Source organism: Halichoeres trimaculatus, unplaced genomic scaffold, assembly GCF_033239565.1.
Source record: "Halichoeres trimaculatus isolate MK-OKI-2021-1 unplaced genomic scaffold, fHalTri1.1 fHalTri1_scaffold_11, whole genome shotgun sequence".
NCBI lineage: Eukaryota > Metazoa > Chordata > Actinopteri > Labriformes > Labridae > Halichoeres > Halichoeres trimaculatus.
The window spans coordinates 25,029,770-25,606,485 of record NW_027437189.1 but is presented as its reverse complement, the minus strand read 5'-3'; the positions used below and the strand labels follow the sequence as shown (position 1 = coordinate 25,606,485).

The following is a 576,716-nucleotide window of genomic DNA, read 5'->3' as shown; positions in this document are numbered from 1 at the left end:
CACTTTGGCTGAAATTGCATGAAATATATGTCCCCCGTGGAAGCCCATGCCATCCCAGGTGAGAAAAATGCATCCTGAATCAAGTCTGAGTGCCAAAACCTCTGTTTCGGGTTTTACCACATTGAGCCCAGAACGTAAGGGCCGGACCTGAAATTTGGAGCAGAAATTCAAATTTTCACTTTGGCTGAAATTGCATGAATTATGTGTCCCCCATGGAAGCCCATGCCATCCCAGGTGAGACAAATGCATCCTGAATCAAGTCTGAGTGCGAAAACCTCTGTTTCGGGTTTTACCACATTGAACCCAGAACGTAAGGTCCGGACCTGAAATTTGGAGCCAAAATTGAAATTTTCACTTTGGCTGAAATTGCATGAATTATGTGTCCCCCGTGGAAGCCCATGCCATCCATAGGTGAGAAAAATGCATCCTGAATCAAGTCTAAGTGCTAAAACCTCTGTTTCGGGTTTTACCACATTGAGCCCAGAACGTAATGGTCGGACCTGAAATTTGGAGCCAAAATTGAAATTTTCACTTTGGCTGAAATTGCATGAAATATGTGTCCCCCGTGGAAGCCCATGCCATCCCAGGTGAGAAAAATGCATCCTGAATCAAGTCTAAGGGGTAAAACATCTGTTTCGGGTTTTACCACATTGAGCCCAGAACGTAAGGGCCGGACCTGAAATTTGGAGCCAAAATTGAAATTTTCACTTTGGCTGAAATTGAGTGAAATATGTGTCCCTCGTGAAAGCCCATGCCATCCCAGGTGAGAAAAATGCATCCTGAATCAAGTCTGAGTGCTAAAACCTCTGTTTCGGGTTTTACCACATTGAGCCCAGAACGTAAGGGCCGGACCTGAAATTTGGAGCCAAAATTGAAATTTTCACTTTGGCTGAAATTGCATGAATTATGTGTCCCTCGTGGAAGCCCATGCCATCCCAGGTGAGAAAAATGCATCCTGATTAAAGTCTAAGGGGTAAAACATCTGTTTCGGGTTTTACCACATTGAGCCCAGAACGTAAGGGCCGGACCTGAAATTTGGAGCCAAAATTGAAATTTTCACTTTGGCTGAAATTGAGTGAAATATGTGTCCCTCGTGAAAGCCCATGCCATCCCAGGTGAGAAAAATGCATCCTGAATCAAGTCTAAGGGGTAAAACCTCTGTTTCAGGTTTTACCACATTGAGCCCAGAACGTAAGGGCTGGACCTGAAATTTGGAGCCAAAATTGAAATTTTCACTTTGGCTGAAATTGAGTGAAATAAGTGTCCCTCGTGAAAGCCCATGCCATCCCAGGTGAGAAAAATGCATCCTGAATCAAGTCTAAGGGGTAAAACCTCTGTTTCGGGTTTTACCACATTGAGCCCAGAACGTAAGGGCCGGACCTGAAATTTGGAGCCAAAATTGAATTTTTCACTTTGGCTGAAATTGCATGAAATATGTGTCCCCCGTGGAAGCCCATGCCATCCCAGGTGAGAAAAATGCATCCTGAATCAAGTCTGAGGGCTAAAACCTCTGCTTCAGGTTTTACCACATTGAGCCCAGAACGTAAGGGCCGGACCTGAAATTTGGAGCCAAAATTGAAATTTTCACTTTGGCTGAAATTGCATGAAATATGTGTCCCCCGTGGAAGCCCATGCCATCCCAGGTGAGACAAATGCATTCTGAATCAAGTCTGAGGGCTAAAACCCCTTTTGCGGGTTTTACCACATTGAGCACAGAACGTAAGGGCCGGACCTGAAATTTGGAGCCAAAATTGAAATTTTCACTTTGGCTGAAATTGAGTGAAATATGTGTCCCCCGTGGAAGCCCATGCCATCCCAGGTGAGAAAAATGCATCCTGAATCAAGTCTGAGGGCGAAAACCTCTGTTTCGGGTTTTACCACATTGAGCCCAGAACGTAAGGTCCGGACCTGAAATTTGGAGCAGAAATTGAAATTTTCACTTTGGCTGAAATTGCATGAATTATGTGTCCCCCGTGGAAGCCCATGCCATCCCAGGTGAGAAAAATGCATCCTGAATCAAGTCTGAGGGCTAAAACCTCTGCTTCAGGTTTTACCACATTGAGCCCAGAACGTAAGGGCCGGACCTGAAATTTGGAGCCAAAATTGAAATTTTCAGTTAGGCTGAAATTGCATGAAATATGTGTCCCCCGTGGAAGCCCATGCCATCCCAGGTGAGAAAAATGCATCCTGAATCAAGTCTGAGGGCTAAAACCTCTGTTTCGGGTTTTACCAGATTGAACCCAGAACGTAAGGTCCGGACCTGAAATTTAGGGCCAAAATTAAAATTTTCACTTTGGCTGAAATTGCATGAATTATGTGTCCCCCGTGGAAGCCCATGCCATCCCAGGTGAGAAAAATGCATCCTGAATCAAGTCTGAGGGCTAAAACCTCTGTTTCAGGTTTTACCACATTGAGCCCAGAACGTAAGGGCTGGACCTGAAATTTGGAGCCAAAATTGAAATTTTCACTTTGGCTGAAATTGCATGAAATATGTGTCCCCCGTGGAAGCCCATGCCATCCCAGGTGAGAAAAATGCATCCTGAATCAAGTCTGAGTGCTAAAACCTCTGTTTCGGGTTTTACCACATTGAGCCCAGAACGTAAGGGCCGGACCTGAAATTTGGAGAAGAAATTAAAATTTTCACTTTGGCTGAAATTGCATGAATTATGTGTCCACCGTGGAAGCCCATGCCATCCCGGGTGAGAAAAATGCATCCTGAATCAAGTCTGAGGGCTAAAACCTCTGTTTCGGGTTTTACCACATTGAGCTCAGAACGTAAGGGCCGGACCTGAAATTTGGAGCCAAAATTGAAATTTTCACTTTGGCTGAAATTGCATGAAATATGTGTCCCCCGTGGAAGCCCATGCCATCCCAGGTGAGAAAAATGCATCCTGAATCAAGTCTGAGGGCTAAAACCTCTGTTTCAGGTTTTACCACATTGAGCCCAGAACGTAAGGGCTGGACCTGAAATTTGGAGCCAAAATTGAAATTTTCACTTTGGCTGAAATTGCATGAAATATGTGTCCCCCGTGGAAGCCCATGCCATCCCAGGTGAGAAAAATGCATCCTGAATCAAGTCTGAGGGTTAAAACCTCTGTTTCAGGTTTTACCACATTGAGCCCAGAACGTAAGGGCCGGACCTGAAATTTGGAGCCAAAATTGAAATTTTCACTTTGGCTGAAATTGCATGAATTATGTGTCCCCCGTGGAAGCCCATGCCATCCCAGGTGAGAAAAATGCATCCTGAATCAAGTCTGAGTGCTAAAACCTCTGTTTCGGCTTTTACCACATTGAGCCCAGAACGTAAGGGCCGGACCTGAAATTTGGAGCAGAAATTCAAATTTTCACTTTGGCTGAAATTGCATGAATTATGTGTCCCCCGTGGAAGCCCATGCCATCCCGGGTGAGAAAAATGCATCCTGAATCAAGTCTGAGGGCTAAAACCTCTGTTTCGGGTTTTACCACATTGAGCTCAGAACGTAAGGGCCGGACCTGAAATTTGGAGCCAAAATTGAAATTTTCACTTTGGCTGAAATTGCATGAATTATGTGTCCCCCGTGGAAGCCCATGCCATCCCAGGTGAGAAAAATGCATCCTGAATCAAGTCTGAGGGCTAAAACCTCTGTTTCGGGTTTTACCACATTGAGCCCAGAACGTAAGGGCCGGACCTGAAATTTGGAGCCAAAATTGAAATTTTCACTTTGGCTGAAATTGCATGAATTATGTGTCCCCCGTGGAAGCCCATGCCATCCCAGGTGAGAAAAATGCATCCTGAATCAAGTCTGAGGGCTAAAACCTCTGTTTCGGGTTTTACCACATTGAGCCCAGAACGTAAGGGCTGGACCTGAAATTTGGAGCCAAAATTGAAATTTTCACTTTGGCTGAAATTGCATGAAATATGTGTCCCCCGTGGAAGCCCATGCCATCCCAGGTGAGAAAAATGCATCCTGAATCAAGTCTGAGTGCTAAAACCTCTGTTTCGGGTTTTACCACATTGAGCCCAGAACGTAAGGGCCGGACCTGAAATTTGGAGAAGAAATTAAAATTTTCACTTTGGCTGAAATTGCATGAATTATGTGTCCACCGTGGAAGCCCATGCCATCCCGGGTGAGAAAAATGCATCCTGAATCAAGTCTGAGGGCTAAAACCTCTGTTTCGGGTTTTACCACATTGAGCTCAGAACGTAAGGGCCGGACCTGAAATTTGGAGCCAAAATTGAAATTTTCACTTTGGCTGAAATTGCATGAATTATGTGTCCCCCGTGGAAGCCCATGCCATCCCAGGTGAGAAAAATGCATCCTGAATCAAGTCTGAGGGCTAAAACCTCTGTTTCAGGTTTTACCACATTGAGCCCAGAACGTAAGGGCTGGACCTGAAATTTGGAGCCAAAATTGAAATTTTCACTTTGGCTGAAATTGCATGAAATATGTGTCCCCCGTGGAAGCCCATGCCATCCCAGGTGAGAAAAATGCATCCTGAATCAAGTCTAAGGGTTAAAACCTCTGTTTCAGGTTATACCACATTGAGCCCAGAACGTAAGGGCTGGACCTGAAATTTGGAGCCAAAATTGAAATTTTCACTTTGGCTGAAATTGCATGAAATATGTGTCCCCCGTGGAAGCCCATGCCATCCCAGGTGAGAAAAATGCATCCTGAATCAAGTCTAAGGGTTAAAACCTCTGTTTCAGGTTTTACCACATTGAGCCCAGAACGTAAGGGCCGGACCTGAAATTTGGAGCCAAAATTGAAATTTTCACTTTGGCTGAAATTGCATGAATTATGTGTCCCCCGTGGAAGCCCATGCCATCCCAGGTGAGAAAAATGCATCCTGAATCAAGTCTGAGTGCTAAAACCTCTGTTTCGGGTTTTACCACATTGAGCCCAGAACGTAAGGGCCGGACCTGAAATTTGGAGCAGAAATTCAAATTTTCACTTTGGCTGAAATTGCATGAATTATGTGTCCCCCGTGGAAGCCCATGCCATCCCGGATGAGAAAAATGCATCCTGAATCAAGTCTGAGGGCTAAAACCTCTGTTTCGGGTTTTACCACATTGAGCTCAGAACGTAAGGGCCGGACCTGAAATTTGGAGCCAAAATTGAAATTTTCACTTTGGCTGAAATTGCATGAATTATGTGTCCCCCGTGGAAGCCCATGCCATCCCAGGTGAGAAAAATGCATCCTGAATCAAGTCTGAGGGCGAAAAACCTCTGTTTCAGGTTTTACCCACTGAGCCCAGAACGTAAGGGCCGGACCTGAAATTTGGAGCCAAAATTGAAATTTTCACTTTGGCTGAAATTGAGTGAAATAAGTGTCCCTCGTGAAAGCCCATGCCATCCCAGGTGAGAAAAATGCATCCTGAATCAAGTCTGAGTGCTAAAACCTCTGTTTCAGGTTTTACCACATTGAGCCCAGAACGTAAGGGCCGGACCTGAAATTTGGAGCCAAAATTGAAATTTTCAGTTAGGCTGAAATTGCATGAAATATGTGTCCCCAGTGGAAGCCCATGCCATCCCAGGTGAGAAAAATGCATCCTGAATCAAGTCTAAGTTGTAAAACCTCTGTTTCAGGTTTTACCACATTGAGCCCAGAACGTAAGGGCCGGACCTGTAATTTGGAGCCAAAATTGAAATTTTCACTTTGGCTGAAATTGCATGAATTATGTGTCCCCCGTGGAAGCCCATGCCATCCCAGGTGAGAAAAATGCATCCTGAATCAAGTCTGAGGGCTAAAACCTCTGTTTCAGGTTTTACCACATTGAGCCCAGAACGTATGGGCCGGACCTGAAATTTGGAGCCAAAATTGAAATTTTCACTTTGTCTGAAATTGCATGAATTATGTGTCCCTCGTGGAAGCCCATGCCATCCCAGGTGAGAAAAATGCATCCTGAATCAAGTCTAAGGGGTAAAACCTCTGTTTCGGGTTTTACCACATTGAGCCCAGAACGTAAGGGCCGGACCTGAAATTTGGAGCCAAAATTGAAATTTTCACTTTGGCTGAAATTGAGTGAAATAAGTGTCCCTCGTGAAAGCCCATGCCATCCCAGGTGAGAAAAATGCATCCTGAATCAAGTCTGAGGGCGAAAACCTCTGTTTCGGGTTTTACCACATTGAGCCCTGAACGTAAGGGCCGGACCTGAAATTTGGAGCCAAAATTGAAATTTTCACTTTGGCTGAAATTGCATGAAATATGTGTCCCCCGTGGAAGCCCATGCCATCCCAGGTGAGAAAAATGCATCCTGAATCAAGTCTGAGGGGTAAAACCTCTGTTTCAGGTTTTACCACATTGAGCCCAGAACGTAAGGGCCGGACCTGAAATTTGGAGCCAAAATTGAAATTTTCACTTTGGCTGAAATTGCATGAAATATGTGTCCCCCGTGGAAGCCCATGCCATCCCAGGTGAGAAAAATGCATCCTGAATCAAGTCTAAGGGGTAAAACCTCTGTTTCAGGTTTTACCACATTGAGCCCAGAACGTAAGGGCCGGACCTGAAATTTGGAGCCAAAATTAAAATTTTCAGTTTGGCTGAAATTGCATGAAATATGTGTCCCCCGTGGAAGCCCATGCCATCCCAGGTGAGAAAAATGCATCCTGAATCAAGTCTGAGGGCGAAAACCTCTGTTTCGGGTTTTACCACATTGAGCCCAGAACGTAAGGGCCGGACCTGAAATTTGGAGCAGAAATTGAAATTTTCACTTTGGCTGAAATTGCATGAAATATGTGTCCCCCGTGGAAGCCCATGCCATCCCAGGTGAGAAAAATGCATTCTGAATCAAGTCTAAGGGGTAAAACCTCTGTTTCAGGTTTTACCACATTGAGCCCAGAACGTAAGGGCCGGACCTGAAATTTGGAGCCAAAATTAAAATTTTCAGTTTGGCTGAAATTGCATGAAATATGTGTCCCCCGTGGAAGCCCATGCCATCCCAGGTGAGAAAAATGCATCCTGAATCAAGTCTGAGTGCTACAACCTCTGTTTCGGGTTTTACCACATTGAGCTCAGAACGTAAGGGCCGGACCTGAAATTTGGAGCCAAAATTGAAATTTTCACTTTGGCTGAAATTGCATGAATTATGTGTCCCTCGTGGAAGCCCATGCCATCCCAGGTGAGGAAAATGCATCCTGAATCAAGTCTGAGTGCTACAACCTCTGTTTCGGGTTTTACCACATTGAGCTCAGAACGTAAGGGCCGGACCTGAAATTTGGAGCCAAAATTGAAATTTTCACTTTGGCTGAAATTGCATGAATTATGTGTCCCCCGTGGAAGCCCATGCCATCCCAGGTGAGAAAAATGCATCCTGAATCAAGTCTAAGGGTTAAAACCTCTGTTTCAGGTTTTACCACATTGAGCCCAGAACGTAAGGGCCGGACCTGAAATTTGGAGCCAAAATTGAAATTTTCACTTTGGCTGAAATTGCATGAATTATGTGTCCCCCGTGGAAGCCCATGCCATCCCAGGTGAGAAAAATGCATCCTGAATCAAGTCTGAGTGCTAAAACCTCTGTTTCGGGTTTTACCACATTGAGCCCAGAACGTAAGGGCCGGACCTGAAATTTGGAGCAGAAATTCAAATTTTCACTTTGGCTGAAATTGCATGAATTATGTGTCCCCCGTGGAAGCCCATGCCATCCCGGATGAGAAAAATGCATCCTGAATCAAGTCTAAGGGGTAAAACCTCTGTTTCAGGTTTTACCACATTGAGCCCAGAACGTAAGGGCCGGACCTGAAATTTGGAGCCAAAATTAAAATTTTCAGTTTGGCTGAAATTGCATGAAATATGTGTCCCCCGTGGAAGCCCATGCCATCCCAGGTGAGAAAAATGCATCCTGAATCAAGTCTAAGGGTTAAAACCTCTGTTTCAGGTTATACCACATTGAGCCCAGAACGTAAGGGCTGGACCTGAAATTTGGAGCCAAAATTGAAATTTTCACTTTGGCTGAAATTGCATGAAATATGTGTCCCCCGTGGAAGCCCATGCCATCCCAGGTGAGAAAAATGCATCCTGAATCAAGTCTAAGGGTTAAAACCTCTGTTTCAGGTTTTACCACATTGAGCCCAGAACGTAAGGGCCGGACCTGAAATTTGGAGCCAAAATTGAAATTTTCACTTTGGCTGAAATTGCATGAATTATGTGTCCCTCGTGGAAGCCCATGCCATCCCAGGTGAGAAAAATGCATCCTGAATCAAGTCTGAGTGCTAAAACCTCTGTTTCGGGTTTTACCACATTGAGCCCAGAACGTAAGGGCCGGACCTGAAATTTGGAGCAGAAATTCAAATTTTCACTTTGGCTGAAATTGCATGAATTATGTGTCCCCCGTGGAAGCCCATGCCATCCCGGATGAGAAAAATGCATCCTGAATCAAGTCTGAGGGCTAAAACCTCTGTTTCGGGTTTTACCACATTGAGCTCAGAACGTAAGGGCCGGACCTGAAATTTGGAGCCAAAATTGAAATTTTCACTTTGGCTGAAATTGAGTGAAATAAGTGTCCCTCGTGAAAGCCCATGCCATCCCAGGTGAGAAAAATGCATCCTGAATCAAGTCTGAGGGCGAAAACCTCTGTTTCAGGTTTTACCCACTGAGCCCAGAACGCAAGGGCCGGACCTGAAATTTGGAGCCAAAATTGAAATTTTCAGTTAGGCTGAAATTGCATGAATTATGTGTCCCCCGTGGAAGCCCATGCCATCCCAGGTGAGAAAAATGCATCCTGAATCAAGTCTGAGGGCTAAAACCTCTGTTTCGGGTTTTACCAGATTGAGCCCAGAACGTAAGGGCCGGACCTGAAATTTGGAGCCAAAATTGAAATTTTCACTTTGGCTGAAATTGCATGAAATATGTGTCCCCCGTGGAAGCCCATGCCATCCCAGGTGAGAAAAATGCATCCTGAATCAAGTCTAAGGGGTAAAACCTCTGTTTCAGGTTTTACCACATTGAGCCCAGAACGTAAGGGCCGGACCTGAAATTTGGAGCCAAAATTAAAATTTTCAGTTTGGCTGAAATTGCATGAAATATGTGTCCCCCGTCGAAGCCCATGCCATCCCAGGTGAGAAAAATGCATCCTGAATCAAGTCTGAGGGCGAAAACCTCTGTTTCGGGTTTTACCACATTGAGCCCAGAACGTAAGGGCCGGACCTGAAATTTGGAGCAGAAATTGAAATTTTCACTTTGGCTGAAATTGCATGAAATATGTGTCCCCCGTGGAAGCCCATGCCATCCCAGGTGAGAAAAATGCATTCTGAATCAAGTCTAAGGGGTAAAACCTCTGTTTCAGGTTTTACCACATTGAGCCCAGAACGTAAGGGCCGGACCTGAAATTTGGAGCCAAAATTAAAATTTTCAGTTTGGCTGAAATTGCATGAAATATGTGTCCCCCGTGGAAGCCCATGCCATCCCAGGTGAGAAAAATGCATCCTGAATCAAGTCTGAGTGCTACAACCTCTGTTTCGGGTTTTACCACATTGAGCTCAGAACGTAAGGGCCGGACCTGAAATTTGGAGCCAAAATTGAAATTTTCACTTTGGCTGAAATTGCATGAATTATGTGTCCCTCGTGGAAGCCCATGCCATCCCAGGTGAGGAAAATGCATCCTGAATCAAGTCTGAGTGCTACAACCTATGTTTCGGGTTTTACCACATTGAGCTCAGAACGTAAGGGCCGGACCTGAAATTTGGAGCCAAAATTGAAATTTTCACTTTGGCTGAAATTGCATGAATTATGTGTCCCCCGTGGAAGCCCATGCCATCCCAGGTGAGAAAAATGCATCCTGAATCAAGTCTGAGGGCTAAAACCTCTGTTTCGGGTTTTACCACATTGAGCCCAGAACGTAAGGGCTGGACCTGAAATTTGGAGCCAAAATTGAAATTTTCACTTTGGCTGAAATTGCATGAAATATGTGTCCCCCGTGGAAGCCCATGCCATCCCAGGTGAGAAAAATGCATCCTGAATCAAGTCTGAGTGCTAAAACCTCTGTTTCGGGTTTTACCACATTGAGCCCAGAACGTAAGGGCCGGACCTGAAATTTGGAGAAGAAATTGAAATTTTCACTTTGGCTGAAATTGCATGAATTATGTGTCCACCGTGGAAGCCCATGCCATCCCGGGTGAGAAAAATGCATCCTGAATCAAGTCTGAGGGCTAAAACCTCTGTTTCGGGTTTTACCACATTGAGCTCAGAACGTAAGGGCCGGACCTGAAATTTGGAGCCAAAATTGAAATTTTCACTTTGGCTGAAATTGCATGAATTATGTGTCCCCCGTGGAAGCCCATGCCATCCCAGGTGAGAAAAATGCATCCTGAATCAAGTCTGAGTGCTAAAACCTCTGTTTCGGGTTTTACCACATTGAGCCCAGAACGTAAGGGCCGGACCTGAAATTTGGAGAAGAAATTGAAATTTTCACTTTGGCTGAAATTGCATGAATTATGTGTCCACCGTGGAAGCCCATGCCATCCCGGGTGAGAAAAATGCATCCTGAATCAAGTCTGAGGGCTAAAACCTCTGTTTCGGGTTTTACCACATTGAGCTCAGAACGTAAGGGCCGGACCTGAAATTTGGAGCCAAAATTGAAATTTTCACTTTGGCTGAAATTGCATGAATTATGTGTCCCCCGTGGAAGCCCATGCCATCCCAGGTGAGAAAAATGCATCCTGAATCAAGTCTGAGGGCTAAAACCTCTGTTTCAGGTTTTACCACATTGAGCCCAGAACGTAAGGGCTGGACCTGAAATTTGGAGCCAAAATTGAAATTTTCACTTTGGCTGAAATTGCATGAAATATGTGTCCCCCGTGGAAGCCCATGCCATCCCAGGTGAGAAAAATGCATCCTGAATCAAGTCTAAGGGTTAAAACCTCTGTTTCAGGTTATACCACATTGAGCCCAGAACGTAAGGGCTGGACCTGAAATTTGGAGCCAAAATTGAAATTTTCACTTTGGCTGAAATTGCATGAAATATGTGTCCCCCGTGGAAGCCCATGCCATCCCAGGTGAGAAAAATGCATCCTGAATCAAGTCTAAGGGTTAAAACCTCTGTTTCAGGTTTTACCACATTGAGCCCAGAACGTAAGGGCCGGACCTGAAATTTGGAGCCAAAATTGAAATTTTCACTTTGGCTGAAATTGCATGAATTATGTGTCCCCCGTGGAAGCCCATGCCATCCCAGGTGAGAAAAATGCATCCTGAATCAAGTCTGAGTGCTAAAACCTCTGTTTCGGGTTTTACCACATTGAGCCCAGAACGTAAGGGCGGGACCTGAAATTTGGAGCAGAAATTCAAATTTTCACTTTGGCTGAAATTGCATGAATTATGTGTCCCCCGTGGAAGCCCATGCCATCCCGGATGAGAAAAATGCATCCTGAATCAAGTCTGAGGGCTAAAACCTCTGTTTCGGGTTTTACCACATTGAGCTCAGAACGTAAGGGCCGGACCTGAAATTTGGAGCCAAAATTGAAATTTTCACTTTGGCTGAAATTGAGTGAAATAAGTGTCCCTCGTGAAAGCCCATGCCGTCCCAGGTGAGAAAAATGCATCCTGAATCAAGTCTGAGGGCTAAAACCTCTGTTTCGGGTTTTACCACATTGAGCTCAGAACGCAAGGGCCGGACCTGAAATTTGGAGCCAAAATTGAAATTTTCAGTTAGGCTGAAATTGCATGAATTATGTGTCCCCCGTGGAAGCCCATGCCATCCCAGGTGAGAAAAATGCATCCTGAATCAAGTCTGAGGGCTAAAACCTCTGTTTCGGGTTTTACCAGATTGAGCCCAGAACGTAAGGGCCGGACCTGAAATTTGGAGCCAAAATTGAAATTTTCACTTTGGCTGAAATTGCATGAAATATGTGTCCCCCGTGGAAGCCCATGCCATCCCAGGTGAGAAAAATGCATCCTGAATCAAGTCTAAGGGGTAAAACCTCTGTTTCAGGTTTTACCACATTGAGCCCAGAACGTAAGGGCCGGACCTGAAATTTGGAGCCAAAATTAAAATTTTCACTTTGGCTGAAATTGCATGAAATATGTGTCCCCCGTGGAAGCCCATGCCATCCCAGGTGAGAAAAATGCATCCTGAATCAAGTCTGAGGGCGAAAACCTCTGTTTCGGGTTTTACCACATTGAGCCCAGAACGTAAGGGCCGGACCTGAAATTTGGAGCAGAAATTGAAATTTTCACTTTGGCTGAAATTGCATGAAATATGTGTCCCCCGTGGAAGCCCATGCCATCCCAGGTGAGAAAAATGCATTCTGAATCAAGTCTAAGGGGTAAAACCTCTGTTTCAGGTTTTACCACATTGAGCCCAGAACGTAAGGGCCGGACCTGAAATTTGGAGCCAAAATTAAAATTTTCAGTTTGGCTGAAATTGCATGAAATATGTGTCCCCCGTGGAAGCCCATGCCATCCCAGGTGAGAAAAATGCATCCTGAATCAAGTCTGAGTGCTACAACCTCTGTTTCGGGTTTTACCACATTGAGCTCAGAACGTAAGGGCCGGACCTGAAATTTGGAGCCAAAATTGAAATTTTCACTTTGGCTGAAATTGCATGAATTATGTGTCCCTCGTGGAAGCCCATGCCATCCCAGGTGAGAAAAATGCATCCTGAATCAAGTCTGAGTGCTACAACCTCTGTTTCGGGTTTTACCACATTGAGCTCAGAACGTAAGGGCCGGACCTGAAATTTGGAGCCAAAATTGAAATTTTCACTTTGGCTGAAATTGCATGAATTATGTGTCCCACGTGGAAGCCCATGCCATCCCAGGTGAGAAAAATGCATCCTGAATCAAGTCTAAGGGGTAAAACATCTGTTTCGGCTTTTACCACATTGAGCCCAGAACGTAAGGGCCGGACCTGAAATTTGGAGCCAAAATTGAAATTTTCACTTTGGCTGAAATTGAGTGAAATATGTGTCCCTCGTGAAAGCCCATGCCATCCCAGGTGAGAAAAATGCATCCTGAATCAAGTCTAAGGGGTAAAACATCTGTTTCGGGTTTTACCACATTGAGCCCAGAACGTAAGGGCCGGACCTGAAATTTGGAGCCAAAATTGAATTTTTCACTTTGGCTGAAATTGAGTGAAATAAGTGTCCCTCGTGAAAGCCCATGCCATCCCAGGTGAGAAAAATGCATCCTGAATCAAGTCTGAGGGCGAAAACCTCTGTTTCGGGTTTTACCACATTGAGCCCAGAACGTAAGGGCCGGACCTGAAATTTGGAGCAGAAATTGAAATTTTCACTTTGGCTGAAATTGCATGAAATATGTGTCCCCCGTGGAAGCCCATGCCATCCCAGGTGAGAAAAATGCATTCTGAATTAAGTCTAAGGGGTAAAACCTCTGTTTCAGGTTTTACCACATTGAGCCCAGAACGTAAGGGCCGGACCTGAAATTTGGAGCCAAAATTAAAATTTTCAGTTTGGCTGAAATTGCATGAAATATGTGTCCCCCGTGGAAGCCCATGCCATCCCAGGTGAGAAAAATGCATCCTGAATCAAGTCTGAGTGCTACAACCTCTGTTTCGGGTTTTACCACATTGAGCTCAGAACGTAAGGGTCGGACCTGAAATTTGGAGCCAAAATTGAAATTTTCACTTTGGCTGAAATTGCATGAAATATGTGTCCCCCGTGGAAGCCCATGCCATCCCAGGTGAGGAAAATGCATCCTGAATCAAGTCTGAGAGCTAAAACCTCTGTTTCGGGTTTTACCACATTGAGCCCAGAACGTAAGGTCCGGACCTGAAATTTGGAGCCAAAATTGAAATTTTCACTTTGGCTGAAATTGCATGAAATATGTGTCCCCCGTGGAAGCCCATGCCATCCCAGGTGAGAAAAATGCATCCTGAATCAAGTCTGAGGGCGAAAACCTCTGTTTCGGGTTTTACCACATTGAACCCAGAACGTAAGGTCCGGACCTGAAATTTGGAGCCAAAATTGAAATTTTCACTTTGGCTGAAATTGCATGAAATATGTGTCCCCCGTGGAAGCCCATGCCATCCCAGGTGAGGAAAATGCATCCTGAATCAAGTCTGAGAGCTAAAACCTCTGTTTCGGGTTTTACCACATTGAGCCCAGAACGTAAGGTCCGGACCTGAAATTTGGAGCCAAAATTGAAATTTTCACTTTGGCTGAAATTGCATGAAATATGTGTCCCCCGTGGAAGCCCATGCCATCCCAGGTGAGAAAAATGCATCCTGAATCAAGTCTGAGGGCGAAAACCTCTGTTTCGGGTTTTACCACATTGAGCCCAGAACGTAAGGTCCGGACCTGAAATTTGGAGCCAAAATTGAAATTTTCACTTTGGCTGAAATTGCATGAAATATGTGTCCCCCGTGGAAGCCCATGCCATCCCAGGTGAGGAAAATGCATCCTGAATCAAGTCTGAGAGCTAAAACCTCTGTTTCGGGTTTTACCACATTGAGCTCAGAACGTAAGGTCCGGACCTGAAATTTGGAGCCAAAATTGAAATTTTCACTTTGGCTGAAATTGCATGAAATATGTGTCCCCCGTGGAAGCCCATGCCATCCCAGGTGAGAAAAATGCATCCTGAATCAAGTCTGAGGGCTAAAACCTCTGCTTCAGGTTTTACCACATTGAGCCCAGAACGTAAGGGCCGGACCTGAAATTTGGAGCCAAAATTGAAATTTTCACTTTGGCTGAAATTGCATGAAATATGTGTCCCCCGTGGAAGCCCATGCCATCCCAGGTGAGAAAAATGCATCCTGAATCAAGTCTGAGGGCTAAAACCTCTGTTTCGGGTTTTACCACATTGAGCTCAGAACGTAAGGGCCGGACCTGAAATTTGGAGCCAAAATTGAAATTTTCAGTTTGGCTGAAATTGCATGAATTATGTGTCCCCCGTGGAAGCCCATGCCATCCCAGGTGAGAAAAATGCATCCTGAATCAAGTCTGAGTGCTAAAACCTCTGTTTCGGGTTTTACCACATTGAGCCCAGAACGTAAGGGCCGGACCTGAAATTTGGAGCAGAAATTAAAATTTTCAGTTTGGCTGAAATTGCATGAATTATGTGTCCCCCGTGGAAGCCCATGCCATCCCAGGTGAGAAAAATGCATCCTGAATCAAGTCTGAGGGCGAAAACCTCTGTTTCGGGTTTTACCACATTGAGCCCAGAACGTAAGGTCCGGACCTGAAATTTGGAGCAGAAATTGAAATTTTCACTTTGGCTGAAATTGCATGAAATATGTGTCCCCCGTGGAAGCCCATGCCATCCCAGGTGAGAAAAATGCATCCTGAATCAAGTCTGAGTGCTAAAACCTCTGTTTCGGGTTTTACCACATTGAGCTCAGAACGTAAGGGCCGGACCTGAAATTTGGAGCAGAAATTGAAATTTTCACTTTGGCTGAAATTGCATGAATTATGTGTCCCCCGTGGAAGCCCATGCCATCCCAGGTGAGAAAAATGCATCCTGATTCAAGTCTGAGGGCTAAAACCTCTGTTTCGGGTTTTACCACATTGAGCCCAGAACGTAGGGGCCGGACCTGAAATTTGGAGCCAAAATTTAAATTTTCCCTATGGCTGAAATTGCATGAAATATGTGTCCCCCGTGGAAGCCCATGCCATCCCAGGTGAGAAAAATGCATCCTGAATCAAGTCTAAGTTGTAAAACCTCTGTTTCAGGTTTTACCACATTGAGCCCAGAACGTAAGAGCCGGACCTGAAATTTGGAGCCAAAATTGAAATTTTAACTTTGGCTGAAATTGCATGAAATATGTGTCCCTCGTGGAAGCCCATGCCATCCCAGGTGAGAAAAATGCATCCTGAATCAAGTCTGAGTGCTAAAACCTCTGTTTCGGGTTTTACCACAGTGAGCTCAGAACCTAAGGGCCGGACTTGAAATTTGGAGCCAAAATTAAAATTTTCACTTTGGCTGAAATTGCATGAAATATATGTCCCCCGTGGAAGCCCATGCCATCCCAGGTGAGAAAAATGCATCCTGAATCAAGTCTGAGTGCCAAAACCTCTGTTTCGGGTTTTACCACATTGAGCCCAGAACGTAAGGGCCGGACCTGAAATTTGGAGCAGAAATTCAAATTTTCACTTTGGCTGAAATTGCATGAATTATGTGTCCCCCATGGAAGCCCATGCCATCCCAGGTGAGACAAATGCATCCTGAATCAAGTCTGAGTGCGAAAACCTCTGTTTCGGGTTTTACCACATTGAGCTCAGAACGTAAGGTCCGGACCTGAAATTTGGAGCCAAAATTGAAATTTTCACTTTGGCTGAAATTGCATGAAATATGTGTCCCCCGTGGAAGCCCATGCCATCCCAGGTGAGAAAAATGCATCCTGAATCAAGTCTGAGGGCTAAAACCTCTGCTTCAGGTTTTACCACATTGAGCCCAGAACGTAAGGGCCGGACCTGAAATTTGGAGCCAAAATTGAAATTTTCACTTTGGCTGAAATTGCATGAAATATGTGTCCCCCGTGGAAGCCCATGCCATCCCAGGTGAGAAAAATGCATCCTGAATCAAGTCTGAGGGCTAAAACCTCTGTTTCGGGTTTTACCACATTGAGCTCAGAACGTAAGGGCCGGACCTGAAATTTGGAGCCAAAATTGAAATTTTCAGTTTGGCTGAAATTGCATGAATTATGTGTCCCCCGTGGAAGCCCATGCCATCCCAGGTGAGAAAAATGCATCCTGAATCAAGTCTGAGTGCTAAAACCTCTGTTTCGGGTTTTACCACATTGAGCCCAGAACGTAAGGGCCGGACCTGAAATTTGGAGCAGAAATTAAAATTTTCAGTTTGGCTGAAATTGCATGAATTATGTGTCCCCCGTGGAAGCCCATGCCATCCCAGGTGAGAAAAATGCATCCTGAATCAAGTCTGAGGGCGAAAACCTCTGTTTCGGGTTTTACCACATTGAGCCCAGAACGTAAGGTCCGGACCTGAAATTTGGAGCAGAAATTGAAATTTTCACTTTGGCTGAAATTGCATGAAATATGTGTCCCCCGTGGAAGCCCATGCCATCCCAGGTGAGAAAAATGCATCCTGAATCAAGTCTGAGGGCTAAAACCTCTGTTTCGGGTTTTACCACATTGAGCTCAGAACGTAAGGGCCGGACCTGAAATTTGGAGCAGAAATTGAAATTTTCACTTTGGCTGAAATTGCATGAATTATGTGTCCCCCGTGGAAGCCCATGCCATCCCAGGTGAGAAAAATGCATCCTGATTCAAGTCTGAGGGCTAAAACCTCTGTTTCGGGTTTTACCACATTGAGCCCAGAACGTAGGGGCCGGACCTGAAATTTGGAGCCAAAATTTAAATTTTCCCTATGGCTGAAATTGCATGAAATATGTGTCCCCCGTGGAAGCCCATGCCATCCCAGGTGAGAAAAATGCATCCTGAATCAAGTCTAAGTTGTAAAACCTCTGTTTCAGGTTTTACCACATTGAGCCCAGAACGTAAGAGCCGGACCTGAAATTTGGAGCCAAAATTGAAATTTTAACTTTGGCTGAAATTGCATGAAATATGTGTCCCTCGTGGAAGCCCATGCCATCCCAGGTGAGAAAAATGCATCCTGAATCAAGTCTGAGTGCTAAAACCTCTGTTTCGGGTTTTACCACAGTGAGCTCAGAACCTAAGGGCCGGACTTGAAATTTGGAGCCAAAATTAAAATTTTCACTTTGGCTGAAATTGCATGAAATATATGTCCCCCGTGGAAGCCCATGCCATCCCAGGTGAGAAAAATGCATCCTGAATCAAGTCTGAGTGCCAAAACCTCTGTTTCGGGTTTTACCACATTGAGCCCAGAACGTAAGGGCCAGACCTGAAATTTGGAGCAGAAATTCAAATTTTCACTTTGGCTGAAATTGCATGAATTATGTGTCCCCCATGGAAGCCCATGCCATCCCAGGTGAGACAAATGCATCCTGAATCAAGTCTGAGTGCTAAAACCTCTGTTTCGGGTTTTACCACAGTGAGCTCAGAACCTAAGGGCCGGACTTGAAATTTGGAGCCAAAATTAAAATTTTCACTTTGGCTGAAATTGCATGAAATATATGTCCCCCGTGGAAGCCCATGCCATCCCAGGTGAGAAAAATGCATCCTGAATCAAGTCTAAGGGGTAAAACATCTGTTTCGGGTTTTACCACATTGAGCCCAGAACGTAAGGGCCGGACCTGAAATTTGGAGCCAATATTGAAATTTTCACTTTGGCTGAAATTGAGTGAAATATGTGTCCCTCGTGGAAGCCCATGCCATCCCAGGTGAGAAAAATGCATCCTGATTAAAGTCTAAGGGGTAAAACATCTGTTTCGGGTTTTACCACATTGAGCCCAGAACGTAAGGTCCGGACCTGAAATTTGGAGCCAAAATTGAAATTTTCACTTTGGCTGAAATTGCATGAATTATGTGTCCCTCGTGGAAGCCCATGCCATCCCAGGTGAGAAAAATGCATCCTGATTAAAGTCTAAGGGGTAAAACATCTGTTTCAGGTTTTACCACATTGAGCCCAGAACGTAAGGGCCGGACCTGAAATTTGGAGCCAAAATTGAAATTTTCACTTTGGCTGAAATTGAGTGAAATATGTGTCCCTCGTGAAAGCCCATGCCATCCCAGGTGAGAAAAATGCATCCTGAATCAAGTCTAAGGGGTAAAACATCTGTTTCGGGTTTTACCACATTGAGCCCAGAACGTAAGGGCCGGACCTGAAATTTGGAGCCAAAATTGAAATTTTCACTTTGGCTGAAATTGAGTGAAATAAGTGTCCCTCGTGAAAGCCCATGCCATCCCAGGTGAGAAAAATGCATCCTGAATCAAGTCTGAGGGCGAAAACCTCTGTTTCGGGTTTTACCACATTGAGCCCAGAACGTAAGGGCCGGACCTGAAATTTGGAGCCAAAATTGAAATTTTCACTTTGGCTGAAATTGCATGAAATATGTGTCCCCCGTGGAAGCCCATGCCATCCCAGGTGAGAAAAATGCATCCTGAATCAAGTCTGAGGGCTAAAACCTCTGCTTCAGGTTTTACCACATTGAGCCCAGAACGTAAGGGCCGGACCTGAAATTTGGAGCCAAAATTGAAATTTTCACTTTGGCTGAAATTGCATGAAATATGTGTCCCCCGTGGAAGCCCATGCCATCCCAGGTGAGAAAAATGCATCCTGAATCAAGTCTGAGGGCTAAAACCTCTGTTTCGGGTTTTACCACATTGAGCTCAGAACGTAAGGGCCGGACCTGAAATTTGGAGCCAAAATTGAAATTTTCAGTTTGGCTGAAATTGCATGAATTATGTGTCCCCCGTGGAAGCCCATGCCATCCCAGGTGAGAAAAATGCATCCTGAATCAAGTCTGAGTGCTAAAACCTCTGTTTCGGGTTTTACCACATTGAGCCCAGAACGTAAGGGCCGGACCTGAAATTTGGAGCCAAAATTGAAATTTTCACTTTGGCTGAAATTGCATGAAATATGTGTCCCCCGTGGAAGCCCATGCCATCCCAGGTGAGAAAAATGCATCCTGAATCAAGTCTGAGGGCTAGAACCTCTGTTTCGGGTTTTACCACATTGAGCCCAGAACGTAAGGGCCGGACCTGAAATTTGGAGCCAAAATTGAAATTTTAACTTTGGCTGAAATTGCATGAAATATGTGTCCCCCGTGGAAGCCCATGCCATCCCAGGTGAGAAAAATGCATCCTGAATCAAGTCTGAGGGCGAAAACCTCTGTTTCGGGTTTTACCACATTGAGCCCAGAACGTAAGGGCCGGACCTGAAATTTGGAGCCAAAATTGAAATTTTCACTTTGGCTGAAATTGCATGAAATATGTGTCCCCCGTGGAAGCCCATGCCATCCCAGGTGAGAAAAATGCATCCTGAATCAAGTCTGAGGGCTAGAACCTCTGTTTCGGGTTTTACCACATTGAGCTCAGAACGTAAGGGCCGGACCTGAAATTTGGAGCAGAAATTGAAATTTTCACTTTGGCTGAAATTGCATGAATTATGTGTCCCCCGTGGAAGCCCATGCCATCCCAGGTGAGAAAAATGCATCCTGATTCAAGTCTGAGGGCTAAAACCTCTGTTTTGGGTTTTACCACATTGAGCCCAGAACGTAAGGGCCGGACCTGAAATTTGGAGCCAAAATTGAAATTTTCACTTTGGCTGAAATTGCATGAAATATGTGTCCCTCGTGGAAGCCCATGCCATCCCAGGTGAGAAAAATGCATCCTGAATCAAGTCTGAGGGCGAAAACCTCTGTTTCGGGTTTTACCACATTGAGCCCAGAACGTAAGGGCCGGACCTGAAATTTGGAGCCAAAATTGAAATTTTCAGTTAGGCTGAAATTGCATGAATTATGTGTCCCCCGTGGAAGCCCATGCCATCCCAGGTGAGAAAAATGCATCCTGATTCAAGTCTGAGGGCTAAAACCTCTGTTTCGGGTTTTACCACATTGAGCTCAGAACGCAAGGGCCGGACCTGAAATTTGGAGCCAAAATTGAAATTTTCACTTTGGCTGAAATTGCATGAAATATGTGTCCCCCGTGGAAGCCCATGCCATCCCAGGTGAGAAAAATGCATCCTGAATCAAGTCTAAGGGGTAAAACATCTGTTTCGGGTTTTACCACATTGAGCCCAGAACGTAAGGGCCGGACCTGAAATTTGGAGCCAAAATTGAAATTTTCACTTTGGCTGAAATTGAGTAAAATATGTGTCCCTCGTGAAAGCCCATGCCATCCCAGGTGAGAAAAATGCATCCTGAATCAAGTCTAAGGGTTAAAACCTCTGTTTCAGGGTTTACCACATTGAGCCCAGAACGCAAGGGCCGGACCTGAAATTTGGAGCCAAAATTGAAATTTTCACTTTGGCTGAAATTGCATGAAATATGTGTCCCCCGTGGAAGCCCATGCCATCCCAGGTGAGAAAAATGCATCCTGAATCAAGTCTGAGGGCTAAAACATCTGTTTCAGGTTTTACCAGATTGAGCTCAGAACGCAAGGGCCGGACCTGAAATTTGGAGCCAAAATTGAAATTTTCACTTTGGCTGAAATTGCATGAAATATGTGTCCCCCGTGGAAGCCCATGCCATCCCAGGTGAGAAAAATGCATCCTGAATCAAGTCTAAGGGGTAAAACATCTGTTTCGGGTTTTACCACATTGAGCCCAGAACGTAAGGGCCGGACCTGAAATTTGGAGCCAAAATTGAAATTTTCACTTTGGCTGAAATTGAGTGAAATATGTGTCCCTCGTGAAAGCCCATGCCAACCCAGGTGAGAAAAATGCATCCTGAATCAAGTCTGAGTGCTAAAACCTCTGTTTCGGGTTTTACCACATTGAGCCCAGAACGTAAGGGCCGGACCTGAAATTTGGAGCCAAAATTGAAATTTTCACTTTGGCTGAAATTGCATGAATTATGTGTCCCCCGTGGAAGCCCATGCCATCCCAGGTGAGAAAAATGCATCCTGATTCAAGTCTGAGGGCTAAAACCTCTGTTTCGGGTTTTACCACATTGAGCCCAGAACGTAAGGGCCGGACCTGAAATTTGGAGCCAAAATTGAAATTTTAACTTTGGCTGAAATTGCATGAAATATGTGTCCCCCGTGGAAGCCCATGCCATCCCAGGTGAGAAAAATGCATCCTGAATCAAGTCTGAGGGCGAAAACCTCTGTTTCGGGTTTTACCACATTGAGCCCAGAACGTAAGGGCCGGACCTGAAATTTGGAGCAGAAATTGAAATTTTCACTTTGGCTGAAATTGAGTGAAATATGTGTCCCCCGTGGAAGCCCATGCCATCCCAGGTGAGAAAAATGCATCCTGAATCAAGTCTGAGGGCGAAAACCTCTGTTTCGGGTTTTACCACATTGAGCCCAGAACGTAAGGTCCGGACCTGAAATTTGGAGCAGAAATTGAAATTTTCACTTTGGCTGAAATTGCATGAATTATGTGTCCCCCGTGGAAGCCCATGCCATCCCAGGTGAGAAAAATGCATCCTGAATCAAGTCTGAGTGCTAAAACCTCTGTTTCGGGTTTTACCACATTGAGCCCAGAACGTAAGGGCCAGACCTGAAATTTGGAGCCAAAATTGAAATTTTCACTTTGGCTGAAATTGCATGAATTATGTGTCCCCCGTGGAAGACCATGCCATCCCAGGTGAGACAAATGCATCCTGAATCAAGTCTGAGGGCGAAAACCTCTGTTTCAGGTTTTACCACATTGAGCCCAGAACGTAAGGTCCGGACCTGAAATTTGGAGCCAAAATTGAAATTTTCACTTTGGCTGAAATTGCATGAAATATGTGTCCCCCGTGGAAGCCCATGCCATCCCAGGTGAGAAAAATGCATCCTGAATCAAGTCTGAGTGCTAAAACCTCTGTTTCGGGTTTTACCACATTGAGCCCAGAACGTAAGGGCCGGACCTGAAATTTGGAGCCAAAATTAAAATTTTCACTTTGGCTGAAATTGCATGAATTATGTGTCCCCCGTGGAAGCCCATGCCATCCCAGGTGAGAAAAATGCATCCTGAATCAAGTCTGAGTGCTAAAACCTCTGTTTCGGGTTTTACCACATTGAGCTCAGAACCTAAGGGCCGGACTTGAAATTTGGAGCAGAAATTGAAATTTTCACTTTGGCTGAAATTGCATGAAATATGTGTCCCCCGTGGAAGCCCATGCCATCCCAGGTGAGAAAAATGCATCCTGAATCAAGTCTGAGTGCTAAAACCTCTGTTTCGGGTTTTACCACATTGAGCCCAGAACGTAAGGGCCGGACCTGAAATTTGGAGCCAAAATTAAAATTTTCAGTTTGGCTGAAATTGCATGAATTATGTGTCCCCCGTGGAAGCCCATGCCATCCCAGGTGAGAAAAATGCATCCTGAATCAAGTCTGAATGCTAAAACCTCTGTTTCGGGTTTTACCACATTGAGCTCAGAACCTAAGGGCCGGACTTGAAATTTGGAGCAGAAATTGAAATTTTCACTTTGGCTGAAATTGCATGAAATATGTGTCCCCCGTGGAAGCCCATGCCATCCCAGGTGAGAAAAATGCATCCTGAATCAAGTCTGAGGGCTAAAACCTCTGTTTCGGGTTTTACCACATTGAGCTCAGAACGTAAGGGCCGGACCTGAAATTTGGAGCAGAAATTGAAATTTTCACTTTGGCTGAAATTGCATGAATTATGTGTCCCCCGTGGAAGCCCATGCCATCCCAGGTGAGAAAAATGCATCCTGATTCAAGTCTGAGGGCTAAAACCTCTGTTTCGGGTTTTACCACATTGAGCCCAGAACGTAAGGGCCGGACCTGTAATTTGGAGCCAAAATTGAAATTTTCCCTTTGGCTGAAATTGCATGAAATTTGTGTCCCCCGTGGAAGCCCATGCCATCCCAGGTGAGAAAAATGCATCCTGAATCAAGTCTAAGTTGTAAAACCTCTGTTTCAGGTTTTACCACATTGAGCCCAGAACGTAAGAGCCGGACCTGAAATTTGGAGCCAAAATTGAAATTTTAACTTTGGCTGAAATTGCATGAAATATGTGTCCCTCGTGGAAGCCCATGCCATCCCAGGTGAGAAAAATGCATCCTGAATCAAGTCTGAGGGCGAAAACCTCTGTTTCGGGTTTTACCACATTGAGCCCAGAACGTAAGGTCCGGACCTGAAATTTGGAGCAGAAATTGAAATTTTCACTTTGGCTGAAATTGCATGAATTATGTGTCCCCCGTGGAAGCCCATGCCATCCCAGGTGAGAAAAATGCATCCTGAATCAAGTCTGAGTGCTAAAACCTCTGTTTCGGGTTTTACCACATTGAGCCCAGAACGTAAGGGCCAGACCTGAAATTTGGAGCCAAAATTGAAATTTTCACTTTGGCTGAAATTGCATGAATTATGTGTCCCCCGTGGAAGACCATGCCATCCCAGGTGAGACAAATGCATCCTGAATCAAGTCTGAGGGCGAAAACCTCTGTTTCAGGTTTTACCACATTGAGCCCAGAACGTAAGGTCCGGACCTGAAATTTGGAGCCAAAATTGAAATTTTCACTTTGGCTGAAATTGCATGAATTATGTGTCCCCCGTGGAAGCCCATGCCATCCCAGGTGAGAAAAATGCATCCTGAATCAAGTCTGAGTGCTAAAACCTCTGTTACGGGTTTTACCACATTGAGCCCAGAACGTAAGGGCCGGACCTGAAATTTGGAGCCAAAATTAAAATTTTCAGTTTGGCTGAAATTGCATGAATTATGTGTCCCCCGTGGAAGCCCATGCCATCCCAGGTGAGAAAAATGCATCCTGAATCAAGTCTGAGTGCTAAAACCTCTGTTTCGGGTTTTACCACATTGAGCTCAGAACCTAAGGGCCGGACTTGAAATTTGGAGCAGAAATTGAAATTTTCACTTTGGCTGAAATTGCATGAAATATGTGTCCCCCGTGGAAGCCCATGCCATCCCAGGTGAGAAAAATGCATCCTGAATCAAGTCTGAGGGCTAAAACCTCTGTTTCGGGTTTTACCACATTGAGCTCAGAACGTAAGGGCCGGACCTGAAATTTGGAGCAGAAATTGAAATTTTCACTTTGGCTGAAATTGCATGAATTATGTGTCCCCCGTGGAAGCCCATGCCATCCCAGGTGAGAAAAATGCATCCTGATTCAAGTCTGAGGGCTAAAACCTCTGTTTCGGGTTTTACCACATTGAGCCCAGAACGTAAGGGCCGGACCTGTAATTTGGAGCCAAAATTGAAATTTTCCCTTTGGCTGAAATTGCATGAAATTTGTGTCCCCCGTGGAAGCCCATGCCATCCCAGGTGAGAAAAATGCATCCTGAATCAAGTCTAAGTTGTAAAACCTCTGTTTCAGGTTTTACCACATTGAGCCCAGAACGTAAGAGCCGGACCTGAAATTTGGAGCCAAAATTGAAATTTTAACTTTGGCTGAAATTGCATGAAATATGTGTCCCTCGTGGAAGCCCATGCCATCCCAGGTGAGAAAAATGCATCCTGATTCAAGTCTGAGTGCTAAAACCTCTGTTTCGGGTTTTACCACATTGAGCTCAGAACCTAAGGGCCGGACTTGAAATTTGGAGCCAAAATTGAAATTTTCACTTTGGCTGAATTGCATGAAATATATGTCCCCCGTGGAAGCCCATGCCATCCCAGGTGAGAAAAATGCATCCTGAATCAAGTCTGAGTGCCAAAACCTCTGTTTCGGGTTTTACCACATTGAGCCCAGAACGTAAGGGCCGGACCTGAAATTTGGAGCAGAAATTGAAATTTTCACTTTGGCTGAAATTGCATGAATTATGTGTCCCCCGTGGAAGCCCATGCCATCCCAGGTGAGAAAAATGCATCCTGAATCAAGTCTGAGTGCGAAAACCTCTGTTTCGGGTTTTACCACATTGAACCCAGAACGTAAGGTCCGGACCTGAAATTTGGAGCCAAAATTGAAATTTTCACTTTGGCTGAAATTGCATGAATTATGTGTCCCCTGTGGAAGCTCATGCCATCCATAGGTGAGAAAAATGCATCCTGATTCAAGTCTGAGGGCTAAAACATCTGTTTCGGGTTTTACCAGATTGAGCTCAGAACGCAAGGGCCGGACCTGAAATTTGGAGCCAAAATTGAAATTTTCACTTTGGCTGAAATTGCATGAAATATGTGTCCCCCGTGGAAGCCCATGCCATCCCAGGTGAGAAAAATGCATCCTGAATCAAGTCTAAGGGGTAAAACATCTGTTTCGGGTTTTACCACATTGAGCCCAGAACGTAAGGGCCGGACCTGAAATTTGGAGCCAAAATTGAAATTTTCACTTTGGCTGAAATTGAGTGAAATATGTGTCCCTCGTGAAAGCCCATGCCATCCCAGGTGAGAAAAATGCATCCTGAATCAAGTCTGAGTGCTAAAACCTCTGTTTCGGGTTTTACCACATTGAGCCCAGAACGTAAGGGCCGGACCTGAAATTTTGAGCCAAAATTGAAATTTTCACTTTGGCTGAAATTGCATGAAATATGTGTCCCCCGTGGAAGCCCATGCCATCCCAGGTGAGAAAAATGCATCCTGATTCAAGTCTGAGGGCTAAAACATCTGTTTCGGGTTTTACCAGATTGAGCTCAGAACGCAAGGGCCGGACCTGAAATTTGGAGCCAAAATTGAAATTTTCACTTTGGCTGAAATTGCATGAAATATGTCTCCCCCGTGGAAGCCCATGCCATCCATAGGTGAGAAAAATGCATCCTGATTCAAGTCTGAGGGCTAAAACATCTGTTTCGGGTTTTACCAGATTGAGCTCAGAACGCAAGGGCCGGACCTGAAATTTGGAGCCAAAATTGAAATTTTCACTTTGGCTGAAATTGCATGAAATATGTGTCCCCCGTGGAAGCCCATGCCATCCCAGGTGAGAAAAATGCATTCTGAATCAAGTCTAAGGGGTAAAACATCTGTTTCGGGTTTTACCACATTGAGCCCAGAACGTAAGGTCCGGACCTGAAATTTGGAGCAGAAATTGAAATTTTCACTTTGGCTGAAATTGCATGAATTATGTGTCCCCCGTGGAAGCCCATGCCATCCCAGGTGAGAAAAATGCATCCTGAATCAAGTCTGAGTGCTAAAACCTCTGTTTCAGGTTTTACCACATTGAGCCCAGAACGTAAGGGCCAGACCTGAAATTTGGAGCCAAAATTGAAATTTTCACTTTGGCTGAAATTGCATGAAATATGTGTCCCCCGTGGAAGCCCATGCCATCCCAGGTGAGAAAAACGCATCCTGATTCAAGTCTGAGGGCTAAAACATCTGTTTCGGGTTTTACCAGATTGAGCTCAGAACGCAAGGGCCGGACCTGAAATTTGGAGCCAAAATTGAAATTTTCACTTTGGCTGAAATTGCATGAAATATGTGTCCCCCGTGGAAGCCCATGCCATCCCAGGTGAGAAAAATGCATCCTGAATCAAGTCTAAGTTGTAAAACCTCTGTTTCAGGTTTTACCACATTGAGCCCAGAACGTAAGGGCCGGACCTGAAATTTGGAGCCAAAATTGAAATTTTCACTTTGGCTGAAATTGCATGAATTATGTGTCCCCCGTGGAAGCCCATGCCATCCCAGGTGAGAAAAATGCATCCTGAATCAAGTCTAAGGGGTAAAACATCTGTTTCGGGTTTTACCACATTGAGCCCAGAACGTAAGGGCCGGACCTGAAATTTGGAGCCAAAATTGAAATTTTCACTTTGGCTGAAATTGAGTGAAATATGTGTCCCTCGTGAAAGCCCATGCCAACCCAGGTGAGAAAAATGCATCCTGAATCAAGTCTGAGTGCTAAAACCTCTGTTTCGGGTTTTACCACATTGAGCCCAGAACGTAAGGGCCGGACCTGAAATTTGGAGCCAAAATTGAAATTTTCACTTTGGCTGAAATTGCATGAATTATGTGTCCCCCGTGGAAGCCCATGCCATCCCAGGTGAGAAAAATGCATCCTGATTCAAGTCTGAGGGCTAAAACCTCTGTTTCGGGTTTTACCACATTGAGCCCAGAACGTAAGGGCCGGACCTGAAATTTGGAGCCAAAATTGAAATTTTAACTTTGGCTGAAATTGCATGAAATATGTGTCCCCCGTGGAAGCCCATGCCATCCCAGGTGAGAAAAATGCATCCTGAATCAAGTCTGAGGGCGAAAACCTCTGTTTCGGGTTTTACCACATTGAGCCCAGAACGTAAGGGCCGGACCTGAAATTTGGAGCAGAAATTGAAATTTTCACTTTGGCTGAAATTGAGTGAAATATGTGTCCCCCGTGGAAGCCCATGCCATCCCAGGTGAGAAAAATGCATCCTGAATCAAGTCTGAGGGCGAAAACCTCTGTTTCGTGTTTTACCACATTGAGCCCAGAACGTAAGGTCCGGACCTGAAATTTGGAGCAGAAATTGAAATTTTCACTTTGGCTGAAATTGCATGAATTATGTGTCCCCCGTGGAAGCCCATGCCATCCCAGGTGAGAAAAATGCATCCTGAATCAAGTCTGAGTGCTAAAACCTCTGTTTCGGGTTTTACCACATTGAGCCCAGAACGTAAGGGCCAGACCTGAAATTTGGAGCCAAAATTGAAATTTTCACTTTGGCTGAAATTGCATGAATTATGTGTCCCCCGTGGAAGACCATGCCATCCCAGGTGAGACAAATGCATCCTGAATCAAGTCTGAGGGCGAAAACCTCTGTTTCAGGTTTTACCACATTGAGCCCAGAACGTAAGGTCCGGACCTGAAATTTGGAGCCAAAATTGAAATTTTCACTTTGGCTGAAATTGCATGAATTATGTGTCCCCCGTGGAAGCCCATGCCATCCCAGGTGAGAAAAATGCATCCTGAATCAAGTCTGAGTGCTAAAACCTCTGTTTCGGGTTTTACCACATTGAGCCCAGAACGTAAGGGCCGGACCTGAAATTTGGAGCCAAAATTGAAATTTTCCCTTTGGCTGAAATTGCATGAAATTTGTGTCCCCCGTGGAAGCCCATGCCATCCCAGGTGAGAAAAATGCATCCTGAATCAAGTCTAAGTTGTAAAACCTCTGTTTCAGGTTTTACCACATTGAGCCCAGAACGTAAGAGCCGGACCTGAAATTTGGAGCCAAAATTGAAATTTTAACTTTGGCTGAAATTGCATGAAATATGTGTCCCTCGTGGAAGCCCATGCCATCCCAGGTGAGAAAAATGCATCCTGATTAAAGTCTGAGTGCTAAAACCTCTGTTTCAGGTTTTACCACATTGAGCCCAGAACGTAAGGGCCAGACCTGAAATTTGGAGCCAAAATTGAAATTTTCACTTTGGCTGAAATTGCATGAATTATGTGTCCCCCGTGGAAGACCATGCCATCCCAGGTGAGACAAATGCATCCTGAATCAAGTCTGAGGGCGAAAACCTCTGTTTCAGGTTTTACCACATTGAGCCCAGAACGTAAGGTCCGGACCTGAAATTTGGAGCCAAAATTGAAATTTTCAGTTTGGCTGAAATTGCATGAAATATGTGTCCCCCGTGGAAGCCCATGCCATCCCAGGTGAGAAAAATGCATCCTGAATCAAGTCTGAGGGCTAAAACCTCTGTTTCGGGTTTTACCAGATTGAACCCAGAACGTAAGGTCCGGACCTGAAATTTGGAGCAGAAATTCAAATTTTCACTTTGGCTGAAATTGCATGAATTATGTGTCCCCCGTGGAAGCCCATGCCATCCCAGGTGAGAAAAATGCATTCTGAATCAAGTCTGAGGGCTAAAACCTCTGTTTCAGGTTTTACCTCATTGAGCCCAGAACGTAAGGGCCGGACCTGAAATTTGGAGCCAAAATTGAAATTTTCACTTTGGCTGAAATTGCATGAAATATGTGTCCCCCGTGGAAGCCCATGCCATCCCAGGTGAGAAAAACGCATCCTGATTCAAGTCTGAGGGCTAAAACATCTGTTTCGGGTTTTACCAGATTGAGCTCAGAACGCAAGGGCCGGACCTGAAATTTGGAGCCAAAATTGAAATTTTCACTTTGGCTGAAATTGCATGAAATATGTGTCCCCCGTGGAAGCCCATGCCATCCCAGGTGAGAAAAATGCATCCTGAATCAAGTCTAAGTTGTAAAACCTCTGTTTCAGGTTTTACCACATTGAGCCCAGAACGTAAGGGCCGGACCTGAAATTTGGAGCCAAAATTGAAATTTTCACTTTGGCTGAAATTGCATGAATTATGTCTCCCCCGTGGAAGCCCATGCCATCCCAGGTGAGAAAAATGCATCCTGAATCAAGTCTGAGTGCGAAAACCTCTGTTTCGGGTTTTACCACATTGAACCCAGAACGTAAGGTCCGGACCTTAAATTTGGAGCAGAAATTCAAATTTTCACTTTGGCTGAAATTGCATGAATTATGTGTCCCCCGTGGAAGCCCATGCCATCCCAGGTGAGACAAATGCATCCTGAATCAAGTCTGAGTGCGAAAACCTCTGTTTCGGGTTTTACCACATTGAACCCAGAACGTAAGGTCCGGACCTTAAATTTGGAGCCAAAATTGAAATTTTCACTTTGGCTGAAATTGCATTAAAATATGTGTCTCCCGTGGAAGCCCATGCCATCCCAGGTGAGAAAAATGCATCCTGAATCAAGTCTGAGTGCCAAAACCTCTGTTTCGGGTTTTACCACATTGAACCCAGAACGTAAGGTCCGGACCTTAAATTTGGAGAAGAAATTCAAATTTTCACTTTGGCTGAAATTGCATGAATTATGTGTCCCCCGTGGAAGCCCATGCCATCCCAGGTGAGACAAATGCATCCTGAATCAAGTCTGAGTGCGAAAACCTCTGTTTCGGGTTTTACCACATTGAACCCAGAACGTAAGGTCCGGACCTTAAATTTGGAGCCAAAATTGAAATTTTCACTTTGGCTGAAATTGCATTAAAATATGTGTCTCCCGTGGAAGCCCATGCCATCCCAGGTGAGAAAAATGCATCCTGAATCAAGTCTGAGTGCCAAAACCTCTGTTTCGGGTTTTACCAGATTGAGCTCAGAACGCAAGGGCCGGACCTGAAATTTGGAGCCAAAATTGAAATTTTCAGTTAGGCTGAAATTGCATGAAATATGTGTCCCCCGTGGAAGCCCATGCCATCCCAGGTGAGAAAAATGCATTCTGAATCAAGTCTGAGGGCTAAAACCTCTGTTTCAGGGTTTACCACATTGAGCCCAGAACGCAAGGGCCGGACCTGAAATTTGGAGCCAAAATTGAAATTTTCACTTTGGCTGAAATTGCATGAAATATGTGTCCCCCGTGGAAGCCCATGCCATCCCAGGTGAGAAAAATGCATCCTGAATCAAGTCTGAGTGCTAAAACCTCTGTTTCGGGTTTTACCACATTGAGCTCAGAACGTAAGGGTCGGACCTGAAATTTGGAGCCAAAATTGAAATTTTCACTTTGGCTGAAATTGCATGAAATATGTGTCCCCCGTGGAAGCCCATGCCATCCCAGGTGAGAAAAATGCATCCTGAATCAAGTCTGAGTGCTAAAACCTCTGTTTCGGGTTTTACCACATTGAGCCCAGAACGTAAGGTCCGGACCTGAAATTTGGAGCCAAAATTGAAATTTTCACTTTGGCTGAAATTGCATGAAATATGTGTCCCCCGTGGAAGCCCATGCCATCCCAGGTGAGAAAAATGCATCCTGATTCAAGTCTGAGGGCTAAAACCTCTGTTTCGGGTTTTACCACATTGAGCCCAGAACGTAAGGGCCGGACCTGAAATTTGGAGCCAAAATTGAAATTTTCACTTTGGCTGAATTTGCATGAAATATGTGTCCCCCGTGGAAGCCCATGCCATCCCAGGTGAGAAAAATGCATCCTGAATCAAGTCTAAGTTGTAAAACCTCTGTTTCAGGTTTTACCACATTGAGCCCAGAACGTAAGAGCCGGACCTGAAATTTGGAGCCAAAATTGAAATTTTCACTTTGGCTGAAATTGCATGAAATATGTCTCCCTCGTGGAAGCCCATGCCATCCATAGGTGAGAAAAATGCATCCTGAATCAAGTCTGAGTGCCAAAACCTCTGTTTCGGGTTTTACCACATTGAGCCCAGAACGTAATGGTCGGACCTGAAATTTGGAGCCAAAATTGAAATTTTCAGTTAGGCTGAAATTGCATGAAATATGTGTCCCCCGTGGAAGCCCATGCCATCCCAGGTGAGAAAAATGCATCCTGAATCAAGTCTAAGGGGTAAAACATCTGTTTCGGGTTTTACCACATTGAGCCCAGAACGTAAGGGCCGGACCTGAAATTTGGAGCCAAAATTGAAATTTTCACTTTGGCTGAAATTGAGTGAAATATGTGTCCCTCGTGAAAGCCCATGCCATCCCAGGTGAGAAAAATGCATCCTGAATCAAGTCTGAGTGCTAAAACCTCTGTTTCGGGTTTTACCACATTGAGCCCAGAACGTAATGGTCGGACTTGAAATTTGGAGCCAAAATTGAAATTTTCACTTTGGCTGAAATTGCATGAAATATATGTCCCCCGTGGAAGCCCATGCCATCCCAGGTGAGAAAAATGCATCCTGATTAAAGTCTAAGGGGTAAAACATCTGTTTCGGGTTTTACCACATTGAGCCCAGAACGTAAGGGCCGGACCTGAAATTTGGAGCCAAAATTGAAATTTTCACTTTGGCTGAAATTGCATGAATTATGTGTCCCTCGTGGAAGCCCATGCCATCCCAGGTGAGAAAAATGCATCCTGATTAAAGTCTAAGGGGTAAAACATCTGTTTCGGGTTTTACCACATTGAGCCCAGAACGTAAGGGCCGGACCTGAAATTTGGAGCCAAAATTGAAATTTTCACTTTGGCTGAAATTGAGTGAAATATGTGTCCCTCGTGAAAGCCCATGCCATCCCAGGTGAGAAAAATGCATCCTGAATCAAGTCTAAGGGGTAAAACATCTGTTTCGGGTTTTACCACATTGAGCCCAGAACGTAAGGGCCGGACCTGAAATTTGGAGCCAAAATTGAAATTTTCACTTTGGCTGAAATTGAGTGAAATAAGTGTCCCTCGTGAAAGCCCATGCCATCCCAGGTGAGAAAAATGCATCCTGAATCAAGTCTGAGGGCGAAAACCTCTGTTTCGGGTTTTACCACATTGAGCCCAGAACGTAAGGGCCGGACCTGAAATTTGGAGCCAAAATTGAAATTTTAACTTTGGCTGAAATTGCATGAAATATGTGTCCCCCGTGGAAGCCCATGCCATCCCAGGTGAGAAAAATGCATCCTGAATCAAGTCTGAGGGCTAAAACATCTGCTTCAGGTTTTACCACATTGAGCCCAGAACGTAAGGGCCGGACCTGAAATTTGGAGCCAAAATTGAAATTTTCACTTTGGCTGAAATTGCATGAAATATGTGTCCCCCGTGGAAGCCCATGCCATCCCAGGTGAGAAAAATGCATCCTGAATCAAGTTTGAGGGCTAAAACCTCTGTTTCGGGTTTTACCACATTGAGCTCAGAACGTAAGGGCCGGACCTGAAATTTGGAGCCAAAATTGAAATTTTCAGTTTGGCTGAAATTGCATGAATTATGTGTCCCCCGTGGAAGCCCATGCCATCCCAGGTGAGAAAAATGCATCCTGAATCAAGTCTGAGTGCTAAAACCTCTGTTTCGGGTTTTACCACATTGAGCCCAGAACGTAAGGGCCGGACCTGAAATTTGGAGCCAAAATTGAAATTTTCACTTTGGCTGAAATTGCATGAAATATGTGTCCCCCGTGGAAGCCCATGCCATCCCAGGTGAGAAAAATGCATCCTGAATCAAGTCTGAGGGCGAAAACCTCTGTTTCGGGTTTTACCACATTGAGCCCAGAACGTAAGGTCCGGACCTGAAATTTGGAGCCAAAATTGAAATTTTCACTTTGGCTGAAATTGCATGAAATATGTGTCCCCCGTGGAAGCCCATGCCATCCCAGGTGAGAAAAATGCATCCTGAATCAAGTCTGAGGGCGAAAACCTCTGTTTCGGGTTTTACCACATTGAGCCCAGAACGTAAGGTCCGGACCTGAAATTTGGAGCCAAAATTGAAATTTTCACTTTGGCTGAAATTGCATGAAATATGTGTCCCCCGTGGAAGCCCATGCCATCCCAGGTGAGAAAAATGCATCCTGAATCAAGTCTGAGGGCTAGAACCTCTGTTTCGGGTTTTACCACATTGAGCTCAGAACGTAAGGGCCGGACCTGAAATTTGGAGCCAAAATTGAAATTTTCACTTTGGCTGAAATTGCATTAAAATATGTGTCCCCCGTGGAAGCCCATGCCATCCCAGGTGAGAAAAATGCATCCTGATTCAAGTCTGAGGCCTAAAACCTCTGTTTCGGGTTTTACCACATTGAGCTCAGAACGCAAGGGCCGGACCTGAAATTTGGAGCCAAAATTGAAATTTTCACTTTGGCTGAAATTGCATGAAATATGTGTCCCCCGTGGAAGCCCATGCCATCCCAGGTGAGAAAAATGCATCCTGAATCAAGTCTAAGGGGTAAAACCTCTGTTTCGGGTTTTACCACATTGAGCCCAGAACGTAAGGGCCGGACCTGAAATTTGGAGCCAAAATTGAAATTTTCACTTTGGCTGAAATTGAGTGAAATATGTGTCCCTCGTGAAAGCCCATGCCATCCCAGGTGAGAAAAATGCATCCTGAATCAAGTCTGAGGGCGAAAACCTCTGTTTCGGGTTTTACCACATTGAGCCCAGAACGTAAGGGCCGGACCTGAAATTTGGAGCCAAAATTGAAATTTTCACTTTGGCTGAAATTGCATGAATTATGTGTCCCCCGTGGAAGCCCATGCCATCCCAGGTGAGAAAAATGCATCCTGAATCAAGTCTGAGGGCTAAAACCTCTGCTTCAGGTTTTACCACATTGAGCCCAGAACGTAAGGGCCAGACCTGAAATTTGGAGCCAAAATTGAAATTTTCACTTTGGCTGAAATTGCATGAAATATATGTCCCCCGTGGAAGCCCATGCCATCCCAGGTGAGAAAAATGCATCCTGATTCAAGTCTGAGTGCTAAAACCTCTGTTTCGGGTTTTACCACATTGAGCCCAGAACGTAAGGGCCGGACCTGAAATTTGGAGCCAAAATTGAAATTTTCACTTTGGCTGAAATTGCATGAAATATGTGTCCCCCGTGGAAGCCCATGCCATCCCAGGTGAGAAAAATGCATCCTGAATCAAGTCTGAGGGCGAAAACCTCTGTTTCGGGTTTTACCACATTGAGCCCAGAACGTAAGGTCCGGACCTGAAATTTGGAGCCAAAATTGAAATTTTCACTTTGGCTGAAATTGCATGAAATATGTGTCCCCCGTGGAAGCCCATGCCATCCCAGGTGAGAAAAATGCATCCTGAATCAAGTCTGAGGGCTAGAACCTCTGTTTCGGGTTTTACCACATTGAGCTCAGAACGTAAGGGCCGGACCTGAAATTTGGAGCCAAAATTGAAATTTTCACTTTGGCTGAAATTGCATGAAAATATGTGTCCCCCGTGGAAGCCCATGCCATCCCAGGTGAGAAAAATGCATCCTGATTCAAGTCTGAGGGCTAAAACCTCTGTTTCGGGTTTTACCACATTGAGCTCAGAACGCAAGGGCCGGACCTGAAATTTGGAGCCAAAATTGAAATTTTCACTTTGGCTGAAATTGCATGAAATATGTGTCCCCCGTGGAAGCCCATGCCATCCCAGGTGAGAAAAATGCATCCTGAATCAAGTCTAAGGGGTAAAACATCTGTTTCGGGTTTTACCACATTGAGCCCAGAACGTAAGGGCCGGACCTGAAATTTGGAGCAGAAATTCAAATTTTCACTTTGGCTGAAATTGCATGAAATATGTGTCCCCCGTGGAAGCCCATGCCATCCCAGGTGAGAAAAATGCATCCTGAATCAAGTCTAAGGGTTAAAACCTCTGTTTCAGGTTTTACCACATTGAGCCCAGAACGTAAGGGCCAGACCTGAAATTTGGAGCAGAAATTCAAATTTTCACTTTGGCTGAAATTGCATGAATTATGTGTCCCCCGTGGAAGCCCATGCCAACCCAGGTGAGAAAAATGCATCCTGAATCAAGTCTGAGTGCTAAAACCTCTGTTTCGGGTTTTACCACATTGAGCCCAGAACGTAAGGGCCGGACCTGAAATTTGGAGCAGAAATTCAAATTTTCACTTTGGCTGAAATTGCATGAAATATGTGTCCCCCGTGGAAGCCCATGCCATCCCAGGTGAGAAAAATGCATCCTGAATCAAGTCTGAGGGCTAAAACCTCTGCTTCAGGTTTTACCACATTGAGCCCAGAACGTAAGGGCCGGACCTGAAATTTGGAGCAGAAATTGAAATTTTCACTTTGGCTGAAATTGCATGAATTATGTGTCCCCCGTGGAAGCCCATGCCATCCCAGGTGAGAAAAATGCATCCTGAATCAAGTCTGAGTGCTAAAACCTCTGTTTCGGGTTTTACCACATTGAGCCCAGAACGTAAGGGCCAGACCTGAAATTTGGAGCCAAAATTGAAATTTTCACTTTGGCTGAAATTGCATGAATTATGTGTCCCCCGTGGAAGACCATGCCATCCCAGGTGAGAAAAATGCATCCTGAATCAAGTCTAAGTTGTAAAACCTCTGTTTCAGGTTTTACCACATTGAGCCCAGAACGTAAGGGCCGGACCTGAAATTTGGAGCCAAAATTGAAATTTTCACTTTGGCTGAAATTGCATGAAATATGTCTCCCCCGTGGAAGCCCATGCCATCCATAGGTGAGAAAAATGCATCCTGAATCAAGTCTAAGGGGTAAAACATCTGTTTCGGGTTTTACCACATTGAGCCCAGAACGTAAGGGCCGGACCTGAAATTTGGAGCCAAAATTGAAATTTTCACTTTGGCTGAAATTGAGTGAAATAAGTGTCCCTCGTGAAAGCCCATGCCATCCCAGGTGAGAAAAATGCATCCTGAATCAAGTCTGAGGGCGAAAACCTCTGTTTCAGGTTTTACCCACTGAGCCCAGAACGCAAGGGCCGGACCTGAAATTTGGAGCCAAAATTGAAATTTTCAGTTAGGCTGAAATTGCATGAATTATGTGTCCCCCGTGGAAGCCCATGCCATCCCAGGTGAGAAAAATGCATCCTGAATCAAGTCTGAGGGCTAAAACCTCTGTTTCGGGTTTTACCAGATTGAGCCCAGAACGTAAGGGCCGGACCTGAAATTTGGAGCCAAAATTGAAATTTTCACTTTGGCTGAAATTGCATGAAATATGTGTCCCCCGTGGAAGCCCATGCCATCCCAGGTGAGAAAAATGCATCCTGAATCAAGTCTAAGGGGTAAAACCTCTGTTTCAGGTTTTACCACATTGAGCCCAGAACGTAAGGGCCGGACCTGAAATTTGGAGCCAAAATTAAAATTTTCACTTTGGCTGAAATTGCATGAAATATGTGTCCCCCGTGGAAGCCCATGCCATCCCAGGTGAGAAAAATGCATCCTGAATCAAGTCTGAGGGCGAAAACCTCTGTTTCGGGTTTTACCACATTGAGCCCAGAACGTAAGGGCCGGACCTGAAATTTGGAGCAGAAATTGAAATTTTCACTTTGGCTGAAATTGCATGAAATATGTGTCCCCCGTGGAAGCCCATGCCATCCCAGGTGAGAAAAATGCATTCTGAATCAAGTCTAAGGGGTAAAACCTCTGTTTCAGGTTTTACCACATTGAGCCCAGAACGTAAGGGCCGGACCTGAAATTTGGAGCCAAAATTAAAATTTTCAGTTTGGCTGAAATTGCATGAAATATGTGTCCCCCGTGGAAGCCCATGCCATCCCAGGTGAGAAAAATGCATCCTGAATCAAGTCTAAGGGTTAAAACCTCTGTTTCAGGTTATACCACATTGAGCCCAGAACGTAAGGGCTGGACCTGAAATTTGGAGCCAAAATTGAAATTTTCACTTTGGCTGAAATTGCATGAAATATGTGTCCCCCGTGGAAGCCCATGCCATCCCAGGTGAGAAAAATGCATCCTGAATCAAGTCTAAGGGTTAAAACCTCTGTTTCAGGTTTTACCACATTGAGCCCAGAACGTAAGGGCCGGACCTGAAATTTGGAGCCAAAATTGAAATTTTCACTTTGGCTGAAATTGCATGAATTATGTGTCCCTCGTGGAAGCCCATGCCATCCCAGGTGAGAAAAATGCATCCTGAATCAAGTCTGAGTGCTAAAACCTCTGTTTCGGGTTTTACCACATTGAGCCCAGAACGTAAGGGCCGGACCTGAAATTTGGAGCAGAAATTCAAATTTTCACTTTGGCTGAAATTGCATGAATTATGTGTCCCCCGTGGAAGCCCATGCCATCCCGGATGAGAAAAATGCATCCTGAATCAAGTCTGAGGGCTAAAACCTCTGTTTCGGGTTTTACCACATTGAGCTCAGAACGTAAGGGCCGGACCTGAAATTTGGAGCCAAAATTGAAATTTTCACTTTGGCTGAAATTGAGTGAAATAAGTGTCCCTCGTGAAAGCCCATGCCATCCCAGGTGAGAAAAATGCATCCTGAATCAAGTCTGAGGGCGAAAACCTCTGTTTCAGGTTTTACCCACTGAGCCCAGAACGCAAGGGCCGGACCTGAAATTTGGAGCCAAAATTGAAATTTTCAGTTAGGCTGAAATTGCATGAATTATGTGTCCCCCGTGGAAGCCCATGCCATCCCAGGTGAGAAAAATGCATCCTGAATCAAGTCTGAGGGCTAAAACCTCTGTTTCGGGTTTTACCAGATTGAGCCCAGAACGTAAGGGCCGGACCTGAAATTTGGAGCCAAAATTGAAATTTTCACTTTGGCTGAAATTGCATGAAATATGTGTCCCCCGTGGAAGCCCATGCCATCCCAGGTGAGAAAAATGCATCCTGAATCAAGTCTAAGGGGTAAAACCTCTGTTTCAGGTTTTACCACATTGAGCCCAGAACGTAAGGGCCGGACCTGAAATTTGGAGCCAAAATTAAAATTTTCAGTTTGGCTGAAATTGCATGAAATATGTGTCCCCCGTCGAAGCCCATGCCATCCCAGGTGAGAAAAATGCATCCTGAATCAAGTCTGAGGGCGAAAACCTCTGTTTCGGGTTTTACCACATTGAGCCCAGAACCTAAGGGCCGGACCTGAAATTTGGAGCAGAAATTGAAATTTTCACTTTGGCTGAAATTGCATGAAATATGTGTCCCCCGTGGAAGCCCATGCCATCCCAGGTGAGAAAAATGCATCCTGAATCAAGTCTGAGTGCTACAACCTCTGTTTCGGGTTTTACCACATTGAGCTCAGAACGTAAGGGCCGGACCTGAAATTTGGAGCCAAAATTGAAATTTTCACTTTGGCTGAAATTGCATGAATTATGTGTCCCTCGTGGAAGCCCATGCCATCCCAGGTGAGGAAAATGCATCCTGAATCAAGTCTGAGTGCTACAACCTCTGTTTCGGGTTTTACCACATTGAGCTCAGAACGTAAGGGCCGGACCTGAAATTTGGAGCCAAAATTGAAATTTTCACTTTGGCTGAAATTGCATGAATTATGTGTCCCCCGTGGAAGCCCATGCCATCCCAGGTGAGAAAAATGCATCCTGAATCAAGTCTGAGGGCTAAAACCTCTGTTTCGGGTTTTACCACATTGAGCCCAGAACGTAAGGGCTGGACCTGAAATTTGGAGCCAAAATTGAAATTTTCACTTTGGCTGAAATTGCATGAAATATGTGTCCCCCGTGGAAGCCCATGCCATCCCAGGTGAGAAAAATGCATCCTGAATCAAGTCTGAGTGCTAAAACCTCTGTTTCGGGTTTTACCACATTGAGCCCAGAACGTAAGGGCCGGACCTGAAATTTGGAGAAGAAATTGAAATTTTCACTTTGGCTGAAATTGCATGAATTATGTGTCCACCGTGGAAGCCCATGCCATCCCGGGTGAGAAAAATGCATCCTGAATCAAGTCTGAGGGCTAAAACCTCTGTTTCGGGTTTTACCACATTGAGCTCAGAACGTAAGGGCCGGACCTGAAATTTGGAGCCAAAATTGAAATTTTCACTTTGGCTGAAATTGCATGAATTATGTGTCCCCCGTGGAAGCCCATGCCATCCCAGGTGAGAAAAATGCATCCTGAATCAAGTCTGAGGGCTAAAACCTCTGTTTCAGGTTTTACCACATTGAGCCCAGAACGTAAGGGCTGGACCTGAAATTTGGAGCCAAAATTGAAATTTTCACTTTGGCTGAAATTGCATGAAATATGTGTCCCCCGTGGAAGCCCATGCCATCCCAGGTGAGAAAAATGCATCCTGAATCAAGTCTAAGGGTTAAAACCTCTGTTTCAGGTTATACCACATTGAGCCCAGAACGTAAGGGCTGGACCTGAAATTTGGAGCCAAAATTGAAATTTTCACTTTGGCTGAAATTGCATGAAATATGTGTCCCCCGTGGAAGCCCATGCCATCCCAGGTGAGAAAAATGCATCCTGAATCAAGTCTGAGTGCTAAAACCTCTGTTTCGGGTTTTACCACATTGAGCCCAGAACGTAAGGGCCGGACCTGAAATTTGGAGCAGAAATTCAAATTTTCACTTTGGCTGAAATTGCATGAATTATGTGTCCCCCGTGGAAGCCCATGCCATCCCGGATGAGAAAAATGCATCCTGAATCAAGTCTGAGGGCTAAAACCTCTGTTTCGGGTTTTACCACATTGAGCTCAGAACGTAAGGGCCGGACCTGAAATTTGGAGCCAAAATTGAAATTTTCACTTTGGCTGAAATTGAGTGAAATAAGTGTCCCTCGTGAAAGCCCATGCCGTCCCAGGTGAGAAAAATGCATCCTGAATCAAGTCTGAGGGCGAAAACCTCTGTTTCAGGTTTTACCCACTGAGCCCAGAACGCAAGGGCCGGACCTGAAATTCGGAGCCAAAATTGAAATTTTCAGTTAGGCTGAAATTGCATGAATTATGTGTCCCCCGTGGAAGCCCATGCCATCCCAGGTGAGAAAAATGCATCCTGAATCAAGTCTGAGGGCTAAAACCTCTGTTTCGGGTTTTACCAGATTGAGCCCAGAACGTAAGGGCCGGACCTGAAATTTGGAGCCAAAATTGAAATTTTCACTTTGGCTGAAATTGCATGAAATATGTGTCCCCCGTGGAAGCCCATGCCATCCCAGGTGAGAAAAATGCATCCTGAATCAAGTCTAAGGGGTAAAACCTCTGTTTCAGGTTTTACCACATTGAGCCCAGAACGTAAGGGCCGGACCTGAAATTTGGAGCCAAAATTAAAATTTTCACTTTGGCTGAAATTGCATGAAATATGTGTCCCCCGTGGAAGCCCATGCCATCCCAGGTGAGAAAAATGCATCCTGAATCAAGTCTGAGGGCGAAAACCTCTGTTTCGGGTTTTACCACATTGAGCCCAGAACGTAAGGGCCGGACCTGAAATTTGGAGCAGAAATTGAAATTTTCACTTTGGCTGAAATTGCATGAAATATGTGTCCCCCGTGGAAGCCCATGCCATCCCAGGTGAGAAAAATGCATTCTGAATCAAGTCTAAGGGGTAAAACCTCTGTTTCAGGTTTTACCACATTGAGCCCAGAACGTAAGGGCCGGACCTGAAATTTGGAGCCAAAATTAAAATTTTCAGTTTGGCTGAAATTGCATGAAATATGTGTCCCCCGTGGAAGCCCATGCCATCCCAGGTGAGAAAAATGCATCCTGAATCAAGTCTGAGTGCTACAACCTCTGTTTCGGGTTTTACCACATTGAGCTCAGAACGTAAGGGCCGGACCTGAAATTTGGAGCCAAAATTGAAATTTTCACTTTGGCTGAAATTGCATGAATTATGTGTCCCTCGTGGAAGCCCATGCCATCCCAGGTGAGGAAAATGCATCCTGAATCAAGTCTGAGTGCTACAACCTCTGTTTCGGGTTTTACCACATTGAGCTCAGAACGTAAGGGCCGGACCTGAAATTTGGAGCCAAAATTGAAATTTTCACTTTGGCTGAAATTGCATGAATTATGTGTCCCACGTGGAAGCCCATGCCATCCCAGGTGAGAAAAATGCATCCTGAATCAAGTCTAAGGGGTAAAACATCTGTTTCGGCTTTTACCACATTGAGCCCAGAACGTAAGGGCCGGACCTGAAATTTGGAGCCAAAATTGAAATTTTCACTTTGGCTGAAATTGAGTGAAATATGTGTCCCTCGTGAAAGCCCATGCCATCCCAGGTGAGAAAAATGCATCCTGAATCAAGTCTAAGGGGTAAAACATCTGTTTCGGGTTTTACCACATTGAGCCCAGAACGTAAGGGCCGGACCTGAAATTTGGAGCCAAAATTGAATTTTTCACTTTGGCTGAAATTGAGTGAAATAAGTGTCCCTCGTGAAAGCCCATGCCATCCCAGGTGAGAAAAATGCATCCTGAATCAAGTCTGAGGGCGAAAACCTCTGTTTCGGGTTTTACCACATTGAGCCCAGAACGTAAGGGCCGGACCTGAAATTTGGAGCAGAAATTGAAATTTTCACTTTGGCTGAAATTGCATGAAATATGTGTCCCCCGTGGAAGCCCATGCCATCCCAGGTGAGAAAAATGCATTCTGAATCAAGTCTAAGGGGTAAAACCTCTGTTTCAGGTTTTACCACATTGAGCCCAGAACGTAAGGGCCGGACCTGAAATTTGGAGCCAAAATTAAAATTTTCAGTTTGGCTGAAATTGCATGAAATATGTGTCCCCCGTGGAAGCCCATGCCATCCCAGGTGAGAAAAATGCATCCTGAATCAAGTCTGAGTGCTACAACCTCTGTTTCGGGTTTTACCACATTGAGCTCAGAACGTAAGGGTCGGACCTGAAATTTGGAGCCAAAATTGAAATTTTCACTTTGGCTGAAATTGCATGAAATATGTGTCCCCCGTGGAAGCCCATGCCATCCCAGGTGAGGAAAATGCATCCTGAATCAAGTCTGAGAGCTAAAACCTCTGTTTCGGGTTTTACCACATTGAGCCCAGAACGTAAGGTCCGGACCTGAAATTTGGAGCCAAAATTGAAATTTTCACTTTGGCTGAAATTGCATGAAATATGTGTCCCCCGTGGAAGCCCATGCCATCCCAGGTGAGAAAAATGCATCCTGAATCAAGTCTGAGGGCGAAAACCTCTGTTTCGGGTTTTACCACATTGAGCCCAGAACGTAAGGTCCGGACCTGAAATTTGGAGCCAAAATTGAAATTTTCACTTTGGCTGAAATTGCATGAAATATGTGTCCCCCGTGGAAGCCCATGCCATCCCAGGTGAGGAAAATGCATCCTGAATCAAGTCTGAGAGCTAAAACCTCTGTTTCGGGTTTTACCACATTGAGCCCAGAACGTAAGGGCCGGACCTGAAATTTGGAGCCAAAATTCAAATTTTCACTTTGGCTGAAATTGCATGAAATATGTGTCCCCCGTGGAAGCCCATGCCATCCCAGGTGAGAAAAATGCATCCTGAATCAAGTCTGAGGGCGAAAACCTCTGTTTCGGGTTTTACCACATTGAGCCCAGAACGTAAGGTCCGGACCTGAAATTTGGAGCCAAAATTGAAATTTTCACTTTGGCTGAAATTGCATGAAATATGTGTCCCCCGTGGAAGCCCATGCCATCCCAGGTGAGGAAAATGCATCCTGAATCAAGTCTGAGAGCTAAAACCTCTGTTTCGGGTTTTACCACATTGAGCTCAGAACGTAAGGTCCGGACCTGAAATTTGGAGCCAAAATTGAAATTTTCACTTTGGCTGAAATTGCATGAAATATGTGTCCCCCGTGGAAGCCCATGCCATCCCAGGTGAGAAAAATGCATCCTGAATCAAGTCTGAGGGCTAAAACCTCTGCTTCAGGTTTTACCACATTGAGCCCAGAACGTAAGGGCCGGACCTGAAATTTGGAGCCAAAATTGAAATTTTCACTTTGGCTGAAATTGCATGAAATATGTGTCCCCCGTGGAAGCCCATGCCATCCCAGGTGAGAAAAATGCATCCTGAATCAAGTCTGAGGGCTAAAACCTCTGTTTCGGGTTTTACCACATTGAGCTCAGAACGTAAGGGCCGGACCTGAAATTTGGAGCCAAAATTGAAATTTTCACTTTGGCTGAAATTGCATGAATTATGTGTCCCCCGTGGAAGCCCATGCCATCCCAGGTGAGAAAAATGCATCCTGAATCAAGTCTGAGTGCTAAAACCTCTGTTTCGGGTTTTACCACATTGAGCCCAGAACGTAAGGGCCGGACCTGAAATTTGGAGCAGAAATTAAAATTTTCAGTTTGGCTGAAATTGCATGAATTATGTGTCCCCCGTGGAAGCCCATGCCATCCCAGGTGAGAAAAATGCATCCTGAATCAAGTCTGAGGGCTAAAACCTCTGTTTCGGGTTTTACCACATTGAGCTCAGAACGTAAGGGCCGGACCTGAAATTTGGAGCCAAAATTGAAATTTTCAGTTTGGCTGAAATTGCATGAATTATGTGTCCCCCGTGGAAGCCCATGCCATCCCAGGTGAGAAAAATGCATCCTGAATCAAGTCTGAGTGCTAAAACCTCTGTTTCGGGTTTTACCACATTGAGCCCAGAACGTAAGGGCCGGACCTGAAATTTGGAGCAGAAATTAAAATTTTCAGTTTGGCTGAAATTGCATGAATTATGTGTCCCCCGTGGAAGCCCATGCCATCCCAGGTGAGAAAAATGCATCCTGAATCAAGTCTGAGGGCGAAAACCTCTGTTTCGGGTTTTACCACATTGAGCCCAGAACGTAAGGTCCGGACCTGAAATTTGGAGCAGAAATTGAAATTTTCACTTTGGCTGAAATTGCATGAATTATGTGTCCCCCGTGGAAGCCCATGCCATCCCAGGTGAGAAAAATGCATCCTGAATCAAGTCTGAGGGCTAAAACCTCTGTTTCAGGTTTTACCACATTGAGCCCAGAACGTAAGGGCTGGACCTGAAATTTGGAGCCAAAATTGAAATTTTCACTTTGGCTGAAATTGCATGAAATATGTGTCCCCCGTGGAAGCCCATGCCATCCCAGGTGAGAAAAATGCATCCTGAATCAAGTCTAAGGGTTAAAACCTCTGTTTCAGGTTATACCACATTGAGCCCAGAACGTAAGGGCTGGACCTGAAATTTGGAGCCAAAATTGAAATTTTCACTTTGGCTGAAATTGCATGAAATATGTGTCCCCCGTGGAAGCCCATGCCATCCCAGGTGAGAAAAATGCATCCTGAATCAAGTCTGAGTGCTAAAACCTCTGTTTCGGGTTTTACCACATTGAGCCCAGAACGTAAGGGCCGGACCTGAAATTTGGAGCAGAAATTCAAATTTTCACTTTGGCTGAAATTGCATGAATTATGTGTCCCCCGTGGAAGCCCATGCCATCCCGGATGAGAAAAATGCATCCTGAATCAAGTCTGAGGGCTAAAACCTCTGTTTCGGGTTTTACCACATTGAGCTCAGAACGTAAGGGCCGGACCTGAAATTTGGAGCCAAAATTGAAATTTTCACTTTGGCTGAAATTGAGTGAAATAAGTGTCCCTCGTGAAAGCCCATGCCGTCCCAGGTGAGAAAAATGCATCCTGAATCAAGTCTGAGGGCGAAAACCTCTGTTTCAGGTTTTACCCACTGAGCCCAGAACGCAAGGGCCGGACCTGAAATTCGGAGCCAAAATTGAAATTTTCAGTTAGGCTGAAATTGCATGAATTATGTGTCCCCCGTGGAAGCCCATGCCATCCCAGGTGAGAAAAATGCATCCTGAATCAAGTCTGAGGGCTAAAACCTCTGTTTCGGGTTTTACCAGATTGAGCCCAGAACGTAAGGGCCGGACCTGAAATTTGGAGCCAAAATTGAAATTTTCACTTTGGCTGAAATTGCATGAAATATGTGTCCCCCGTGGAAGCCCATGCCATCCCAGGTGAGAAAAATGCATCCTGAATCAAGTCTAAGGGGTAAAACCTCTGTTTCAGGTTTTACCACATTGAGCCCAGAACGTAAGGGCCGGACCTGAAATTTGGAGCCAAAATTAAAATTTTCACTTTGGCTGAAATTGCATGAAATATGTGTCCCCCGTGGAAGCCCATGCCATCCCAGGTGAGAAAAATGCATCCTGAATCAAGTCTGAGGGCGAAAACCTCTGTTTCGGGTTTTACCACATTGAGCCCAGAACGTAAGGGCCGGACCTGAAATTTGGAGCAGAAATTGAAATTTTCACTTTGGCTGAAATTGCATGAAATATGTGTCCCCCGTGGAAGCCCATGCCATCCCAGGTGAGAAAAATGCATTCTGAATCAAGTCTAAGGGGTAAAACCTCTGTTTCAGGTTTTACCACATTGAGCCCAGAACGTAAGGGCCGGACCTGAAATTTGGAGCCAAAATTAAAATTTTCAGTTTGGCTGAAATTGCATGAAATATGTGTCCCCCGTGGAAGCCCATGCCATCCCAGGTGAGAAAAATGCATCCTGAATCAAGTCTGAGTGCTACAACCTCTGTTTCGGGTTTTACCACATTGAGCTCAGAACGTAAGGGCCAGACCTGAAATTTGGAGCCAAAATTGAAATTTTCACTTTGGCTGAAATTGCATGAATTATGTGTCCCTCGTGGAAGCCCATGCCATCCCAGGTGAGGAAAATGCATCCTGAATCAAGTCTGAGTGCTACAACCTCTGTTTCGGGTTTTACCACATTGAGCTCAGAACGTAAGGGCCGGACCTGAAATTTGGAGCCAAAATTGAAATTTTCACTTTGGCTGAAATTGCATGAATTATGTGTCCCACGTGGAAGCCCATGCCATCCCAGGTGAGAAAAATGCATCCTGAATCAAGTCTAAGGGGTAAAACATCTGTTTCGGCTTTTACCACATTGAGCCCAGAACGTAAGGGCCGGACCTGAAATTTGGAGCCAAAATTGAAATTTTCACTTTGGCTGAAATTGAGTGAAATATGTGTCCCTCGTGAAAGCCCATGCCATCCCAGGTGAGAAAAATGCATCCTGAATCAAGTCTAAGGGGTAAAACATCTGTTTCGGGTTGTACCACATTGAGCCCAGAACGTAAGGGCCGGACCTGAAATTTGGAGCCAAAATTGAATTTTTCACTTTGGCTGAAATTGAGTGAAATAAGTGTCCCTCGTGAAAGCCCATGCCATCCCAGGTGAGAAAAATGCATCCTGAATCAAGTCTGAGGGCGAAAACCTCTGTTTCGGGTTTTACCACATTGAGCCCAGAACGTAAGGGCCGGACCTGAAATTTGGAGCAGAAATTGAAATTTTCACTTTGGCTGAAATTGCATGAAATATGTGTCCCCCGTGGAAGCCCATGCCATCCCAGGTGAGAAAAATGCATTCTGAATCAAGTCTAAGGGGTAAAACCTCTGTTTCAGGTTTTACCACATTGAGCCCAGAACGTAAGGGCCGGACCTGAAATTTGGAGCCAAAATTAAAATTTTCAGTTTGGCTGAAATTGCATGAAATATGTGTCCCCCGTGGAAGCCCATGCCATCCCAGGTGAGAAAAATGCATCCTGAATCAAGTCTGAGTGCTACAACCTCTGTTTCGGGTTTTACCACATTGAGCTCAGAACGTAAGGGTCGGACCTGAAATTTGGAGCCAAAATTGAAATTTTCACTTTGGCTGAAATTGCATGAAATATGTGTCCCCCGTGGAAGCCCATGCCATCCCAGGTGAGGAAAATGCATCCTGAATCAAGTCTGAGAGCTAAAACCTCTGTTTCGGGTTTTACCACATTGAGCCCAGAACGTAAGGTCCGGACCTGAAATTTGGAGCCAAAATTGAAATTTTCACTTTGGCTGAAATTGCATGAAATATGTGTCCCCCGTGGAAGCCCATGCCATCCCAGGTGAGAAAAATGCATCCTGAATCAAGTCTGAGGGCGAAAACCTCTGTTTCGGGTTTTACCACATTGAGCCCAGAACGTAAGGTCCGGACCTGAAATTTGGAGCCAAAATTGAAATTTTCACTTTGGCTGAAATTGCATGAAATATGTGTCCCCCGTGGAAGCCCATGCCATCCCAGGTGAGGAAAATGCATCCTGAATCAAGTCTGAGAGCTAAAACCTCTGTTTCGGGTTTTACCACATTGAGCCCAGAACGTAAGGGCCGGACCTGAAATTTGGAGCCAAAATTCAAATTTTCACTTTGGCTGAAATTGCATGAAATATGTGTCCCCCGTGGAAGCCCATGCCATCCCAGGTGAGAAAAATGCATCCTGAATCAAGTCTGAGGGCGAAAACCTCTGTTTCGGGTTTTACCACATTGAGCCCAGAACGTAAGGTCCGGACCTGAAATTTGGAGCCAAAATTGAAATTTTCACTTTGGCTGAAATTGCATGAAATATGTGTCCCCCGTGGAAGCCCATGCCATCCCAGGTGAGGAAAATGCATCCTGAATCAAGTCTGAGAGCTAAAACCTCTGTTTCGGGTTTTACCACATTGAGCTCAGAACGTAAGGTCTGGACCTGAAATTTGGAGCCAAAATTGAAATTTTCACTTTGGCTGAAATTGCATGAAATATGTGTCCCCCGTGGAAGCCCATGCCATCCCAGGTGAGAAAAATGCATCCTGAATCAAGTCTGAGGGCTAAAACCTCTGCTTCAGGTTTTACCACATTGAGCCCAGAACGTAAGGGCCGGACCTGAAATTTGGAGCCAAAATTGAAATTTTCACTTTGGCTGAAATTGCATGAAATATGTGTCCCCCGTGGAAGCCCATGCCATCCCAGGTGAGAAAAATGCATCCTGAATCAAGTCTGAGGGCTAAAACCTCTGTTTCGGGTTTTACCACATTGAGCTCAGAACGTAAGGGCCGGACCTGAAATTTGGAGCCAAAATTGAAATTTTCACTTTGGCTGAAATTGCATGAATTATGTGTCCCCCGTGGAAGCCCATGCCATCCCAGGTGAGAAAAATGCATCCTGAATCAAGTCTGAGTGCTAAAACCTCTGTTTCGGGTTTTACCACATTGAGCCCAGAACGTAAGGGCCGGACCTGAAATTTGGAGCAGAAATTAAAATTTTCAGTTTGGCTGAAATTGCATGAATTATGTGTCCCCCGTGGAAGCCCATGCCATCCCAGGTGAGAAAAATGCATCCTGAATCAAGTCTGAGGGCTAAAACCTCTGTTTCGGGTTTTACCACATTGAGCTCAGAACGTAAGGGCCGGACCTGAAATTTGGAGCCAAAATTGAAATTTTCAGTTTGGCTGAAATTGCATGAATTATGTGTCCCCCGTGGAAGCCCATGCCATCCCAGGTGAGAAAAATGCATCCTGAATCAAGTCTGAGTGCTAAAACCTCTGTTTCGGGTTTTACCACATTGAGCCCAGAACGTAAGGGCCGGACCTGAAATTTGGAGCAGAAATTAAAATTTTCAGTTTGGCTGAAATTGCATGAATTATGTGTCCCCCGTGGAAGCCCATGCCATCCCAGGTGAGAAAAATGCATCCTGAATCAAGTCTGAGGGCGAAAACCTCTGTTTCGGGTTTTACCACATTGAGCCCAGAACGTAAGGTCCGGACCTGAAATTTGGAGCAGAAATTGAAATTTTCACTTTGGCTGAAATTGCATGAAATATGTGTCCCCCGTGGAAGCCCATGCCATCCCAGGTGAGAAAAATGCATCCTGAATCAAGTCTGAGGGCTAAAACCTCTGTTTCGGGTTTTACCACATTGAGCTCAGAACGTAAGGGCCGGACCTGAAATTTGGAGCAGAAATTGAAATTTTCACTTTGGCTGAAATTGCATGAATTATGTGTCCCCCGTGGAAGCCCATGCCATCCCAGGTGAGAAAAATGCATCCTGATTCAAGTCTGAGGGCTAAAACCTCTGTTTCGGGTTTTACCACATTGAGCCCAGAACGTAGGGGCCGGACCTGAAATTTGGAGCCAAAATTTAAATTTTCCCTATGGCTGAAATTGCATGAAATATGTGTCCCCCGTGGAAGCCCATGCCATCCCAGGTGAGAAAAATGCATCCTGAATCAAGTCTAAGTTGTAAAACCTCTGTTTCAGGTTTTACCACATTGAGCCCAGAACGTAAGAGCCGGACCTGAAATTTGGAGCCAAAATTGAAATTTTAACTTTGGCTGAAATTGCATGAAATATGTGTCCCTCGTGGAAGCCCATGCCATCCCAGGTGAGAAAAATGCATCCTGAATCAAGTCTGAGTGCTAAAACCTCTGTTTCGGGTTTTACCACAGTGAGCTCAGAACCTAAGGGCCGGACTTGAAATTTGGAGCCAAAATTAAAATTTTCACTTTGGCTGAAATTGCATGAAATATATGTCCCCCGTGGAAGCCCATGCCATCCCAGGTGAGAAAAATGCATCCTGAATCAAGTCTGAGTGCCAAAACCTCTGTTTCGGGTTTTACCACATTGAGCCCAGAACGTAAGGGCCGGACCTGAAATTTGGAGCAGAAATTCAAATTTTCACTTTGGCTGAAATTGCATGAATTATGTGTCCCCCATGGAAGCCCATGCCATCCCAGGTGAGACAAATGCATCCTGAATCAAGTCTGAGTGCGAAAACCTCTGTTTCGGGTTTTACCACATTGAGCCCAGAACGTAAGGGCCGGACCTGAAATTTGGAGCCAAAATTGAAATTTTCACTTTGGCTGAAATTGCATGAAATATGTGTCCCCCGTGGAAGCCCATGCCATCCATAGGTGAGAAAAATGCATCCTGAATCAAGTCTGAGTGCTAAAACCTCTGTTTCGGGTTTTACCACATTGAGCCCAGAACGTAATGGTCGGACCTGAAATTTGGAGCCAAAATTGAAATTTTCACTTTGGCTGAAATTGCATGAAATATGTGTCCCCCGTGGAAGCCCATGCCATCCCAGGTGAGAAAAATGCATCCTGAATCAAGTCTAAGGGGTAAAACATCTGTTTCGGGTTTTACCACATTGAGCCCAGAACGTAAGGGCCGGACCTGAAATTTGGAGCCAATATTGAAATTTTCACTTTGGCTGAAATTGAGTGAAATATGTGTCCCTCGTGAAAGCCCATGCCATCCCAGGTGAGAAAAATGCATCCTGATTAAAGTCTAAGGGGTAAAACATCTGTTTCGGGTTTTACCACATTGAGCCCAGAACGTAAGGTCCGGACCTGAAATTTGGAGCCAAAATTGAAATTTTCACTTTGGCTGAAATTGCATGAATTATGTGTCCCTCGTGGAAGCCCATGCCATCCCAGGTGAGAAAAATGCATCCTGATTAAAGTCTAAGGGGTAAAACATCTGTTTCAGGTTTTACCACATTGAGCCCAGAACGTAAGGGCCGGACCTGAAATTTGGAGCCAAAATTGAAATTTTCACTTTGGCTGAAATTGAGTGAAATATGTGTCCCCCGTGAAAGCCCATGCCATCCCAGGTGAGAAAAATGCATCCTGAATCAAGTCTAAGGGGTAAAACATCTGTTTCGGGTTTTACCACATTGAGCCCAGAACGTAAGGGCCGGACCTGAAATTTGGAGCCAAAATTGAAATTTTCACTTTGGCTGAAATTGAGTGAAATAAGTGTCCCTCGTGAAAGCCCATGCCATCCCAGGTGAGAAAAATGCATCCTGAATCAAGTCTGAGGGCGAAAACCTCTGTTTCGGGTTTTACCACATTGAGCCCAGAACGTAAGGGCCGGACCTGAAATTTGGAGCCAAAATTGAAATTTTCACTTTGGCTGAAATTGCATGAAATATGTGTCCCCCGTGGAAGCCCATGCCATCCCAGGTGAGAAAAATGCATCCTGAATCAAGTCTGAGGGCTAAAACCTCTGCTTCAGGTTTTACCACATTGAGCCCAGAACGTAAGGGCCGGACCTGAAATTTGGAGCCAAAATTGAAATTTTCACTTTGGCTGAAATTGCATGAAATATGTGTCCCCCGTGGAAGCCCATGCCATCCCAGGTGAGAAAAATGCATCCTGAATCAAGTCTGAGGGCTAAAACCTCTGTTTCGGGTTTTACCACATTGAGCTCAGAACGTAAGGGCCGGACCTGAAATTTGGAGCCAAAATTGAAATTTTCAGTTTGGCTGAAATTGCATGAATTATGTGTCCCCCGTGGAAGCCCATGCCATCCCAGGTGAGAAAAATGCATCCTGAATCAAGTCTGAGTGCTAAAACCTCTGTTTCGGGTTTTACCACATTGAGCCCAGAACGTAAGGGCCGGACCTGAAATTTGGAGCCAAAATTGAAATTTTCACTTTGGCTGAAATTGCATGAAATATGTGTCCCCCGTGGAAGCCCATGCCATCCCAGGTGAGAAAAATGCATCCTGAATCAAGTCTGAGGGCTAGAACCTCTGTTTCGGGTTTTACCACATTGAGCCCAGAACGTAAGGGCCGGACCTGAAATTTGGAGCCAAAATTGAAATTTTCACTTTGGCTGAAATTGCATGAAATATGTGTCCCCCGTGGAAGCCCATGCCATCCCAGGTGAGAAAAATGCATCCTGAATCAAGTCTGAGGGCGAAAACCTCTGTTTCGGGTTTTACCACATTGAGCCCAGAACGTAAGGGCCGGACCTGAAATTTGGAGCCAAAATTGAAATTTTCACTTTGGCTGAAATTGCATGAAATATGTGTCCCCCGTGGAAGCCCATGCCATCCCAGGTGAGAAAAATGCATCCTGAATCAAGTCTGAGGGCTAGAACCTCTGTTTCGGGTTTTACCACATTGAGCTCAGAACGTAAGGGCCGGACCTGAAATTTGGAGCAGAAATTGAAATTTTCACTTTGGCTGAAATTGCATGAAATATGTGTCCCCCGTGGAAGCCCATGCCATCCATAGGTGAGAAAAATGCATCCTGAATCAAGTCTGAGGGCGAAAACCTCTGTTTCGGGTTTTACCACATTGAGCCCAGAACGTAAGGGCCGGACCTGAAATTTGGAGCCAAAATTGAAATTTTCAGTTTGGCTGAAATTGCATGAATTATGTGTCCCCCGTGGAAGCCCATGCCATCCCAGGTGAGAAAAATGCATCCTGAATCAAGTCTGAGGGCGAAAACCTCTGTTTCGGGTTTTACCACATTGAGCCCAGAACGTAAGGGCCGGACCTGAAATTTGGAGCCAAAATTGAAATTTTCAGTTAGGCTGAAATTGCATGAATTATGTGTCCCCCGTGGAAGCCCATGCCATCCCAGGTGAGAAAAATGCATCCTGATTCAAGTCTGAGGGCTAAAACCTCTGTTTCGGGTTTTACCACATTGAGCTCAGAACGCAAGGGCCGGACCTGAAATTTGGAGCCAAAATTGAAATTTTCACTTTGGCTGAAATTGCATGAAATATGTGTCCCCCGTGGAAGCCCATGCCATCCCAGGTGAGAAAAATGCATCCTGAATCAAGTCTAAGGGGTAAAACATCTGTTTCGGGTTTTACCACATTGAGCCCAGAACGTAAGGGCCGGACCTGAAATTTGGAGCCAAAATTGAAATTTTCACTTTGGCTGAAATTGAGTGAAATATGTGTCCCTCGTGAAAGCCCATGCCATCCCAGGTGAGAAAAATGCATCCTGAATCAAGTCTAAGGGTTAAAACCTCTGTTTCAGGTTTTACCACATTGAGCCCAGAACGTAAGGGCCAGACCTGAAATTTGGAGCAGAAATTCAAATTTTCACTTTGGCTGAAATTGCATGAATTATGTGTCCCCCGTGGAAGCCCATGCCAACCCAGGTGAGAAAAATGCATCCTGAATCAAGTCTGAGTGCTAAAACCTCTGTTTCGGGTTTTACCACATTGAGCCCAGAACGTAAGGGCCGGACCTGAAATTTGGAGCCAAAATTGAAATTTTCACTTTGGCTGAAATTGCATGAAATATGTGTCCCCCGTGGAAGCCCATGCCATCCCAGGTGAGAAAAATGCATCCTGAATCAAGTCTGAGGGCTAAAACCTCTGCTTCAGGTTTTACCACATTGAGCCCAGAACGTAAGGGCCGGACCTGAAATTTGGAGCCAAAATTGAAATTTTCAGTTAGGCTGAAATTGCATGAATTATGTGTCCCCCGTGGAAGCCCATGCCATCCCAGGTGAGAAAAATGCATCCTGAATCAAGTCTGAGGGCTAAAACCTCTGTTTCGGGTTTTACCACATTGAACCCAGAACGTAAGGTCCGGACCTGAAATTTGGAGCCAAAATTGAAATTTTCACTTTGGCTGAAATTGCATGAAATATGTGTCCCCCGTGGAAGCCCATGCCATCCCAGGTGAGAAAAATGCATCCTGATTCAAGTCTGAGGGCTAAAACATCTGTTTCAGGTTTTACCAGATTGAGCTCAGAACGCAAGGGCCGGACCTGAAATTTGGAGCCAAAATTGAAATTTTCACTTTGGCTGAAATTGCATGAAATATGTGTCCCCCGTGGAAGCCCATGCCATCCCAGGTGAGAAAAATGCATCCTGAATCAAGTCTAAGGGGTAAAACATCTGTTTCGGGTTTTACCACATTGAGCCCAGAACGTAAGGGCCGGACCTGAAATTTGGAGCCAAAATTGAAATTTTCACTTTGGCTGAAATTGAGTGAAATATGTGTCCCTCGTGAAAGCCCATGCCAACCCAGGTGAGAAAAATGCATCCTGAATCAAGTCTGAGTGCTAAAACCTCTGTTTCGGGTTTTACCACATTGAGCCTAGAACGTAAGGGCCGGACCTGAAATTTGGAGCCAAAATTGAAATTTTCACTTTGGCTGAAATTGCATGAATTATGTGTCCCCCGTGGAAGCCCATGCCATCCCAGGTGAGAAAAATGCATCCTGATTCAAGTCTGAGGGCTAAAACCTCTGTTTCGGGTTTTACCACATTGAGCCCAGAACGTAAGGGCCGGACCTGAAATTTGGAGCCAAAATTGAAATTTTAACTTTGGCTGAAATTGCATGAAATATGTGTCCCCCGTGGAAGCCCATGCCATCCCAGGTGAGAAAAATGCATCCTGAATCAAGTCTGAGGGCGAAAACCTCTGTTTCGGGTTTTACCACATTGAGCCCAGAACGTAAGGGCCGGACCTGAAATTTGGAGCAGAAATTGAAATTTTCACTTTGGCTGAAATTGAGTGAAATATGTGTCCCCCGTGGAAGCCCATGCCATCCCAGGTGAGAAAAATGCATCCTGAATCAAGTCTGAGGGCGAAAACCTCTGTTTCGGGTTTTACCACATTGAGCCCAGAACGTAAGGTCCGGACCTGAAATTTGGAGCAGAAATTGAAATTTTCACTTTGGCTGAAATTGCATGAATTATGTGTCCCCCGTGGAAGCCCATGCCATCCCAGGTGAGAAAAATGCATCCTGAATCAAGTCTGAGTGCTAAAACCTCTGTTTCGGGTTTTACCACATTGAGCCCAGAACGTAAGGGCCAGACCTGAAATTTGGAGCCAAAATTGAAATTTTCACTTTGGCTGAAATTGCATGAATTATGTGTCCCCCGTGGAAGACCATGCCATCCCAGGTGAGACAAATGCATCCTGAATCAAGTCTGAGGGCGAAAACCTCTGTTTCAGGTTTTACCACATTGAGCCCAGAACGTAAGGTCCGGACCTGAAATTTGGAGCCAAAATTGAAATTTTCACTTTGGCTGAAATTGCATGAATTATGTGTCCCCCGTGGAAGCCCATGCCATCCCAGGTGAGAAAAATGCATCCTGAATCAAGTCTGAGTGCTAAAACCTCTGTTTCGGGTTTTACCACATTGAGCCCAGAACGTAAGGGCCGGACCTGAAATTTGGAGCCAAAATTAAAATTTTCAGTTTGGCTGAAATTGCATGAATTATGTGTCCCCCGTGGAAGCCCATGCCATCCCAGGTGAGAAAAATGCATCCTGAATCAAGTCTGAGTGCTAAAACCTCTGTTTCGGGTTTTACCACATTGAGCTCAGAACCTAAGGGCCGGACTTGAAATTTGGAGCAGAAATTGAAATTATAACTTTGGCTGAAATTGCATGAAATATGTGTCCCCCGTGGAAGCCCATGCCATCCCAGGTGAGAAAAATGCATCCTGAATCAAGTCTGAGGGCTAAAACCTCTGTTTCGGGTTTTACCACATTGAGCTCAGAACGTAAGGGCCGGACCTGAAATTTGGAGCAGAAATTGAAATTTTCACTTTGGCTGAAATTGCATGAATTATGTGTCCCCCGTGGAAGCCCATGCCATCCCAGGTGAGAAAAATGCATCCTGATTCAAGTCTGAGGGCTAAAACCTCTGTTTCGGGTTTTACCACATTGAGCCCAGAACGTAAGGGCCGGACCTGTAATTTGGAGCCAAAATTGAAATTTTCCCTTTGGCTGAAATTGCATGAAATTTGTGTCCCCCGTGGAAGCCCATGCCATCCCAGGTGAGAAAAATGCATCCTGAATCAAGTCAAAGTTGTAAAACCTCTGTTTCAGGTTTTACCACATTGAGCCCAGAACGTAAGAGCCGGACCTGAAATTTGGAGCCAAAATTGAAATTTTAACTTTGGCTGAAATTGCATGAAATATGTGTCCCTCGTGGAAGCCCATGCCATCCCAGGTGAGAAAAATGCATCCTGATTCAAGTCTGAGTGCTAAAACCTCTGTTTCGGGTTTTACCACATTGAGCTCAGAACCTTAGGGCCGGACTTGAAATTTGGAGCCAAAATTGAAATTTTCACTTTGGCTGAATTGCATGAAATATATGTCCCCCGTGGAAGCCCATGCCATCCCAGGTGAGAAAAATGCATCCTGAATCAAGTCTGAGTGCCAAAACCTCTGTTTCGGGTTTTACCACATTGAGCCCAGAACGTAAGGGCCGGACCTGAAATTTGGAGCAGAAATTGAAATTTTCACTTTGGCTGAAATTGCATGAATTATGTGTCCCCCGTGGAAGCCCATGCCATCCCAGGTGAGACAAATGCATCCTGAATCAAGTCTGAGTGCGAAAACCTCTGTTTCGGGTTTTACCACATTGAACCCAGAACGTAAGGTCCGGACCTGAAATTTGGAGCCAAAATTGAAATTTTCACTTTGGCTGAAATTGCATGAATTATGTGTCCCCTGTGGAAGCTCATGCCATCCATAGGTGAGAAAAATGCATCCTGATTCAAGTCTGAGGGCTAAAACATCTGTTTCGGGTTTTACCAGATTGAGCTCAGAACGCAAGGGCCGGACCTGAAATTTGGAGCCAAAATTGAAATTTTCACTTTGGCTGAAATTGCATGAAATATGTGTCCCCCGTGGAAGCCCATGCCATCCCAGGTGAGAAAAATGCATCCTGAATCAAGTCTAAGGGGTAAAACATCTGTTTCGGGTTTTACCACATTGAGCCCAGAATGTAAGGGCCGGACCTGAAATTTGGAGCCAAAATTGAAATTTTCACTTTGGCTGAAATTGAGTGAAATATGTGTCCCTCGTGAAAGCCCATGCCATCCCAGGTGAGAAAAATGCATCCTGAATCAAGTCTGAGTGCTAAAACCTCTGTTTCGGGTTTTACCACATTGAGCCCAGAACGTAAGGGCCGGACCTGAAATTTTGAGCCAAAATTGAAATTTTCACTTTGGCTGAAATTGCATGAAATATGTGTCCCCCGTGGAAGCCCATGCCATCCCAGGTGAGAAAAATGCATCCTGATTCAAGTCTGAGGGCTAAAACATCTGTTTCGGGTTTTACCAGATTGAGCTCAGAACGCAAGGGCCGGACCTGAAATTTGGAGCCAAAATTGAAATTTTCACTTTGGCTGAAATTGCATGAAATATGTCTCCCCCGTGGAAGCCCATGCCATCCATAGGTGAGAAAAATGCATCCTGATTCAAGTCTGAGGGCTAAAACATCTGTTTCGGGTTTTACCAGATTGAGCTCAGAACGCAAGGGCCGGACCTGAAATTTGGAGCCAAAATTGAAATTTTCACTTTGGCTGAAATTGCATGAAATATGTGTCCCCCGTGGAAGCCCATGCCATCCCAGGTGAGAAAAATGCATTCTGAATCAAGTCTAAGGGGTAAAACATCTGTTTCGGGTTTTACCACATTGAGCCCAGAACGTAAGGTCCGGACCTGAAATTTGGAGCAGAAATTGAAATTTTCACTTTGGCTGAAATTGCATGAATTATGTGTCCCCCGTGGAAGCCCATGCCATCCCAGGTGAGAAAAATGCATCAAGAATCAGGTCTGAGTGCTAAAACCTCTGTTTCAGGTTTTACCACATTGAGCCCAGAACGTAAGGGCCAGACCTGAAATTTGGAGCCAAAATTGAAATTTTCACTTTGGCTGAAATTGCATGAATTATGTGTCCCCCGTGGAAGACCATGCCATCCCAGGTGAGACAAATGCATCCTGAATCAAGTCTGAGGGCGAAAACCTCTGTTTCAGGTTTTACCACATTGAGCCCAGAACGTAAGGTCCGGACCTGAAATTTGGAGCCAAAATTGAAATTTTCAGTTTGGCTGAAATTGCATGAAATATGTGTCCCCCGTGGAAGCCCATGCCATCCCAGGTGAGAAAAATGCATCCTGAATCAAGTCTGAGGGCTAAAACCTCTGTTTCGGGTTTTACCAGATTGAACCCAGAACGTAAGGTCCGGACCTGAAATTTGGAGCAGAAATTCAAATTTTCACTTTGGCTGAAATTGCATGAATTATGTGTCCCCCGTGGAAGCCCATGCCATCCCAGGTGAGAAAAATGCATTCTGAATCAAGTCTGAGGGCTAAAACCTCTGTTTCAGGTTTTACCTCATTGAGCCCAGAACGTAAGGGCCGGACCTGAAATTTGGAGCCAAAATTGAAATTTTCACTTTGGCTGAAATTGCATGAAATATGTGTCCCCCGTGGAAGCCCATGCCATCCCAGGTGAGAAAAACGCATCCTGATTCAAGTCTGAGGGCTAAAACATCTGTTTCGGGTTTTACCAGATTGAGCTCAGAACACAAGGGCCGGACCTGAAATTTGGAGCCAAAATTGAAATTTTCACTTTGGCTGAAATTGCATGAAATATGTGTCCCCCGTGGAAGCCCATGCCATCCCAGGTGAGAAAAATGCATCCTGAATCAAGTCTAAGTTGTAAAACCTCTGTTTCAGGTTTTACCACATTGAGCCCAGAACGTAAGGGCCGGACCTGAAATTTGGAGCCAAAATTGAAATTTTCACTTTGGCTGAAATTGCATGAAATATGTCTCCCCCGTGGAAGCCCATGCCATCCCAGGTGAGAAAAATGCATCCTGAATCAAGTCTGAGTGCTACAACCTCTGTTTCGGGTTTTACCACATTGAACCCAGAACGTAAGGTCCGGACCTTAAATTTGGAGCAGAAATTCAAATTTTCACTTTGGCTGAAATTGCATGAATTATGTGTCCCCCGTGGAAGCCCATGCCATCCCAGGTGAGACAAATGCATCCTGAATCAAGTCTGAGTGCGAAAACCTCTGTTTCGGGTTTTACCACATTGAACCCAGAACGTAAGGTCCGGACCTTAAATTTGGAGCCAAAATTGAAATTTTCACTTTGGCTGAAATTGCATTAAAATATGTGTCTCCCGTGGAAGCCCATGCCATCCCAGGTGAGAAAAATGCATCCTGAATCAAGTCTGAGTGCCAAAACCTCTGTTTCGGGTTTTACCACATTGAACCCAGAACGTAAGGTCCGGACCTTAAATTTGGAGAAGAAATTCAAATTTTCACTTTGGCTGAAATTGCATGAATTATGTGTCCCCCGTGGAAGCCCATGCCATCCCAGGTGAGACAAATGCATCCTGAATCAAGTCTGAGTGCGAAAACCTCTGTTTCGGGTTTTACCACATTGAACCCAGAACGTAAGGTCCGGACCTTAAATTTGGAGCCAAAATTGAAATTTTCACTTTGGCTGAAATTGCATTAAAATATGTGTCTCCCGTGGAAGCCCATGCCATCCCAGGTGAGAAAAATGCATCCTGAATCAAGTCTGAGTGCCAAAACCTCTGTTTCGGGTTTTACCACATTGAGCTCAGAACGTAAGGGCCGGACCTGAAATTTGGAGCCAAAATTGAAATTTTCAGTTTGGCTGAAATTGCATGAATTATGTGTCCCCCGTGGAAGCCCATGCCATCCCAGGTGAGAAAAATGCATCCTGAATCAAGTCTGAGTGCTAAAACCTCTGTTTCGGGTTTTACCACATTGAGCCCAGAACGTAAGGGCCGGACCTGAAATTTGGAGCCAAAATTGAAATTTTCACTTTGGCTGAAATTGCATGAAATATGTGTCCCCCGTGGAAGCCCATGCCATCCCAGGTGAGAAAAATGCATCCTGAATCAAGTCTGAGGGCGAAAACCTCTGTTTCGGGTTTTACCACATTGAGCCCAGAACGTAAGGTCCGGACCTGAAATTTGGAGCCAAAATTGAAATTTTCACTTTGGCTGAAATTGCATGAAATATGTGTCCCCCGTGGAAGCCCATGCCATCCCAGGTGAGAAAAATGCATCCTGAATCAAGTCTGAGGGCTAGAACCTCTGTTTCGGGTTTTACCACATTGAGCTCAGAACGTAAGGGCCGGACCTGAAATTTGGAGCCAAAATTGAAATTTTCACTTTGGCTGAAATTGCATTAAAATATGTGTCCCCCGTGGAAGCCCATGCCATCCCAGGTGAGAAAAATGCATCCTGATTCAAGTCTGAGGGCTAAAACCTCTGTTTCGGGTTTTACCACATTGAGCTCAGAACGCAAGGGCCGGACCTGAAATTTGGAGCCAAAATTGAAATTTTCACTTTGGCTGAAATTGCATGAAATATGTGTCCCCCGTGGAAGCCCATGCCATCCCAGGTGAGAAAAATGCATCCTGAATCAAGTCTAAGGGGTAAAACATCTGTTTCGGGTTTTACCACATTGAGCCCAGAACGTAAGGGCCGGACCTGAAATTTGGAGCCAAAATTGAAATTTTCACTTTGGCTGAAATTGAGTGAAATATGTGTCCCTCGTGAAAGCCCATGCCATCCCAGGTGAGAAAAATGCATCCTGAATCAAGTCTGAGGGCGAAAACCTCTGTTTCGGGTTTTACCACATTGAGCCCAGAACGTAAGGGCCGGACCTGAAATTTGGAGCCAAAATTGAAATTTTCACTTTGGCTGAAATTGCATGAATTATGTGTCCCCCGTGGAAGCCCATGCCATCCCAGGTGAGAAAAATGCATCCTGAATCAAGTCTGAGGGCTAAAACCTCTGCTTCAGGTTTTACCACATTGAGCCCAGAACGTAAGGGCCGGACCTGAAATTTGGAGCCAAAATTGAAATTTTCACTTTGGCTGAAATTGCATGAAATATGTGTCCCCCGTGGAAGCCCATGCCATCCCAGGTGAGAAAAATGCATCCTGAATCAAGTTTGAGGGCTAAAACCTCTGTTTCGGGTTTTACCACATTGAGCTCAGAACGTAAGGGCCGGACCTGAAATTTGGAGCCAAAATTGAAATTTTCAGTTTGGCTGAAATTGCATGAATTATGTGTCCCCCGTGGAAGCCCATGCCATCCCAGGTGAGAAAAATGCATCCTGAATCAAGTCTGAGTGCTAAAACCTCTGTTTCGGGTTTTACCACATTGAGCCCAGAACGTAAGGGCCGGACCTGAAATTTGGAGCCAAAATTGAAATTTTCACTTTGGCTGAAATTGCATGAAATATGTGTCCCCCGTGGAAGCCCATGCCATCCCAGGTGAGAAAAATGCATCCTGAATCAAGTCTAAGGGTTAAAACCTCTGTTTCAGGTTTTACCACATTGAGCCCAGAACGTAAGGGCCGGACCTGAAATTTGGAGCCAAAATTGAAATTTTCACTTTGGCTGAAATTGCATGAATTATGTGTCCCCCGTGGAAGCCCATGCCATCCCAGGTGAGAAAAATGCATCCTGAATCAAGTCTGAGTGCTAAAACCTCTGTTTCGGGTTTTACCACATTGAGCCCAGAACGTAAGGGCCGGACCTGAAATTTGGAGCCAAAATTGAAATTTTCACTTTGGCTGAAATTGCATGAATTATGTGTCCCCCGTGGAAGCCCATGCCATCCCGGATGAGAAAAATGCATCCTGAATCAAGTCTGAGGGCTAAAACCTCTGTTTCGGGTTTTACCACATTGAGCTCAGAACGTAAGGGCCGGACCTGAAATTTGGAGCCAAAATTGAAATTTTCACTTTGGCTGAAATTGAGTGAAATAAGTGTCCCTCGTGAAAGCCCATGCCGTCCCAGGTGAGAAAAATGCATCCTGAATCAAGTCTGAGGGCGAAAACCTCTGTTTCAGGTTTTACCCACTGAGCCCAGAACGCAAGGGCCGGACCTGAAATTTGGAGCCAAAATTGAAATTTTCAGTTAGGCTGAAATTGCATGAATTATGTGTCCCCCGTGGAAGCCCATGCCATCCCAGGTGAGAAAAATGCATCCTGAATCAAGTCTGAGGGCTAAAACCTCTGTTTCGGGTTTTACCAGATTGAGCCCAGAACGTAAGGGCCGGACCTGAAATTTGGAGCCAAAATTGAAATTTTCACTTTGGCTGAAATTGCATGAAATATGTGTCCCCCGTGGAAGCCCATGCCATCCCAGGTGAGAAAAATGCATCCTGAATCAAGTCTAAGGGGTAAAACCTCTGTTTCAGGTTTTACCACATTGAGCCCAGAACGTAAGGGCCGGACCTGAAATTTGGAGCCAAAATTAAAATTTTCACTTTGGCTGAAATTGCATGAAATATGTGTCCCCCGTGGAAGCCCATGCCATCCCAGGTGAGAAAAATGCATTCTGAATCAAGTCTAAGGGGTAAAACCTCTGTTTCAGGTTTTACCACATTGAGCCCAGAACGTAAGGGCCGGACCTGAAATTTGGAGCCAAAATTAAAATTTTCACTTTGGCTGAAATTGCATGAAATATGTGTCCCCCGTGGAAGCCCATGCCATCCCAGGTGAGAAAAATGCATTCTGAATCAAGTCTAAGGGGTAAAACCTCTGTTTCAGGTTTTACCACATTGAGCCCAGAACGTAAGGGCCGGACCTGAAATTTGGAGCCAAAATTAAAATTTTCAGTTTGGCTGAAATTGCATGAAATATGTGTCCCCCGTGGAAGCCCATGCCATCCCAGGTGAGAAAAATGCATCCTGAATCAAGTCTGAGTGCTACAACCTCTGTTTCGGGTTTTACCACATTGAGCTCAGAACGTAAGGGTCGGACCTGAAATTTGGAGCCAAAATTGAAATTTTCACTTTGGCTGAAATTGCATGAAATATGTGTCCCCCGTGGAAGCCCATGCCATCCCAGGTGAGGAAAATGCATCCTGAATCAAGTCTGAGAGCTAAAACCTCTGTTTCGGGTTTTACCACATTGAGCCCAGAACGTAAGGTCCGGACCTGAAATTTGGAGCCAAAATTGAAATTTTCACTTTGGCTGAAATTGCATGAAATATGTGTCCCCCGTGGAAGCCCATGCCATCCCGGGTGAGAAAAATGCATCCTGAATCAAGTCTGAGGGCTAAAACCTCTGTTTCGGGTTTTACCACATTGAGCTCAGAACGTAAGGGCCGGACCTGAAATTTGGAGCCAAAATTGAAATTTTCACTTTGGCTGAAATTGCATGAATTATGTGTCCCCCGTGGAAGCCCATGCCATCCCAGGTGAGAAAAATGCATCCTGAATCAAGTCTGAGGGCTAAAACCTCTGTTTCAGGTTTTACCACATTGAGCCCAGAACGTAAGGGCTGGACCTGAAATTTGGAGCCAAAATTGAAATTTTCACTTTGGCTGAAATTGCATGAAATATGTGTCCCCCGTGGAAGCCCATGCCATCCCAGGTGAGAAAAATGCATCCTGAATCAAGTCTAAGGGTTAAAACCTCTGTTTCAGGTTATACCACATTGAGCCCAGAACGTAAGGGCTGGACCTGAAATTTGGAGCCAAAATTGAAATTTTCACTTTGGCTGAAATTGCATGAAATATGTGTCCCCCGTGGAAGCCCATGCCATCCCAGGTGAGAAAAATGCATCCTGAATCAAGTCTAAGGGTTAAAACCTCTGTTTCAGGTTTTACCACATTGAGCCCAGAACGTAAGGGCCGGACCTGAAATTTGGAGCCAAAATTGAAATTTTCACTTTGGCTGAAATTGCATGAATTATGTGTCCCCCGTGGAAGCCCATGCCATCCCAGGTGAGAAAAATGCATCCTGAATCAAGTCTGAGTGCTAAAACCTCTGTTTCGGGTTTTACCACATTGAGCCCAGAACGTAAGGGCCGGACCTGAAATTTGGAGCCAAAATTGAAATTTTCACTTTGGCTGAAATTGCATGAATTATGTGTCCCCCGTGGAAGCCCATGCCATCCCGGATGAGAAAAATGCATCCTGAATCAAGTCTGAGGGCTAAAACCTCTGTTTCGGGTTTTACCACATTGAGCTCAGAACGTAAGGGCCGGACCTGAAATTTGGAGCCAAAATTGAAATTTTCACTTTGGCTGAAATTGAGTGAAATAAGTGTCCCTCGTGAAAGCCCATGCCGTCCCAGGTGAGAAAAATGCATCCTGAATCAAGTCTGAGGGCGAAAACCTCTGTTTCAGGTTTTACCCACTGAGCCCAGAACGCAAGGGCCGGACCTGAAATTTGGAGCCAAAATTGAAATTTTCAGTTAGGCTGAAATTGCATGAATTATGTGTCCCCCGTGGAAGCCCATGCCATCCCAGGTGAGAAAAATGCATCCTGAATCAAGTCTGAGGGCTAAAACCTCTGTTTCGGGTTTTACCAGATTGAGCCCAGAACGTAAGGGCCGGACCTGAAATTTGGAGCCAAAATTGAAATTTTCACTTTGGCTGAAATTGCATGAAATATGTGTCCCCCGTGGAAGCCCATGCCATCCCAGGTGAGAAAAATGCATCCTGAATCAAGTCTAAGGGGTAAAACCTCTGTTTCAGGTTTTACCACATTGAGCCCAGAACGTAAGGGCCGGACCTGAAATTTGGAGCCAAAATTAAAATTTTCACTTTGGCTGAAATTGCATGAAATATGTGTCCCCCGTGGAAGCCCATGCCATCCCAGGTGAGAAAAATGCATCCTGAATCAAGTCTGAGGGCGAAAACCTCTGTTTCGGGTTTTACCACATTGAGCCCAGAACGTAAGGGCCGGACCTGAAATTTGGAGCAGAAATTGAAATTTTCACTTTGGCTGAAATTGCATGAAATATGTGTCCCCCGTGGAAGCCCATGCCATCCCAGGTGAGAAAAATGCATTCTGAATCAAGTCTAAGGGGTAAAACCTCTGTTTCAGGTTTTACCACATTGAGCCCAGAACGTAAGGGCCGGACCTGAAATTTGGAGCCAAAATTAAAATTTTCACTTTGGCTGAAATTGCATGAAATATGTGTCCCCCGTGGAAGCCCATGCCATCCCAGGTGAGAAAAATGCATCCTGAATCAAGTCTGAGTGCTACAACCTCTGTTTCGGGTTTTACCACATTGAGCTCAGAACGTAAGGGCCGGACCTGAAATTTGGAGCCAAAATTGAAATTTTCACTTTGGCTGAAATTGCATGAATTATGTGTCCCTCGTGGAAGCCCATGCCATCCCAGGTGAGGAAAATGCATCCTGAATCAAGTCTGAGTGCTACAACCTCTGTTTCGGGTTTTACCACATTGAGCTCAGAACGTAAGGGCCGGACCTGAAATTTGGAGCCAAAATTGAAATTTTCACTTTGGCTGAAATTGCATGAATTATGTGTCCCACGTGGAAGCCCATGCCATCCCAGGTGAGAAAAATGCATCCTGAATCAAGTCTAAGGGGTAAAACATCTGTTTCGGCTTTTACCACATTGAGCCCAGAACGTAAGGGCCGGACCTGAAATTTGGAGCCAAAATTGAAATTTTCACTTTGGCTGAAATTGAGTGAAATATGTGTCCCCCGTGAAAGCCCATGCCATCCCAGGTGAGAAAAATGCATCCTGAATCAAGTCTAAGGGGTAAAACATCTGTTTCGGGTTTTACCACATTGAGCCCAGAACGTAAGGGCCGGACCTGAAATTTGGAGCCAAAATTGAATTTTTCACTTTGGCTGAAATTGAGTGAAATAAGTGTCCCTCGTGAAAGCCCATGCCATCCCAGGTGAGAAAAATGCATCCTGAATCAAGTCTGAGGGCGAAAACCTCTGTTTCGGGTTTTACCACATTGAGCCCAGAACGTAAGGGCCGGACCTGAAATTTGGAGCAGAAATTGAAATTTTCACTTTGGCTGAAATTGCATGAAATATGTGTCCCCCGTGGAAGCCCATGCCATCCCAGGTGAGAAAAATGCATTCTGAATCAAGTCTAAGGGGTAAAACCTCTGTTTCAGGTTTTACCACATTGAGCCCAGAACGTAAGGGCCGGACCTGAAATTTGGAGCCAAAATTAAAATTTTCAGTTTGGCTGAAATTGCATGAAATATGTGTCCCCCGTGGAAGCCCATGCCATCCCAGGTGAGAAAAATGCATCCTGAATCAAGTCTGAGTGCTACAACCTCTGTTTCGGGTTTTACCACATTGAGCTCAGAACGTAAGGGTCGGACCTGAAATTTGGAGCCAAAATTGAAATTTTCACTTTGGCTGAAATTGCATGAAATATGTGTCCCCCGTGGAAGCCCATGCCATCCCAGGTGAGGAAAATGCATCCTGAATCAAGTCTGAGAGCTAAAACCTCTGTTTCGGGTTTTACCACATTGAGCCCAGAACGTAAGGTCCGGACCTGAAATTTGGAGCCAAAATTGAAATTTTCACTTTGGCTGAAATTGCATGAAATATGTGTCCCCCGTGGAAGCCCATGCCATCCCAGGTGAGAAAAATGCATCCTGAATCAAGTCTGAGGGCGAAAACCTCTGTTTCGGGTTTTACCACATTGAGCCCAGAACGTAAGGTCCGGACCTGAAATTTGGAGCCAAAATTGAAATTTTCACTTTGGCTGAAATTGCATGAAATATGTGTCCCCCGTGGAAGCCCATGCCATCCCAGGTGAGAAAAATGCATCCTGAATCAAGTCTGAGTGCTAAAACCTCTGTTTCGGGTTTTACCACATTGAGCCCAGAACGTAAGGGCCAGACCTGAAATTTGGAGCCAAAATTGAAATTTTCACTTTGGCTGAAATTGCATGAATTATGTGTCCCCCGTGGAAGACCATGCCATCCCAGGTGAGAAAAATGCATCCTGAATCAAGTCTAAGTTGTAAAACCTCTGTTTCAGGTTTTACCACATTGAGCCCAGAACGTAAGGGCCGGACCTGAAATTTGGAGCCAAAATTGAAATTTTCACTTTGGCTGAAATTGCATGAAATATGTCTCCCCCGTGGAAGCCCATGCCATCCATAGGTGAGAAAAATGCATCCTGAATCAAGTCTAAGGGGTAAAACATCTGTTTCGGGTTTTACCACATTGAGCCCAGAACGTAAGGGCCGGACCTGAAATTTGGAGCCAAAATTGAAATTTTCACTTTGGCTGAAATTGAGTGAAATAAGTGTCCCTCGTGAAAGCCCATGCCATCCCAGGTGAGAAAAATGCATCCTGAATCAAGTCTGAGGGCGAAAACCTCTGTTTCAGGTTTTACCCACTGAGCCCAGAACGCAAGGGCCGGACCTGAAATTTGGAGCCAAAATTGAAATTTTCAGTTAGGCTGAAATTGCATGAATTATGTGTCCCCCGTGGAAGCCCATGCCATCCCAGGTGAGAAAAATGCATCCTGAATCAAGTCTGAGGGCTAAAACCTCTGTTTCGGGTTTTACCAGATTGAGCCCAGAACGTAAGGGCCGGACCTGAAATTTGGAGCCAAAATTGAAATTTTCACTTTGGCTGAAATTGCATGAAATATGTGTCCCCCGTGGAAGCCCATGCCATCCCAGGTGAGAAAAATGCATCCTGAATCAAGTCTAAGGGGTAAAACCTCTGTTTCAGGTTTTACCACATTGAGCCCAGAACGTAAGGGCCGGACCTGAAATTTGGAGCCAAAATTAAAATTTTCACTTTGGCTGAAATTGCATGAAATATGTGTCCCCCGTGGAAGCCCATGCCATCCCAGGTGAGAAAAATGCATCCTGAATCAAGTCTGAGGGCGAAAACCTCTGTTTCGGGTTTTACCACATTGAGCCCAGAACGTAAGGGCCGGACCTGAAATTTGGAGCAGAAATTGAAATTTTCACTTTGGCTGAAATTGCATGAAATATGTGTCCCCCGTGGAAGCCCATGCCATCCCAGGTGAGAAAAATGCATTCTGAATCAAGTCTAAGGGGTAAAACCTCTGTTTCAGGTTTTACCACATTGAGCCCAGAACGTAAGGGCCGGACCTGAAATTTGGAGCCAAAATTAAAATTTTCAGTTTGGCTGAAATTGCATGAAATATGTGTCCCCCGTGGAAGCCCATGCCATCCCAGGTGAGAAAAATGCATCCTGAATCAAGTCTAAGGGTTAAAACCTCTGTTTCAGGTTATACCACATTGAGCCCAGAACGTAAGGGCTGGACCTGAAATTTGGAGCCAAAATTGAAATTTTCACTTTGGCTGAAATTGCATGAAATATGTGTCCCCCGTGGAAGCCCATGCCATCCCAGGTGAGAAAAATGCATCCTGAATCAAGTCTAAGGGTTAAAACCTCTGTTTCAGGTTTTACCACATTGAGCCCAGAACGTAAGGGCCGGACCTGAAATTTGGAGCCAAAATTGAAATTTTCACTTTGGCTGAAATTGCATGAATTATGTGTCCCTCGTGGAAGCCCATGCCATCCCAGGTGAGAAAAATGCATCCTGAATCAAGTCTGAGTGCTAAAACCTCTGTTTCGGGTTTTACCACATTGAGCCCAGAACGTAAGGGCCGGACCTGAAATTTGGAGCAGAAATTCAAATTTTCACTTTGGCTGAAATTGCATGAATTATGTGTCCCCCGTGGAAGCCCATGCCATCCCGGATGAGAAAAATGCATCCTGAATCAAGTCTGAGGGCTAAAACCTCTGTTTCGGGTTTTACCACATTGAGCTCAGAACGTAAGGGCCGGACCTGAAATTTGGAGCCAAAATTGAAATTTTCACTTTGGCTGAAATTGAGTGAAATAAGTGTCCCTCGTGAAAGCCCATGCCATCCCAGGTGAGAAAAATGCATCCTGAATCAAGTCTGAGGGCGAAAACCTCTGTTTCAGGTTTTACCCACTGAGCCCAGAACGCAAGGGCCGGACCTGAAATTTGGAGCCAAAATTGAAATTTTCAGTTAGGCTGAAATTGCATGAATTATGTGTCCCCCGTGGAAGCCCATGCCATCCCAGGTGAGAAAAATGCATCCTGAATCAAGTCTGAGGGCTAAAACCTCTGTTTCGGGTTTTACCAGATTGAGCCCAGAACGTAAGGGCCGGACCTGAAATTTGGAGCCAAAATTGAAATTTTCACTTTGGCTGAAATTGCATGAAATATGTGTCCCCCGTGGAAGCCCATGCCATCCCAGGTGAGAAAAATGCATCCTGAATCAAGTCTAAGGGGTAAAACCTCTGTTTCAGGTTTTACCACATTGAGCCCAGAACGTAAGGGCCGGACCTGAAATTTGGAGCCAAAATTAAAATTTTCAGTTTGGCTGAAATTGCATGAAATATGTGTCCCCCGTCGAAGCCCATGCCATCCCAGGTGAGAAAAATGCATCCTGAATCAAGTCTGAGGGCGAAAACCTCTGTTTCGGGTTTTACCACATTGAGCCCAGAACCTAAGGGCCGGACCTGAAATTTGGAGCAGAAATTGAAATTTTCACTTTGGCTGAAATTGCATGAAATATGTGTCCCCCGTGGAAGCCCATGCCATCCCAGGTGAGAAAAATGCATCCTGAATCAAGTCTGAGTGCTACAACCTCTGTTTCGGGTTTTACCACATTGAGCTCAGAACGTAAGGGCCGGACCTGAAATTTGGAGCCAAAATTGAAATTTTCACTTTGGCTGAAATTGCATGAATTATGTGTCCCTCGTGGAAGCCCATGCCATCCCAGGTGAGGAAAATGCATCCTGAATCAAGTCTGAGTGCTACAACCTCTGTTTCGGGTTTTACCACATTGAGCTCAGAACGTAAGGGCCGGACCTGAAATTTGGAGCCAAAATTGAAATTTTCACTTTGGCTGAAATTGCATGAATTATGTGTCCCCCGTGGAAGCCCATGCCATCCCAGGTGAGAAAAATGCATCCTGAATCAAGTCTGAGGGCTAAAACCTCTGTTTCGGGTTTTACCACATTGAGCCCAGAACGTAAGGGCTGGACCTGAAATTTGGAGCCAAAATTGAAATTTTCACTTTGGCTGAAATTGCATGAAATATGTGTCCCCCGTGGAAGCCCATGCCATCCCAGGTGAGAAAAATGCATCCTGAATCAAGTCTGAGTGCTAAAACCTCTGTTTCGGGTTTTACCACATTGAGCCCAGAACGTAAGGGCCGGACCTGAAATTTGGAGAAGAAATTGAAATTTTCACTTTGGCTGAAATTGCATGAATTATGTGTCCACCGTGGAAGCCCATGCCATCCCGGGTGAGAAAAATGCATCCTGAATCAAGTCTGAGGGCTAAAACCTCTGTTTCGGGTTTTACCACATTGAGCTCAGAACGTAAGGGCCGGACCTGAAATTTGGAGCCAAAATTGAAATTTTCACTTTGGCTGAAATTGCATGAATTATGTGTCCCCCGTGGAAGCCCATGCCATCCCAGGTGAGAAAAATGCATCCTGAATCAAGTCTGAGGGCTAAAACCTCTGTTTCAGGTTTTACCACATTGAGCCCAGAACGTAAGGGCTGGACCTGAAATTTGGAGCCAAAATTGAAATTTTCACTTTGGCTGAAATTGCATGAAATATGTGTCCCCCGTGGAAGCCCATGCCATCCCAGGTGAGAAAAATGCATCCTGAATCAAGTCTAAGGGTTAAAACCTCTGTTTCAGGTTATACCACATTGAGCCCAGAACGTAAGGGCTGGACCTGAAATTTGGAGCCAAAATTGAAATTTTCACTTTGGCTGAAATTGCATGAAATATGTGTCCCCCGTGGAAGCCCATGCCATCCCAGGTGAGAAAAATGCATCCTGAATCAAGTCTGAGTGCTAAAACCTCTGTTTCGGGTTTTACCACATTGAGCCCAGAACGTAAGGGCCGGACCTGAAATTTGGAGCAGAAATTCAAATTTTCACTTTGGCTGAAATTGCATGAATTATGTGTCCCCCGTGGAAGCCCATGCCATCCCGGATGAGAAAAATGCATCCTGAATCAAGTCTGAGGGCTAAAACCTCTGTTTCGGGTTTTACCACATTGAGCTCAGAACGTAAGGGCCGGACCTGAAATTTGGAGCCAAAATTGAAATTTTCACTTTGGCTGAAATTGAGTGAAATAAGTGTCCCTCGTGAAAGCCCATGCCGTCCCAGGTGAGAAAAATGCATCCTGAATCAAGTCTGAGGGCGAAAACCTCTGTTTCAGGTTTTACCCACTGAGCCCAGAACGCAAGGGCCGGACCTGAAATTCGGAGCCAAAATTGAAATTTTCAGTTAGGCTGAAATTGCATGAATTATGTGTCCCCCGTGGAAGCCCATGCCATCCCAGGTGAGAAAAATGCATCCTGAATCAAGTCTGAGGGCTAAAACCTCTGTTTCGGGTTTTACCAGATTGAGCCCAGAACGTAAGGGCCGGACCTGAAATTTGGAGCCAAAATTGAAATTTTCACTTTGGCTGAAATTGCATGAAATATGTGTCCCCCGTGGAAGCCCATGCCATCCCAGGTGAGAAAAATGCATCCTGAATCAAGTCTAAGGGGTAAAACCTCTGTTTCAGGTTTTACCACATTGAGCCCAGAACGTAAGGGCCGGACCTGAAATTTGGAGCCAAAATTAAAATTTTCACTTTGGCTGAAATTGCATGAAATATGTGTCCCCCGTGGAAGCCCATGCCATCCCAGGTGAGAAAAATGCATCCTGAATCAAGTCTGAGGGCGAAAACCTCTGTTTCGGGTTTTACCACATTGAGCCCAGAACGTAAGGGCCGGACCTGAAATTTGGAGCAGAAATTGAAATTTTCACTTTGGCTGAAATTGCATGAAATATGTGTCCCCCGTGGAAGCCCATGCCATCCCAGGTGAGAAAAATGCATTCTGAATCAAGTCTAAGGGGTAAAACCTCTGTTTCAGGTTTTACCACATTGAGCCCAGAACGTAAGGGCCGGACCTGAAATTTGGAGCCAAAATTAAAATTTTCAGTTTGGCTGAAATTGCATGAAATATGTGTCCCCCGTGGAAGCCCATGCCATCCCAGGTGAGAAAAATGCATCCTGAATCAAGTCTGAGTGCTACAACCTCTGTTTCGGGTTTTACCACATTGAGCTCAGAACGTAAGGGCCGGACCTGAAATTTGGAGCCAAAATTGAAATTTTCACTTTGGCTGAAATTGCATGAATTATGTGTCCCTCGTGGAAGCCCATGCCATCCCAGGTGAGGAAAATGCATCCTGAATCAAGTCTGAGTGCTACAACCTCTGTTTCGGGTTTTACCACATTGAGCTCAGAACGTAAGGGCCGGACCTGAAATTTGGAGCCAAAATTGAAATTTTCACTTTGGCTGAAATTGCATGAATTATGTGTCCCACGTGGAAGCCCATGCCATCCCAGGTGAGAAAAATGCATCCTGAATCAAGTCTAAGGGGTAAAACATCTGTTTCGGCTTTTACCACATTGAGCCCAGAACGTAAGGGCCGGACCTGAAATTTGGAGCCAAAATTGAAATTTTCACTTTGGCTGAAATTGAGTGAAATATGTGTCCCTCGTGAAAGCCCATGCCATCCCAGGTGAGAAAAATGCATCCTGAATCAAGTCTAAGGGGTAAAACATCTGTTTCGGGTTTTACCACATTGAGCCCAGAACGTAAGGGCCGGACCTGAAATTTGGAGCCAAAATTGAATTTTTCACTTTGGCTGAAATTGAGTGAAATAAGTGTCCCTCGTGAAAGCCCATGCCATCCCAGGTGAGAAAAATGCATCCTGAATCAAGTCTGAGGGCGAAAACCTCTGTTTCGGGTTTTACCACATTGAGCCCAGAACGTAAGGGCCGGACCTGAAATTTGGAGCAGAAATTGAAATTTTCACTTTGGCTGAAATTGCATGAAATATGTGTCCCCCGTGGAAGCCCATGCCATCCCAGGTGAGAAAAATGCATTCTGAATCAAGTCTAAGGGGTAAAACCTCTGTTTCAGGTTTTACCACATTGAGCCCAGAACGTAAGGGCCGGACCTGAAATTTGGAGCCAAAATTAAAATTTTCAGTTTGGCTGAAATTGCATGAAATATGTGTCCCCCGTGGAAGCCCATGCCATCCCAGGTGAGAAAAATGCATCCTGAATCAAGTCTGAGTGCTACAACCTCTGTTTCGGGTTTTACCACATTGAGCTCAGAACGTAAGGGTCGGACCTGAAATTTGGAGCCAAAATTGAAATTTTCACTTTGGCTGAAATTGCATGAAATATGTGTCCCCCGTGGAAGCCCATGCCATCCCAGGTGAGGAAAATGCATCCTGAATCAAGTCTGAGAGCTAAAACCTCTGTTTCGGGTTTTACCACATTGAGCCCAGAACGTAAGGTCCGGACCTGAAATTTGGAGCCAAAATTGAAATTTTCACTTTGGCTGAAATTGCATGAAATATGTGTCCCCCGTGGAAGCCCATGCCATCCCAGGTGAGAAAAATGCATCCTGAATCAAGTCTGAGGGCGAAAACCTCTGTTTCGGGTTTTACCACATTGAGCCCAGAACGTAAGGTCCGGACCTGAAATTTGGAGCCAAAATTGAAATTTTCACTTTGGCTGAAATTGCATGAAATATGTGTCCCCCGTGGAAGCCCATGCCATCCCAGGTGAGGAAAATGCATCCTGAATCAAGTCTGAGAGCTAAAACCTCTGTTTCGGGTTTTACCACATTGAGCCCAGAACGTAAGGGCCGGACCTGAAATTTGGAGCCAAAATTCAAATTTTCACTTTGGCTGAAATTGCATGAAATATGTGTCCCCCGTGGAAGCCCATGCCATCCCAGGTGAGAAAAATGCATCCTGAATCAAGTCTGAGGGCGAAAACCTCTGTTTCGGGTTTTACCACATTGAGCCCAGAACGTAAGGTCCGGACCTGAAATTTGGAGCCAAAATTGAAATTTTCACTTTGGCTGAAATTGCATGAAATATGTGTCCCCCGTGGAAGCCCATGCCATCCCAGGTGAGGAAAATGCATCCTGAATCAAGTCTGAGAGCTAAAACCTCTGTTTCGGGTTTTACCACATTGAGCTCAGAACGTAAGGTCCGGACCTGAAATTTGGAGCCAAAATTGAAATTTTCACTTTGGCTGAAATTGCATGAAATATGTGTCCCCCGTGGAAGCCCATGCCATCCCAGGTGAGAAAAATGCATCCTGAATCAAGTCTGAGGGCTAAAACCTCTGCTTCAGGTTTTACCACATTGAGCCCAGAACGTAAGGGCCGGACCTGAAATTTGGAGCCAAAATTGAAATTTTCACTTTGGCTGAAATTGCATGAAATATGTGTCCCCCGTGGAAGCCCATGCCATCCCAGGTGAGAAAAATGCATCCTGAATCAAGTCTGAGGGCTAAAACCTCTGTTTCGGGTTTTACCACATTGAGCTCAGAACGTAAGGGCCGGACCTGAAATTTGGAGCCAAAATTGAAATTTTCACTTTGGCTGAAATTGCATGAATTATGTGTCCCCCGTGGAAGCCCATGCCATCCCAGGTGAGAAAAATGCATCCTGAATCAAGTCTGAGTGCTAAAACCTCTGTTTCGGGTTTTACCACATTGAGCCCAGAACGTAAGGGCCGGACCTGAAATTTGGAGCAGAAATTAAAATTTTCAGTTTGGCTGAAATTGCATGAATTATGTGTCCCCCGTGGAAGCCCATGCCATCCCAGGTGAGAAAAATGCATCCTGAATCAAGTCTGAGGGCTAAAACCTCTGTTTCGGGTTTTACCACATTGAGCTCAGAATGTAAGGGCCGGACCTGAAATTTGGAGCCAAAATTGAAATTTTCAGTTTGGCTGAAATTGCATGAATTATGTGTCCCCCGTGGAAGCCCATGCCATCCCAGGTGAGAAAAATGCATCCTGAATCAAGTCTGAGTGCTAAAACCTCTGTTTCGGGTTTTACCACATTGAGCCCAGAACGTAAGGGCCGGACCTGAAATTTGGAGCAGAAATTAAAATTTTCAGTTTGGCTGAAATTGCATGAATTATGTGTCCCCCGTGGAAGCCCATGCCATCCCAGGTGAGAAAAATGCATCCTGAATCAAGTCTGAGGGCGAAAACCTCTGTTTCGGGTTTTACCACATTGAGCCCAGAACGTAAGGTCCGGACCTGAAATTTGGAGCAGAAATTGAAATTTTCACTTTGGCTGAAATTGCATGAATTATGTGTCCCCCGTGGAAGCCCATGCCATCCCAGGTGAGAAAAATGCATCCTGAATCAAGTCTGAGGGCTAAAACCTCTGTTTCAGGTTTTACCACATTGAGCCCAGAACGTAAGGGCTGGACCTGAAATTTGGAGCCAAAATTGAAATTTTCACTTTGGCTGAAATTGCATGAAATATGTGTCCCCCGTGGAAGCCCATGCCATCCCAGGTGAGAAAAATGCATCCTGAATCAAGTCTAAGGGTTAAAACCTCTGTTTCAGGTTATACCACATTGAGCCCAGAACGTAAGGGCTGGACCTGAAATTTGGAGCCAAAATTGAAATTTTCACTTTGGCTGAAATTGCATGAAATATGTGTCCCCCGTGGAAGCCCATGCCATCCCAGGTGAGAAAAATGCATCCTGAATCAAGTCTGAGTGCTAAAACCTCTGTTTCGGGTTTTACCACATTGAGCCCAGAACGTAAGGGCCGGACCTGAAATTTGGAGCAGAAATTCAAATTTTCACTTTGGCTGAAATTGCATGAATTATGTGTCCCCCGTGGAAGCCCATGCCATCCCGGATGAGAAAAATGCATCCTGAATCAAGTCTGAGGGCTAAAACCTCTGTTTCGGGTTTTACCACATTGAGCTCAGAACGTAAGGGCCGGACCTGAAATTTGGAGCCAAAATTGAAATTTTCACTTTGGCTGAAATTGAGTGAAATAAGTGTCCCTCGTGAAAGCCCATGCCGTCCCAGGTGAGAAAAATGCATCCTGAATCAAGTCTGAGGGCGAAAACCTCTGTTTCAGGTTTTACCCACTGAGCCCAGAACGCAAGGGCCGGACCTGAAATTCGGAGCCAAAATTGAAATTTTCAGTTAGGCTGAAATTGCATGAATTATGTGTCCCCCGTGGAAGCCCATGCCATCCCAGGTGAGAAAAATGCATCCTGAATCAAGTCTGAGGGCTAAAACCTCTGTTTCGGGTTTTACCAGATTGAGCCCAGAACGTAAGGGCCGGACCTGAAATTTGGAGCCAAAATTGAAATTTTCACTTTGGCTGAAATTGCATGAAATATGTGTCCCCCGTGGAAGCCCATGCCATCCCAGGTGAGAAAAATGCATCCTGAATCAAGTCTAAGGGGTAAAACCTCTGTTTCAGGTTTTACCACATTGAGCCCAGAACGTAAGGGCCGGACCTGAAATTTGGAGCCAAAATTAAAATTTTCACTTTGGCTGAAATTGCATGAAATATGTGTCCCCCGTGGAAGCCCATGCCATCCCAGGTGAGAAAAATGCATCCTGAATCAAGTCTGAGGGCGAAAACCTCTGTTTCGGGTTTTACCACATTGAGCCCAGAACGTAAGGGCCGGACCTGAAATTTGGAGCAGAAATTGAAATTTTCACTTTGGCTGAAATTGCATGAAATATGTGTCCCCCGTGGAAGCCCATGCCATCCCAGGTGAGAAAAATGCATTCTGAATCAAGTCTAAGGGGTAAAACCTCTGTTTCAGGTTTTACCACATTGAGCCCAGAACGTAAGGGCCGGACCTGAAATTTGGAGCCAAAATTAAAATTTTCAGTTTGGCTGAAATTGCATGAAATATGTGTCCCCCGTGGAAGCCCATGCCATCCCAGGTGAGAAAAATGCATCCTGAATCAAGTCTGAGTGCTACAACCTCTGTTTCGGGTTTTACCACATTGAGCTCAGAACGTAAGGGCCAGACCTGAAATTTGGAGCCAAAATTGAAATTTTCACTTTGGCTGAAATTGCATGAATTATGTGTCCCTCGTGGAAGCCCATGCCATCCCAGGTGAGGAAAATGCATCCTGAATCAAGTCTGAGTGCTACAACCTCTGTTTCGGGTTTTACCACATTGAGCTCAGAACGTAAGGGCCGGACCTGAAATTTGGAGCCAAAATTGAAATTTTCACTTTGGCTGAAATTGCATGAATTATGTGTCCCACGTGGAAGCCCATGCCATCCCAGGTGAGAAAAATGCATCCTGAATCAAGTCTAAGGGGTAAAACATCTGTTTCGGCTTTTACCACATTGAGCCCAGAACGTAAGGGCCGGACCTGAAATTTGGAGCCAAAATTGAAATTTTCACTTTGGCTGAAATTGAGTGAAATATGTGTCCCTCGTGAAAGCCCATGCCATCCCAGGTGAGAAAAATGCATCCTGAATCAAGTCTAAGGGGTAAAACATCTGTTTCGGGTTGTACCACATTGAGCCCAGAACGTAAGGGCCGGACCTGAAATTTGGAGCCAAAATTGAATTTTTCCCTTTGGCTGAAATTGAGTGAAATAAGTGTCCCTCGTGAAAGCCCATGCCATCCCAGGTGAGAAAAATGCATCCTGAATCAAGTCTGAGGGCGAAAACCTCTGTTTCGGGTTTTACCACATTGAGCCCAGAACGTAAGGGCCGGACCTGAAATTTGGAGCAGAAATTGAAATTTTCACTTTGGCTGAAATTGCATGAAATATGTGTCCCCCGTGGAAGCCCATGCCATCCCAGGTGAGAAAAATGCATTCTGAATCAAGTCTAAGGGGTAAAACCTCTGTTTCAGGTTTTACCACATTGAGCCCAGAACGTAAGGGCCGGACCTGAAATTTGGAGCCAAAATTAAAATTTTCAGTTTGGCTGAAATTGCATGAAATATGTGTCCCCCGTGGAAGCCCATGCCATCCCAGGTGAGAAAAATGCATCCTGAATCAAGTCTGAGTGCTACAACCTCTGTTTCGGGTTTTACCACATTGAGCTCAGAACGTAAGGGTCGGACCTGAAATTTGGAGCCAAAATTGAAATTTTCACTTTGGCTGAAATTGCATGAAATATGTGTCCCCCGTGGAAGCCCATGCCATCCCAGGTGAGGAAAATGCATCCTGAATCAAGTCTGAGAGCTAAAACCTCTGTTTCGGGTTTTACCACATTGAGCCCAGAACGTAAGGTCCGGACCTGAAATTTGGAGCCAAAATTGAAATTTTCACTTTGGCTGAAATTGCATGAAATATGTGTCCCCCGTGGAAGCCCATGCCATCCCAGGTGAGAAAAATGCATCCTGAATCAAGTCTGAGGGCGAAAACCTCTGTTTCGGGTTTTACCACATTGAGCCCAGAACGTAAGGTCCGGACCTGAAATTTGGAGCCAAAATTGAAATTTTCACTTTGGCTGAAATTGCATGAAATATGTGTCCCCCGTGGAAGCCCATGCCATCCCAGGTGAGGAAAATGCATCCTGAATCAAGTCTGAGAGCTAAAACCTCTGTTTCGGGTTTTACCACATTGAGCCCAGAACGTAAGGGCCGGACCTGAAATTTGGAGCCAAAATTCAAATTTTCACTTTGGCTGAAATTGCATGAAATATGTGTCCCCCGTGGAAGCCCATGCCATCCCAGGTGAGAAAAATGCATCCTGAATCAAGTCTGAGGGCGAAAACCTCTGTTTCGGGTTTTACCACATTGAGCCCAGAACGTAAGGTCCGGACCTGAAATTTGGAGCCAAAATTGAAATTTTCACTTTGGCTGAAATTGCATGAAATATGTGTCCCCCGTGGAAGCCCATGCCATCCCAGGTGAGGAAAATGCATCCTGAATCAAGTCTGAGAGCTAAAACCTCTGTTTCGGGTTTTACCACATTGAGCTCAGAACGTAAGGTCTGGACCTGAAATTTGGAGCCAAAATTGAAATTTTCACTTTGGCTGAAATTGCATGAAATATGTGTCCCCCGTGGAAGCCCATGCCATCCCAGGTGAGAAAAATGCATCCTGAATCAAGTCTGAGGGCTAAAACCTCTGCTTCAGGTTTTACCACATTGAGCCCAGAACGTAAGGGCCGGACCTGAAATTTGGAGCCAAAATTGAAATTTTCACTTTGGCTGAAATTGCATGAAATATGTGTCCCCCGTGGAAGCCCATGCCATCCCAGGTGAGAAAAATGCATCCTGAATCAAGTCTGAGGGCTAAAACCTCTGTTTCGGGTTTTACCACATTGAGCTCAGAACGTAAGGGCCGGACCTGAAATTTGGAGCCAAAATTGAAATTTTCACTTTGGCTGAAATTGCATGAATTATGTGTCCCCCGTGGAAGCCCATGCCATCCCAGGTGAGAAAAATGCATCCTGAATCAAGTCTGAGTGCTAAAACCTCTGTTTCGGGTTTTACCACATTGAGCCCAGAACGTAAGGGCCGGACCTGAAATTTGGAGCAGAAATTAAAATTTTCAGTTTGGCTGAAATTGCATGAATTATGTGTCCCCCGTGGAAGCCCATGCCATCCCAGGTGAGAAAAATGCATCCTGAATCAAGTCTGAGGGCTAAAACCTCTGTTTCGGGTTTTACCACATTGAGCTCAGAACGTAAGGGCCGGACCTGAAATTTGGAGCCAAAATTGAAATTTTCAGTTTGGCTGAAATTGCATGAATTATGTGTCCCCCGTGGAAGCCCATGCCATCCCAGGTGAGAAAAATGCATCCTGAATCAAGTCTGAGTGCTAAAACCTCTGTTTCGGGTTTTACCACATTGAGCCCAGAACGTAAGGGCCGGACCTGAAATTTGGAGCAGAAATTAAAATTTTCAGTTTGGCTGAAATTGCATGAATTATGTGTCCCCCGTGGAAGCCCATGCCATCCCAGGTGAGAAAAATGCATCCTGAATCAAGTCTGAGGGCGAAAACCTCTGTTTCGGGTTTTACCACATTGAGCCCAGAACGTAAGGTCCGGACCTGAAATTTGGAGCAGAAATTGAAATTTTCACTTTGGCTGAAATTGCATGAAATATGTGTCCCCCGTGGAAGCCCATGCCATCCCAGGTGAGAAAAATGCATCCTGAATCAAGTCTGAGGGCTAAAACCTCTGTTTCGGGTTTTACCACATTGAGCTCAGAACGTAAGGGCCGGACCTGAAATTTGGAGCAGAAATTGAAATTTTCACTTTGGCTGAAATTGCATGAATTATGTGTCCCCCGTGGAAGCCCATGCCATCCCAGGTGAGAAAAATGCATCCTGATTCAAGTCTGAGGGCTAAAACCTCTGTTTCGGGTTTTACCACATTGAGCCCAGAACGTAGGGGCCGGACCTGAAATTTGGAGCCAAAATTTAAATTTTCCCTATGGCTGAAATTGCATGAAATATGTGTCCCCCGTGGAAGCCCATGCCATCCCAGGTGAGAAAAATGCATCCTGAATCAAGTCTAAGTTGTAAAACCTCTGTTTCAGGTTTTACCACATTGAGCCCAGAACGTAAGAGCCGGACCTGAAATTTGGAGCCAAAATTGAAATTTTAACTTTGGCTGAAATTGCATGAAATATGTGTCCCTCGTGGAAGCCCATGCCATCCCAGGTGAGAAAAATGCATCCTGAATCAAGTCTGAGTGCTAAAACCTCTGTTTCGGGTTTTACCACAGTGAGCTCAGAACCTAAGGGCCGGACTTGAAATTTGGAGCCAAAATTAAAATTTTCACTTTGGCTGAAATTGCATGAAATATATGTCCCCCGTGGAAGCCCATGCCATCCCAGGTGAGAAAAATGCATCCTGAATCAAGTCTGAGTGCCAAAACCTCTGTTTCGGGTTTTACCACATTGAGCCCAGAACGTAAGGGCCGGACCTGAAATTTGGAGCAGAAATTCAAATTTTCACTTTGGCTGAAATTGCATGAATTATGTGTCCCCCATGGAAGCCCATGCCATCCCAGGTGAGACAAATGCATCCTGAATCAAGTCTGAGTGCGAAAACCTCTGTTTCGGGTTTTACCACATTGAGCCCAGAACGTAAGGGCCGGACCTGAAATTTGGAGCCAAAATTGAAATTTTCACTTTGGCTGAAATTGCATGAAATATGTGTCCCCCGTGGAAGCCCATGCCATCCATAGGTGAGAAAAATGCATCCTGAATCAAGTCTGAGTGCTAAAACCTCTGTTTCGGGTTTTACCACATTGAGCCCAGAACGTAATGGTCGGACCTGAAATTTGGAGCCAAAATTGAAATTTTCACTTTGGCTGAAATTGCATGAAATATGTGTCCCCCGTGGAAGCCCATGCCATCCCAGGTGAGAAAAATGCATCCTGAATCAAGTCTAAGGGGTAAAACATCTGTTTCGGGTTTTACCACATTGAGCCCAGAACGTAAGGGCCGGACCTGAAATTTGGAGCCAATATTGAAATTTTCACTTTGGCTGAAATTGAGTGAAATATGTGTCCCTCGTGAAAGCCCATGCCATCCCAGGTGAGAAAAATGCATCCTGATTAAAGTCTAAGGGGTAAAACATCTGTTTCGGGTTTTACCACATTGAGCCCAGAACGTAAGGTCCGGACCTGAAATTTGGAGCCAAAATTGAAATTTTCACTTTGGCTGAAATTGCATGAATTATGTGTCCCTCGTGGAAGCCCATGCCATCCCAGGTGAGAAAAATGCATCCTGATTAAAGTCTAAGGGGTAAAACATCTGTTTCAGGTTTTACCACATTGAGCCCAGAACGTAAGGGCCGGACCTGAAATTTGGAGCCAAAATTGAAATTTTCACTTTGGCTGAAATTGAGTGAAATATGTGTCCCTCGTGAAAGCCCATGCCATCCCAGGTGAGAAAAATGCATCCTGAATCAAGTCTAAGGGGTAAAACATCTGTTTCGGGTTTTACCACATTGAGCCCAGAACGTAAGGGCCGGACCTGAAATTTGGAGCCAAAATTGAAATTTTCACTTTGGCTGAAATTGAGTGAAATAAGTGTCCCTCGTGAAAGCCCATGCCATCCCAGGTGAGAAAAATGCATCCTGAATCAAGTCTGAGGGCGAAAACCTCTGTTTCGGGTTTTACCACATTGAGCCCAGAACGTAAGGGCCGGACCTGAAATTTGGAGCCAAAATTGAAATTTTCACTTTGGCTGAAATTGCATGAAATATGTGTCCCCCGTGGAAGCCCATGCCATCCCAGGTGAGAAAAATGCATCCTGAATCAAGTCTGAGGGCTAAAACCTCTGCTTCAGGTTTTACCACATTGAGCCCAGAACGTAAGGGCCGGACCTGAAATTTGGAGCCAAAATTGAAATTTTCACTTTGGCTGAAATTGCATGAAATATGTGTCCCCCGTGGAAGCCCATGCCATCCCAGGTGAGAAAAATGCATCCTGAATCAAGTCTGAGGGCTAAAACCTCTGTTTCGGGTTTTACCACATTGAGCTCAGAACGTAAGGGCCGGACCTGAAATTTGGAGCCAAAATTGAAATTTTCAGTTTGGCTGAAATTGCATGAATTATGTGTCCCCCGTGGAAGCCCATGCCATCCCAGGTGAGAAAAATGCATCCTGAATCAAGTCTGAGTGCTAAAACCTCTGTTTCGGGTTTTACCACATTGAGCCCAGAACGTAAGGGCCGGACCTGAAATTTGGAGCCAAAATTGAAATTTTCACTTTGGCTGAAATTGCATGAAATATGTGTCCCCCGTGGAAGCCCATGCCATCCCAGGTGAGAAAAATGCATCCTGAATCAAGTCTGAGGGCTAGAACCTCTGTTTCGGGTTTTACCACATTGAGCCCAGAACGTAAGGGCCGGACCTGAAATTTGGAGCCAAAATTGAAATTTTCACTTTGGCTGAAATTGCATGAAATATGTGTCCCCCGTGGAAGCCCATGCCATCCCAGGTGAGAAAAATGCATCCTGAATCAAGTCTGAGGGCGAAAACCTCTGTTTCGGGTTTTACCACATTGAGCCCAGAACGTAAGGGCCGGACCTGAAATTTGGAGCCAAAATTGAAATTTTCACTTTGGCTGAAATTGCATGAAATATGTGTCCCCCGTGGAAGCCCATGCCATCCCAGGTGAGAAAAATGCATCCTGAATCAAGTCTGAGGGCTAGAACCTCTGTTTCGGGTTTTACCACATTGAGCTCAGAACGTAAGGGCCGGACCTGAAATTTGGAGCAGAAATTGAAATTTTCACTTTGGCTGAAATTGCATGAAATATGTGTCCCCCGTGGAAGCCCATGCCATCCATAGGTGAGAAAAATGCATCCTGAATCAAGTCTGAGGGCGAAAACCTCTGTTTCGGGTTTTACCACATTGAGCCCAGAACGTAAGGGCCGGACCTGAAATTTGGAGCCAAAATTGAAATTTTCAGTTTGGCTGAAATTGCATGAATTATGTGTCCCCCGTGGAAGCCCATGCCATCCCAGGTGAGAAAAATGCATCCTGAATCAAGTCTGAGGGCGAAAACCTCTGTTTCGGGTTTTACCACATTGAGCCCAGAACGTAAGGGCCGGACCTGAAATTTGGAGCCAAAATTGAAATTTTCAGTTAGGCTGAAATTGCATGAATTATGTGTCCCCCGTGGAAGCCCATGCCATCCCAGGTGAGAAAAATGCATCCTGATTCAAGTCTGAGGGCTAAAACCTCTGTTTCGGGTTTTACCACATTGAGCTCAGAACGCAAGGGCCGGACCTGAAATTTGGAGCCAAAATTGAAATTTTCACTTTGGCTGAAATTGCATGAAATATGTGTCCCCCGTGGAAGCCCATGCCATCCCAGGTGAGAAAAATGCATCCTGAATCAAGTCTAAGGGGTAAAACATCTGTTTCGGGTTTTACCACATTGAGCCCAGAACGTAAGGGCCGGACCTGAAATTTGGAGCCAAAATTGAAATTTTCACTTTGGCTGAAATTGAGTGAAATATGTGTCCCTCGTGAAAGCCCATGCCATCCCAGGTGAGAAAAATGCATCCTGAATCAAGTCTAAGGGTTAAAACCTCTGTTTCAGGTTTTACCACATTGAGCCCAGAACGTAAGGGCCAGACCTGAAATTTGGAGCAGAAATTCAAATTTTCACTTTGGCTGAAATTGCATGAATTATGTGTCCCCCGTGGAAGCCCATGCCAACCCAGGTGAGAAAAATGCATCCTGAATCAAGTCTGAGTGCTAAAACCTCTGTTTCGGGTTTTACCACATTGAGCCCAGAACGTAAGGGCCGGACCTGAAATTTGGAGCAGAAATTCAAATTTTCACTTTGGCTGAAATTGCATGAAATATGTGTCCCCCGTGGAAGCCCATGCCATCCCAGGTGAGAAAAATGCATCCTGAATCAAGTCTGAGGGCTAAAACCTCTGCTTCAGGTTTTACCACATTGAGCCCAGAACGTAAGGGCCGGACCTGAAATTTGGAGCCAAAATTGAAATTTTCAGTTAGGCTGAAATTGCATGAATTATGTGTCCCCCGTGGAAGCCCATGCCATCCCAGGTGAGAAAAATGCATCCTGAATCAAGTCTGAGGGCTAAAACCTCTGTTTCGGGTTTTACCACATTGAACCCAGAACGTAAGGTCCGGACCTGAAATTTGGAGCCAAAATTGAAATTTTCACTTTGGCTGAAATTGCATGAAATATGTGTCCCCCGTGGAAGCCCATGCCATCCCAGGTGAGAAAAATGCATCCTGATTCAAGTCTGAGGGCTAAAACATCTGTTTCAGGTTTTACCAGATTGAGCTCAGAACGCAAGGGCCGGACCTGAAATTTGGAGCCAAAATTGAAATTTTCACTTTGGCTGAAATTGCATGAAATATGTGTCCCCCGTGGAAGCCCATGCCATCCCAGGTGAGAAAAATGCATCCTGAATCAAGTCTAAGGGGTAAAACATCTGTTTCGGGTTTTACCACATTGAGCCCAGAACGTAAGGGCCGGACCTGAAATTTGGAGCCAAAATTGAAATTTTCACTTTGGCTGAAATTGAGTGAAATATGTGTCCCTCGTGAAAGCCCATGCCAACCCAGGTGAGAAAAATGCATCCTGAATCAAGTCTGAGTGCTAAAACCTCTGTTTCGGGTTTTACCACATTGAGCCTAGAACGTAAGGGCCGGACCTGAAATTTGGAGCCAAAATTGAAATTTTCACTTTGGCTGAAATTGCATGAATTATGTGTCCCCCGTGGAAGCCCATGCCATCCCAGGTGAGAAAAATGCATCCTGATTCAAGTCTGAGGGCTAAAACCTCTGTTTCGGGTTTTACCACATTGAGCCCAGAACGTAAGGGCCGGACCTGAAATTTGGAGCCAAAATTGAAATTTTAACTTTGGCTGAAATTGCATGAAATATGTGTCCCCCGTGGAAGCCCATGCCATCCCAGGTGAGAAAAATGCATCCTGAATCAAGTCTGAGGGCGAAAACCTCTGTTTCGGGTTTTACCACATTGAGCCCAGAACGTAAGGGCCGGACCTGAAATTTGGAGCAGAAATTGAAATTTTCACTTTGGCTGAAATTGAGTGAAATATGTGTCCCCCGTGGAAGCCCATGCCATCCCAGGTGAGAAAAATGCATCCTGAATCAAGTCTGAGGGCGAAAACCTCTGTTTCGGGTTTTACCACATTGAGCCCAGAACGTAAGGTCCGGACCTGAAATTTGGAGCAGAAATTGAAATTTTCACTTTGGCTGAAATTGCATGAATTATGTGTCCCCCGTGGAAGCCCATGCCATCCCAGGTGAGAAAAATGCATCCTGAATCAAGTCTGAGTGCTAAAACCTCTGTTTCGGGTTTTACCACATTGAGCCCAGAACGTAAGGGCCAGACCTGAAATTTGGAGCCAAAATTGAAATTTTCACTTTGGCTGAAATTGCATGAATTATGTGTCCCCCGTGGAAGACCATGCCATCCCAGGTGAGACAAATGCATCCTGAATCAAGTCTGAGGGCGAAAACCTCTGTTTCAGGTTTTACCACATTGAGCCCAGAACGTAAGGTCCGGACCTGAAATTTGGAGCCAAAATTGAAATTTTCACTTTGGCTGAAATTGCATGAATTATGTGTCCCCCGTGGAAGCCCATGCCATCCCAGGTGAGAAAAATGCATCCTGAATCAAGTCTGAGTGCTAAAACCTCTGTTTCGGGTTTTACCACATTGAGCCCAGAACGTAAGGGCCGGACCTGAAATTTGGAGCCAAAATTAAAATTTTCAGTTTGGCTGAAATTGCATGAATTATGTGTCCCCCGTGGAAGCCCATGCCATCCCAGGTGAGAAAAATGCATCCTGAATCAAGTCTGAGTGCTAAAACCTCTGTTTCGGGTTTTACCACATTGAGCTCAGAACCTAAGGGCCGGACTTGAAATTTGGAGCAGAAATTGAAATTATAACTTTGGCTGAAATTGCATGAAATATGTGTCCCCCGTGGAAGCCCATGCCATCCCAGGTGAGAAAAATGCATCCTGAATCAAGTCTGAGGGCTAAAACCTCTGTTTCGGGTTTTACCACATTGAGCTCAGAACGTAAGGGCCGGACCTGAAATTTGGAGCAGAAATTGAAATTTTCACTTTGGCTGAAATTGCATGAATTATGTGTCCCCCGTGGAAGCCCATGCCATCCCAGGTGAGAAAAATGCATCCTGATTCAAGTCTGAGGGCTAAAACCTCTGTTTCGGGTTTTACCACATTGAGCCCAGAACGTAAGGGCCGGACCTGTAATTTGGAGCCAAAATTGAAATTTTCCCTTTGGCTGAAATTGCATGAAATTTGTGTCCCCCGTGGAAGCCCATGCCATCCCAGGTGAGAAAAATGCATCCTGAATCAAGTCAAAGTTGTAAAACCTCTGTTTCAGGTTTTACCACATTGAGCCCAGAACGTAAGAGCCGGACCTGAAATTTGGAGCCAAAATTGAAATTTTAACTTTGGCTGAAATTGCATGAAATATGTGTCCCTCGTGGAAGCCCATGCCATCCCAGGTGAGAAAAATGCATCCTGATTCAAGTCTGAGTGCTAAAACCTCTGTTTCGGGTTTTACCACATTGAGCTCAGAACCTTAGGGCCGGACTTGAAATTTGGAGCCAAAATTGAAATTTTCACTTTGGCTGAATTGCATGAAATATATGTCCCCCGTGGAAGCCCATGCCATCCCAGGTGAGAAAAATGCATCCTGAATCAAGTCTGAGTGCCAAAACCTCTGTTTCGGGTTTTACCACATTGAGCCCAGAACGTAAGGGCCGGACCTGAAATTTGGAGCAGAAATTGAAATTTTCACTTTGGCTGAAATTGCATGAATTATGTGTCCCCCGTGGAAGCCCATGCCATCCCAGGTGAGACAAATGCATCCTGAATCAAGTCTGAGTGCGAAAACCTCTGTTTCGGGTTTTACCACATTGAACCCAGAACGTAAGGTCCGGACCTGAAATTTGGAGCCAAAATTGAAATTTTCACTTTGGCTGAAATTGCATGAATTATGTGTCCCCTGTGGAAGCTCATGCCATCCATAGGTGAGAAAAATGCATCCTGATTCAAGTCTGAGGGCTAAAACATCTGTTTCGGGTTTTACCAGATTGAGCTCAGAACGCAAGGGCCGGACCTGAAATTTGGAGCCAAAATTGAAATTTTCACTTTGGCTGAAATTGCATGAAATATGTGTCCCCCGTGGAAGCCCATGCCATCCCAGGTGAGAAAAATGCATCCTGAATCAAGTCTAAGGGGTAAAACATCTGTTTCGGGTTTTACCACATTGAGCCCAGAACGTAAGGGCCGGACCTGAAATTTGGAGCCAAAATTGAAATTTTCACTTTGGCTGAAATTGAGTGAAATATGTGTCCCTCGTGAAAGCCCATGCCATCCCAGGTGAGAAAAATGCATCCTGAATCAAGTCTGAGTGCTAAAACCTCTGTTTCGGGTTTTACCACATTGAGCCCAGAACGTAAGGGCCGGACCTGAAATTTTGAGCCAAAATTGAAATTTTCACTTTGGCTGAAATTGCATGAAATATGTGTCCCCCGTGGAAGCCCATGCCATCCCAGGTGAGAAAAATGCATCCTGATTCAAGTCTGAGGGCTAAAACATCTGTTTCGGGTTTTACCAGATTGAGCTCAGAACGCAAGGGCCGGACCTGAAATTTGGAGCCAAAATTGAAATTTTCACTTTGGCTGAAATTGCATGAAATATGTCTCCCCCGTGGAAGCCCATGCCATCCATAGGTGAGAAAAATGCATCCTGATTCAAGTCTGAGGGCTAAAACATCTGTTTCGGGTTTTACCAGATTGAGCTCAGAACGCAAGGGCCGGACCTGAAATTTGGAGCCAAAATTGAAATTTTCACTTTGGCTGAAATTGCATGAAATATGTGTCCCCCGTGGAAGCCCATGCCATCCCAGGTGAGAAAAATGCATTCTGAATCAAGTCTAAGGGGTAAAACATCTGTTTCGGGTTTTACCACATTGAGCCCAGAACGTAAGGTCCGGACCTGAAATTTGGAGCAGAAATTGAAATTTTCACTTTGGCTGAAATTGCATGAATTATGTGTCCCCCGTGGAAGCCCATGCCATCCCAGGTGAGAAAAATGCATCAAGAATCAGGTCTGAGTGCTAAAACCTCTGTTTCAGGTTTTACCACATTGAGCCCAGAACGTAAGGGCCAGACCTGAAATTTGGAGCCAAAATTGAAATTTTCACTTTGGCTGAAATTGCATGAATTATGTGTCCCCCGTGGAAGACCATGCCATCCCAGGTGAGACAAATGCATCCTGAATCAAGTCTGAGGGCGAAAACCTCTGTTTCAGGTTTTACCACATTGAGCCCAGAACGTAAGGTCCGGACCTGAAATTTGGAGCCAAAATTGAAATTTTCAGTTTGGCTGAAATTGCATGAAATATGTGTCCCCCGTGGAAGCCCATGCCATCCCAGGTGAGAAAAATGCATCCTGAATCAAGTCTGAGGGCTAAAACCTCTGTTTCGGGTTTTACCAGATTGAACCCAGAACGTAAGGTCCGGACCTGAAATTTGGAGCAGAAATTCAAATTTTCACTTTGGCTGAAATTGCATGAATTATGTGTCCCCCGTGGAAGCCCATGCCATCCCAGGTGAGAAAAATGCATTCTGAATCAAGTCTGAGGGCTAAAACCTCTGTTTCAGGTTTTACCTCATTGAGCCCAGAACGTAAGGGCCGGACCTGAAATTTGGAGCCAAAATTGAAATTTTCACTTTGGCTGAAATTGCATGAAATATGTGTCCCCCGTGGAAGCCCATGCCATCCCAGGTGAGAAAAACGCATCCTGATTCAAGTCTGAGGGCTAAAACATCTGTTTCGGGTTTTACCAGATTGAGCTCAGAACACAAGGGCCGGACCTGAAATTTGGAGCCAAAATTGAAATTTTCACGTTGGCTGAAATTGCATGAAATATGTGTCCCCCGTGGAAGCCCATGCCATCCCAGGTGAGAAAAATGCATCCTGAATCAAGTCTAAGTTGTAAAACCTCTGTTTCAGGTTTTACCACATTGAGCCCAGAACGTAAGGGCCGGACCTGAAATTTGGAGCCAAAATTGAAATTTTCACTTTGGCTGAAATTGCATGAAATATGTCTCCCCCGTGGAAGCCCATGCCATCCCAGGTGAGAAAAATGCATCCTGAATCAAGTCTGAGTGCTACAACCTCTGTTTCGGGTTTTACCACATTGAACCCAGAACGTAAGGTCCGGACCTTAAATTTGGAGCAGAAATTCAAATTTTCACTTTGGCTGAAATTGCATGAATTATGTGTCCCCCGTGGAAGCCCATGCCATCCCAGGTGAGACAAATGCATCCTGAATCAAGTCTGAGTGCGAAAACCTCTGTTTCGGGTTTTACCACATTGAACCCAGAACGTAAGGTCCGGACCTTAAATTTGGAGCCAAAATTGAAATTTTCACTTTGGCTGAAATTGCATTAAAATATGTGTCTCCCGTGGAAGCCCATGCCATCCCAGGTGAGAAAAATGCATCCTGAATCAAGTCTGAGTGCCAAAACCTCTGTTTCGGGTTTTACCACATTGAACCCAGAACGTAAGGTCCGGACCTTAAATTTGGAGAAGAAATTCAAATTTTCACTTTGGCTGAAATTGCATGAATTATGTGTCCCCCGTGGAAGCCCATGCCATCCCAGGTGAGACAAATGCATCCTGAATCAAGTCTGAGTGCGAAAACCTCTGTTTCGGGTTTTACCACATTGAACCCAGAACGTAAGGTCCGGACCTTAAATTTGGAGCCAAAATTGAAATTTTCACTTTGGCTGAAATTGCATTAAAATATGTGTCTCCCGTGGAAGCCCATGCCATCCCAGGTGAGAAAAATGCATCCTGAATCAAGTCTGAGTGCCAAAACCTCTGTTTCGGGTTTTACCACATTGAGCTCAGAACGTAAGGGCCGGACCTGAAATTTGGAGCCAAAATTGAAATTTTCAGTTTGGCTGAAATTGCATGAATTATGTGTCCCCCGTGGAAGCCCATGCCATCCCAGGTGAGAAAAATGCATCCTGAATCAAGTCTGAGTGCTAAAACCTCTGTTTCGGGTTTTACCACATTGAGCCCAGAACGTAAGGGCCGGACCTGAAATTTGGAGCCAAAATTGAAATTTTCACTTTGGCTGAAATTGCATGAAATATGTGTCCCCCGTGGAAGCCCATGCCATCCCAGGTGAGAAAAATGCATCCTGAATCAAGTCTGAGGGCGAAAACCTCTGTTTCGGGTTTTACCACATTGAGCCCAGAACGTAAGGTCCGGACCTGAAATTTGGAGCCAAAATTGAAATTTTCACTTTGGCTGAAATTGCATGAAATATGTGTCCCCCGTGGAAGCCCATGCCATCCCAGGTGAGAAAAATGCATCCTGAATCAAGTCTGAGGGCTAGAACCTCTGTTTCGGGTTTTACCACATTGAGCTCAGAACGTAAGGGCCGGACCTGAAATTTGGAGCCAAAATTGAAATTTTCACTTTGGCTGAAATTGCATTAAAATATGTGTCCCCCGTGGAAGCCCATGCCATCCCAGGTGAGAAAAATGCATCCTGATTCAAGTCTGAGGGCTAAAACCTCTGTTTCGGGTTTTACCACATTGAGCTCAGAACGCAAGGGCCGGACCTGAAATTTGGAGCCAAAATTGAAATTTTCACTTTGGCTGAAATTGCATGAAATATGTGTCCCCCGTGGAAGCCCATGCCATCCCAGGTGAGAAAAATGCATCCTGAATCAAGTCTAAGGGGTAAAACATCTGTTTCGGGTTTTACCACATTGAGCCCAGAACGTAAGGGCCGGACCTGAAATTTGGAGCCAAAATTGAAATTTTCACTTTGGCTGAAATTGAGTGAAATATGTGTCCCTCGTGAAAGCCCATGCCATCCCAGGTGAGAAAAATGCATCCTGAATCAAGTCTGAGGGCGAAAACCTCTGTTTCGGGTTTTACCACATTGAGCCCAGAACGTAAGGGCCGGACCTGAAATTTGGAGCCAAAATTGAAATTTTCACTTTGGCTGAAATTGCATGAATTATGTGTCCCCCGTGGAAGCCCATGCCATCCCAGGTGAGAAAAATGCATCCTGAATCAAGTCTGAGGGCTAAAACCTCTGCTTCAGGTTTTACCACATTGAGCCCAGAACGTAAGGGCCGGACCTGAAATTTGGAGCCAAAATTGAAATTTTCACTTTGGCTGAAATTGCATGAAATATGTGTCCCCCGTGGAAGCCCATGCCATCCCAGGTGAGAAAAATGCATCCTGAATCAAGTTTGAGGGCTAAAACCTCTGTTTCGGGTTTTACCACATTGAGCTCAGAACGTAAGGGCCGGACCTGAAATTTGGAGCCAAAATTGAAATTTTCAGTTTGGCTGAAATTGCATGAATTATGTGTCCCCCGTGGAAGCCCATGCCATCCCAGGTGAGAAAAATGCATCCTGAATCAAGTCTGAGTGCTAAAACCTCTGTTTCGGGTTTTACCACATTGAGCCCAGAACGTAAGGGCCGGACCTGAAATTTGGAGCCAAAATTGAAATTTTCACTTTGGCTGAAATTGCATGAAATATGTGTCCCCCGTGGAAGCCCATGCCATCCCAGGTGAGAAAAATGCATCCTGAATCAAGTCTAAGGGTTAAAACCTCTGTTTCAGGTTTTACCACATTGAGCCCAGAACGTAAGGGCCGGACCTGAAATTTGGAGCCAAAATTGAAATTTTCACTTTGGCTGAAATTGCATGAATTATGTGTCCCCCGTGGAAGCCCATGCCATCCCAGGTGAGAAAAATGCATCCTGAATCAAGTCTGAGTGCTAAAACCTCTGTTTCGGGTTTTACCACATTGAGCCCAGAACGTAAGGGCCGGACCTGAAATTTGGAGCCAAAATTGAAATTTTCACTTTGGCTGAAATTGCATGAATTATGTGTCCCCCGTGGAAGCCCATGCCATCCCGGATGAGAAAAATGCATCCTGAATCAAGTCTGAGGGCTAAAACCTCTGTTTCGGGTTTTACCACATTGAGCTCAGAACGTAAGGGCCGGACCTGAAATTTGGAGCCAAAATTGAAATTTTCACTTTGGCTGAAATTGAGTGAAATAAGTGTCCCTCGTGAAAGCCCATGCCGTCCCAGGTGAGAAAAATGCATCCTGAATCAAGTCTGAGGGCGAAAACCTCTGTTTCAGGTTTTACCCACTGAGCCCAGAACGCAAGGGCCGGACCTGAAATTTGGAGCCAAAATTGAAATTTTCAGTTAGGCTGAAATTGCATGAATTATGTGTCCCCCGTGGAAGCCCATGCCATCCCAGGTGAGAAAAATGCATCCTGAATCAAGTCTGAGGGCTAAAACCTCTGTTTCGGGTTTTACCAGATTGAGCCCAGAACGTAAGGGCCGGACCTGAAATTTGGAGCCAAAATTGAAATTTTCACTTTGGCTGAAATTGCATGAAATATGTGTCCCCCGTGGAAGCCCATGCCATCCCAGGTGAGAAAAATGCATCCTGAATCAAGTCTAAGGGGTAAAACCTCTGTTTCAGGTTTTACCACATTGAGCCCAGAACGTAAGGGCCGGACCTGAAATTTGGAGCCAAAATTAAAATTTTCACTTTGGCTGAAATTGCATGAAATATGTGTCCCCCGTGGAAGCCCATGCCATCCCAGGTGAGAAAAATGCATTCTGAATCAAGTCTAAGGGGTAAAACCTCTGTTTCAGGTTTTACCACATTGAGCCCAGAACGTAAGGGCCGGACCTGAAATTTGGAGCCAAAATTAAAATTTTCACTTTGGCTGAAATTGCATGAAATATGTGTCCCCCGTGGAAGCCCATGCCATCCCAGGTGAGAAAAATGCATTCTGAATCAAGTCTAAGGGGTAAAACCTCTGTTTCAGGTTTTACCACATTGAGCCCAGAACGTAAGGGCCGGACCTGAAATTTGGAGCCAAAATTAAAATTTTCAGTTTGGCTGAAATTGCATGAAATATGTGTCCCCCGTGGAAGCCCATGCCATCCCAGGTGAGAAAAATGCATCCTGAATCAAGTCTGAGTGCTACAACCTCTGTTTCGGGTTTTACCACATTGAGCTCAGAACGTAAGGGTCGGACCTGAAATTTGGAGCCAAAATTGAAATTTTCACTTTGGCTGAAATTGCATGAAATATGTGTCCCCCGTGGAAGCCCATGCCATCCCAGGTGAGGAAAATGCATCCTGAATCAAGTCTGAGAGCTAAAACCTCTGTTTCGGGTTTTACCACATTGAGCCCAGAACGTAAGGTCCGGACCTGAAATTTGGAGCCAAAATTGAAATTTTCACTTTGGCTGAAATTGCATGAAATATGTGTCCCCCGTGGAAGCCCATGCCATCCCGGGTGAGAAAAATGCATCCTGAATCAAGTCTGAGGGCTAAAACCTCTGTTTCGGGTTTTACCACATTGAGCTCAGAACGTAAGGGCCGGACCTGAAATTTGGAGCCAAAATTGAAATTTTCACTTTGGCTGAAATTGCATGAATTATGTGTCCCCCGTGGAAGCCCATGCCATCCCAGGTGAGAAAAATGCATCCTGAATCAAGTCTGAGGGCTAAAACCTCTGTTTCAGGTTTTACCACATTGAGCCCAGAACGTAAGGGCTGGACCTGAAATTTGGAGCCAAAATTGAAATTTTCACTTTGGCTGAAATTGCATGAAATATGTGTCCCCCGTGGAAGCCCATGCCATCCCAGGTGAGAAAAATGCATCCTGAATCAAGTCTAAGGGTTAAAACCTCTGTTTCAGGTTATACCACATTGAGCCCAGAACGTAAGGGCTGGACCTGAAATTTGGAGCCAAAATTGAAATTTTCACTTTGGCTGAAATTGCATGAAATATGTGTCCCCCGTGGAAGCCCATGCCATCCCAGGTGAGAAAAATGCATCCTGAATCAAGTCTAAGGGTTAAAACCTCTGTTTCAGGTTTTACCACATTGAGCCCAGAACGTAAGGGCCGGACCTGAAATTTGGAGCCAAAATTGAAATTTTCACTTTGGCTGAAATTGCATGAATTATGTGTCCCCCGTGGAAGCCCATGCCATCCCAGGTGAGAAAAATGCATCCTGAATCAAGTCTGAGTGCTAAAACCTCTGTTTCGGGTTTTACCACATTGAGCCCAGAACGTAAGGGCCGGACCTGAAATTTGGAGCCAAAATTGAAATTTTCACTTTGGCTGAAATTGCATGAATTATGTGTCCCCCGTGGAAGCCCATGCCATCCCGGATGAGAAAAATGCATCCTGAATCAAGTCTGAGGGCTAAAACCTCTGTTTCGGGTTTTACCACATTGAGCTCAGAACGTAAGGGCCGGACCTGAAATTTGGAGCCAAAATTGAAATTTTCACTTTGGCTGAAATTGAGTGAAATAAGTGTCCCTCGTGAAAGCCCATGCCGTCCCAGGTGAGAAAAATGCATCCTGAATCAAGTCTGAGGGCGAAAACCTCTGTTTCAGGTTTTACCCACTGAGCCCAGAACGCAAGGGCCGGACCTGAAATTTGGAGCCAAAATTGAAATTTTCAGTTAGGCTGAAATTGCATGAATTATGTGTCCCCCGTGGAAGCCCATGCCATCCCAGGTGAGAAAAATGCATCCTGAATCAAGTCTGAGGGCTAAAACCTCTGTTTCGGGTTTTACCAGATTGAGCCCAGAACGTAAGGGCCGGACCTGAAATTTGGAGCCAAAATTGAAATTTTCACTTTGGCTGAAATTGCATGAAATATGTGTCCCCCGTGGAAGCCCATGCCATCCCAGGTGAGAAAAATGCATCCTGAATCAAGTCTAAGGGGTAAAACCTCTGTTTCAGGTTTTACCACATTGAGCCCAGAACGTAAGGGCCGGACCTGAAATTTGGAGCCAAAATTAAAATTTTCACTTTGGCTGAAATTGCATGAAATATGTGTCCCCCGTGGAAGCCCATGCCATCCCAGGTGAGAAAAATGCATCCTGAATCAAGTCTGAGGGCGAAAACCTCTGTTTCGGGTTTTACCACATTGAGCCCAGAACGTAAGGGCCGGACCTGAAATTTGGAGCAGAAATTGAAATTTTCACTTTGGCTGAAATTGCATGAAATATGTGTCCCCCGTGGAAGCCCATGCCATCCCAGGTGAGAAAAATGCATTCTGAATCAAGTCTAAGGGGTAAAACCTCTGTTTCAGGTTTTACCACATTGAGCCCAGAACGTAAGGGCCGGACCTGAAATTTGGAGCCAAAATTAAAATTTTCACTTTGGCTGAAATTGCATGAAATATGTGTCCCCCGTGGAAGCCCATGCCATCCCAGGTGAGAAAAATGCATCCTGAATCAAGTCTGAGTGCTACAACCTCTGTTTCGGGTTTTACCACATTGAGCTCAGAACGTAAGGGCCGGACCTGAAATTTGGAGCCAAAATTGAAATTTTCACTTTGGCTGAAATTGCATGAATTATGTGTCCCTCGTGGAAGCCCATGCCATCCCAGGTGAGGAAAATGCATCCTGAATCAAGTCTGAGTGCTACAACCTCTGTTTCGGGTTTTACCACATTGAGCTCAGAACGTAAGGGCCGGACCTGAAATTTGGAGCCAAAATTGAAATTTTCACTTTGGCTGAAATTGCATGAATTATGTGTCCCACGTGGAAGCCCATGCCATCCCAGGTGAGAAAAATGCATCCTGAATCAAGTCTAAGGGGTAAAACATCTGTTTCGGCTTTTACCACATTGAGCCCAGAACGTAAGGGCCGGACCTGAAATTTGGAGCCAAAATTGAAATTTTCACTTTGGCTGAAATTGAGTGAAATATGTGTCCCCCGTGAAAGCCCATGCCATCCCAGGTGAGAAAAATGCATCCTGAATCAAGTCTAAGGGGTAAAACATCTGTTTCGGGTTTTACCACATTGAGCCCAGAACGTAAGGGCCGGACCTGAAATTTGGAGCCAAAATTGAATTTTTCACTTTGGCTGAAATTGAGTGAAATAAGTGTCCCTCGTGAAAGCCCATGCCATCCCAGGTGAGAAAAATGCATCCTGAATCAAGTCTGAGGGCGAAAACCTCTGTTTCGGGTTTTACCACATTGAGCCCAGAACGTAAGGGCCGGACCTGAAATTTGGAGCAGAAATTGAAATTTTCACTTTGGCTGAAATTGCATGAAATATGTGTCCCCCGTGGAAGCCCATGCCATCCCAGGTGAGAAAAATGCATTCTGAATCAAGTCTAAGGGGTAAAACCTCTGTTTCAGGTTTTACCACATTGAGCCCAGAACGTAAGGGCCGGACCTGAAATTTGGAGCCAAAATTAAAATTTTCAGTTTGGCTGAAATTGCATGAAATATGTGTCCCCCGTGGAAGCCCATGCCATCCCAGGTGAGAAAAATGCATCCTGAATCAAGTCTGAGTGCTACAACCTCTGTTTCGGGTTTTACCACATTGAGCTCAGAACGTAAGGGTCGGACCTGAAATTTGGAGCCAAAATTGAAATTTTCACTTTGGCTGAAATTGCATGAAATATGTGTCCCCCGTGGAAGCCCATGCCATCCCAGGTGAGGAAAATGCATCCTGAATCAAGTCTGAGAGCTAAAACCTCTGTTTCGGGTTTTACCACATTGAGCCCAGAACGTAAGGTCCGGACCTGAAATTTGGAGCCAAAATTGAAATTTTCACTTTGGCTGAAATTGCATGAAATATGTGTCCCCCGTGGAAGCCCATGCCATCCCAGGTGAGAAAAATGCATCCTGAATCAAGTCTGAGGGCGAAAACCTCTGTTTCGGGTTTTACCACATTGAGCCCAGAACGTAAGGTCCGGACCTGAAATTTGGAGCCAAAATTGAAATTTTCACTTTGGCTGAAATTGCATGAAATATGTGTCCCCCGTGGAAGCCCATGCCATCCCAGGTGAGGAAAATGCATCCTGAATCAAGTCTGAGAGCTAAAACCTCTGTTTCGGGTTTTACCACATTGAGCCCAGAACGTAAGGTCCGGACCTGAAATTTGGAGCCAAAATTGAAATTTTCACTTTGGCTGAAATTGCATGAAATATGTGTCCCCCGTGGAAGCCCATGCCATCCCAGGTGAGAAAAATGCATCCTGAATCAAGTCTGAGGGCGAAAACCTCTGTTTCGGGTTTTACCACATTGAGCCCAGAACGTAAGGTCCGGACCTGAAATTTGGAGCCAAAATTGAAATTTTCACTTTGGCTGAAATTGCATGAAATATGTGTCCCCCGTGGAAGCCCATGCCATCCCAGGTGAGGAAAATGCATCCTGAATCAAGTCTGAGAGCTAAAACCTCTGTTTCGGGTTTTACCACATTGAGCTCAGAACGTAAGGTCCGGACCTGAAATTTGGAGCCAAAATTGAAATTTTCACTTTGGCTGAAATTGCATGAAATATGTGTCCCCCGTGGAAGCCCATGCCATCCCAGGTGAGAAAAATGCATCCTGAATCAAGTCTGAGGGCTAAAACCTCTGCTTCAGGTTTTACCACATTGAGCCCAGAACGTAAGGGCCGGACCTGAAATTTGGAGCCAAAATTGAAATTTTCACTTTGGCTGAAATTGCATGAAATATGTGTCCCCCGTGGAAGCCCATGCCATCCCAGGTGAGAAAAATGCATCCTGAATCAAGTCTGAGGGCTAAAACCTCTGTTTCGGGTTTTACCACATTGAGCTCAGAACGTAAGGGCCGGACCTGAAATTTGGAGCCAAAATTGAAATTTTCAGTTTGGCTGAAATTGCATGAATTATGTGTCCCCCGTGGAAGCCCATGCCATCCCAGGTGAGAAAAATGCATCCTGAATCAAGTCTGAGTGCTAAAACCTCTGTTTCGGGTTTTACCACATTGAGCCCAGAACGTAAGGGCCGGACCTGAAATTTGGAGCAGAAATTAAAATTTTCAGTTTGGCTGAAATTGCATGAATTATGTGTCCCCCGTGGAAGCCCATGCCATCCCAGGTGAGAAAAATGCATCCTGAATCAAGTCTGAGGGCGAAAACCTCTGTTTCGGGTTTTACCACATTGAGCCCAGAACGTAAGGTCCGGACCTGAAATTTGGAGCAGAAATTGAAATTTTCACTTTGGCTGAAATTGCATGAAATATGTGTCCCCCGTGGAAGCCCATGCCATCCCAGGTGAGAAAAATGCATCCTGAATCAAGTCTGAGGGCTAAAACCTCTGTTTCGGGTTTTACCACATTGAGCTCAGAACGTAAGGGCCGGACCTGAAATTTGGAGCAGAAATTGAAATTTTCACTTTGGCTGAAATTGCATGAATTATGTGTCCCCCGTGGAAGCCCATGCCATCCCAGGTGAGAAAAATGCATCCTGATTCAAGTCTGAGGGCTAAAACCTCTGTTTCGGGTTTTACCACATTGAGCCCAGAACGTAGGGGCCGGACCTGAAATTTGGAGCCAAAATTTAAATTTTCCCTATGGCTGAAATTGCATGAAATATGTGTCCCCCGTGGAAGCCCATGCCATCCCAGGTGAGAAAAATGCATCCTGAATCAAGTCTAAGTTGTAAAACCTCTGTTTCAGGTTTTACCACATTGAGCCCAGAACGTAAGAGCCGGACCTGAAATTTGGAGCCAAAATTGAAATTTTAACTTTGGCTGAAATTGCATGAAATATGTGTCCCTCGTGGAAGCCCATGCCATCCCAGGTGAGAAAAATGCATCCTGAATCAAGTCTGAGTGCTAAAACCTCTGTTTCGGGTTTTACCACAGTGAGCTCAGAACCTAAGGGCCGGACTTGAAATTTGGAGCCAAAATTAAAATTTTCACTTTGGCTGAAATTGCATGAAATATATGTCCCCCGTGGAAGCCCATGCCATCCCAGGTGAGAAAAATGCATCCTGAATCAAGTCTGAGTGCCAAAACCTCTGTTTCGGGTTTTACCACATTGAGCCCAGAACGTAAGGGCCGGACCTGAAATTTGGAGCAGAAATTCAAATTTTCACTTTGGCTGAAATTGCATGAATTATGTGTCCCCCATGGAAGCCCATGCCATCCCAGGTGAGACAAATGCATCCTGAATCAAGTCTGAGTGCGAAAACCTCTGTTTCGGGTTTTACCACATTGAACCCAGAACGTAAGGTCCGGACCTGAAATTTGGAGCCAAAATTGAAATTTTCACTTTGGCTGAAATTGCATGAAATATGTGTCCCCCGTGGAAGCCCATGCCATCCATAGGTGAGAAAAATGCATCCTGAATCAAGTCTGAGTGCTAAAACCTCTGTTTCGGGTTTTACCACATTGAGCCCAGAACGTAATGGTCGGACCTGAAATTTGGAGCCAAAATTGAAATTTTCACTTTGGCTGAAATTGCATGAAATATGTGTCCCCCGTGGAAGCCCATGCCATCCCAGGTGAGAAAAATGCATCCTGAATCAAGTCTAAGGGGTAAAACATCTGTTTCGGGTTTTACCACATTGAGCCCAGAACGTAAGGGCCGGACCTGAAATTTGGAGCCAATATTGAAATTTTCACTTTGGCTGAAATTGAGTGAAATATGTGTCCCTCGTGAAAGCCCATGCCATCCCAGGTGAGAAAAATGCATCCTGATTAAAGTCTAAGGGGTAAAACATCTGTTTCGGGTTTTACCACATTGAGCCCAGAACGTAAGGTCCGGACCTGAAATTTGGAGCCAAAATTGAAATTTTCACTTTGGCTGAAATTGCATGAATTATGTGTCCCTCGTGGAAGCCCATGCCATCCCAGGTGAGAAAAATGCATCCTGATTAAAGTCTAAGGGGTAAAACATCTGTTTCAGGTTTTACCACATTGAGCCCAGAACGTAAGGGCCGGACCTGAAATTTGGAGCCAAAATTGAAATTTTCACTTTGGCTGAAATTAAGTGAAATATGTGTCCCTCGTGAAAGCCCATGCCATCCCAGGTGAGAAAAATGCATCCTGAATCAAGTCTAAGGGGTAAAACATCTGTTTCGGGTTTTACCACATTGAGCCCAGAACGTAAGGGCCGGACCTGAAATTTGGAGCCAAAATTGAAATTTTCACTTTGGCTGAAATTGAGTGAAATAAGTGTCCCTCGTGAAAGCCCATGCCATCCCAGGTGAGAAAAATGCATCCTGAATCAAGTCTGAGGGCGAAAACCTCTGTTTCGGGTTTTACCACATTGAGCCCAGAACGTAAGGGCCGGACCTGAAATTTGGAGCCAAAATTGAAATTTTCACTTTGGCTGAAATTGCATGAAATATGTGTCCCCCGTGGAAGCCCATGCCATCCCAGGTGAGAAAAATGCATCCTGAATCAAGTCTGAGGGCTAAAACCTCTGCTTCAGGTTTTACCACATTGAGCCCAGAACGTAAGGGCCGGACCTGAAATTTGGAGCCAAAATTGAAATTTTCACTTTGGCTGAAATTGCATGAAATATGTGTCCCCCGTGGAAGCCCATGCCATCCCAGGTGAGAAAAATGCATCCTGAATCAAGTCTGAGGGCTAAAACCTCTGTTTCGGGTTTTACCACATTGAGCTCAGAACGTAAGGGCCGGACCTGAAATTTGGAGCCAAAATTGAAATTTTCAGTTTGGCTGAAATTGCATGAATTATGTGTCCCCCGTGGAAGCCCATGCCATCCCAGGTGAGAAAAATGCATCCTGAATCAAGTCTGAGTGCTAAAACCTCTGTTTCGGGTTTTACCACATTGAGCCCAGAACGTAAGGGCCGGACCTGAAATTTGGAGCCAAAATTGAAATTTTCACTTTGGCTGAAATTGCATGAAATATGTGTCCCCCGTGGAAGCCCATGCCATCCCAGGTGAGAAAAATGCATCCTGAATCAAGTCTGAGGGCTAGAACCTCTGTTTCGGGTTTTACCACATTGAGCCCAGAACGTAAGGGCCGGACCTGAAATTTGGAGCCAAAATTGAAATTTTCACTTTGGCTGAAATTGCATGAAATATGTGTCCCCCGTGGAAGCCCATGCCATCCCAGGTGAGAAAAATGCATCCTGAATCAAGTCTGAGGGCGAAAACCTCTGTTTCGGGTTTTACCACATTGAGCCCAGAACGTAAGGGCCGGACCTGAAATTTGGAGCCAAAATTGAAATTTTCACTTTGGCTGAAATTGCATGAAATATGTGTCCCCCGTGGAAGCCCATGCCATCCCAGGTGAGAAAAATGCATCCTGAATCAAGTCTGAGGGCTAGAACCTCTGTTTCGGGTTTTACCACATTGAGCTCAGAACGTAAGGGCCGGACCTGAAATTTGGAGCCAAAATTGAAATTTTCACTTTGGCTGAAATTGCATGAATTATGTGTCCCCCGTGGAAGCCCATGCCATCCCAGGTGAGAAAAATGCATCCTGAATCAAGTCTGAGGGCGAAAACCTCTGTTTCGGGTTTTACCACATTGAGCCCAGAACGTAAGGGCCGGACCTGAAATTTGGAGCCAAAATTGAAATTTTCACTTTGGCTGAAATTGCATGAAATATGTGTCCCTCGTGGAAGCCCATGCCATCCCAGGTGAGAAAAATGCATCCTGAATCAAGTCTGAGGGCGAAAACCTCTGTTTCGGGTTTTACCACATTGAGCCCAGAACGTAAGGGCCGGACCTGAAATTTGGAGCCAAAATTGAAATTTTCAGTTAGGCTGAAATTGCATGAATTATGTGTCCCCCGTGGAAGCCCATGCCATCCCAGGTGAGAAAAATGCATCCTGATTCAAGTCTGAGGGCTAAAACCTCTGTTTCGGGTTTTACCACATTGAGCTCAGAACGCAAGGGCCGGACCTGAAATTTGGAGCCAAAATTGAAATTTTCACTTTGGCTGAAATTGCATGAAATATGTGTCCCCCGTGGAAGCCCATGCCATCCCAGGTGAGAAAAATGCATCCTGAATCAAGTCTAAGGGGTAAAACATCTGTTTCGGGTTTTACCACATTGAGCCCAGAACGTAAGGGCCGGACCTGAAATTTGGAGCCAAAATTGAAATTTTCACTTTGGCTGAAATTGAGTGAAATATGTGTCCCTCGTGAAAGCCCATGCCATCCCAGGTGAGAAAAATGCATCCTGAATCAAGTCTAAGGGTTAAAACCTCTGTTTCAGGTTTTACCACATTGAGCCCAGAACGTAAGGGCCAGACCTGAAATTTGGAGCAGAAATTCAAATTTTCACTTTGGCTGAAATTGCATGAATTATGTGTCCCCCGTGGAAGCCCATGCCAACCCAGGTGAGAAAAATGCATCCTGAATCAAGTCTGAGTGCTAAAACCTCTGTTTCGGGTTTTACCACATTGAGCCCAGAACGTAAGGGCCGGACCTGAAATTTGGAGCAGAAATTCAAATTTTCACTTTGGCTGAAATTGCATGAAATATGTGTCCCCCGTGGAAGCCCATGCCATCCCAGGTGAGAAAAATGCATCCTGAATCAAGTCTGAGGGCTAAAACCTCTGCTTCAGGTTTTACCACATTGAGCCCAGAACGTAAGGGCCGGACCTGAAATTTGGAGCCAAAATTGAAATTTTCAGTTAGGCTGAAATTGCATGAATTATGTGTCCCCCGTGGAAGCCCATGCCATCCCAGGTGAGAAAAATGCATCCTGAATCAAGTCTGAGGGCTAAAACCTCTGTTTCGGGTTTTACCACATTGAACCCAGAACGTAAGGTCCGGACCTGAAATTTGGAGCCAAAATTGAAATTTTCACTTTGGCTGAAATTGCATGAAATATGTGTCCCCCGTGGAAGCCCATGCCATCCCAGGTGAGAAAAATGCATCCTGATTCAAGTCTGAGGGCTAAAACATCTGTTTCAGGTTTTACCAGATTGAGCTCAGAACGCAAGGGCCGGACCTGAAATTTGGAGCCAAAATTGAAATTTTCACTTTGGCTGAAATTGCATGAAATATGTGTCCCCCGTGGAAGCCCATGCCATCCCAGGTGAGAAAAATGCATCCTGAATCAAGTCTAAGGGGTAAAACATCTGTTTCGGGTTTTACCACATTGAGCCCAGAACGTAAGGGCCGGACCTGAAATTTGGAGCCAAAATTGAAATTTTCACTTTGGCTGAAATTGAGTGAAATATGTGTCCCTCGTGAAAGCCCATGCCATCCCAGGTGAGAAAAATGCATCCTGAATCAAGTCTGAGGGCGAAAACCTCTGTTTCGGGTTTTACCACATTGAGCCCAGAACGTAAGGGCCGGACCTGAAATTTGGAGCCAAAATTGAAATTTTCACTTTGGCTGAAATTGCATGAATTATGTGTCCCCCGTGGAAGCCCATGCCATCCCAGGTGAGAAAAATGCATCCTGATTCAAGTCTGAGGGCTAAAACCTCTGTTTCGGGTTTTACCACATTGAGCCCAGAACGTAAGGGCCGGACCTGAAATTTGGAGCCAAAATTGAAATTTTAACTTTGGCTGAAATTGCATGAAATATGTGTCCCCCGTGGAAGCCCATGCCATCCCAGGTGAGAAAAATGCATCCTGAATCAAGTCTGAGGGCGAAAACCTCTGTTTCGGGTTTTACCACATTGAGCCCAGAACGTAAGGGCCAGACCTGAAATTTGGAGCAGAAATTGAAATTTTCACTTTGGCTGAAATTGAGTGAAATATGTGTCCCCCGTGGAAGCCCATGCCATCCCAGGTGAGAAAAATGCATCCTGAATCAAGTCTGAGGGCGAAAACCTCTGTTTCGGGTTTTACCACATTGAGCCCAGAACGTAAGGTCCGGACCTGAAATTTGGAGCAGAAATTGAAATTTTCACTTTGGCTGAAATTGCATGAATTATGTGTCCCCCGTGGAAGCCCATGCCATCCCAGGTGAGAAAAATGCATCCTGAATCAAGTCTGAGTGCTAAAACCTCTGTTTCGGGTTTTACCACATTGAGCCCAGAACGTAAGGGCCAGACCTGAAATTTGGAGCCAAAATTGAAATTTTCACTTTGGCTGAAATTGCATGAATTATGTGTCCCCCGTGGAAGACCATGCCATCCCAGGTGAGACAAATGCATCCTGAATCAAGTCTGAGGGCGAAAACCTCTGTTTCAGGTTTTACCACATTGAGCCCAGAACGTAAGGTCCGGACCTGAAATTTGGAGCCAAAATTGAAATTTTCACTTTGGCTGAAATTGCATGAATTATGTGTCCCCCGTGGAAGCCCATGCCATCCCAGGTGAGAAAAATGCATCCTGAATCAAGTCTGAGTGCTAAAACCTCTGTTTCGGGTTTTACCACATTGAGCCCAGAACGTAAGGGCCGGACCTGAAATTTGGAGCCAAAATTAAAATTTTCAGTTTGGCTGAAATTGCATGAATTATGTGTCCCCCGTGGAAGCCCATGCCATCCCAGGTGAGAAAAATGCATCCTGAATCAAGTCTGAGTGCTAAAACCTCTGTTTCGGGTTTTACCACATTGAGCTCAGAACCTAAGGGCAGGACTTGAAATTTGGAGCAGAAATTGAAATTATAACTTTGGCTGAAATTGCATGAAATATGTGTCCCCCGTGGAAGCCCATGCCATCCCAGGTGAGAAAAATGCATCCTGAATCAAGTCTGAGGGCTAAAACCTCTGTTTCGGGTTTTACCACATTGAGCTCAGAACGTAAGGGCCGGACCTGAAATTTGGAGCAGAAATTGAAATTTTCACTTTGGCTGAAATTGCATGAATTATGTGTCCCCCGTGGAAGCCCATGCCATCCCAGGTGAGAAAAATGCATCCTGATTCAAGTCTGAGGGCTAAAACCTCTGTTTCGGGTTTTACCACATTGAGCCCAGAACGTAAGGGCCGGACCTGTAATTTGGAGCCAAAATTGAAATTTTCCCTTTGGCTGAAATTGCATGAAATTTGTGTCCCCCGTGGAAGCCCATGCCATCCCAGGTGAGAAAAATGCATCCTGATTAAAGTCTAAGTTGTAAAACCTCTGTTTCAGGTTTTACCACATTGAGCCCAGAACGTAAGAGCCGGACCTGAAATTTGGAGCCAAAATTGAAATTTTAACTTTGGCTGAAATTGCATGAAATATGTGTCCCTCGTGGAAGCCCATGCCATCCCAGGTGAGAAAAATGCATCCTGATTCAAGTCTGAGTGCTAAAACCTCTGTTTCGGGTTTTACCACATTGAGCTCAGAACCTAAGGGCCGGACTTGAAATTTGGAGCCAAAATTGAAATTTTCACTTTGGCTGAATTGCATGAAATATATGTCCCCCGTGGAAGCCCATGCCATCCCAGGTGAGAAAAATGCATCCTGAATCAAGTCTGAGTGCCAAAACCTCTGTTTCGGGTTTTACCACATTGAGCCCAGAACGTAAGGGCCGGACCTGAAATTTGGAGCAGAAATTGAAATTTTCACTTTGGCTGAAATTGCATGAATTATGTGTCCCCCGTGGAAGCCCATGCCATCCCAGGTGAGACAAATGCATCCTGAATCAAGTCTGAGTGCGAAAACCTCTGTTTCGGGTTTTACCACATTGAACCCAGAACGTAAGGTCCGGACCTGAAATTTGGAGCCAAAATTGAAATTTTCACTTTGGCTGAAATTGCATGAATTATGTGTCCCCTGTGGAAGCTCATGCCATCCATAGGTGAGAAAAATGCATCCTGATTCAAGTCTGAGGGCTAAAACATCTGTTTCGGGTTTTACCAGATTGAGCTCAGAACGCAAGGGCCGGACCTGAAATTTGGAGCCAAAATTGAAATTTTCACTTTGGCTGAAATTGCATGAAATATGTGTCCCCCGTGGAAGCCCATGCCATCCCAGGTGAGAAAAATGCATCCTGAATCAAGTCTAAGGGGTAAAACATCTGTTTCGGGTTTTACCACATTGAGCCCAGAACGTAAGGGCCGGACCTGAAATTTGGAGCCAAAATTGAAATTTTCACTTTGGCTGAAATTGAGTGAAATATGTGTCCCTCGTGAAAGCCCATGCCATCCCAGGTGAGAAAAATGCATCCTGAATCAAGTCTGAGTGCTAAAACCTCTGTTTCGGGTTTTACCACATTGAGCCCAGAACGTAAGGGCCGGACCTGAAATTTTGAGCCAAAATTGAAATTTTCACTTTGGCTGAAATTGCATGAAATATGTGTCCCCCGTGGAAGCCCATGCCATCCCAGGTGAGAAAAATGCATCCTGATTCAAGTCTGAGGGCTAAAACATCTGTTTCGGGTTTTACCAGATTGAGCTCAGAACGCAAGGGCCGGACCTGAAATTTGGAGCCAAAATCGAAATTTTCACTTTGGCTGAAATTGCATGAAATATGTCTCAACCGTGGAAGCCCATGCCATCCATAGGTGAGAAAAATGCATCCTGATTCAAGTCTGAGGGCTAAAACATCTGTTTCGGGTTTTACCAGATTGAGCTCAGAACGCAAGGGCCGGACCTGAAATTTGGAGCCAAAATTGAAATTTTCACTTTGGCTGAAATTGCATGAAATATGTGTCCCCCGTGGAAGCCCATGCCATCCCAGGTGAGAAAAATGCATTCTGAATCAAGTCTAAGGGGTAAAACATCTGTTTCGGGTTTTACCACATTGAGCCCAGAACGTAAGGTCCGGACCTGAAATTTGGAGCAGAAATTGAAATTTTCACTTTGGCTGAAATTGCATGAATTATGTGTCCCCCGTGGAAGCCCATGCCATCCCAGGTGAGAAAAATGCATCCTGAATCAAGTCTGAGTGCTAAAACCTCTGTTTCAGGTTTTACCACATTGAGCCCAGAACGTAAGGGCCAGACCTGAAATTTGGAGCCAAAATTGAAATTTTCACTTTGGCTGAAATTGCATGAATTATGTGTCCCCCGTGGAAGACCATGCTATCCCAGGTGAGACAAATGCATCCTGAATCAAGTCTGAGGGCGAAAACCTCTGTTTCAGGTTTTACCACATTGAGCCCAGAACGTAAGGTCCGGACCTGAAATTTGGAGCCAAAATTGAAATTTTCAGTTTGGCTGAAATTGCATGAAATATGTGTCCCCCGTGGAAGCCCATGCCATCCCAGGTGAGAAAAATGCATCCTGAATCAAGTCTGAGGGCTAAAACCTCTGTTTCGGGTTTTACCAGATTGAACCCAGAACGTAAGGTCCGGACCTGAAATTTGGAGCAGAAATTCAAATTTTCACTTTGGCTGAAATTGCATGAAATATGTGTCCCCCGTGGAAGCCCATGCCATCCCAGGTGAGAAAAATGCATTCTGAATCAAGTCTGAGGGCTAAAACCTCTGTTTCAGGTTTTACCTCATTGAGCCCAGAACGTAAGGGCCGGACCTGAAATTTGGAGCCAAAATTGAAATTTTCACTTTGGCTGAAATTGCATGAAATATGTGTCCCCCGTGGAAGCCCATGCCATCCCAGGTGAGAAAAACGCATCCTGATTCAAGTCTGAGGGCTAAAACATCTGTTTCGGGTTTTACCAGATTGAGCTCAGAACGCAAGGGCCGGACCTGAAATTTGGAGCCAAAATTGAAATTTTCACTTTGGCTGAAATTGCATGAAATATGTGTCCCCCGTGGAAGCCCATGCCATCCCAGGTGAGAAAAATGCATCCTGAATCAAGTCTAAGTTGTAAAACCTCTGTTTCAGGTTTTACCACATTGAGCCCAGAACGTAAGGGCCGGACCTGAAATTTGGAGCCAAAATTGAAATTTTCACTTTGGCTGAAATTGCATGAAATATGTCTCCCCCGTGGAAGCCCATGCCATCCCAGGTGAGAAAAATGCATCCTGAATCAAGTCTGAGTGCGAAAACCTCTGTTTCGGGTTTTACCACATTGAACCCAGAACGTAAGGTCCGGACCTTAAATTTGGAGCAGAAATTCAAATTTTCACTTTGGCTGAAATTGCATGAATTATGTGTCCCCCGTGGAAGCCCATGCCATCCCAGGTGAGACAAATGCATCCTGAATCAAGTCTGAGTGCGAAAACCTCTGTTTCGGGTTTTACCACATTGAACCCAGAACGTAAGGTCCGGACCTTAAATTTGGAGCCAAAATTGAAATTTTCACTTTGGCTGAAATTGCATTAAAATATGTGTCTCCCGTGGAAGCCCATGCCATCCCAGGTGAGAAAAATGCATCCTGAATCAAGTCTGAGTGCCAAAACCTCTGTTTCGGGTTTTACCACATTGAACCCAGAACGTAAGGTCCGGACCTTAAATTTGGAGAAGAAATTCAAATTTTCACTTTGGCTGAAATTGCATGAATTATGTGTCCCCCGTGGAAGCCCATGCCATCCCAGGTGAGACAAATGCATCCTGAATCAAGTCTGAGTGCGAAAACCTCTGTTTCGGGTTTTACCACATTGAACCCAGAACGTAAGGTCCGGACCTTAAATTTGGAGCCAAAATTGAAATTTTCACTTTGGCTGAAATTGCATTAAAATATGTGTCTCCCGTGGAAGCCCATGCCATCCCAGGTGAGAAAAATGCATCCTGAATCAAGTCTGAGTGCCAAAACCTCTGTTTCGGGTTTTACCAGATTGAGCTCAGAACGCAAGGGCCGGACCTGAAATTTGGAGCCAAAATTGAAATTTTCAGTTAGGCTGAAATTGCATGAAATATGTGTCCCCCGTGGAAGCCCATGCCATCCCAGGTGAGAAAAATGCATTCTGAATCAAGTCTGAGGGCTAAAACCTCTGTTTCAGGGTTTACCACATTGAGCCCAGAACGCAAGGGCCGGACCTGAAATTTGGAGCCAAAATTGAAATTTTCACTTTGGCTGAAATTGCATGAAATATGTGTCCCCCGTGGAAGCCCATGCCATCCCAGGTGAGAAAAATGCATCCTGAATCAAGTCTGAGTGCTAAAACCTCTGTTTCGGGTTTTACCACATTGAGCTCAGAACGTAAGGGTCGGACCTGAAATTTGGAGCCAAAATTGAAATTTTCACTTTGGCTGAAATTGCATGAAATATGTGTCCCCCGTGGAAGCCCATGCCATCCCAGGTGAGAAAAATGCATCCTGAATCAAGTCTGAGTGCTAAAACCTCTGTTTCGGGTTTTACCACATTGAGCCCAGAACGTAAGGTCCGGACCTGAAATTTGGAGCCAAAATTGAAATTTTCACTTTGGCTGAAATTGCATGAAATATGTGTCCCCCGTGGAAGCCCATGCCATCCCAGGTGAGAAAAATGCATCCTGATTCAAGTCTGAGGGCTAAAACCTCTGTTTCGGGTTTTACCACATTGAGCCCAGAACGTAAGGGCCGGACCTGAAATTTGGAGCCAAAATTGAAATTTTCACTTTGGCTGAATTTGCATGAAATATGTGTCCCCCGTGGAAGCCCATGCCATCCCAGGTGAGAAAAATGCATCCTGAATCAAGTCTAAGTTGTAAAACCTCTGTTTCAGGTTTTACCACATTGAGCCCAGAACGTAAGAGCCGGACCTGAAATTTGGAGCCAAAATTGAAATTTTCACTTTGGCTGAAATTGCATGAAATATGTCTCCCTCGTGGAAGCCCATGCCATCCATAGGTGAGAAAAATGCATCCTGAATCAAGTCTGAGTGCCAAAACCTCTGTTTCGGGTTTTACCACATTGAGCCCAGAACGTAATGGTCGGACCTGAAATTTGGAGCCAAAATTGAAATTTTCAGTTAGGCTGAAATTGCATGAAATATGTGTCCCCCGTGGAAGCCCATGCCATCCCAGGTGAGAAAAATGCATCCTGAATCAAGTCTAAGGGGTAAAACATCTGTTTCGGGTTTTACCACATTGAGCCCAGAACGTAAGGGCCGGACCTGAAATTTGGAGCCAAAATTGAAATTTTCACTTTGGCTGAAATTGAGTGAAATATGTGTCCCTCGTGAAAGCCCATGCCATCCCAGGTGAGAAAAATGCATCCTGAATCAAGTCTGAGTGCTAAAACCTCTGTTTCGGGTTTTACCACATTGAGCCCAGAACGTAATGGTCGGACTTGAAATTTGGAGCCAAAATTGAAATTTTCACTTTGGCTGAAATTGCATGAAATATATGTCCCCCGTGGAAGCCCATGCCATCCCAGGTGAGAAAAATGCATCCTGATTAAAGTCTAAGGGGTAAAACATCTGTTTCGGGTTTTACCACATTGAGCCCAGAACGTAAGGGCCGGACCTGAAATTTGGAGCCAAAATTGAAATTTTCACTTTGGCTGAAATTGCATGAATTATGTGTCCCTCGTGGAAGCCCATGCCATCCCAGGTGAGAAAAATGCATCCTGATTAAAGTCTAAGGGGTAAAACATCTGTTTCGGGTTTTACCACATTGAGCCCAGAACGTAAGGGCCGGACCTGAAATTTGGAGCCAAAATTGAAATTTTCACTTTGGCTGAAATTGAGTGAAATATGTGTCCCTCGTGAAAGCCCATGCCATCCCAGGTGAGAAAAATGCATCCTGAATCAAGTCTAAGGGGTAAAACATCTGTTTCGGGTTTTACCACATTGAGCCCAGAACGTAAGGGCCGGACCTGAAATTTGGAGCCAAAATTGAAATTTTCACTTTGGCTGAAATTGAGTGAAATAAGTGTCCCTCGTGAAAGCCCATGCCATCCCAGGTGAGAAAAATGCATCCTGAATCAAGTCTGAGGGCGAAAACCTCTGTTTCGGGTTTTACCACATTGAGCCCAGAACGTAAGGGCCGGACCTGAAATTTGGAGCCAAAATTGAAATTTTAACTTTGGCTGAAATTGCATGAAATATGTGTCCCCCGTGGAAGCCCATGCCATCCCAGGTGAGAAAAATGCATCCTGAATCAAGTCTGAGGGCTAAAACCTCTGCTTCAGGTTTTACCACATTGAGCCCAGAACGTAAGGGCCGGACCTGAAATTTGGAGCCAAAATTGAAATTTTCACTTTGGCTGAAATTGCATGAAATATGTGTCCCCCGTGGAAGCCCATGCCATCCCAGGTGAGAAAAATGCATCCTGAATCAAGTTTGAGGGCTAAAACCTCTGTTTCGGGTTTTACCACATTGAGCTCAGAACGTAAGGGCCGGACCTGAAATTTGGAGCCAAAATTGAAATTTTCAGTTTGGCTGAAATTGCATGAATTATGTGTCCCCCGTGGAAGCCCATGCCATCCCAGGTGAGAAAAATGCATCCTGAATCAAGTCTGAGTGCTAAAACCTCTGTTTCGGGTTTTACCACATTGAGCCCAGAACGTAAGGGCCGGACCTGAAATTTGGAGCCAAAATTGAAATTTTCACTTTGGCTGAAATTGCATGAAATATGTGTCCCCCGTGGAAGCCCATGCCATCCCAGGTGAGAAAAATGCATCCTGAATCAAGTCTGAGGGCGAAAACCTCTGTTTCGGGTTTTACCACATTGAGCCCAGAACGTAAGGTCCGGACCTGAAATTTGGAGCCAAAATTGAAATTTTCACTTTGGCTGAAATTGCATGAAATATGTGTCCCCCGTGGAAGCCCATGCCATCCCAGGTGAGAAAAATGCATCCTGAATCAAGTCTGAGGGCTAGAACCTCTGTTTCGGGTTTTACCACATTGAGCTCAGAACGTAAGGGCCGGACCTGAAATTTGGAGCCAAAATTGAAATTTTCACTTTGGCTGAAATTGCATTAAAATATGTGTCCCCCGTGGAAGCCCATGCCATCCCAGGTGAGAAAAATGCATCCTGATTCAAGTCTGAGGGCTAAAACCTCTGTTTCGGGTTTTACCACATTGAGCTCAGAACGCAAGGGCCGGACCTGAAATTTGGAGCCAAAATTGAAATTTTCACTTTGGCTGAAATTGCATGAAATATGTGTCCCCCGTGGAAGCCCATGCCATCCCAGGTGAGAAAAATGCATCCTGAATCAAGTCTAAGGGGTAAAACATCTGTTTCGGGTTTTACCACATTGAGCCCAGAACGTAAGGGCCGGACCTGAAATTTGGAGCCAAAATTGAAATTTTCACTTTGGCTGAAATTGAGTGAAATATGTGTCCCTCGTGAAAGCCCATGCCATCCCAGGTGAGAAAAATGCATCCTGAATCAAGTCTGAGGGCGAAAACCTCTGTTTCGGGTTTTACCACATTGAGCCCAGAACGTAAGGGCCGGACCTGAAATTTGGAGCCAAAATTGAAATTTTCACTTTGGCTGAAATTGCATGAATTATGTGTCCCCCGTGGAAGCCCATGCCATCCCAGGTGAGAAAAATGCATCCTGAATCAAGTCTGAGGGCTAAAACCTCTGCTTCAGGTTTTACCACATTGAGCCCAGAACGTAAGGGCCGGACCTGAAATTTGGAGCCAAAATTGAAATTTTCACTTTGGCTGAAATTGCATGAAATATGTGTCCCCCGTGGAAGCCCATGCCATCCCAGGTGAGAAAAATGCATCCTGAATCAAGTTTGAGGGCTAAAACCTCTGTTTCGGGTTTTACCACATTGAGCTCAGAACGTAAGGGCCGGACCTGAAATTTGGAGCCAAAATTGAAATTTTCAGTTTGGCTGAAATTGCATGAATTATGTGTCCCCCGTGGAAGCCCATGCCATCCCAGGTGAGAAAAATGCATCCTGAATCAAGTCTGAGTGCTAAAACCTCTGTTTCGGGTTTTACCACATTGAGCCCAGAACGTAAGGGCCGGACCTGAAATTTGGAGCCAAAATTGAAATTTTCACTTTGGCTGAAATTGCATGAAATATGTGTCCCCCGTGGAAGCCCATGCCATCCCAGGTGAGAAAAATGCATCCTGAATCAAGTCTGAGGGCGAAAACCTCTGTTTCGGGTTTTACCACATTGAGCCCAGAACGTAAGGTCCGGACCTGAAATTTGGAGCCAAAATTGAAATTTTCACTTTGGCTGAAATTGCATGAAATATGTGTCCCCCGTGGAAGCCCATGCCATCCCAGGTGAGAAAAATGCATCCTGAATCAAGTCTGAGGGCTAGAACCTCTGTTTCGGGTTTTACCACATTGAGCTCAGAACGTAAGGGCCGGACCTGAAATTTGGAGCCAAAATTGAAATTTTCACTTTGGCTGAAATTGCATGAAAATATGTGTCCCCCGTGGAAGCCCATGCCATCCCAGGTGAGAAAAATGCATCCTGATTCAAGTCTGAGGGCTAAAACCTCTGTTTCGGGTTTTACCACATTGAGCTCAGAACGCAAGGGCCGGACCTGAAATTTGGAGCCAAAATTGAAATTTTCACTTTGGCTGAAATTGCATGAAATATGTGTCCCCCGTGGAAGCCCATGCCATCCCAGGTGAGAAAAATGCATCCTGAATCAAGTCTAAGGGGTAAAACATCTGTTTCGGGTTTTACCACATTGAGCCCAGAACGTAAGGGCCGGACCTGAAATTTGGAGCCAAAATTGAAATTTTCACTTTGGCTGAAATTGAGTGAAATATGTGTCCCTCGTGAAAGCCCATGCCATCCCAGGTGAGAAAAATGCATCCTGAATCAAGTCTAAGGGTTAAAACCTCTGTTTCAGGTTTTACCACATTGAGCCCAGAACGTAAGGGCCAGACCTGAAATTTGGAGCAGAAATTCAAATTTTCACTTTGGCTGAAATTGCATGAATTATGTGTCCCCCGTGGAAGCCCATGCCAACCCAGGTGAGAAAAATGCATCCTGAATCAAGTCTGAGTGCTAAAACCTCTGTTTCGGGTTTTACCACATTGAGCCCAGAACGTAAGGGCCGGACCTGAAATTTGGAGCAGAAATTGAAATTTTCACTTTGGCTGAAATTGCATGAAATATGTGTCCCCCGTGGAAGCCCATGCCATCCCAGGTGAGAAAAATGCATCCTGAATCAAGTCTGAGGGCTAAAACCTCTGCTTCAGGTTTTACCACATTGAGCCCAGAACGTAAGGGCCGGACCTGAAATTTGGAGCCAAAATTGAAATTTTCACTTTGGCTGAAATTGCATGAATTATGTGTCCCCCGTGGAAGCCCATGCCATCCCAGGTGAGAAAAATGCATCCTGAATCAAGTCTGAGTGCTAAAACCTCTGTTTCGGGTTTTACCACATTGAGCCCAGAACGTAAGGGCCAGACCTGAAATTTGGAGCCAAAATTGAAATTTTCACTTTGGCTGAAATTGCATGAATTATGTGTCCCCCGTGGAAGACCATGCCATCCCAGGTGAGAAAAATGCATCCTGAATCAAGTGTAAGTTGTAAAACCTCTGTTTCAGGTTTTACCACATTGAGCCCAGAACGTAAGGGCCGGACCTGAAATTTGGAGCCAAAATTGAAATTTTCACTTTGGCTGAAATTGCATGAAATATGTCTCCCCCGTGGAAGCCCATGCCATCCATAGGTGAGAAAAATGCATCCTGAATCAAGTCTGAGTGCGAAAACCTCTGTTTCAGGTTTTACCAGATTGAGCTCAGAACGCAAGGGCCGGACCTGAAATTTGGAGCCAAAATTGAAATTTTCACTTTGGCTGAAATTGCATGAAATATGTGTCCCCCGTGGAAGCCCATGCCATCCCAGGTGAGAAAAATGCATTCTGAATCAAGTCTAAGGGGTAAAACATCTGTTTCGGGTTTTACCACATTGAGCCCAGAACGTAAGGTCCGGACCTGAAATTTGGAGCAGAAATTGAAATTTTCACTTTGGCTGAAATTGCATGAATTATGTGTCCCCCGTGGAAGCCCATGCCATCCCAGGTGAGAAAAATGCATCCTGAATCAAGTCTGAGTGCGAAAACCTCTGTTTCGGGTTTTACCACATTGAACCCAGAACGTAAGGTCCGGACCTTAAATTTGGAGCCAAAATTGAAATTTTCACTTTGGCTGAAATTGCATTAAAATATGTGTCTCCCGTGGAAGCCCATGCCATCCCAGGTGAGAAAAATGCATCCTGAATCAAGTCTGAGTGCCAAAACCTCTGTTTCGGGTTTTACCAGATTGAGCTCAGAACGCAAGGGCCGGACCTGAAATTTGGAGCCAAAATTGAAATTTTCAGTTAGGCTGAAATTGCATGAAATATGTGTCCCCCGTGGAAGCCCATGCCATCCCAGGTGAGAAAAATGCATTCTGAATCAAGTCTGAGGGCTAAAACCTCTGTTTCAGGGTTTACCACATTGAGCCCAGAACGCAAGGGCCGGACCTGAAATTTGGAGCCAAAATTGAAATTTTCACTTTGGCTGAAATTGCATGAAATATGTGTCCCCCGTGGAAGCCCATGCCATCCCAGGTGAGAAAAATGCATCCTGAATCAAGTCTGAGTGCTAAAACCTCTGTTTCGGGTTTTACCACATTGAGCTCAGAACGTAAGGGTCGGACCTGAAATTTGGAGCCAAAATTGAAATTTTCACTTTGGCTGAAATTGCATGAAATATGTGTCCCCCGTGGAAGCCCATGCCATCCCAGGTGAGAAAAATGCATCCTGAATCAAGTCTGAGTGCTAAAACCTCTGTTTCGGGTTTTACCACATTGAGCCCAGAACGTAAGGTCCGGACCTGAAATTTGGAGCCAAAATTGAAATTTTCACTTTGGCTGAAATTGCATGAAATATGTGTCCCCCGTGGAAGCCCATGCCATCCCAGGTGAGAAAAATGCATCCTGATTCAAGTCTGAGGGCTAAAACCTCTGTTTCGGGTTTTACCACATTGAGCCCAGAACGTAAGGGCCGGACCTGAAATTTGGAGCCAAAATTGAAATTTTCACTTTGGCTGAAATTGCATGAAATATGTGTCCCCCGTGGAAGCCCATGCCATCCCAGGTGAGAAAAATGCATCCTGAATCAAGTCTAAGTTGTAAAACCTCTGTTTCAGGTTTTACCACATTGAGCCCAGAACGTAAGAGCCAGACCTGAAATTTGGAGCCAAAATTGAAATTTTCACTTTGGCTGAAATTGCATGAAATATGTCTCCCTCGTGGAAGCCCATGCCATCCATAGGTGAGAAAAATGCATCCTGAATCAAGTCTGAGTGCCAAAACCTCTGTTTCGGGTTTTACCACATTGAGCCCAGAACGTAATGGTCGGACCTGAAATTTGGAGCCAAAATTGAAATTTTCAGTTAGGCTGAAATTGCATGAAATATGTGTCCCCCGTGGAAGCCCATGCCATCCCAGGTGAGAAAAATGCATCCTGAATCAAGTCTAAGGGGTAAAACATCTGTTTCGGGTTTTACCACATTGAGCCCAGAACGTAAGGTCCGGACCTGAAATTTGGAGCAGAAATTGAAATTTTCACTTTGGCTGAAATTGCATGAAATATGTGTCCCCCGTGGAAGCCCATGCCATCCCAGGTGAGAAAAATGCATCCTGAATCAAGTCTAAGTTGTAAAACCTCTGTTTCAGGTTTTACCACATTGAGCCCAGAACGTAAGGGCCGGACCTGAAATTTGGAGCCAAAATTGAAATTTTAACTTTGGCTGAAATTGCATGAATTATGTGTCCCCCGTGGAAGCCCATGCCATCCCAGGTGAGAAAAATGCATCCTGAATCAAGTCTGAGTGCTAAAACCTCTGTTTCGGGTTTTACCACATTGAGCTCAGAACGTAAGGGCCGGACTTGAAATTTGGAGCCAAAATTGAAATTTTCACTTTGGCTGAAATTGCATGAAATATATGTCCCCCGTGGAAGCCCATGCCATCCCAGGTGAGAAAAATGCATCCTGAATCAAGTCTGAGTGCCAAAACCTCTGTTTCGGGTTTTACCACATTGAGCCCAGAACGTAAGGGCCGGACCCTAAATTTGGAGCAGAAATTCAAATTTTCACTTTGGCTGAAATTGCATGAATTATGTGTCCCCCGTGGAAGCCCATGCCATCCCAGGTGAGAAAAATGCATCCTGAATCAAGTCTGAGTGCGAAAACCTCTGTTTCGGGTTTTACCACATTGAACCCAGAACGTAAGGTCCGGACCTGAAATTTGGAGCCAAAATTGAAATTTTCACTTTGGCTGAAATTGCATGAATTATGTGTCCCCTGTGGAAGCCCATGCCATCCCAGGTGAGAAAAATGCATTCTGAATCAAGTCTGAGGGCTAAAACCCCTTTTGCGGGTTTTACCACATTGAGCCCAGAACGTAAGGGCCGGACCTGAAATTTGGAGCCAAAATTGAAATTTTCACTTTGGCTGAAATTGAGTGAAATATGTGTCCCCCGTGGAAGCCCATGCCATCCCAGGTGAGAAAAATGCATCCTGAATCAAGTCTGAGTGCTAAAACCTCTGTTTCGGGTTTTACCACATTGAGCCCAGAACGTAAGGTCCGGACCTGAAATTTGGAGCAGAAATTGAAATTTTCACTTTGGCTGAAATTGCATGAATTATGTGTCCCCCGTGGAAGCCCATGCCATCCCAGGTGAGAAAAATGCATCCTGAATCAAGTCTGAGTGCTAAAACCTCTGTTTCGGGTTTTACCACATTGAGCCCAGAACGTAAGGGCCGGACCTGAAATTTGGAGCCAAAATTGAAATTTTCAGTTTGGCTGAAATTGCATGAAATATGTGTCCCCCGTGGAAGCCCATGCCATCCCAGGTGAGAAAAATGCATCCTGAATCAAGTCTGAGGGCTAAAACCTCTGTTTCGGGTTTTACCACATCGAACCCAGAACGTAAGGTCCGGACCTGAAATTTGGAGCCAAAATTGAAATTTTCACTTTGGCTGAAATTGCATGAATTATGTGTCCTCCGTGGAAGCCCATGCCATCCCAGGTGAGAAAAATGCATCCTGAATCAAGTCTGAGGGCGAAAACCTCTGTTTCAGGTTTTACCACATTGAGCCCAGAACGTAAGGGCTGGACCTGAAATTTGGAGCCAAAATTGAAATTTTCACTTTGGCTGAAATTGCATGAAATATGTGTCCCCCGTGGAAGCCCATGCCATCCCAGGTGAGAAAAATGCATCCTGAATCAAGTCTAAGTTGTCAAACCTCTGTTTCAGGTTTTACCACATTGAGCCCAGAACGTAAGGGCCGGACCTGAAATTTGGAGCCAAAATTGAAATTTTCACTTTGGCTGAAATTGCATGAATTATGTGTCCCCCGTGGAAGCCCATGCCATCCCAGGTGAGAAAAATGCATCCTGATTCAAGTCTGAGGGCTAAAACCTCTGTTTCGGGTTTTACCACATTGAGCCCAGAACGTAAGGGCCGGACCTGAAATTTGGAGCCAAAATTGAAATTTTCACTTTGGCTGAAATTGCATGAAATATGTGTCCCCCGTGGAAGCCCATGCCATCCCAGGTGAGAAAAATGCATCCTGAATCAAGTCTAAGTTGTAAAACCTCTGTTTCAGGTTTTACCACATTGAGCCCAGAACGTAAGAGCCGGACCTGAAATTTGGAGCCAAAATTGAAATTTTCACTTTGGCTGAAATTGCATGAAATATGTCTCCCTCGTGGAAGCCCATGCCATCCATAGGTGAGAAAAATGCATCCTGAATCAAGTCTGAGTGCCAAAACCTCTGTTTCGGGTTTTACCACATTGAGCCCAGAACGTAATGGTCGGACCTGAAATTTGGAGCCAAAATTGAAATTTTCAGTTAGGCTGAAATTGCATGAAATATGTGTCCCCCGTGGAAGCCCATGCCATCCCAGGTGAGAAAAATGCATCCTGAATCAAGTCTAAGGGGTAAAACATCTGTTTCGGGTTTTACCACATTGAGCCCAGAACGTAAGGTCCGGACCTGAAATTTGGAGCAGAAATTGAAATTTTCACTTTGGCTGAAATTGCATGAAATATGTGTCCCCCGTGGAAGCCCATGCCATCCCAGGTGAGAAAAATGCATCCTGAATCAAGTCTAAGTTGTAAAACCTCTGTTTCAGGTTTTACCACATTGAGCCCAGAACGTAAGGGCCGGACCTGAAATTTGGAGCCAAAATTGAAATTTTAACTTTGGCTGAAATTGCATGAATTATGTGTCCCCCGTGGAAGCCCATGCCATCCCAGGTGAGAAAAATGCATCCTGAATCAAGTCTGAGTGCTAAAACCTCTGTTTCGGGTTTTACCACATTGAGCTCAGAACGTAAGGGCCGGACTTGAAATTTGGAGCCAAAATTGAAATTTTCACTTTGGCTGAAATTGCATGAAATATATGTCCCCCGTGGAAGCCCATGCCATCCCAGGTGAGAAAAATGCATCCTGAATCAAGTCTGAGTGCCAAAACCTCTGTTTCGGGTTTTACCACATTGAGCCCAGAACGTAAGGGCCGGACCCTAAATTTGGAGCAGAAATTCAAATTTTCACTTTGGCTGAAATTGCATGAATTATGTGTCCCCCGTGGAAGCCCATGCCATCCCAGGTGAGAAAAATGCATCCTGAATCAAGTCTGAGTGCGAAAACCTCTGTTTCGGGTTTTACCACATTGAACCCAGAACGTAAGGTCCGGACCTGAAATTTGGAGCCAAAATTGAAATTTTCACTTTGGCTGAAATTGCATGAATTATGTGTCCCCTGTGGAAGCCCATGCCATCCCAGGTGAGAAAAATGCATTCTGAATCAAGTCTGAGGGCTAAAACCCCTTTTGCGGGTTTTACCACATTGAGCCCAGAACGTAAGGGCCGGACCTGAAATTTGGAGCCAAAATTGAAATTTTCACTTTGGCTGAAATTGAGTGAAATATGTGTCCCCCGTGGAAGCCCATGCCATCCCAGGTGAGAAAAATGCATCCTGAATCAAGTCTGAGTGCTAAAACCTCTGTTTCGGGTTTTACCACATTGAGCCCAGAACGTAAGGTCCGGACCTGAAATTTGGAGCAGAAATTGAAATTTTCACTTTGGCTGAAATTGCATGAATTATGTGTCCCCCGTGGAAGCCCATGCCATCCCAGGTGAGAAAAATGCATCCTGAATCAAGTCTGAGTGCTAAAACCTCTGTTTCGGGTTTTACCACATTGAGCCCAGAACGTAAGGGCCGGACCTGAAATTTGGAGCCAAAATTGAAATTTTCAGTTTGGCTGAAATTGCATGAAATATGTGTCCCCCGTGGAAGCCCATGCCATCCCAGGTGAGAAAAATGCATCCTGAATCAAGTCTGAGGGCTAAAACCTCTGTTTCGGGTTTTACCACATCGAACCCAGAACGTAAGGTCCGGACCTGAAATTTGGAGCCAAAATTGAAATTTTCACTTTGGCTGAAATTGCATGAATTATGTGTCCTCCGTGGAAGCCCATGCCATCCCAGGTGAGAAAAATGCATCCTGAATCAAGTCTGAGGGCGAAAACCTCTGTTTCAGGTTTTACCACATTGAGCCCAGAACGTAAGGGCTGGACCTGAAATTTGGAGCCAAAATTGAAATTTTCACTTTGGCTGAAATTGCATGAAATATGTGTCCCCCGTGGAAGCCCATGCCATCCCAGGTGAGAAAAATGCATCCTGAATCAAGTCTAAGTTGTCAAACCTCTGTTTCAGGTTTTACCACATTGAGCCCAGAACGTAAGGGCCGGACCTGAAATTTGGAGCCAAAATTGAAATTTTCACTTTGGCTGAAATTGCATGAATTATGTGTCCCCCGTGGAAGCCCATGCCATCCCAGGTGAGAAAAATGCATCCTGAATCAAGTCTGAGTGCTAAAACCTCTGTTTCAGGTTTTACCACATTGAGCCCAGAACGTAAGGGCCGACCTGAAATTTGGAGCCAAAATTGAAATTTTCACTTTGGCTGAAATTGCATGAATTATGTGTCCCCCGTGGAAGCCCATGCCATCCCAGGTGAGAAAAATGCATCCTGATTCAAGTCTGAGGGCTAAAACCTCTGTTTCGGGTTTTACCACATTGAGCCCAGAACGTAAGGGCTGGACCTGAAATTTGGAGCCAAAATTGAAATTTTCACTTTGGCTGAAATTGCATGAATTATGTGTCCCCCGTGGAAGCCCATGCCATCCCAGGTGAGAAAAATGCATCCTGAATCAAGTCTGAGTGCTAAAACCTCTGTTTCAGGTTTTACCACATTGAGCCCAGAACGTAAGGGCCGGACCTGAAATTTGGAGCAGAAATTCAAATTTTCACTTTGGCTGAAATTGCATGAATTATGTGTCCCCCGTGGAAGCCCATGCCATCCCGGGTGAGAAAAATGCATCCTGAATCAAGTCTGAGGGCTAAAACCTCTGTTTCGGGTTTTACCACATTGAGCTCAGAACGTAAGGGCCGGACCTGAAATTTGGAGCCAAAATTGAAATTTTCACTTTGGCTGAAATTGCATGAATTATGTGTCCCCCGTGGAAGCCCATGCCATCCCAGGTGAGAAAAATGCATCCTGAATCAAGTCTGAGGGCTAAAACCTCTGTTTCAGGTTTTACCACATTGAGCCCAGAACGTAAGGGCTGGACCTGAAATTTGGAGCCAAAATTGAAATTTTCACTTTGGCTGAAATTGCATGAAATATGTGTCCCCCGTGGAAGCCCATGCCATCCCAGGTGAGAAAAATGCATCCTGAATCAAGTCTAAGGGTTAAAACCTCTGTTTCAGGTTTTACCACATTGAGCCCAGAACGTAAGGGCTGGACCTGAAATTTGGAGCCAAAATTGAAATTTTCACTTTGGCTGAAATTGCATGAAATATGTGTCCCCCGTGGAAGCCCATGCCATCCCAGGTGAGAAAAATGCATCCTGAATCAAGTCTAAGGGTTAAAACCTCTGTTTCAGGTTTTACCACATTGAGCCCAGAACGTAAGGGCTGGACCTGAAATTTGGAGCCAAAATTGAAATTTTCACTTTGGCTGAAATTGCATGAATTATGTGTCCCCCGTGGAAGCCCATGCCATCCCAGGTGAGAAAAATGCATCCTGAATCAAGTCTGAGTGCTAAAACCTCTGTTTCGGGTTTTACCACATTGAGCCCAGAACGTAAGGGCCGGACCTGAAATTTGGAGCCAAAATTGAAATTTTCACTTTGGCTGAAATTGAGTGAAATATGTGTCCCTCGTGAAAGCCCATGCCATCCCAGGTGAGAAAAATGCATCCTGAATCAAGTCTAAGGGGTAAAACATCTGTTTCGGGTTTTACCACATTGAGCCCAGAACGTAAGGGCCGGACCTGAAATTTGGAGCCAAAATTGAAATTTTCACTTTGGCTGAAATTGAGTGAAATAAGTGTCCCTCGTGAAAGCCCATGCCATCCCAGGTGAGAAAAATGCATCCTGAATCAAGTCTGAGGGCGAAAACCTCTGTTTCGGGTTTTACCACATTGAGCCCAGAACGTAAGGGCCGGACCTGAAATTTGGAGCCAAAATTGAAATTTTCACTTTGGCTGAAATTGCATGAAATATGTGTCCCCCGTGGAAGCCCATGCCATCCCAGGTGAGAAAAATGCATCCTGAATCAAGTCTGAGGGCTAAAACCTCTGCTTCAGGTTTTACCACATTGAGCCCAGAACGTAAGGGCCGGACCTGAAATTTGGAGCCAAAATTGAAATTTTCACTTTGGCTGAAATTGCATGAAATATGTGTCCCCCGTGGAAGCCCATGCCATCCCAGGTGAGAAAAATGCATCCTGAATCAAGTCTGAGGGCTAAAACCTCTGTTTCGGGTTTTACCACATTGAGCTCAGAACGTAAGGGCCGGACCTGAAATTTGGAGCCAAAATTGAAATTTTCAGTTTGGCTGAAATTGCATGAATTATGTGTCCCCCGTGGAAGCCCATGCCATCCCAGGTGAGAAAAATGCATCCTGAATCAAGTCTGAGTGCTAAAACCTCTGTTTCGGGTTTTACCACATTGAGCCCAGAACGTAAGGGCCGGACCTGAAATTTGGAGCCAAAATTGAAATTTTCACTTTGGCTGAAATTGCATGAAATATGTGTCCCCCGTGGAAGCCCATGCCATCCCAGGTGAGAAAAATGCATCCTGAATCAAGTCTGAGGGCGAAAACCTCTGTTTCGGGTTTTACCACATTGAGCCCAGAACGTAAGGTCCGGACCTGAAATTTGGAGCCAAAATTGAAATTTTCACTTTGGCTGAAATTGCATGAAATATGTGTCCCCCGTGGAAGCCCATGCCATCCCAGGTGAGAAAAATGCATCCTGAATCAAGTCTGAGGGCTAGAACCTCTGTTTTGGGTTTTACCACATTGAGCTCAGAATGTAAGGGCCGGACCTGAAATTTGGAGCAGAAATTGAAATTTTCACTTTGGCTGAAATTGCATGAATTATGTGTCCCCCGTGGAAGCCCATGCCATCCCAGGTGAGAAAAATGCATCCTGATTCAAGTCTGAGGGCTAAAACCTCTGTTTCGGGATTTACCACATTGAGCCCAGAACGTAAGGGCCGGACCTGAAATTTGGAGCCAAAATTGAAATTTTAACTTTGGCTGAAATTGCATGAAATATGTGTCCCTCGTGGAAGCCCATGCCATCCCAGGTGAGAAAAATGCATCCTGAATCAAGTCTGAGGGCGAAAACCTCTGTTTCGGGTTTTACCACATTGAGCCCAGAACGTAAGGGCCGGACCTGAAATTTGGAGCCAAAATTGAAATTTTCAGTTAGGCTGAAATTGCATGAAATATATGTCCCCCGTGGAAGCCCATGCCATCCCAGGTGAGAAAAATGCATCCTGAATCAAGTCTGAGTGCCAAAACCTCTGTTTCGGGTTTTACCACATTGAGCCCAAAACGTAAGGGCCGGACCTGAAATTTGGAGCAGAAATTCAAATTTTCACTTTGGCTGAAATTGCATGAATTATGTGTCCCCCGTGGAAGCCCATGCCATCCCAGGTGAGACAAATGCATCCTGAATCAAGTCTGAGTGCAAAAACCTCTGTTTCGGGTTTTACCACATTGAACCCAGAACGTAAGGTCCGGACCTGAAATTTGGAGCCAAAATTGAAATTTTCACTTTGGCTGAAATTGCATGAATTATGTGTCCCCCGTGGAAGCCCATGCCATCCCAGGTGAGAAAAATGCATCCTGATTCAAGTCTGAGGGCTAAAACCTCTGTTTCGGGTTTTACCACATTGAGCTCAGAACGCAAGGGCCGGACCTGAAATTTGGAGGCAAAATTGAAATTTTCACTTTGGCTGAAATTGCATGAAATATGTGTCCCCCGTGGAAGCCCATGCCATCCCAGGTGAGAAAAATGCATCCTGAATCAAGTCTAAGGGGTAAAACATCTGTTTCGGGTTTTACCACATTGAGCCCAGAACGTAAGGGCCGGACCTGAAATTTGGAGCCAAAATTGAAATTTTCACTTTGGCTGAAATTGAGTGAAATATGTGTCCCTCGTGAAAGCCCATGCCATCCCAGGTGAGAAAAATGCATCCTGAATCAAGTCTAAGGGTTAAAACCTCTGTTTCAGGTTTTACCACATTGAGCCCAGAACGTAAGGGCCGGACCTGAAATTTGGAGCAGAAATTCAAATTTTCACTTTGGCTGAAATTGCATGAATTATGTGTCCCCCGTGGAAGCCCATGCCAACCCAGGTGAGAAAAATGCATCCTGAATCAAGTCTGAGTGCTAAAACCTCTGTTTAGGGTTTTACCACATTGAGCCCAGAACGTAAGGGCCGGACCTGAAATTTGGAGCAGAAATTCAAATTTTCACTTTGGCTGAAATTGCATGAAATATGTGTCCCCCGTGGAAGCCCATGCCATCCCAGGTGAGAAAAATGCATCCTGAATCAAGTCTGAGTGCTAAAACCTCTGTTTCTGGTTTTACCACATTGAGCCCAGAACGTAAGGTCCGGACCTGAAATTTGGAGCCAAAATTGAAATTTTCACTTTGGCTGAAATTGCATGAATTATGTGTCCCCCGTGGAAGCCCATGCCATCCCAGGTGAGAAAAATGCATCCTGAATCAAGTCTGAGGGCGAAAACCTCTGTTTCGGGTTTTACCACATTGAGCCCAGAACGTAAGGGCCGGACCTGAAATTTGGAGCAGAAATTGAATTTTTCACTTTGGCTGAAATTGCATGAATTATGTGTCCCCCGTGGAAGCCCATGCCATCCCAGGTGAGAAAAATGCATCCTGAATCAAGTCTGAGTGCTAAAACCTCTGTTTCGGGTTTTACCACATTGAGCCCAGAACGTAAGGGCCAGACCTGAAATTTCGAGCCAAAATTGAAATTTTCACTTTGGCTGAAATTGCATGAATTATGTGTCCCCCGTGGAAGCCCATGCCATCCCAGGTGAGAAAAATGCATCCTGATTCAAGTCTGAGGGCGAAAACCTCTGTTTCAGGTTTTACCACATTGAGCCCAGAACGTAAGGTCCGGACCTGAAATTTGGAGCCAAAATTGAAATTTTCACTTTGGCTGAAATTGCATGAATTATGTGTCCCCCGTGGAAGCCCATGCCATCCCAGGTGAGAAAAATGCATCCTGAATCAAGTCTGTGTGCTAAAACCTCTGTTTCGGGTTTTACCACATTGAGCCCAGAACGTAAGGGCCGGACCTGAAATTTGGAGCCAAAATTGAAATTTTCACTTTGGCTGAAATTGCATGAAATATGTGTCCCCCGTGGAAGCCCATGCCATCCCAGGTGAGAAAAATGCATCCTGAATCAAGTCTAAGGGGTAAAACATCTGTTTCGGGTTTTACCACATTGAGCCCAGAACGTAAGGGCCGGACCTGAAATTTCGAGCCAAAATTGAAATTTTCACTTTGGCTGAAATTGCATGAAATATGTGTCCCCCGTGGAAGCCCATGCCATCCCAGGTGAGAAAAATGCATCCTGAATCAAGTCTGAGGGCGAAAACCTCTGTTTCGGGTTTTACCACATTGAGCCCAGAACGTAAGGGCCGGACCTGAAATTTGGAGCCAAAATTGAAATTTTCAGTTAGGCTGAAATTGCATGAAATATGTGTCCCCCGTGGAAGCCCATGCCATCCCAGGTGAGAAAAATGCATCCTGAATCAAGTCTGAGTGCTAAAACCTCTGTTTCTGGTTTTACCACATTGAGCCCAGAACGTAAGGTCCGGACCTGAAATTTGGAGCCAAAATTGAAATTTTCACTTTGGCTGAAATTGCATGAATTATGTGTCCCCCGTGGAAGCCCATGCCATCCCAGGTGAGAAAAATGCATCCTGAATCAAGTCTGAGTGCTAAAACCTCTGTTTCGGGTTTTACCACATTGAGCCCAGAACGTAAGGGCCGGACCTGAAATTTGGAGCCAAAATTAAAATTTTCAGTTTGGCTGAAATTGCATGAAATATGTGTCCCCCGTGGAAGCCCATGCCATCCCAGGTGAGAAAAATGCATCCTGAATCAAGTCTGAGGGCGAAAACCTCTGTTTCGGGTTTTACCACATTGAGCCCAGAACGTAAGGTCCGGACCTGAAATTTGGAGCAGAAATTGAAATTTTCACTTTGGCTGAAATTGCATGAAATATGTGTCCCCCGTGGAAGCCCATGCCATCCCAGGTGAGAAAAATGCATCCTGAATCAAGTCTGAGGGCTAAAACCTCTGTTTCGGGTTTTACCACATTGAGCTCAGAACGTAAGGGCCGGACCTGAAATTTGGAGCAGAAATTGAAATTTTCACTTTGGCTGAAATTGCATGAATTATGTGTCCCCCGTGGAAGCCCATGCCATCCCAGGTGAGAAAAATGCATCCTGATTCAAGTCTGAGGGCTAAAACCTCTGTTTCGGGTTTTACCACATTGAGCCCAGAACGTAAGGGCCGGACCTGAAATTTGGAGCCAAAATTGAAATTTTCCCTTTGGCTGAAATTGCATGAAATTTGTGTCCCCCGTGGAAGCCCATGCCATCCCAGGTGAGAAAAATGCATCCTGAATCAAGTCTAAGTTGTAAAACCTCTGTTTCAGGTTTTACCACATTGAGCCCAGAACGTAAGAGCCGGACCTGAAATTTTGAGCCAAAATTAAAATTTTAACTTTGGCTGAAATTGCATGAAATATGTGTCCCCCGTGGAAGCCCATGCCATCCCAGGTGAGAAAAATGCATCCTGATTCAAGTCTGAGGGCTAAAACATCTGTTTCGGGTTTTACCAGATTGAGCTCAGAACGCAAGGGCTGGACCTGAAATTTGGAGCCAAAATTGAAATTTTCACTTTGGCTGAAATTGCATGAAATATGTGTCCCCCGTGGAAGCCCATGCCATCCCAGGTGAGAAAAATGCATCCTGAATCAAGTCTGAGTGCTAAAACCTCTGTTTCTGGTTTTACCACATTGAGCCCAGAACGTAAGGGCCGGACCTGAAATTTGGAGCCAAAATTGAAATTTTCACTTTGGCTGAAATTGCATGAAATATGTCTCCCCCGTGGAAGCCCATGCCATCCATAGGTGAGAAAAATGCATCCTGATTCAAGTCTGAGGGCTAAAACATCTGTTTCGGGTTTTACCAGATTGAGCTCAGAACGCAAGGGCCGGACCTGAAATTTGGAGCCAAAATTGAAATTTTCATTTTGGCTGAAATTGCATGAAATATTTTTCCCCTGTGGAAGCCCATGCCATCCCAGGTGAGAAAAATGCATCCTGAATCAAGTCTAAGGGGTAAAACATCTGTTTCGGGTTTTACCACATTGAGCCCAGAACGTAAGGTCCGGACCTGAAATTTGGAGCAGAAATTGAAATTTTCACTTTGGCTGAAATTGCATGAAATATGTGTCCCCCGTGGAAGCCCATGCCATCCCAGGTGAGAAAAATGCATCCTGAATCAAGTCTAAGTTGTAAAACCTCTGTTTCAGGTTTTACCACATTGAGCCCAGAACGTAAGGGCCGGACCTGAAATTTGGAGCCAAAATTGAAATTTTAACTTTGGCTGAAATTGCATGAATTATGTGTCCCCCGTGGAAGCCCATGCCATCCCAGGTGAGAAAAATGCATCCTGAATCAAGTCTGAGTGCTAAAACCTCTGTTTCGGGTTTTACCACATTGAGCTCAGAACGTAAGGGCCGGACTTGAAATTTGGAGCCAAAATTGAAATTTTCACTTTGGCTGAAATTGCATGAAATATATGTCCCCCGTGGAAGCCCATGCCATCCCAGGTGAGAAAAATGCATCCTGAATCAAGTCTGAGTGCCAAAACCTCTGTTTCGGGTTTTACCACATTGAGCCCAGAACGTAAGGGCCGGACCCTAAATTTGGAGCAGAAATTCAAATTTTCACTTTGGCTGAAATTGCATGAATTATGTGTCCCCCGTGGAAGCCCATGCCATCCCAGGTGAGAAAAATGCATCCTGAATCAAGTCTGAGTGCGAAAACCTCTGTTTCGGGTTTTACCACATTGAACCCAGAACGTAAGGTCCGGACCTGAAATTTGGAGCCAAAATTGAAATTTTCACTTTGGCTGAAATTGCATGAATTATGTGTCCCCTGTGGAAGCCCATGCCATCCCAGGTGAGAAAAATGCATTCTGAATCAAGTCTGAGGGCTAAAACCCCTTTTGCGGGTTTTACCACATTGAGCCCAGAACGTAAGGGCCGGACCTGAAATTTGGAGCCAAAATTGAAATTTTCACTTTGGCTGAAATTGAGTGAAATATGTGTCCCCCGTGGAAGCCCATGCCATCCCAGGTGAGAAAAATGCATCCTGAATCAAGTCTGAGTGCTAAAACCTCTGTTTCGGGTTTTACCACATTGAGCCCAGAACGTAAGGTCCGGACCTGAAATTTGGAGCAGAAATTGAAATTTTCACTTTGGCTGAAATTGCATGAATTATGTGTCCCCCGTGGAAGCCCATGCCATCCCAGGTGAGAAAAATGCATCCTGAATCAAGTCTGAGTGCTAAAACCTCTGTTTCGGGTTTTACCACATTGAGCCCAGAACGTAAGGGCCGGACCTGAAATTTGGAGCCAAAATTGAAATTTTCAGTTTGGCTGAAATTGCATGAAATATGTGTCCCCCGTGGAAGCCCATGCCATCCCAGGTGAGAAAAATGCATCCTGAATCAAGTCTGAGGGCTAAAACCTCTGTTTCGGGTTTTACCACATTGAACCCAGAACGTAAGGTCCGGACCTGAAATTTGGAGCCAAAATTGAAATTTTCACTTTGGCTGAAATTGCATGAATTATGTGTCCTCCGTGGAAGCCCATGCCATCCCAGGTGAGAAAAATGCATCCTGAATCAAGTCTGAGGGCGAAAACCTCTGTTTCAGGTTTTACCACATTGAGCCCAGAACGTAAGGGCTGGACCTGAAATTTGGAGCCAAAATTGAAATTTTCACTTTGGCTGAAATTGCATGAAATATGTGTCCCCCGTGGAAGCCCATGCCATCCCAGGTGAGAAAAATGCATCCTGAATCAAGTCTAAGTTGTCAAACCTCTGTTTCAGGTTTTACCACATTGAGCCCAGAACGTAAGGGCCGGACCTGAAATTTGGAGCCAAAATTGAAATTTTCACTTTGGCTGAAATTGCATGAATTATGTGTCCCCCGTGGAAGCCCATGCCATCCCAGGTGAGAAAAATGCATCCTGAATCAAGTCTGAGTGCTAAAACCTCTGTTTCAGGTTTTACCACATTGAGCCCAGAACGTAAGGGCCGGACCTGAAATTTGGAGCCAAAATTGAAATTTTCACTTTGGCTGAAATTGCATGAATTATGTGTCCCCCGTGGAAGCCCATGCCATCCCAGGTGAGAAAAATGCATCCTGATTCAAGTCTGAGGGCTAAAACCTCTGTTTCGGGTTTTACCACATTGAGCCCAGAACGTAAGGGCTGGACCTGAAATTTGGAGCCAAAATTGAAATTTTCACTTTGGCTGAAATTGCATGAATTATGTGTCCCCCGTGGAAGCCCATGCCATCCCAGGTGAGAAAAATGCATCCTGAATCAAGTCTGAGTGCTAAAACCTCTGTTTCAGGTTTTACCACATTGAGCCCAGAACGTAAGGGCCGGACCTGAAATTTGGAGCAGAAATTCAAATTTTCACTTTGGCTGAAATTGCATGAATTATGTGTCCCCCGTGGAAGCCCATGCCATCCCGGGTGAGAAAAATGCATCCTGAATCAAGTCTGAGGGCTAAAACCTCTGTTTCGGGTTTTACCACATTGAGCTCAGAACGTAAGGGCCGGACCTGAAATTTGGAGCCAAAATTGAAATTTTCACTTTGGCTGAAATTGCATGAATTATGTGTCCCCCGTGGAAGCCCATGCCATCCCAGGTGAGAAAAATGCATCCTGAATCAAGTCTAAGTTGTAAAACCTCTGTTTCAGGTTTTACCACATTGAGCCCAGAACGTAAGGGCCGGACCTGAAATTTGGAGCCAAAATTGAAATTTTAACTTTGGCTGAAATTGCATGAATTATGTGTCCCCCGTGGAAGCCCATGCCATCCCAGGTGAGAAAAATGCATCCTGAATCAAGTCTGAGTGCTAAAACCTCTGTTTCGGGTTTTACCACATTGAGCTCAGAACGTAAGGGCCGGACTTGAAATTTGGAGCCAAAATTGAAATTTTCACTTTGGCTGAAATTGCATGAAATATATGTCCCCCGTGGAAGCCCATGCCATCCCAGGTGAGAAAAATGCATCCTGAATCAAGTCTGAGTGCCAAAACCTCTGTTTCGGGTTTTACCACATTGAGCCCAGAACGTAAGGGCCGGACCCTAAATTTGGAGCAGAAATTCAAATTTTCACTTTGGCTGAAATTGCATGAATTATGTGTCCCCCGTGGAAGCCCATGCCATCCCAGGTGAGAAAAATGCATCCTGAATCAAGTCTGAGTGCGAAAACCTCTGTTTCGGGTTTTACCACATTGAACCCAGAACGTAAGGTCCGGACCTGAAATTTGGAGCCAAAATTGAAATTTTCACTTTGGCTGAAATTGCATGAATTATGTGTCCCCTGTGGAAGCCCATGCCATCCCAGGTGAGAAAAATGCATTCTGAATCAAGTCTGAGGGCTAAAACCCCTTTTGCGGGTTTTACCACATTGAGCCCAGAACGTAAGGGCCGAGCCTGAAATTTGGAGCCAAAATTGAAATTTTCACTTTGGCTGAAATTGAGTGAAATATGTGTCCCCCGTGGAAGCCCATGCCATCCCAGGTGAGAAAAATGCATCCTGAATCAAGTCTGAGTGCTAAAACCTCTGTTTCGGGTTTTACCACATTGAGCCCAGAACGTAAGGTCCGGACCTGAAATTTGGAGCAGAAATTGAAATTTTCACTTTGGCTGAAATTGCATGAATTATGTGTCCCCCGTGGAAGCCCATGCCATCCCAGGTGAGAAAAATGCATCCTGAATCAAGTCTGAGTGCTAAAACCTCTGTTTCGGGTTTTACCACATTGAGCCCAGAACGTAAGGGCCGGACCTGAAATTTGGAGCCAAAATTGAAATTTTCAGTTTGGCTGAAATTGCATGAAATATGTCTCCCCCGTGGAAGCCCATGCCATCCATAGGTGAGAAAAATGCATCCTGATTCAAGTCTGAGGGCTAAAACATCTGTTTCGGGTTTTACCAGATTGAGCTCAGAACGCAAGGGCCGGACCTGAAATTTGGAGCCAAAATTGAAATTTTCATTTTGGCTGAAATTGCATGAAATATTTTTCCCCTGTGGAAGCCCATGCCATCCCAGGTGAGAAAAATGCATCCTGAATCAAGTCTAAGGGGTAAAACATCTGTTTCGGGTTTTACCACATTGAGCCCAGAACGTAAGGTCCGGACCTGAAATTTGGAGCAGAAATTGAAATTTTCACTTTGGCTGAAATTGCATGAAATATGTGTCCCCCGTGGAAGCCCATGCCATCCCAGGTGAGAAAAATGCATCCTGAATCAAGTCTAAGTTGTAAAACCTCTGTTTCAGGTTTTACCACATTGAGCCCAGAACGTAAGGGCCGGACCTGAAATTTGGAGCCAAAATTGAAATTTTAACTTTGGCTGAAATTGCATGAATTATGTGTCCCCCGTGGAAGCCCATGCCATCCCAGGTGAGAAAAATGCATCCTGAATCAAGTCTGAGTGCTAAAACCTCTGTTTCGGGTTTTACCACATTGAGCTCAGAACGTAAGGGCCGGACTTGAAATTTGGAGCCAAAATTGAAATTTTCACTTTGGCTGAAATTGCATGAAATATATGTCCCCCGTGGAAGCCCATGCCATCCCAGGTGAGAAAAATGCATCCTGAATCAAGTCTGAGTGCCAAAACCTCTGTTTCGGGTTTTACCACATTGAGCCCAGAACGTAAGGGCCGGACCCTAAATTTGGAGCAGAAATTCAAATTTTCACTTTGGCTGAAATTGCATGAATTATGTGTCCCCCGTGGAAGCCCATGCCATCCCAGGTGAGAAAAATGCATCCTGAATCAAGTCTGAGTGCGAAAACCTCTGTTTCGGGTTTTACCACATTGAACCCAGAACGTAAGGTCCGGACCTGAAATTTGGAGCCAAAATTGAAATTTTCACTTTGGCTGAAATTGCATGAATTATGTGTCCCCTGTGGAAGCCCATGCCATCCCAGGTGAGAAAAATGCATTCTGAATCAAGTCTGAGGGCTAAAACCCCTTTTGCGGGTTTTACCACATTGAGCCCAGAACGTAAGGGCCGGACCTGAAATTTGGAGCCAAAATTGAAATTTTCACTTTGGCTGAAATTGAGTGAAATATGTGTCCCCCGTGGAAGCCCATGCCATCCCAGGTGAGAAAAATGCATCCTGAATCAAGTCTGAGTGCTAAAACCTCTGTTTCGGGTTTTACCACATTGAGCCCAGAACGTAAGGTCCGGACCTGAAATTTGGAGCAGAAATTGAAATTTTCACTTTGGCTGAAATTGCATGAATTATGTGTCCCCCGTGGAAGCCCATGCCATCCCAGGTGAGAAAAATGCATCCTGAATCAAGTCTGAGTGCTAAAACCTCTGTTTCGGGTTTTACCACATTGAGCCCAGAACGTAAGGGCCGGACCTGAAATTTGGAGCCAAAATTGAAATTTTCAGTTTGGCTGAAATTGCATGAAATATGTGTCCCCCGTGGAAGCCCATGCCATCCCAGGTGAGAAAAATGCATCCTGAATCAAGTCTGAGGGCTAAAACCTCTGTTTCGGGTTTTACCACATTGAACCCAGAACGTAAGGTCCGGACCTGAAATTTGGAGCCAAAATTGAAATTTTCACTTTGGCTGAAATTGCATGAATTATGTGTCCTCCGTGGAAGCCCATGCCATCCCAGGTGAGAAAAATGCATCCTGAATCAAGTCTGAGGGCGAAAACCTCTGTTTCAGGTTTTACCACATTGAGCCCAGAACGTAAGGGCTGGACCTGAAATTTGGAGCCAAAATTGAAATTTTCACTTTGGCTGAAATTGCATGAAATATGTGTCCCCCGTGGAAGCCCATGCCATCCCAGGTGAGAAAAATGCATCCTGAATCAAGTCTAAGTTGTCAAACCTCTGTTTCAGGTTTTACCACATTGAGCCCAGAACGTAAGGGCCGGACCTGAAATTTGGAGCCAAAATTGAAATTTTCACTTTGGCTGAAATTGCATGAATTATGTGTCCCCCGTGGAAGCCCATGCCATCCCAGGTGAGAAAAATGCATCCTGAATCAAGTCTGAGTGCTAAAACCTCTGTTTCAGGTTTTACCACATTGAGCCCAGAACGTAAGGGCCGGACCTGAAATTTGGAGCCAAAATTGAAATTTTCACTTTGGCTGAAATTGCATGAATTATGTGTCCCCCGTGGAAGCCCATGCCATCCCAGGTGAGAAAAATGCATCCTGATTCAAGTCTGAGGGCTAAAACCTCTGTTTCGGGTTTTACCACATTGAGCCCAGAACGTAAGGGCTGGACCTGAAATTTGGAGCCAAAATTGAAATTTTCACTTTGGCTGAAATTGCATGAATTATGTGTCCCCCGTGGAAGCCCATGCCATCCCAGGTGAGAAAAATGCATCCTGAATCAAGTCTGAGTGCTAAAACCTCTGTTTCAGGTTTTACCACATTGAGCCCAGAACGTAAGGGCCGGACCTGAAATTTGGAGCAGAAATTCAAATTTTCACTTTGGCTGAAATTGCATGAATTATGTGTCCCCCGTGGAAGCCCATGCCATCCCGGGTGAGAAAAATGCATCCTGAATCAAGTCTGAGGGCTAAAACCTCTGTTTCGGGTTTTACCACATTGAGCTCAGAACGTAAGGGCCGGACCTGAAATTTGGAGCCAAAATTGAAATTTTCACTTTGGCTGAAATTGCATGAATTATGTGTCCCCCGTGGAAGCCCATGCCATCCCAGGTGAGAAAAATGCATCCTGAATCAAGTCTAAGTTGTAAAACCTCTGTTTCAGGTTTTACCACATTGAGCCCAGAACGTAAGGGCCGGACCTGAAATTTGGAGCCAAAATTGAAATTTTAACTTTGGCTGAAATTGCATGAATTATGTGTCCCCCGTGGAAGCCCATGCCATCCCAGGTGAGAAAAATGCATCCTGAATCAAGTCTGAGTGCTAAAACCTCTGTTTCGGGTTTTACCACATTGAGCTCAGAACGTAAGGGCCGGACTTGAAATTTGGAGCCAAAATTGAAATTTTCACTTTGGCTGAAATTGCATGAAATATATGTCCCCCGTGGAAGCCCATGCCATCCCAGGTGAGAAAAATGCATCCTGAATCAAGTCTGAGTGCCAAAACCTCTGTTTCGGGTTTTACCACATTGAGCCCAGAACGTAAGGGCCGGACCCTAAATTTGGAGCAGAAATTCAAATTTTCACTTTGGCTGAAATTGCATGAATTATGTGTCCCCCGTGGAAGCCCATGCCATCCCAGGTGAGAAAAATGCATCCTGAATCAAGTCTGAGTGCGAAAACCTCTGTTTCGGGTTTTACCACATTGAACCCAGAACGTAAGGTCCGGACCTGAAATTTGGAGCCAAAATTGAAATTTTCACTTTGGCTGAAATTGCATGAATTATGTGTCCCCTGTGGAAGCCCATGCCATCCCAGGTGAGAAAAATGCATTCTGAATCAAGTCTGAGGGCTAAAACCCCTTTTGCGGGTTTTACCACATTGAGCCCAGAACGTAAGGGCCGAGCCTGAAATTTGGAGCCAAAATTGAAATTTTCACTTTGGCTGAAATTGAGTGAAATATGTGTCCCCCGTGGAAGCCCATGCCATCCCAGGTGAGAAAAATGCATCCTGAATCAAGTCTGAGTGCTAAAACCTCTGTTTCGGGTTTTACCACATTGAGCCCAGAACGTAAGGTCCGGACCTGAAATTTGGAGCAGAAATTGAAATTTTCACTTTGGCTGAAATTGCATGAATTATGTGTCCCCCGTGGAAGCCCATGCCATCCCAGGTGAGAAAAATGCATCCTGAATCAAGTCTAAGGGTTAAAACCTCTGTTTCAGGTTTTACCACATTGAGCCCAGAACGTAAGGGCCGGACCTGAAATTTGGAGCCAAAATTGAAATTTTCAGTTTGGCTGAAATTGCATGAAATATGTGTCCCCCGTGGAAGCCCATGCCATCCCAGGTGAGAAAAATGCATCCTGAATCAAGTCTGAGGGCTAAAACCTCTGTTTCGGGTTTTACCACATTGAACCCAGAACGTAAGGTCCGGACCTGAAATTTGGAGCCAAAATTGAAATTTTCACTTTGGCTGAAATTGCATGAATTATGTGTCCCCCGTGGAAGCCCATGCCATCCCAGGTGAGAAAAATGCATCCTGAATCAAGTCTGAGGGCGAAAACCTCTGTTTCAGGTTTTACCACATTGAGCCCAGAACGTAAGGGCTGGACCTGAAATTTGGAGCCAAAATTGAAATTTTCACTTTGGCTGAAATTGCATGAAATATGTGTCCCCCGTGGAAGCCCATGCCATCCCAGGTGAGAAAAATGCATCCTGAATCAAGTCTAAGTTGTCAAACCTCTGTTTCAGGTTTTACCACATTGAGCCCAGAACGTAAGGTTCGGACCTGAAATTTGGAGCCAAAATTGAAATTTTCACTTTGGCTGAAATTGCATGAATTATGTGTCCCCCGTGGAAGCCCATGCCATCCCAGGTGAGAAAAATGCATCCTGAATCAAGTCTGAGTGCTAAAACCTCTGTTTCAGGTTTTACCACATTGAGCCCAGAACATAAGGGCCGGACCTGAAATTTGGAGCCAAAATTGAAATTTTCACTTTGGCTGAAATTGCATGAATTATGTGTCCCCCGTGGAAGCCCATGCCATCCCAGGTGAGAAAAATGCATCCTGATTCAAGTCTGAGGGCTAAAACCTCTGTTTCGGGTTTTACCACATTGAGCCCAGAACGTAAGGGCTGGACCTGAAATTTGGAGCCAAAATTGAAATTTTCACTTTGGCTGAAATTGCATGAATTATGTGTCCCCCGTGGAAGCCCATGCCATCCCAGGTGAGAAAAATGCATCCTGAATCAAGTCTGAGTGCTAAAACCTCTGTTTCAGGTTTTACCACATTGAGCCCAGAACGTAAGGGCCGGACCTGAAATTTGGAGCAGAAATTCAAATTTTCACTTTGGCTGAAATTGCATGAATTATGTGTCCCCCGTGGAAGCCCATGCCATCCCAGGTGAGAAAAATGCATCCTGAATCAAGTCTAAGGGTTAAAACCTCTGTTTCAGGTTTTACCACATTGAGCCCAGAACGTAAGGGCTGGACCTGAAATTTGGAGCCAAAATTGAAATTTTCACTTTGGCTGAAATTGCATGAAATATGTGTCCCCCGTGGAAGCCCATGCCATCCCAGGTGAGAAAAATGCATCCTGAATCAAGTCTAAGGGTTAAAACCTCTGTTTCAGGTTTTACCACATTGAGCCCAGAACGTAAGGGCTGGACCTGAAATTTGGAGCCAAAATTGAAATTTTAACTTTGGCTGAAATTGCATGAATTATGTGTCCCCCGTGGAAGCCCATGCCATCCCAGGTGAGAAAAATGCATCCTGAATCAAGTCTGAGTGCTAAAACCTCTGTTTCGGGTTTTACCACATTGAGCCCAGAACGTAAGGGCCGGACCTGAAATTTGGAGCAGAAATTCAAATTTTCACTTTGGCTGAAATTGCATGAATTATGTGTCCCCCGTGGAAGCCCATGCCATCCCGGGTGAGAAAAATGCATCCTGAATCAAGTCTGAGGGCTAAAACCTCTGTTTCGGGTTTTACCACATTGAGCCCAGAACGTAAGGGCCGGACCTGAAATTTGGAGCCAAAATTGAAATTTTCACTTTGGCTGAAATTGCATGAAATATGTGTCCCTCAAGGAAGCCAATGCCATCCCAGGTGAGAAAAATGCATCCTGAATCAAGTCTAAGGGGTAAAACATCTGTTTCGGGTTTTACCACATTAAGCCCAGAACGTAAGGGCCGGACCTGAAATTTGGAGCCAAAATTGAAATTTTCACTTTGGCTGAAATTGAGTGAAATATGTGTCCCTCGTGAAAGCCCATGCCATCCCAGGTGAGAAAAATGCATCCTGAATCAAGTCTAAGGGGTAAAAAATCTGTTTCGGGTTTTACCACATTGAGCCCAGAACGTAAGGGCCGGACCTGAAATTTGGAGCCAAAATTGAAATTTTCACTTTGGCTGAAATTGCATGAATTATGTGTCCCCCGTGGAAGCCCATGCCATCCCAGGTGAGAAAAATGCATCCTGAATCAAGTCTGAGTGCTAAAACCTCTGTTTCGGGTTTTACCACATTGAGCCCAGAACGTAAGGGCCGGACCTGAAATTTGGAGCCAAAATTGAAATTTTCAGTTTGGCTGAAATTGCATGAAATATGTGTCCCCCGTGGAAGCCCATGCCATCCCAGGTGAGAAAAATGCATCCTGAATCAAGTCTGATGGCGAAAACCTCTGTTTCGGGTTTTACCACATTGAGCTCAGAACGTAAGGGCCGGACCTGAAATTTGGAGCCAAAATTGAAATTTTCACTTTGGCTGAAATTGCATGAATTATGTGTCCCCCGTGGAAGCCCATGCCATCCCAGGTGAGAAAAATGCATCCTGAATCAAGTCTGAGGGCTAAAACCTCTGTTTCAGGTTTTACCACATTGAGCCCAGAACGTAAAGGCCGGACCTGAAATTTGGAGCCAAAATTGAAATTTTCACTTTGGCTGAAATTGCATGAAATATGTGTCCCTCGTGGAAGCCCATGCCTTCCCAGGTGAGAAAAATGCATCCTGATTCAAGTCTAAGGGGTAAAACATCTGTTTCGGGTTTTACCACATTGAGCCCAGAACGTAAGGGCCGGACCTGAAATTTGGAGCCAAAATTGAAATTTTCACTTTGGCTGAAATTGCATGAATTATGTGTCCCTCGTGGAAGCCCATGCCATCCCAGGTGAGAAAAATGCATCCTGAATCAAGTCTGAGGGCTAAAACCTCTGTTTCAGGTTTTACCACATTGAGCCCAGAACGTAAGGGCTGGACCTGAAATTTGGAGCCAAAATTGAAATTTTCACTTTGGCTGAAATTGCATGAAATATGTGTCCCCCGTGGAAGCCCATGCCATCCCAGGTGAGAAAAATGCATCCTGAATCAAGTCTAAGGGTTAAAACCTCTGTTTCAGGTTTTACCACATTGAGCCCAGAACGTAAGGGCTGGACCTGAAATTTGGAGCCAAAATTGAAATTTTCACTTTGGCTGAAATTGCATGAAATATGTGTCCCCCGTGGAAGCCCATGCCATCCCAGGTGAGAAAAATGCATCCTGAATCAAGTCTAAGGGTTAAAACCTCTGTTTCAGGTTTTACCACATTGAGCCCAGAACGTAAGGGCTGGACCTGAAATTTGGAGCCAAAATTGAAATTTTAACTTTGGCTGAAATTGCATGAATTATTTGTCCCCCGTGGAAGCCCATGCCATCCCAGGTGAGAAAAATGCATCCTGAATCAAGTCTGAGTGCTAAAACCTCTGTTTCGGGTTTTACCACATTGAGCCCAGAACGTAAGGGCCGGACCTGAAATTTGGAGCAGAAATTCAAATTTTCACTTTGGCTGAAATTGCATGAATTATGTGTCCCCCGTGGAAGCCCATGCCATCCCGGGTGAGAAAAATACATCCTGAATCAAGTCTGAGGGCTAAAACCTCTGTTTCGGGTTTTACCACATTGAGCCCAGAACGTAAGGGCCGGACCTGAAATTTGGAGCCAAAATTGAAATTTTCACTTTGGCTGAAATTGCATGAAATATGTGTCCCTCAAGGAAGCCAATGCCATCCCAGGTGAGAAAAATGCATCCTGAATCAAGTCTAAGGGGTAAAACATCTGTTTCGGGTTTTACCACATTAAGCCCAGAACGTAAGGGCCGGACCTGAAATTTGGAGCCAAAATTGAAATTTTCACTTTGGCTGAAATTGAGTGAAATATGTGTCCCTCGTGAAAGCCCATGCCATCCCAGGTGAGAAAAATGCATCCTGAATCAAGTCTAAGGGGTAAAAAATCTGTTTCGGGTTTTACCACATTGAGCCCAGAACGTAAGGGCCGGACCTGAAATTTGGAGCCAAAATTGAAATTTTCACTTTGGCTGAAATTGCATGAATTATGTGTCCCCCGTGGAAGCCCATGCCATCCCAGGTGAGAAAAATGCATCCTGAATCAAGTCTGAGTGCTAAAACCTCTGTTTCGGGTTTTACCACATTGAGCCCAGAACGTAAGGGCCGGACCTGAAATTTGGAGCCAAAATTGAAATTTTCAGTTTGGCTGAAATTGCATGAAATATGTGTCCCCCGTGGAAGCCCATGCCATCCCAGGTGAGAAAAATGCATCCTGAATCAAGTCTAAGGGTTAAAACCTCTGTTTCAGGTTTTACCACATTGAGCCCAGAACGTAAGGGCTGGACCTGAAATTTGGAGCCAAAATTGAAATTTTCACTTTGGCTGAAATTGCATGAAATATGTGTCCCCCGTGGAAGCCCATGCCATCCCAGGTGAGAAAAATGCATCCTGAATCAAGTCTAAGGGTTAAAACCTCTGTTTCAGGTTTTACCACATTGAGCCCAGAACGTAAGGGCTGGACCTGAAATTTGGAGCCAAAATTGAAATTTTCACTTTGGCTGAAATTGCATGAATTATGTGTCCCCCGTGGAAGCCCATGCCATCCCAGGTGAGAAAAATGCATCCTGAATCAAGTCTGAGTGCTAAAACCTCTGTTTCGGCTTTTACCACATTGAGCCCAGAACGTAAGGGCCGGACCTGAAATTTGGAGCAGAAATTCAAATTTTCACTTTGGCTGAAATTGCATGAATTATGTGTCCCCCGTGGAAGCCCATGCCATCCCGGGTGAGAAAAATGCATCCTGAATCAAGTCTGAGGGCTAAAACCTCTGTTTCGGGTTTTACCACATTGAGCCCAGAACGTAAGGGCCGGACCTGAAATTTGGAGCCAAAATTGAAATTTTCACTTTGGCTGAAATTGCATGAAATATGTGTCCCTCAAGGAAGCCAATGCCATCCCAGGTGAGAAAAATGCATCCTGAATCAAGTCTAAGGGGTAAAACATCTGTTTCGGGTTTTACCACATTAAGCCCAGAACGTAAGGGCCGGACCTGAAATTTGGAGCCAAAATTGAAATTTTCACTTTGGCTGAAATTGAGTGAAATATGTGTCCCTCGTGAAAGCCCATGCCATCCCAGGTGAGAAAAATGCATCCTGAATCAAGTCTAAGGGGTAAAAAATCTGTTTCGGGTTTTACCACATTGAGCCCAGAACGTAAGGGCCGGACCTGAAATTTGGAGCCAAAATTGAAATTTTCACTTTGGCTGAAATTGCATGAATTATGTGTCCCCCGTGGAAGCCCATGCCATCCCAGGTGAGAAAAATGCATCCTGAATCAAGTCTGAGTGCTAAAACCTCTGTTTCGGGTTTTACCACATTGAGCCCAGAACGTAAGGGCCGGACCTGAAATTTGGAGCCAAAATTGAAATTTTCAGTTTGGCTGAAATTGCATGAAATATGTGTCCCCCGTGGAAGCCCATGCCATCCCAGGTGAGAAAAATGCATCCTGAATCAAGTCTGATGGCGAAAACCTCTGTTTCGGGTTTTACCACATTGAGCTCAGAACGTAAGGGCCGGACCTGAAATTTGGAGCCAAAATTGAAATTTTCACTTTGGCTGAAATTGCATGAATTATGTGTCCCCCGTGGAAGCCCATGCCATCCCAGGTGAGAAAAATGCATCCTGAATCAAGTCTGAGTGCTAAAACCTCTGTTTCGGGTTTTACCACATTGAGCCCAGAACGTAAGGGCCGGACCTGAAATTTGGAGCCAAAATTGAAATTTTCAGTTTGGCTGAAATTGCATGAAATATGTGTCCCCCGTGGAAGCCCATGCCATCCCAGGTGAGAAAAATGCATCCTGAATCAAGTCTAAGGGGTAAAACATCTGTTTCGGGTTTTACCACATTAAGCCCAGAACGTAAGGGCCGGACCTGAAATTTGGAGCCAAAATTGAAATTTTCACTTTGGCTGAAATTGAGTGAAATATGTGTCCCTCGTGAAAGCCCATGCCATCCCAGGTGAGAAAAATGCATCCTGAATCAAGTCTAAGGGGTAAAAAATCTGTTTCGGGTTTTACCACATTGAGCCCAGAACGTAAGGGCCGGACCTGAAATTTGGAGCCAAAATTGAAATTTTCACTTTGGCTGAAATTGCATGAATTATGTGTCCCCCGTGGAAGCCCATGCCATCCCAGGTGAGAAAAATGCATCCTGAATCAAGTCTGAGTGCTAAAACCTCTGTTTCGGGTTTTACCACATTGAGCCCAGAACGTAAGGGCCGGACCTGAAATTTGGAGCCAAAATTGAAATTTTCAGTTTGGCTGAAATTGCATGAAATATGTGTCCCCCGTGGAAGCCCATGCCATCCCAGGTGAGAAAAATGCATCCTGAATCAAGTCTAAGGGTTAAAACCTCTGTTTCAGGTTTTACCACATTGAGCCCAGAACGTAAGGGCTGGACCTGAAATTTGGAGCCAAAATTGAAATTTTCACTTTGGCTGAAATTGCATGAAATATGTGTCCCCCGTGGAAGCCCATGCCATCCCAGGTGAGAAAAATGCATCCTGAATCAAGTCTAAGGGTTAAAACCTCTGTTTCAGGTTTTACCACATTGAGCCCAGAACGTAAGGGCTGGACCTGAAATTTGGAGCCAAAATTGAAATTTTCACTTTGGCTGAAATTGCATGAATTATGTGTCCCCCGTGGAAGCCCATGCCATCCCAGGTGAGAAAAATGCATCCTGAATCAAGTCTGAGTGCTAAAACCTCTGTTTCGGCTTTTACCACATTGAGCCCAGAACGTAAGGGCCGGACCTGAAATTTGGAGCAGAAATTCAAATTTTCACTTTGGCTGAAATTGCATGAATTATGTGTCCCCCGTGGAAGCCCATGCCATCCCGGGTGAGAAAAATGCATCCTGAATCAAGTCTGAGGGCTAAAACCTCTGTTTCGGGTTTTACCACATTGAGCCCAGAACGTAAGGGCCGGACCTGAAATTTGGAGCCAAAATTGAAATTTTCACTTTGGCTGAAATTGCATGAAATATGTGTCCCTCAAGGAAGCCAATGCCATCCCAGGTGAGAAAAATGCATCCTGAATCAAGTCTAAGGGGTAAAACATCTGTTTCGGGTTTTACCACATTAAGCCCAGAACGTAAGGGCCGGACCTGAAATTTGGAGCCAAAATTGAAATTTTCACTTTGGCTGAAATTGAGTGAAATATGTGTCCCTCGTGAAAGCCCATGCCATCCCAGGTGAGAAAAATGCATCCTGAATCAAGTCTAAGGGGTAAAAAATCTGTTTCGGGTTTTACCACATTGAGCCCAGAACGTAAGGGCCGGACCTGAAATTTGGAGCCAAAATTGAAATTTTCACTTTGGCTGAAATTGCATGAATTATGTGTCCCCCGTGGAAGCCCATGCCATCCCAGGTGAGAAAAATGCATCCTGAATCAAGTCTGAGTGCTAAAACCTCTGTTTCGGGTTTTACCACATTGAGCCCAGAACGTAAGGGCCGGACCTGAAATTTGGAGCCAAAATTGAAATTTTCAGTTTGGCTGAAATTGCATGAAATATGTGTCCCCCGTGGAAGCCCATGCCATCCCAGGTGAGAAAAATGCATCCTGAATCAAGTCTGATGGCGAAAACCTCTGTTTCGGGTTTTACCACATTGAGCTCAGAACGTAAGGGCCGGACCTGAAATTTGGAGCCAAAATTGAAATTTTCACTTTGGCTGAAATTGCATGAATTATGTGTCCCCCGTGGAAGCCCATGCCATCCCAGGTGAGAAAAATGCATCCTGAATCAAGTCTGAGGGCTAAAACCTCTGTTTCAGGTTTTACCACATTGAGCCCAGAACGTAAGGGCCGGACCTGAAATTTGGAGCCAAAATTGAAATTTTCACTTTGGCTGAAATTGCATGAAATATGTGTCCCTCGTGGAAGCCCATGCCTTCCCAGGTGAGAAAAATGCATCCTGATTCAAGTCTAAGGGGTAAAACATCTGTTTCGGGTTTTACCACATTGAGCCCAGAACGTAAGGGCCGGACCTGAAATTTGGAGCCAAAATTGAAATTTTCACTTTGGCTGAAATTGCATGGATTATGTGTCCCTCGTGGAAGCCCATGCCATCCCAGGTGAGAAAAATGCATCCTGAATCAAGTCTGAGGGCTAAAACCTCTGTTTCAGGTTTTACCACATTGAGCCCAGAACGTAAGGGCTGGACCTGAAATTTGGAGCCAAAATTGAAATTTTCAGTTTGGCTGAAATTGCATGAAATATGTGTCCCCCGTGGAAGCCCATGCCATCCCAGGTGAGAAAAATGCATCCTGAATCAAGTCTAATGGTTAAAACCTCTGTTTCAGGTTTTACCACATTGAGCCCAGAACGTAAGGGCTGGACCTGAAATTTGGAGCCAAAATTGAAATTTTCACTTTGGCTGAAATTGCATGAAATATGTGTCCCCCGTGGAAGCCCATGCCATCCCAGGTGAGAAAAATGCATCCTGAATCAAGTCTAAGGGTTAAAACCTCTGTTTCAGGTTTTACCACATTGAGCCCAGAACGTAAGGGCTGGACCTGAAATTTGGAGCCAAAATTGAAATTTTAACTTTGGCTGAAATTGCATGAATTATGTGTCCCCCGTGGAAGCCCATGCCATCCCAGGTGAGAAAAATGCATCCTGAATCAAGTCTGAGTGCTAAAACCTCTGTTTCGGGTTTTACCACATTGAGCCCAGAACGTAAGGGCCGGACCTGAAATTTGGAGCAGAAATTCAAATTTTCACTTTGGCTGAAATTGCATGAATTATGTGTCCCCCGTGGAAGCCCATGCCATCCCGGGTGAGAAAAATGCATCCTGAATCAAGTCTGAGGGCTAAAACCTCTGTTTCGGGTTTTACCACATTGAGCCCAGAACGTAAGGGCCGGACCTGAAATTTGGAGCCAAAATTGAAATTTTCACTTTGGCTGAAATTGCATGAAATATGTGTCCCTCAAGGAAGCCAATGCCATCCCAGGTGAGAAAAATGCATCCTGAATCAAGTCTAAGGGGTAAAACATCTGTTTCGGGTTTTACCACATTAAGCCCAGAACGTAAGGGCCGGACCTGAAATTTGGAGCCAAAATTGAAATTTTCACTTTGGCTGAAATTGAGTGAAATATGTGTCCCTCGTGAAAGCCCATGCCATCCCAGGTGAGAAAAATGCATCCTGAATCAAGTCTAAGGGGTAAAAAATCTGTTTCGGGTTTTACCACATTGAGCCCAGAACGTAAGGGCCGGACCTGAAATTTGGAGCCAAAATTGAAATTTTCACTTTGGCTGAAATTGCATGAATTATGTGTCCCCCGTGGAAGCCCATGCCATCCCAGGTGAGAAAAATGCATCCTGAATCAAGTCTGAGTGCTAAAACCTCTGTTTCGGGTTTTACCACATTGAGCCCAGAACGTAAGGGCCGGACCTGAAATTTGGAGCCAAAATTGAAATTTTCAGTTTGGCTGAAATTGCATGAAATATGTGTCCCCCGTGGAAGCCCATGCCATCCCAGGTGAGAAAAATGCATCCTGAATCAAGTCTGAGGGCGAAAACCTCTGTTTCGGGTTTTACCACATTGAGCTCAGAACGTAAGGGTCGGACCTGAAATTTGGAGCCAAAATTGAAATTTTCACTTTGGCTGAAATTGCATGAATTATGTGTCCCCCGTGGAAGCCCATGCCATCCCAGGTGAGAAAAATGCATCCTGAATCAAGTCTGAGGGCTAAAACCTCTGTTTCAGGTTTTACCACATTGAGCCCAGAACGTAAGGGCCGGACCTGAAATTTGGAGCCAAAATTGAAATTTTCACTTTGGCTGAAATTGCATGAAATATGTGTCCCTCGTGGAAGCCCATGCCTTCCCAGGTGAGAAAAATGCATCCTGATTCAAGTCTAAGGGGTAAAACATCTGTTTCGGGTTTTACCACATTGAGCCCAGAACGTAAGGGCCGGACCTGAAATTTGGAGCCAAAATTGAAATTTTCACTTTGGCTGAAATTGCATGGATTATGTGTCCCTCGTGGAAGCCCATGCCATCCCAGGTGAGAAAAATGCATCCTGAATCAAGTCTAAGGGGTAAAACATCTGTTTCGGCTTTTACCACATTGAGCCCAGAACGTAAGGGCCGGACCTGAAATTTGGAGCCAAAACTGAAATTTTCACTTTGGCTGAAATTGAGTGAAATATGTGTCCCTCGTGAAAGCCCATGCCATCCCAGGTGAGAAAAATGCATCCTGAATCAAGTCTAAGGGGTAAAACATCTGTTTCGGGTTTTACCACATTGAGCCCAGAACGTAAGGGCCGGACCTTAAATTTGGAGCCAAAATTGAAATTTTCACTTTGGCTGAAATTGAATGAAATATGTGTCCCCCGTGGAAGCCCATGCCATCCCAGGTGAGAAAAATGCATCCTGAATCAAGTCTGAGGGCTAAAACCTCTGTTTCGGGTTTTACCACATTGAGCTCAGAACGTAAGGGCCGGACCTGAAATTTGGAGCCAAAATTGAAATTTTCACTTTGGCTGAAATTGCATGAATTATGTGTCCCCCGTGGAAGCCCATGCCATCCCAGGTGAGAAAAATGCATCCTGAATCAAGTCTGAGTGCTAAAACCTCTGTTTTGGGTTTTACCACATTGAGCCCAGAACGTAAGGGCCGGACCTGAAATTTGGAGCCAAAATTGAAATTTTCACTTTGGCTGAAATTGCATGAAATATGTGTCCCCCGTGGAAGCCCATGCCATCCCAGGTAAGAAAAATGCATCCTGAATCAAGTCTGAGGGCGAAAACCTCTGTTTCGGGTTTTACCACATTGAGCCCAGAACGTAAGGTCCGGACCTGAAATTTGGAGCCAAAATTGAAATTTTCACTTTGGCTGAAATTGCATGAAATATGTGTCCCTCGTGGAAGCCCATGCCATCCCAGGTGAGAAAAATGCATCCTGAATCAAGTCTGAGGGCTAAAACCTCTGTTTCGGGTTTTACCACATTGAGCTCAGAACGTAAGGGCCGGACCTGAAATTTGGAGCAGAAATTGAAATTTTCACTTTGGCTGAAATTGCATGAATTATGTGTCCCCCGTGGAAGCCCATGCCATCCCAGGTGAGAAAAATGCATCCTGATTCAAGTCTGAGGGCTAAAACCTCTGTTTCGGGTTTTACCACATTGAGCCCAGAACGTAAGGGCCGGACCTGAAATTTGGAGCCAAAATTAAAATTTTCAGTTTGGCTGAAATTGCATGAATTATGTGTCCCCCGTGGAAGCCCATGCCATCCCAGGTGAGAAAAATGCATCCTGAATCAAGTCTAAGTTGTAAAACCTCTGTTTCAGGTTTTACCACATTGAGCCCAGAACGTAAGACCCGGACCTGAAATTTGGAGCCAAAATTGAAATTTTAACTTTGGCTGAAATTGCATGAAATATGTGTCCCCCGTGGAAGCCCATGCCATCCCAGGTAAGACAAATGCATCCTGAATCAAGTCTGAGTGCGAAAACCTCTGTTTCGGGTTTTACCACATTGAACCCAGAACGTAAGGTCCGGACCTGAAATTTGGAGCCAAAATTGAAATTTTCACTTTGGCTGAAATTGCATGAATTATGTGTCCCCCGTGGAAGCCCATGCCATCCCAGGTGAGAAAAATGCATCCTGATTCAAGTCTGAGGGCTAAAACCTCTGTTTCGGGTTTTACCACATTGAGCCCAGAACGTAAGGGCCGGACCTGAAATTTGGAGCCAAAATTGAAATTTTCACTTTGGCTGAAATTGCATGAAATATGTGTCCCCCGTGGAAGCCCATGCCATCCCAGGTGAGAAAAATGCATCCTGAATCAAGTCTAAGGGGTAAAACATCTGTTTCGGGTTTTACCACATTGAGCCCAGAACGTAAGGGCCGGACCTGAAATTTGGAGCCAAAATTGAAATTTTCACTTTGGCTGAAATTGCATGAATTATGTGTCCCTCGTGGAAGCCCATGCCATCCCAGGTGAGAAAAATGCATCCTGAATCAAGTCTGAGTGCTAAAACCTCTGTTTCAGGTTTTACCACATTGAGCCCAGAACGTAAGGGCCGGACCTGAAATTTGGAGCAGAAATTCAAATTTTCACTTTGGCTGAAATTGCATGAATTATGTGTCCCCCGTGGAAGCCCATGCCAACCCAGGTGAGAAAAATGCATCCTGAATCAAGTCTGAGTGCTAAAACCTCTGTTTCGGGTTTTACCACATTGAGCCCAGAACGTAAGGGCCGGACCTGAAATTTGGAGCAGAAATTCAAATTTTCACTTTGGCTGAAATTGCATGAAATATGTGTCCCCCGTGGAAGCCCATGCCATCCCAGGTGAGAAAAATGCATCCTGAATCAAGTCTGAGGGCTAAAACCTCTGCTTCAGGTTTTACCACATTGAGCCCAGAACGTAAGGGCCGGACCTGAAATTTGGAGCCAAAATTGAAATTTTCAGTTAGGCTGAAATTGCATGAATTATGTGTCCCCCGTGGAAGCCCATGCCATCCCAGGTGAGAAAAATGCATCCTGAATCAAGTCTGAGGGCAAAAACCTCTGTTTCGGGTTTTACCACATTGAGCCCAGAACGTAAGGGCCGGACCTGAAATTTGGAGCAGAAATTGAAATTTTCACTTTGGCTGAAATTGCATGAAATATGTGTCCCCCGTGGAAGCCCATGCCATCCCAGGTGAGAAAAATGCATCCTGATTCAAGTCTGAGGGCTAAAACATCTGTTTCAGGTTTTACCAGATTGAGCTCAGAACGCAAGGGCCGGACCTGAAATTTGGAGCCAAAATTGAAATTTTCAGTTTGGCTGAAATTGCATGAATTATGTGTCCCCCGTGGAAGCCCATGCCATCCCAGGTGAGAAAAATGCATCCTGAATCAAGTCTAAGGGGTAAAACATCTGTTTCGGGTTTTACCACATTGAGCCCAGAACGTAAGGGCCGGACCTGAAATTTGGAGCAGAAATTCAAATTTTCACTTTGGCTGAAATTGCATGAAATATGTGTCCCTCGTGGAAGCCCATGCCATCCCAGGTGAGAAAAATGCATCCTGAATCAAGTCTGAGGGCGAAAACCTCTGTTTCGGGTTTTACCACATTGAGCCCAGAACGTAAGGGCCGGACCTGAAATTTGGAGCCAAAATTGAAATTTTCAGTTAGGCTGAAATTGCATGTAATATGTGTCCCCCATGGAAGCCCATGCCATCCCAGGTGAGAAAAATGCATCCTGAATCAAGTCTGAGTGCTAAAACCTCTGTTTCTGGTTTTACCACATTGAGCCCAGAACGTAAGGGCCGGACCTGAAATTTGGAGCCAAAATTGAAATTTTCAGTTTGGCTGAAATTGCATGAAATATGTGTCCCCCGTGGAAGCCCATGCCATCCCAGGTGAGAAAAATGCATCCTGAATCAAGTCTGAGGGCGAAAACCTCTGTTTCGGGTTTTACCACATTGAGCCCAGAACGTAAGGGCCGGACCTGAAATTTGGAGCAGAAATTGAAATTTTCACTTTGGCTGAAATTGAGTGAAATATGTGTCCCCCGTGGAAGCCCATGCCATCCCAGGTGAGAAAAATGCATCCTGAATCAAGTCTAAGTTGCAAAACCTCTGTTTCGGGTTTTACCACATTGAGCCCAGAACGTAAGGTCCGGACCTGAAATTTGGAGCAGAAATTGAAATTTTCACTTTGGCTGAAATTGCATGAATTATGTGTCCCCCGTGGAAGCCCATGCCATCCCAGGTGAGAAAAATGCATCCTGAATCAAGTCTGAGTGCTAAAACCTCTGTTTCGGGTTTTACCACATTGAGCCCAGAACGTAAGGGCCAGACCTGAAATTTGGAGCCAAAATTGAAATTTTCACTTTGGCTGAAATTGCATGAATTATGTGTCCCCCGTGGAAGACCATGCCATCCCAGGTGAGACAAATGCATCCTGAATCAAGTCTGAGGGCGAAAACCTCTGTTTCAGGTTTTACCACATTGAGCCCAGAACGTAAGGTCCGGACCTGAAATTTGGAGCCAAAATTGAAATTTTCAGTTTGGCTGAAATTGCATGAAATATGTGTCCCCCGTGGAAGCCCATGCCATCCCAGGTGAGAAAAATGCATCCTGAATCAAGTCTGAGGGCTAAAACCTCTGTTTCGGGTTTTACCAGATTGAACCCAGAACGTAAGGTCCGGACCTGAAATTTGGAGCAGAAATTCAAATTTTCACTTTGGCTGAAATTGCATGTAATATGTGTCCCCCATGGAAGCCCATGCCATCCCAGGTGAGAAAAATGCATCCTGAATCAAGTCTGAGTGCTAAAACCTCTGTTTCAGGTTTTACCACATTGAGCCCAGAACGTAAGGGCCGGACCTGAAATTTGGAGCCAAAATTGAAATTTTCACTTTGGCTGAAATTGCATGAAATATGTGTCCCCCGTGGAAGCCCATGCCATCCCAGGTGAGAAAAATGCATCCTGATTCAAGTCTGAGGGCTAAAACATCTGTTTCGGGTTTTACCAGATTGAGCTCAGAACGCAAGGGCCGGACCTGAAATTTGGAGCAGAAATTGAAATTTTCACTTTGGCTGAAATTGCATGAAATATGTGTCCCCCGTGGAAGCCCATGCCATCCCAGGTGAGAAAAATGCATCCTGAATCAAGTCTAAGTTGTAAAACCTCTGTTTCAGGTTTTACCACATTGAGCCCAGAACGTAAGGGCCGGACCTGAAATTTGGAGCCAAAATTGAAATTTTCACTTTGGCTGAAATTGCATGAAATATGTCTCCCCCGTGGAAGCCCATGCCATCCCAGGTGAGAAAAATGCATCCTGAATCAAGTCTGAGTGCTAAAACCATCGTTTCGGGTTTTACCACATTGAGCTCAGAACCTAAGGGCCGGACTTGAAATTTGGAGCCAAAATTGAAATTTTCACTTTGGCTGAAATTGCATGAAATATATGTCCCCCGTGGAAGCCCATGCCATCCCAGGTGAGAAAAATGCATCCTGAATCAAGTCTGAGTGCGAAAACCTCTGTTTCGGGTTTTACCACATTGAGCCCAGAACGTAAGGTCCGGACCTGAAATTTGGAGCCAAAATTGAAATTTTCACTTTGGCTGAAATTGCATGAAATATGTGTCCCCCGTGGAAGCCCATGCCATCCCAGGTGAGAAAAATGCATCCTGATTCAAGTCTGAGTGCTAAAACATCTGTTTCGGGTTTTACCAGATTGAGCTCAGAACGCAAGGGCCGGACCTGAAATTTGGAGTCAAAATTGAAATTTTCAGTTAGGCTGAAATTGCATGAAATATGTGTCCCCCGTGGAAGCCCATGCCATCCCAGGTGAGAAAAATGCATCCTGAATCAAGTCTAAGTTGTAAAACCTCTGTTTCAGGTTTTACCACATTGAGCCCAGAACGTAAGGGCCGGACCTGAAATTTGGAGCCAAAATTGAAATTTTCACTTTGGCTGAAATTGCATGAAATATGTCTCCCCCGTGGAAGCCCATGCCATCCCAGGTGAGAAAAATGCATCCTGAATCAAGTCTGAGTGCTAAAACCATCGTTTCGGGTTTTACCACATTGAGCTCAGAACCTAAGGGCCGGACTTGAAATTTGGAGCCAAAATTGAAATTTTCACTTTGGCTGAAATTGCATGAAATATATGTCCCCCGTGGAAGCCCATGCCATCCCAGGTGAGAAAAATGCATCCTGAATCAAGTCTGAGTGCGAAAACCTCTGTTTCGGGTTTTACCACATTGAGCCCAGAACGTAAGGTCCGGACCTGAAATTTGGAGCCAAAATTGAAATTTTCACTTTGGCTGAAATTGCATTAAAATATGTGTCCCCCGTGGAAGCCCATGCCATCCCAGGTGAGAAAAATGCATCCTGATTCAAGTCTGAGGGCTAAAACCTCTGTTTCAGGTTTTACCAGATTGAGCTCAGAACGCAAGGGCCGGACCTGAAATTTGGAGCCAAAATTGAAATTTTCACCTGGCTGAAATTGCATTAAAATATGTGTCTCCCGTGGAAGCCCATGCCATCCCAGGTGAGAAAAATGCATCCTGAATCAAGTCTGAGTGCCAAAACCTCTGTTTCGGGTTTTACCAGATTGAGCTCAGAACGCAAGGGCCGGACCTGAAATTTGGAGCCAAAATTGAAATTTTCAGTTAGGCTGAAATTGCATGAAATATGTGTCCCCCGTGGAAGCCCATGCCATCCCAGGTGAGAAAAATGCATTCTGAATCAAGTCTGAGGGCTAAAACCTCTGTTTCAGGGTTTACCACATTGAGCCCAGAACGCAAGGGCCGGACCTGAAATTTGGAGCCAAAATTGAAATTTTCACTTTGGCTGAAATTGCATGAAATATGTGTCCCCCGTGGAAGCTAATGCCATCCCAGGTGAGAAAAATGCATCCTGAATCAAGTCTGAGTGCTAAAACCTCTGTTTCGGGTTTTACCACATTGAGCTCAGAACGTAAGGTCCGGACCTGAAATTTGGAGCCAAAATTGAAATTTTCACTTTGGCTGAAATTGCATGAAATATGTGTCCCCCGTGGAAGCCCATGCCATCCCAGGTGAGAAAAATACATCCTGAATCAAGTCTGAGTGCTAAAACCTCTGTTTCGGGTTTTACCACATTGAGCCCAGAACGTAAGGTCCGGACCTGAAATTTGGAGCCAAAATTGAAATTTTCACTTTGGCTGAAATTGCATGAAATATGTGTCCCCCGTGGAAGCCCATGCCATCCCAGGTGAGAAAAATGCATCCTGAATCAAGTCTGAGGGCTAAAACCTCTGCTTCAGGTTTTACCACATTGAGCCCAGAACGTAAGGGCCGGACCTGAAATTTGGAGCCAAAATTGAAATTTTCACTTTGGCTGAAATTGCATGAAATATGTGTCCCCCGTGGAAGCCCATGCCATCCCAGGTGAGAAAAATGCATCCTGAATCAAGTCTGAGTGCTAAAACCTCTGTTTCGGGTTTTACCACATTGAGCCCAGAACGTAAGGGCCGGACCTGAAATTTGGAGCCAAAATTGAAATTTTCCCTTTGGCTGAAATTGCATGAAATATGTGTCCCCCGTGGAAGCCCATGCCATCCCAGGTGAGAAAAATGCATCCTGAATCAAGTCTAAGTTGCAAAACCTCTGTTTCAGGTTTTACCACATTGAGCCCAGAACGTAAGGGCCGGACCTGAAATTTGGAGCAGAAATTCAAATTTTCACTTTGGCTGAAATTGCATGAATTATGTGTCCCCCGTGGAAGCCCATGCCATCCCGGGTGAGAAAAATGCATCCTGAATCAAGTCTGAGGGCTAAAACCTCTGTTTCGGGTTTTACCACATTGAGCTCAGAACGTAAGGGCCGGACCTGAAATTTGGAGCCAAAATTGAAATTTTCACTTTGGCTGAAATTGCATGAATTATGTGTCCCCCGTGGAAGCCAATGCCATCCCAGGTGAGAAAAATGCATCCTGAATCAAGTCTGAGGGCGAAAACCTCTGTTTCAGGTTTTACCCAATGAGGCCAGAACGCAAAGGCCGGACCTGAAATTTGGAGTCAAAATTGAAATTTTCAGTTAGGCTGAAATTGCATGAATTATGTGTCCCCCGTGGAAGCCCATGCCATCCCAGGTGAGAAAAATGCATCCTGAATCAAGTCTGAGGGCTAAAACCTCTGTTTCGGGTTTTACCACATTGAGCCCAGAACGTAAGGGCCGGACCTGAAATTTGGAGCCAAAATTGAAATTTTCACTTTGGCTGAAATTGCATGAAATATGTGTCCCTCAAGGAAGCCCATGCCATCCCAGGTGAGAAAAATGCATCCTGAATCAAGTCTGAGGCCGAAAACCTCTGTTTCGGGTTTTACCACATCGAGCCCAGAACTTAAGGGCCGGACCTGAAATTTGGAACCAAAATTGAAATTTTCAGTTAGGCTGAAATTGCATGAAATATGTGTCCCCCGTGGAAGCCCATGCCATCCCAGGTGAGAAAAATGCATCCTGAATCAAGTCTAAGTTGTAAAACCTCTGTTTCAGGTTTTACCACATTGAGCCCAGAACGTAAGGTCCGGACCTGAAATTTGGAGCCAAAATTGAAATTTTCACTTTGGCTGAAATTGCATGAATTATGTGTCCCTCGTGGAAGCCCATGCCATCCCAGGTGAGAAAAATGCATCCTGAATCAAGTCTGAGGGCGAAAACCTCTGTTTCGGGTTTTACCACATTGAGCCCAGAACGTAAGGGCCGGACCTGAAATTTGGAGCCAAAATTGAAATTTTCAGTTAGGCTGAAATTGCATGAAATATGTGTCCCCCGTGGAAGCCCATGCCATCCCAGGTGAGAAAAATGCATTCTGAATCAAGTCTGAGGGCTAAAACCTCTGTTTCAGGTTTTACCACATTGAGCCCAGAACGTATGGGCCGAACCTGAAATTTGGAGCCAAAATTGAAATTTTCACTTTGGCTGAAATTGCATGAATTATGTGTCCCTCGTGGAAGCCCATGCCATCCCAGGTGAGAAAAATGCATCCTGAATCAAGTCTAAGGGGTAAAACATCTGTTTCGGGTTTTACCACATTGAGCCCAGAACGTAAGGGCCGGACCTGAAATTTGGAGCCAAAATTGAAATTTTCACTTTGGCTGAAATTGAGTGAAATATGTGTCCCTCGTGAAAGCCCATGCCATCCCAGGTGAGAAAAATGCATCCTGAATCAAGTCTGAGGGCTAAAAAATCTGTTTCGGGTTTTACCACATTGAGCTCAGAACGTAAGGGCCGGACCTGAAATTTGGAGCCAAAATTGAAATTTTCACTTTGGCTGAAATTGAGTGAAATAAGTGTCCCTCGTGAAAGCCCATGCCATCCCAGGTGAGAAAAATGCATCCTGAATCAAGTCTGAGGGCGAAAACCTCTGTTTCGGGTTTTACCACATTGAGCCCAGAACGTAAGGGCCGGACCTGAAATTTGGAGCCAAAATTGAAATTTTCACTTTGGCTGAAATTGCATGAAATATGTGTCCCCCGTGGAAGCCCATGCCATCCCAGGTGAGAAAAATGCATCCTGAATCAAGTCTAAGTTGTAAAACCTCTGTTTCAGGTTTTACCACATTGAGCCCAGAACGTAAGGTCCGGACCTGAAATTTGGAGCCAAAATTGAAATTTTCACTTTGGCTGAAATTGCATGAAATATGTGTCCCCCGTGGAAGCCCATGCCATCCCAGGTGAGAAAAATGCATCCTGAATCAAGTCTGAGGGCTAAAACCTCTGTTTCGGGTTTTACCAGATTGAACCCAGAACGTAAGGTCCGGACCTGAAATTTGGAGCAGAAATTCAAATTTTCACTTTGGCTGAAATTGCATGAATTATGTGTCCCCCGTGGAAGCCCATGCCATCCCAGGTGAGAAAAATGCATTCTGAATCAAGTCTGAGGGCTAAAACCTCTGTTTCAGGTTTTACCACATTGAGCCCAGAACGTAAGGGCCGGACCTGAAATTTGGAGCCAAAATTGAAATTTTCACTTTGGCTGAAATTGCATGAAATATGTGTCCCCCGTGGAAGCCCATGCCATCCCAGGTGAGAAAAATGCATCCTGATTCAAGTCTGAGGGCTAAAACATCTGTTTCGGGTTTTACCAGATTGAGCTCAGAACGCAAGGGCCGGACTTGAAATTTGGAGCCAAAATTGAAATTTTCACTTTGGCTGAAATTGCATGAAATATGTCTCCCCCGTGGAAGCCCATGCCATCCCAGGTGAGAAAAATGCATCCTGAATCAAGTCTGAGTGCTAAAACCTCTGTTTCGGGTTTTACCACATTGAGCTCAGAACCTAAGGGCCGGACTTGAAATTTGGAGCCAAAATTGAAATTTTCACTTTGGCTGAAATTGCATGAAATATATGTCCCCCGTGGAAGCCCATGCTATCCCAGGTGAGAAAAATGCATCCTGAATCAAGTCTGAGGGCTAAAACCTCTGTTTCAGGTTTTACCAGATTGAGCTCAGAACGCAAGGGCCGGACCTGAAATTTGGAGCAGAAATTGAAATTTTCACTTTGGCTGAAATTGCATGAAATATGTGTCCCCCGTGGAAGCCCATGCCATCCCAGGTGAGAAAAATGCATCCTGAATCAAGTCTAAGTTGTAAAACCTCTGTTTCAGGTTTTACCACATTGAGCCCAGAACGTAAGGGCCGGACCTGAAATTTGGAGCCAAAATTGAAATTTTCACTTTGGCTGAAATTGCATGAAATATGTCTCCCCCGTGGAAGCCCATGCCATCCCAGGTGAGAAAAATGCATCCTGAATCAAGTCTGAGTGCTAAAACCATCGTTTCGGGTTTTACCACATTGAGCTCAGAACCTAAGGGCCGGACTTGAAATTTGGAGCCAAAATTGAAATTTTCACTTTGGCTGAAATTGCATGAAATATATGTCCCCCGTGGAAGCCCATGCCATCCCAGGTGAGAAAAATGCATCCTGAATCAAGTCTGAGTGCGAAAACCTCTGTTTCGGGTTTTACCACATTGAGCCCAGAACGTAAGGTCCGGACCTGAAATTTGGAGCCAAAATTGAAATTTTCACTTTGGCTGAAATTGCATGAAATATGTGTCCCCCGTGGAAGCCCATGCCATCCCAGGTGAGAAAAATGCATCCTGATTCAAGTCTGAGGGCTAAAACATCTGTTTCGGGTTTTACCAGATTGAGCTCAGAACGCAAGGGCCGGACCTGAAATTTGGAGTCAAAATTGAAATTTTCAGTTAGGCTGAAATTGCATGAAATATGTGTCCCCCGTGGAAGCCCATGCCATCCCAGGTGAGAAAAATGCATCCTGAATCAAGTCTAAGTTGTAAAACCTCTGTTTCAGGTTTTACCACATTGAGCCCAGAACGTAAGGGCCGGACCTGAAATTTGGAGCCAAAATTGAAATTTTCACTTTGGCTGAAATTGCATGAAATATGTCTCCCCCGTGGAAGCCCATGCCATCCCAGGTGAGAAAAATGCATCCTGAATCAAGTCTGAGTGCTAAAACCATCGTTTCGGGTTTTACCACATTGAGCTCAGAACCTAAGGGCCGGACTTGAAATTTGGAGCCAAAATTGAAATTTTCACTTTGGCTGAAATTGCATGAAATATATGTCCCCCGTGGAAGCCCATGCCATCCCAGGTGAGAAAAATGCATCCTGAATCAAGTCTGAGTGCGAAAACCTCTGTTTCGGGTTTTACCACATTGAGCCCAGAACGTAAGGTCCGGACCTGAAATTTGGAGCCAAAATTGAAATTTTCACTTTGGCTGAAATTGCATTAAAATATGTGTCCCCCGTGGAAGCCCATGCCATCCCAGGTGAGAAAAATGCATCCTGATTCAAGTCTGAGGGCTAAAACCTCTGTTTCAGGTTTTACCAGATTGAGCTCAGAACGCAAGGGCCGGACCTGAAATTTGGAGCCAAAATTGAAATTTTCACTTTGGCTGAAATTGCATTAAAATATGTGTCTCCCGTGGAAGCCCATGCCATCCCAGGTGAGAAAAATGCATCCTGAATCAAGTCTGAGTGCCAAAACCTCTGTTTCGGGTTTTACCAGATTGAGCTCAGAACGCAAGGGCCGGACCTGAAATTTGGAGCCAAAATTGAAATTTTCAGTTAGGCTGAAATTGCATGAAATATGTGTCCCCCGTGGAAGCCCATGCCATCCCAGGTGAGAAAAATGCATTCTGAATCAAGTCTGAGGGCTAAAACCTCTGTTTCAGGGTTTACCACATTGAGCCCAGAACGCAAGGGCCGGACCTGAAATTTGGAGCCAAAATTGAAATTTTCACTTTGGCTGAAATTGCATGAAATATGTGTCCCCCGTGGAAGCTAATGCCATCCCAGGTGAGAAAAATGCATCCTGAATCAAGTCTGAGTGCTAAAACCTCTGTTTCGGGTTTTACCACATTGAGCTCAGAACGTAAGGTCCGGACCTGAAATTTGGAGCCAAAATTGAAATTTTCACTTTGGCTGAAATTGCATGAAATATGTGTCCCCCGTGGAAGCCCATGCCATCCCAGGTGAGAAAAATACATCCTGAATCAAGTCTGAGTGCTAAAACCTCTGTTTCGGGTTTTACCACATTGAGCCCAGAACGTAAGGTCCGGACCTGAAATTTGGAGCCAAAATTGAAATTTTCACTTTGGCTGAAATTGCATGAAATATGTGTCCCCCGTGGAAGCCCATGCCATCCCAGGTGAGAAAAATGCATCCTGAATCAAGTCTGAGGGCTAAAACCTCTGCTTCAGGTTTTACCACATTGAGCCCAGAACGTAAGGGCCGGACCTGAAATTTGGAGCCAAAATTGAAATTTTCACTTTGGCTGAAATTGCATGAAATATGTGTCCCCCGTGGAAGCCCATGCCATCCCAGGTGAGAAAAATGCATCCTGAATCAAGTCTGAGTGCTAAAACCTCTGTTTCGGGTTTTACCACATTGAGCCCAGAACGTAAGGGCCGGACCTGAAATTTGGAGCCAAAATTGAAATTTTCCCTTTGGCTGAAATTGCATGAAATATGTGTCCCCCGTGGAAGCCCATGCCATCCCAGGTGAGAAAAATGCATCCTGAATCAAGTCTAAGTTGCAAAACCTCTGTTTCAGGTTTTACCACATTGAGCCCAGAACGTAAGGGCCGGACCTGAAATTTGGAGCAGAAATTCAAATTTTCACTTTGGCTGAAATTGCATGAATTATGTGTCCCCCGTGGAAGCCCATGCCATCCCGGGTGAGAAAAATGCATCCTGAATCAAGTCTGAGGGCTAAAACCTCTGTTTCGGGTTTTACCACATTGAGCTCAGAACGTAAGGGCCGGACCTGAAATTTGGAGCCAAAATTGAAATTTTCACTTTGGCTGAAATTGCATGAATTATGTGTCCCCCGTGGAAGCCAATGCCATCCCAGGTGAGAAAAATGCATCCTGAATCAAGTCTGAGGGCGAAAACCTCTGTTTCAGGTTTTACCCAATGAGGCCAGAACGCAAAGGCCGGACCTGAAATTTGGAGTCAAAATTGAAATTTTCAGTTAGGCTGAAATTGCATGAATTATGTGTCCCCCGTGGAAGCCCATGCCATCCCAGGTGAGAAAAATGCATCCTGAATCAAGTCTGAGGGCTAAAACCTCTGTTTCGGGTTTTACCACATTGAGCCCAGAACGTAAGGGCCGGACCTGAAATTTGGAGCCAAAATTGAAATTTTCACTTTGGCTGAAATTGCATGAAATATGCGTCCCTCAAGGAAGCCCATGCCATCCCAGGTGAGAAAAATGCATCCTGAATCAAGTCTGAGGCCGAAAACCTCTGTTTCGGGTTTTACCACATTGAGCTCAGAACTTAAGGGCCGGACCTGAAATTTGGAACCAAAATTGAAATTTTCAGTTAGGCTGAAATTGCATGAAATATGTGTCCCCCGTGGAAGCCCATGCCATCCCAGGTGAGAAAAATGCATCCTGAATCAAGTCTAAGTTGTAAAACCTCTGTTTCAGGTTTTACCACATTGAGCCCAGAACGTAAGGTCCGGACCTGAAATTTGGAGCCAAAATTGAAATTTTCACTTTGGCTGAAATTGCATGAATTATGTGTCCCTCGTGGAAGCCCATGCCATCCCAGGTGAGAAAAATGCATCCTGAATCAAGTCTGAGGGCGAAAACCTCTGTTTCGGGTTTTACCACATTGAGCCCAGAACGTAAGGGCCGGACCTGAAATTTGGAGCCAAAATTGAAATTTTCAGTTAGGCTGAAATTGCATGAAATATGTGTCCCCCGTGGAAGCCCATGCCATCCCAGGTGAGAAAAATGCATTCTGAATCAAGTCTGAGGGCTAAAACCTCTGTTTCAGGTTTTACCACATTGAGCCCAGAACGTATGGGCCGAACCTGAAATTTGGAGCCAAAATTGAAATTTTCACTTTGGCTGAAATTGCATGAATTATGTGTCCCTCGTGGAAGCCCATGCCATCCCAGGTGAGAAAAATGCATCCTGAATCAAGTCTAAGGGGTAAAACATCTGTTTCGGGTTTTACCACATTGAGCCCAGAACGTAAGGGCCGGACCTGAAATTTGGAGCCAAAATTGAAATTTTCACTTTGGCTGAAATTGAGTGAAATATGTGTCCCTCGTGAAAGCCCATGCCATCCCAGGTGAGAAAAATGCATCCTGAATCAAGTCTGAGGGCTAAAAAATCTGTTTCGGGTTTTACCACATTGAGCTCAGAACGTAAGGGCCGGACCTGAAATTTGGAGCCAAAATTGAAATTTTCACTTTGGCTGAAATTGAGTGAAATAAGTGTCCCTCGTGAAAGCCCATGCCATCCCAGGTGAGAAAAATGCATCCTGAATCAAGTCTGAGGGCGAAAACCTCTGTTTCGGGTTTTACCACATTGAGCCCAGAACGTAAGGGCCGGACCTGAAATTTGGAGCCAAAATTGAAATTTTCACTTTGGCTGAAATTGCATGAAATATGTGTCCCCCGTGGAAGCCCATGCCATCCCAGGTGAGAAAAATGCATCCTGAATCAAGTCTAAGTTGTAAAACCTCTGTTTCAGGTTTTACCACATTGAGCCCAGAACGTAAGGTCCGGACCTGAAATTTGGAGCCAAAATTGAAATTTTCACTTTGGCTGAAATTGCATGAAATATGTGTCCCCCGTGGAAGCACATGCCATCCCAGGTGAGAAAAATGCATCCTGAATCAAGTCTGAGGGCTAAAACCTCTGTTTCGGGTTTTACCAGATTGAACCCAGAACGTAAGGTCCGGACCTGAAATTTGGAGCAGAAATTCAAATTTTCACTTTGGCTGAAATTGCATGAATTATGTGTCCCCCGTGGAAGCCCATGCCATCCCAGGTGAGAAAAATGCATTCTGAATCAAGTCTGAGGGCTAAAACCTCTGTTTCAGGTTTTACCACATTGAGCCCAGAACGTAAGGGCCGGACCTGAAATTTGGAGCCAAAATTGAAATTTTCACTTTGGCTGAAATTGCATGAAATATGTGTCCCCCGTGGAAGCCCATGCCATCCCAGGTGAGAAAAATGCATCCTGATTCAAGTCTGAGGGCTAAAACATCTGTTTCGGGTTTTACCAGATTGAGCTCAGAACGCAAGGGCCGGACTTGAAATTTGGAGCCAAAATTGAAATTTTCACTTTGGCTGAAATTGCATGAAATATGTCTCCCCCGTGGAAGCCCATGCCATCCCAGGTGAGAAAAATGCATCCTGAATCAAGTCTGAGTGCTAAAACCTCTGTTTCGGGTTTTACCACATTGAGCTCAGAACCTAAGGGCCGGACTTGAAATTTGGAGCCAAAATTGAAATTTTCACTTTGGCTGAAATTGCATGAAATATATGTCCCCCGTGGAAGCCCATGCTATCCCAGGTGAGAAAAATGCATCCTGAATCAAGTCTGAGGGCTAAAACCTCTGTTTCGGGTTTTACCACATTGAGCTCAGAACGTAAGGGCCGGACCTTAAATTTGGAGCAGAAATTCAAATTTTCACTTTGGCTGAAATTGCATGAATTATGTGTCCCCCGTGGAAGCCCATGCCATCCCAGGTGAGACAAATGCATCCTGAATCAAGTCTGAGTGCGAAAACCTCTGTTTCGGGTTTTACCACATTGAGCTCAGAACGTAAGGTCCGGACCTGAAATTTGGAGCCAAAATTGAAATTTTCACTTTGGCTAAAATTGCATGAATTATGTGTCCCCTGTGAAAGCCCATGCCATCCCAGGTGAGAAAAATGCATCCTGAATCAAGTCTGAGGGCTAAAACCTCTGTTTCAGGTTTTACCACATTGAGCCCAGAACGTAAGGGCCGGACCTGAAATTTGGAGCCAAAATTGAAATTTTCACTTTGGCTGAAATTGCATGAAATATGTGTCTCCCGTGGAAGCCCATGCCATCCCAGGTGAGAAAAATGCATCCTGAATCAAGTCTGAGGGCGAAAACCTCTGTTTCAGGTTTTACCCAATGAGGCCAGAACGCAAAGGCCGGACCTGAAATTTGGAGTCAAAATTGAAATTTTCAGTTAGGCTGAAATTGCATGAATTATGTGTCCCCCGTGGAAGCCCATGCCATCCCAGGTGAGAAAAATGCATCCTGAATCAAGTCTGAGGGCGAAAACCTCTGTTTCAGGGTTTACCACATTGAGCCCAGAACGCAAGGGCCGGACCTGAAATTTGGAGCCAAAATTGAAATTTTCACTTTGGCTGAAATTGCATGAAATATGTGTCCCCCGTGGAAGCCCATGCCATCCCAGGTGAGAAAAATGCTTCCTGAATCAAGTCTGAGTGCTAAAACCTCTGTTTCGGGTTTTACCACATTGAGCTCAGAACGTAAGGGTCGGACCTGAAATTTGGAGCCAAAATTGAAATTTTCACTTTGGCTGAAATTGCATGAAATATGTGTCCCCCGTGGAAGCCCATGCCATCCCAGGTGAGAAAAATGCATCCTGAATCAAGTCTGAGGGCTAAAACCTCTGCTTCAGGTTTTACCACATTGAGCCCAGAACGTAAGGGCCGGACCTGAAATTTGGAGCCAAAATTGAAATTTTCACTTTGGCTGAAATTGCATGAAATATGTGTCCCCCGTGGAAGCCCATGCCATCCCAGGTGAGAAAAATGCATCCTGAATCAAGTCTGAGTGCTAAAACCTCTGTTTCGGGTTTTACCACATTGAGCCCAGAACGTTAGGGCCGGACCTGAAATTTGGAGCCAAAATTGAAATTTTCCCTTTGGCTGAAATTGCATGAAATATGTGTCCCCCGTGGAAGCCCATGCCATCCCAGGTGAGAAAAATGCATCCTGAATCAAGTCTAAGTTGTAAAACCTCTGTTTCAGGTTTTACCACATTGAGCCCAGAAAGTAAGGGCCGGACTTGAAATTTGGAGCCAAAATTGAAATTTTCACTTTGGCTGAAATTGCATGAATCAAGTCTCCCCCGTGGAAGCCCATGCCATCCCAGGTGAGAAAAATGCATCCTGAATCAAGTCTGAGTGCTAAAACCTCTGTTTCGGGTTTTACCACATTGAGCTCAGAACGTAAGGGCCGGACTTGAAATTTGGAGCCAAAATTGAAATTTTCACTTTGGCTGAAATTGCATGAAATATATGTCCCCCGTGGAAGCCCATGCCATCCCAGGTGAGAAAAATGCATCCTGAATCAAGTCTGAGTGCCAAAACCTCTGTTTCGGGTTTTACCACATTGAGCCCAGAACGTAAGGGCCGGACCCTAAATTTGGAGCAGAAATTCAAATTTTCACTTTGGCTGAAATTGCATGAATTATGTGTCCCCCGTGGAAGCCCATGCCATCCCAGGTGAGACAAATGCATCCTGAATCAAGTCTGAGTGCGAAAACCTCTGTTTCGGGTTTTACCACATTGAACCCAGAACGTAAGGTCCGGACCTGAAATTTGGAGCCAAAATTGAAATTTTCACTTTGGCTGAAATTGCATGAATTATGTGTCCCCTGTGGAAGCCCATGCCATCACAGGTGAGAAAAATGCATTCTGAATCAAGTCTAAGGGGTAAAAAATCTGTTTCGGGTTTTACCACATTGAGCCCAGAACGTAAGGGCCGGACCTGAAATTTGGAGCCAAAATTGAAATTTTCACTTTGGCTGAAATTGAGTGAAATATGTGTCCCCCGTGGAAGCCCATGCCATCCCAGGTGAGAAAAATGCATCCTGAATCAAGTCTGAGGGCGAAAACCTCTGTTTCGGGTTTTACCACATTGAGCCCAGAACGTAAGGTCCGGACCTGAAATTTGGAGCAGAAATTGAAATTTTCACTTTGGCTGAAATTGCATGAATTATGTGTCCCCCGTGGAAGCCCATGCCATCCCAGGTGAGAAAAATGCATCCTGAATCAAGTCTGAGGGCTAAAACCTCTGTTTCAGGTTTTACCACATTGAGCCCAGAACGTAAGGGCCGGACCTGAAATTTGGAGCCAAAATTGAAATTTTCAGTTTGGCTGAAATTGCATGAAATATGTGTCCCCCGTGGAAGCCCATGCCATCCCAGGTGAGAAAAATGCATCCTGAATCAAGTCTGAGTGCTAAAACCTCTGTTTCGGGTTTTACCACATTGAGCCCAGAACGTAAGGTCCGGACCTGAAATTTGGAGCCAAAATTGAAATTTTCACTTTGGCTGAAATTGCATGAATTATGTGTCCCCCGTGGAAGCCCATGCCATCCCAGGTGAGAAAAATGCATTCTGAATCAAGTCTGAGGGCTAAAACCTCTGTTTCAGGTTTTACCACATTGAGCCCAGAACGTAAGGGCTGGACCTGAAATTTGGAGCCAAAATTGAAATTTTCACTTTGGCTGAAATTGCATGAAATATGTGTCCCCCGTGGAAGCCCATGCCATCCCAGGTGAGAAAAATAAATCCTGAATCAAGTCTAAGGGTTAAAACCTCTGTTTCAGGTTTTACCACATTGAGCCCAGAACGTAAGGGCCGGACCTGAAATTTGGAGCCAAAATTGAAATTTTAACTTTGGCTGAAATTGCATGAATTATGTGTCCCCCGTGGAAGCCCATGCCATCCCAGGTGAGAAAAATGCATCCTGAATCAAGTCTGAGTGCTAAAACCTCTGTTTCGGGTTTTACCACATTGAGCCCAGAACGTAAGGGCCGGACCTGAAATTTGGAGCCAAAATTGAAATTTTCACTTTGGCTGAAATTGCATGAATTATGTGTCCCCCGTGGAAGCCCATGCCATCCCAGGTGAGAAAAATGCATCCTGAATCAAGTCTGAGTGCTAAAACCTCTGTTTCGGGTTTTACCACATTGAGCCCAGAACGTAAGGGCTGGACCTGAAATTTGGAGCAGAAATTCAAATTTTCACTTTGGCTGAAATTGCATGAATTATGTGTCCCCCGTGGAAGCCCATGCCATCCCGGGTGAGAAAAAGGCATCCTGAATCAAGTCTGAGGGCTAAAACCTCTGTTTCGGGTTTTACCACATTGAGCTCAGAACGTAAGGGCCGGACCTGAAATTTGGAGCCAAAATTGAAATTTTCACTTTGGCTGAAATTGCATGAATTATGTGTCCCCCGTGGAAGCCCATGCCATCCCAGGTGAGAAAAATGCATCCTGAATCAAGTCTGAGGGCTAAAACCTCTGTTTCGGGTTTTACCACATTGAGCCCAGAACGTAAGGGCCGGACCTGAAATTTGGAGCCAAAATTGAAATTTTCACTTTGGCTGAAATTGCATGAATTATGTGTCCCCCGTGGAAGCCCATGCCATCCCAGGTGAGAAAAATGCATCCTGAATCAAGTCTGAGTGCTAAAACCTCTGTTTCGGGTTTTACCACATTGAGCCCAGAACGTAAGGGCCGGACCTGAAATTTGGAGCAGAAATTCAAATTTTCACTTTGGCTGAAATTGCATGAATTATGTGTCCCCCGTGGAAGCCCATGCCATCCCGGGTGAGAAAAATGCATCCTGAATCAAGTCTGAGGGCTAAAACCTCTGTTTCAGGTTTTACCACATTGAGCCCAGAACGTAAGGGCTGGACCTGAAATTTGGAGCCAAAATTGAAATTTTCACTTTGGCTGAAATTGCATGAAATATGTGTCCCCCGTGGAAGCCCATGCCATCCCAGGTGAGAAAAATGCATCCTGAATCAAGTCTAAGGGTTAAAACCTCTGTTTCAGGTTTTACCACATTGAGCCCAGAACGTAAGGGCTGGACCTGAAATTTGGAGCCAAAATTGAAATTTTCACTTTGGCTGAAATTGCATGAAATATGTGTCCCCCGTGGAAGCCCATGCCATCCCAGGTGAGAAAAATGCATTCTGAATCAAGTCTGAGGGCTAAAACCTCTGTTTCGGGTTTTACCACATTGAGCTCAGAACGTAAGGGCCGGACCTGAAATTTGGAGCCAAAATTGAAATTTTCACTTTGGCTGAAATTGCATGAATTATGTGTCCCCCGTGGAAGCCCATGCCATCCCAGGTGAGAAAAATGCATCCTGAATCAAGTCTGAGTGCTAAAACCTCTGTTTCGGGTTTTACCACATTGAGCCCAGAACGTAAGGGCCGGACCTGAAATTTGGAGCAGAAATTCAAATTTTCACTTTGGCTGAAATTGCATGAAATATGTGTCCCCCGTGGAAGCCCATGCCATCCCGGGTGAGAAAAATGCATCCTGAATCAAGTCTGAGGGCTAAAACCTCTGTTTCGGGTTTTACCACATTGAGCTCAGAACGTAAGGGCCGGACCTGAAATTTGGAGCCAAAATTGAAATTTTCACTTTGGCTGAAATTGCATGAATTATGTGTCCCCCGTGGAAGCCCATGCCATCCCAGGTGAGAAAAATGCATCCTGAATCAAGTCTAAGGGTTAAAACCTCTGTTTCAGGTTTTACCACATTGAGCCCAGAACGTAAGGGCCGGACCTGAAATTTGGAGCCAAAATTGAAATTTTCACTTTGGCTGAAATTGCATGAAATATGTGTCCCCCGTGGAAGCCCATGCCATCCCAGGTGAGAAAAATGCATCCTGATTCAAGTCGAAGGGGTAAAACATCTGTTTCGGGTTTTACCACATTGAGCCCAGAACGTTTGGGCCGGACCTGAAATTTGGAGCCAAAATTGAAATTTTCACTTTGGCTTAAATTGCATGAATTATGTGTCCCTCGTGGAAGCCCATGCCATCCCAGGTGAGAAAAATGCATCCTGAATCAAGTCTGAGGGCGAAAACCTCTGTTTCGGGTTTTACCACATTGAGCCCAGAACGTAAGGTCCGGACCTGAAATTTGGAGCAGAAATTGAAATTTTCACTTTGGCTGAAATTGCATGAATTATGTGTCCCCCGTGGAAGCCCATGCCATCCCAGGTGAGAAAAATGCATCCTGAATCAAGTCTGAGGGCTAAAACCTCTGTTTCGGGTTTTACCACATTGAGCCCAGAACGTAAGGGCCGGACCTGAAATTTGGAGCCAAAATTGAAATTTTCACTTTGGCTGAAATTGCATGAAACATGTGTCCCCCGTGGAAGCCCATGCCATCCCAGGTGAGAAAAATGCATCCTGAATCAAGTCTGAGGGCTAAAACCTCTGTTTCGGGTTTTACCAGATTGAACCCAGAACGTAAGGTCCGGACCTGAAATTTGGAGCCAAAATTGAAATTTTCACTTTGGCTGAAATTGCATGAATTATGTGTCCCCCGTGGAAGCCCATGCCATCCCAGGTGAGAAAAATGCATCCTGAATCAAGTCTGAGGGCTAAAACCTCTGTTTCAGGTTTTACCACATTGAGCCCAGAACGTAAGGGCTGGACCTGAAATTTGGAGCCAAAATTGAAATTTTCACTTTGGCTGAAATTGCATGAAATATGTGTCCCCCGTGGAAACCCATGCCATCCCAGGTGAGAAAAATACATCCTGAATCAAGTCTAAGGGTTAAAACCTCTGTTTCAGGTTTTACCACATTGAGCCCAGAACGTAAGGGCCGGACCTGAAATTTGGAGCCAAAATTGAAATTTTCACTTTGGCTGAAATTGCATGAATTATGTGTCCCCCGTGGAAGCCCATGCCATCCCAGGTGAGAAAAATGCATCCTGAATCAAGTCTGAGTGCTAAAACCTCTGTTTCGGGTTTTACCACATTGAGCCCAGAACGTAAGGGCCGGACCTGAAATTTGGAGCCAAAATTGAAATTTTCACTTTGGCTGAAATTGCATGAATTATGTGTCCCCCGTGGAAGCCCATGCCATCCCAGGTGAGAAAAATGCATCCTGAATCAAGTCTGAGTGCTAAAACCTCTGTTTCGGGTTTTACCACATTGAGCCCAGAACGTAAGGGCTGGACCTGAAATTTGGAGCCAAAATTGAAATTTTCACTTTGGCTGAAATTGCATGAATTATGTGTCCCCCGTGGAAGCCCATGCCATCCCAGGTGAGAAAAATGCATCCTGAATCAAGTCTGAGTGCTAAAACCTCTGTTTCGGGTTTTACCACATTGAGCCCAGAACGTAAGGGCCGGACCTGAAATTTGGAGCAGAAATTCAAATTTTCACTTTGGCTGAAATTGCATGAATTATGTGTCCCCCGTGGAAGCCCATGCCATCCCGGGTGAGAAAAATGCATCCTGAATCAAGTCTGAGGGCTAAAACCTCTGTTTCAGGTTTTACCACATTGAGCCCAGAACGTAAGGGCTGGACCTGAAATTTGGAGCCAAAATTGAAATTTTCACTTTGGCTGAAATTGCATGAAATATGTGTCCCCCGTGGAAGCCCATGCCATCCCAGGTGAGAAAAATGCATCCTGAATCAAGTCTAAGGGTTAAAACCTCTGTTTCAGGTTTTACCACATTGAGCCCAGAACGTAAGGGCTGGACCTGAAATTTGGAGCCAAAATTGAAATTTTCACTTTGGCTGAAATTGCATGAAATATGTGTCCCCCGTGGAAGCCCATGCCATCCCAGGTGAGAAAAATGCATCCTGAATCAAGTCTAAGGGTTAAAACCTCTGTTTCAGGTTTTACCACATTGAGCCCAGAACGTAAGGGCCGGACCTGAAATTTGGAGCCAAAATTGAAATTTTCACTTTGGCTGAAATTGCATGAATTATGTGTCCCCCGTGGAAGCCCATGCCATCCCAGGTGAGAAAAATGCATCCTGAAACAAGTCTGAGTGCTAAAACCTCTGTTTCGGGTTTTACCACATTGAGCCCAGAACGTAAGGGCCGGACCTGAAATTTGGAGCAGAAATTCAAATTTTCACTTTGGCTGAAATTGCATGAAATATGTGTCCCCCGTGGAAGCCCATGCCATCCCGGGTGAGAAAAATGCATCCTGAATCAAGTCTGAGGGCTAAAACCTCTGTTTCGGGTTTTACCACATTGAGCTCAGAACGAAAGGGCCGGACCTGAAATTTGGAGCCAAAATTGAAATTTTCACTTTGGCTGAAATTGCATGAATTATGTGTCCCCCGTGGAAGCCCATGCCATCCCAGGTGAGAAAAATGCATCCTGAATCAAGTCTGAGGGCGAAAACCTCTGTTTCAGGTTTTACCCAATGAGGCCAGAACGCAAGGGCCGGACCTGAAATTTGGAGCCAAAATTGAAATTTTCAGTTAGGCTGAAATTGCATGAATTATGTGTCCCAAGTGGAAGCCCATGCCATCCCAGGTGAGAAAAATGCATCCTGAATCAAGTCTGAGGGCTAAAACCTCTGTTTCGGGTTTTACCACATTGAGCCCAGAACGTAAGGGCCGGACCTGAAATTTGGAGCCAAAATTGAAATTTTCACTTTGGCTGAAATTGAGTGAAATAAGTGTCCCTCGTGAAAGCCCATGCCATCCCAGGTGAGAAAAATGCATCCTGAATCAAGTCTGAGTGCTAAAACCTCTGTTTCGGGTTTTACCACATTGAGCCCAGAACGTAAGGGCCGGACCTGAAATTTGGAGCCAAAATTGAAATTTTCAGTTAGGCTGAAATTGCATGAAATATGTGTCCCCCGTGGAAGCCCATGCCATCCCAGGTGAGAAAAATGCATCCTGAATCAAGTCTAAGTTGTAAAACCTCTGTTTCAGGTTTTACCACATTGAGCCCAGAACGTAAGGGCCGGACCTGAAATTTGGAGCCAAAATTGAAATTTTCACTTTGGCTGAAATTGCATGAATTATGTGTCCCCCGTGGAAGCCCATGCCATCCCAGGTGAGAAAAATGCATTCTGAATCAAGTCTGAGGGCTAAAACCTCTGTTTCAGGTTTTACCACATTGAGCCCAGAACGTATGGGCCGGACCTGAAATTTGGAGCCAAAATTGAAATTTTCACTTTGGCTGAAATTGCATGAAATATGTGTCCCCCGTGGAAGCCCATGCCATCCCAGGTGAGAAAAATGCATCCTGAATCAAGTCTAAGGGGTAAAACATCTGTTTCGGGTTTTACCACATTGAGCCCAGAACGTAAGGGCCGGACCTGAAATTTGGAGCCAAAATTGAAATTTTAACTTTGGCTGAAATTGCATGAATTATGTGTCCCTCGTGAAAGCCCATGCCATCCCAGGTGAGAAAAATGCATCCTGAATCAAGTCTAAGGGGTAAAAAATCTGTTTCGGGTTTTACCACATTGAGCCCAGAACGTAAGGGCCGGACCTGAAATTTGGAGCCAAAATTGAAATTTTCACTTTGGCTGAAATTGAGTGAAATAAGTGTCCCTCGTGAAAGCCCATGCCATCCCAGGTGAGAAAAATGCATCCTGAATCAAGTCTGAGGGCGAAAACCTCTGTTTCGGGTTTTACCACATTGAGCCCAGAACGTAAGGGCCGGACCTGAAATTTGGAGCCAAAATTGAAATTTTCACTTTGGCTGAAATTGCATGAAATATGTGTCCCCCGTGGAAGCCCATGCCATCCCAGGCGAGAAAAATGCATTCTGAATCAAGTCTGAGGGCTAAAACCTCTGTTTCAGGTTTTACCACATTGAGCCCAGAACGTAAGGGCCGGACCTGAAATTTGGAGCCAAAATTGAAATTTTCACTTTGGCTTAAATTGCATGAAAAATGTGTCCCCCGTGGAAGCCCATGCCATCCCAGGTGAGAAAAATGCATCCTGAATCAAGTCTAAGGGGTAAAACCTCTGTTTCAGGTTTTACCACATTGAGCCCAGAACGTAAGGGCCGGACCTGAAATTTGGAGCCAAAATTGAAATTTTAACTTTGGCTGAAATTGCATGAAATATGTGTCCCCCGTGGAAGCCCATGCCATCCCAGGTGAGAAAAATGCATCCTGAATCAAGTCTGAGGGCGAAAACCTCTGTTTCAGGTTTTACCACATTGAGCCCAGAACGTAAGGGCCGGACCTGAAATTTGGAGCCAAAATTGAAATTTTCAGTTAGGCTGGAATTGCAAGAAATATGTGTCCCCCGTGGAAGCCCATGCCATCCCAGGTGAGAAAAATGCATTCTGAATCAAGTCTGAGGGCTAAAACCTCTGTTTCAGGTTTTACCACATTGAGCCCAGAACGTAAGGGCCGGACCTGAAATTTGGAGCCAAAATTGAAATTTTCACTTTGGCTGAAATTGCATGAAATATGTGTCCCCCGTGGAAGCCCATGCCATCCCAGGTGAGAAAAATGCATCCTGATTCAAGTCTAAGGGGTAAAACATCTGTTTCGGGTTTTACCACATTGAGCCCAGAACGTTTGGGCCGGACCTGAAACTTGGAGCCAAAATTGAAATTTTCACTTTGGCTGAAATTGCATGAATTATGTGTCCCTCGTGGAAGCCCATGCCATCCCAGGTGAGAAAAATGCATCCTGAATCAAGTCTAAGGGGTAAAACATCTGTTTCGGGTTTTACCACATTGAGCCCAGAACGTAAGGGCCGGACCTGAAATTTGGAGCCAAAATTGAAATTTTCACTTTGGCTGAAAATGAGTGAAATATGTGTCCCTCGTGAAAGCCCATGCCATCCCAGGTGAGAAAAATGCATCCTGAATCAAGTCTAAGGGGTAAAAAATCTGTTTCGGGTTTTACCACATTGAGCCCAGAACGTAAGGGCCGGACCTGAAATTTGGAGCCAAAATTGAAATTTTCACTTTGGCTGAAATTGCATGAAACATGTGTCCCCCGTGGAAGCCCATGCCATCCCAGGTGAGAAAAATGCATCCTGAATCAAGTCTGAGTGCTAAAACCTCTGTTTCGGGTTTTACCACATTGAGCCCAGAACGTAAGGGCCGGACCTGAAATTTGGAGCAGAAATTCAAATTTTCACTTTGGCTGAAATTGCATGAATTATGTGTCCCCCGTGGAAGCCCATGCCATCCCGGGTGAGAAAAATGCATCCTGAATCAAGTCTGAGGGCTAAAACCTCTGTTTCAGGTTTTACCACATTGAGCCCAGAACGTAAGGGCTGGACCTGAAATTTGGAGCCAAAATTGAAATTTTCACTTTGGCTGAAATTGCATGAAATATGTGTCCCCCGTGGAAGCCCATGCCATCCCAGGTGAGAAAAATGCATCCTGAATCAAGTCTGAGGGCGAAAACCTCTGTTTCAGGTTTTACCACATTGAGCCCAGAACGTAAGGGCTGGACCTGAAATTTGGAGCCAAAATTGAAATTTTCACTTTGGCTGAAATTGCATGAAATATGTGTCCCCCGTGGAAGCCCATGCCATCCCAGGTGAGAAAAATGCATCCTGAATCAAGTCTAAGGGTTAAAACCTCTGTTTCAGGTTTTACCACATTGAGCCCAGAACGTAAGGGCCGGACCTGAAATTTGGAGCCAAAATTGAAATTTTCACTTTGGCTGAAATTGAGTGAAATAAGTGTCCCTCGTGAAAGCCCATGCCATCCCAGGTGAGAAAAATGCATCCTGAATCAAGTCTGAGGGCGAAAACCTCTGTTTCGGGTTTTACCACATTGAGCCCAGAACGTAAGGGCCGGACCTGAAATTTGGAGCCAAAATTGAAATTTTCACTTTGGCTGAAATTGAGTGAAATATGTGTCTCCCGTGGAAGCCCATGCCATCCCAGGTGAGAAAAATGCATTCTGAATCAAGTCTGAGGGCTAAAACCTCTGTTTCAGGTTTTACCACATTGAGCCCAGAACGTAAGGGCCGGACCTGAAATTTGGAGCCAAAATTGAAATTTTCACTTTGGCTGAAATTGCATGAAATATGTGTCCCCCGTGGAAGCCCATGCCATCCCAGGTGAGAAAAATGCATCCTGATTCAAGTCTAAGGGGTAAAACATCTGTTTCGGGTTTTACCACATTGAGCCCAGAACGTTTGGGCCGGACCTGAAATTTGGAGCCAAAATTGAAATTTTCACTTTGGCTGAAATTGCATGAATTATGTGTCCCTCGTGGAAGCCCATGCCATCCCAGGTGAGAAAAATGCATCCTGAATCAAGTCTAAGGGGTAAAACATCTGTTTCGGGTTTTACCACATTGAGCCCAGAACGTAAGGGCCGGACCTGAAATTTGGAGCCAAGATTGAAATTTTCACTTTGGCTGAAATTGAGTGAAATATGTGTCCCTCGTGAAAGCCCATGCCATCCCAGGTGAGAAAAATGCATCCTGAATCAAGTCTAAGGGGTAAAAAATCTGTTTCGGGTTTTACCACATTGAGCCCAGAACGTAAGGGCCGGACCTGAAATTTGGAGCCAAAATTGAAATTTTCACTTTGGCTGAAATTGAGTGAAATAAGTGTCCCTCGTGGAAGCCCATGCCATCCCAGGTGAGAAAAATGCATCCTGAATCAAGTCTGAGGGCGAAAACCTCTGTTTCGGGTTTTACCACATTGAGCCCAGAACGTAAGGGCCGGACCTGAAATTTGGAGCCAAAATTGAAATTTTCACTTTGGCTGAAATTGCATGAAATATGTGTCCCCCGTGGAAGCCCATGCCATCCCAGGTGAGAAAAATGCATCCTGAATCAAGTCTAAGGGGTAAAAAATCTGTTTCAGGTTTTACCACATTGAGCCCAGAACGTAAGGGCCGGACCTGAAATTTGGAGCCAAAATTGAAATTTTCACTTTGGCTGAAATTGAGTGAAATAAGTGTCCCTCGTGAAAGCCCATGCCATCCCAGGTGAGAAAAATGCATCCTGAATCAAGTCTGAGGGCGAAAACCTCTGTTTCGGGTTTTACCACATTGAGCCCAGAACGTAAGGGCCGGACCTGAAATTTGGAGCCAAAATTGAAATTTTCACTTTGGCTGAAATTGAGTGAAATATGTGTCTCCCGTGGAAGCCCATGCCATCCCAGGTGAGAAAAATGCATCCTGAATCAAGTCTGAGGGCTAAAACCTCTGTTTCAGGTTTTACCACATTGAGCCCAGAACGTAAGGGCCGGACCTGAAATTTGGAGCCAAAATTGAAATTTTCACTTTGGCTGAAATTGCATGAAAAATGTGTCCCCCGTGGAAGCCCATTCCATCCCAGGTGAGGAAAAATGCATCCTGAATCAAGTCTAAGGGGTAAAACCTCTGTTTCAGGTTTTACCACATTGAGCCCAGAACGTAAGGGCCGGACCTGAAATTTGGAGCCAAAATTAAAATTTTCACTTTGGCTGAAATTGCATGAAATATGTGTCCCCCGTGGAAGCCCATGCCATCCCAGGTGAGAAAAATGCATCCTGAATCAAGTCTGAGGGCGAAAACCTCAGTTTCGGGTTTTACCACATTGAGCCCAGAATGTAAGGGCCGGACCTGAAATTTGGAGCCAAAATTGAAATTTTCAGTTAGGCTGAAATTGCATGAAATATGTGTCCCCCGTGGAAGCCCATGCCATCCCAGGTGAGAAAAATGCATTCTGAATCAAGTCTGAGGGCTAAAACCTCTGTTTCAGGTTTTACCACATTGAGCCCAGAACGTAAGGGCCGGACCTGAAATTTGGAGCCAAAATTGAAATTTTCACTTTGGCTGAAATTGCATGAATTATGTGTCCCCCGTGGAAGCCCATGCCATCCCAGGTGAGAAAAATGCATTCTGAATCAAGTCTGAGGGCTAAAACCTCTGTTTCAGGTTTTACCACATTGAGCCCAGAACGTATGGGCCGGACCTGAAATTTGGAGCCAAAATTGAAATTTTCACTTTGGCTGAAATTGCATGAAATATGTGTCCCCCGTGGAAGCCCATGCCATCCCAGGTGAGAAAAATGCATCCTGAATCAAGTCTAAGGGGTAAAACATCTGTTTCGGGTTTTACCACATTGAGCCCAGAACGTAAGGGCCGGACCTGAAATTTGGAGCCAAAATTGAAATTTTAACTTTGGCTGAAATTGCATGAATTATGTGTCCCTCGTGAAAGCCCATGCCATCCCAGGTGAGAAAAATGCATCCTGAATCAAGTCTAAGGGGTAAAAAATCTGTTTCGGGTTTTACCACATTGAGCCCAGAACGTAAGGGCCGGACCTGAAATTTGGAGCCAAAATTGAAATTTTCACTTTGGCTGAAATTGAGTGAAATAAGTGTCCCTCGTGAAAGCCCATGCCATCCCAGGTGAGAAAAATGCATCCTGAATCAAGTCTGAGGGCGAAAACCTCTGTTTCGGGTTTTACCACATTGAGCCCAGAACGTAAGGGCCGGACCTGAAATTTGGAGCCAAAATTGAAATTTTCACTTTGGCTGAAATTGCATGAAATATGTGTCCCCCGTGGAAGCCCATGCCATCCCAGGCGAGAAAAATGCATTCTGAATCAAGTCTGAGGGCTAAAACCTCTGTTTCAGGTTTTACCACATTGAGCCCAGAACGTAAGGGCCGGACCTGAAATTTGGAGCCAAAATTGAAATTTTCACTTTGGCTTAAATTGCATGAAAAATGTGTCCCCCGTGGAAGCCCATGCCATCCCAGGTGAGAAAAATGCATCCTGAATCAAGTCTAAGGGGTAAAACCTCTGTTTCAGGTTTTACCACATTGAGCCCAGAACGTAAGGGCCGGACCTGAAATTTGGAGCCAAAATTGAAATTTTAACTTTGGCTGAAATTGCATGAAATATGTGTCCCCCGTGGAAGCCCATGCCATCCCAGGTGAGAAAAATGCATCCTGAATCAAGTCTGAGGGCGAAAACCTCTGTTTCAGGTTTTACCACATTGAGCCCAGAACGTAAGGGCCGGACCTGAAATTTGGAGCCAAAATTGAAATTTTCAGTTAGGCTGGAATTGCAAGAAATATGTGTCCCCCGTGGAAGCCCATGCCATCCCAGGTGAGAAAAATGCATTCTGAATCAAGTCTGAGGGCTAAAACCTCTGTTTCAGGTTTTACCACATTGAGCCCAGAACGTAAGGGCCGGACCTGAAATTTGGAGCCAAAATTGAAATTTTCACTTTGGCTGAAATTGCATGAAATATGTGTCCCCCGTGGAAGCCCATGCCATCCCAGGTGAGAAAAATGCATCCTGATTCAAGTCTAAGGGGTAAAACATCTGTTTCGGGTTTTACCACATTGAGCCCAGAACGTTTGGGCCGGACCTGAAACTTGGAGCCAAAATTGAAATTTTCACTTTGGCTGAAATTGCATGAATTATGTGTCCCTCGTGGAAGCCCATGCCATCCCAGGTGAGAAAAATGCATCCTGAATCAAGTCTAAGGGGTAAAACATCTGTTTCGGGTTTTACCACATTGAGCCCAGAACGTAAGGGCCGGACCTGAAATTTGGAGCCAAAATTGAAATTTTCACTTTGGCTGAAAATGAGTGAAATATGTGTCCCTCGTGAAAGCCCATGCCATCCCAGGTGAGAAAAATGCATCCTGAATCAAGTCTAAGGGGTAAAAAATCTGTTTCGGGTTTTACCACATTGAGCCCAGAACGTAAGGGCCGGACCTGAAATTTGGAGCCAAAATTGAAATTTTCACTTTGGCTGAAATTGCATGAAACATGTGTCCCCCGTGGAAGCCCATGCCATCCCAGGTGAGAAAAATGCATCCTGAATCAAGTCTGAGTGCTAAAACCTCTGTTTCGGGTTTTACCACATTGAGCCCAGAACGTAAGGGCCGGACCTGAAATTTGGAGCAGAAATTCAAATTTTCACTTTGGCTGAAATTGCATGAATTATGTGTCCCCCGTGGAAGCCCATGCCATCCCGGGTGAGAAAAATGCATCCTGAATCAAGTCTGAGGGCTAAAACCTCTGTTTCAGGTTTTACCACATTGAGCCCAGAACGTAAGGGCTGGACCTGAAATTTGGAGCCAAAATTGAAATTTTCACTTTGGCTGAAATTGCATGAAATATGTGTCCCCCGTGGAAGCCCATGCCATCCCAGGTGAGAAAAATGCATCCTGAATCAAGTCTGAGGGCGAAAACCTCTGTTTCAGGTTTTACCACATTGAGCCCAGAACGTAAGGGCTGGACCTGAAATTTGGAGCCAAAATTGAAATTTTCACTTTGGCTGAAATTGCATGAAATATGTGTCCCCCGTGGAAGCCCATGCCATCCCAGGTGAGAAAAATGCATCCTGAATCAAGTCTAAGGGTTAAAACCTCTGTTTCAGGTTTTACCACATTGAGCCCAGAACGTAAGGGCCGGACCTGAAATTTGGAGCCAAAATTGAAATTTTCACTTTGGCTGAAATTGAGTGAAATAAGTGTCCCTCGTGAAAGCCCATGCCATCCCAGGTGAGAAAAATGCATCCTGAATCAAGTCTGAGGGCGAAAACCTCTGTTTCGGGTTTTACCACATTGAGCCCAGAACGTAAGGGCCGGACCTGAAATTTGGAGCCAAAATTGAAATTTTCACTTTGGCTGAAATTGAGTGAAATATGTGTCTCCCGTGGAAGCCCATGCCATCCCAGGTGAGAAAAATGCATTCTGAATCAAGTCTGAGGGCTAAAACCTCTGTTTCAGGTTTTACCACATTGAGCCCAGAACGTAAGGGCCGGACCTGAAATTTGGAGCCAAAATTGAAATTTTCACTTTGGCTGAAATTGCATGAAATATGTGTCCCCCGTGGAAGCCCATGCCATCCCAGGTGAGAAAAATGCATCCTGATTCAAGTCTAAGGGGTAAAACATCTGTTTCGGGTTTTACCACATTGAGCCCAGAACGTTTGGGCCGGACCTGAAATTTGGAGCCAAAATTGAAATTTTCACTTTGGCTGAAATTGCATGAATTATGTGTCCCTCGTGGAAGCCCATGCCATCCCAGGTGAGAAAAATGCATCCTGAATCAAGTCTAAGGGGTAAAACATCTGTTTCGGGTTTTACCACATTGAGCCCAGAACGTAAGGGCCGGACCTGAAATTTGGAGCCAAGATTGAAATTTTCACTTTGGCTGAAATTGAGTGAAATATGTGTCCCTCGTGAAAGCCCATGCCATCCCAGGTGAGAAAAATGCATCCTGAATCAAGTCTAAGGGGTAAAAAATCTGTTTCGGGTTTTACCACATTGAGCCCAGAACGTAAGGGCCGGACCTGAAATTTGGAGCCAAAATTGAAATTTTCACTTTGGCTGAAATTGAGTGAAATAAGTGTCCCTCGTGGAAGCCCATGCCATCCCAGGTGAGAAAAATGCATCCTGAATCAAGTCTGAGGGCGAAAACCTCTGTTTCGGGTTTTACCACATTGAGCCCAGAACGTAAGGGCCGGACCTGAAATTTGGAGCCAAAATTGAAATTTTCACTTTGGCTGAAATTGCATGAAATATGTGTCCCCCGTGGAAGCCCATGCCATCCCAGGTGAGAAAAATGCATCCTGAATCAAGTCTAAGGGGTAAAAAATCTGTTTCAGGTTTTACCACATTGAGCCCAGAACGTAAGGGCCGGACCTGAAATTTGGAGCCAAAATTGAAATTTTCACTTTGGCTGAAATTGAGTGAAATAAGTGTCCCTCGTGAAAGCCCATGCCATCCCAGGTGAGAAAAATGCATCCTGAATCAAGTCTGAGGGCGAAAACCTCTGTTTCGGGTTTTACCACATTGAGCCCAGAACGTAAGGGCCGGACCTGAAATTTGGAGCCAAAATTGAAATTTTCACTTTGGCTGAAATTGAGTGAAATATGTGTCTCCCGTGGAAGCCCATGCCATCCCAGGTGAGAAAAATGCATCCTGAATCAAGTCTGAGGGCTAAAACCTCTGTTTCAGGTTTTACCACATTGAGCCCAGAACGTAAGGGCCGGACCTGAAATTTGGAGCCAAAATTGAAATTTTCACTTTGGCTGAAATTGCATGAAAAATGTGTCCCCCGTGGAAGCCCATTCCATCCCAGGTGAGGAAAAATGCATCCTGAATCAAGTCTAAGGGGTAAAACCTCTGTTTCAGGTTTTACCACATTGAGCCCAGAACGTAAGGGCCGGACCTGAAATTTGGAGCCAAAATTAAAATTTTCACTTTGGCTGAAATTGCATGAAATATGTGTCCCCCGTGGAAGCCCATGCCATCCCAGGTGAGAAAAATGCATCCTGAATCAAGTCTGAGGGCGAAAACCTCAGTTTCGGGTTTTACCACATTGAGCCCAGAATGTAAGGGCCGGACCTGAAATTTGGAGCCAAAATTGAAATTTTCAGTTAGGCTGAAATTGCATGAAATATGTGTCCCCCGTGGAAGCCCATGCCATCCCAGGTGAGAAAAATGCATTCTGAATCAAGTCTGAGGGCTAAAACCTCTGTTTCAGGTTTTACCACATTGAGCCCAGAACGTAAGGGCCGGACCTGAAATTTGGAGCCAAAATTGAAATTTTCACTTTGGCTGAAATTGCATGAAATATGTGTCCCCCGTGGAAGCCCATGCCATCCCAGGTGAGAAAAATGCATCCTGATTCAATTCTAAGGGGTAAAACATCTGTTTCGGGTTTTACCACATTGAGCCCAGAACGTTTGGGCCGGACCTGAAATTTGGAGCCAAAATTGAAATTTTCACTTTGGCTGAAATTGCATGAATTATGTGTCCCTCGTGGAAGCCCATGCCATCCCAGGTGAGAAAAATGCATCCTGAATCAAGTCTAAGGGGTAAAACATCTGTTTCGGGTTTTACCACATTGAGCCCAGAACGTAAGGGCCGGACCTGAAATTTGGAGCCAAAATTGAAATTTTCACTTTGGCTGAAATTGCATGAAACATGTGTCCCCCGTGGAAGCCCATGCCATCCCAGGTGAGAAAAATGCATCCTGAATCAAGTCTGAGTGCTAAAACCTCTGTTTCGGGTTTTACCACATTGAGCCCAGAACGTAAGGGCCGGACCTGAAATTTGGAGCCAAAATTGAAATTTTCACTTTGGCTGAAATTGAGTGAAATAAGTGTCCCTCGTGAAAGCCCATGCCATCCCAGGTGAGAAAAATGCATCCTGAATCAAGTCTGAGGGCGAAAACCTCTGTTTCGGGTTTTACCACATTGAGCCCAGAACGTAAGGGCCGGACCTGAAATTTGGAGCCAAAATTGAAATTTTCACTTTGGCTGAAATTGCATGAAATATGTGTCCCCCGTGGAAGCCCATGCCATCCCAGGTGAGAAAAATGCATCCTGAATCAAGTCTGAGGGCTAAAACCTCTGTTTTGGGTTTTACCACATTGAGCTCAGAACGTAAGGGCCGGACCTAAAATTTGGAGCCAAAATTGAAATTTTCACTTTGGCTGAAATTGCATGAATTATGTGTCCCCCGTGGAAGCCCATGCCATCCCAGGTGAGAAAAATGCATCCTGAATCAAGTCTGAGTGCTAAAACCTCTGTTTCGGGTTTTACCACATTGAGCCCAGAACGTAAGGGCCGGACCTGAAATTTGGAGCCAAAATTGAAATTTTCACTTTGGCTGAAATTGCATGAAATATGTGTCCCCCGTGGAAGCCCATGCCATCCCAGGTGAGAAAAATGCATCCTGAATCAAGTCTGAGGGCTAAAACCTCTGTTTCGGGTTTTACCACATTGAGCCCAGAACGTAAGGTCCGGACCTGAAATTTGGAGCCAAAATTGAAATTTTCACTTTGGCTGAAATTGCATGAAATATGTGTCCCCCGTGGAAGCCCATGCCATCCCAGGTGAGAAAAATGCATCCTGAATCAAGTCTGAGGGCTAAAACCTCTGTTTCGGGTTTTACCAGATTGAACCCAGAACGTAAGGTCCGGACCTGAAATTTGGAGCAGAAATTCAAATTTTCACTTTGGCTGAAATTGCATGAATTATGTGTCCCCCGTGGAAGCCCATGCCATCCCAGGTGAGAAAAATGCATTCTGAATCAAGTCTGAGGGCTAAAACCTCTGTTTCAGGTTTTACCACATTGAGCCCAGAACGTAAGGGCCGGACCTGAAATTTGGAGCCAAAATTGAAATTTTCACTTTGGCTGAAATTGCATGAAATATGTGTCCCCCGTGGAAGCCCATGCCATCCCAGGTGAGAAAAATGCATCCTGATTCAAGTCTGAGGGCTAAAACATCTGTTTCGGGTTTTACCAGATTGAGCTCAGAACGCAAGGGCCGGACCTGAAATTTGGAGCCAAAATTGAAATTTTCACTTTGGCTGAAATTGCATGAAATATGTGTCCCCCGTGGAAGCCCATGCCATCCCAGGTGAGAAAAATGCATCTTGAATCAAGTCTAAGTTGTAAAACCTCTGTTTCAGGTTTTACCACATTGAGCCCAGAACGTAAGGGCCGGACCTGAAATTTGGAGCCAAAATTGAAATTTTCACTTTGGCTGAAATTGCATGAAATATGTCTCCCCCGTGGAAGCCCATGCCATCCCAGGTGAGAAAAATGCATCCTGAATCAAGTCTGAGTGCTAAAACCTCTGTTTCGGGTTTTACCACATTGAGCTCAGAACCTAAGGGCCGGACTTGAAATTTGGAGCCAAAATTGAAATTTTCACTTTGGCTGAAATTGCATGAAATATATGTCCCCCGTGGAAGCCCATGCCATCCCAGGTGAGAAAAATGCATCCTGAATCAAGTCTGAGGGCTAAAACCTCTGTTTCAGGTTTTACCACATTGAGCCCAGAACGTAAGGGCCGGACCTGAAATTTGGAGCAAAAATTAAAATTTTCACTTTGGCTGAAATTGCATGAAATATGTGTCCCCCGTGGAAGCCCATGCCATCCCAGGTGAGAAAAATGCATCCTGAATCAAGTCTAAGGGGTAAAACCTCTGTTTCAGGTTTTACCACATTGACCCCAGAACGTAAGGGCTGGACCTGAAATTTGGAGCCAAAATTGAAATTTTCACTTTGGCTGAAATTGTATGAAATATGTGTCCCCCGTGGAAGCCCATGCCATCCCAGGTGAGAAAAATGCATCCTGAATAAAGTCTGAGGGCGAAAACCTCTTTTTCGGGTTTTACCACATTGAGCCCAGAACGTAAGGGCCGGACCTGAAATTTGGAGCAAAAATTAAAATCTTCAGTTCGGCGGAAATAGCATCAATTATGTGTCCCCCGTGGAAGCCCATGCCATCCCAGGTGAGAAAAATGCATCCTGAATCAAGTCTGAGGGCTAAAACCTCTGTTTCGGGTTTTACCACATTGAGCCCAGAACGTAAGGGCCGGACCAGAAATTTGGAGCAGAAATTCAAATTTTCACTTTGGCTGAAATTGCATGAATTATGTGTCCCCCGTGGAAGCCCATGCCATCCCAGGTGAGAAAAATGCATCCTGAATCAAGTCTGAGGGCTAAAACCTCTGTTTCGGGTTTTACCACATTGAGCCCAGAACGTAAGGTCCGGACCTGAAATTTGGAGCCAAAATTGAAATTTTCACTTTGGCTGAAATTGCATGAAATATGTGTCCCCCGTGGAAGCCCATGCCATCCCAGGTGAGAAAAATGCATCCTGAATCAAGTCTGAGGGCTAAAACCTCTGTTTCAGGTTTTACCACATTGAGCCCAGAACGTAAGGGCCGGACCTGAAATTTGGAGCCAAAATTGAAATTTTCAGTTTGGCTGAAATTGCATGAAATATGTGTCCCCCGTGGAAGCCCATGCCATCCCAGGTGAGAAAAATGCATCCCGAATCAAGTCTAAGGGGTAAAACCTCTGTTTCAGGTTTTACCACATTGAGCCCAGAACGTAAGGGCCGGACCTGAAATTTGGAGCCAAAATTGAAATTTTCACTTTGGCTGAAATTGCATGAAATATGTGTCCCCCGTGGAAGCCCATGCCATCCCAGGTGAGAAAAATGCATCCTGAATAAAGTCTGAGGGCGAAAACCTCTTTTTCGGGTTTTACCACATTGAGCCCAGAACGTAAGGGCCAGACCTGAAATTTGGAGCAAAAATTAAAATTTTCAGTTCGGCGGAAATAGCATCAATTATGTGTCCCCCGTGGAAGCCCATGCCATCCCAGGTGAGAAAAATGCATCCTGAATCAAGTCTGAGGGCTAAAACCTCTGTTTCGGGTTTTACCACATTGAGCCCAGAACGTAAGGGCCGGACCTGAAATTTGGAGCAGAAATTGAAATTTTCACTTTGGCTGAAATTGCATGAAATATGTGTCCCCCGTGGAAGCCCATGCCATCCCAGGTGAGAAAAATGCATCCTGAATCAAGTCTGAGGGCTAAAACCTCTGTTTCAGGTTTTACCACATTGAGCCCAGAACGTAAGGGCCGGACCTGAAATTTGGAGCCAAAATTGAAATTTTCACTTTGGCTGAAATTGCATGAAATATGTGTCCCCCGTGGAAGCCCATGCCATCCCAGGTGAGAAAAATGCATCCTGAATCAAGTCTAAGGGGTAAAACCTCTGTTTCAGGTTTTACCACATTGAGCCCAGAACGTAAGGGCCGGACCTGAAATTTGGAGCCAAAATTGAAATTTTCACTTTGGCTGAAATTGCATGAAATATGTGTCCCCCGTGGAAGCCCATGCCATCCCAGGTGAGAAAAATGCATCCTGAATAAAGTCTGAGGGCGAAAACCTCTTTTTCGGGTTTTACCACATTGAGCCCAGAACGTAAGGGCCGGACCTGAAATTTGGAGCCAAAATTGAAATTTTCACTTTGGCTGAAATTGCATGAAATATGTGTCCCCCGTGGAAGCCCATGCCATCCCAGGTGAGAAAAATGCATCCTGAATAAAGTCTGAGGGCGAAAACCTCTGTTTCGGGTTTTACCACATTGAGCCCAGAACGCAAGGGCCGGACCTGAAATTTGGAGCCAAAATTGAAATTTTCACTTTGGCTGAAATTGCATGAATTATGTGTCCCCCGTGGAAGCCCATGCCATCCCAGGTGAGACAAATGCATCCTGAATCAAGTCTAAGGGGTAAAACCTCTGTTTCAGGTTTTACCACATTGAGCCCAGAACGTAAGGGCCGGACCTGAAATTTGGAGCAGAAATTCAAATTTTCACTTTGGCTGAAATTGCATGAATTATGTGTCCCCCGTGGAAGCCCATGCCATCCCAGGTGAGACAAATGCATCCTGAATCAAGTCTGAGGGCGAAAACCTCTGTTTCAGGTTTTACCACATTGAGCCCAGAACGTAAGGGCCGGACCTGAAATTTGGAGCCAAAATTGAAATTTTCACTTTGGCTGAAATTGCATGAAATATGTGTCCCCTGTGGAAGCCCATGCCATCCCAGGTGAGAAAAATGCATTCTGAATCAAGTCTGAGGGCTAAAACCTCTGTTTCAGGTTTTACCACATTGAGCCCAGAACGTAAGGGCCGGACCTGAAATTTGGAGCCAAAATTGAAATTTTCAGTTTGGCTGAAATTGCATGAAATATGTGTCCCCCGTGGAAGCCCATGCCATCCCAGGTGAGAAAAATGCATCCTGAATCAAGTCTGAGGGCTAAAACCTCTGTTTCAGGTTTTACCACATTGAGCCCAGAACGTAAGGGCCTGACCTGAAATTTGGAGCCAAAATTGAAATTTTCACTTTGGCTGAAATTGCATGAAATATGTGTCCCCTGTGGAAGCCCATGCCATCCCAGGTGAGAAAAATGCATCCTGAATCAAGTCTGAGGGCTAAAACCTTTGTTTCGGGTTTTACCACATTGAGCCCAGAACGTAAGGGCCGGACCTGAAATTTGGAGCCAAAATTGAAATTTACACTTTGGCTGAAATTGCATGAAATATGTGTCCCCCGTGGAAGCCCATGCCATCCCAGGTGAGACAAATGCATCCTGAATCAAGTCTGAGGGCTAAATCCTCTGTTTCGGGTTTTACCACATTGAGCCCAGAACGTAAGGTCCGATCCTGAAATTTGGAGCCAAAATTGACATTTTCAGTTTGGCTGAAATTGCATGAAATATGTGTCCCCCGTGGAAGCCCATGCCATCCCAGGTGAGAAAAATGCATCCTGAATCAAGTCTGAGGGCTAAAACCTCTGTTTCGGGTTTTACCACATTGAGCCCAGAACGTAAGGGCCGGACCTGAAATTTGGAGCCAAAATTGAAATTTTCAGTTTGGCTGAAATTGCATGAAATATGTGTCCCCCGTGGAAGCCCATGCCATCCCAGGTGAGAAAAATGCATCCTGAATCAAGTCTGAGGGCTAAAACCTCTGTTTCAGGTTTTACCACATTGAGCCCAGAACGTAAGGGCCGGACCTATAATTTGGAGCCAAAATTGAAATTTTCACTTTGGCTGAAATTGCATGAAATATGTGTCCCCCGTGGAAGCCCATGCCATCCCAGGTGAGAAAAATGCATCCTGAATCAAGTCTGAGGGCTAAAACCTCTGTTTCGGGTTTTACCACATTGAGCCCAGAACGTAAGGGCCGGACCTGAAATTTGGAGCAAAAATTAAAATTTTCAGTTCGGCGGAAATAGCATCAATTATGTGTCCCCCGTGGAAGCCCATGCCATCCCAGGTGAGAAAAATGCATCCTGAATCAAGTCTGAGGGCTAAAACCTCTGTTTCGGGTTTTACCACATTGAGCCCAGAACGTAAGGGCCGGACCTGAAATTTGGAGCAGAAATTGAAATTTTCACTTTGGCTGAAATTGCATGAAATATGTGTCCCCCGTGGAAGCCCATGCCATCCCAGGTGAGAAAAATGCATCCTGAATCAAGTCTGAGGGCTAAAACCTCTGTTTCAGGTTTTACCACATTGAGCCCAGAACGTAAGGGCCGGACCTGAAATTTGGAGCCAAAATTGAAATTTTCACTTTGGCTGAAATTGCATGAAATATGTGTCCCCCGTGGAAGCCCATGCCATCCCAGGTGAGAAAAATGCATCCTGAATCAAGTCTAAGGGGTAAAACCTCTGTTTCAGGTTTTACCACATTGAGCCCAGAACGTAAGGGCCGGACCTGAAATTTGGAGCCAAAATTGAAATTTTCACTTTGGCTGAAATTGCATGAAATATGTGTCCCCCGTGGAAGCCCATGCCATCCCAGGTGAGAAAAATGCATCCTGAATAAAGTCTGAGGGCGAAAACCTCTTTTTCGGGTTTTACCACATTGAGCCCAGAACGTAAGGGCCGGACCTGAAATTTGGAGCCAAAATTGAAATTTTCACTTTGGCTGAAATTGCATGAAATATGTGTCCCCCGTGGAAGCCCATGCCATCCCAGGTGAGAAAAATGCATCCTGAATAAAGTCTGAGGGCGAAAACCTCTGTTTCGGGTTTTACCACATTGAGCCCAGAACGCAAGGGCCGGACCTGAAATTTGGAGCCAAAATTGAAATTTTCACTTTGGCTGAAATTGCATGAATTATGTGTCCCCCGTGGAAGCCCATGCCATCCCAGGTGAGACAAATGCATCCTGAATCAAGTCTGAGGGGTAAAACCTCTGTTTCAGGTTTTACCACATTGAGCCCAGAACGTAAGGGCCGGACCTGAAATTTGGAGCAGAAATTCAAATTTTCACTTTGGCTGAAATTGCATGAATTATGTGTCCCCCGTGGAAGCCCATGCCATCCCAGGTGAGACAAATGCATCCTGAATCAAGTCTGAGGGCGAAAACCTCTGTTTCAGGTTTTACCACATTGAGCCCAGAACGTAAGGGCCGGACCTGAAATTTGGAGCCAAAATTGAAATTTTCACTTTGGCTGAAATTGCATGAAATATGTGTCCCCTGTGGAAGCCCATGCCATCCCAGGTGAGAAAAATGCATTCTGAATCAAGTCTGAGGGCTAAAACCTCTGTTTCAGGTTTTACCACATTGAGCCCAGAACGTAAGGGCCGGACCTGAAATTTGGAGCCAAAATTGAAATTTTCAGTTTGGCTGAAATTGCATGAAATATGTGTCCCCCGTGGAAGCCCATGCCATCCCAGGTGAGAAAAATGCATCCTGAATCAAGTCTGAGGGCTAAAACCTCTGTTTCAGGTTTTACCACATTGAGCCCAGAACGTAAGGGCCTGACCTGAAATTTGGAGCCAAAATTGAAATTTTCACTTTGGCTGAAATTGCATGAAATTTGTGTCCCCTGTGGAAGCCCATGCCATCCCAGGTGAGAAAAATGCATCCTGAATCAAGTCTGAGGGCTAAAACCTTTGTTTCGGGTTTTACCACATTGAGCCCAGAACGTAAGGGCCGGACCTGAAATTTGGAGCCAAAATTGAAATTTACACTTTGGCTGAAATTGCATGAAATATGTGTCCCCCGTGGAAGCCCATGCCATCCCAGGTGAGACAAATGCATCCTGAATCAAGTCTGAGGGCTAAATCCTCTGTTTCGGGTTTTACCACATTGAGCCCAGAACGTAAGGTCCGATCCTGAAATTTGGAGCCAAAATTGACATTTTCAGTTTGGCTGAAATTGCATGAAATATGTGTCCCCCGTGGAAGCCCATGCCATCCCAGGTGAGAAAAATGCATCCTGAATCAAGTCTGAGGGCTAAAACCTCTGTTTCGGGTTTTACCACATTGAGCCCAGAACGTAAGGGCCGGACCTGAAATTTGGAGCCAAAATTGAAATTTTCAGTTTGGCTGAAATTGCATGAAATATGTGTCCCCCGTGGAAGCCCATGCCATCCCAGGTGAGAAAAATGCATCCTGAATCAAGTCTGAGGGCTAAAACCTCTGTTTCAGGTTTTACCACATTGAGCCCAGAACGTAAGGGCCGGACCTATAATTTGGAGCCAAAATTGAAATTTTCACTTTGGCTGAAATTGCATGAAATATGTGTCCCCCGTGGAAGCCCATGCCATCCCAGGTGAGAAAAATGCATCCTGAATCAAGTCTGAGGGCGAAAACCTCTTTTTCGGGTTTTACCACATTGAGCCCAGAACGTAAGGGCCAGACCTGAAATTTGGAGCAAAAATTAAAATTTTCAGTTCGGCGGAAATAGCATCAATTATGTGTCCCCCGTGGAAGCCCATGCCATCCCAGGTGAGAAAAATGCATCCTGAATAAAGTCTGAGGGCTAAAACCTCTGTTTCGGGTTTTACCACATTGAGCCCAGAACGTAAGGGCCGGACCTGAAATTTGGAGCCAAAATTGAAATTTTCACTTTGGCTGAAATTGCATGAAATATGTGTCCCCCGTGGAAGCCCATGCCATCCCAGGTGAGACAAATGCATCCTGAATCAAGTCTGAGGGCTAAAACCTCTGTTTCAGGTTTTACCACATTGAGCCCAGAACGTAAGGGCCGGACCTGAAATTTGGAGCCAAAATTGAAATTTTCACTTTGGCTGAAATTGCATGAAATATGTGTCCCCCGTGGAAGCCCATGCCATCCCAGGTGAGAAAAATGCATCCTGAATCAAGTCTAAGGGGTAAAACCTCTGTTTCAGGTTTTACCACATTGAGCCCAGAACGTAAGGGCCGGACCTGAAATTTGGAGCCAAAATTGAAATTTTCACTTTGGCTGAAATTGCATGAAATATGTGTCCCCCGTGGAAGCCCATGCCATCCCAGGTGAGAAAAATGCATCCTGAATAAAGTCTGAGGGCGAAAACCTCTTTTTCGGGTTTTACCACATTGAGCCCAGAACGTAAGGGCCGGACCTGAAATTTGGAGCAAAAATTGAAATTTTCACTTTGGCTGAAATTGCATGAAATATGTGTCCCCCGTGGAAGCCCATGCCATCCCAGGTGAGAAAAATGCATCCTGAATAAAGTCTGAGGGCGAAAACCTCTGTTTCGGGTTTTACCACATTGAGCCCAGAACGCAAGGGCTGGACCTGAAATTTGGAGCCAAAATTGAAATTTTCACTTTGGCTGAAATTGCATGAATTATGTGTCCCCCGTGGAAGCCCATGCCATCCCAGGTGAGACAAATGCATCCTGAATCAAGTCTAAGGGGAAAAACCTCTGTTTCAGGTTTTACCACATTGAGCCCAGAACGTAAGGGCCGGACCTGAAATTTGGAGCAGAAATTCAAATTTTCACTTTGGCTGAAATTGCATGAATTATGTGTCCCCCGTGGAAGCCCATGCCATCCCAGGTGAGACAAATGCATCCTGAATCAAGTCTGAGGGCGAAAACCTCTGTTTCAGGATTTACCACATTGAGCCCAGAACGTAAGGGCCGGACCTGAAATTTGGAGCCAAAATTGAAATTTTCACTTTGGCTGAAATTGCATGAAATATGTGTCCCCTGTGGAAGCCCATGCCATCCCAGGTGAGAAAAATGCATTCTGAATCAAGTCTGAGGGCTAAAACCTCTGTTTCAGGTTTTACCACATTGAGCCCAGAACGTAAGGGCCTGACCTGAAATTTGGAGCCAAAATTGAAATTTTCACTTTGGCTGAAATTGCATGAAATATGTGTCCCCCGTGGAAGCCCATGCCATCCCAGGTGAGAAAAATGCATCCTGAATCAAGTCTGAGGGCTAAAACCTCTGTTTCAGGTTTTACCACATTGAGCCCAGAACGTAAGGGCCTGACCTGAAATTTGGAGCCAAAATTGAAATTTTCACTTTGGCTGAAATTGCATGAAATATGTGTCCCCTGTGGAAGCCCATGCCATCCCAGGTGAGAAAAATGCATCCTGAATCAAGTCTGAGGGCTAAAACCTCTGTTTCGGGTTTTACCACATTGAGCCCAGAACGTAAGGGCCGGACCTGAAATTTGGAGCCAAAATTGAAATTTTCACTTTGGCTGAAATTGCATGAAATATGTGTCCCCCGTGGAAGCCCATGCCATCCCAGGTGAGACAAATGCATCCTGAATCAAGTCTGAGGGCTAAATCCTCTGTTTCGGGTTTTACCACATTGAGCCCAGAACGTAAGGGCCGATCCTGAAATTTGGAGCCAAAATTGACATTTTCAGTTTGGCTGAAATTGCATGAAATATGTGTCCCCCGTGGAAGCCCATGCCATCCCAGGTGAGAAAAATGCATCCTGAATCAAGTCTGAGGGCTAAAACCTCTGTTTCGGGTTTTACCACATTGAGCCCAGAACGTAAGGTCCGGACCTGAAATTTGGAGCCAAAATTGAAATTTTCACTTTGGCTGAAATTGCATGAAATATGTGTCCCCCGTGGAAGCCCATGCCATCCCAGGTGAGAAAAATGCATCCTGAATCAAGTCTGAGGGCTAAAACCTCTGTTTCAGGTTTTACCACATTGAGCCCAGAACGTAAGGGCCGGACCTATAATTTGGAGCCAAAATTGAAATTTTCACTTTGGCTGAAATTGCATGAAATATGTGTCCCCCGTGGAAGCCCATGCCATCCCAGGTGAGAAAAATGCATCCTGAATCAAGTCTAAGGGGTAAAACCTCTGTTTCAGGTTTTACCACATTGAGCCCAGAACGTAAGGGCCGGACCTGAAATTTGGAGCCAAAATTGAAATTTTCACTTTGGCTGAAATTGCATGAAATATGTGTCCCCCGTGGAAGCCCATGCCATCCCAGGTGAGAAAAATGCATCCTGAATCAAGTCTGAGGGCGAAAACCTCTGTTTCAGGTTTTACCACATTGAGCCCAGAACGTAAGGGCCGGACCTGAAATTTGGAGCCAAAATTGAAATTTTCACTTTGGCTGAAATTGCATGAAATATGTGTCCCCTGTGGAAGCCCATGCCATCCCAGGTGAGAAAAATGCATTCTGAATCAAGTCTGAGGGCTAAAACCTCTGTTTCAGGTTTTACCACATTGAGCCCAGAACGTAAGGGCCTGACCTGAAATTTGGAGCCAAAATTGAAATTTTCACTTTGGCTGAAATTGCATGAATTATGTGTCCCCCGTGGAAGCCCATGCCATCCCAGGTGAGAAAAATGCATCCTGAATCAAGTCTGAGGGCTAAAACCTCTGTTTCGGGTTTTACCACATTGAGCCCAGAACGTAAGGTCCGATCCTGAAATTTGGAGCCAAAATTGACATTTTCAGTTTGGCTGAAATTGCATGAAATATGTGTCCCCCATGGAAGCCCATGCCATCCCAGGTGAGAAAAATGCATCCTGAATCAAGTCTGAGGGCTAAAACCTCTGTTTCGGGTTTTACCACATTGAGCCCAGAACGTAAGGGCCTGACCTGAAATTTGGAGCCAAAATTGAAATTTTCAGTTTGGCTGAAATTGCATGAAATATGTGTCCCCCGTGGAAGCCCATGCCATCCCAGGTGAGAAAAATGCATCCTGAATCAAGTCTGAGGGCTAAAACCTCTGTTTCGGGTTTTACCACATTGAGCTCAGAATGTAAGGTCCGGACCTGAAATCTGGAGCCAAATTTTGCCTTTTCACTTTTGGCTGACATTGCATGAAATATGTGTCCCCCGTGGAAGCCCATGCCATCCCAGGTGAGAAAAAGGCATCCTGAATCAAGTCTGAGGGCTAAAACCTCTGCTTGGGTTTTGCCAAATTGAGCTCAGAACGTAAGGGGCGGACCTGAAATTTGGAGCCAAATTTTGCCTTTCCACTTTTGGCTGAAATTGCATGAATTATGTTTTAGTCAGATTACTCATTTTTGAAGTGTCTAATTAGCTGCAAATATATTTATATTTGGCGTCCAGGCTCCGGCCTCATCACCCCTTACAATAAATTTACATGGTGACATTGAGGAGTGATGAGCAAAACATAGTGAACATAATCCCCCAAAACAAAATTTAGGAGCCTGGGGCTAGAATGTAGAGCCTATTATGTGTGGCCATGGCACCAGCCGCCATGAGGCCATTCCCTGCCAGTACAGCGCCAGTCGGGGAATATACTATCTAGTGTTCTCCTCTATGTGTGACCATGGCATCAGCCGCCGTGAGGCCATTCCCCACCAGTACAGCGCCTGTCGGGGAATATACTATCTTGTGTTCTCTACTATGTGAGGCCATTCTCTGATAGCACTGTGGCCACAAGTGAACATTCTACGTGGAAGATGCAGACCTATGGCATTTATTAGATATTTCCTTTAGCCCAGCAAACCACCTGATATGCATTGACAGTATTTAGCAGCAAGTAAATCCAACTTTTCTTTCATTAACACTCTCAAGTAGGAGTTCAAGGGCTTTTGAGCAAACTGGATCTCTTGAGAACCATCGTAGCATTGCTAGCAGAAGACAAGCAGCAACCCAGGGATTTGAGTGTTGAGGCAGGCAGATGAGCAGCAATGGGCATCGTTGATCGTCAGGGACTGAGGGGACTAGAGTTCGTCTGGCAGGCAGTAGCACAGGCAGAGAGCAAGCAGCTTTTAGAGAACCAGGATCTCATCATAGGTTTGTGACCATCGATGATGAACAGTAGGACGATTGATGGGTTGAGGGATGATAATGCCAATATTCCATCATAACAACAAAGAACAAATAATGGTACTAGTTTCAGCAATAACCATTTGAGTGCCGTGGCAAGATCTGTTAGAGTTTCAAGAATATGGAATACATGAGCTCAAAGGATAATAAAGGAGAGGCCTAGATTTGGATTTGCCACACCTGAGAAACTATAAAGCCATGAAGAGAACTGCTTCTCGAAGAACAACAATATAAGTCAAATAGGTCTTAATCTCAACACCAACTTGTGCACCAGTGATTTAAAGAGAGGCATTCTTTATCATTGCTTGGAGGATATGCCTTAAGTCATTGAGAGCAGCAGAATGGAAGGGTTCCCAAGAAGACTCTGAAGCTGGGTCTTAGCATCTAATGTAAAACTAAATCCAGACGAGCAAACCATTTAGCATAAAGAATCCCCCAAAACCAACTAATGAAGCAGGGTCATTATAAACTAGGGAGAATCTTAAGTCTCCACAAAGTCATTGCAACGGAAGAGAGATCTAATGAAACCTATATTATTATCATAACTTCATTGAACATTCCTTGTGGTAACACTATAGCTCTTGCTGCAAATGGAGAAGGGAGTTTGACCTTAACTTACTGAGAATTTGACAAGGTTGTTTAAAGAGCACAGGACTGCTAAAAACTTTTAACTAAACCAGTGCTCAGATGATTCACAAAACATCTATTGGGGGGAATAGAGAGAGCTTTGGAAAGAGCCGGCACATCACCGGAGTTGAAAGATGCTTCCTATTAATTCCTTGATTTAGCAGGAGTGAGCCTCCTGAAAGACAAAGTGAGGGTGGCTGTCTGCATACCAACTCCACATACGCATTATTTAACAATTAGGAAACGCAAACTTTTTCATTGCAAAAAAAATGCAAACAGGGAACTCATATCCTGAAGAAAAAGGTGCCTGACCCTTTAAGAATGATCTATAGAGCCAGACATGAATTTAGCTGGAATTCTGAGGCCAACAGGTCTTGTAACAGTTATCGGACAAAGAGAAGTCATGAGAGAGTCTCAGGTTTTACACCCAGTAAAGCCTGCTTGTGCTGTCAAGGAAATAGGCTCTGAAGTTTCAACAAGTTCTTTTTTTTTTTTTTAATATATCTTAATTCTAATTTATAATTATATTTATTGTTATTGTGTATTATTATCATCATGCATTCATTCATTCGTTATCTTTACTAAAATTATTAAATAAACTATTATTATTATTATTATTATTTTATTATATTCTTAATTATCATGAGTATTATCTTTGTTTTGATTATGTATTTATTTATTTATTTTTAATGTCACAATAAATATAACTTAAAACAGAATTCACATATCCACTGGCAAAAGAAGACATAGGACATGACAGATTCAGAGCAGGGATAGATAGAAGAGTCAGATTAAGATTCTTCTTAACATTTGAAGGACTTCCCTGGCTGATGACCAGAAATTAGATGTTTCCACAACATTCATCTGTTAATGAATTAACGTTTGCAACGCATTGATTTTTTTAAAAATATCATTATTATTATTATTATTAATAATTAATGTATTTATTTAATCATTTATTTTTATTTTATTTATTTATTTATTTTTCTAATTTTTTATTTTTTTATTTTTTTTGGTCTTACAATCTGACATAAATGCACTGGCAGAGGTGAAAAGACAGCAGCACTGCCTTCAAACATACCCCCATGCAGAGAAGCAGCAATGAAACTTTGAGAATTGGTCATAACTGCATGACCTCTCCCAATCAATTAAAAGCAACTGAATGCATAGCAATAAAACACTGAATATATGCCTTTTGTTTGTTTATTATCATTATCATTAACTATTATTTATTATAACTATTATTATTTTATTTCTACCATTATTTATACTTCTATACCTTTATTATTCCATTATTTCTTTATCTATTTTATCTATTTATTTATTATAACAATTATTATTGTATTTCTATCATTATTTATCATAATAATAATAATAATAATAATAATAATTATTATTATTATTATACTTCTATACCTTTATAGAAGGTATAGCATATTTCTTATATCTTATATCCATTATTTCTTATATTTAATGAATTTGTCATTTATTTTGAAATTATATATTATAAGTCATATTTTATTTTTTATTATTTATTTATGTAGTTTAACTGACACTGAATTGCCTTGCTGCTAAGATAAACTTGCTTTTTTATCTTTTATTTATTTTATTTATTTATTTATTTATTTATTTTGAGAAAATGTCATACATTTCAGCCCTTAGCATTCATATTCAGGCATCCTATGAAAAAAGAGGATTTAAGACATTTAAGATCTTAAATTCAAATTACTGGATCTTATGATTAAAGGCTTTAATACCTTGCAGATACCCTGAATTGAATCTCTGAATGTACACGACATCTTGGCTCAAAAGAATGAGGTGCTCAAGAAAGAGCCACCATAGATGAGAATGAGGTCTGATATCATGGCAGAGTAACAATTCCTCACTGTATTGAGGATAAACTGCAAGCAGGTTTTAAAACGCCCAAAGCCTTATAGATTCTGCCATAGTAAAAGTTTTACAGACCTGGATCCCTATTCTCAAGAACCCGCAGAATTTTATGCAATCCACAAGACTTTTGTCTGCAAATCCGAACCCACGCAACGAAATCTTTAACAAATCTTTGTCAAAGCCAATCAGAATAAGAGCGAGGTTAATAAGCATATTAAATGATAAAGTAACTACACCTTGCACAACCCCCGTGTCTGCTCTGATACGACAATAAATAAATAAATATATAAAAATGCATTAAATAAGTAAAGAGTAATTACAACACAAGTAGGAGAGTGTTGGCTGAGGGGCCTAGATCTGCATCCTTTGAATGACTGACCCGTGGCAGACTTTTAAGTTAATCAGTTATGAAGTCAATTAAAGGCACAACGAGATTACCTGCAGGAATTATTCCCCAAAGAATCAAGCGCGACTGCAGGGAGCAGGGACCGAAAGCCAAGGCAGGGGCTGGGACTGCAGTTCCCAGGGACCTTTGCGGCGTCAGTGGGGAAGACCGGGGCAGGTACAGCAGCCACGGGAGAGCCCAGGTAGCTCACATGGCAAGAAAGGAAGTCCATGGTATTTAACTAGGCATTCCTGACGATCAGAGCCTCCCTCGAGAGGTGAAGACAGAAGGACGCGTCGATTGAGGTGTCAGGATCCGGCAGCTCCGATCTCCTGTTCGGGAGAAGCAGAGTGAGGAGCAGAGCGCGCGCTTGAGCTGGAGCTTTACCTTCCCCCTGGAGGGCCCGCTGTTCGCTGTGCCTTCGGCACACGGCGTCGAGGCATTGGGGGAGGTTTGTTGGATCAGCAGATAATCAAAACTGTTAACGGCTAAGCCTGACCAAGAACGTAAAGCTACGGCTTACTGCTCTCCCAGGTTGAGGTGCATGGGCCATCCGGCAAGTCATTTGCTGGTAATGTAGAAGGACGATTCATTCATGGAGCAAACTTCGCCGACCGAGCCTGGGTTTCAAGAATAAAACCAATGTCCGCCCCTGAAAGTCGAGACTCACCCTTTGAATCTGAAACGGTGAGCGACACCGCGACCTACGCAGCCAGAAGGTAAAATCACGAGCGGCAAAGAAACATGGAGCATTACAAACGCAGGGCGGCCAGGGCATTGACAGAAAGAGAGAGGGATGGGAGACTCCCGGTTTAAATAGACCGCCCAATTGAGAGAGTGTGATTGCAAGATGGTTATGACGTGTGAGACACGTGGTATGTGCGTAGCAGTGAAGCTCGAGTTGACTGCCTGAACTAGCTTGCCGGCTAGCCCCATGTCCCCCGTGGAAGCCCATGCCATCCCAGGTGACGAAAATGCATCCTGAATCAAGTCTGAGGGCTAAAACCTCTGTTTTGGGTTTTGCTAAACTGAGCTCAGAACGTAAGGTTCGGACCTGAAATTTGGAGCCAAATTTTGACCCGTCGAATGTAATACATTTGTAGCTTCACTCTAATTATGAACACTATAAATCATAGAGTAGCCACAAGATGTCAGTGTTGTGCAATTCATTGAGTTTGAATGAGCAGTGAAACCAGTGAGATCTATGTTCTGATCAGAAAACAAAACAAAGAAAAAAGTAAACTTTTTATGTGTATCAATTTGGGGACTTCGTTTATTTGTTTAAAGATGCTTTTTGAGAATATCCCTTTGTACCACTTGTTGATTTTCTGTTGTTCTTAGCATCATGAAAATCGTTTATTTTGTACTTTTACTCTTTTTTAGAGAAACTTTAAAGGGTTTCACCACATCTTTATTGATAACTTTCATCCATAGCATAGCTAATAATTTGTAAATTACAAATCAAAAATTTATAAATTTCACAGCAGAAAAGTAATCATACTGTGTTAAAACAAGGACTTAATTTTCAGTATAAATGTCATCTTATGTAAGTTTTATTGTTATTATTTTAGTGTAGTCAATGATGAACTATATGTACAGTGGGGCAAAAAAAAAAGTTTTTGGTCAGTCACTGATTTTTCAAGTTCTCCTACTAACAAAGGTGAGAGAGGACTTTAATTTTCATTTCAACATGTTGTCTGCCTGCTTCTCATATTCATGTAAAAATTCACAGCTCTACCACAGAGTGCCTTAGTTGTTGTCTTTTACCATTTTTAAATGAACCACCATGTCCTAATTCAAGATCACCTGTTGCTGTAACCCTGCCACTTCTTTCCGACAAACAGGACAGTTTTGTTGCTTCTTCTGTCACATGAGAAAAGTGAAAGTAACAAATCGATTTTCATTAAGAGTGAGATAACATTTGGAAACTGTGTTTTGCATTTACTATTGGTTGCCTCATAATTTGATATAAAAGCCTTCCACCTTGTCTTGTCCGACTTCTGGACTGGCCTCAAAGATGTATTTGGGAAGTGGTGACAAAGTGGGAAAGGATTTCACCTTTTGTGTGCTGCGTGGGGCACATTTTTTTCCTCTTCAACCTTAATATTGGTGGGGACACTTCAAACATTGTTTGCGACTGGTGTGGATATGTCCATATGGTCTCTACGCAAGTCTACGCCTTTGATTTTCACAAATGCGCATATATGGTTTAATGGAGACACAGACTTTGATGTGATGGTTTGTAATGGTTTAGGGAGGGGTATTGACATTAGAAGTAGAAGCAAATAGAAACATAAAGGACCCATGGAACATGAGTATGAAAGTTTCTTCATTATAGTGCCTTTGTTTCCCACCTGCCTGAGCTCCAGTAATCACCCAAGAAACAAAGTAGAGTTTTGCTGCTTTGTTCAATCAACAGTTCTTTTTTCCACACGTGAGGAGCCAGAGAGAAAAGCCTCTTGGCCTGTAGGATTTAACGGTAAACCCCTTCCTCTGGCTTGCATTAGTAACTGCAGATATTTGAAATACTTTAGCACCTTTGTTGGTGTGATTGACAAGAGGCCCACTCATGGCTTTTAATGCTTCAAGCTGCTGTGATCCTCCTCTGACTGTTACAGTCAAATCTTTGCTTCTGCGTCTTGAGCCTCTTGGTAAAGGAGACCATTACTATCAGGAGCCATACAGATTACTGCTCAGGACTCAACTTTCAAAGAATGAACCATTGACTCCTAATATGACATGACAAGGCACAGAAACAGTTCATGAAACCTTTTGTCCTCGTTTTCTTTCCGTCAGTGCTGGTCACAACAAGCTAAAATATTTTTTCTGTAACAATGCACTGTTTTCAGGAACACATCTTGTCTTCTAATCTTGGGAAAAAAGTTATAATCATAGCATATATATATATATATATATATATATATATATATATATATATATATATATATATATATATATATATATATATATATATACATTCTTAAAATGAAAATCAAGCATGCTACTTTGGGTGCTCAGGTCATTTTTTTTCTGTGAAGAATTTAAAAGAAAGAAGAATGAATTTAAGTACTTAGGGAGTCAAACTGGTTGGGCATTTGGTCAAACCCTGGTCATCTTTTATAAACATGGGAAAACTGAAAATGGCGCACAAAACCACAAATTTCTTAAAATATGTATATTTTTCCCAATTAGAAATAGGAATAACCAAATTTCCAGCTATTTAACTGTAAAGCTATAATTTAGCCCTGATTATCTGTTCATACTTATTCAACCAAAATAATAGAAACACAGTCACACAGGGAAGCCAAGAGCATTTTACAAGCACATACATTTTCATGATAAGAGAAAGTGACATGCTGAGAATATCACTATCCTAAATGATCTGCTTTAAATTCTTTCATTTCAGATAAAGCAATAGTAACATTAATTGAAAAAAATAAATGCATGTCTATGGATGAACTTTTTGTTTGTCTTCACAAATTTTACTGAGAAGAAGTTTTTGGGTTTCTCATTGAATTATTCAACATAATTGTCCCAAAAAGATCATTGTAGTTCAATTGTCACTGAACTGCAGATGTTTGAACTTCCCTAAATCCTAAAGTTGCTCTTAAATAGCATTAACTGTTTCCACTAAAGCCTAATCTGCTAATGAACTAAAACTGAAACAGCAATGTCTGTCAAGTTGGCTATATGTTCATGGACAGCAGGCGTCAATAAAATCAGGATTTGGTCTTTCATAAAACCTGAAGACCTTTGGGTTCTGTTATTCTTGATTTTATTAGAGAAATGGGGCCTTCACTGTCATGATACCAATTGGAATTAAAGCGGAAAGTTGTCAAGCTTTCATTATATAACTTTTGTGCTTCAATACTTATTGTTGTTGCTAACCTTGTATTTCCAAAAGAAAAAGAAAAAAAGCCTTCTGCTTTGTATAATTTATTACCCCCCACCCCTAAAAAATCCATTAACAACATCAACAAGAATCAACAGTTGTCAAGATTTGAAATTGCATACACCTCGTGCAAAAAAACAAACACGAACTATAGCACTGGTGTTAACATATCAAGCAAAGTAATAGATTTGCCTCACACATGGTGACTGATGATGAAGAGAATGTACAATGAATTACTGTGTAATACAAAAGCACTGAATAAAGGGCGTCAAATGTTGTGCTTTACTTTAACATCTTATACAGCAAGTGAAGAAAGTATATACACATTTAGGGAATGATTTAAAGCACAATATGATTGTAGTAATTGTAGTTGGCATTACTGTCTTTAGTAAATAGTTGAGAGGACAACTTCAAGTTTAAAATTTGATGAAATTCAGTGTGATAAAACATGATGGTGGGAGTTTTTATGCTTCTGTGGCTATTGTTGTTCATATATACTGTGCATGAAACAAACAAAACATCCAAACAACGCCTTAAAACTCAATTTTAGAAATGTAAAAAGTCATCTTCTAAATGTTAAAAGATACATGCTTCTGAGAAGTGTCACAACAGAGTGGTTGGAGCAGTCAGGTTTCTATTTGAATCTTTTGAAAAATTCAAAGGAAATTTGTTAAAAAAGGTAGAAATGTGCTTGTACGTATTTGTTATTCCTTCTTGGTCAGTCTGATACTAGCATTTCAGATCAGATATTTTTTTCATCTACTCTGGCTTATATCAAACCCTGAATAAAGAAGTGGGTAAAACACAATTATGCGTTTTTTTTTATGTATCATACCCATAGACTGTATGATTAATGGACGTAGTCTCCCCATTATCACCCCTCTGTTTGTAAAACAGATTTTTGAAGCAAATCGCTATTGCGGCCATATTGGAAGTAACAGGGGCTTCGAGTATAGCTATTGGGCGCCCTTCAGAGTCAGAGTTATAAAAAAATCCCCCCCCATACAGTGTGTGCCGATAGTAAGATTAGCGATTCAGACAGGAGACATTTTTGAACCAGGCTGAAAATGGGTTTTTTTCTGCTGTGAAAATGGCTTTTTTTGCTTGGTGTGTATGCAACTTCCAGTACTCCTGGAGCCAGCCTTGAGCTGTCACTCGAGAAACAGCAGATTTTAGTACTTCCGTATTGTCTCCTATTTTTAGACCTGAGGTTGCCGCTTGATCATACCACAGCTCATTAATAATTTTTAGTGATTTTAATGTACAACAGTTGTATGAACATAGATACACAATGAATGATGCGTCCACTCATGACGAAATCATCCACTCCAGTGTCCCTCTAGTCTGTTTGTAATGTCTGTGCTCAAACAGCTTTTAACACCTTTTTTTCCTGCTCTGATGTGTCTGTGTTTCCTCATGTTAGCATTTTCCTCTGTCCCTCTGTGGTTCCATTTATGCCATCTGCAGCCACCCTCAGCTGCCCCAGGTCCTCCTCAGAGCTGCAGGCGCTGTGCTGCATACCCCGTGAGAAAATCCTGCGACGTGATTGGGTGCTGAGGTCTAGTAAGTCAAAGGAGTCTGAGGAAAACAGACTATCCTCGCTCACCACACTGGAGGGGCGGCTGCGACGGCCATCGGAGCCCCCTGTGGCCTGGAGGAGTTCCTGCAGGGCCTCGGGGAATATTGCCCTGACTGGAGAGGGAGATGAATTGTGGCCATCAGGGAGATCAAGACTGCGAGAGAATTTGCCGTTTCGTTTTAGGATACCCTTCCTTCTTCTTACTGCTTCTGTACGCATGGTGGGGCTGTCCCCTGCTGCTGGGAGATGTGAGAGATTGTGCTGAGTGTCTGAGTAATCACCTACATCAGTTTCTTTATTTCTAGGTCCAGTTATGCTTCTTTCCGAAGAGGAGATGTACATTGACCCCCCACCACATAAGTTCTTTAGTATCCCCTTCTTTGGCATTTTTGAAGAAGGCTGACTGAATGATGAGGCAGGTGGAAGACTAGAGGAAAGGACTTCAGCATCTATGTGGGGAAGTGTGTGTGTTCGATAAGGCTGGGGAGGAGCATTGCAAGGTTGAGAGGAAGAGTTCTCGTTTGGGGGACTATGGAAGACTGAATCAAAACTCCTCTGGGGTTTTAGGATACCTTTAGGTTTCTTTCTTTCAACACTGGAGGTGGAGGCGATCATAACACAGGAGGCAGATGTTGTACAAGCATCTCCACAAGCACCAAGTGCAGTGTGGGGAATGGCATTCTCCTTTCTTGACTTCCTCACATTGGACATGCCTCCACGTCCTCTTCCTCCTCCCCCTCCATGGCTGCTCTTCAGAGGTAAGCTAAAATAAAAGGGGTGAGCCGTGGGCTGCGGTGGATAGGAGGAGTCTGAGGAGAGGGATCCTGGGTCAACAGTCATGTTGTTGGCAGCTGTTACTCGATTCTGCCAGTCAATGTAGCGAGCCAGCAGGGGGGAGGGGCACTCTTGTTGTGATGATGAGGCGCAGTCACACACACTCTCTTCAAAACCCCAGTTTACCCACCAGTGGTTGGCCACGTCCTCTATTGTGGCCCTCTCATCCACACGGACTGTCAGCAACCAGTCAATGAGAGCACAGGCATCTGGAGGGAGGAGAGGCGACAGATTTTCATTGCACCATTACTTACTACGACATAACCATAGATATAAAAATATGGAAAGTCTAGACATGCTGCTTGCCAAATAATAGAAACCCTAATTCCAAATAAGTTAGGATGCTGTGATAGGTTGACAAAACAGAATTTCTGGCCCAGAGAAGTTTACAGCACTTTTCGTATTTCATATGGTTTCTTCTCAGCATGGTGCAGTTTTTAAGTGATTTCCACTGAAGAGTCATGTCTCTTACTGATCCAGGAAAGATAGAAGATCCTGAATTTTCTTTCAGGGATAAATAAAGTACAGTCCATTCTAGGAGACTCAACCTCCTTAAAATGTCCTTTCAATACAAATTCATGTTATCAAACTGCTACAGATTAATGTCATTAGGGGGGAAATGTTCCTCCAGGTGTTTTATTTTAGCTTAACAAATACTTTTGAATCTTTTTTGGTCCCTTTCTTCTTTCTTTAGCATCTTTGGCTGGCATCAAGATTATGATGAGCGTATAATTTTCATTAAACATTTATTTGAAAACCATGGATCAGTGTTTATCAACATTTGACACAGCATCCCAGCATTTTGGAACAAGGGTATTGTAATACTTATATATCTTTTTTTTCAAGTGTACCAGAGGGGGGATTAGGTCGGCGGTAACGTCCTTGGCTGATCTGCTCTGTGAGTGTGTTGTGGCTAGCTCCATCAAACGGCATGCTGCTGTACACCAGGGCATACAGTAACACACCAAGCGCCCAGCAGTCCACCTAACAGAAAAACACATTGTCAAGTAACACAAGTGAGAAAACCCCTGCTTCAATGCAAAAGATGGCATAGCATACTGATAAATTTAAAACTTTATTTGAATTAAATTACAATCAGAGTCTCTGGGATTGTGTCTCATATTTGATTAACTTTAGAGGACAGATATTTACAAGGTAGTCCCATATGCAGTGGTCCAAAAATGAGGTCAACTTCATTTAAAACAGCTCTGATGATCTTTCATCAAACTTGTCATTGCTTAAGGTGCACTGTACATTGCATTGCATGTTATATAAAAGTGCATCAAATCAAGAATTTCTTAATATGAACAATGCACTTATGTAACTTTATAAAGCATGCTCATGTGGAAGCTGATTATAGCTGAGTGTGTTGACCCACCTCTGGCCCCTGATACGGCAGTCCTTTCACTATCTCTGGGGCAGCATAGAGTGGGCTACCACAGTACGTCTGCAGAAGATTGCCCTTCTGGAAATGATTGGAGAGGCCGAAGTCTGCCAGCTGAAAAAGCATAAAAAGAGACATTTCAATAAAGTATTCTGGGCCCTTTCACGTTACTGCTTCAGAGCCTGAATCAAACAATTAGTTTTTACATTTTTTTTTTATTTGTACAAAGCTATCACATGATCACAAGCTCTTTGTTTTCTTATTTACAGATAATCAACATTAAAGGGGCCGTATGGACTACCCTGTAAAGGTAGCATTTTCTGGGATAATGACTCTGCTTCCTATGAACACGTGCACCTACTGTTATGAGGACGTGACTCTTTGGCCAGTGTGACCACAAGTGTGCCGTACTCAGGCACGATTCACTTCTCTGCTTTGGCACGCTTCGGAGAGGTATGCTTTGGCGCGGTAAACTTTGTGCACGAGCACAAGCATGCGCATGCAACGAGGGCACTGCGTATAATCCATGACAGACTATTGCTGCAACCACTTCTCATGACAGTTGTTTAAATCAAAAATGGGGGTATTAGAGGGCTGTGTCGGACCACAAGATAAGCCAAAAAGTCACTAAAGTTGTACTAGTTTTCTCTGTGTTCATCACTCTAATGAGACTGCACTACTTGTAAACACTAGCTTCATGATGATGTAGACGGCTCAATCGCTTAAATACAGCACAGTTCAGATAGCCAGTGTGAGCACGCCCTTATTAAAGTGCATTTGTTTTGAAGCAAATAAATGGAGAACATATATTCTTTTTAACACTACTTTTCTTTGTTCAAGACAAATTTTTCCCAGACACAAAGCTACAAGGTTATGTATAACAGTTACGTTAATATATTGTTCAAAACGTGACAACAAGCAAACGTAAACTGAATATGTGCAGTAGTTTATTAGACGGCTGTACTAATTCTGGTTATGTCCTTCCAGCGCCCATCTACGAACTCCAATCTCACTGAGCAGAGCAAACATAACCTTGCTCTTCATTTTAAAAGCTCTAAAGTTTTAACAGACCACTGCAGAATAACCACTGCATTTGGGTTGGAATAAACATTATCACAAACTAAGCCCGTATTTTAGCCTGTGCTCCATCACTCTGTTCAGCTTTTATCTGCTCTCCTGTTCTTTTTCTTTATGCTAGTCTCGCTTCAGTGTCAACCATTACAACAAAAAATAATCAATTTTTTTCAGCAGAGAAAAACACTGCTAAACTTTGTTGGCTGGTTTGGTGTTGTCATGGGGATTTCTACATGCTGTAAATCAGAGGTCACCAACAGGATGCCTGGTCAAAGCACTGGTCACAAAAGAGCTGCTTTTAGAAATGTTTCCAGCCATCATTGTTGTGTAAATCATTAATAATATTCATGGAATAATTAACATTGGCAAGTGAGCAGTCTCTTCACATTGACCACAGATACAGAGAATTAGCATTTACAAAATCACTTGTTTTGATGCTGACAATCTCATTTTAAATCATGGATTATGACAAAACTCTCAAGCAAAACCACTGGGGGATCAGTTGGGCCATAAAAGTGGAACAGAGATAAACAAAAAAGAGAACAAGACTGTATTATTTAATTTTCATACAAGACACAAAACTATTTGACAGCAGTCCTCATATAAGACAACAGTAACAGTTATTGTAAAAGTAACATCCTCTGATTGCACCCTATGATTACACCTTTCTACTTTTACGAAGATAATGAACAAATTAAGTCTTTTTGCTCATTGAGGAATCTGCTTTGCATTAAGGTCATAAAGCCCTCAAAACTGAAACATTTATATCTAAGCACAAAGTATACGATATGGAAGATACACACATTAAAAACAACATTTCAAACACCAGACTTTAGGGATGGGTACCTTTTCACACTTGAAACAATACGGTACTGATGCTGGTACCTGGCAATTGGTACTAGTACTCAATGGTACCAATTTTTGGTACTTTTTTGTGTTTATGTGGTAAAAAATTTAATTTGTCTAAAAATAAAATGTTTTTTTTTTATTTAACATATTTGTTCCTCAGTGTATAACCTTATTATGCTGTGTTCATGTCCAGCACAGAAAATTACCTACTCTTCCACTCTCTCACAGTCAAAAGGATATATTTAGGTACCTAAATATGGTACCTTTTGATTTTTTGTGAATCGGTACCTGGTACTTTTGACAGAATTCGATCTGTACCTTTAATAGTACCTAATTCTATACCCATCCCTACCAGACAGCTTATTTAAAGGCCTTTAACATACTTTTGATCTGTGATTCTGCAAATCACATATCACTAAAGTATCATTATGTAACATGTGAAGGACATATTATGTTTTTTTCATAAGGGGTTGGTAATAAATAAAAAAAGCTCATGAGTTCCCCAGTTTTTCTACCATCTAGTATCACACCATTGTTCACTCTACTATTATGGTGTACAGCTAAAGCCCACAACCTCATGAGACATTATACTAATGAGTAAACTACACCCCCATCCAGATTCCTTTTCTGTGTGTTTGTATTGCAAACTCTCACCCATGCAGCAATAAAACTTGAAGCAACTCCCTTTAAAGGAAGTGAAAAAAGTGGGCATACTGAGCTTTTGCCAATGTAAGTGTGAGTGAGGTTAGTCAAGAGGGCCAAAAACATCAGGCTGCTTACACACGTAATGGAACAATCACTCACTCAAGGGCTATGAGAGCCATACGCAGACATACTGAGGCTCCTCTCTATCTGGAGAGATTATTAACACCAGCAGCAGCCCACTATCAGCTCCCCCAGTGTTAAAAATACTTAAAGTGACGCCTTTATTTCCGTGGAAATGAAGTTCAACATTGACCCCACACATTGACTAAGACACAGGGTGACATTGTCTGCAAAGCAGAAATAACACTCTGCAGGCTCAACATAAGAGTTGTTTATGCAGCTTTAAATTCAACAAGTTTCTGTGTTTGTATGCATACATCCTGCTGTGTAAATTCTGCTTCCTTGTTCTGCTCACATTTCAGACATTCCTCAGAGCTGGATGCTCATATTAGACACGCTCTTTCGTTCTAACATACAAACGAGTCGTGTACACGTGCCTGGGGATTACATGGACTGCTGTGAGAAGCCAGGTCTCTTGGACAGAAATGGACTGTTTTCTGAGTTTCTGGACTACCTGTTGAGATTCTTGTGATAAGTCATGTGAGTGGAAAGTAAAACTTGGTGCAACCACAAAAGAGTTTGGAGTCTGGAGTATGGTGTTTGGCTCTTTGGAGTTGACATTTAAATTGCCTGTGTGTTTAATAAATAAATCATCTGATCCAGTTTTATCGCAGGAGTCACTTTTTGTGTCCACATTACTTGATATATTAGTGAATCTTAAGACTTTTGGTTGACTTTCTGCCAATTAACAGGGCACTTTAAACCTCAAGCTTGATGTTTAGCTGGTAACAAATGTTCTTGACTGAATCACCTCCATGATTTCATTTGTGTTGCTCAATCTGCAAAATCTGCTGACTGTTTTTCAACAAAATGTGCATCTGTTGCACCATTTTTGCACTTAGAATTAGGCTAAGGAATTGTGACATCACTTCAAAACAAAAAAGTTGTGATTCACATTTTGGCCAGGGTTGTGCAGCCTAAATCCATGGTATGTGTTGTTTATTTCTGTTTAGAAAATTCAAACTATGACACAAGAAAAAGTTCCTGGTTGCTGGCTAAGCAAAACTTTAATAGGTCTTTGTCCCAGTGGCTTTGTGGATAAGACATTAACCATAGACCACACAGGTACGGTCGAAGTTAAAGTATACTAGTGCTATTCAATGAGTACCTTTTAAAAAGTCATTTTTACAAAGCGGAACTGTGAGGGCAAAATCTTGTTAGAATACACCATAATTAAAAATATGTTGATATTGTGTATTTGGTGCTTGCTAAACAACTATTACTTAATCAATCTTGTAAACAAAAATAAGACACTCAAGCACACTTCAGTCCTTTGTTCTAAAAACAAACCTTAATGTTAAGATCATACAGTTTTTAAATTGTGTTAATTTTAATCCACACCTCCAAACATCTTTCCACTGTTTGACCCTTCCTCCTCTACATGCCAAAAGACTGCTCTTGTGTAGACAGAACAGCCACATGGATTTCATAGGAGCTCTGTCACTTCCTGCTGCAGGTCTTTGGAGAGGCTGCTGTGGTGGGCCTGAGGTTAACAGTGAATTAGGAGCTGCTGAGAGGTTTGCACATGGCGTTGTCTTTTGATGGGCAGACAGAGCTGATTTAAATTAAAACCCTGTGATTGGCACGATTGCCACTGGATTCCCTGAATTCTTCCTTTGGCTGTGCACAGCTCCCATATAAGGAGAGGAATACCCAAATAAGGTGAAATAAAAGACCCCTGGATATTTTTATGGCTTGGCAGAGTGTTTGTGCTGGTTCAGTGTGCATAGCTTAACAACACATAAAAATGACTGTGGTTAGACAGAGTATGTTTTGTACAATGTATGTTCTGAATGTGCTATATTTAGGAGACAGTTGGATGATGTATTTCCTGTACTTTGTGAACCTTCATTCATTACTAGCTAAATATGCAATAAAAAATGGCTTAACTTTAACCATATCTGTCAGTTTTTCATTGTACTGTGTCTGCTTTTGGCTACAAAACAAGGGATCTTTGGGTGGTTCACTATAAAACACATTTTGTATTATTACAGTTTATATAACATGAGGGCCTAAACATGTCGACATGAGGTCCTAGCTTTTTTTTCCCTCAACAAATCTTGTGTTTTTGCCTGAGGTGCCTTTTTTCTCTTTTCTAAAACATGGAGATTGCACTAGCTGGGTGTACAGGCTCAGTTTGTGTGTTACTCTTACCTTTACATTCAAGTCTTCACCTAACAGGATGTTCTCCAGCTTGAGGTCACGATGCACAACACCACTCTGCAGGATAAAAAAAAGGCACATTAGATCCTGCACTGATTCCCTCCATCTGCACAGTCTAATACTTTCTCTCAGCATGAAAAAGACATCAAAAGTTTACAACAAACTACAAACCTTTTTTTTCTTTTGTTTATATATTTAAAACCATTAACATTCCACTTGGGTCTCATGTCGCAGGACAACGTGGTCAGTGTGCCGCAGAGCCTTGAGAAAGGCTCTCAGTTTGTTTAATCATCTACAGGCATGAGGAAGTGCTTTGTTTGGGTTAATTCATCTGATGAGATGCGATTTGATCTCTTAATGGTGTTAAGCACCTGGAGACCAATGAGAGGCCACAGAGTGTTGAAAGCTGGTTTTTAGAAGAAGTAAAAGTAAGAAGTTCACTCTTGATTGTTTCAGTGACATGAGAAACTGAAGCCAGTCGTAAGAACAGACAACACTCCTGTAGTTATCTGTGGCCACCCAAGAAGCCAGGCTGCTTCAATGAGCCTCTTTTTTTGATAGTTAGACCATCATTAGAGGACTTTAAGTGGAGTCTGTGTGTGTGTGTGTGTGTGTGTGTGTGTGTGTGTGTGTGTGTGTGTGTATCCAAGGCAGAGTTATGCAAAGAAAAGAGAGCGATATCAAGAATGTAATTAACTGGGTCATTATTCTGGCTTTTTTTGAATAACATTGACCAGATCAGGGAAAAGTTTAAAAAAAGAAGAAGCAGCAGCAGATGAGTGAATTATTTTCATTCTTCTTATAAAGCCTCAGCGAGCTATCCATGTGCCCTGCATACCTCAGAGGCACAGTCAATTATTCATTCATGCTGGAACATCTATGTCTATTTTGGGACGATATCTGAGGGCACGAATTGCACGTCCCTGCTTACTTTAAAGCTGTGGGAGCTGAATAAAAGCTTCACAGTGTGATGCATGGTATTCAACTACAAAAATATGAGTGATGTATCAACAAAGACATCTCCATTTGCACAGATCATCTCTTTAACTGGGTGGCATTTTAAGGATTAATGCATTTCTGTGATAAATCCTGCTGCACCGCTGCTAACTAAATGTAAACAGGAAACAAAAACAGTGGTTTATTCCTGCAGCTTTGCAGAAAATCGGAGGCAGCTTAATTTTGCAACGTGTTTGTTAAATGTGTCAGTGTGTGACTGTGAAAAACATTCAAGGGATAATGCGCTCTTAACCCAGAGAGATCTGAAACATAAGTCAAGTTTTCCTGAAGGATTTCCTGATTAAGATTTAGTGGATTAGGTGGCACACAGTGAAATACTGCTGCATGTAGATTTGCACGTGCCGCATGTTGTTCCAAAACTTATACTGCATTCCAGTGGTGTACTCGGAGACTGTATGTGTTTACAGTTTGTGTGTGTGTGTGTGCGTATGTGTGTGTGTTAGAGGACCTTGTGGCAGTAGTGGACAGCAGATGTGATCTGTCTGAAGATGCTTCTAGCTTCTGTTTCTGAAAGTCTTCTTCTCTCCTGAATGTAATCATACAGTTCTCCCCTTTTGGCGTACTCCATCACAATCACAATCTTATCCCGGCTCTCGAACACTGAAAGGAACACAGAGTGCACATTTACAATAAAAAATAATGCACAACAGATTTAGTGTCAGAGAGTGTCTTAAATCTTTGCTAAACAACAAGAGATGCTGTCATGCTGAAGTAGAAGTGAAGCGAAAAAGAAGCTGGAAGTTTGATACGTGTGGATAAAAGAACAGTGGACAGTAAAACTAACACACTTGTCTACATACCCCCAAACCATGCACACAAGATCCTCACATAGTTTACCACCTGAAATTCTCTGATTTAGAACTGGAAAGTTAAAATGAGCAGGCTTGTTTGATCTAGGTGTACCCCTTATCTATGTTTATATCTGCCCAAATACAAAATGTGACCTAGAAATGTCCCATTCCTACCCCTCAAAGTTGACATAATTCTTTATTTTCTTGCTTATTGTCAATTAATCCCAAGGAATGACACCAATTATGCCCCAAATCTAAAATCAGTTCACAATTATGCCTTTTTTCTTTTAAATCTCTCCTTTAAAGGTGCTTTAAGGACTATCCAGTGGGTTTTTTCTGGGATAATGCCTCAGTCTTCAATGGGCACCATCATCTACTGTCGTGAAGATGTGACTCTTGCCAAGAAGTAAATTTGTTTTGGAAGCAAATTAATTGAGAGCACACCTTTTTTTTAACAGTACTTTTTCTTTTTTTAAGACAACTTATTAACATCCTAGCAGTACTCATCTAACAATTACAACCTCACTAAGCAGAGCTAAAGCAACCTCACTCTTCATTTTATTGATAGACTCAAGTCTGAACAGACCACTGCAGAATAACTGCTGACTGTGGGTTGGAATGGACATTATCACAAGCAGCTTAAACTGTGTTTTAACAAAATACATTTTTAGCACAGGAAAGGGTCTCACATCCCACTGCTAAACTGGTTAGCATTGAGCCATTAAATGGACTTTCAGTCTACATGCCATAATGGATTTGTGTTTGAATCGTCCACAGATACAAGAAAAATTGCATTTATGAATACTTTTATTTAATATTGCTTATTAAATCAGGTTTCCTGACCAGAGATAAAATTTCCTCCTTTTGCTTCAAATAAATTTCTATATTTCCTTTGACTCATGTGTGCACTTCAGTGTTATGCTTGCAGACCTACCCTCATGGAAGCGTATGATGTTGGGGTGTCTAAGTGAAGAGGTGATCTCAATCTCTCTCTGAATGTGAATTCTGTCCAGCTCGTCTGTGATGCGCTCCTTGCGGATCGACTTTATTGCCACCTGAGAGAGAGGACACATGATAGAGTCAGTATATGCTGTTCATCTTTTCTATAGTGTACACAAGTGGATGCTGAACAACCTAATGAGGAAAAAATGCTCAATAGATACTGATACAAACACAAAAAAATCAGCATAAATGAAGAGATATCTGTAACCTTACACAACCATGTATGTCAGATTGTACAAGTTTTGTACGAGTTTTGTGGAAGTTTACCCATCTCATACTCAAAACTTCAAGGTACAGCAAGGAAACTTTGGGCTTTTTGCATACCCTGTCTCTCTGCTGAACTTGTCTTGTGCACATTTCTCTTTTCTTTATAACAGCAGATCTCATCAAGATTTACTTTCACAGTGTATCACTCTGCAAATATTAAGTGGAAAATTTGCAATGAAAGACTCTCTAACTCACTTTGCCTAACACTCCTTAGCAGGGGTTTCAGGCATCAGAAATAACTCCATGGCTAATGTCAGCTTTTACATGATATCAGCCTATAATGGGGCATAAATATTATTTTTAGTCTGTTATAAAACCAGTATTGCATGTGCATATATGAAGACAAAGAACTGTTGGTAGAATCACACACACACACACACACACACACACACACACACACACACACACACACACACACACACACACACACACACACACTGGCATATTTATATACACACATAAAATCTCTGGGCATTAGTGGTGATTATGGAGGTTTTAAGGGCAGGGTGTTGAGCGCACGTCTGCTACGAACACAGCACTCTCTGAAGGTTGACAGCTGCACTGTTCACACTCTGCTCCATTAATCCCAGGCCTTCGCTGTACCCTGAGGTAACCCCCAAACAACCAACATATGCATACACACCAAAGCAGACAACACAACAGGAGCCCTTAAATCTAACTGGAGAGAGCTAATGCCACTAAAGTGGCACGAAAAAGACAAGACAGGAGAACACAACCAACAACATGGTGTCCTATTTAAACACAAAGACCACAAAATAGGACATCAGAAGACTGAGAGGTGTTGTATAATTTGTCAATAAGGCCACAGATCAGTTTTATTGTGTCAGCCTTTACAGTGCAGTGAAGAAGACAAGTCCTCTGCTGGGTCACAACACCAGAATTCTCAGCTGCTGGAATGAAAACGTCTATGAGACATTATAGGACATGGTCACACGCTCCATCAACCACAATGATTACACAACATAACTCAACTATACTCCAGGGAACTCCCACTGTTGACTGTAACCTTTTCTGCTCAGTGTGATGCTGTGAGCAACAGAAAGTTTTCGGGGGTTTGTGCTGAATACAAGAACCTTTCTCACATCAGCAGAGACTCCAGACTGATTCGGCACGAGAGCTGGGTGCTAGGTCAGAGATTAAGCCACACATATTCAGTGGCTGTCTGATGACTGGCACATATCCAAGCTCGAAGCTAATAACATGTGAATGCTTGCATGCTCATGACTGTTTTCTGACCCAAATACCTGCTGGCTGGGGAAAAAGAAAGAAGAGAAGGGGAGAGTATGAAGTAAGCTGCAGGGAAGATCAGCTAACGGGGCAAGTGAAAAAAAACATGGATGAGACACTAAGCACAGAAACTCTTACTTACCCCTGGATCTGGCATTATTGTCTGTTCAACAGGGCACAGTGAAAAGAGACTTTGGTCACTGTTTAGCTTTTGGAGTACTGGAATTATTTTTAAAGATATATTCCCAAGGGGATGAGTAGGTTTGAATGTGCAGATCTCTGAATACAAATGCGCTGCATGTGCATCATACCCAACTAACACTGGTTCATTGTTCATCCAAATAATGCACTGCTTGTGTGATACTGACCAAAATCTGCAAGCTGTGAGTGAATGTTTATAGGAAACAGAAGACACAATATGCATGACTCATCTTATCGAGAAAGTCAATTTTATATGGGCCAGGGTCAAACTGGGCGGCGCATGCATGTGGACTTTTATCCCCTTTAAATTTTCTGCAGAAGTTTTAAAACCTGTTACTAACAAATCAACTGCATGGGTTGTATTTCAAAAGGGTCATGATAGAGGTCTGGGTGGCTGCTCACTTACTTCCTGTCCTATTATTCTCATGTGCAAACCCCAGCACACACAGATACACAAATCCCAAGAGCCTGAGCATCACTTAAGATCCTTGCAGCATCTGTGAACGATTTAACAGCAGGATTACACAGGCTTCTTGCCAAATAGACCCCTGACCTCAAGATGCAGCTACACACGCACACACTGTCCCCTACCATAACTACAGACCTTAGCTACATCCTGCGTGTCAATGATGTGAAATAGTGAATGACCAAATACAGACACACAGAGATATTTTATCAATACCGACATGCTAATGTTCTCATTCCAAAACATACATGTGTACACTGCTCTAAAACAGACAAAATATAGCAATAGTTTGGCAATAGAAAACTGTCATGCAGATGGATATAATACAGAAAGATGCGAGAGTCAATCAGAGATTAAGAGGTGCTTAACATCAGATTTTTTTCTCCATTAAAATGCCCATTCTGTAAACTCTGACCAGGATTTTAGTGATAAAATTTGACTCAAAAAAGCATCTTAAATCTAATGTCAGCTACATTTTAGCTTGCCAAAACACAGTTTTTACATTAACATACCAGAAAAAACATTGTTTTGTTTTATAATGTGAACTGAAAGGGTTGTTCTGATGGGAACATTTAGACATTGTAGGGTGGGAAGTCTTAAACACATGCAAAAGAAGAGAAATGAGCTTAAATCCAGACATTTGAGCAGATTAGCTCCACCTGGGTAGACAGACAGTACCCCAAAAGCTTGTGTCATTTTTGCTGAATAGTGGTTTTAAGGAAACTGAAAACACTGGAACTACATGGCCAGCTAACAAAGCTACATTGTAAAAAGGTTATTTTGAAATGCCATTTCTTTACTTTTGCAGTTTACAATAAGATCCTTTTGATATAATGGTAAAATACTGTTAAGAATAAAGTACTCAGTAACATGTATCAGAGAAGATTGACAGTTTTGTTTTTCTTCTTTGAAAACAGAGGCCATAGTTATTTTTTCAACATCTTTTCAGCAGGAAAAGGTTCAGTGTGAAGACAGCTGTCTAATCTGTATGTTAAACTTGGCTGATCATGTATTAGCTACTCTTCCTGTTCATAAAGTTAAAATAATTTTGTTATAATTCTCTGTTATAACAACAACTGAAAAATACATTGACAATTATTTTGAAGACGTTAAAGAGTGTCTCTGGGGCAGTCCATTACAGCAAGAATGTATCTGTTGTGGGGGTTTGCCTCACAAAAGCAAATGAGGTGACTTTTTCTTTTCATATACAGGCTCACAAGTTTGAGACATCAGGTTTCAAGAAAAGTTATGTCATTTAAAAAAAAAAACATTAGAGCATACACTGTAAAAACTAGACACACTGTAATGTTATTTTTTCCACCGTGGTTAAACTTCAAGAAGCCCCTGAGCCAACATAAGCAACCTCCAGAGCACATGAAAGACCGTCTATTCATCATCCTTTCCTTCCATTTCCTCCTCTCTTCCCTCCTCTGTGCACTAAAACAGTCTCCTTCCCGCACTCAAACAACAGTCCCCTGCTCTTGTTTCCAAAAATAATGTCTGTTTTGTTTCAAAGAATCTTTGGTATGTGCTGGCTACTTGCTCAAAGAATTTAGCACTTTCCCCTTGTCCAATCAAGCCCACTAACCCTGCGTACCCCTTCCCCTCGCTCTCTCTCACACACACACACACGCACACACATCACTTCACATAACCTAGCTATTTCCTCTTTTTTTCCCATCACTCTGTAAATTCTTTATTAACCTGTCTATTGTTAGCTCCCTCGCTCACAGATAGTGCCAGTTTCACTGCATGCACACAGTTGAAGCTCTGCAAATCCAACAGTTTCAGTCTGATTGCAAATAACATTAAATATAAAAAGGAATGAAAACAAATAAATAAAAACAGGAGGTAATTTTTGGGTCAAGACTGACTCTTTGCACCCAAATCACATCAGAATGTGGGATTAAGGACCAGGATACAATATGTCAAGGGGAACAGACATAGACTATTGCATCTGCAATTCTGCGCAAGTGTGCTTTTGAAAGTGTGTCCGTGGGAAGGCCAGACTCCTATTGGAAAGAGACCTATTGTTGTAATTTCATCCCCTTGTTCAAGTGCTGAGTGAGTCAGACCAAAGGAATCTCAGCCTGGCAGCACAGGAAGCAAAAACTGTGCTCAGCATCAGCCCCATGAGCTCACCCACAAACACACACTTAAACACAGAAACAAGGCACCAAGAAGCCTGACTCCACCGACACATTAATATTTGATAACCAGTGTGCACAAAAAAGACGCAAGTGAGAGCAGCATGTCACATTATCTGTATTAAGCTCTTGAGTGAGCAGAAAAGGTTAAAGGTCCAATGGTTGAAAAAAACGGACCTATCATAATGCCCATAAATCATTCCTAATTGTTTTTCAACCTTAAATAGTTATACTTATAACATACATGTAAAGTTGCTGACAATAACAATTTGCTAAAGAGATATATGATAAATTACAATAATTATACCAACGATAAACACTAAATCAGACTAGCTGAATAAATTCCTAGAGATGAGTCAAAAACTGCCATTGTCAGAGTTTAAGAAACAGTTTGTGACACCCTATTTCTGAACTGAAAATTAATATTTGTCACCAGAACTGTATCCCACCCCAGTGCAATAGAGTAGCCTACTGAAGAATAAGAGCCTCTTTCTTCATTAATTTGGGTCTTGTTCACAAACACTCACCGTCCTAAGACTGGTCCTCTCCACCGCCTTCTTCACTTTGCCGTATGTGCCTTTCCCCAAAGTCTCCATCACCTCATAGCGGTGCTTTAAGTTGTGCTTGTGCTGATGCTTCTTCACTTCCATCGGCTCTGCTGTAGCAGTCTGTGCCCGGGTCCCAACCTCCATATCCGGTTTACTCTGTCTGTGTGCCGCACGCTGGCAGCCCATTATCGGGCATTCATCGCCGGCCTGACGGTCGCTGGATGCCGCCTCCTGCAGACAGCCGAGCTCGGAGTGGTTGCTGGTGTTCATTGCGCCTCTGCTGTCTGCTTCGCGTCTGCCCATCCTCTCTGAGCACCTGTCAGGAGCAGACGTCACCGGGACTGGTCTCCGAATGACTTTCAAGAAAGCTGTGAAAGTGTGACTAAAAAGTTGTCCATAGAGACTGCTGTAAAAGCAACAGACTAGTCTGATGGCTTGAAGATGAGCAGTCGGCCCATTAGGGCAACGCTGGCGCCGTCTTCTTTCTGTCCTCCTCTAACACAGCAACAGGAGCGATGGGAACCACACGCTCCGGAGCAATTTAAGGGGTGGAGTCTCCTCATTCCAATGCTTGCTCTCATAGCAACTTACCGGCGCGTCACACTCACTTGGGATCATTTCGGGTGTTTTTCGAGGGCACATTTTTAACCGGGAAGGCGGGAATGAAAACATGTATGTCATTTCTTGCGAGTCTAACCCACATTTCCCCCTTTAAACGGTATGTTTGTGGTTGCCTTACCATGTGGTGAGCTCCAGAAAAGCAAACCATCAAAACACTTTGAGACTGTGGAGTTAGAGGGTGACCACAGCTGTTAGGATTACAAATTCATTTTAAGTCCTCGCATAAAACAGATACAAAAAAGGACTAAAGTCTAAAAAAGGTAGGAAAGAAAGTTAAGAAAACGTTCAAGTCCTCAAAGTCCCAGTTGTGGTATATAAGTGGTATTGTACTAGGGGACAAGTTCACACAACCTGGGCACCGAGTGTTGAAATGACATCTGTAGTAAGTGGATATAGCAATGGCAAATGAACCTTGCCCTGTAGTCATTATATATTGGCACTGCTGTCAACATCATAGAAGAAACCAATTTGAAGAATTGAAGTATAAGGACTCATTCTTGTTTTTTATTTTAGAAAAAATTTCAATCAACTGAACTCGGGTTTAAAAAACAACAAAGTTTCACCTTTTTGGAAATAACACCATTGACTGACTTTCTTTGCAATCAAAATAACAAACTGGACTTCCAGTTGCATGTCGACTTGATATGTTACTACAAGTGAAGTCTGGGAATTGACAGCAGAACAAGGCCAAATCTCGCTTCTCACACATTCTCTTTGTATTGTTGCTTAAAGTCAGTAGGATGTGAGTCAGGCTGTGAGCAGGTCTCGAGGATTGAGGTTCGCCACGAGACAGACATCATAGCTGTCATGCATGGCGGCTCGTCTTTCCACTGTCGTCCACACATTGTCTGCAGGGTCCAACTCTAAAATTTCCTTGGTGATAATGTCATGGCGGCCTGCAGTCACAGGTGTATAGATGTGATTTTTGAGAAAAAAAATTGAAATTAATTCTCAAAATATTGTGAGCATACATTGTTTAAAACTGATCCATAAATCTAATAAGTTGACAGATTCAGACATAAAAAATCATTAACTGACCAGCTCCTTTGTAGTATCCACAAAGGTAGAGCTTTCCCTCCACAGCTCTTAGATTGGAGGCATTGGTTCGGAGGGAGAGTAGAGCTGTAGGAAGAGGAGGTCCCATCCTCCAAATGTCTGTCTCTGGGTTATAGATCTCTACTGAGCTTAGACAACGGCGTGATTGTCCCCTGTCCTCTCCATCACATCCTATGCCACCTGACACCCCACAAAGAACACCAAAACATGTCCTCATCGAGCTTTAGTCACACACAGAAAAAATACACAGGACTACAGTTGCAACTCATTGTTCAGTCTAACCTAATATGTAGATCTCTCCATTTAGGACCGCCGTGCCACAGCGGTATCTTGAGTACTTCATTCTGGCACACTCTGACCACCTGTCGCTGCCTGGGTCGAACTGAAACACACGATTGCTCAATTTGTCAGGCTCATCATCTGGCTGGTGCTGAGTGGGGAGAAGAGAAAAAGTGAAAAAGATAAGAAATTGAGGTGAAATTTGAAAGTAAGAAGAGAATATTATTCCTATATAAGTTACAGACACAGGGATCTTTGTGTATTTTGGTCCACATACCTGTGGAGTCCAGCCCCCAAGCACATACAGATAATCCCTCAGTCTGACAACACAGTGGCAGGCCAAGGGCAGAGGCAGGGGAGCAAAGCTGAGCCAGCTGCCCCCTCTTTTCAGCGACCATCTCTCCACACTGTCTGTGATGATGTATTGATTGCGTACTTTCATCTGACCCCCAATCATAAAGAGGGAATCACCTTGCAGACCTAAAGCATACATGTCCCTGTATGCTGCTGAGCACAGCTCCACCCAGCTGTTCTCCTCTGAATCATCAAACCTGAAGCAGAGACACATTACTTAAATCTGCGGTTGAATGCATCAAAAAGGATTGAAACAAAACATACGAGAACCTACACACCTGTAAAAATCAATCCTCTTTATCCTCTGTTGGTCTTCTGCCTCTATAGCCACCACAACTGTGTTGTCTCGTGTCACTACCCCTGCTGTGATCTGCCCCACGCCCCCACAGCCCCTCAGTGGAGAGGGGATGTAATAAGTCTTTCTACTTCCCGGTGCAAAACAAAAACTGAGGTCAGCATGTCCTCCACGGCGAGCAGGTGCTCCTTCCTTATTTATCCCACCAAGGCAGAGGAGCAGGTCAGCAGTCTCCATGCCGTAACGGAGAGCTGGCCGAGGTGGAGCAGAAGTCTCACAGAGTCCAGAGGTCTGAAGAGCAGCATCAATCATCCCAAAGCACTCAGCATCCCGGAGCAATACCTGCAAGATTTATTGATGAAATCCAGATTGTATTTGTGAAACAAGTGTGATAGGTCTTGGCTCTATATGTGGTCATTTTTATCCTCTCCTTTTTTTTACCGGGTTTCTCCTCCTTGCTTTTCTGAGGAATCCAGGATCCACAAGCTCCAGCCTGACTCTCCTTAGCAGCTCCACAGCCTTAGCTTCACTCTGTGGGTCCCCTCTCCGCCTCTCCACCCATCTTAACACAAGCTCCAGTACAATCTGCTCCTGTGATATGTTCAGGTCATCTGAACCCAGCAGATCAGCGAGACTTTTGGCATCTAGCTCCAGCACCTCTTCTTCCTCACAGACCTAAAGAAGCAGTATGGAAAGCAGCAGAAGGGATCAAAATTGATGGGGAAAATATGTTTGAAAAGATTGTTTTTTTTCAGCTTAACAATCAGGTTATATTAATTTTTGACCTTTTATGTTATTCATTCATCACTACAAACACAGACCTGTGCAAAGTGTTGGCAGAGGAATTTAAAGGCGCAATTGGCCAGGCTGGATGCCCCGAGGTCCCTTGCCCAGTGATACAGGCCCACACAATTTGAGGGGTCCATACTGGCTTCCATGTGGCTCTGACACAATCTAAACCAGTAAAAACAAATTAGTGATAGCAAAAAAATGTTTTCATTACTCCAGACACAATTCAGTCACCAGTCTCACCTGAAGGCTCCATCAACATGCAGCAGAAATGAAGCAGCAGCCACTCCCTGGATGTTGTTATTGGACAGAGGAAGTTCAGCTCGGTACATGTAGTCAAGCAGCAGCTTCAGACTCTGAGCAGGAGTGTCTCTGAGAGGCACCTCTCCTCCCCGGGTCTCCTTTAGACCACATGTAAACATCGCCTGGAGGATTCAGAAAAAAAAGGAACATCTGACCATCCTTGATCTCAAAGGCCATGTCAGACCCCATGGCAAAAGTATTGTATTGCAATATCTCCGAAAGGGTTGCCCATCACTGTTATGTGGCAGATCCTACCAATTCTCATGTAGTATAACACACACATACACAAAAAAATAAATACATTTTTTTTCTGCACACATATTTCAACATATAGTACATTTCTGTAACTGTTTTCATGTCACTCCGAATTAGTATGTATTAAGGTCCATCTGTGGGCCAATGAACATGTTTTATACCTTTCCTATGTTCAATATCTGCATCAGTAACTTAATGAATATTTTTTAAAGCAATCCTCTGACCAGTTGTTAATCTGCGTAGATATATATAAAAGAGCACACAGTTTACACATTTATTGGTATTTTACGATGGTTTGCTTATGTTCTTGATGTTTCATTGTTAACACTTCGACAAGTGACTTTCCCTCAGTACAGGTTGAAAAGCTGAGCTTGCTCCAGTCAGAGTAAAGCTTCTGTGACCCTAGAAAATTAAAGTTGCATAAACCATATTTTTTTTCCTGCACCAGCACACTGACTTTTTAAGCATGCATACCTCAAAGTAAGGACTGAAAGCAGACAGCACCACCTTGTGGCAGTGAAAGGGAACACCTTCTGCCAGCAGCACCACATCAGTGAGCTCCTGGGCCACTCTCATCTTCTCAAGCTGCTGCAGCAGGAGTGAGCCGTGCTCTGCCAGCACAGGAGCATCCATGGATCCCTGGATATCCGGACCACTTAAGTCAGCATGGGGGGTGAGACTTCAAACAAAGCTTGAGCCAAACACAAAAGAGAAGAAAACAGTGCTGAAATAAGGAGTTTGGATCTGTATTAATCTTATGTTGGTGTTTTAAAATCTTGTTATGCTGTTTTGAATTTTACATTAAACTTATTTCAATTTAATAATACATTTTTTCACAGGTTTCTCCTTTGATTGGATGTGATAACAAAATTCCTTTTTTTAATTTTTGTGCAATTTGTTTCAGTGCCAATATGAAACTTTCTAAAAAAAAAAAAGTGTGACAACTGAAAAAAAAAATTAACCAGGACTCTTGTTCCAGCAGAGTTCAAGTTAATAGTCTTAACATGAGTCTTTCCTTAAGACAAATAACCAATAGCAGTTAAGGATTATAGGGTGGTGCCTGGTGTGGCCAATCAAATATCAAAGTGGCTTATGCCACCCTTGCCACCCCTGTCTCAAAGGCATTTTGTCCTATGTGTTGACTTGTTGTTGAAGTTGTTCCACCTCTTAAAGGTAGCCAGCCAACAAACACACACACACTCAGGGTGACTTCTCAACACGTCAGTGAGTGTGCTAAAAATAAACAGGTCACTTCACTACAGGCAGACGTGCACAGCCAGCTCAGGGCATTAGCTATAGCACATTAGCATAATTTCATTATTGCACATGCAGGAATACAGATATCTTTCATACCAGTGTAGTACGAGGCTACGCAGGGCCAAGACTCCGGAGTGACTGGAAGAAGAAGTTAGCGTTGTTATCCTAAAGTACTCTGTAATTTGTTTTTCCAGCATTTCAGGTTGCTGGCAGGTCTGTCTAATGTTGTGAGCTATTTAGCTGCCTGAGAGAAGGAGTAATATTAGCACGCTCGCTGGTGTAAAGGTTTAAAATAGACCAGTGAGTGCTTGTGGGACTGTTCCGGTTTCTAAAGGCTTTAAGGCCAACAACAGCCTATGATTCTTCTGTAACTGTATTTTGTTTATATTTATGGTATACATACAAAAAGCTGAAATGAAAAAAAAAATCAAATACATTTTACAATGTGAAAACAAAACCAAAAGAAATGAAACTGCAAATACTTCACAAGTGAATGGAGCATTGGAAACCATAGACTGTTCACTAAAACAGGTATAGTTCATGATGTTATCAATCTGTTTCTGTTTCTGAGTTGTAAAGCCCATCATAGACAAGGGCTGTTTTCGAATTCGCCTACTACATACTGCTTATGAAAGTAGTATGTAGTAGAAGAAAACGGAAGTTGGCTACGGCTGACTTTTTTTTTCCCAAAAAAACTTTATTGAAAATGTACAAAATAAACAAACCACAAGTAACTTATCTGCAAATATATTGCCAGAGAGAGCATTTTATATAAACTTTCAGTGGTGGAGATGATGAGGATTTAAAGATAAAAAAGAAATGGCTCTTACATTTATATTCCTCTGCTACTCCGGTTGTTGGTCTGCTCTCTGCCATTTTCACTTCTGATATGGGACCAGGCTTGTTGCATTGTGGGTAACAGTAGGTGAAGCAGACTGGTCCGATGCATACTGTGGATTTTTCCCGAATTAGTACGTCATCCAGGTGTTTTTCTCATACTACAACTCTGACATGTGTTCGCATACTGCATACTGCATACTGCATACTACATTTTGGTTGAATCAGTAGGCACTGCTAGTAGAGTATGCGAATTCGAAAACAGCCAAAGAGTTGTTTGGAAAGGCTGGACTCAACCTAGCTTTGTTCTAGTTAGGATGAGCTAAAGAGCCTTGCCTCTTGCAAACATCTAAAGGATGCCTGTGTATGTTAAATAAGCTATGCCTTAAATAAGCAAAGTTTCAATAATCTTGAAAATAATGAGAGAAAAAAACAAGCAGGATCTTGAACAAATGAATTCAGTACTTCAGCAAAGGCTTCATATCTTTAGATTGGGGGGTTGCTCCTTTTGCTGGAGACACAGCAAGAGGATGAGGGGGAAAAATCATTAAATATTTGGCAGTGATGAAAAGGCCTGTTTGACAAATGAATATCCACTTATGGATATCAACTTGTGGATATGAAAACTAAAGTTAAAAAGACTGAGTATATTTGTAACTAGGATATTAACTGGGTTACTGTTTCCATTCTCTGAGGCATGAGGGGTCAAGAAAGAAATATTATACCTTGCACTACGCTTCATCACCGACTTTTTTTTTGCATGTTAAACATGTTTGCGTTGTTGGCAGTTCAACCAAAGTTTGATCCCCCCGTATGAGTGAAAGCAGGTGAAAAAAATCCTCTAAAATGCAGGAAAAAGTTCACTTCACTTCACAGGATATATATCTGAACAACCTTTGGAGGGGGTCTGACCTGTTTAGGTTGATGGATACTGAACTATCTACTGTAAGTAAATATATAACCCAGTTAAAACTTGCCCCACCCTAACCAGTTATAACAGAGGAGTGTTTCTTACATGCACTAACATTAACAATCTACACAGGAGGTCATTTAATACTCACTCAGTATTTTAACGCTTAACTCGCTGTCTTAATGTTGATTCCTAAGTAGAGTTCTTCAGTCTGACACAAACAGTGAATTAGGAACTTATGTGACTTTATTTTATGTTGGCTAAATCCACTACACACCTACCAGGTTTTTATCAGTTATCTTTCACATTTGCTCAGCAAATAAAACTCTTGCATCATTTCCCTTATAAGTTTTTTTTTACTCCCCTTAAATATTTTCACTACTTCATGGTCACATTGTTGTTGCTGTTGTTTGTGACTCTGCAGCTTCATGTACTTTAGTTTAAAGTACTCTGATGTAATGGTACACGTGTGTGTAGTATGTTTATATGTGTGTGTGTAGGTGCATGTGTGTGTGTGTGTGTGTGTGTGTGTGTGTGTGTGTGTGTGTGTGTGTGTGTGTGTGTGTGTGTGTGTGTGTGTGTGTTTGAGCTCTTTGGACAGGTTATTGGAGTTTAATTAATCTTAGAGTAGCTGTATTTCAGGCTAACTGTTTTTTATCAACATCTCCACGGACAGTAAAGCGTACCATATTACACAACAGTAGGGGCAAAAACACTGTGATCTGTGGAGTTAACAGGTAGACCAGATTAATCAGTGACTCCTGGTCAAGATGTTTCCACATGTGCTGACATGTGTCTGGATGCTCTTCACCACTTTGTGACAAGCAGAGTGAAAAAAAGCTAGTCTGCAAAGTAAAAGCTGTGACAGTAAGTGATTACTTGAGTGCACCCTTAAAGCTTTATGTTGAGAAGTAATTTCAATTTAAACCATTTGAGACATGCCAAAACTGCATATGTTTCTTTCTTTTGAGGCTCTTTCCTTGTCATAGGAATCCAAGAAAAAAAATCCACAGCACACTCCTTTGAACAGTTTAATCATTATATGTGGTTTAGGGTTAAATTTGACCTGGTATTCAGAAATGGATTTTAGATCTACCAGCATGGGTGGTATCTTGAAACTGTTTGGGCCGTTAAGAATACATACAGAATTCAAGGGGAGCTTCAACACTGTCATGGAAAACCATGTTGTGAAGGTAACAGTATGTAAGAGTGGAATGTTACAGTTATTTTCATGGCATGATTATCTTGACCTTAAAAACACGTATAAGCATTTTGGCAACAAGGCTGGGTTGTCGTCTGGCCATTCAGTGGTGTACTGTGATATTTCCTGTTCTGATGGTATATTTGCGTTCTGCTAATGTGTCCAGTAAGCGTCTTGGTTCTGGAGAATACTTTGTGGCTAGAACATTCTAACCTCTATATAACAATATATAATAATAGCCTGTTGAATTTTATAACAGCAACCCAGCCTCATTACAGGCATTTGGAATTGATCACATCCCCTCATCTATTAGAGAAGTTGACAGACAGAAAAACCTAAACCAGAACAAGGCTTTTAGGATTTATTAATTGAAGGCTACTAAAGACACTGGCCTAAATAAAACTTTGATTTTTCTGTGTTTTTGTAATGGACCTTTGACTTGCTAATTAAGCTTTGAGTTGGCAGTTTGCTGTTACCAGTGTTCATTATGTTTGTGTTTTTTAGCATGTTTTTCAGTGGGATGATTCATTGACAGATGTACTGTATGGATTCGTACTTATGAGGCTAAATGGAATACTTCAGATATGTAAATAACGCCATCTGCTGGATGTTGTAAACCTCTACCATCACCTGCAGATCACAGCTCCCTGCGAATGCAGAACTTTCTTGATGGAGACCCTGTTTTAAAGGGCCAACTGTTTCATATCAAAATTAAGACTTTATCTGTGAAAGACTGAATTTAAAATAGAATCATTGATTTTTTTAAACTTGTCTTTTATCCTGTATTCCTTTTGAGTTCAAGGCACGGCTCCTTTGAGCTCAAACTGAATAAAACCTTAAAAACTAGATTTTATTTTCTCCCAGACCCTCTTTTCTTCCTTTTCTTTCTTTAGCTCCTTGAGTACTTTGAACCATGTATGCTTGTTTTGTATCTGATTATGTGAACGATAATGTTTTTTATGTCTGTCCTTTAATCATTGTATAGAAAATCTGAAAAAAAAAAAAAAAAAAAACTAGGTCAGGAGAAAACAACAGCATTGCTTTCTTGGCAATAAGGAAATGCATAACCCTTAACAGGTTATCAAATACCTCACCTTTTCATCCAGGCAGTTAAAGATTTATCGAAGTATTTACCTATTGATAAGAGTGAATACAAGGTATGGATACCAAGAGGTGAAAGCTCATATAGAATTAACAGAAAATCAATTGCAAGATAGCACAATCTTTTTTTTTTACCTGCTCATGTATTCAAGAATGTTTGAAAACAGCAATTTTATTGTCCTTCAGTTTTAGAGTCATTAAGACAAAAAAAAAAAAAAAAAAACACTGAACAGATACTTTAAAAGGGCGATTTGTCTTTAATGAAGCTGGTGTCAACCCTGCTAAAATTACTCTTCAGAGCTGATAGTTTTTTGTTGTTGTTGTTGCTTTTAGCCCCTATCAAAACTGTCACGCCCAAGTAATAAAGGACCTTTGTGATCTGCCCTCACCTTTTTCCTTTAGCTTCAAGTCAAACGGTAATGCTCTTGTTACAAATCTTTGAAAACTATGCAAGAACAGATTGTTTAATTAGGAAAATCTGCTAGCTATGTTACACAAAGAGGAATACATAGTGCAGTTTTTTTTGTATAAATTCTGTACAAGTGTAAGGTCTCTGACACAGATTGACCACAAGAAATAATCTATGTGACACTGATAGTTCTTAAAGGTTCAGTAAATAATTTAGATTAGTTCAAAATGTCCTTAGACAAGAGTCACAATATCCTCTTGTTGGATGGATACACAAGTTATTAAAAAACATCAACTATTTTTCTTTAATGTGTGAACAATCATAGATGAGTATTTTTTGGGAAGTCCTCTCTGTTCAAATTACTCATTTTTTCCACTGAGCTTGGTCATCAAAATGTTTTAACAGTACATGCTTACATGTGCTTGTGTGTGTGAGTGACGACAGCTGGGGTTAATGTATGTGAGACAGGCTCTTGTTTAACGCTCATCTATTGCTGTTAGTCATTTTGGTTAGTGAAATGTCTTCCTGTGAGCCACTTATTCCCTGCACAAAGTGTATGTTTTTCTTTTTCCTGTGATCATTCGTGCACTTTTAGAAAAAAAAAAAAAAAAAAAAAAAAACAGTGAAAAACCACAACTTCAACTTTTTTTAAGGCCAAAAAGGCTTTATAAAACTTCATAATTTCTTGAAATTTACATTTTTTTAAGTTGTTGTCTTTGACTCGAATTATGAGGCATGTTAGATCCAAAACATGCTGATGTAGCAGCATGTGACATACATCTCCTGTTTTATAGAACTCATGTGGTTTACCAACTAGGTTAACGACTGTCCAGACTTTTATTTGAAGCAATGTATAAGTTAAACTTATGGCTGTATCAGTAAATTTCCAGACTCTCACGAGATATTAGTTTTTTTTTTCTGTTATCAGTTTATCCTGTGTTGACCTATTTATCTTTAACATTTATCACGTTTGACCTATTAACGTTTGAAAGTTTACTGCTTATTTTCACACAAACTGAAGAACAAGATAAACCTCAGTCAATGAGGAAAGTTGTGTCAACAAAGACTGCGTTATACATTAACCAGCTCAACATAAACATTTGATGGTTATACGAAGGGAGTCTTATCAAAAAGGTGACTGATGAATTTGTGGAATTAGGTAACTGAGTTTAATAAGAAATGCTTTTATTTATCATGGTTTAAAGAAGTGGTGAACATTTTAACACATTTTAAGTTTGGCACCTAAAAAAGAAGGAAAAACAGTCATTAGCTTTAGGAGAAAAAGCTGTTTGGCATTGGCAGAGATTAGGCTTTTTTTATGGATAGCCTTCAACTATCAGGCCCCTCTCCTGCTGTTTCAGCTATTCATTAAGGTCTGAGAGGCAGAAGCCCCTTCTTCTTTTACAAGAAGACTAAAAACCTTCTTCTTGCTGCGTTCGCCAAGAGTTGCCTGTAACTTCCTCATTATGAACTAATGTTGGGTCTCCGTTGATAATATAACAGATCCTACAGTTTTGATTTGCTCTTTTGCAAAGTGTCTGAAGTAGCTTTTGTTGGATAAAGAAATCAGAACTGACTGACTGATACAGTGTACAGGAATCAAAGTAGAAAAGATATCATTATCTTAGATTAAGCCAACAACCTTTTCATATCTCCTGCCAATGTTTATTAAACATGTTGGGCAATGCCAGTAGCACAATGTGATATGATGTTCCTGTTTACAATGAAAATACAGTTACGCTATCTCCTGAATGAGAAAGGTAACAGGCAACCATAAAGATAAGATGTCAGTTTGGCTCACACACACATACACCTAGCCGTAAACAGTGTGTTTTTCAGAGGAAAAAAACACAAACTGCCCCCCCCCCTTTTTTTAATAAAAAAAACAATCACTGTTGCTTTCAAAAAGCTGTGAGTTTGTTCGACTTCCTTTTTTTTTTTTAACCAAAGTTTGACCCTTTGGCTGTAGTTTCCACTACAAAGTTAATCACTGTTAGCCTACATCAACAAACAAACACATGCACATATACGAATATGCACACTAACCTCAGGTGTGCGCACTGACATGTGGGGTGGTGATTGCTCTCTTAAAAGAACAGAGAAAGGGGCAGTCACTCCCACAGTCCAGCTACAAGCACTGTCAATCAGTTGTGAGGAGCTAGCGGTCTTTCTACACAGTGATCTGCTCTGGTTGAGGACCTGGAACTACTTTCTTTATTTAAGGAAACTCTGTAGAAAACAATAGAGAAGTTAAAAAAAAACGTTGAATTTGGACTCTAACATAAAAATGGAGGAAGAGGACTGCTCAGCTGTGAAGTACTTTGTGCACAGGAAGGTTTTGGATGAGTTAAGTCTGGATGGAATTGCTCAAAAAGGGACGTGGTCCACCAAACCAACCGTGGTTGAACAGATGAAAGATGCCATGAGGTAAGCATGCTGTAGGAGAATACAAAAGAGAGGGACATGTGACCAAAAACCCTTTGATAGACAATGATACCAACTCACAAGGTTTTCCTTTTTTCTTTTTCTTTTTTTTTTGAGATGTATGTGTTTTTAGTTGTAACTGCTCACTCAGCCTTAGATAACGGTCTTGTAAATTACTGAATGGATCATCAATGAGTTTCCTTGTGCATGCAGATTTTGAGAGTGGATGTTTAACTGGTTTGTTCTCTGAGCAAATCAGTCATGCTTTAAAAAAGCTGACAAATCAGAGTTTGTCAGCTTTTTAAGGACAATGGATGGGCAAAGTTCAGGATTTTTTATAATTTTATAATGAGTCATATAAGACTCTATATACATTGACTAAGCAATGACACTGACCTATGTGCTATAATGCATGCTAAATGTTGTATTTCATCAGCAGGAAGACAGTTTGTGCTCAGATAAAACAGAGTGATTGACCTGTTGGAGAAAGAAATCTCATATCCTTATGATCAGGCAACCTTACATTTGAGTGTTCAGTTCAGCACCACACTGTACCTATCATTAGAAGTAAACAGTAGCATGCTGACATGCTTGTGTTATTCAGCGTGTTTGTGTTTAACAAGGCCAGCTGATGATTAAAAGAAGCAGTTGCTGCAACTCACACATCTTATTGAAGGACTTTTCTACAATAATAAAAGAAACGGTGAGACACTCAAGCTAAATGAAAGTGAGTGCCCATCAATGTGACTAATGTGTTTTTTGGGATACAGGTGTTCAGTTCCCAGGCTGAAGCATTTGGTGCTGACCTGGATCCCTGTTCTCAGCTGGCTGCCTCACTACTCCTTCAGAGAAAACGCATTAGGGGACCTGATCTCTGGCTGCAGCGTGGGCATCATGCATCTGCCGCAGGGTATGAATGGGCATAGTAGAGGAACCTCAAGCGTCACATAAACCCTGCATTCTTCACTTCAAATAAATAATCTGTCATCTTTAGAAACCACCTTTCAGTTGCTGGCAGTGAGAAAAGAAGATCATTACCACCCATATCTATCAGCTAAATGTGATGCTCAGTTCAGGAGAGTTAGTTCAGCTTTACTAACCATTCAAAGTTCAAACAGTTAAAGACAGCCTAACATGAGAACATGAATGAGAGCCCGGGGGAAGGTCGGTTCAGTCTAACACTAGCAGTCCAAAAAGGTGGAACTACCCAGAAAACTACTTGGATGGAAAATCAGTCAATCAAAGGAGCAGAAACTTAAGCCAGAACAAGATTCATCACAGGAACATGAGGTGCAATGAGGGGCTGAGTCCATGAAGAAGAATAGAGGGGAAACACAAAGAGTGAAATCCACAGAGACAAACAAAAATACACACAGACAACTACCAGCACAACAGAAAAGATACTAACGGTAGCAGTGCCATAATGATGTAAGCATTTTGCTGCCACGCCAGGATTAAAAATTTGCTACTGATTTACAGTTTATCATTTTAACACAAGTGTAACAGTATGAGCAACAAAACGTAGAACATTTTATGCTATATAAACAAGTTATCATGTGTTGCATTATTATGGCAGACAAAATTATTGGGTTATAACAAAACTTTTCTTTTGATTACAATAGTCCCCCTTTAAGAATATATATGTATATATATATATATATATATATATATATATATATATATATATATATATATATTATCTGGTTTCAACTGGAAAGAATATTGCCATTATAGGAAAAACATTGTGTTATGACAGGAAAATTTTTACGAGACAACATAATGCTGATACATTTTTTTTTCCCTGGCATGGCAGCAAAGGGGTTCCAATGGCAGTAAAATCAATTGATGTAAAATTATACTAATAGATGCCCAGGAGTGACTCTAAAGTTCATATATCTAATTACTAAAACAAGTTATAATCAAACAGAAATGAACTTTTCCAACTTTCTATTTAAAACAATTAGTCAACATAAAAGTTTCCTTACCTTCAGGCTGAAGCATCAATACAGAGTGCAGGTGCCTTTCTGGTCCTATATTAAGAGGGACTCACACTTTCTATTCATAAATGTTTTTTTAATTCTTTTATATCCATAATGTTAGGAATGGCATATGCGCTTTTGGCTTCCTTACGCCCAGTATTTGGGCTGTACACCTCCCTGTTCCCAGTGCTGGTCTACTTCATCTTTGGTACTTCCAGACACATCTCTATTGGTGAGTTAAGAAGTGAAAGATTTGATATAAAGCCCCCCTTGTTTGTCTCATTCTGTATTAAAAAAACATTTCTGTTCCGAATGTTCAGGTACATTTGCTGTGATCAGCATCATGATTGGTAGTGTGACAGAGAGACTGGCACCAGACGGTCACTTCATGGTCAACGGAACTAATGGAACAGAAAGTGTCGACCTCGATGCACGGGACGCATTCAGGGTGCAGATAGCATGCGCCCTCACGGTCTTAGCAGGAATCTTCCAGGTGTGTATCCACTGTGAATTTAGTATTTTAGGGTTAATATTAGGTTTTGAACGACTATTTTGAGGTCATTTTTTTTTAAATGTGATAACCTTTTTTTTCTATCCTAAGATATTGCTGGGTGTGGTGAGGTTTGGTTTTGTGGTCACCTACCTGTCTGAGCCTTTGGTACGAGGCTATACCACAGGATCAGCATGTCATGTATGCGTTTCTCAACTCAAATACCTGTTTGGAGTCAGCCCAAATCGCTTCAGTGGTCCTCTTTCTCTTATTTATGTGAGTATGCTATGCTTTGCACAATTTAAAGGCACCCAGACTCAGACACTAAACAAGCAAAATGACGCATATGTTGGGTAAAAATAGCAACTTTTTCCTTTAACACTAGAATTTTAAAGTAAATGTATTCTTATAACCAGCGAATTTAATAAACAACTAACTTATTAACTAATTAACAAAGACTTAAACATTATCATTTTTCAGCTTATTCAACTACATCCCTTGAGTTATAGAGCATTATTTTTGGAAACATTACAAAATTAGCTAGCGGCTGATTGTAATGGACACACCTCTGTACCACCAAGTGACTTTGGAACGTTGTGGTTTCCAGTTAGCATCGACGGTTAGCCTTTTTTCGACTGAATAGCCTTTGCAGCTGAAAACGTCGGCTCATAAAGGTACACGTGCTTCCGTTACAAAAACAAACAAACAAAAAAACATGGCGGGTGCTGTTAGGATGACGCACTAATGAGTTCGGCTGAATTTCGTCTTTCCCTGTGAAGCCTGTCAAACAAAACAGCCAATCATGTGCGTCGCAGGCGGAAGGACACATCTGCATTGCGTCCTCAAATAGGGCATACAAAACTTTACGTTATGAAAAAAAAAATTCTTAGAGGAATCAGAAACTAACCGAGAAAAGTGCTTTGGTTTTAGGCAGTTTCTCATGGGCTGTGCTGACCCATAAACCATTTTGGCTTGTACAGCTACTACCAGTGACATGCAACTCATTCAGCCCCACTTCATATCACTGAAATATTACTTTAAATTGATTAATTCAGTTTTGTTTTTCAATTTTTAAGAAAACCTATACCGATACTTTGCTGTATTACAACAGCTTATGCACAAGACAATTTTCAACCATGACTTGATACAGTAACACAAAATTCTTCCTGCAGAAAATTCAAATATTTTAAGGTTTGTTTTTTTTTATGGACGGTTTCCCCCAAAATCTAGTCTTATACTAAACTAGGCAAATGCCATTGCTGCAAATATCATAATAATACTTTAAGCCCTGTTTTAGTTATGGGCTCTTAAAATCTTGTAACTTTCCTCTCCCATAATTGCACCCTTGGTAGGCTGTATCCATTCATTTAAACATTAGATACAGAAAACTCAAACTACAGACTACAGATTTACTTTTTCTAAAGTTACCTGTCAAATGTATTAAAAAAATGCTATGTGTGCTACGAAGCAATTGTCTCCCAGCACTAGGATAATTTTTGTGCTTTCTAATTATTCTTAAATCTGATTTCTAAATGTTTCTCTGATGATTTTCCATTTCTTCTGAACTTATTCCCTCACAGACTCTGGTGGATCTTTGCCGGTTGCTCCCTGAAACTAGAGTGCCAGAGCTGGTGGTCAGCCTGGTGGCTCTCGCTGTTCTCATTGTGGTAAAAGAAGTTAATGCCTGCTACAGACAGAAGCTACCTCTGCCCATCCCAATAGAGCTAATAGTGGTAAGTTCCTCACAATACTGATGTGTTTGCCTAACGGTCCACTGGGGGGCATCAGTACCACAGTGATCACACTTAAATGAAGACTCATGAAATATTCGAGGTTGAATGGAAAATAACTAACCACTAATTTTATTTTTCTGACAGATCATAATAGCAACAATCATTACCCACTTCTGTTTTCTTACGGAAAAGTACAGCATTGATGTGGTTGGAGAAATTCCAAGTGGGTAAGATAATGTTTCTGCGTCTAAAATGTTGGGGAGATGTAGGACAGCCATCCCTGCAACACTATGTCCAATGTTACAGACAGATTTCACTTTTTTTCTTGGGTTTTTAGAGCTGCTGATTAGTAAAACCCACTCTTAAATAGAGGACGCAGGGTGAATGAGTTTCTGAAGTTTCTTATTGCTCTAAAAGCTTCTGGGATGGAAAAGTCCATTAGTGAGCAGAAATTCCCCACAGGCATGAAAGAGTGCTGTGTAAACCTAGGATAGAATAGCGCAACAACAAATGCTGCCAGTAATCATGGATTTTTTCATTTTTCAGATTGTATGGGATTTCTGAAACAGATACTGATTTGTGTTACCATGTCTCTAAATACCCAAAAATGAAGATAGAAGTTAGTTAAATAGCAACTTGACTACAGCCTCATTTAAAGGTTAGGACAGTTTGTGCTGCACAAGGTTACAATGATAAAAACCTAAAACATTTGTCTTTCCCTTCTGCTCCAGCCTCAAGGCCCCTCGCGCTCCAGATGTCACACTGTTCTTACAGGTGATAGGCGACGCTTTTGCTGTGGCTATTGTGGGCTACGCCATCAACATTTCTCTGGGCAAAACTTTTGCCCTCAAACATGGCTACAAGGTGGATAGCAACCAGGTGAGGATGAGACAAAACCCAAACAAGTCTTTAAATCCCAACATTTTGTTACTCACAAACAGCTGTGACTCACTGGCAACATAAAAGGGGCTAACTTTGATCATATATTAGACTTGAGCTGCTCCTCACTTAATGATGATTATCACTCAGATCTGGAGAAACATTAATGCAGCTTGACCTGGGTTACACCACACCTAGTCGTAAATAACTCCAACTACCTTTTTTTTATTTTATTTTAAGACTTCTGTTCATGGTCAGGATTTTATGTTGTTAAATGTTTCGAAAATTTCCTGTTACTTTTTAGTCTAATGTCAGAAAGAACCGATTCCCATTTGAGAAACAAGTTACATTATGCACAGTTGTATGGTTTTAGACAGGGGTCCCGGTATACAAGCTTATTTTTTGTAACATCTGTGTCTGGATCTAGTAGTAAATACAGACAGACACTTCGATTATCTTAACCTCTCAAGGAGGTGGTCGAGACGCATTAAAGGCAGCATTTAGACAATGCATTTCAAACCTCTCTCAGTGCATAGCATCATGTTACAAAGCCATCCAGGATTCATGCCCCAGTTTGATGCATACACTGCTGCAGTTCCAGTCAACCGATTATGATCGTCTGATAATTTTGCATCTCCATTGTGTGTATTCCACTCAAAACGGAAGTACATACAGAGAAACCCTCAAACTTTTAGAATTTCACATGCATGTGTGAAGTTTTAGCACTGTTCCTTTGAATCTCTTATTCTTATCTATGGCACGCAGACTTATTCACACACTTGCAGAGGCATGTGATTTGGATTATTCTCCCTGGAGAGTGACAGGCCATGAGCACTCACAGCCACTAAGAGCTGGGCTGTTAAATCATTAATGGCCAACCAGCTCTGTGGAATCAAGTGTGTCTTAAATATGCCTGGCACTGCTCTCAGTATGGCAGGGATGTGTTGACATGACCATCAAATTAATAAATAGTACACTATGTGATTGGCCCAAAGGTTAGAGGCTGCACATACTCATACTGTACTTGGACTTAAGGCTGGATTAATAGCTCGTAATGCCAGTATTAATCTAAGATAATCCAGTGCTGAACCTAGCTAAGCAGAAATGATTTAAATTTGAAATGTTTCTGTCTTTGTGTGAATTCTCTTTCAGGAACTGGTTGCTTTGGGTCTTAGCAACACTGTCGGGGGCTTTTTTCAGTGTTACGCTGTGACTTCTTCCTTGTCCCGCAGCCTTGTTCAGGAGAGCACAGGGGGGGAAACACAAGTAAAAACCCTCAGACATATACACAGGCAGCAGAAATAGCTCTGAACATATTCCTCATGTTTAACTTGTGTTGGCTGCACAGTAAGTGTCTATAAATGTGTTTGGCTTGTCAGGTTGCTGGATTGATTTCGTCAGTCATTGTGCTGATCACAATTCTGAAAATAGGTTCTCTCTTTGAAGATCTTCCCAAGGTAACCTCCTCCTCCTGGTGCCATTTTGATTCAGAGACAGGTATCTTTTTGTCTGTAGATAGTTAAAGGCTATAGATTATATGGATGCATTTGTTTGTGCTCCTCAGGCTGTTTTATCCACCATAGTATTTGTGAATTTAAAAGGAATGTTCAAACAGTTCACGGACCTGCCCATGTTGTGGAGGACCAACAAGGTTGATTTGGTAAGACTAAATCCTGTCTTGGAGTCATTCTGCTCAGTTAAACACTGTGTGAACCTCATAGCTCTTTGAACCCACTGACTGCAAGTGTTGTCGCTGCCCTCTAGATGGTGTGGCTGGTAACATTTACAAGCACCATCCTGCTGAACCTGGATCTTGGTCTGGCTGTCTCTATTGGATTTTCCATGCTTACTGTCATCTTCAGAACTCAGCTGTAACTGCACATCATTTAGTGATAACAAATAATATGTAGACAAGATATTTTAACAGCTTAAAAAGCAATTATTTTTTGGATTAAAAGAAATATATGTATTTTTCAGACCCCGCTATTCAATCTTGGGCCAAGTGTCTGGTACTGACCTGTATTTGGACATAGACACCTACAAGGAGGTAAGACTAATCTCAAAAGTACTGTGATATACTGCAGACAGCTGGTGTCTTCATTACAGCTCATTTAAAAACTCTATTGATGCTCAAACCTTACAAGAAATTACTCTTTTTTTTCTCAAATAACTACATAAATGACCTGTGTGATCCTGTCTTTTTTGCTCAAATGTTTAAACTATGCTAACACTTAAGATTGAATCAATGAAAGCTCAGCAGCTGGTTTGCATTGGCATTGTTAGCATGTTTGAATGCAGTGTGGTATCACGTATTCTACTTTTACACAACACAAATCTGAAATTATAATGCATAATTTGAGCCTCCAATTCTGAGCAGTGGATTAAATTCAGATAAAGCTAAATGATGAAATGCAGGTTTTTATTATGCCTTGTATTCTCATTTGACCCATAACAGGAACGCTATGTGTTTAGGTAAGTTGAGCTTTGGCCATAAGTTGTTGAAAAATGCAATCTAGTCAAACAATACGCCGGGGAGCCAAAAGTGCAAATGAGGGTAGAACAAAGTGTGAGTTACTGAATCACTCGGTTACATGATGTGTCCCTGCAGGCCAGAGAGATTCCAGGAATTAAAATCTTTCGTTCATCCACAACCATCTACTACACAAATGCTGAGATGTACTTGGAGGCCCTGCAGGAGAAGGTGTGTGTGTTCATGGATTTGGATGTGTGTTTGCTTGCAGGCTTGTGTTTGATTACAAACTGTAATCCCTGTCGGCTGTCGACCGTAACTGCTTTCATTATCTCTCACTTGTCTCACTCCCCCTCCCCTCATTCTATTGCAATGCTCGGCTTTTTGTGCAGAGTGGAATTGATATCGGAAAGCTGCTGATGGCGAAGAAGAAACAAGATGCAAAGCAAAAGCGTAAACAAGAGAAAGCAAAAAAGAAAGCAAAAAAGGAGGCAAAGAGTCAAGTAATGGCACTCAATATGACACATTAAGAGCTAAATGTCAATGATGATGTTGTGGTTTCAGTCACTAATTTCACTTTCACAACTCTTTGCAGAAAAAAGAAGTCAGTCACTTGCCCAATGGCACTTTTGCTTTAAAAGAGTTTGAGAGGAACCAGGAGGAAATTTCTGAAAGACAAACAGGACGGAGTCTGGGAAATGGTGTAACCTTGAAAACATCAGCAAACAGCCTGAGTAAAGGTCAAGTGAACTTGGCCTACCAGTATGACTCAACCATTTCAGACTCAGATTCAGGAACAGGCTGTGATACCAGTGTCACTGAGGAATCTCACCAAGAGGACATGGAAAGAGGAAAAGCGAATGGATTAAGCACACACAGCATCATTTTGGACCTTTCAACCACTGGATTTGTGGACACAGTCACTGTGAAGACCTTAAAAAATGTATGTGTGCATCAGGAAATGGATGTCATATAAAAGAGAAGAGTGGCTATTGAGGTTCATCGTAACTTTAACAGCAAGTAGACAAAATAAAACAAATCCGTATCTGTGTCTTGCAGATATTCAGGGACTTTGGGGAGATTGACGTAGACATCTATCTTGCTGGCTGCCAAGGTGAGTCAACAGACCAAACAGAGACAAAGTACATGTCCTTAATTCTGACTCAAGGCGCTGGAATGTTGCATAATGAACACATCAAGGTCTTGGCCTCTGCGGCACCCTATTGTTCCCAGTCTGATAAACACGAATAATTCTGTCTATCACTTCTTTAGCTTTCTGTCTCTTGAATTTATGAGGTCACTTAATGCCATGCATGCGTTTCTGTGCTGTCATATACCAGCATGCATTGTGGAGCAGCTGGAAAAGGCAGGTTTCTTCTCAGAGTCCATCCCAAAGAGCAGACTGTTTGTCACAGTACACGATGCAGTTCTTCACATCCTTCAGAGTCTGATGCCGACAGACTGTATTCTTGTGAGTTCATCCCCATGAATATCAATTACGCATTTACAGCTCTCTCCACTTTGCTTATCACTTGTCATCGCTGATATACAGTCTGAAATGTTCCTTACTCTCAGCCCTAAGCCTTTTTCTTGTTTCCCTAGGACGTGCCCTGCACCACTAAGATGTAACCAGCAGGGGTCAGGCTATCCCACTTCTCTCCATCCTCCTCTCAGGCTACTGGCTGTTTCATTGCCCACTGTTGGTAGTCGCTGTCTCCTCCTCTCATCAGCAAAGGAGAATGCTCCACCTTGACATGGCGGCTGGTTGCCATGGAAATACAGGGAGCCGTCGTCTTGGCAACAGGCTTTTTATGATATCTCTAATGAGATGGCCAGCAGTACGTCACTGCAGCTTTCTGCTCTGTGGTGAGAGAGCTGGAAAAGGGGCGGGGGATTGAGTGGTAGAATGTAACACTGGACTAATAGGAGTTAGTATTTATAGCCTGTGTGAGACGGCGAGAGGAAGGTTGACTAATGTCAAGCACATGTGAGAGGTGTGAACAGGCCTATGTCATCAATCTACACAGTCCAAATGTCTTCCAAATAAAGTCAGTGTAAATATTTGTCACCGATTGGCGTGGAAATTCCCTCACACCTTGTGTTATCGTTTATTCCCAATGTAAGAAAAGATGCGTCATAATAAATAACAAAAAGGCAGCAGCATTGAACACAGTGTGGGTGTATTTATAGTCTGTGTTCACATGATTCCTCCGAGATCTCCTATTTCCAGACACGGTGTCAAGCGATCATCTGCTATCATAACTGTCAGAAGATAAAACTCTGTGTAATAAATGCTGCGTGCCCTCCATGTACTGAGTGTACTCTGATAGCTGTCTAGAGATATTTGCTCCAGACTTTGGGAAAATTTTTCCTTTACTTCAAAAATATGATAAGAGTGAATGTGACAACAAAAACTTTCATCCAAGCAAAGTCAAATTTTATGTGACATTATGTAACTGAAGTATATCTTTCAGAATCACAGAAGCTTCTAGGTTTATGTCAGGTGACTGATCAGGGGTTGCCATATCAGATGCCAGTCTCAACAAATAAATGATCAACCTGCAGGAAGCTCTGAAATGTAGGTCAGTGATCCTGAAATGATTGGCTTCATGAACTTACCACTCCTATGCAAACAAGTTCAAGTGTTACACAGTGTAGATTACACAACACACATCTCCTGAAGTGCTTATTGCTCACTGTTGTACTACCTGGGTATGCTTCTGTTTTTTTTTTTTTTAGGAAGGTTTTTATTTTTATACAGCTGCAGAGATGCCACGTGTTTTGATGTAATTGAACCAGAATACCTTTTTGAGCTTTTCAGTGTATATTTATGCACACACACATAAATGAAACAGTGTAAATAAAGAGTCATAAATCCACACCATGTCCATCTTCATCAGGTCATTTATTGCTGCTTCTTTCCTGACATGGCATCAAGTCTCTTTCCCCTCCCCTTGTCCAATTCTCCTGCACTTTGCACAATTCAGTCTTAAGTTTCTCCTTCTCCAAGGTTAGAAATAATGACCATCATTCCCTCACAATATTAACACTGATTCACAGACTCTACAATACACTGGATATTTAAGATAGTTCATAACACACAGCTGGAAGTGGTGATGCATTGTCTCTTTTCGATTATTATCAATATTTTTTACAAATGGAAGTTGTTTTTGTACAGTTGATTGAGAGAATACAGTTGGCAGAAACACAAGCCAGAAAGGCCATTTCACAGATAAATGAAGACACTACCGCCATGGTCCTAGACAAACTGCTTTTAAGGACACATTCGCACACACACATATGAAGGGTACAGATACAAAAAAAATGTACACATACAAACACACATTCAGACCATGGCAATTCAGCAGCAGATATGAGGTCTTTCATGAAGTAGTTTTCATCAAAATGTTTTAAGTTTCTGCTCATTTAGCACAACAGGACATACCATGTTGGGATGGATGAGGCCGTTAAAAACCCTGACAAACAGGGATGGAAAGGTAAGATATTACAACTACAACAGATACACAACACCCACAGAACGAGACAAGACAGAACAGCACAAAGGCAGGGAGCAGAGAAAGAGGAGAGTCAGCGAGGTAGAGTCAGAAAGCAGAGCAGAGGGTTTAACAGCGTGTGATGATGACTGTATGGGTGAGGGTGTGTATTTCAGTTCTTCTCCCATCTATTCTTTGGTCCATTTGTCCAGGGCTTCTCTTTAACTCTAAATCTGTCATTTGTTAAATTAATCTGGGCTTTGCTCTTACCAGGCGTGTGTGGTGTACATGTTTTCTGTGTAGCCCGTGTGTTTGTGTCATGTGTGCATGTTTGTGTCGTGTGTGTGTTTATGTCAAGGGCCACCTTGCTCTGTGTTCTGTAGGGCTCAGCTCATCAGATGACACTTTCAAAGAGAAGTGTACTCTTGGTGTCTGCTGGGGGCAGCAATTTGGCCTCGCTCTCAGGTGCCAGGTACTCTAGGTGATGTCTACCCCAAACTGGGGTGGTAAGGTGCTGCCACCGCTATGTGGAGAAAGACAAGGGCAAAGATAATGTGAGCTTTCAAAAGGTGACATGCTTCAGCCTGCTCTCTTTAATAAGTAACTAAAAAAAATCACAAAATAAATAACAGGCAGGAGACAGAGGGCGGTTTCCAAGGAAGCACATTTCTAGAGATCCTAAACAGACACACGCACACAAGAGAGAGTGATGACCATGCATGCCTGCACCTGCATCCAGACATACTGACCTCCCGCAAAGATCCTTTGCAGCGCAGAAGTTTGTACAGAACGGTAAGAGGGATACAGAGCATTGAAGACAGAGCCAGCGCCCAGCCAAGTGCTTCACCCCACAAGGGATAAGTGTAGACTGTGTTGTAGGTAAGGGGCTTATAGTTCACCACATGGAACAGGAACACTGCCTATGTGCAAGAAAAGAGTCAACATTACAGAGATGATGGGTAAAAGTAGAAGAAAAGCATACAGAGCAGCACCCACCACACAGACAAAAGGCGTGATGTAGGACCAGCACCACTTCATGTAGGGTAACGGCTGGTATCCTATCATACGAGCCACGTCGTCCATGAAACGGTCTGCACCTAACAAAAGTGACAGATGGATGCTGTAAAAAATGCCTCGAACGGGGATGTTTGTATTGGATGTGTTGTTTGGTGTTGTCTCACCATAGACCCACGCAATAACCACACACTCCCAGAAAGCCTGCCACAGCAGGGTGATGCCACTGGCAGAGTAGTAGTCAAACAGCTGGAAGACATACATCCCTCCCTGAAAAAAAGAGACTGAGCAGTCAGCTTCCAGACCACCCTGTTAATTCTTAATGTGTGACCTATTTTACAGCTTCCACTGTTTAGGATTTCATCCAAATGCCTCCCTGGAAATTTTTATTCCATGCCTTGTTAAGAATGAGACAGATACTTTGTGATCATTTTTCCTCATAACTGAATTTCAAGCTCAGGAGGGACACTAGGGTTCACACAGTTTCTACACAGCATTGCAGGGGTTAGTCAACTTGTAATCTGCTTTCTTCAAATTTACTAAACAAAACTTTAGTGAATTCCCAAAGTACCTCTGTGACCATGGACATGTCAATGAGGAAGCAGATGATGCAGCAGATGGCTGCTACCACTTCTCGTCGCAGGGAGCCCAGGGCGGACTTGGGGGGTAGCATGTCCATGATTCCTGTTATCAAACCCTCAACCCCTACAAACTGAAAAGACAAGGGAGAAAACAGGAGGTAGAAAGGTGAATGACAGAAAAGCACATTTCAGAAAACATATGCCTGACTTGTGTGCATGGAAATGTGTTGAAAACCACAAAATTTAATTCAAGTTTCAAGACTTGTATCAAGAAGATTCTGCAGGTTAGGATGTAAGCTAAGTTCATTAGTCACATCTTTGGGGGGAAAGCTGTTTCTAATCTTCATTAAAGTAACAGTGTAAGCCCAACTAATGCAGCTATGCTAAGAGAAAGAGAAGAATAGAAGAAGAAATGAGGGAGAGAATGACAAGTGAGAATAACTCAATGGACTGAGAGAGGACAGACGTTCTCTGTGTGAATCGGACAGAAGCTCATTGACAAATCCCTGGGCTGTAAAACAATGGATGTAGGCTCTGGCCCAAACAGACACACAACAAAAATGCTGCTAAGAAAAGCACGCCTAAAACGGGAGGCGATATAGGAGAAATTCTTCTATGCTTCTGATATCGTTACCGTCACTGATTCCAGAAGCGTCAAATAAACACATGTAACTAGTGAGAGGATTACCTGGCTGTCCAGGCCCAGTATGAGCAACATAAAGAAGAAAAGTGCTGCCCAGAGAGGGGCCAGAGGCATCAGAGTCACTGCCTTGGGGTAGGCTATAAATGCCAGACCTGGACCTGCACATTAAGAAAAAGAGTCAGAGCGATGAACCATAAAGAGCCTTTTCCTCTGGCTGCCCATTCTGGGCCTATTGCGCTGAGTTTCGAGCAGCCAGTTTTTTTTTTTTGCTGTATTCTTACCGCTCTCTGCTACCTTGCTGATGTCCACGCCTTGCTCTGCAGCCATGAAGCCCAGCACAGAGAACACCACAAAGCCCGCAAAGAAACTGGTTCCACTGTTTATAAGAGCCAACAGGAAAGCATCCCTGCGGAAAAGCAGAGAGAAGGAAGGGAAACCAAACAAGGGAGTTAGACTGTGAGACAAAGGTGCATCACAACAGGCTGTAACATTGTACTCATGGAAGACACTCAAGACAAACATTGTCAGCAGAAGAGATGGGCTGGGATGGAATTGATGATCAATAGCAATTTCTCTGAAAGCTGTTGTAGAGACAGACGGCATAGAAAGCCAGTGGGATGCCTGATTCAAGGTCTGAGAGGTGGGGGGGGAGTGAGGCCCAGTTTTTATTTGGCATTATCATCTTATTAACAATGAAACGTGACTGGATCCAACATTGAGCTCTGTCCTCCTTCATTAGACTTTAAAATACATGAAATAAGGGGAAAAATGCTGTCATCCCAAGGTGAAGGCTACACTCTCACACATGACCAACAAAGGGGAACAGGTGGTGGCAGCCTGAAGTGACGATGTGGTAAAAATGTTTTGAAGCATGGTGTCCCTGGTGTGACATGTAGTTAATCTCTAAAATAACAAGGTTACACAGCAGACCTGAGTCTTGATAACTGGGAAAAATAGACTGACATCAAATAAGTTCTGTCTCCACCAAAGAATTTTTTAAAGCTTTACTGGGGTCTTCTAACCTCTCTTTGGTCTTCTCTTAAGATGAGAACCTTTAAATCCCGACTATTTTATTTTCATTACGTGGTGTTTATTTTTTTTCTTCATACCTTTCACTTTGTAAGCACCAATAGTATTATTATAGCAGATAAGTTATTTTCTTCACCTCTATTATAACTCATCTGTTTCTTCAATATGCTGTGATTGTAAATACATTACAAAATTGTCCTACAGTTTTAATTTTGTTATTCATTCAAAGTGATAAATGTTTAATTCAAAGTTTGTATGTTTTTTTACATTACACTAGTTTTAATTTTGGTAGTTATTCTGAATAATTAAAATGAAACTTTATTTTTTAATTTTCTTGCATTTTATGCATTTTAATTTTAATAAAATCTACTTATTTTGACTGTATTCAAGTTCTGTCATTTCATTTTTTTGTTGTTTGATTTTCATTGTTTTTTGTTTTTTTTACAGTCTCTTATCTTGCTGTAAATGGCCTTTTTGAGTTGCATGCTTTTTTTGTACAAATAGAGCTGAGTTAAAATAAATCGAGTATGGTTAATCCACCCATAATAAATGATTCAAGATCTTCCTTGCAGAAAAAAAATATGGACACTGTGTTGTATTTACCCTGTGTTTTCATTCACAGGGTATATGTTAGAATTTATAAAATAAATCTCCACATGCTGGAATGACCAAAGAAAAGAAAGATTTTAATGAAACACAGCTGAGAAATCATTAATCAGCTATATTTGAGAAGTGGGTGGACTGTTACCCCCATGTGATTGTTGCTGTGGATATGAAGAGAGCTGGCCAGAGGGAATGGGAGGTATTTGTCCAGACTGAGCGATTTGATCTCAGCACGCACAAGAATGTATTCACACCTGGAGTTAAGGCTTTTGAATTCCAACCCCGCTGATCCCATTGTAATGCAGGGCCTAAAAGAAGAAACCCTTCACATCTCACACCACGTGCAAATTTGAGTACAGCTATGACAATTTGTATGAGAGATCTTATTCTTATTCAAGTATGAACACAACTCTTGTTAAACAGTCTTCATGGTGCAAAATGACCTTCTGTTTATTCTGATAAGCAAGTAGTAGCCGGCAACATCAGCCAAGAATCCTCTCTGATATGAAGAATGTATAAACAAGAGTTGCACAATGATGTTTAATGTAACACAACTGCAGCTGTGTCAAGAAGCAAGATCCACTCGGTAAATAGGCACACCAAAAAAGAGGAAAGAGAAAGAGAAAGAAGCAGTGGTTCAAGAAGTTTTTTCTCTAAAGATATTATTCTTACTTCAGGGAACTTGACAGTGACAGATTTTTTTCAATTGCTTCCAGACAATTCAGATGTCATTTTTGTCTTTTTTTCTGGCATTTAGTGAATGTGGCCCATATTAAGTTGAACATACATTTAACTGAAATTGGCTAATAAATTAAACTAAAATTGAGACAAAAAACATTTTTTTCAGTGCATTTACAATTTGGTGATCATCATTTTTGGGAGTTATTTAACTTCTCTGGAAGACAGTGTACAGCCAAGTTACAGCTTAAGTACATGAGCCATAACATGTATATGTAACTGTATACTAACAATATTGTACATTTGCAAAAATACGGTGATCTTATCATTTTCTAACTAAACACATCTAACAGAGGCATTTCTTTCAAAAAATGAATCGGCAAAACTCACAGCAGTCTGCCGAATTAAAGATATTTGATAAAGTCTTAGACAGTCTGGGATCATTGCTAGATGGATATCATGGCGAAAAAGACTTGAGAAGTCTAGACATGTGGACTGGAATTACATTAACATGACCCAAGATGTGTGCTCTTAGAAAACAAACAATAGTTTGGCATCTGTGAGTGGGTTTATATACCCACAACTCTGGCTATTCTTGTGCTTGCAGTGTGTGTGAGAAACAGAGCTGAGCTGACATACCTCAGAATCTGAACTCATCTTTCAACTTCCAATTAAGGTCAAGGCAGAGAAAAAGTCTGATGGCGGGGTATTTATGAGGCTCCTCCTGTTATGGGCATTCCAAATATGTAAGTGCTGCTGTTTAGAAAACAATTAGCTCCATAACTACTTTGGGGCTACCTTGTAAGGCCTGTCTGTTTAGGGTAAACACATTTAAGCTCACCAAGCATCCAACAAAATACAGCAAATAAGAGGCCAGCTGTTGTTAGACACAGTAGGACATTAGTCTGCACTACAAGGTCATGTGACCATCTCTCATTTCTGTTTATTTCTTCAGCAATTAAAAGGGCATAATGGAGTGACTACTCAAAATCAAAATAGAGCCTGGAATATATATCAGAGGCTAAAAGGAATGCTACAATGTCGCTGGCTTTGGGTTCACTTCTATTTTCACCAGAGAGAGGGAGAGATTACTTTACAATCAGTGGTGTTTGGGCATTTTTTTTCGAGAATTCTTAACACACAAGGAGAAAAAAAGCTGATGTCGGTGTATTCAGTTTAACTCTCTTTCTGTCAGGTTTCATCCAGCAAAAGAGTATTTTTTACACAGTCTGTCTGGTGGTGTTTGTGTTGATGCTGGCCTCCATCCAGTGACAGCGATGTCTGATTCGATGTTGTGTGTGTGTGTAAACTTACTGGTAACAGTTGTTATGGAAGCGGTTGTAGCTGCCCAGCGCAGTCAGGGCTCCCAGTCCGATGGCATAAGAGAAGAAAATCTGAGTCCCTGCATCAATCCACACCTGAAACAGATGAATAATCTGAATATTTCACACTCTACTAAACTGTGTAGTCTAAATATTCAGCCTCAGACAACTCAAAACTGATTTAACCTCTGATTATTATCATAATAGACAATTCAAAGAAATGCTAACTGACATTATATTCAGATGTGCTACTTTTTAGGTTAACCAGAGTTTAACTGGTGCTTTAAGTGCTAATACTAAAAACCTTGTGAGTAATAATGTTTGCAAACACTGCAGGGCAGTTACCACAAGCTCTCAGCTACTAGTCAATATTTCACTCCAGGTGCACAGGTCTTTTAGTGCTGCTTGTTATAAATTTGGGAATGAATACCACGAGGCTCATTTGAATATACAACGGCCTGTTCTGCTTATAATGAATATGTAAATCCTCATTTACATTTGTGCATTAAACACAGACACTACGGCACACAACATGTGGCCTGTTGTGAATCTGGCCCAGGTCAGGCACAGATCATACCTGCGCTTCTCCAAGTTTTGACCAGTCTGGTTTCAGGTAGTAAACAATCCCATCCAAAGCTCCAGGCAGAGTGACTCCATGAGCCAAAAGAACAACCAGAACCAGGTAGGGGAAAAGAGCTGTGAAGTACACAACCTATAGAAAGATGGAAAAAGAGAGCAGTGAAGTACACTGGTTTCTACCGCTTTGACCAATTTCTTAGGTACACTTTGAGGAGGGGGCTTTGAGCTGTATGCACTATAACTCAACTTGCGTTGAGTGAAACAAAAATCTCCCCGGTAAAGCCTCAAAACATTTTAACACCTTATAATATAAGAGGTAAGTACATTATCATTGAAATTATGTGATGAATTTAACAAGCTAGCTGTAGACGTTCAGTACTCATACAAAAAGTCCATCAGCTATGGTGAGGTGTTTAAGTATATTTGTACCTATGCATGTTTTTTATCACTTGGATTGAGCAGTTACCTGATTTGCAAATACTCAAGTCTTAAGTAGAGGCCCATTAGGTCCTTCCTGTAGTGGATGTGTAATGGGCCCTGTCATGTTACTTTGAAGAAAAGGTAGCCTGTAAATGGAAAGCCAGACAATTTGTAAACCTCCTGCAATAGCAGGGGTTTTTGGCAGACCTTTTCAGAAAGTAGTCTTTGTCAAGTTATGCTGAGAAAGTTGCCCCCTGCTACCTAGTTAAAGCATCAAGCCCCAGCTAAATCAGTATGGTGAGAGCAAAGTAGTGAGAAAGCACATATTTGCCTTGATCTAGGGTGAACATTGGCAGAAAAGCCCCTTCCACCTCTAAAACATCTACATGTGGAAAGTTACTAATCGGCTTACAGCTGGCTGGCTGGCTCAATCGCCTTCATTATTATTTTTCCCCTTGCTCTATGAGCTTTGGCTTCTCTGGAGACATAAGTATGCAAACACAGTCATGTCCATGTGCTACAAGGATGCATTCATATGGAGATGCAGGACACATTTACAAACAAGAAGGCAACTTATCTAGACTGTTAACAAGACGCTGCTCTGAATAATGTTTATATAGAGATTACAGTCGTAGGAATCTACGGATCAGTTGAAGATTATAGCCTGATAAAAACATTAAGCTGCTCATATACATAAATACCCTGAGAAACAGGCATCTACACAGTTAGCAGACATTCAAATAATAAATAAGTGGCATTATTTTGTGTTTCAATCGGGACAATGATCTTCTCATAACACCAAAGCTGATTTGGGGTCAAAGGACATCTAAAACTGCCTGTAGCCATGCAAATACTCTGTAACCCCTGACAATGGAGAGGAATGCCTTCACTTACAGTAAACGTGCTGAGCTAGTACTGTTAATCTGCTCCCCGTCTACTCAAACAGTGACATGTAACATTGAGGATCATGAATGGTACAGCCTCAAAACACTTTACCTTGCCAGTGGATTTGACTCCTTTCCACATGCAGAAGTAAACAATGACCCAAGTGGCTAAAAGACACAGTACCATCTCATAGCTGATGTCACCAGGTTCATGAAGCCCACCAGATAGGCGAAGTACTTTACGTCTGAAAGGAAGAAGAAAATTGAAGTATTAAACAACTAGGCTACAATTATTCTATGCAGGTACACACCTAGCATCAAATGGAAAGGAAAGTAACTTGAACCTAGCATGTGAATTTAGGAAATCACAGGCCTTGCAAATGTGATATAGATAGCAGAATAACAGAAATACTTGTGACATTAAAAACAATTTCTGAATAAAGGTGAGCAAGCAACTCATGGGCAATACAATAAACTATCTCAGGCAAGTAAGCAGGTGATGCATGGACTAAAAGCTTTTGGCTTTGGGTTAAGATTTGTAACATGCTTTGTATTACTGCAGGCACAGTTTCTCCGTTTATCGTGTTCATATGGCAGCCATACTGTTATTGTATGTTCCGGGTTGTCCAAGTTATTCAAATGCAAGGCAGCCGACAATTAACACAATTATTTGCTTCCCAGTTAAAGAGCACCAGAAAACCTCTGACATCATATGACATACTCCCAGAACTCGATGACCGGGGAGCGCATGCCTTCCGCCTCCGTGCAGCTGCTGTTGAGGAGGAGCTGGGCCGAGGAGAGGTTCAATAGGGACGGGGTTGAGGCAAGGAGGTTGGAGGGGGTGCCATCAGGCGACGGCAGAGCAGACTGGGCAGCACTGCGGTTGTGGCAGGCGCGGCGGAAGTCCTGTGTACAGTTGGGGGTGTTCCAGGGGTGTCCACAGGTGGCCCAGGGCAGCGGGCTGGTGAAGGAGTGGAAGAGAAAGTAGAGGCCCCACACCAAAATCATGATGTAGTAGGTGTTACAGAAGAACACTATGACCATTGAGGCCAAACCCAGACCTAAGGGAAAGAGGGAGGAGTTATGTTAGGATTAGAAACCACAGGTGATGAGAAGCACTCTGTCTTAGTGAATTAGTAACATATTGTAGTAACCTTTGAAGAGGGGTGCGATGTTCCAGGCGGAGACCCCTCCCTGCTTCATAAACTGTCCCAGTGCAATTTCCAAGAAGAAGACTGGGATTCCACCGATGAACACAATCAGTAAGTAGGGGATGAGAAATACCCCTGCAACAAAAAACAAACAAGTTCACCTCATGGTCAGGAGGACCAAGGACGTCAATCCAGGCCCAAATTAAACTGATGATAGCTGCAACAAGTCAATACATTACATTTTTATTTCACATAACAACTTCCTTTTTGACTGTACTTGCACTTTGATTTGTTTTGAATTTGTTTTTGTCTTTTTTTTTTTTATTTTACAAGATAATGAAATGAGACCCTGTTCAGGATTCATTGGAACCATGTGGCAACCTCCTCCAGTTCTTCAAAAGTCAATAAACACCAAGTCCAAAATACTGTTTTTTACAGAGAAATAAAACATGATGTGAAGCTATATCAATGTCTCTATGTTAACTCTGGTATAAAAGTTATCGAGTCATTTCCATCATTGGCTAACCACTGTGTCAACAGGATAACAGAAATTTGTTGCAAAATATTGAGTTGAACCTGAAAATGGAGACAGAAGCATGAAATAAAGTCCCCAGCCAAATTAAAACCATGGCCTGGCCTGATTTATTAAACTTCTGTCCAATGACAAACTACATTACTGAAAATTCTGAGCTCGAAAAAATTATTATAAGCAAATTGAAGTAAAGCAGAAAGTTGTTGAACTAGATACGTCTAACACTATATGTAAAATGGTCTTAAGATATAGGATTCATTTATTTTAGAAAGGTGGTGTTTAAACTGTTAAATACACGCCATTGTGATGAACATCTTGTACATATTTGATGTGTATAAAATGTAAGGACAGGTGATAAAATAAAAGGGTATGACATTAGGTAAATACAGTTTTACAGTATGGTAATATACATCAGGAGATTATCATAATACCTATATTATATCAAGCTAATTATGGAAGCTTTTTATTGCTTTAATAGTTTAACAGAGTTCATTTGTCCGTCTCAGTTCTGAGCTCTGTGAGTGTAACAAACAACTCTAGAGAATCTGAGGTAAAAGTCATGCTAATCAAGATCTGAAGGACACACAGCACAAACACTGGCATCGTTCTGCGTAATCAAGTATTCAACAGAACAAGAAACAGTGGGAAGGGGGAGGAAATAAAGGGCAAAAGAGCGAAAGTACGGGAGGAGGACAGACAAGGCCACAGATAAGAGAAGCACTGAAAGTGTATGTGGGAGATAACTGCTTTGTCTCATATTCCACGAGTGACAGGACAGTTTGGCAAGAAGCGTCCTTGAACAGAGACAGGAAAAAGAAACTAGAGCCCAGCAGCAGTAAATGGAGTCAATAAAGACATCTAGGGCTTGTGAAAATGTGTTAATAGCTTTTAATGATTGCTGTTTCTATGAATAATCTCATTCTTTAAAAGAAGCTTAAGCTTAACATTTATTTCACGGGATCCAGCATCAATGATTTAGTTTGAATGATAGTACAACTGGTTGATGGCACAACAGTGCGCAGATGGGAGGGAGTCACATGATCGGCTGTGACGCAGAGCAGAGAGAGGCTAAGAAGAAAGGAGGGAAAGATGGATACATCACAGACACGGGAGGCAAAAAAAAACTGGGACAACGTAGTGTTGGAAAAGACTCAGACACTGAAGTGACATATCAAAGCATCGGCCCTGTAGGATCTGCAACGATGCTGTAGATTGACAACTTGTACCTTATTCAGTTAATCATGCTTTATGTCATTCTGTGAGAGCAGAGCCCCACAGCCTTATAAGGAAACGTTCGTGAGCGTGAGTCCAAGAGAGAAAGGGGTGGGTGAGTGAGAGAGACACAGAGAGAAAGAGAGAGACGCAACGGGAGGCGTGAATGGAATGAATGGAGAAGATACTTGTGTATACAGACCCAAAGGTTTTCAAATCATGGAAAGAAAGAGCGTTTAATAGGCTTGTATTAATCCTCTCTAATCATAACTGGACCAGACACATCAGGATTATGAGTTTCAAATCAATGAACCAGATTTGCAGAGCATTAATTCACAGACCATTTGTATGTTACTGACGGAAAGCTTAAACCTTATCTGACAGCAGTCTGTTTGGTTGGGTCAGTCAGACATAGACCCAAGTACTGTGGTGGATGTAGCCATGTAAACGTGGAGGGAGGAAAGGACGGGCACAGTCACAGTCACAAGACAGTTATTGTGTGACACATCCATATGCCTCCTTATCAGGAGGAGAGCGGGAGAGAGCACCTTTGTATGCTACATGAGTGCTGGGCATGAGCACAGGGGGTGGACTGTGTGAGGCAGGCCATTGTTATATGATACCAGAAGGTGGGTATCAGAGCCATTGGTCACAAGATGCACACACATAAGAGAGAGGGAGGGCTGGACAAAGACGCACGCACGCACACACATACATGGTCACACATTCAGTTTCATTTCAACAGAGCAGGTCATAAAAAATAGGAAGGTGGGTAGGGCAGAGATAAGGCTGAAGTAAGGTCAGGTTACTTTGGGACAAGTTGGCAGACATGATCCAAAAAGAGGATGCAGGGGAAGTTTTACAGCAACGCAAATAACCTCAAATACAAGTGAGGTAGCAGCGGGAACTTGCACGAAGTTTATCCGTTGAGCAACACACAACTGTAGTATAAACCACATGGGTGTGTACGATTTCTAGCTACGTGCTCACAGCCACGCAGGTCATGCTTTGCAGGTATGACATCCCAATGTGGTGCCAACCGTTGTTCCACCAACAGCTGGGAGTTTTATCAAAGCTGATCAAGACCGCCCAATCACTTATATTTCCATAGCTCAAATTCAAAACAGTCTGAGTTTTCTTGAATTCAACTTAGCATTCTACAAATGATCTTAATGTGAGCAAGACTTCCAGACAAACGGACCCAAAACAGCTGGGATCTGCAGATGACAACATATGTAGGAAGGTCAGGTTGTATTCTACCTTACAAAGTGTTCACTGATGCATGTTTAGGGTTTAAAGCAAAACTATCATGGTCAGATTATAAAGAGATCAAAGATGAATCAGACTAAAAGGAATTCACAAACCTTGCCAAGTGGAAGTTATTGCACAGAAGAACTTAAATTCATCAAAAAACAATCTACTGAAAGACCTTTACCCCTTTAATTATATTATATTATATTTGAGGGAAGTTTTTACATCATATCAAACATAGATTTCCTTTGAAAGCACAAAATTGAGAATTTAATGTGGTACCTCCCATAAGCCAAAATTCCCAATCTTTTCCCAACTTTCTTCTGAAGCTCACCTCCTCCATTCTTGTAGCAAAGGTAAGGGAACCGCCACACGTTGCCCAAGCCGACTGCAAAACCCACACAGGACATGATGAAGTCCATTTGCCTGGTCCAAGTTTCTCTCTCCACCACTGGAACTGCCACAGCCCCATTTCCAGTTCCAGATGCAACCCCATCTTGGGTCTGCGGCGGGCCAGCCCCTCCACCTGCAACACACCCTGGGCCCGCTCCAGGCACGGGTACCAGGGGGCGAGCTGACCCACCCTCCTCCTCTGATAAGGTCCCGGCTTCTAATTGGGGGAGACTGATTTCACCTGGACAGGAAAGACAGACAAGAATGATGAGAAAGACTCAAACATGTTTCACTGTGACAATAACCTAGAATGTAACTTAACAACTTAGCACCACATGGGGTGACAAAGGACTGGTGTCTCTCAGACCAGACGTGTACTAAATGGAAGGGGGAGACCAAATTTCCATTCATCGCAGTACAGCGTTAGGCAAACCTCGGCAGGTTAATCCTCATAGAGTCATAACAAAATAAGTTTGATACATGCATTGGCTTTAAGTGTGTGTCTAAGAGGCTAAAATGGTGTTGCAGTTCTATTGTCATTGAGCCCTCCCTTGTTCTCCCCTTCGCATGTCTCACAGACTGATGATTAGTGTACTGCAGTAGAACCCAGCACAGAACTGCTCCAAGGTGTATCTTCAGCATCTCTGACCCTCACAAAGCTTTTGTTTCCTTTGTTCCGCAAACACTCCAACACAAATAAAAGCAACGTGTCATTTCATTAGTGTCACTGAATATCAGTTGGCTGCTGTGCTGTGTTGGAAGCAAAGCAAAGGCAGATGAATCCAGATCAGAGCAGTTTGAGGGGGTGTGTGAACAGTGAAGGGGGGAAGAGTGAGAAAGGTGAGGGATGTGTATCTATAAAGAATCTCAAGAAGAGGATACCTGTGCTTGAAGAGGTCACCTGTGTTTGAAGTCCTTATGTGTAGGGGGTGGGTACACACATAATGTGATGATTTGTCAGGAGCATGGAAAATCAGCTTCTCTTTAGTATAAGGGGTATGTGACTTCAACGTAATCCTAACTATTTACTACATTTCTAGGTGCAGAATAATGTGGACATGAGTCACCTAATCTTGCATGCCTTTCCAAGCTATACAGTACGTGATAGTACAATGATACTGACGTACAACTTGACATCACTGCACAATCCTCTGTGTCACCACCAGCATGAATGGTACATGTTCAGCACCATTTTTTTCAGCCTACAATTATTTATTTTCAGTTCATTAAGCTTTTTTGTGAATTGCTATTTTAGATGTAGCATACTTGACAGTTGGTATTGAATAAACGGACTGAGGCTAGTTCCACGATGCTGGTTATGGATTTCAATCTCCGACGAATAACGTCAAAGCAGTGGGATGCTCTACGAGCATGTGCAAGTGTCTGAACCAAAGGATGAGCCATTTGAAAGCATGGAGGTATTTCAGCATACTTACCTTGGCTGGTCTCTTCCAACTCAGGTGACATGTTGAAGGGAAGCGGCGCAAAAATATATTTTATATTAAAAAAAAAGAAAAAAAAAAGAAAAAAGCAAAGCTGCTGGCTGTTGGTCGAGCCAAAGGCTTTTTAAGTTTTTTTTTTTTTTTTAATGTGCCTGGCTAGAAAGGCACCAGCGGGCTCCGTCAGGCAGACAGAGATGTACAGTTGCAGTGCTCCAGTTGTCTCCTTGATTTTCTGAGTTTGTTATTTCGCCCTCTTGAAATAAATAAAATCTCAGTTTTTATGATTATCACACGTTGGAACCCCTCAGTTTAGCCAAGAGATGGAAAAATGTTAACGAGGCGCCGCAGTCAGTTCAGCCGTTGACAAAGGAGATTCAAAAGCAGTCGACGAAGCACTTGAAGGTAAGCCTGAAGAATCTCATGGATGACAGTTAAATGAAAATAATAGTGCGCCTTAAGGTGAAGATGTTTTGTTCTGAATAAAAAAAGCCCAGTCAGAAGTGAATGAACCTATACGTGATGCCGCGGTGCGACAGACGAAGAATGCGAGCTGCTCCACGGTCAGTTAGCAGGGAATGACGGTCCCCTGCCCCCTCCCGCTGCTGTCTGACGTGATTGGCTGAAGCCAGCCCACAGTGCGGTGCGCACAGCATCAGTAGCAGTCAAAATGAGGGAGTCACACGGATGGGTTTATAACGCTACACGAACACGTCCTTGACCTGAAAACACTGAAGTAGCGGCAGATAAATGTCTATGAATGTCGTCTAACTGTTGCAACACTTACGTCGTGCAACTTATTTTGTGAGACGGTGAAGACTGTTTCCAGTTAGGATGCATTAGGTAGCTGCAGGTGTCTATTAACTGGGTACGATCGGAGTAACTTTCAACATATGTATGTGATGTTTCTTTTTCTCCTCGATCTTCATCTCCCCACTTAAACATGGGTTCTTGCGCCCTCACCTTGCAACAAGTCCTACTCTTTGCGCTCATCGTGTCATCCTTTTTACAACTTTGTCCACCACATCTTTATGATACCAACGGATAACTGACCCCAACAGCTGTGAGGGAATAAACTCGTGCATGTTGTGGAGTAAATGCACACGTACGATCTAAGAAGCATATCGTTGTTTGAATTAGGTAGTTTGTGAAAGTGTTGCTTACACACGTTTAAAGTGGATTAAGAGGAACTGAGAGGTTGCTGAATAAGAGGTCAATTATAAGAAAACCATAATCCAAACCTTGCTCATGTTTAACTGGCATACCCAAATTGCCTTCGGGTCGTTGGGCGACATCTAGTGGCCGTTTTCAGTGGCAACAAGTTCAAACGAATAAACACAACACTTAAATACACTTAAATGCACTTAAATAAAACACATCTTTATGTTTTTAATAACTTAAAGCAAATACCATAAAACACAGTCACAAATTCAGTGCAACAACAAGCTGTAATAAATATGCATCATTTTAACTTAAACCAATAAATAGTGGAGAAAAAAACACTCAAATAAATACTTGATAAAGAGAATTAAATAAATCTGCAAGACCGGCCTCCCACAGCCACAGAGACAATCACTTTATCCTGTTCAGAACAAAAAAGCAATAGCAGCAGAAGAGGCAGTCCCTTTTTAAAGAAAACTTCACAAAAAACTTTGAAAAGTTAACCAATGTGAACATTGACATTCATACATGAATATTGTGATATGGCTTGTACCCAGACCCTTTGATCTATAACAAATATAAAACCTCAGGACAGTACTGCACAAGGGATAATTTCTCAACAAACCAAAGGGGAAGGCAGGTAAGCGTGCTTATCTCTGAAACATGACAGCATCTTTCAAACATATAACATGATACCTGTTTGTATTTTAAAGTAGTAGCTATAATAAATAAGAGGTATTTCTTTCAGGGTGTGATTATATTGAGATCATTACACATAGTGTTCAGTTGTATGACATGTATTTGTTACATTACATAATGCAGGACAGAGTTCCTGAAAGGAGAAGATATCAGGAAGGGTTTTTGTGCAAATCTTATTTCATCTACAGCATCTGACACGGTAAGAGAGTCTGTCAGACATTAAAGACTGAAGGAAAGGTTTTCAAAAGATGGTCACCTGGGCTTGTCAATAGAAAAACAAGCTATAGATCCTGGTGGAGGTTGCTGTGTGGGAGAGGCTGGTAATGCTCCTCCATCCCCGGTTTAGCTTGATACTTCTCTGCAACTAGTCTCTGGTAACGGGCCTGCTGCTGGCTGTCTGGGTCCACATTTACCCAGCTGTTGGCCACCCATTTCACTCCATGTTTCACAGGGCAGTCCCCATGAAGGGAATACTCATCCAGCTCACCCATCCAACCTGGGTAAGATAAAGGGAGAAGATTGACAAATAGAGAAAGAATGCGTGCAAAGGTTACAAGAATAATCAAAACAAAAGCTAAAAAAATGTGCACAGCAAAATTTACATTTTGATCTAGGTTTTTATTTTTATCTTTGACACAAAGACTCAACAACATTATCCTATCAGGTAACATTTCAACACATCTGTGAGGATCACAATGCAGTTAGACAGCAGACGTACCATATCAAGATAAAACAGTAAAACTGAATGGGAATTTAGGAAGTTTAAAAAAACTGTATTTGGGCAGATAAAGAGCGTGTGCCATAAAACCAGTCTCATTGTCAAACAGAGTAAATTAAGAGAGTACATTTTTCATTTACATCTTCTTTCTTTTTTATCAGTGACATATTTTTTGAACAAAATGGAGAACAGCTTTAAATTTCTATCATAAAGTGTTGTTTAAATGCACACTTGCATGCTCAAGGCTCTCTGCATTATTCTAAACCAAGTGATATTTGGTTTGCCACTATAACAGCCTGAACAAAATAAATAAACATGACAGGATTGATATTTGTGTATAAAGTATATAAATAGTTAATGCCATCTGATCTTACCTCTACCATCAGACAGATGGTTGTACCAGAGGAGGGCTGTCCCAGCAGTAGGTTTTATTCTCAGGTTCCCTCTGTTACATGTCTCCTGGGTGTCTGTCAAATCAACACCATCTTGGACCAGAGCCTAGGACATGCAAAACTGTAAACAGCTCATGTCTAAGCATGTTTTTCTTGCAAACTGTGTTCGCAGAAGTGTCACATTCCTTGTCATGTGTCAGCAATGTCTGCGTGTTATCAGCAGCACTCAGGTCACATACAGTCGTCATCATTTGACAGTGGCAGATAGCAACTGGATGAGGATTGTGAAATCAGGGCACTTACCTGCTCTTCATATGTACGGTTATCTGCCACAGGAAAGGTGGTCTCACCACCCTCCTCTACAGAGGTGAGGTAGAATAACATGGTGAGGTACCTGAGAAGCAAAATAACACAGTACAGACAATGGTGAGAAAGGAAACATGGATCCCCACACTCTAAAAAGACATTTTTCACAAATGTACAAGCTACTAATGTGATATATAAATGTAACTTAAAGCTGGCAAAACAAAAAAAAAGTATAATTCTGAAAATCATGCTTTGGACATTCATGCAATTAAGGTCAATCATGACCTCAATTGTTTTTTCACTGCATGAACTTCCTCAAAGTACAAGGGACTTTTTTAAGGAACTATGTTCTTTTCAACTGCAGAGGGCAACCAGAGCATTCCTGATTGGTGGATACCCACAATGTTTTTATTACACCCACAATGTTTGTATTACACCCACCATCCACAACAATATTTGGGTTAATTAAAAATGGTCGTCTTTGAGCCTGATTGAAGGAATGAGACTCTTTAGTTCCTGGTGCTACGGTTAAAAGAGTGAGACTGTAAAGTGGAGACCTTTGGCTAAACATGTCAGTGGATATCATGTTCCCAACACAGAAAGAGTTTCAACCAAAGGAGTTCTTGAAGACTCGTTCTGGTTTATTTTTTTCAAAAACATGTCAAAGTATTCTTATCAGTTAAGTATTTATTGATCATCTAAGCTATGCCGCTGAAGGTTGTTAATCACCGGTGTCTCTTTTAAGCCAAAACACCAGCCGATCCTCTGCATGCTAAGTTAAACGATAACAACTAAAACTGTCTCTAGGATGTTTTCAAATTAGCTTTCCAAATTTGAGAAGTAATGGAGGACAATCTTAATAACGAGAATAAAAAAATTACAAACCTGCAAGAGACCTCTGTAAGAGCGGATATGTTGCCAGCCAGTCGTGTGTGTGCACAAGTTGTTTCTGAGTGGGAAGGGCTGCTATCATGGTGTGCATGACTGAAGTCTCCATGTTCATAGTAAATCACCTTCAGTGGTTCACTCAGTTCAACCAACGCAGAGGGCAGACGTGTCAGACTGGTTACTCTGTGCAAGAAATACCAGAGCGTGACAAACAAATCATAAGTGTACAAGCTACAACATTATTAGAATAACAAAATGTGTGTGTGATACATTAGTCACCTGTTCCTGAGTGTTCGCAGCACATGGTGGGACCCTTGGCCTTGGTAAAGCCATGTATATTTGCTTCTTTGTTTGAACTGACCCCGTAGCTTCCTTCTTTGCTGATGCTCTTGGTTTTGGGACTCGTCATAAACTCGCTTGAATTCCTCCAGAGTCAGTACCCCTGCAAAACATGCACAAAGAATTCTTTGGATAACCATTTTTATCTGTTATGGTACTTGAGGCCAAAGTAGACTTAAGGCCATAAAGTTAAATATATAACTAAAAAAACTACAGTTGTGAATGAAGCATCAAAAAATGATTAGACCAGTCAACCAGCCAAGGGCTCCACATATTAGCCCTGGTAGTTAAAAAAAAGAAAAGACACACTCTTTCATTTTTTTGTACAATTTTGGGTGACAAACCAACAAAGAAGTATGCAGGTATTGTGGAAAAAAACACACTAATTCTAGTGCGCAAATTAAGCTTTAGGGAGCAGTTTGAGATTAGTTTACAAGAAAAAGGGTACCTTACTTCGATATTAGAAACAAAACAAAAACTCTGATCCTAAAGAAGCTGTTGAAGTAAAAACACCAAAGTTCAGAAATGTCCCAACAAGTTTTACATTTCACTAAAAATTACTCAAGAAAAGCTACAAAACCACCAAAATATACTTGTAATAATCAACAGAAAGTTAGATATCATCCAGAATAGCCTGATTTTGGAAGCTGAGATCACAATATTTAGTTGAATTGTTTTCCCAATTTTTGGAATGAAAATTATAACTTTTGCACCTCCTTTGTGGAAAAAAGAAAATCTCAACCAAATTGCAATAGCATTTTTTTAAATACAGCATTTTCAATTACAGGTGAGCTCATTGTGCTTTATATGATGACAAAAACATGAAATACAATCAGTAAAAGTTGGTTAAAAACAACAAAAAGAATAATAGATAAATAACATATTCTAAAATAAAGGACAATAAAAGGGCAACAGAACCAAACGCCCCCTCACCCAACTCCAAGTGGATTCTGGGTACTGATAAAAGACTTTCACCTGGTGACTTTAAAAGCCAGGTCCGGTTACAGTCTGTGAGCATATCAGAAATCTACTGAGGAGATGAAATATTGAACATTTGATTGACTCATAATAGGATTTGAAAGTGATTCTGTATTGATTTGAAAGCTAATGAAGCCTTTTGAGAATAGGAGTGCATGTTCCAATTTTTTTAGATGGCTAAATTATACGGTGAATGATAACTTAAACGAGTGTTGTCTCAATAATATGATTTGCTCTCATATTTTCTCTCTCGTTTGAAACGTTTAATGTACATCATGTATACTATCAAACTGTCACTGTTGACAAAAGTTGTAACAGACATGAAAGTTATGTAATCTATCCATAGGGATGGAAAAGTGTAATCCATGTTCTCTCAGCTGAATAAATGTCTACCCCTCATCAGTTCCCCTGAGATACCACACCCCAGCAGTAACAATAGGTGGGAGGGGGTGGTTAGTTGATGAACGAGAGTGGAGAAGGGAATAGAGGGGGCTGTACGCGGGATCTGGGGGAAAATTAGGAGAAAGGGTTGGAGAATAATCAGTTTTAATGAGATAGGATGAGGCACATCCGGACTGGGAAGTGTACAACGCCTGGCACAATGGCACCAGGTCAAAACGGTGTCACTCTTCTTCCGGCCCAGCCACTAACAAAGACTCACACGCAACCACAGCCACCTGTCAGCCAATTACTCTGACAAGCACACAACCACTGCACATCCACTGACACACACAAAAGATGGTAATAAGTCCAGCAGACTTATTATTCATGCTGCTGAATTTGACAAGCTCATTTTGGTCCGTGGGGCCAATGTTTGAAAGAAAGTCTGTATCCCTAAAATACTCTCAAAGTCTAACACACTCACACACCCACAAACTTTCATATCACAATAAAAATGATTTCAATCTTAACTCTTTTCATTCGGAGTAACACTAACTGATAAAAAGTAAGAACTGTCATGAATGTACAAACGCACTACTAAGAAAGAAAACTCAAAGCAATGGGTAATTTACCTGTTGGGCAAGCTGCTAGACCAGCCAGTATCTGCCTTAATGTGTCTGGGTTCAACCAAGTTCCATCTCTTGAGCGTGAGTGACTCACAATCTGCAGGAAACCAGAATCTTTTTATATTTAATCAAAATGCAAACCACGTTCTTGTAGTTCATTGAATTTTACAAACAGTGGTGGCCAAAATTTTTACGTCTGACAGATCTGAAAATACTGACTTTTTTCTTTTGCTGCCAAAGCATGATCATGAAACATGCAGATGGTTTCCCTGAGCACAACAAATATCAGAAGAAGTGAGATCAGCTGTTTTTTGTCAACATTCAACTTTGATTTTTGATAAGTCCAACTTTTGATTAAGGTGTGGACTTTTATTTTTTTCAGCTTTTCTTTTTTTAAGGAAAATGTCCTAAATTTCTTTATGATTCTATGGTATATAAAGAAGAGGTCTTCAACAGAGGGTCTGCAGCCTTTAAGAGGTTCGTGTAAGTACTGCAGTGGGCCTGTGGTATTTTTGGTTGATTAAGTAAATTTTTGTTTTCAAGTAATTATTCCCAAATATTTTAATTTTCACTCATGTTAATTTTCACTCATTCACTCAGCTCAAAACTGAATGCACACAAACAAGGTACATTCATATGTGGTACAAAGCCTGGTTTAATATAACACAATTTGTATTTAAGGGGACCCCCCCCCCCCATCAGTTGGGGGTCCTTGGGCTGAAAAACATTGAAGACTCCTGGTATAGAGCATTACGATGACTGTAATTATTTAATTCAGTTAATGTCCAATTCAATAAAAAACCAACTTAAACCTTTTAAATATGCCCATTGTTCCAATCATTTTGGCCACCACTGTATGGATACAAAGTACAGCATTTCTCTTCAGTCACCTCCTGCCTCTGCAGCAGCCTGTCCTGGTTTAGGTCCAACAGGCTGAAGACCTCCTCTGTGCTGAGAGAAAGTAGTGGCTGATTTGACTCCTCTTGTCCCTGGTTGGGTGCTGTGGACTGGCTCTCCATCAGACCCTTGAGCTGAGCCAGCTGAACCACCACACGGCACTCCTCCTCTGACAGGAAGCCAGGAATCTCTGACAAGAAAACAGACAACGGAGAGGGACGTTGGAAAAAATCAAAGACAATTTTTTATTATAAGGATAAATATTCCATCAAGCAGAGAGGTGTAGAATGATTGAGCACTAATGAAAGCTATACAAAGAGTGGATCACCATCTCACTTTGATTAGATTAAGAGCAAAGCACAAGGATTCATACATGCCCATGCAGATGAATGACTGATACATTTTTCTGAATTTCTACTTCAAACTCCCACACCAAACTCAGTACTAAAACAGCTCTACTGCACACCTGAGAAAGTGAGTGAGTGGTTTACTTTAAATTGGATTAGATGATCTTTGTTGACAGTGCTTTCTTGATCTGAGAGATTACATAGATTACATTAGGCTTCCAAACAAAGCTTTTTGGTGTGGGGATGAAAGGGCGAGATTGTTTGATCAATGCATGCTGGGAGAGCTACATATATTAGTAAAACATAGCCTGGTGAGCAAGTATTGTTTCCAGATGCTTTGACAGCACAGAATATGGGAAAAGATAGCTGAATACCCTCGTATTTAACACTTTACCTATAGAAAATCATTGCATGGCTTTTAAATGTACTTAAAATTTTCAATCTTGCATAGCTAAGCACAGAGACAGCATACATTGCCCATAGGAAATGAGCATCAGTTATTTCTCACGGTGACTCCCTATTGAGCTGTTAGTGGTATAGTCTGTCCCAGGAGCAACTTTAATTAATGACAACACAGGACCCCTCCGAGGGGGAAGAAGAAAGAGACTGCACCAGGCAGTCAATTATTAATAACAATAATAACAAGCAGGATACAGAAAAAGAAACTTATTCTATCTTTCTCCCTTGTCAGTAACTTTGCTGGATAAATTTTCAAGTGAATTTTTTAATAAAAAATTTCTTGTTAGACTCAATATGAGCCACACTCACCTGACGAACAAAGAAAAGGTCTCATTTCAAGATACTAAAAGACAAAAATTACACCTGAATTTCATGTAAACAATAAAAAATGGCCAATGATGAGAGAAGTTTGCTTGAGAAGTTTCTTGAAATGTGCATAATGTCTCAATAAATTAAAAAACATTTTTCATACCTCGTTGGTAGTTTTTCAAAAGCTATTCAGGTGTCATTTTTGTCTTTTAATATGTTGAAAAAGGACATTTATCTTAACTATCTTAAATAAGACATAAACACTTTTAGATTTTAGTTTTTGCATTAAAAGTCTGAGGGCAAATTTTGCTGGTGTATTCCTTCCTGCGCTCTTCAGCAATCCATCCATGACTGTCAGTCAATTCCCCCTTGATAAAAAGCTTCAGGCAGGTTGGCTGTCTGTACAGTAGGGACCTTGTTTGTCACCCGTGTCTCTGACACTGTACCCACTTGGTTCATTCCTATTGTCCAGTCAAGCCTCATTAATCTGGATAACTGATATGAATAAAAGGGAACTGAGCCTTCCACCTCTCCCTCCCAGCACAGTCTCTCCCCCCGGAAAGGAAGTGACCTGCTTGTCTGAACAGGAATCAGGCCATGGCGGCACAGCAGGACCACACCAATTTGTTTCTGACCTAAGCACAAGTTCATAAACACGGATGTAGGCAGAGCTGACTAGAGTAGAAACATATGATGACTTTCTGTTTTGGTTCGTTATTATTTTCAAAATTAAAGAAAGTGTCATGAAGTTACAAAAAATACATAAAAAAACACAAAAACATCCCTTACCATGTGGTCGCGCCAAATGATGCCATAGCATATTGTGTTTTCTATAATTCAAATTGTGGAAACAGAACATCTTCCTACTGAATGGAAAATGAGGGTATTTTAAGCATATAACTCAGATAAATTCCTTTAAAAAAGTTCCTTATTTATAAAGAATGAATAATTTTGAATGTTTATTCTCTTCTCTTAAAGGTTTGTAGCTCTGCATTAACCTTCAACAGTGGTCTCTATACAGCTGTTAAAGTGAAACAAATAAGTCAATGTAAAGCTCCATGGGAACGTCCATATTTCTTCCTAAAACTGTTGAGCAAAATGAGAGTAAATAACAAAGAGTCTAGGGCAGGACTTGTTAGTTGTGAGATGTAAGAAAATTTGAAATGGAAAAAGGAGTTTCACTTCACAGGGGCCAGTCTGTTTTTCATTTCAAGCTGTGGGGATGAAGATGGCAAAAAGCCCAAAGCATCCAAATGACCAATAATTTAATTTGTAAACCTTGAGCTCTGTCAAACATACTTAAATCTGCTCATGGAGGTAAGTGGATTAGCATTTATACTAATACTTAAATGTAAGCCCCAACCCTTCTCTCCCTCTCTTCTGTTCTCTACACCTCCCCTTACCCCTTCCTATGCAAATGGAATCACCGCCCACTATAAATACACCTTATCTGCCATCCTCTCAACCAGGGGTCTTCATTCACACTGAGACAAACTTCAGGATTAGAGCTCTTTCACGTCTTTGATCCCAAGATGACTGCAGTGCTCTGCCCTCACTTTATCCTGGGAAAGTCCTCCCATTCAGCCTCTCTACTCTTCCTCTTTCTGCTTGCTGGGCCTGGCAGCACATTAGCTCTTGGTCCTGGCAGAGCAAGAGCAGGGCTAGAAGGACGAGCCAGAGCCGAGGGTAGGGTGAGATCTGGGTTAAAGGACAAGGGCGGGAGTCGGGGGAGTACTGAGGACTACACCGAAACTGGATTAGGAGATACTCGTGTCTCCAGGCCAAGAGCTGCAGCAGGAGAGGATGATGAGGCATGGAGGGATCCGGGTACCACTACCGGCCTGAGGTCTGTGCTTTCTGTAGGGGAGGGCGGACTGTGGGAGCCTCGCAGCTCCTCTCGTTGTGTTCCTATCCCACCTGGGATGGCCTTGTGCCAAAACATTGGATATGACACCATGAGGATGCCCAACTTGCTGGGCCACGAGTCTCATGCGGAGGCTGTACAGCAGAGTGCCAGCTGGTTGCCCCTACTTGCAAGAGAGTGCCACCCTGACGCCCGCATCTTCCTCTGCTCTCTCTTTGCACCCATTTGCCTTGATAGGTAAGTTTAGTAAATAAGCCTTTTTTACGTTTGATATTGTTTGTCAAGCTTAAATATTTTAGTGAAAAAAAATAAAAAAAAGTCAGTCTATAATCAAATTAAATTGGAGCAGAGCCCTTAGGAGGCTTCTGAATGCAAATTAGTGCAAGTCTCTGGAGAGGGGCACTGACTTCACACTGAAACTTACTAATCAAAGCACTACAATCTCCACTCTGTCACATTAGCACCTCTCTGTTTAAAAGTGGGCAAACAAGAAACCAAACCCATTCCTGTAAAGCAGTACTCAACTGATTCAAATCCTTTGATCACCTCTTTGATGATTCCCTCTCTATCTTCTCTGTATCAGGTTTATATCCCCCTGCAGGAGTTTGTGTGAGTCTGTACGTGACAGCTGTGCACCCATCATGAGCTGCTACGGCTACCCCTGGCCAGAAATTCTTCGTTGTGACCAGTATCCTGCAGACCACCTTGTGTGTATCTCCTCAGTTACAAACAGCACTGCTCACACAGGAAGTCGTAGAGGTAAAAATCTGAGCTTCGGCACATAAGCTGCTGTTGATTTTATTAAACAAACAAACTGATTACTGGTTTAACTCTTCCAGTGCCTCAGGCAAGCTGCCGGGATTGTGAGCTGGAAGAAGCCTCCTCTTCAAAAGATACTCTGGAGACTTTCTGTAGGAGTGACTTTGGTGAGTATCGATGCTCTTCTTGCTCTCTCTCGTGCCTGCTCCATAAAAAGCTAATGTCAAACATGACTTCTGTGATTCTTTTCCCCCAAGTTGTGAAATTGCGTCTCACACGGCGGAAATACAGTCCAGTGAGCCTGTCTCAGTTCTCGCTGGGAACCAAACTGGATGTTCTGAAGCATGGACCCCTGTTAGGTGGGCAGATACGCTCCCGCATTGAACTGTGGCTGGAAAGGGATGCTACCTGCGTAAGAAACATGACAAGACACAACCCACGAGGCGGGACTTTCCTCGTAACGGGAATGGTTCAGGGAGAGCGACTGGTGGTGAACAAAGCTTATGCCTGGCAGAGACGGGACAAGAACCTGATGGTGGCAGCACGCAAATGGAAACACCACCGATGCAGAAGCTAGGATTGTACCAAGTACAAAAAAATCTATCAATCAAGTCAATAGAACTATGATTTAAAAAAATAAACAGGAAACAACTGCATAGAGAGAAATATAGACTGCGTAGAAGCTGCCTAAATACCTCTTACTATAAGTTATGCTTGGTCTAGGTGACTCATGTCTAATCCTCTGTAATAGAAGGGATGAAAGCTGTCAGCTTGTCAAAAAGGTACTTATACAATGCAAACACATACCCCGCGCTGAGGAGATCAGAGCAATAAGAGAGGTGTAATAGAAAATGTAAATATTTGTGAATTTTAAGTTAAAAACTCTGTTTTATATTTGTATGTCTTTGAGAAAAATAAATATTGTGTTTAAAAACATGATTAAATGCCATTTATTTATGAAAAGCAGCACATACTTAAAGATCGGGATACTTACCAAACAGTAGAGGTTTTAGGCTGATTGTCTTCATCTCGTGCGTTCTGTCTGGCACGATGGACACCTGCTGGACATGGCCCACCTATAGATGGACATGATATCAGGGTAGACTCATACGAGATTCTGCTATTTTTCAGTATTATAGGTTTGTCAGCTGCAGTTTAATTACATTTGGAGCGCTTTCATCCACTCAAAGTCTTCCCGTTTCAGGTAAGTTTGTGTAGGCTGTGAATACGTTTTTGTATTTGCGTGAAAAAAAATTTCTCTATTGCCATTTTAGTATTTCATGTGGATGAAATTGTGTGCTTACCCGTATGCCTTCGATTCGAGGTAGACTAAATCCATGACTGTCGTCTTCCTCGTGTAGTTGTCTTGAGTCAGGGGCAGGGTTGGGCAGCGAAGTCCCACCCTGGCTAACAGATGCTGAGGAGTCCCCTACTCCACTATTAAGATCACCGGGGCCGTTGTTGTAGTGCACATAGAGCAAAAGGCCGATAACATTCAAAATGTACACATGGAAGAAAACCATGACCACAACGAAATATGCCCGAGAACAGACATTACTTCTCTGGATTTGCATTCGGGGAGAGCGAAAGGGAGGTTTGTAGCGTGCTGATAATGGTTTATCGTTGTCGTCATGTTCTTCCTCCTCAAGTGTACTTTCCTCTTCGTGTTCCATTTTCGAACTAATAGCAAAAACCAACGGAAATTGATGGCAAAGATATTTTACTACGCAGCGTACTGTTAGTCAGCTAACGCCTGCATGAAGACGTTAGCTCGCTGAGTGATGTTAGCAAGCCTAGCCAAACGTTAGCGAGCTACGGGGAGAAGCAGACAGCAAATCTCTGTTTGCTCTGATAAAAACTGTCACTGTGTCGTCTGCCGCTTCTGCACAAATAAATATGGCAGCTTCGACTGTAAGAGAGGGTATTTTGGCCGTCGTTCTTTTGGCGAAATAAATATTTCATTATTAACCCAATTCCCTCTGTACCGTTTGAGCTAAGTTGATAGTTCGATGTCCCTGACAACCTGCCTAACAACAACAAGAGTCACCGCTGTTTCTTCTTCTTTACCGACACAAGCGTGTACACCTCCACCTACTGTACCGGAGTGCACACTATCAGAGCAGCACTTCAGGTAAAGGAGGAGTGAGCTGTTGTCATAAATTGTAAGATGAATGCATTTATATATATATATATATATATATATATATATATATATATATATATATATATATATATATATATATATATATATATATATATATATATATATATGTGTGTGTGTGTGTGTGTGTGTGTGTGTGTGTGTGTGTGTGTGCGTGTGAGAGAGAGACAAAAAAAGGCCTGAGAAAGAAATATAACTACATTGGATTTTGATTAATGTGTATACATAAAAATATAGAATTGAGCTGGGCTGAAATTAAATTAAACAGTAGAACTGATTCAAAAACAGGAGTAGAAAATGAGTTAAATAGATAAATGAAATAATGAAAGTGAGTTTTTAAACAGAAGGTAGGGCTGATCAATACATATTCTACAGATTAAAATATAATTAAAGCTGCAAGCAGCGTTAGACGGGTCCTCGGGCTCCTGCCGGTTTTCCCTCCAATGTGTCCAGCAAAATGAGACGAACATTTTGCCGTTTGTTTCATCCCTCTACGACATTCCTAGCCCCAGTTAGGGCTGTTTTGCTGTGCATAGGGTGGAAGTGAGTCTAATGGCTCTGAGAGAATATTATGGGATGTCAGGGAGTCAGTTGATACCATGGCAACGTATCCTCTGCCCTGCTGAATGACATGAGCAGCTGCATGCGTGGAGTTCTAATTAGCGTGACAAAGGAGAGGTAGAGTGGAGAGGGGGGTTTAAGATAAACTTCTGGTGTCCACAGAGTCCACAATTTTACCCCAATCTGTGTGAAAAATATCATATTTGATAGTAATTTTTGTCAGGAATCCGTTTTTGGCATTTTTGAAGCTGTATGAGTTATACTTTTTTCTCCAGAAGCACAAATGCATCACAAAACCGCTAGAAAAGTGCTAGAAATGGATTTTTTACTTTAGAGAAATGGCCAAACTACTTGTCCTGTAGGTCACAATGTTGGCTTAATCTGTGTAAAAATATCATATGGTTGTAGGGGATTTTGTCAGGAATCCAACCATGTAATTTTTAAAGCTCTATGACTTGTAGTTTTTTGTCTAGAGGCCCAAATGCGGCACTAGTAGAAGTACTAGTAGTGAGTGTTTTGACCTGAAATCTGTTCTCCTCATCTGCTAACATGGAGAAATCCTGAAATGGCCAAAAGCGGTCTGCGACTTTGAGGGCTCGCCATTCGAAAACCGGGCCCGAAACAACAACTTCCTTCACAACTTTTGTAGAGCAGGGTCTGGTCTGTCATGTGATGCAATTTTCATACCTGTACCATTTTTGGTTTCGGTGGAGAAATTTTTGGCAGAAAGGGTTAAAAAAATTTTTTTTTAATTTTGTGAGGCAAATAGCCGGCTTCCTGTTGGAGATAGGTCCAGGGTAGCAGCGTATGATTTTTGCGTCTCGATGACACGAGCGTTTTGGTGTTGGTTGTATCTCTCTACGACATTCCTAGCCCGAGCTAGGGCCCTTAGCGTGTGCCTAGGTGGCGCTATTGAGCTTATTATGGGATGTGGGGGGTCATGTTTGGTATTAAACGAAAATTTTTCACGTTTCTGGGATGGGTGCCAATTTTGGTGAGTTTTTGAATATTTTTAGGGGGTCTAATTAGCATTCAAAGCGCGGACGGAATAATAAGAAAAAAGAAACGCAGCAGGAACAATAGTGTCCTCCGCCTTCGGCGGAGGACACCTTCTAGCCCTGCTAGAAGGTGCCCTCTGCTCAGGCCGAGGACCCTAATTATGTATAATAATATAAATATATTTGTAAAGCTATTGCTAAGGCCTTACAGCTTACATGTGCTTTTATTATAAAGTATTTTTATGCTTATACATAACTGTATAAAATTGAGTTTAATTTTTTGTTTTGTTTTGTCTTTTTAAAGTAATGTAATCATACATTTTCTTGTTTTAATGTTTGTTTGATCTTAAAGCCAACCTGAAGTAAGACTCCAAGAATGTTTCATAACTTTAGAATGTTTCAATATGTGCCTTTGGTTTTAATTGATTCATTTATACGTGTAAAACAAAGACAAGACTTGAACAATCCATGATGGTGGACAATGGTTAAACCTTGTAACTACAGAGACCTGAATAGATATAGTACTGGTACTAGGTACTGACAAATCAACACAAGCCTGTCAGTTATGCATACTCAACTAATGTATAGTTATAATTTTAGTTAGGGGGGTCAAGTATCAACATTTCTAACTTAAGCCACTGATCTGCTCGATTTTCCAGCCTTAACATCAGCTGCTACTCTCTCCATCTCTTCAAAGGTTTTTGAACGCCCTTTGGTCTCTCTTTTGTAGCGCACTAGCATGATAGAATTTCAGGGTTGTTGAAAATCAAACCAGATGTATCATTTAACACTAGAAAACAGTTTTATGCTTCAGAGACTTTACTTACTTTGAGTGCAAGTGACAAGATAAGCTGAACAACGGACTTAATTTACCTCACAGGATTTTGGAAAACAAAACTGCCAAGCTCAGCCATTGAAGCTGATCTTTAGCTGGGTGCTTCATTTATATTTACTTAAATGTTGTCTTGAACCAGACGATGGATCGACCACTCCACTGGCTCATCTCGCCCCTCTCTCCCCTACACCATGAATACATACATCATGTAGGTATTAGCACGCCATCATTCATGACTAAAGCTAAAAAATTCATTGTAAATAGCTGAATCTTAATCTGATTTAGTGAGTAAAATTAAAGAGGTTAAGCTTCCCATTAACAGTGTGACTGCCAGCTGATTGACTTCTACTGCTCAGGTTAACTAATATGGAGGAAGGGGAGAAAAACAAATCTTCAAGCTGAAATTACAGGAAATACATTCACTTGTTGATCCTTCCCAGTCCAATAACTCATCAGCATAACGTTGCTTTTACATTACTGGTTCTCTGTTCTACCACAGTTAAGTCAGCAGTGAAGTTCATCCTGGTTTGTGTACAAGTCTTCAAACTGCATGATTCCGAGTGAAGTCTTTGCTCTTGATGAATTCTTGTGACTTGATACATAGTCTACAGAGTGCCGAAAGTTTTTAGAAAAGGCATCATGTCAGAAAGTTTCTTCTCAGACAAACGGTCACCTTTTCGTTACCTGCTTCAACAATTAGCACAAGTCATACTCTGACATAATTTGGATGTCATATTTTACCTCTTTCAATCCCACTGACCCCACACATGCAAATTTAAAGGAAGAGTTTTTTATTTTTACTTCACATCTGCAGACCAGTATCCTTTCTTCAACTTCAGCCAAATCTATTCAAAGTAATTTCTGCTTCAGTCGAATATTTACTCCCTCAACACAGGTCTACAAGTAAATCACCTTTAACCGTGAATGAAAACATGCTGCTGTTCTTAAATTTGTCCGCTAGGTGTCAATAAAGATCAACTGCTGAAGTCTCCTCATCAGCTGTGTTTGCTGTGTCATCTGTGATTTCTGACGTAATTTTGGAGGAACCAGGTGATACCCGGGAAATAAGTAATAATACGTTTGCATTTCATAGCCACACATGATTAGTAATTTATTTATAATAATTTGAACGAGTCGATAGTAGCCATTTTGTATCAAAAAGAAGCATTTCACTGTGCACGTGGGTTGTTTTGAACAATGATAGTTAATTATAATCCACCAGAGCCGATTTAAAATGCCTTTTGCCAGTTTTTCAGCTTATTAAGTAAACCGCCACACGTAAATATGCTCAGCACTGCAAGCCAAACTTGAAAATTATCCTGAGCGATTTTTTTCTCGTGTTGAAGCCAACGAAGCAGAGTTAGATGGTTGGATTTCCATAATTTTCAGCCGATGCATTATTCAAAAGGAATTTCTCTGAGGTACATATTTAGACGGGAATGGAGCATGGATAATGAAGGTTAATTCCCATGGTGACTACTGCCCTCCAAATTAATCCATCTGGCCCCCGTCTTCCTACAGAAAATGAAAGGTGGAGAGGGAGGTGGAGGTTAGAGAGTCTGAGACAAACACACACACATCACCGTCTCTCTAACACAAGCATGCACTCACACACACCCCTTGCGGTGTTTTCCGGGATCACGCCAGTGCTTCCACTTGGGATCCACACAGCAGCAGCGATATGGCTGATCATCACTGGACGGGACGGTGCTGGTAATAAGCGAAAGTAAGGGGAGATAATGCGTTGTTACCGGCCAGTGATGTGCTTGCTCGGGGAATGGGACACTGCGACACACAGTGCAGCGCAGGGTTAAGCTGTACCTGACGAGGAAAAAGGAAAACTGGTGCGTTTGAGGGCAAAGTAGTTGGAGGAACTTGTCGCAGTGGATTGAGACCAGCGTGCCGCCTGGATTACCATACACAAGTGGAACAATAGTCTCCTGCAGCACAACCACTAGCAGGTCAGTAGCAGCGATGTATTTGTTTGGGTCTAGTCTCTCTACACTTCATGTTTTGAGCGCTAAGAGACATCAATATTTCGAAAATTTATTGAAACATCTACGGATGTCCTATCACCTGACATTGCAGGTGGACTTGTTTTTCAGCTCGCCAAAACAAAGGTATTCCGGGATTTGGCCGTGTTCCATTACGTCTACAGGGGCGCAAAGTGGTTAAATGTGTGCTCTTCAAAAATCTCAGTAAAATCCGGATCGCATTGAAGAAAATAAAGTGAACCCACAGCAGAAAAAAACAGATATTTGACTTCACTGTGTGATTATACCTTACAGTAGTTTTCCGAAGTTGACATGTAGAAACTAGTAGCGTGGAGTAGGGATACTTTCACAAATCACCTCACTTCAAATTTATCATAGTGTGTGAGCTGTGCCGGGAGGCCGTGTAACTTTTCTGTGCCCTGCCTGACTCTCCTCCTCCCGGATACTCGCGTCAGGAAAACACGGGGAGAGAGGGGGGCTGGCCGAAAACGCAAAAGGCCTGAAAGGTAGACAGCTCTCTTTGCCAGCGAGGCCCGATAGGAACCCAGAGTATCTGCTTTTGGAGTCCCGTGATGTTTGTCGGACGGCTGAATGCTGCCTGCTTCTGTGCGCCCTGCCTGCAGCCACGTCTAGTTGGGATCAAGACCTTCACTCGTCCGGTTATGTGACAGACCAGTACTACAGTCCTGCATTGTAGCTCTGCCGACTACCTCGTGGTTGTTCAACGATTGTAACGATTGAAGTATCATTTTTAAGCCGACATAGGTTGATAGCGGATAACTGAAGAAAAGGCTCTCAAGATTTTATTTCGTAACGTGATGGAAGTATCTTGACTACTCTATTATTTATGTCCTTCCCAGAGTGGGATGCCCAGACTGGGAATCCAGAGCATCCGTCAATGCCGTTGTAATGCAGGCAGGTTGAAAATTGCCACTTTTAATAACCCAGGCACTACTGTTTTATCCCTTTAAAAATGGAATAATGACAATTTTACCTCATTTTTATTTGCAAATTGCTTTCTTAGAATTATCATTAGACATTAAAACATCTATGTTTTTGTGTATGGGGCAGTAAGCACAGTATGGTGGAATAAAATTGTTCACAGAGAGCATAGAATGACGTTTTATCTCAGATGGTGCGCCTACCTCAATATTAAAGGTGTAGCACAGGTCAATGATCATTTATGCTTTTTATATGTCCTTTAAGTCAGGAAAATTGTCTTCCCATTATTGTGCTGTTCCAGCCAAATTCCCATACTGAAAGTGTTGGAATTACTCTTTGACCCCTTTGAACTATTTCCTTCAAATTCTTCCTCCACTTATGACAGAAAATTGGCATTGTGCCTTCTTTTTGCAGTCTTGCTTTCGTACTTATTCATCAGCTTGTTTCTATAATTCCCTATCCCAAAGATGTAACTTAGGAGATTTAGGTTAACTGACGTCAGGGTAAGACGTGGAAGAGAGGCCCCTGAGGCTTATATGGAGAGTAGTTTGGAGTAGTTATGGAGACTATGTTTTGTGTTATCTGTTGGTTTATGTATGTGGGTGTGTAGGTTTCTGTAGTTGGGCAGATTTGTGCATTAGTCATGCATCCTCAGGCCGCTTCACCAATCTGTGTTCAAAGTGCCACTGAGTGCCAATTCCACTCTGCCACACTGTATGTAAGTGCATGCATGCGTGTGATTCATGTGCCACTGCACTCCAGAAGAATGCCTGTTTGTTTGTTTGTTTGTGATGAAATGAAGACAAACATAACTAACACAAAATCTGATCCTAGCCTCACAGGCTGTTAGAATCTCCCAATCTGCTCTGATAAAAGTATTTTCTGAATCAGTGTTTTTGTCTGTTTTTGTGTTAAACCTGCAGGTAGATTGTGATAGCGTTTTGTGCTTACTCAGGTTCATTCATTCTTTTGCACGGGCAGAGGAATCCCAGAGAGAAGCTGGCAAGGGTAACATGCTGCAGCAGTGTGTGGCATCCCTAACACTGGAGGGCTGAAAGTCATTTTAGCTGACATGACCATGTGTGTCTGAGTGTGTGTGAGGGAGGAATATATTGAGGAGAGGGGACATTTGATAAGGGAATATTCAGTGCTTTGCTTCTCCATGTCTCCTGTCTTGTCCTCACCTCAGAGACTGAAACTGTGGTCCCAGTGTAGGCTTGTAACCTAGCAACCCAAATGGCATGTGTCTTGGATAAATAAAAACACTAACATCTCACCTCTGTCCAGCTACATGTACATAAAATGAAACACATACATGATCCCAGAATGCTAATGGACATACACAAACAACTTTAAGCAAAGTTGGAGAAGGTTTTATACTTTCTAATCAGTTTGAGTGAGTGCCACTCTTAACCTTTGCTCAGCTATGTTTGTTTTATTGCACTGCCTGAGCTATACCGTTCTTGGACTCTGTTGTGGCTGATTCATCGACAATGCAATGAACTGCTTTCAAAGACAACCAAAACCTTGGTATCTGAGTTGTTTGAGGTTTGTCGAGTGTGGTAAGTGTGTGCATGGTGCAGCCTGAAGCTGCATTACCCATCCCACTCACTCTCCTGCCTCCGCCAAGCTCTTCACACCATCACGTCCATCTGCACGAGACCACACTCTGCATCTAATGCGCATTCACAACACTTCACTCTTCTTGACACTGTTGTTTTCAGATACTAAGATAACACAGACATGCCACATAGTAATCCCTGACACAGTGGAAGCTACTCTGCATTACTGGCTCAACACTAGTATTATAGCAGTGTACCAAGCATGCAGAAATAACAGCATATGTCAAATTATCAAACAAAATCCACTTGAAAGAAGAAATCCTTAGGGCTCTCATAAGTGATGATGCAGTCATAAATGGTCAGATTCTCTCTTTCTTTCTTTTTTAAATAGTAATGCATTTTAGTTTGCTGAAAATCCACACCCTTCCTGACCCAAAGTGCAAGTTGTGATGGTACTGTATGTATGTACTACTGACTTGAACTAGCAGAAATGATCTCAAAGGAACTACTGACAATCACAATATGAATTTGAAACAATACTCTCCTCTGGAGCTAGCCAGTCACAGTGATGTTTAGAAAAAAAAGAGCTTTACTCAGAAATGCCACAGAATGCTAAAACTGAGTAATTCTCTTTAACAGTCTATGAAAATAAAATTTAAAAAAGGAATCCAAATTCCAATCATTTTCAAGCACAAGTGGATAAAAGAGGATATAAAATCAATTTTATATTGGTGATTTAAAGAAAACCTTATTTTGGCAGCTGAGCGTGCTGGCTAGTGTGCTTAAACTGCAAGTAGCCTAAATTTCACTTCCCTGCACTGTATTTTTACTGAAACAGTGAATACCAGAGTTAGTAAAAGATTGTAGAATGTATCTTGAGTGTACCGCCTGAAAGCAGCAATTTCCAAAAAAGATTTTCCAGATGTTATATTTGTAGGCTGTAGAGTATTTTTATAGGTTGTGTGCAATGCAAGTGATAACATACAGCCTAATACCTTTCAGGTTTTTAAGGGCAGCCAACTGACTCATCTGATGCTGTGGGTTGTTAAAAGAACGTAAGACATAGTAGCTTTTCTAGCCAAGTATTTTATATAATTTATTTAACTCAAATAAATGGAGCTAAGGGGGCTGCAACAGTTAGTTGTTAGTTAACAGCAGCCTTACAGCAAGAAGATCACCGGTTCAATTCCCAGCTGTTTTTCCTCGTGCATGCATGGGTTCTCTCAGGGTACTCCGGCTTCCTCCCATAGTCCAGAAACATGCTCATCAGGTTAATTGTTCACTCTAAATTGTCTGTAGGTGGGAGTGTGTGTGCGAATGGTTGTCTGTCTATATGTCAGCCCTGTGATCGACCAGTCCAGGGCGTAACCTGCCTCCCGCCCAATAACAGCTGGGATAGGCTCCAGCCACCTGCGATCCTGAACAGGATAAACGGTTCAGAAAATGAGTGAAAGAAATGGAGCTAAGGTCAAGATCTTAAGGTTTAGGAATGTTACTCACCATTATTAGTTTTATGTTAATACAAACAAAGCTTTTTTATTGGTTACTGACAATCTGACGCTACATCATCTTTGATCATACTAGTAAAAGTGGCTTTCCATGATTTACAGCTAGAAAACAACTATTGTTCTCACATCATTGTTTAAAAAACTCTTTATTTTATCCAGTGTCTGAAACTTTTTTCTGCTGCTGTATCTTTAAGGCTCCCCCGCTCAACTAACCTCCTCCCTGTGATTGGCTAGCCTTCTGCAGGCCTGTCAGGGGCAGAGCAATGGATAGACCTTGGTGTTTTGGGCTGTGTCTTATGCAATAACCTCATAGTTTCAGTAAATCTTGTGAAGATTTTTATAAGCACCATTTTGAGACGTCTACAGACAGATTCAGCGATTCATTACGTATAGCAGTTTGAAAATCTTTTCACCTAGTGTGGGGATCCAGCATTGTTACTTACTATCAATATATGAAATATGGGGAAGTATAATACCCCTCTTTGACATGCATTTGGTTGTATCCTACTGTGTATCACTCTATGAGCAGCTGGGCGATGAGATTCCCACTACACTCATGTTGGAGCTAAATGAGATAAAGACTGTGAAATTACTCATAAATGTGGGTGCGCTGGTGTGTGCGGGCAGGCCTGATGGTAAGCACAAGTGTGTGGCAATGATAGCACTGGATGTGTTTTTATCAGTGTGATAAGAAATGCATTGAATTATCGCCTCCCCATCATGATGTGAGTTACTTAATTTTTTATTTTAATTCATGGATGACACAGTCAAAGAACCAAATCTCTTTGTTTGAGCAAGCTTCTTCTGGTGATGTCTGGGAAAACATGCAAATGATGGGGGAGGGATAATCCATGGGTGATGGATATTATGAAATAAATGTGTGATACGCTATTGTCAGTTTTTTAAACTTTTCTTTTAATTAAGAGAAATGCATGCGTGGTGCACAGCTAAAAATCAGCAGAGGCAATGCTGTTAGTGATGGATGCTTGCCGAAGCACTGAAAAAAAATCCAGTTGTCCTAAGCGAGGATCACTCGGTTTGAATTCCCTCAGAGCATAGGCTGTCTCTAATAGGCCTGAAAGACTGAGAGCCTGAAAGGATGAATGGCTTTTGTTGAAGCCTCCAAGGTTGAACACAAAGAGAAAGGCAGTGGGTGCCTTGTGTTTGTGTGTGTGTGTGCTTGTGCATGTCAGCCCTTCCAAGTTAGACAGAAGTAGCAGGAAATAGAGGTGGGACAGAAATACTCTGGCTTTGCTACATCTCCCTCCAGGCTAGTAAAGCCAAGTGTAAGAGAACATGAAACACAGAGTGACTTCAGTACACGTAAATACACACATGTGGTGTTAGTACTGTAGATACACACAGAAAATGGGCTCTAAATGTCTGCTGGAGGCTCTCTGAACAATGTGTAACTTTAAAAGCTCATTGACATTAAGAGTTACACGCTATACTTAACACAAAAACGGTTCATCTGTGAATATCAAAAGCACTCAACCAAAACAACATGCACCCTCATCTCCCCTTGTTACATTTTGGATTGGATGTTAAATGTCTTCTGTCGTGAAAGACTCGCCACAAGCACACAAGGTTAGGCAGAACTGGAGTAAAATCCGCAGTACATTTTTCATATGCAGAACTTCTTGACAAGATGCTTTTATTTTAGTACTGCAGGTAAACACTTAATGAATATACAGACTTCATTATAGATAATGAATGTATGAGCTCGGGAAATGTGTGTCAGTCACAACTCACCAGGGAGAGTTGCTTTCATCTGAGACCTCTAGGGAGCTGCATAGTCAGCCATTTTCATAGTTTTTTTGTTTTTGGTTGGGTTTTTTGTTTGTTGCCCTCTTTCTTTCTGTTTGTCTCTCTGGGTCTGCTCTCTCATTCTGTATGGTTTATTCTGCAATGTTTGCACTTGGGATACATGACAATGGGAACACACGCTGCATGAGCAAACACAATCAACAGGAGACTAAAGTACTGCAAAAAATACAGAGAGGAGTGATGGTAGTTTCACCGTGTCAGGGTAGAATGAAACCATTTTTTGTAATGACAACAACTGACCATGACCGTTGTAGCTTTTTTTCTCTGGCACTCACACGGTGAGAACTTCACATGCTGTTATCATATGATACTGCTGTTGACCTATTTAAAAAAAAAAGATAATGTTGGAAATCTAAAAGTATCAAGATTAGCATTATCATCGTAATGTTCTGGATTGAACAGTAGGTGAAAAATCTGGGGAATCACTAGGTAGTATTTCAAGTGAAAAAATTATTTTTTGTTACTGTTTATCTTTCTAATGGCATTGTAAGTGAGCAAGACCTTAAATGTTTGTCAGTCTTTTACTGTTTGAAAGCTAGCAAACAGTAAAAGATTTGAAAGCTGTCTTCTCACAAAACTATTAATTTGACTCTTGGCCTCTCCAGTCTCTTCTACCCATGTTTCCTCTCTGTTTTTGTTGACCTAGCATTGAAGGAAAAAATTAAAAAAGTTAAGCTCTGGAAAAATTTCCTGGGGTACACTTAATGTTAGCTAGCTGCTAATAATCCCTTCTAAAAAGGTTTAATTATGGTGCGTTGTCTGATAAGTAAAATACCACATTAAATAGCTACCTGGCTGGCTAACAGTGAAATCATCTCTAAAAGAGCTGAGTGTTGTCATTAGCCCTTTCTTGGTAACAGACTAACAGCTGTCAGACAACTGCTAGAATCTAAATGCTAACAGTGAGTTGTGACAGTCTAATTTTACTGTTTGGACTTAAATTTGTACAAACAACACATTAGATAGTTTACTTAATTGTGCTTATCTGGTAGCTAGCTTACAGTTGTGTTAGCTGTGGTGATGCTAAATGCTAACAGAAGCTATTGTTTAATGGAATATCATTAAATAAATTGTATTAACTTAGATTATGGTCTGAATTTTGTATGTTCTTTTACTGTGTTCCAAATGTAGCTATGTTCAAATTATTCATTAAGCAGGATAAATATATATCAGCACTAGAGCTTGAAGTGTCATCGGTGAATGGTTAAAATGGTAACTAGCCCCGAAAGTGATGACCAGGATGCAGTTGGCGCTGATGTTGATGATAATGGTGTTGGTGTTTTGTTCTCTCCCTCTTAGGCCAGTTGGCCCCGGTGGTACTGTCAAGAAGATGGACAGGATGAAGATAATCAAGCGGAGGCTATCCATGTCTCTACGTAGCGCTCGGCCTGTGGATGACTCTCTGTCAGAACTGGCAGAACAGATGGCCTTGGATGAGCCATCCACTGCCAGGGACAATGGTGAGACATGTGAACAAGTGCACCCACACACACAAACACACATGCACACACAGGTATGCTCAAGCTCATTAGCACATGCCTTCACAGAGACATAGAGGTTACACAAGGGAACCTCTTTCAAAACTTGCTTGAGAGTAACTCAGTTCAGAGAGAAAAGGTTTTAAAAAGATCCAAGGAGTGTCTGTAATGCTTTTATCTTTCAACACAGGAGCAGGCCAACCAAATTATTATGAAGCCGCTTCTCATGTGCTCCAGCAGTTCATGACCTCAGAGCTTTCTTTTTGGAGATTTTGCAGAACACAAAAAGGACTAACTGATGGCAGTTTGCAAATAATATTTGCAAGAGGGAGCAGTTAAGAGGTCATAAATGATCATTGCAGAAGATACAGGAAGGCTATGCAAAATTAAAGTTGTAAGAACTGCAGTGCCCTGCACTCTTTGGGTCTTCCATTCATGCTGAAATATTTCCTGTGTCACTTGAGCTTTTCAACTCACTGGACCCCCTTAATCTTCATTATCTACACCTTATCACCTGCTTCATCACCATCCTTTTTTTTCTGTTAACTATGCTTCATTAGTTCATTGACAAGACCAAAAAGAACAGCAGTTAAACCTACAAAAACATGCTCAGCATTCACTTTCATTCACTTTAGAGGAAGTGCAAAACGCAACGTCATTCTCTGAAACTCTTGGTGCCATCTGCTGGACATCTTCCAAGATTGCATCTCTCTCATTGGAGAAACCACAGACCTCACCTGGCAAAGAGTGTGTGTTTATGTCTGCTTTCTGCTGGTTTGCCACTCATTCTGGCTTAAAATAAAACCAGATCACGTCATAGAGAGAAAGGGCGCTTTGTGATCAGTGGATGCCTTTGTCTCTGAAATAAAAGGCCAAAGAAAAAAGGAAAGTAAGAAAAATAGAAAAGTCTCTTTTAGTCCTGCTTTGATGTGGGTGAAAGATGAAGCCATGCTTTAGTTTGGATACAAGCAGTGATAATGTTTGTTCAGTCTTATCATAGTTATTATATCTATCCTGAGATTTGTGGAATTAATCTTATTTGCTACCATCTCTGTCCTCTTCCTTCCATTTTCACATCCGTCTTTCAAGTCTTTAATAGCTAAAGCTGTGCCAGTTCATTTCCAGAGAAGTGAAAGGACTAAAGAGGGATGGAAATAGGGATGGAGGAAGTGATGTAGAGGATGAGAAGAGGGACATTAAATTTTAACCACTGCTCTACATCTTGTTCTGAGCATCACTCTGTCCCTGTCTCTTACTGTAGCACCCTCCGACACCCCACACACATATACTATATAGACAAAATGTGCAAAAGAGCTGTGAGGAACTAATCATCACAGTTGTCAAGGTGCTAAGTAGATCACAAATCGGTTGTTCCATTATTCCTTTGGAGGGCTTGTGGTACACGAGACAAATCCTGTGAGGTTATATTGAGAGGAACATTTATCCCTGATAATTGCTAATCATGGTGGAATTTACAGTGCAATGTGAAGGGAACTTTAGGATCATATAAAGGAAAGAAAATTTAACACGTGGGAACCCGCCCACACTCTGTGGAAGAGATACATTAGTACCAATGAATGTGAAAGAAAGGTGATGATTTAAGTGTGCTGACAGGGTGTTGCTTTATCACAGAGCTTAGATGTTACCCACAGACTTTTATCTTACTAGCTGTTTGCTGAGCATTCGTTCAAGTATTTTTCCTTCACTAAGCTTCCCTCTTTAAAAATCTCTATTCTTAAAAACTGGTCTTTATCAATCCATGACTCATCACATTTTCACCCTGCCTGGCTTGTGCCTGCCACTAAGCGTCTCTGGCTTTTTCTAATAATTGTTTCCTCAACTAACAAGTAAAGCTGCTGTATGCATTCTCATCTTTAATCTTATACTAATTCATATCGACCTGTTTCTACATGTTCTGCTACCTCTCTGTGTTTGATCTCTGTGTGACCTTCCTTTCTCTTTTTTCTCCTCTCTTTTTCCCCTTTTCCCTTCTACAATTTCTGTTATCTGACTGTTTATATTCTGGTCCCTTAACTTCATTCTGGTCCTTCTTTTGGCTTTGATCTCTTCCTAATTTTTATTTATTTCAATCTGCTTTTCTTCTGGGCTTTCTTCTCACCTCCTCCTTTTTCTCACCTCCCTCCTTGCTCCCCTTGCGTCTGCATCGTGCGTCTCAGAGCCCATGGTGGTGTGCGCCCTGCACCCTCCGGCCTCGCACAGTGCTCCGTCCTTCCTGCGTCAATATGCTGGTCATCTGGGCCGCACTGCCCTGCGCAGAGAGCCGGGTGGGGGCCCGGAAAGAGACAGAGCCTTCCTGAACCTGCACAGGACTGGATCTCTGGGTACATACACACTAACATTACACAGAAAGCATGCACACATCTATAAGTATGGAGAGCAAGAAACAGCTGAAGCTAAGTAATTAAAGTAATTCCTGTGAAATAGAATACAGCAAATCTTGAGACACAGGTTAAAATGGGGAGTATTTTTTGGGATGACCAGAGGTGGACAGGATTCTTCTGAATTATCTAATATATAATGCTTAAATGTTTTTGCTAAATTTAAGTATTTCCACTGTACGCCTCTCACACTTAGACTCATCTACAGCTGAGCAGCAAAGTCAGCATATGCAAATATTTAGTCCTGTTAAAGTAGGGACTAAAAGGCTGGAGCTTATAGACATTTGATAATGTGATGAATGAGTAACAGCGAGACAACAGACTCCTTTATGAAAGACTTTAAAGTCTTTCATAAAACCAGTGGATATGTAAAGATAACACAATCTGCTGCACTAAATAGTGCAGCAGATTGTGTTATCTTTACTTATCCACTGGTGTTTCCAGAGTTTAAACAAAAAACGAAAAAAAAATCTATGTTCAAATTAATAATTTCCTACTTTGGTCATTATAGTTGGCTTCAAAAGATACAGTTTCCATTTGAAGTTTACTTCAATACACAACTTGATTTCCTGTTCATGGGATTTAATTACATATATATATCTGCTTAACATAAATCAGTACATTAGGAAGCACAACATGAAGAGTAGGCAGTATAAATTATGAAATATATTGTGACATAGCAGAGCAAAAGCTGTTGTCAAACTATTTATCCTTTAAATCTTCACATACTGTTTATCACCAGCACTTCTGTTCCCATTTTTGTGCAAACAAACAGAAGATGTTTTGATGAACTATAACAACAAGACTGTCAGAAATAGGATTCTTTGTTTTCTCATGGTTGCTTTAAATGCCTGTCGTGTCTGCTACTTGGTAATGTAGCCTGGAATGCATTTGTTAAAAAAAGTCACTTAAAGAGGAGGTATAATTTTTTCCTGTGTCTTGAACATGGATATAAAGTAACAATCCCTCCATATTTAATGTGCAGATTTTTAAAATCCCTGAATCTGTTCTTTAACTGCTTCAGATGGTCTGCTTTAAAATTAAGACAAGATCTTCACAGGATTTGCTAAAATAATAAAATCACCACATAATGATCTTTGACGTGATTCATGACACATTGGAGAGACAGGCCTGAAACACCAAGGTCAGCCCGCAGCTCTGCTCCTTAAAGGACTGGCCAATCAGAGGGCAGGGGGTTTATGAAGCAGGGAGCTTTAAAGAGACAGCAGCTTGAATGAAGTATTTCATACAGAGGCTGAAAACAGGGTTGTCAGAAACACCAGTTTAAAACATAAGACTTTTGGGCTGAAAATCATGTAAAGCTGCGGGGCACCAAAAGAATGGTATTAACCCCCAAAAAGCACAATGCTCCCTCTTTAAAATATGCCTGTTTTGTTTTTTGGTCAGTAAGTTTCAAAGATGCACTAAGATCTTATATATATATATATATATATATATATATATATATATATATATATATATATAAGAGATCTTAGTGATTCTCTTACCACTTAAACACTTTCTCTAATGTTAATTACTCACATAGACATCCTACCAGTCCTTTCTCTTATCTTTGTCATTTTCTTGTAGCAAAACTTTTACTGATTTTAATTTGCTCCCCTGTGTGCCAGTAATGCAGTAAAAATGACACTTCTGTATCTTTTTCTGCATGCATACAAAGAGAAGCCTCAGCAGACTTTTTACAGTAGCACCGTAGCATCCTGAAGTACTGCTGCCATATCTGGGTGGGAGACCAACCCACACATTAATGTCACATAGATTCAGTTTCTTCAAACTATGAAGAGGTGTGCGTAAACGTGTGTGTGTGTGTTTGTGTTGATGTGTGTGTGTGCTGTTCTGTGCGTACATGGATTTTTGTGGATTTTTAGCGAGAATAAAACGGTACTTAATGACACAACTTGGCTAACCTCCCAACAGCTACCACCAATCTGGGGACTAAAACTCTAATGACCTTAATCCATGCACACACACATTCATGCACAATGCTCACATCACCCACATGCTCATGAAATCACATTTTCCCCCCTGTCTGTCCACATTATGTAATGGAACGTGTGGTCTGTGGATATATGGATCCCAGTAATCTCATTTCCCGGTGTGACAGAACGGCTTATATCAGGAACAGTGTGATGAAGGGACATGGGGGAAGAGGAAGACGGAGATGGAGGAGAGAGGAAGTGTGAGATGAGTTTGAGAATGAAATGGAGCTTAGAAAAGGGTACAGGATTGATGACATGGGACTGAGCGATAAAGAGGGAGAAATGAAAAGTATAAGTAAAGAAAGGTGCAACAGACGGAGTGATAGGGGAGGGTTAGTTCCACTTTAGCTCCTTCAGGAGTCACATTAGCTTTTTGCTGTGCATCCCTGGAGCTCTCAGTTGAGTGAGCTGCAGACCACAAAAAACTCCACTGAGCATTCATTGAGCTTTTCATGACAAGGAGGCTAGTCTTGTATCACGAGTATCTAAGTACACTGAGATCCTGTTAGCTGGATAAACAAACACTATGGATTGATGAACAATAAGATCACTGTTAAGAAAAAAGCACAGCAGCACGGAGGACTGCATGTCTTTGCTTACAAAACTTTCGCTGAGCTGCAAAGAACTCACATCTCAGGTGAATTTGTTTATTTTCCTGTTAAAATATCTCATTACAATTAAAGCTCCTGTGGAGAGTTTTAAGGTGCTGGTGAAACAGACTGATAACTTGATGTGACCTGAAAAAGCAAACAGAGAGTAATTTTTAATGCTTGTAACCACTGACATTGGGCATGAGCCAGATATGTGCCACTGCAAAATTAAGAGAGATTGATATGATCAACTGATTAAAGATATCAGGATGATATTTTCTATAGGAAAAACATTTTTTAGCATGTAGTGAGAAATCTGCAAAGGGATTAGCGATACCATGTTCTCCACATGTAGCCTGAATCCAAGCAAACAGCTTACACAGAGGCTTTAATATAAGCTACTCTCAGTCTACCAGTTATAACATCTCCTTATACATCTTATTATAATAAGCAAATAAAACTTTAACTGCTTATGTTAAATCATTTCCTTTTCTATTTAAATTAGAATTAAACACAACAACTTGTCCCATGACACTTGCTTTAGATATGGGAAGGTTAAACCATACTGTTTCTGTTTACCATTAATCCATGATGAGATGGTGCTGTCTGACGAGGCTGCATGGGAAGACAGTAGAATAAAGAAGAGGAAGCAATTCATAAAGAGTAACTGACAGACAGGGGGGTTTTAGCACAGAAGCTAACATATATGAGTAAACCAGACCAATTACCCAAGTTAAGTATGGATGCCAGCCTTTGGCACTTTCCTTCACATTACATCAAAAGGGTTAGCTAGCTGATTTTTCTAAAAGCCCAGGTTTAGTGTTGGGTGAATCAGCAGAAAAAGTTTTACCAAAAATTTCCTTAACCCCTATAGCCTTTCAGCTAAGCTAAATAACCATCTCCTGTCTTTTTTTTAACACAAGATCATGAAGAGTGATATGAAACACTCGTCTTACTGCGAGCAAACTAATTCCCTTATTTGTCAGTCTATTGGAAACATACAGTATAAGAACCACCCACTGTCTAGTCTGTAGCACATCCATCTCCTTCTATTAAGAGAAGTTAACAAAAATACTGCCTTAATAAGCTCTGACATTATGCTGGTGGAGCTAGGGCTAGCTATGCGCAGGGGTCAACAAGGGGAGTGCAACAAGTTTTGGCTTCATTCATGCGCTCATGGTGGCTGCTGTGCTGTCCATACTTTTATACAATCCATTATCAGAACAGGTCGTCAAAGGACTAATTTTTCAATATAAACAAAAGCCATTTGTGCACACACTCTTTGTATCTCCTTTTGTATACTGTCACTGCTTATATGTACTGTAATTAAAAAATCAATAATAAGAGAATTGTGAAAGAAAGAAACAATATTAACACACTATTCATGAAAAGTATAGGGAATACAAAGAAATACAAGTTATTTGCTAAAACTGGCATCAATTTTCAAACTGTAGGCCTGGAAGTTGCTTAATCCATAGCTACCCTTGAACACAGAAAATCCAAAAGAGGACATAACTTGACGCACAACCCTAAAGCAGAAGCCATTCTATTAATAAAATCATGATAAGGTGTTAAGAGGTTAGCTCTGTGTGTGTGTGTGTGTGTGTGTGTGTGTGTGTGTGTGTGTGTGTGTGTGTGTGTGTGTGTGTGTGTGTGTGTGTGTGTGTGTGTGTGTGTGTGTGTGTGTTTCTCACTGGTCCTTCTCGCTGACTCACTCTGTGCCACTCAGCAGTTGAAGCACGTCGCAGTCTTTAATAGAGCCACATGATGATGCAATCTGTCTTTCCTGCCGCACTAAAGAGACAGTCCACCCCTTTCTAACCTGCTCTCGTCATCAGAAGGAGGAATGAATAAAATATTACTTTCATCCGTATACGTGAGCCTTACTGTGTGGTTAGAGATGTATATAAGAGGTGATTGGTCCGAAGCCAGTCGCCAGAGAGCCTTTACAGGTTTGTGGTCCATCTGTTGCTAACAGGGCCAACACCCACTCCCTGCACACTGTACTTACAGCAAGAAAAAAAAGAAAAATCTCCTCAGCACTACCTCATCTATTTCTCCCTGGGAAGATCTGTAGTTACTCTGTTGAGGATTACTCGGCCCTGCTGTCTCTTTCACAGAGAGAAAGGAGTCTGCTGAAAGCTTTGCACTTTTCTCAGGCTGCTATTTCTGATGCTGCCACAGATGTCTCCTCTCATTCTTTACTCTGTGCATTTCTCCCGACATACATCATAACACTATATTTATCCTCTGGATAAAGGCAGAATGGGGAAAAGATGAAAGACAGAAAGCTTTCCGACCTCCCATATCTCTGTCTCTGTTCTGTCCTTATTGGTGCTGGGGATTTAATGTTGATGCATTAAAAGCATTAATCGCTGTAGCCCCTATCCCTCGCTCCCTATACTCCCTTGACTGCCCATTTGCCCGGGCCAAGCCTCTTTGCTCACTCCCAGATTGGATTTTATAAGAACAATGGACTGGACTCCTTTTATCTGGTGCAAGCTTTTTTGTGTTTGTTAGAGCCGCTTGCTGTAACATTAGCTTTTGCTCGGGGCAAACATGTTGCTAAAGAATGCCGGGGTCTTTCAGAGCTTTTGTCATAGGAAAAGAAGGGAGGTGATGGAGGGTTGGGACCAGCGTGCTCTGAGCTGGTAGCTTACAGTAGGCACTCTGGTCCCAGTAATTGAATAATAAGATTCCTCAGATGCAGATAAAAGGTTTGGAGGTAATTACCACAGCCTAAATTCCCTTCCAGCTTTGTGAGTGTGCTCCTCTTTGTGCGCTTATACTCCTCTGGGATGTTAAATGCACTTTGATTTTTATTGTCTCCCTAGAATGAGAGCAGTCTGAGGTATTTATGGTTAAAATTGTGAGGACATTGTTTTGGTCGAAAGCTTTGATATGTTTTTAAAACAAGTGAATTGACCTGGGAAATTGAAAAAAATGTATGAAAGAGGCTGCAGAGAATGTGAGTACACAGTCGTGTATGGACATACAATGAGATGGGCAGACAGTGATGGGTGGAGGACTGAGGCGTGAGCTTTTGTCCTTGACTTTAAAGCTCAAGGATGTAGCATGCTACATCAATATGTCTTGTCAACGAATCGAAAAGTGACATCACTTCTTGCATGACTTCAGTTTTAATTATAGAGTATAGGCCTTATAGAAAACATCCCGTGCATGTCACGTGGAGTAGTTTAAGTAAACACTGCACTCCTACAGCCCCCTCAATATTTGTTTTCCACACCTAGCTAGATTAAATAAATGTTTTCAGTGTGTCTTGTTAAGTCTGCAAAATCCCACATATTTACTTTTCAAAGCTAGTTTGGCCATTATATCTTAGCTTTGACCAAATATGGTTCTTTGTCTGTGTAAATGCTCTGATAATTAAGTGAAGCGTTATTGACATGTGGGGTGTGAGGGCTTTACTGCATGAGTGTGTTTGGTTGGTTAATGCCTGCAACAGACACTTCAGCTTATTGACAAGAAGGGAGAGGTGATGGCTTCATCTCCCAGCTGTCGAACACCTGAAGAACAGCTTTTTCATTAGCTAATCCCTCATAGTATCCTGAAGAATGATGGCATTTAAAGCTTTATCTTGGTGACATTTTGGATGCAGTTGCCGCTGATCTCTTCTCTTTATGTCATTTATCATGGTTTTATGGTCTTTAAGGTGCACATACTTAGGTGTGCGCAAAAGATTGAAATAATTGCAGCCAGTGCATTATTTATGGTAGCGTGCGCCACAAAAATACTCAACATCATCAAACCAGACCCATCAGTAAGACTGACAATTTCTGCACTGTGATTTTTAATGCAGTATCTGCTGTGAGGGAAAAGATGTCTGACAAATTGACAGTGGGCTGTAGAAGCAACCTTCTTTTGTATTTTTAACAACAAATATTCACAGCCAGTGACTCATTTGACTTTTTGAAGCAAACAAGAGGGGGTTCTTTGTCAGAAATGACTACTTTTGCATGTGTAGGACAAGACTGACACAGTGACTAAGTGTACTGTACATCTTGGCTCACAAGAAATGCATAAATCAACCCACTTGAATAGTTCCTCACAGCAGCATTAACTTCAGCCTGCAATTTTAGGGAGCATACTTTCACCAAAAGGCACATCTTAGGGAGGAGACAATGTCAAAGTGTTTCACCCCCCGGTCCGTGGTAATTCACATTTGTGATGTGGCTGCTTGCTAAAAACTGTATGTTTAGCTGCATATATATGATTAGCTCATATATGCTAACTCAAACCAAAAGATAAGTGGTCTAAAAATATAAAGCCTGTGCAAAATTGCAAAAAACTGCACTTGTTCGAGAGTCAGCTTGAGGCTCCCTAAAGAAACCCTGAAAAACACACATCAAGCTAAAAAGCAGATTTTTACAGCTAAAAAATGTTTTCAGCCAAGGCTGAAAATAGCTCTACCAGCGCAAACTGTACAGGGGTGAATTTTTTAATAACTGTTTATGTTAAAGTTATTAAAATTAGAAATTTTGCTTATATCAGGGCATGGCTGATTTGACAGATTTAGAGGTTTACAGGTTGGCACCCTCTAAGTGTCTGCAAAGAGGCTAAAGGCCCACTTCTTGGACTAATCCATACTCAGACAAAGCTAGTTTATTTTGCTCAAACTCAAAGTAATTCCATGACATTTAACTTAGCTCGGCACAAAGTGCATATATCACTTTGGATATGTAAACGCCATCCATCACTGTGGCAGAAAGAAGCAGGGAAAACTTTGCAGCAGCCTAATTACGGTGTGCCAAAAGGGACAAAACAGCCTGCAATCAAAATAAATTGTTAGCCTTACTTAAATATGTTGAAGAAGCCAAAACAAATAATTCAAAATTCAAAGCCAAAGTTGTGCAAGTCTCAAATAGGTAAATAGATGATGAATTGAGAAAACACATTGAGTGACAAAAAATGAAGATTCATTTTCCTAAATGTTTCAGTCAATAAAATAAAAGTTATGTTTAAACATTGCCTATTGATGCATGGACATACATTACAAAAACTTCTTCAATGAAATATAAAAACTGTGTCTAAAAATTAAGTTATGATAAAAAACATCTAACCACTGGAGTCATCACACTTTATGACTCGCAACCTTTCTACCTGCCCAATCCAACCAGTTATCTGTGTGACTTACGGACAGTTGTTTTACGTCAAAACAAGCCGCTAAATGTCGTACTGCAATAAAAATAAATCATGCTCAGAAGGTAATTTGACCTTTGAGCATGCTGGTTTCACTGATTGAAAATAAAGCCTTGAAAAACTTTATTGCTGCCCCCTTCTGGTGATGCTGTACTGGACATTTCTCATCAATACAAAAAGATGTTTTGAGTTGGAGCAACTTTAGGACTACCACTTCTGCTTTATATTGGTTTGTATATGCTCTGTTGTTGCCTTCCACTTGTCCCATTTGTGTATGTATGTATTTATAGGGATGCAGAGTGTATGTGTGTGTGTGTGTGTGTGTGTGTGGTTGAGGTTGAGCATGAATAATGGCCTGCAATTTATGTCCAAGGAGAAAGGATGAAGAGTGCAAGAGAACGAAGAGTGTGAAGAGAATGTAGAGGGGGAAGATGAGAGCAAGGATGCTGGAGGCGTCACTCAAATGCCTCAGGGTTTCAATTTCTGTGCTGGAGATTGATAAGGAGGAGGAAGAGGGCGAGGATGAAGGACAGAGCACAAGGGAGACAGAGAGAAGGAAAGATGAGTTAGACTTGAGCAGTACGACAGGTAACAAAGAAGCTAATGAGGTATTAAGATGTTGTCACTTCTCTGGGATTGGAATGAGGAAATAGGGCCGCCATGTATTCATTCATTGGCCATGTCTGTACAGGAGAGAGGAGAGCAGCAACGAGAGACAGAAGGAGAAAGCGAGGGAGGTAGAACGATTGGTATCACATGAGAGGGAGGAGAGTAATAGCAAGGTGAAGGGAGGGAGCGAGAGGACTAACAACACTGAAAGCACTGATAGGGGCGCCAGAGGCAAGGAGGGAGTTATCGAGAGAGGGAGTGGAAAGAAGGAAAGCAGCACAACAGCCTAAATCGAGGAGGAGGAGGGAGGACACAGAGAAGGAGAGGATCTAAGAGAGGGAGGAAAATAACAGGAAAAAGAGGAGGACCATGGGCTATAAAACACACGAAGAAGGAGGAAGCAAAGGAGGAGAGATGTAATGAGAGTGTTTTTCTTTCTTTGAAGAGGAGCAGTGAGTTTGGGGGGGTCGATGCACGTGTGTGTGTTTGATCGAGTCAGAACACCTGTTATTCAGAGATGATAAGATGTAACAGTTCTCAGTGTGTGCATGTCTGTGTGTATGTGTGGGGCTGTCTCTGCAGCATTTTATCTACCTGCACGCTGTTTGACCTTCCTTAGTCAGCAGGCAGAGTGTGACTGCAGAGAGAAAAGGAGAGAGAAAGACGGAGAGGTGGAGAGAGGGAGTGTCTACAGGAAGAGGGAGAGTGCTAAAGTGGAGTAGTAGCAGAGGGAGTTGTTGCGTTGTGATTAGTGTGCTTGTGCAGTCTGTGCTGTCCTCCTGTTTTAAGACCTGTTCTTCACTGTGCGGAGATCTTTTGGATATATTCTGATTTTGTCTGGAAAAATTTAACCCTTGAGTGACAAGAAACTCTTGAAGACAGGGTGTCCCACCCAGACCTGAGACACCAAGACCAAATTTAAGTGTTGCCAACTCCCAGAGAAGCCCTGGATTCTTTCTTTTTTTGGATTTCTTCGTGAAATGTGTTTTTTTAATATCTAATCACTATTTCAACTGCAGTACTTTGAATTATCTGGAACAATGGATACCCCGGGCAACCCTCAAGGGTGTCCTGCTCGTGCTGCCAGTTCAGGGGACCCGAGGATTGGGGAGGTTAGGACAGGAGAGGGTGTAAGGATGGGGGAGAGGGAAACACCACTGAGGCTATCACCCTTCCGTATGCTTCGAGTGCTGGACTCGTGCCGTCCTCCAGGAAACCGTATTGGTGAGTCTTGTTAGTGTCATCTCTGTTATGAGTTTATCTGCTTCGTGATCCTCCAATGCCAAAGATCCAGAGTAATTTCCATGACTGTAGTGATTACGAATGGCTGCAAGTTTTAAAATATCTGAATTTGCTACATCATCACGATATATATCATTGTTAAAATGAAGATCAGTTAATGAATCTGTAACTAACACTAGTTCTTTGACCATTGAGATACCCATTTCATGGTGTATCATCATTGCTGCTCCTCAATGCTGGTGAAGTTTACTCTTTTTGATGCTGGATGAAGATCTGTCCCAAATCCTGAGGTTTTCTTAGATACAAAGAAAATGGCTTTTCTCAAAATTTACACATTCCAACCAGTAGCATTCTTAATACACATAATTTCCTTTATGTGACCACTCTAAAATTCAGATATGCAGCAGTCGGTAGGCCTGGGGCACTGAGTTTGTGTATCTTTGGGGAGCTCATGCACTCCTTGAAGTTCTTCTTTTCAATTTTTTATTAATTTGCTTGTCTGCACAATGGCTGCAGGATCACTATTCCTGCCGCTCCTGCCAAATTCAGACAGGATGCTATTCTTTATTCAGCAAATGTTTGAGGGCTCCTGGACTGAAAGCCAAAAAGTACATTGATTCAGTTCAAAGCTTAGAAAAGTGAGGGGGCTGATGTGGACATTAGCTCTCCATTAACTCTTCCAGTGAAATCTTGAGAAATCCTACAGGACTTTATTTCTGGGATTCCTATTTGTTAAATTTTTACTTATATTACCTCGTTGAACATCCTTTCCACTCAGTCATTTTCTGAGTTATTAACAGTTTGTGCCAGAGATGTATATCCCGCTAAGTGGAGTACATGCAAAGTTGGATAAGGTGAGGATAGCCCTAAAAGCAGCCCACTCACTCTTCTGGGCATGCAAGCGTTGAGTCAGCAGACTATAGTGGGAGAGCCTGGATTCACATGGAAGCAGTAACAATGAAATTTACTGCCCTATATAAATGAAGTGCCTAATGGTGAAAAAGTTTGTGTAATTTTGGTAATTTAAAGAGAGGGTATTGTGTTTTCCCATATTTTAAACATGGATGTAAAGTAAAAGATCTAGATATCCATAAGAAGCGTGTGCTGATTTTCAAACTGCTACAAATTCATGTGTTGTAAAAATCCCTGAATCTGCTCTGAACGGCCTGTTTTAAAATTAGCATGAGAGCTTCATGAGATTTACTGAAATGATGAGGTCACCACGTGAGGATATTCTAAGTGGTTCATGATATGTTGGAGGGACAGGCCTCAAAAATCTGCCCTGACAAGCCCCCAGAGTTCTGGCCAATCAGAGAGAAGGGGTTTGAGAAGTGGAGTGCCTTAAAGAGACAGCAGCCAAAATGAAGTATTTCAGGCAGAAGCTGAAATGAGGGTATTCTCAAACACCAGTATGTGAGGATTGGGTATTTTTTTCAGCTATTAATCATTTAGAGGTTAAGTAGGAGGGTTGGTGGACAGAGCCTCAAAAAGCACCAAACCCCCCTTTTTAAAGGGAAATAATGCAGAACATCACTGTATCCTACTATCAGGGCAGAGGTGATGGAATTTTCCAACCAGGACAGCAAACCTGTCTGATCCACCTGCATCACTTGATTATGTACACAAACAGACAAGATCAGGCCCTCTCTGAAAAGTGAGAAAGACCTGTGACATAATCGCACTACTGGATACTCACCTGTTTCGATCATGTGCTCATGTGAGAGCGTCTGCCAGTGTGTTGATATCCTGGATCAGTTTCTCTTCTTTCTGGTGTCAGTTACCTCCAGTTTAATGTTTCAACACCAGGGTTGTGCAGGTTGATTCCTGATATGACCACTGACTCCTCAGTTTTCTTAACAGGATATTCTATGTGCACAGCCTATATTCTTGAGTCTGGCTGCGAGGCCACAGGCATTACCCTGGACTTAGGGATTTAAATAACTACCAAGAGCTTGACTGAGTATCTACACAGATGGGTTGTGTTTGGGTTGTGTTTTTCTAATGAGCATATGCTGCTTTACTCAACAGATAGTAAGACTGAAGACAGATGTGGGCTGAATTAGCAACTGGGATTTACACAGATAGTTGAGTGTTTGTCTTAGTAAGACAAGCACCAATCCGGTTGTCATGTAAGTAAGCTCCTGAAAAAAGGAAAAAAGTTTTAGTTTCAACAGTTATGCTTCAATTTGTAAAACGTGCTCAAGACAAATACAAAGTCATAGGGTGACTAACTATCTCTCACAAATTCACATGTTTGCTTAAAAAGATACATCATTAAATTTTGATAAATGGTGAAAAATACATTTATTTCTAATCTGTAGTCCATATGTTCAGTCTACAACAGTTTATACCTCATGCAGAGTCCACAAACAACCTTGTTTTTCCTCTAATTTTACCCTTGGCTTCATGAAAGAGACACACAAATGACCTAGAATCAGCCCCAGGTGGTTCAAACCCCCCCCCCCCCCCCCCCTCCACATCTGACAAACAGTGCACCATGATAAATAACTCTACCTATGTAACTCTCAGTTGTTCATTTTCATGCCTCATGCAACACAATCACTCAAGGGAGTATTTTCTGTCTGTGTCTCCCTTTTCCTATCCAAATCACCCTCCCTCTGATCCCCTTGTTTTTCCTCCTTCTGTCACTACCCTGGCTGTGAAAAATGTAAATATCAGATGATGGTACAATAAGATTTTGCCAGTACAAGGGCTGGCCTTTTCCTTCATTAAGGTCCTCAAACACAAGAACACACAAACAGTGTGTGCTGTACATGACCCAAACTTGAGAGCCATTAGACATGTACACTGACACCCAGAGAGAGACCCCTCCCCCACATTACTCACAGACCACTGAAGGAGGCACTCCTGTCTGCTGCACTGTGACTCATTAATCAGATAGATTCGTAAGGGGAATGGAGGTGTGGGGGGTGGCAGGCAGAGACGGGAAAGCTCCCACTGCATGCAGGGTGATATCGATCTCTGACCTCCTCATCTTTCCATTTTATACACACTCACCCCTAAAAAGTGGGTGGTACAATCCGTCATCCAGGGACTGGGACCCCACTATTGCTTTCTAAGAGGGGTGAATGAAATTTAACTCAAAACATGGTGTCCCCTGATGGATACACGGAGAGATTGATGGAGGAAAGAACAGGAGGGAATGAAGAAATAAAAGAGAGGCAGATAGCTGTGAAACAACAGAAAAAAGCAATTCCCAACATCGTGAGTGGAATGAAAATGCACTTCCATTCCTGAAATAACTCTCTGGTTGTGTGTGTGTGTACTGCAGGTATTGTCCATGAGAATGTGAAAATGGGTTCGGATGGGGAGAGCGACCAGGCATCAGGTACTTCTTCTGATGAAGTTCAGAGTCCAGTCAGGGTCCGCATGAGAAACAACCACCATCGGCGTATCTCTAATGAGGTAAGGGAACCAAAGACACAAGTAAAATACACACTTTTGGTTTTCTGGAAAAATAAAAATCACTTCTGTAGATCACTTCACATTAAAAACAAAATTTCATACAGGGTTTAAGAGTTACAATTTCTCTATAGAAAAACTTAACCCACGCATAAGCATGTGGATAAAAGTCAACATTGCAGTTTTTCCGTCAGAGAACACCAGCAAGTTGAAATTTGCAAATTGAAAAAATGTAGTTTAACGCATAATGGTAAAAATTAAATGATTATACAAAGGAACTTTATATCAAGTTACAGTCATATCCTACCCCCTCCAAAAAGGGATTGGTATCGGCCCCAAAAATCAGATAAAAGAAATAAAATGTGTACACCTTTCAGGTATAGCTTTTTGTACACCCTTTTGTGTATCTTTGTAATTTTTTTAAATATCTTTTTTTTCTGCAGCTGTTGAATATAATTGTTTGTTACTGTCATAGTTTTTTTCATGTGTTAGTGTTTTTTTTTCTGGGTCCAGGGATTGGGGTTTACATTTATTACATTAGGGACAAGTATGTATTGTCCATATAGTTTTAACAGTATAATATGCCATGAGTCCAAACAGCAGGATAAAATAAAACTTATTATAAAATATGATATGGTTTTTTATATGGCATGACATGACATGGTATGATACGAGATACTAGCATCCAGTTTGATACAGAATGACATGGTACAACACGTTAAAATACTACCATACAATTTAATATGATACATGACAATTTGATATGATATGATACCTTACAATTTAATGCAACAATATAATTCCATATAATGTAGTGAAATAATGTTAATAATCAATATGATACAGTTATATTACACAGAACAATATGAAACACATGACACGCTAAGCTAGGCTATGCTGTGATATGGTTCAATGAGAAGAAAGGGCGCTGCAGTTCACTGGGATACAGTCTGATTCAACACGATACAATATGATGGAAACAATACAATATCATATGATACAGCATATGATGCTGTGATAAGAAACCTTAAAAATCCATACTGTACTTTCCAACAAAACCACACCACGTAATATTTTAAATACCAACCTTTGTTTTCTTCGACTAGCTTTAACATGAAATAAGTTGCTTGTCTCTGTAAGTGCACCGTTACCATTCAAAGTCAAACAAAGCAGCTAATAGCCTTGTTTTGCCTCATTTTGAGTACGTGCTTAATGTCTTGGCCAGAGTGTGTGTATGTGTGCGTGTGTTTAAAGGAGTTGCAGACTGATGAGTGCAGCAGTATTACGGGAAATGCCTCTGGACACAGGCTGCTGTCTCCGACTGCTGTGAACGGTGGAAAGGACTAATTTAGACCATTTTCACCACGGAGACAGACAGAAGGGAGGGAGAGGAAAATGCCGGGTTAGAGAGTAATTATGGAAGTAGGAATAATTACTGATATGACAAAGAAAGAGACAAGAACCGAGCTCTGGAGAGGATAAGAAGGAAGAGGGTGAAGGAGAGATGGAGGACAAAAAGACGGAGGGATAGAACAGAAAAACATTTCATCTTACAGCCGACCGTTCACCCCTTCCCCCCATCTGCCTTCTCCCCTCAGGAATCTGTCCATTCCTCTTTCCTCTGCTCCTGCTTCCCCCCTCCTCCTCCGTCTCCCTCTCCTCCTTCTCCTATTTTTTCCTCCTCCTCTTCCTCCCATGAGCATGTGGATGGCACTCTACCACTGTGCCAGGCTCTCTTTCTCCCTGTCTGTCAGTGTGAGTGCAGTCATGTGGCAGGTCAGAGCCATGCATCGTGGAAAACGCATGTGTGTGAGTGTATAGAGAGACACGATTAAGGAGGACAATGAGGGAGCTACTAGAGCTGTTCTGCATTGTGAGTATGGGGGCATGTGTGTTTGTGGGTGCTTAAATGTGCATAGCTCTTCAATCTTTACCAGGGAGTAAGAGGGCTTTGGTGTCATGTTGTCAGTTGTGTCCCATTATAAAGGAGTATAGTCAAATTGCATGGTATTCAAGTGTTTTGCATAGTAAGCTGCATATTTTCTGTGAGAAAAGGCAACCCTAGCATGTTGTGTTCATGGCACATGGTGTTGTATTGCTTGCTTTATATTTCTTTCTTTTTTATTATTATTCAGACATAGCTTTCAAAAATTTAACTGACTGAGAGTCATTAGGTGTGTGTTTACAAAATGTCTAACAGAGCATGTGCTCGTGCAGCCTGCATAGCCTCTCCTGGTGTCCTGAGTGTGTATGAGTTTTTGCCGTCAAGCTGTATTTCATGTGGTCTGCCAGCGTCCGGGGACTCATGACTTATTTGTAACCCTGTATGTTGTTGTGTTAGCCATTCAGCTCAGTTAAAACCATTAAAGGCGTAAAATCCCTCTCCCTTTCATCTTTGGGCACACAGATACACTTTCTGCCCTCCCCCTCCTCCCTCCACAAACGCTCACATGTAAACACATATCATTTCACACGCTGACAGCAAGGACACATACCACGGGGCTGTTGGGACGGGGCCAGCCAGTCAGCGCTGCCATGGAAACGACGTGTGATTGGCACCTTGCCGGGGAACATGCCCTACATGGATAGAATTAAGAAGTGATGCATTGTGGGAAAAGTAGCATCACATTAATTATATTGAAGCAAGTAGGGAGAAGAAAAGGATATTTCAGTCCAGTAGTGATTGAGTTGAGGGTCTCAGGGATTCAGTCCCCACTAACAAAAATAAGTGACCAACAAAATAATATTTATTTCTAACTGAAGAGTGTAGCAAGTATTAGCGCTTGTTATACATGACAGGCCTATTAAATCTAAAAGCAAGGAGTATGTTCCTTTACGTCTGAAACTTTTTGTTTTCTGTTTTTATTTGACCAATATCATGAAGAAGTATTTAAGCTTCAAGTTTATGGCAGAAAAACAGACGTATTGAGTAAAAAATGAGAATGCATCAGCTGTATTTTAATCCTACACTGCAAAAAAGTCAAAACAAAGTGTTTCTGAATCATTTCTTTTCTTAACATGCTTGATTTAAGCTCAATTTAGCTGGCAAGTGCAGAAAATGTCTTATTTCAAAATACTGCAAGCCAAAAATAAAGACTGAATTGATTTAATGAGTAAAGAAAAAGCTGATAATAGAATATGAACATTTTATCATCAAGTTTTTTGGAATGAGACAATATCCTTATTACAAAAAACTGTGTCATGTCAATTTCTCCTCTTTCATCTGCAGATTGTTTTAATCATTGCAAGCAACCCAGACTTCATCTTTGGCGCATTATATCTTAACTTATATATAGAGAACGTGTTAATTTTAAGTCTAGTAAGACTTTTTTTTAACTTGAATTCTGACAAAAACACAGGCTTAATTTCAACTTTTTGTAGTGTAGCCTCCATCAGTTCCCATCCTTTGAAAAACAGTACTTTATATCACTAGATTTAAAAAAATGCATTAATATGCAATCAAAAACTATATTAAAGACTTTGACTTCTATCTATTGCTTAATCTTTCTAGTCAGACTGTAAGACTGGGTTGCTTTATGATCAATTCTGTCATATACAAGACATACAAAGGGTTGAAATGTTGTTCTAAGTCACCTCAGTGCAACAGAAACTAACTGTGTGACAAGACAGAGACAAAATTGAAGTAAATGTAAACGGTAATAAAAGACAGCAGTACCATTTGACAGCACATGAAATATAAAGAAACAGCACATGAAAAAGGAAACCTTGACCTGAAATAACCTTTTGCTACACTGAAAGCCCCAAAAACTTTATTTATGCTCCCAAAGGCTACACTGATAACTTTGACTTACTGTATGTATTAGTACCAGTAGAAGTGTATCAGCAAACTGCAGGGCAGTAATGCCCACAATATTACAAAGTGTCAGTGGGCCACTGGTTATTCACCAAAGAGCTCTGATTCATTTCTGTAAAGGAAAATGTCCTTTGCAGCACTTATCATAGTCATAGTTTCACTGACACACCAGTTTCCTCATATTGCCATTCAATATGTGGGGCTTATGAAGCCAAAGGTGTAGTAGCTTAACAAAAAACAGGAATGACCAAAAGAGAAAGTTGAAACATTATTTTGTTGAAATGCTATCAGTCAAAAGATATGAAGCCATCTATGAAAGTGGTGAAAACTGCAGTTCTTCAAGATTCCACTTAAGTCTGGCCACAGAGAGACCATAAACCACATATGAACCAAGCCAAAAAAGCACATTTCACTCTATTAATAGACACGTTTACTGCCTGGTAGCTCATTTATCTATCTGCACACATAATAAGTGAGGGGAATCTTTTTTAAAACTAACTAGATTTTAGTTATTAAATTTTGAGTTGTGACCACATAAGGGCATGACTGGCTAGACTGACAGGTGGGCACCCTGTGCAGTCTATAAAGAGACCAAAGGTTTAGTTCATCATTTCCAATATGGCCCTGTTGACAACAGGCTTCAAAAGTCTTTACCAGAAACAAATGGATGACTTCACAAACACCATGTCCATATATTATACAATCTGTGGGTAAAAACCTAATCCACTTGTCAACACCATACTTATTTATTTTGATCAATGAAAAAGTCCATAATTCAAAATATATAAAATGACATTCTTAATGCATAAAATTGAATTTTCATAATTTTTGCTTTTAACTACTCATATGTGTCACATGTAATTTTGGTGTCCTCCTCCCTCTTTAATCTCTGTTTCCCTCTGTTCTAGGATATCAACAAGCGTTTGTCTCTCCCGGCTGATATCAGGCTACCGGAGGGATACTTGGAAAAGTTTGCCATGAACAGCCCGCCCTTTGACAAGCCCATGAGCCGCAGGCTACGACGCGCTTCATTGGTCAGTGCTTATTGTGTCTGTGTGTTAATTTGCATATTTGTGTATGTGTGTGCAAAGCAGCTGAAACTAGTTTACTTAGTTTTGGGCAGTCAGCTGCTAGATGATGTGTTTGTTGATATACTTTAGTGAGTACAGCCCATTGTATGCCTTTTTAAGCTGCATTGATTGAAAGAGTGGGTATATCTGCTTTTAATGCTATTGTGCACTACTCAAATAGCTCACTAAGGCAGTTTTGTCCTACTACACACACACACGCACACACACACACACACACACACACACACACACACACACACACACACACACACACACACACACACACACACACACACAGGCAAGACATTGACCTCTGCTCATTTTAAATACACAATAAGTTATGCTTTGACCGTACAATGGCTCAGTAGGGGGATGAATAGTAAATTTATTCTGTATTATGTATCCACGCCAAGTGCATTATGGGTATGAAATGGGGGGTTGCTACTATTGGACGGATTGTGGGGGAAAGATGGCTTGACATGGGCAGAAGCATATAAATATGAAGCGTGTTCCTTTGTGCCTCTGTGTATGTCTGCTATTTTTCACTTGTTTTCCTTTGTTAGCTCTTAATCCACATAACTACTCTCTGCCACTTACTTCTAAGGTAAGAGAGCACTTGTGTTTCCAACATGATACCAAAAGTCTCCCTGCGCTATGGGAAAGCATAAAGGATTGGCCCTTCGTCCATCATTTTCGCTGTAATTATTCAAAAGGACCCAAGCTCTGTCTTTGGCTCTCTGCTTGAAGCGAGTTAATGACGCAGCTTTCCTGCTGGAGTCCAACAGAGATGAAAGAGAAGAATCTTTAAAGAGAGGTTTGCAGGGAAGAGGAGAGGTTTATGGTGTAAGGTCGGATAAGGAGAGAGAAAGACTTCAGAGATGTTGTGTCTTCGCAATGTAAATGAGTAGCAGACATTTTCTCACATGCTTGTGTGTGTGTGTGTGGGGCTGGTTATCTTTAGGGTTGTTGTGTGCATGTGATGTAATAGATCAATCAATAATTCAGCAGTGGTCTCAGACTCATCTCCTGCAGCTCCTCTCCTCTCAAAGATTATGCACCAGGACACCTTCGTGTGAGCCTGAGATAAAGAAAGAAAGGGAAAGACACAGATAGAGGTAACAAGAGAATTTTATGGAGGGACTGGAAGCCATTATTACTGAAAAGGAGAATCTTGTATGTAAATAAGTGCACGTCAACAAGAAGTTTTTTAAATCTCAGCTGCCTTCCTACGCTACATGACGCATGTGGTAACTGCACAACAAAGATCATTGTGTTAATAGCATGGCTGGGGTTACTGGCAAAAGTAGTGTAGTCTTCCCTTTCAGAAGCTAACACCGTGCTTTTGGATCAGGTTAACACATTATATGACTCATTGGTTTTGTCACAGTAGAATTGAAAAGAATGGACACTTACTTTGAAGATGCACTTCTATTTTTTTCTGGTTTTCCAATTTAATTACTGAACATTAAGAAAGTTTGTAAAAAACAGTGCTGCCTTATTTGAAATGCTGTAATGTTTTGTCTCCCAGAGTTTAAGAGCCACTGTTTTCTCTAAGTTTCACAGCAGTTTTGTGCATTAGTTCACACGAATTGTGTTTCACAAGAAGAGTGCTTCCATAGTCACACTGACTGTAGATTTCAAATGTTTTCTAAGTAAATGGCTTTGCTGTTATCGGCATGTCATTTGTTACCGTAACACAGAACACGTGTTAGGTGTCCCCTAACAGATGCTCCCATCTGAAACTGTATTTTGATCTTTGAATCGCTTCCAATGTAATGTAAGTGAAGTCGATTGGTATCAGTTTTCTGTCATGGCTGCTGTTGCCCATTGATAATCAATTATTCAAAGCAGCCCAACGAGATGCAGTGTTCCATGTTGCTGAATAAAGAGATGTCAGTTTATCTCAAACCACAATGCTTAGCATCGTTATGCAACACTCACTCTTTGTGAACTCGTTCAACCCTGCAGTTAGAGAATATTCAACTTTAAAACTGTAGAATTGACCGTCTAATTCAGATACACACACTATGCCTCTGTCCTTGTGGTTATGATGATTTTTTATATCACACTGTAATGTGTCTGTTGTTTACTGACATGAAATTCACAAGTGACTTTGTAACTCATTTTAGTCAGACTTTTCCATGAACCACATGACAGTTTAAGATGAGTACTTGTACTGTGATTAAAGCTTGAATTACTGGCCGCATCATTTTTATGAAAGGCTTACTTATTTCCTCCCCTCTTCCAAGAGGGTGTGTTCAGCACCCCAAAAGCCTCCTCTCACCCTTTTTCAGAATCAAGCCATCAACCCTGTTAAAAATGAAACATGGTCAATGTAATGGACTCTCTTCCCAAAACACATTAGACCCCAGCTGCCAACATTTCTCCTCTCACGTTTCTTCCCTCTCCTGTCAGTTCAGCTATCTCTACTGAAAGTCTCCTCACTTCCTGTACAGGCTCAGACAGAACACACACGCACATTCTGTTTGGTTTTATGTTGCTTTAGTTCTGTCACTAAAACTTAGTCTGACCCACTTCTGCTGAGTAAGCTCACTGGAGCGTTGGGAATGAAATGAACTCGTTGCCATCGAAAGCATACGCAGGCGAGTGTGCGCGCCTGCCGAATAGGAAGGTGTGCTGACAGAGAGTGCAGTTGCGTGCTATTAGCAAAGACCAAATTAGAGCTTGAGAGCTTGGCTCTCCTTTGTTTCGGAGGCCACATTTATTATTTTTTTCTTCTGTAGTGGGGTCTGTGTATCTGGAGGTGGTCTTAATGTATCTCTTTTTAAGTGTTTTTGAGTTTCTGTGTGTGCTGCTGTGAAAGTGTTTTGCTCATGAGACAGCCACCCCTGCCAAAAGAGCAGCAGAGCTCAGCAGCAGCTCCTGACAGCCCTGTCACAGACACAGAGATGGGAGCTCTCTGTGTGTGTGTGTGTGTGTGTGTGTGTGTGTGTGTGTGTGTGTGTGTGTGTGTGTGTGTGTGTGTGTGTGTGTGTGTGTGTGAGGGTGAGGGTGAGGGTGAGTGTGTTTACATACAAACATAGGCTTGATGTCGCATCACAAATCCTCTCTTGGCTCTAAGCCCACACTGGCGTATGCATACAGTATATGCACCTTGCAGACTATGGAAACATGCTCATATGACCTCAGTGGAAAAAAAGACGTCTTTGTCCTTGATTTTTTTTTTTCTATTTTTATGGCAATTTACCAAAAAAAATTTCTTCAATGATCCAATACCACTGTATTTAATATTCTGCCTGTTTGTTAATTATGCAAATTGCAGATTGTACATATGCATGCACACACACTTGTTTCAGTGTCTTAGGGTGTCATCTTGTGTCTGATCTTGTTCGCATGTTCGCTTTTAGGCATGCCTTTAAAGAGATCACATGCTTCATCAGCTAACTTGGTCACTGGAGACCCTCCCCCTTACCACACACACACACACACACACACACACACACACACACACACACACACACACACACACACACACACACACACACACACACACACACACAGAACAGAGCATTGGCCAGGCGTTCATATTGACATCATAATGCGATCTGCACAACATCTAGAAGAACAGTAAAGTCCAGAGAGAAACAAAGGATGAAAAAACATGTCTGAAAACCTGATAGAGACAAAAACAGGAGCAAGAAGATGGCAGGGGGAGGGATGAACAGTGACAAGCCTGTGGGTATCACAGCTTGACATAGCTACATCTATCTAAAATTCATGACTTTGAAACCCAGGGGCTACATACATTATGCAGAAAAACCCTTTATTAACTTCATTTAGAATTAATTACAGTTTTTGTACCACACATGCACAGACTCTGAAGTATGCCTGCTGAATATCTATAGAAATGTTAAGATGTAAATAAGGAATCTCCTTTAAAAAAATCTACAGCAGAAAAGATTTTTTTTCCTTTTTCATTATCCTCATCTGGTCCAATTTTACAGCACCATCACTTTGTTGCATTAAGGATGTACATGATTATTTTGCTACTTTTCTGCCCCATTTTTCTGAGGGATTTTCAGTCACAAACTCAATGTGTTGGTAAATCCAGGCTAGTGTGTTATCACAAACACACCAACACAGAAAATCCGGGCCTGGTGAATCAGAACCCTGCAGTTGTAGGTCAAATGTCAACTACAACATGACTGAAATCTGAGCTAAAAGCCCTGGCCTGGAGGATTTAGATATAAAGATTAGCTTAAACATGGTGGAGCGGCCTAGCTTGTCCTGCAATCATGCTGTAAATACAGAACAGCTTAGTGGTAATGCAGAATGATAGTATCCCTAACTTCTGTCTTTTCTCTCCATCTCGTCTAGTCTGAAATTGGCTTTGGAAAACTTGAGACCTACATCAAACTGGACAAACTAGGGGAGGTGAGTTCATGAAAAGCATGTGCATCACTAATAAACAAATTGCTCAAATCCTAACTTTGCTTGATGTAAGAATGCTTTCTGTTTCTGTAGGGGACCTACGCCACAGTGTTCAAGGGGCGAAGCAAGTTAACAGACAACCTAGTAGCTCTGAAAGAGATCCGACTGGAGCATGAGGAGGGGGCTCCCTGCACAGCCATCCGAGAAGGTACTTCCCTGCAAAATGATGTGCTAAAAAGAAAGGTTTTATAGGTCAACGAAGGACCATATTGTCAGAAGCTTGTGAGGGTTTGTTGTTGTAGTGAAATACAGTAGTTTCTTATTCATAGTGCCTGTAGCTCCCTTAGCTGTTGGTGAGCTGTGAGTTGTTGTGGCTCTCACACGTTGTCTGTGCTTGACTGACAGACTCTGATATGTCTCCGTCTTTAGTGTCTCTACTGAAAGACTTGAAGCACGCCAATATTGTCACTCTCCATGACATCATCCACACTGACAAGTGCCTGACTCTCGTGTTTGAGTATCTGGTGAGTGTCTGTACTCAGTGTGTATGTTTATTCTGTGTGTCTTTGGAGGATGTGTGATAATACTAATCTAGATTTATGAACTGCTTGGTTTTTTTTACAATTAACCCAACCACTTCTTTCTTTCTTTCTTACTTTCTTTCTTTCTTTCTTTCTTTCTTTCTTTCTTTCTTTCTTTCTTTCTTTCTTTCTTTCTTTCTTTCTTTCTTTCTTTCTTCCACTGTTTTCCTTTTTTCCTTCTTTCTCTCCCTTCATCATGTCATCTTACTTTTTCTTTCCTCTGTTCTTTTTTCTTTCTCACCTTTGTTTCTTTCTTTTTTTCTTTACTCATTTGTCTTATACTTTCTTGCTTTCTTCTTTTTCTTTTTCTCCTTCTCGTTCTTTCATTCTTTCTTTCCCGTCAGGAAAAGGATCTGAAGCAGTACATGGATGACTGTGGGAGCATCATGAGTGTTCACAATGTTAAGGTAAGAATTATTCATAAATCTTTGTTCACATATCCAAGGGAAAAAAACTGGATTAAGATAAAAATGAGTTCTTATTCCTCCCTACCTCTTTTTGTGTGATTTGTTAATGCTGTTAATTTTTTACTGTAACAATAAAATACTTTGATCCCTTTTACTGACGAACATTAATTATCCTGTAATAAGTCAAACCTTATATCCTCTCCTTTCCCCTCTCCAGATATTTCTCTTCCAGTTGTTACGAGGTCTGGCATACTGCCACAGAAGGAAGGTGCTCCACAGAGACCTCAAACCTCAGAACCTGCTCATCAATGAAAAAGGAGAGCTGAAGCTGGCAGACTTTGGTATGTAAACTAAACAGAAACTAATATCATGAAACTTCCCTAAGGGTCAAACTTTCTTTCTAGAAGAAACATCCATTTTGTCCAAACTGTTCTTTTTGACTCAATGCCCATTTTTCTTTCTGTAATTATTGTAATTTTCATTGCTACATGTTCAAAGCTGGCATGAAAAGAGGATTAATGCATACACCATACAGGCCTAATGAGCAGAGCATTGACACAATGAGGAACTCAGCTGCTTAACAGAGATAATAAAATCATTTTCTCCTCATTTGCTGACCTCTTTTTTTAAGAGCTTAAGTTATAGATTCAGCCCACATTTACAACAAAAATGTGCTACTTATTCATAGAGTTTTCCTTTTTTATCAGGATTTTTTAAAATGTATTAAAAACAGCAGCAATGTTTAAGCTCACTAGCAGCCACTAGTGGCCATATTACTTTTTACGCCCATCAGTGCTGCACAGTGTGAAGTTACTGACTATCCAACACTGCCCTCTGTAGGTGACACTCAGAACATAATATACTAAGTTTGTTAGTCAAACCAGGAATGTATAACACATGATTTTGGCACTTTTTTAAAATTAGAATATTAACTTTAAGTTATGCTTCCTTTTGGTTTGATTAAGGTTTGGCACGAGCCAAGTCTGTTCCCACAAAGACCTACTCAAATGAAGTGGTGACATTATGGTACAGACCACCCGATGTGCTTCTGGGCTCCACCGAGTACTCTACACCCATCGATATGTGGTGAGCAAACACATCCACAGCAAGTAGAGAAATCATTACTGTTATCCTTAATCAACATTGTGGGATTTAAGTAGCATAGCTGTGTTTGTATTTTGTGGTATCGCTAATCTTAAGTGTTGTGAACTCATTTATTTGCAACAGTGTCGACAGTTTAACCCTACAGACACAGGTGAAAAATGGATGAGTTATCAGGGCATTATGGTGTGCATAATGTTAGAGTGTTGTTGGATAAGAGCATAGCAAGAGAGTCATAAAGTCCCTTCAATGATAAAGTCCCTTTAATGATAGTACGTGTGTTTTACTTCCCAGAAAACTTATTCCCTCATTCTGCTCTTGTCCAGGGGTGTTGGCTGCATATTTTATGAAATGATCACTGGAAGACCTCTCTTTCCTGGATCTACTGTGGAAGATGAGCTTCACCTTATATTTCGCATCCTTGGTGAGACAAAGTCATCAAAGACCAGATGAGCACTTAGTTGTGTGTGTGTGTCTGTTTTCTTTACTCACATTTGCAAACTGACTGTTTTCTTTTAAATAACAGGTACTCCTACAGAAGAGACTTGGCCCGGTATCACCAACAGTGAAGAGTTTAAGACGTACAATTTCCCACGGTACAACGCAGAGCCTCTCGTCAACCACGCACCCAGGTGTGTAGAAGTATTTACTCACATATGAGGCCACATACCTCTATGTTAAAATTTGAAGAAGAAACATTTCACAGAATGCAAAAATTTGCAGAAATTTTATATCTTATGAAAATATAAAACAGATTAAACAAATATATTCAATGGACACAAATACTTCTGGAAATAAAGAAACCTCATAAAACAGGAAACAGTTATGGTATTTTAAAGACATTTCCTAAATTGTAAATGAATTTTACTAAATGGCACATTTCACAAAACATGGAATATTTTCATTATAAAACAAACATTTACTGAAACACAATTATGCCATGAAACTGCAGAAAAATCACACAGGAGAATGAGAGAAAGGAGAATGACACAAAAGAAAAAGATTTTCTTTTAACTCAAAAATATGTCAAGACATGGAAAACAAACTTCATGCCAAAAAAAATTTAACCTTCACAAAACTATGATGATAAAATTCCAAAACTTCAATGGAATGCAGACATTTCACAGAAAAAAACTAACCTTTATTTAAAACTTAATTGCATTCAGTAAATTTTTTTTTTGTAGTGAATGATTTTTGCCATTGACTCTCGGAGACACCATGCTGGATGACCATTTCTCTGGATAATGGCTATATTAAGACTACTCTCTGTTACTTTTATACTTTGTTAGAGGCGTGACTCACATTTTGCTCCAGTAAAACTCAGCTTCTGACAGCTCTGTCTTTTTTTGTTTTCCTTTCTGTAACACAGAATAGACAGCGACGGCCATGATTTGCTCGCAATGCTTCTCCAGGTAACATTGTTTTATTGAACTGATGAATAGTTAAGGTCTGCATAATGCAAAGAATGAAGAATTTTAAATCCTGATGTATTTCCTCTTTTTTTAATGCATCTTTAGTTTGAGGCTAAGAAGCGGGTATCAGCTGAGGATGCTCTCAGACAATCATATTTCAGAAGTCTTGGGGAGGAGGTTCAAACACTGGCTGACAGTGAGTACATAAAGGGGGTCATGTTGAACACACATATATTATGTAGGACACTGTCTCACTAACGGTCTGTCATTTCAGCTGCATCCATCTTCTCTGTAAAAGGCATTCAGCTACAGAAGGATCCAGGGAAGAGGTCCTCGGTCTATCCAGAATCAGGTAAATCTGCATTATAGAAAAAAGAGGGAGGGTGAAAACGAGGAGTCATCAGTAGGAGTATGTAGGAATATAGGTTCTTGCTCCTGTCCTTTTCTTCCCCTTCTGCTTCTCTCTGTGTCTTAATTGTTGGCTCTATGTCTGTAATGTCACTCTGTGGTTGTACATATCACACACAACATGCTAACAAGTTGGTGTTTAAACTACAGATAGGGCCAGAGCTCAGTATCAGTACTGGCTACTGCAGTTTAACTTGAAGAGATAACATTTCCAATCCCAAATAGTTTAAACCATTTTATTTTTGAGTAACATTTGTTATTGCATTCTGGTCTCCCTTTGTCACCATCTTTCCATGCTACTAGCATTAGCATTTAGCTCAAAGCATCAGAGAGCTTATTGCATAGACTTTGATTAATTTGAAAACAAGATCACACTATGGTATGGTCTGGGAGCATTTTGTTAGCCTGAGAAAGTTAGCATGTGCTAATGGAAGTTCAAAGGCCAAACGTTTGGGTACTAGTCTAAATCCTGGTTCTTTTTTTTTCTTAATTAAACCAAGTTGGTCATATTAAGAATGAATGGTTGATAGTTTGGATGATTAAATATCTCTGGTCAGTATAATACCTGCTAAACTTATCAAGTCAGCATCACCACTCAACACATTTTCTATGTTAGCTTTAGCAGTTAGCTTTAAGCCTGGCAGAGGAGCTAGCTTGGATGTAGTACTGATGTACAGCAGAATTTTTGTTAAACAGTTATTCGTCATGTAATGAGTGAAGAAACTAGCATTAAGTAAATACATCCAGCTTGTTATCTATTAATGAAAGGATAGCATGACAAACATTTGGTGCTAGCAATATTAGGATGCTTAAAGCTGTCACTTTGCACATCACTAGATTATTTTTTAATCAAAATGTAAATCCACTGTATAAATTGAAACAGTTCATGCTGATACTAAGGCACTAAGCTCCTGGTTAAGCACCCTGATTACTGACTGAAGTGCAGTGGATTATTTTAGTCATTATCCAAACCCCTAAACATTAACAGTGCATTAAGTGTGCCTCTGTTACATCTGCTTGACCTACGTCAGTTTTTCTGTCTTTCAAGTGTCTCTTTCCTTTCTTTTTCCGCTTCCTCTTTCTGCCTCTTTCTGATAAACTGTCCTTTCTCTTTCTTGGTACTCATGCTCTCTTCTTTCGCAATGTTCATCTTTTCCTTAATCCTCTCTATTTCCTATGTGTGCCCTGCTCCCAATTCCCTTGCAACACCTCAATATTCCCCACCTTTTCCCCCCACTTTCTCACTCTGACCTAAAAAAAAGCGATGGCCCATAAGCTAGGCTCCGCACCCTCGCAGTACTTCCAGAGAGAAGCAGCCAATCCCAGGGCTCAGAGTCACAATCTCTCCTCCACTTCCACTGGCTGAGTGGCCCCTACCTTTCTGGTAAATACGGTCTCTTTCATTCTGTCTGTCTTCCAGTCACTCCCCTGTTTTTGTTTGGCTGTCACCTAACTTCTATTCTTCTACCACTTATGCTTTGTGTTGAAGCAACCCTCCTTTACGAATGGCTTCTCTTCTTACAATCCCCCAAACTAAGCAGCACACTCTTTGCTTCCTGTCTGTTTATTCTTCCTTTTGATTTCCTTTTTCTCTCCTTGCTCCTGCCGAGAGCTATCTCAGCTTTCACTTACCTAATCCTCTTTTCCTCTTAGTGAGTCACTCCCTATGGTTATTTCAGCAATAACAGGGGGCAGCACTACTGTATGTATTCATTAAAGGGAGGAAGGTGACCCGAGAGCAGAGTTGGAGTCAATGAATTCTTTTCATTTGCAGTCCTTTTTAGGTTTCTGCAACGGGAGATGTAGCCTTTTTGTTGAGTCTGTAAGTGAGGGTTTGGCGTGGAGTGTATGCGGTTTGTTGATGTGTTTTAAAATGCAATTTTTAACAGCATGATTATGTGTGTTTGTTTTCCTGCTGTGCTGTAGGTATTTGTGAGTACATCTCAACTCAGCAACATAATATTGCACAGATTTAACATGTTATAGAGCCATGGTATCCAGTTTTTCATAGCACAAAGTACGGCTCTGCTGCACTAAATGGCCAAAGGTATAAATCTAAAAGCTTTTGTAAAACATTTTTCAAGGACTGTGAAATCCAGGAAAACCTGTATAAACTGAAAGAAAAAATGAAAATTTAGCCTCATGCTGAAAAATGCAGACGAGCTAAATGTTGGGGGAATTAGAACAAAATAATTACAAACTAAACCCCAATTGTTCGCAGCTTTAACTACAAATTAAGAAATAGATTAATTACACAACACTGTTTAAAGTGCCTGTGAGTTTTTAGCCAGACATGAAGCACAATAAAATTAATTCTTATTTATATATACCGTATGACCTACAAAAGCAAATGGGACCAACAGTTTTTGACCCTTCGGTGTAGTTTTTCTAATGCCTGATGCCACATGAAGTGTTACATTAGATATCAGCGTCTTACTGAAGCTGTGGCTGATGAGAGTAGTTATCTGAAGCCAGGATCTGAAACCCAGAATTAAAGAAGGGTGTTGTGTCGGCTCATTCAAGCAGATGGTTTTGTGTATCTAAAGGCTGTCATAGGATAGGGTTTATCAACTTTTCATTAAGAATTACTTGATTTTTTAAAAGGGTTTGGATTGAAAAGTATCAAACTCTTGTTGATGTCAGGTGCTCAGATGGGATAACTTAAAGGTAGAATAAAACAAACATTTTTAAGTGTTTTTGACATTTAACAATATCCTCATTGGCTTTGAAAATTGAAAGAGCTTTTTTTTCTTCCTTTTTTTTTAAACTGACAGAAGTGTGTCCAGAGCTGGGTGTTTTCTTCTGTTACTGGCATGACGTGAAACCTACAGGTTTTTGATGGCTGGTTGGCCGTGTGTGTCATATAATCCATTTTCTTTTCTAACCTCTGTCTCTGTCTGTCTCTCTCAGCCCAGGGGAAGAGCAGGAGGCAGAGTGTGTTGTTTTAGTGTCGGCGGGGAAACTGAGCGGAGGACGGTGACACGTGGAGCTGTCCTGTCAGACATACATTCACTGACCCTGCCACACACACACACTGAAGGAGAAACACACACGCTGCCGCATTTACATACACACAGAAGAAGACATTACACCTAAACAAACATAGAAACAAAAAGACAGAACAATGGCTGAAGAATTCACACTTTACTAAGAAGACTTAGGACTCAACTCTGAAGAAGAAAAAAAAGAAGAAGAAGACTGAGATGTGCGTGATGCTGGAAGAAGAAAAGTGGGAGAGTATGAGAATCTCCCTGCTGCTAACACAGCTGCTGTCCAGAAGAGGGCAGTGTTTAGGACTTCAGCTGTTTTTGAACTTGCTGTATCAGTGAACTGTGAGGAAGAAGAAGTGAGACGTGGACAGGAAAGAGAGAGCAAACCTTTCACTTTCCCCTGCGCCTTTTTTTTTAAAATATTGTTTCAAACATTTGCTGTACATAAACAGACTGAGACGTGGAGCTCTGCTTTTGTCATGACACGCCTCAGCCTGAATCCAGACTATGAATATTGCACCTCAAGCCTAAGCCCTTGCCTCACGTGATGGCCCTTTACCATGAGATCTTTAGACAACACACACAATCTTTCTCTCTTGTCTTCTCTCTGTCTTTCTATTTCTCTCTTTGACACCTACAAATGAACACACACTGAGATTTCACTTGAAAAGTTTGTAGATCAAAGGAGTTTACAGAGATAAAAGTTTAGCACCTTATTGTCTGGTAGGAGTCAGGGTGGCTGTCATTACTTTACCTCATCAGTCAGGAAAGTACACGCTTGATGTCAGGAAAGAAGAGGAATATAAACCAAAAAGGAACTAAGAGGTCTCTAAGCATAGGATAGATGTGCTATCCTTCATTTATGGAATTTGAGAGTAAACAAAAATCTCTTTTGTTACATGCTGTAAAAACACACACTGCAAGACATTCATGTTTCAGTCGACATTAAGAACAAACTGCAAGGACAGAGAGGTAAAGGAAGTGTACAAATCCTCACCTGCTTATCTTAGACACCCCTCCCTCTTTTGCCTTGACTTAGAGTTGTCTTGATTTGTTGTGTAATGTACAGCTGTCCCATATTGAAATGTTCTCTTTTGCACCTGCTTTTACCTCCTTAAACCATGACTAGACCATTCAAACCTCTCCTTCCCAACTCCATGTGCATTTATTTTTGCTATTTTTTTATTTTTTAATCTGTATATATGATCATTTTTTTACTTGCCAGAAGCAATGATAATTCCAGGATGCTGTCCCCAGCCCACGCTGTGTTCCCTCAGCGGAGCGGTCAGCGATTGGCTGGGGACGTGTTGCACATTCCTTGAGCTCAGGACTTAATGCTTGTGTCGTTTGTGAGATACAGATGGTTTCGTTTGTTTCCGCCGTGCAGCAGAGTGTGTTGAAAAGTGTAGGTGAAGAAGAAAAAGAAGAAGAATCATTTCTCATTTCATCTTGTCAGTCTTCAGTATCATCATTCTGTGTTAAATTCATCATCATATTGTTGTTCAGTGACTACCTTACCCATGTCTTTATGTGTCATCTCTCTAAGCATGTTTGTGCATTGAACACAACTGTAGTCAAGTTGGTTTGTGAAATAGCTGCAGCTGGAAAAAGATTCAAATTGTGCATGGGATAAGACCTTATAACATGACTTTTGCACCACATTAACCTGTAGTAGCTCCTTAATGAGTTGGGAGATTGTACCTTAAACAAGACAAAGGCAACACTGATAATAGTTTGTGTGACAAATGTGATTCAAATTCAAAGCGTTGAGTACGGCTGAAAGTTTGAAGAAGCCTTTCTATCTGAGCGCTCAGATACAGCAGAACTTCAGTCCTGACACTTGCTGTTACTGTTCCAGGCTGCCAGAAACAACAGGACCAAAGTCCATCCTCCAAGCACCAGGTGTTCAAGCACACAACTGTTTCACACACCAATCAGTAACCATGTCGCCATGTACTGTATCTATGAGACGGTCTGTGTGAGTGTTCTGCTCCTTGGATCACCTTCTTACCTGAAAAAGATCCAGAAAGGGTGAAGTACCCCTGGTTTTTGCCTGTCAGAAGGACTACTTATCTCCCCAAAAGTGTGACAGTGCAGTATGTAGCATGTATATAGAAGATCCCTCACTCTGTATATATAGAAGTGTACAGGTTTGATACAGGTATTCACACTCTGGCTTTCTTTTTGTTCCTCTTGAATGAAAATCATAGCAATATTTCTGTAATCAATAAAAAGCCAAGGTAATAGGATGAGTATGATTGCATCTGTGTTTATTCAGTGAGGAAGAAGTGACTGTGAATGATCAAAATGTGAGACTTGACTTCAATGATGACATTGTTTTTCCTTCTTTTTTTTTTTTTATTTGCTGTATAACATGCTGGATCCAAAAGGCTGGAGTGAAGTATTGTGTTGAAGAGGAGTGTAACACACTGATTAATTTGATTTTTATCAATGAAAGCCATAAAAAGGTCATATATGGGTGATACAGGTCTGTTTGTTTGCAGGGGGAGTGTTTGTACCATGTCAGAGAACAGACCTTCAGAAGTAAAGAGGATGTGTCCACCTGATAAAAATTACAATAATAATAAAAAAAATCATGTAATTTTTTTTCTTGTCATAAATTCTTTGGGGAAACAAATGTATTCTGATAGATATAGCACACCGTCGTCTGCATATAGAAAAACGTTTAATTTTTCGATTTCTATTGCTTACTTTGAGACAAACACAGAACATACCTTACTTGCTCTAGAATAACATGATGTATGATTTTTATTTGTGAGTCTCTAAACCAAAGTAATCAGCATATAAACATATATATAAACATAAAACATAAACATTACATAGCTGGCAATAGGCAAAGAATTTCAATAACATCTAACATCTATGAATAACATAAATTGGAGCATAACAAAATCAGTACTTTGGGCTTAAATATATCTCCAACAATGCTTGCAGTAAAATGAAAAAAACAACAACTTGTCAATGAGAAGTATATATATAAACATATAAGAGAGTGTGACTGATAGATTGTGGTCTCCACCATTCTTGGCCTCTTGAAGTCTGTCAGCCTCAGTGTGTCTCCAAAGGCGTTTTCTTGACCAAAGGTGTGTTCTTGATCCTTTCTTGCCACCCTTTTATTCATTCTTTCAAAGATTCCTTCGGTGAGACTTTTTGGCTTTTGTTAACAGAAGCGACGGTGGTCTCACCCTCTGAAATTTGTGGATCTGAAGCCCATGGGTTCCTTCCACAAAGGACAGCCGGAATGGCGTAACCTCGAAACTGAAAGCACAAACACATGTAAATAATGCAGTAAAAAAAATGTGTATGTTTACAAGTTTATTTCAACTGCTTTGAGTGTGTGATTATAAAATGCAAGAGGATCACCTGTCTGTTCATGAAAATATAAATGATTGGGTTGTAGACAGTGCTGCTTTTAGCCAAGTAAACAGGAATGGTGGCAATAACAGGGTCAATATAAAGACTGGAGTCTAATATGACAGCCAAGGACATGGCTGCGTATGGTAGCCATGTCACCAGGAAGGCCAGGACCATTACCACAACCATACGTGCCACCTGAGTCTCCACCCGGTTAGTGCTGCTAGCCTCTGAAACCTGCATCTTAGTCACCTGGGAAAACAAAACATAGAGGCCATTAAAGCTAATGCAAGCAACACTTTTTACTACTGAGTACCCTGGGCAGCTCCAACATTTCCATGGCTCACCTGACGCAGAGTCCACAGGAGTCTTGAGTAGGACACCATGATGATGGAAAATGGAATAACAAAGCAGAGGAAGAAGAACAAAACGATGTAAGACATGTTGCCAGGGTTACGGTTGTTCCAGCTGGGGGCACAGGAGGTCTGAACTCCCTCCAGCTCATAACTCCCCCAACCAAACAGAGGTGGAGTGCTCCACACAAACGACCACACCCAGGACAACACCACTCCTGCAACTGCGTGTCTGAGGATAACAGAGAGGGTGTGTCATGTGATGGAGGAATCAGAATAATGAATAGTTACAGACTTCAAAGTAGATGGCCTTTACTCTACCTGGTCTGGAAAAGAACAGCACCCATGGGGTAACACACCACTAGGTAGCGCTCGACAGAAATGACTGCTATTGTGCACAGGCTTGCAATACCTAACAGAAAAAAGATCGAGGAGGACATTTTTTTTTTTTGTAGAAAATGCTTTGGAAAACATTGCACCAATTCAGAACACTGGTATAGAAATAGGCCATTTAGAGTTTTTGCATTGAACTAGCATGACAGCTTAATGTCTGTAAAAGTTTTCAGTCACTCAGGGCTGTCAGCCTGTTCATCATTACGTTTTTCAACAATATTTTGCACAAATTACATAGAAAATACCACAGTAGTTCTTGGCCTGTAAGGTTCTCCAAAATCTGATGACTAGTTTGGCTGTTTGTCATATTTCAAACGTGATTTGATATCAGTTCAGTAAATGAGAAATCACTTCCTCCAACTGCTTTACACATCTTTCTCTTTGTTAAAATCAAACTCTACAAAAGCTATCAATTTTGACATCAAACTCTTCATCTGAACTTAGAAGGTTAACTTTTTGCTGACTCACCAAAAAAAGACACAGCAAAGCCCTCCATCACACAGCCCACAGGTCCAAAGCTGAAGTAGCCCATTGCACTGGTTATTGTGGTGGGGATGCCTCCAAAAACAGCAGCGCCCAGATCACATACAGCCAGGTTCACCAGAGCATAGCTGAGCGGCTGTCTCAACTGTCTATGTTTCAGTGTCACCACAATCACCAGCACATTCAGGATGATCCCGGCCCCTGAGAACGTACCCATGATGACAGCCAGTATCGTGAAGCCAGTCCAAGAGAGGTCTATGCCAGCTGGGCTGTAAGATGATGAGGAGTTTCCATGAAGAGGGTGCTCCATTTTTGTGAGGTTTGGTAAGAGCTGGGATTGCTTTCTGAGGTGAAATTAAAGTGTCACCAGCCCATCTATGACCTCTTAATGAACCCAGTCAAAGTCCAAAATGTCTAAGAACTAAGAGTAACACTTCACAAAATGTAAAAAGGAAGAAAACTGGAGAAAAACAGGAACTTATATCAGTTTTCTTAACAAAAATAAAGACAACAGGTGCAGTCTGTCTCAGAGATGCTCAATGTTTGCTAATCTGGTACAACATGAGACATGAGAAAGGGAGGTGGGACTCTCTTATTAAGCCCATTAAGAGGGGTTCTGAACCATGACATTTAATTCTTAAAAACCAAATCCAGGTAGATCCGGATTGTGAGGACAATAATTCTGTCTAATATCCCATAAGACTGCACTTTCCATAATTGCTGGGTTTACAGCTGCTCCTGAGTGATGAAACAGGGAGTCAGCAACACAATATGATTTTAGACATCAGGGTTAAATGTATGTCTGCTGATAAAAGGCATAAAATGAGCCTGACAGCATGTCAGTGGTGTACATTTTTGTATATACGGGCTTAATCTGACTCATTGAAGCACAGCTTTTGGTACAGCTTGCTCATGCCAGTTTATTAAAGCTGGGTAATCATAAATGAGTTCCTCCTTTCATTCAGAAAACTGCATTTGCAACAGAAAGCTACAATTTTGTTCCCCACATGCATGCCTACATGGATCTTTAACTTGTGGGGGGCTGGTGTGGTAGTTTTTATTTGTGCAATGTGATTTTAATCATCTTTTTCTCTCATTAACTGCAACTAAAAAAAGTATTCTTACCACTTCACTGCAGGACAAATTGTTTGAAACTGTAATAGCAGTTTCACATCACCACATTATAGGCTTAATCAATATGTGAGCAGTGAGGTAATGTCTTTGCCTGTACCATGAAATACTTCCTTTGCTACAATGAATACTATGCAATAAAGATAAAAAATGCATAGGCAGATAAATACAGGGAATTCATACCATAGACAAAACATGACCTTTGTAATGTAAGGGAATGAGAAATGTGGAATGTGGACTGAAGGCAGGAAAAGTAGAATGTTCACAATAAGAAATATAAACGTTGTGCAAAATACTTCACCGCCTAAGACCTCATGCTTAGTGGAAGGCTGTCTTGTTTTCCACCAGCAGGACGACACAAAGAGCAGTTATCCTCCCAGCCTTTAGGGGGCGCTGTGGATCTTTTTTACATTATAAACAGCTGATTTCAGGTCACCGGTGGTAAACAGTCCAGTCAACATGGCCGCTTCCGTGAGGAGAGCAGCTCACGACATCGAAACGCGAAAGCGGACTGATGATGTGCTTCTCTCGGAGGGGATCGACTTCAGCTCCCTGCTGCTGTCTCCAGCCGTGCTGGAGGGTCTGTCCTCTGCAGGCTTCCAGAAGCCCTCCCCGATTCAGCTGAAGGCCATTCCGCTGGGACGATGCGGACTCGGTGGGTTCCTGTAACTTAGTGTGGGCCACTCCACATGTGTGAGTGAATGCATCGTACAGATGTGTTAATTAAGCAGCAGAAACTCTGACAGTCAGGATCTGCTGATAAACTGATAAGCTTTACTACAAGCCTGGGGAGAGGGTAAAAACTCTGATCAGCGCCATCAATGCAACACAGTTCAAACAGCACGTGTAAAAAGTATTCGCATGACTTCGTCTGCATATCTGGTATTTCTTTGTGTTGATTTGCACATTTTTAATAATTTATATGTTGTTCATCCTAATTAACATTTAATTAAGCTTTGTGATTATTGATCGTGACATTTTCACGCGCACTAATAAAAACAATTATGCGTATTGTTCTAGCAACTCATACACAAGTGGACAAAATTGGTGAAACCCTTCCATTAAAGAAAGAAAAACCCACAATTGTCTGTAAAATAACTCGAAACTCACAAAAGCAATGACAAATGAAGACAGAAAATAATTATAATGAAAAAATAAAAATGAAAATAAGAAATCGTTTTTGATTTTTGTCTCAATAGAATAATTTGAAAAATCATGATGAAGAAATTAGACTGGATAAAAATTACGATACACCTTAAAAAACAGAAAATCGTTTGACCCTAAGGACACCTTAAACTCAGGTGTGTCTATAAGCATCTCAACGTGGCGTCTATGTCGTTTTGCCTATATAAAAGTTGCTGTTAGGTATTATGGTGTGTTCCACACTGGACATGGAGCACAAAAGTTACGGAGAAATTCATGTCAGGTAGCCTATTTGGTAAGATAATCATAGACAATCATAATGTTAAAGACCATCTCAAAGCAGCTCCACAGGACTGTAGTCAATCTCCCTGTTTGTGGCCCTAGGAGAAAAAATAATGACAACCCTAAGAAACAAATAACAAGTGAAGGGCCCAAAACAACTTGAGAAGGGAAAAGATTAACTCTTAGGTCAAGGTACATCAGTGTCTAATTGCACCATCCACCACTGTTAGATTCAAAGTGGACTTCATGGAAGATGACTGAGGAGGATACTAAATTATTAGAAATAGAAATGGGAAGTTTCTAAATTGTATGTTGATAGGCCACAAAGCTTCTGGTAGGATGCTTTTTGGACAGAAAATGAGACAAAACTGGAGCTTCTTGGAAAGTCACATCATCTCATGCATGCATGTCTGCAAATGGAAAAAATGAAGCACAGGAACACTTTACCAGTTGTGAAACATGGAGGACCCAGGATTATGTTCTGGGGCTGATTTAACGCTTCTGGCATGGGGTGCCTTATATTTGTGAAGGGTACAATGAAATCACACGACTATTTAGGCATTCTGGAGCAAAATGTGCTGCCCAGTGTAAAAAAGTGGTCTCAGTTGCAGGTCATGGGTCCTCTAACAGAAAAATGGCCCAAAAACACAGGTTAAAAAAAAAGATGAAAATATTGGACTTTCTGAAGTGTCCTTTAACAAGCTTTGATTTGAATCCTAATGAACCTCTGTCGATGGAGCTGAATCATGCACTTTGTAAAAGGCAGCCTTTAAACCTGAGATAGCTGGAGCAGTTTACTTATGAGGACTGGGCCCAAACAGGTATCTCTTTTAATTTATATCATTACCTATGTCAGTTTCAAACGTTTTTTCAATGACCACTGTTGGCTTTTCTTTATTAAATTAAAGGATACAAACAATTTTGTCCATGTGTGCATATCTTATGAAAACAATTTAATTTTGCCTAAATTTTATAATAACCCTAAATTTTGAATTCTTTTACATACAGCATTGTGTATGTCCTCAGAGATGGCACCCCTTTTGAGCTTATTTTACAATGGTCACATAGGAGGAAAAATAACCAAGGTTGCCATGCTCAAATCAAATTTTGCCATCACTGTTTGTAACTTAAATTGTTGTTGAGTGATAGAAATAATTCTTATTTGTGATAGACATGCACCAATCAATCGATGCTGATTTTCTTAATTTTGGGGGATCAGTTAGCAGTGGCCCATCCTTACATATGAAACTGATCTCATATACCCCCAGGAAGGTCTGACAGCCAGCCATTGTTGCTTTTTGCTCTGAGACGTAAAACTCAGGACACTTTATTGGTTGTTTAAGTTAAAACATAAAGATGTTATTGTTTCACTGGTATTGTTCAGCCCAAAACGGCTGGTCAGGCTTTTTAATGATCGGTGATCAGCCAGAAAATTGTGATCTGTGCACCCCTACTTTGCAATGTAGATCAGCTCCTGTGATTGGTCGCACAGGCACATGATTTGACACAACAATGACGCTTCATACATAGAGGGGCTTATCTGTTGCATCAAATCCAGTTTGATTAAGGCCAATCCAGTTTGATAAAGACCCACATCATGATCTTGATTGTTCAGATGAAGTGCGCTGCCTGACATTGCACGTCTGCTGTTTTAGATTTGATCGTACAGGCCAAGTCTGGCACAGGGAAGACTTGTGTGTTCTGCACCATCGCTTTGGACTCTCTGGTGTTGGAGAACCCAGCAACTCAGGTAAGATGATTTATTCCAGAAATGATGCATGTAACGCTAATAAAAATAAAGTTTTTAATTTTTAGTAATCCTCCAATTAAAAAAATGATGTTATATAGTGGGATTACATTTTTGTTTTGAGGTTTGCCAATCTCTTTGAGTAAAACAAGAACAGATGGTAATAAGTAAATCTCTTTGGATTTGAGGATCTTATTCTGATGAGTTTAAAGTAATTAGTGTCAAAAGTGCAAAAAGCAAATTACGACTACTGATAAAGCAGAGGTACGCTAGTCTTACTGATGGTCTACTCTGCATACTAGCACTTTCTAATCTTATTATCTGTGGGATTTAACTGATTGAAAACTGCTCAAAAGCCGTCCATCTTTAATCTGCCCCCAATCAATCTGAAGTGTTGTTGACATCTTCAGGTTCTCGTCCTGGCTCCTACACGAGAGATAGCAGTCCAGATCCACTCTGTGGTTATGGCCATCGGCTGTGCTATGGAAGGCCTAGAGTGTCACGTTTTCATTGGGGGTCGGCCTGTGAGTCAGGACAAATCCCACTTGAAGAAGTGTCACATAGCTGTGGGTTCACCTGGTAAGAGATATCACCTGCTGAAGTGATGGCTACACTGCGGTTTATGGTTTTGTAACTCTGCTCTTGGTTCTGTTTACAGGTCGTATTAAGCAGCTCATTGAGCTGGGCATGTTGTCCACTGCCAGCATCCGGCTGTTTGTTCTGGATGAGGCCGACAAGTTGCTGGAGGAAGGCAGCTTCCAGGAACAGATAAAGTCAGACCTTTGATCATTCTCATAAATAATAAGTTAAAACTGAGTATCTGGCCCATCCCTTCATAACATGTTTTTTATTATACAGCCTTTTGCAAAATTACAATATATTTATTGTTCCCTCCTGTTTTCCCCCAGCTGGATTTTTTCATCTTTACCTGTGACCAAGCAGATGCTTGCTCTCTCTGCCACCTACCCAGAGTCCCTTGCTCAGCACCTCACCCGTTACATGAGCGAGCCCACGTTTGTCCGACTCAATCCCAGTGACATGGGCCTGAAAGGTTAGACTGTGATCAGGTGTAGTTTTTTAACTGTGATGAAGGGTAAACCTTGTAGCATGTTTTATAAAAGGCTATTTTAAGATTTATATGTCGTCATCTATATATCCTGTATCTGTTGCTCCTTTCTGCCCCCTGTCAGGTCTAAAGCAGTACTACAAGCTGGTGCAGTCTCATCCTCTACCACATAAAGTGTTCGAGGAAAAGGTGCAGCACCTGCTGGAGCTTTTCAGTAAAATCCCATTTAACCAGGCCCTGGTGTTCTCCAACTTACACACAAGGTAACTCCTGTTTCTGCTTTTTTATTTCCTAGAAAATCTCAGCAGATGGGCTTAGTCTTTTCATGATTCTGAAAGAATATTTTGTATTAATTGAATACTTAAATGCTGTGGAATTAGGATAATGTTTTTCTGAGAAATAATGTCTTAAATGTTGCTGATGGGTTGTTTCCACAGGGCTCAGAACCTGGCAGACATACTGTCATCCAAAGGCTTACCTGCTGTTTGCATCTCTGGTGAGGAGACCTTCATCAAAACAGTAAAATGAAGCTGTGTATATAAATAGTATGGCGGATAATGGAAAAGTTATAAAGATTTTCATACTATAATAATTTGTCAGCTTTTTTTCTGTGTACAAATGAATGGAGCAGATCCAAATCCCAAAACCAAACTTGCTGTAATTAAAACAAGCTAAAATTGAGCCGATGCAATTACCTCTCAGGTGGTCTGAGCCAGGACCAGAGACTGGAGGCCATGTCCAAACTGAAGCAGTACCAGTGCAGGGTGCTCATCTCCACTGACCTGGTGAGTCACAACCTCTGCATGTGCCGCTGTCAACCCTCTCATTACATTAATTCAGTTTTTTTTTTTTTAATTTACTGGATTGCATGATCAGCCTCTGACCTTTATCCCCTCTTCTTTGTTATGTCAGACTTCCAGAGGTATAGACGCTGACAAAGTAAACTTGGTGATAAATCTGGACGTACCGCAGGACTGGGAGACCTACATGCACCGGATCGGACGAGCAGGCCGCTTTGGTTAGTCTTAAAACTGTTAGGGTTGTGGCACTACAAGAAAATTTGTGTGATAGTTATAGAGTGGACCCTCAGGTTGTTTAACAATTTAATTAGTAATCCAAAATTGAACACAAAGCTAATTATTTGAATAACATTAATCTCTACTTCATTGATAAGATATGGTTTTGAAATAAATGTTTCAAGCTTCTCTAAGGAGTTTTGGTTGTAACTGATGCTGCTCTGTGATTTACAAAAGCAAACTGGACCATTTGCAAAAAAGATTAGTTATTTATATACAGCTGTTTTTTAATAAACACTGCTGTGGGGTAGGTGTCGTATAATTCTGTTAACAGCCCACTACCAAACCAGCTTTGTTTCCAATTTTTACCAGCACAGTATCTCAAAAAGTGATAGATTTTAAAGTCAAGGCAAAGGGGTTGTTAAAAACCACACAAAACAAATGTTCCTCAAAGTAGCTTTAAGATAAACCTGTAAATGTGTTTAATTTTGACTTAGGAAATACACTGATACTGTGCCAGAGAGACGTGCTGCTGGAATTGCTGCAAAAGTTAGACAAATCAAAACTGAAGGTAGATAAAAGCAGTAGGACTCAATTCATTCGATTTTACTTTGTGTTTAGAGCAACTGAATGTTTTCTGATCATGCTTTGGAGACGTTAGAAAGATCAATATTTTCAGATCTGTCAGGTGCTCCAATAATTTTGGCCACTACTGTATTTGTTTACTGTTTACAAATGTGGTTTCACCCCTTACCATCAGTCTGAAATAGACTCTCTTGAACAGTCTTCACAGACTGCATTTAACATCATTAATGTGTAATTTAGTCTGAGTCCCTGGAGTAAGAGCAGGCCTGACCTGCCCACAGGGTCAACAGGTTCCTAATCATCTGCAGTTAATTATAACTCTCTGTATCTTATGCAGTTTCTTGTAAATGGAATGTAATTCATCTCAGACCACCTTCCACTTTATTTGTATTGCTAGACACGTGACTCTCAGCATCTCTTCTTTTCCCTCTGTGTTATTTAAATGTGTTCTCATCAGGATTACGTATTGTTTGCAGGCACTCAGGGGCTTGCTGTGACCTACTGCTGCCATGGTGAGGAGGAGAACAAGATGATGTCCATTGCTCAAAAGTGCAGCCTGAATATGTCCTCTTTGCCATGTGAGTACATTGCACAGGCTGTATAAAAAATGAACATGACAGAAAGTGAAGACAAAACATTTAGGGCTCCCCCCTCTGACAGGCTGCGGTATATGTCATAAAACCTCCCTCATTCATGTCAAGGGGGGAGGTTTTCTCAGGGTTTATGTTGTTCCTTATCTCTTGCAGTACGGATTTTACAGTCAAATATAATTTTGTTAAAGGGATTCAGCGGATAAAAAGAGTGTGTTAAATGTTATAGATGACAGCTCTGATGTCAAACATATCTGTCTTATGCAGGTATTTTTGCTTCACTTTTGTTCAAATAGGGATGTGTGGATGAGTCATGTATTAAAAAAATGTGGTTTTTAAAAAGTTTTTCCAATTGCTATTCCACTCAACCATTCCTTTTCCTTGTAGCCGTCTTGGAGCCAAGCTTGATGGATGAACCATGCGACTGGGATGTCTGCACGGAGGCATCCACCCCCAGCCTCTTATCACAGCTCTCCTCCAGGACAGAGAAGAAGAAACGTGCTAAGCCACTCAAAAATCAAGAACAAGAGCATTCAAGTCCAAGAAATAAGGAAATACCAGATCCTTCACCCAGGCCAGATACTGAAAGGAATCCCAGAAAAGTACCTGTTGTGCAGAGCGAAAATGAACTGAGAGAGGCTCTGCCAAAGATCCCTTCCCTCAGCTCATTCAAGACTTGCAGGCCAAGGTTCATGACCTTTGAAGAGGCCGAGCGGGACTTCGAGAGCTTCATCACTGAAGGGTTGGGGAGGTCAGTGGAGATCATCAGGGAGTTCAGGGGTCGAGAGGATGGCGGCACAGAGGATCAGAACGTGCACAGAGAGTCTGTCATGCTTCACAGTGAGGAAGCTCAAAGGTTAAAGCTGAACAGAACGCAGATAAAATCTGAATGTTTACGTTGCAAGTCAGCTTCTGGTTCTTCAAGCTCAGATTCAGACTCTGAAGATGAAACTGCAAGAGGATACACCATTAAACCTGGAGTCGAGACTAAAAACACACTCACTGTGCCCAAAGCAAAGGTGGAATCAGCAAAAACTGAAATATCCAAGTCGTCTTCACCAGATACTCTTAACCTAACATCCAATAAAAGAGCTTTTTCTCTACCATCTGAGACCTACAAACACGCATCAGCTGTTAAACCCAACAGGAAGCCGAATCAAACAACTCCATCACACACAAACAAACCAGGAAAGACGGAGAAAAGGAGCAAACATGTGTCAGAAGGTTTGAACAGAGAGCAAAGGAGGGGAAGGAACGATGAAGAACATGGTGATGAAGATGAGGAGGAGGAGTGGAGAGCAGAAGACTACTGGAGGAGCTGCTACAGAGCTTGGAATGACTACTACTCATCCATGTCTCCATTTCAAGAGGGAGGTTACCAAAGTTACTACAGTGCAGCTCACAACTGGATGGCAGCTTATCGCATGAACGCTGTTTACATGGAAGAACTAATGAAAGACTGACTGCTCTGAACTGTGCAGTCACGCTGTCTGCAACTGAAGATCAACACTTCTGGGCTAACACACTGCACTTATTCTGTATTCTGTGTCTCTCTTTCTCTTTTTTAATTAATTACCCAAAGGGAGCATGTTTTCAAACATTTTTCTGTTATGATTCTGCACTTTGAAATACTTGATACACTTCTGGAGAATAAATTTTCTGATTTGTTATTACTGGCCATTAGTCTAACCTTGTGTTTATAGACAGAGGTGAAGAGGAGGGAACCAAGCTGTGCAATTTACTTTGTGTAATCTCTTCAGCAGGGCACAGCAAGGTCAGACAACTCCACATACTCCTGATTACAGGCTAATCAAACTGCTACCCACAACTCAGCCAATCAGTGCTGCTCACACTAAAAGCAAACACACCCTTGAATAAATTAGTTCAAACTCTAGGCCCACTTGAGTTTTTTTCAGTCGTGCCAAACTCACGGGGCTATTTCTTTCCTCTGAGCTGCAGACAAGCACACTGACAGGATTATGCTCCAGGATTAACTATAGAGGGAAAATGATGGATACACACTCTTTCGGGAATCAAACATCGCACAATGAGGCTCTTGTGGATACCATGTTCTTCATGTTTAACTGTGCAGTCTTGATGCTGACATTAGTCTTGGGTTTACCAGGTAACTTGTGGGTTTGTTGGGTTGTTTTCAGGACAAAAAGTCTGCAGACGTGCAACAACGCGCTACTGGTCTGTTTAGCCGCCAGTGACCTGCTGAAGTGCTCTGTGGACACCCCGCTGTTACTCTTCTCCTTCCTGCGCAACAGCCAGGTGTCTGTGTCGGTGTGCACCCTGCAGCAGTTTACCTTCGCGCTGTGCAGCTGCGTCCAGCTGCTCACACTTGTCAGCATCAGCGTCGAGCGCTTTCAAGCTATCGCATTCCCCTTCCAAACCGAAGGGAGGAGAGCAAGAGTCCGAGTCTGGATCCTGTCCATCTGGGCATGCGGGTTCATCCTGGCGGTTATCTCTTTGACTCTGTCCAAAAAAGCGCTTCTTTACATGCTGTGTCGTCCACACATCGCTGCCTTGAAAGACGAGCGTTTTCGATACGGAGACCCATTCGGACCTTATGTCCTGGTTCCAGTTTGGGGTCTGTCCCTAACTGTTATCGTTATCCACTATGTTCGAATATTCAAAGTTGTAAGGCAGCACCGAAAGAAAGTTTTCAGCCGTGGAGTCCAGCTGAGGCCCGCGGTGTCCGAACACGTGTGGGGCTGGATGAATGACCCAGCTTCAGCACCGCGGACAGCGCCGCCGGCCTCCAGGTCCCTGGCCGCTGTGGGCTCCAGCTCCCCGCTGCCCTCCCGCCGGACCGTGCTTCTCGTGGCCGAAGCCAGCGCTTCGTGTGCGGTCTCTCCCATGGGAGGCGGCACCGGGAGACCTCCGGAGATTGTGGGTGCAGTATGTCTCCTCACACCAGGAGCCAGGGAGCGTGGGAAGAAACAGATGGAGGGGAAACTGGCAAAGCGTTTTGGGTACATAATCATTGCTTTCACGCTTTTCTGGGTGCCAATGGTGGTTATCCTTCTGATGAACGTCATCTCGTGGCAGGATACGGACAAAGTGAGTGTACGGGTATTTTTTTCTTTTTTTGCAAAGCTAATACATAGATGAAACACAAACATGACAAAAATTTGACTGGTCTGGATCTTTCATTCACCCTGGGGTGGCCAAACTGAGGGCTACACTTGAGCTACAAGAATGTGTGGGCACATGTCCGACGAGCATTTATTCTTTTTTTTTTTTTTTTTTTCTTGCCTCTGCTAAAAAGTTGAGCTACTTAAATTTAGGTCATTCAAACATGCTGCATGTCGACCTGCATATTAAAGTGAAAAAGTAACAAAAAAGAACAGCTGTGCATGGTTTAAAAAACAAACAGACCTACATCTAAGGTCACTGTTCAAAATATCACTAATCAAATTCATAAGATTGAAATAACAGAAAATGTAGGTTACTACAAGTCTGTTGAAGCAAAATAACCCAGAAACAGAAATTACCTCTCATCTAAAAAATATGAAGCCTCAAGTCTGCCTGAGGCTGGCTGCAGAAACAGGAAACCTGAGCACACCAACCAAACAGCTAATTTTAATAACAAAACTAAACACGTTTGCAGCCTGGTTTGAAAAACAGATTGGCTCTTCTGAAGAGCTTATTTCTCCATACACACATATTTTACAGGGGGATTTTTTTCACAACATTTCGATTTTAAAACTTTGAAACGTAGAAGTTTGGCCAAGGTAAAGACATGGCTGGCTTGACTGACCGGATGTGCACCCTGTAGCTGTCTGCAAAGAGGCTAAAGGCTCGTCTTCTCTCATTCTAACTCAAAGCTAGGTTGAGCTCAGCATTTCCAATATGGGCCCTTTCGATGAGAGGTTTCAAATTTTTATGTTGTGGAGACTACGTCCATAAATGATACAGTCTATGATGAGGACATGTTCCCCCTCTGACCAGGCAAACAGTCAGTCACAGTGAAGCATTTTGAGGCAGCCAATCAGATTTTAAAGAGGGCTCATGACACCCTGAGCCACCCCATGGCCCTGCCCCTGTTATCCTTTGAGTAGGATCTTGTTTTGGGAGTTCTTTGATTTGTAAAGCTACCTCATACAAATAAGTGTGTGTGTTTGTGTGTATGCATATTTATATATCCATATAATGTTAAACCACCTTTTTAAACCAAAGTTACATATGCCATACATGAACGCATCAGCAACATCTCAACATTTTAAATGATATTTTTTGGTTTAAGAATTGGTTAGAAATAAGTTTTGATAATTAAATATCAACACTGTATCTTTGGAGTTATGATGGGAATTCAAAGCATTTAAGGATGTATTAATACTCAGAGAAGCTTTTTATGTACAGTGCTCAACAAATTTATAAGACCACCACCCAGTTTCAAGTGTTTACCCATAACTGCCTTAAATTTACAGCACACTTGTGATTTTAAAGATGTGCAGGCTCTTCAATCAAAATTGTATCTTCAGTGCTACAGTATAACTACTGTTGTACTGTTATTAATTTGCTTATGTACTGTTTAAAAAAGCAGAGGAAAATGGTTAGGTATGTATCATTTTTTGATTGAAAAATTACAGTTCTTCTGTTAATGTTTTTCTCTTCATTCCTGAGGAGAAATAAATTGTAGATGTGTATTATTTGTGATTAATTTCTGAAATCTGAGTGAATTCCAGTGTGCTGACTCAGGTTCAGGAATGAAAATGTAAATTCAGTTTTGAAATTCCTCATTCCTGATCAGAACAGTGAGGTCTCTCTTTAAAAAAAGAAAATAATGAAAGCTCTTCATGAAGCTGGTTGGTTTTTCTCATTTTATGCCAGGCAGTTCAATAAATTAGTCAGGCACTGTATATACACATATTGGAAAGACTAATAATGAACAGATTTGTCATTTACCTCAGAAAACTGATTGTATTCTTTGTTGTTTACCTCTCCCTTGATTCACCTACAGTTGCTGATGGAGCTGGAGACGTCAGCGATGGTGCTGACCTGTATGCAGGCTGCCGTGGATCCACTTATCTACACTTTAGTCACCAGACAGTTTCGCTCTGAACTCAGCAAAATCCTCTCCTCCATCCCAGGGTGCCCCTTAAAATTGAGAGCGTGAAGGTTTGCCGCTCGAACATTTGGGTCACACAGACTGCACTTTGGGGAATTGAAAATACCACTTAAGCTGCTACGATTTCACACACAGAGTGACTCAGAGGCGGGTGAAGAAGAGAGCCAACAGCCTGTGTATTTGTGGCAGATATAGATGTTTTATCAGGCGTTTCACAGTCGGGACACAAGACAAGGTCATAAATAATATCCAACACCTGACAAGATACGCACAGCAGTAGTCTCAACAACGACAGGTGGCATAGGAGGGCAAAGCAAAGAGTGAGAGGGAAACTGACTGAGCCCAGAAAGAAGACAATCGAAGAAGAGTACGCAACAGAGAGAGAAAGACAAACACAATCACAGACCTCTGCTTTTGTTGTTTGTAAATCAAATGTGATCCTTTGACATTTTGAACAGTAATTTGTTACATAATTCAGACCGTCATTTGAAAACGAGATGCAGGAAATAAAATGTTTAATTTCCAACTGAGCTACAAATAACACAGGAACCTCACCTCCTTCTTTGCCTACATTATACCTTTGTTGTAATTAATAATAGAGTCAAATATCTGACTTGATGCTGTGAAATGAAGTCAACCTTATTTTTAAAAAACACTGAAAAACCCACCTGTGCTTGTCATCTTTTTTTTAACTCGGTAAATTTGCAACAGCATAACTAAATGCTAAAACTGGATCTAGGCAGCTGTAGTCACTTTGCACAGTACTAAATTACCAGCAATAGCACTGGGTCACTGCTAGTATCAGAGATTAAACAGATCTGGCCTGGAGAATAATTTCTGGCTCTCTTTAATAAGTCAGGACTAATGTCAGAACCAGAGGGAACCAAAGCACGACAGAGGGGTCTAAGAGACTAAAGGTCTTGTGTGGTGGTGCACTGATACGGTACAAATTATGCAGAATATTTTTCCACCCATTTAGTCTGATGTGGTGATGATGTGTGTTTTTTTTTCTTCTTTTTTTTTGGTGTAAGTTGTAAAGGAAATGCACATGTAAAACTGGTGCTGTGGCGTCATCTAAAGGTAATTTAAGATTTCTTTTCTAGAAAAACATGATACATTTTGCTGCTAGTTTTCTTTGAATACAATCTAATTGTACATCAGCTACATATGCGCAGACATGATATTAGACCAATTCCAGTATTGCTTCGGACATATGCTCCTGGCTGATATGGAGAGACTGGACGCATCTGTAGCCCTGTCTGTGTGCTCTTGATCAACATTTGACTTCATCTATGCAGAGCAGAAATAGGTGCTTAGTCTTATGTGACTGACCCCAGCTTTGGTCTCATCCACCGACAGACAGATCTTTGTGTCTGTGTAGCTACTTGATGACATTCAGGATGAAGGCCAACAGAGACGCATCAGCTGGTGGGTCAGCAGAGCTAAAAAGGTCAGCATCCATAGTTAGAAAGGTCAACTGTGAAAGGATTGGATGGAAAGCAGTGCTGAAGTTACATGTTCGGACTGTGTGTCAAGAGAACAGACCAAATAACACATGTTTTTACTGACAGAGATCTGTGGATTGCTCAGCCAAGGTCCTCCATATCTCTGGTGTCACATCTACAACAGACTTTCCCTGCTTCAAGAAGAAAAAGGAAATAAAGTAATTTGAAACACCAAGGAAGACAAAAGTACAAACATCAAGATTCCTAACCACAAAGAGTACACATACTCAACAACTTTGAAAAAATGCCCGCTGAGAGTAGGGTGAAGAAAAACGTTGACGGCTATAAAGACTACTGAAAGCATACTGTTGATCACACAGGAGGTAGGGATACAACAGGACAACAACTAGAAGAAGAGAGGGAGAGAGAAAGAAAGACAGACTGAGGGAAAGAGAACGACAAGACAGCTTCACTGGTTCTGCCAAACGATGGTCAAATATTACAAAATATTCTATTAACAATATTCACAAAGAACCCGGGCTCAGACACATATTTGTGTCTGAAATTCTCAGCAAATGCCTTGTGCTTTTGACTGTGGTGGTTAGAATTCAAAATGTTTTTTTTCTTTTTTGGTTTCTTTGATAAAGAGTTGGGTTATTTGAGGTCTGTCAGGCTGCAGCAGCCAAAAAGGACGGAAAAAAGAGGAAGGAAAAGGGGGGGGCGTTCAGAAAAGCATAAAAACAAATAAATCTCCCTTTACTCCCTGGAATCAGGCACATGTTGTGTAAAAGGCTCGGTAGCTGAGAATTTCAGACAGAAAGGTGTTCAATGAGCCCTTTACAGTGGCAGCTAGTCAAATATACCGTATACTGAGCCATAGAGACTTCCAGAAGAATTGAAACACAAGATTTCAATTAACTGAGACGCACACACACTCTTTCAACACTCTCTCACATACACACACAGGCACATACCTCCTATCGAACACGTCACGACTCCTCTAGCTAGCAAAAATTCACATAAACTCATTCACAAATTCGAAACTTGTCATTACAGACATGTCAACCGTATTTCATCTTTTAAAGAGTTTTTTACTCAAATGAAGTATTATTGGACCTGCAAAAGAAGAATGGATTATTATCTATCAACAGGAAAGTGGACCAGAATGACAAAACAGGTTAACAGGATTAAATCATGTGTGGAATAAAAAAAATGGAATACATGAGTTATCTCCTTTATGTTTTCTTTTGAAAAGAATGAAACTGAAGCAAAACTCATAAAAAGGTGCTTTGTGCACAGTGACACATGACTTACTCAGGGAGGAGACTCTCAAGCCTCCTCATCTTGAACTACTCACATTTCCCACTCTTTCACCTACACACGCACTCACATCTGCGCACACACGCATGCCAAACACCCACTAACATGAATATACTGTATCTAAAAGCCTTCTCCGTCTGGGAATGGAGTTCATGTCGTTACAGTACATGACCAGCAGAGGGCAGACTCCACCACAGTCAGGCTAGGACTCTAAATGCTCTCCCCTTCATCATACCCCGTCCTCCTTCGTCCCTCAGTCTGTCTCCATGAGTCTTTGTCTGTACTCTAGTCTTCACAGTGCGGACACTTTCACAACGTTCTGGTGGGTGGGGCCCGCAGGCAGGTGAGCGTCGCCTTCAGGAGTGGTTACTGGCGGTGTGGGAATGCTGATGATTGCTGTGGTGATCTGGCTGCTCTGGCAGTTCAGGGGGGCTTGCTCATCTACGCGCATGTTCAGACTGGAGCGGCTGTAGAAAACAAAAAGTGGGGAAGAGTAGAGTATAAGGACTTTGCATTATTCATCTTAAATGGAAAAATAACAAATGTAAGACATATTATTGGCCACTGGCTAATCAGAAACAAACTCTTCCCATTGGCTCATTGACTGCTGTTTTCAGAGCAAAGAGGCCCATACTGCCAGCTATTTAAGAGCACTTTGACCCATCTTTCATGACCCACAGAATATTGTCTGCCAGGCTGTTCCGCAGCTCGCCACGTTGGCAAAACATACTGACATCTACAGACCTCAATCGCAGCCAGTGAGTTAACTACTGCTTCTCAAAGTCAAGGAGGGTTTTGGCATCTTTGACCATATCTTATTAAAACATCATTATGACTGTTTTAAAGTTAATAAGAAGGCTGCAACACTTGTTTTAGTTACAACTAGTGTCATCTGGTCAACATAAGTCTTTGATAGTAGTGTCAAACCCACTGTGGTAATAAGAAGCCAAAGTTTGCTGATGTAGCTTTAGGAAGCACATTAAAGTGTTTCTAGTTGTCCTCTGCAAACAAGCTAGGAAATTAACAGCAAGACCCTCCATCACATAGCGAGGGCAGCTGAGAAGATCATAGGAACCTCTTTCCCCTCCCTGCAGGACATTTACGGCGCCTGCCTCACCCACCCTCTGTAATGCAGGGGAGGCCACCTACTCATCACACAGCCTCTTCAGCCTGCTTCCATCAGGAAGGAGACTACAGAGTCTGCCGGCCAGAACCAGCCAACCTAAGGGCAGTTTTATCCACCACGCTGTCAGGAAGTTGAACTCTTTGCCTGCTCTGCCCCCTCTACCCCTTCTGCCCTCTGCACACTCAATCTCTGGACTATGACCCCCCTTCAGGTTTGCATCAGTCACTTTAACCACTTAGCCACTTTTTGCAGCATTGAGGTGACTATTTGGGCACTACTCCCATCTACAGAATGTACAATGTATAAATGTTACCTTTCACGTACCTTTGTAACATTTGATGTATTATTCTTACTATGCTCTTCATTTTAAACTGAATATTTACTCTTTGTAATAATGTTAACTGTAGCACCCGGGCCTTTGAGCATTGCAATTTCAATCCTCTGTATGTGTTACACATATTGCAGAGTTTAACATGATGACAATAATGTTTTAGAAAGTCACAACTTCAGCCTCTGTCTGAAAAGCTTTGATTGACCAGCCCTCTGGGGGCCTGTGAGGGACAGAGCTATGGGTAGACCTTAGTGTTTGAGGCCCCCGCCCTTCAATGTGTCATGAACCAGTCAAGATATCCTGGAATGACCTCATCATTTTGGCAAGTCTTGTAAAGATCTCATAAAGATCTTGTGCTTTTTTTCTTAAGAACAGACTGTTTTGTGCAGTTTACAGACTGACTCAGTGACTTCTAAAACACAAAATAATAAATATGAATCAGTTTGAAAATCTGAACACATTTAGTCTGGACATCCAGCATCTTTCTATCCATGTTTGAAATATCAGAAAGCATTATACCCCTCTTAAAGTAATAATCACAACAAGGTGTGATTAAAGATAAGTACATCAGTGATGCAGGTTTTTACTAATTACAGATTTAAGATCATTAGTCTCTTAATCTTTTATGTAACTGACTGAAAATGAAAGCAACTTGCTCTTAATTTTTTTCATAGTCAAGGTGAATTTTGAAGCTCCTGGGAGGAGGTTTTCATCAGAACTTAAAAAGACTGCCTTAATCTTGATGCTTCTGTGTGATCCAAAAGATTCAAGATGATGATATACGTTTGATATTTCAGAAACTAAATTTATGTGTGGTGGACAATTTTAACTAATATTGGGGGCAATGTCTTTTCCGTTTGTGGTGCCAAAGTCAACATGGCCATAAAACTCCTCAGGTTTAGTTTCATTGCCAAAATGATGTAGTTTATGAGTAATACCTGCACCTCTCTGTGACAGACAACTGTTGTTTTTGTTGTTTCTGACTGATAGAAAATGAAACTTGGATACTTTGTGGGCTCAGACTGGTTTTTTAACACATTTAAAAAAAGTTTCTGACATGCATTGATTTTGTGTGTTTTGGCGTGATGACAATCTAACGCTGTCTCTATTTGAAAGGTAGATGACTTGGGAGTATATGTTTGGATAAAAAGGAAAGAAGATTAGCAAGATACCAGAACCTATCCATAACATCAGAGTACACAGGCTGAGCATTTCTCTCCCCCTGTCAGTGGGACTCTGAGGGCTCACCTGGTGCTGAGAGGCTGGATGTGGATGGTGCTGAGCTCTTGCAGACCTTGTTGGTGTGTGTGCGTGTGTTTCAAAGGCTGCAGGTGTGCAGGACCGCTGGCGTTCGGTAAAGGAGAGTGATGCTTCTTGCTCCGGCGGGTGCAGCAGGTGCCCGTCACGCCATCCTGGCTGGAGAGGGAGGGGCTTCGGGACGGGTAATTCTGCAGCCCTGCGTCCAGGTAGCTCTGCTGGTAATACTGCTCATCCACAAACTCGTGGTTCTTCATATAAAGACAAAGAGACAAAAACAGATGGAGTAAGTCATTAAGAAGATATGACATTTACTACATTGAGATTTATGCTTGTGTATTGATATGGGTTTTTATCGTCCGTCATTTTTTGCTTCAGAGCCTGGGTCAATAAATCCTCTTAAAATGTGCTTTATTCTCTGGGGTGTACGTATACAGAAAAGATCGTTTAGTGTGATGGAGGGCAGCTTTAGATTAATTTTCCACGGTTGTTTCCTTATAGAGGTTTATGCTGCTTTACTAACTACTTTTATGTCAACAATGGATCAGATGACAAAAGTGTCATAGCCTGAACTCCTACAGACAATATCCCGACTCCACAGTTCCTGTCAGCTGTATTACTTTCCTCAGTTTACTGATTTTGATAACAAAACACTGCCCCAAAACCTGATCATCCTTAACCTGTGGTGTTCCAACTAACAGACAGGTACATTCGTCTGCTGAACACAGAGTAGCATTTAGCAGATTAAGAGCCAGTTATTTAGATAAGAGGGTCAGAGCAGGGGGGAAAGTAGTTTAAAGAGGAGTATAAATCTAAAATCTGGAAAAATAAATGTTAATTGACGTGAAAGGGCAAGGGTTTGCTAACACACCTCCCCTGTCAACTTTAAAGGTGACAACATGACACTGTTGTGTTCGTTTCAGCTCTTTTCAGTTACCCTTTTGGGTAAAATGTTGCATCCATGCTGACATTTCATGGAGTTCACTTTTGAAATTATACAAAATTAGAAGCAAGTGTGTGTGTGTGTGTGTGTGTGTGTGTGTGTGTGTGTGTGTGTGCGTGTGTGTGTGTAACAGTGCATGCTAGATTCTTGAATCTTTCATGCTCTAAGGTGTCTGTAGCATTAACAGAGACTGTTCCTGTTGTCACGTACCGGAAGATAAGTGTGCACTATAAGGAGGAAATGTATGTTAGCATAATAGCATTGTATCTGTGAGAACACACACAATTTCTGCTCAGGAAATCATGCACTACAAAAACTGAAACCAAAGCAATAATTTATATCTTATTTATTTCTATTTTAGATTATTAAAAGACAAAAATGGCACTTGAATTTCTTGTAAACAGTAAAAAGTCTTACTATAGGGGAAATTAAATTGGCTTGTCATGTTCCTTTGATAGGATTAATACCTTAAAACAAGAAAATAAGCAAGCTAAAATACATTTTTCTCAATCTTGGTTTATTTCTGCCCATGCTTCAAACATACCAATAGCAATAATAATAGTACTGCATGGGCATGTTGAGAAACCGTGCATAAAAGAGTTGTATCACAATAGGACAATTTTTGATATATTGCTATATTTTACACAGTTAACTAAGAAAAAATAGATATGATGTGTATGTAAATAACACTAGATTACTCAAAATTGAAAGAACAAATTAATTTATAAGTATCTAATTGAAAAAAAACTTTTCTATTTTATTGTTTTTGAAATACTGAAAGTCTAATGCAGGGTAACATGCATGCACTTAACTTGAAAACATAAAGTAAATCAAGTCTGACACTTAAACTATTGTAACATTAAACTAATGTTGCAAAGAAAGTATTGGGTGACAGAGGTGGTTAGCTGATTTAACAGATCAATGTCACTTGATGTAAACAATGTTTCTCAGAAAAATATGTCATATGGTATTGCATTAAAAAAGTTGCTATGAACATGATTTTAGCAGTATACTAAACTGTGAATTAAACTTAAAATGATTTTAAAATGACTGACCCCCCCCAAAAAAGAGAGAAAGCATTGATTTCTAAATTAAAACCCAAATCATCAAATTTAGAAATAAAATATTCTAGAAATACTTTGAGATAATATCTATTATACAGTGTTTGGACAACATACAACAGGGTAGCTTTTTGGCGCCATCTACCACAGTGGAGGTGTGGAAGTCCTATTTTACTTCCTAACCCGCTAAAATGTGAAATACCTGTATTGTATCATAGGTCAAAGTATCATAATATACTACTGTATCACTATTTTTTCACACCTCTTGTGTGTGTGCGTGTGTATGTGTGTGTGTGTTAGTACTCACAGTGGTTTTCTCCAGACAGTGCAGCAGGTGGTGGTGCTGGCTCTCCAACAGAGAAGTGGACTTGCTTAACCGCTGCTCCTCCTCAGTGGAACTCTGTAACACACACAGACACACACACACACCAACGCCAACAGAATGAATGATATGTTACTTAAAGTGACAGTGATCAGGTGTTGGCGGTGCGCAGGCGGCTGCTTCTCAGTACCTGATCTGAAAGGTTCATCTTGTATGGAAGTTGCTGCAGACAGAAAGAGAACAGAGAGGCAGTTTTACTGGCGTGCATCAGGACATCACTTTTCAGACCCTGAGAGGCTTATCTATAAAGATCAGAAGAGCCAGTGCATTGATCTGTGCTGGAAAAGAGAGTGGAGGTACATCTCTCTCCTAATAGATACAGTATATACAATTCATATAGAATATTCCAGCCTGACATTTTGCCTCTATCTGTTTTTGTAAAGGTTGCCTCCAGGCGACCCCTTAATGACTTGTTTTCCATATTTCTTGTTTTTTATGCTGTGGCTTGCTTATCTGTGTGTGTATCTGTGTGTGCTTTTTCTAGCTCTGTGGCGGTTTGGATACGAATCTCATTTCTGGGCTGCGGTGAGGTGAGTCAGAGAAAAATGAACTGTTCACGAGCTCGGTGGATCCTCGAGGAGAGAGAAGAAGCCAGCGAAAGAAAACAACAACTCATTTGATTGTAAACACACAGCATTTCTTTAGTATATACTGTATGTTTGTGTGTTTTTATGAGTGCAATAAATCATTTGATTGTTAGTTCTTGCAGTGAAAGCCAAAGGCCTCTCGAACCACATATATCTTAATGAAACATTTAAAGCCTTTTAATTTATCCTATCTGTTTTATTTTGTCCATTTGTCTTAGGTTATATCTGTGAAATAAAAATATTTCAGTTGATACTAAACCATGATTTGAGCTTTAATAACTTTATATTTAACATTTAGTGCAGGTGTCACATATACCCCAAACAGAGTTTAGGGAAGCTTAGAGAGCCAAGGTAATAAAGATTCAGCTGTATAATTGTAATAAATATCAGCTATAATAGCTTTGCAGTGATCCTCAGAAGACGATTGTACAGTATATCACAGAATGTCGTCACGATCCTGCCATAAATAAGGCAGTGCTTCGCATATACAGACTTTCAGTTTGTTGCATCAGTGTATCCTGCAGTATCTGTGGTTGAGCTGTTTATAAAATAAATAAATAAAAACACAAAAGCCAAAGAAATACCGCCCTGATCCTGCATGCTCCACAGCACCACCGACAGGCAAGTAAAATGCCATGTTTGGAAGATTTGTAGCAGCAATTTTCTCTTGGTTAAGCGGGCGGCTGGTGCTGTGAGCAGAAGCATCTTTGCTGAGCGGGTACATTCCCACACTGATGACTCGGTTTGTTCTGGCCAAGAGCGCTCACCTGCGTTCATGCTGCTTGTCTGTACCTAACACAGCAGTAAAACACAGGTGTTTATGCTGGGTTATTTCTGTCTTTCTCTATACAGAGAAGTGCAAGTCCCCATCAGCAGTCTGTCCGGAGGCGGCTCCGGCTCAGCACCCAGGTGACCACCGTACAGTACAAATTGCAGACTGATCTGCAGTGTCACTCTGTGAGGTAGGGTGCCCTGGTTGTTGTTGGTAACCAGCTGCATTATTATTTAACTTAAGGTACACAACAGTTTTAATTTTATTGATCCGGAATACTTTTTAGAGAGCTGTTCAACATCTTTTTTGGATGTCAGCAAAGGTTCCTTTCAGCCTGTGAACCCCAAAACAGTCACAGCCAGAGACCAGTGACCTCTTGCTGTGGGAATACACTAATAGGGCAATCCAAAAACAGAAAAATATGAATAAATTAAAAAGAAAACTCTGATGGCCTCGCAGCAAGAAGGTCACCGGTTTGATTCCCAGCTTGGCCGGTGGGCCTTTCTGTGTGGAGTTTGCATGTTCATGTCCCGTGCATACGAGGGTTCTCTCCGGGTACTCTGGGTTCCTCCAAAAACAAGCTCATTAGGTTAAATTGGTCACTCAAAATTTTCGGCAAGTGCAAGTGTGTGCGTAAACGGTTGTCTATGCGTCAGCCTTGTAACTGACTGGCGTCCAGTCAAGGGTATACCCCACCTCTCGCCCTAAGACAGCTGGGATAGGCTCCAGCCACCCGCGACCCTACACAGGATAAGAGATATGTGAGATGAATGAATGAATGAAACCTTCTGATACTTTATTCAGCAAAGTATTGGAGAATTAAACTACATTCATCACTCCTGTGGCGACAGACAAATGTGGAAAACAGATCAAACATTTTATGTTTGATCTGTTAATGGGTTAATGTAAAATTCTTCCCCTATTTTTGTATGTATCTTTATTTAAAAAAATGGAATATACAATTGTATATAGCTTTTGAATTTGGAAGGCATTTTAACTGCTTTATCTGTGTTGAGGCCTTGGGGGCCCACACACCCACTTTGGAAACCGCTGTATCAGAGTTTAGTTTAGTTTAGTTTGGTCCAGTCTTTATTTTATTCTTGATATAAAAATAGAAGTACAATACAAAACAAAAGAAGTCTCAAAATGAATGAAAAGGAGCAGAAAGAAGAAAAATCTTATATTATCTGCCCCTTCACTCACCCAATTGTTAAATAGACAGTTGAACAGACAACCAAAAATAAGACCAGCATGCTAAAAAAAAAACATGAAATAAAAGAAACATAGCACAAAGTACTTCAAATGACAAAAATAATGTGACACAACATCACAGACCAAAATGTCAATGACTTGACAAAATGAAAACTGAAAATTGTATTATTATTATATCAATAGTAAAACTTAAATAATTACAGAGATTACACTTTCGGAATAAAATACATTTTCTGTACATAAATTGTGTGCTACTTGTTAAAGAAGCCTATTTACTGCTCTACGAATGCCAAAATTATCATCGATTCGTTGGCCTTAGCCGCCCTTTACAATTAACTGAACTTCACATTTAACTCAGGATGTGGGACGATCAATCAACCACTGTTGCCCTTACTCATCAGCACCACTGGGTCTTTATTTATTTCAAACTTTTGCAGACTTTGTGACTTCTGCAAGTATCCACAGTCCTTTCCAACCACTATTGTTAACGAAGTTGGGTCAAGAAGGACTCTAATCTTAAACAAAAGCTAAGTGAAGCAACTTGATCAGTATGGGTCCTGTGTAACGGCTGCAGTTTGATCTTCGCTCCCGACTCTTTGCTTGCTATTAAGATAAATGGGAACATAACTGAATTCTGTGTATATGAACAACACTGGAGCCTTTGCAGCATATTGCCTCTTAAGGCGGTATCAATATGACTTTAATGCATTATTCAGCTCCAGTTTTCTTATAAACACTGGTTCTTTTCAGAGTCTGTCCTCAGAATCACTAGTATAGAAAGATAGACTGAGAGAGAAAGAGAAAGAGAGAGGGAGAAGCACTTGTTTATGTTTTGTGCAGTGTAGGCCTCTGGGCCACTATAGTGCTTGTAAACCACAACATTTTGGTGAAGCAGAAACATCCTTGAGTTGTGTTTACATTTCCTGCTGCATTGCCTGAGGACTGTTCCTCAGCTGGGCAGCTGGGTTCAGAGAAAGTCAGATTAAGTATGCAGCTTACAAAGTCAGATCACAGTGAGCAGGGATGCTCGGTGGATTCCAAGAAACATTAATTAAAAGGAAATCAAAGAGCTGCATCCAACAACGTATAAAAATGGTCTAAATCTTTAGGACAGTTTTTACAAACGCTTGCAGAGCTCAGTCTTTCTGCTACATCATGCAAATTTTACAGAGTGAACCGTTAAGGTATTTTGATGATGACTTGAGGGCTCTTACCGTAAACTCCAGTGCCTCGTTGAACAGCCCGTTTCTCTTGCTGTGGAGGAAGGCGTTGGAGCTTCCAGTCTTTGATATTCGTATCCTGGCCAAGCGAGCTTTCTGCAAAGAGCAACAGAGCAGAGAAACCACCTGTTACCGCGACTCTACCCCCTCTTCTGTCAGAACGATTGGGTATCATCCTGACACATCCCACTGCTTTGAGCTGCAGCACTTTCACATGCTTGATATCTCACTTGTGATCTTATAGATCAAATCAAACATGTGCTACTCAAGCATTCACTCTGATCTCTGGTGATAAATTCACTCTGATCTCTTTTGATACTAGTGAATGATTTATGGGAACTACATGATAAGACACTCCTTGGGTTGAAAATCAGTTCGAGAGGCTGTTATGAGCAGAGCTGGTATGAATTAATCCTGTATGAATGAAGCAGCTAAGTGTCGCTTTAGATGCTGGATTCAATTTATTGGGGCTGTTATTGTGTTGCTATGTTAGCAGTTTGTGTTAAGTGAAATAAATCAAGAAGTGTCCAGGCCCATAATGTTCTACTTTGTTACTGTCTGCTTAAATGAATCTTTAGTTATCAAACCAAGACAGCACAGTCTGGTCTCTTTTCTCCCTCCCTCTGCCTGAGAACTAAATAAAAGAAGAATAGACACCCTCGTCCTTGGAGCCAATGCTTCAAACATCTCTGACGCAGAGGAGGGATTCTACTGCTAACACTCCTTCTCTGCTCTACCTGAAGCACACTGTGTCTTCTGAATGTGTGTGAAACTATCCAAGTACACATAGCCCCGTGGGGAAAAAAGTGGGTCTCAATAAATCTCTCAGTTACTAGAACAACTGCTTTTAAAGGATAGTGTAATCTGAGTCACTCACTTCTCAAAGGCCCACCATTTTCCTGTCAGAGTCAAGAGCGAGGTGTCAGGCGAGTTGCAGCCACAAAGAGTGTGTGAGATTCTGCTGCTTCGCCGTCTGAATTTTAAAAGTAGAATGATGGATTGATCAATGGGAAATTGGCAGGGTTAATGCAAGCTGTGTAAATGATGTGCGGGCACAGAACTCGTTTAGCGAGGGAGGTACATGCACTGCTGGGAGGTTAATTGAGTGTGTGGATGTGTGTTTGCATTTCTTCATGACAGCATGTCTCGTCTTTAAAGCTCAATTTCTGTTCATATATGTACAGAGTGAAAAGAGGCACCTGTAAAGTTGGGGTAGTTTGTTCTCACTTGAGTTTTATTTAAAACATGGAGATGTTTGATAACCCGTGAGCTAGTCGTGCTGTGAAATCATGATCTAAAGGGAAGCAGGTTGATAAACAAGAGCGCACATAAAAACACATTACACAGGGTCAATCTTTACTGCAGCATCCTAACTCCTTCCCATTTTTTTTGACTTCCTGCAACTTTATCTTCCTGTCTCTTTCACCTTCCCTCCTGTTCTCCTTGTTAGTTCCCCTCTGCCTTTGTGCCCTCACACTCAAACACTCATGTACAGCTTGTGCTCGCTCAGCATTCCCTCAGACCTTTGGGATAACCCTTCTCTGTGTGCTGGCACCCAGCTCAGCCAATGGGAGTCTCTCTGGCTTTGGTGATGGCTGCCAGGCAGCCCAGGGGTAATGGAGGGGATGTTAAGAACACGTCCTGGGAGATTGGATCTACTTCTGCAGTCCTCTGATGCATTCCTAGGGCCTATGGGACTCATGTGCTTGTGTCTGAGGCCCATCTGTGCTTTCAGGCAGAGCCACTGTGCGACAGATTGAGCCTGAATTGCTGCTGAAGCATCATTTGGAGCTCACAGGAGTGTAGAGAAGCCACAGACACAGGACTTTCATTAACACCTACATAGAACACCATGTGGAGGGTGACACGGGCAGACAGTGTACCTGCTGCATCCGTCACACTGAAACACTTTGTGTCACCAGCACAGCAAAGTAGCAGGTCTCCTTTACTGTAGTTAACTGTTGGTCGAAGGTTAACAGAAATCCAACAAATGATTCAGCCTGAGCTGTTCCTTATATGAGCAAGCATGCCGTCAAGTTACTTCCCTGTAAAGAGGAGGTATTGTGCTTTTCAAGACTTTATACTGTCCCTCTGGTACCTCTGTAGGAACTTTACATGACTTACAGATTACAATCACACACTTTTCTCACTTGTGTTTGAGAAAACCCTTTGGGCGCAGTCACACTGGCAAACTGTGCCGTGCTTAAGCACGCTTCAGAGAGGTGTGCTTCAGCACATGCATGAGCACAAGCACACAGACATGAGGTATGATCCAAGATATATGCACCCTGTGACCGCTCCTCACAACAATAATTCTAAACAATAGCAGGGGTGTTAGAGGGCTGTAAAGGAGTGAAACAACCTAAAGGTCCCATATTATGCAAAAATTACTTTATTAAGTGCATGTGTGTGCTAGTCACTTCACGGCCGACTGCTTTTCCAACTTTGGACAGTACAACAGAGGGCTAGAGAATAGACTGATCCTGAATCCAGGCGCATTACCAACCATCCACCAACAAACCTCAGACCCTGGAAATGTGAGTATTTTAAATGCTGTGTGCTGTGGAGCAGATGTAGGAGCTTTTCCTCAGTGTCCCCCCTGTCTCTGTGTTAGCTTCAGGATGCTAACTGTAGCTGCGGTTAGCCTGTTGTTTTAGCCTGTAATGTTACGGTAAACGAGCTTTGCTGTTTTCTAAACATTGTGCACTCAGAGCTCGTGACACTGCTCTCTGTGACGCGGAAGAGCGGGGCGGTATCAGCGGTGGCTCATTTACATATGAAGGTCACGCCCACTAAATCAGAGCGTTCTAAACAGAGGGGCTATGAGAGCCTGGAAACAATGCTGCTGTGCTTGATTTATTGGCTTTTTGGACCAAAACATGTTACTACCATTTCATGAAGACAACAATGATCCATATTAAACTGCAGGAAAGGAGCAGAATATGGGACCTTTAACATGAGCCAAAAAGTTGCTGAAGTTGAAGGAGTGTTTTTTGTGTCTCGGTGTGCTGACTGATGAGATCCAGCCTCATGTAAACAGGCACTTCATCATGACGTAGGCAGGGGGGAGCACGGCACGGTTTAGATGGCCAGTGTGACCGCGTCCTTATTTTAGGAACCTCCATAACATGGAAAAACAGAGGCGTACAAAAATCTGAATAACATTAACACCTGCAAACCAACCAGGACACTGATGCCTTATGTTACTACGTATAACACTCCAGCTGTTTACACAGTAAACAGAATCTAAACATCCTTACAAACCTCTGATTCCCCTCCTTCTTCCTCAGAAGCACGATTAAGTATCAGAGATGTTATAGACTACTGCCATAAGATGCAAGCCAGCACACAAGATTCTTTTAAACACTATATACTGCCAGCTGGAGGATCAAAAGTGGTGTATCCACAGCTGATCAAAAAAAGAAACATATCTACTCAGCTCCCATGCCATCCTCTCTAAAGTAGTTCCAGGAAGTTTTCTTCTAACTTCTTTTTTTATTGGATGTCAAAGTCAAACTAAAAAAATCATGGCACTTTGTGAGTTCTGGCTTTGCTCGACTGCCTGTATAGGATTTGGCTGAGTGAAAAGTGGAGCAATCGAGCTATGAGACCAGATTAGGTTCTGCCTCAGGCCTGGCTTGGAAATATACAAGTGAAAGAGGAGCCCATCTGACGGGGGATCAGGCTGCCACACACACACACACACACACACACACACACACACACACACACACACACACACACACACACACACACACACACACACACACACAAACACAAACACACTCACAAACACACTCACAAACACAAATAGCAGTGGCAGAGTCTCTTTTTGTTCTGCAGCTGCCACTCACCTAAAGAGCAGCTTTTATCCAGACTGACATTTCTGCCACGAGGAAATAAGTGTCTTACTTCCTCTGAGGTATGTTGCTTTACGATAAAACAAACACGCACAGACTGATGCACAAACACACTCAAAATCTCTGCGACAACAAAGTCCCCGAAACTGGAGGATGGCCGGAGAGAGGGAGGGTAAAACAAAGGTGAGGGGTTTCAAAAGAAAAAAAGGGAGTCCTTTTCTTTTTTCGTCTGAGAAATCCACCTGAGGTTTGCTGAAGTCCGGAAACTCCCCATGAAGGTGAGAATTGATTCAAGGGAAATCAACTCCTCAGACTCCGACGGTCTGCAGATATCAATCTCTGTAGCAGAGACAGCTTAACCTCGGACTAACACCACTCAGAAACAAAATACCGTTGCTAAGCCTGGATTAGCTGCTCTTTATAGAGAAAAGAACACCTTAGCTGTCGAGCTGCTCCAACGCCAGGGTTCAGGTTGTTATTTCATGAAGACCTTAATTCACAAGACCTCTTGCCTTCTCTTTCAGTGAAGTTTCCAGTTCATATCTCTTCATCTCTCCTGTTGGTCTGCCTTTTTGAGTGGTGCAGACGGTTTTATTGATTGTCTAGAAGGGCAAAACACTCTCAGCCAGAAGACCCCTCCACCTTTTGACTTTAACCTTCTGAGGGTGAAGAAAAAAACAATAGTGAGAAGATTGAGGGATAAGGAAGTGAAATGGAGTCAGACTTTATCTTGCTTCTGTTTTTTTCCTAATGTAACGCTCATGAACCACAACAGACAGTCATTCTGCTCATGGTCCATCATGAGAAAGATTTTCACTCGCAGTGGGAAGAAAAAACACAGCAGTTACATTTGCCAAACGAATACAGAAACTTCCCCTTTCGATGTGAGAGATCTGTATTGATTCCACTGCTCTAAACCTGAGGCAAAAGTTATTTACAGTTCAGCTATTTTATCAGACAAATACCAAGAACTGTTAGACTCTACATGGAAAAGCTGTATTTTGCCTTTGGTGGTAAATTTGTGGGGTTTGTTTAGAGATCTGTGACTTAGAAAAAGACAAAAGAGAACATGAAATCGGGTAAGAAACCCTCATTACTCTAAAACACAAATAATATTCACAATTCCATCCCAAAAATGATAAAATAAATGTAAAAAACCTCAGCCTATTTGCACAGTATTGGTTAATGGCATATTTTTGTATTTCATTTTGCTTCATCATAGTTGAGTGTTGGATTTTCTTTTCTTTATGTACTCTGAACATGTCAAGACAAACAGTTGTGTCACTATCTTTATTTTATTTATCACAATTTATTTTTTGAGGTAACATTTGCTCCTTATTAATATCTTCCCCACTACATCCTTAAAATGTTCTCCTTTTCTGTTTTATTGGAATTCTTGATCATTACCTTGAAACCTGATTCATACTTCTGTGTTTAATAGACAACTTTGCCTACAACAAAGGCTCCCAAACTTTTCAGCCAATGACCCTTGAATTAGTGGTGCCAGGCGCTGGTCATACTGTACGGATCATAGACTGCTCCCCCTGGTGGCTGGCTGCAGTATAGGTCAAAAACCTCAGCTCCCCAGTCATTCCAGATGAGCTGTGGTCAAACTTTAAAAAATGAATACACATCGTAGAAATGTTTGTCACCTGGGATTGTTGTGGTGATTTGAAGATATTATTTGGTTGCCTTGTATTTAAGTCTTTTTTCTGAATAGCTTCGTTTTCATTAGTTATAAGAGGTTAAAAATGAGGTTTTACGCCACATTTAATGATGATCGACAGCTGCTGTTTTTGTGTACTTCTTTCGGGGATTGTAAAATGTGTCAGGAGGTAGAGTCAAGAAGTGATTAGACTCGAAAAAGAAAAAGAAATGTTATTTTGGTCACCCAGCTCCACTCAGATTCTCCCACAGTCTCCACTGCGAAGACTCTGGCTGCACAACTGCTACCAATGACTGCACCTGTGACGGGGGTATTTTGGATACAAAACCGCACAATGGTAAATGGTGTAGCCACACTGTCCACTCTATACACAGTCAATGGTACGGATGCATTAATAGACCAATCTAATAACAGACAATAAAAGCAACAACTCCAAACTAAGACACTTAATTTAGCTGAAAAGTAGAAAATCAGACTACCTTTGTGCACATATTGCTGTGCTCTGTCTGATACCATCCTTAGCTTGGCTCAATCACTGTGGGGGTGTTTGGCCACAAAAAATGTAGAAAAAAAGATTTAAAACATTTTGCTGAAAGGCTGTATATAAAATGTAACCCATATTTTTTTGTCTTTATGACAGAATAATAGATATAACATCAGTTGTAAATATTTATAGAATGTTCAGGTGGCATGTCACGACCAGTGGGTATTAACCTTAACTTTACAAACAAGGGGCCTTCGCCATAGCTCTGTATTGACCTTTTCCCCACACAGAAGCCTACATGTGAAGCCTGATGCGCACCTACACCTAAATATAACCACGCACTGAAACAACATAAACTTCAAACCCTCGGAATGGTCCAATGCATCTGTAACTTTTCCAGAAAAGCTGGGCCATACACTCCTTCTCCTCCAACATCTCCTTTCTCTCTTCTGTGTAATAGTAAGTGTACGATCACATTCACATATGATCATGTATCAGCACAAATTTAACTAAATATGTGCAGAGTTGCTGTGAAAAATCAAGCAGCAAATGCAGCTAGGCCATAAACAGCCAACCCCACTGTCACAGACTGCCCACAGGTGTTTCAGCAGAGTATTGCAGACCTACACAGACACATTGATGCTAAACTATGTGGTGCAGACCTTCGTTTGAGCCACTTCGGCCTCTAAACTTGTAGGTCAAAACAGAAGTATCAACAAGACTCAAGTCGTGCAACTTGTTGCTCTTGCTACCTGTTTCATGGAAAAACAATTCAATCACCAAAATAACAATTTGCACTTTCAAATTTCAAATGTAGATGCCGTAACAGAAATATAAAAGGGAAGGTGAATTAAGCTGGTATGTAATGTATGAATAAGGTAAAGGACTCCTTGACCATGGGTCAAGAGGATGCTGGTGTAACAGAGATAAATGAGAGTAATACAGGCCTGATGATGCACTGTCTGTGTCAGTATGGTGGATGTTCACAGAAAGCAGCTGCAGATTTGTGTACAAAAGCTGTGTGACTAAAAGTGGTTATTAGCTTATCTCCATTTAACATGGTTAAAGCCGAACTGAGAAGATCTAATATTATTAAAAGAACCAGATCCAGGAGAATACTGCCACCACACTTATAAGTTAAGCTCATTAAAATCCCTGCCCTCCTCTTTTTAATCCTGCTGTATCACTTGCCCTTTGTGATCCTGTATGTAAATCCTGCTTCTCCTCAGGTGGGCTATCCAGAATCTGCAATTAGACCAACCTGAGGATATTAATACCTTTATGCAAATAAGCTCTGAGGAGAAACTCAAGGGTGCTCCATGCAGATAGGAGCACTCTTTGAGCGGCTCACTTAGTAGGATGATATGTGACAACTTGGACAGGACTTAACCTCAGCGTTCCAGTCACTGAATAAGGAAAGGAGAGACACAGAGAAAGAGAGGAAGATAAACTGTAGCAACTAGTGGTATCCTTGTGTATCTTTTCTTTGTGCGGTGAGATAGATGGAGGGCTTGTGTCTCTGCCACCACCCAGATGGATGGCTAATTGTAATGTGAGCCCAGAACAGCAACAATTAGACCACAATGAAGATGGATGGAGTGGTGGGGGTGGGGGATGTATGGAGAGGAAAAAGGAAAGTAGAGAAAGGTGGCTGGAAAATGCTAAAGGACTTATATAGCACTTCCTCTCCACGTGTCTGCTCTCTTCTTATTGTTTAAGTGCTGTTGAAGCCAATCTTAGCTCGATACCTAGTTTTATTCTCAGTTGGACATAGCCTGGTTCTCTGATGTCTAGAGGAAGAATGGATTTTCTGTTCTTAAACTATGCGCAGGTACTGAGTGCTGAACAAATGACGTTTTGCCATGCTAAATGACCAGTGACACTTGCTAAATGGTTGGCTCTCTGTCTGAGAAGGTCATATGTCATCAAGGTTATGGAGCATTAAAGAACACTACATGTAATGCAGACAGTCCTAATGGGGGATTGAAGAATATGGCATGCCTGAGTAATTCATGGCTCGAGGGAGCCATTAAAGATCACAGTTGTCATTAGCAGTGAAAGAGTGGACCCCACAATGGTAATGGCTCTATCATACACCATCTACACTGCTGTTCTAAAGTGTGAAAGACTGCCAACCTAGAGCCAAAGAGCATTAAATTAATGTGACATAACATGTAATGAGCTGAACACATGTCAGCAGCAGTTGTTAAAAAAGGCAGTGAATTCTGCTCCATTTGGAGCAAATTATACAAGTCAAGAGTCGATGGCCAGGCTGGTGCTTGTGTGAAGCTAGACTGAGGCACAGCAGTGATTTGAGGTAATGCTATCTTCAGCAAACAAACACACTGAAAATGGCTCAGAATGCCAATGGCAATGACATGTTGATTTAAGCAGTGGGAATGCATTTTATGTGCCCTGTTTATCTGCTCCTATGTGCATTTTTTATTACCATAGGCTGTATAACAAATTATCCTAGTATGAGTGACATCACACATTTATTTCTGATACAGAGTTTTGAAGCCTATTGTCGATGGTAGCCATATTGATAATGCTTAACCTTTTGTCACCTTGCAACCTAGCTTAGTTTAAGTTTGGATGAGGCCTCTTTGCAGACTTTACAGACTTAGTAATAAAGACATGTATGGAAAAGATTGAACAAGAGGAGATATATCCTCAATAAAAGCAGATAGTGCTAGAATTATGCAAGAACAGGTTGTAGGGGGCAGTGACCTTTGACCTTTGACCACTGTAATCTAATAGTTCATCTCTGAGTGTGAGCCTAATCTGTCTCTCCATGTGCTCACAAGAGCCGCACATAGAGACATACACAAAGACAGTAACGGGTATAGACAGAAGGACAACTCTTGCAATAATGCTGTCAGCTACTATCACGACCAGAGCAGTGTTAACAAAACTCAATCCACTATGCTCTGCACATTTCAAACTAGATTAAAGGTTCAGTTGACTGGCTCATCTTACCATGCATTGTCCCTTAAGGCTTGGTAACATTAAAAGGAGAGCATACAGATGGGATGTGTATATATAACAACCAGAGCTAGAGCAATATGCTATTCAAGACATACTATGTGAGTCTTACGCACACAAACTTAAATACTAAGCAACACTTACTCCTGTGAGCTAATTCAAGAACAGCGATGGTGCACAGGTTGCATCATCTAATTGCTGTAAAATATCACATTTACAAACCTATAATCATACCTGGCACTTGGAGAATGATTTGATGAAGTAATAACTCCCCCAAGGATCACAGCATCCAGGTGGAATAACGTAACAAAGGCAGGGATAAGGCGTTGAGTCATGCGGTTATGAAAGAGAGAAAACCTCTCAGGTGGATGTATGGGTGCTTCAGCAAATTTCTGACCTCACTGCAGGCAAGCCAGGGAGGCAGTCAAGTGCCTGAGGGAGTCATTTCGCTCTGGTTAATGACGACAGCACCGTCACGGTACACTGATCAGTGTGTGGGTGCTTCTGGAAGTGTGTGGGTGTCTGCTCCTGGGTGTTGTTTGGGACACTGCACCACACTGCGGCTCAACCGAGAGCGCACAAGAAGGTTGGACAGACCAAGGGCAGGCCTGAAGTGACAGGAAGTACGGTGGGAACACACACGGATGTGTATGTGTATCCATGCACTTAAACAGATGTACACACATACACAAGCAAACAGACAGATGCACACCTTCCTCCCAGCCTGCATCTCATCTGGGTGATAGCTATTTCAGGAAAGAGCGCAGCATTAGGACACAATTTGCCTGCAGCTCTCCCCCATGCCTCCCTTGCTGCCTCCTTCCTCTGGCCTTCCTCGTCACCGCGACTCTGTTCTTCTCTTTTCTGCGCCAACACAATACATCTCATCTGTTCCATCCTCCTTTCAATCTAGATAATTCACCCAACCTCTCAACCTTACTCTGTCCCCTTTGTGTGTCTTCTTATTTCCTCCCTGCACACTCGGCTGTGCTACATCTGAGTCTCGTCAGGCAGACAAGGTTACAGTTAGTTAAGACTGGAACGGCGGTCAGGCCACAGTCGAACTGTGGGACTTTTAACAGATTTAAACTACATCCGGAGAGCATGTGCAGAGATGGATTGGAGTAATCACAGAGGGGATGAAGGGGAGACAGAGAGAGAAGAAATATGCAAAAAGATGAAGAAAAGAAACCATTGCCAGGAGTGGGAGGAGTGGGGGGGACTTGAAAATATGTGTCAGTGTGTGCACGTCATCCAGCTCCAAGCAAACACACCATTATCTATCTCTGGAGAACAAAAAATGCCATTCTGCCCTAAAACTATGATTACCAGCCCAGTTCTGTGTGTCTGTAGAGGCCAACACAAATGCAAACACCCAGTTTGGCTCATGGACACATCGCTGCATAATTCTTTAAAGGTCTAAAGGCCGGGCTATTTACCCAAAGGAAGATATGATCTTTAAATCCTCTGCAGTTTCAAATTGAGTTTACATAATCCATTTGGAAATTTGTGCCTGGTGTGTTTTTATTTTGATACCAACTGGGATAACATCTCCTCACAAGGACATCAACGAAGACAATCATGCAGAGAGGGGAAATTGCTGTTATTCACCATTTTTAACAGGTAATTTAAGGATATGGACCTGAGTATTAGGATAAGGCTTGGGTAAAGATAATTTTAAGGTTGTGGAGTCAAAGTTACACTTTGGCTGAGGTGAATTGTTCATTTTGTAAAGAAAAAGTTTTGTTCAAAAAGTTAAGAAAGCAAATAAAGTTCAGCTAAGGCAAGGACGTATATATGGGATTCAAATGTGCGCAAAGTTGTTTCTTTAAGCTTTAACAAATTGAACCTGTTAGATGTTGAAAATGATCCAATCAATGAAAACCATATCAACCGAAAGTATCATTTAATACAAACATACATGTTTCTCTCTCTTTTTTGTTGACTATTTTCTGTTGTCACTTTCTCTTTGGCCTCTCTTTTTTCATTAGAGGAGGAAGAGGACGAGGATGAAGAACATACAGTCTAACCTAGCAGTTCTGGGTTTTGGGGTCATAATGGGCCATGTGTTAGGATGGGTCAGTTTTGTCACTACCTGGAGCTTAAGTGAGCAAAGCCTTTTAATTTAACAATGTTCTGCTTTTGGATATGATAAGTGTTGGGAACAAGCCTAGAAGGGTTTGGCTCTAGAAAGCTAGAGCTAACTGTTAGGCCTTCAGTGAGAGGCGTCTTGGGTCATAGTTAGTGAGGGGTTGTGCCCCTTTTTTAGGGGTCTTTATATTGGTACCCAGCAGTAGCTTTACATGATTTAAAACAAAAATCTTTTTTTTTTTTCAAAATTGGTGTTCAGAGCTTAATTCTCTTTCTCAAATGCTTTATTTTAGCTGCTGTCTCTATAAGGGGCACTGCTCCACAAATCCCCTTTCCTTTGATTGGCCAGCCCTCTGGAGGCCTGTCAGGGTGGCGCTATGGGCAGACAACAGTGTTTGAGTTAAGCCTCTCCAACAATGACCTCATCATTTCACCAAGTCACATGAAGATCTCATACCGATCTCATTATTTTTTCCAGAATTGACCTTTTTGAGGTGTTTATAGAGATCCAGGGAAAAGCATATTACTACCTCTTTAATGGTACACTGGTGATAACCCCAATGCAGTACTTTCTCTTGCTACCCACCCATCCCCATCTGTTATAATTTATGGTGGTGGGCTATATAACTTTTCAGTAAGTACAGGAACCTTGTGTTTGTTTCATATAAACAAGTTTTATTTTACCAGTAAGAGGCTTTTGAGTGTTTCTTCACTCATTGCTTTATGTTCTCCAAAGCTTCTCTAAATCCCGTAATTCTCATTTTGTTCCATATTTAATGAAAAGATTTTGTCTCATATTATACTCACACGTTCCTGATACACTTAAGAGACAAAAAGATAAACTGTCCAGCCGCACATAAAACACCATCAGATTACAGTTTCCCCACCTGGCAATCTGCAAATTCTCTTATCCAGGGCTTTTAATGACTGTTCTCTAAAGCTTCAGCTGTTGATATAAAGCGTTATAACTCTCTCTTTATTGAAGACACCTTATCCAGGAGATGGTTCTTCAAATTTAATCATTAACAAAATCTCCTGTTTTCTTTTCCAACAGTAGAAAAAACACATTTTCATGTATTCAAGTTACAACCTGATGTGATTTATAGCTAGAGTTATGTTTTTGCAGAAAAGCTGCCTCTCACAAACTCACTGAAATGGGATTTAAGCAAGGCTACCAAAAAAAAGGCCCCAGTAAATCATACTTTAAGCTTTTTTTAAATTAGGTAATTCGAATCTGACTCTGGGTAATAGGGCAAAAAAAATCTCCAAATCTCAATCCATTTAAGCATAGAAATTAGTGTATGAAAGGTCAGGGATTAGGGATTCACAAATAAGGAGATAATCCAAAGTGAAACTTATTAAGAATGAGTCCTACACCTGCTGTTAACTTAAAGTCAAAGTGCATCACACTGACTACCGTCGTTTTTTTTCAGGAAAGACACCGGTGGATTCCTCTACAGGAGAGAGGCTTCAGGGCTTCCCTCAGGGATGAAGGTCTGCGGGTCAAATCCATCTACGCCCAGTTGAAGGGAAATAAAACTCTGCTCACCTGAACCTTCTGCGCCCGCCGCTTGTCTGCTCTCTGGTTCTGATGATAGATGCGGCTAAAGTTGGACACGATGACAGGGACAGGCAGAGCGATTACCAGCACCCCACTCAGTGAGCAGATTGAGCCGAAGATCTTCCCTGCGATCGTCTTTGGAACCATGTCTCCATATCTGCGGAGGGGAGACAGAGAGAAGAGTCAGTAAATGCATTTGATAAAACCATTCTCCGGCTGGTAGTCAAACTGGCAGAGAGCACACACAGCCCATCAACTACTTTAACTTACTGCCCGTTCATTTCTCTGAACAAGTCTTCCATTTTTCTTCTCAAGGTCTCTCCAAACCCAAACTGAAAAGAGCTCGACCTACTGATTCTCTCCCATCTGAGAGACAAAAAGAGGGGTCTCCACCAAATCTCCTCTGTCACTGAGCAGCACAGCAACATCCACAGCCTCATCCCCTGACAGCAGATACTATTAACCTTTAGAGAAAAGCACGAGGACGACACATGAATGCCAGGGACATTTCACAAAAGTCATTCAGCTCAATTCAATCTGAAATATTTGCAAGTCAAAAACAATCCCGTCTTGAGTACAAAGACAGACAACACAATTATAATAAATACATTAAATCACCTCCCCAAGGAAAAAACTCTGCGAGGAAATCAACAACAGAAGGAAAAGACGACCGAGGAGAAGAAATCCAACGGCTGAAAGAGCACGGGTTCAGCTGGGAAAGCAACCTTTATTTCTAACTGCGTTCATTTCTTATTCATGGGTAAAAAGTGCAGGTAATTTGTCCTTGTTTTGCAACAAACAAGAAGTTGTGCTGAATTTACTGAAGCTGAATCCAAGCCTGACTGCAAATAAACCTTAAACAAAAGCCTCTAACTATGGAGCATTACACATTAATATGTTTAAACTGCTGTATCAGTGAGGTGGCATATGAACACAAATCTTTTTTGCGTTGGCTGAGTCGTTTAAACCTGTAAATTATTGCAGCAGTTTCAAGTTAACTTTTATGGCTTCACAGTGCAAGTCTCCACAAAATATGTGCATCTGAATCTGTATTTTTTCTACACAGCACTTTCACTGCCCTGATTCCCTCGGACAGACAATTTAGATGATGATTCATGGACACAGTTGTCCGTGAACATATCGTTTGCAGATGTGCAGTTTGCTTGGCCCTGAAAGGCCGGAGGGAAGAATTGCAGCAGAAGCAAAGCCAGAAAGACAGCGACAAAACGGTGCAAGGGAATATGTCTCTTCTGTGCCTTGTCATACTCAGCCAAAAGCAATATGACGTGTCAGGGACTGTAAAAATTACCGGGGTATGCTGGTTTCACTGAGGTGTAGTCTGAATTATTCACAGACAGGTAGGTTTCAGAGGGATCTGCCAGTTTAAGTACAGTTTGGAGCTGTTTTGCTTTACTGTGGCATGGCTACAAACCTTTTGAAATATAATCTTAAAGTAAGAACATGTAAAGTTTCATGTATCATAAAACAGTAGATATTATCACATCAGTTAAAATGCTACATGGGTTCATTTCATCTTCCTCTTTGTGCATGCCTTCTCTTCATTGTTTTACTCTGCTGGCATTGCTCTTTTTTACTGAAATAACTCAGGAGTCTACTGGTCTGTACTGAAGTGTTCCTGATTTTTAGAAAAGACTAAAAACTTTAAAGTTTTTCTGTTCTTCAAAACCAAATTCAGTTTAATGGTGCCAGAAACACAGAGCCTTCAAGAGGGCGTATTATGCTTTCCCTAGATTTGAAACATAGAGATACAGGGACAATGCTGGACATTCATACTAAGGGCCAATCCCAATTCTAAGCCTTAGCCCTTGTTTGTGTCCATGCACATCTAGTGAAGTGGTGCTCCAATTCTCTGTTAGTTCAAGGGGAAGGGCTACACAGCCCTTGAAACCAAAACAAACCTGGACCTCACTTTGAGCCAAGGGGTATGAAAAATTCCCCATGATATCCATATTTTTATCAGATATTTAATCCTTTTCTATTCCATATAAATACTGGCCATGTTTGAATTGTTGGTTGTATTTTAAAATCCCTCGTTATACTGATCTACCTACTGCTGCTATAGCGATTGCTGCAGCTAATAGCTACACCGATGTCAGACCAGGGTGACAAATTCACAGTAAACGGACTTTACTACAATAAACTGCATTTCATGAATGATTAGACTAAGCTGCATTCAGGAGCTGTCTCAGCAACAAAAGCTATGAAAAGAGAACGTTACAGTATTCAGCTACATGTTACAGCTTCTGAATACTGAAACGTTAGCTTAACTTTTGCTTTTCATGGCTGAGTTGTCTCATTAATCATGTGATGCAGCACATCGAAGTGAAATCTGTTTGCTGGGGATGTGTCACCCTGATCTGACTACAGTTTATCATCACGTTGTAAAAATGTGTTTTTTTTAGAAGCCAATAAACGCTCTGCCTGCAATCCAGCTAGCTAGCAGTAATGATGAAGTGACGATTGAGTGGTGTTTCTGAGAGATGCATTTTCTCCCCTTCCCCTTGGTCGATAAAACAGAGGGCTGAGGGGAAGGATTAGATGAAGAAGTAAGATGAAGGGGAAGGGGTAAGAGTGGCGATTGAGATTGACCCTAAATCAAACACGAGGGTCTGCCCATAGCTCTGCCCCTGGCAGGCCTCCAGAGGGCTGGCCAATTAGAGGGACGGGGGTTGCAGAACGGGGAGCCTTAAAGAGACAACAGCTAAAACAAAGCGGGACAGGGAGATAAGTGGCTTTAGGGTTACCAGAAGGACAGTATAAAGCTTAAAACTCACAATACCCCTTATTTAAGGTGGTTCAATAACTTGATAACAAATACTACAGCTCTGTTTTAAACGAAGGGATATATGATGGTATTTGTCTGCTTCAATTTGCACCATGGTATAACACTGCATCAGTTTGAGACAGAGTAATGAAATAGTGCACAAAAAAAAATAATTTAAAGGAAAAGACACCTGTATGTCCTGTTATTTCTCATGTTTTCCCATTGTTTTAACTTTTGTCAGATAATACTCTATGCTATGCAAAGAGATACATTCTGAATGGAAACAAAAGCCACAGAGCAAGTACAGCATTTGGCACTGGTCCCCTGATGGATCTATAATGTGTATTATGGGTCTCAGGAGAGCTGGCAGTGCATGGAGCTAGTCAATCAATCAACCTGTTACTGCTGCCAGGCACATATACATATGCTAAAACTCTCACGTGTATGCACACACAAGTCTGATGTTGAGCAACAAAAAACAAACAACAAAAAAACAAACAAAGTAAAATAAAAAGAAGACAGGGATATTTGTCTACAAGAAGGTCCTGGTTGCCCCCATCAGTGTACTAAAAGTCCATTGTTGAGTTGCAAAACAAGAACAAGTCCATTTAACAGCACTCGTCCGTTTCATTTCTTTTGACAGATCATGTGGGACAGAGCTGGTTGTTGTGTTGGGGGACTCTGCAAACAGTACCCCAGAGGCTCCTCATAAATGAACAATAATCTGCATGTGCTCATGATAGTCGTTCTATAATCTAATGAAGCTCTTCTGTCACAGTCTGTTGGAGATGGTAACACGCACACATGCACATGAAAAAAACACTCAGCCGCTCACACAAAAGCCATTCAGCTCATTTTGGGGGGAAGGAGATGAAACAAGAGACGAAACCTTATAGTCATTAGTCAGGAAATTCAACAAAAACAAGCCCAATATGAAGCCATTTAAGAGGAGGGTGGTTTTCACATCAACAAAACAAAGTGCTGCCCACACACAGTGAACCGCTGGTCCACAGCCATAACTGAGAGTATACTTACAGCGCACATCCATCGTCCTCTCCAACAACTTTAATGGCCTTTCTACCCAAATTAGGCAATAACAATTCCATCAGTAGAACAGAGGCCCTACCACTACAAAACATTTCATCTCCTCCCCCTCTCCAGACAATGTTTCCATTAGGCAGAATGAAAGGCTAATCATATTTATCTGCAAGCCTTCTTTAATGGGATCCTATCAGATCGCCTGATAGAGGCCCTTCTCTCCTCATACTACAGTCAATCTGCGGCTCCCATTTAGTCAAGCTGTCCTGTCTCTGATGATACCATCTCTGGGCCATTATGTATGGCACCAAGATAAGCTGCTTTCACGCACATTAAAGAAAGGGAAAGCTATAATAGGTGGTGTGCATGTGTGTGTGACTGCATGGGATAAGTAAGGTAGGGTGCTGTTTTTCCCCACCATCCTCCTGCCTGGGTGAATGCTGAGGCCATTTGTGACTCAGCTAGAGGTAGAGATGTGAAGTGAGAGTGGAGGGTAAAAGTCTTTGGAGAGGAGGAAGATGGATAAGCAGTGAAGGACCGGGCAAGTGGAGAAAAAGATGTTTCTCTGCGGAAGCACTTCACCAGAAAGACTTTATTCCTCTTCTTTACTGCTCTTTCTTCCTCCTTAAAACTCAGTTGTTGCAATAACACTCCAATACTCTGACATACATACATGAATAAAAAAATAAATATCCAGGGACCTGGGATCAAACTAAGTAGAAAACCCTGAATCACATCAAATTCTGCTCTTAGCTCTGCCCCACAACAGACCTCCAGAGGACTGGCCAATCAGAGGGAAGGTTTTTTTTAGAAGGATGAGGCTAAAGGAGGCTAAAATAGAGGTTATGTTAAACACCTCTGTGAGAAAAATAGTTTATTTTATTCCCTTTTTTCTATAAATCATATAAAGCTACTTTGGGGGTCCCAGGAGGACAGTATAAAGTCTTAGAAAAAGCACACCACCCCCCCTTTAAACACTCCCTCACACATTCACACATTCAGGTCAGGTTGACAGGTCAGTCCTCGGTCAGGGTTGTCATATCCCATCAAACGAGGACCTCGTCTCCAAGGGTTGTATAGATGAAGTGGAGGAGCGATAGATGGAGGAAAGGAAGGGAAAGAGGTCTTGAGTGGGACTGACTGCTCTGGTGGAGGTATTTGTGATGGATGGACTTATCAGAGATGGTCTGAGAGCTGACAGAAACAGAGATTTGTGATGATGCTGCGGTGGTTGGGGTCATGCCATGCTGTTCGTAAAAAGCAGCTCATCACCGTTAAATACCTGCTGCTGAACACATCCCTCAAAACAGCTTCATCACAAATCAAGTATGAGGGTTATTATAATCAAGAGACTGATAAGAAAACACTGTCTAATATATATTTATTGTTGCTTTGTAAATATACATTATGTATACGATACCTCTTGCTGCTTTTGCAATAAAGTCCAAAACATAATCTGCACATAAAGCTTTGGACGAACTGTTGTGTGATGAGTCACAAAGTGTTATTTAATGCTGGAATTTGTTTTCACTTTAAGCACCATAAACCGCTTTTATATACGTGCTGCAAGATCATAATACCGTTTTTTATTGTTTGGTTCAGGGAAAGAAGCTTCCACTCAAAAGGAGAAGGCTGAAGAGAGAGGGAGTGAGGAAGGGAGGGTGAAAAAGAGAGCGCGATTAGGTATTGAGAGTTGGGTTTCCATTTACAGGCCTAATCCCGTGTGATTTCTCAGCAATTTTCCACAGTTCCCTTCAGATACACCCTAAGTGATTCTGTTTGGACCACAAGCCCTTGCTGTGGGGATTGATCCCCCAGGGGGCCGAGAACACCTGCTGGAGGAGGCTGTGCATTCAGTGCCTAAGAGTGAGTTTGTGTTTCTGCTCTACATTTGTGTGTGCTTGTGATTAGAGCAAATATGTCAGTATAAACTGATTGGAACATGAATAATTAGATAATTTACAACATAATTTAAACAACTTAAAGAAAGAACATTTTGCAAGTCACACGCAGTTGGAGTTAAAAAGGTTTTCTGAGGCATGTACAACTTTCAGCACCATGGACAGCAACTACAGCTTCTGTCTAATGCAACTTTATGTGGCTACCATGTTGTGACTTATGCGATTTTTTTAAGTATAATTTAAATAACCCTCTATATTCTTCCCTGAGCCAAAGTTGCAGCAGTTCTAACTCATCAAACAACAAATTACGCCAAGTCTTTTTCTTTTAGATTTAAATTGACAAGGGTAAATGAACCGAAGTGATGTAATTGGAAAAATGAGTGTTGGATTGAGTTAGACTGAGATTTTCATACTTTAACTTTTGGATTAATGTCTTAATTGTTGAAACTAGATGAAAACTATTAAATTAGTTTTAAAATTGTCAAATTTTTACTATTTAGTTGATTATTTATTCTGTTAAAATACATTTATTAAAAAATAAAAACACTACTTTGTACAAAAAATGATGCTCCAGATTAGAAAAATTGTTATATAATATCCCACGCATAAAAAGCTCTTTGGAACTGAAATAAAACCAAGAGAAGGACATATAAATGACAGTTGCTGAACATAGGGCTGGGTGAACCACATTCAGAGCTTCTGACTGACATAAAACTGCCATTAGTTTATTCCCCTCATGTAATTCTTTTTTTATTCACCATCCCCTTGAAATACACTGCTACTACATGACAGGTAGCCAGGTGTTGCAAAATGTGAAGGGTGCCAGAAAATCAACAGAAGAAGCAGTAGCCAGGTGATACTGTCCCATCCAGTCCACTCCACAAAGCACGTTTACATGCAGCCTGAGAAAACAGCTTAGAGCTTGGGCTCCAAAAATGTAACATGTATTCACTACTACATTAAACAACTCAGAAGTGGGTTGTCTGGCTGAACTTTCTGTTGAGGGCTGAATTTTTTTGTTTTTATAACTCAGTAGTTTAGAGAAGATAGTCAGATGGTCAGGAGTTTGCACTATTACAGGCACAGCTGACTTGATTGACAGATAGGCACACGATAGCTGCAAGTCAAGGGGCTTACAGCCTGCCTCAACTCTGCCTCTTTTCCCCACACCAACTTAAACCAAGTCAGGTTGAGGTCAGCATATCTAGTTTTGTGAAATCTATGTATCAAATAACCCATTCTCAGAAACTGATAAAATTGCAGAGACCGAACACAGCTGTGAAATGTATACTAGCCTCCATGATAAAACACACAAGTGTGTTAGGGCAGTAAAGATAAGTGATGATTCGTCATCTAAATATCCATAAGAGGTAGTTGAAAATCTCTTAATAGTCCAATAAAGCCTTGCTCTTTGGGCTTGGCAGAGTGAATGATTGTCTTTCCACACCTCTAACCCTCAACCATCCATCCATCTGTACCATCATCAGACATTTCATGGCCAGTCACTCCGATGGAAGTGACTCAGATGACACATGGCTCCTGCGGGATGCAACAAATATCTATAATCAACAAGAAAAATGCCACTGGAAGAATGCAGGAAACAAGGCGGTGGGGGGACAACAGTTGGGAGACGGATGAAGTGGCAAAAAAAGATGGAAGAAGTAATGCAGGAGAACAGCTTGGACCCAGTGAGTCGACAGGAACAGATGAGGATTTAGATAGTGTCAGTGCAAATATGCAGAGGGTTGGATATGTTTGGTTAAATGTGCTTCGAAAGAAGTCTTAATTAGGATTGGATGAGATACAATGAGGTTATAATAATCTCCTCTCGCCCTGCTCACAGCATGAACTCTGATTGTGATCCTGATTCATGGGACTTGAATAAGACTTAACTCATAAAAATGATTGCTTAACAAGTGTGCTTATTAAAAAAGTCAAGATCATTCAAAGAAGACACTGTTTGAGGATGTTTCATTTGGGGTGCTGCTGAAAAACCTCAGATCCAACGATGCAGTTACGAAATGTCACATCAAAGAAGAGTTAAAGCTAAAAAGATGCAGGTTTTTTTTAAGAAGGATAAAGGAAAAGGAAATTAGGCTGCAGTGAAGAAATTCTGCTGGTACTAGGAGATGAGTACGAGTAATGAAGTACTCAGATACTCAGCTTTGATCCCATTATTCCGGTAACATTTTGTTATTCATTCACCTGTGCAGATGAACACTCCTTCGGTCCCAGCTTCAACACATTGAGTCAGATTTCAGCAAAAACAGCTGTTTTGAGGCAGCTATGGCAGCTCTCTGGGAACATGTGATTACACCGAAAAGCAAAAGCATAACAAACACAGGACTGTCTGCTACACCTGCAACACGCAAGTCAAGAAAAGTGATGTCTGGAAGTACTATGACCAAACAGTAAAGTTAATATGCAATGTAAGATATGTGGCATTAAACTTGTACGTCATAAAATAACTAGTTCAATGCTTAACCACATGCGCTCAAAGCACAAGGAGAAAACAGCAAAGACAGACAGTCTCACATCAGGTCAGTTGCTAGCCCTGTTAGCACATTTAATTGTGACGAAACCAGAGTGGAGAAGATTATTTTGCTAATAACCAAAATGGTAACTGGAGATATGCTCCCATTGAGTTTTTTGGAAGATGAAGGCTTCAGAGAGCTGATGGCGTTTGTCAGGCTGAAGTACAAGCCACCACTACAAAAAGCAACATCTACAAGAGTAGAAAAGATGTATGTAAACACCTTAAATGTGATCCAAGAGGTCTGTGTACAATGGGCCCTGTTTTTGTTTACAGTCAAAATAAAAATGATCAGCTAGTACTGGAAAATTCGTCCATTGAGTTTAGAGTACATAAATACAGGAATTACCGTAAATTCCCAGTCCTAGCTGGTACCTCTTAGAGTGGGTATCAAGACCAAGCATGATGGTTAATTTTCATAATAAATCACTGTTGATTAATGAGCACATGGGCTGTGATGCATGCAGACAAAACAAAACAGCCCCTCAGAAACAAAGGCTAAAGATATAACCTGAATTAAAAAAATCATGAATGCGCTTCTCACAGAAAGAGTATCCTGAACCTCTGTGCAGCATGCAGCCCCCGCATGAATAACTGCTTTCTGAATGGCATGTTAATTGCATCAATGACCTTGTTTTATACAACTTGCCTGCTACAAACCTGGGTATTGTGAGGTGTGGGAACAATTCCAACAGAGGGGAGCAAAAACTTGGTCTCAGAAAATGTTCCTGGCAGCTCTTTTATGGATTCTTTTACAGCTACTCTACAATATTTAAAGCCGTTCACCCTCCTTTAATGCCTATTTTTAATGCATTCAACCAGGAAGTGGAAGTAGTAATCTATTGTGTTCTTTTATTGTATGTGGTTCATCAGAGCCTGGGCAACACTGTAAGGCTATAATCAACCCTTTAATTGCTCTATATTAGTATATTACCATAGTACTGTGAAAGAGCCGTGGCAGCTGTGGCTTGAGCCTCAATCATAATTGCTAAACTATAACTTCATATTTGGAATGTTTCTTTAATATAGACTCTGATATTTATGAACCAGCCAAGTGTTTAGTTTACCACATAAAACTGTTTCATTTTATAGATGCTTTTGTTTTCACTATGCAGCTTAGTGCAGAGCAACACAACGTCTTCTCTGTGTGGAACGTAACAAATTACCTTTTTCGCCCGACAGTAAAAGGACTTCTGCAACAAAATGTCATTTTTATGCTGTAGAATAAGCAGACACATTTCATTTACTCCACAAAATCTCTTCCCATACCGACTAAACTGTAAAAGTCTGGGTTTCCTTTTATCCACATCTGCAAGACCCAAGCAAAATCCAGTTTCTGAGCCCTTACATTTATCAGGGGATGAGAGGGGAATGAGAGAAAGAAACACACAGATGAGCTGATAAAGTGAGGGGCATTACTCTCACAGCACACTGCACACAGAGGAAAGGTCATTACCATCATTCACTTCACAACCAATCTTACAGTGAATCACACTGAGGGATCGCCACCACTTCTCAGTTACACACTCAGTTTGCTACATCATGATGCAGATCTGCATCTACTTTGACACTTTGCAGAGTTTCATCCCTGCAGGGACTTTTTGAAGCTTTGTATTCTTCTTGTTCTGACTTAAAATGGACGAATGCAACTCACAGAGCTATAGCCAAACAATTTTGTTATGTTGAGCATCAGTGTTATTAGTGTGTTATTTTGTAAATGTATGGTGTTGTCATCCCTATGGGTTGTATTAGCTGGTTATCTTATTGTTTAAAAAATCCAGATGAAAAGGTACCAACAAGAGGAAATCATCACAATGCAAAAGCCAGAACTCAAGGTGTTAATCAAACAAGACATTAGAGGTTGCTTTGCTCCCAAACAAAACACATACAAATGTGTCCCAACTTCGGCAATCTTAAGGGTTCAGCGTAGGTGTTAAAGGAATGTTTATCTTACGAACAACACAATTCAGTCAACGGCTGCTAACTTGCATGTCAAAGAGGACCCTAGTGGCTTACCTACAAAGAATTCAGAAACTTGGTTTCTTTCAGCATAATGTTTCGGATTAAAACAAACACTTTCAGGTTCATGATAGTTGACATAAACTCCTCGCCATCAGGAAGAGGCAGAGTTTCCAGTGAAAAAAAGGAATATGCCATGAATCAATCAGCAATGCCAACTATTTGTCTTGTTTTTCAACATAACTGGGTACTCTTTTATTCACATATGAGACCATGCACATGAGGAATGTCACCTTTCACTGGTTTTTGTGGGTATTTCATACATAAACCATAGACTGTTGAAAATATGGATGTAGCAGAGACTACATCACCTGTCTGTTCTTGATGTAGAGTATTGAAGCTGATCACTGGCGAGGGCCATATTGGATATGATGCAGGCTTTGAGCTTACTTTCTAACAGCTATAGGGTGCCAGTCAGTCATGTGACCTGAGCTGCGACTCTGATTGGACAAACTCTTGATCCAATTATCTTCTGAACCGATGGGTCAGAAAAAAATCACCCACTGTACAATGTGTGATGATAACGAAATTAACGTTTCAGACCCGAGACGTTTTTTTGAACCAGGCTGTAAAAAAATTTTTTTAATCCTTAAAAAGACAGTCATCTTGGCTTGGTGTGTATTCTTGATGAACAGCAACTTCCACATAGGCTTCATTTTTCTAAATCAGATGTCACCACTTTGGTCTAACCAGGAATCAAAAATAAATATGTTTAAAATTCAAGATAAGAAAGTCTCTGACCCAGTGGGAAAGGTAAAATAGTCATACCGATACAACACAATTAAGGTTTACTTAGACAAATAACTGGATTTGAGCTGTGGATCAGGTCACATCAAACTGGTCACTGTACCCAGCTTAAGGTGAAGGTGTTTTGGGCTCTACTGCAGGGGTGGCCAACCTGTGGTTCGCGAGCCGCATGTGGCTCTTTACCTTCCAGTGTGCGGCTCTTTGATCCATTCATGAAAATATATATAAATATATTGTTATGGGAAGTGGCGTGACAATCAAACAAAAATATTGATATATTGATGCCAACGTTGGGATCAGTATTGGTCAATACTTGGGTGATGAGCTTGATACTTAAGTTTCAGTTTCTCTTCTCTATGTGTGCTCCTTGCAATCGCTCATAGATAGATCGATAGATAGATAGATAGATAGATAGATAGATAGATAGATAGATAGATAGATAGATAGATAGATAGATAGATAGATAGATAGATAGATAGATAGATAGATAGATAGATTAATTGATAGTAAAAACAGACATTTGCCTTTGACATGGCTCCAAGGAAAAAATTTAAACACTCTTACAAACCCACTTAATCTTGCTTTGAAAATTGGAAATGTATTGATTTTCATTTGATGGCATTTCGTTTATGTGTGAGAGGAAGTGGGTTTGAAAGACCACGCGTGTGATGTGGCTCTTTGTAGTACCACTGCAATTTTTGTGGCTCTTGGTCTCCGTGGTTGGCCACCCCTGCTCTACTCTGTGGCCAAAAGGTTCATCTACTCTGTCTGCTCATCTTATCTTGTTAACTTTCTCAGCTTATTTAGAAGCGTACTTATTTTCAGCCTGTATCAGCATTTGACAGGAGCTTTAAGCATGATAACTACTGTGCTGCACTAATCCAATAATTGGGTCATAAGTCAAATGTATACAGCAGGTTGTTGAATTGACTAACAGCTCTCTATAACATAAAGAAAGTGAAGGCTAACACTCCCTCATCAAGGAACCACAGCATTGCCTTAATTTACGTTTTAGAGCTCCAGCAGCTAAAAGCAGCGAGTGCAGAATCAAAATGAAGACGTTGGAATTCTCTTTGGAAATCTACATGCAATATTATAAATTCTCTGGGTACACTTACTTATCAGGATGTCGGTGAATAATAGCCAGGGTCCCCGCTCCAGGCTTGGCTCATTTGTGTGTGAATGTGCATGTGCGCCTGCGAATGTTTGTGCCTGTCTTTGTAATTAGCGATTACCAGACTGCTATCAACAAAATGCTTCAGTGAATCCACTTCCAAGAGTAACCAGGAAGTGCAAACACAATTACCAGAAGAGAGGCAGCGTAACAACATTTAAATATGAATTACATCTGAGGTAGGATGAGTCCCAAAGCGTGCGCCGCTGACTGCATAGATACAGCAAATTTCATGATAAATAGCAGAACCATTTAACACATTTATGCACCTGCAAGTGCGCATATCTATGTGCGTAAAATGATTATTCTAATCAAAGTCAGCACGGTTATATGCACACTCCGAATGAAGACATTTTTCTACAGGTGCAGAAATACTTTAAACCTTCAGAGGGCTGATAGGAGTGAATTCATGGATTAAACCAGTATTGGCTGTTGGTAATTGAAACAGGAGGCCATCTATCGCTGTGAGCTTGCCCACTTTAAGCAGTGTGTGTGTCTGTGCGGCAGAGGAGAGGAAGCGAGAGGCGGAGGAGCTGGAGCACAGCAACTTTGATGTGTGGTTCAATTAAGCCGTTAATGAGAACTCACCGAGCTCAGCTTGAAACACGAGTCTCCGAAGATATGTTGGAATTCTCAGACTGATCACTTTTGTCTAATGCAAGAAAACAAGAAAAAAATCATCCATGTACACGTTCACCAGGGAACCAAACATACAGAGTGGGTGAGGCAATTATTACCTCCCCACTTTTAGTGATGTATGTCCTTGGCAGTGTGTGACATCACAGTCAGCAGTGTGTGGAGAGGTGAGGACAGAACAAAGAGGATGAGACAGTCATTACACTGTCAGATCCAGAATTAAAGCTTTAACATTATATTGGATGCTAGATTATGAAGGATATATCATCCAGGTGTACAGGAGATTGTGGCTTAAAAAAAGATTGTGGTATCAGTCATCCACTTTGTTCCAGACTGAAAAATCTTCAAACTTTTAAATGGGCTGTTGATGGATTTAGCACAGCCTTATGGTGTGCAGGGAATGATCCATTAAGAATATTTGTTTGATGTAGGGCCAATTCATGGCCACAATAATCTCACAACATGTTACTTACACCACTAATTCACCAACAAGCCAACACTTGCCAACAATAGCCTGATATCACTTCTTACCACAATGCAAGCTTCTACAACTTTTCGATTGACTAATATGTGCCCATCAGGATGAATTCACTTGATGACTGCTTTCTATAAAGTGTTACTGAATGACTTGAAACTTGACTTTGGAAACTACACTACAAAATACTTCTAATAGCATCAGTTACATACATATCAGTGCTGGCTGAGATGCTACAATAAGATGTTCAACAAGTTCACCAAACATTGACCTGCTGTTTCATCCATTGAAAGGATACTAGCATGCTAATGCTAGCAGCATTTGGAGATTAAACTCTCTATTATCTTATTTATTATATTAGGCCTAACCTCTCTTGTCAAAAGAACTGATTACTCTCTTGTGTGGAAGCAATGAGCTATGTTTGGTGGTAGGGCTCTGCTCTTGGAGCTCCCTGGTGTAACTAGGTGAAATGCCAAAGCCTGAGGTAAGGCGAGCACATTTGTCCTCTCTTTCACGTGGATTCATGAAAGGCCAAGGCACAGTAGGAATGTAGGTATGTATATTTGTTTAGATCTTATTTTTTACTTTATAAATTCTTTGCTTTCTATATTCTTAATATTATTTTATTCATCCATTTTTTGCACCAACAGATCAAGACAAATTCCTTGTAATGTAAAAACTACTTGGAAATCTGGTTCAGAGCATATGACTAGGGCTGGACAAGTCCTCCTCACTAACACGTCAGTTCCTCTTAGAGCGCTGTCCCACTGGCCATCCATACCGTGCCCAAGCATGCTTCAACCCTGAAGTCTGGTATGTTTGACCAGCGTGACTGCAAGCGTGCTGCGCTCAGGCACAATTCACTTGTCTGCTTTGGTACCCTCAGATAGGCCTTGCCTATCTTTTAAGCTCAGTACACTCAATGTACGAGCACAAGCAGCGCATATGACCCACGATGTATGCTGCAGCCTGATAAGAAGTCTGCATGCAAATGAATCGTGTTCACTCAATTGTCTCTTTGTTCATTTTTGGATTATTTAAAAAAAAAAAAAAGTTCAGAAGGAAGTTTGTTTTAAAAATTGTCCGTTATATAATTGGTACCGAAGTGAAGGTACCAGTATCGAAAAATTCTGAGGGATACCCAGCCCTACATGTGACCAGAGTGAACCTCCTCGCTCCTATAAGTGTCTGCCTCCGATGCTCCCTGCTCAAAATCCCAGCATTGTGCTGCTCTGCCTATCACTGCTCAGCACTCAACCAAGATTGCATCCCACTCTGCTACATGCTCGCCGCACACTTGCTCTAAAAAATATGTTATGATCCTGGTTCTGGCCCAGGTTTGAGCATGCTACAGACTTGTGATGTGAGCAGTAACTGAGTGAAAGTGGAGTGGGACAGCACCCTGCTCTGCTCCACCTTCCACTATGAAAATAAAAAAATCCCTCCACTCTAACACTCTAACCACAACAAATATGACACCGGCAACATCAGACACAGCATAGAAGAAAGAGCTGCAAAGCAGAATAAAGTAGGTTGAAACAGTTTCAATAGGATTCCCATTTTGCTATTTGCCAATTGGATAAGAAATAAAATGTAATCAATATAAAGCTTTCAGCTGATGGGGTTGATGTAAAGAGCAGATAATACACTGCTGGTCAAACTGACTTTATGGTCTGCCTGAAAACTAAACTTGTTTAAACTGCATTTCATATTCTATTTATATCAATCCGACCTTAGAATATTTTTCTTTCTCTTGTAAACTACACTAGATGAGTTGATAAGTCAGTGTTGTGTTGTGTTACAATTCTACCCTGTGCATCTTTGATCTGCCTGCATCCTATTTGTTTTACATGTTTTTGAGGAACACATTTCCAGTTCGCTCTGACCCTTTCACACCCTCCCTGTGCTTGACCCCTGCTGGAAAACTGATGCTGAAAGATGAAAAGAAGAGAGTCTGTGTGGAGCGATAAGGCTGGAGCTGAGAGATGAGCAAGAGATTGAGGAAAAAAAGGTCAGCGCCTGAGAGGTGAGGGGTCATCTCTACTCTGCAGTGTGCCCGTGGTCATAACAGCGAGGTGACCCTGCTGCCAGGTCCCAAAGCACATTTCTCACAGGGATCAAAGAGAGAACGGAACGGACACAGAATGGGAAAAAAAGTACATTAAAGGAAGGGGGAAGAGAGGGAAATGTAAATGTGGGAGAAGAGACTGATGTGAGGAGGAGACAAAAGAGAGGCAGTGCTGCTTTTGGGATTCGAGGGGTGACCCGTCAGAGACAGACAGCAAATGAGAAAGAGGGAGGAGAGATAAATTGATAGAAAAAAGGAAGAGAAGATAGTATAGCAGGCCGTCAGATCTAGTCTGACTCTCATTCAGCTCACAGAGATTGCATTTGTTTTACTCGGGGAGACCATTTCCTCTGGTCCTGGAGTCTGGCACGTGGATGTTTCTGCGGTTTGGAATTGTGTTTGTGAAGTAGATGAAAGGTTGGCTTGTTTGTGCAGCTGCAGTCCACATCTTCTTGTTATGTCTCATGTTTTTCACCCTCAATGGTTATTGTTTTCCTATGGATTTTTCTTCAACCCATGGTCTAAGTCTCTGGTCAGCTACTGCAATATTTGCTCAGCTGAATTCAATGCCAGTGTGTCAATAAGTTACAAAGTATGCACACAGACTCAACATAAGAAACCCTTTAAAGTCCCCAGAGGTACAGAAAGATTGACTTGACTCTGGTATTGAGCTATTGAACTTTATCCCAAAAGAGATGGAAATTAATTAAGCTCTTGTTCCTGGCTGTCGTCCCACGTGGCTCTACAGGTGCAGCAGCTACACATGCTGTAGTTAGTGGACTTTCCTGATTAAATTGGTGCCTTTCCAATCAATTAGAATCTATAAAACCTACCTGAAGACAAGTAGTGGAAGAGGAAGGGAAATAAGTTAATTGTGCCCACCAGGGCCTGTGTGCTCTTTTTCTAGGTTTCTGAAGGTCTTAAATATTTATGTTGATGGTTTTTTTTTAATGCAAAGTTTTGGGAGCCTTCTGCAACAAACTGGATGCTTTTCATCCATCCTTTATTACACCACCACAGCCAGCTCTCATGTTCAGTCCATTCATATCGCCCGTTGTCATGGGGACCTCAGGAGAGCTGCACACAGAGTGCCATGTCACCATGGTTAAAAGGGTTACATTAACATCAGCGGCAGGTTACATTAGGGCCAGGCTATGCTACCCATTAGTGGAAGCAAAACACATTTGTAGAAGCAGGGCCTGCATGGTTAGCATTTAGCACTAATCGAACATACCAGGGGTGAACACTCAGCCTGTTTGGTTTAAGTGTAATTCACACTCCACTAGGTTTGAGAGGCACAACTTCAGCAGCACTTTTTTGGTGCTACACAGCTTGAAATACACACGAGCACTGTGATGATGAAGTAAAAACATATCTCTAGCCTCTAAGGTCGATCTCACTCCAACGCTGAAAGTGAGAGCAGGAGCTGAAACACACAAGTTGCAGCTCATCCCTCCTTCAATCAAAGATGTCTCTGTCAGATTGTTTATCTGCAGCCAATAATATTGGCTCGCCGCAGGCCAGGCTTATCACACACTGTTTTACGCTGCCTGACTTATTGACTGTGAACACAGCCAACATGGCTCTTCTCATCAGTGTCCGGCACGAAGGCAGCATCGACTATACTGATCCATGACCAAGTCTGATGGAGAGGCAGTCGATGCAGCTAACTATAGAGCTCCAAATCTGCTTAAGGCAGGTCAATTTGCTGTCCGGACAGAGTTTTCTGAGATAACAATGTGTCATCCCATCTTGACATGTCTATCAGGGAAAAGTTAACATGAACTCAAACTGGTAAATGCAAGCTTAGATGGGCAGCTTTTATAATTCAGTTTTGCTCATGAAATGCAAGAATTCAGAAGCAATGTTCATCCAAAGCATCTGTGGCGAGGCTGTCAGCGTGGGTCAGTGTCTGTGGGTGAAGTTAGCTATCTGGATGTGAGTATTAGTGGGAAAAGTAGGCTGCACAAGAAAGTAGGGCATCACCGCGGCTCAGGAGGGGTGTCTCCAGCCCAGCCTCCTGTCCTATTTCACTGCCTGGCGAGACTGGCATGTGTGTTTATGTGTTTGTATGTGTCTCTGTGTAAATATAGAATCACATACACATGTGTGTATGTGATTCAGCAGAGGGTGCACCCTGTGCAGTCATGGTGAAACTCCAGGCATAGGAGGCAGAGAGATAACAGGTGAGCTCCAGGGAGGAGGGTACCTGTGGGAGTGAGGAGGCCCAGTGACAGGCCTCTTTGCTGGGGTGGGAAAAGATGTGCTGAGGCCCCCAGGGCATGGACCAAATGTCAGACAGTCTGTGCACACATACTGGAAGACTGTTCAGAGTTTTATTAGAATTTGTCACCTGTGAGTGTGTGTGCATGTGAGTGTCCTGCATGTGTGTGAGCTCCGACAGGGCAGATGACTCACAGCAGGAAAAAGGGCCGTGGAGACAGGTGGGGGAAGTGTTTGTAGGTGTTTTTGTTTGGCTGTGTGGGTGCAAGGAATAAGCTGCTGAGAGTAACTGTAAATGTATAATGTACTTGTTCACAAGTATGCACTATTTATGTGAACTTAAACCTACAACAGTGCAAAAAAACCCCCACACACTCTTTACTTTACAATGACAGACAATATTTACCTACCAGTCCCTGCTCTCCTCCTCTCTGGAGCCTTCCAGCACATCACTAATTCATCCCTGGCATTTCCTCCCATTGCTAAATAAGGGCAGCCTTTGAACTGACACGTTGGCCCTTTAGCACCGGCCCAAGTTACATCCCAGCTCCTTCTGTAAACACGTATCCTCACTGGTTCCTCCCACACTGCAACTCTACCCTCAAATGACCAGGCCTTGCTAATGAATCAGAATAGAAAAGGAGGTTAATGTGAGCATGGTGTGGAGCCATTTGATCTTTGACCGTGTCACAGGCAGCATGTAGTCAGGCTGGGCGTGGGAGAGGAGTTGGGTTGCCAGGTTAGCTTTTGATGGGACAATTAGCCGGTCATGTATCCTGTCATGTAATGAGAACTGGGTTGAGTTACAGCAACTTTAGAAACAGCATGGAGTAGACTTAACTATGGGGAAGTCAGCTCAACAGCTCATTTGACCTGGAAATACATGAACATGTACTTAAACTTGAAATAAAATTTGAAAAATTTTGAAAGTTTGAATCATTATAAGTGTTTCATTTAAAGCTTATTATTATTATTTAGTTATTATCCCCAAAAAGAGACCTTTGATATTGAAAAATTGGGGGGAAAGAGGGATAGAATTGCCAGGAATGTATGAGTCCTGCCGACGCCCATTTAAACTGCATATTTTTAGAGCATGACTGAACATATTACAGCCTGGAATAAGCTGAATATACAATTTCTTTATTTTTTCAAACTGAACAAGAGGTGATTTTTTTTAGCTCATTAACTTAGAGAGATATCACAGTTATGAGTTTTACACAACTGTAGCTGTTAAAGGCCATAGACCAGAGACTGTACAATCTATAGACACAGTCTCCGTGATGTCTCTCACTTGTTTCTGGTACAGAGTTTTTCTCAACTCTTAATGGTAATGCTGATCTTCAACTAGCTTTGTTTGCACTGGGATGAGGTAAAGAGGTGAGCCTTTAGCTTCTTTGCAGACAGCTGCAGGGTGCCCGCCTGTTGTCAAGTCTGCTATGACCTTACATCAGCAAAGCTTACAGTTAAATAACTTAAGAAATGACATTAAAAAAACAACTTCAGTACAGTGTGTACCTATAAAGAAATGAGCTATTCAGACGTAAGTTGTTGTTTGAATCAAACAGTCAACACATTAAGTTTTCAGTAAGCATTGCTTTCTATGTGGTTTCTGATGTTGCTGCTGAAACCCTCAAGTGGATTCTTAAACTGTAGATTTTTGCCTTTCTATAAAGCTCCTTTATGATCATGTAGGTCATGCTTGGCCTCGAGGCAGCTCCATCCTTTTTTGCTGAGTCAACCAAAAGTTGTATTATATCAGCAGTTTTAATATGACACCTGTTAATGTTAGGCTCTTCTCTCTGTTTTTAGCAGCGCATGCTTTTATCAATGAAATAATTTAACAATAAGATGATATGAATTACCGTACAAGCTAAAGAGTGCATACAAGCTATTATTAGGTTTCACTCTTTATCTTTATCTGTGCAGCATGCATGTAACATGTCCCCTTCGAATTAAAAAATCAATCCAACACCTTTTTTATGACTTAATTCTTCTCGATCAATCAGGAGGAAGATATCAATCATCTCACTGCAGCTTAATTAAACCCAAACATTGATCACTCCAGGCATCCATTCAGTAGTTAAAGTGAACTTATGTTGATTGATGACACTTTTTTTCTCAACAGCAAAGCATTACTGAGTTAAATTCAGACTTTTTTGATAAGTTCATTGAGAATTATCCTTGTAGTAACACTGAAATTGCATCCCACTGAGTCTCCCCTATGAAAACACTTTTACATTTGTTGATCCATTAACTGTCAATCTGTGAGTAGACCATCAGGTGAGGTCTTGTGATGAATTGTGGTAAGGAGAGAAAGCGATAGAGTGTTTGAGCCGACCTACTCTTACATTTCTTGTATTGATTCTGTCAGATTGTGCCTTGACTGATCTCTGTGTGAGAGGCAGAGAGAGAAGCAGCGCTGGGTGTGTGGAGGTGCAGAAAAGAGGGCAGGCTACAGGAAGACACTATGAAATTTTAATTTCAGGGAGGTCATTTTTTCCTCAAGGTTAAGAGAAGGAAATAACCTTCAAAGGAAACCCAGCTAGCAAGAGGAGTTACTCAGAGAGACTGCTGGGGATCAACCACTAACTGGGAAAAGACAGCGTACTCACAGTGAAAGCACGGGTCGTGACATGCTCAAAGAGCTACTTAGAACTGATGGAGGAGAGAAACGTGCCATCTTCAAGTAAGCATACTGCAAACATTGTGTAAATCACAGAAGCGTGCAGGGAGGCATGCTAAATGCATGCAGAAATACATTTGAGAACTAGAAAAGCAATTTCTGAAGAAATTGCGCTGTGAATGCAGAATGCTGAAGCAGCTTGCGCTGAACTGCTAATGCAGAATGCTGAACATGATTGACTGAAGGTATGTCTGAAAATGGCTGAATGAAGTGTATAAAAGCTTGCACTGAACTGCTTATGCTGATACTGAACATGAATGACTGAAGGTATGTCTGAAAATGGTTGAATGAAGTCATGAAAGGCATGCACTTAAATGCTTATGCAGAACGCTGAACATGAATGACTGAAGATGTGTCTTAAAATGGTTGAATGAAGTCTTGAAAAGCTTGTGCTCAACTGCTGATGCAGAATGCTGATCATGAATGACTGAGGGTATGTCTGAAAATTGTTTAAAAAGTCCTGTTAAAGCTTGCGCTCAACTGCTAATGCAGAATGCTAAATTAACCTGCCATGAACTCTTTGATGAAAGGAAATAAATGGACAATAAATTGAATGGATGAATGAATTTAAAGTTGAAATGGTTGCGTCTTTTGAAAAATTAAAGGAATGAATCAAATTTTAAAAAACATTGATGGAAATAATGACCTGACTGAGGGTAAATGTAAGTTGGCTATCTATTAAACCCTGTTAAAATGTAATCCTGTGTGTCCTGTGTGTGAGTTTTTTAACATGTAAGCCTGTAGGCTGAGGCCCATCTGAAGTCAGATGTTGCCATGGTGATCATTGTTTACCAACTGCCATCAGAGAGCTGGTGGAGTCTGTTGATTCCCAACACATTCCCTTTGAAATCAGGGTGTAAAGGTGCTTGCAATTCTGACAAAAAGAATGATCATGAAGCATGAATCAGTGTAATCTAAAATTGGATTTAAAAGTTTGAATGGCTGAATCAATTCAGGAATTAAAGGAAGGAATTTAAATTAAAAAAAAAAAATCTAGGAAAATAAGGAGCTGACTCAGGGAAATGGAAGTCAAATGCTGTTAAAGTGTGATACTTTCTGCCCTGTGTGTGTGAGTGTGAGTGTGTGTGTGTGTGTGTGTGTGTGTGTGTGTGTGTGTGTGTGTGTGTGTGTGTGTTCAATCATGTAAACCTGTCTGCTGAGGCTTATCTGAAGCCAGATTTTACATTGGTGATCAATGATAAATTAACACACACATGCTTGTCTTTGTTCCTGGATGTTTTGATGAGTTACTATAAACAGCTGCATGAGATCAAAGGTTTCCACGGAGACCAGCTCGTTAAAGGCAGCAGGTGCAGGTGCACAACTTTGCCCTTGTTACTGTAATCTTATGAAGATTTTGTGGCAAAGCAAGAGTCCGAATCTCCTGTCACCTTGCCAAAACCGTGAGGGCTAGAATAAAAATGAACACACCGTAGGAATCCTGAGACCCAGAGGAAGCTGTCCGTCTAAATTTCATGCATGAAGGTCAAGAAACGAACCCATGAGAGCGATAGATAGATGAGGGAAAATTTACTGATCTCTGAGAAAACCCCTCAGGAATTAACATGGAGGTATATGGGGATTTTTTTTAACTTCTCATGACAGTTGGCCATTTTGTGAAAAAGTGCTCCATCCTTTTGCTTTAAAAACCACTTTGTCAGAAGCAGGACAAGACTACTTACATGCTGAGGGCTTATTTGTGTTGATAGCTCAAAAAATGTGGCCAAGAGAGCAGTTTACCCAGAAGTTTCTCAGGTCTTGTTTCCCCCTCTCCCTGCTCTGTCGTTTGAATCTCCCACTCTGAGCTGAAACATTCCGTCCAATACACACCAATGTTAAACGGCTCAAAGAGCTGAAATGCATCATGACCTTTGAAGGGTCATTGTGAAGAAACTATGAATGCTAGGAAACATTTGAAACCCACTGAATGAAGCCAAAAGATAGCTGAATATTTTGAAGTTTGAATGGAGTTTGTAGCTGAATGTATGACTGAATGAGGAGGGTTTGAAGCAGGCTGAAAAAATGTCCTGAAGAGAGGAAATTTTGAAAATTTCGCATTCATCTCTATGGGACCGAAATTTCGTAAATCGTCGAATATCTCGGAAAGTATTTGTGAAAAGTTTCTGAAGAGTCATAGCCCCCTTGTCCCAACTGAAACACACGTTTTGAAGTTTGAACGGTGAAAATCGGTTGAAGTTTGCCTGAGTTTTAGCGGTCCAAAAAAGCGGGCGGAAGAATGAAGAAGAAGAAGAAGAAGAAGAAGAAGAAGAAGAAGAAGAAGAAGAAATTTTTTTGTCACAGAAGAACATATACTGTGAATGCATTGCTGCATTCACAGCAATTACACGTACCTCTCACACACACATAGCAGCATACATTAAAAAGAGCCTGAGGATGGTTTAAAGCGGTTTAAAGCTACAGAGTTGTAATAGGATCAGTAGCGAAGGACAGGAGACCAAGCAATCCAGGCATCACAAATCATTTCCATCACACATCAGTGCTAACGCCACTGATACTAATCCATCAGACAGCCATCTCTAATGCTGCAGAGAACCAATCTATCAGGTAACACTTCATACAGCATCTCTTTCCTATGACCTCCCTCTACACGTGCACGTTTGACGAACCATTCACAAATAGATTCAGAGCTGAGGCGGAGATGACTATTCCCACGTGGCTTTCTCCTCCCAGGTAACAATACATAGACAACAGCATAAAAGACATTACACAGGGATGTCTTCCACTGACGGGACTAATCAGCAGAGGTATTGATTTCAAGAGGCTGTGGATCACAGCGTTCACAGTGTTTCTAACAAGAAGGAAACACCGGCTCTACTATAAAGCATCAAAACTTACATAAAAGCTTCAACTATCAGGGAGGAGATATGTTCTTCTGACAGATGTAACGCAGACTGTTGTCAGTTTAATGTGGCATAAACAAACAGGTTATCTCCACAGTGGGCAACAAAAAAAAAGACTTATTTAGTCTGCTGCTCCTTTGATCGCCTCTTAACTGGCTCTATGTCCACTTAAAAGGATTGCATTAACCTCTGCCACTCTCTGTGGGAAGATGAGCTGCTCCCTCACCCTCCCTTTAAGACGTGCTCTGTATTAAAGTCTTCCTTCTTTGGCTGGGATCCCTGTCTGGCTCCTGTCCAGAAACACACACATGCACACACACGCACACATATACATGCACACAAATACTTAGAAAGCCAGACACAAACTAGTGTACTCTTGCACAGTATATCACTTTATAGGATGTGACACTTTTTGTAGCCAGGTTGCCATTTTATGCTCTTTTGAAGTCGTTTTGCCATCTGACATTTTTAAGAGCGATAGCTTTGACAGACTTTGTTCGATAAATAAATGTGGAAAAACAGAGCAAAAAAAAGTGTCTTAAAGAAAGAACATGGTGTCTAGGTTCATGTACAGTAAGTGACATTAAAGGACAGAGTCTGATGTGAAGTTGAAATTAACTTTATAGTTGTTTGGGTTTGTCATTTGCCCTGGATTTGCACTCTTATTCAAACTCTTCCCTCAAGATGATTCCTCGGCTAACAGATGTAGATTGAGACATGTGTACACATACCAAGCTTCTTCTCATTTCTTGATTCATTTTAATCTCAAGTCCTCCCAGAAGAGTTCACACTCTGAGCCCACCTGTATCTAAAGCTTGTGCAGATTGCCTGACAGCCGGCATGTCTCGTCCTCTCTACCAGTCGCTCTGCCCTGCTCTCTGCCCTCTCCAGCTGGCTCTTCTATCCTTCTGCTCCCCTTGTTGCCGTCTCGGTACCCAAGCAGCTGGTGTGCCAGCCAATCTTTGCCCTATTCCCAGCCCGCTCTACCTCTTCACCGGCTTGGAATGAACATCTTGTTCGTCTAAATCTGGTGTCCTTCATTTTTTTTTTTTTTAACTTCCATCTTTTTACTTTTTTATTTTTCTGTGGAAAGAGTGCAATGTCTGCACAGAGGTTACATAAGTTCAGCTAAAGCAGTCAAGCAAGTTATGGAGGGTAAAAGCCAATGAATCAGAAGACCTCAATAAAAAGGTTTCTATGTAGTGTGTGAGACAGATGGTTGGAATAGTATGCACTACTCTCTTTTTGTTGAGCCTATTTTCTATGTATTCACATTACATTTAAGACAGCCAAGTATAGTCAGGAATATAAAGTGTGCATAATTACATCATATTGTAACATTTTGTTGCCTATAATGTATCAAAGGATGTCCCAATCAGCACCTTTTGCTTTGATACTTGTCCAACTTTTTAACTTTAATATATTACTCGGGTTTGCCAAGATAAACTTTTCTAAAGAGGTAAGATCTAAATCTGGTGTCTTCTTTTTTGTTTTGTGTTTCATGAAAAATAAATGGTTAATATGTTTATAGTTATAATACGTCTATAGATTATCACTTACATTTAACTTATTCCAGCAAGTTTTGTTGCTGAAGTCATCCAATTACACTCTCCTCTACGAGCCACCCAGAACTTGCGTGCTCTCATGAGACGGTGCAAGACAGTGAACGTAAATATTAGTCACTAATGCCTCTATGTCATGTTTTGTTTTTTTCACCCTTCCATTAAGATGTTTATTTTGTCATGTGTTGGATTTCAATTTCAACTGACCTGCGTTATCCAAAAACCGCAATAACTCCAGTGTGTCGCAAGGTTCAGCAGAGATCTGGGTTAGCACAACCCTAAAACACATAGCCTAATGTATCGGCAACATATGTATTGCACTGCAGCATTTAGTACTGTGTGCTGTAATATTGTGTCTTGTGGTCTTTTATCTTGAAGAAGTGTTATGCTTTCCCATATTTTAGACAAGGACATGAAGTAACAATGCTGGATGTCTGAACTAAATGTGTGCAAATTTTCAAACGATATGTTGTAAAAAAAACTTTAATCTCCAAAAGAGTTTATTCTAAAAATAGCATGAGCTCTTCACATGATCTTCATGAGATCTTCATGAGACTTGCTGAAATGATTAGGTCATCGCATGAGGTTCTCCAACTTGTTCATGACATATTGGAGAGACGGGCCTCAAACACCAAGGTCTGCACTTTGCTCTGCAAATGACTGGCCTCCAGAGAGCTGGCCAATCAGAGGAAAAGGTTTTCTTGCTGCAGGGAGCCTTAATAAGACAGCAGCTACAACAAAGATTTTCAGACAGATGCTGGAAAAAAAAAAAAAATTAACCCAGTGTGAGAAAAACGTGTTTATTTTTAGCTGTAGCTCATGTAAAGCTACCAGAGGGTACCAAATCCTACAAAAAAAGCACCATATCCTCTCTTTAACACAGAATTTCATACTGCATTATACTGTATTACATCATATTGTATGTAGCCTATCACAAAGCAACTTATCCTGATGTATTAAGATGTATTGTAACATGTAACAACTTGTATCTTGTTGTTTTGAAGCTTGATGTATTGTATTACAGTGCCTTGTGTCATGTTATATAATATCATTTCATATCCCCATGTATCACACTGAATTATATCATGCCCAGTGTAGAAATATAAAAATCCCATCCTTCCACCTGGGACAGTAGAAACACTATCGTACTTTATTGTGTGAGTTCTTGTTAAATTCCATCCTGTTGCTTTGTTTTTATTATTCAATTTCAAGATGTCATCTTTGTTCCCTACATCTTCATACATACCAGAAAAAGGATCTGCCTCCCTCACACAAATAAAACCCTCATCACCACTAATATGGACAGCAGAGTGGGACAACAGTGCGTTATTTATAGGGCTGTTAATGGTTGCAGCAGCAGGCAGGCCCCTCTGTGTTAGCACAAGCATGGAAGGAGAGAAAGATGCTCAAGCAAAAAAATCCACACTCTGGAGATAAAGTGTGTGCAAGTGTAGCAGCGACACACACTGCTGCTTGCATATACTGTACATATTTCCAGATCTAAAGTCCCCACCGAAACACACACACACACACAAACACACGCACACACACGCACACACACGCACACACACGCACACACACACACTGCTATACTACAATACAACTGTCAGGGCTTGACATTCCTTCCACTGAGCTGTGTATGTTGCGGCCAATCGCTCTGTCAAAACATTTCAACATTTGCTGGGGAAGAAATATACAACTTCAAGACCTGACTGTGCAAGGTCTATCCCCTGCGCGCACACCTCACACACACACACACACACACACACACACACACACACACACACACACACACACACACACACACACACACACACACACACACACACACAGAAATACACTTACAGACAGATACAACAACCAAGGTTTCCATCTACCCTGAAAACATGACTGTGAAGACAAAAAACACACACACACACTAAAGCACACTAAATCTGCTGCATGAGGGAGCAGAGAGCAGAGCAGAGTAGTTGCATATACACTTTACTGTGTTCTACTTCATGCTCCCTCTCCTCTGTCTGCACCTACCACTCAGTGTACGCCTGGCAGACGCTGCTGAGGGTAAATCTTTCTGAGAATCTTGAGAGAAGTTCTGACGAGGTATCCTGCCAAACCTAAAGGAGCCCTCATTAAATTCATTACTTCTCACTTTCCACCTACTGAATGTTCTGTTTAGTACTTGGTGTTAAAAGAGAGAAAAACATTCATTTGGTGCACCCGTGAGCAGACAAATTGTTTCATTTGGATTAAATCTGCCTGGGAAATGGTAAGCAAAGCCGTCTCCTTATTGATGTAACTTCTCTGAAAAGTTTTTCCTTTCAAACATTCAGATGAAGACATCAACATTTCTGAGAAGAAGCTGCCGAAGATCATAAAATATTACAGGAGCAAGGTGTTTGTAATGAAGTGAAGTGTAACCTATTAATTTGACCACCTGCTCCAAAACCCACTAGCAGGGTTATGGAAAAAGGAGAGATGAACACTCTGCTCTGTAAACATTTAGAGTCCGACTGAAAGCTTTTCCACTTCAGAGACTTAAAGTGTGAGAGACCGTGGCGTGATCATGTGAGTGTGAAACTGTTCGTGACTATTGTTCCATTTCCATATCAGCCTTTCTTATAATGTGATGTGATTCAGGCAGAAGGCTCCCTGCTCCTGCCTTGTGTATGTGTGTGTGTGAAGAATGTGTATGTGTGAATTTACTATATACACTGCAGCAGCATGTGCAAAAATGTGTGTGTGTGTTTGCCTCAAGCATGGAAACAGCCTGTGGCCGAATACTCAAGCTAAGTTAGTCTCTTAGCTGTATGGCTGCAGGCTAATGTAGAAGTGTTGGCTTAGATGTGCAATTAGTATTCCTATAGTACCCACAAGGTGACATTGCTTGTTCTCACATCACATCTCTCATGTTAAAGATGACTGTTATTTCACCTCGTGTCAAATTGGTTTACAGTCTGATGCCACAACATGGCGTAAACAGGACAAGAGGCTGAGAGGAGAGATGGTCAAAGCGCATTATGCTCTAGGGTCAAATTCTATCCTCTGACCTTAACAAAAGCACAATCAAATGGTCATTTTACAAAACTAAGAACATGTACCTCAGGTGATAAATTGCTGTTACTTTTTCTGTTTCTAAAGGATTATACGGTGTCAAGGAGTAGATACGTCTACCGCCCCACCTCAGCTTGTAATTCGACCACGTCGCCCGGAGAGTGATTTAACTGAAAGGCAAACTCCCCGCACATGTAAACAAAACCTTCCAAACAGCCACCAGGACACAGAGAGACTCACAAACAGGGTTAAGCAAGCCAAGAGCTGTCTGTGAAGCTAATGTGCCATTGTTTAGTTCCACACAATTACATTCACAATAACCCAGAGCCCCTCAGGTCGCCCTCTGCCAAAAGCTGTGTTCCATTACACAACTCTCATGCCCTGCTCCAAAAACAGCCTTAATTGGCTGAAATGTAATCAACTAACTGAGACCATTAAAGTTTGTTTGGAATTAGCTGCTCAGTCACTGGTGCAAAGTTTTAAAAAAAAAAAGTAAAAACTTGTCAGCATCACATCTGCGTGCCACTGGATCCTCAGTCCAGCTGCTGAAGCACACTATAAACGGGAAAAGGAGAACAGACGTGTTGGAGGTGATGGCACTAGTGAGCCAAACCAGACCTTTCTGTCCTTTCCCCTTACTGCCAGAGCGGGGACCTTGGACTTTCACGCTCTGACAAACACAATTAATTGGGGCAAAATGTGGTGCCCTTGGGGCTGCAATGACTCCTGGCTCATTTAATCTGTTCTGTCTTCAACCTGTATCCCCCTCCGGCGTGGTTCTAGGCGATGACTGGCTCGGGGGCTGCTGTGGCCGTACCCTTTTCAGCTGAGTTCCTTTTGTCGGGCTGAGAAGACACATAAACCAGGGATTTATTTTTCACTCCCACAGGGCTATTTAGGAAAGCAGCTTTCTTTTTTTTTCCCTGGCACTCGTGGGAGACAAGAGAAACAAAGATGACTCTTGAAAGGAAGAGAAATGAGATGGAGAGGAGGGAAATTTGGGGCAGAAGTCTGTAGTTTCTGTGCATCCTTGCACAAACATTAGATAGAATCCCTCATAAAAAAAAGGCAGAGAGTACAAAGAGTACAGAACAAACAGAGCTTGTATAAAAAGAAAACATAAATGCTAAAAAAAGAAGACAAAGTGAAGTGACATAGCAAGACTGAATGTAAGCAAAACCTTGAAAAATGCAACGCAGCAAGAAAGGAAGCAGTAGCTGAGAGAACAGGCGAGAAAAGACAGGACTGGGGAGCTAAATTCAGCATGCAGGGCGAGCTCCAATGAGCCGGAGAGAGTGAGTGTTTAAACAAGTGCTGTGACTCCTACACAGCCCACGCTGCATATCGAACCACACCAGTATACCACAGAACAGGTCTAGCGGGTCATCGGCTGCTTAGAATAGCCATGTAAGGCTCTGCCGACTGTCAGGCTGCTGCTCGGACTCCAAAGAAACACAGAAACAGGCGCTGGCTGAATGCAGAGCAACAGTGTGCTTGTGTTTCATGTGCTGCTCCAGGGGCTGATGGGAGATGTGTGTGTGTGTGTGTGTGTGTGTGTGTGTGTGTGTGTGTGTGTGTGTGTGTGTGTGTGTGTGTGTGTGTGTGTGTGTGTGTGTGTGTGTGTAGAGTGTATCTGGGCTATAGCCGCAGAGCGAACACAAACAGAACTCAGGAAATTAAGGAGGAGGAAACACAATGACATCAAAAGAAAAGATGCAGGCAAGCAAACGCAATGAACAATGAAAGCTCAGTATTATCATGACAACGTTTGTCTTTGTGGTTTAAAAAAAGTGCTACACTGAGACGTCTTCATATCCACAAAGTGCTACGACGGCCCTGGTTTAAGGGCATATGAATGGAAGGTAGAGAAAGAAAAGCCATTGTGTCTAAGTCAGAAGGCCTCTAAAAATACAACTGAGCACTGCAGTGTGTGTGTGTGTGTGTGTGTGTGTGTGTGTGTGTGTGTGTGTGTGTGGGAGCAGGAGCATGCGTCTTAATGAGGATGACATCACCTGTGAGTACTACATTTAGAAAAAGGAACCCCACGGTTGCACTTGGCTCATCACAGACAGGAAAACAGAAATCCTACATTAAATTATTTCATTAGGATTTTTTGCCCCACACTTCAGTTAATTTTCTTTATGGGCTGTAATAACATTAAATTAACAACCAGCAGCTTGTCCAAAAAGTAAAGTTCAGATGCAGAAACTGCCCACTACTTAGTCATTACACAGAAGTGTCGGATAGTTTCCAAATAACAAGTAAAACTTTGGTGCTGACTGTCAGCATTAGAGACCACAGAACACCCACATGCTGGTACAATCAACTTCTTAGTGTAGTTGTGTTGTGCTGCATGGACTTATTTGTCATTTAAAACGAAAACTTTTATAGCAACTTCTTTCAGCCATTACAAAACTTTCATCCACTAAAGACAGAAGATCGATTACTCCGAAGCCTGGTCTATTCTACTTTTCAACTGGAGACCTTCAAAATTAATCCGTCCCAGGAATAGACTTAAAGGCAAATTAAAAAAAACACAAAAATGAACAAAAAACAAAAAACAACAACAACAACAACAAAACAGTTAAGATACTTAATTTAGCTGAAAATTAAACTACCTCTGTGTACATATTGCTGTGTTTCCAAAAATTAACCCCCCACCACTTAAAGCATCGCTATCCTGGTTTATTATTTACTTTTGATTTATTTTAGGTGGACAGTGCATATTTGTGAACATTTCAGCACAGCATCCATGTAAAAATGCCAGAGTTAGCCATAGCGCTAATTTTCATCTGTAGTCCCTGACGGGCCAAAGCAGAGTTCATAATTATAGAAAGGGAATCAAAGTACTCATATGGACAATACATTAGGATAGCATTAAAATCAAATGCAAGAAGTTAAAATGCCCTCATCTTTATGAAAAGTGCATAGAGGCAGTTAAAGTGCTAATTAGAGATACAGTGCCACTCCTAAAGTTGAACACGCAAAAGGTTCCCTCCTAATGTCTGCTCCAACATTCAAATATCCTTTACCACATAGGTGATCATACGCATAATCAGGACAGAAATACAAGTTTATAGTGTTATTCCAGATCCCACAGCCCTCAACCAACAGACATGACTTTGTGAGCCATTACTGTACATAAATTAGGTTGTTAGGAGTTCATGTTAGACTCTGCGATACTTCTAGTTCAGTCTTTCCATGTTTATAAAGTACAGCATCATCAGCATATGACTGAACATTAACATTTTGGCAAACATCTGGTAAGTCATTGAAAACAAGAGTGGTCCAAGTATGGAACCTTGTGGGACTCGAACTAGGCAATTGAGGTGAGAAGATTTGATACCATTTACAGAGACACAATGTGTATTCTATGTGTTAAGATTTTATCCAAAGGAGTTAATCCAGCTTTTGTTGCTGTAACCAGTTAAGTGGAATCAACGTTTTCCTTTAGCATGGTCTAATGCTAAAATGAACCTGTTTAATTTTTAGGTTTTTACATAATGGATCAAATATGCAGTTGTAAATATCTTTGATTTTGGATGGCATTTTGCCACCTGCATAATGCCTGACATGCACCAACTCTCTGATTAACCATGTGTCAAAACAATAAATGCAGTAAGCCTGTGATTGGTCCACTGAACAGAGCCATGTTTCCTATGTTTACAACAAACAATAAAATCCCTGTGCATCATCCTAAGGTTCCATCTCCACAAACGTCTCCTCTGTATTATTCCCAGTAGTCACTACAGTATGATCGACAGCAACATGTATCACCTTCAATTTAACTAAGCAGAAAATGCAGCAAGGCCAGACCAGACACATCGACACTCAAGTATGTGTTGTTCATGGCCTCGTCAACAACTAAGAATTCAGAAGGTGTGGATCCTTTGCTCCCCCTGACAAGTGTGTGTTTTGATATCACCAACTGTAAAAATATGTTTATTGTATCATTTCAAAACTGGTGGAATTAAAAAGTACTAAAGTCAGAAAGAGAACAGACTACCTTAAGTTGAATATTTGTAAAACCATATTTCTTAAAAAGACTCAGAAGCTCTCTTATAATCATGGGATATAAAGGTGCTTTTGTGAAACACAGCTTTTTCTCGTCTGATCCATCACACTGTATCAGTCTTGTCGCTCCAGCCTTGGCCTCAAACATCTTCAGCACAACATGTAGCACCTGAAGTGCCGCAGAAAAAGATGAAAAGCTGTGAATAATTCATCTCTATTTTTTCCGTAGCTCCATATCGTGGCCCTGGGCCGCCTCTTCTTTCTGTTGTTACAGCTAAAGCTCTGTGTGTTGCCTCCCAGCCTTATGGAAGAACATGAAAGGAACATGAAATGAACACTTTAGCGTCTGCATACAAGCTTAATCGTGCGCACATTATGGAATAGGTCCATATGCAAATAAAGAATTAGTGGAGTGGTGGAGACAGGGAGGAAAAATTCAAGAGTGAAAGACAGAGAAAGGCATTAAGAAAAATAGGAGGAGCAGTTTCATGCTTTGTAATTCAGCAGTAGAAGGGGGAGTCAGATTCACATCACCCCTCTGAGAACAAGAGCTCAGGATTCTGCCTTAAAGCTAAAAACGAGAGACATGGTCCTGAAATCCCAACGCTCCTAAAGGCTAAGGCTCACAAAGCCTCTCATTTCTGTGGCCCCTGCTTCAAGTCAGACCTGCATCCCGTGCTGAATCTGGAGGACTTGTCCTGTACACCATCACCACGGGAGAGAATTCAAGGAAAAAGTTTCCAAAAGTTTTGGCTGTTCTTGCAGTGGTCATATCAATACTATATACACAGATGGAAGGCAATCAATATGAGTAAACCATGAATTTGTAAAATACTCAGCACCTGCAACAGGTGATGACATCAAGCGCCAGTGATGATTTCGGTAGCTGGAGTCTCCACAATAAATATTCAGCTTCTTCTTCCAAACAAAGCACACATTTGATTACCAACAAGCTGCATTGCACCATCTTTTAAACAAAGACTTCTAGGGCTTTATAAAGAGGGGCAAAGTTTCTGAAAGCTCATCGACCTTATCATTGAGCTTCCTCTTGCTATTCCTGTGCTACTTTGCCAATCTGGCCATAGCTTCAAACCCCTTCAGAATAACATCAAATTAATAATAACGCTTAATTAATCAGAAAACATCATACTTATAAATCAGAATATTTACTGATAAAAAAATGAGAAGATAAAGGCCAGTGGAGGTGAAAAAGTATAGCACGTATAGGCCAATAAAAGAATTACATTTTTTATTTTCGAAGTCAAAATTCTGGGATTTAAATTGGGTTACTGCGAAAAGAGTCAGGGTTAAAAAAAAAAAAAAAAAGTCTTAATTCTGACGAACTTCAGACTTTACCTGACAGTTTTTTCTTTTTTAGAATTCAAAAATATGGCTTTTGATACATAAACCCTTATGTTTTTTACTTTAATCTGGGATTTTTGACTTTGATTCAGAATCCTATTTTTTTTTTATCTCTACCAGTTTAACAGTTCTGGCTTGTGAAAGGAAGTCAATTTCTTTATTTAATCTCAGAATTCTCTCTTAATACTCAGAACAAAACCAGAAAGTCTGATTGCCTTAACTCTCATTTTTGTGTCATTCAGTGCAATAATAGTTAAACAATGTTTGAGAGAAGAGTTGATTTTAAGGTTAGATTCATGTCTCTTCTGTTTAAGTAGAGAGGACAAACTTAAAACTTAACTGCAGCCAGTCAGTAGGGAGAAAACCTTATTGTTTATGCTTCACTTTAGGGAAACTGTCCAGGTTTTTATATCTTTGGCCAACCTAGCTGCAGAAACTTAGCAGCCCAGCACCTTGGAGTCCCTAGGCTTATGATGAGGTAACAAAGAAAGCTTAAAAAGGGATCTTCCCTTACACAATCCCCTGCGTCATGTGTTGCTTGGCTTGTGTGCCAGATGCCTGAAAACACACAAACGCCTCTATGTGCAGAAAGTCCAGCCATGCTGGTTCAAAGTAGAGATGGTCTCTTTTCTAGGAAAGAGACATACTGTGTGTGCGTGATAGCCTCAGGGTTACACTTTGTCCAACAGAGGAAAGTGTTACAAACTCCCAGGTCTGTTAGGAAATGCAGAGAGACAACTGTGGCACACAGTGCCCTAAGTAGTCAAAGCAGACGTCCACAGCCCTGCAGGGAAGAAGATAACAGGTGAGCTTGAGGGATTCTACCTTTGGGGACCTTTATTCTGTAAGGAGTGGGAGAATTGAAAACCCTATAGAGATGGCTCCATTCCCAGAAGCTCTGCTGCTCAGTGCGACAATATGTGTGATTGCTACCTGTGGCAATTTCCTTCACACACAAACATACATATGAATACACACACACATACACACACAAGAACACAGCGACACTTCCTGCAAGAAGAAATGAGACATCTGCTGCTGTGCTGACGTCATCCACATCTCTATTCATTATCACCTGTGCATTTGTGTGACTACCTCACACCTTTCCTCACATCACAGCTCCCTCATCCACAAAAGTCTCTTTGTTCATGGAGCAAAGTCATGCTTTTGTATTCCTGCATGATAACTTAAATAAGGCCTGACTGAAAGGCGCTGGATGCCTTCGAGTGGCCTTTGAAGTGGGAACAAAGAGAATTCCAGCCCTTCTCATTCTGACGCCTTCTTTCTCTCACGCTCTCTCCTACTTTCTTTTCCTGTTCTCTCTCCGTTTCTTTCCTTCCCTAAATAGAACACCTGTAATCACCTATTCCTTTTAAACTTTCCTGTGAAAAAGCACTGCGCGTGATTCATAGCTCCCCACCTCACTCTTCCATCAGCTTTTGGCAGAAGTACAGGGAGGGTTAAAAAAAAAAAGTGAAGCTCTGAGGAAATCTGGCCTCCTCCATCTTTTTTGTGCCTCCCTCTGACTACACTTACTCTCTCATTAGAGCTGCTGAAAGAGGGAGATGATTCAGGGAGACGGCAAGGTCAAACATGCCGCCTGTGTTACAAATTGGATTGTACAGATGCAAAACTGACAACACATGGTAGCATGCTGAACAGGCCGAGTAGTACAAAACAGGTGCACAGAAAAGGGCGTAGCACAGGCTTGCACACATGATGCTCACACCAGGAGAGGTGCAAACACACTGACCTCCTTTCAGGCCTGTGGAGTCGCACCTCTGTGCCGAGCTATTTTTAGCCTCTCTGTGCAGACAGTTAACCCACAGTGCCCCTAAATATCAAAAAGTGTAAGCCCATAGGGACATCTTCAGTGTGGGAAGAGCAATCATAACATACATACATAACTGCACACATTACCACATAGGCTTATATCTCTTAGCACTCACTGAATAACTTTTACTTATTAGTGATGGGCTCAAAATAAGTTATGCATGTGCATACTATATAAGTTGTCTTTTTTTTCTTGATAAAAATTCCTGAATATCAGCTGATATCAATCATTGTTGTATGTTATCATATGATGGGTTAGCTTATACATTGCCTGGGAGTCATACATTGACTGGTGAACTCACTGACACCTAGTAACACATCAAGTCAGCCAGAGCCTGACACTGATACCAACATCAGTTAAAATCTTACAAAGTAGAAAGTGATGTCCACTCTGAAATCCTTTATGCAGATACTAATACAAGGGTCGCGAAATGACTTCAAAAATTAATAATTTCTAAGTGCATATTTCATCCATATTTATAACGATAATGTAAAATAAAATAAAAAAAAATGAAAATCCCTTAGAGAGCGCTGACCTACTCCTAGCACATTGTGATTGTCACCAACACTTTAGTCCTTCTTTAACGCTATACTCCCTTTCAGCAGACTGTCTGCTACAATTTGGTGTTAGTTGCAGGTTTGTATGATAATTTGTTACCTGACAGTGTTGAAACTTTTGATGACCCAGTACATATTTCATACTCCAGATCTTAGTATCCAGAATATTTCCAGGATCTGGATCGTACTTTTACATCTGTCAGAAATTATGGTGACCCTGTCTTGTATTGTTTTGCAAAGCAATCTGACCATTTATCGAGGGGTTATATACACATATGGTGAAACAGCCCTATCTCACAATGATAAGGAATCCTTTAAAAAAATCCTGGATCCAGATGGTGATCCAGATCACCTCCAAATTTTAATCACTTCTCCCCATTTTGAACATTTCCTGAAAATTTCATCAAGATCTGTTTGTTAGTTATTGAATTTTGTTGTTCACAGACAAACAAACAGTCAAACTTTCCCAAAAACAAAACCTTCTTGGTGGAGGTAAAAAACAGGAGCAAAATTTCAACTTAAACCATGCAAACCAATTTTTTTTTGTCTGTTTTCTGATGTTAGTGCCCTGAGGTGACCAAGCCAGTGGTATCAACGGAGACAGATTAATAGAAAAAAAGCAGTATGTGAAAATAGTTAGTCTAAATGTCTACTGTGAAGATAAATGAAGAATTTCAGGTTGGTTTTTGTTTTGTTCTATTCCTTTTTTACGCAGGTTAAGATTTTTTAAAACATATTCTCTTTATGGATGCTGCCTTGACAGTGATACCTTAAAAAAAGAAAAGGGCTTCTCATAAACAGTAATTGTTACATGTACAGCTGGTGATTGTAGCATGAAGATTTTGCTAAGTTGAAACTAGATGGCAATTATAAAAAATCTGTAGAGGCACTTTTGACCATATAGTGCATCATGAAATTGATATTTTGATACAGGCTCTATTTTTTTTATTTATTTAAAGCCATTTGTAAAGATTGACACCGTATTTTCGAGTGGTGCACTTTGGCAAAGAGTTGAACTGAATCAAACTAGAGATACGTTTGGATGCTTGTCATGTTCCTTTGACAGAGGCTTCCAGTCACATCTCATACTGCTGTCAAAATATTGTTTAATAATGCATTTATCTCCCTTCCAGAGACCGCATCAGCCCTGCCTTTATCCTCCACTCATTCGGCCCAGTGTGGGGTGAGACCCTGCAGCCACACTCTGCTCTCTCTGCTCGCTGTCCCACATTGCTGCCCAGCTCTCTTTGTCTGTGTTTCTCTGAGCGGCTGTCATTCCTTCCCTCCCTGCTTATATCAGTCTCAGTTTATGTTTTTTAAAATGCACCGTTAAGAATGTAGAAAGCAGTACGGTCTGACCTTGGTTTTCCTGTGAGAAGAGTACGGAGGTGTGCACGTATGCTTGTGTTACAGAAAACTGGCATGTTATCTTATGGGAATCAGTATGCTGTCATATCAAATTCTTTCCAAGTCTGGATCTTTTTTTCCTTCACCCTCAAGGACGTCTCTTTCCATAATAAAATGGGGAGATTGAAGAAAAACAATGTGAAGGGTGTCAGGAGAAACAGGAAATTTAAAATATTGGGATATCTTCTCAGTAACTCAACGCTTTTCTTTACCTAAAGAAGAGTGTGATGTTACAGTGTTGTTGCACTAGCATAAGTCAATGCAACATAGCATCTCTGAAACTTTTTGATGTTTTTATTTAGTGCTGGGCAAGTTAACGCGTTAATTTCGCGTTAACCCGTCAATCTATTAATGCCATTAAATATTTTATCGCATGTTAGTGCATGTTGCTCACATGCTTTTATTTTGTAAATGTCTGTCGCTGACCGGAAGTGAAATTGGCGGAAAAACGATGAGTAACCAAAGCAAGCATGGAGGAGAGGGGCATTTCGGCTATATTTTTTCATCCATTGCCAGTGTTATCATAAAGTCAGCTCGTCTACCGTCTTCAGACTACGACTTCGAGTTTGACGGTTTTCCTTACCCGTTTGAGCCTGAGTACACGGACGAGGAGCTCCATGAAAGAAGGATGCAGAGGGAGAGAGACGAAGAGCTGGCTCGAGAACTACTGACAGGAGCACGTCCACGACTCAATGCAAACTGGTGGTGCGCTTGTGGACCGTGTTCGCCTATGGCAACAGAAGAGGAGCGTGTTTGTGATAACGATGAATAGCGATGGATGAAAAAATTTAGCCGAAGTGAGCGATTTTGCAGAGATTATGTCCCGCGCTGAAGCTCCCTTGCCGTGGCCCCCGCTAAGTGCGGCTAAAATCAGCTGGATCTAAATAACTTCTGAAGGACTCCGAGCTGCATGATGTTTTTCTGAGTGAGTATATGAGCATGCACACACCTATAAATAAGGTCCAGGTGTCAAAAAACCGGAGTTGCCTTTTAAAGGCGCTCGCGGCTTAGTGTATCAGTCTGAGCGCACGGCGTGCCAGATATAAACAGATGCAGGTAGTCTGCCAGGACGAAGAGACACGATGAGAACTAGAGGCTTATTTAGCTGTGTTTTTGTGTGAAAGCAACGCGCTGAAAATTCTCTAAATAAAGCATGAATGCAGACCGATATCAGAGTTTTTCGGTGGGAGTTCGTTTATTTCTGTTTTTGGTCAAGTAAAATATGGCCCCGGGTGTTTGGTGGGAGCGCCCTGGGCTTCTGCTGCACAAAAACACTGCTGTAGGGGTAATTTTTGCCCTAAACCTTGTGATAGGACCCAACTTGTTCCATCCCGGAGTATCACTTTAATGCCCTGACAGTGGCAATAAGCTTTAATTTTGTATTTAAACTTTGTAAATTTGATTTGCACTAAATATGTGATTTAACTATTACTTTATAACAAGTACTGATTTAGTGTTTGCATGACAGACATTATGGCACTTTCACAATGCGATTAATTATGATTAATCAGGGAAATCATGCAATTAATTACGATTAAAAGTTTTAATCGTTGCCCAGCCCTATTTTTATTATATTAATTCATAGAAAAGTACAGTCTTTCACACGTCATTGATTCTAAAGTGATTACACAGTACTTTACCATCAAACTTCTGCCTTTTATGACTACAGCAGAAATTTGATAATCTTCTTTAGCAGAATGAAGCTTTTAGCCAAACACTATAATACAATGACTATATGACAAATATTGACTACTAATTAAACAAAGATTAATTGCCTTCTTTAGCTACACGCACTAAATAACGTCCCAAAACACTCTTTCACAGTTGCTCCCAAACTTGGGGTTCAGGTGGAGGATCTTACTTTCATCTCTTATCTCCAACACAGTATAAACAGCAGTAGAAGCTGACCTTTAAGTGAAGGCTTAGCAGCTGGCTCGTTGAATTGGGGACTTCTACATTTACACTGACTATTTGGAGTGCATCAGTGCCTTCACCCTAATACTATGAAAAATATAGTGCACTTTGATTTCTCAGCTGGCGCACTCAAAACCAGGGGTGTGCCATATCATTACCATCTATGTGTTGGAAAAGAAGGTGAGTTGTATGACATACATCTAAGTGTCACTCCTACTCTGCTTTCCCATACTGCCTTGCAGGGTACCTCTAACTGGGTGCTCAGTATCTTCCCACGCTGCTATCCTGACAGAGCTACTTTTTCTACGCTGCCTTACAGGGTACCTTTAACCGTGCACTAAGTCATGTTCCCACACTGTTATCCTGACAGGGTACATTTTCACACTGCCTTACAGGGTACTTTTTACTGTTCACCTCAGTTAGTTTCCCATACTGCGATCCTGACAGGGTACCTCACAGATAGTTTGTCACTCTCAAATGATGTCTTTGTTCTTAATTCCTCACATACTTAAACTACTTCTTATTGGAAATGTGATGCTATCAATTTGACCAAAATACACTAAAATTATTAATCTGACTCCAATCTCCTCTCACCTCTTTCCGCGCAGTTCGTTGATGGGGAAGGATCAGGAGACGTCCTGGTTCTCAGTTGAACACAAATTTATTAACAATATGTCAAGAATATGCATTTACAGAGATCTCTGGTGCAGCCTCATTTCCCTGTTCCCTACATGTTGCAGAGACAGTTCATGAGACTCACCCCGACTCTCTCTCTCAGCACCAATATATAGTCACTAACAGAGTTTTTCTAAAGAATGTAGGTTGAGTCATCTTCTTATTGGCTCTCCAGGTGTTGTCCCCCTCTGATTGGCTGCTGGCCGTCTTCTGGCTCTGTCTGTGACTGGCATTCATCAAGTGGGTGATCAGCCCCCTTCACTTATCTGTAGAGAAACTGTTAGACACACAAATCTCGCTTCCTTCCTTCCTTTAATTGTTTACCTTCCTCACTTCGACTGAAACACCTCAACTCTAATAAAGTAATTGCTGACTTGCGTTATTCGTGTTACACAGTTACTTCTTTTTATTATTGGGTATAAACATTAACTTCACTTGTGGTCACTCTACACTCTGGGTGCTCCATAAAATCCCAGGAATCCCCAGCCCCCCTCAAGTGTCCTACAATTCATACCAACAACAATGAGCACATATGTACAACCAAGTTAGTAAAAGCACATCTGTATAGTATTGTTAATAAAAACATGTCTACATGGGCTAAATATTCTTTCAATTCCCCCTTTTGACCTCATTTACATGAGGTCACCTAAAAGAAGTTACTTTATTCAGTGTTAACAGCAGATCTTGGTTTTCAGTGGTTGCCCTGCCCTCTAACAGGGAGGGGGTAATTTATTTTCTAAGAGATACTGGGTCAAAGAATACGGAGAAATACAGGAACCCCCACTCTGGACCAGGACCGCCACTCCTAAGAACAGAGACAAAACACCTCTCCATTTGTTAGACCATTTATACATTACCAATGGATGGGAGAGTCTCTGAACACCATCCTGATGTTGATGAGGTGTTGCTGTCATCCTGCATGGAGTGAGGTGGGCCTTTTCGTTGAGTTTCACTGCACCCGTCCACCGTGGCTCAGTCCTTTTTCTGTATATGACATTTAGCAAGCCATGCTCGGAGAGTCTTGCACTCTTACCCGAGCTCTTCTGAGTCTGTTGCTGGCAGGCCTCCTCAACCTGCATAGATATAAAAACTACCAGTGCAGTTAGAATGATGTAACAGGATTCATGATCCAGCTAAGTCTAGGGGCGTCCCCCTTTAGACCTATTGTTGCTGGGTCCTAAATCACTGTCCTGTGCACAGCTCTAAAAGGAAAAACCAGTACTATTGTTAGTTGAGGTCCTTACAGACGTGTGAGCTACTGGGAGGACCTCCACCCATGTTAGCTTTGAGTCAGCACAAATTATTGAAAATTTTGTTTTCAGGGTTCTGTTCCTGCACCATACCTGTCTTTTTGTCTGAGGGTGATGAACAGCATCATCAAACTTGTGTTTGATCCCTAAGGCCTCTTCTACTGTTTGACAGTCTGAATTTTTTAACTGTGTATCAATGTTAGACCTGACCGGTATTGAGAAACTTAACCTCCTGATATACCAGTTACTAGACTATTTTTTAAAAACTGTACATGTATCGTCTTTTTTATTTTTTGGAATTGCCTCTATCCACTTGGTGGGAAAATTTTCCATAACCAGAATGTATCTTTACCCCTTATGGCACAAAAAATAGCACATACCTGACCGTTTCAGGGCAATTTTGGCAAAGGATGGACATGAGGTGAGAAGATGACAGAGATGACAAGTTGCAAGAGATAATGCACCCTAAAAAGTTAACTTGTAGCCTTGTATTGTAATTTGGATTTACTGACTTTAATCTGCACTGTTGCAGCCATACTAAAGATTGACAGAGTGGTATTGCGACATGCAGGTTGTAATGCAGCAGCCAAGAGGACATCATCTACATACTGGATCAAGACTGGTCTCTCGTTGACAAAATGTATCTCCCTACACCTTTGGCACAAAGTCTTTTCTCTGTGTCTCTTCAGAAAATGTGTGTATGTGTGTGATTTACAATGACTGGCACTTAGAGGAGCACAGAAAGGAGGAGGGAGTAGGAGGGGGGTTAGGGTAAGGGGTTAAGCTGTTGTTATCTTGATCGGTAGAATAACCTGGCCTCTGCATAGAGGTAAAAACTATTCTCTAACTTTTGAAACACACTAAATGTGACTTCAGTGACATTACACAATAACCTATAATATGTGGACATAATAAGATATCTCCTAAAAATATAATAATACTCCTCCGTCTAATTAATGTGACAGCAGCAACTCCACCCTTTTCACCCACAGAAGGCGCAAAGAGTCAATTTATTAATTTGTGCCTTCAAACTGGTCATGAAAAGACTCCTCATACACAAGATTAGGAGTTTTGATGTGATTTAGAGTGATGTGGTACGATCTTTAAGAGAGGCAAACAGCTTGATGGACAGAATCCACGGACACCATTGAGTGAACGGAGAAAGACTGCTTTCTTTCATCAAAGTCTTTGGCATTGACCGTCCCCAGAAAACATCTGCTGAAGTAGGAGGAGGTTCTGAGAGATAGGGCAGACTTGCCACATCTCATAGTGTCCATCAGGTACTTTACTGTGGTTCCTTCAGGGAGGCAGGTGACTTCAGCACTTGTTTGACAGTCTGTGTCCCCACTTCTGTTGTTTGGGGGTGAATGAGCGGCACTCTGAGCTGAGAGGTGTTGCAGCAGGAGGTGGCACAGGTTGCAGTGGATGAGCTGCTGGAGGCGGCAGCTGTTGTGATGGCGTTTGCGGTTGCTGTTGATCATCACATTAAGCTCTGGACCAGCAGTGAAGGCCTCTGCATCTGAAGTAGTCTTGGGTCTTAGGACCATCACCATCTCGCCCTTTACCCCTCCCTCTGAAACCACCACGTCTGTTATCTGTGGACCATAATCTGGTCTCTGGTTGGGATATTTTGGGGGAGGAGGTTGCTGCTGTGGCCTTTGTCTGTTGTTAATGGGTAATGTTGACGCAGTGCATTGTTGAACTTATTTTAAGTGGGCCATATAGTTCGCTATCAAGAATTCAGTTAGTTCCTGCAGTTCTCTTGACACTCATTAACTCTCCTGCACTCGAGGCTGCAACCACTAAAGCATGCATGTCTGCTATACCCAGATTTACGCCCGCTGTTAAACTTTCCAGGGTCCTAATCCAGGGTGCAGCTCCAGTTCTAAGGGGGAAGTTTTTCGAGTAGTAAGTGCATGTCTGTCATCTTTCATGGTTTAAACACATCCGGTCCTCCTCCAACCTGTGGCATTAACGGGGCCATAAAATGAGTCCAGGAAGGGTTGTGGTTATCTATTTGGTATTTATGATGTTTTGACTTTGCATCCCCACCATGCTGTCTGCCTCTTTGTCCCTCTAATACACACCTTACTTCTGATGACCTTTTCGTTTGTGGTTTCCTCTCTGTCTACAATGGACCCTTTCAAGTGAAACATGCCTTCACTTTCTAACCCCTCATCATCATCATTCACCCCCTCTTCATCTGTTTCCTCTCCTTCTGTTTCCTCTCCTTCTGCTGACTCTTCTCCTATCAGGGGTCAGTCAGTCAACTTCTCCTATTCCTGACACAAGGAAGGGGAGACTGGGCTATAGAGGGTTTGAGCTATGGCTATGAGTGGGATCACTTTTTTCAGGTCTATTTTTTCTGCTGTGGTGTTTTAACTTTCTTTTTAACTACCAATTTAATTTAATTTAATGTGTCAGTGCTGCTCTATGTGCTGCTTTTTTTGTACATTTTAAGTTTTCGTTTGACCAGGTTTCTTGTATTTCTTTGAGTATTAAGTGTTTTTTATGGCATCCTCATGATACTTTCTACACAGAGAGATGATGTTCGCTTCTCCTAGTGTGTGTATCTTCATCCAGGGGAGGCTTTTCACAGCCTGACATCCCTGTTGCTATTCTTCAAGCTCTTTCTTCAATTTAACTCCTGCCAGCAGGATGTTGTTATTTTAGACTATAGTTAACCAAAGTTTACAAAAACAGGTGTTACTATTTTTATGAAACTATGATCACATACAATCAGTTACCACACGTGCTGAGTCTGAGATTGTATGGACGCAATGCCCCGAGACCACACTTGACCCGGAAGCTTCTACAGTACTCAGAGGGATTACTGCGCTGGGTCACTGGGGGTTCTATCCCAGTGTGATTCACGGTTTTAATACAATCTCGACAGAGTCACCAAAATTACAACACAAACCACCCACAGTTTCCCCACATACACTTCTCAGAGCAGAATGCAATTCTTTTAATCACTCAATGAGAAGAGACCCAGCCCACACAGTCAACCCCTGCTGGGCCTGGTTACCCCGACTAGAACCAAGGCCCTACATTTTCCTTTTTAGAGGGACATCCAGAGGGAACCCTTAATATTTATACCATTGTTCCTTGTTTCCTTTACCATTTATTTCCTTTATTTCCCAAATTTCCTTTTTACCTTTTAACCAAAATTCCTTTTCGGTGGGACTTTAACCCCCGATATTAAGGTGGGTCCCCGACCCCCTTTTTTCCTTCCCTTTGAATAATAAGAATATATACGAGTAGGCCTTTGTGATATTCTTGACATATTGTTTTCCCCTAAACTATGACATCTGATTGTTCAATGACAACAACATCTTTTAGAAATCAGCCAATTTGCACAATTCTATTAAAAAGGTTTGTGCTCACCTTATTCCTGAACAGAGGGCCCTTGTTGTTGTTGTCACCGGCCGTAAGGATGTCAGTATTTTCAGCCTGAAATCAGCTGTTACCTAATTTCCAGGAAAAAAGACAATCATGTTAATTTTCATATCAAAATATCAGTATAATTATTTTTACTTACGTCCTCCTGGTCCGTCCCCATCACGTCGGGGTCACCACTTGTTGGAAAAGAAGGTGAGTTGTATGACATACATCTAAGTGTCACTCCTACTCTGCTTTCCCATACTGCCTTGCAGGGTACCTCTAACTGGGTGCTCAGTATCTTCCCACGCTGCTATCCTGACAGAGCTACTTTTTCTACGCTGCCTTACAGGGTACCTTTAACCGTGCACTAAGTCATGTTCCCACACTGTTATCCTGACAGGGTACATTTTCACACTGCCTTACAGGGTACTTTTTACTGTTCACCTCAGTTAGTTTCCCATACTGCGATCCTGACAGGGTACCTCACAGATAGTTTGTCACTCTCAAATGATGTCTTTGTTCTTAATTCCTCACATACTTAAACTACTTCTTATTGGAAATGTGATGCTATCAATTTGACCAAAATACACTAAAATTATTAATCTGACTCCAATCTCCTCTCACCTCTTTCCGCGCAGTTCGTTGATGGGGAAGGATCAGGAGACGTCCTGGTTCTCAGTTGAACACAAATTTATTAACAATATGTCAAGAATATGCATTTACAGAGATCTCTGGTGCAGCCTCATTTCCCTGTTCCCTACATGTTGCAGAGACAGTTCATGAGACTCACCCCGACTCTCTCTCTCAGCACCAATATATAGTCACTAACAGAGTTTTTCTAAAGAATGTAGGTTGAGTCATCTTCTTATTGGCTCTCCAGGTGTTGTCCCCCTCTGATTGGCTGCTGGCCGTCTTCTGGCTCTGTCTGTGACTGGCATTCATCAAGTGGGTGATCAGCCCCCTTCACTTATCTGTAGAGAAACTGTTAGACACACAAATCTCGCTTCCTTCCTTCCTTTAATTGTTTACCTTCCTCACTTCGACTGAAACACCTCAACTCTAATAAAGTAATTGCTGACTTGCGTTATTCGTGTTACACAGTTACTTCTTTTTATTATTGGGTATAAACATTAACTTCACTTGTGGTCACTCTACACTCTGGGTGCTCCATAAAATCCCAGGAATCCCCAGCCCCCCTCAAGTGTCCTACAATTCATACCAACAACAATGAGCACATATGTACAACCAAGTTAGTAAAAGCACATCTGTATAGTATTGTTAATAAAAACATGTCTACATGGGCTAAATATTCTTTCATATGATACTACCAGTGTAATTTTTTTGATGATATAAATTTGTCCTTTCATGATATTTACAGTGCAGAGATGCATTGACATATGACGCTCCCTGCTGTGTACAAAACAACAATAGCCGAGAGCGAAAGTATCACAGCAGCATCAACTTTAGTTTTACATGGGAATTTAGTGCCTAAAAGAGGAGCTACCTCAGTGATGTGATGTGGGGGTGGTTTGGCTGACCAAAAATCAGACATGCAGCAAAACACATTAAATGCAAAATGTGCAGGACAACTATTACTGGGAAGGGTGGCAACACCACAAACATGTTCCACCACCTAAAGCTGAAACACACGGCCAAATACAACCAGGCGATGAAGACACGAGAGGGGGACGTGAAAGCTACGTTATTATCACTGCATTTTTGCCTCTAAGACGGACGTGTGGTTGTTCCGGACGTCCGAACCCAGTATCAGCATTACTTCTAATTCACACATACAGCATGAGCGCTGCACCACTCAACGCAGTTCCCCAGATTTTGGGCGCGTGCTAATTCATTCTGGACGCGTCTCCTTTTTTTCCCCCCATATCGTCTTAAATATCGTTATCATACATTTCTTTAAATGTTATATTGTGATATAAATTTGAGGCTATACCAGCCACCCCTACCCCATGCAGTCAAAAAGTTGAGTGCTGAAGGCTGGACACATTTCACCTTCAATGGTCATCATACTGGCTACATGGAGTGAAAACAATGGTTGATGCTTGCAGTTTATGAATAACAGAAGAGCCCCTGTGGATGGTTGTGAAATGCAATTGTCAATTCTAGTTGGTGTGAAGCAGCAGTGTTTGATCTGAGACAACACTATCCTGTAAAAATTGGTGCACTGCTCTAATAAAAACATAGTGTACATCGTGTACTTCATACAAGTGTACTAAGAAGTATCAGATATGAGACACACAAGAATGATCATCTTCTGCTGCTTCTTCTTTATCTTCCCTCTGTTTTGGTCAGCTGACAACCTGTACAGAGTACCACTACCAATTACAAACCAATTAGACATACTGTGTAACTGCAGATTTATTTTTATACCACAATATCAAAATTCATTTTCTAAAAGACAGTTAATGTCAGCACAGGTATAGTTAAGCATATCTGGAAATTAGCTGCTCTTCGCTGCCTATTTTAATTTTTAAGCTTTGAACTTGTAATAGCATCCTAATGACTGCATGCTCAGGACACTAATACTACTGCTACACACTGATGTGAAAATTTGTGAGTACTGCCGAGTAAATGGTGCACAGAGTTATCAAAATTAATATTTTCCAGCTTAGTTTATCATTTCAGCATGCCAATTTGATAATGCTCCTAACACCAAGCAGAGCAAATTACATTACAGTTAGAAATTTGGCAACAACACGAATATTCACAGAAAAAAAAGAAGACAAAATGAAAAGGTAGGCTTAAGAAAATGAGCTTAATGTTAAAAATAATGAGCCTTGAAATCACAGGATTTTTTTGTTTGTTTTTTAACTATCTTTATCTTCCAAGCACCAAACAACAGTCAGTTTCAGTGTCTCTGGTTCATGGATTCTGCAAATCCGAGCCTCAAATTTCAATTTGAAAGGCTTCATCTGCTCTGAGTTCTCCACAGCAACATTAAGAGATTTCATAGATATCGTTATGACAAGTGTAATTATCCAGATCAATGCTGTAATAGAGGCATGGGGAAAATCAGCCCTTGTGTTTTGCTGGGAAATGTACAGACATGAATAATGCAACAGAGGAGTATGAAAAATCAGAGAGACAGAGAGAAGAAAGTTGCAAACACTCACACACGTCTGCACACGCACAAAATTCCTTTTCCGAACCCAATTAGGCTCTGTCTGTCTGTTTGATCCATGGCACTGCATGGATGCAAAACCAACACAAACAAAACTGCTCCTCTCGAGATTACGTAACACAGTATAATATGAATATCCCTCTCCACTCTCTCTTCTCTCACCTCTGTTTTTCTCTCTTTAACTCCCTTTTCCTTCTCTCAACTCTTGATCATCCTCGCCTAGCACCGGAGGCCAGTTTCAAGTGTGCTACGAATTTTGTCTTTTATTTCAATGTAGCACAGGAGGAGGAGATCAGGCAGACACTGAGGAGAAAATGAAATCCAAACTTCATCGCGGGCTAAGCAATGAAACTATTACTGTGAGTGTTACTGAAACAGAGTAACACAAACTTCAGTTGCAAAATTAATTTCCAATAGGTCATAAGAGATTAAATAACCTGTTGGGAAAGGAAAAAATATGAGTTTGTGAAACAAAGAAAGGAATAACAGTGTAGGTTAAATGACCTAAAACACTTGTACAGTAGGAGCAGCAGCTGCTGTCTTCATCTAATCCAGGATTTAAGAACAGGAGGATGGGGTGTGGCTGACATCATTTTATCTTTTCTTTGACCACTGTGTTTAAATCTCAATCCAGGCCTTATGCAAGAAACCCTCTACACGTATTAACAGCCTCTCTATGTGTGATGGGATATCTCTGTTCAGTTCAGCTCAGGTCGGTTCCTCCTCACAGGGGGAAGGTGTTTTTCTTTTTGCAACATGACAGAATGAAAATCTCACCAGGGAAAGGAAATACAAACCAGCGTCACCAAGGGAGGCATGTAATCAGTAGATTGGTTGGTATACCTACATGTTTTTAAATGAATAGAATAAATAAAAAGAAAAAATAAATACATGAACACAGCAAAGGCTCCAGAAATAGAAATCTGGATTTCAAATGCAGCGCTGACCTGTGGGATACGGAACCTGGTGGCAGCTAAATTCAAAATAGTGTCAGTGCCTCTTTATGCATGCAGACTTTTAACCTGAAGGTGCTGCAGCATGCAAGCCATCACGGACTGTGTCTCAACATCCCAGCTGGATTAAGTGACACAAGATTGTGGAGGTGATGGATAAATAAAGCAAACATTCTGTTACATGCAGGAGCAACAACCTGGAGACAACCAGAGATACCTATAAGACATCAGCCAATATCAGCCCTGTATCAATGCAATGCTGGATGGCTTGTACACTTAACAGCTAGTTCAGAGAGCAGTTTTTATCAAGCAGAAGAACTCACCTGTAGGGATGGGTATTGATTTGATTCTATTGATGCCAATGTTGTTATTGATTCCGATTGTGGATCAGATTATTTATCTTGCCCTTATCAATCACTCCTGTGAATTTTCTGGGTACAGAAAGGCTTTTAGGTTTTCTGTCAATAACATTTTACTGAGTTTATAAGAAAATAAATATATATGGTATGACACTCTTGGTATTTAACGTTGTGCATCAACAAATGCTTTAACATGTTGGTGGTGTTGTCACTCTTGTGTGATATTACAGCACTGCACAAATTGCACTTTAAATTGTCAGTCTCTTTTTTTGGTGAAGTGAAGCCAGGCTTTTAATCACTTTCATCTCTCCGCTATTGACTTGGAAATTCTGGTGCTGACTGACTACTGTGATTGAAATACGGCACATCACGTGACACCGACATAAGATGCAGCCACTCCGGTGTAAAGTAAAGAATTGACATGGAAATTGTTAAGCATTAAGGCCAATGATGTCGATGGATCAAACCATTTCTAATCAATTCATTACAGGAACCAGTTATCAATACCTATCTCTGCTCAACTTTTAAAAACACTCTGATTTATTTTGAATGTGTACAAAACGTACTTCAGAAGTATAACATATTATCTGACAGAAATCAGAAACATGCTGGTTGAAATGTGGCATTTAAGGAAAGACTCCGAGCAATAATTTCAACACAACACATCTTAAAACTCTTTTGAAGCACAGACCCTGTGAATTACAAATTAAGAAACATTGGTACAGAAATCAGTCCAGTTACAACTTAACTTCTAACAGGTATCAGCTCTGATTTTCCCATTCAGTGCGTCCAACCAACAATTACATCTCATCTGATTTCTTCTGGGAACAACAGCATTGTTCTCAAATACACATCAGCTCTATAAATTTGGCTCAAGGTTCACAGGTATTGAGTGGCTTGGAGGGCCACAGTTTCTGTGGTTGCAGAAGCAAATCATAGGAGTGGGACAGGCTCATGAGGCTATGGAGGACTTTTCATTTGCCTGAAGGAGGTTCTGGCAATCCACCAGGGACATCAGAAAGGGACAGCAGGGCTGGACCCAGGATTTTTTCAGCAGGGGCCTGCTGTTAAGCTCTGCTGTTTGCAGATGATATAGTTCAGTTGGCTTCTTCAGGCTGGGTCTTCCAGCAGGCTTCAGGGTGGTTTGCAGCTGAATGTAGAGCAGCTTGGATGAGAGTCAGCACGTAACTCAAAGTCTGAGGCCATGGTTCTCTGCTGGAATATGCTTGTTTTGCTCTCTCAAGGTGGGAAGCAAGTCTTTTCCCCAAGTGAAGGGGTTAAATCATGAGTCTGGTTCTGTCCGAGGTTTCTGCCTGTTAAAGGGAAGTTTTTCCTTGCCATTGTGACTTGCTAAATGCTGCGAAGTCCTGTACTCATGGTGGATTAAGAAAAGATAAGACTCCTTATCTTGTCTTGATGTTGGGTTTCTGCTAATAAAATTTTATTAACATTTACGGGTCTAGACCTGTAAATGTTTTTGTAAAGTGTCTTGAAATAACATTTGTTTTGTTATGATTTGGCGCTATACAAATAAAGATTGATTGATTGATTGATTGATTGATTGATTAACTGATTGATTGATTGATTGATTGATTGATTGATTGATTGATTGATTGATTGATTGATTGATTGATTGATTGATTGATTGGAATCATCTCAGGGTTGGGGTGTGTCGTGATGAAGTGGGAGCTGAGCTCAATTTATTAGTTCGCCTAAGTTCCATCCCTTGAATATGGTCATGAGCTCGGTTCTGACCCTAAGATTGATGTCAAGGATACAAGCAGCTGGAGGGTGGCTTGGCACAGCTGTAGGGATAGCCTCAGGGGCTTGGACATCAGGAGGGACCTCAGGGTAAAGCCACTGCTCCTCTGCATTGAAATGAATCTACTAAGGTGGCTTCTGTGACATCCCCCTTTAGATGTTTGTTTGTTCTGGGCATGACAAACTGGGGGGAGGCCCTTTGATAACCCCAAACTTTGTCTTGAGATTCCCCAGGAAGTACTGGAAAAGGTTACTTTCCAGACATCTTCTGGACAGCTGCTCTGCTACCACAGCCATGTTAAGCGGAAGATAATGGATGGATGTGTAAAGTTCTGCAAACTCCATACAAGCTGAGCTATGTCACAAACAGCCTCAATATCCTCAATAATTAAACTGAACTGTGCCACTAGTAATGGAGAAAAAATATAATGCAAGCATAGTGCTGACTCAGAGCTGAGAGTGGGAATGAATTACCACAAAGACCCCCTGATGAATATACAAACTCCAGACTAAAAGGTTGGTCTCTGTTGGATACGCCTCAATGTTTCACGTCCACTGTTGCAGAGAAGCAGTTTTACATACCACATTAAACTCAACTAACATTGCCTATGCCTGGGAAGGTAAAGTGACTGTATATCACCATTAAGAAGATGTAACCGTCATTAAAGTGTCATCTGGTGGCTCACCGTACAGTATTCAAAGCCACGTAGGGATTATTAGTGTCACACATGAGTCACCAGCCCATCTCCTCTGGCGACCTTCCCCGTTCTCAAAACGTATAGTGCTGCTGAATTTCCATGAATCTCATTGTCTTTATCAGGACGGATTGATGCCAAGTGACTGCGTCTCTATTTGTCTCTCTGGAGCCTCCTTATGCGCCCCCCTACCTTTCTGCTTTCAATATGCCTGTTGATAAATGCAAAGGGCTAAGAGACGCTTTATCAGTCCTCTGACTTTCATCATGTGCCCTCAGTGGATCCACACATGAGCACGTCATAAGTCGTCTTCATAAACAAAGTCATCTCCTTCAATAGAGAAAGAGTGAAAAGGCCATGACGACACTAGAGACATCAAGGTGAAGTTAACATTTAATTTACACTATTAGTGGAATGACGCGTGTCTTTGCAGCTTTCAAAGGAAAATGACTGATTCAGTATCAATGTTGTACAAATCCATCACTTAGGCTACACCTTTTTTTAACAGCATCTGAAACATTTTCACTTAGTAAAGTCTAGAAAAAAGATGTGTTTACCAAAGTGATAAACTCGTCATGCGATAATATATACGAGCAGCATTCAGCATTTCAATAGGAAAGCATTTAGGATTAGTTCAGAACATTTTGGCCACAAGCAGTAAAAGTAATCTCCTTTCACCTTGCACTTCCATTTCCATTCCCTCTCCTTCCAAAAAGCCACAGCTGGCACAGCCTGACAGCGTGGCAATGCCAAATAGTGTCCATTAATGCAGCAGACCCACTCAGCCTACTAAAGGCTAATACCTGCTAGTGGGCGTGAAAAGAGTCCAGACTCATTTATAATTACTGATTTACTGATGCTTTGATCGACTCCAACTCTGAATATAGAGCAGCCGCAGGGTCCACGCACAATCAACACCATCACAGAGGCTTAGAGGGCCATGCTGACGTCTGTGATGATGTCACCCCTGAAATGCATTTGTCAATGGCAGAGTGTAACTCCAGCTTACTGTTGTTTTGGACAGGAAGCTGGCTGCAGACAGCATTAACAGCCTGGCTTGTATGCAGAGGTAAGTGATAATAGAAATGGAGTCGAGGCTATTCCTGCATCCACCAGGGTGTTATTGTGGATGCATATGGCCTCACTGCTCCCCACGGATTGGGCTAATTGCAGTATTTGTCAGCACTTCCATTAGAGGACGTTTAATTTCCACACAAGTTATTGCAATGCTCTAGCAAGGCACAGAGAAACCATGAGTGAAGAGCTACTCCACAGATTTCACAGTAAACAAGGCTGATGAGCAGCTCTGAGATGAGAGTGGAGACAAGGAACAGAAGTGTCTGATTTACAATTCCCCCACCTGATGTGCAAGTGTCAGTGCAACAAGGTTTTTAATTGGTCTGAGGGGGCAAGATCCCACACAAGCTGGACACTGGAGATGCTTACAATGACATATGGATACTCAGGCTCACTCACACAAATACACAAACATGAACACACAATAGCCCACATGCTAGTATTCAACCAGTAGGAGACTTTACAGTCAGCTGTTCTATTTTTACCCCCTCTGCCTAATTACAGCTCCTCCCGTTCATCCATGTGGAGCAGATGAACCATATACGCATGAGAGAGACTATAAATACTACACTCATGCATACACAAATGCCTATAGATACATATTTACACACAAAGAGACCCTCCTACACAAACACAGGGCGGTTTGAACATTTAGCGATACAGGACTGAGTGTACTTTCCAACTACAGGCATGCAGCATCACATGCTATCAGCATGATGACGGAAAAGGCACCACATATAGAAAGCACAGTGACCTGTGAGATGAACAACTTGGCAAAATTATACATTTGTATACGTCAAACTCTGACTCATGTGGCCTTTTTATAACTAGTTTCTATAGTCACACAGCGTCCATTCACCTCCAACTAAGAGGTGGAAAGCTCAAAATGCATCATAATCTGCTAAGGCTGTTTTTCAGGTGATAAACTGTATGAATAAGAATCTGAAAGATGTGTTACAGCCTCACTGCTTCTCAAGTGAAAGTCACAGACTGAAGAAAATAAGGCTGTAACCCACTGGTCTCTGAGGAGGTTTCACGAAGCTCAAAGAGGGTGCTGTTGTGAATGCTAACTGGTTGCTCATTTGTATAAAAAAAAAAAAAAAAAGGAAAAGAGGTCACGTTGAGACTTTAATTAAGCCACCTTGCAAACAGCTAAAACACGCCCACCTGCCAAATAAGTCATGCTGATCATTATGCACACTTACCCATAACTCTATCTGATCAAATTGGATTCTTCCCTCTGATTGGTCAGCTCTCTGAAGGGCAGCTCAGGGCAAGGCTATGGAGTCTTGGGTTGTGTTCGAAATCACCCACTACTAACTCACTTGCCAGATGCCGACAGTGATGTTATTATTCTTGCATCATTCATGGGCGGCTGAGGATTTACAGTCATAATTTTTCTCAAACAGTGCAAAATGGCATTAATTTTAGTTATAACTAATGTTATACTAAGCATATTCTTCACAACTGCCAAACATAATAAAACATTTATTACATGTTATTTTCTTAAATAAATAAACCATATATTTGTGCAGCAACTTATGCTGTGTTTAAGAATAACGAGGTCCAGTGAATCCATCACCCGTGATTGACATTTCAGCGGCTAATGTCTGTGTTGTTTGTTTCTCTGCTCGAAGTTGTGAGACGCACTCATCTGAGAGTTAGACAGAGAGCTCAGTGTTATTCTCTGACAGTTTTTAATGATTTTTCCACATTATCAGTAATCAGTAATCATGTGTCCATTTCTTCTGTTTGAATCGAAATTCATGATGGTATATATTGCAAACATTGTGAGCATCGCTAATATACTACTTCTCAAAATGCATTGTGGGATACAGTGGACATATCGTGAATGACCATGAGCACTCAGATTTCGGGCAGCACCGCAAAATAGCATAATTACTATACAGTGCACTACATAGTGAATACGGAGTGTTTTCGGACACAGCCTTGATGCTTGAGGCCCACTCCTCCATTGTATCATGAACTAATTAGTAGATCCTTATGTGTTGACCTCATCCTTTCAGCATGTCCTGGGAAAATCTCATGAAGATCCCGTGTTGTTTTCAGAGCATTTATCCTTAATCTAGACAAAGTATAATGACTTTCTTTGAGACAGCCTACAACCCAAAACTGCAAATGAGACTCCCATGAGTGTGTCATGGCCACAGAGAGAATACCAGAAGTCCGTTTTTGGTTGCAAAACAAAACACTTTGATGACCACTGTATCAAGCTAAATGTCAGAATTTGACAGCGACACAAGCACTGCAGTGTGATTAAAGATTAAACTATACCGCCACAGGCTTGCCAGATGTCAAGGCAGATTCTATGTCAAGTATATTTTGTAAATAAAACTTTGTTTTTTGTGTTCTAAAGACATTTGGATGTGATTTAATCATAAATTTTACATCCATTCTTCAGCACACAGGTAAAACAGGAAGGTTAATGTCACCTGACCCCATGACCTGTGACTGTGAACTTATCTCAGGACAAATATTACTGAGCTCATGCTGTTTATAAAAAGATAAAGAAAGTGAAGTGCTGTTTGACTCCCTGCATTGTGTTTTGGGCTGGGTTTGGCCTTATTAAAACACAGAGAGTCTGTTTAAAGCAGTGTCCTCAAAAGCAGATTTAATGTAATGGTTGCATAATCTGGGTTAAAGCCCTCTTGCGTGGCTATGTTGTGTTTGACAGAGAGGGGAAGAGAATCGCAAGAGAAGGCAGCACGGAACTGAAAATACACAGCAACAAGACCCTCAGATGCTACATCTGGAGTCACCATAGCAACTGTAGCCCAAGAGTAAGCCAGCTGACAATCAAGTCTTGTTAAAAATGATGTGCATGTGTTTGCGTGTGTGCGTGTCCCTGTCACCAGGCTGATGGGGCGAGACAGAGTTTAATCTCAGCAGATTAAGCATGTCTGTGTTTATCATAAGACTCACATAAAAGACAGGGAGGGATCACAATCAAACAGGGTTTATAGGATTTCCACTCTAATGACCAGCCTGTGGAGGATACAAACTCGAGATGGGAAAACCAGAAGAGACAGAGGAAGTGAGTGTGAGGGGAAATTAGTTGAGGAAGACATGAGGGGAGAAAGTTGGAAGAAAGGGTGAAAAAGAGGGTCAGGGGAGAATCAGAGGGAGAAACAGCAGGAGAGAGGCACGATGCATTCTTTAATTAGAGGCGCTATAAATAACTGGGGGCCTGACATTTGAACATGGAGACCTACTGAATGTCTCTATGTTTTTTTAGCCCATATGCCTGATGTTTGAGCACTTGCTGCCAATTTAAGTGCTCTTCTTCCCTTCCTGCTCCGTCTTTCCTCTCTGTCCAACCTGTCAATTCTCTTGTCTCTCTCCCAAAGACCCACATATGCACACACACTCGCCAGACATGTCTCCATATAATCCTTGCTATATATGTACCAGGAGAGAGTGAAAGTGACATTTCAAAAACAGGTTTTTCATTAGCTGTCAGGAAGAGGAATGAACACACAGTCGGACTTGGCACCATAGTATGATGTCAATACCCGGCCAGTTATAGCTCACTCTGACACCCAGCACCAATCTCATACAGTGAAAAACACATCTGTCACTTTCTGTTGACACTGGAACACAAACTCTGCGAGGGACGTGACAACAGGTCTGTAACAAACTGTACCGGCAGAGCCTTTTTGGTCAATTGACCATATTCAAACAGCCACCATTCCCCTCAGTGTATGCAGCTCATAGCTGCAGGCTACTGTGTTCCAGTGGTATAAATAAAAAGGACCTGACATATCTCATCATTACACTGCTTGTTGGGTACAAATCTGGAGGGACATCTGGCCATGTGTCAAATTACAACTCTGTATTAAACAACCTGTTGGGTACTTTGGGACAACAAAAAGTTTAAGCATTTACCCTTAATAGAAGGTCACTGTTAGCCAGGTACAGGTGATGTTACCAAGTAGCAAGTTAGCAAGCAGGAAAGCTAGTTTTACTTTTGTTTAGTATAATCTAATATCATCTAAAGATGTTATGAGGAGGATCTGTTTTGATTGCAGTCCCCCTCACGGAGTCTCACACACACTGACGTAAATTACTTTCAGTGAGGCGTGTGTTTATTTCGGAATTTAACGGAGATCGGATCAAAACAAATTTTCTTTGTTCAAGACATCTTTTTACTGGATAGAATATGCGGTGGTAAGGTATTTATTAGTACAGTTACAGTACAGTTTGAAACGTGGCATCAATCAATTGTTGTAGCAACTGGCTATATATTAGCGCTGTGCTCCAACATATCTGTAGGCAAATGTGACAACAAGTAAACATTGCCAGTTTGTAAGTAGTTTAGTAGCCATTTAGCTACCAAACTACATATTTTTTATATTTAGCGTAGCTGGCAGCCTGATGCACTGAGAAATGTCTGTAATGTGTAACGTTAGTAAATCCTGGTTAGTTGTGTCCTGCCAGTCATCTACCAAACAGAGCTAACATAACCTCACTCTTCATTTTATTGATAGACTCTGAAGTTTGAACAGACCACTGCAGAATAACTGCTGACTGTGGGTTGGAATCAGCATTAGCACAAACAGTTTAGCTCCTGTGTTATAGAGTGATACAGCCCAAGCTAAAGGCTAATTAGCCTTTAGCTCGGGCTACTAAACTTTATCAGCTGCATGGTGTTGTCATAGAGACCTAGACGAGTAGATCAATCCGATCGTGTTCGACCCAATCTGGAAGCTAAGAAGTAGCAATTCAAGATAACCTGTAACCAGCAATATTGGTGCTGATAATCTCATTTTAAAGTGTGGATTACGATCAGGCATATATCTAGAAGGGAGACTTTTTCAAGATCACTTTCACACTCCTCACAGTTTCTTTAATTGACTTAAAGAGGGGGTACTGTGTTTTACCATATTTAACATACGGATGTAAAGTAAAGCTTTTTAAAGAAATATAGGAATCTCTTGAGATGTAAAACATGTAAAACTCTTAAGGGGATACCATAGGGACAGTATAAAGCCAGAAAAAAGCCCAAACCCTGTCTTTAAAACTCAAAGCAGATCATGACACTCTAACAGTATCAAACATCTTCCCATCCTGAAGTGGGGTCACAGGAAAATGCCCCACATGCAAATTCGATGAGTGTGAGCAGGAACAGCCCTGCTTTTTCAGTCACTGTTAGTTTGGTTTACAATTCCCTGATTGCACTGCTTGTGTGTGTGTGTGTGTGTGTGTGTGTGTGTGTGTATGTGTGTGTGTGTGTGTGTGTGTGTGTGTGTGTGTGTGTGTGTGTGTGTGTGTGTGTGTGTGTGTGTGTGTGTGTGTGTGTGTGTGTGACTTTGTCTGTTCTCATTTCCCACTAAAGGCCTTTATCTGCCTTCGAAAAAGTTGCAAAGGGAACTCTTACTGCCAGAACATGAGGGATGGGAGAGAGGTTGTAGCGGGAGAGCTGTGAAACAACATTATATGGATGACTAGGAGGTAGCTTTACAGAAGGCAGGGCAGAAGAAGAAAGAGGACTTAGTCTGCATCTCTTGTCTAAAACAAAGAAGAGGAATGAGAGAGGTGTGGATTTAAAAACACGGGAGAACGCCGCTGAAGTGAAGGAGGGGACACAGAGGTTGTTCATCTCTGTCTCAGGAGAGCCTACCTGATTTCACAGCAATAAGACCAGTCATTACTCACTAAAGCCCAGCGGTAACACTCCCACCCCTCTCCCCCTCCCATCCATCTCTCCTTCCCTTCAACTGTGCAGAGGGTGCTAAAAACAGGCAGGAGGTGATGGCATTAGGGTTGGCCCTAGACACGTATGGACAGATATACAACAGGCCGGAGGACAGCTGATCAATATGGAGGAGGAGCAGCAGTGACCAGATGAGATCACAGTGAAGCCTGGGCCTGAAATAGGTCTTGGCGAAGCTGTGGATGTCATTAGTTTTAAATAGATTTCACATAATGCTATTACACATCTAAATGGGTGAGTAGAAAAACAAGTATGGTCACCTCCATCCATAATCAGCAGTATTTTTCTAACAGTATTTGTTTACTTTGCCCGAAGGGAAATGAAGGAAAACAAGCAATTATTACAGCAGCTTTCAGAATGAATGAGGCGGAACCTGCCACAAACTTTTGGCTTAGACCTTCTAGCTTCTTGTTATCACGCTGTAGTGCATTTCAGCTTGGAAATGTGCGCTTTTGTTGCATGTTGAACAAATGTTAGAGCGTCTTTGTGGAACCGGCTTCTGGGTGCGTGACGATGTGCGCCTGGCGAAGACCTTTTTTCTCATTCAATAGGCTGGTAATAAGGTTTTAGTCTGCCAATATGGTGCAGACGATAAGCACAAAGGCCAATAATCCATACAAATATTAGCCCAGGTTTCAGAAATGGCTCGCTTGAATGAGAGAATTTGTGTGCAGTTGTGTGTGAGTGTGTGTGAGTTTGACAGGGACGGTGTGAAGTGCATGCTTGTTTGTGCACTTATTGGACGATTTGGAAAAAGGTTTTAATCTAAATGGATAAACAATACAAAAAAAGCTGTATTGAGTGGGTGGCAAAATTCATCTGTTTTGTGCAGATGCACGTACACGGCTGACAGAGAATGAATAAACCATATTTTTCCTTGTGTGCGTATGGTGTGTGTTTTTGACCCAGAGATTCAGATCAAATGAAGGATGATGAGAAGGAGAATTGTGTGCACAGTGATGGGGAGGCAGAAATAATTTCCCAAAGTTCAACAGAGTTTGACTGAGTTCTCCACTCAGACTGATGTCTTTTTCAACTCTTTATGGAGTACAATAGTTCTGCACTTCTTCATGTCCATTCTCTCTTGTTTTTACACCTTCACTGGAACTTTTTCTAAACTAATGGGTGATTTTTCTTTTTCTGCCAATGAGACATTCAGCAATCTTGGGCCCCTAACAAAGGAGTGTTGTGCTTACGCATATTTTAAACATGAAAAAAATGACAATGCTGGATGTCTACTGAGCACGTGCACAACAGGGACAGTATAAAGTAGGGCTGGGACGATATGTTATTCCCGCGATTTGATTCTATTACAATTTTTGAGGTGCTGATTTGATTAAAATTGCGATTCTTTGATATTTATGATTTTTGAGATTTTTGAGTTGATTTTTTAACACCAGACCATGTGATTAAGTTAAATGATGATAACGTCCACAGACTATATCAGGAGCCATAGTTTCCCATCAAATGCACATCACGTGAGTCAGAGAGAAACATTTCACCCTCTGCTGGAGAAAAGTGGTAACTTTTTTTCCATTCTAGTTAATAAACAGAGACTGAAATGAAAATTTGAATTTGAATTTGAAAAAAGGTGGTATGAAGAATGGCGATTTTGATATTGTCTAACAAAAAATCCTGATATTTCGATTTTTTCTCAAAGTATAAATTCTAAAAAGAAAAAAAAAAGGAAATTAAAAAGTCGTGTCGGGCAAAAATGTGTAACAACTGAAATGCACCAGATGGTCTCCAGTCCAACTCAGATCCATCACAGCACCAGATCAGAGAGGTTACGGTAGGTCCCACAGGTTGCAGGTAACATACAGCTATCCTAATTTTGCCGGATGTGGAGCTGTGAGGTGTAAATTCAGCCTAGGAAAGATCAAGCAGGACAGAAAGTCGTTACCATAAGCGACTTAAAAACACCCAGTAAATTTCAAAATAAAACCAACCATCAGTTCGTATGTATCTTCACTATGTCTACAAATGGACAAAATGAGCTGGGCCAGACCTGGAATCAACAGGTTTGAGGTTTTACAGCACAACATGAATGAAGAGAGACTTATCAATGGAGCGGGAAGTGCATGAACTTCTCGGTTTGTGACTCCAGCTGTCTGTCAGTCATGCAGCTTGTTGGACTGAAACACGCAGCCGGTGTGAGCTGACAAACCAAGTCAACACACAACATAGTGGAGCTTGACTGCAGATGCATCTGGTGTATTTAAAGTGTAAGAATAGGTTCACCCACTAGGGGAAAAGAGTGAGATCAAATTCCATATGTCATCCTCTGGTTAGGCTATCAGTCTAATCATTAGAAGTACACACAGCTTCTGTCACTGCTCACAGTCACTTGTGTCGTTTCATGTGCACAAAGGGAGGCCAATGCCTGAAAACCAGCGCTAAAAACTCAACATTCATCATTCATCAGCGAAGCCACTGATGGATATTTGCACTCAATATTCCCTTAAAGTCAGAGCCTCTGTGGTCAACTGCGTCTGGAAAAACATCTTTAAAGAGCTTTTCTACCTTGTGGTGTCGGCAGTTCAAACATACTTATTTCATTATAGATCCCCGGAAGGAAATCCATGATTCAGTAGGTTGAGGTCAATACATTTGCACCAAATGGATCAATAAGTCCCAACACTGAAAGTGCAATCTGTAAAATTAAACCCGGCAGGCGCTGCAGATTTGAAAAACAACAAAAAATGTAATCTACTTCCCATCCAGTGCGCTGAAAAGTGTGCTTCAGATTGGAAAATAAATGTGGAGCTTGTAGCTGAAGCAGTATCTCGACAGAAAACAACAGGATCCTTAGATAGAGCGTGGGAGGAGAGCGTGCTACAATACACATTTGTCATATCTGTTTGTTCTCTATTACTCAATATGGGCTTTTCCACGGCTGTACCAAACCACAGTAAGAAATATTTATCCCCTGCCTTGCTGGTAATTAAGATGATGCCATTTTTCTGCAGCTTTATCTGATTTTCTGAGTGAAATATTAATCCAGTCAGCCAAACCATGCCTCCTCCCTCTTAAAAGCATAGGCACATTTCAGATAGAGCATAACAAAGCTAGATCTCCTCTCTGTAAAAAGCAATGCCAGGCCACAGGAGCAGTGCTCTTGTGTTGCACCGTGGCCTCCAGGTAGCTGTTGTGCTGCTGTTTTAGCTCTCAGAGCCTACTAATGCGGGCACTCAGGAAGCCCAGGCTCTAAAGTAAGTCAGTGGAGCATGGAGTACACACACACACACATGAAACCCACACACATGCATGTTTCTTGGCAATGGTAGCATCTTTGGGCAGAGAGACTTTCTGGGTCAGGAAAAATGTAGTTCATTTCCAGAGACAGGGATTGAAGGATGTAAGAGGGAGGACATTCTTTCTAGTGAGCAAAAACACGCACACAAATCCAAAAGGCATACTTGGATTACGAAGCTGAAGTGTGATATGCTCCCTTTAGTGAAACTGTGCCTTAAAAATGTCATTTAAAACCAAACATGAATGCACACATTCTGCTCATGCATGATGAGCTGAGAATTTGCAGCTGCCTCAGTGAGCCGTGTGAGCTAATGATACATTCTATAAGAAGCACTTTAGGAGTTGACTGCAGCAGATTATGCGTTAGCCTTGTGAGGATGACTGAGTAAATGTGCATTATGGAGTGTGCTCATTTTAACATGTTAAAAACAACTTAGAGCCACAGAGCAGCGTGCATTAAAAAGGGACATTTTGTGCTAAGTTAAGCTCCAATCCTCTTTGACCAAAAATCTGCAAAATCTAAAGACACAAGGAGAAAAGACGGAGCAGACTAAAACCTGAGTTGCATCCACTCTGAATCGAAACATGTTTTGACATAAATTTTATTGGTAAATATTGTAAATTTTGACATAAATACCCAAACCTGAAAAAGCATTATGTAAAGACAGAGTTTCACTCCGGCTGCTCTGATTGTGTGTTATCTGATTGCAGTTTGTCAGCGTGTTGTGATGGTCCCCAGTGGTCTCAGCTGTCTGATTGTAATTAGTGTGTATGCAAATAGTCCCCATCCCACTGAGACATAAGTGACAGTGTTGCATGGACGTGCATGACCCTTGCTTTCAGAAGCACATACACAATCACACAAGACATACATACACATGTCAATAACCACACATGTGTAGACACAGAGGTCTCCGGGGAGGCATTGAACATTTGGACACTGCAGACCAAATTAAACACACTCCAGAGACGGATCATGAGGGAAATAAGCACCGGCTTCATGTTGCACAGCGCAGGGGGTTGAATGGTCTTTACACATTATGGCTTTTCCAATACACAACAAGAACAATGAATTCCACGTTAGAGCTCCACAACAAGATAAATCCCTGCTTCCTTCCCTGACAGGAAGAGCAATTCGCTGCACAAAACAGGCAACAGCAGGGAAGTCGGCTTCTGTTGCATCCCGAGCATCACAGATTACGAGGGTGTTGTGGAGCTTTCGGCCCTCCTGCCGTCGCAGCATACCATCTTTGTCCTTGTCATTTCCCTGGAAATTGAGGTGAAGGTTCAACGGTTCCTCGTTACCCGTCACAGACTGCAGCAACAGCCTCATTGCGCTGACAATACTGATCATGGAGAACGCCAAGTGGCCGGGTTAATGCAGGTTAAATCATCAACATCACAAAAGAAAGGGAGCCTGACTAATCGCTGGCTTGATGTGATTTTCTATTCTCTTAGAGATGAACGGAGGTCAAGCTGCAGCAGGTTGGCCCAGTCCCTCAACAAGCACAAAATATGTGTGTGTAGAGGAGTGTGTGTGTGTGTGTGTGTGTGCATAATGGATCGGAAGCTGCAGGGCCCCTATCTCCTGCAGGAGCTTCACAGAAAAACTAGTCATTTGTCATTACGGACCATAAGAGATGAAGAAATCACTATTATGGTAATAAATTGCTTCTACTCCTCAGTATCTGACTCAGGGGAGGTCAGCAGGGCTCAGGAAGGGCCCAGCCAGACAACACATATTAGTGAGTTTGGGATTTTCAACACCCTGGTCTAATTCTTTATACAGTTTTTCATAGCTTTTCATATTTATAAGTTATTCAAGGGGAATATTGCTAATTTTTCTTTCTTTCTACAGAGCTGGTGACAGTGTTTGGCTGAAGTACAACCAGGGTCACCACTCGTACTCTGGTTCCAGCAGGTTTCACAACAAAAAATTGCATCTTTGGCTTCATCTTTTTCTTGCATCTTCTTTAATCTGCTCAGGTTGACAATGTGCTGATTGGCTTCTCATACTGCACAAGAAAACCAAATCACTTCAGTTCCTTGCCAACGACACCATTGTTTACCATTTTGCTAGCAACTAGCAGAGCAAAAAGGATGATGGGCAGGCATGGATCAATGGCCTCTGGAGGGTCTGCTCAACTCTACTGCAGCTGAAGACACACTACATGTTTTGCTTGGAGGACACAGGTCCAGACATGTTTGATCTCACAATATTGTGAAACTGATACATCCATTTATGACTAATGATTCCAATTCTGAGGAGGACAAATTAATACAAAAATGCCCTTTTTTGACCCGAAAAAAGGCCTATTTGCCCTCAATGTCTTCCCTGTTGCCCTTACATCACCTAGGTTGTGCTTCTAGATGCTTTTAAATTGTTTGTTTTCTTCTTCCTCTTTAAGCTGTTTTCATTTGCTTCCATGAAAAAATAGTAACAAAGTAACAGATATACGCTGTAAAAAGGTAAAAGAAGCATAAAAATAGAGTTAATTCACTTTCATTCTTAAGTAACTAAAAAAAACAAAAACCCTTACATCAGTGTAGCTTCTTGACAGTATAGCTTCCTATCTCATACTATCCCATACCATCATATAGCATCACTATAGCTCCATAGCAGCATCCTATCCCATCCTGGGTAAAGTGTGTCATTATATCCCTGGAAAAAGACATCAAAATAAAAACCTGGTCCATCTCTAAATACCGCGGCTGAACGTTCTCTATTTCTCTTTCTATTTCCTGTTTAACTCCATTATAGCAGTAATATCCCATCTCCAATAGGAATAACAGCCTAATCTATTCAAGTAATAAGCCGTTTTTGAGATAAGTGGATTTTCCATCAACACACGCACACACAGATGCATGCACAGATGTGCTACTACAACATCAGAAAGTTTTACACAAAAGTCTCATGCTAATGAATCCCAGTGAAACCCCCAGCTCTTGTAGTTAAGCCTCATTGCCTCACACTGACAGTGTTGTGAGTGCTGAAGGGCTCCCTTGTGTCTTCCCTTCCATCCCCACTCCTTTTCTTCCTCCCTCCCCTCTTCATTCTGTCCATCTCCAGCTCTGTGAGTTATTGTCAGTGCAGACAGGGAGCCACGCTGCATCATTAAGCACCTCTCTCGCAGTACAGGCTAACACCCCCAGATGCACAGAACAAGGCTTTTATGTGCCGGCTGATGGACAGTCTTATTCTCTATGAATGAGGGTAACGGAGCCTCATTGCTCATTAAAAATGAATGGAGACAAGCACTGTGCACTGATAATCACTCACACACACACACCTGTGTACAGTCGGCTGTGTAATACTGACAACAATTAGAGAGACACATATTTGGATGCAGGTGGAGTACACAATCAAACAACATAAATTATTTTAGAAGCTGCAAAATATGGTTTGGATTTTCTCTCAGGTCATTTTATTTGGGCATAATAGAGAGGCTCAGCTTTCATAAGCAATCAAAGCAGCAGCATTTGTTCAATAAAGAGTAAACATGATACTGGTGAATGAAACTGAGGCCAACAAATCCAAAGCAGCACTCCACACAGTCAGTGAAAATATGAGGAGTAAAAATGGGAAATTGTGTTGCAAAAAAGTGTGGATTTACTCCAGCTATGTCAAGTGGGACTTTTCTGTTTGACAAAAAAACATGAAGAAAAAGATGAAATGTTTAAAATCGCAACAAAAAGTGCAAAGCAGCACCATCATGAAGGTGTCACAGAGGAAAAAGAAGAAGAGGAGCAGAGGCATCAAAGTAACTGGGGGTTAATGACGGCTGTCGTCGCTGCCATAAAACACAAACTGTACGGGGGTTGCTGCCATAATGCTAAAGCAGGCAGGTAATTAACTAAAACGCCTAATTAAATCTAATGAAAGCGAGATGCAGATGAGTGAGGCAGAAATATGGATGGATGACAGTAAAAGAGGAAGTGACAGTGGGATTAGGAGAGAGGGGAGAAAGTGTGGAGATTAACTGAGTCAGTTCTGGCTGGCACACAACCGCACACAGTAGGACGCGTTCAGCCGTGCAAATGTGACGGTTTGTTCAATTACAGCTAATTTATGTTTACACGGGAAAGCGGAAAGAAGCCTAAACAGGGCCAAACAGCCTCAAGGGCCAAAGCTATTAAGCAAAGCAGCCTTTTTTATTGATTGACTGGAATATTAAAAGTGCAGCCACCACTGAGCTCTCCTGTTTAACTATGCTCACATTAGATGCAGGGACGCAGTGATAAATTGCCCTGGGATGACGGGAGATGGTTGTTCCTGATTCTCTGACCATTCTCACCACATGACACACTTCTACCAAACGCTGCTCCCCTGGCGAAAAGTGCTGAGTTCAGGCTTTTGCTAAATCACAATTAAACAGGCAATCTGCTCCGAGCTCATAAATAAATCTGCAAGACAAAAATACTGCAGACAGATTCACACTCATGCACACACACCAAGACTCATTTATCAATGTCTGAGCACAGGCAATAAACAAGTCCTTCTTTTTTTATATAAACTTCTGATTTTTTTTCCCCTGACCTGGGGTTATTTTAGTAATCAAACATCCTGGAAAAGTGCAAAATGAAGTTTCACAACTTATCTGAAGCAGAATGATAAAAGAGATGCTCAAGACCTGCCTCTGAGTGAAGTTTAGTTTGATAAAAAAGGACAAGCCAGCATCATTCTTTTAAGGTGAGATGAAAAAAAAAAATCAAAGGGCTTCAGAAAGAGAAAGAGCAACAGACAGCTGAGCTGGATACAGAGATAAGACAAAAAAGGTGTGATGGGGGAAGTGTGAGTGTGGGATGGTGTGTTAAACTGTCTTTGAAACATAGTAGTAAGTGTTTTACAAAGTGTTTGATAGAAGTCGTGATGGAGACGTGCAGGGGAAAACTTTAAGGAGCTGCTCCATCTGACTCATGCTCTGGAGCTTCATCGAGCTGAAACTTAAGGGTCCTAATGTCAACTCATTAAATGACCACACTTGTTGCTCTTGTTGCATCCAGAAAACAAATGCAGTCACATGCCTCCAACTTGTGTTATCCTTTCTAGAATCCAACTTTTCTGGTCCCGATACGGATACAGATACCTTTTCTTTGGGTATCGACTGATACTGATCCTGATCCGATACAAGTGTTAAATAATAAGCTGCGTGCCCTACTGTGGGATAAGATTGGTAATGTTTTCAGCAAAAAGACATAAACTGAGTACATATGGAATTACTGAGGTTGATATTTGTGTAAACTATAAGTGTTTAAATGCTTAGTAGCAGTTTGGTTAAAACAAAGCTTTAAAACTTACAAAAATGATAACTCTATTGTAAGTTTCATACCCTGTAGACTAAGTCATGGTTTAGCCTTGATGTCAAGTTTGGTCAAGTTTGGACCAATCCTTTCCAATCGATACCTGATCCAGCTTTTAGGGGCTGTATACCCGATACCAGGGTTGGATCAGTGCATCCCTAATCCTTACAGAGATTTTGTTTGTTGTGTTTTAGAGTCGAGTGTGCATTCTGGTGTTTTTATTTCAGACTGATATTTTTGTGCGTAGTGATACCTGTAAACATTTTAGTTTAAAGTACTTGTTTGACAGGCTGTTCAGGTGTTAAAAGGTGATCTTTCCTGTCTGTAACGAAATGGTTGAACAGGTTTAACATCTTTTTCAGCCACTTTCCTGTTAAACCAGTGGATAGTTTTGTCACTACAAGGGTCAATGTACATGGTGGTCAGAATAGAAGAGGAGGATTCTGACTCCTCTCACTGAGTCCACTTTCCTTGAAGTGTCTACAGCTACGTGTGCACCAACACCTTAAGAGAGGGCAGAAGAGAGGACGTCAGTCCTTGAGTTTACTCACCTTATGTAATTGATAATAACAGGATTAAACCCAGGCAGTGTCCTCTGCAGCTGAAGAGGACAGAGGGACTGAGGTGTGCTGAATATCAACACAGGCAAATGCTAGACTGCTCTTTACTTGAGTGTTAGCTTCTGATGCTAAATCCATTAAACCACAAACAACTTCCTCCTTTTCCAAGCTTGCTTCAAAGCCATTTCACACTTCAGGTATTCAAAAATAAGGATACTTAGTCTGCAATTTTGAATCAATGCAATGCTCTCTGGAGATTACTGGTTGTATAAAACATTGTCTTTAAAAGGTGCTGAGGCTCTCGGAAGTGTTGTTCTAATATAAAATTGTTTGATTCCAGAAGAAAGAAAGTAAACAGTAAAAGCAGGAGGAGCACTGACAGCTGGCTACTGCCTCATTCACAAGTGCTATTTGAAGACACAAAAATTATGATTTGAGGTGATGAAAATACAATTTAAGGGAGACATGTTGCGCTGTGCACTCAACAAAAGATTAAAATATATAAAAACTAATTCATGTAATATCACCCTGTCTGCGAAGAGAGCATTTCACTTGACACACTTAATTTACAGTTTTGTCTTTGAAAAACACTGATGAAGGCTCTCTAAAAGGAATGAAACACTTTGTGAACAACATTATGAAAGAAAGGAAGTGACATTCTTTATCAGCGACAGACAAAGTACAAATCACAGCGTTCTGTGAAAGAACCTGAAAGGCAGAAGATTACTTCTGATTTCAGAAGGAAAGCAGCAGAAAGTGACAGTTCTTCATCACGTATTTTGCCCTTTGGCATTCAGAGGATGAGAACACACAGATGGAACGAGTGAGTTTAAAGTTCATTTATTAACGCAAAAATAAAGCATGAACAAAAGCCTTCAATCCCTCCTGGACAAATGGAAAAACCCCAATGTGTCAGTCAGTATTTGGAGGAGCCTTCTGGCCACAGGGTCAATCTACAGTGCTCGTGAGCAACATCTGTGCATGTTTGTGTGAGTGAAGTCCACGTATAAATGTAACCACCCGACCCCCAACCACGGGCAGCAGATTCAGAATAATTTATCATATTCATTATTCTACAGGCCTTGAATATCAAAGAGGAAGAAGAAAGGGAGAAAGAGGCAGACGGCCAGCCAGCCATCACAACAAACCCTATTTACCCTATCGCACAATCTGTTAGCGCTGACAGATTACCCCACATCACTGGGTCCAACATTAGGCTTTGACAGCAAGCTCTTCGCTCTGCTTCTCCCCTCACTCTTTTGCTTCACTCTTTTTTCTCAGCTTTTATTGCTCTCTGAGAATCCAAACGGTTTTTATATTTCCATCAGACAAAGATCCAGAGGACTTAACATCAGGCTTGACAAGGAACATAAGTAAACGCTTTTTGAAGATGAAAGGAGCATTGTGAGGCGAGGAGTGCGATAAAAGGGAAAGGTCTTGACTTACAAAATCTTTCCTTTTCTGCTCTAGGCTGTAAATAAATAAACAGTAAACAACAGGGATCGGAGGTGATCGCAGGCAAACTTGTGTACTCAGCCTTTTTTAATAAAAGAAAATACATTTGTAAGTATAACCAAGGGCACTGAGTTCTGAAAATCACAGAGCTTTTGTTTTTATGTGTTTGTCTCTAGATCCAGGAAAACATCCAAATCCACACAGCCACAAAGACACACAGGAATGATAGAAAAGAGCCACAGATGAAGGTCAAGAAAATCGTAAGACAAGAAAAAGAGTGGTTCGGTACGAATTCTAACACCTGGGGTTGAGTAGCAGCTTGTTCCAAACGTATTAGAGTTGAATAAGAGGTGCTAATATGGTGCTGCTTTTTGCACTTCCCAGATTAGTTGATTAGCTGAGATTTTCTCAGGATTGAAGTTGCCGAGTGATGGACAATACAGTACAATGCTAGAGGACACAATAGAAAAAAAAAATTCAGTATGGGAATATATTGTAACAAATTGCCTCAACTTTGACTCAGGCTTATCCCACCGGATGGTTTTCAGACAGTTTTAGGGCCCAATTTTCCATCCCAGAGATTAGTGGGACATGACCCAATTCAAGGTCTGATGTAATCCATAATTTGTCCAAATAATTCCCAAGTATGTGGCGTCAAAATGACAAATTTACTGCTCCCAATTGTGTCAGAGCCTCCCTGATCTGGAATTGTAAATATCAGGTTTAATATTCATGATTCCAGGTCAGATTGCTCCCGATGAAAACCAGCGTCAACATCAACAGAATGGTGTATTCTCTCACAGCTCATGAGTATGGCTGAAAATGTGAACTAAACTGTTTAAAGAGACCAAAAAATCAATGTTGTGGTTAGGGTTAGGGTTAGGGTTAGTTAATTAATATTGATAAGAAAATAAATATCCTGTGGCATAATTAACCCACATTAGGCACTGTCTAGCTTCTTTGTTGTTGCATTACAGAACAAATTCCAGCTTATCTTTTGAAGTCATGTTTCATCAAGTGAGCTTCTCTGAGATCTCATGTCTATGAAACCATTACCACAGATGTGAAGTGTGTGATCAAGTGGTTGTCTAATTTTTGTATCCAGAGAATTGTGTTGTTAAAAGTTGGTTGGAGCTGTCTTTTTGTGATCCACAATTTTTAAATTGACATTGTCTTGTGCGTGACTAACCCAAGAGTGTCCTGAACAAATGAGCTGAACAGGTTGCTGGAGTCTCCTGTGGTACTTCCTCGCCTACAGAGCTGCCACTGAAGCTGAACCCTCAGACGGATCACTATCAGTATCTGGCAGTGTTGTGCAATAAGGGGAAACACTTCAAACCTCCAAAGCACTTTAGTGCTGTACATCCAGATCTCTCTGAAGGGTACAAAACTCAACTGGTTAACATATAAGACTGAGCTACTCACAAATGTGACTTCTCCATGGCATTAGGCAGAACTACTAATGGTGGGGGGGTCAGCCTTTGGACAGATTTACAAACAAATACCACATTTTGAGGCTAATACTGGAACCATAATTGGTATCAGAACAACTCCAGACTTAAGCAGTGAAATATGGCTGTACATCTACACCCTTCATACTCATTCAGCTCAGCTTTGACCTCTTCCTCCATGCCTCTACGCCGATGACACCATTTTTTAACTACATACATTTTTACTTAACATCACTCGTCCCCTGTCTAACCTCTTCCCTCATCATTCCTTCAATCCTGACCCTTTCCTGCTTGGTTCGACCTGGGAGACAAGTAACAGCACCTTGTTCATTATGGGTCTTAGCATGAGACTAGCCTCTTCTGTTTCACTCTGACTCCCTCCTGGGGCGATCCAATCCTCCCCTCTCCTGAACCCTGCTGCTAGAAGTCAGCGGTTCAGGCCTCCCAGGATAATATAAGGTCTGCTGTCCATCTGTTATGGAAAAGCTTGCCAGAACTACATGTACAGATCCGCGATTAGGGATGACTCAAATGTCCATTGAACATACTGCTTTAGGGTGTCTCTTATATACCCACAAGTCTCTTGACACTGAAACACAGGGAGTGAAACATGCTGGCGTTGTGGAACAGTCCAATGAAAAAATACAATACAAAAATCAAGGAGTAAGATTTACCCTACATTAGCATGTTAAGCAATACCTTAATTTGAGGTAAGGGAATTTGGTGTGTGTATGTGTGTGTCCTTCGAGGGTTAATGAGCATGTGTTGAGTGCTGCGCTATGCCACTGTGAACACACAGTCATCTAATCAAAGATCAAGCAGCCTTGGACACCTCCTCAGTGGTTTCCACAGGGAACAGGATGGAGGGCTTGACTCAGGACTCATCCATCCACATCACTCGTTTTTCCCTCCCTCTTTCTTTAAGCATGTCTCTCACGTCCACTTCTACACCCTCTCTTTGGTACTTGCTGAACTACACTTCCAAACATATTATAACACACTAGCATCACTTCCAGATCCTTACTGGATTACAGCTCTAGACTGAACATGTCATATGTCCCACGTCACTGTAATGATGTGATCCTGTGAAATGTAAAAGCAAATAAAATGAGTATATCTTGTGAGGCCTCCCATGAGAGAGGCTGAACGGCAGCTGTGACAGCCTTCATACAAGGCCGAGTATTGTGTGTGTGTTTGGTATTCCAGACGCAAGCCTGGCGGCGCCTGAAAAAACAAGTTTAGATCACGCTCCGAGTCCCGATGATGGCACGCGAATCAGATGAGTGGCCATTAATGATTCACAGCGGGTCTGGATTAGCTGGAGGTTCCTGGCAGATGAATGAGGCCATTTTCTAGTTGCTCCAAGGTTAGCGAGACCTCGGCGAGTCCGCTCCCGGGGCTAACTCAGTTCTATCATTACAGGCCCCAGCTGCCAAGTAACTTACTCAACCCAAGGCGTTTAATTCATCCATCTGAAGACAAGAGAGCAAAGAGGAAGGGACAGAGAGTAATTCATAGACCCTGAATTGAAGTGTGCCATAAAGCTTGAGGCTTTTTTTGTTTTTTACTGCATTATTGACGCAAGAATTAAATCTCCATATCAGTAATCACAGGGATCAGTTGACACTCGTTCACTGGGCTTAGTGTTCAGTTTTTTACAGCTGTAATAACTTGTCAGATCTTTTTTTTTTTTACTTTGCTTTGAGAGGGAAAGAAAAAACAAGACCAAGAGCAGCTCATGCCTGTTCATAAAAAAATACACTTTAGCTGGAATGGCATTTCATTTTTGAGAATTGAGACATGGGAGATGCAACTAACCAGGACAGGACTCTTTGGTAGAGAAAAAGTTGTTGTTTTCCAGTTTGGCTTTCCAGCGGGCTCAAACAAAACGTTGATTCAATATTTTCTTTTTTTTTTTACCCTTTGAGCCAGGCAGACTATTCCCTTCTGCTCTGCGTCTCGAGACTAAGCAACAGTTCTACCTGATGTAGTGTTACTTTTATTAAACTACTGCTGTTACCAGGGATGGGTACCGAATTAGATACTTTTATCGGTACCAACCAAAATCTGTCTATAGTACCAAGTACTGATTCACTCAAAATCAAAAGGTATCATGTTTGGGTGCCTAAACACATCCTTGTAAGTGTGTGGGAGTGCAAGAGTAGGCGATTCTCCATGGTGGATATGAGCCCAACATTGTAAGGTTATATATTGAAGACGAAATATGTCAAATTAAAAACATATGAGATTTTATTATTCAACAATTTAATATTACCACATAAACACACAAAATTGCCAAAAAATTGGTACCGCTGAGTACAGATATCAATTGCCAGGTACTGGGCACTTGTACCATATTGTTTCAAATGTGAAAGGTACCGATCCTTAGCTGCCACTTACATATAACTTCATGACAATGGGAATTGGTGATAACAATTCTTAAGTAACCTGTGAGGTTTGTAGGCTACAGCAGAAAATCGGGAACTGTATTTTTTTTTCTCAAATTATCTTTTCGTTTATGTTTTTTTTTTTTACATTTTATATGCAAACAGGGCAAGAACAAAGCCAAGACAAACAGAGTCAACATCATAAGACAGAGTTTATTTTAAATCAACTGTAACCAATCTGGGTTTTAAGTTGGACAGTGATTTTAAACTAGACAGCCAAATTAAAAATGTTGTGAAGTCTTGTTTTTATCACTCAAGGCAGTTGGCAAAGGTCAAATCTTTTATGTCCAGGCAGCACCGTGAAACAGTGATCCATGCTTTTATCTCATCACGTTTGGAATACTGCAACACACTTTATGTTGGAGTGAGTCAGTCCCTGCTCTCCCGTCTGCAGCTGGTCCAGAACGCCGCTGCACGACTTTTAACCGGTACAAGAAAAAGGGAGCACATCAGCCCAGTACTGGCTTCACTCCACTGGCTGCCTGTGACTTTTAGAGTTGATTTTAAAATTCTTATGTTTGTTTTTAAATTTTTAAATGGTCTTGCCCCGCCTTACCTCTCTGAGCTTCTTCAGCCCTACTCGCCCTCTTGGTCCCTCAGGTCAGCTGACCAACTGCTCCTGCAGGTACCGAGGTCCAGGAAGAAGCTCAGAGGGGACAGGGCCTTCTCTAATGTTGCTCCCCGATTTTGGAACAGTCTTCCCCTGCACATTAGAGAGGCCCCTTCACTGTCCACTTTTAAAACACGTCTTAAAACCCATTTTTATTCTTTGGCTTTTAACTCCAGCGAGACTTAGTTTTCTTTGCCTGGTCTTATTCTCTTTTATTCCCTTTTACTTGCTTTTTATTTTCTTTTATTGTTTTTACAATGTTTTTCTTTTATTTGTCTGTTTTTACTTATCTGTTTTTATCATTTTATTTTGATCTACCCGTACAGCACTTTGTCTGCAGCTGTGGTTGTTTTTAAAAGTGCTCTATAAATAAAGCTGGTATGGTATGGTATGGTAGAGTTAAACAGGACTAAAAATATAATAATACAATCAAAAAGTAAATTGATTAAAAAGGAAAAGGGGGAGGGGGGTGTTAATACTTTAATGAACCGTGGTCACAGTGTATTTTTTCCTTCTTTACACTCAGAGTCAATGCATGGCCTATCACGCAACATCAATGTCAGAGGTCCATAAGTGGTTTCTATATTTTCAGAAAAAGATTCCCCTTGTTTTTCAAGGTGTATGCACGTTGTTTGAGACGCAAGGTTTCGTTCAAAGTTTGTTTGAACATAGTCAATGAAGGGGGGCTGTGTTGGTTCCAGTTAAGCAAAATGCATTTCTTGGCCATGTAGGATATCATAGAAATCCTCTTTGTATGTGTGGGATCCAAGGTCCTATTCGGATCAGTACCATAAAGATGGTATTTAGGCGTACAGTCCAGTGAGGTCCCGAGGCCTTGACTGTCAAGTCATGTATGTCTCTCCAAAAGAATTTGATCTTTTTGCATATTTTTCACATTTTTTAATTTTTCAAATGATGGCTTAGAGAATAAAGTTGCAATGCCATGAGAACAAACTGGTAATTTTTCAAGAGAAAGCTTGAAAACAAAAAAAAGTTGTAAATTCACAAGAACAAAGGCGAAATTTAAACATATTGAGTTGTAAAAATATGAGACTTAACTCATGAATTTGCCATTTAGAGTATGCAGGTCATCTCATGTCTTAAAAGTTGAGAGCAAACAGTGGCTGCAGAAAAGTGTGCAGGTCCCCCGCTCTTACATTGCTCCTAATCATGAAACCTTTACTTTAGCAAAATCTCACAAGATAATCCAGGTTCATTATTTTAGCATACGTGGCTTGCTGCTCTTCTGATCTTCCCCTTCAAAGTTACACAGGCTATGATTTTTCTCATATATGTATTTTTGATTAAAGGCCTCAATCTCTGAATCCTCTTTTCCCCCAAATGTAGCTTTGATACTCCAATGTGATAGAAAAAAACTTTACAAGATACAAAAAGTCCCAGTGCAGTCATGTCATTGTAAAGGTCAGAGTGTGGTAAACTGGATACCCTTTGGGCAACAGCCTATTACATTCAGAAACCACTTAATAAAGTCTTCTCATTTTCCCTCTACACCAAGCTTTATCCACCACCCCTTCTTCATTCATCCTCCGCTATCCCTACTGGGAAATCACAGTTGATCCCTTCTTTCATCACAACCCACACCTTCAATTCCCTACCCCCATTCATCCATCCCCCTTATCCTTCAGAGGCAGACTGCAAAATTCCTAATCAATCAAACACTTATCCATCAACGTTTGTGTTTCAAACAGATCAATCCAAGCAGCCGGGTCACTTCTCTTGCTCTTCTCTTTATTCCTTTTCATCTTCACTTGTTCCAAGCTTCTCCATTTGTTTTGTCCATTTGTTACATGTGTTTTTCCCCCCACACTGTTCTCCCTCTATCAGGGTGCTCTTTTAAGGCAGTTGGATCAAAGTCATGAATAAGGTGGGCTAGCCACAAGCATGTAAGCGGATGGCTTATACTCTCCTCCTACCACCCTCTATTAACACACACACACACAGACACAGACACACACACACACACACACACACACACACACACACACACACACACACACACACACACACACACACCTGCAGCTTCCCACTCACAGTCTGACTAAGCCTCATGCCCACATGTACACACAAGCAACTTCAACACACACGCACACACAGAGTCATCTTTTGTGAATACAGAGCCGATTTCCGCCATATAGGCTAATTCCCCACTCAGATCAGATGTCTGCTGTTCATTGATGTGGGAGGAAAATAAAAGCACAGATTTAAGAGTGTGGTAATTCCATTTTCTTTACACTCCAAATCTGGGCTCTCAGCAGGGCAGAGCACCACAGGGGTGCAATGAGTAAAAGGAAAGTGGAAATAGTCATGACAAGTGGCAGTTACGTACGAACCAGTGCCACTTTTACGCTCTTATGACAAGGAAAAAATGTGTGAATGAGTGGGAGAACGTCAAGAAGAGTCTGACACCGACCCCCTTTAGAGTTATATTAACAGTTCCATGATGTAGGTTTAACTACATCTAAACGTGGGAAGAAACAATAGCTTTTTATTTCCAGGGAGCATTGGCAAAGGTGCTTCAACAAGGAAATGGAAGGAGCTACAACCGACTGGGGCTAGGTTAAAGTCAGGTGAAAGTTCAGTTTATAAAGTCAAAAACAAACTTAACCTAATTTTGTCAGAATTTCAGCAAATACATCTTGGTAAATGTACAACAGTACTGCAGGACTTTGATCTGCTCCAAATCTACCCTGACAATGAGCTGGCTGATTGGCCTGGAGATGCTAAGCTAACAGATAACTGCACTTGAATGTGATTCATCTTGATCAAGCTTTACTCTTATACCTCGTGAAAAAAATACATTTTTACACCTTGATACCAGGGGTGAAATGCTTTTTTCCATATTTCAAATAAGGGCTTAAAGTATCAATCTAGGATGTTCTCGGTAAATGTGCAAATTTTAAAACCACTACATATTTATATGTCGTAGAAATCCCTGAATTTATCAGGAATCTGCACAAAACAGTTGGTTTATTTTAAAAAAGTATGAGAGCTTCTTGAAACCTTCACGAGATTTCATGAAACAATGTCATTGGAATAAGGATCTTCTTACTGGTTTGTGACACTTAGGAGGGACATCAAACACCAAGGACTGCTCGTAGCTCTTCCACCTGACAGGCCTCCAGGCTGGCCAATCAGAGGAAGAGAGTTTGTTGGGAATCTAAGCATTTCCGGCAGGGGCTGAAATAAGGATTCTCTGAAACACCAGTCTGAGGAAAATCTGGATTTCTTGGCTGGTAAATCATGTAAATCTCCTGCTGAAGCCTAGAAAATAGCAAAATATACTCCCTCTTTAAATGGTAAAGTTATGGGGTGTATAAACACTGGGTTATTAGTTGGCCAATGAACTGGAATTGGACCAATCGTCAGCTTTTTGGAAAGAGAATGTGGCAATTACATGGAGACCTGTTATTTTAGGATATGCTGTCTGTTGATGGTCACCTGCTGCGTCTTTACAAGGAATCTGTGCAAGTCCACAGGCTCTCTTGTTTTGTTGTTTTTGGCTGATGAAATACAGCAGTCACCCACCACCACAAACACACTCTCAATCTTTGGGAAACATTATCGTAATGTAGCTCAGTTGCCTGGGAAAAAAATGCCATGGGTGTTGAATGTGTAGCACTGATAACCTCCTGAAAGCCAACTCATTTTCCTTATAAAACCAACATTAACCCACTTCAAATGTCAAACGTGTGGCTTTATCTACCCACTTGAAAAAAATCAACAGGTAATAGCGTAGTGACTGCAACCATTACTTTAATAGCCTGCTTAAATGAACTGACATACTGCTTGAAAAGCATGTGTCACTAGCAGGACAAGTGTGCTAGAACAAAATGCATTCAATAAATTGAAAATCACATGACACTTTAATCAAGATGACTTTGCACCATTTCAGTGGAACAGAACTTGCTTCATTTATTTTGCAGCTTATTGCATTTAAGGCTGGGTTACATGATGCCTGGTGGTAATTAGACCCACCTGGTTCCTCAAAGCAACTGATGGGAAGTGAAATCTAGTGAGACAGCAGCCTCTCCATACCTATGGATAGGCCATGAGAACTGAATTCAAATTATCCTGCAATCTAGCTCGAAGTTCTCCCAACATGTTTTTCTTTGCTTTGCTTTTCCTACAACAGGAAAAACATAGAAAACCAGGGCTGTGAACTGAAATGGAAAAGGGAGATAAATTGAGGTGAATCTCTTTTTCATGTGTGTCAGAGAGCTTGACGGTGTGTCCATCCAAAGGTACCGGAGGGCTGAGCTGCTGTCAGTGCTGCTATTCACACATCCTGCACCTCAGGGCTCAGCCAGCCCATCTTATTCACATGAACTCATCTAAAAGAGAAACTAAATCATGCAGCTTGTAAATGGACAGGAGCTGGGTAAAAAGGGTAAGAGGGGGGAGGGGGCTTGAGTAGAGAAAAAGGAAAGGAAGAGCAGAATTCGAACTTTGAGGCTTAGTTACTGTTTGAATATCTGGAAAGCTGACGTGTCCGAGTAACTAGATCAGTATCCCACTCAGTGTGATCTTCCTATAATCTAATCTCTCCAAAAGGTACAGCAGCATGTGTTGTCAACCCTCTCTAACTCTTTTTACATAATCAGGGATACTTGACCTATCATCTCTTTCTGCGCCTCCTCACTTACACAACTCTCCCACCTACGACACTCTGCATCTTTCATGTCCAAGAATCACAGAGTGGAGGGAGGGAAGAGAGCGAACCAGGGCCATAATACTGAAACATCCAATATATATAGCTGTCTGCTGCTTATGAGTAATAAGCAGCAACAGAGCATGAGTAATCCACTGAGTCAAATACACACGCCTGTTTAGATTCACTTTGTCAAACCACAACACTGCAGATGGATCGTATGGTTGCGCGTATCTTAAGAAATTTAAGAAAAGATTTGCTCTATTTTTCTGCCTCCACTCTTTCTGTCACACTTATTTTCTCACTTATTGTGTTTTTTTCAACACTCATGACGACCCCGAAACCAAAAATAGCTCTTTCCACCTCCTACACTCTTCACAGTGACAAGGGCTCATAGAAAAGGGGTCAAGGAGGTGAAAGTCAGTCCTTGTCAATGTGGAGGATCTGTCAGTATGGTGGCCGGCAGCCGCTCCTCCGCAGGCGCTGCCCTCCTTCCAAATGACTCCGCCATGACAACCCTGGCGCAATCAAAAGCACTGTTCTCGTGACCCCACGAGCTACCTGGAGCACCCAGGAAGGAAGGAGACAGACAGACTGATTACACAGCCTGTCTCCAGGTTGTTATACAGCCTTGTCCAACCCTTCATCTTTCCCCTGCCCGTCTTTTTTTACACCCCGCTTCCTGTCTTAGAGGTCCTCGATCCCTATTACAGTTTTTGGTAAATAACACGGGAGCCCCTTTGAAAAGATGAGTGATGGTGGCGTGGGAGGAGAGAGGGGTGATGGAATGGAGAAAGAGTGAATAGGGAGAGAGGGACAGGTTAACTCAATGGGCTCTGCGGCTAGACTGAATGAAACGTTCAAAATAGAACAGGTGGATTGAAGAGCAGACAATGGAGTGGATGTTTGTTCATTCAAAAGAATAACAGTGGAAGCAATGGCAGATGAACCTGGCACACTGCTGCATGATTAAAAAACTGTTATGTGGTTGGACAGAGATGTTACAGCTTTGTGTTTGATGACTGGTACTAATACTCTCTTCAATGCTGATAGGAAGTATACTGTATCTACACACTGATAAAACTTCAAGGGCCGATTGTGGACTTTTGTACATTTTTAGAACACTGACATAGTCTCAGGGACATTACTCACTTGTTTTAGTAGCCTAACTATGGTGGTTTGACTCTCTGATGAACGGATATGACTATCCAAATAAAAAGGCATTTTAACTAAAGAATGTGTCTTGGTTTGTTTTCTTGAATTTCTATAACTTCATTCACAGAGTAACTCAAACTCACAACATTTTTTGGGTCCAGAAGGCCCTCCATCCTCCAGTTTATGTTTTATGGAAGTCCCTATTCTAAAAAATGCTGACTCAGCCTAACAGTTCGTCAGCCTTGAGGCAGAGTTGACTTGGCCTTGTAACAGCTACAATATGCCCTCCTGTCAGTCAAGTCATTCTTGAAATAATGACAAACTGTGCACAACTTGTCGCCTTAATATCCCCCAGAAACCATTTATAAAGCCTCCTACCACCTTCATCATTTTCACACTGCCTTTACTTTCCAAAAACTGGAAGTTTCCTCTTGGTGCTAACATTTTGCTAGCCTAGACTTACATTACATCCTCTGTAAGCTTGAAACGGATAGCTCCACTGGCATAAGCATTGTTGCCTTTCTGCCTCTTTTTGCAGGTTTTGAAGCAATTTAGCTGGTGCAGCCATATTGGAAGTGATGCAGGCGTTAAGTCAGGGGTGGCCAACCTGTGGCTCGTGAGCCACATGTGGCTCTTTGCCTTTTGGTGTGCGGCCCTTCTATCCACTTTATAGTTATGAGTAATGGTGTGCCGATCAATCTAAAACACTGTTATACTGATGCCAAAGTTGGGATCAGTATTGTTTAATACTTGGTTAATGAGATTGATACTTAAGTTTCAGTTTCTCTTCTCTTCATGTGCTCCTCTTAATAGCTCATGTGCTCATATCTATCTATCTATCTATCTATCTATCTATCTATCTATCTATCTATCTATCTATCTATCTATCTATCTATCTATCTATCTATCTATCTATCTATCTATCTATCTATCCAAGATAAACAGAAGATTTTAGCACTTCAGCATTGTGTCATATTTTTAGACAGGAGGTTGCTGCTTGGTTCTGTCACACAACAGTTGATTGAAAGCGGAGGATTTTAGTATTGGATTGGTGCATCGAGCTGTGTACTCTCTAAATTGACTCTGATGTTGGTATTGGAACAACTCAAGCTGTAGGAGTGTTGGTGGCAGCATTGAAAGTTTTTCCACTCCTTCATTTTCCATCTAGCCACCTACCCCTGTCAAGAACGGTCCCTGTTGACCTCAAACTTCCTACACATACTGGGAATACACACCATGATGACTCTGAGTTATAATGAATGATAATTTGCTTACATTATAATGATGTTTTCTAACCATCGAGGCAGTGGATAATTGATTTGCACAGCAGCAAACTGCTGGGATCAGTGTGGCTTTAAGTGAGCACATCTGCAGGAAATCTGTAAATATTATCAGTAATCAGTCTGGTTCCATGTTGTTAAGTGAATTTTTCAAACTGTGGAAGTCGGCTTTCACAAATTATCCCTGTCTTCCTTAATATTGCTGGTGTGAAACTGATTAGTCATGCTGTGAAAGTTGGGTGACAATGCAAAATGATGAATTGGCTGATTTGAAATGGCAAAGAAATCACCATGCAGCACACATGCACGATCAAACTCTAATAAACTTTTTGATAAATTATGAAATCAACAAACTTCCTGAACATTTTACGTTTAATTCTGCTTATGCGTAAAGATATATTTTAATATTTACTCTTCTTTCTCTGGTGCTTTGCTGCAGCACTTTAACATGGAAAAACCAACTGTATCAATAATGCATATGTCCAAACATGTACTGTTCATACTCATATTCCAAGGACAATCATGTTTCTGTGTGTGTGCGTGCATGTGTGTGTGTGCGTGTGTATTATTGGACACAACTGCCTGCCTTCTCTCACTGACAGTTCACTCATCATGTCTGCTGCTGGCCGTTCTCTGTGCTGATGAATAATGGATGGTGGCAGTACAGTAAGAATCAGAGACACAGCAATGATAGATGAATGTTTCATGCTGCCACTCGTTCTCCATATGAATGTCGGACGTATCTCCATGCCTGTCTGCTGCTCTCAGCTACAATGGCACTCTGTCAATGTCCCGTGCATCTTTCATGTGCGTATGCCCTTCCAGGAACGTCACATTTTCCTGCAGGCTGCCTACTGCCATCACCCTTCATTACTTTAGATTTTCAATGCAATAACGCATGAGCTCATGTTTCATAGAGGCTTACTCCACCTGTGATCAACACTGTCTTAAACAGCCTCCTAAGTCTTGTTTTAAAGCTCAAAAAGGCTCAAAGTGATGACGATGCCTTGTGTGGAAAAACCCCACCAACAAATAGAAACATTGATGGAAGGTTTATTTTTAACTTCTCCTGTGCTTCTGTCAAGTTCGTATTTTACCATTACATGGTCAATACTATTTGTTGCTCCAATAATGTTTCAGGTTGCGGCTGAGCAAAAAGACGTCTTAAAAAGGGCTGTTATGATACCTCAGTTTTAACTTTGAACCAGTAAGACTTAAACAATACTAACTCCTCGATAATAATACCCCCCCCCCCCCCCCCCCCCCTAAATTTCAAGGGCCCATGATTGAGTCGACATGTCTTTAGTTTCACACTGCCAACAGTGAGACATTTAAAAAAAAGAAAACATTTGGCATAAAAATATGTGAGGTTTTGTTTTTTGTTTCAACAGTACTTACTCTTTTTCCTTCTTATCTCTCTGTTACTGGACAACAACTACTTTTTCTATTTGACTCAAAGCCGTTTAAGGTTGGAAATTTGAAGGCAGATCTGTCTTTTCAAACACTCTAGATATTTTTGATACTATCTAATGTAGACAGCAGACAACATCAGTAACATTAATGTGTCTTTTTCTGAATTATATTATTTTTCAACCCAAAAAGAACCATTTTGGGATGGATGGATAGATGGATGTAATGGAGGGTTGTAATGGGTGGAAGGACAGATGGACCACTTTATTTACATTTGATGGCTTGATGGATGAATAAATGGATTCATTTATACTGTGTTGATAAATTAAGAAAAAACAGCCCATTTCTACCTGTTACATAGCAGGAGAGCATGAGAGACATCGCAGGTTCGCATTAGGGATAGACCAATAATGCCCATAGTTACAGATGGGTACTGAATCAGGTACTTTAATAGGTACCGACCGAATTCTGTCAAAAATACCTGGAAGCAATTCACGTGAAACCAAAAGGTACCATGTTTAGGTACCTAAACGCATCTTTGTGACTGTGAGGGAGTGGAAGAGTGGGCGATTTTCCAAGCTTGACATGAACACAGCATTTCAGGGTTCTGTATTAAAGAATAAATGTGTTAATTAAAAAAAACGAACACAACAACATGCTTTATAATTAAAAAATATATATCTTTAAGACATAAAAACAAAAAAGTACTGAAAATTGGAATTGTTGAGTACTGGTACCAATTGCCAGGTACTGGGCATTGGTACTGTATCGTTTCAAATGTGAAAGGTACCTATCCCTACCCATATTCAGCATTCTGAGGCATATCAGCAGCAGCTTTTTTTTTTGTTAATTTAATGGCCAATAAGAAATCAATACAAAACTGAGGTTTTTTTTTTTTGGCTCTGATGCAGCCCAGCTTCTCTGTCTCTAGCACTGTCCTACAGTCACCCACCATCTGATTGGTTACACACGGAGCTGTTTTTTTGAAAACTTAATTTACTTTTAAAAACTTCAGGAAACTTTTTTCCAAGTGTTCATTTAACTTAAAAGACATGCTGCTGAGCTTGGGAGCTGTTTAATAAACATGCTTAAAGCCCTTTAAACAAAGTTAAGTAATAATAATAAAAATACATTTTATTTGTAGGTGCCTTTTATGACACCAAAGGTCACCTTACAACAAAAGATAAAAACATTGTTCGACATCATTAAAACAAATCATCAGCATAAAAACGAGTGAGGTGCACAGTGTTCAGTTAAAGGGAGTAAGCCAGTTTGAACAGATGAGTTTTGAGTTGGGATTTGAATGATTTGATGGAGTCTGACATGATCAGACATTACTTTTGAAGTTAAAATGATCCTTCAGATTTTCTCACTTTTCCTCTATTTACTCCTTAATCAAGCAGCTTTTTTAAAAACTTGTATTCTCATAAAATTCAACACCGATCAAAAACTGGAAAAAAAAACACATGTGAATAGCAGCAGCCCTGGTGGGGAAGGAGCTGGACTCACCTTCAGATCTCCATTTTCTCTGTAGTGTGCCTCTTTTTTGAGTATTCATAACAATACTTGCACACACTCAAAAGACACTGCGGCAACACTTTACCATATATATGAAGAAAAAGTGAGGTGAAACTATTGATTTTGTGAAAAAGAAGAGGCTGACAACAGATGTGTGAATTTGTCATCAGGAGAGAGGCTCACAGGGAAATGGCTGGTTCAATCATCAGCAGAGACGAGCCTGTAGGGAGGCATTCACACACACAAATACAAACACATGCACTTCTTTATAAAGACACAGAGATGAGAAGACAAAGATACCAAGAAAGTAAATGGAAGACTCCGAACTAATGGACCGAGCAGCAGACATTGAATTTGTCTCCCACATGCCGACACAAACCTCGACCACACACTGCCAAATGGACCTTGTGAAAGCCAAAAGCTATTCTGCACAACAGCTGGTTCCTGTCTGTGTTTTCCACAAAGGCACCAACATGTATAGCCATGCGGATGACAATGTGATGGTGACAAACAGTCACATTGTTCAATTAGAGCCACAACAGGTGTCTGGTGTAGACACAAAGCGAGTCACGGAGTATTAATCCGAAGTGCCATGCAGGATGAAGACGGGTTTGATTGACTCCTCTTTGCTCTTAAAGAGGAAATACAAATTCAAAGAAACACTCTCGCTATACTGTTTTATCAGGTCACTTGTGTGATTAAACACATGCAGCTGTGGTTACAAGAGAGAGACTGACGCTGATAATGAAACAGATGGAGACACGTTTTGGGTGCAAATTTGGGATTAGGATACATTGAAAATGGAGAAGGGATCTTAACACTCCACCACTGATCCTCTTAGCTGAGAAGCGATGCTGCTGCAGCTTTGAATGTGTGGGTCTGTGTGTGTGTGTGTGTGAGAGTGTGTGTGATTGCTCTATCTATGTGCTCAACACATAATTCTCATTTACAGCCCAAGGTAACCACGGTAACACAAACAGCCAGGAAGAAGATGACACGTTTAAAAATATGACACCTAAAAAAAGATAACACATCTCCGTGTGTGCTTTTCAACTTGTGTGTGACTGCATGTGAGAGAAGAGTACAGTACAGTACACACAGTGTGTGTTGTGTGCAGTGCGCAGTGTTGGAGTTGTGTGCCTCGAATGTGAAGGGGAGGGGTAGGGTGGAGACAGGGGGAGAGGGATGTGTTGAGAAAGGGGAGATAATAGAGGGAGGGGTGGGTGATGGGAGTGTGGATGGTTGCTATTTTTAGCCTGCATGTGTGATATATGCCAATAGGTGTTCAAACCACCATGTAATGGAGGCTTTAGCTGCCTTTGAGAAACCTTTGCTGATGAATTTTTCAGCTTTTAAATTCAACAATGAAACACCGACTTTGCCTGGTATCAATGAAATATCAATTCTGCAGGGATTTAACTCCCTTAACTAACATAATTAAAGCCCATTTTTTAGATTGGTTACAGTAGATATCAGTTGCCCCCGATATTTCTTCCCGTGCCAGGAGGCGAGGGTGTCAAAAGCCTCCATAAAACCTGGATGAAATTAAATTGAGTGCACTACAGAGGCAGTGGAAAGAAAAAAAAACTCATATCATAATGAAATCAAATCAGGATTATATCCATAAAGTCATTCAATCACCCGTTAATCCCAAAATGATTGGGCTTTGGAAGAAAAATACAAAGAGCTGCGCACACACAATACACACACACACACACACACACACACAGCAAAGATGGATTGAGCAACACCAATCAATAAACACCAATGGTGGAGCTTTATCAAAATATTGCATCAGTAATGGATCGAGACAATTTCCCAAATACCACGCTAAACGAAACAAACCCACCCAGGTGTACCACCGTGTCAGAAGCTACAGCGCAGAGAAAGTCAGATCTATTACGTCCCTCTCTGTGATCCATTGGTAATGCTGCAGTACAGAGACCACAATCACTTATTGGATTATATTGCTATCACATCAATCACCTCTTGCTGTGACTGGCCTCCACTTACTAAAGCATTTATCTGATCATCCTCTCATAAATGGCCTGATGAATTGCACTGTTCTCTGACTTTGGTCTAATCATAATTGCATCTGTCTCCAATGGAGACTGTCTCTTGTTTCTTTCTGCCTCCATCTCTCTGAATCATACTCTGGAGGGGTCAAGCGAGAACAGCAGAACCAAGATGGACCGTCAGGGAAACTCAGAATCATCAGTATTCAATAGAAATAATAGATCATTCCCACTTTAATATTCAAAGCGTAGGTCCACAGTGGATCTTCACACTCACTAATAAGCAGATATGCTCGGCTCTTTCAAATGAACTTCAAAGATGAGGAAAATAACCAAAGAGTAATGGGATTAATCATCAGTTTGGCAGGTGTGCTGTGAAAAACTAAGGGAGGAAAAAGTTCCCACGGCAAAAACTCAAATCAAAGCAAGTGTCTTTTAGGGACGGGTACAAGTAATTGAGTATTCAGATACTTACAGCATTACATGTGTGACCCAGCTTTCTGTCTTCACCTAACTGAAGATGGTAGGTAGGAAAATTGTTTACAAGACACAAACTTCTGACTTTTCAAACCACGGCTTCAGCACACCGAGACAGATTTCAGCAGAAATGACTGTTTTACAGCAGCTACGGCAACTCTCTAGGAACATGTCACTACACCAGAAGCAAAAGCATAACAAATACAGAACCATCTGCTACACCAGGGACATGTCAGAAAAAAGTGATGTCTGGAAGTTCCTCAACCAAAACGATTAAGTTAATGTGCAGTGGAAGATATGTTGCGTTAAACTTGCACGTCATAGTTATAACTAGTTCAATGCTTAACCACATGCGCTCAAAGCACAAGGAGAAAATAGCAGAGACAGGCAGTCTCACATCAGGTCAGTTACTAGTCCTGTTAGCACATGTCATTGTGACAAAACCAGAGAAGATTATTCGGCTAATAACTAAAACAGTAACTGGAGATATGCTCCCATTAAGTTTTGAGGAAGGTGAAGGCTTCAGAGAGCTGATAGCATTTGTCAAGCCAGAGTAAAAGCCACCACCATGAAGAAAAACATCTACGAGAGAGGAAAAGATGTATGAAAACACTTTAATAACAGTCCAGGAGGTCTGTGTACAATGGACCCTATATTTGTTTATGGTTAAAATGAAAATAAAACATTATCAGCTACTATTCAAATATTTGATCATTTCAATATTTTGATTATTCGAATACAGGAATTACTGTAAATTCCCATTCCTGGTGTCTGTGTCTTATTTTTAGTATACTTCTCTTATCAGATTCAATATGAGCCACATTTACCTTTAGAGTCCAGAAAATGGTTTTATTTCAAGATATTAAAAGACAAGAAACTACGCTTGAAATGCTCGTAAAGAGTAATACATGCATAAAGATGATAAGAAAAATTTACTAAAAACAAGACATAGTAATGGCTTAGATTTCAGTTTTTGAAGTACATTTATCATGAAATGAATTTCTTTCATGCTAAGGGGAGCATAAAGGTCTGTTCCATTGTTTAAGACAATCTGTGTAAATACCTGCTGCTGAGTGTGCAGTCTATGTTTTTAAAGATGTGTCACCTGTATGATATGGTCGCACACTACTGCTATTAATGCTCACCCTCTGGGAAACATGAATGTCAACATTAAACTTTATCCCACTCCACAGGGAACCTGCACAGTTAATATGGGAGTGGTAGAAGTTTGCCATGAGCAAAGATAGGGACTGTTATATTTCCAGGCTTGGGTCTGCATAATACACCGTATTTCATCACCCTTGGGTCTTATTGGGCTCTGGCTGAGCTGCACACCTCTGATATAATAACTGCAGCCTTGTTTCCATCATTAATTAAGTGTCCACAACTATGGGGGGCACACTGAGATTAGAAGGCAATTATGACCAAGAACACTAAAAATAGCAGCAACAAGGGCACAACAACACTGGCTGTAGTCAGTGAGAAACAGGCAGAGGTGAGGGAAAGAATGGCTTTACGTCCTTGTGATCTATTATTCTGTGGGTTGTAAACAAATAGAAAGACTTGATGTAAAATAAAACCATAAAAAACAATAAACCATGGAAATGTCTCCTCCTTTCCACAGGAATTACAAAAAACTTTTTTTAAAAACTGATTTATATCAACTTTTCTCACCTTCTCTTTTCATATAACACTCACTTTGAAGTTGAACACAAAGTCAGACACAGGTATACACACATAACAAGGCAAAAAACACAAATTTGGAACCATAAAGCCTTTGACAGCAGCCATCTGTGAATATCTAAAAGCATTTGGCTGGCTTCTTTGTATCAGTCTGCTCATCCATGGGGTCTGGCTCAAATCAGATACCGTTTCCCAGCACGTCTTCTGTATAGAACACACATCAATGACCTCACGGCTGGAGACCTGCGCACAGGCCAAGTCTATGACTTAGATCTACTCGACGGGGAAGGGAAAACACACACGGAGCACACTTTAAAACCCAAACACTTTTCTGTCTCTGCAGTTTAACAATAAATACTCAAGTTTACTCTCTGACCACCTCTCCCTCATCAGTTCAAGCTCGGGTTGCCTCTGTTGGCACTCTTCAACCGGCAACTATTCATTAAAGCTGTCTGGCTAATGATGCACAAGAAGTCTTCAAGGAAGGTGTAAACTTGAGAGACAAGAAGAAGTGAAAGTTAAAATGAACAATTCTCAATCTAACCTCTGCTAATCAGAGCAGCCAAGGCTTCAACTGCAGCTCTTCAAAAAAAAATAACAGTAAAAAATCTCCTGCACTACGTCTAAAAACCCAGTCTCCACACTTCTGGAGCTGTGTGATGTGTTTTTGTCTCATTACTCAGCCTCTAAATTGCTCTTCTCTCTGGACTTTTTTTGCTTATCCAGCCGTGCAGCTCATCAAATCATATGACTACAGCCCATGGAGATATATAGAGAAGCTTTTATTCTTTGGTAAAATGGTTATTTTTTTTGCCAATGAAGCCGCTGAATTGAGAGTCCAGAGGTGTGTTAAGCCACATCCTGCTCCGGCCAAGGGGAACCATCGGAAAGCTGTTGCTTCACTTTCCAGCCACCTGCTGCGAGGATGCTCCACCTGGCCTGGGAACAGTCGTTATGGTCCAAAGCACTTGACCACAGCATCCATCACTGCAGTCTGATCTATATCCTCCCATTAGGCCGTGGCTATCATCACCATCCAACACTGATTAGCCACACTGGTAATGTGAGAGAAATGGAACCTGGATTGCATAGATAAATCCCGGCGGATGGTGAGGGTGTTTTAGTCATACAGGCGACTTACTCTGCATACAGAGTGGCAAGGTTATAAAAAAGACAGAGTGCTCTGAAACTGTAAAGGAAAGACACAGAGGGATATTTATCTTTCTTATTTCATTTTCTAACTTACAAAATGTTTTATCCATAAGTCACGTTGAACTGCTTTTGGTTACTTAGGTTTCAGTACAGGGTGAAAGGATAATGAGGAAATAGAGACGTGACATTTTCATTACTCTCCTGTGACCATTCACCTCAATTAAAATAATTCACCTGCTGCAGTTTTTACTGAATTTGAAATGAAAAGACCAAAATCTTTGGTAGGCTGAGTATATGAAATGTAAACTGAAATACTTAAGGTCTATTCAGTTTGCACTTTATTTACACCAGTGTGAATTAAACATATTTCTTTTTATTGTGCCTTAAGAAAAGCTTTTTACAGACCAAGACTGGATGCATGAAAACAAAAGATAAATCAATAAAACTAATCTGCTGGTATCGTTTACTTTGAAGGTTAGCACAATTTTTGTAGAAAAAAAACATTGTGGCTGTGTGAAAGTGGAAGTGTGTTTAACCTTCAACAATAAGTTGTCTTCCACATGTTTTATTTTAGTTTTCAATTTCTGGATACAATTGACAATTAGAAATGGGAACCTTTCACATTTGAAATGGTACAGTACTGATGCCCAGTACCTGGCAATTGGTGTTGGTACTCAACGGTACCAATTTTTGGGTTCTTTTGTGTGTGGTAATAAATATTATTTTGTTTAGCAATAAAATCTCAAAGTTTTTTCATTTAACATATTTTTTTCTCAATATATACACTTGCAATGCTGTGTTCATGTCTAGCATGGAAAATCACCAATTCTTCCACTTTCTTACAGTTACGAGGATGCAAAACATGGAGCCGTTTAACAGAGATGGGTACTAGTGGCGGCTGTTGGTCAGTCAAGGAGGGGAAGCTCATTTTTTTCCGGCCTACATCATAAATTTGTTTATTTATTTAAACGTAAATTCTACCCTCCTTTCCTTTTCAAGAAAATGATCTGCGACCCTGGATTTTACCAGTGTTCTCTCAACGCTCATTGTTTTTAAGAAAGGTAAACTCACTGGGGATCGATAGAGCCTCCAGATCAGTCCAGAACAACTGAGAAGATGCTCCGGTAGGGGGTCATACATTAAGATCGCTGACTGGATCATTTTACTGTCAATCAAAAAAAGGATTTGTCCTCAGACAGATCATCCAATCATCATGCAGAAGCCCAGCGTCCAGGCCAGCCCACTGCCTCATAGACTCCCAGAGACGCTGAGCGTCCGATGGGCTGGACAAAGCCCCGTGTTTATCCAATGACCGTCCAGTTTCCTTAGTGTAGTGCAGTGCTTCCCCACTGAAGTCAGAAGACGCTCAGCTTCCGACTGTGTTAAAGCGCTGAGACGCTGCAGGGATGAATGAGAAGGAGGTCGAGCCAGTTATCTGTGATAGGTAGCTGATTCTGAACACAAGATGAAGGAAGTCAAGCGTATATTTTGTCAATGAAATGTACACACAGCAGAACATATCACCACTTTTTTGTGGACATTTTGGGGGAAGCTGAGCTTCCCTTGCAGTCTTAGGGCAATCGCCACTGATGGGTACCAAATTAGGTAGTTTTACCGGTACCAACCGAATTCTGTCAAAAGTACCAGTACTGATTCCAAAAAAACAAAAGGTACCATGTTTCAGTACCTAAATGCATCCTTGTGACTGTGAGGGAGTGGAAGAGTAGGTAATTTTCCATGCTGGACATGAACACAGCATTGCAAGGTTATATAATGAAGAATAAATATGTAAAATTAAAAAAATGTATATTTTATTATTGAACAAATTTATATTTTTTACCAAACAAACACAAAAAATTGCGAAAATTACTATAGACAGAATTTGGACGGTACCTATAAAAGTACCTATAGATCTGTACCCATCTGTTTTGACAACAGGCAACAAAGTAGTGTAGGTTTAACTCAGCTGTTTCTGTGTTGCAATTAGATGTGCTGGCACGTGTTCTGATTTGATACCATATGATGCAACGCTCATAAAAGATGGTATGTGATATGAGACGCCGGGATGCATCAGATGCGATTGGAAACGATGTGATGGGATATGCTACAAAGTGATGTAAAATGATCCAACACAGTTTGATGCTGTACAATTTGATAATACGATGTGATACAAATATTTCAACACCATACAACACCAAACACTGCTCATGATAGAATTATATATTGCAAGGCCATCATCTAATGATACACCATGGACCTGAGAAAAGGGATATAAAATCATTCAAGGGTAAAGTACAAGACTAATGTTATCCGCACCACAGTGAGGAGACATGAAGTAATGAAATGATGAGTCAAAATTAAAGGCATTAAACACTATATTATATTAGGATATTGAGCCCCAAAAGGACAACAATTGTTGCAGGAAAATGACATACTCCCCTATCCATATTCTGTAAAATCCTTATTACTGAATACATCCATCAAGTCCAAAAACTTCTAATCAAGTATGAAGCATGAAATGCTGTACACAGTCTTTCCCTGCAGTGCAATCATCAGTTAGTCAATTTATCAGAACGAGCAGTTAATTGTCATTCTGTCAGAGCAGCTGAGGAATTTTCCGTTTTAACTTTATTGAAGTGCCAACTCGAGTGATTGTTTTCTCAACCATTAGCCAAAAAAAATAAGCTTGTCGAAATAATAAAACCTATTGAAATGCAATCAGGCTGTTTTTGTATTTTTATGCATTTCAGAGATGCAGAGATCAGAGCAGTGGGCTTCATAATGTCTTCGTGCCTCATGCGTCCTGTCTTCATACGCTGCCTTTGTGGTATTAATAATAAACAGCAGACAATTTTCTCTTTCGCCTCACAAACATGCTGAGGAGATGAGATTCCCCTGCTGTGTGTCTACACATGCCCAAGGCTATTGAGCGTGAAACACAGACTCTGATAAATTAATTGTAATTTAGTCTGCTTTGAATGGGAGTTGTGCTTGTGCAGTGCAGCACTGCAGATTCAAAGTATGTGCAGAGGGAGCAAAAAGGAGTGAGACCGAAAAAAAAAGATAATGCACAAACAAGTTTTTGTTGTATGGATCGCTGCAATGCAAATACAAGGAGACTGTCTACTTTTTGATGTCTGGCAGAACGTGGAGAATATACTACTAGCATGTTGGAGAGGTCAGAGATCGAGCGAGTTAAAGCAGCAAAGATGAAATGTGCAGCAATGAGAAAGAGAAATAGCTGATGAGATAAGAGAGGTGAGTGTTACTGAGATTCCATTTCAGATTACTCATGCAAGTGATATTTTTTTTAAGTGTACCGCTGCAAATTATGATCGCGAGACTATTCAAAGATAAAAATGGCTAAAATGATTTATGGCCCATCAGAAAAATGAGAAACACAGTTTAAGATACAAAGATAGACTTATTAAGTTTATAAATAGAAGTTTCCGGATTATATTCTGCTTTAAAAACCTGCGCTGATATGTTCCATGCAATGACTTTGTTTGGCCTCCAACAAATACGAAACCAGAAAACGCAAATCACTTCTGACAGCAGCAAAAGTAGTAAGTTAATGTTATTGCCCCATGCAATCACACTCAGGATGCCCATGTGTACGTCTGACACCATCACATTTCCCACAAAGACTTTTTGTTTAAATAACACGCCGCATCTGGATGTCGAGGTTGTGTCCTTTCTGGAAAGCCTCTACAGAGAGACAAAATCAATTTGCCCATGCTGCTCATGTGTCCAGATGTCCCTCACGTGTAACATTGAAGTGTGTAGTCCTATATTCTGTATCAAGGTTACAGACCGTCTCCTTTTAAACAGCTAATGTGGTTTTCTTGAGATGCATTCAGGATGAGTTATCACCCATGGAAAACTGATAGCTTAAACGGTTCCTTTGCCTTGGGAAGTATATCTTAATCTGTTTTGCATATCTGCTGAAAACTGGATAGACTTATACGCTCTCTGTTTGGAGGGGACCATATGTGGTGTTAATTCTATGCTAATAAGATTAAAACATAATGCATATTGTCTCGTGAGAAATGAGCCTCATGAAAATCCTTTGAGGGGACTTTTTTATTGAGCGGCAGTAGACCATAACCTCGTCTCGACAGAGCAGTGAGAGATAGAAGACAGGTTGTTCACAAGAGGGGCTTGAAAATTAAATTAATATTGCCACAAGTCAACCTTTGAGGGTGGGGGAGGGGGAGGCTTAGTGAAATCTATTAATGGTGTTAGTCCATGGCTTGACTTTTGTGCTCTTCCCGGTGCTTGGCGCTGTCAGATGGCACATACGAGGGTTAATCCCTCAGCAGGAGTAATCCCCAAAAGACATCTGGATCAAAAAAAGTTGATTCCTTGTTTAAGAAGGACACATCCGAAGTCAAAGTTCGGACACACAATGGTGAACATCATTACAAGGGAGAATGTTTGACCATCAAGAGAGTGACGTTGCTATAAAGAAAAAAAAAACATGGTGAAATAACCAGTTAGATCATTTTAAGTGAGATCTGTCAGGGTGACGAGACACACATGCGGCTGACACACAGTCCAATGCAGAGGGAACAGCTCCAGAGACGAGCATTAATCCACGCAGATTTAGTGTAGCAGAACAATTGCTTTTGTCACCCTGGGTAATCAGCACAGAACACAGTTTATGATTTACAGTAAGCCCAGAGAGCTGTAGACACACAGAGTGCGCTGTGTGTGTCACACACATGCATGTCAGTGCAAGAGGCGAGAGCTCACACAAAATAAATAGAACAATGACGTCTACCTGTTCAAAAGCCTTGGCTGCCAAACCTGGAAGATTAATCAGAACCATTCAGACAGCGTTTATCACGTTCTCTGCAGGGAAATGAGAGGCGATTTATTTCTATAACTTGGCCTACATATATGGAGGAGAACGATCACTCACATTCACTTCAAGCTCCTATTATGCACTCAGTAATGAGTGTGTCTGCTTGCTGGACACAATACTGTCTAATCCTTAATTGTTTACATTCCCATGTCTGCTAACAGCCAGCTCAATCAAGGACTACTCCAATAAAATGTCTACACTAATGCATTACTGAGTGATGTTTTGGTTTTTTTTATCACCCTTTTGAATCAGGCTTCACTTATGCAATCAAATCAGGAGGAGTCAGTGTTTGTGCCAGGTCAGTATATGAGATTTAGTGCTCATTACTTGTTTTTGTTTGATGAAAGTTGAAAGTGAAATACTCTTGACCATATCAATTGTGTCGTTGTGGTAATTACATTACAGGATTCTGGTGTGGTGGATTTTGAATGTCACCTTGATGACATTTCTTCTTTTACTGGATAGCAGAAAGGCACTAAGTCAGGGGACAAGCAAGGGGAGATAGAAAGCATTTTTTTCAGCTGCACCTACTCTGGGCATCTTAAGGAAACCAAAATACAATTCTGCTTATTAGCTAAATGCGTTCCCCAGCATGCTCACAACACCTCCGACTACGCTAACATGCCAATGTCAACCAGGAGTCATGTTTACCTGACTAACAACCTTGACATTTGCTTGATTGTTGCTATGCGCCGCCCCGTTGCAGCTGCCTGTTGCAGCAGCTCTCTCTTCCTTGTCTGTTCCTTGTGAATTTTTTGTCTCTTTTTCATCATCTCTGCATATGGAGTGGATCATTACTTTGTGTGGTTCATTTGTTAGTCGTGGACACCAAACTGGTTTTGTCCTTGGTGATCCTACATGTAACCATGGCTGCATTGTTTAAATGTGAAATCAGCTGTTAGCAGCCTGTAGCATGTCAATGCTAAGTGGTGCCAGGCCTGATGATTTCCCACAAGGTGAGGAGAAGGAGGTGAGGACGACGTGACGACATGGACCTGTCTTTCCATCTATTGTTATTGGGAACGCAAGATCTATCTCCAATAAGATGGACGAGCTAGCTGTGCTAACCCAGCAACAGAGGGAATACCAGAGGGCAGAGTAGCATCATGCTATTCACAAATATGGCTAACAGAGCTAACATCACACACCAACGCCACATTGGAAGAGCTTCACCTGCTGTGAGCAGACAGGATCCAGGAGACAGAGACTGAACAGACTGCTGAAGAAGCTCAGTCCTGGAACCTGTGGAGGTGGAGGCTGGCTGAACTGGAGAATGATGGACAAGATGTCATCATCTATTTTCTTATGGACCTTTTTGCACTTTCTATACACTTTCTTACTTTTGTTTTCTTCATTGCTGCTGTGACCTCCTGAATTTCCCCTCGGGGATAAAAAAGTTTTTTCTATTGTATTCTATTCTATAAACCTAGGGAGTCAGCAAGCTAACAAATTTGTGTAAAATAATAAGATTCCAGTTAATTAAAGAGTTATCTCCCTCCCTCAAATTATTAGACTTGAATCAAGCAATACAGGTTGTCCTGATATCACCATCTGAAGGTCACTTAATCCTCTAGAGGCCAGTAAAGATGACAGTTGTCTTCAGCAATCAATCCAGTTGTTCTTGGAATAATTCAGTCTCTTCTCAAGCAGCTGATCAGAACTATCATGCCTGTGGCCACGAAAAAATATTAATGTTGAAGAAATAGCCATTGTGATTCTTACATTGACAATTCAGAGCACTAATTCTTGATGTTAAGTAAAATGAAAACAACTCACTGTTTGGTGCAATGAATTTGCTTTCACAATGCAACAGACTTCCAGAATGCTACCAAACATCCTGGAAACTGATAATCACCAACACTCATTCTCAGGCCCCTCGCTAAGAGCATGCTGGTAATTGAATTGGAGGAGTGGGCACAAGTGTAGTGGGCTCGAAAGGGGCCAAAGACGAAAGCAATCAACTGTGACAGAGAGTAAGTGAGACACAGGGAAGGAGAGGGTGCAGTTTCTGTAATGAAATGCTCACAAGTCAGGTGTTCTTTTTTTTGGCTTCAACACCTTGAGCATCACTTCAATCACTTTTGCACAGTTAGTTGGGATGAAGTTAGTCAGGACACGGTGTCCTGTGACAGGGCAGCATTTGCATGCATGGCACGTTTGTGATGAAAAAAGGAGGTTGGCAAAACATAGCACATGCCTGAAATACCTCACTGAAAGACCCTCCCTGTCAATTACCCTTCACAGTCACATTGGCCACAACAAACTTCCCCCTTGGCTGACAGGTGGCCAGGTAAATGCATTTTGCAAAAGCTTGAAAGGCTTGGCACTCGATATCTGTTTTCAGAAAAAAAAAGGCAAGCATCCAGATCTCCACATGAAAAGAGAGTAAAGTACATACCCACAGCAGAACCAGGGGGGCTGAGTGAGCATCGAGCAGAGCTGAAAAGAATCATTTTCGTGGTAAATTGTGGAAGGCAGTCTGGGGTGTAATATTGACTTGTGTGACCTCAAACACAAAAAAACAGGCAGCAGGCAGCAGTTCAATTTGCTGGTACATCCCTTCTTTTTGACACTTTAATGTGTCTTATTTACTGCTCATATCAAGGTCGTTGTTAGTTTTCTTTTCTTCTTTTCATTTTTGGCACATTTTGTTCCACCTGTTGTATTCAAGGATGATTGAAGGTTATAAAAAGGAGGCACATCAGCCGCGATGCGCTCATGTGAAACAGTCACACTGCAGGACGTGCAAAGTCAAGCTGTCATCAGTTTCTCCATTTCCAGAACAAATCTACAACAAACGTCGATTTCACTTGGAGACACAATTGTGCTCTTTGTGTCATGTGACTGTTAGATGTAAACATGCATGCAACAATGCTGCTGGTACAGATACATGGGCAAACTCTCAATCAAGTGAGATAGATTGTCAAACAGTGTCTACTTGAAGTGTTTGTCCAGTAAAGAGCTGCGAGCCACAAGTTTCAACGTTAAAAAAGCACAAAGGAGATTTGTGGTATTTGAACCTGTACCCAGATGTCCCAGCCAGCAGCCGCGGAAGCTGTGTCCAGATCAAAGCACTTCTGCGTTACATTCACTGGTGAGGGCACTACATGGAAACACTGTGAAATATTGCTGTGTACCTAGAAACCACGGACCTGGAAAATTGCTTTAGTGATTTTTCTGCCTTTATAACAACCTCAATATCCAACGAGCCGCAGCCATAGACATAAAACTGTGGAGGCTCGTAATTGCTCAGGCCAGGTACACTGAGTTACAGAACAGAAATTACCAAAACATGTAAATATGAGCTGTCGGCGGGGGGACTTAAACACACCAAAAGTATCATAAACATTTCTTTAATGGGGGCCTGCACACACAGTGCCTCAGGGTTCACATCAGCTACAATAAAAACCAGGATGTAAAGGAGTTAGGGAAGATTTAGGAAGAATTTTAGTCTTCAATTAAAGGTCCCATATTCTGCTCCTTTTCTGCAGTTTAATATGTATCATTGATGTCTTCATGAAATGGTAGTAAAATGTTTTGGTCCAAAAAGCCAATAAATCAAGCACAGCAGCATTGTTTCCAGGCTCTCATAGCCCCTCTGTTCAGAACGCTCCGATTTAATGGGCGTGACCTTCATATGTAAATGAGCCACCGCTGATACCACCCTGCGCCATGAGCTCCGAGTGCACAATGTTTAGAAAATAGTGAAGCTCGTTCACCGTAACATTACAGGCTAAAACAACAGGCTAACCGCAGCTTAAGTTAGCCTGAAGCTAACACAGAGACAGGGGGGACACTGAGGAAAAGCTCTTACATCTGCTCCACAGCACACAGCATTTAAAATACTCACATTTCCAGGGTCCGAGGTTTGTTGGCGGATGGTTGGTAACGCATTCAGGACCAGTCTATTCTCTAGCTCTCTGTTGTACTGTCCAAAGTTGGAAAAGCAGTCGGCCGTGAAGTGACTAGCACACACATGCACAGTTTTACTGAGTGTAGCTGGCACATTTCCTTGATAAATGAACTCTAGCCACTTAGTCTTGTCTTCTTCTGAGATGGGAAGCTTGTGCATGGAACTATGTGGCGGTTTACAGCCAAGAACAGCCATACTCCTCTCACCGCTGCTGGAGAAATTTCTCTCCAGACGCAAGGAGAGGAGTGGGTGGGGAGGGGGTTTGGAGGTATGTGCTCCGGTGGACCAAACAGGTCAGACTTGTTCCTGATTGGTCAAAAAGGGGAATCGCTGACGTCCGCAAACCCCGGGAATTCCAAACAGCCCTTTTTAGGTCAGGATTTTACATTCACAAGCACTACTAAATACAGGTTTTTTCGTTAAATATCACATTTTGTGGGATGGGAGGAAAGCCAAAGACCCACAAATTTCACTAAAAGACTTAAAGTGATTTTTGCATAATATGGGACCTTTAAGGAGAAAATATCAAAGACAAATACAGAAATGCCAATATGTTAGACTGCTTTCCTGAGTTAAACCCATAACAAACTATAGATGAATCGATTATTTAGACAAATTATTGGATCCATGTTTTCATTTTAAACTCCTTTCAGCTCTGTCAGTTATTTCCCCAACTCTACAGAATGTATTTGCTGGTATATTTCATGTATACTATCTGAAATGCCAACAACTATCAGCATCAATCTCAGCATCCAGCAGAAACTGACAAACATGATCAAGTTTAAAATATACATCATTTTATTTTTTATTTAGTTATTTTTAAGGGTGTTGCCGCATTGGAGGCTTAGCCCATAGGTTATCTAGCGCAGAGGACATACCATCTGGAGATAATAAATGTCAGTAAAAATCCCCCTCAAGAGCAAACAACAGACTGGCAGACAGACTGACTGACATCACAGGGGCCAAACCGAAGAGGGAAAGAGGAAGGGAGGGAGCTGAGGTGAAAAGGTAAAAAATAGGCCGCCGTTTCCAACTATGACCTCTTTTCTGTTGATTTTTCTTGAGTGGAGGGGGTGAAGGGGATTCAGGGTCAGCAGGCAGGGTAAGAGGCAGCAGCATCCAGCGCTTCGTCTCTTTAATCCGAACAGGAGGCTGAAGTAGAGGAAGTGGAGGGGTAGAAAAGACAAACAGAGGGAGGATAACAGCTGGGAGGTCAGAGTTGAGACCATATTTTCCGATGTACTATTTCTGTGTATCTTTCCTGGAGTTATTCCATCATATGAATTATTTTAAGATCACTCAGTTCAACTGGAGGTCAGCGTTGAATGGAAACCATTGAGAGGCCAAAGGAAACTTGTAGTTGTAGACACACTCACACTTCATCTATTTGTATTATGCAGGCACCTAAAAGGATAAAGTTATGATCGGTACATGACCTTTAAAACCAACAGGAATTTCAATCAAAAGGATTCATTGATGATCTGTTAGAATCATGATTGATTAACATTTTGTTTTTCTGTTATGTTATCAAGTTTGGTCCTGCCTACCACTGTCTGAGCTGGTAGGGGGAAGTTTATAATCCATATAACATGACAAACCCTGAAATGCGAAGCAAGACAACAGAAAAAGTCTCTGAATGATCTTTTCAGGAGGTGAATTTTTTAACCTTTGACACTTAAAAATAATGTGCTTTAATCCATTACTGTACTGTTGATCTGTTTTCTTTATTTGTTTGTTAGCTAAAAAAAGTTTGTTCTTTTCAAGTTTATGTCTGTTACTGGGTTGGCCTGTTCGCGTATTCTGGGGTCCAGCACCTTCGTGGCCTGAAAGTTCAAGAAACCACTGCTTTTAATGGATTGATTTGAAACAGTATGCACTATGTAGTTGTCTCTGGTCTTCCTCTTGCTTTTCAGAATTAAAAAAAAAAAAGGAAAACAATGTAATGGGGTTCTGACCGATCAGAATCAAGTATTTAACACAGCTGGGTGATAAGTGCTGTTTAAACTGAAATTTATGCTGCATGAGTTTACTCTTTATGCTTGGGTAATCTCTGGGGGGATCTGATTGCTTCTGAGAGTCTACTTTATCTTGAACTAAGCTGATGGTGTTGTCTAAATAATGAATAGTGAGGGTTAATGGAAGGAGTGTCTGCCAAATGCTGCCACTGTAAATGTAAATAATATATCAAGCCCATGCATAAATCCCTTGAAACCTTTGATAATGAATAGCATTATTTTCATGAATAATAATTAATCTTGATGTAATGAAGAAACTGAGGATATTGGAGGGTAAGTGTTATTTGATTAGACATAGTGTTTGCACTATAGTGATCTGATAGAACACACTAAGTATATTATTAGCATTTCAGCACATATTTCAATATGATTTCTTAATTACAAGAAAGCTGGATGTACTCATCTTATATTTCTTTCCAACAGCTGCATAGAAACATTAATCATTCACACTCTGTAATATGACTGCACCCCACATAATCAGTATTACCCGGAATGGGGATCAAAAACCAGTTCCTGTTGAGAATCGATTGAAGAAATGTTTCAATCCATCGATATCGTTAGTGTTGTGCTTAATGATTCCCTTATCGATTCTTTACACTATGCCTGAGCTGCGGGACCTTACGTTGACTAGTCTGTTACAGCTATCTTAGCTTAGGAGATCATAACATTTCCCAAGAAAACTCAGATTCAGGATTGTCTGCTTGAAGTTTCCTGAAGAACTGAACCCACGAAGAAATGTACATCACTTTCTCACATGATTCCAATTCAGTGCATTTAACATGGTACAAATCTCCTTATTTACCAAAAAGGATATAAACAAAATAGCACTGGCTTGATGCTAGCGGTTAGCATACATCAGTATAATTTGGGCTTTAGAGTGGAATTTCAGCTTTCAGCTTTCATCACAGAGACATATCACAATTACTCTTTGTTAAAAATACTGAAAACTCCAAATGTCAAAATATTTGAAGGCAAATGAAAGAAAAGTTACACGCAGGCTCATGGCTGGCTTCATAACTACAGCAAGGTTCCAAACAACTTAGAATAATGCTATAACCACTTCGAGACACTAGATGGCCTACTTGAGTCAAAAATATATTACAAAACAGTACATCAACGTCACATGATGTGCAATTTTTACTATTTATGTATATTTACAACCAGAGATATCGAGATCCAGTGACTAACTACATATTAGTTTCTTATAAACTCAATAAAATGTTGTTGACCCAGAAAAGCTGTAAGGCTACTTTTTGTACAGAGATAATTCACAAGAGGACTTGATAAGGGTATCGATAAAGAATCGGACTGATGAAAATCTTAAAATCTTAACAATACAAGTTCCCTAATATTAACTCCTGCACTTAAACACACTTCAAATAGTCTTGATTGATACAACTGTAGGTCAAACTACCACTGTTCTGACCTTAAGAAGGTACAGGATAAGAGCAGGCCTGGACATAGATCGCCAAGGACAAATTACTTCCCTAACCGCTCCCATAAATCCATGATAACAGGTCAGTGACATCACACTGAGGTGCTATCTTTCAGTCATACTCTCAGCACCCATTCTAATTAGTCACACTAACAATGGCTGCCACATTTCTCACTACAGCCCAAAATCAATATTTGCTCATCTGCATTGATCATCGTTTTTTACAAGCTATTGGCTCTGAAGCAAATGCTCTATTAATCAGAGCTCAGCAACGATGAGTGGAAGGAGGTGAAGGCAAATGCCCTCTTTAAATGATACAAACACACAGGAACACAGCCCCACACAGACACACACACACAAACATCTTCTGATGGTGCAGACAACCCCCACACATACATGGTCTAAGTGCACACGCAACCTCTGCTCCAGAGCAAACAAGAGTGTACGTGAAAGGTCTCGTGGTTGTCTGGGAGACAGAGAGCAGTGCATTGATCTAAGAGGAGCAGTGATCAAAAGAAACTGGTCTTTGATAAGGATATTCATCAGAGCCAGCCACAGCTATGCTAATGAATGAAACATTTTAAACAATGCAGACCTCTGAATACACTGCAGCATAATGAGTGTAAAAGTTTTTATTTAACATGGGTTTTTAGAGTTATCAAGTACACTCTTCCCATTCTGTGATACATAAGCTACAAGTAATGCATCTGTAGAGATCATGATCTGAAAAACTAGCCTGGTGTGAAATAGTACAAAAGAATAACAAACATCAATAGAGTCAAGAAATAGAAATGGCCAAAGGCAGCAGAAAGGAAAAAACAATGTTTTACTGTCTCAACAGCCCAATATTCACATCACATCCCACCATTCTGAGCAAAGGAAGTACGCTTAAAAGCCTCAAATCAGACAATTGGAGGCTCATTCACAGCTCGCTTAATTTTTAACAGATTGATTGTAATAGCTATAATCAGCTAAGTGATGCTGATCTAAAACAATAGAATGGCTTTGCTCAATTAACATTTATGAGTCCAGAATTTATGAGTCCAGAATAAGTATAAGCACATTATACTTTAATGTTAATCATGACCACTATCTTTCTCTCTCTTCTCTAAAGTTAAAAATGTTTGGCTAATTTTGGTATTAAAATCTGGCCCCCATGTGAACTGAAGATTGCCCTCATAAGGCAAACATTACCCAATCACATGTCACGGATTGAAATAGATTGAAGTTTCCTATTTTTGTACCCCCCATTGCTAAGAAAAGGCTTCCACTTATATTATAATCAAACAATTAAGGTTAGCCTTTCAAAGATGATGAATATGAAGTAAACACACATAATGTTTGCCAGATTGACTTAAACATAACCCCACTACAGGTTTTTAAAGTAATGCAAAGATGAATGAAAGCTAACCTAAACTAACGCCACAGTGCTGACTGTTTCACCTAGCTATTTCTATTTTCTATACCTGCAAACACCTGCTCAAGGCAATGATCGCAAATCTAAGATATCTATTTAATATGCTCATCTCTGAGCTTCGGTCAGTCAATCCATAAATCTGGGATGTGGGCAAAGGTTTTAAGTTGGGTTTTTTTTAAGCTAAAGATGTGATATCTTAAACTAACTTGTGTTGGCCTAAATGGTAAGCTTACAGTGCTCGCAATGCTCTCCTGAGTCCTACTTGAGAGTCTCATCTATTGGTGTACAGCAGAGGACCACCACTTCAACTTCAAACAAATCACTGAAAAGTTCCCGCTGACAACCAAATTAAACAAATGCTTGAAAAGCCCACCCTTACTAATCCTAAACTGAAACATTTGGTAAAAGGAGCATGATGAGTAAATACAAAAAACAACAACTGAAACACTAGTCTTTTTTTCATCCCCCATCGATAACTTTTGTCATTGTTTGGATGTGCGTAAAGATGAACTATTGAGATAATGAGCTTCAGTCTCTCTCCTAAACACCCACCATGTGGCCTCCTCTGTCAGCTAAAGGTTTATAATACAGGTTCCACCAAATATGGGAATTGCTCATAGTTGCTATAATTCAAAGGTCAAAATCAATTTGTTTAACAACCTGGGGAACAAAATCCCTCAATGGTCCTATTGCCTAAATTCATTTGATTTAGCTAAGCCTCACAGCCGAGTGCCCGCCTGCCTTCCTGCCTGCCTTCCTTTCTGGCCCTCATTTGCAGGATTTGAGCTAAGCTGTTTAGCTCGACTAGAGAGTGAGCACAGGGCTCTGAAGGATGGCAGTGTTGGTAGGTGGCTTGTAACTTGCATGGCTGGTTAAACATCCTTTTGTCCAGTTGGTCATAAGGAGAAGCACAGCCTCAAGGGTCGGCTTTGGAGGATTGAGGATTCAGACTCCTGTTTTTGTACCCAAGCCTGTTTGACCCTGCTATTCTGTCCTTCTGCAAACTGCTTTTTCATTCCACTAAAAAGCCAAATGCATGCTTCTTTTCCATTTATCTCCTTTTTCGCCGCTTACCTCTTCCCTTTACTTCATTTCTTATTTCCTTTGACATGTTCGAGTAGAAACTTTATTTCCAGCAAGAAAAAGGACAACTGCACTTCAGAAAGCTATCCAGCAGGTATTTCACTGCCCACTGATGATGGAGGATTATGGGCTCTGATTCAGGTCGGATTATTTCAGGTAAACAAAACACTCAAAAAGCCACAGAAGGACAAAACATATACGTGGCACTACAGGGAGATATGCAGACATTCAGCTGTTTGTCATGGTGCTTAAAACAGGTGTGTGATACAGCCTGACATGTAATCTGACATAAAACAAATATCAAATTTACACAAACTTTTCTCCCAGTGCAGCATCAGGCACCAGGGTGAAGCTCACAGGTACATGGTAAATTAAACATGAGAGTGCAGATGATACTAGTACCACCACAAGGAGAACAAAGCAATACACACTCTCGACAGCACAATGCTAAGCCCTGAGGCACCTAGACAGGAAGACAAGAAGTCAAGAAAACATTGTCAAGGGGACCCGGCTTTTTATCTTATTTAGTCAGATGAATATAAATGCCTGCACGGAAGAAAATCCAGACACTCTTCCTCAGATTTTCTCTGCAGGAGTTATCTACTTCTGCAAGACGAATCCACACAGAAGATCAAACAGCATGCACACATGTGCGGGAAGATATGACACTTTAGGTGCTAGCACATGCACTCTTTTTGTGTGTGTAGGGTGCGTCTGTGTGTGTTTATGACGTACACCGGGAGCAGAATGTCAGGCAGGTTTACATTAGTCAGCAGATGCAGTGGGCCACATCATTAGTCACTCTGACACCCACTTCTGGCCCCTGCTTTATTGATGAGGCCAAGCTCAACAACTACACCGCTCTTAATGCACACACACACACACACACACACACACACACACACACACACACACACACACACACACACACACACACACACAAACACACACACACACACACACACACACACACACACACACACACATACACACACAAACACACACAAACACACACACACACATTATCCTCCACTTCCACAATCCTACAGTAAAAGCAACAGGAGACTTGTTTCGCTTCTCAGGTCTCACTCCAGTAGGGCGATGCTAAAAGCTAGCATGGAAAGCAAATCGAGCTGCTGCATGTTTACAAATTTAATAAACAGCTTTTCTGTATCCCCCATAATTCATTGGCTGTTCATCTCCCTCACACCAAACAACTGATCTGAAACCAAACATCTGCATAACACCAGAATCTTCAGGGCAGGTTGTGAATGGTGGGGCATGATGACAAGGTGCCAAGTGTGTCACGGCTATGAGCTCAAAGCCATTTATGGCCTCCATGACTCTGACATTTAGCAGGAAGCTGCAATTTGTCAGCCTCTCGGGCTGACTCACACATCCACAACCCGGGACGTTCATGAAAACACATTACCATCAGAAAGAAAAATGAATGATGCATTCGTAGTTCCCCTCACTACCATAAAACGACTGCTGAGAATATATGATGACATAAAAATGGAGAAAAAAGATGAGGGGGAGATGTTACGTCGGAGGATGCATAAAAATGCACCTGGTGTTCCATCTTGTAAAACTCAATCTAAGCCACTTCATGACCTAATAAAGCGGAACAATAACAGCCCAGGGCTGCAGGTTAACTTGGCATCAGGATAATAACGAAGGCATTTTGATACTCTCAAAATAGAGTGTTAATAACAGTAATTATCTTTCTATGTTACTCACATCAATACAACCAAACCCCTTTCATTCCTCTTAAAATGGAGAGCTTTTTGATATTCTGCATCAGAGTCTTACAAGAGGCACTTAATTTTCAAAGCCAGAAACTAGTATTACTCACGAAGAGTTAGTGAAGGAGGAGGAGGGCTCTCAAAATGCAAAGTCACTGTTTGTTTCCTGCTGAACAGAAAGAGCATTTTAACCACGGGGCAAGTTGGAAACATCAGTAATGGTATACTCAGTTTTCTCCATTACCTATCCAATGCTTTTGTTTCACTGAGATGCTTTCATCTTTCCCCTTTTCTCTACAAGCTCGTACATCTCTTCCTCTCCCACTTATTGGTGATGTATAAAGGGCAAGCAAAGACACAGCCATTAGTGGAATAGGACATCTTCATGGCAGCGTGTCCCACAGAAGAATACAAAAACACACAGGCCACCAAAATGTGCGTTTTCTCCTTGGAGTCAGTCCTCACGCTCGAGGTTTGTGAAGTATCTTTTTAAAAGGATGGCAGTGGTTTGTGAGCAGATGTAGGTTTTACAGACACACATTTTGAATCCTAATCAAACATTCACTCATAAATAAGAGGCCAAAGTGCTGATATGTATGCACACACTTCAACATTCACACACTGCGTACACAGCCCTGCCACCAGATAAAAGAGGTGTCTGCTCTGTTCTTACCCGAGTGTTGTCATAGTAACGATGGTGTACCAGAAGGAGGCTGGGATGCTGGTGAATTTGCTGGAGCTTGAACCCTTCTCTGCGTAGAACATGACGGTGGCAAAGATAATTATGGCCATAGTGAGGGAGAAGAGCAGGAAGCCGAGCTCCGAGGCACAGCTCTTCAGCGTGTAGCCCAGGATGCGCAGGCCCTGCGAGTGCCGGGAGAACTTAAAGATACGGAACACGCGGAAAACCCGGAGCGTCACAAAAGCGCCGCTCACATCCTCGTTGTCAGTCATCACAAGGCCGATGTAGTAGGGCAAGATGGCCACCACATCAATGATGCTCATTACAGACCTCATGAAGCGGTAGCGGCTGGGTGCAGCAAACAAGCGCATCAGGTACTCCACGGTGAAGATCATGACGCAAGCTGTGTCCATGCAGAAAAAGGCCACAGTGTAGCGCTCGCCACATGGCACTTCCTTCATATTGGGCGATGAGCCACAGGGAACTGTCTCTACCACGTTGGTGATGACTGAAACCGCAATGAAGAAGCCAGTGACGTAGTAGAAGACAAGGGCCATGGTAGAAGTGTGAGGGTTCTCAAAGGCCCGCCACATGGTCTCCCTAAAGGTCATGTTGGGCAGTTTAGCGTCCTTATTGTCCTCCTGGTCGTCCATGAGTCGCTCTGCATTCTCCCTCTTTCGATCCTTGTACTCTTCATAGCAGCAGTCCCCAATGATCTCTGGGACAATGCCAAAGAAAGCCAGTTCCTCGTCATAGGAGGAGATGCACTCGTAGCGTGGGTAGTGGAGTTTCCCTGTGCGGTAGAAGTTGAGAACACTTCGGAACACGTCAGGGTCCCTGTCAAAGAAGTACTCTTTGGTCTCCTCATTGTAGAAGAACTCTTTCTCTGAGCTCCCCAGCAGGGTGTCTGGATATCGGTCCAGGGTGTTCTTCCAGGTCTGGAAGCGTCGTCCACTTACGTTGAGAATGATTAGCTCATCCTGCCGCTTGTTTTTCTCAGCGGGGGCCACTGGCATGGGCAAATTGGCTACAGGCATCCAGCCAATGGCTGCTGCCCGGGCAAAGGGAAGCCATGCCGCTACTCCCGCCGCCATGCTGTGTCCGGCTTGGGGCGTAGGGGGGAACAAGTCCAGCACCTTCACAACCAGCTTGACTTCAGCTCATTCACCATCTAAAAGAGGGAAAGAGAAGAGGAGAGGGTTTGTAATGACAGGAAGCATACTGGTGTGGGAATTGTTGTTTCATAGAGGGAGAAGTGCAGAGACATGTGAAGGGTACTGTTCTTCAGATTAATGGATAAGTTAGCCTCTTTAAAGAGGAATGTAACAGCGACACAATTCGTACCCTGACAGGGCAGTCTGGCTAAGATGGTAGAGTAACTTTATTAAAATGATAAGTTACAATCACACTTGAAGGTAAATCAGTACAGAGAATAATGAAACATATTATTTTTAACTTCAATGTGGTTGCAGGAACATACTGCAATTTCCACTAGGCATCATCTTCCCTGTAATTACTTTAAGACGATATCTCCTCCATCCCCTCTATTGAGTTAAAGGTTGAGAGCATCCTTCTCGGGACCACATTTCAGTGCACCTTTCAGTTTAAAGTTAGAGAAAACAAGTAAAGCAAAAGAAGAGGAAATAGTATCAGTTTATTCGTTTAACTTTGTACTAAATGCTTCACAGGAAAATTAAGGAGTCAATAACGGGAGAATGGGACCAAAAACCTGTTGAGTTCGAAGTATAAAACAGTAGATCCACCTTTATTTTTTCTTTTCTTTTTTAAAATAATGTGATTAGTTAGGAGTTTATGAGACACATTTGTGTATAAATCAAGTCACATGTGACCAGATTCTCCACAAACATACCCAGCTGACAGACGGTGTGCTCACATCAAACGAGGTATCAGGAAAAGCGACACATTTCAGCTAACAGGTTGACAACGCAATTATATTTTAGTTATATCCCCTGCAGTCGTCATTTTGTACTCACCGATGCAAAATTCTCCATCCAAAGAAACACGACCTTCTCCCGGAGCAGTTTAGTTACAAGTCGTAGGTTTGGTTATTTCTCAAAGCTTGTCAGGGGCTTGAGGGAACCAGGAAAGAAGAAGTTATTTGGCGAGGAGGACAGCCACATTAGACCGACGCTGATGCCGAAGGGAGGGCGGAAAAGTACCGGAGAAGGACGAACCACAGCTGTTTTAATTCAGTTTCCATTGTGTGTGAAGGGAGAAATGACAAGAGGAGTCCGCGCGTGAAGACCGTCGTACGTGGGCTTTTCGGGATGAGTGGTGAGGAGAGACAGAGGAGGAGGAGGGAGGAGGGAGGAGCGCTCTCTCTCTCCCTCCCTCTCCCTGTACACACACACACACACACACACACACACACACACACACACACACACACACACACACACACACACACACACACACACACACACAGTGGGATGGAGAGAAAACTGCATTTAGGCTGTAGCAAACCTAATTCAGCTCTGAAAACGTTTGAGAAAACTGTACATGTCACTTGTGGGGAGGGGACAGGACGACACAACCCAACGTCGTCACTCATATTTCATTGAGAAAAAACTACTTCTTCTTTCCTGACCAGGAGCTATCAGTCCATTCACTCCGTAATACAATCAAACAGTCATTTGATACATTGAGCTCACCATTTGCCATTCAGTTTTGAGTGACTTTCCTTTTATATCCCATCGAGTTATTCATCTGTTTTGAATCCAGTCTAATTAGTCAAGAGATTATTTTCAGTGCTTAGTGTCCCTGTCCCTACTAGTAGTTTTGAAACGTTATGTTGGCATCAAAATTAAATTTAGAAAATAGTTTTTAAGGCACAATATTTTTCAAGTTTCGTCATTTAATATCTTGCCTTTGCTCTGTTTTAAATCAAATCTGGGGTTGTTGTGTTTTCAAACAATCTTAATCATTCTTCATGTACATTTTACAGAGCATCTTAGCTCATACGGAAGTGACGTTGTACTTTTAAGTTAACATGTTTCACATTAACGCTTATCCCTCTGAAATTTTTCTGGACCTTCAGCCAGCCATCTGGGATAAAGAAAGGTCAAAGGTCCAAAATGTCACCCCCCTTTTTTAGAAAAAAAATAAATAAAAAAACAAAAAAACAAAAAAACAAACAAACAAAAAAAAACAATTGAAACCAAACCAAGAAGGAGAGAAATGATCTGAACAGCTGGAACATGTACTTGATTGAAACTGTTGTTAATATGAACAATCAAAATGTGGGGAGAACATTGACAACAAATAGACGCGCAGCTGCAGCCAAAAATAAGATGCAACATAATAATCTCTTGATAATCTTTATATAATCCCTTGATAACCTCTCTTTTACCTTGATTCCTTTTTACCATGATTTGTTAAGATGGAGGCTGTTCTTATCAGTTCGGTGAAAATAATCATAAAATAGTGTTGAGTTCCATGTATGTGTACACGTATCAACCTGATTAATTTAACTCTGGCACTGATAAGTCCCTCCTGTAGCAATACAGCAAGACTATACCAAACCAACTCAGTCTGAATACGCACTGTATTTAATATTGACCACTTTTACTAAATATTCCAGATTTGAACAAAAACCCACTGCCCATTTAGACACTAAAATATGAACAGCTGCATATTTTTTCCTGAAACAACCTACCTATGCAGATTTTTAGATTTCTGCAGTGGTAAGCAAAGCGATTGGATCTAGTAACTCCCAAGACAATATTGTTTCACTTTGAAGAAGTCTTTATTCATCAAAAATTCAGGTTCGTGTACTTCTTTGTACTTAAATGCTTTGTGAACTTGATGTATTTAGACATTCATCCCAAGTCTGGCTGTTTGTTACATCCAAGCTGTTTTTAACGTCCAAGTCAGATACTGATTTCACACAGTGGACCTGTGAGGACCTCTGAGGCTTCAGTGGATCCCTTCACACCACATAAAACAATTACAATCTGTATCTGAATATTCTGTATAAAAAGGTGATTTAAATGATAACGTGTCTTCAGTCAGCATAATTTGAGCAACAATATATGTCAGCTACTTTTTTCATTCTTTTGGGGGGCCTTGCTGTCTACAGAGTCTGGTTATCATCTCAACGTGTAAGTTTACTCATGAAAGCAAGGTAAACAAGAGGCCTGCAGTGGCAAAGCACCAAGCAATCATTGTCTGCACTGAAGCAAAGCAGGTACATCAGCAGCACGTAGAGTAGATTTCTGTCACAATATCACTGGTTTACCCTTCATCCTGCACTTTTTACACAGTGCTGTATGGTTAGAATAAAGTAAGAAATTCCTTTATCAAAGCTTTCCATTCACAGCCTGCTCTGAATATAAGTTAGCTGTATTCTGGTGGATTCAGTTTGACATTTTCAATATTCGACTAAAACATGTCAATCAAGCCAGAAATATGTGACACAGCTGCCGATGGTGATGCTGATGATACGGAGGAGAACAATTTGTGTTAGAACACCATCATTCATATTCAGTCTCAGCAATGTCGTTGTTCATACAGTATCAATGATATGCAGGACAATATGCAGCCCTTAAAAAGCCATTAGGGATCCTTTTCCCCTGATATACAAAGTCTACTGGAACATCAATAGGGTCAGGCCATACAGCTCTAACACAATGCAACACATGGTTGTCTCATTATGGACACGTCTGGGTTCATATGTTCGCAGTACAACAATAAAAACATAAGGAGCTCTGCAGTCGCTGAATTTCTCTCGATTAAATCAGTGCACGTTTATAGACTTGTCTGAAAATGACAAACTGCTTGCGATTGTTATTTAGACATGCAGCTGCGCGTGCACACACACACACGCATAGAAATACTTGTTATGCCTCTGTGCCCTTGTATAGCTATCCTCAGAAGAAACCTTTCATTGACTCCATTAAGTCGTCGACCGTGAACCAGCCCCTTGGTAAAGTACAAAATGGCCAAAGTGATCTCACCTTGAAATCTGTCCCCTCTCCTCAAACTTGCTGTGATGAAAGTAGGAGTTTAAGAAAGTATGAACACACAGTGGATCACTTAGACACACAGCACAGCACAGAGGATGGCCTTTTCAATCAATGAGTCTATGAGCCATTCCAATAATTTAAATGTCACTGGATAACAAGGTGGGTTGAATTTCATGGTCAACTGCCTTCTGTAATTATCATTAGGCGCTGGGCTGACATTAAATTCCCAATCCTATGTCCTGACGGGCCTTGAGAAGAAAGCTGTTTACTTTTCTGTTAACTCCCTGCTTCCTCCCTTAAAGTAATCATCACGTTAGATCGTATACAATCATAGTAATTTCCCTAAAGTAATGAGACTGCATGAATTCTGTTTTTGTTTTAAATGTTTATTTTGTTTTCATTGTTTTTTTTTGTTTCAACATAAGTATCAGAGTAATCAGAGTAATGAGATTACTAAACATGTCCAATCAGATTGCATGTAATCAGATAACTTATAATAAACTTTTATGAATAAAGTTTGTTCAGCACAATTTTTGTCTCAAGACTTTTTGCAAAGAAAAGTCCAGAACTTACTTTCACAGGGGTATCAAATTGACATGTATTCAGAATTCAGTCATTCATTCATTTTCTGAACCTCTTATCCTGTTCAGGGGGGTGGGGGGTGGCTGGAGCCTATCCCAGCTGTCATTGGGCGAGAGGCGGGGTACACCCTGGACTGGTCGCCAGCCAATCACAGGATGTATTCAGAATATGATTACAATTTAAGAATCTGAACGCTTTTCTGTAAAAAATAAAATAAAATAAAATAACTTTAGAGTACAAAGATTATGATCCCGTTCTTTTCTCGTCTTCAAGCTCCCTCCCTCTGTCTTTTTTTCTTTGAATTTCTTTTACCTCCTGATCACCTTTCTTTTCTCTGCACTGTCCTTGCCCCAACAGTGTACACTCGCTGCACTGGATTTGAACCTAGGATCATTTTACTTTATATGGGATGTTCTGTCTACCACACCACAGGCCTGTATGTCAGTGCTTGCCCTTGTGGGTTAATAATAGAAAAGAAAAGCACAGCTCTCACTACAGAATGAAGATATAATTTGGTTGCCGCTCCACACAAATAGCCCCAGTTTGAGATTTCAGATTGGAACCCTGAAGTGTGATGCAACAGTCCTAACCCTTGAACCCAGACCTGCCTGTCAGCGCTCAAACTTTTTAGGCATTTTCATTTACTCACATGTAATTTTGTAGCCATCCATATTTAGAGCAGCTCTCCTGTTTAGCTTTTTTCTGCTCTTCTGTCCTTTTTCTGTCTGACAGTTAGGCTCCTGTGTCCATCATCACTAAAAAAAGTAATCACAGAAATCATTTCCAGCAGAGAAAAACACTGATCTATCATCTCACTCCTAAACTTCCTCAGCTGGCATGGTGTTGTCATAGAGACCTCGACGTGCTGTACATCCATCCGGTCCTGCTCGACCGAATCGTGAAGTAGCATTTTGAAATAACCTGTAACCTGTAGTGTTGGCGCTGATGGTGTCATTTTTAAGCGTGGATTACAATCAGGCACATATCTAGAAGGGAGACTTTTGCAAGATCACTTAGAAACTTCTCACTGCCCCTTTGAATGATCAGATTACACTTTAAAAAAACAAACAAAAAAAAAAAAAAACAAATTGATTTTTTTTTTCCTGGAGTTAATGGAGTACACATTACCTTCCCACAAAAATATGGTCATTCCCCATTACTTACCCTCTCTACTTCAACAAAACTTCCGCCTAACTTCCCCTAAACTCCCAGCTGAACTTTTCCAACTCTGAACTCCCCCTCTTACTTTTCTTTAACTCTCTTCTGACTGCCCTCTAACTCCTTTTGACTCCATACAAACTTCCTTCTTGTTCCCTGTTAACTCCCTGCTCAATTTGTCAAATCTTCACCGCAGTTGAGTTTATCCTTGGTGTGCCAACCACTGACTTGGCAGCCCCTGTGTCTACTGTTTGGTGGCACAGGGGGTTATAGATGTGCTCCTGGCTTTTGTCCAGTGCACGGAGAGATTTAGACAGGACATACTGCACCTGTTCCAAACCTGTTAAATTTACCGCTTTCTCCACTACTTCCTAATCTTATTTGGCCTTCACTAAAGCTCAGAGTAACGATTGCCAGGCTCTGTTTACTACCTCAAATCAACTTTTAATTTGACTGTGTTATATTACTGTGCTAATATCAGGAAAGTGAGCAATGAATTGTTTGGTTCCACAGTAAGGTGGCAGCTTGTTTTCTGCCAAAGACATAGAATAAAATCAAAAGATACTGAATTTGCTAAGGCAAGAAATGTTTTCTTCTGAAATATAGGCAGAATTGCACCAGATCATGTCTATGTAATGTTAGACTGAGTTTGCAAACAGGCCAGGGGAGGGTTTTAACTCTCAAACAGGGATGCTGGGCAAAATGCCCTGACACTCACCTCTGACTCTCTTCTCCCAATTTTCTCTTTCGTCACTCAGCTCCTGCAGGCAGAGCAATCAGAGGTGTAAAAGAGGCCACTGATATTCCAGACATACTCTGACACTCACAGAAAACTCAGTTCTCACAACATGCTATCTATAAACACATGCACATGCAGACCCCATAGCATCATGCTGTAATCTTTTCAGGAAGTGTGGTTTTTATTCATCAAACCTCTCAGTATATTCATTTATAATACTGTATATAACAGCTTGAAACTTCCAAATGCATGATGAAAAATGGCCCAAAACAAACACACCTACTCCTTTATGACACTTTATATTATTGTGAAAATTAATGTTGGAACATTTTTGCTTTAATTAAATTCTGTCTGCAAAATATGTAGAAGACCTGGTCTCCTGGGAAGGTCAGTCATTTGAAAACTTCCAGCTTAATAACCTGCAAAGAGAACAGGTTTGTGTATCCCCCTTGCAGGAATATTAATTATAGCATCGTCTTTTGCTGACAAACGGAGCAGAAGACTGGATTGCAGCATCATTTTTCTTTTTCTGTCTTCAAGAGAGTAATCAGTTTTGTTTTGTTTTTCCACACTTTGCCTCTAACTTTGGAGACTGTAACACTGCTGACATTATAAAAAGAAGAGCGATTTAATTGATTTTGTAGTGTTGCTCAGGGACCATTACTTGGCATCCTGATAATGTTTGGAGTGTGTTATAATGAAACGAGAGCATGATTGAAAATACATCATAGAAATTATTTAATGCTTATTTAAGAACATTACAGGCCGCGAGTTCATGACTACTGTTTTGCATTGGGCCATTTCTTTTAGTTGGTTTTCTTACTCACACTTCCTGTAAAAGAGAGGATTTATCTGTGATTTGTCCTATTTTTTATGTGAAAACATTGTGAAAAACACTTCAGATATGTTGGCTTAACTTTCACAGCCTTCATATCTGAAAAACTGCACCCAGTGCACTTAAAGGTCCCATATTATACTCCTTTTCTGCAGTTTAATATGGATCATTGATGTCTTCATGAAATGGAAGCAACACGTTTTGGTCCAAAAAGCCAATAAATCAAGCACAGCAGCATTGTTTCCAGGCTCTCATAGCCCCCTGTTCAAAACGGTCTGATTTAGTGGGCGTGACCTTCATACGTAAATGAGCCTCCGCTGATACCGCCCGCTCTTTCACGTCACTGAGAGGGGCGCCACAAGCTCTGAGTGCACAATGTTTAGAAAACAGCGAAGCTCGTTTACTGTAACACTACTGGCTAAAACAAAAGGCTAACCGCAGCTAAAGTTAGCATCCTGAAGCTAACACAGAGTCAGGGGGAACACTGTGGAAAAGCTCTTACATCTGCTCCACAGCACACAGCATTTAAAATACTCACATTTCCAGGGTCCGAGGTTTGTTGGTGGATGGTTGGTAATGCGCCTGGATTCAGGACCAGTCTAGTCGCTAGCCCTCTGTTGTACTGTCCAAAGTTGGAAAAGCAGTCGGCCGTGAAGTGACTAGCACACACATGCACAGTTTTACTGAGTGTAGCTGGCACATTTCCCTCATAAATGAACTCTAGCCACTTAGTCTTGTCTTCTTCCAAGATGGGAAGCTTGTGCATGGAACCATGTGGTTGTTTACAGCCAAAAACGGTCTTACTCCTTTCCAGAGGCGGGGAGGGGGTTCGGGAGTATTTGCTTCGGTGGACCAATCAGGTCAAACTTGTTCCTGATTGGTCAAAAAGGGGAATCGCTGACGTCGGCAAACCCGGAAATTCCAAACAGCTCCTTCTAGGTCCGGAATTTTACTTTCACAAGCTCTACTAAATACAGGTTTGTCATTAAATATCACATTTTGTGGGCTGGGAGGAAAGCCAAAGACCCACAAATTTAACTAAAAGACTTAATAAAGTGAGTTTTGCATAATATGGGACCTTTAAACAGAGTGGGAAAAAAAGAAATGAAATAAATAAAATGTCACTTTTCTATAAGATACTGTACTCAGCATGTACGTAACCTCTACCTGTCAGAGCACTACTACCACATTTATATTGAACAGACATTTTTCCCTGAAGAACTCTCAGTCAGTGCAGAACATAAAGCCAGAGGCACACATGCAGTGAGTGAAACCTTTTCAGGGTTGTGCGTACACACACACACACACACACACACACACACACACACACACACACACGCACGTGCACGCACACACACACACACACACACACACACACACACACACACACACACACACACACACACACACACACACACACACACACACACAGACATATCTATACAACAGCTTACTTTACTCTACAAGGCCAGGAATGAAAACAAGAGATGACTTTTGTAGCTTCAATCTAAACAGCTTTTACAGGCCATTCACCCAGCTGCTTTGAAGGGACCAGATAACAAAGAGTAAATAAATGATTTAAAAGACACTATATAACGTTTACAGCCTCAGGCTGAGCTGGTACAATGTGGGAGCCCTGTGCCTTTTTGTGTGTGTGTGTGTTTATTATAACTGTGTAAACGTTTGAAATAACGAAAATATCAGAACAAACATGTGAAATCAGTGAATAACCTCTTCTGGGCTTTATTCTGCTGTTAGTCATATCACAAAAGGGAAATCAGAAACTTTGGTTTACTGTTCCTCTGTTACAGCAGTTAGCAGAAGTATAATTGAATTTACTTGGCTTGTATGTTTGAAACAATCACCTACAGAACTTAAAAAAGATCCAATTCAACCGTTATGTGGTTAAATTTTGTGCCAATATTCAGATTATTACAATGTAAGCTAAATTTAATACACTTCACAAATACATCAAATTTACATTTTTATTGACAGTATAATGAAATAGACACATACATTTAAAGCTTTTTTATTATTAAAGATAAAGTTCGCTGCTGAAAGTTGGGCCAAGTAATAGAATGTAATTTAGCCACAAAAAATGGGTCCAAATGTCATTAGACAGTCGATGCACGGTCAATAGATTCATTACCACCACTGTCTTCAAAACGTGTGTGCCCAGCTTGGAACAGAAGTGGCTTTTTTCTCCATTTAATTGAAGAGGTTGTCAAGCTTTCAACACTCTCTCGAAGCTGTGACCAGAACCAAAATGTGTGGTTGTTGTGAAGCTGGTGTTCAGATGTGATACACTTCTGATGGTTCTGCTGGATCTTAACTGTTTTTGAGCGAATGGTGGCGTCTGCCTGTGAGCTGATTAAATGTCAAGTTGCCTGCCTTTTTTTTTTTTCCCAAGTTAATTTGTTGGGCACTTTTAACTTTATTAGATAGGACAGCTCAAGAGAGAGGGAAAGTGGGGAGTAGAGGGTGGAGGATGACAACCTGCAAAGGTCATGGCCAGGAGTCGCTGCCATAGGCCAAGTGGTGCCTCACCTTGTTGACATGCCTATCAAACCTCTGCTACATGAAACATTAACAGCTGACTTTTTTAAAACCCAGTAGCCATTGTGTGTAGTTCTTAAAAAGTTTTAGATTATCTCTAGATTATGGGAAAGACAGTTGGGGCTTCATATGGAGACGTAAGTAGTTTAAGTTGAATTGCAGTGAATCTGAGTTAAAACTCCTTAAAACTATTTTATTTTAGAAACAGCTATGCCAGCTTTTAAACAAAGAACACAGATTTTTTTTGTCTTGCTCATGCAGTTAGCTGTTAAAAACTGTTGTGGCTTGATAATAATAGCCCAGGTTTTTGATGAGAGTTCATCAGTGTCCATTTGGATTGTGAGTAGCACAAAGGGTGAGAGGCTCAACAACTGATAGTGTTCTGGCAAAATGAACAAGAAATCAGAAAAATTTTAACCATTATATCATTAAATGACTGAAATCACAATGTTTAATCAAATATTAAAGGTAAAAAGTATTTTATTTGGAAACAACAACAACAACAACAACAACAACAACAACAACAACAACAACAACACAAGGCTCAGTTGCTTCTGTTTGTGCCGTACAGGCCAACATGCTGTCGCACGTCATTACCGTTCATGACTGTTTAAAGTGTCAGTGGACAGCAGGTTTTTTTTATGGTCCACACTTCAGATCAAACATTACTTTTTAACACACATACACACAAATACCAATCTGTCATAGCCTTTTACAACAGATTTTAATCCCAGAACAGGCCAGCTATTTTATTTGGGCCAAAGAAATGATTTAATTCTGTTTTTCTAGTACACATAATATTTATAGTAGGAAAACAGTTGTTTAGGTACAAAGAAAGAAGAAACAAATTGACCTGAAATAATTGCTGTTCCAGGAGAGCCTGTGACATATCTGAACTCAACCCTTTGAGTGGTCTGAAGACTTGAACACAGCACTGTTTAAACACAGGCCACTCACATCACTATGCCTGTAGCAAACACGTCTGCAATCAGCTTCTGATTTACCTGCAAAGTTTACTTCAGACTCAACAGCGTTATGTAAATATGACATCACCAACCTCAGTACAAACACAAGCATGCATTCAAGGATTTTTTTCCTTTTCTCTGAAACAAAACTTTGAGTCAGAGCAAGGTGAAAACAGCTCTATGTTCTTATTCCTCAGCACTCTGAGTCTTTCTGACTCATCTCTAATGCTTCTGATTGAGATTAATGAAGCATTCAGTTCTCATTGCAGAGGCTGCTATGCATCCAATTACACAACAGTCCAATCCAGCATAGTAAATACTGAGGATTACATTGAATGCCTTTGCAGATTTTAGGTATGGGAAAGACATCAGAGAAAGAAGAGCAGAAAACAGCTCTTTGATTTCTGTCAATCCACACCAACGTTAAACCCGACAAAGTATCTACCCCGTGTTGAGCTAAATTAAACCTTTCTATTTTGAAGGAGGTTTTCTTGCTTTTAATTTAGCAAGTTGGATTTTTGGGGTTTTATTATTTTTTGATTTTGGATGATTACTTAAGTACCTGGAACTCAATTGCATCCTGATGGGGATGGTTGTTAAGTAATCATTTAAGGTTAATAAGTGTGCTCAGCACTAATCAGGGCAGCTCTGTCTGGTAAAAGCACTTTAAGTTCTGAAGGAGAGGAATATAAAGCTGAAGGAAATCTGCCAAGGTAAAACATAAATGTGCTGAGTTTATCCGTTTTAATGTGCCATGACTTTAACTCCAAGACCGGAAGTTAATAATTCAGACACATTTCAGCAGCATCCATCTTTCTTATCTCTTCAAAACAGGGACAGGCAAGCTGAGTTTTGATGAGTGGATGATGATCGACAGATAATAAATATATATATTTCTCCTAACACTTTATGCATCACTTCAGTTTTATACATAACATCTTATACCGTTTCCAATCACCCTTGGCCAAGGTCTGAGGGTGCACACATGCTGTTATCACATAGAGAAGGCTGTTGTTTGTTCCTCATCCACTTCTTCTTACTTCGATCTCCTGTCCACTGAGCATTAACCTGTAAGTCCTGACAAAATAATGGAAGAAAGCGAAAAAAGCGCTGCCGCTACAACCTCTGTCACACATGTGAGAGCAGGAACACATTTAGGCCAGACCACTGGGACAGAGATAGACACGGCCATGTAACACGCACACACAAACACACAAAAGAGAAAGGAGGGAAAAAAAAGAAGCTGCTCTGGTGTTGAGACAGCTTTCAGCCACAGAGGTTGGAGCCACTCACCGGGTTTGGCAAGGTGAGGAGTGACTTTGACGAAATCAAACCTAACTTATGGAGAGCTGGCTGTCCTTTTGAAGCAAAGGAGAGATACTGATGACTTGCACAGACACGGGCAGACAGAGTAATGGTCTTGGGGTGATGGTGAGAGGCCTGGCACTGATCACACTGTCACTTTTAGGTGGGGAGGTGGGGGAGACGCCAGTGCTTATGCAGTAACCATAGAAACACTGCCTGAAAAAGCACGAGATGTTTGAACCCCCACTTCCTCTGTGCATGCAGCATACGAGTGTTGTGTATATTATAATCGAGGCAAATGTAAAATCATGTTTGCATGTATGGACGCGTCCATGTATGCATGTTCATATGAAACCATGTTATTTGGAGTGGACATAAATGAATAATTTAATGTTTGTGAGTGCATTTATTTATAGAGAGGTGGGTTTTACTGTGCTTGATACGGTTTCTTTTCCTTTTCTTTTCTATTCCCTCCTTTATACATATGCATGAGTCATATTTTCATTACATAGTTAATAGGCGGAACATAACCCTGCCATGAGTGATCTGTGGACTAATAAATACATTAAAGTCAGCGCAGGGCATTCAAGTGGGAATGCTGGCAAGGAAGGGCGATTCTATTTTAAAATAAGCAGTCTGGGTAATTTTTACACTCAAATGGAGAGGACAATGTCAATGTCAGAATCCATCCATCAAATTCCAGCGTGCCCTCTGAAGACGGGAACTCACTGGAACTTACTGTTGTCTTGACCTTTGACTGGGAAAGTCATTCTCTCTCACTTTCTATTACTCCCTGAGCATTAACAGTTGAGACAGAGCAAAATGTCCACAAAAACTGGTTCTGATGGACAGCATGGTGAATGAACTTGTACTTATGTAGACCTTTTCTGTCTTTCTGACGACTAAAAGCGCTCTCATATTGCAAGACACATTCACCCATCCATGCCACATTTACTCACTGAGGGCAGAGACTGTTTCAGTAAGGGACCATCAGTATGAGATAATCTCATTCATACATTTTCACACACCACCGACCAGCAGCAAGAGCAATGGGGTTCAGTGTTCGGTGCCCAAGAACTCTTCCTCACATAACTGTAAGAGCTGGGATTGAACCTCCTATCTTCTTACTGCAAAAGCTGAAAACTAGGCATGTGTTCATGTCTTATTTGAGTAAAAATTATCTTATAGTATGGAATATTAACCATTTTGACCTTACAAGCAGAGTGAATATTTTTATCATAAGACAGCAAAAGACATAAATAATACCCAAATTGATTGTGAAGCATGTAAGAACTAGAAAAGCACTCAGAGAGTGCAGACCTCCGCCAAGCCTATTGTGATTGTCAAACACTTTAGTCCTACTTTAATGTTATATTCTTTCAGCAGACTGTCTGCTACAATTTGGTGTTAGTCGCAGGTTTATACGATAATTTTGTTTGCCAGGATCTGGATCATACTTTTATATCCATCAGAAATTATAGTGACCTTGTCTTGTATTGTTTTGCAAAACAATCTGACCATTTATCGTGGAGTTATACACACATAAGGTGAAAACGGCTCTATCTAACAAAGATCCGGATCACCTCCAAAATTAAATTACGTCTTCCTTATCCCATTTTGAACATTTCTTGAAAATTTCATCAAGATCTGTTTGTTACTTTTTGAGTTATAATCTTGACAAACAAACAAACAAACAAACTCTCCCCAAAATAATATCCTCCTTGGCGGAGGTAACAAATACCAAATGCTGAAACAGAACAGTTTCATGGTTTAGTGCAAAACATACCTTCCTGTTAAATCTGATCAGTTAAATATGTTGAGACAGGGTTGAAAAAATGCTGAAAACAGTGTGTAATGCTGAGGTATTGTTTACCAACTAGCTGGATAAATTTGCAGCAGCTAGGTAACATGACAGGGTCAAAAAGGGGCAGTACAGAGAAGAAGTTTGAAAGTAGAGATGATGGGAGGAGGTCAAACACTTTGTGTAAGACTGCATGAGCAAAATTACACAGAATTTGTGAATTTCATCATCTAGGTACATTATTTAATTAAATCCCAGAATAAAAGGCTGGACACCAACGCAGGATGATTGTGGTATTCAGACTTTGCTATGGTGCTATGTTAAAGAAACATGATGTCCCTTAGTGATAATCATTGCATGGCCTCAAATTTCCCCCACTAACATTATCTATGAGAACAGATGCATCTAAAAATGAGGGTTAAGCTGTATCATGCATAAAGGAATCCATATATAAGCATGAACCAGAAACTTTCATGTGGTCTGATGAATTGAAATATGACATTCTTTTTGGAAACCATGGACCCTGTGTTGTTTGGCTTTCAGCATTAAGTCTAAAGCTTATAGGGATGCATTAGTGCTCACAGCATAAGTAAGTTAGACATCTGGTAAGGTATAAACCCAGGTTTTAGAGCACCATATGCCACCATCCAGACAATTCCTTTTCCTTCCAGTTATTTAAACGCTCAACTCAACTCTCACTGAACTCGTGTTGTGGATAGATCAACTGAAGGATGAATGAACAGAAAAGGGCAGGAAAACACAAGGATTGCTATATGTCACTGTTGCGTGTGACCCATTTCTGTTCATGTTTCCAGGCGCCATACAGCCATGTATGTCATCTGTCCTGTGTGCTGATTGGCTGATAACCATTTCAGGGTGTGTGTCCAGGTCAGTGCGGTTCAGTGGGGACTGTTTCTATTTGAAGCCCCACTTTGCTAAAGCTATAGTAAGGCAGCAGCCCAGGGGGAAAGGATACTGGCTTTCTGCTCTGGACATGGAAATGAAGTAGAAAATATATGGAAAGATGTGTGTTGTTCCACTTACCGAAAGTTGCAGTGACCTCAAAAATGGAGTTAATAAAGTATTTAAACCCTCATTCCTGAGCCTGTAATTAATAAGAGGTTGGTGTCGTCGTTCAAGGGCATGAGGCATATTGAAGGATGGCATGCTACAATCTGTTTTAAATTAGTTTCCACTAATCTGTTATTCAGAAGTTCTGTTCATGTATTCAGGGTTCAAGGCGATTGGCGCACTTCACCAATCTCATCAGACACCTGGTTCAATATCCTATTGATGCTGCATTACTTAAAACACCATGTACACCTCAGTCTCAGCACTACCCTCAGTAGTAACTTCCTCACACACATAAACATTTCCTGCCATACCCACTGAGCATCCCTGAGGTTCAGATCTGTGCGTGGAGTGAATTCTAATCCCGTCTTATCCTACAGCAAATATAGTTTATCGCATCTCTGCATGTGAGCAGTTGGAGCAGGTTATGTCAAAATTTGCCAACAGGAACGATGGGGATTTAGAGAGGCCTAATTATGAAAAGAGAGTAAAACAGCCCCAGCTCAGGCTGTGTAGAAGCCCAGTCTGCCTCTTATTATTTAGCTTGTTTGAATTATAAAAGTAAAGGGAAGCTTGAATGCTAAAATATCCATTGTGGTTTTAATACTTGATATTTAAACATGGGTGACGCACAGAAAATGTATCGTCACATTTTATAGTATTTGTGTATTTATTATTTTGATCAAAAGGTATGTGTAATTAAAACAGTTGAATGGAAGCCATAATGGCAGATGTATGCCCTTGGTGAGTACTTCAGAGTTCACTGTTATATGATTTGTGCACCACACCAGCAGGAGGCAGTGTGGCGCTGTGCTTCTCCCCTGGGACTATCTTTGATAGCGGACTCTCGCGCTGCCTCCTCAGTCTACGGAGCGAAGCCATACTGAACAGAGGAACCGTTGCCTGCCTCATCTTTCCTGCTGTTTACACAGGTTGGTAAGTTGTGCCCAGATGTGTTTATGTATTAAACACGATGTTAACACTAAATGTGAGTTATCACGGTGATGTGTTGCAGTTCAAGTGTATAAGTGTATAAGTTGAATGAATAAGAGAAGCCTACTCTCTGGGTGTACCGCCGCCGGGCTGAAGTGGCGCGAACGAGTAAAACGTCTTCCTGACGATCACGAAACTGAGTGTTAAGTTTGACTCCAGAACATTCCCTTTGGTATATAAATATTGTATAGGATGTGATGCTTTGTTCTAAAGACTGATGTCTTCACTATCACAGTGATAAGAGTGTGTTTTGAGTGGTACGAGTCTTAATAGCTGTCAGTTTTTTATCCTTCTGTTCTGATACTTTAGCATCTTAATTACAGCATGCTAGTAGCATTTGTCTCGAGTATGGATAAGCTCATTAAGATTGCCAGTTTAATATTGGCTGAAACAGAAGCAGAGAGAACTGTTGTTACATTTTAAAAGTCTGAAGCATTTTGACTTTATGGTCGAAGTAGTTTTGTTTTTATTGTGATGTTATTTTGTGGATTTTGCTTAGCTGAAGCACCTTTAGGATACAGTTACAACTGAGAACTGAGAAACCGTTGTGAGTTTTGTATGTAAAAATAAAGTATATGGAGCGAAGCTATACTAAACAGAGGCCGCGTTGCCTGCCTCATCTTCCCTCCTATTGGTACAGGAATCTTATCTGTTTATGAGACCCCAGCCTGGGACCTGTAACACATGCAAACATGCAAAAGAAAGAGATATATCTGACTTTGTTTCAAAGGCAGGAGTGAAATCATAACTGCATAAATTCTGGCCAATTTTTTTTTGACTGTAAGATGTTTGTCACTCGTGAGATAAGAAGTACAGAGTTGGGATTTGGATATTTTAAGCAAGAAATTCACACTTAATTGGCATGAAAGAAACAATAGTGTGGAAAGTGAAGCATCTGCTTCAAGGGAGAGAGGGCTTCAATAAGAAAAAACACTGAGAATCATCTTCATTTGGTCAAACTGTTAAAGGCTCATAAAAAGTGTTAGCCTAACTTTGAACAACATTTTGTAACCAGAGAAATGATCTCACCATTGGATGTCCTCTCATCACATATGAACTGAAGCACTTTATCTGTGTTTCTCAGCCCATCTGGTCATGGTAGATGACCATGGTAGATGGCAATGAGTTTGTTTGTGCTTCAGTTTTCTGCCTCTTGGAAGACAAATTCTATTGCTACTGGAAGCAAGAGCTTGCTCAAGTTTGGATAATTTTAGGCAGAACTTTTGATTCTTGGAACTACTTTTTCAGGAAATTAATATATCCCATTCTGGCCCGTTTCTGTATATGTTCCCACCAAAGCCTCAAGTCCTGTGAAGATTTTGCAAATCAGGACAGTGACATAAGAGAAGAAATATAAGAAATTGCATTAGATCACCAGATCGGTAGATGACACCACAGAGGGAAAAGACAGGCCAGCATCATTATGTCACATAGAAGCTAGCTTCTTAGCATAAAGGATATCTAACCTGTGATGGTTTGATTTTGTTTTGTTGCGCTGCAGATGGATTAGCTGAAGCAACAATTAAAAGGAGATGAGCACAACTGGCAAAGCTAATTCAGGCTCTTTGATGACATTGACCTGGGTTTGGGATCAAATAGCAACTCTGATGATTGACTTCCTCAAAGGACTCGGTAAAACTCATCTGATGAGGATATTTACACTTCCTTCATGTGTCAACAGTTGTTTTAAACTCAATTAACACGTTCAGCTGAAGGTCTCCTGTTTACAGGGACACTCTTTGAACTGAAACACTGATGGCTGTCAGAGACACATTCACACTATCAGGCTAAAAGGAGATTCTTGTTCAGGAGTTAATAAATCAGAGCGAATCCAAGCTGTGCTTAGCACTACTGTGGACAGAGAGTGAAACAAAAATACTGTGGGTTCTCCACCTATTTGAAATTTCCATTTGCAGGCCCTGACCCTATAGTACCTTACGGCTGAAGTACAGTCCAGCTCTGCTCCATGATGGCACTGGACCAAATAGGTTCTATTCAAGTCAATGTGTCAACTTACACTGGATCAGCTCCATTGCAGTCCAGCTTCGGGGCTGGTCTGGCAGGTTGTAGCTAATACTAGGGCTGGGGATATATCGAGTATACTTGATGTATCGCGGGTTTTTGCACGTGAGATGTATAAAACGTCTATATCGCAATCATCGAGTATAAACAGAAAACTAAATGTTTTCAGTCGTCAGAACGTAAATCTCTTCGGTGATTCGCTCGTTTCTCTCTCTGCTGCTCAGCTGGTGCTCCTCTCACAGCGAGCACCACGCTCCCCCGCCCACCCAGAAAAATCCCCTGCGCATGCGGGTTATATATTAGAAGAGGAGAGAAGAAAAGTCGTTTGCACATCTTATCAGTCTCGGGTTGCAGGTTCCCGGGGCTTGTTGTCTAGAGTGTAGCTGCTCATTTGAGTTTGCTTTGCTGCCTGTATGATCCCTGATTCTCTTCCAGCTCTCCACAACAAGAAACAAACGTGAAATGTTTTTAACTTTCACTTTCGCTTTTCAGCGCACTCTGCCCCCTCTCTCTGAGTGCTGTTCGGTCTCAGCAATCAGCTGATCACTGCTCGAAACATGACGGCAGATGAGTTTGATGCTATTTTGCAGCTGAATTCCAAAATACTGCAAGCTGGGATATTATCAGAAGACAAACCCAAATCCAGTACAATTCAACCAGACCAGGTTCAAAGGCAGAAGTCACTAAAGTCCTTTCAGCATGACCACCATTATCCAGGTAGCTGATTTATGAAAATAAAAGTAATATTATCTCCAACTTAAGTTCATATTTTGAAAGTATAATACAGGGCTTGAAGACCTCCGGCATAGTGCCGGAAATCCGGCGTAGACAAACCTGCCAGATTGTGAAATCCTGCAAGTCGGTCTGGCTGCCCTCCGTTGATTTCACTCGATCGAGTTCCGACTGAACCAGTCAGGAAAGAGAGGCGGGAGCTGCAGAGAGCAGCTCCCGCCTCTCTTTCACAAACAAGCAGCAGCGGCCCAAATCCGCTACGTCATACCGTGGCTTGATGCGTATTGGTCTATGATGAGTGTGACTGGCAGAACGATCGTTCAATATGGCACTGTCCGTCTAATTTGTCAGATAAATGTGCTTCGTGAAGAGAGTAATTAATGACGGAGGCGGAGAGCAGAAGCGGAGTAGCAACCCCTTATAATGAAGCAGTGATATTGAGAGATGTTTTTGGACAACAAAGAAGCTTGGCTTCAGAGAGCAAGTTTACCACGTAATCGGGATACCCGCTCGAAAACTGCGCCGCCGGCGAGTCTGTAATCACGCAATCGGGCGCGCATGGATGTTTTTTTCATCCATGCGAATTTCAGTAAAACCGTCACTCCTACTAGCGACTTTGGCGGGTTGAATTATTTAATTGTAGTTTTCTGAAACGGCATCTGAAATACTAAACCCATTGCAGTATGAGACTACGACACCACAACTCCCACGAGCACTGCCTGCACACAGTGTTTGCTCACTGGTCCCTTCGCAAAGTCTTCTACTGAGAGGCGCCCCAGACGCGCTGGTCTTCAGCCTTCGTCTCGGACACTGTGACAGCTCCCGGTGTTTAGCGCCTGATAACGTGTTTTAAAACTTCCTCGCGTCTTATTTGCTCTCTATGGTAAACGGATTCCGGGATTTAAGTCACAATCTAGCGCCAAATATTCCGTAACTTGTTAAAAGTGAGGACATTTATAAGATGGAGCTCATTTAAGCTCACAGTGCACCGTTCTCACCAGCAACACTCACCTTGAGCAGGGGAGGAGGAGAAGACAGGAGCACACGTAGAGAAGTGAAACTGATCATAGAAATGAGAAGCCGTAGGAACAGTATTTAAACCTCCTAATAAACAAACATTTTAAAAGTTATATGTAAAAAGTTCACTCTGGAAATAGTGTAAACAAACCAAATCATTCTAAATAAATGAAACTTATGGTCCAGTGTGACTTATGTAGGCCTACGTTATTTTCGTCTTCATGACGCATTTTTTTGACTGATACGACCTCAAAAAATGTATGATAGTACTACGAAGTGACTTGTAGTCCAGAAAGTATGGTACTAGTTTATTAGTGAAAAATTGCTGTTGTAAATAAATATTAAAGTAGACAGTGTTTCTAGAAAGCTTTTTCAGTTTAGTTTTTATTTTTTCAATTAATCTTCAACCTTCACAACTTTCATTGAATGCAATATTATGCTCCTCCTTTAATTACTTTGTTTCAATAGTCTGCATATTTTCATATTTAAGCAGCACAACCATTTCAGAGCTGAATACCTGATTTAGGTAGTCTTTATTTGAGTGTGCACAGGGGTCATTTATATTTAAAAAGGTTTCAAATCTATTTCAGGTAAACTTTAGCATTTCATCATCCGCCTTGATCATATCAAACATAATTATCCAACAACAAAATTGTGGACCCTACCAGAAGCGATGGCCACAGGTACTTATGCTGTATCGCTGACTGACCGTTTGTGTGAACAAAAAAATAGTGTTACTGTGTTAAATGTTGTTTTTATTATTATTATTATTATTATTATTATTATTATTAATAAAAACAATATTAAACGCAGTAAATACCCCCCCCCCCCCCCCCCCCCCCCCCGCTTTCAGGCACAGGATTTTTTCCTGCTTCAAGCCCTGATAATATAATATAATATAATATAATATAATCAGCCAGTTGAATAAATCTGAATAAATTATTTTACTGGAACTAAAAATATGTAACTACATAAAGTTTGGTTTACAATAAAAGGTTTGCTAAACTTTACCTGATTGAGATTTTCCCCTTTTTGCATTTAAATTTTAAAAATCCAACTAAAAGGTCTTCTTGAATCATTATACTGATGTCATTTTATGCATCAAAGGGTTGGATTTAACATTAAGAGGGATTTAAAGGAGAAATCAGAATATCGAGATATATATCCTGTATCGAGATATAGCCTAAAAATATCGAGATATTGGATTTTGGCCATATCAGCAGCCCTAGCTAGTACCCATTCATCCTATTACTGCCAGATGCTGGACATGTCAATTCACTGTAGGGAAAATTGGGCAAGACAGTAAGTAGTCCAACAAAACTTCCCAAAACACCCACTGATTTTCAAAATAAAACGAACTGTGTGAAAACCAGATTTGGCTTGACTATGACAGAGCCAGGCCAGGAATCAACAGGTTTGAGGTTTTACAGCCCAAAAGAGCATAAAGAGAGGCTTTTCAATGGAGTGGGAAGCACATAAACTCCTTGGTCTCTTGACTCCAACTGTCTGTCAGTCATGCGGGTTGTTGGACTAAAGACAGCTGTTTTGATGATGGAACCCAGTCGGCACGCAGCTGACCGGACTAGAGCCCGACCGATTAATTGGGTGGGCCGATTATAGCCTGTCACCGATTAATCAACATCGGCCAAAATGTAGCTGATTATAAAAAATTTTGCTCCGCGGAGATTCTGTCGCTCCTGCTCCTGTGTGTTAATTTATATAAAGCTACTACACAGCGTCTCACTTCATAATGCCATGCAGGATTAACCTGGGCTTATAAATTCACAAGTTATTGTTTTGGTTGAAATATTTTTTTTAAATGAATGTATTTTGTTGTAATTGTATTTATTGCATGTTTTGAAAGCAGCGACATTGTTACTTAAAATCTAGTTTAGCCCCATGCATTAAATGGAAGATTGAACTTTTTAATAGCTAGTCATAATTTGTGTTCATATACAGTATTTATCCAGTGTATATCAATGAATTTATTACATATATCAGCCAATATATTGGCCGATATGTCCGATATCAGCTTCATTTTGCCCTCAGTATCGGTATCGACATCGGCTCCCAAAATCCCATATCAGGCGGGCTCTAGAGCGGACTCAAGTAACTGTGGCAGAAAAGCCCATAGTTCCTCAGAGAGTCCTTAGTCCCAGGGGGAAGTTCCTGCTGTGGAAACAATAACTTATTTAAACCATAATCAGAATTCAGAGCTGGATGGCACGTACTCTGATCCCCTGTCCTCCACAGATGGTATTTTCAGCTACTCAGTAGCATCTGTTAATTTTCTTCCACTTAAAGCAAAATTACCATTCATAAATTTATCAGAATATGAACAATTAGCTGTGACCTTAATACAAATTAAGTTAATTCCTCTGTTCTGTCTATGTGATGGGGGCCTCAGCTAATCTAGCATCTGTTTTATAATTGATTAAATCCATTGTATAATTCAAAACCTCTTATGGAGTTTTTCTCACACTTAATTTGAACAGTTAAAAAAATTACAAGTCTGAATACATTTTCCTTCCCCAGTGTAAAATGAGACGAGCCAGAAATAGTATAGTTTGTATTCTGAGGAAAGAGATTCAAATAAAGTCTGTTTTTAAGCTTTGTTTTCTGCTTGAGGCCGATGTAAACTAAGTAAATGGACAGAGAGGCAACATGTGATTCATAATTTATAAAGCTCCTTAAAAGTCCATTCATGGTAATGTCCGCTGAGTATCCCAGAGTAATTTAGTAATGGAAAGTCCCAGGGCTGGGAGAGCTGGACTGTATTCAAAGCAGATGAATCCATTTATAATGAGATGTAATCTCATTTACTCTGTGGCATATGGTTTGGTTTGCCAGGCTGCCGTTGTATTCTTGCTGAAAATGCAATTCTGCTCCAAAACCTGAAATAGGAGAGCACAGTACATTCAGGAGGCTCTTCTGAAGCCTGATTACCATAAATCAGACAGGCAGAGTAAAAAAGATTCAGCATTGCCGGAGCATCCTCGGATGTATGCTGTTTGCTGATGCAGTGCTTCGCCACATTAGTTGTGTGATGGAGGGACACAAGACATAAGGCTGTGAAGTAGTCGCCCATCCCCGAATCCTGCTAAACACAGTGATGCAGCTTCAAAATCCCCAAAGGAAAAACAACAATAACTTAACAGAGTAAGGATTATAAGGGATGGTAAAGTGTTCTTACCTTTCAGGTTAGTTTGGACAACTTTTACTGCTCTGCAGCATTTCCACCTGAGCAGGAAATACTGAGCAGTGAAAGGAAACAGTAATCCTTTTAACCAGTCTAACTGCAAAGTCAGGTGATTTCAGCTGAAGTAACCCCAATCAAAATCAGGAAACTGTTAATCCTCCAACCAATCAGAAATCATCTCTCATCATACTTTTATGACACAATGTGACTCATGCTTCTGTGATCAGATGCCATTGTGTGGCATTCAACAACTCCAGACGAAGACTTTTTTTTTTCTTCCTGCATTCTGTACCTCTGCAGAATCAACCATCTTTTTTTGCCCATGACATATGACATCTTTTTGTAATACTGGTTCATTTTTTGTTTACTAACAAGTTAAAGTCCGAAGTTTGGCAAAATATCATCTTGACAAAGATTAAGAAAAATTAAAATACTTAAAATACAAACATACTAAATGAAGCCAGAACATTTCCCATCCTGTCCAAATTTACTAATAAATGAACCTTTACTGGTCATAAGTCCTGGAGGTTGTCCGTGGTGATTGGCCATCGCAATACCAATGGATTGCTGAGGATTGAATTTTTCAACCAAGCAAAAAAAGTAAGCAGAACATATCAGAATTCACGCAATGTGTGTTTACGTCTCACCTGATTTGTGCAAATTAAGCTGCCTTTTTTTACATAATTGATGAGGCTCGCTGCATGTGTCTTTGCATCAACTTAACATGTAATTCATGCATGCAGCTGATTTTATTCCTGCTTACTCGGAACACAACATAAGCACACAACAGCCAATGACTATCCTGCTCCACCTGCCTACTTTTCAATCTGCCTTTTTGAACAGCACTCACATTCCTCCTTACATTTCTTTTGTTGCCTTTCTGCCCCCATAAAGGTCAGGTTAAATAGGTTTGACGCAGTAAAGAGGGTTCTTCTCAGCATTCCAAGAAGAGGCTAACAAGATCGTGAGATATTCAGTTATTGATCACCACTGTCAGACTACGGCTGGAATTCACAGGGGCTTATCCTCAATTCATTATGCCAATAATTACGATGTGTCACCCTGCCGTAGATCTTCATCACATGGTTGGAAGCTGATGATAATAATGACAGGGGCTCTGCATGCTGATGAGCCTCTGTTGCATTCCTAAAAGAGAGACATTTTGCACATTAAACTAAGAATGAGTGACACAAACGATAATCTTTGAGGTGATTTTGTTTCCAGAATGAGAATTGGGAATATGATACTGTTGTATCTGGACCTTCTGGCATCTGAAATTAGTGTGTGATCACGTATGAATTGATTTATTGTCTGCCTTTGCACAAGTATCTTTGTATGCACCTGTCTGAATGTATCATGAAACACAAAAAAGCCCTTTCCCCCTCTCCTCTGTCCGTCAATCACTAAATTTAAATCTCATTGCTCCATTTAAGTTATTGATTGCAGATCTTTCTGGGAGTCCCTGAGCTCCCTTTTCTGGTTGTTACTCTGGACTGTTGCTGTAGATGGCCTCCTGTGGAGCAGCCAGAATGTCCAAAATGGCTGTTGGCGGATGTTTGTCTAACATGAATATGGTTGTTCTTGAGGTTTCTGCCTATTACAAGAAAATTATTTTTGCTTTCCATTGTGACTTGCTAAATGCTGCAAAGTGCTCTGCTTATGTGTAAAGGTGGGATCAGGCTGTCTTCCTGTCTATCTTGTCTTGATGTTGTGTCTCAATCTAGTTATGTAACACTAGCCGGTTTAGACCTCCTTAAGTTTTAAGAAAGCATCTTGAAATAATATATGTTGTAATTCTGCGCTTTTTAAAAATGGATGAATTGATTGTTACTGGTTCTGACCAAGTGGCAACCTCCAGTCAAAGAATATGAGACAATGCAGACGTGCTAAAACCTGCTGTTTCTCAAGCGTCCGCTTGAGGCTAGCTCTGGAAGTACCGGTTATCACGTACACACCAAGCCAAAAAAAGCCGTTTTCAAATTAACCTATTTACAGCCTGGTTTTAAAAAAAAAACGTCTCTTGTCTGAATCGCTAATTTTACTATCGGCACATCCTGTATGGGGGGTGAATTTTTTTCTAACTTGGCAGCTCAGAGGATATTAAGATTTCGAGCTCACCCAATCAGAGGCAAAGCTCAGGGTCATGTGATCAACAGGTGCCCTTAAGCAGTACGCGAAGCCCTTGCCACTACCAATATGGCCTTGATAGCCAATGTGCCTAATGTGCTTCATTTTACGTTCAGAAACAGAGGGGTGACGTTGGGGAGACTACATTCATGTTTTATACAGTCTATGGTTCTGACATTGCCCAGACTTGTCCTTTCTGGAAATATTAATTTTCTATGATAGGGTGCAAGAAGGTGTAAGATTATTCCAAAAGGTTTTTATGTTTGGGTTGCTGATGAATAAGTACAATGTTCACAGCCATATCCATATGCAATATCACAAACATTTGAGATATCTTATAGACCAATTTACAGTCGATGTCAACAAAAATATGCACACGCATTTTAGCAACGGGAGCGGCGTTTAGCTGTTAACTGTCCTCCATACGTGTGTAAATGTACGTAGACTGACAGTGACCAAACTCCAATTCAATGATGATGAGTCAGGTCTCAGTTTAACATGGTTTATTCATCATTACTCAATTGAGAATGATTCATTCAGACAAGTCAGCGTTCTATAAATAGTGCAGGAGATAGATATATTGGAGAATAGTTGGCAATCCTCCTTCACCAACTTCTGTCTTGGTAGCTCTACAGTAGCAGCATCTTAGCCGAAGAAGTCAACTCTATTTCTCTCGATTGGTTCATAGAAAGTGGTTGGGTTCTTTTGCAGACCATGTGCAAATTCCTGGGATTTTGTCTGTCCCTTCTCAGGTGTGACTGTAGGAGTTCTGCTGAGCTGGGACTGGTAATATCTCTTGAGTCCATAGAATACAAACCATGACTCTCTTCTTGGAATGGATTCCCTCGATCTTGCAGACAGACAGTTCCTTGACCTTATCCAGGAAAGTCTTTGAGCTTGAAGTGTTTGCTCATGATGGAACATATGCTCACATGCGTCTTTGGTGTGTACCTCAGTTTCATATAGTGACACCGGTCGGCTAACCTTGGGGCCAGCAACCATCCATCTTCTCAGGGCAGATGGTTCCTCTGTGACCAACAGCCCCACTGTCAGCCTTGATGATGGTATTTGCTTTCTCATGGGCTTGGTCAAGAGCAAGTGCAGAAAAGTTGCTCGACTAGTTTGGTGAACAACTAAGTTGCCATTCTTGGGTGTCTCTTGTCCAGGGTTAACATGTCTCTGAGGTGGATGGGAAGCCAGCGAGCATAGTTGATGTTGTTGATGGCAAAGAAGTACAGTATCAGCTCACTAAGTGCCTCACAGTAGAGACTAAAATTAGCCTCATGGAATGACCTAATGAGCAAGAGGATCACCAGTTCCGTGTAGAGAATCAAGTGCCAGTATTGAAACTGTGGACTTTGCGGCTTTCACACCACTTCTCAAAGCTCAGCTTTTCTTCATTTTTATCTGCCCTCTCTTGGCAATAGTCAGTGTATGTTGACTTCAAGAGTTTGTAAAGACTACATGCCCTTACCTGATGCATTTGTTGTGTTCTGGTGATCCTGGCAACTGACAGGAATAAGGCCACTGTTCACCCACTACCCTGAAGAAGAGTGCCGATGGACTTGAGTGCTGCCATTTCAATGTGGAGACCCCAAACACAACAAAAAACTTGTCTTCTCCATATTGCTCTGGCCAGTGCCACTGTACTAGCTGTGATAACGGGTACTTGGCCTGGGTTTAGGTATGCCACTATGTTTTGCACTTTCCCCATCACATGCTTAACTGTAGCAACAGAGTGGGCTTGATCTCTAAGAAGTAGAAGCATTGATGTGATGATTGTATTAAATTCTGGGCCCTTTTTAATGAAGCATGATGTGCTGACCATGTTAAGTTCACAGTATCATTAAATTCTTCCACCACTATTATCTTATGTAGCCACGCATCCTCAAGTGCAAGTTGTGACCTGAACACATCAGTGGCTGGCTTTGGCATTGGGGTATTCGATGGTAAAAGATTCTTTGACTTGAAAAAGGCAGGATGAATACTGGTGAAAGAGTCAGGAAGTTCCAGAACAGACTTGACTCTTTCTGGACCAAACCTGAGCTGCTGACGTGTCTCACCACCGCTTTCCTTGGTAGGATGTTAAAATACAGAGATGCTGGTGCCATGGAAGGATGTAGTAGTAGTTGTAGAAGAGGAGTTGTGGTCAATGTTGTCCATGACAACAGTGGTGAACAGCCTCCTCTTTACCACTGGTGGACAAACCACACCCTCCTCAACATACTTTTTTATTGTTGCATCTCCTAGTTGGGCTGATAGCTCAAGCACCCTGTCTTATGAAATGCTCAAACCATGTTCATGCAGCATTTCAACCAGGCTTCTTTTCCTGGTTTTGGCATAAACAGACATACCAATGTATACTGAAAATGGAGTTTCCCTGTCTTTGTAATGTCTATGGGTGGCTGCTCCCTCTTTGCATCCGGAGACCGTTGTACTGCAACAGTTGAGCGATAGCCTGGTCAGTTTGCGAAGTGCCAAATCTCAGCTGTGATTTGATGTCAGCTCCATGTTCCACCATACCAATGAACTGCAGGAGAAGAGGAGGGATGGAGTCTTTAACACATCCTTTGTGGAAGGTTCCATCAAATCTGGACTGATGATCCAAAATGTGCCTTCTCAGGATTTTTGCAGCCTTGGCCATGGTAAGTGCTTCTCAGTATTTAGAGCGAAAGAGCCAAGCCAACATCTACCTGGAAAGCAACGGCACATCTCTGCCTTGTTTGTGAGCCGTGAGTTCAGGGATCTCTGCCAACAGTTTTTCCTAAAGCCTAGTAGAGTTTACTGTAGGCACATTGACACCCAGTTGCTCAAGGCACTGCTGGTAGAGTTTACCCAAATCTGCAAGACCAAAGGACGTAGGACCATCAGAACTGGTTTCTACAATACAGTTGACTAGTTTTGAGAGAACCAGAGGAAAGGTATCTGGTTCTGTTTCACCCTGAGATGACTCTTTCTCAAGCCTTCTAAGATTGGATCACTCTTTGTTGTACAGACTGGTGAGACACACACGATGATGTTTGAGTTCCTGTGCTAGGGCATCAGCACCACCTAGTTTGGCCAATAGTTTTCCATCATCCGGTGTTTGTGCACGTTCATGCAGTCTGCCATTGAAGTGTATTGTCATTACCTGTCTGAGGCCAGATGCAGGGGATACCTTATCACAGAAAATACAAGCCTGATCATCATGACCCCTCGACATCATAGTTTGACGTTGTTTTGTGTTGCCTTCATTTGTGTCACTACATTGAGCATTAGATTTATGCTTCCTTGCATGAAGTAACTGGGTGTTGTTGAACAGAACTCAACAATTCAAGTGATACTTTGCCTTGTGCCTCCTCAAAGTAGCCTCTATACCTTCACCTTCATCCGGTCTTTCCATGTCCAGGCTCATTGGCATCGCATAGAGCTTGTGAAATAGTGCAACATTGGTGGCAAGCATGGTATAGCCATCATTTTGAGATACAAAGCTGATAGGTGGATTATTGACACAAGTTTGTGTTTTAGTATTTCACAGTTTGATAAGGCCTAGTTTATGCTCGACGCAGTCACGTGGTCGCATGGTTCGCACACCACGAATGACGTCGACGCGCACATTGCGACAGTCGGGCGTGCTGGCGCTCCAAAATTTTTAAACATGTCACAAGAGCTGCGAGTGGCGCTTCTAGATTTTCAAAATGGACAAAATAGAGGGTAGACTTGCTGAGCTGGAACGCTCATATGAGCATTCATATAATCCATCATTAAGCAGTCATAAATACCATCAAATCGCACTGAACTCCTCATCTACAGCCCGCATGGGTTTCACGAGCTGGGTGTGTTCCCCATCCAGATGCCTCGCTGCATGCAACAGGCGGACAGACCACCTTCTTCTCCAGCGCTGCTTTTATCTGCTCAACAACAGTAAATATGATAATTCCTCCTCCTCCATTCGTAACTTTCATGCCGCCATTGTTTTGGTCCCTATGTTTGGTCCACATGACTTCACTTCTTCATCTTTTGGTTGCTTTTACTGCTTTCTGTAACATTTTTTTTCTCTACCGCCCCCTGTCTTTGCGGTGAATATTACAACGGTGAATGGGCCAAGAATAAATGCCACTGCGCTCTATTGAGGTGGGTGCGCTGTCCGCTAACGGAGCCAGGCAAAAGTATAACTAGCCCTTAAGTGTCAGTGGATAATGCAGTCATAAGCATTGAATGACTTATGTGTTTATGCTGCATGCCTGTCCACATACTGATGTTTCCCATGTACTCACTGATTTCTCACAAATCTGTTAGTTGTTTGCTGTCAGATTGGTGTTATTTAGGTTATAAAAATGATTTTTGGTGGTTAACTCCCTCTCGTCCCTTTGCAAACTATTGTACTCCTCAGCACTTCTGTTGCCAAGATGCGCTTGCAGCCATAACTGTTTACAAACAATCAACAGGTCTATGGTCTATGGTTTCTGTCAGGTGTGGGCCCATAGAAACACTGTAAACTAAGGACGTTACTCTGACACAAACATAATACCCCTAACTGAAGTGAGCAGGATGGGGTAACCAACAAACAAGACTCTGCTCAGTGTGAACACCACCATCAGCCCACCCACTCACCTGTGGTTGATGTTCCACACTATTACCTGCTGCGTTCACACATCAGCTCATTCAAAATCCGTCCTGACCTTTTAATACAAGAGATGTTGGTTAAGGAGACAGACCATGATGTCCACACATGACACACTGCTAATCCAAGTTAGGTCTGACAGTTTCCAGGGTAGCAACTGCTGCAAAAACTTCAAAATATATATTAAAAAAATGAAATTTGAATTAGACAGTTTTGCTGCTTATGAGACAAACACTTGCTCAGTTTTTTGCTGTGAAGTGTTTGTGGCAGAGGCTTATTAAAGAAAACATCTTCAACTCTATGACCATTTAGAGGTGACTGACAGTGAAGGAAACTTTTGATCCTTTTCATCGGTTCCTCTCAACCTGTCTGCAACACTTTTATCAGCATCTCTCTTCCAGGGATTAGAACATTCTGAGGTGATTAATAATCAGATGATTCACCCTTTGCTGGAGGACAGACAAACTTAAGACTTTAAAACATAAAAGCAAGGTGTTCTCAAACAAATCCATTGTGTCCCTCTCCAAATTGTTGCACATATAGAAATTATTCATAAAGCTGTGGCGTTCCTGTGAAGTGAGGGAAAATGTTCAAACCCATCTTCAGATAACCTGCGTTTGGAACTATCATGTTACACAAAATGAACACCTACACAGGGATCCTCTAAGTAGAATTAACATATTATGTAAGTCTTTTCATGACATCTTTGCTGCTGGCACTCGCACTGATAACATAGGTTTACATAGAAAAATCAATCGAGAGGCAGCAGAAAGCAACACGAGTGATCTGCCAGGGCGCATATAAAACAGGAGAAATAATTAGTCCCAGCTACAGCATATAGAAACAGTATACGCTCTGAATTCCCATTTCATTGGAAATCGATAAGGGGCGCACATCAGAGCCGAAAGCGCTGTTTATTCAAAGGCTGATTTCACAGGAGCTGTCACAGTTTGTTGATTTAGATGAGCCGTGTGTGTGTGTCTAAACAGAGATAAAGAGAAATAGCAAGAAAGATGTGCAAAAAGATGGTGAGGAGAAGAAGTGTTCAAGCTCCAGCAGAACACTGGCTGACCAAGCATGTCAGTCCACAGCTGGTGTCTGCTGACAGCTCGCTGTTCCATTTAAGATTAATCCATCATTCAACTAAGAGGAAGGAGGGAAGCTTTTTTTCTCCCCCCAAAAAATGAGCTATTGTCTGAGTAATGTGGGAGAGAAATAATTGTTAGGAATTTTCTAGAAGTAATGGTTAGCTTTTAACAGTCACAGAAGCAAGTCTGAAACTTCTTCAAGGCCTCCAAAACTTTTTTTCACAACCGCATCTTATAATCAGCCTTTTCCTCCAAAATGTTTAGTCCAGGTTCTGCACAGCTTTCTATAAACAGGATGAAGTAACACTGGGTTCCAAATGATAGCTGTCGCTTTTTTACCAGGTCAGTCAAATCATGGTATGTAAGCTGGTTTTGGGAGTTATCTCCTAACAACTCCTCCTCCCAGCAGCTGTATTTCTTCAATTAAGCACACTACATTTTAAAACTGTTAAGAAGACAAACTACTGTAACAACAAACTGAAGCTTTTATTGTACTGTGGTGGCCAGATGTTTGGCGTTTGTTCATTTAACCCATCTGATGCAAAAACTAAAAAAGTGTTTATCAAGATTTTTATTTTCTTAAAGTGTTTATATTTTTCTTATGGCATGAAGAGGAATGCTTACATGCCTTTTTTCTTCAAATATATATATATATATATATATATTTTTTTTTTCATGAAGTTACCAACATATCCACACTCCAGTGAACAGTATGGGGCTCAGCTTTCAACATAAAACAATAGAAATTAGGGTTGTCACGATACTAAAATTTTCAACTCGATACCCATACTCAGGAAAATATTCGATACTCGATACTATTTTCGATACCTCAAGGATGAAAAAGAAAGAACCTAATATTTAAAAGAAACATTTTTATTAACAAAAAAATGCAAATATAACCTCTTTTGCAACATGTAACAATTAACAGTACCACACACACAACAAACAGTTGTGTAAAAAGAAAGTTTCAGGCCTGTGGTAGTGCAAAAAATAAATAAAATAAAGACATTTGTACAAAATTTTGCCTGATTTATGCACTGTCCACTAAAAACAGCCCTGAGACCCACTTATGGGCCTCCAGCCACAGGTTGAGAACCACTGCACTAGTAGATTGTATTTGACGCTTGATCCTTAAAAGATTGCTCACATCATGAAGAATATGTGACCCAGGGAACCTCAGGATGAATTTATCATTTAGAAAACAGTGAGTGAGTGAAAACAGCAGCTCAGATGGACTGATGAACAATGCTGCATTTTGATTCATCAAAAGGTTGACTCGTCTTTTTTAAGTCTCTGTGTTCATTTAAAATGTGCTCATGAGCTATCAAGACACAGTTTGAAATATAAAATCACACATAGTGACTGACTATCTCTCACTGTCTGCTGGGATGCGTGTCTATCTGCGCCTTTACGCATGCCGGCACAAAGAGGGGCGCGCGTACACGGAAAGTTAAAGTTTAAGTTACACAACCATCCTATAATTAAGTTTTATAGTGGTTATATGGTATTTCTTGGGGGTTTCTAGTGGGTATAGGGTGCATACCTGCGTATCTTGTATATAACACAACACGACCCCCGCGTCCTCTGTGCTCCTGTGCCTCTGACTTGAGCGTGAGAAATTGGAGGTGTGGCATGAGTGCAGGTGAAACCATCCAAATGTGTGAGTCTCACGGTGAATGCGTGACAGTTGGCAGCCCTGTTTATAATCATTAACGTTACGTCATCCTTTAATCGCTCGTTGTGGCTAATGGCTAACAATAACACGGCCAACACCACCTTGTAGCAGTGTTTGCATACTGGGTTATCTGTGTCCTTCGGTTTTCCAAGCTCGTTAGCCTCGAAGGCAAAATGCCTCCAAACAACACTTTTACCTTTTTCATTTTGGACCAAAACTGCTTGATTTGGCCCACCTGCAGCAGCACTCGCCATGCTGTTTTGATATTGAGTGCATCACGGGGAGGGGGAGGGAGCCTACTCTCGTGTTTGTGTGAGGAGGCAGAGAGAGGGGGACGCAGCGTCAGCGGCTCGGCATCGGGGGTGGGGGATAGTATCGATACCTTTGAAAGTGAGTATCGTATCCAGATACAACATTTTAGTATCGATACTTTTTTAAGTATCGATACTTTTGACAACCTTAATAGAAATTCATGCAAAAATGATTTTTTTTTCTTATTTTTTGTCTAGGGCAGTGGTTCTTGAACTTTTTTCAGTACTCCCTATGATATGTTTTGTTTTTGTTTTTGTTTTTCCGCCAAGTACCCCTCACAAGCACAAAGCAGTTTTGGATGAAAAAAAGAACATAGCACTGTTCTCTTAGTGTCTATTGAATATAATATCAAATTTATGAACTTAAACTTATATTGGATTCAAACATTGATTAGATAAATGGTGATAAAGGAATTTTGCTTGGTTGCCATTTTTTGAATATACTTCTTTGAATCTTGCGTACCCCCAGGGATACACATACCCCCATTTGAGACTGGTCTAGGGTTTTGTTTTGTTTTTTTATTCTACTGATTTACTTCATAGTTTTCAAACTGTTTTAACATATTTTACATACATGGTTAACTGTGGTTTACTGCTCATTTGAAACAAAATTTTCAAAAATAATATTATTACACTATTATGTTACTGTATATCATATTTTTTTCCTCCTCCTAAATAGGTATCGTCAGCTGGCATTTGGGACCTGTGTGTTAATTTATTGCAACAACAAAAAACAGGAAGAAGAATACGATACAGCCACAAGTTGGGCTTTTTTCAATCTTCCCCTAGGCTTCGGGTAAATTTGTTTTTACATTTTCTTCATGTGCTTGGTTTTGTCTGTTCAATTTCTTTAACTCACCTCAAGAGTCTCATCAGATTACAAATGTGACTGAATTTATCAACTGTGACCTACAGTTGAGCCGATGCTTATTCAGGCTGTTCTCACAATCATAGTAATAATAGGATGAGATGAACACATGAGATCATTCCAGTCTGAAAACCACGAGGTCATGCTACTGTGTGTTCATGTGTGATTGCATGTATTGATTTATTCAACAATAACACAGCAGATAAAAAAAGGAAAAGACTCGCTTTCAGTACCGCAACTGTACTCCTCCATCTGTCATCCCTCCTCTCTCCTCCTGCTGGCAGTTATCTCTCCCCCTTTGTTCATTCCTTATTTCCAAAAAAAAAAAAAAAATCAATTCCTGATATGTTTTTATCTCTTCCCACCTTTTTTCCCACCTTTTAATTCATGATTTCCTTTCAGTCTTGCTTCCAGTTCTTGCTCTTTTTCTATCCGTCACACCATCCTGCTCTCCCAGCTTGATCTGCTACCCAAACCCCTCAACAATCTACCTTTCAATTTTGCCTTCATCTGCCACCTTCCCTCTCCCGCCTCGTCTCAGGCTTCCCTTCATGTCTCTGCTCTCTCTGGCTTCATTCACCTTAAGCCGCCGTTAATGATGAATGAGACCGGGCTCAGTCGGGGGATGCTCGGCGGGGTAGCGCTTGGCTTCCGGCTGGACGTTTGGGCCCCATTTCCTTATTCATGGGCTGCATCAAGGGCAGTCTATCTTGTCCTCTGTGCCCCATTCCTACTATGGCTATCCTGTTTTCAAAGTGTTCACTCTTTATTTTTTATTTTTGTTTTATTTATTTATTTATTTATTTTTGGTTTTTTACAGCAAAATCTCCACAATTTCTCAGGTTTTCTGAAAGAAGTTCCTTCCTGAATGAGTGAGTTATCTATGTGGAATTTAGCCTCATTTTTCAAAATTTGTTTTAATCTATCAGCTTCTTACCTTTCCTCTCAGCTATGCAAGTGGATCTTTTTGTAAAGGCGCTGAATGTGTTCTTGATGACTCAGCAATCCATATTGTCAAAATATTAGCAATTTCACAGAAGAGTAAAGAGAAAGAGACAAAGAAATGTAAATCCATGTACTGAAGGTTTTAAACACATCAGTGTCCTGTTCAGTCTCAGGAGTATAATCCATCTTTATTCATACTGTTTTGCATTTTGCACATAATCAGGTTTCTGCTTTCTATGAACCTGGATCTTAAATTCCTTCTCCAGTTGAGGGATTAATAGGAATATGAAACAACTTTACACAAGATGTTTTTTCCCGTGCGTTTAAGGGAGCTTTAAGGTAAGGTATCATTCTGTGCCCTCTTGTTATCATTTGCAGCAGCATCCCCTTGGAAAATTACACAACAATCACACAGCAATCACTTCCAACAGCTTGTCTCGGGAAAGGGAGGGTGAGGCAATCCAAGGACGATGTCAGTGAAAGAAAAAGAAAAGATTCTCTAGAAATACTACAAGTGGTGGCTATCAGGGGCTCAGTGCCCTCTTTTTAGACACGTGTGATCTGCAGAATGTAATAAGATGATTAAATGTGTGAGGGAACATGGAGAGCTCTAATGCCTGTACGTTTCTAGTTTTCCTGCTTATGCATCAGTGTTCATCCTCCTTTATACAACATGCCTCATAATTAATGCAGGGGCCTGCATATTGAGTCAGATGTAATTGCATGTGGGTCATAGCCCAAGCCCTTCCAGTGGCATTTCAAGTATGAAAGAAAACCCTATTTAAGAATTCTTGAGCACTTGTCAGGAATCATCCACACACACCCTGGAAATACGTACAAACTAAACATTCAAATGAATTGTATCACGGATTCATGCACTCTTGTAGTCTTAACTCACAAAGCTGTGGTAAATGCATCTCGCTGCAGCGGCGGCAGAAGCAGAGGAGTGAAAGAGGGACCATAGAGAGAAGAAATAACAGGGAGGTTGCTGCTTCTCTTTCTTCCAAGGCCTTGAGCTACACAGATCACTCTGTTCTTGTTCACACATGAATATTGAGCATCAGTCACAGTTCATGAACAAAGAGACCAAATGCTCTGAAATTATGCTGTAGGAGGCAAGTGCATGACTCAAGAACACCCTTGATGGCTTGAAACATATCAACTTATCAATTCGTTTGTAACTCCTCAATTTAGAAACGCAATACAAGTCCCAAAATTTTACAATTGTACTTTTTCAATAGCATACATTCATGACAACAATTTGAGGAGTAAACTTTCACCCAAAAACATCATTGTCATTCTACTCTGTGGAAGCATTAGTGCTGGGGTGTATTTAGTGAACCCAGCTTACCACTGGTCAACATTTAATATCAAAAACGTGTTAAACTATTAGTAACTACCAACATACATATCAACCTCAGCTCTATGTTTAGTCTAACGTTTATAAAATGTTAGCATGATGTAGTAAACTGAGGTAAACAAATGAACTAACCTTACAGCAGTCTAACATTGCATGTTAGCATGACACTATGAGAAATGTCATAACATGACAAAAAAAGACAATAAAAATGTAAACCTTTCCAGTTTAGTCTGATGGTATTTTCAAAGTGAGAACGGCAGTATACCAACATATTTGATTTAACTACACTCACCTGCCACTTTATTAGGTACACTTTGCTAGTACTGGGTTGGACCCGCTTTTGCCTTTAGAACTGCCTTAATCCTTTGAGGCATAGATTCAACAAGGTACTGGAAACATTCCTCAGAGTTTGGTCCATATTGACATGATCGCATCACACAGTTGCTGCAGATTTATCGGCTTATCATCCATTATGAAAATCTCCCGTTCCACCACATCCCAAAGGTGCTCTATTGGATTGAGATCTGGGGACTGAGGAGGCCATTTGAGTACAGGGAACTCATTGGCATGTTGAAGAAACCAGTCTGAGATGATTCCAGCTTTATGACATGGAGCGTTATCCTGCTGGAAGTAGCCATCAGAAGATGGGTACACTGTGCTCATAAAGGGATGGACATGGTCAGCAACAATACTCAGGTAGGCTGTGGACTTTAAACCATGCTCAGTTGGTACCAAGGGGCCCAAAGTGTGCCAAGAAAATATCCCCCACTCCATTACACCACTACCAGCAGCCTGAACCGTTGATATGAGGCAGGATGGATCCATGCTTTCATGTTGTTGACGCCAAATTCTGACCCTACCATCTGAATGTGGAGCAGAAATCCAGACTCATCAGACCAGGCAATGTTTTTCCAATCTTCTATTGTCCAGTTTTGGTGAGCCTGTGAGAATTGTAGCCTCAGTTTCCTGTTCTTAGCTGACAGGAGGGTCACCCGGTGTGGTCTTCTGCTGCTGTAGCCCATCTGCCTCAAGGTTTGATGTGTTGTGCGTTCAGGTTACAACTGAGGTATGCAGAAGAGCATCTGCTCTTCTGCATACCTCAGTTGTAACCAGTGGTTATTTGAGTTACTGTCTATCAGCTCCAACCAGTCTGTCCATTCTCCTCTGACCTCTGGCATCAACAAGGCATTTTCTGGGTATTTTCTCTTTTTGGGACCATTCTCTGTAAATCCTAGAGATGGTAATGCTTGAAAATCCCAGTAGATCAGCAGTTTTTGAAATACTCAGACCAGCCCGTCTGGCACCAACAACCATGCCACGTTCAAAGTCACTTAAATCACCTTTCTTCTCCATTCTGATGCTCAGTTTGAACTGCAGCAGATTGTCTTGACCATGTCTACATGTGTAAATGCATTGAGTTGCTGCCATGTGATTGGCTGATTAGAAATTTGCATTAACGAGCAGTTGGACAGGTGTGCCTGATAAAGTGGCCAGTGAGTGTATGTCCACGAGGCACTGAAGTCAGCTTGAGTTTCATAGAAATACATTTCACTTGACTTGACACAACCTTTACATTGCCATCTCAAACCAACTTTAGGCCAGCATAGTTGTACTGTCATCAGCTGCCTACCAACCCAGTGGCTACTTCCCTCCCTGAAGGTACATTTGCTGATCAATTGTGTCACAGCTGCACGTTAAAGGCTGTTCCATTTTGAAGGCTCCTCCAAATGCAGCCATGAAATGTGTCCTACTTTTCCTGGACAGGAAACGATTCAAGGCCCAGAAAATCTCAGTTCATCCGTGTGCCAACTTGAACAAGTTTGCAGACTCTCAAGTGGCCAAAGAATTCCCTGATAAAATTAATGCTTGGGTTTCAACTCAAGCAAACATTTCAACATGCGAATGTTAAACTAGGCAGAAGCCAGAAGCTTGAAAAAAGCCTTTGAATTAATGTGATTCATGTGATGCTAGCTAGTTAGTTAGCTATCTATTGCGACAGGGGTGGTGGTGCTATTCGATGCAAGTGCAAATACTAATTTCCACAGGAAGCGCATGCACTGTGCTCCATTGGTGCCATGGTTTATACCCATCCAACAGCTTCTAACTGACTTCACAGAAACCGTGTTTGAAGTGCAGCTTTGTGCTCCCTGTGAAAACATGAGCACTGATGAGAATTGGCCCAGTTCAGATAGACCAGTGCGCCTCTGTCAGGCGAAATTATGAGTTAGGGCTGAGACAGTTGGCAATGCAAGAAGACAGTAAGCCAGACAGTCTCAGCTCATGTCCGCGTGAGCCATCTATGCAGGCTATGAAATGAAGAGCCTTATAAGAGTGGATCCTTGCAAGGCAGGATCCTAGCTATCGTAAGGGCATTAGCATGTTAGCATGCTCGTATAAACTTTAAAGATTAAAGTTTAAAGACTGCTCCTATGTTATTATTAGCTTGCTGTGAAAATGTAATATTTGTGTTAGATTTTGATTAAAAATTAAACAAGGCCTCTTTTAGTCTGATAGATGAGCTTCCTTGACACCGTCTAAAAATTTTAACAGAATTTTTTTCAGGGGAATTCTTCACTGATGTGTGCTTTGATGTTCCTCATATTAAACTCGTAAGCTAAAGAAAACACAAACACTGACCTGACTTATCATCATCATCATCATCATCATCATCATCATCACCCCACAGCTGTCAATCTATCTCTTAAATGTATGCCAGGCAACTGTGGGATCATTTATTTAAAGGTGTTATATCCAAAGCCGTGTGCATGTATAATGAATAACTCTTATCATAAAGATTCAGGTTGGTTCCTCACAGAGAGGTAAGGGTTGCTGTATATTTCCTCCCAGGCATCTCAAGTATCTCTGAGCCAGGCGGGGGAAATGTCTCTCTCTTAGTAATATTTACATCTCATGACACGTAGCTACGCCCACATTTATCGCTTGCTTGACCCCTGGATCATCCCCATATGTTTTATTCATCTTTGCTGTCACATGAATGTTTTATCGAGTCGTCTAGATGGAGCGTTTTTTCTTCTAAAGCCACACTCTTCCCTGGCCTCTCAATGTAAACATACAGGATTGAGTGTTGATCACAGGCTGTTTCAGTGGGTGTGTTCTTACATTATTAGATCATTGCCTTTAAGTATCAAATTAATTGCAGAATCATTGTGTATATATCCCCAGGGACGGACAGATTTAATTAGATATTCAATCCAAATAGCCAACCAAAATGAAATATTCATGACTTTACAAAAACTCTTTTCATGCCCTTTGGCAGTGTTCTGTTTCATATCGAGAGAGAACACTTATTGATAAAGGAAATACCACAGATTTACACTTCCTTGTGTTGGAAAATAATCTTTTCCAGGTAACTTTATTTAAACAGTTTATTTCAGTAAAACACTTTCCGACAAACCTGATGCATTTTTGGTAGTACGTTATGTGCGCCCTGAATACAAAGTAAATCATGAGAACAACAGAGAAGGAAAACACAGAAACTAAACTAAACAAAAAGCAGACAACACGTGAACAAAAAAGGAAAACTTTTCCACAAATGTCAAATCCAACAGTAGAAGAAGGAAACACAACAACAAAAAAGCTGTTGTGTGTTCTGCTTTAATTGATTTGTGTTATGCTTTTGCTAATATGTTTTCTGTTTTCTTTTATTTTGTTGTTTTGTTTTCTGTTGTCTTTATTTTCATTGTGTGTTTTTTTTCTTTTAAAAGGGTGTTTCTGGTTTTGTTTGTGCGTATTTTGCTTTCCTAAAGTGTTTTCTTCTGTTTTTTTTCTTTTCTTTTTTGTTATTGTGTAGGGCTGCAACGATTAGTCGACATAATCGACTACGTCAACGAAAAAAAATCATCGACGCAAATTTTAATAGTCGACGCGTCGTATTATTGTTTTTATTGTGGTTGTCACATGGTGAAATCAAATACCAGGGGGTAATACTCATTTGTAACTTCAGTTCACACCATGAGGTGCTGTGTTATTGGATACCTTTATGGGAAAAGATCACTAAGTTCATACGTGAGGAATATTGATGAGGAAAAATCTCCTCTTCCAGAGAGCGCTGTGCGCTGACGGAGGCTCTGACGGAGCCTGTCAGCTCCCGGAGTTTAGCGTCTGGTAACGTGATCTAGAGAGTCTCCTTCACTCTCTGTTACAGACAGTTTTTCAGGATCTAAGTGACAAACTAGTGTAAAAAATTCCCCTAACTTTTGAAAAGAGAGGAAATTTATCACTCTCAAGCTCACACTGCAGCGGTAACACTCAGCGGGGAGGAGGAGGGGCGGAGTGTGCATGAGCGAAGTGGAAGTAGCGCATGTAGAGAAACGAAACTTAACGCGTTGTCATGGAGAGCTGGGAGAGTCAGGCAGGATCATACAGAGAGCAAAGCCCCAATGAGCAAATAAACATTAGAAAACAAGGCCAAAGTCACTAATAAGCGGTGTGTCCAACACTGCGTACAACAACTTAATTTCCCTGTTACCTGCTTCATTCAGTTTGAGATTTAGCCTATTTATTTTTTGTATAGCCTAGTACTTATATTTTTTCACGTCATCATGAATGAAATAAAGACAAACAAACAAACAAACATGACACAGGGCTGACCAATCAGAGGAGAGAACCTAACTATGGGTAAATGCAGTAAAAATGCAAAACACAGGTTGAATTATAAAGGTCTGCACCTTTTAAAGGCCAAATTAGGTTGAAACTCAAAATAATCGTGATTAATCGACTAATCGAAAAAATAATTGATAGATTAGTCGACACTAAAAATAATCGTTAGTTGCAGCCCTATTATTGTGTATTCTTCCATTATTGTTGTTGTCACTGTTTTGGCTCTGTTTTTTTGTATTGTTATCATATTTTCTTCTTTCATTGTTGTTTTTTTATTTTTGTTTTCTTCTTTTGTTGTTGTTTCTGTTTTGCTCCCCATGGCCACCAAAAAATCCACTGTAAGTTAAGCATTGATTTACATTCAGAAATTTAGCTAACACAGTGTTTGGAAGGTAGCTTCATTTTAGAGCTGCTCTTTCACCAGCGCATAAAAGTTGTAGCTTTTGTTTTATCAGTTAAAGAAACACATCATTAAAAATGACAAACATGGATCAATGGGTTGAACCATTCTAAGTACTGTCAGTTGTAAAAGGCAGAACAGGTAGTAAAAGCAGCACAAAAATCAACTTGCATGTTCCTCCAGAAATCATGAGAAAATCGAGCTGCACTTTAAATTTCATTTCACTTTAAAGATGAAGTTAGGTCTGCAAACTTTTGCTTCAGTTCAATTTGAGTAAGTAACTGAATATTTTATTCCATCTGCACCCTCCACCCTCTGGAGCTTCATGATAAATTTTGAAATGTGTTATTCATAAAATGCTGGTGTACTGTATGCTTTACAGGAATAGCTAATGTCCGAGCCGTGCAGAGATGTTCTGCAGTGGAGTCATACTGCTGCAGCCTTAATGAAAAGGAAGACCCTGCTCTGTCACATCCTGTCAGCTCACAAGGTGAAAGACATGTTTTTCCATCCAACCAGACCTGCACCTCTAGGGCTGGTGTCAATTTCACAGGCTCACAGGCTGAAGTGGTTGATCAGGCAGAGGCTGCATTCCCCCCTGGAGATTTCATCATTATCATAGCTTTATACTGAAGAGGATTTCCAGACTCAGCTTACTGTGTTGAGACTTTGTACTGTCTGCAACCTCCCTGGAACAGCAGCACCATCCTTGGCTAACCAAAGCCCTTACCTGGCATGGCCCTGGCTGAAAAGTAAACTATAAAAAGTTTTGACTGAAGGTCTGGGGAGTGGGGTGAGGGGGCACACAAATCCCAGCCCAGGGGGTTAAGAGAAAGGCATTTATATTCAAAGACATCACAACTTGGTGCAGTATCATCAGAGATAAAGCACTGCAAACTGTATGGATACACCATTGTAATGATGAGGATTTAAGAAAGATTAAAGGCTTAAAACTTCAATGTTTCCCAGAAGTCTGTCCATTCAAATAAGGTCAGCTGTATTTGAAGGATTATATTATGATGACAGTAGGTTTAGTCTTGAGAAGCAAAGTGTACGTATGTTAATTCCCACTCAGGGTTCGGATGTTTGACTTCATTGATGCTGTACTTTCCCAGCTTCACTGTTTGCTGTGAAGGTACTAACACACAGAGATATGCAGCCAGACACAAGCAAATGAGGGCAAAAAGAGACAGCTAGCTAGCAAACAAGGGTGTCAACATAATCATTATTAAAGGCTTAGGGACACAGCTTCACTGAATTTCTGTCAAATACAACGACAATGTTTGTCAAGGTTCAAGGACACAAATAATTTCTGATGAATTACACTGACTATTTAATTATGTTGCTTGATTTTCTTTATCTATCTGCAGTAAAACTCTCTATTGTTATACTCATGTGTGGATCAAAGTCATAAAAACAGTCCCTGCAGGAGAAGGAGAACCATTTTCAAGACAAGACCAGTAAAGATGTTATACAAAAAGTGCATTATAGTGTAGGTTATTCAATAAATACTGCACTTTGGCTTTTGCTGTGTATTTTGGTGCCATAACCTGCCTCCCAAAACTCATCTCCCCTCCACTGCACCCCTGTCTTTTAAATGGGAAGACTTGATGCTGGGTGCATGTGTGAACAAGCAACTTTGTGTAAAGAAAAGTTCTGCAAAACTCAAGGGATGCATGTGTGAATTTGAGTTTAAAGGGATAGTTCAGTTTTTTTTTAAGTGAGGTTGTATGAGCTCTATGTGACCACTAAGGACATTAGATACTGTAGAAAGGTGTCTCCTCTCCCTCAGAAAGACACAGACTGTAATCGCTGGTGACGAGGAAATAGGCGCTAACAGGGAACTACCGTACCAGATTCAAAGGCTATTTTCTCTGCCTACAAGAACTAAAATCAAAAAGTAATACCACAGTTTGAGAGTACGCTTCATAAAATAATTTTTAAGTGCATTAAGTCTTCGGAAATATAAACATTTATCCGGACCTAACTAACTGGTCACGTGTCCTTCCGCGCAGCGCTAGTGCGCTCCGTCCCCCCTCCTCCTTTCAGCTGTAGGGAATGTAAACAAGCTACGCTTCAGGCGCCAGTTGTAGCCTCGTGTAAGTTTGATCAAGTATCGTAATTCTTTTGTTTGTTCTCTAAGGATTGTGAGGCAGCATAGCAAATTCAAAATGAGTGACTATGACAGCGACGATGAAGTTCCATTCACTTTGGAACCAAAATGATACCTGTATGAACCGGAGTACACAGAAGGAGAGCTGCTACAACAACAGTCGTGGCAGCAGTAACACTCAGCATCTTGATGTCCAGTGTCCGTGGATGTTTCCTCTGTATTCCTTTCAGTCGCCATCTGTAGCAGCTCTTCTTCTGTGTACTCTGGTACATGTACATGTACATGTATGGAGCGTACTCTTAAACTGTGGTATTACTTTTTGATTTTAGTTCTTGTAGGCAGAGAAAATAGCCTTTGAATCTGGTACGGTCTTTCCTTGTTAGCGCCCATTTTCTCGTCACCAGCGATTACAGTCTGTGTCTTACTGAGGTGTACTGAGTGCAACTCAGTGTACACTGCAGCTAGACCTTTATTTTTTCTCTTTATGAAGTTATGTCATTATTTTGACATTTTTACTGTGAATACTGTATAAGGCATTAAAGATCACACAGTAGTAAGTCATGTGTGGCACTGTTAAATCTGAGCATGCAGTAAAATTGTAGCTGTAAGTTTTAATTTTTTTATCATTTGACTTTGTGGTTGGAATCAGTGCATCTTACACACATGGACACACACAAACGCACACACACGACCTTTCACAATACAGTGCATTGCTTCAGGTCCTGGACAGCACTGTGCATTTACGTCACACGGTACAGCACCATGGACCTCTTCCCTTGTGTTGTCCCCCACTGTGAAAGTCTCAAGAGTGAAACCACAGTGCACATACACACACACACACACACACACACACACACAAACACACAAACACACGCACACACACCTGGGGCTGAGTCACATGCTCATCTGTGTGGACCTTGACTCTAACAGGATTCAGTCAACAGGGTCACATCAGGTCAAAATGAGTGAATGTGAAATAAGTTCCTCTCTTATGAGTGTTGAAGGAAGGATAAATAAAAACGACTGCGAAGCACTACTCTGCATAATACAAGATTAGATATTCAGAGTGCCTCTCAGTCTGAATGTTACTGGACCTGGGCCAGTAACTATCTTATTACCCAGTCTTATTTACTAAAGCACAACACTAATAAGTATATGCTTACATTTATACAGTGTAATTATACATAAAGGATGTTGAGCATGCTCCGTACTCATAATCTTTATAATCCGCAGTAAATTACAGCATAATGCTCAAACGTCAACTTCAATCAGCTTCTCACCAATGGTAATAAACAATTTAACAACAGGCCTACACGTGTGAAAAACGGAACAATGTAGCTATGTTACATATAAATTAACTCTAGACGTTGGAATAATTATCTGAGTTAATTAAACCTGATTCCCCTCAGTATTCCTATTAAAACTAATTAAATGTGGTTACTGACATTTTCTAAGTCTGTTGAGAGATCCTGTTAGATATAGTGGCAATTAGAGTGACAACCCAGAGCGGAACAGCCTCTGAAGTTCAGCTCAGCTCCAACATTAAGGCTTTAATGGTAAGATAATATGTGCCTGCTAACTAGCTGCATGACTCAGGTTTCAAAGTTGACTTTCTTTTAAAAGTTGCTGCAAGTGAAGTCGCCATGCATGCAAATGGCTGTTTTGTTCTCTAGTGATTATGGCTTGTCATCAGCATTACAGAACACCATGCAGTGCTGCTCCTGTAAGGCTGTAATCTGTGGATCGCGCCTGTGAAGAACCCTTTGTGTTCCCTTTGAATGGCAGACCATTGTTTGTGTCTAATATCCAGGTCCAGTGAAGCTATATATAACTCTCAGGTGCACTGGGAAATTGGTTTGTTATCATAAAATTACACAAATGTAGAGGTTTGTCCTTCACTTCTCTTTCTCCTTTCTGTCTATGGCAGCCTGACCTCTCAGGCAGATAACACTTGGAGAATTACAGTTACAAGTTTCAAGATATATATAGACTTGGATAAAAGGCTTTTCAAGAAATGTTATGTTCAAGAGTCACATGACTTGTCTAAAGGACAGCTTTTAAGGTCTTTTCTCAGACTGTACAACATTGTTACAAAGTATGAGATGTGATTTTTGAATAATAGAATAACTGTTTTAGATATTTGCTTTTTAACTGTTTATCAAGCTCCTGGTTGTAACGTGATATATCTGCCATACGGTGGCTGTAGAGGACCTGACAGTTTTTTGTTTTTTGTTTTTTTTTTTGTTTTGTATTTTGGCTGTTGATCAAGAGAAACTTGTAAAAACATAACTTCCCAAAAAAAAAAAAACAGAGAGCTTCACCCATCAGTAGCTTTTAAGTTAAAATGGGTTTGTTAGAAGTCACTAACCAAACATAAATGGATAAAGTGCTGCCACATAAAAACAGTAGAACTGGATGTTACTTTTAAAAAAGGAAGTATACATTTAAAAAGAGGAAAAACAAGAAAAGAATAGGAGTTACATTAATTTTTCTTCCTCTCAGGATGAGCTCTTTCTAGTTATTTTTGCTCAGGAATTTGGACCTCACTGCTCATACTCAGTCAAGCATTCGTTTCAGAGTGACCAACGGGGCACATGAGCAACTCCATCTCAGAACCGACTCTGAAGCACAGTGCAGTGACTCTCAATTATCGACAGCTTGAGCGAGATCTGTAAAATAAGCTTGAACAGCTGCTCTGAAAGGGTGTCAGGACCCTCCAGCACAGTTTAACAAGGAGCCCCTCATCCACAGCCAGCAGTCAGGCACAGATGGGGTGATGCTAAAGGCCTTCCATGATGGACTCATGAGATGAAATGGAAGTAATGAATAATTTTGTGGAGAGAGCAGTTGCTCTGCTGGATCTTTGTGCCCGGTCAAGCCTAGCAGTAGCTGTAGAGCTGAATGGACAGTTACTGTGGCTGTAAGGGTGACAGGTTGTTATTCCACCGAGGAGGATGAAGCTTCCAAATGTCACCCAACAAGGCTTACTGAAACACAGAGGAGCACCGCAGGAGGGGAAAGCTGCAAACAGTCAGCTGTTTATGGACCACCTGCTGCAATGAACCTGCTTGACCTCCACTGCCATAGTTATAGTCATGGTTGTTAGCTCTTTTCTCTATCTGTACACACTGAACAGGAGATGAATTCTTATTAATTTATTACAACTCATCCATTGTGAAGATACTGGAGATGCAAATTTTGAGTTTCTAATTTGATTGTGTGGATTACCATCAGGCATATCTAGAAGGGAGACTTTTTGGCAATCACTTTCAAACCCCCTCACAGCCCCTTTAAGGTCAGTCTTTCCAGTATGACAGCCGTCATCTTTGAGCTAAGGAGGAGATAAGTGTGGATCCATCTAACAATACCTATCTCCTCCTTGCTTATTGCTTTTTAAAACATGCAAGTGCACAAATACTGATACAGAGGCTGCTGTGTGAGCAGTATGATCTGTTTCCTTTGCATCGAAACTAGATGGAAAAAAAGGACAGAAATTAAACTGAATTAAACATATTATTTTGCTTTAGGCTTACACCAACTATAACTTTGCTTTAGAAAGTGGATGTAGAAGTTTTCCAGATTTGCATTTTGATTCTCTCTGGGTCTGTGAGTGTCAGACATGTTGTATCTGTAAGCATATTAGTGGCTCTATGTGACACAATGACAACATTTCCTACCCTATCTCCTTCTTCTGGCTCTGTCTTTCCTTTTTCTTGCTGCTCCTCAAGCCAGCAACAATAAAACTAAAAAAAAACCCACTTGGCTCAGCTCCCTTATCCACATTTGGACTCCCCAGGAGCTCTCACTAGTACTTGACAGACAATTATAATTCACATTTTAAAAATATGAGACAATGCAGAAGTGCTAAAAATTACAGTTCACCGAGTGTCCACTTGGGGCTGGACCCAAAAGTACCAGAACCACATACACACCAAGCCAAAAACAAACCTTTTCACAGTAGATATAAACACTGTACAGGGGCTAATTGTTTTTCTGACCCAGTGGTTTAGAAGAAATTAAATCATGAGTTTGCCTAATTAGAGGCACAGCTCATGTGACTGACAGGTCTGGTACCCTGTAGCTGTCAGTGAAGAGGCTTAAAACCCTCCTCTTGAGTCAGCAACTCCAACATGGCCCCCACCAAAGAAATACTTTGTTAGTCTGCTCAGGGAACAGATGAGTGATGTCACGGATACTACATCCATATATTAAACAGTCCATGGATGGGCCTTAGGAGCTGTTTACACAACAATGGTTTTAGGGTAAAACACAAAACTTTTGTTGCGTTTCAGCCGACCTAAAACGCAAACTTCTGAAAACGGCCTCCAGAGTGGGATTTTTCTGAAATGCTGCAGACACCGTTACCGTGTAAACAGTAAGCCGCCGTTTTCAGTGGAAACGCTGACGTCACACTACACTTTGCGCTTCGCGCATACAACAGAACAACAGTACCGTTGTTACGATCTTCGCGACCTACCGTGTTGTGCTTGTGCTGCTGAATCTGTTGTATCTGACTGTCTTTCAACAAAATTTGCATCTGTTGCTCCACTTTTTAATTTGGTATTCCCCAATACACCAGATGACCGGCTCAACTCTACTTCGGTGGAGATCTCCCAAAAGCAGCTTCTGGACAAGACAGTTATAGCGCTGACTAAAGGCCTGGCATGCTTACTGCAGCGTTTTCAGTCCCTCAGCGTTTCCATATAAACACAGATTTTTTTTCACTGCATTTTAGCATTTTCAGATGAAATGTTGTCGTGTAAATGGGGCCTTAGTTGACAGTATATACAATCAAATGCGCGCACACACACACACACACACACACACACACACACACACACACACGCACACTAGGACTCAAAGTATCACGCTCTTACAGCATTGTCAAGATCAGACTCCCACAATCATTCAATTCATTACTTTCATTTATTCACTCAATCAGTCATTTCATTAATTCATTCAACCATATAAGCTTTTAAATTCATTCATGTCATTCATTCATCCATTCATTTCTTTTCATTCAAGAGTTCATAAAAGGCCCATTCAGCATTTTGCATCAGCAGTGCAACGAAAGCTGATTCAGTCTTCTGCATTTACTGTGCAGTTTCTTCAGAAACTGCTTTTATAGTTTCAAATATCTTTCATTTATGGTGCCACTTAAAATGCTGAGCAGGAAACATGTCATTAATTCCATCCTAGCTTTCTTTTTTGGCACCAGAGTGAGAATGCACTACCACTACACCCTTATCTGTTTCCAGTTTTTACATTTTTCACTTTGATGTAAACACCAAAAGTGTGGCACAGGGGCTTCCTGACCATTGCCCCAGGGCCTTCTGTATCCAGACCACTGATGACATCTGGCTGTGATTTCGTGGTGCACTGAGGAGCATTCATTCTCTTTCAGGAGCAGGAGGGTCAATGTGCGGACAAAACACAGGTTTTCCATTACACCCTGACGGAGTGTGTGTCCCTGCGGTTGGATATTAGGAGAGTGGGACTTCTATCTGTCACAATGCTGCCTGTCTCAGCTCTCACAATGCTCAGCTGGCCCAGTACTGTCAGCCACAAGAGAAGAATTGACCCACAAAAATGATTGTAGGGACAAGGTCTGAAATGGGGAATATGCCACGGAGAAAATTGCATATCACTTTTTTTCTTTCTTTGAAGTAAAAGGAAAGGCTAAGAGGCCAAACAGGAGTCTAACGAGAATGAAACTCTGTTCAGCCCCAGGGCTTGGCTATGTGAGAGAAGAACAAGTTCACATGACGTGATATCCAACCGCTTCAGAATACATTTCAGGGCAACCACTCTCCCAGACAGAACAAAAAGTCAGCTGTCATATTCAAGAGCAGATAATTGTATGACTATGGAGACAGAGGCTTGTATTGTTGTACTTTCTACTAGAAGCAAAAAGGAAAACTTTGAGTTAAAACCTGAATCTCTTCTACAGCTCAGCCAATCACAGGAGGAAGCAGCCATGCTTGTCAGATTTATGGTTTCTGGAAGCTTCGTCCAACCATCTGACAGCCAGCTCTAGCAGAGAACATTGGCTGCTAATAGCAAGTCCTTCAAATCTGAGCTTGTCAAAAGATTTTCTGGGGAAATTTTTTTTCAATCATACCCTAACGAAGAGCGCTCATGCATGCCAGTTTATCTGTTAGCATGCAGTGTAGTAATGAACAAAAGCTCTTCATAAAGGGCACACACATTATAATTGTGTTATTACTATAGACACTGAACAAGGTTTCTTTATGTTCTTTATGTTCACAATGTATGCTTTTCAACTGCAGCAACCCCCCCCTGGAACTAGGGACCTTTTGAGGCCTTGGAACTGCTGGAACCAGGGTCTAGATTTAGTTTGAAGGTAGTTTAACTCCCCCATAAAAACTTCAGGCTCTCGAGGAAGTTCTTTCCAAAGAAACAAGGACTTTTTTTAAGCATAGCAAATAATGCTGAATGTTTCCTATTGGTGGTGCATACAGTCCAAAACAACGTTACTCACTACTGTGTTCACAGTACAATCAGTACATTTCAGACCTGGATAGCAGAAGTGCATCTTTCTCCTCCTGGTGTTGGAGTTGTCAGAGTGACCCCATTAAGTGATGACTTTCAGCTGAATGTAAGAATAGTTGTTGAGTTTGCAACAGTTGCTGAAAACAGAAGAACTACTCAAACACACCAGTCGATCTCTTCCATGGCTTTTAAAAGTGATCTTCATGGTTTAAGTCAAGTGTTTAGGCTTTACCATTAGTTCTTGTCTCCTCTCAAGTGTTCAACAAACCCCTTTTCTATGCGATAAGGCAGAATGAAAAAAACAGCATCTTAAATTCCCCTGTGCTAACAGACAAACTGTACTGCTGCACATGACAAATGCTGCGTTCCATTTGTGCTCGGAAGTCAGAATTTCCGAATTCCAAGTGGGAATGCCCAGCTGGAATGCCCCACATAGTAAGAATTTCCGACTTGAAAGTTGGAGCACCCACACCATTCCCGAGTTCCCAGTAGGGAATTCTGAGTTCAGGGGTAAACAGTAATTAAGCTCCTGTTAAATTCTGTTTATTTAAGAATTTCTGACTAGTGTTTGTTGCAATAAATCAGCTGTATATATAGTATTATTCAATGTTTATATGTAGAAATTCGGGGGGGGGGGGGGGGGGGGGGGGGGCAAATCATGCTTAAGCACAGCTCGGTTTGGATGGCCAGTGTGACCGCATCCTTAGAGTCAAGTATTTCTACAAAATCAGGCTCACACAGTGTGTTCTTGCTTACATGCAAGTGTGTGTATTATTCTGCTTGTGTGTAGGTTGTTTGGTAGCGTTGTTGGAGGCTTGATGGCAGTCAGACATTGGGGTTAGAGAGGTAAATACAAGACAAAGAAAAGTGGTTATGAAAAGGGTTCTTATTCCTTAGATTAAAGGGTGACCTGCATTTTAGTTTTATCTTAAAGTCCTCTGAATGGGGAGTGAAGTAATACGGCAGATAAGGCTTTTGGTGCTGCAAAGAAAGAGCACTCACTAGACGGCCATTATAAGCTCTATTAAAAAGGTTTAATGAGAGTGACTCATGACTGTGTGTAAGGTACATTGCTCAGACAGCTTGAATTGTAAGTTTGTTAAGTATGATGTTTTTAATGAAAAACCTTTTCATAATTCATTACCCTATCTCTTTGTATTTGCAGCACTGTAGGTGATTTCAATCTGAAGTAAGAACATGGGTGAATTCAGTGAAATACTGAGTTCAAGCAAAAGCTGTTCCAAAGCCTTGAGCTCCAAAAACCTGCTTTTCTTTTCTTTTCTTTTCTTTTTTTTACTATCCTTCTGTGGCTGGTTTCCAAGGAAGAAACACAAACACCAAGGCTAAATACCTAAAAGAAAGAAAGCAAAGACTGCTTTTGCATTTCTATGATGCTTTTAGACCTCTACACCATGCTGTAAAATTCAGTTATTACTGTGTGAGCTGGGGTTGCTTACTCTGTTTTCTGAATTTGACTGAGCCTTTGTGCAAAAACTGTCTCCGTCCAAAGCCTGCTGAGTGACTTTGTGCAGCGTGAACAGTGTCCTTGTGTGTGTAACATGAAGCCAAGCTGAGAAGCAAACACAGCTGACTGATCCAGCCCTCAGTCAAGGATTGACTTCTTTTTTTCCATCTCATGCCTCTGCTGCTCCATTTTTTTTCTTTGATCCCCTTTCCTCATCCCACTCCAGTGGAATAAATCTGAGCAGAGAGATAGGTACTCGGCCAAATAATCAAGCAGCTCATGTGATTTTGCACCGGCAAATTAGTCTGGATCTGTTACGATAGGCTGCGGAGTGACATTGCTTTGACTTTCTCTGGAGGGTACAAATTTCTGATCTCTGAAGACACTTTCTCCTGAGCAAAAACTGCACCTCCATGTCATCATACACACAGGACACCATAACCTTTGTCACACTGAATCAAACAAACACAGCAACACAAATTATCCTCAGAGCACATTACTCTGATTAGTCTTTTAAGGCAAACTGAGTATAATTACTGTATACATAAGATGGCAACAGGCTGTGTTTTCATTACCTGGCCTCTAAAGAGCTGATAATTAGCCTGCTCTTCCATGTTCTCTGCTTTCTGTCAGTAAGGAACACCACAAGGGAAAAACTGCACGGTATGCATGCAAATAAACTGGTTTCCACTCTGTCATTTGTATGTGGGTAATACATTCCCAAGACTGCTGGAGAGTAGAAATTTGATCAGAATGTGTGATGTACGCGGGCTAATGAAGGTTAATTCCTGCAGCCTGATCTCTTTTCACTCCTCACTGTTTTTATCTGAACACTAAATTTAATTACCTTCTGATCCAGTGTAACCAAAGATGTTCTGCTATTCTGATATGGAAATACTCTCTCCCCCTGGAATAATATCGGTCTAACTGTCTTATCCCCCGACCTTTCTATCCTTTGGAAACCAGGACACGTATGCATGTCCAGCTATTAGCGAGGAAAACAGACTGTTCGCTAATGGTGAAAAAAAAATCACTTAGCAGTTTGCATGAGCCAGGTTAACACCCAAAAGAGCATTAAATTTAATGGTAGTGGACCCCACCATTACAGCCGCTAACGCCGTGACTACCACACCGGTTCGGCTGTTTAAAAGTCAACATCATGCTTATGCATTACCATTTATGACAAAATATGTGAAGAGAACGAATATTTAGTGATCTAACTTATCATTTGGAAAAGTATGACGATGTGCAGCTATACAAATAATTTAACTTAGGAGACACAACATTCTCAGTTAACAGATTAGGCAATCAGAGTCTCAAACCAGCCACGCTCGCTGCTGTCAGTTTTACTAGTTTGCTTTGCTCTTTGCTTTTATGTATCTGGGTCCTCCAAGATGTCCATGTTCCTGCAATGCCTTTTCCACAAAGTAGCTTTCATACCGTCTTCATTTCTTCCACTGACAAAGTTTTTCTTGATCTCCTCTCAGTGACACCAGGTTTATTGCTGTTTATGTCTCTATCTAAATTAGTTAAGGGTTTTCTGGTAGATTCTCCAGAATTAGGACATAATCTGTACCTGCGTCGCTTTCATGGTGTAATTAGTTAACTGGCAGATTATTTGCAGTCGTTCATGCATTTAATGCTACAGCCATTCCATAATGGTTTGTTGGGACTAATGGTCCTGTTTGTGTAATAACTGAATGTGCATACAGGCATAGGAGACCAAATGGCATGACCATTTCAGACAAAAAAAACAGAGGCATTTTCATACTTGTAATTAAGATCCAAGAAATAAGGTTACCGTCTTAAAAGTGACACAGACTGCTGGTTTTAAGTTTTCCTTGCATATTGTTCCCCCACACTGGTCATATTTTTATTTTGTAGATCTACTGCCTCAAACCTTCTTCTTATTCTACTTCTAATTTTGATGAAGTGTCTGGATCAAACCTAGCCTATTTTTGAAATTGTTGGCCAAAATGTTCAAAGATAGGAAACATTTTCTCAGTAGATTTTATGTTAATCATAAATTGACTCAAAATCATTGAAGAGATACAAATAATTCTGTGGATACTTCCAGTAACTGATTTTTTTGTCTTTGCTTCTGACTGTTTCTGCAGAGGGTGCAAAGACGGGGTCCAGGTGAGTTAAAGGCTTATGATAAGCCAAAAGTTGGATTAAGTACCTGTTTTTTCCTTTTAATTCTATAGTTAAACCATTTAATGTTTTCATTCATTTATTCATATTCTCAACCGCTTACCCTGTTCAGGGTCATGTGTGACTTGGAGCCTATCCCAGGTGTCTTCAGGTGAAAGGCTGGATACACCAAGAACTGATTGCCAGTCAATCAATGGGCTGACACACAGAGACAGACAACCTTTCACGTGCACACTCACACCTACAGGCAATTTAAAATCACCAGTAAACCTGATGAGCATGTTTATGGACTGTGGGAGGAAGATGCCCAGAGAGAACAAACGCACACACAGGAAGACTATGCAAACTCCAAACAGAAAGGCCCACCTCGCCCAAACTGGGATTCAAACTGGTGACCCTTTTGCTGTGAGGCAACAGTGCTCCATTCAACATACTGTGTAAGACAATCAAAGACTATTTAGCAGAAAGATGAATATTTATTGTGACACCCAATATTTTTTGGCTTCTCATGAAGTGGCATGCATCTAGTCACAGTAACCATGACAGACCTCAAGTTTCTTTAGCTTATCAACATGAAAAGTTAAAACAAAAAGAATAAGGCAGACAATGATGGCTGCAAGCCAACAACCAAAGCCCAAAGTTCCTTAAAGGTCTAAACTAGGGATGTCCCGATCCCAATCACGTGGTCGGGATCGGATCGGATCGCGATCGGGGCATTTCTTAACGATCGGAGATCTGGGGAGACAGAATCGGAAAAAGCCTGGGGCCTTAGTTCTTGTTTTTAATTAAAATGTGTATAATAGCACATCATTCATTCATTTTAGAATAGAACTTAATTTGTCATTATAACAAGTACAGCGATATTGCAAACAAGAAATTGAAACCTTATTGTCATACACATACAAGGTTATCTTGTGGTGCACCACTAAGGCTTTATTTTTATTTTGTTGATCCAATGCTGCACTAAGTGGAGAAAAAAAGCTATATCCATGTCCTTCATTTAAATAAATAAAAAAAAAAACTCAAAGGACAACTTGTTGGAGCTTTTTTCTTTGCTTTTTTCCTAATGCATTGCTGAAAGATCGGATCGGGAAATATCGGGATCGGCAGATACTCAAAATAAAAAAATCGGAATTGGGAGCAAAAAAAAGGTGATCGGGACATCCCTAGTGTAAACCAGCCAAAAAAAAGAGTGTCATGATGCTGCAACACCACATAATTAAACAGAATGGGATGTTAATAAGAAAGCCCTGTCAACTTTTGATTGAGCACATTTGTAAAATATATCTCAGTTTTTCTTTGTTCTCTTGCTGATATTCAGCTCTCAGAGCAGACCATTGGTTTAAGTGCTAAAACAAACGAACAATGTGGATCTTCTGCTTCAATTTTCCAGTCTAATTCTGCTTCCAGCCACCTCATGCTCCTCTTAACGGCACTCGCGACACTGCCCGTCCCTGTCCATATGCTGCTTTGATTACTGAACAACCCACTACACACACACACACACACACACACACACACACACACACACACACACACACACACACACACACACACACACACACACACACACACACACACACACACACACAGAAAGGGAGCAGCTCACAGTTTTGCAAAGTGGATGTGAACAATGTTGCTGATTTTCCGCTCGTTTTCATCATTCTATTTTAAGACACGACTCAAGAGAAAACAGTGATTAATTTTCACCTTCAAAAACAACAACAACAAAAAACTCATCAAACATCAAAGTCAAAGAATGCAAGCATGACTCAAGGAAAATCTGTGTGTAAAGTCTGTATAAACATGCACTGCAGCCATCATCCTCTGCTCCGTCACCATCATTCTCATCATCATTATCATTACCTCCATGATTCATGACATCATTATCCATCCACCTTTATTCATGCTGCACTGTGAAGATGGTGCAACAGTGTCTGGGTGCTCTGATTGAGATTTACGAGCGTGGAAGCAATAATTATGACTCCATTATACAGGGAACGACCGCAGGTACATGTTACACCAGCTCCCTGCATGTTCACCGCATGAGCACATTTAAATGAATGATCCCTTTTTCCGCTCTGTACCAAGTGTTCATAAAACGTCACTTACAGGCAGCACAGCAGATGGTGGTTTGTATCTGCTGTGTGGCATGTTATTGTAAGTAGCTTGGTGAGCTGTTTATAGATAGGAGCAGGAATTACATGCAAATATTTTTATTAGTGTGTGAGCACTTGTTCAAGAAAAAGGTCTGATGTGAGGGTTGGAAAAGAGGGTTTCTTTTGAGGGAGGCTAGCATCTGTACATTCTACAAGCACATCTTGGTTTCCCTCTTTAAAATCATCAAACTGTTTAGTACATAAGTATTTATTGAATCATGCCGTCATGTGGTTGTTTTAACGCACATTCCTGCTTCATTGTGACAAATAGGATAAGCCTACTTCCCAGTAGCGTGCACAGACTTTTTGAAAAGGAGGGCTGAAAATTAAAAAAAAAGCTCATACAGCATGCATTTTTGCACCCAAGACAGCAGTTTGGGGTGTTTTGCCAACCAGGAGGGCACTTTAGCACGCATTTTGGCTCCCAAAAGGGGCACTTCAGCCCTTTTTTTTTCAACAATTGGGTCACAGGGGAGGGCGACCGCCCCCCCTGACCCCCCCGTGTGCACACCCCTGCTCCCTCCCTCCACTGTTCTCACTTTTATCTCACCACCTCAGACTTTAGCTCCAGCAATGACAACTTACTCAAGGGTGGTTTTGTTTGATGCGGCGCAGTCTGATCACTGTTGTCAATTCCCACGAGCAGCACTTTGAAAGTCTCTGCGCTGAGTGTTGGTCTCAGGGGGTAACAGAGCAGCTGGAAACACACAGCCTGATGAGCTTTTCCTGCTCCAAGGTACCGGCTCCAGTGAAACCATTTGGGCTGCTCCCAAAGCTGTGACTAGCTGTTGCTTCTCAGAACAAGACCAACTGTTGAGAGAGAAGCGGTGTACACCTTCAGCAGCTCCATAAGCAGAAGGAGGAGGTATCAGATATAAAAGTTTATGGTGGTATCTGGGGGCTCAGGTTACTATCTTAGCTGTAATATTGAATTTTTATGCACGTTAGCTTAATAAAGCTTAGCCCCATCTTTGGTAACAGACCATTTCCCCACAGCAGCTGTGTTCTTGTCAAACTCACAGTGGGAAGCTTAAATATTGTCATCATGCTTAGGTACTGAGTTTCGGGTCGTAAAACATTGACAGCCCAACAAATTATGGCTATTTCAGCGCTCTCAGAATAAAAAGCTGCTGCATTATCGATGAAGAGAGAAAATCTAGAAAGATGTTAAAACATATTTTATGTGAAACCTACAGCTAATGTCAGAAAACATCTGGCATTCACCTCTCAGTGGGATGACTCAGTGAACAAAGTGGAGGAAACAGAAAGACTGAGGCCATGTTCACACGTAGCTCATATTTTTATACTTTCACGCCTGTCATCCACAGGAAATTGCAGCTTTAAGTCACTTAAAATGATGTTTTCTGAAAACTCCAACTAAAGTTAAGATATTGGAAAACTCTTGTTTAATGGTTTTTTGTATACACCTTGAAACAGAGTTTTTCAGTTCTCAAACATCACAGCTGAAGGACTGGGGCTCATTGTGACTGGGCGGCACACACACATTTTGGGTTTGGCATACCTCAAACTTCACTTATCAACGGATATGCCTGATGTGTGTGGAGGAGAACATTTTATTAAATGGATACGGAGGGAAATTTGTTTTTGAAAATGCCCCGCTACGTGTGGACATGGCCTAAATAAACAAAAGGTAATCAAACACAGGTGTGAAACAAGACACTGGTGAAATTAAACAGGGCAGGGCACATAACCACAGGAGAAGGCACGCACATGACATTGAATTAGAGCAAACACATTGGAATGAAAAAAAAAAAAAACGCAAAATAAAAAAGGAAAGGATAAAGATTTAACTGACAAACATAGATAAAAACATATCACAATGAATCCAGGACCACAAGGCATGAACAGATTAAGACTAAAAACTACAAATAGCACTGAAAACTACAACAAAGATACCAAAAATGAGGAAACAAAACCTTTCAAAAGCAACTCATGACAAATTTGTACCACATTTGTACAGTGAGAACAAAGTAGTGAAACATGATCAAAATATTCAAGCTTCTCATCCTGAATATGATGTCACAAGAAGATGGCCACTGTGGGAATATAATGTTTATTTTTTCTGGCTGTGCTCATTGGCTGGGGAGAAGGGGACCTCGTTCTCACCTGGCAGTCAGTCAGCAGCAGCCTGGGGCTGTTTGGCATGTTTCTCTGTGAGGTAAGCAAGGGACAACATCCCTCCCTGACCAATATGAAGGTTGTTCTGTGTTATTTTGTTTACTTTTGAGTGAATAAGCCTGTTCCCTCTTCAAAGACATGGACGCAGATGGCTGGTTAACAACCTGTTCCATTATTCAGAATCCAAAAGCTAAACAGGCTGTGGTGCCGAGAACAACTTACATTTGCTGTCTTTGCAAGAGTCAGTACTACCAAACAAAAAAGCCTCCTTTTTGGAAAATTACCCCAAAACATCATATATTTGGATTTAAATCTCTTAATATTATTTAAAAACACACACACATTTTCAGAAATTAGTATCATACCTGTGCTCTCTAACTGTTTAAAATGTTTTAAGCACAACATTTACTTTGTTCTGATGATAACTTACATGATTCTTAAATTGTAACAAACAGTTGCTTTACTGATAGCACATAAGAAAATCTACCTTTTTCAAAAGCATATTTGAGCACGACAGACCACAGAAAAATTAAACTTACTCCTCAGTGCCTGTACAAAGAGAGCTGCTTGTGGATTATCTGTGGTGTGTGTAAGTTTGTGTGTCAGCATCTGGTAAAAACTCCTGTTCTCTCGTCTGTCTTGGCATGTCTTGGTATTTTTCAGGTGCACTCCATGCTGACACTTGTGCCGTCACACGGTGAATTAACACTGGACACTGAGAGCGTTCACTGCGTTAGTCATGCTCGTGAACCTTGTTGTCTGAGTACTGACAGGCGTAACATGAGGTTGTCTGCTTTTAAACTGTTAATGGGTGAATGAGTTTGTGACCCTGACTGAATTATTTGTACACACTGTGGCAGGTTATCAGACCTGTGTGTGACAGGTTGACAGTGTGATGGTGCTATAGCAGGCCAGTGGAGCCATCGAGCTTCAGTTCTCAGCCTGTGTTCGAGTCAGACACAAAGAAAACTTGTTGAACATGCTGCCTCAGAGATCTCTGGACCAGGGAAAGAGTGCAGCTGTGCTGAGGTTGTTAAGGCTCACGAAGTGGAGTTGGCTCAGCCCAACTGGCTGAGTTAACCCTTTACATATTTTATTCATTTAAGGGGGAAAAAAATCTTAGTTTTTCACTTATAAATCATGGAGGTGTCCTTCTGTAACCATCAAATATTTATCGAGTTATTTGAGGAGCTGTGACGCAATAGGTATCATATTGTATGGTGGCCAACAGGGGCAAAATGGTTGCAGTTCTAAAATGTCTTTGTCTAAACATCATGTTAAGTTCTGGAGATGATAGTTTATATTTGTTTGTTTATTTTTGGAATGTTAAATCCTTCTATCCTTGTTTGATTTTTCAGTTGATGAAACTAAATAAAAAAATCTGTTCACAAATTATTATTTTTTTTGCAAATTCAAAAAACATGAAATCATCCAGAACAACTTGCACAGCCAGGACAGGTGGCAGGACTTTTGTAAAGAAGGAAAAAAAAATTAACAACCAGAGCAATGCAACACATTAGGGATGGTATTTACATTTAAAATGATACAGTAGCAGTAGTGGTAATCCGTATCGGTACATAACGATACCTTTGTGCATTATGTGGTAATTAATACCAGTTTATCCAATGATAAAATCTCAAAGTTTTTCAATTTAACATATTTATTTCTCAGTATACAAACTTAAAATGTTGTGTTCATGTTCAGTATGGAAAATAGCCTACTCTTCCTCTCCTACACAGTAACAAGGATGTGTTTAGGATACCTAAACAGGGTTGTTTAGTTTTATATGTACAACAGACAGAATTTAGTCGGCACCTATAAAAGTACCTAATTCAATATCCATCCCTACAACAGACTGCCAGTAGTTTTTCTTTGCATTCAAATGAATCCCATCGTCTCTCACCTGTAATCAAGTGTTCTTAGAGGGTTTACTCTTTTGTGCTGCATTTAACAGTTTTAAAACAGTACGTAAGAACTTAAAATCTGTGGTGCTTTAATGTTAGCAGTGAATAATTCGTGGGGACAGAAAGGGTCACACACTATAGTATCTTGTTTGGGCCACCTTTAGCTTTGATTACAGCACACATTCACTGTGGCATTGTATCAATAAGCTTCTGCAATGCCACAAGATTTATTTCCCGTATTGCAGTAATGCAGTATTGCAGTATTGCATTAAATTTTCACCACCTTGCATTGATGATGGTAGAGTCTGGCCACTATCAGTCAGCAATCAGTGAGGCTAACCAGAAAAAAAGGTTTTAATTTTCTAGGGAGCATAAAGATTGGACTCTGAAGCAATGGAAGAAGGTCATGTGGTCTGATGAGTCCAGATTGAACCTGTTCCAGAGTGATGGGCCATCAGGGTAAGAAGAGAGGCAGAAGAAGTGATCACCCATCATGCCTAGTGCCAACTGTCCAAGCCTGTCGGGGCAGTGCTATGATCTGGGGTTGCTGCAGTTGGTCAGGTCTGGGTTCAGCAACAGAGATGACAATGTCAGGATTCATCGGACTCAAACTGAGTGGCTCTGGGAGTATGAGACATCATTTTCACACATGGATTGGCCCCCACAGAGTCCAGACCTTAACCGCATTGAGAATGTTTGGGATGTGCTGGAGAAGGCTTCGCTCAGGGGTCAGACTCTACCATCATCAATGACAGATCTTGGTGAAAAATTAATGCAACACTGGATGGAAATAAATCTTGTGACATTGCAGAAGCTTAACGAAACAATGCCACAGCGAATGTGGCCGTATCAAAGCTAAAGACAGTCCAACAAAATATTGGAGAGGGACTTTTTTTTTTTTTTGGCTGATCAGTTTATCTTTCTTTCCTCCCTCTATCAACGTACTAGAAACCTAACAGGAATTGAAAATTATGAAATTTCATTTTACTCAGCAACCACACTTTGAGGTCTCCTGACTGTAATTTTCAATGCAGAGTTATTCATTCCTGTGGGACGTACCTAGATCTAAGTGCATTATTATTGGCTTGAAAACATGCTGGCAACACCCCTAACTAGGAAAAAACAAATGTCCTTTTGTGAGTGGTGATATGTGCGAGTCACTTTACTTCAGATTACAGGATGGGTTGTTGTTTTAATCATTACTTATGAATGAATCCTATTTCCTGGTTAAGTCTGGTGACGCAATAGTGAATTTTAGTATCATTTTAAGTCCTCTGAAGTCTGACGATTGGGATCAGGCCTAAAAATACAGTGCAGACTCGTGGCTCAGTGCTTCAGGTGAATGGTTCACTACATCGTTGGGCTTAACAGTACAACTGGTAATTTTTCATTTATCATGTCTCAGCAGATCTAATGGAGTGGGAGGAAATGTAATAGTGTGACCAGATGTTTAGTTTACATTCTGCCTTCACTTCATTGGTTTAAGTCACAGAACTAATCTTTTCCCTCTTCATCTATCATCTTTTAGTTGAATAATTTACTTTGGTCAAATTAGACTGTATGTATTGCCTGTGAATTAAACATGAGCAGTAATTTGTGCAGGAAATGGAACATGATTTGCAAAGGTATGTAGTGACAACCAAAATGTATGACTGAATGAGTCACCAAAGCAGACTTGAGAAATGGCTGTGAAAACACATGAAATATGCATGATAGAAGGGATATTATTAGATCACAGATGTTCTATTCAGTCTACACAAAGGTAACCCACAGTAACCACCTGAGAAACCAGCACTCACACCAGCCCGGCTCAGTCAGTGGTAGTTAGTGAACTGCAGGTGAATGAGCTGCAGAAATCTGATTGGATGTGAAGGTGTGGTTCTAAAAATAGATCCGTGGTTAAGTTTGATCTGACAATGGCCTGACACATTTAGTCAGATATAAATTTTTCTCTTTTGGAGAGTCGGTTAAAAGTCAAACTGTTTTTGTTTTGCTTTTTTTTCTGGGGTAAGGATGAGTGAGGGCAGCTTTAAACTGAAGCAACGAGCGTTTGAAAGAAGCATGAAAGCTCACCTCATTTTGAACTATGATACTAACTGTAAGCAGAGAATTTCACCCCGCAGGATACGATACAGCCATCCAAACAATCTGCTTCAAATCTGATCTCACTTTTAACAACCATCATCTCTTCCCTACTGTGATCATTTAAGGGCATATTCAAATGTCTTGATTTTTAAAAACAAGTAATCTTAATTAAAGTAAACTCTTTTTTTTATAAATATCAGAGTGATTAATAAATTAGAAGCAAGAGTATTGATTGTGTTGTGTGTTCATTAGTGAGCTAATTAAAGGTCCTATATCATGCTCCTTTTCTGCAGTTTAATATGGATCATTGATGTCTTCATGAAATGGAAGTAACATGTTTTGGTCCAAAAAGCCAATAAATCAAGCACAGCAGCATTGTTTCCAGGCTCTCGTAGCCCCTCTGTTCAGAACGCTCTGATTTAGTGGGCGTGACCTTCATATGTAAATGAGCCACCGCTGATACCGCCCCGCTCTTCAGCGTCACTGAGAGCGGCGCCACAACAGTGAAGCTTGTTTACTGTAACATTACAGGCTAAAACAACAGGATAACCGCAGCTAAAGTTAGCATCCTGAAGCTAACACAGAAACAGGGGGGGACACTGAAAAAAAGCTCTTACATCTGCTCCACAGCACACAGCATTTAAAATACTCACATTTCCAGGGTCTGAGGTTTGTTGGTGGATGGTTGGTAATGCGCCTGGATTCAGGATCAGTCTATTCACTAGCCCTCTGTTGTACTGTCCAAAGTTGGAAAAGCAGTCAAGTGACTAGCACAAACATGCACAGTTTTACTGAGTGTGGCTGACACATTTCCCTCATAAATGAACTCTAGCCACTTCGTCTTGTCTTCTTCCGAGATGGGAAGCTTGTGCATGGAACTATCTGGCTACTATCTGGTTATAGCCAAAAACAGAGCAGTGATGGCTCTTCAACTTCAGCATTCTCTTCGCCGCTGCTGGAGAGATTTCTCTCCAGCAGCGGGGAGGGGGAGTGGGCAGGGAGGGGGTTTGGGGGTATCTGCTCCGGTGGACCAATCAGATCAGACTTGCTCCTGATTAGTCAAAAAAGGGAATTGCTGTCGTCGGCAAATCTCCAAAAACCAAACAGCTCGTTTTAGGTCAGGATTTTACATTCACAAGCACTACTAAGTACAGGTTTTGTCATTAAATATCACATCTTGTGGGCTGGGAGGAAAGCCAAAGACCCACAAATTTCACTAAAAGACTTTATAAAGTGATTTTTGCATAATATGGGACCTTTAAGCATTCTTTATCTAAGCAGGGAGGCTCATTCTTATTTTAAAGAAATGTCTGATTTTCCTGAATATCAGGAAAAATTCTTCTTTCCTGAAGAGTTGTTCATATTCAAACATGAAACATGATGTGAAGAATTTGTTCCTCCCTCAGTCTTGGTACTGGGTTTATTTTGGCTATCCATAACAAAGACAGTGTGATGAAACTGAAGGCCAACTATTAGGGCTTGTTTTATGACGAAGGACGTTTGAGCCCAGATTTTTCGTTTCATCCATTTCTGTTGCCTAACGTCTCACAACCAGCTTAAAAAGCAAGAAAAATAAGCAGAAAAATGGAGATTAGAGGTGGATTTTAGCTGAAACTGTGTGTGTAGATGTTTGCTTATACAGATGAAGGAAGGAAATATGTGCAAAGAACAGGTGGTTATTAAAGTTAGAATCCTGATAGGGTGAGCAGGACTTTTGACCAATCAGAATCAGTAGCCATGGTCATATGATGAGTTTTTAGTCTTTCCGAATGGAATCTTTCTGAGTGACTTTTCCAAAAACAATAGTATACATGGAAAGGAATATTCCAATCTCTGGTCTACATGTGCAGCTATAATCAAACAGAATTGTCAATGGGGCATGTGCAGAAAAACGTCAACATCACGTGATTTATCAAAAAACATCTCTAGTTGCGTCTTATGTCATATCTGAGCATGCGCTGAAAGAACGCACCCTGACAACTTTCCGTTTGAGTGGATACATGATACCTCAGTCGGTTTGGGCAAGGAATATTCCACCCCTGTAAAACTGATTATATGTCCATTTAGATTGGCACTTTTCTTTCGGATTAAGGTGTGTACCAGTGGCAGCTGCTGGTCAGTCAAGGAGGGGAAACTTGTTTTTTTCCGGCCTACATCATAAATTTGTTTATTTATTTAAACGTTAATTCTACCCTCTGTGTCAGTTTGTTAGCAGCTGAAGCTGCTACATGAGACTACGACAGGCTGTAAGTGTGAGTGACAGGGGGAGAAACTCAGCTGCAGCTGTAGCTGCTTATTGGTGAAAAGAGAGAGAATCTTTAAACACAACGCTTGTTGTTTTTAAGAAAGGTAAACTTGCTAGGGATCAATAAAGCCTCTGGATCAGTCCAAAACAACTGAATGTAGAACTGAGAAGATGCTCCGGTGGAGAGTTATACTTCAAGATCCCTGACTGACTGGCTCATTTCACTGTCAATCAAAAAGGGATTCCGCCTCAGACAGATCATCCAATCATCATGCAGAAGCCCAGCGTCCAGGCCAGCCCACTGCCTCTTAGACCCCCAGAGACGCTGAGCGTCCGACGGGTGGGACAAAGCCCAGCCTTTATCCAATGATCATCCAGTTTCCACAGTGAAACAACCCACTCTCCCCACTACAGTCAAAAGACACTAAGCGTCCGACTGTGTTAAAGCGCTGAGATGCAAGGGGGATGAATGAGAAGGAGGTCGAGCCAGTTACCTGTGATAGGAGCTGATTCTGAACAAAAGATGAAGGAATTCTAGCGCATTTTTTGTCAATGAAATATACACACAGCAGAACATATCACCACTTTTTTGGGGACATTTTAGGGGAAGCTGAGCTTCTCTTGCAGTCTTAGAGCAATCGCCACTGATGTATACAAAGGTTAAATTCTTTCCGTTTGAGCAAATAAACAGAATGCAAGTGGAATATTTGGGTCCATGTATACGTGGCTAGTGATTGGCACAGCCTGCTAATAATTAACATACAAATAGTCTCCAGGTGTTTGCCAATGGGATGTAGGGTTGTTGCTCCCAATGTTTGCTTACCACATGCACTGTTTCACTTGTTGTGCCATATTCTGCACCCCTCGCATGAAATGCACCCCCTCTAGCGAAAGGCCCATTGGAAGCATAGATATGGAGCATAGACTGTAAACGCTCACAGCCTGAGGACGCTCGTCTTAAAGGGCCAGTCGCTGTACATGGCCACCAAACGTAGCTCATGTGGTCAAAGTCATTTTCTGTGTGAATATTTTATCCTCTCCACAATACAGACTTCTTTCAATTTTTTTTAATGACTTGCAATTACACGTGCTTATTGAATCAACCACCTTTATTTATATTTAATGGCAACCTCCCAAACAGTCAAGGTTAACAAAAATGGCATATACTCAATGATGTCGATAAGCAATAGCCAGTGTTTTCTTCCCTCATATTTGAAAATATATCATTTTTTTAAGTGGTGCAGTGTGTGACTTCGTCTGGGGGGGTTCATCAGGCTGTGAGAGTTTACAGTCTATGCTCTGTATCTATGCTTCCAATGGGCGTTCTGCTGGAGGGGGTGCATTTCACACGAGGGGTGCAGAATATGGCACAACACCCTGACTGCAGATGGTAAACTCTGAAATATTGTTGAACAATACCACTCACAGTACAAGTGAAAACCAGTTTCCAGCACACTAAATCTCATCGTTGGTTTGAGATTAGTTGTAGAAAATACAGCCTGTCCCTCAAAGAAGAGGAGCTGTACATATCTACCAATACTTGCTGAACTGATGGCTCAATGAAAGTAGGCAATTTTTTATCAGACTATGAAGCACAAACTTGCTCTGTGCCAACTACAGCCACCAATGTCATAGTGCTCAAGAGGAGCACTGAAAAAAAATCTACTTTAAAGAAGTCAGCAGTGAACAGAAAACAGGTTGGCGTGGATGTGTTTGCTGACTGAGTATGAGCAAAAAATCAACCTGAAATCTATTTACTCAAAACTCATTCACCGGGATGGTGCTTTAAAGTGAAAAATAAAGTTAAAGCAGTGAAGTGTATGGTTGTGTGTGTGTGGGAGTATGTGGGAGATTTCCCATCTGTCAGCCGAGGATATGAAAGCAGCAGAGGCTCCTGCTGTGGTCAGCTCAGGTCAAACTGGACTTTATTTCCCCAGCTGTAGACTGCTCTTAATTGATATCTTTACTGAACTTAGTTTTTACTCCTTCTACCAAATCTGTGCTCTATTCAATGAGAAATAAATTTTATTAAGAGTCTGAGATGACATGTTGAGTGGAATAAAACCTTTTATATTGGAGATGTAAACGGGAGGCAGAGAGCAGCTCCTATTTAAATCTAAATGACCAAAGATAAATTCAACCTCTCCACATAACGTGCTGCACACCGGATATTTAATGTTTTCATAATGCAGTTTATTTTATATGAATGACCTCTTTAAACTACTGCAAAAAGTTTAGTATGTTTTTATGACCTGCTTCCCCCTCTGAGAATATAAGGACATCTTTAGAGGATTCAAAACTTCTACACCAACGCCTTAAAGAGGAAGTTAATTCAGATACATATTGTCCAGGTAATGAATTTCAAATCATGACTTCATTTAGCTGAGTTATGTGTGCAAGACTCATGAATACAGCAAACTAAACTACTTGAGAAATGTTTGTAATATCACCCTAAAGTGATTTTTATAAAACCTTACAGGTGGATGCTTGAGTTAAAGTAAGAATATCAAAAAGCTAAATAAGCTAATAGGCTCAACAATGCAAATAGTGCACAGTAGCTGTAGAGCAGAATGGTTGTAACAGTGTAATCAGTTTGTAGACTGCCTAGAAGGGAGCTTTTTTTGTTGTAAATCAGCCAGTTAATTCACACCAGATTCCTATGTGACTATAAATTATAACCAGCATAGGTGTTTGGTTACTGGACTTTGACCTTTCATGATCTCCATTGGAAAACACCAAAATCAGCACTGAGAAAACAACATGTTTTTGAATTTCTGTTACAAATATCTCCCACTCGAGATATCTGACTCACATGTATCATGACTCTTCATCCAGAGGGAGCTAATGAGGTCAAAGTGATGTTTAAAGATGCAATGGGGAAGATCTGTTTTGATTGCACCCCCTCGCCACTTTGTGGCTCGGAGTCTCTGCACACTGGCGTAAATTATTTTTAGTGAGGTGTGTGTTTGTTTTGGAATTAAATGTAGATCAGATTGAAACCAATTTTCTTTGTTCAAGAAAACTTTTTACTGGATACATCACGCAGAGGTAAGGTATTTATCAGTACAGTTACGTGGCACTACAGTTTTAAGCGTGACACCAAGCAAACGTTGTAGTAGCCAGCTTTATGTACATCTGTCAACAGCCCGGGGCTCCAATAAATCTGTAGGCTAACGTGACAACAACTAAACACTGTCAGTTTGTAGATTAGCAGCCGTCTATATTTAGCGCAGCTGGTCCTCTAAGTCATGTCTGTAATGTGTAACGTTAGTGAATCCTGGTTAGCTATGTACTGCTAGTCATCTACCAAGCAGAGCTAACGTAACCTCACTCTTCATTTTATTGATGGACTCTAAAGTTTGAACAGACCACTGCAGAATAACTGCTGACTGTGGGTTGGAATGGACTTTATCACAAATAGTTTAGCCCCCATATAAGCTTGTAGCTCATGCACTATCACCCTCCTGTTTAGCTTTCTTCTGCTCCTCTGTCCTTTTTCTTTCTGACAGTTAAGCTCCTGTGTCCACCATCACTACAAAATTAATCACAGAAATTGTTTTCAGCAGAGAAAAACACAGAGCTCACTTCTCACTTCTAAACTTAATTAGCTGGTTTGGTGTTGTCATACAGACCTAGACGTGCTGTAAATGGATCAGGTCGAGCAGGACCTGATGGGGAAGCAAAGAAGTAGCAATTTAAAATAACTTGTAACCTGTAATATTGGCGCTGATAATCTCTGCTGCCAACATGCAGCCTCATAAAGCATGTTTCCAAAACTGCTGTTTGTCCTCAGTTGTTAAGTTTAACTTCATAAGATGGTTGACATTCCTTATTTGCAGCTAAGCAGCTTGCGTCTCTTCTGATATCCCGACATGACTGTGCCCAGATGACAACTTCTGTCTCACAAACTCACCACTCTAAATTTGCTACTTCATTCTTGTTCATTTATGGAGATTCGTTTAAGTTAATAACTTTCTTCTCTCACCAGCCAAGGATTGTGAAATTGTGACCTGGTTTTGTAACATTACAGCTTCCTTCTTGGAATCTCTGTTTTTTTTTCTAACCTTATTTTGGCTTTGACCCTTTATCCTGCTTACGCACTCAACAGATAAATGAACAGATAATTTCAATGCACAACCACAATAAAAAAGACTATGTTGATATACAGTGTGATATACTGAAAGAGGAGTGATTGTATAAACTAACACGGTTGACTCGTGTTTGCTGACTGTCTGGCTTGCAGACTGTTGCATGAACAGGATGAGGGAACTGTCCAAGTGTTGTGCTACAAGAGTAAGTGAACATCTGGTTTGCCTGAATAGGTCAGTAAATATACCACTCACTGACTGTACAGAAAGTAAACAAAGCACGCAGACATCGCTTTTCTATGACTTCACATTCCCAGAATGATACAGCGGACAGCGTGGATGGGCGCCACCGTTCCTGCAGTATAAATGAAATATCTGAAACTCAAAGCCTTATGTCTTCGGCAGCCATGACAAATGAATAACTCTAATCATATGTCTCCCAACTCTGAGAATCATGAATCATTCCGCATGAACAGATTAATAGCTCATAAATCTTAGGAGGAACATTATATCTCTGCAATTAGAGCAGCCGGGCCGCGGCACAAGCCTCATGGTATATTCAAAATGTTTGGTGAATATTAAAGTGAGAGGACTAGTCAGGAATACAGATCTGAGGGTGAGGAGAAAGTGAGTCTCACTTCAGAAAATGTCATAATGTAGAGTGGAGGGGCTGACAGAAGAGAAAACCAGAGGGAAAATTAGAGCACGTGGTTTGAATGATGAGCTGGTTCTGCCGCAGTTCTTAAAACGTTGAGAATCTCTGAGTCCATTTATGGATGATGGCCGCTGTTTAAGGATGTGGTCATTACGCCCAATTCTTCTGGCTGAATACAGTTTAAAAAGGCCTAAATCACACTCTGGATGGGTTACAGAGATCGATGGGAAAGCTCTATTGGCCTCAACTTTTAGTACAATTTACTACTTCACACACTAAATAGCACTGTAACTACACCAGTGGGGAACCTTCAGGGACTTCTAGGCCTTCAGAGAAGGCCTCAAAAAATCTGGACCAAAATATAGACGTATCATATATATATACATATACATATATATATATATATATATATATATATATATATATATATATATATATATATATATATATATATATATATATATATATATTCTCATTTATTTGAATAAAATACATTTAATATATCATATAAGTTCTTAAATTAAGTTTACATCAAAGTTCACTTCAGTAATGAAAGGGTTACTGTCTTGAAACATGTTATCTTTATCGGAGCCCTGTTTGCTGGCTTGTTAAGTGGTTAGGACTTCACGAAGGCCAGGCTGTGTTTTGGTTTGGAGAGAGACAGGAAAATTGACCAATCACGATTTGATTTTTTTGGGGGGCGGGACAACAACAGAAGAGCATAGGCCTTCGTGAAGTCCGAACAGTGGGCAGAGTGGTGAGAGCGGTGAAAGAAATGGCAGGAGATGAAAGCGAAGTTGTGGCTAGCTTGTTAGCATTTTTTCAGCGTGTGTGCGTAAAAATTTCATCTGGTCGCGCTTGTGCGAGTGGATATGTCTGAATACTCCATCTATCACAGGCACTGTAAGGGACATTGTGGATTGAATTCTCCCTCTCTTTCACTGGCTCAGTCAGTCTCCTCCACCTGAACTCTCCCCTGTTCTAAAGAGAGAGCGCTGTCGCGTACACACGCAGCTCGTATGTGCATCACACACCGAAGACAGACACAACTTCACAACGACACACGTTTCACTATTCCAGAGTCAGCCTTCTTACTATATGATTCACGCTGATCTAAACTCTCCTGATTGAAGAACATGCTGCGTAAGAGCAGAGCTACGTTAGTTTAACTCGCGACATGTCAACACCAAAAAAGAATGATAGAGAACAGCTAAGGCTCTGATACACTCTTCATCAACAAGTGCAGCACAGTTATCCGTCTCTGACTCTGAGGTCTCCTGCAGCGTCTTTGGATCAAAACAACTTAGAGGGAGAGGGTGGATGGTTTTTTGAGTTTTCGATATAACGCCCAAGTACGGGACTTGATTCACTTTCAAAAAATATTAGCGATCACGGGAGCATGCTTTAAGTGGGGGGACAATCAGGAGAAATCACAAGCTAGGAGAACAGCCAGAGAAGGGGTTTAAAAAATGGGAGACTCCCTCCATATTCAGGAGTGTTGGCAGCCTGCCAGTACTCTCGATTGACAAAGATAAAATCTAAAGACATTTTCTTCATCATTTTAGGTTATTTTAGTAATTTTTGTAAACTCACTTAGTAATGTTAGTCATTGTTTTATGTAAAGCCTCTTATTTATTTTTATTCAATTTATTCAATGAAAATGTTTTTGTTAACTACTTTTTTCCGCGATGATTTCTTTTCTGGGCTGTGAGGGCTGAGGTGAAGGCCCAGCTGTAGTACTCACGGTTCGCCACTGAACTACACACACAGGGAAACAGGTTAGGGTTAGGGTTAGGGTGGCACAAACACAACAACTCATGACCATGTAGTTATGAATTGTGTTTGTGCCACTCTGCAGTTCTGAGCCTTAACACTTGTAGGCAGCACACTTTCTATTCTCTTCAGATCAACTCTTTCTGGCTCCACAACACTGTCCAGAAAAAAACTATGGTCACTCCGAGTGTGTTAAGTTAAATTTAACTATATAGACATCTGAGGTGATTAAATGCATGGCCAATGTACCTTCATCCTGTTAACTTACCTTACAGTGTCAATTCAGTGCATTAGTATAAAACAGGCTCTAGTCTGATGCAAGAAAACATCTTTATGTATCTTGAACTCAGCATCACGTCCGCATACTCACTTGCAGTAGGGATGTTGTAAACATGATTGATGAATAAAAAAAATTTTGGTTACAGAAAAGCTATGAGATTCAGAAAACAGCAAAGAAATAATCATAATTAATTAAACACTTCAGAAATAACATGTTTGTGTCATAACTCTAACAAAAAAAAATGCCTTGCAGATTTCTAACAAATCTCGTAGTTAATGGCTTTTCTTTGAGTGTACTGTACCTCACCACTCACAGCTCTCTTTGAAGAGAACTGCTTTTTTTTCATACCTTTGTGATTGCATGTAGGAAGTGACCATGATAAAATCCTTTTAACTTTGTTTGTACAGGGTTTTTTGTTTGTTTTTATTTTGTATTTGAGCTCTTGTTGAAGTATTTACATTGTGTTCTTTTTTTCTTCTCTGAAAAAAAAACACAAAATTGACCTCTGTAGAACTATGGTTGAAGGAGATTACAAAATAACTTGCATTAGAAAGACTTGCATATATTGTTAGAGGGAAAAGAAACTGTTAAAGTATGTAAATCTTTTTTTTTTTTTTTTAAGGATGAGAAAGTTGTTATAACTTGAGGTCTTCAAGTTGCCATTGCTGCTTTTTCAGTTATATTTTCTTTTGATTTACTTTCGTCACTGATATTTTTATTCTATTATTATTTTATTTTTATTTTTTTATTTATTTTTATTATTGTTTTTAAGTATTTTCTTCCTTTCTCTATTTGTTTCATTATTATCTTATTATTATATTATTTTGCTATATAGTACAGTAATACATTTTTGCTATTGCAGTGGTCTATGTTATTTGTAAGTTATATATTACATTTTAAATTTTAGTAAAATGTTAAAAATATATGAATAAATAAAAGATAAATACACAGATCGAGCACAGGGCCAGTTTGTGTGTGTCCATCATCATAAGAAGAAAATGTTCCTTTGATGTAATTCCATATTGTCACAGTCCTTACACCTACCAAATTCTCCAACCTAAGTCTTGACACAGGAAGAAGCCTTCATAGGGGTCAAAAATGTGCTTTAATCAAAGCCGCGTTTCTACCTAGCAGTCCGGTTCGGTTCAGTACAGTTTGGCACGGTTTGGTACAGTTAAGCCTGATCCTGTTTGTATTTTCACTGCAAAACTGTGCCCCCGTGGTTGGCAGCGTGTAAGCCAGATGCTGAAAGCCGCAGCTGTTAAACAATAGCGAGACGCCGTAGCAGCGCGACACACTTTACCCTGCTAATAAATCCAACGGAGAAGAAAAACATGACACAGTAAAAAAAGAGCATAGATGGAAGACATGCAGCATTTCATCCTCTCTGTGATTGTCATGTAGCTCTTTGATACAAAGTGCAATCAAGCTTTGTTTCAGAGGAGTCTGTGTGCCGCCAGGAGAAATGCAGCCGCTGTCGGGATAAGTGACGATTCTTTTGACCAATCAACAGTCTGCAGTGTTGTAGCTCCACCTTCCAAGAGCAGATTAGTTCAGTCTGGCACCCATACGAAAGGGTCCCAAAAAGTGAGACGGCTCGTCTTGGTTATTTGGGGATCTGTCCCGGGATAAGTCAGTGGAAACGCCACAAAATGCGTGCCATACTGAGACGAACCGAACCGGTCTGTTCGGTGGAAACACGGCTTATGTTTCATTAAAGAATGTAGCTTACATAAAAGATAGCTTGTTGATTTTTCTTTGGAGATGTTCTGAAAATGACATCAACACTGATGGGTCCCTTGCTGATCCTGCCACAGCAGCACAACACAAGGCAAATGGAGGCAGCATGACTTGCCCTTTCCCCATTTTTTTTAACATATTTGTCATATTTTTGCAAGCATTTTTTTGTTTTCATGTATTAATGTGCGTCACAAACCACATACATGAATAAAAGCGCAAATCTGAGAAAATGAAGTAACTTTTTTTTTTTTAAATGATTGTTATCAGACCTCTTTTGTTATGTGTGTCCTCATTTCACGGTAAGTGTGGAGGTTGTAAGAGAGGTGAAATTGAATTTCTTCTTCTTCATTCTCCTATCCATTGTGTTGGATCTTAGCTCTGTAAAACACCCTCACTGGCAGAGAAATAATGAAATTTATTTCACATGTATGTAGCGAGTGATAAGTATGCTCAGTATGTAAAACAGCTGCAGTACAAACTGTAACTAAATGAAGCTACTGCAGTCAATAACATGCAGGGTGGGATTTATATGGTACCCTGAATACTGAGCGTACAGCTTTTCCACACCGTAAGGCCTGCATACAGCATGTGTCCTGAATACTTGATAACACAAGTAGTCCTGTTATTGTTTCTGCAACTTATGAAACCAAAAGAAAAGATTGAAAAGATTTTAATGTTTCCTTTGTTTGATATTTCAAAGAACTGGAGGATGAGTAACAAAAATAATTTCTTTAATCACCTTATACTGAGGACGAAGAGGGAGTGAGGCACTGCCAAGACCAGTAAGGGCTATGGCATGCTAATGACTATTTGGGAAGGGTTTTGGATCATGTGCCAGCATGCAGAGCAGGACAAAGTACAGCAATTTGACAGTTATCAGTCTGACCTATGAGCTCCCTCTACAAGAACCAGGAGCAGTATTTTTTACAGCTATATTAAGTCTGCTAATGAAATATTTTTCATTGGAGCATAAACAACTCACAGTGAGGTTGTCCATCAAGGCAGTCTCCAAGGACTCTGGTTTGGACCTTGGGGAAATTAAATCATGATCCACAATGCATCAACTGCAAGCGTCTCCTCCTGAAAAGGACTTTGTTTTATAAGATGCTTGTTAAACACTATTTTAATGAGCAATTTTTTAAATACCATGCAGACTCATGGTCATACAAGAAACCAGCCTGCTGCAGTAAACATGAACACACACTCACATACGCATAAAAAGCGCACACAGACAGGAATAGAAAGAGGTAACGAGAGGAAGTAAGCAGAATGCAGACCAAGAATAAAAAGTAACACTGATTAAGTGAAAAGAAAGGGGAGCTAAGTAAAAAGTGTGAAACCAGCCTCACGTAAACAGAGACTGCTCTGCTTGTAGAATTTTGCCCCAAATAAGGCTGACAAGTCTGGAAAACTATGATGCATTTCTTGAAAATAAATTTCAATTACATCTGTTAACAATGACTTCCTCATCCCCTGAATGAACTCCATCAAAGCAGAGGGGTAGTCTCCAGTGGTAAGTACAACTGGAGGGAGTTTGAGGATGCTTGTCAGAAGCCCTGGTGCAGTCATGTGAAAAACATAAGTATACATAATTATTGGATTCATACTCCTGCTAAAACCAACTGCTACTGGCTTTGAAACACTGACATCAGTTGCCCCTGTTTAAATCAAACAGAAAAATACATTACAGTTGCATTTTGCTTTTTGTTTTCTTGGATTCATTTTGTGCTCTTTTGCACCAATTATATTTGAGAGGACAGATGTAGGAAGCAAGGAGACATGAAGAAAAGAGATCAGGTCAACATAGGGTCAAGACCAGGAGACGAACCTTTAAATGATAAGTTGACCCCTGTTTCCTCTGTCAGCCAATCACATGGCAGCAACTCAATGCATTTTAGGCATGTAGACATGGTCAAGATGGTCTGCTGCAGTTGCAATGGAGAAGAAAGGTGATTTAAGTGACTTTGAATGTGACATGGTTGTTGGTGCCAGACGGGCTGGTCTTAGTATTTCAGAAACTGCTGATCTACTGGGATTTTAACGCACAACCATTGCGAGGGTTTACAGAGAATAATCTAACAAAAAGAGAAAATATCCAGTGAGCAGCAGTTCTGTGGGACAAAATGCCTTGTTGATGGCAGAGGTCAGAGGAGAATGGACAGACTGGTTGGAGCTGATAGAAAGGCAACAGTAACTCAAATAACCACTGGTTACAACTGAGGTCTGCAGAAGAACATCTCTGAACACACAACACGTCCAACCTTGAGGCAGATGGGCTACAGCAGCAGAAGACCACACCGGGTGACCCTCCTGTCAGCTAAGAACAGGAAACTGAGGCTACAATTCACACAGCAACACCAAAACTGGACAATAGAAGATTGAAAAAATGTTGCCTGGTCTGATGAGTCTGGATTTCTGCTCCACATTCGGATGGTAGGGTCAGAATTTGGCATCACCAACATGAAAGCATGGATCCATCCTGCCTTGTATCAACGGTTCAGGCTGCTGCTGGTGTAATGGTGTGTGGGATATTTTCTTGGCTCACTTTGGGCCCCTTAGTACCAACTGAGCATGGTTTAAAGTCCACAGCCTACCTGAGTATTGTTGCTGACCATGTCCATCCCTTTTGAGCACAGTGTACCCATCTTCTGATGGCTACTTCCAGCAGGATAACGCTCCATGTCATAAAGCTGGAATCATCTCAGACTGGTTTCTTCAACATGACAATGAGTTCACTGTACTCAAATGGCCTCCACAGTCCCCAGATCTCAATCCAATAGAGCACCTTTGGGATGTGGTGGAACGGGAGATTCTCATCATGGATGTTCAGCCGACAAATCTGCAGCAACTGCGTGATGCTATCATGGACATGGACCAAAACTCCCTTTGCGGTCTAATACATAGGGTGACCATGTTCTGAAAACCCAACAAAAGGACACCCTACCCGGCCTCTTTGAGATACTGCAAAACACCCAAAGCCTCCCCCTGTTGAGGACCACCAGTTTGTCTGTGACAGTGCATTTACGCTTCAGCATTTGCTGCCTGAGAGAGCAGCGCACATTTTCTGTTTTGGGTCTATCGCATCATGGCGCACGCTGCATGCATGCTCAACATCTTGACAGGCAGTTATAACAATGCCAGTGGCCCAGTGCATCACTTTATTAATAAATGGTCTGTAGAACAAGTTGAGTAGTAGAACATATTTTAGGGAATTTTATAAAATTCCCCTGATCACAATTTTATGACCAAAAAGGAGGAGGACATGTCTGGGCGAAGAGGACAAAAAGTCACCCTACACATAAATGTTGCATGAGTAATCAGGACAGAGTATTTGGTTATTGAAGTGTTAATAAAGAGGAACCATTTTAACATATTGGTTGCCCAACTCCTTTGAAGGAAAAGAAGACAGATCTAAGAAACTTGATGCTCTTAGGAAATGAACCAAGACTAAGTTTAATCACAAAAGTTTGAAGTCTTATTGGATTTTTTCTCCCCAAACCTAGTTTTTGTCTTTTTGCTGACAGCTGACCTTGGCAACACACTGTTAAACAGGTTGTTAGCCAAGAAATTTTAGACACAAATTAATGGTTAAAAACATCCAATGGTCTGTAAATTTACAAAGAAAGTGTTCTCAAATACCTTACTAGAAAAGATGCCACCTGCATAAACCTTAGTGTCAACAACCAATAACACGAAACTCTCTTCTCTTGACAGAGACCCTCCCTCGTCTCTTTTATCAACAATAATTAGAACTCAGGAGCTTGTTTGTGTATCAGCCTTGTCTTTTTTCACAGCACTTTATTCAGGCGATCCAGGAAGGGGGCAACAATTGCCCTCGTCACAAAAATTCACGGCTTCATGAAAAAGAGTGCGAACTTATTGAGTACTTCTGACAACAACATATTCTCAATAGCAGCTCAAGGAGACTGCGTTTACAAAAGGCCAACACTGGCAGCTCACATTAATTGCTTGGGGGACTCATGTGGTCAGATTCCAGGTCCAGATCTGCTGTCATTTCCCCCCAGCTGAATGCAATAATTAGTGTTACATCACTGATCATTAGTTTGTTTGAATATTAATGCATGTGCTCCCTCCATCTCCACCGATGGCATGCTCTCTGATATCCACAAACCACATGTAGTTTTCAGGGGGGGCCATGGTGTGGTTTGTTGTGGGCTGGGAAACTTGCAATAATAACCTGTCACGTCATTGGACAACAACTTATGTGTGGCACTCTAAATATAAAAGTAGTTGCTGTAGCAGCATGTGTTGGACGAGGGAGACATTCAGATGACATATGTGCAGTGAAAAAGAGGAAAGCTGCAGGGCACCTACTTTTACTGAGACTAAATTATATCAAAGCCAGTACTACTGACACTTAACTGTATCGATCAACAGGGCTGGGAAATGTTTTCAGACATAAAATGGCAATCCAATATTTGAAATAAGAACACTTGTTCTCCTTCAAAACTAATTTTAAAAGTAGTTTAGGAAATAGAGTTGGGCATGTGACACTAGCTGGCTTTAAAGAGACTAATGTCTGCTGAAACCCACGTGTCTGGATGTGAAAACTTTGGAAACGATATAAACCACTGTTCCCAGAGCACGCTATAAAGTGAGAAAAGCCTCATTTAAAATTAATGAAAGCGAGAGAAAAATGGTCTTGGTCAATAAAAGCAAATGACAGTCCTTAGGATGATTTACAACCTGAGAGGGGTGGTGCACAACAACAGTAAGTCTTTCATCAAGGTACTAGCTCCCAGCTACTATAATAGAGCCTGGGTCCACTAGCACAGTAGTAAGCAAGTGTTATCAAATATTAAAGTGCGTCAGATCCAATTTTCCAATATCAGTGTAGAGGAAATGTAGCCATGACAATTCATAGCATGGCTATAAACCAGCAGCAGACGGCCCAGTGCCATGAGTTACAGGAGCAGTCTGAGAAGTAAGTTGGGACAGAGTTCTGGCTCTGTCTCCCACACAAAATATATGTATGCACTGCATGTCAGCGAGCCTGCTCTGTACGTGTGTGTACTGTATATGCCGTTGTGAGTGACACTAAGACATGTTCGTAAGTGCCTGACAGTTCTCATTAACGAGCAGACCGGCCAGAATGACATGCACTGAGACATTTTGTGGATTGAAATGATGGCTATCTCTCTATCAGTGGTGGTGGAGGTGGAATTTTAAAGCAGGGGGTTCTGAGGTTTATTGCACATAAGTGGGACACAAATTACATCCTCTCATTTCAGGTCCTGTGCTGTAATAGCCCCTCAATTAAATATGTAAAGTGAGGTCAGTCAGCAACCTTTGGGGATGAGAAATGGAAAAAACAGAATGACAGAATGTTAAAGCTGCAGTTCCTTGAGCTGCCAGGTTGGCTTCAATCGCCGAGACCAACTTATCAACTGTTAAATACTTAGTCTCTGTGATGTCACCCATTTGTTTCTGATATTGTAGTGCCCTATTTAAATCTGTGAGCCTAGCTTTGTTTGAGTATAGACGAGCTGAAGAGGCGGGCAGTGGGCCTCTGTGCTGACTGCTACTGTGTGTCCTGTCCTACTGTGTGTCCTGTCCTACTGTGTGTCCTGTCCTACTGTGCAGAGGGCATCACAGGCTCTGCCCTCTGCTGGTTCAGGTCCTACCTAGCAGAGCGGACATTCTCTGTTCAGTTAGGCCACACCTTCTCAGATGTGGCTCCACTGACCTGTGGAGTCCCTCAAGGGTCCATCCTAGGTCCTATCCTTTTCCTTCTGTACATGTTGCCACTTGGGGATGTCTTTCAGAAGCATAAAATGTCTTTTCACTGTTTTGCTGATGATGTTCAAATATACATGCCACTAAGATCGCTAGGCCAGGACACTGTGCAGGCTTTTCTCGATTACCTCAGTGATGTGAAGGCTTGGATGAGGGAAAATTTTCTTAAACTCAATGAATCTAAGACAGAGATCATTTTCTTTGGAGGACACACCCCCACAATGGCCTGCTTTGCAGAAAATCTGGGCGCCATTGCGTTCTAACATTCAGACTAAAGTTCGGAGCCTTGGTGTCATCCTAGATAACCATTTTAACTTTGACAAGCAGATCAGTGCCGTTGTTAAAGCTAGCTTCTTCCAACTCCGTCTGTTAGCTAAGACTAAGGCCTACTTTTCACAGGCAGATCTTGAGAAGACTATCCATGCCTTTGTTACATGTAGACTTGACTACTGTAACTCTTTATACATTGGCATGGATAAGTCATCAATTAACCGCCTTCAGCTCATCCAGAACGCTGCTGCTCAACTCCTCTCTGGAAAGAAAAAGCGCGACCACATTACACCAATCTTGGCGTCCCTCCACTGGCTCCCAGTCCGTTTTCGCATTGATTTTAAAATTCTTTTAATTGCTTTTAAAGCCCTCAATGGTCTTGCCCCTCTCTACCTGTCTGAAATGCTACATCTATACTCCCCAACCAGCGCCCTTAGATCTTCTGACCAGCTGCTGTTGGAGGTTCCCAAAACCAGACTCAAGTCGAGAGGTGACAGGGCCTTTGCAGCGGCGGCCCCCAGACTGTGGAACAGTCTCCCCATCCATATAAGAGCCTCTCCGACCATAGAGATTTTTAAATCTTCCTTGAAGGCCCACTTTTTCTCCCTGGCATTTCATCAATGAGCTCTTATAAAACACAGGCACCTTAGTTTTTAGTTTTTAAATTTTTACTGTTTTATTACAATGTTTTTCTACCTTTTTATTGTTTTTATTGTTATATTTACTTATTTCTTTGTATTTGTGTACAGCACTTTGATCGACTGCTGTCTTCTTGAAGGTGCTCTATAAATAAAGCTGACTTGACTTGACTTGACTTGTCCTGCCTGCCTGTCAGTCAAGTCAGCCATGCCCTGAAATGGATAAACTGTAGTAAAATGAATTGTCCTGAAAATATCTTGAGTGGATGCCAAACAAACTGTAGTTCTGAGCACTTTTGCACAGGGATCATATTTTATAAAAAGTGGAGGTTGTGACTTTGTCCTGCATTAGAAAGATTGACTTCAGATTAGAAACCTGGTACAAAACTTTTCTTAACCATAAAGATAATTGATCTATAAATAACATATGTCTATATGGAGCTAGCATTTTTAGATTAAATCCACCCATTCTGTTTTGTTAAAATCGGCTTACACCAGCAACATGTTCAGTCCAGCACCTTATAGGAGTCAGGAAACCAAGGTGTTCCCTCAAATCTGGTCGTAATGATGAGCCTCTCCTTGTTCTTTTTGGGTGTTTTAATGTGGGTGCCGTGCACGGCCTCCCGTCCCATTTGATCTGCTTTTTGTAAAGTGGTGCATCATATCTTCAGTATCCGCAAATTTAGGAGGCTTACACTGTCCAGTTTTGACTTGCTGCATCAGGGACGCAGCCTGAACACAACAGAGCAATCCAGTGTGCGTTGAAATGTTGACTTGAATAGAAACCTACAGGATCAGGTGATGTAACGGAGCAGAACCAAAGTTGCATCTGGTGTATTCTAGCCGTGATGCCATATTGCACCCCTTATCCCACCTAGATTTTTTTTTAAATAGTTATGGCATAGAAATATCTTCCTTTAAATCAAGTAAGTTGTGAAAAAAGCCACTCTGAGCAAAAACAATATGTCCATAATACTTTGCACACTGTTACGCTTCACTATGAGTCTTGATACTGGTGTTTGGAGCATGACTCAGAGGAGCAGAGGCTCCACTGATGCTGTTATTACATCTAAGGTGACTCATGGTGATATCATTTTAGCTCTGCTGAAAACACTTACCAGAATATGGAGGCTTTTGTTAAAAGTACCCGATAACTTGTTAGCTAAAGCTAACAAAATGCCATTATAGCCACAATTTGCAGCTATAGCGACAGTCCATTATTCTTATGCTGTTGTTGCTGAGGCCATCACTATCTTCCTGATCATTATCCCAAATAAATTAGTTTTCCATTCCCCTCAAATGTCTCAACTTCTGCCTTTCCACTTATCACAGAGAGCAGAAGAGCGAGCGTCCTGTATCCATCAGTCCTGAGATTCAGAGCCTCGCTGGAGAAATAGCCTCTCTTCTCTTCTGGCATTTATCATTTATTGATGATGGTAATTGTTCCTGGCACCACTGAACAGAGCAGCCCAGACACAGTGGATATTAAGCCACTTTATCACTCTGAATGAAGGCTGCAGTTTCCCTGGCATCAGATGTCATGACAGTTTGCTTTTCATTGTCATTTAGGAAACAAGTTTGTTGTTTGTTTCAAGTTCTTACAATGTCCTGGTAATGAAACTTCGTGTCTAATTGGATCCAAGCCTGGATCTCCATGGCAGCTGGCGCATGAGGTGCATCTGCTATACAAGGATGAGCAGGATATGAAATGTGCCGTTTCCTCTCCACAGGCAGATGGGAAGTGCTCATCGAACCTGCCCTTTCTTTAATCATTTTTGATGCCAGTCAGCGAGTTGAAAATAAACCACGTCACCTGGATAGCTCAGCTGTTCACATCTTTGCACTACAACTCTACACACAGCTCAGGATATATTTTGGGATATGATGCGTTTTTTTTTAGAGATACTTCCAGATTATGGCACAGACTGTATTTTTCTTAGCATCTCTGGAGCTTATAAAAACATGAAGACTGTTGACTCAACTTTATTTGCACAGCACTTTACAAAGAACACAGCTAATCTTGAGTGCTTCACAGTTCTTCTGTGCTCTCAAAGAAAAGAAAGAAGAGTATGGGTGACTCCTAAAAACCTTAAAATAATGAGGATAACTTGTCTGAACTATCTTTTGCTTTGTTAGTCAAACTTTAATGCTGAACATGTCAAATAGAGAACAAAAGACATGAGAAATGAAACTGGGCAGCATTGGCAGAATAGTTCAATTGACCTATGGCTAAGTCCTACCCACAGACGGGATGAGCCAATCACAGTGGGTATAGCCTTCCAGTACACTCTGAAATACTCTGCCCATACGTCCATGGAAATACATTGTTTTTCATTTGGTTTTATAATGTTTTTCTGAGATTTTGAAATCCAAAACTGTTCAAACTCTTTATGAGGTACATGCAACTCAGGCAAAAAGTATCCTGAGAGGCTGGGCGATGGGATGTACTTTTTTACCCTTTTTTAAGCCACATCTCAACAGAGAAAAGTGTCTTCTGTGGAGAAAGTTGTGCGGTAGACCACAACATCAACTCAACGTGACTGAAATGAACAAGGACGTCTCCATCTGTTTTAGCTGACATGATATTTGAGGCAACATATTGTCACTCTGCTGGAAAGAAATACAAATTTATCTTTAACACTAAAACCAGCACTGTAGTCTGGTGGACACTTTCTCTCTAGCATTAGCTAAAGTTAGCCTACTATAAGGTTTTAGCTGTGTTGTTCATCATGCGTTTATTGGGAGTTCATTGGCCTATTTTCTTTGAGTTTCTGTTTTGTGGTGATCATACATCAACGTTTCATGTTGTCTAATGGGCTCTAGTTAAACTAACGTTAGCTTCTGGAGCTTAGCTTCATAAACTTATCTGTAATAGCCGAGATAACAAAGGTTGGCAATCGTTGTGCTGAATAGTTCTGTGTAAATACCTTAGCGCTAAACCAACAGAGACACATAAAAATGGTAAGAAAAAAAAGAAAAAAGGCTTCATATTTCTCTTATGACTAGTGCTGATCCTCTGTCTTGTTGTCTGAGATGCTGATGGCAACAAGATGCTGTTTATCACATTTGATAACGTCAGGATCTGTGAATTTTGGCTTGTAACAGAAGCTTTTTATGAACCCTCTGAACAATAAAATCATTAATACATCCCTCTGTTGTCTAGTTAAGACCCTTTTGGTGACTTATATGTAATTTGTGATCTTTCTGTCTCCAAAAATTATCAACAGCATTCTGTGAAATGTCTCTTACTGTGACACCTGCCACAACGCTTTTTACTGAATGATTGTTGTTTGTCCGTGGGGGTGAAAAGGGCATGGCTTAGACATAGGTGCTTCTTTAGGGCAGCTAATGAATGGAATTGGCTGGTGGGTGAGGATTTAAATTTTCCTGTTATGGATAAGTGAGTGGGTCTGTTACTGTGAAAGAATCCTGTCAGCAGAAACCTCTGATCACCCTGCCTGAATTCTTATTTGCACAACTGCTTGTTCACTATACATTACTCTGCTTCAGTTTGCTGCCTATATTTCCCCTGTGGTGAATCCAAATCAGCAAATAATGACTAAGCTAACCTTGGAAACGCTTTTCTAATCAATCACACAGCAACTTGCATGGTTAATTTCTCTCTCAGTTGGTAAGTTTTGTTTTAAACAATTTCCCCTCGGAGATTAATAAAGTATTTCTGATTCTGATTCTGAGTTGATCACATCTGGCAAGACTGTCATGCATACACAGGACAAAAGCCATGGATTTCTGAAGGGAAATGCTCATTTCAGTAGTATAAATAAGCTCTGTGCTCTGTTGTCCATGATTTTGCTGAAGGGGTACAAAGAGAGAGCCCTGAAACGGCAGACCTGACATCACTTCCAATTTGGGCAGAGGTCTGTCACCTTTTAACCCCGTCCCCTGCTTTACTAACTTCTCCCAATTATCACCCTATTTTAGGTATGGTCTGGTGATCTCTAATAATTTTCCAAGTCAAAGCAAAAATATATATATAAAAAAAATGTATATATATATATATACATATATAAATATAAACTACTGTTATTACATTAATTAATTATCAATAACAGTAGTATATATATATATATATATATATATATATATATATATATATATATATATATATATATATATATATATATATATATATATATATATATATATATATATATATATATATATATATATATATATATATATAAAAAAGGGCTGGGCAACGATTAAAACTTTTAATTGTAATTAATCGCATGATTTCCCTGATTAATCATAATTAATTGCATTGTGAAAGTGCCATAACATCTGTCATGCAAACACTAAATCAGTACTTGTTATATAGTAATAGTTAAATCACATATTTAGTGCAAATCAAATTTACAAAATGTAAAGCTTATTTCAACTGTCAGGGCATTAAAGTGATACTCCGGGATGGAACAAGTTGGGTCCTATCACAAGGTTTAGGGCAGAAATTACCCCTACAGCAGTGTTTTTGTGCAGCAGAAGCCCAGGGCCCTCGCACCAAAGACCCCCTCCCTGCTCGTCAGCCGGTTTCCTCTGCATTCAGACGGGGCTATATTTTACTTGACCAAAAACACAAATAAATGGACTCCCACTGAAAAACTCTGATATCGGTCTGCATTCACGCTTTATTTAGAGAATTTTCAGCGCGTTACTTTCACACAAAAACACCGCTAAATAAGGCTCTAGTTCTCATCGTGTCTCTTCGTCCTGGCAGACTACCTGCATTTGTTTATATCTGGAACGCCGTGCGCACGGACTGATACACTAAGCGGCGAGCGCCTTTAAGTTCCGTGGTGTTGCCCCTCTTTTCCATGCTTGTTTTGGTTACTCATCGTGTTTTTCCGCCAATTTCACTTCTGGTTCCACCGCGGTCAGCAACAGACATTTACAAAATAAAAGCATGTGAGCAACATGCACTAACATGCGATAAAATATTCAACGGCATTGATAGATTGACGGGTTAACGCGAAAATAACGCGTTAACTTGCCCAGCACTAATATACACACACACACATATAAATATATATATATATATATATATATATATATATATATATATATATATATATATATATATATATATATATTAAGGCAAGGCAAGTTTATTTGTAGAGCACAATTCATACACAAGGCAATTCAAAGGGCTTTACAGCTAACAAAATAAATCACAGTAGGCAAAATAAAATCATTGCTTAAAATCACATCATAAAACATTAAAAATGATTACTTAAATTAAAAGAGGAGAGTGCAGATAAAATACTTTCAGTTGTTTTATGCAATGCTAAACAGAACTGTTTTTTTACCTGGGCATGTTAACCACATCAGTATGATCAGCATCAGGCAAGACTTCAGTGTACTAAGCCAAATTCTGTCAGTTAACCTCAGCTGAAGTAATTAAACATCTTAAATTTAGGTTATACAGAAAAGTATCTGTTTGTTTCATTCACTATTCCATAGTTAAGAGTCACATGTAGGTGAAGTTGCTTTGTATAAGGCGATTTTTTGCTACCCTGGAGAATATTCCTAATTTCAGCACTCTAATGTTGGTAGGTAAGTCACTACAGAGAAGAGTGAGGACAGAAGGAGGGTAATAAGGGCATGAGAAGGCAGATAAAGACTGATAGTCATCACTCACGTCATAGCATAGTATCCAGCAACTCAACTCTGAAATCACTTTTTCTCCATTAATTTTTTTCCTTATGATATTCCAAGGCTTTTTATCTGTTCAAAAAGCTGAACGGGCAAGTGGGAGGTCCTCTGAGCTTGAGAAAGCAGCATGAATATGAAGTGATTTGAATATAAAGTATGGTGCCTACGAAAGTGAATTTTGGACAGTAAGTGATTTGAGCTTCTGGAGATGGCAGCCGGGAGATGAAAAGGAAGGTTTGAGATGCCAAGGCAATCTGATGGAAGAAACTGATAAGAAATCAATTAGCAGTGTAAAATATCAGCTTTGTTCATCACAGTAATCCAAAAATCTACACTTAATTTGATATTTTCTGACTGAGGTATTTTAAAGCATTATAATAAGATGGAGAATGTTTTGGCCTCAGTGTAACATGAAATACATTAGATAGGGAAAAAGCTTTTTTTCTGATGCAAATTATTTAATTTTCTCAGAAATTAATAACCAAAGAAATTTGAGTGTTATAACAGCAGGTTCAAACTAGCACTGCAGAAATCCACACACTCCCTTTTGATGGTGTATAGATCCATGTTCTGTTTCCAGTGTTGGTGATTGGGATTATTTGCTCTCACATGATACGTACAGTGGGGAAAAATAAGTATTGGACGTGCCAACTTTTTTCTCATCACATTTACTTCCAAAGATGCAATTCAAACAAAATTTCTACCAGACATTGGTAATAACTCGAATAATCCACAGAATTAAGTGTGATAACACTGGAAAAAAGTATTGAACACGCTAACTGAGACTCATCTAATACTCCGGGTACTCTACAGGCTTACCAAGATGCTGTTTAGCAAACTTTAAACAAGCTTCAACATGCCTTTTCTTGAGGAATGGAGTCTTGCAGCTGAGGGTCCATAGAGGCCATAGCGGTGGAGTGCATTGCCTATTGTTTTCTCTGTAACAATTGTACCTGCTGCCTCCAAGTCTTTCTGGAGCATTTCAGGGTGGTCCTTGGCTCGTTGAGAACTCTTCTGACTATCTTTCTGACTCCTTGGTCAGAAATCTTGCAAGGAACTCCTGTGCGTGGTCTGTTGATGGTAAGGTGGTGCTTCTACCACTTGCGAATAATGGCCCCAGCAGTGCTGACTGGAATATTCAGGTACTTTGATATAAGTCTGTAACCAGTTCTATTCTGATGCTGAGCAACAATCAGGTTGTGAATGTCTTCAGAAAGCTCTTTGCCTTTGTCGTGTTTAACTGCTTGGTGAAAAAACGACCTTTTTTATAGGACCATCAATTTGCTCTAGCCCAGCTGATGTTGGTTTGCACTAATTGGAAGTTCAAGTAATAATTACTGACAGATTTCAGGTGGTATGGTGCATTTCCTTGCCAAAGTATACAGCCTTTCCATGGTGTGTTCAATACTTTTTTCCTGTGTTATCGCACTTAATTCCACATAATCATTATTTATAGACTTGGATGTCATGATTTCTTTTCATATGGGGATTCGAGTTAATACCAATGTCTGGTAGATATTTCGTGACAACTGACACCCAGATACTTAGCATACAGGTGCAAGTATCACACTGATATGTGTAGTTAACAGCATCACAGCATTAATGATCATAAAGTATTCTTTATTACATTTGTTCGATTCTAAATCGAGACTCTAAAAACAAAGGCTTTTATTTTGTTAAATGGATTAAAATTGTATTGAGATACAAAAAAATGGAGTGTGAAGATGGGATTAGAAATATGATTACTGATCATTTGAAAAGCCTGACTGTATCACTTTGTAAATGTTGTAGTGTTATTACATATTGTACAAAAACTGGAAACTTTTAAGCAGCCACAGATGTGTTTCAAGTAACTTGTAAGTAGTGATTATTGCAAATACTTGTCAGCTGCACTAGAGCTTTGAATATAAAACACATTCACTTTTGATTATGTGATTTTAACACTCCAGAGAGTCCTTTATCTCACCAGTCCCTCTCCACTTTCTGCAGCTGGGAAAAAAAAGAGCCTAAACCGTTATACTCGAGTGTGTTTTAAATAGGACCACTCAGAGGAGAAAGTAACGTCTCTCTAAAGACATAGCTTTTGAAGGAGGCGATGAGTCCATCTCTTTCTGGCTGTCAGGGACACAACATGACATTGTGGGCAATCCTATCTGTGCTGTTACAAATAATAGTCGGCCTGATTTCTGATCAAGGGCCGTGCTGCCGAGAGCAACTGAGAAGAGTGCTTGTGATTCCCAAATGCAACCCTCTGGCATGAAGCTTTTGACGGATGAATTACACCATCTTGCCTATGCCACCCACAGCAGATGAGTGGGATGGAAAAGAAAAGCTGCTGGCTTAAGCTTGTGGATGGAATAGCAATTCTGTCCTCTAGGTTGTCAGAAACAGCGGTGGATGGATCCAGGCTTGTGGTGTTGTGCCCGGGCATTGGGTTTCACATAATCTGAGTCTCTGAGAGGAGAACAGAGGCTGAATAGGGGAGCCAAGATATCATCGGTTCTATCTTCACAGCTATTGTACCTGCGTCAGTGTGGTGAATGCGAGTGAACAGGGACAGGTATGGAAACATCTGAGGCATTATCTCAGAATGACAGCTGATACCAGCCTGGGAGAGAACCAGACAGTAAATACTGACAAGGTTTGTGTGTGTCGAAGCATTGATGTGGGACTGTGTGTGTACACTAAGTTTTCGGTGTGTATGCATGTGTGTGTGTGTTTAGTTTCTGCATTTGTAACTAGGGTGCATGAGAAGGTGTGCAAGGCGATGCCAGAGAACCAAACCTGCGGTTACCCTTCTCTTCCATTACTCACCAAGCCTTGGTGAGCTGTTCATTGTTTGATGATTGCTCCTGGTGGTGCTGGATTCTGGCAAGTGTGGTCAGAGTGTCACCTCAGGCCGTCTAAGGTTGCTGGGTAAAAAAAAAAAAAAAGTTTCCTAATAAATACTTTAAAAAGGAAAGGAACAAACTTCTCCTTCATGCAGACTACCAAGGAATATCAGCAGACCAACAGCAAAAGTGGAAACACTGATCAAGGGCGTCCAAGCAACAAAGGGGCCAGTTAATTGAGTTTACCAGGAAGTCAGCGCCTCAGGTCAGCTCCACACAGCTCTAGAGTGCATAGTTTTGCTTTGACATGTCCTTGGGAAATTCAGTGGATATAACATACAAGCTAATGTACAAACACACAAACAAAAACATCAGACCGTTTCAAGTTTTTATTGTTCATTTAAAAGGCATATGAGGTATTACAGGTACAGACAAAGAGATAGAGACAGCAAGCAATGTTCAGTTTAGACCAAAGGATGGAAATATGTGGACTTCTGAGATGTAAATGCAGCAACTTTGATTGAGATAAATTGGGTGATACACAGTAGATTACTAAACAACAAAAAATGTCAAACACTATTCAAGAGAACGGTACAAACCACAGGAAATAAAACAAACAATTAAAGAACAAAGGGACAACAGGAAAGACGATAGAACCAATGAAACAAGGGACGATAGGCATTCAATAAACCACAAAACAAACTATAGAAGAGACAGTAGGCAATACAAAAGACAGAAAGATTAAATGATCTAAAAATAACTAAATGAAAGAACACAAGGAACAATAAAGAGATGAGATGGACAAATTTGCCAGAGAGCTAAAGAAGTACTACAAAGCTGCTTGGTCAATACTTCTGTGCTATGCTTGTGGCTGACTTCTTAAAGGTCCTTTATTATGCAAAAATCACTTTAAGTCTTTTAGTGAAATTTGTGGTTCTTTGGCTTTCCTCCCAGCCCACAAAATGTGATATTTAAAGACAAAACCTGTACCTAGTAGTGCTTGTAAATGTAAAATCCTGACCTAAAACGAGCTGTTTGGATTTGGGGGATTTGCCGACATCAGTGATTCCCTTTTTTGACCAATCCAGAGCAAGTCTGATCTGATTGGTCCACCGGAGCAGATACTCAATTACATATGAAGGTCACGGCCACTAAATCAGACCGTTTTGAACAGAGGGGCTATGAGAGCCTGGAAACAATGCTGCTGTGCTAGATCTATTGGCTTCTTGGACCAAAACATGTTACTACCATTTCATGAAGACATCAATGATAAACTGCAGAAAAGGAGCATAATATGGGACCTTTAGAAAGGGATCAAGCTCATTGAAATATCCCTCAAAACTAAACTCCTATGCTTCCACAAAAACTCCTTTCATGATATAACGGCTGCTGTAAAGACGTCAACCGCTGTAAAGTCTGGAAAGTCATTCACTGAAGAGTTGCTGGTGAACAAGGTCACTATACTCCAAAACACAGGTTATACTAAAGTGTTTGGTGATCCTGACAGAAGTCTTTTGAGTTCAAGGTCAGTGAACTGGTTGCCAATTGACTACGCAAGAACCATCAGTTTGATGCTGGTAGGTGGCAGTTTTAAATTTAGTGTTTAGTGCTCGCTAACTCCTTTAAATGACTACAGGAAAACAGCTGATTGTTGCCAAAAGGCATGCACATGCTTTGATGACATTGTGATATAACAACTTTTAGCAGGCAAATATTTAAGAAACAAATAGTAAAAGGTAAAAACTAACTATAAAGTAGATGATTTTATGTGCAAGCTAGCCATGGATCAAAAAAAGGCACAAACAAGTCTTAGAAAAGACAGCTCAGGTTCAGGAGTAGTTTTTATTTTACACAAAGCAATGACAATGCTTTAACATGAATTAGTCTGTAAGTATGTGATCCTCTCTACGTTTGGAACAGCAGGAGTGGAATTCATGTGCTGCCGCAAACATAAAATTTAAAAACAACTATAAATGTGAGGTGTGTTTTGTCTTGAAATAGTTGTGGTTTGTTAAATTCTCTGACTCTTTTTATAAGATTTATTGATCATTAATGCATTATTTTAACAGCCTTGGTATAAACATGTACGTCGCAGTTTTTCTGAAGATGCCCCTCTTCTCTCCTTTCCCTCTCTTCCCTAATAAAGCTTGCTGTATTTTTGGAGCTTCAGTTGCCCTTTTGTGTTTTTGCCCATTACTCAGGGGATGATGGCTGACATTGGCAGCTGGTAGCTAAAACTGTCTGTGAAAAGTTTTTCCAGGGTGATGTGCTAAACATGGGAAAACAGAGAGAAAACCTCCTGTTCTTTACTTTTAATAAGAGATTTTGGAGCAGCACAGGGGTGTATCCAACAAAACTTAAGTACGCTGTGTCAAGGTTAACATAAATTGAAAGCAAATCATGGTGGGCTGTGACGGTGACAGAAATATCACCTATGATAACACTGCTTTTAAAGGATTTACTCAGCCAAAACTGATTTACCAACTCAATGAAATAACCACTTTTTTGCAACATCTTAATAAATCATCTTCTTATTTATCATCTAAATCCAAAAAGCTGCAGGCCACAGGTTGTCAGAGGAATATTCATGATGTTTGCGGACATGGGACGATCCTCCCAGTGACAGACTCGACATATTGATCTATCAATGCTCCCTTCTGGAGGCGGTAATGACAGACCAGGATCGGATTCATAAATCAAAAGCCTGTGGGGAGGGCGTCCGACATTGATGCATGTGAGGACAGTAAAAAACGCAGCAGAGGGAGAGCAAAAGACAAAGGGACATGCTGAATGACTTCTTGTGCAGGAGGCAGTGATGAGGAGTACAAGGAGCCTAATAACTTGTAAGACCAGTGTGGGGTGCATTACCATGGATTCTGAAGGCTTCAGGCTGTAGAATACCTGCATAATGCCGTCACAGCGCTCCATGCTTTCACAGTCAAACATGTTTTCATACACAGATCCTTTTCCATGTCATGCCTTCAAGGTCATTGCTATAATGACTAACATTACCATAAAACTGCAGTTGAGTGGTGCTGCTCAAAACATGGCTGCTTCCCACCCAGTAGGATCAAAGAGAAGGTGGACAGCATTATCTCAAAGGCCAGTCCTTCCTCCTAAACTTTATTAAGAGACTAGCAGTAAAGTGTCTTCTAAAGCCACATTCATCACAGTTTAGTGAGCCTGTAAAATAAAGAACATCTTTTTTATTTACTATAGGAAGATAAGGTTGTAATGACTCAGTCTTTTTGTGGGTGTTTGTAGTAAGAAGTGAAAAGTCTTGTGTCATTTGTTTAAAAAATTGGAAAAGCTGTTTAACCCATGTGTGGTGTTCAGGTCAAATTGACTTTTTTTTTCAAGCTTAGGCTCAAAAAATGTTACAAGAAAAAATGTTTTCAACCCAACAGCTTAAATACACAGATGCGTTTCCAGTCTGGATCAGATAGGTTTCCATTCAATTCAATCTGTCAATTTACGCCTCAAATACAGCGGATACGCCTGCTGTCCAGCTACGCTCCGTTGCGTGTTGACTGGGTTTGTCAACTCACATCTGCACCATGTCCGTTTGTTGTTGTAGTCAAGTTAAATACCATTTGGTTTTGACTACAGTCTGAAAAAAAAATTGGACATCATCTTGCTCAGCTCAAAGTGAGGTCACCACAAAAACTGCTCCCCCTGGTGGCAAGGCTGCAGTATAGAGGGATTATGAGTATACGTCATCATAAAGCTGCACATGCATCTTGACCGCAGAAGCAGTGTTTAGTCCCATTCATTCAGACGAGTTAGCCTTTCTTAAACATTATATTCAACCTGTAATCAGGATAAAAATATACAGTTATTTTGTGGTCAGTTTTTAGAAACAATGCCATACAACAGAGGCAACGTCTATCAAGTTTTGACCATCACAGAGCAACTGGTGTCTTGGAGCAAATAGCGACCATGTTAACTGGTGACTCTCAGCAGACAGTATCTGTGATTAATAGCCGAGAGTCACCAGTTAACAGGGTCACACTTTACATTGAAACACCAGCAACGTCTGTGGGTAAATAATTAAATGTGCCGTCTTTATCTGATTTTGTGCAGTTCTCTCGACGTAGTTTTCTGGTTCTTTTATTATGGACCGGGTCTCAGACTCAGCAGTCTGTCTGCTTTTTTGGTTTGGGATTCTGATTTATGGACACATGTTTATGTCCTGCTCTGTCACAGTGTGGTAAATGTCCACGGATCACGCAGTCATGAGCATCGAGTGACAGTTGTGTGTTTACACACACCAGATGTTTTCACTAAAAACATCTGTCCACCTAATATCGGTCCACTTGCTGATCTTTTCTGTCCACTCTGCTATTTTACAAACCAGGAAGCCGTCTACCATCCAAAAAGTGATGATATTTAGTTTAAAAATCAGCTTTTTGGTGGTTAGCTCCTCCATGTCCGTTGACAAACCATAATACACATGCGCATGTCTCCGGTGTTGTTGACAAACAATCTCTATATAGGTCAAAAAATCTGGCTCTCCAGTCATTTCAGATGGGCTGTGGTCAAACTTTAAAAAACTTTATACACCTAGTAGAAATGTTTCTCATGTTCGATTGTTGTGGTGATTAGAAGATATCATTTGGCTGCTTTGTATTCAAGTCCTCTTTTTTTCTGAAAAGTCTTATTTAATTAGTTTTAAGAGCTTAAAAATGAGGTTTCACATCAGGTTTAATGATGATTGACAGCTGCCGCTCTTGTTTTTTTTTTTTTTTTCAGGGATTGCAAAATATATATCAGGTCGAGGGTCAATAAGTGATTGGACTCACAAAAGAAAAAAATATATATATATTATTTTTGTAACTCGGCTCCACTCAGATTTCCTCACAGTCTTTACTGCACAGACTCTGGCTGCACAACTGCTACCAAAGGCTGCGCCTGTGACGGAGGTGTTTTGACTTCAAAACCGTACAATGGTGAATGGCAGAGCCATGCTGTCCGCTCTATACAGTCAATGGTTTTGACACAGTTTTTTTTCTTTAATTTTTAAAGTCACTGGGTGTTTAAGGAAGTTTCTGGTCATGACTTCCTGTCCCACTAAATCTTCCCTATGCTGAATTTATGGACACAGTTCCGGCCTCAGGCAAAAATAGAATGGCTGCAAACTACCTGCGACTTGCCAGGCTCCAATAAAGTGGACAGATTGACTTGAATGGACACCTGTCCAATCTGATGCAAGGAGGGGAGACAGACTTTAGACTCATCTGGTGTATTTCAGTCGATGCATTGGATCTGCTCCATTATGGTCTGGCTGCAAGGCCGGCAGATTGCAGGTAATACCCAGCCATCCTATTTTTGCCAAACGCTGGAGCTGTGACACATAAAGTCAGCATGGGGAAGATCGAGCGGGACAGGAAGTTGTGACCAGAATCTACCTAAAAACACCCAGTGACTTTCAAAATAAAACTAAACTGTGTCAAAATCAGTTCGTATTTAGCTTGACTACACCAAAAAACAAACACAATGAGCCAGACCAGGGGTCAACAGGTTTGAGGTTTTACAGCCCAACATGAAGAAAGAGAGGCTTACCAATGGAGTGGGAAGCGTGGGAACTTCTCTCAGTCATACAGCTTGAACACGTAGCCAGTGAAAGTTGACAAACTCAGTCAACACACACCTAAGTGGAGCCGGACAGAAGAGGTGTCTGGTGTATTTGAGGCATGAAACTCCTTGGCCTTGTTTTATTTTCTGTGAAGAATTTGTAAAGAATAAGTATCACTGGGTTTACATTCTTCAATACCCCACACATTTATTTCCCTTGTAGGTTGCTAAATGTGAAAATACTTAGCAAACTGAAGTATCTGTTCGAGTAAATGCCGTTGACAACTCCTCCAATTTTTCAGGGGAAGATTTTACCACTTTCCCTTTAAACTCTGTTCAAAGCGGCAAATAATAATAGGTATCAGGCTTTAATAAATTAATGTCTAGGCATTAGTAGCAGGTTTTTAGATTTTTGAGCCAATTCACTGGTTGGGTAAAGTTATTTGCATGTCTAAGCTCTCTCCGAAAAACGCTGAAACAAGGGAAAATTATTCCACCTGTGACTCAAATCAGCAGTTTGATTCCTGTGAGAGCTTAGGCTGTTTTCATTCCTTTCAAACAAAAGCAATTTGTGTCTGGGTGGAAAGGTTTTTAAACACACAGGAGGGTGATAACATCCCATGTGTGCTCGGACCAAACACTTGCTCACAGTCAGGGGGAAAGTAATCTTCTGCTAAAGCCTGTATCGCAGTGTTCATCCCAGCTGTGAGTGATGCTAGTGAACAAGTCTCCGAAGGGAAGCCGAAAAGATCAACTCTAACAGATTGGCTCTTGTGTGGCTAGCAAATGATTGATTGCCTGGTAAACAGCATTACCATTTTAAATCTGCCCTCAGGTTTGTTAGCAACTGTTTCCTGACTGGATGACTAATTCATTGAAGCGGCAGCATCACCAATTTGAAATTGTTTTTCTATTAAAATCATGGAGGGTGTTTTAACAAGGATGTGATGGGGTCTGATGGGTTTCTGTTGTGGTGTCCCATCGGCACAAAACCACTTGATGAACACGATGCTAACACAACAACATTTGAATGAGAAGGATAACAGATCTCTGCTTCAGGAAATCAGGTTATTCTGTGCAGAGGCGAGCAACATCTCTCCCCCAGCTTCAAATCACTGTGTCACCCTCCCACATTAAAAGAGCTGCATAAGATATTCATTCATGCCAGTAACCTAGATTCTCAAATGTTTATTTGTACGCCTGTTTCCTGTTGCAGAGGGCCAGGGCAAGAGGAGGCTCAGAGGCCTTCACTTATTTTATCAAAGTCAGGACTGGTTTTTTGGTCATGCAGTGTGTCTATTCATAGGAGTGTGTGTGGCTTTACTTCTTGAAATGATGCAAGCCAAAACAATATTTTTTGGGCTTTGTTTTTACTGCATCAAAGTAAAGAAACCCTAGCTACCTGCAGCCTGGTGTATGAAGAGCTTATTAAAAATGTAGGACTATCCAGAATGGCACTGGATGTGGTTTAAAGTAACCAAAGCAGTTCCAGTTCACACCATAGCTCCATGTCGGGTTGTGTTACAAGACAATCAACACAGGTGAGATCAGAATCTTTGCAATTAAAGGTGTGAAGTCGTCTCAGTTACAGCAGGATGGCCAGCCGAAAGCAGAGCAGATGTCGCCTTGGTGATTAGGACAACAGATTCTTTGTTTTTTTAGGAATAAACAGCCTGTTAATGTGCACAAAGACATGCAAGCCTGATGACTAATCAATGAAGTTTTACCATTAAAACACAGAATACTAAATGTGTAGATGATGCATACATTTCATAATTTCCCCAACTAATCTTATAATGATTATTAAAGGGTGCATACTTTCAAAGTTTGGATTTGTGGGGATTCAAAGAGAGGAAATTATTCCTAAATTAGCTAAAGGAAAGTTCAATAAAGGTTTTGAATTACTTGGAGCTACAAACAAACACTTTCTCATCGTATGGCATCATTGAAACAAGCACTAGTCACATATACATGGACCCAAATATTCAGCTTGCATACAGTTTATTTGCTCGAATAGAAAGAATTTAACCTTTGTATACACCTCATTACGAAAGAAAAGTGCCAATCCAAATGGAAATGTAATCAGTTTCAGGGGGGTGGAATATTCCTTTCCCCAAATCAGTTGAAATATCATGTATCCGCTCAAACGGAAAGTTGTCAGGGTGCGTTCTTTCAGCGCATGCTTAGATATAACATAAGACCCAATGAGAGACGCTCCTCAATTTTAAAAATGGCGGCAAGCAGTCAGCGCTGGACTGCTGTGGAAAGTTTGTTTTTGATCCAAACTTTGAAAGAACTGAACATATTTTTCAGGACAGGACGGACGACAAACTCGCAATACAGAGTTATTCCAACAAGTAAAAGAAAAACTCTTTGATAAATCACGCAATGTTTACGTTTTTCTGCTGACTATTGACTATTCTGTTTGCTTATAGCGGCGCATTTAGACCAGAGATTGGAATATTCCTTTCCATGTATACTATTGTTTTCGGAAAAGTCATTCAGAAAGATTCCATTCGGAAAGACGAAAAACTCATCATGTAACCGTGGCTACTGTGTGCCTGTCCATAACCAATGACTGGGGTGGAAGTAACAAATCCCAAATACTCAAGTTACTGTAGTTAAGTAGATTTTTTGGTACTTGTACTTTCATGAGTATTTTTTTTAAGTGTGTAATTTTACTTATACATAGTAGAATTTATACCATGTACTCTACTTTGCTACTTTCGAAATCACAAGTGGCCAGTGAGCACGCCCACCATTTGAATCAATGATCAAACCTTCCTTCTGCATGTTGTAGCCAACAAGGCTGTCCAATCACAACCGTGCTAATGACGTAGGGAAAGGTCACCGCAGGTAATACAATAACTTTATACTTGACAGGCGCTTGTGGCCATACCTGGGGGAATTTTTCATATACAGAGGGAGAAAAAGAAACATTAATTTATATGTTGTCATGTTTTAGCCTACCCAAAAAGTGCATCGCTTGTACACAATTAAGCATGGGTAGGCCAGAGTGGTTATTCAAAACCAATCAACCGATCAGAGATTTTCTGAGATATAATATTAATTTGTCCACTTTTTCCACACATAGTTCAGATTTTTAAAATACCATTGTCAGGAATTAAAAAATAATCACCCTGGTAAATCCTGTAGTCAATGTAACTCTCTGAATGTTCTATGCATACACATTATTATGAACATGAAAGTGTATTAATCACTGATAAGGTCCCTGTATTTTTGTTTTATTTTTTTAGAAGTAAATTAATAAAGAAAATGCATAGTCATTATGTTGAGAGATCAGCTGACAGCTGGCTCTGCTCTTTTAAAAGAAGAGTGAAATGTTACATACATTCTTGATGTTATATCTATTTTAACTATCTAAGTATTTCTCTGTGAATCTCCATTTATCTGTACGTAAATGCTCTTCATTCATAAAATCGAATAATTCTCCACCACTGATGGATTTCCCTCGCTGCACTGCACTTTTCTCCTCTGAAACTTGTGTATCTGAACTCATCCTGTTGTGGGATTTGAGCGTACCCTACGCCCACGTTCACATTGAAAAATTCTGATCTGTGTGTGGATATGAGCGTAAACTCGTTTTTCAGTTATAAGCACAGTTGATAAATGAGGGCTAGTCTCTTAAAAAAGCCAGAGATGTAATTTTGCACTAGCAGCTGTTCAACAACCACTGACACCAACATTTTCATCAATCACTTCCATAGACTGTATAACTAATGGACGTAGTCTCCCGGAAGTCACCTGTCTGTTTCTGAAACAGATTTTTGAAGCAAATAAGCTATTGCGACCATATTGGAAGTGGCAAAGGCTTTGAATATTTAGGGCGCCCATCAGTCACGTGACCGAAGCTCTGCCTCTGATTGGGTGAGCTCACTATCTACTATCTATCTAACTATTTCACTATCTAACACCCTCTGAACTGCTGTTTTAGACAAAAAATTCACCCTGTGAACAGTATGTGCTGATAGTGAAATCAGTGATTCAGACAGGAGTTGTTTTTTTTTTTTTAAACTAGGCTGTAAATTGGATAATTTCTGCTGTGAATTTTCTTTTTTTTTTGGCTTGGTGTGAATGTGACCTCCGGAGGCAGCCTCAAGCGGGCACTCAAGAAACAGCAGATTTTAGCACTTCCACATTGTCTCATATTGATAGATTGGAAGTGACTGCTTGATCTAAACTAGGTCTAAACTAAAGGTTAACCTAACACTTAGGTTACACGCCCCATGAGGTTAGCCCCCTGAGCGGACAGCCCTGTGTTTCAAATCCAACCGTTTCGTGTTTTACACGTCACTCCCAACTCTCACCCTATTTCCAGCTCTATCAGCTGTCCTATCTTCACTCCATAACAGCATGAAAACCCAGAAAGAAAAGGGCTTTATTATCTGCCTCACAGGTTTGCTCAAATGGAGGTTTTTCTGTATCACTGGTACTGGCTTACGTCATGTTTTTCTTATTTTTACTCTGACTCATCCTCAGATCTGTATAAAGCATTTTCATGGGTCATTGTCATGACCTGCCCTGAGCTGCTGCACTTATAAATATCATGAGGAGATAACCCACCAAGGACAAAAAGTGTTTTTGTGCTGCAGACTTGTTATTACATGGAATAACTGAAACTTAGCTGTGACTGAAGTGATGCACGAACACACCAATGTGCTTCCAGATCCTGTTCACTTTTACTGGAGGTTTGATCAGAAACAACAGTCAGTGAGAAAAATGGTCAATCAGCAGTCTCTAAATCAGACAGCCAAAGCATATATTGGTTCTACTTGTCACTCCTGTGAGGTTAACTGATCCAGAAATGGTGTCTTTTTTTTAGTAATTGATTTAACAAGTTATTTACATAACCGCAGGCAGGTGTGTGACCCCATTGTTGTAGTATTGGCAAGAGCTGACTTCGTCATAGAATATTAGATTAGATTTAGTTTTTTGTTGAATTACCTTCAACAAAAGATCTGCAAAACTCAACAGTCTGATTTGCAGGATCGTCATCTTTTTTAAATTTTATTTTTTAGGTTATAATGCCTTTTATTTAATAGGAGACAGTGGATACAGCTGGAAACCAGGTGAGAGTGGAGAGTGACGTGCAGGAAATGAATCAGGATTTGAAACCGGGCCATCCGTACGTGGGAGAACCTCAAACCACTAGACAATCTGCGTTCCATGATCTTCATCTTTGATCCTCGTTTACCTTTGGGCTTTTTTCTCTCAGTTTTCATTTCAGTATTGCCTTCGTAGAAACAACCAAGTGAGTTGGCAGAATTAGACTTAAAGTATCCTCCTGACATTGCTGGACCACACTGAAACTTTTCACTTCTTGGAAGTGTAGCCCACCTTTACCCACTATATTAGGTAAGGGCCCCTAGATTCTTAAATATTATATTGAGAACTACTGAAGAGATACTGCTTTATCTACGGTACTGTGTAAAAAATCCCAAGTGTCCCTTTAATGTTCGAAACCCACTCTTATTACGATCTAACATGCAGAGAAAACAAATCACTGTCACACACTCTTAAGATCAGATGTAATGACCAAACTTTTAAGTTAAATGCAAAATTCCAGTTTACTGCACATTTATAAAATCAACATTATAACTTGTAAACCAACAGTAAATCATCATTTCTCCTGAAATCTGTCTTTTCTTAGCTTCTTAACTTAAAATGATAACCCATGTAAGGGGCCCTCTTACCATTCACACATACACTCACACCAGTCGGCTTATAAAGCTTAAAAAAAACCTATAGTTGCAGGCCTGAGTGATGCTTGGTAGTGGTGAGCCCCAAAACTTAATGGCCGCTTCATTCTAGGTGCAAACCAAAATAAAATAATCATGAGCTTGTAGTTCAGTCAGTACTCACAGCCTCCAGTCCAAGTTCACGTGAAGAGAAACCCAAACCGTGTCCTAAGATGGAGGCTCCATCCTCCCTCTTCAACGAATGCAGGAATAGACTTTAGCAGGCAATTTCCAGGAAAGAAAAGATAAAATCCACACTTGGCACTTTTACAGCAATATATTAGCACTTCGACAACGACCAATCTTCATATCCAGTCCGGAGTGATGAGATTGAAGTCTTCATAGAAAGCTGAGTGAGCAAACTAGTCCGTGGCGGCGCGACATCCGCTACACCAGCGAATGCTACATGCTACGGTGCTAAACTGCTTCAAAAGTTCTTTAAACAACCTACTGTAGGGCAAACTTCGGGCAGAAATTGTTCACAGATTATCCAAAAGCAAAAGACGAGTGTTCATTGATGACCATTGAGTTAACAGTCCAGAAAACTCTTCTAGTTACTCAAAAACAGCAGCCACATGGCGGATTCAACTTGCGTCTCTCGAGGTCAAGCTAGCGTATCCCACCCCTGGTTTGATTTAGATTAGCTAATATAAAACTTATGGGCGAGGGTTGTGTACACAGCACTTCCTGTTAGCTCTTTCACAATAAAACCAAAATAAAATACATGACAAACATTTTGTATTTCATTCGTTTTTAACTGATACTCATGACTCGTTTTTAACTGATACTCAGGTACTTTTAACAGCTTTTAAACCTTTTTAACACATACATGAAATACAATTTAAACCATATATATGCAACTTTTAATTTATTGATTCCTTTTGACCTTTTGAATTGTAACATTTCTTATGAACTTATGAACGATCATATTTATTCATTGACATATTTGTCTGGGTTACAGAAGGATCATGCTGACTATCTTGCAGATATCCGTTTGTTCTGTCTCATCCACTTTCATTTGTTTTATACCTTATCCTTCTTCATTTATGATTCCTTTTCCACTTCTCTCTGTCAATTCTATTTAATTATTTTCTTTTCTTGCAATTGCACTTAATTCTTTCTGACCCGTTCATTTACTCATTCCTTGACTTGCCCCCTTTTAGGGCAAGTGGAGTCAAGTGGTGAGGCAGAAATCAGCACTCTGTACGGATCCCAAACACACATACATATATACAGAAATCATATTCCATGAAATATCAGAATTGATACCACTCAGTACTCCATTTCATGATTTCATGAGCAGTCCTTGAAAGGCCTTTTGTGATGATGTATTTTTCTGTCGAGCACATGATGATCCATCAACCTGGACCATATGTTCTCGCTCATTTGCGATGGGCTCCTTAGGAAAGAAACAGCAGTGATCCTTTCAGATTTTTTTTTCTTACAAAGACTTTGTGTTGCTGACCTGAGTGGCTGCCAGAGTACGTCAGGTTAGAGCATTCAGGCAATGTACTTGTGAAGCATAAGTGCATGGCATGCAAGGACGTCATTCCTTTACATGACCAGTCAACACTTAAGAAGACTCAAGTCTGAGGTAGGTCTTCTGTTTAGCATGAATGTGTGCATATAACGCAGAGCATATTTGTACAAATTAAAATGCTGAATATTGGTCCCATGCAAACAGACAGAAGTTTCCTGTTTGTTTTGAGGGGCAAAGTTACTCAAAACTTGAAATTAAAGAGCATGATTTGGAAGAAATGTTGAAAAATACAGTGCCACGGGAAGGCACATTGTATGAAGTGTTGGCCTGTTGAAGAGGGTAGACATTAATGTTTTAGGCCTATCCCTCCTGAACCAGCAAGGGCATTCTAATGTGATGACCTCATCATTTCAGCAAGTCTTGTGTCAGTTTAAGGATGGTTTGTTTCAAGGAGATTATAGACTGATTCAGAGTTTTTACAACATATAAATATACAGTGGTTTGAAGATTTGTAAATGTTTAGTATGGGTATTCAGAAATGTCACTTTATATCCATTTTTAAAATATGGGAAAGCTTAAGACCCACTGCAGTATCCATCTTTTTTATTTTATTTTATATCTATTTTTTAAATTTAGAGTCTGCAAGACTTTCGTTAAAAACTTTTTTAAAAGGTCAACTTGTACAGAGGAATAACCCTGTTCAGTCATCTCCTACGGACCTCTATACATGTGTGTCAGTGTCTATATCTGCCTCAAACTGCCCTCGGCCTGTATGTTGATGTTTTGGATGTATCAGGACATTTCTGGGTGGAAAGTAGGTATGGTTACGCCAGCCAACCACAGTGTGCCCAATTTGCGAGTGGAAGAAGGAAAGTTTAAAAAAAATGCAAAAAAGATAAAGCTTTTCCTAAAAGAGGGTGAGGTTTGGCTCAACCCACTTTTGGGCACTGGGAGAGCAGCTCAGGATGAAGAATGACATGAGTTGGCTTTTTACTGAGCAGGTATGTGTCAAATACCCGTGATTAGCTTTTGCTAACATGCCAAGTCAGGTGTAAAGCTCTCAAGTCCTTACCATGTAGAAATGCATTTCTGCAGGTGGTTGCTGGGCTAGTGAGTGTGTTCACATAGCTCCAGTTGGAGGCAGTGGGTGTGTGCTGCTGCTGGCACTGAGCCAAGGAGGAGGAGCCCAGTTTAAATTTGTGTTTACTAACAAGTAACACAAATTCTGCAGACCCTACTTTTAAACAAAATGACTGTGGAAAGCACCCTTGGTATCATCTGGGTAATCCTCTTCCACATGTCTGTGATAAAGAGTAGCCTGGTTTTCTGGATGGCCCTTAATCCGGATACCGTTCCGTTTTAAGTATCTCACTGAGGAGCAAAATGTGTGTGATAAAAAAACTTTTCACCTTAAATATTTGGGCAATATTGTTATGCTTGACAGTGATTAATTTCAGATAGAAGTAGTGGGTCACACAAGCGATTAAGATATCTGGTCACAGCACAAAACATAAGACGACAGGTACAGGTACAACTCAGCCCACATGCTACAGCTTCTGATAATGACAAGATAAAATCTTTCTTTGCAGAAAAAAGGAAAATGTGAAATGTGTTATCAAAACAATACAGTACACTATAAAGAAGAATCATTAATCAATGCCAGGCTCAATAAAACTGCTTCTGGTATGTAATTATCCCAGAGACCATGTTTGTGGAGGAGCCCTTTGACTCAACCCCCAGGAGAATGAAGGTTAATGATGCTCCGCCTTGTTTACTCACTTGCATGTTAAAGAAATGCCTTCAGTTATTCTGTTATATTCCAACATGCAGATAAAAAGTCGGTGTGGGCCTTTGAGATATGCCCCAAAGGTCATTTAATACAATATAAAGCTTTTTCTGTGGTTGTGTGCGCTTACATGCATGTAACCTTTGTCAGTGTGAGTGTTTGTTGCCAGGCTATGAGAAAGATTTAATTAAATGTGATATAAAGGGCAAAAGGAGGGCTTCAATCCAGACAAGAAAATCTTTATTTATAGGTAAGACATAATATTGGTTACCGTAAAAGTAAACTTATTGATTTAGTTTAGACAAATAATGGTCATCCAAATCCTTTTGGTTGTTACAAGTGGTTAGAGCTTCATGATGTTTGATTTTAAGAAGCTGTTTGTAATGTTAGTGAGTGAGATATGTTTCATTAATTTCGAACGTTTTAATGATAAATGGACTTGTACTTAAATGGTGCTTTTTCACCGTACAATGCACTTTAACACTGCGAGTCTCATTCACCCATCCAGGGAACATAAGTGTAAGAGGCCACTGGCATTTCTATGTGTGTGTCTGGTGTGTGTGTGTGTGTGTGTGTGTGTGTGTGTGTGTGTGTGTGTGTGTGTGTGTGTGTGTGTGTGTGTGTGTGTGTGTGTGTGTGTGCGTGTGTGTGCACTGTATTTGTGTATTCGATCACAAGCAGTGAGTAAACAGGAGCATACCTGTCCCCAGTCAAAATGTGTACCCTTGGCAGGCAGAGTGAGACATTTAGTGCGTCCCAAATCGCATACTTCCATACTCAAATACTCAAAATTCTGAGTATACTGCGTCGAAATGAAAAACAGTATGCATAGTATGCGAAAATTGAGTATGCAAAAGTACCAGGATGATGTACTCAAATCGTCCCGGATTTTGAGTATGCAGCTGTGGACACTTAACGCACTCATTTCCTCCTCTGGCAGCAATGTATAAATGTAAGTTATTGATAATGTTTTTTACACGTGTTGTTTCCACCAAGCACCATCAGCTGTTGACGTTGTGTATGTGGTGTAAATTGTTTTTGTTTGTTTTGTTCCGCGAATGATAGGCTATGCCAGTGTTTCTCAAATCTGGTCCTGGGGCCCCCCTGCCTTGCATGTTTTAGATGTTACCCCACTCCAGCACACCTGATTCAAATAAATGGCTCGTTATCAGGCTCGAGCAGAGCTTGATGACGAGCTGGTCACAATTAAATGTAGAAGAACAGTTCGACATCATGTCGTCATTCCCGGCAAGTACGGCGCTGGGCAGTATGCGATTTGAGACAGCACTACACCCTCAAAATTTGCGCACTAAGCCAGTGAGTATGTAGTATGCTTAGTACACTCAATTTGAAAATTTTGAGTACACAGTATGGAAGTATGCGATTTGGGACACACTACTTGTTTTCTATTTTTAAATGACCATTCATACCTATAGACAGTGAAAAAATGGTCGTCATCTTGCTCGGCTCAAAGTAAGGTCGCCACAAAAGCTGCTCCCCCTGGTGACTGGTGGCAGTATTGGTCAAAAAATCGGACTCTCCAGTCATTCCAGATGGGCCGTGGTCAAATGTTAAAATATTTATACACCTTGTAGAAATGTTTCTCACATCCGATTGTTGTGGTGATTTGAATATTTCATATTTTGTATTCAATTTTTTTTTTTTTTTTTTTTTAAGTTTCGTTCATTAGTTATGATAGGTTAAGAAAGATGATTGACAGCTGCTGTTCTTGTGTATTTTTTTTGGGGGGGGGGGTAGTAAAAAATATCAGGGCTGAGAGGTAGAGTCAAGAAGTGATTAGACTATTGAAAGAAAAAGAATAATTTTTATTTTTGTCACCCGGCTCCACTCAGTTTCTCCCAGAATCAGTCTCTACTGCGCAAACTCCGGCTGCACAACTGCTACAATGGTTGCACCTGTGACTGGGGTATTTTGGCTTCAAAATCCAAACACTGGTAAATGGTGGAGCTACACTGTCAACTCTATATAAAGTCAATGTTCATGCCTCGTTGTAAAATGCATTAAAAAAAGGAATTCAATTTGACTTCTTTTTACAATTAATGAAATTGTTTCTATGATGATGTGTGTGTCAATGTAAATAATGTAAACAATGCTTTGTATGTTTTAGATTCAGGGTGTACAATAGAGATAAGATTGAAAACCACTCAGAATCTATCCTGTGCCTTTGATGCTGAGGGCAGCTACAATAAGCATTAGCTAATCTCATTCAAACAGTCACACACACACTTACAAAGATCAGGGGCAATTTGTGGTTCACTGTCCTGACTCCTGCCCAAGGACACGTCAGCATGTGGCTGCAGGAGTAAGGTTGAACCCCTCTTATGACTGAGTGACAGCTAACCCCACTTCTTAGCCACAGAGAGTGTGGCTAAGTGTTTGCTGTTTGTTTTTGGCGTTTCAGGGGAAGTGCTTTATGATTTTGGTTATTAGAAAAGGATTTTGTGCCAGTTTTGGGAAGCACTTGGCAAATTTGGGTTTTCTTATTGGTGCCTTATGACAATGGTTCACAGAAGTGTTTGGTTTTGAGGTTTGCTTTGTGACACTTTGTTCTATTAGCTGTGACAGGCAGTTTCTTCTGATCTTCACTGGTATTTTATTGTGATTTTTGGTTTAATATATGCATTGCTTTTTTATTTTATTATTGTAACTTGGTTTCAGTAACAGCTTTGCCCTTTGTCATTTATTCTTGTGCTTTTGTGATTTAAAATATACTGGGGTTCTTCCATGTTATTTGATCAAGCTCTATGTTGAAGTGACATAAACCTTGTTTGCAGTTTTTGCCGGTGCATGTGTTCAGCATAAAAGCAGTGGGCACAAGTTAAACATTTAAAGGAGTAATTTATGTATTATTATTATGGAGAGCAAGACAGTATATGTGCCTGTGAAAATGCATCGTGTTTTTGTTGGGTTGACAGATTAGTGTAGATTATATTCCCTCATCACAGTATGTAAGACTTTAACAACACTAGCCGATGTATGGTTTCAGATAAGGCTGTGTGTCATTCTGTGTGATTAACCAAAAGCTTCTGATGATTAATCAAACTTTCCAGTACACTCATTTGTGAAGTTGTCTTTTTTCCTAACCTTTAAGTCCTTTAAGACAGTGATGACTTTCTAAGTGTTCTCGAAAAAAAAAAAGTCTGACCTCTAGATATATGCCCAGTCATAATCCACAAGTTAAGATAAGATTATCAGCACCAACACAGTTTATTTTAAAATGCTATTTGTCAGCTTCCCAATTGGGTTGGATAGGACTGGATTTACAGAACATCAAAGTCTCTATTACAACACCACGCTGGCCAACAAAGTTTAGTGGTGAGAAGAGAGATCTGTGTTTTTCTCTGCTGAAAGAAAATAATTTCTTGTATTGATTTTGTAGTGATGGTGGACACTGGAGCTGAACTCTCTGGTAGAAAAAGGACAGGAGAGCAGAGGAAAGTTAAACAGGAGAATGATAGAGCACAAGCTAAAGGCTAAAGCATGGGTTAAGGGCTAAAATACAAACTCTTTGTGATAATGTTGATTCCAACCCACAGTCAGCAGTTATTCTGCAGTGGTCTGTTCAAACTTGAGAGTCTATCAATAAAATGAAGAGTGAGGTTACGTTAGCTCTGCTTGGTAGATGACTGGCAGAACATAACCAGAATTCACTAACGTTACACATTACAGACATGTCTTAGAGCACTGGGCTGCTAGTAATGCTAATTATAGCTGGCTACTAAACTGCAGTACAAACGCAAGCACTTGCTTGCTGTCACATTTTACACAACTCGGCTACATAGCTGTACAGATAAATACCTTACCTTGTTGGGCAGTATCTTCTAAAAAGTTGCCTTGAAAATAGAAAAGTAGCGTTAAAAAGAAAATGTTCTCCATTAATTTGCTTCAAAACAAACACATGCCTTGGTAAGAGTTGCAAAGGAGTTGCTGCAATCCACTTCAAACAGATAGTCCTCACTGACCCTTTAAGAAAAAATGTTAGCCTACAAAGTCTCTCTCACTTTGCTCTAATGGTGAAAGAGGAAAATCGTCATCAAATGGATGTGCAAAACCAATAACAGCATACTAACTCATAATAAAATAACCTCTTAGGAAGGAAGTTAATTGCCACCCTGGTGATTTTCTGTTGGTAGTAGTCATCCACGTAGAACATACCAATGACATGTTTCCAACACAGTGGAGGCACATAAAGAAACACAGTTTGAATACTCAATGCAGAAAGAATATGGCTTACAGTTAGCTAATGAAAGCTAACAATTCAACAATGTCCAAATATGTTTATGCTTTTAATGTGAAAAGCAAAATGTTATTCTTCTTCTCCTCCCGGTGTAAATGTGTTTTTCCTTATTTAAAGTGAATTTCAGAACAAGTCCTTTATCTCATTGTGTGTGTTGTAAATTCCTCCAACGGCCTGAAAATGAATTCTAAAGACATGCTAGTTCCTCTTGTTAAGCCTTAGCTGGCCATGGTGTTAGTCTCATCATAGATATGACCTTCTCTGAGAAATGTGAATTTTTAATAGGAATAAAATTGGCCCAACGTGTCCGCTCGCTATTGCGCTGTATAATTCATGAATGTAGCAATAATGTTCTTGAGCCATTCCTTACTCTCTGTGGCAGCTTTTCATAGTGCACGCCTCCAGGACATGTTGCTTCACTTTGACACAAGATTTTCTCATGTATTAAAAGGCAATTGTTGTCATTCCAGTTTCCCTACAACCAAAAGGAGGGAAAATGAGTTTAGAATTGTTATTCACAGTTTCTTTGACAACCTGATCAATACTTTAGCAAAAAAAAAAAAAAAAAATCTGTTCTATATCGAGAAAGATCAAAACCGTAATCTTACGAAAAGAGCAACCAACTCTGTCTTTTTCATTCTCATCAATTATTGTAACAACTTACACAAATCAATGGTTTGACTGGCTTCACTGGGAGCATGCACAGCTTGTTTCAACATAAATACAACAGTTCAAGTGCACAAACACACACATACAGAGAGACGGAGAGATTCAAAGCACCCTCAGCTTATTTCTATTTAAGAAATGAGTCTGTAATTGATGACGTTATCAGTTCCGCAGAGGCACATGATGACGAATGCCACGACTTAAGGATCTCATTCAGTCGGAACATTGCGATTCAGTTATTATTCTCCAGTCTGTTCAGAGAAACACATTATATTCTGTCAGAGACACCATGTCCCCATGGCTTTTCAAGGAAAACAGCTATCAGAAGCTCACCATGCAATCCAAAGGTTTCACATCCACCCAATTTTCCCTGAAAAGCAAAAGCGCACACCCAGATTATTCAAAGCACAGAGAGATTTTTTTTTTCTGAAGTCACCCCTCCCACCTTCTATCAGTCCCCAACTTCCCCTAAAGCACAATCAATGCTTACCAACAAGGTTGCCTAGCACCAGTTGCTTAGTAACCACCATCCAGTCCATTGCTTTTCTACTACAGAGCGTCTCACTAATTCTGGTCAGAGCTAAATTTAGAAACGCCTTTGATTTATCCCCCTCACTGGATTGACATAAGTTGGCTGCACAGAGGGAGGCTTTCTCCAACGGTAGCAGGCTTGATTTTTCAATTTCAGCCCCGTTTTAAAAGCTTGCAGTTATTTGGCCTTTTAGAAAGCTTTGCGGAAGCAAATCTGCTGTTGTGCAGACCTAATATGGTCAACAATGCTGAGCAGCTGAGTCTTAAGCTGTAAATTTGAGAGGAATACATTCAGGATACTCTTTCATCCGTTTTCTGCAGACTTCTGTCAGCCATTCAACCGATTTATCATCATTAAATTTCCACTCTACAATCAACACTTCCTTTTAGATTAGCTGAGACCTTTTGCTAAATGTTACAACAATTATCCCCAGCCACACATACTGAATGATAATGTAGCTGATTTGATTACAACGCAGCTGTCATTTTCCTCTGAGAGAGCAAGCAACAATTCACACTGACAAACAAGTGAAAATTGGGGCAAATTGACAGAGTCAAAGGTGGCCACAGTTAGCAACTTTTATATCAATAGCAAGCTTTGAAAGGAGGCTGGATTAAAAGAGACAGGTCATCACAGTCTCAATCAGGACTGTGTGATCTTGTTGGCGTGGCACTGATGAAGCAGCGAGCAGGTTGGGTCTGTCTGTGCTCCTTAAGAGTTCTGACACTTTTATCTGCTCTTTCCTTTCTCTGAAAGGGGAAATGAATAGCCTGACTGGGACAGCACATGCCATGTTCTCATTAGTCAGATAAAGAAGGTGTTTGGTTTACTGACAGAGGTTGTGGTCGGATTGATGCTGTCATGTGCTACCTGTGATACTCAGGCTGATATAAATAGATAGCAAGGTAAAGCTCGTCTTTCTGGAAAGTTGTCATGTTTGTGAGTTGCTTATGCCACCTAATGCTTTTTACTTTAGCCTGAGGTGTTCAGTATGATGGATTTTGAGAATATAGTTTGAACACTACAGGATTTAAGTTTTATTATTACAAGAAAAAAGTTAATATTAAGTTAGGCTTTTGAAAGAATAACGCTGTAGTATTTTAGTACTGAAGTTATACTATCATAAGAACAAGGTTGTAGTAAGAGAATACAGTTTCACTATTACAAGAAAGAAGTCATAATTTAAGGCTTGATTATGCTTTTTAAAAAGACAACTTAAACTCAAATGACACAGGAGGATGTTTTTAAGTATCAGGATCTGAATTAATTGTGAAGCAATCTGAATCTGTTACGAAGTCAGGAGAGGTAACTTCTGCTAAATTTAAATTCACAAGAGAATCCAGTTTGCACATTTTAGAGTTAATGTTTGATATCCTCCCAGATGATGTTTTAACGATCATAAGGATTGGTTTTAGCACGTTGTTTGGAAAGAAATAATGACTTCTTTGTCAAAGAATAAAATCGTATTCCTTTAAGATCAAAGCTTGTGTATAGAAAGTGCAAAAAAGTCCATAAGAAAATAGATGATGACAGCTTGTCCATCATTCTCCAGTTCAGCCAGCCTCCAGCTCCACAGGGTCCAGGACTGAGCTTCTTCAGTCATGCTCCATCTCTGTCTCCTAGATCCTGTCTGCTCACAGCAGGTGAAGCTCTTCCTACATGGCGTTGGTGTCTGATGTTAGCTCCGTAAGCCATGTCTGTGAATAGCACGATACTACTCTGCCCTCTGGTATTCCCTCTGTTGCTGGGTTAGCACAGCTAGCTCGTCCATCTTATTGAAGATAGATCTTACGTTCCCAATAACGATGGATGGAAGGACAGGTCCATGTTGTCACTTCTTAGCCCACACCTGAGAACCAGCACGTCGTCCTCACCTCCTTCTCCTCACCTTGTGGGAAGACATCAGTCCTTACACCAGTTAGCATTGACATGCTACAGGCTGCTAACAGCTGAGTTCACATGTAAACAATGCAGCCATGGTTACATGTAGTATCTCCAGACAAACACAAGAGAAAAAGTAGTAAAAATATCACTGAAGCCACAAAAAGTTTGGTGTCCATGACCAGCAAATGAGCCATACAAAGTAATGATCCACTCTAAATACAAAGATTACGAAAAAAGAGACAGAATATTAGAAGAGAGAGCCGCTGCAAAAGGCAGCCATGCGCCTCGCAACCATATATATATATATATATATATATATATATATATATATATATATATATATATATATATATATATATATATATATATGTGTGTGTGTGTGTGTGTATGTATATATATATATATATATATATATATATATATATATATATATATATATATGTGTGTGTGTGTGTGTGTGTGTGTGTGTGTGTGTGTGTGTGTGTGTAGTATCTTTACTATTATTTATTATTAAAAAATATTTCCACACTTTCATTCTGAATTTCAAGAGCAATATTTAAATTTAATTAATAATTTAATTTAGTCAGTCCATGAAATTATTAACATGCAGAAGCCTTCTTTTTATTTCCACAACAGGCTTACAGGGATCTGTACTTCTTCACCACCAAAAGCCACTTTCAACACAAAGACTAGATTCCATAAATAATTCAACGTGATTTACAACCTCACCTGTGGGCTGTATATCATTTAGAAGTTACAGGATAAGCCTTAACGACAATCTATGTGGCTGCCTCACGCGGTGGCACTGGAGAACAAAAAAAGCTAGAAGGTTGAAAGGTGTCGGTGATGGAGCAGCAGGCTGAGAGCACCTTACAAAGGCTCTGCTCTCCACATGACACTTTATGGCATGACCTTCGATCACAGCATGACTGTGTCTTTTGTGCTGTACATTTTTGAGCACAGGCTAAAAGCTTTTCCAGGCTCCTTTGAGGAAATAGATTTGGTCATGGAGAGATGAGAGTGTCACAGAATAGCAATCTATACTCTCAGATCTACCATCGCTCCACCTTTTTTTTTTTGTTCATATGTTGCCATGGTGTTGGGAACTGGTTTGGAGCCTTTGGGAGTGGTATGGATATAATAATATTTGGTAATTGGAAAGAAGATAGTTCCTTTTTTAAAACTGCTGAAATGTATAGAAAAAAAGGATGGCTTTAAAAAAATCTGGCTTATTTTGCTCATTATTCATGGAATTTGAGATAAATAACCTTATGTTAACTAAACATTGCACAAAAACTAAGGCTATTTGTTTTTGGTTGATTAATTCTTTATTGTAACAATGCATCTTAGCAGCAAATCTTTTTCTCATTGGAAAATCTGTCTATTTTTCTTTTTAATGGTGCCACATTTGTAAGACATTTGTGGTATGTCAGCAGAGTTGAGTATGCTGGTCGCGCCTATGAAAAACTTGTCAAATCTCTGCAAACATTATTCTGCTGATGATGTTGGCTCTTGTTTTAATCTTCTGGTACCCCTAAGTGCCTGACTATTTGAAATAATTTTATTAATACCAGCAGTTAAAGGATCATGCCTTGCTGAAGGGCACATCAGCATTGCTCAGGAACTCACCCAGCCTAGCCCAGAAAGACCGCCCAAGCAACTGCCGCCCCCAAGATGTCTTCAGTGTTCAGTGATGGAAAAAATTAAGACTAAAACTGACTAATGATTATCAGTATGGAAAGAGGCGTCCCAGTTTTGCTGCTGTTTACGCATGAAATGGGACAGATTGTGAAAATCAGGGTTACCAGGAGATAATTGCAAAAAGATGGCTCCAGGTTATACCCCTCATTATATCTGCATATCGTTTATTCTGGTCACAGCAGCTCAGACTTGGCCCACGGCCTGTGAGAGACTGATGTCTTTATTGAGGAGACAGTATTTTGTTCTTTGATCTTACTTTATTGACAGCTGAGATGGATCAGACGAGACACTGTCCCAGCTACGTGTGCGGAGATCAAACTGAGCGAAAAACGCTTTTTCAGCCTCCTGTCGAGTCCTCCGAGTGAAGCGTGTTGAAATTCTCTGTGTGATGCCTCTATGTGTGTGTGCTTTTGTGTGTTTGTGTTTGTGTTCGTGTGAGTGATGTAGAGGTTTTGCTAAGCAGGAGGTGCAGTAATTAGTAATCATCTAGTCGTATGTTACATGCAGGGCTGCGTGTGCCTGCAGTGACGGATCTGGAGTGATGCAATGCAAAAGAGTAGAGAGAAACAGTGGAGGAACACGACTGGACTACAAAATACCTGTTACAGATAACCACGTCTTAAAGAGACATACAAAAACATTTAAGTTAATGGTTAAAAATGAAGCAAAGGAAATCTATGGAATCCAAAATAATGAACATTGCCTTCCTTGGGTGGTTGTTAGCATCTACAAAGAATAAAAAAGAGCTAACTAAAAACATCTGAACAGTGTCTATATAAGCTTGAACTTCTCATCTCTAACATGACGGCGTGACATTTTTGGTTCAGACTCAATGTCTGTGCTTGAGGGTCACAAAAATTATTAACAAATTTAAACTAATACCCTATGATGTATCCAAACAAGAGTTATGTGACACCTAGAGACAGCAGACTGAAAGATTAACTCCCCAACAGAGCACAAGCTCCCTCATGTCAAAAAGAGTCACCTCAGCAAAGACTTATTTCAAACTACAACCATCAACTGTCCCTTTTGATGACAGCTCTCAGAAATACGAGACAAATTTCACAGAGGAGGTCCTTTCAAAATTGTTTCAGCTTTTATCAAGAAAAGTGGTTGACCCTGAAAGACAGGTCAGCTGTATTTGTTGCACTAAACTCTGCTGAAGGTCACAGCAAATGATGACAGTTGGGATAGACAGTCTGTGTCCCTTTGTGCACTATAAGTTTCTCTCTGTCAGTTAAAACCTGCTATAATCTCAACAAACTTGAAAACAGCAAAACCCACACCACCGATTACCATGACCTTTCAGGTTACATCAAAACCACTTTATGTGGTGTAAACACAACTGTGATGTGGTAGCATTAGTCTATCACTGAAAGAGCCTGTAGACTGGTGTCTCCATTAGAGAAGAAAACTGCTTTCTGCATCTTTCATCCCTCCATCCTCTTGTTATCCAGTTTTATCGCAGCAAGGATACATCTCATCCACACCTCTAGTCAGACTTCTTCAACTGCATATTACCGCTCACCTCTAGGTGGTGCAAATTGACCTACTTTGTGTGGAGTTGATGGCACTATGAGGATGATCTTGTCTCAAGTGATCTTGAAATAGTCTCACTTTTATATATTTTCCTGCTCTTAATACATGAATTAGAAAAAAAATTCTGCTCTAAAATTGGTTGTTTCTAAATGTTATCTATCAATATCGAGAGAAAACTGATCCCTATACGTTATGTAGACTGAAAGTCTCTTCGGTGACACTACCCCAGCCAGCAAAATCTAGCAGTACCCATTGAGAAGTGTCCCACTGAGAGATAAGATCTGGACTAAGAAAAAGAGTGATTGAGTTTTGAAGTTAGCTAGCATTATGTCATGTAAGTACCAATCATAGATTGTAAAAAGCTCATGGACCATAAACTGTATAATCTATATCAGGGGTGGCCAACCAGTCAGAGACCAAGAGCCGCAAAAATTACCATGGTACAACTAAAAGCCTACCCTTCTATCTATCTATCTATCTATCTATCTATCTATCTATCTATCTATCTATCTATCTATCTATCTATCTATCTATCTATCTATCTATCTATCTATCTATCTATCTATCTATCTATCTATCTATCTAGATACATAGATAGACAGAAAGATGACCGATTCAAAGGAGCACATGTAGAGAAGAGAAACTGAAACTTAAGTATCTGTCTTGTCACCCAAGAATTGATCAATACTGATCCCAACATTGGCATCAATATATCAATATTTTGGATTGATTGTCACACCACTACTCATAACTATATATATTTTGAAGAATGGATTGAAAAGCAGCACACCAAAAGACAAAAAGCCACATGCGGCTCATGAGCCCCAGGTTGGCCACCCCTGATCTATATGGACATATTTTCTGTGACGTCACCTGTCCCTGATAAGAAGCAATAAAGCCTTGTGTCAGAGGGGGGCCATATTAGGATTGCTGACCAAAGAGGCGGACTTTGAACAGCTACGAGGTGCCAGACCAGTCAGTCACATAAGCTGTGCCCCTGATTGGGCAAAATTGTGATCTTTATATTTTCAAAACTTCTGAGTTGGAAAAAAATGTACACCTCACACAGTGTGTGCAGATAGAGAGATGAGCCATTTAGGCCCAAGCTGATTTTTTTTTTTTTTTTAGGCTCGGTGTGTATGGGGTTTCCAGTCTTTCTGGGGCCTGCCTCAAGTGGAAGTGGTTTTAAGCAGGTCTACATAGGCTTCATATTTTTAGACAGGAGCTTGCTGCTTGACTTGGACGTAGCCTCTCCTCTGTCTCTGAAGCAGACAGAACCTCTCATCTAAGGGTGCCATGTCAGAAATGCTGACTCAACCAAACATGGGTTTCCAAGCATGAGTCAAAAAGGCACTGTTTTTTTTATCAACTGTATAATATTATAATCTGATAAGGGTTTTTGTTTTAGATGATTATAGATGCAAAACCCAGTTTCATAAAAGTTTACCAAACAAAATCTAAGTATTAAAGACATCTTTGATGGAATTAACCAAGCTGGTACAAAACACCTGCATTTGTTTGTACAAATGGTTCATTAAGCACTTTTCCATTCCCAGAGTATTATGATGTAAACCTGCAGTAAGAGGGGATTTGGAAAGTCAGAAAAAATCTGAAGAGATGAAACTGAAGTCTGCTTTACCCTTGCATGGCATTTTATGTAAACCCCAGAAACATTGTTAATACAAACCCACAGAAAAGAAGGACCGCTAGCAAGAGCGTTAAATACGTCCTGTCCAAACCATTTTCTATCACTTGTAACCGTACCTCTGTGCCTAAAATGTGAACTAGTTTTCTTTTATTCCACTGTTTGTTTGTCCAGCTGTATTTTCGTCGACTTTTTAATATGACTTTTATATAGTGTGCGTGTGTGTGTGTGTGTGTGTGTGTGTGTGTGTGTGTGTGTGTGTGTGTGTGTGTGTGTGTGTGTGTGTGTGTGTGTGTGTGTGTGTGTGTTCTTATGCTCTCTTGCACCTTGGGCGGTTCTATCAGGCAGCAGAGAAGTGACAGAGGCATAAATAAATAAACAACATGGCTTCATATCTGTCACAAAGATACACACATCAAAACATGCAACAGTGCTGTGTGCTGCGTTCAAGCAACAGCAGGGAGAAACAATCAGAACTGAAATAAAAGCATACTGGTGAGCACACACGCACACGCACACACACACACACACATGCACACACACACACACACACACACACACACACACACACACACACACACACACACACACACACACACACACACACACACACAGATCTCTAATATCATCACTATATCAAGGACAGTCTTTCCAAACAGAGAAAATCCAGCAGAGCAGGGAATAAAGCTCAGCTATCTGTGTGTCAGGCTGATCTACACCACGTTTTGACACTAACTACTACAAATATGGGATATGTGTCAGTTTTCTTTCTCCCCCTTGTTGTTAAGCTTATCTTTACACACATCTCAGGTATTGTTTTTCCCTAATGATTTATAAATCCACCAGCTTTTGAGATATTGATCACAATGTGCTTGTTTGTGTTTGTGTGTATGTGTGTTTGAGGACTCCTTTGCGTTTTGCCACTATGCGGTCATGGTTTTAATGGATGGTAGGTCAGTATGGGTGGCTGTGTGATCCAAGAGCAGCGTGTCCATCACCACACCGACAGGCAAGGCTGGAGTATGATTAATTCCTGCTTCTTCTGGGCATTGCTTGTGAAGTGTAGATGTATATGTTTTTTTTTTTTTCCCATAATGCACTTGTTTTCCAGCTGGCAAAAAAAGGCATTTTGCTGAGGAGGGCGTGAGGAAAAAGATCACTGCCATTTTTCTCCAGGATGGTAAATTATTATTATTTTTATGTTTAGCTGCTTAGGTTTGGTACGGTTTTTAAAGTAATATCTGTCAGCTGTGATGATTTTAGGCAAAAACTCAACATTAAACTCTGTTATTCAAACTGTTTAGGCAGTGATTGTTGCCGAAACATTATTCTACATTTCATTTTCATATCAGGGGATAGACAGTATCAAATTAATATTGGTATTGAATCAGATAAGTACTGGTATGGGCACCAAAAGGGGGGTCGGGCAATCATGGACAGGGGCCCAGAAGGGCCTGTAATAAAATTATACGGGGGTCCAGTGATATTTCGTTTCATGGGGCCTAAAATCTCTGACACCTCCCCTGCTGGTTTCAGGAATCTAAAAGGAGGATTGGTGTATTTCTATAGGGTATATACAAAGAGTTCCTGATGTTTTCAGTAAATGTTGTCCTGGCACATGCAGGGATTTTGAATAGACCATAACAGAATAACAGAGTGCCTCATTAAAAATAAAGTAAATGAAAATAACGTTTTTGGCAAATTTTCAAAACCAACTAAAATTAACAGTATGTATATGATACAAGCAAACAACACAATGAGAAGAAATCAGAATCCTCCTTTGCAGACTGAAGAGTGTATCTCTGAAGGCAAAGTAAGATATCTGACACACATCACACAGACTGAGAATTTTCTTCCTCCCCACAGCACAATGAAAATAGCACATATGTGTGTGTCTGTGTGCCTATGTTGTGTGTATTTCATAGATAATGTGCTTTCCTGAAAATCTCAAAAGGGGATCAATGTCAGAATGTTTAGAGCTGTGGGGGGCTTCAGCTGTGTCATCCTTTACATCTCAATGAGCCCCAGATTCAGTCACACACAAACACACGCATCAGCTGCAGGGGACATGCTGAAGCGTACACACACACAAACACACACGCACACACGCATGCACATACACACACACGCATACCCACACGCACACAGTGCATCTGCAAAGTGTTCACAGCACTTCTTCCAATGTTTCTCTTATGTGTTTTGTCGAGGTAGTCCAAAACGCATTATAAAGGCTGAGATGTTATCGCTGAGCTCCAGCAGTTCAAGCACCTCTGGGTTGGGTTAGTTGCTACAACATGTAGCTTCACTTAAAACCCAACACGCTGAATTATATATCTACAGCTCCTGCTGGGAACTTAATATATGTGTTGATTATGGCCCCCACTGTGAAACAAAAGTCATCAGCCAGTGTTGGTTATAAAGAGGCGTCTGCAAATTTCAGTCAGTTTTCATAACCAACTAGAGAAGCACTCGGAGAGTACAGATCTCCACCAAGCATATTGTGATTGTCACGCAACATTTAAGTCCTACTTTAATGTTATACTCCCTTTCAGCAGACTGCCTGCTACAATTTGGTGTTAGTTGCAGGTTTGTACGATAATTTGTTACCTGACAGTGTTGAAAATTATAATAACCCAGTACATATTTCATATTCCAGATTTTAGTATCCAGAATATTGCCAGGATCTGGATCGTACTTTTACATCTGTCAGGAATTATGGTGACCTTGTCTTGTATTGTTTTGCAAAACAATCCGACCCTTTATCGTGGAATTATATGCACATATGGTGAAAACGGCCCTGTCTCAAAATGATAAAGAATCCTTTGAAAAAATCCTGGATCCAGACAGTGATCCGGATCACCTCCAAAATTTCATAACTTCTTCCTTATCCCATTTTGAAGATTTCCTGAAAATTCATCAATATCTGTTTGTTACCTTTTGAGTTGTGATGTTCGCAGACAAATTCTCCCAGAAACATAACCTACTTAACCTCCTTGGCTGAGGTGATGAAAAACTCCTTACATGAGCTTTAACAATACAACAGTACCATAGCTGATAAGGTAAGCATTGTGTCATTTTTATGAATACAGAAAGGTAGGTTTTGAGATGAAAGATTTATCAGGAAAATGTTAACTGAGTAACAAATTGTAAGTAGACATCATCAGAGTCACAAAGCAACAGACCCATACTGACCATCTGAGACAATATATGTTTTAAATTCTTCTATTTTGGCTGCTCTTTTCGGTCCTGCGTTTCTTCAATTAGTTCTTCAATGAAGTAAAAGGTTTTCTGCTTGTTTCAGGGAAAAAGACCAAATAAAACAACCCTTACCTGATCAGGATTATAGTAACAGTTTTAAAAAAGCTCTTCCTGATGACCTGAACTGTGTAATATGTTGTGAGCCAGTGGAAGGATTTAAGTACTGGAATAATATTTTAAGCTTTTTGTGCTTGGGCAATGTACTCCACTGCTGTGGTTTGCTATTTTAGCCACACAAAAAAAGCTTTGCAGTCAAATATGAGATGAGTGCATGAACCAGTTTCTGGGAATCAGGTGGAAATACAAATATAAATAAACTTCCTTCTTTCTGGGAAGATGCATGTCTTTAGTTACAGACTCTCAACCCTGCTTAAGGTGTAACTCAGAGTTAATCCAAAAAATCAAGAGCAAAATAAATTGGAAAAATGTCCAAGTCTTCTGCTGCTCCTACTCTACCTCTCTGCCATAGAGCCCTCTTTTCATGCACAACATAAAGTAACCCATCAAAGAGGCATGGTTTTGCATTTTGGTGACATATGAATGTAACACTAAAACGATAACAGCAGGATACTTTGAAACAACCTTCAGGGTTTGGTCACATGGGCTGACATTTTTAAAAGTCTCCCACAAAGACAGAAGTGGGCCAAACCATCAGTGAGAGAGGTAAACAGTTTCTGCGCAAGGATTAATCAAAATGACTGTGGACTTTTTCCCTTTTTTTTGCTTACTTCTGTGTGCATGTAACTGGGATTATGCAGCTAACATTGCGGCTTTTTAGTGCAGCTGCGTGTCTGTGTTTGTGCTAATCTCTGCCGGGTCACTTGTGAGTCAGACAGGGGTCATACAACTTGAACCCAGGCATGTATCCAAGTAAAAAAAAAAAACTCTAAACCCCTCAAAGCAACCAAAAGTTGGATTATGGCCTCTCATCTAAAATGTTCCAAAAAAATTCCTTCAGCATTAAAGAGCAATCTGCAAACATGACCCTGAAAAGCCCTCAGTGTATACAGCTGGAACTGTAGTCACCACACATATGTTGTTTTAGCTAGTCACTGTCATTAACCGCTTAATACTGCTCCGAGCAGACTACACACACATATTTCATGAGCATCTGAATTTATGCTGCACTTTCCACGGCCTTCAGAAAACATCTATCATTTGATTTTTAACATGACCAGTGCATGACTGTAAAGGGTTTACTGCTCCATTACACATTGTTTGCTAAATTAATGGTAACAGTGAATTAAAATATCAGTCAGATAAGGACAGCTCTGACCAAAGCTTTCTACCCTTAGGCTGTTTGGGCTTGGCCCTCCATGGTGCCAGGATTTAGAATCACAACTAACTGGCTCTGTACCTCTCAAAAATCCTTTGAACAGGCAGCAAATGTGGAGCAAGTGGATTTAGTGGATTTAGCACATGCCACCAATGGCCGTGATCTTCACCGTGGAGATCTATGAAGGCTACACTGCTCTTTCCTGCTCACTCTGCACTTTCCTACAACTCCACACGTCAAACAAGAAGCAATGTAATCGACTCTAGAGCCTTGTAGCACCAGCGACCATAAAACTGCGATCCAGGGTTTTCCCTGAGCCTGAGCAGAGTGAAAATCTTGTTTCATGTAGCCGGTGTGAGTAATCAAGAAGGTCTGTGAGAGAGGGAATGACAGGCAATTTAGGAATGATTAAAAGCCACTAAATCACCCTGTCACTGTACAGAATGTGTGTGTGAGCTTTCCTGTTTCTTGGTGTGCTTTCCAGCAGCAAAGTTGCCTTTCAACACAACCGCTCGCTTGGAAGAGCCGCCATAACTCATTGAAAGTGGCTGCCAGACGGAGGACATGATTTCCTGTCTGAATTAATGGGATAGATTGGACACCGGAGTTGGCATCGAACAAGTAAACATTACACACACCCGCCCTCAGAAGCTTGCATCAGTGTCTCTATCATCTTGGCATATAGATCCCCCCTCTGTTTACTGAAAAAGGGAAAAGAGACTGTGCCTCTATTTCCTCGTCTCACAAAAACTTGAGATGCAAAGAGACAGACGGTCTGAATCCGCCTCGTCTTGTCACTGTGATTCAGGTGTGTGACTTTGCAGTATAGCTCAGTAGCTGGGATGTAGTGTTACAGCTCCCTAGGGTGGGGTTGGAGGGGTCCCTGTACAGAGGCACACTGCACCAGCCAGCTGCTGAGAGATAGATGTGCAGACTCCAATCAAAACAGAAATGTTTGATAACTTCTGTATTAGTCGAAATGATGTATTTAAAGTCTAACCAAGTTTTAATTCCAGAAGTATCCTTCAAGTGTTTTGTTGTTGTTTTTTTAAGTGTCAGTATTTTGTATCAGAAGAACTCAGTCTTATTTCAGGAGGTAAATGACTGATGCAAAAGCAACGTCACAACTCCTGGATGATTCTTCTATCAAAGGTCACAAATCAAAAAGGTTGGAGACAGGCTAAGCTTTAATCCATTGTATTTTATAATCTGATTATATGCTTCTCAATTTGAAACAGTAATCCTTAAAGTAACTTGTAACTCAACATGTTAGGAAAATGTAGTGAGCTCGTAAGAACATGTCACCCTGGGGTGAAAGAACAGATTAGAATGAAACGTCAGTTTGCATGTGAAGACTTAATCTCACTGGTAAATGGGAGAAATAAACTAAGAGAACATGTGCCTCATCTTTTAATTTCATTAGAGCCATGTGATTCAGAGTTGATCCTTTTTTGAGGGGGAAGATTAATTATTTTTAAATGACCTTTAAAAATGTAGGAAAGGTTATCTGTAAAGACAAGTGGCAGTTAATATCTTAACTTCTCTGATGTGGAGTCCTTAACAACTGCCCTGTACTGCCCTCTGCTGGTGATAACAGACCAGAGCAGCACCAACCCTAAGGCAGGGTTATGCAAAGTGTAACTGAGTAAAAGGTGATAGTCATGAGTCTGTTTCAAGGGCAGGATGGGAAGTTTCTGTCTCTAAGTTAATACTTTTCCATACTGTGACTTTGCTTTGACCTTTTAAACAGCCTGGCAGTAAAAAGTCGTCTAACTGTGTCTCTTAACGCTGCAATTTAAACATCCCTTCCTCATGACCAACAGCTGTGGCCAGACATTCCCAGCTCTCCCCAGCATGACTCACCATGCGCTGCTTTCACACGCTCTGCACTAGAAGGAGTAAGATACACATTAACGCCGGCACACACGCACACACTCAACTGGCTACAGAAGGTGACATTTACCAGGCTACCCGCCAAATACCAGGGCTGACCGCACAAGGGTGAAATTAACTTTTGGAGCTTCCTGCTCTGCTACTTTTGTGAAAATTTGGGGGAGTGATGAAAAAGTGTGAGAGATGGAGAGGGACAGAGATGGATGCAAGGACAGGGAATCATGCAGGCTTGCTTTCAGATAGGCAGGTGTCTCTTCCAGCTGACAGGTTTCAAGCTGACAGGCGGAGCTCAGACGCCATTAGCAGGTCAATTAACATCTCCCAGACATCATCTGGAGGACACACTGGCCACCCAGCTGCCATTACACACCTCCTAATCTCCCCCCCCCTCAGAATAGCTTCAAAAACTGTGTAAGTGGAGCCGAATGACTCCATCTACAACTTGCACAGAGTGTTTGATGGCAATAAAGCGTGTAATTGAACAGTGAGTGGCAAGGTACCCATGAGCAACCTAAAACAAGCGTTAGTTGTGGACTCGAGAAATTTTACAACTCAATACAAAGCATTATGTGTAGGTGTTCATAATTCTATTTCAATCTCTTCTAAGTTCAGACCTCATCATCGACTCT

General features: G+C 41.9%; 11 protein-coding genes across 20 annotated transcripts; 5 read left to right on the top strand and 6 right to left on the bottom strand.

Annotated features, from left to right (window-relative positions):
• Positions 1-197,577: 197,577 nt before the first annotated feature.
• Positions 197,578-214,444, bottom strand: LOC141798952 (NUAK family SNF1-like kinase 1). Its single transcript, XM_074680926.1, has 7 exons — positions 213,916-214,444; positions 208,992-209,112; positions 207,715-207,866; positions 206,241-206,306; positions 201,333-201,452; positions 200,806-200,938; positions 197,578-200,163 (listed from the first exon to the last, which is right to left on the bottom strand). The coding sequence occupies exons 1-7, from the start codon at positions 214,237-214,239 to the stop codon at positions 198,956-198,958; spliced, it is 2,124 nt and encodes a 707-aa protein (XP_074537027.1). The 5' UTR covers positions 214,240-214,444; the 3' UTR covers positions 197,578-198,955.
• Positions 214,445-214,631: 187 nt separating this feature from the next.
• On the bottom strand, positions 214,632-229,187 carry LOC141798954 (kelch repeat and BTB domain-containing protein 12-like). Of its 5 annotated transcripts, none has more exons than XM_074680930.1 (10): positions 229,063-229,187; positions 218,363-220,095; positions 217,574-217,755; positions 217,363-217,495; positions 216,983-217,216; positions 216,525-216,883; positions 216,170-216,443; positions 215,896-216,043; positions 215,596-215,793; positions 214,632-215,453 (listed from the first exon to the last, which is right to left on the bottom strand). In XM_074680930.1, the coding sequence occupies exons 2-10, from the start codon at positions 218,519-218,521 to the stop codon at positions 215,305-215,307; spliced, it is 1,836 nt and encodes a 611-aa protein (XP_074537031.1). In that variant the 5' UTR covers positions 218,522-220,095; positions 229,063-229,187; the 3' UTR covers positions 214,632-215,304. The 5 variants fall into 5 exon arrangements, with proteins under 5 accessions (XP_074537031.1, XP_074537033.1, XP_074537032.1 ...); XM_074680932.1 differs by having other exon boundaries at positions 218,363-218,579; positions 229,063-229,166; XM_074680931.1 differs by lacking the exon at positions 229,063-229,187 and adding an exon at positions 225,650-226,227.
• Positions 225,891-236,415, top strand: LOC141798956 (solute carrier family 26 member 6-like). The gene is made up of 19 exons (XM_074680933.1): positions 225,891-226,030; positions 226,798-226,937; positions 228,128-228,238; positions 228,327-228,499; positions 228,608-228,772; positions 230,077-230,229; positions 230,374-230,456; positions 230,961-231,108; positions 232,261-232,374; positions 232,488-232,565; positions 232,673-232,768; positions 232,873-232,979; positions 233,086-233,155; positions 233,717-233,809; positions 233,971-234,081; positions 234,174-234,521; positions 234,638-234,692; positions 234,919-235,049; positions 235,181-236,415. The coding sequence occupies exons 1-19, from the start codon at positions 225,891-225,893 to the stop codon at positions 235,205-235,207; spliced, it is 2,343 nt and encodes a 780-aa protein (XP_074537034.1). The 3' UTR covers positions 235,208-236,415.
• A 38-nt stretch (positions 236,416-236,453) lies between these two features.
• LOC141798953 (sodium- and chloride-dependent creatine transporter 1) lies at positions 236,454-251,457 on the bottom strand. The gene is made up of 14 exons (XM_074680927.1): positions 250,801-251,457; positions 249,306-249,605; positions 245,980-246,111; positions 245,547-245,886; positions 244,938-245,070; positions 243,520-243,654; positions 242,935-243,038; positions 239,592-239,716; positions 239,356-239,468; positions 238,658-238,798; positions 238,254-238,356; positions 238,069-238,169; positions 237,822-237,992; positions 236,454-237,595 (listed from the first exon to the last, which is right to left on the bottom strand). The coding sequence occupies exons 1-14, from the start codon at positions 250,829-250,831 to the stop codon at positions 237,467-237,469; spliced, it is 2,058 nt and encodes a 685-aa protein (XP_074537028.1). The 5' UTR covers positions 250,832-251,457; the 3' UTR covers positions 236,454-237,466.
• Positions 251,458-252,167: 710 nt separating this feature from the next.
• Positions 252,168-264,011, bottom strand: LOC141799881 (transmembrane prolyl 4-hydroxylase-like). The gene is made up of 9 exons (XM_074682284.1): positions 263,231-264,011; positions 262,921-263,002; positions 258,182-258,378; positions 257,298-257,388; positions 255,247-255,409; positions 254,965-255,150; positions 254,077-254,167; positions 253,756-253,879; positions 252,168-253,159 (listed from the first exon to the last, which is right to left on the bottom strand). The coding sequence occupies exons 1-9, from the start codon at positions 263,597-263,599 to the stop codon at positions 252,945-252,947; spliced, it is 1,518 nt and encodes a 505-aa protein (XP_074538385.1). The 5' UTR covers positions 263,600-264,011; the 3' UTR covers positions 252,168-252,944.
• On the top strand, positions 260,760-262,760 carry LOC141799882 (secreted frizzled-related protein 5). The gene is made up of 4 exons (XM_074682285.1): positions 260,760-261,404; positions 261,751-261,926; positions 262,007-262,093; positions 262,184-262,760. Exons 1-4 carry the CDS (start codon positions 260,836-260,838, stop codon positions 262,501-262,503), a joined length of 1,152 nt encoding a protein of 383 aa, XP_074538386.1. The 5' UTR covers positions 260,760-260,835; the 3' UTR covers positions 262,504-262,760.
• A 4,228-nt stretch (positions 264,012-268,239) lies between the features above and the next one.
• Positions 268,240-309,998, top strand: LOC141800006 (cyclin-dependent kinase 17-like). 5 transcript variants are annotated; one of them, XM_074682453.1, is made up of 18 exons: positions 268,240-268,442; positions 275,614-275,774; positions 277,970-278,134; positions 291,085-291,218; positions 295,938-296,063; positions 300,438-300,494; positions 300,585-300,699; positions 300,921-301,015; positions 301,417-301,479; positions 301,697-301,820; positions 302,445-302,565; positions 302,907-303,004; positions 303,107-303,212; positions 303,950-303,992; positions 304,098-304,188; positions 304,267-304,344; positions 305,663-305,784; positions 307,311-309,998. In XM_074682453.1, exons 2-17 carry the CDS (start codon positions 275,645-275,647, stop codon positions 305,764-305,766), a joined length of 1,650 nt encoding a protein of 549 aa, XP_074538554.1. In that variant the 5' UTR covers positions 268,240-268,442; positions 275,614-275,644; the 3' UTR covers positions 305,767-305,784; positions 307,311-309,998. The 5 variants fall into 5 exon arrangements, with proteins under 5 accessions (XP_074538554.1, XP_074538558.1, XP_074538555.1 ...); XM_074682457.1 differs by lacking the exon at positions 277,970-278,134 and having other exon boundaries at positions 268,242-268,442; XM_074682454.1 differs by lacking the exon at positions 305,663-305,784 and having other exon boundaries at positions 268,242-268,442.
• A 374-nt stretch (positions 309,999-310,372) lies between these two features.
• parapinopsina (parapinopsin a) lies at positions 310,373-312,566 on the bottom strand. The gene is made up of 5 exons (XM_074682459.1): positions 311,980-312,566; positions 311,440-311,530; positions 311,098-311,350; positions 310,775-310,993; positions 310,373-310,669 (listed from the first exon to the last, which is right to left on the bottom strand). Exons 1-5 carry the CDS (start codon positions 312,302-312,304, stop codon positions 310,529-310,531), a joined length of 1,029 nt encoding a protein of 342 aa, XP_074538560.1. The 5' UTR covers positions 312,305-312,566; the 3' UTR covers positions 310,373-310,528.
• Positions 312,567-313,558: 992 nt separating this feature from the next.
• Positions 313,559-321,425, top strand: ddx20 (DEAD (Asp-Glu-Ala-Asp) box polypeptide 20). Its single transcript, XM_074680771.1, has 11 exons — positions 313,559-313,780; positions 316,206-316,300; positions 316,708-316,876; positions 316,956-317,070; positions 317,206-317,348; positions 317,488-317,626; positions 317,801-317,859; positions 318,066-318,148; positions 318,276-318,381; positions 319,441-319,542; positions 319,942-321,425. The coding sequence occupies exons 1-11, from the start codon at positions 313,585-313,587 to the stop codon at positions 321,015-321,017; spliced, it is 2,283 nt and encodes a 760-aa protein (XP_074536872.1). The 5' UTR covers positions 313,559-313,584; the 3' UTR covers positions 321,018-321,425.
• A 118-nt stretch (positions 321,426-321,543) lies between these two features.
• On the top strand, positions 321,544-325,134 carry LOC141798869 (D(2)-like dopamine receptor). The gene is made up of 2 exons (XM_074680774.1): positions 321,544-322,620; positions 324,524-325,134. The coding sequence occupies exons 1-2, from the start codon at positions 321,562-321,564 to the stop codon at positions 324,677-324,679; spliced, it is 1,215 nt and encodes a 404-aa protein (XP_074536875.1). The 5' UTR covers positions 321,544-321,561; the 3' UTR covers positions 324,680-325,134.
• A 486-nt stretch (positions 325,135-325,620) lies between these two features.
• kcnd3 (potassium voltage-gated channel, Shal-related subfamily, member 3) lies at positions 325,621-456,695 on the bottom strand. 2 transcript variants are annotated; one of them, XM_074680772.1, is made up of 8 exons: positions 456,395-456,695; positions 454,392-455,571; positions 348,923-349,091; positions 336,282-336,383; positions 332,627-332,659; positions 332,422-332,514; positions 330,102-330,361; positions 325,621-327,863 (listed from the first exon to the last, which is right to left on the bottom strand). In XM_074680772.1, exons 2-8 carry the CDS (start codon positions 455,492-455,494, stop codon positions 327,689-327,691), a joined length of 1,935 nt encoding a protein of 644 aa, XP_074536873.1. In that variant the 5' UTR covers positions 455,495-455,571; positions 456,395-456,695; the 3' UTR covers positions 325,621-327,688. The 2 variants fall into 2 exon arrangements, with proteins under 2 accessions (XP_074536873.1, XP_074536874.1); XM_074680773.1 differs by lacking the exon at positions 332,627-332,659.
• Positions 456,696-576,716: the final 120,021 nt, after the last annotated feature.

Excerpts from the sequence above, each read along its gene's own strand:
- LOC141798952 (XM_074680926.1), bottom strand. The coding sequence starts at position 214,239 with ATGGGCAGACGCGAAGCAGACAGCAGAGGCGCAATGAACACCAGCAAC. Across the intron at positions 209,113-213,915 it reads AGAGGACCAGTCTTAGGACG|GTGGCAATAAAGTCGATCCG; the intron begins GTGAGTGTTTGT and ends CCTCTCTCTCAG. Across the intron at positions 206,307-207,714 it reads CTGTCCACTACTGCCACAAG|AGTGGTGTTGTGCATCGTGA; the intron begins GTCCTCTAACAC and ends TTTATCCTGCAG.
- LOC141798954 (XM_074680930.1), bottom strand. The coding sequence starts at position 218,521 with ATGGATGCTCCTGTGCTGGCAGAGCACGGCTCACTCCTGCTGCAGCAG. Across the intron at positions 216,884-216,982 it reads AAGCAAGGAGGAGAAACCCG|GTATTGCTCCGGGATGCTGA; the intron begins GTAAAAAAAAGG and ends TAAATCTTGCAG. Across the intron at positions 216,044-216,169 it reads TTGGGGGCTGGACTCCACAG|CACCAGCCAGATGATGAGCC; the intron begins GTATGTGGACCA and ends CTCCCCACTCAG.
- LOC141798956 (XM_074680933.1), top strand. The coding sequence starts at position 225,891 with ATGGAGGAAGAGGACTGCTCAGCTGTGAAGTACTTTGTGCACAGGAAG. Across the intron at positions 228,500-228,607 it reads TCTTAGCAGGAATCTTCCAG|ATATTGCTGGGTGTGGTGAG; the intron begins GTGTGTATCCAC and ends TTCTATCCTAAG. Across the intron at positions 232,980-233,085 it reads GTCATCTTCAGAACTCAGCT|ACCCCGCTATTCAATCTTGG; the intron begins GTAACTGCACAT and ends TGTATTTTTCAG.
- LOC141798953 (XM_074680927.1), bottom strand. The coding sequence starts at position 250,831 with ATGTCACCTGAGTTGGAAGAGACCAGCCAAG. Across the intron at positions 246,112-249,305 it reads TTGCTACAAGAATGGAGGAG|GGGTATTTCTCATCCCCTAC; the intron begins GTGAGCTTCAGA and ends TTTTTGTTGCAG. Across the intron at positions 243,039-243,519 it reads CAAAACTTGGAGAAGCGCAG|GTGTGGATTGATGCAGGGAC; the intron begins GTATGATCTGTG and ends CATCTGTTTCAG.
- LOC141799882 (XM_074682285.1), top strand. The coding sequence starts at position 260,836 with ATGACTGCAGTGCTCTGCCCTCACTTTATCCTGGGAAAGTCCTCCCAT. Across the intron at positions 261,405-261,750 it reads GCACCCATTTGCCTTGATAG|GTTTATATCCCCCTGCAGGA; the intron begins GTAAGTTTAGTA and ends TCTCTGTATCAG. Across the intron at positions 261,927-262,006 it reads TCACACAGGAAGTCGTAGAG|TGCCTCAGGCAAGCTGCCGG; the intron begins GTAAAAATCTGA and ends TAACTCTTCCAG.
- LOC141799881 (XM_074682284.1), bottom strand. The coding sequence starts at position 263,599 with ATGGAACACGAAGAGGAAAGTACACTTGAGGAGGAAGAACATGACGAC. Across the intron at positions 255,410-257,297 it reads TCTAGCAGCTTGCCCAACAG|GGGTACTGACTCTGGAGGAA; the intron begins GTAAATTACCCA and ends CATGTTTTGCAG. Across the intron at positions 253,880-254,076 it reads ACCGTACATATGAAGAGCAG|GCTCTGGTCCAAGATGGTGT; the intron begins GTAAGTGCCCTG and ends TGCATGTCCTAG.
- LOC141800006 (XM_074682453.1), top strand. The coding sequence starts at position 275,645 with ATGGACAGGATGAAGATAATCAAGCGGAGGCTATCCATGTCTCTACGT. Across the intron at positions 301,016-301,416 it reads CTCTCGTGTTTGAGTATCTG|GAAAAGGATCTGAAGCAGTA; the intron begins GTGAGTGTCTGT and ends CTTTCCCGTCAG. Across the intron at positions 304,189-304,266 it reads GGTTCAAACACTGGCTGACA|CTGCATCCATCTTCTCTGTA; the intron begins GTGAGTACATAA and ends CTGTCATTTCAG.
- parapinopsina (XM_074682459.1), bottom strand. The coding sequence starts at position 312,304 with ATGGAGCACCCTCTTCATGGAAACTCCTCATCATCTTACAGCCCAGCT. Across the intron at positions 311,531-311,979 it reads CTTTGCTGTGTCTTTTTTTG|GTATTGCAAGCCTGTGCACA; the intron begins GTGAGTCAGCAA and ends TTTTTCTGTTAG. Across the intron at positions 310,670-310,774 it reads ATATTTTCATGAACAGACAG|TTTCGAGGTTACGCCATTCC; the intron begins GTGATCCTCTTG and ends TTGTGCTTTCAG.
- ddx20 (XM_074680771.1), top strand. The coding sequence starts at position 313,585 with ATGGCCGCTTCCGTGAGGAGAGCAGCTCACGACATCGAAACGCGAAAG. Across the intron at positions 313,781-316,205 it reads GCTGGGACGATGCGGACTCG|ATTTGATCGTACAGGCCAAG; the intron begins GTGGGTTCCTGT and ends CTGCTGTTTTAG. Across the intron at positions 316,877-316,955 it reads CATAGCTGTGGGTTCACCTG|GTCGTATTAAGCAGCTCATT; the intron begins GTAAGAGATATC and ends TTCTGTTTACAG.
- LOC141798869 (XM_074680774.1), top strand. The coding sequence starts at position 321,562 with ATGATGGATACACACTCTTTCGGGAATCAAACATCGCACAATGAGGCT. Across the intron at positions 322,621-324,523 it reads CGTGGCAGGATACGGACAAA|TTGCTGATGGAGCTGGAGAC; the intron begins GTGAGTGTACGG and ends ATTCACCTACAG.
- kcnd3 (XM_074680772.1), bottom strand. The coding sequence starts at position 455,494 with ATGGCGGCGGGAGTAGCGGCATGGCTTCCCTTTGCCCGGGCAGCAGCC. Across the intron at positions 330,362-332,421 it reads ACTGTCTGGAGAAAACCACT|AACCACGAGTTTGTGGATGA; the intron begins GTGAGTACTAAC and ends CTTTATATGAAG. Across the intron at positions 327,864-330,101 it reads ATCCAGCCTCTCAGCACCAG|CCGCTCCAGTCTGAACATGC; the intron begins GTGAGCCCTCAG and ends TGTTTTCTACAG.